Here is a 565,514-nt window from a genome sequence, read left to right as displayed (position 1 = left end):
CTGAAGGCAGGATGTATCCTGGAGTCGAAGGTATCAGCTTGTCGGAGCACAAGAGTCTGTCTTAGACTTTAAGACGCAAGATTTGGCCCCGTAGTAAGACAAAGAGCTACACGAGGTAAAAAAGTAAAAACAAACCAAAAAACCCCACCAGGATTTCTGTTCGTGCAAGTGGACTGCAGTGCTGCGATTACTATACAAAAGATGGATGCTTGAGAGGGTTTTTTTGCCCATATGGTGTGGGAATCGGGGCTGCGTGGGCCAAATCCACACCTAATAATGGCAAAACGTTGTGAAGGCCAAGCCCTTACGGGGTTTGGTGTGTACGAGTCACCCCCCCAAGGGATAAATTGCGACCCCCCGGTCCCTACACCTCTGCAGAGCCCCGCAAGGTCTCTGGAGGCTCCTTGCCCTTCGTGCAACCCAGGGACGCCCAAGATCACGAGTTCCCATGTGACATTCGCTCGGGCGCGTGCCTTATCCCAAACACCGGCCTGCAAGAGCAAACCCCGTGCTCACAGCTCCCCGGCTACCGCTCGGGCAGCCCGTGCTTCCTGGGCTCCCTGCTGATGCGACGAGCTGAGGCGAAGCAGCCCCTTTCCACCATCGACCAGCCTGGATGTGCCGCTGGGCGCAGCTGCCCGAGCTGCTCGCTGCCGAGGCGGGCTCTCCCACTGAGCTTCCTCGCCTGCCTTGAAAAACACCGGCTTAGCTTCACGTCACCGTTAGCCTCGCTCCTGCCTCACTTTTATTCCTTCACGCTGAGTTTATCTGATTACTTCGGCCGAGGGAAACAGACGGCCTGTTGACATCCCCAGCGAACGCTCAAAATGTCCTCCCCGGGCAGAGAGCAGCTTGCGGGACAAGCCTGGGGGGGCCAGCAGGTCGCAAGGGCTTTACTGCTTGCTGCCAGGCAAAGCAACACCCCGATTTCTACTGCAAAGCTGGGGGTTCAGGGAGCTGGCTGCAAAGCTGGGGGTCCAAGCGCTCCCCTTCTCTAGGAGGGCTGGGACCTGGGATCTGGTTCTGGTCCTAAGTCAGATTGGGAAGAGCGTTTTGCCAGGCTCCCACAGCAGCCGAGCCCCTCGGGGCTGAGGTTGTGACCGTGTGAGACTCGGACGCGCTCCTGCCGGCCACGCCGGGAGCACCGGCATCCCCTGCCGATGCGCGGCCAGGCTCGTTCCCACCCCCCCGGGCCCTTCCTAGCCCCCCACGTACCCCCACCAGGGCCGTGCCCCCCTCCGCCACCCCCTAACTCGCATCGCTTCTCCTGCCGCCCGTCGGCCGGTGCCCGGAGGACACGCGCCGTGTCTTGTCCCACGAGAGCATCGCGGGGCGAGTACGCCGGGCACAAAACCAGACATCCCCCGGCCACCTGCAGCCCCCGGGCAGGCCGGCCGGCATCCCCTTCCCTGGGGGGCTCCTGGCCCCCCGGAATCTCCCCTCGCCCCGTGGCCGGAGCAGCAGCTGCCGCTCGTGGCTCGTGCCCCCGGGTACCAAAATGCCCTCCCACGGGTGCGGGAACCCCCGTCCCCTCCTTCGTGTTCCCCCCGCACGGGTCGGGGCTCTGCGAGGTGGCCACGGCCACGGGACCTGCAGATGATAAAAACAAACCAGAGAGGGCAAAGCGTGGGCAACGCCTCGGAGGCTGGAGGAGCTGGGCGGCGAGGGGAACTGAGCTGGTGGGTGATGGCCTTCCCTCTCAAATACTTCTTCAACATCATAAAAATGAAGAGGAGATTTTTTTTTGAGAGAGAGCAGCTTAAAAGGTCTCGGTGTGTTTAATGGCATTAAATTGATTCAGGGAGACGAGACTATGAAATTCCAATCGGAGGAGTACGAGCCTGAAATTTGAGGACTAGCCCCTCTGTGTAATAAGCAGGCAAATGAAACCAGTGAAAGGCTGAGTCCCCGAGGAGAAAGGAGTGAAATCCAAAAAAACCCCAACCAACCAGCCCGTGGGGAAAGCCGGAGCCTGAGGCGAGGCAGTGCCTTGCCTTCTCTGCAGTGGAAATGAGGGCTTCGGGAGGGAGCTAGGGAGGGAGAGGGGACAGAGGCAGAGCGCTGCCAGGCCGGAGACCGTCGGCGCACGCCTGTCCCAAGGCAGAAGGCAGCAACACAAAGCTTGCGTGGGATCTTGCTTTTCAGCTGCTGAGAAACATAGGCCCTTTCGTATACAAAAATACGTCTTAAAATGTTTTTTGGGGGGGCTCTCATTACATTTCTTCAAGTTGCGTCCGTATTTTCTTATGGAAATAAGAAAAGATGTGCCTGTTTAACACCCCAGACGATTGGCCCTTTCAATTAAAACAACGTTATGCGATAACTAATGTAGCCAGCGTTAAAAAAACCAGCCAGTGTGTGCTTAATTACTTGATGTCATATACATTGCGATAACAAAGCCATTAGGGCGCATCATAGGATGCCCCATAGCAGGTGAACCCTCGTCTAGTTGTTTCCCAGCGTAACGGCATTACTTTTTCACCGTCACGAAACCCAAGCATCACTCTGACAATAAAATCATTTAATCAATAAAACCTGGGGAGCGGCAGACCCTGAACCCCAACCTGAGGCACCTGAATAAGGCTTTAGGAAATTCGTTTTTTTTTTTTTAGCTAGACCCTTCGTGCTGAGCCTAAATGTCTTCAGATTTACCTAGAAAGCTACCTAATTTGAATTTACGGTCCTCCCAGGTCTTCTGCCTTCAGTTTGAATCTCGGTGGGCATCCCGGGGCTCAGCGGCGAGGTGCCCGAGCCCGCAAGGCCAGCTCTCTGCCTTGGCTCGTAGGTGCTCGCCGAGGAGGGAGGGCAAAAGCTGCGCTGAAAATCCGCCGGCCAGATGAGGGCCGTGTCAGGAACGCTCTTTTTAATTACGGCGATACGTCGCAAGATTTATGTGTGACATGAAAGCAAGCAAGCGCGAGCCCTTGGGGTGCGGCTGCTGTCACACCGGCACTAGTTTGGCTTCTTGTCGCTATTCTTATGCCAAGGAGGGCTGTAAACCCCCTCGGGGGCCATAGAGCCGCCCCTCCAGCTCTGACGGCGCGGAGAAGCTTTTATGCCAAAATACAATGCACAGAAGGATCATAAACACATGTTATTATGGCAAAGTGCTGCCATGGAGACCCCTCCCCCCCGGTTTTCCACTTCATCCGAAGAGGTGCTTTCCCATCCTGCATCCCCGCTCCACTTCCAGGTTCGCCGTAATTGTCTTTGGAGCCTCCGGCTGATTTCCCCATGCTCTGGGGAGCCGCAGCTCCGGTCGGGGCTGGGACCTCCCGTCACCTCCAAAAATCAGTCTGCTGAGAGAAAAGAGGAAAATAAAAGAAAAAAAAGGAAGGAGGGAAATAAACTCTTTCAAGTTTAGAGGAAAGAAAGAGGGAAATAAACTCTTTTGGCCGCATTCAGAAGAAAAATCGGGATTTGGGGGAATGGGTTAGGTAACAAATCCGGCCTCTCTGGCTCATCCTTTGCCAGCGCCGTCCTGCCTCCCCCTCCCCGCTGTCCCCTGCTCGGGCCCATCTCCTTCGAGGGCATCTCCAGCCCAGCCCAGCCCTGCCCGGGGACCAGGGAAGGTTCGGCTTGCGCGGCGCCCACCCCAACCCCTGCCAAAAACCCCTCTCGCAACCGCCCGCTCCATCCTCCGACGCTACGTGGGCTTTTTCCCACGGTGGTTCCCGTTGCCGTAGCCCCAGCAGGACGGAGGATGCTGCTGCTAACGGGACAGAATACGTGTCTACCTGGGACGGAAGGAAACACCTCCAGGATGACAAACCTGGCAAGAAGCAGCGGCCCTCGCCGAGGAGCGGTGGAGGGAGCGTCCCGGTGCTGAGCCACCCGAGATGTCCCTCCCGCTCCTGCGTGGCTCGCCACGGAGAGAGCAGAAGCGCATCCCGGCCATCCCGGCCTTTGGAAGAGCCGCAGGCACCTACTCCAGCGCCTCTTAAAAGCGGGAGAGAAACCGGGAAGGACAATGAGACCCGACCAGAAAAGACGGAGAGGGCGAGCGAGGCGCTAGCCTTCTTTTTGGCATTCCTGGAGTTTAATCATTAAAAGGGGTCGTTAAAAGAGAGCGAGAGTAAAAAAACCCGCTCCCGACGGGCTGCCCCACACACTGCCAGCGGATTGAAAGGCTCCCTCTTGTTTTGTTCCTTCTGGCCCATGGCAGATTTGGGGGGACACAGCTTCATCTTGCTGGCCACATCAAAGCAGTGATTATGCAAATGTGCCCACTTTTTTTTAAGGAATTATTTATCACACAATAACCCCCCTGCCAGGGGGGGAAACAATAGATCAGGCTAGATAGCGCTGCTCGCCCGAGGCTGCGGGGCCGGGGGGGCGAACCCCCGCACGTTTTATTGGCCTAACCTAATTTCACTAATTCTCTTTTCACACGTTTTGTTGTTGGTTTTTTTTTTCTCTCCCCTCCGCCTTTGCGGGGACGTCGCTCCGAGGGCCGGGTTTCACGCTCCCAGGATCCGGGGAGCAGCGGGCAGGATTCACGTGCCCCGCATTTTATTTAATTAATACATTCAAGCTCCTCTGCTGGTTTTTAATGATTTCCAGGTGTTTGTACCCAGAAGTCACAAAGCGCTCCCGGGCGCACGGGGGGCGATGATTGAAGGGCCTCGGTGGCCTCCAGCGTCCCCCCTCCGCGGTGACGTCCCTGGCCGTGTGCTGTCGGTACCCACGCTGTGCACGGTCCCCTGGGACGTCCCGAGCCGTTGACCTGAACCCCCTGGACTTGCCTGTGACTTGGGTTTCATCCGTCCCTCAAGAGAGACAGAGAAAGGCAAGTCTTCATCTTTAAACCCATGGGTGTTTTTTTTCCTCAGTAACATTTATTTCCTACGGCCTTCTCTGCGAAATCCAGGAGCCATCGGCCTGAAGAAGCGCGATAAGCAGTTTAGCCATCCATCACGCGTGTGCTGTGCAGCGTCTTCTGTACCGAGAGGAAAATGTGAACGATCAGGAAGCTTCCACCCAACTTTTACATATATATAATATATATACACGCACACACCCCATGCTTAATGCTGTTTTCCTTCGTGACGTTATCAGCCCCACGAGGAACCCAAGAACAGAAATGAAAGGCCGTGAAGGGAGGCAGAGGCCGAGTCCCGCGCGCGTTTCTGGTGGTGCCTGTCCCCTCTAGAACCAGGCTGAGGCTTGACTGGGCTGGAAAAAGATGAGATTTTTCTGCTTTTGGATGCGCTTCTGCCCAAGCAGCATTTCCCCCCCCGAGTCCCCCCGCCAGCCCCACCGGCGGGGTAAGGCGACATCCCCGAGAGCGTAGGCTTGTTCTTACTCTGCAGAAAAAAGGGCTTTTTCTTTTGAGAAGCAGAAGGAAATTTGGGGAATGAAAACGCCCATGGGCCTGCCGGAGGCGACCCCAGCCCTGGCGTCTCCGAGCGCCCCAGGCACACCCGCGGCTCCGCCTGAAGAAGCAGCTCTTGCCCCTGCGCCCGCTGTACGCGGCGGCTGCCCTGCACCCGGCGGTTGTCACCCCAAGGCCCTACGAGCGCAGGCAGCTCCCGCCGGCCCCCCGCTTTCACCGGAGGCGAGGACAGGCGCCGGCCCCCCAGTCCCGTAATTCCCGGTAGATGGCAAAGCAGAACAAAGCCGCAACCCCAAAGTTACGAAAATTAGAGATTTTTATTTATATTTTATCACCAGAACGATCCCTTTGCTCTTCAGCTGTAAATACATACTAGAATAAACTCTGTAAATTATACAAAAAAAATACATCTTTTCCATGAAATCTTTCTTTATAATAAATAAATGTGAACACGTGTGTGGCTGATCGCTGTAATGTCCCGTGTCTGTTTAGGTTTTCAGTCTGTTGATTTATTTTTAATCTCCTGAAAGAAGGGGGGAGTTCCTCGTCCCCTCAAGGTCGGAATAAATAATGCATGAGGAGGGCCTCCCTCCCCATTCCCCTTTCCCCCCCCCTTCCCCTGTCCTCGCCGGTTTTTTTTTTCTTTTCACACAAGAGTTCAGCCTAAATTTCCACGCTTGCATTCAGCCCTCACAAAGCCTACAAATTATACAATGACTTCTAACCTGGACCCCTAACAAAACAATTTACTTCGTGGGTTTTTTTTTTCCTTTACCCCCCCCAATCCCAAGGGACAGATGGCAAAAGGGGGCGCGGGGAAGAGGAAGGGGGGACACAGAAGCCCCGGTGACAGATCTGGGAAGCCGGACAAAGTGCACAACGGAGAGAGAGAGAGAGTTTGGCTCGGCAGGTGACATTCCCACAGATGCCACCACCGGCACCGCCCCGGGGGGAGGCCCCCGGGAGCGCCGGGCCGGGCTAGAGGCAGCGGCGGGGCACCGGCACCGGCACCGGCACCGGCGGGGCGAAGCGGCCCGGGGCGGGCGGCCAGTGCTCGGCGTCCGAGGCGGAGCCGGCGGGGCTGGCGGGGGATAAAGTGCAGGCGTAGGGGGAGGCGGAGGGCGCGGGGCTGGCGGAGCCGCCGCTCCAGGAGGAGGCGGGCGAGGGGCTGCCCTCCCCGGTGCCCGGCCCCGCCGCCGCCGCCTCGGGGCCGAGCCGCGCCGCCCCGGCCAGCCGCAGGGTCTCGGTGAGGGCCCAGATGTAGTTGTGGGCGAAGCGGAGCGTCTCGATCTTGGTGAGCTTGGCGTCCTCGGGGAAGGTGGGCAGCACGTCGCGGAGGGCGTCCAGCGCCGCGTTCAGGTTGTGCATGCGGTTGCGCTCCCGGTTGTTGGCCTTCAGCCGCCGGCTCCGCTTGATGCGCTGCGCCGTCTCCGCCGTCCGAGCCGCCCGCGGGGCTCCGCGGGTCCGTCCCGGCCGCCGCTTCCCCTCCAGCCGCCGCAGCCCCCGGGCGCCCGCCGCCTCGACGGGCCGCGCCGGCGAGGGGGCCCGCAGCTCCTCCTCCTCCTCCTCCTCCTCCTCCTCCTCCTCGGCGCTGGACGGCAGCGAGGGCGAGGGGGCGGGCGAGGCCAGGCCCAGCAGCAGCAGCTCGTCCTCGGCCGGCGGCGCCAGGCCCTCCGCCTTCACCAGCATCCTGCGGGGCGGGACGGGTCGCGACGGGACGGGTCGCGACGGGACGGGTCGCGACGCGCTCCTCTCGCCTCCCGGCCGGGCCGGGGCGACGCTTGGGCGGTGTAACGGTCCGGCGGTTTGACGGGGCGGCGGGGGGCGGGGTGTGTGTGTGTGTGTGGATGGTGGCGGGAGGGGGGTGAAGCGCGGCGGGGGTGGGGGCGCGGCGCTGGCACGCGCCCCGGGGCGGCGGCGGCGGCGGAGCGGCCCGGGGCCCGTCGGCTGCGTGTCTGGCACACGACCCTCCTTAACACCCCTTATATACCCGGCGGGGAACAATCAAACCTGCCCCCGCCGCCCCCGCCGCCCCGCCCGCGCCTCCCGCGCCGCTTTTCAGGGCGCCGCCGCCCCCCGGGGCCGGGGCCGGGGCCGGGCCGGGGCCGCCGCCGCCATTGGTGCCTGGCGCTCGGCTGGAGCGTGCCGCTAATTTATTAATGAATGGGGAGGGGGGCGGGGGGGGGCGCGAGGCGCAGCTGGCCAATCAGGGCGCCCCGCGCGCCACGCGCGCCGGAGCCGGCTCCCTTTCAGCCGCTCATTCAGGGGCGGCGGCGGCTGCGACGTGAGGCCTCATCCCCTCCCTAACCCCAACCTGGGGGGAGCCCCCCCCCGTTTTGGGGGGAGCCAAGGGAAATAACGTGTCTTGCCGGGGGGGGAGGCGGAGGCGGAGGTGGGGGCTGGAGGGAGACCCCCGAGGGGACGGCGACAGTCCGGACGCAGAGCGGTGCAGGGGAGAGGAGCTTCGGTAAGGGGACACCGTTATTAATACCCGGCGCTTTTTTTTTTTTGGGGGGGGGGGAAGCGGCCTTTTGCGGCTGTGATATCGGGTGCTATCAGCGATAGCTGTGATATCACCGACAGCGGGGATGTCGGGCTCCCCCGGAGGCAGCGTGCCCCGGGGGTGCACCCGCTCCCCACGGCCGGGTGCTGCGGCTCGGCCGGTCCGGCGGCGCCTGGGCTGGCCTTGCCTCTCCCCCCCCGTTTTCAGCAGGTTTTGCAAGGAGCAGAGCAAGCCCGAGGAGGGAAGAACCATCCACGCGCCTCCGACATCTGTCTTTTGGCAGTCGGGAAAGCCGCAGTCCCGGCGCGCGGGCTGCGGTGCTCGCTCCGTGCTGTCAGCTACAGCTCTCGGACACAACACAGGCTCAAGAAGGCTTTAAAAAAAAAAACAAACCACAAAACCGAAACCCCACGACTTGTCAATCCACCGGGAAAGCCTTCCCTCCCCTCCCCGCTTCTCTTCCAGACCACCCTCTGGGGCAGAAAGCCCCAGTGAATAGCCAGGCCTGGCGACATGCCCCCGGGGTCAGCGGACTCGCTCCGCCTGACAGACCCACGGGGAAGGAATGACGGTGAGGACGTACAAAACGAAAACCCTGGCACGGTGTCCTCCCCGTGCCAAAACGCCGTCACCGAGGCGCTTTGGGGAAGTCGCGCTTTGAAACAGAATGTTATTTGCAACCGGTGGAAAAAGCCCAAAATAGATGAAAGAGCGAAAATCTCGGCGGACGTCTCGCCGAGCACACCGCAAACCCGCACACGGTTCAGTCCCTCTCTCTTGCTGCCCGCTGAGTTCGTGGCCCCCATCTCGCTCCCTGCAAGAGCGACCGTGGCTCCCTGGCTGCCTCAAATTCGGTCTGCTCGAGCGTTGGCTTTCACAGTCCGGCTCCGCAGCCTCCCCTCTGCTGTTCCGCAGCCACGGGCTGTGTCTGGATACAGCCCCCTCTAAGATCAGGGCCTGCCCGCTCGTTACGATTTAGCTCATCTATTAGCAAATGTCTGTCACTTCCCCGAGAGATTTTAACGCTCCCCTCGCCTCCTTTTGAAAAATGGCAAATCCATAGGTCCCCTTGGCATCCCGGGAGAGTGACAGAAAGGGACCTTCTTCTTCTTTAGCACCTTAAAGTGCGGAGCAGAGTCACCTGTGACGGGGCCGGCCCGTCCCTCTGCCCCCATCCCACGTACCGAGATTTCTGTCCTCCCATCGCTGATGTGAAAGCGATGGAGAGGTTAGGCGGAGGCGCGGAAGCGGTGGGGAAGGCGGCAGGAGGGCGCAAGCCCAGCTTTCGCCAGACCCAGGGCGTGTATAACCCATCAGGGTGCCTTTTCGGGGTTTGGCCCGATTCCTGCCACCAGCCCCCCCTGGAAGCAGCGGTTTTCTCCGCAGGGTTGAGCACAAGGTGACCGAGGATGAGTCCGGCTACCGAGTCCTCGCAACCCTCCTGGCATGGCAGGCCCAAGAGGCACTTGTGTGGTCCACGGCCGGCCACAGCAGAGCGAGGGCCGAGCTGCTCGGCCGAGAGCCGTGGGACCGAGAGCGGCGGGGAGAGGGGGCGGCGGGGGCGAGGGAGTAGTGCTGCTGCTGCTGCCCACCGCCTGAACTGTCCTCCAAGGGTCAAACTGTTCAACTTCAGGCCCTTTGCCAGACTCAATCCTACTTTACGGGAACAAAAGCCCAAAGTAGGCGACGATCAAGAAATGGGAGCACAATGATTTAAGCTTATCACACAGCCCAGAAATAAAGGACACTGAGCTTGTGTGCAGGAGAGGGGGAGACCTTCAGAAAGGCTTTGTTTGCTGTAAGAAGATTGAACTCTGAGGCGACCCAAATAGCCCTAAAAGTTTAGGGTCTGTGTTGCTGAGAGACCTTTGGATACAGCCCGTCCACACTTCGACCTCACAAGTTGTGAGCCAGCATTAATGCCTTGCCTGCCCCAGGTGAAGGGGGTGTGACACCCCCCGGGGAAAGAGGGGGGGACAAAGCTGCAGGGACAGGATGGCCTGACCCCTCCCAGCTCTGCCTCCCTCACACCCGCCGGGCCCGAGGCCCCCCATAGGCCTCCTGAGGGTCTGGGGGACCAGGGCTGCCCACACCAGGGTACCCCCTGCCCCCCGAATCCTGGGGTGCCCAGCTCTGTGGCAGCACCCACAAACCCCACGAGTGGGATGGTTCCGCTCCTAAGCTGGAGGTCAGAATACATCCCCACCCAGCCGGCTACTCTGGAGGGGAGAAATTGGGAGGCTGCTGCGGTGTCGTCCCCCCCCTCCCCAAAGCCAGGTCCTTCCTGAACCCCCCATGCACGCTGCAGCGAAAAGTGCTGCAGGGAGGGACGGGATGGGGACCAGCCCCCCGACTCCCAGGCCGCACTAGCAAGTTTGGGGTTCGTTTTGGGATCAACCCCCCCACAGAGCGCTGCCCCGGCATCCTTCCCTGGCCACCCCCCCCGGGCAGACAAGCCCCTTGTCGGGGGCCGATTGTTCCCAGCAGATTTGCATGGCAGGTGCAGGCCTGCGGAGCGATTTTGCCATCCCTAGCACCCCCCCAAGAGGGTTTGCCTCCCCCCCTTGTGAAAAAAGGCCACCGGTGCCTTCCTTTCCCATGAAGAAGAGAAGAAGCTTGAGGATCGCGTGAACACGCTTCAGTTTTCTTATTCTTTTCTATAGATGTGGGGAAAAGAACAGCCGATTGTGTGAAAAACCCGGTGCCTGCAAAAAGGGACATTGGCCATCCAGGCGAAGGTGCGCGAGGGAGAGCACTAATCGCTGAACCAGGAGACAAATACGATTACCAGCTCCGAGCCTTGAGTCAGAAAGTCTCATAGACTTTAAGATGTTAATCCCCAACATAATCCTTCCTTTGGCGTGTAGGAATAGTGCAGCCACAAGAGTTGTTTTGTTATTTATATTGGCGTTTAATAAAACTCAGCCAGTGGTGAATGGGCTGCCCACTCTCCAATGGTAATTAATTCCCTATTTCAGTGACCCAATTGTGCTGGGATAGAGCAGTGGGACAGTCCCACTGCCCCAACCCGCCTTTGTGCAGCTACACGGCTCTCGTGCTTCAACAGCTATGGAAACTCATTCTTTTGATGTCATTCAATGAGTTTTCCTTGGGCATCTTCTAAACTTCAAGGACCCTTTTCTTTCTCGAACGCCTGAAAAGCAGGACTAGCTTGACCACCTCTGTAGAATTTAATGATTTGGTGAAAGGGCCTTTTTTGGGGGTTTGTGTAAGGAAAGAGAGAAAGAAAATTTGGCAGGCTGCTATCAAACGGGGGGCTATCCAAACTCGAGCGCACCAAACTCATTCAGCTCCTAATTTATACAGGTCTTAAAAGCCACTCTTCCTTACTCAAAATACTTCGGGGCTTCTCTTAGCCGAGGCACTTCGAGAAGGGATTTGCTGGTAAGTAGATACTCTGTTTCACGCACGCCACAAATTCAAACCGGGCTGCGGATGAGTCCAAATTGTCTTTTAAGAAGGCATTTCCATCTGCCAAAGGGAGAAAATAACAAGATCCCCGCAATCGGTTGTGTTATTGCTAAAAAGGGTGTCCAGGGCTTTCTCTTTTGGCTCGTAGGCAGAGCGGTAGCGGTGAAGTGGCCGCAGAAGGGGTGTGTGAAACGAACCCGTGAAGAACATGGAGTAACCCTGCAAAGCCGCCCCGGTACAGGCAGCCTCTTCTATGTCTTTATACACACTTCCAAAAAAAAAAAACCCCACCCCAAAAAAACCCCTTCGCAAGTCACAAACAATTCAGGATTCAACTAAGAAAACACAGAGTGAACCATATGGCCGGGGTGGCTCGAGTTGGCTGCATTTTCCCCCAGACAAAGAAGGGATTGAGAGTTGAAGGAAAGGAGAAAAAAACCAACTTTCCGGCTGATGAAGCTGTTGTCTGGAGGCAATGATCCCAAATCTCAAGGCTTTATTCCAGGCTCCGACTGAGACGTGATATGTCATATGATTAGCATCTTTCATATTTACAAGAGTAGTACGGGCTGCCAGTCTTTAGAGAAAGGCGAGAGAAAGAAGGGGCATATGCTGAAATGGATTTAGCATTTGAAAGAGAGAAAAGAGAGCGGATAAATACACTTAAACGAGGATTTAGTTTTACTCCCGTTGAGTTCTAATGGGTTGTTGATTGAGATTTTAGGGAGCTGTAACAGCGGTGTCAGCAGTAATTTAAAGGCGCTATTCAGCCCTCCGCTGCTCCTTCTTTTTTCCCGCTTCGCCTCCAGCCGTCTCTCGCCGCTCTCCTTCACCACAGCCAGGAGCGCCGCGGCGGGGGAAGGCCGCGGGCCGCCGCCGCCCCCCGCCCCCCCTCCCCGGGGTCCTTCCCGGGTCCCTCCCGTTACCGGGGTCCTTCTCGGGTCCTTCTCGCTGCTGGGGTCCTTCTCGGGTCCCTCGCGCTGCCGGGGTCCCCCCGGGTCCTTCCCGCGTCCGGGCTCCCCGCGGGTCCCTCGCGGCTCCCTCAGCGGGCTCCGCCGGGCGGGCGGCGCCACCTGGCGGCGGCGGGGGGATCCAGCAGCCCCCGCCCGGGGGGGACACACGGCACACGGACACGCGGGACGGGGACCCGTCCGTGATCAAGGTAACAATTCTCGGTGTGCTTTGCACCCGTCAGCAGGGACGTCTGCCACTAGAGCAGGTCGCTCAGAGCCCCGTCCGACCGGACCTTGAACGTTTCCAGGGATGGGGCATCTACCACCTCTGTGGGCAACCTGTGCCAGGGTCTCACCACCCTCATTGTAAAACATTTCTTCCTTGTGTCTAGTCTAAATCTGCCCTCTTTTGGTTTAAAACCATCACCCCTTGTCCTATCGCTACAGGCCCTGCTAAAAAGTCTGTCCCCACCTTTCTTATAAGCCCCCTTTAAGTACTGAAAGGCTGCAGTGAGGTCTCTCCACAGCCTTCTCTTCTCCGGGCTGAACAACCCCAACGCTCAGCCTCTCCTCACAGCAGAGGTGTTCCAGCCCTCTGACCATTTTCATGGCCCTCTTCTGGACCCACTCCACCAGCTCCATGTCTTTCCTGTGCTGAGGACCCCAGAGCTGGACGCAGTGGTCCCGGTAGCGTCTCAGCAGAGAGGAGTAGAAGGGGCAGAATCACCTCCACCACCCGCTGCTGGGCACACTGCTTTCTTGATACGGTTAGCTTTCTTTTTTTAATGGTTGATCTAATAAAATACGAGCGTAAATCAAGGGGCTGTTTCTCACAGGCAAGAGCCTGAAAAAGCCCTCTTAAGAATGACATCTCAGAAGGGGTTTCAGGCGGATACAAAACAATACGTTTTGCCTTCCTTTCCAAACACAGCAATGAGGTGGTTTAGGGTTCTTACATATCTGTTCGCCATTGCAGACAGTAGGTATGAAATTAATGCAGAGAAGCAGACAGATACAGGCCTCTTGTTCCTACGGGTGACGATTTTTATACCGCGTGGTGGGACTTGCTGTCCTGCGTGAGCTGTGACTTCTCAGGGACCGGGACGGTGGGTTACGGCTCATGGCGAAGGGTAAATGCCATGCTGGGGAAGGCATGTTCTGCAAGAACTGTGGCCTTTCTGGCAAACAGCAAGAAAGCGTTGGTTTATGGCTGGAAGAATTCACTTGCATGTCACAGGCAGAAACTGCATTTTTTTCAAGGTAGAAAAAAAGGTATAATCCCTAGAAAACAATTACCATCTAGGATCAAAACCACGACCTATCTAAAATCCAGTATCCTCCTGCTCAGCCAAGAACCATCAAAACAGTAAGCAGAAACAATGAAGAAGCTCCACAAGAGGCCACGTAACTTGTCCCTCCGCAAGACTGCTCCCTCTCCCCTCATAGCGAGGCAGTAGTAGCTGTCGAGGTCCTTCCCAAAGGCTGCCCGAGCACCGGCTGCTAGAGCTACAGCACTGACCCTCACCTCCAGAGTGACCCAGGGCAGCAAAATGAGATTCCTGGTCCAATTCACTGACGGATCCACTCCCAACCCACACCGTAGCAAGAACCTCAATTAGCTTCCTTAAGATAAGCTCTTTCCTCCTTGTCCCCTCTCCTTACGTCATCCTGGGCTGACCCATCCCATCGTTAGCTCGCGTAAGTGTTCTGAAGTTCAGCGTTTCCCACAATTCTGATTTCTTCCCAGGGACAACTGCGTCACTGAATGCAACAAGCTCCTCACCAGGTGATTTATTTCCAACGCTGCATAAAAGGAAAACAGAAGATTACTTTAAAAACTTAAGTGCTATTGGGATGCCTGCTCTGTGGCAGGCCCTCGAGTGCCTGAGTCTTCTCTGGAAGAAGTTGAACAGCATAGCAGCATCTAGAAATTTTATGATGTCTGGGCTTAGCCCACCTCTCTCCACTGTTCACACATTAACCGCTGAGCCTCCTCTATACACCTTTGAGACAACCTATGGACAAACTTTTGCCATGATAAAGCTGATGAACTTTTTTTCTTGTCGGAGCATTTCTGACACAACAGCACTCTTTTTCCAAACCAAAATAATTTGCAAACCAAAATCCAATCATCCTTTTTTTTTTGTGGTTTCGAAACACAGCTGAGTGATCTTATCCTAAAACCTGTAAAAAAAAAAAATCTAGATACAGGTCAATTGGTTCTCATTTCATTTTGACATCCAAAGATTTAATAGACCCAGGACATGTAATATTTCTTTGAAGAAATTGCTCTGTGTTTTATTTATCCTTTTAATTGTTTCAGCCATGCTCCTTCCTGGATGTGACCAATTTGTAAATACGCAAGATGACAGAATTGTTCTAAGCTATGATGTTACGTGTATATCTAATCTGAAGAATAATGAAAGACTAATAATACAATTAGGTACTTTGTAAGTATAAAAGGATTTCAGTTATCAAGCAGATAAAGTCACTTTATTCATTTTTAGTCATACAAACAAGGGCTCAAAACAAGTATCAGCGCACTGGGATACAAACAAAAATTTCCCACATTAAATATTAGATTTGCAATCGTTCTGATAATTTTTATAGACACGCAATTCATATTTTCTTCATATAATAGGTGCACATTTTATTTTTCCTTTTTCTTACTCTGTTCCTCTTCCTTCCGTTTCTCCAAATAACACCGAAGAATGTTGTTTAGCTGCTGCTCACACTGGCTTACATGTTGTAATCCATTTTCCCATCCTAAAAGCAGCAATAAACAGGAACAATTACATTTCCCTTTACAGCATCCATCATGTAATTAGTCTGTGGGGATGCAAACATCCATTTCCCCAAGCCTATCAAATGGCTATAATATTTCTACTCTGAAAATTGTCTTCTTCAGAGTTCAACCACTAATGAGATGCTTCCTTTGATGTCAACCAAGCAGGTAAATAAAATAATTGCTCTTTTGCCACCTATTCTTGCAGTGATCTCTTGCTTTAGAGACCGAGCGCTCCCTTTGTGGTATCTGCTCAGGTAAGGCCCTAACACCCTCCAAAAGGGAGCCTCAGTGGGTGCTGGGGAGTCGGACTCAGCCCAAGTTTATTGAATGTACTTCAGAGATTTGGACACTATCCCATCTCTCGCTTCTCTAGTTCAAAGAAAATCACCAGGGAAGAATTCATGATGAGATGTAACTAATGCTTTGAGATACAAACTGTCCCATTCCAAAGGGGACTAATTCAAGTGCCAATGAAGGGAGAAACGGTGACACCTCTTTCCAAAGGATGCGGACCACAGAGAGGAAGGAGATACACAGAACTAAGGGGCTGTTGAGGCATTTTAAACACCTTCATGCAAAGGGTGGAGACAGGCACTGTAAGGTTTTTTGGTTTGGTTTTTTTTTTAAGCAGGATTAATTAGCTTTCAAATATGTAAATACCCAATTGCAGTAAACGTCATAGCAAATATGTGGAAACTGTAAAAAACTGATTTTCAGAAACTGTATTGCCCTCTGTGGTCCAATAAAACAAACATGTCTATTCACAAGCCAGTGACCTGTAAACAAAGCAATTGGGAATGACTTGGTAGAGTTAGCTGATCTCCAATAGCATAGTTTTTTTTCTAGCAGCTCAAAATTTACCTTCCCAAACCAATGAGCCCCTAGTTGCAGAAAGACGCTATGCATTTTTCTTCCCCTTATTTAAGTCCTATCTATTCAGAAATACTGCTGTGTAGACAAATTTATTTGTAACTTGTTTCTGCCTGGGTCTACTACGTAAAAACAAACTGGGAAAGGACAAGAAACACAGTAATGGGTTTCAACTCTCCTTACCAGCGTGCTCTTTGTGGGGCTGATGGCATCAAAAGAAGAAAAAGAAGTCCCATTACTGGATAACAAATCCCCTTCAAGTATAAAAAGTTTGCAGATACAACTGCAAACATGCAACTTGCACGCTTGCAAATACTTGCATTTTCCTGCAATATACTATATTTTATGTGTCATATAGTGGTTTTTATGTGTAATATAGTGTTTTATACAGTATGCATACTATATACTTTATATAGTCTACTATATGTACACTATTATATATGAAGTGTATTATACATAGTTTAATTAAAGAAGATGAGCTGCATGGTTTCAAAAATACAGGAGAAGAAAATATTACCTTTGCAGTGATGAATTACTCTTCCCCACAGTCTGTTCCTACTTAAACAGGCCAGATTTCCAACAATCAACAAATGCCTCTTTGCTCTCGTTAGTGCAACGTTCATTCTCTTTTCCGAGTCTATGAACCCAATTTGTCTTGTTCTTACACACGACAAAACAATGATCTCCTTCTCAGCTCCTTGGAATGCATCTACAGTGGACACCTGGACAGCTTTAATTTCAAAAGCCTCGGAGTGTACGCCACTAAGCAAATTCTGAATCTGTAGACAAATGAATATGGATGGTGATGAGTTATGCTACTCGCAGTCACTTGTCTTGAGCAAACGCACTCAAGTCTGAGTCTACACGAGATGCGAACTAAGAAACTAGAGAGCGCAATGGCAGTAAAACCTCGGCTAATCACAGGAAAACGCTACGCGGTGAACCTGTATTTGACAAAACACTGGTGCATTCAGCGTGGCAACAACCAGTGCTTTCCCTTACTAATCCCAGCAGCCCATGTCATGCCTTGGATGACTGGGTGAGGTACCACTCCAACCCTGCTAAGCACATGCCTCTCTTACCTGTCCTCGTCACACATACCAGTTTGTAACAGCCCCTAATTCATTTATGAAAACTATGCAGTATTTAATTTGCCAATTTTCTGAGTGTGCATGTGGAAGGAAAACAAACGGAAAGGGTTTTTTTAATCATATATTTGAATTAATAATCTTAGAGAAAAAAATATGTATTTTTAAATAAGATAAATTAGGGTGAACTCTAGTTTACCTATCCAGCATTTGCTTCTCACTTCTAGTTGACTCTTGCTAGTTGAAATAGAGCCTATGTTTAGAATAAACAAATACATCCAAGACAGCTGTTTTATTGATGATGCATTATACAAACCTTACACATCTGTGATTTATAAAGAGTAATCACACCAATTGCAGATCCGTCTATCCCACTTGCAATCAGAGACTGGATGAGCTTGACTGTAAAATGAACTTCTGCCACGTTATAAAAGCTGTTGTCTCTTTCCATCTGCAAATAGGGAAGAAGATTTCCAATTTAGCTCTCACAAACAGCAGAATGCAAAAAGAAATAGAATGGAGGAAAAACGACAATATTCACTTTTTATATTAGAAATGTTTAAAAACTTACTTGTTCTACCCCATTAACACTATAAAAACATAGCGTTGGAAGCCAATCCAATAAAGGACTTCTATCTTTCTCGGAAACACCATCTATCAGATTTCCTTCATAGAACAGCTCATTGGCTATGGCACTAATAGCAGGGTGACATCGGTACTGCGTCCGAAGAAGTATTGTTTTATGTCCCTAAAGAATTATGATATAGAAAGTGTGACTGGGAAAAAGAATCACTGAATATTTTGCAATGCCAGCTAGGTCCAACAAGAAATAAGTGGAACAATTCCTGCAGTTAGCTGGCTTAACCTTCATACGTTCACTTCAACAAAAGTTAGAACAAATACTGTAGCCCCTGATTCTTCTACCTGGATTGAAAAGTGCACAAAAAGATCACAAGGCAGAATCTGTCATTGTTTTTCAACCCGTTCTTGTTTTACATTTGTTATGCTTACAAATTTCCATGCACTGCAAAAATAACATTTACGGAGAAACGCAATAGAATGGAATCAGCTGAATTAAAGAACAGGCTGAAACACTGATGCTCTGACATCTAAACCCGAACTCTTTTAGTGACTTCAGCAGACCTACAATTTCACCCTCCATCTTCTCTCAAGATGTGGTTAGTAGTACATACCATTAAGCAGAGCCGGTCAAAGAGAGTCTGCTCCAATCCCTTTTCATGAACACTCTCAGACCCTTGAATAGTTGGTGGTAACTGCTTAGGGTCTCCAACAAGGACTAGCTTTTCACACTGAAACCTAAACAAGAATGTTAAAAAATAAGAACAAAAAGTTCTAAAAAGGATGTCAAACTATTCATAACGAAAGCGTGTGCTGTGTTTATGTATCACAGATAGCTTTCCATGAGGCTCCCTTCTCCATCACCCTCTTTCCACAGTTAAAATAACATGGTAACTGAAGGAAGGCACCTAAGAGCAGGCCTCAATTTAAAGTTACTCTTCTTGCTTTCTAAGGTGAGACCTCGGAGTTCATGTTCTTAAAAAGACGTGCGAGTTTGGCAATTATTTGAGGTTGTGTCACTGCTAACTTAAAAAAGTTATTTCTCTGCTGAAACACAAAAGGAAGGCTGTACCTTGCAATAGGAAGGAGAGAAGCAGGTTCAGTCATCTGACTGCACTCATCCAGCATCACTACAGGAAACCTAAGGGTATTCAGACAAGGGAAGGGGCAGGCAGCGCAGGTCACTCCAACCACTTTTACCTTTGTTATTAGTGTGGGCAAAATGGGTAGACAAAGAGTTAAGATCATTTAACAGTTAATCTCTGTGCAGTACATAACTATGGCTTCGGCAGTGGAATACACCTAAATTAATTTTTAGCCGTTCTACTGCATGCTGCGTCATACTCACTGGGTCTCAAAGAATTATGTTTTAACTTCCAGTAAAAGGCACTGTGCATGCACGGAGATGGATCCAAGGTTACCATTTCTTATGCTTGGGGTGTTTATACGTTAGAATCGTTCACAGATTCATCTATTTTAAGACCAGATCTGGTCTGGTACAGAGAGGGTTCAGATTACACAGTCCTCCAAAACCACCTGAGCCCCCAGCAGCAAAAGTGGCAGCAGTGAGCACAAGAAACAAATTGCTCAGATCTGCTTTGTTACAATTGCTCTACAACAAGCTGGGAGAACAGGCAAATAACTGGAAAGACCAGAAATTGAGACTATTTTTCTACAGGAAGTAGTAATCTTAAAAGGTAATACGTTGATGAAAAGTTACTTAACATACATTTGAAATCTTCTTGGCAGTCAATACTCAACTCTAGGATAGGTTTAGCTCAGTCCTTACCTTTTACCTTTATAACGATATAAATTTTAGTTTCAAGGTGACAGCGCAGACTAGCTGTGCTCAGAAATTTTTCTCTCCCCACCTCGTAAACTAGATGGGTAATATTAAATCAGATTGCAGTAAAGTTCAAAAAGAGTTTCTGTCTCATAAAATATCACTAAACGGGAACTGCAAGTTCAACTCGGAGAAATCATACACAGGTAAGACGCTAAGCTCTGCCTGTGGAATCAAACCTGTCCTCGTCCTGACATTAATTTTATTTTTCAAAACTGGGAGCTTGGCAGGTGTGAGGGGGGATTCCCAGTTGCCATTTGCTGGGCCTTGTGGATAAGACATAGCAAATCCCCACTTTCCCATCCCGTCACTTTGACTGTACCTGTTGCAGTATAGTTTTATTGGTCCCCAGTTTATGTTGCTCAATGCTCTTCCTTACATATATTTTTTCAACTGGAGTTAAATCTTCTTTCATGAGAGCAAGCAGCTCTTTTAACTGCTCATTTTCATTTCCTGAGCCAGCATGTAAACTTCAAAAAGATTTTATAACATGCATTACAACCATTGAAAATAACAGTGCTTTCAGTGTTCAGTGAACACCCAGTATAGAAAAATAACCATACTTTACACGTAACAGTACTTTACAACAATGTACTAACCTATCCCGCATCCAGCTGAGAAAGACTAGTATAATACCTGTTTTAAAACAGACCTTTATCCCACCAGCTCAGACCCTACCACCCCAACCAGAGACATACGTGTAGTAAATGCCTTCTCCAAGTACACAGCTGATGTCAGAGTGGAGTAGAACCGAGGAGAAGTTTTTCATTCTCATGCCATTTTATACCAGTATGCTACTGACACCAAGGCATGGAAATTTAATCTTTATTCATCTTGAACTTTACTTTGTTCTCTCAAATTGTGTTGAGAGTACTATGTAGATTGCTTACTTTTAAGGAGTTAAAGGACAAACCCCAGAACACTGTAGCAAAGATAACTTGGGTAAGTGGTACAGAATTCACCAGTTGTTACCATTAATTCTCTGAACATTAAATTTATGATTACTTCCTCCTAGTTCTTATCACTACAGCAGTATATACCTATTTCAAGTCTGTCTGTTTTGCTTTTCTTTTCTTCCCTGTGTAAACTCCCAAATCTGTAACTGCCATTATTTTGTTCTCCTCTACTACTTCCCATTTAAAAGCATTAGCTCTATTCAGCAACAAATGACATTCCCAAATCGAGGTAAAATTTCTCCCCCATGCTGGGGTGGGGGGAACCCTGAGATAGGCATATTACAATCACACTTTGAATTACCTCAAAATAGTAATTTTACAGCATGCGTACTACCATGAATCTCAGAATCACTTCAGATTGCTCAAAGATTAAGACTCTTACCTATGGGGAAGAATTGCTTTGGTGATTTTCCTAATACTTCCCACTCTGATAAAATCCTCAAATCCGAGATCAAGTAGACTTCAAAGAAAAAGAGATGATACACATTACAGAAACGTAAAAAAGAAATTATGAAAAATTTGAAAGTGGTTCTAAAAAGGCTAACAAACACATCAGAACACTGAAGAACACTAACTTCTGCGATTAACCAGATGAAGTAACTCGAGCCACAATTCAAGTAAAGCAACATAAATTACCTCATCATGATTTGTCTCAAAAATGCGTAATGCCTTTATGATTCTCCTCTGATAAACAGTCTTCCACTTGGACTTTCCATTCCTTCCTTTATCCTTCCAAACCATGAGTTTTATTTCATGTTAGCTTCATGCTGAAGCTCCCCAAATCTGACTCTCTCTGCCTCTCCCTCTCTTGCCATCCCTCCTTCCCCTACCGCTACTTCCTAAAGATTCCTGAGCAATACTGCTTTCTGTGATGATGGATTTTAAGAGTAAATTTGATGAGAGTAGAGCCCAATATTAGTCTTGTGGAAATTCGCGCACCTAGTCTTACAGCATATGCATGCTGTGCAAAGGAGCAAGGGTAAAATTAAAGCCCGCGTGTGACACCTTCCTGGGAAAGAATGCAATCTTTTTGAAGTGTTATACTGGAAATATCAACACAATTATCTGTACCATCTAAGTGCATTATTGTTTTTGGAACAATAGTCTGTAAAAATCTCAGTAACCTACCCCAGCAGTATCCTGTCAACGGCAACGTTAGTGGAAGAAGCAATCAGAAGTTTCCATGGAGCTGGCCTTGGACCCTCCGTAGCTTCACTGCTTTCAAAGAGCTGTACTAGGAACAAGATCACAACAGACAGCAGATAGCTCTTTCCAGCTCCAAAAACACCTGGTGTTTTGGAAGAAAAAGCCAAAGTTACAAGTGACAATTTTCTAGAAAGTACAGTTTTAATCAATTGTTATAACTGAAGTTTAGCTTATGAAAGATTATGCTGTGATTCCTGTAAAAACATTGCATGTGCTCGCTCCAGCAGCTCTGAGTATCCAGGGGCAACCAGTTGCCTTACGCTTCGCATTTACTGCCTGCAATAAGTTTACAAAAAACCACAGAAGAGGAGAAGCTAAGGTGTTTTTCCTAAGTTTTCTGGTTGAATACACGTATTACTTGCTAAGGAGTCTCATCGGTACATTAAAATAATAGAAGTACAAGTATCTGCATGCACATCCCTCATACCATGTCCTCAGGTACAGAATAAGTAATTTGAGAGATGATTATTCTGCAATGACTAATAACTTCAAACTAGATTAACGTGCCTGACAGCCTAACAAAAGCTAAGGCAATTTAAGTCTAGCGGTATCCGTGCTAAAAGTGTCATTATTGTCAACGTATTTACTTTGACATGATCTGAAAACTTATGTTTATCGTAACTGCTTTTCAATACTGATTTAAAAAAAAAATCTTTGAACTAAGATGTTACTAGCCCTTTTGTACATGTTGAAAAGGGATAAAACAAAGATAGAAGAAAGTATAAAACAGCAAGAAATAATGTGTAATAGAAAAAATTTTATATGGCAATTTAGCAAAGCTGATACATGACAAAAAGTGTTTTTAATATGAAAAGAAATAAGCAGAAGACACTAAATAACTCTGATTTTGTCTATCGATCTTGCTAGCAAAGAACTCTGTACTTATGTAAAATCCTCCAAAAGGCAGAATGCAAATTCAAGGATCAAAAGCTCTGTTGCTGATAGAATGGATGTTACAAAGTCAAGGTCATTATCAGAGGGGCCTCAGGCAAGAAATGAATTTTCAGGAAATGCATGAAGTAGGTGAGGACAGCAGCGTTACAGAAGAGTTTAAAAGGATATTCCATACAGAGAGGCAGTTTATTCAAGCTCATCTTTTGCGCTACATTTAAAATAAGTCAACATTTACCTAGACATAAGAATCTCCCTTTAAATCTGCCCGGAATTGTAAATATATGATTAAGGGAACAAGTCTGCTGTTTCATCACTGAGAGAATTTAGGGATATTGCACTAATGCTGGCGTTACATATTAATTAGCATTTTTGCAAAGATACAATAGCAGCAAATGTCACTCTTAATTGCTATGTACCACGTATGATTGTGATAGGGAAGGTCTGATGTTCTTCCACTGGTTTGATATTTTCACGTGAGGTCATCATCTGAGCTATCTGAATCAGCGATGTAGCTTGATCCGGGTTCAACGAGAACGTCTGGATCATCTTTTTAGCTAGTCCCATTGCCACTTCACTGCTGACAGGCCCGTACATCATTGTGCGTTTCAGACTGATGGCAGGTGGAATAAATTTTCTTTTGTTGACTCTATTAGTAGCATTTTCAGAAGCAAAATTCCTAAGAAAAATACGAAGGTCCAAAGTTGCGGAATAATACTGCATATGTATAATTTGTATCTCATGGTTCTGAGATTCTCACTCACCTGACATTGAAATGCTGAGGCTTTAGCAGCTGACATAATAACAAGTTGCTGCCCCCTGCACCCTGACATACACCTGGGCTGTATATTCCTGCCCCTTATTACTTCCCTGCGTGAAAGCCGGATCATATGAGACAGGCTTTTGAGTTTTATCATTCTTGCTGTATGTAAATGCTTTCAATCTGACTTACTCCAAGGCCGCAAGACTGACAGAATTAAGAGTGGCAGAAGAATGCAGTCGGAGGTAGCAGGGATTCATTTAATTACTTGTTTTATACAGAGAATCGTAAGCAGCCTTGGAAATATCCCTATATGCCTCCAGTTCTTCAAGAAAATATTTTATTTTTAGGTTTTGTGTCAAGTGACTCTAAAAATTGGGAAGGAAAAACAGTTCCCCTGAACCCCTGTGAAGCATATACCTTAACACAGATCAGTCAGCGACTGTTCTATCAGTCTAATGGTCATAATAATGCCCAATATTAATCTCTAGGTTGTAAAACGTGGTCTGCAGGTAAGTTTTAAGAAAAAAACCCTTGCAATCGAGTTAGAGTTAAGCAACTGATATATTTTCATTTCCACATAAATGAAAATTGCATTGTCAACAGTTCTTTCCTTGCACTGTTTTTCTGATTTTAGTTTTCCTCATCCACCTTTTAATAGGGCGAACTCAACAGTATTTTTGTTGGGGTTTTTTCTGTACCTATTGACATATTGTATGTTCACAGCATCACTGAAACAGTAACTTACATTTTTAGTAGATATGGTATTAGTGGTAACGTAGCTGGATTGAAGTGCTCCTCCATATTTCTTAACGATGTAAGCTCACCACTGGCATTACAAACCAGCAAGGCATGAACGAACACTGAAAAGGTCGCAGAAAAATAAATGGGGGGGGGGGGGGGGGGGGGGGAGGGAGAAATTAACCAAAATTTCAAATCAGCTAGATAGATGAATTACAAAATGCCAAAAGAGCAATTAGCCTCCTGTACCAGAAACCAAGTTAACCCAACTACCATGTCTGACTGAATATTATAGATGAGGAGACACCTATTAGCCCTTCTTTTCAACGTGCGTTATTTTGAAGTATTTGTGATCCCAACATTAGGAACTTTTTGGGAAGGAAGCTTAGATAAAAATCCTCACTTGTTTTAGAAACACTAGAGATATTTAGAAGGCTTTGGAGTTTAGGAGGTGAATTTTGTAAGCAAACTGCCTATATCACAATAGCTAAGCAGATGTTTTCTTCAAAAAGACAAGACAGGAACATAAGAACACCTCCAATGGGCCAGACTCAAGTTCCATCTACCCTATTTCCAAAGTGTACAAAAGTGGATGCCTGGGGGAGAGTATAAGAACAGAACGAGTATTCAATTATATTTTTCTGAATTCACTGCCAGTTTCCTAAGGTTCTGGGGCTCAGGGATTGCCTAAGTAACAGGTTTCTAATATGTTTAGTAACCCACATACCTCTATTTTGCTGTTGTTTATTACTGCCAACAACTAAACATTACTTAAAGCTTTATTTTCATACAACTTAGGGTTTTAGTTTAGTAATGGTTATAGAATTATGAAATAACCTGTATTTATGATCAGAAAGAAAGTTAGGACCAAAAACTTCCTAAGAAAAAAAAAAAGCCATGATTCAACAGCATTAAGGCTGAAAAGCTATATATTAACTCTTCCAGACCCTGACTGCTCGAGAGATGCAGTCCTGCAATTCACACTCAGGGAACAAACAAAACCAAACCTCCAATTGCATTTGAAGCCCATGATTTTGATAGCATGCATGCCCACAAAGAACTTGTGTGCCATTGTATTTTTTTTTTTAATGTATTTTTTAGTCTTCTGAATGTAATTCAAAACAGGAGTTTAACGTAGGCTCACTGAATTGTGCTTTGCAGGAACTTTCTCCCTAATGACTACACAGAAAGCCTAAAAAGACTGATTTGTTAACTTAAAACACTCAATTTACCCTTATAAGCTTAAGTGCTGTGAATAAAGCCTTTTGTGATCAAGCACACAATTTTCATATTGCATTAAAAAAAAGTAAGCAGAGATATATTATTACTAGGCTCCGGAACAACTACACAACACATTCTTTATCTCTTTCCTTTATAAAAAAAACCAAAACAAACCCAAAACTTTAGCTGAATTCAACAGCAAAAATAAGAAACTTTTGCATCATGTTTGGCAGCACATCTGTCATTTTTCTGTGACATCTACAGCAGACCCACACTGTTTCTCTCTGCAGTTAAGGCCCAGTAACCTTACTGTTTCCAAAACACTGATGACCAAATATTACAAAAATACCCCAATCAAAAATGTTAAAACCAAAAAGAAAGATGGCTGCAACTTAGTTAGGAACAGCTTGCTAAAGAAGAAAAAGGTCAGCAGTTCATTAAAAACCATCAGTGCTAGGTTTAGTAATATTTTCTTTTTAAAATACAATGATGAAAAGAACTAAAACTAGACAGATTTGTTTTGTCTGAATTTTGAAACACCCATTTTTTTAGTCATTCTAGACTGTAGCAACAAAGGCACAGAAAGGAACATCGGGACAGCCAAATCACAGATTTAATACATGGATTTTTATATAAATATAGACTTCCCATAGTGAGTTGTTTGGGGTTTCTGTTTGTTTGTTTTTCAAGGAGAGTAACAACATATTCCTGTTAGCTACACACTGACAGTCAATTTGCATTCTATATTGTATTATTTCCTACATTATTTATATTATCCTCATTTCTTCGTCACCCATTTAGAATTTCTTACCAGCTACTTTGCAAGTTTAATTGCGTTAAGTATTGTATTCAAATTCCATATTTAAAGATACAAGGAAAAAAAAAATACTGTGAATAAAATCATGTATGAGATTTGAGAAATTCTAATCTCATCCTTCATTGCTGGCCCGATTTTTCCCCCAGTAGCTGTTTCCCCCAATTCTGAATTATTTGGTGTAGAACTCACTATTTGATTGCCAGTTTGAGGGACAGTAGCCTTTGAGTGGTAGTAATTCTACTTCATTGTTGGAGGATGGTCCAAAGAAAGCACTACTTGCAATGAAAGCATCAAGGGGATCAAAGTTCAGAGTCTTTGAAACAACCCAAATATCATCTGTCAAAAAAATACAGAGTTCTCATAAGCTTCTTCTACTGCCATCTTTTAAAGAAAATGAAGCTGGACAAAATAGCTCAGCATTTACTATGCTGCAAATTAAACCACCGCTAATGTGAAAGTAGGAGGTATTAGAAAGTGCTAGATAAGTGTTAGTTCAGTTCTAAAAGAATGAATAAATAATCTGCAATTCTTCTAGTACTTAATGTCTGAAATTGATAGTAACTGTAAAGTTCTTTGCCGGTGCACCTAGCAGCGTTTGACTTTTGACAAATCTGAAGCATTATCAATTTTGAGAGTATTTGGAACGAATCACTGAAGTATACTACAAATCTACTTAACCACACTTTTGCCAATGAATAGCAAGTACTGAAATAAACGTACATGTTCTCTTCCCTTTCAAAACCAACACATACTGGAGCCTGCAAATGTTCTGGTTTATTTGGCAGACCTGATGAGACTGAAGCTCACTACCCTATTCCTATACCATATATTGCAGAGCACAGCAAGGGAGATGTCAAAGTTAGGAGCAATAACGGTGCATAGCTATTTGCCTGTAACAAAAATGATCAAAAATTATCATACACAAGTAAAAGTTTTGCCCATGCAGAGCTGCAGAATTTAAAGTTACAAAACCCTGATTTGTTAGAACGTTTCAGTCTGTACATAAAGCGTGCAGAGACAAACACGTTTGTTTTTCTGCCTGATTTCCTTTGTATCATTTTCAACAGCAAAGTGAACAAACTATGAAGATACAGGTATCAACTCAAAAATTACTGAAGTGAAATGAACTATTGAGGCTACCTGGATCAAATCGCTGAATGTCCTCCAACTTTGTGACATTTCACTACTTTAGAAGAGATACGCAACAACTACTGAAACACTAATTTTTACTTCAAGTTTTCCTTAAATATCATCTATTTGAACACTGGGCTTTCCTGAAATGTCACGATTCCCAGATTTAACGCACTCCAAACCCAAGGATGTGGAATTTCTATTTTTCTAAGGTAGTGGAACATTTACAAGCAAAGATGAATTAACGAGATACTTCGTTGCCCTTCTAGAATGAGAATTGAATTAGCAGGGTTGTCAGGAGTTTAAAAATAGGATTCATTTTTTCTCTTTAGATTACAAATTAAAAAAGGCACAACATGACACGGACAATTCTTCTGATGCTTAAGATTTGCTTACCTTTGCTATAGAGAGAATAATGCTCCTTTCTGCTTAGTTTGAGGTATAATTTGTTTTTGGAATCACCATCAAATCCGGCAGGTGTATTCTTAAATTTCTTGAACTTACTACATCGCTGTGTTTGAATTTCAAAGGCTTTCCTGTTAAGTTGTAATTTTAAGAAAAAGTATGTAAAGAACTGGCACATTTTGGATTCACCACCAAAAATAAGAAAGCTCCACCACAGATCGGACCAAATTATACATTGCAGATCTTGGTGGTTGTTCATCATCTTACATTCCTAAGTTTTAAATACATTTATCTTGACTGCAAAATACTTCTCTCATATTCAGCCGTAATTAAATTGTTCTCCCTACAGTTAAGCAGCACAGAATAGCCATTGATACAACTTCTAACATTAAAATTAGAATGACTGAGAGAATAAAACAAATTATCTTACGAAACATTAAATGAACAGTAATTTAGATGCAACAATGATAAGGGATTTCATTAAGCAATTGATCGAGTTGCTGGTAAGCAGTTTTGATTCCTGCTGAAGAGTGCTGACCTGAAATGCCATTGCTGTGAATATTATTCCTTCACTAATATGGCTGTTACATTTCTACACAGAACTGTAGCCTCTTTAAGCGTAGTTAGTGAAAGTGTCTTTTAAACGCTACTGAAATCCATGGCTACTTGAATATTTATAAATCCTGCAATTCACATAGCACTTGTGAGAAGCACATAGTGTTTCAGAATACCTCACCAAAAGCTGGCATCCCTCATAGAGAGAAATCTTTTGACTTCGGAGGTATGTCCCAATACTTTTTATATCGTGAAGCACTACACTAGGTCTGGATTTTATCTGTGCAGGGTTCACATCTTCTATCCACTTGAAAAACGAACACTGCTCAGCTTTTGGGGCACCACAGGTATAGAACAAACGACCCTAGGAAGGGAAGGGGGAGGAAAAAAAAAAAAAAGACCATTAGCACATTAAAACAAACAAGCCAAAAAAAATGTAAAGCAATGGACCAGTACTCCCTGCTATAGAAATAATCAGATAAACTCCTGTGTTTTCACTGTCTTTGGCTGAAAAACACAAGTGTGTTCCCAGCACTCTCAGCTTCTGAAGCCAGTGTGTGTAATCATACCTGGCAGAAATCCCCTATAAACTAGAAAATTATAAATTCAGGTCCTTCTCTCTACATATATAAAGCTGTTTCTGTATGGAGAAAACTATTACATCAACAGTTCTGGACACTAGTGGATACCGCAACTGATCTTAAAAGCAATCTCTATAACGCATCACTTAAACCTGCAATCGTAAATCATACAGAATGGTCCTGTAATTGTTCACGCAATAGGGTCTATACGCAAAACACCCAAAACTATAAACAAACAAGGAATAAGCAGCACCTTGTTTTGACCGTCTTTTTTAACCATAACAAGCTTAGCAGGATGCATGTGATTGCAGAGTGGAACGCAGCTTTCTTTGCTCTCACTTTGCCCATCTTTCAATGAAGTGTAAAATGATATATCCACTTTTGAAAGAGCATTGTGTAATCTTTGCGACAACTCAAATAGCATTATGTTTAATTGCTCTTGACATAGAAAGGAGAATAAAAGAATAATTAGTACAGCCTTAAAACGGTTACACAAGTACACAACATTCAAACAAATAGATTTTCATTTGAAACTTTCAATCCCAAATCTAAATCAAAATCAGAGTCCTAAAAGAAACCATTTGACCTGCAAAATTCCCATATTGCACATGCAATTAAGTTGTTCTAACTGTCTTACTTTCGTTCAAATCACATTTTATATGACTCCAAATGATCCAAACACTAAAGAACTGTAAAAAACAAACAAAAAGCTTAGCTAGGAACCTAAAGACTGGTAAACAGGCAACAAGGTTATGTAGTTGAACAGAAGCGTATTGGTCTTTTGGTTTGTCTTTGCAATTTTGGGTATAGACTGAATAGATTTCAGTATATATATCCAAACCCAAATGCACACTGTTGTTCCAATAGATGATGTTGATGATCTCTCTCTCCCTCTCATCCTACTTTGTGAAGCTTCAGAAACACACTGTTTAAAAACGACAGCATTTTACATAGCACAGTGTTAGACGTACCTGTCAGAGCAGCTTTAAAAATCTGTTTGTAGTGAACGTGAGACTGAAATACAGTTGGTATGGAAATCTTTCTTTTAGGAAGAGTAGCATGTTTTACTTTATCCACATTAGGAAAAGACAACTCAGAAATCGTTATGTCCTAAAAAACAGAAAAATAAACTGTTAAAACTTGCAAAAGCTTGAATGAGACAAAATTTGATAAATAGCTACTGTACAGATATGCCAAAACCTATCCATTTTCATCTCTTTTTCGTTTTCTGCTTTTATATATTGTGCTTTCATTAATAAGTACAAGCAAATAGAAAAAAAATCAGGGCCTCATTCTGCAACATGGAGACTGTCAATGAAGAATCAGTTTTCTAAAAGCAAAATACAAATCCCCTTCAGCACAAATGTTTGCAGACTTGGTTAACTGTAAGTACAGGAGCATGTATTCAATAGGACTGCCAACAGGAGTAAAATTAAGTACACCTGGAGGTACAGCAGAGAGCTTGGACTGCCATTTAGGATGCACCATGAAGTTAAAATGTGCCCCTTGACAAAGAGCCTGCATTTATAACAACACAGATAATACCTTCAAAGGCTTTAGAGTATAAATTTTGTAATTCAGAATCATGTTTTCAGCCCTAGACATAGGGAAGGAGCACACAAACCCCATTTTTAACACCATTTCTGCACAGAAATAAATCCATCAGATGAAACTATAGCAAAGGTAGTACAAGGCTAGGGAAAGAAGAATCAGACTAGAGAGCTTTGTGGAAAGCGTGCGTACCACAAGGTATCCCTGTGCCTGCATCCCAGCTAGTCCTGAGGAGCTTCTTCCATCTACCTACGCTGCAGTGGGCATCATCATAACTCTCTTCAGAAGCTTTTTAAAATCCAATATATATGGATTTTTTAATAGATGTATATATATATGTAAACACACACCATGTGTATACCAGTGTGTATATGAAATATACTAGTTATTTCCACACTTCTATTTCACATGAATATTTTACTGTACAAACAGTTTTAAAGAACTAGAGAACAAAGCAGACTAAGTTTTCATCATGAAAAAAAAAAAGGAAAAATCTAACATTTTCATTAACTCTCAAACACAGCCGTTTGACAACTTTTAAAACTTGCCTTGTGGTTGGTTTGTTTTTTTTCCCCAATTTACTCCATTTGTTTAAGACAGGCTACTGGTCACAAACAGCTGTGCTAATTTTTTAGGTGCTTACTCAATGCCAAAACTTACTTTTCCACAATTACAACTGAAGAAATTTAAAGTATTTTGAAATCAGAGACTGCTTTGAAGCAAGTGTTCATTAAAACGATGCTGATTTCACAATTAAGAAAACCGCCTCTTGAAAACACGTTCTTACCAATTGTCGATGACAAAACAGCCCAACAGCTTTTATTTCATCTTCCTGCCATCAACATTCAGATTAAAAATCTAATCTGGCACCATGTGCGCCAAGGAATTACCTTTACAAAGGATTAATCACATTACTTAAAAAAACACATTAGCAGCTGCTGTTCTGTAGCCCAGACTCTTTTGTGTTACTACATATGTAGAAACATTTCATCCAATCATACTGATAATATCTTGCAGGAAATCAGGTAAATGCAGTTACTTTGTCCAGAAAAATGTGTTTCTGTCACTTCTAACTGTATTTGCTTGAACAGTTACACACCTGGCCGTCTCCTGTTACAGTGTGGCAGCTCAGATGACTTAACACCTTTTGTGTTGCTTCGGCCAAAGGTGTCTGACTTAAGTGCAGAGAAAGTAACTTCCGCTCTGAAATCAAATCTTGGTTGCTGCTATTTGCCCAGCATTTACCAAGCATGCTTTTTGCTGTCAGTAGAGGGGCAGAGCCGGGAGCACTTTTATTCGCAGCACTGCTCTCTCCTGTGTCACCCAGCGGCATTCCAAGGACGTTCTCAGCACAGATGTCATCAGTCACTTCCCTGTCATCGCTGTTTTGAGTTATCAAGTCACACCGAGCACTGTTTTGATATTTTAGCCACTTGCTTTGTCTACATTGTGAAGTCACATTAGGGAACACTGGTTGTACAGATTCCCTTTGTCCGTCTTCCGTATACTCTCCAAACACAGAGGTTTCATAATTTCTATCCTCAGGGCCAAAAGCACTAATAGGAAATACCGCTGACTTGTTGCGTAAATTGACTACTGAAGAGCCGAAAGATTGCTGGACCTCCTCGCTGTCAGTCGGACAAACCGCGTCAGGAATCTTCTCAGTGGCAGGAAGAGTGACAAATGGACTTCGTGGTTTAACTGGGGGTTTGAATCTTGAGAGGTTGAATTCTTCTGGATAGCTGGATTTCTCCTGTGCTGTAGCACAAATACATCTTACAAGCAACTTGTAGCACTTACGGATGGCACGTTAACTTCAGATGTACAAAAAACTAAGATAAGGAAAGAATTCCAAGTTCTTCCTTTTACGTCTTGTCTTCTAACTGGCAAGCTCTTTGCATCATGCCTGTGCAGTACCACGCTAAATTTCCATATGACGTGAGTGATTTCAACTGTGATTCTTTTCATACTGAAATCCCTATATTCAGAACGCATTTCTGTAGGCACTCTACTTGTATAAAAGAAAATGTTAGGTAGAAATTATTTAAACATTATTGTGTTTGGAGGTCATTAATCTGATAACTCTTGGTAGGTCAGTAATAGCTGCCAACTGGAAAACAAAGAGCTTAACATTTGCTCCTTTTCCCACAAAGATCACCCACAAAACTGTGTAAATTAATATTAACCAATGAAGATAAATAGGCTTCTAGTACCACAAGCATCCTTTTGCGTAGATTCACTATCAATAACAAATGAGTCATTGATAGGTGTCAGCCAGAAGTTGGTCAGAGGACAGCTGAATATGGAAAAAAACTAAAAGCAGGCAAATAAATTAAAACATTCGTATGAATTAGAAGCTTAGCTTACAGCCTTTTTTTCCCCCAAACTAGAAGCTGATTTTTCTTCATAAAATTAAATCACTCTTCTGAAGTCTCTTTCACGAGAATATAATTGGGGGGGGCATGGAATTCAAGGCTAATTCAGTTGATTTGGAAAACAATGTTTAAAATAGTGCTTTGAAAAAAGTAACACACCCCACTATGAAAAAAGCGTGACAAACACAAATCCAACTCTGTAGTTACCCAGACATATCTCAGCACCCAGGGTAACTGCCTTTTACAGGGCAACTCACTGTGCTTCAAAAATCCTCAAAGATCTTTAGCAAAAAAAAAAATCCTCAAAGATTTTTTAGCAAAAATATTGTAAAGTGCAATTATAAACTATAATTTCTTACTGAAAAAAATCTCTGAAAGTTCTGGTTCACTTGGCAAGGTCCTGTGTATCAGGGGCTCCTGGATGTCTCCAATAGTTTCCTTGCTTCCTGAAGCTGGAGAAATTGTAGAGTCTGGATCAAGTGAGGATGTCAGTTCTACTGATGAAATCTACAGATGAAGAATTAACACATCAAGTGAATGACCAGAAAAAAAACTTGATTATAGCTCTTTTGTCACTATTCTCTCCCTCATCATTCTAAACAACTGAAATGTCTCTCAGAGTTGAGGTAAAAGTTTCAAAAATAAGAAATTGCTACCACGAACACACAGGAAATAAAGCCAAAAAGAGCTAGAGGAGGTGGTCAGTTCACACCTTGTCAGGTTCCCATGAAGTCCCCTGCATTTGTCTCAAATCAGAATGTGAAGGTGAGCTTGACATTGTCCGTGGTGGAACTTCAGAATACAGATTCAATGCCAATGCTAGGAAAAATATGCGAAGGACAGAAGTCACGCAGAATAATTGTTCTGAGTCCAATTGCTGCCATTTTACTTTTACTTTCACTTACGGGACTGATCTATTCTTGACTCTCTAATAATGTTAGACTTCTCTGGAAAATTCTCTTCTCTGATAAAGTTCATATTATCCTCATGAAGACTTCTTGAACATGGAGACTTTACGAAAAATGTATAAGCAAAGACTTGTTAGAAGTTAAACTGTTTATCCTCTATATAAATATTATCTTTGTGTGAATCTTATTTTTAAATATCTTATTTCTAAATCTTATTTCTAGATATAATTCTTCAGTACCTCTAGCCCATTCGGGAAGTAAAAAATGAAACACCACTTTTCTTCCATTATTTAACTACTGAAATATATACTGCATGAGAAAAAAATATTTTATTTCATGTTGCATGCCATGTTTCTTTGCATCCAGGAGGAACAGAATTATAATCCAAGAAAGCAAGATTTAGCCCTTGCTTTGGAACTCTCTAACAATTATATAGCAAATTTCAAATCCAGTTGAGGTGAATATTATACTGCTAACACCAGGAAACAATCATTATAAAAGCCCTCTGCCACTTTTCTCTAGAAGAAATCTCTGTTTAATATCACACATTATGACCATGTACATTTTTCAAAGTGAAACTGAGCAGAGGAAAAAACAAGTTACATCTTGCAAATGCATACTCCTGTGACAAAGGTGAGTAAAAATAATTGTCTAACTGCAAAGTTCTAACCACAAAGCACTACGTTCAGTTCTTAGTGATTTTGATATGACCGTAGTATTCTAAAAATGAACTCTCTTTTATCCTACATTTACAGGATTCTTTCTTGCACTAAGGTTAGTAAGAATAATTTTGAAAAAATTGTTTTACCTGTCTGAAGTCAGAAAGGCTGTAATTGCTTGAAAACAGGGGTGACAAAAATCTCTCAGCTGCAAACTCCATATTATCTGGGTACTGCTGCCATCCTAGCTGTGAGCAGGGAGCTCTCAACATTACCTCACTAGCTGCTGATCCCTTTACTTGGTGCCCTTGAAATGCAACAGGCTACGCAATATATTGGAATTCTCATTAATGGAAAATAAGTACTGTTCTGGAACTATCTACAGTCAAGAAAGGTACTTTTCGTACGTACAACGGCAATAATCTATTGGAAACTGCAGAAGAGAAAAAAACATCTATGCTTTTCTCTTTCTTTCTCTCGCACTCCTGCAACTCAGCAGCAATAAAGTCTTTGCACAAATCTCTGTCAACAGAAAATTGATATTCTGATGTAGTATGTTTCGTCTTCTTTTTGTATTGTAAAATTTGAGTTTAAAACTCTCAATGGAAAACTTCCCACAGACAAATGTACTAAAAAAAGTGATGAGATGTACTAAAAAAGTGATGAGAAGCCCATTATGAGACTGATTAAATATTTATTAGGACTTATTGTAATTTATTGCAAATAGGAAACCATTGAATTGAAATTTAAGAAACACTATTCATTATACTTCAGTTCCACAGAAACTGTACCTTTGGTTGGCAGCCAGATGTCCTAGGGTCTCTTTGGGCCGCTGCTCTTGGTAGAAGACATGCCTCTGTTTTGTGTAATAAATTGTCCACACAGTTGGGCTGCATATAAAAGTATCAAAAGCTAATTAGTCTAACAATTTAATAATGATTTAAAGTGAAAAGTTAAGCTAAGAAATCTCTTGTATTTATACAAGAGAAAGCATTTTAAATTACAGCCTTTTTATTTGGAAGCCAGAACAATCCATGATAGGATAAGAAACTATGTTTGCTTTTCAAACGGGACAGGGAAAAGAAGAATTTCATCTAAAATCTTTCTTTCACTTTGGACGGATTGGAAGAAAAAGACTATTAATAGCATTGGACAAAAACATCAATGTGAAGCATCAAGCACAAACAGATTTACCAGCATATTTCAACACAAGTGCTAAAATTCCTAGGAAAACCATGCATTCAAAAAGATAGTGAAAGAAAAGAAAAAATAGATGGTAGAAGAAGATGGTGTAGAGAAGGAGAAGTAGCAGACATACTAATGTGATATTAAATGTAACTAAATACTAGAATTTGCATTAAGTTTCTTGTCATACATTAGGCCTCCTGAACATTTATTAGCAACAGGGTCTGCAAGAGGACATCATCTGTTTCCTATCAGCTTCTTAGTCGATGCCTCTAAGCAATTTCTAGCTCAACCTCCATGGTTTCATAAACCAAGAATTTTATTCAAGAAGCCTGGTGGAAAATGGCTTTATCTTGTATAGATATACGTAGTCAAAAATTGGTTACCATAAGGCCAGAAGAATCAAAGTATGAACATGAAGATGCCTGTATACTTTCTGAGTAAGGCATTTCTGTAAACTGTTTTATAGCTACAAGAGATGGAAAAGCATAGTAAGTTACAGTTATAGTATTCTTTTTACATGAAAACATCTGAATATTTACTGGGCTTGCAAACCTTACCCATGCAAATAATTGCACAGTTTGGATTTAACTAAACTAAAGCAAACAAAGACACAGACTTGGAGCCCGCATCGTTGCTTTAAATGCTAAAAATTGCATGAGGGAACTGTCATAACACATCATTCCAAAAGTATGATTTCTGAATATGAATTGTGCAGCAGGAGAGATAAAAGTACATAAGTCAAATCAGTACAGTCATACAGAATTCACTTTAAAATAGAAGCTGACCTAACCTTCATCTTTCACAAGGGGTTCAAATATCTCTTTAGAAGTCTCTGGTTCATATAATATGCTATTATTTTCCTCCATCTTTTGTAAGCTTTCTAATGCTGTGCTATGTTGAGCCAAAGCTCTTAGAAGAGCGATATTGTTTACCAAATCAGGGAGATCTGATGAATTTTCAGCCACTGCTGTGCATTTCAGGCAATCCATTCCTATTCTTTCACCTTTGCGGGCTTCACGAAAGGCATTTAAACTCTCTACGCTTTCAAACTCAGTTTCACCTATTGCTGTTTCCCCTGGAGATGAATGGCCTTTTCCTAAAGGATGGATAGAGCTTCTGGAAAGGAGAGTATCTTCCTTATGTGAAATGCCAAATACCTTTCGATGGTCTTCTGCAATATATTGGAATGAGCCATAGCTAGGATCTGATTTTTGTGGCAAAGCCAGCAAAGGACTACCTGGCTTAATGTCATCACTCTTGGTACCCCAGAAGTGTTCTACATCAACATCTGGGGATTTCATGCATCCAAGCTGTATAACATCTTCTTTGGTCTTTTTGTCCATTGCAGAAATTGTTCTGCTGGTAGAAATACATGAAATACTTTCAGTTTTCTCAAACATACTGGTTTTAGGGTGAGGTTCATTAACATTTGTGTCACTAGGCAAAAGATCGGAGTGTTTGCTTGTTATCCATGACATGCCGTTAATTGTACGCGCTGCACAGCCACCAAGATCTTCGTTTGTGGCTTCAATACTTAATTGACTTTCATTAATCTCTTTTATGTTGTGTCCGTCACCCAAAAGTTCCACTTCAATTCTGGTCTGGTTTGCAGCGTCTTCTGCAGTTCTCCCTGTATCTCCGACGCTGCTGTCACAAACTTGAGACTGTATACTCTCAGTGCAGCCATTTCCATCGTTCTCTCTGTCAAACATTGAACATTTGGCTTCTTTGTTTTTACGGTGTGTCGTTACTTCGCAGCAAGAATGAAGTCTCAACGCACTATTTTGTGCTACATCTTCTCCCTTTAAGCAATCCGGACTTTGTGAAAGCACGTCTCCTTCAGTGAGCTTACTCACATCTCTTTCACACAGGTCTTCATTGTCTGTGTAGTTAAAATCAAAAGCCTCCATTAGATTAAAGTTAACCTCCATCACCTCTTCATCTGAACCACAGTCTTTGTCATGCGTACTTAATTCCTCCTTCACAATTCCAATTTCCGTCAACCTTACATCCACAGAGAGCTCCAGGTCACTGGACACTCTTTCTGAATTTTGGCTTGGCTGAAGCTCACTTTGCAACTTCACAGATGAATTCTCCTTAAGATCATTAGTCACTGAACGCTCCCTGTATCTGGAGAGATTTTTCCCAAAGGTGATTGGACATGCTGAACACGAAACATTGCCCGAGGATGGGACAAACTGACTGCCACTCATTCTACTTATGGTGGATTCAGGTAAGAAGCAACTATTTGTATTACAGGGATCTTGTAAATCTTGACTAAAATTATTTGCCTTTTTGTCACCTCTCTGTCCTGTGTCTTCTTCATCACAAGGTTGTTCAGCTGAATTTAGAAGCATTTCAACATTCCGTTCCTTTTTATCACTTACAGTTCCCTTCGTAAAAGGCAGGTGCTGAATATTTTGAATGAGTCTTTTGGCAGGCTTGCCTGAAAAAGCAGGTAGGGTTGTGCTTTTTTCGTTATATAAACTATCTGCGTTTTCTGATGCCTGAAACCTAGAAAGACATTCTGTGACTTCAGACGTTGTTTGCTCTCTGCAACCTTGTGTTGGTTTAGACTTCAGAAGAGCTATTATCTGTGCTGTGCTCCTGATGTTGTGTGACACTGCTGTCTGGCTGGCTGTCTGACTACTAGATTTGGCATGCCCAGTAATTAGAGGAGATTCTGGCTTCACAATGGACCGATCAGAGTCTTGCTTCTCTGTCTCCTCACATCTGTCAAGAAACGGAGCTGAAAGCAGTGAGGAGAGAGACATGTGTTCTCTACCATTATCTGTACACGCATCTTCACCAAACTCTGCAGATAGATTTGTTTCTGCATCCTTCTTGCAAATCGTAGAAAATAATGGAGAGGTAATATAAAACTTGGATGGTAAAGTACCCTGATACTGCTTAGATAAAGGCAATATCGTTGGTTTTTCTCCATCTTCCGTTGTTGATATTCTCTTTTCAACTTGGCGTGGCCCTTGGAAACCCTAGGAGAGAAATTTTAAATTAATTCTACTCAGAAATCAACTTCACATTTTTTAATCCAATGTTGAAAATAGGACACACTCCACAAAATATATTCTGATCAAGTAGCACATGACGATTCCACAGGTGTATGGAAATAATCTCAAGCCCTTGCGATTTTCACTTGCAGCCTTAGCCATAGTAATCCTGCTAAACCAAACAGATTTAGTAAACACTGGAAAAAATAGCTACCAGTAACACACTCTGGCTTACAGTTCCAAAAAAGCAGGAAGACATTATCTATATATTTACCGTTCGTTAAAAGATGTGCCCTTTGTGTTTTAAAATGCGTGTTAACATCGGACATAACTTTTGAAACAAAGACATACTGTAAACTTCCTTTTCAAGCCGACCGATAGATGTCTTGGAGGCAGGACACCGGGTTTTACACCATTTCTATCCACTGCTGGAGTTTCTGCTTTCCTTGGCTGATCTTCAAAAGATTTTTCATTCGCTTTTACTGCTTCAACTGTGATCAAATATCGTTCACTTTCTAAATTATCTCCAGCATTCACCTAGAAAAGAGAAAGCAGCAGTGCTATTTAAGAAACAATAACAGTCTTATAAATAAATAGTTTTAATACTTGTATGTAAAAATTTCAGACATTTACACCTAGTATATCACAGCTGCCATATAAATATTTAGATTAAAATAGACATATTCTAGAAAGCATTAGCATTTAGCTTCAAGTTACGCTTATTTAATATATCACTAATACACTGCTTTTACCCAAAAGGAATAAAATTTCATAAAAGCTCTGCATTAGTTCTGGAAAAACAATACGACTTATCAATAAATAGAAGCCGTTTTCGCTTTCCATTATTTGCATCGCAGCAGACTTTCATATCCAAAATAAGCAAAAGTACTACCTTAGGTACCAAACAAGAGTTTGAAATGCTTCCTGAAACACAAACCACAATCAGGCATAAAAATAAAAAAACCCTCCAAACAAAATATACCTGAGATTTTATAAAAATACTCTCCAAACATTGTCCTTTATCGTCAAACAAGATAGCCTGCAATGAAGAAAGAGAATTTTAAATAACTAATTTTATTTCACAGGTCAGCTAGATTGCCACTGACAGTCCAGCAGTAGCTGACGATATTAAATCCAAGGGTATTCAATCCGAGTTCTTCACCTTATTTCCGCCAGTTCTAATCCTCAGAATTCCATCTTGCCACGTTTTTGATTTTTTCATTTTTTGGTGAGTGTACAATACCTGTTATAAAGGTGTAAAATGTTGAAATAGTAATAAGTAAGAAAATGTTTAAATAATACAGCAGCTACAGTGTCTTTTAATTTATTTCTACGTAATTGTACACAGTGTTAAAAATCACTTACAGTAAATTCTTGAGAAGCCATTGCTTTGGCAAAAGTCATCCAACAGCTTATTTCACAAATATTCACATCTTCATACAGCCTGAGAGACAGGAAAAACCAGAGTTGTGAAGGAAATGTATTGACAAAAAAAAATAGATGTCAGATCACTTTGTTTTCCCATCCCTCAAAAGAAGAGAGCTAGATGCAAGACAATATCAAAACAGTGGGGTATAGCTGATGTGGGCATTGTAAAGAGAAACCTTGATAATAATCTAACAGAAAAACTACTGGTAAAAAAATGGCTTTTTTTACAGATGCCAACATATTTTCTTACTTTCAGGGGAATTCATTCATTTAAATGAATGGCTGGCAACTGTGAAAACTCCAGTGATCATACTGCAGTGATCATTCAGAATTAACAAATTATCCTAAACACATTTACTTGCAGCAAAAAAAAAAGTGGAGAAGCTATTAACAGAATAATTTTGTCGCAAGTTTATTGACTTGGTCTTGGTCATGCATGCTTAATTCATGTTAACGATAACTGACTCTCAAAACCAGTCACCCAGGAAGCCAAGCTTCTTTACATATGTAAAGTTAGATCACAACAACTTTTAAAATAGCCTTTGATGATGAGACCAGGAACAAATCATTAGAAAAGCAACTCATCTCCAGCTGTGACTTACTGCTGTGCATACCAGCTTATAATATTTGATCAGTACTACAATTTGCATCCGTGTTTGGAGGGCTGCACTTGCAACCATAGTTCAGTCCGTTAACAGCACTGCAAAGAAAACGATCACAAGAGACTAGGTAAGAGTGTCAGCTACTCTTATACTGCGGATTAGTGAGAAAGAGTCCATATTAAGAAGGGAGAGAGATTCACGCTGTTCCTTACGGCTGCCACCTTCTTGGCAGTCCCCGGCTGTTTAGTAAGGTGCGAAACCTTGGAAATGGACACCCTTAAAGAACACAGATTTATTCCTTTAGCTATTAAAACCAGCTGGATCAATGCGAACCCTTACTATAATTCAACACAGAATGCCGTGGGGAGAGGGATGAATAGGAGCACACATTCAGACACAGCTGCTAAATCCACTTTCTCCACGCAGGCGAGATAGGCCCGGGCAGCCCTTTTTAGCCCACTAGCCATAAGCATTTCCTTCAGTACCGCGGCCTTCACCCCAAGGCCGCCTCCGCGGGGGCTTCGCTGAGCCACAGCGACCACATCCCCGCGGCAGGGCGGGCCCCGCCGCAGAGGCTCGCCCCTCGGGGACGCCCGCCGCCCTTAGCCGCCCCCCGACCCGCGGGGGCTGTCACCCCGGCTGAGGGACCCACCTGTCCCGGACGGGCGCGCAGGACGATGGCGGCCGCGCTCCCTCCCCGCGTTCGAAACTTCCCGCCGCGGCCCGCGTGACATCACAACGCCGCGACGCGAAGGAAATCACGTGCCCAAGTGAGGCGCGCCCGCTGCCGCGCTGCGCATGCGTGGGCGGCGCCGCGGGGCTTTTCTCCCTGCGGGGGCCGCGCGTCGCGCCGGGACTGACGATAACGACGGGGCCGCGGAGGGGGCCGGGCTTGTTGCGAGAGGTGGGCGCGGGCGGCGCGGCCCGGTGTCCCCGCGGTGACGCCGCCTGGCGAGCCCCTGCGGGCGCGGCGGCAGGTCAGTGGTGCGCGGCGGGGGGGCAGCCGGTCGCGGCGGCGGTGGCGGCGGCGCAGGTAGGGGGCGCTGCCGCCCCCTCTCCCCGCCGCTGCCGGGCGCATGCGCCGGGTGCGCCTCGTGGGGCCAGGCGAGGCGGCGGCCGTTGGGCTGAGGGGGTTGCGCGTGCCGGGCGGTTGGTTGGGCCCCTGAGGCGGAGGGCGGGCGGGCGGGCGGCAGCCGTCTTGTTAGGGCAGAGTCGCTCCCTGCTTGTCGTCCACGGGTACTGTGCCCCTTAACCGTGCCTTAGCCTCGCCTGCAGTGACCCTCTGACCCCCTGTGCCCGGCTCCTGGGCGTCCTTCTTTCCCGGTGCCCGCTTCTCCCGACGTGTGTGGTGCCTTTCTGAGGCTTTGTAACCGCCCCTGTCCCTCAGCGTCCTCCTGGGGCTCTGCCGCCGCAGCCCTTCGAGTCCGACTGGTGACTGTGCCTTCAGGTGAAGCACAGGTGGTCAAGATGTGACACCTCGCTTTGGAGGAAAGGGTCCCATGTTGAGGGGGGGACATGGAGACTAGCTGACTTTGGGCTTGCTTTACTTATTTTTATACATAGAAGGTCCATGAGCAATCGCAGCAGCAGTGCAGAAACCCACAGTGGTCAGTACCCGTGCAACTGGGAAATGTATGGCGGTCGGCCTTCTCGGGAACCGGGATTTAGCCAGTTCCTGCGCTGGCGAAGGTTAAGTCGGGGCTAGAAGAATCTATTTTGCATGGTGTATTTCCCCTTTGTTCGAAGGCTAAAGAAGATGAGGTTCTTCTCCAGTCGTGCAGTGCTTCTGGGCCAGTCTCCCTGCAGCTGCTAGTAGGGCAGCAGAATGTCTTGCTTTTGTACTCACCTCTATCTCCTGCTCCCACGTGCTTATTCCTGCTGCTTCCCTTCATCAGCTTTGCTGCTTATTCAGCTCCTTAATGAGTTGGTCTAAACCACTCATCCAGCAGGGAAAGACTAGAAAATAGCAACTTATTTCCTAGGTCACAGAGTTGAACGGGCTTACCAGAGGTGAGATACTCTGAGGGAGGACTGTGTAGCAAGTACGATGAGAGAGCTGGGTTGCCCTTTTGGTGTCCGTGAACTGTTGGTTCATATAGCTGAATCCATCTAATCATAGTCTTGTGCTGCGAGCCTGCGTTTTATTAAAAACCCGCTTTCCGCTTCTTGTGATGACAGAGGAAAGGGCAACTGTGGCAGGACTGACACAGTGGGGTCTGCCTGTGTCTGGAAACAGCTTTAACACCCAGCACTGTCATGGTGAAGCGAAGCCTTTTCTGTTTATGAGCACACTGGTTTCATGGCATCTCATTTAAATGTAGGTTTAAAATGATTGTATTGATTTCGTTGCTTAAAATGGGGAAAAGGCAGGAGGTTCTCTGTTTTTAGGTTAAGAAAATTGTGCTCGTCCTCATGTATTAACTTCTGTCCTTTTTTAGCTTGCTTTTCGTAGCGTGAAGTTACAGGGCAGGATAGGAACTTAAACTGCTGCAGCTCTGCCTGAGTGTATATTACAGTAAGAATACCCAAGGTGGATTACAGAATGCATCTTTGAGAATAGTTTCAGGTCTGCTGAATACTTGCATTTATTTTGGAGTAAATGTCCAGAAGACGAAGTGTTGCCACTGACTACATGGAAACATTTTCATAGTATAAGAAGTATTTTGAGTGATTCTTTCTCCCTGCCTTGCCCGATTTTGCTATTTAAAGTGCTCAAAGCAAGCAAGCATTTGCATCAATGCTTAATATAAAAGAATAAAGGATATTTTATAACTGGAACCCTGTTTCTTCCAGACCCTGGATTACAGTTGAATTCGATTATGGTTTTTCTAGATCTTTATAACAATAGAAGCTGGGTTTGGAACTTGGTGGTGTACAGGTTACCACCGTGTTTAATGTTTGCCTTCTAAAGCGTGTAGGTAAGTTACTATAGATTTGTGTGGATCTGTATTATTTTGATTTACATTATCTTGGCTTTCTTAGAGTTCCTTCCCCCTGCCTAATTGTCCCTCCTTTTCCTGGTTTCTCTCTTGCACGGAGAGGCACTGTGATTTCATTTCATGTGAGGAAAGCTAAGAGATGGCAGCTGTTTTGCTTTAACAGAGTGAAGTTTTGACCCTGCTTTTGCTTTCTTCTGATTTTAATTGTTTATCAGACTAGTGCTTGCATTTGTGAGGCTGGCAGCGTAAGAGTTGACAAGTCTAAAATACAGACTGGTTTATACCTTGGCATCGCAGCTTTCATTGATGGGTTGAAGTTTGCAAGAGTAATTGCAAATGAAGAGAATACCAACAAAAAAAAGCGAGTGCTATGAGTTACTGACATGTTTACTTACAAACAGTATTTTTTAAAATCCTGACTTTTAATCTAGTGTTGTCTGAGGTATGAGTATTTCACTACTAAATGTAAGATTGTATGCAGATTCTAATTATAGATTCATAGCTGACATGTGCTCTGACTCTGTATTTCCAAGCTCCTCCAAAGTAACTTTCTCAAAGCTTCATTTCTAAAGCAAGTAGAATGAAGCGAGGGGCGTGGGGGGGAAGCCCAGAATACAGCTTGCCGCTGTTTTTCTTTAAGCTTGAATGAGAACCTCTCTCCTGGGAAGGAAGTCCCAAGGCCGAGCGACTCAAAATGCATGCAAGAGTTAGATAGCTTCTTAAAATAAAGCTTTGCTTTACATAAGCCACATTCATTATAACTCAGTGTGGTCATTTAATACCGTTCAGCCCCTAAAAGTATCCCATAATAATGTTTTACCTTTAATGGTCCAACTCACTATTAGCCCTCAGCTAAGTAGTATATTGTTCTGCTGATTATTAATATAAATATCTTGCTGAAGGGCTCGAATGGAGCTTGAACTTCTGCTTCGGTTGGGAGTTTTACCTGGCTTATCTTTTCAAGATAATTGTTGACCTTTCACTATCTTGAGTGGTCAGTTCACAGCAGGGAGAGAAACTGATATCCGGCTAAGGAAGCCTGATTTGCACAATAATTTGAAGACCATTTCCATTTTTGTCATCCTGTTGTAGAGGTGGGCTTCCTCTCTGATGACTGTACTCACGTTTCCTTCTATGTTGCCTTGGCAGAGGGCTGAGAAGTCTTTCATATGGTGATCGCTACATTAATTACTTTAATTTTTGTGTTAATTTCATTTTCGAAAAGCTGTCTGCTTTTGGCAGCATCGCTTTGTTTTGCTCATGCAAAATGAAGTACTGTGGTGACTGGCAGTTTTCAAGGAGGTCTGACTAGCTACAGCGAATTGAAATGTGAACAAAAAAGATGAATCGATGTATTAAAAAGGTTTATATTTTTCAAGGTAAATCTGTACGTTCAAGTCGCTTCCCTCCAGTTAGTCCCTAATTTCTAGGGACCCGATTCTGAGGTTCTGACAGAACTTGGTTTGCGATTAAAATCACTGACAGTTGATGAAAGAGCCCTAACCAAAGAAAGGAAAAATCTTGTTTTAAGTGTAGCACATAGTGATTGCCACATGGACTTGCACGTAAGAAAGCGTTAGAAGGTGTTCAAAGGTGGGATTGGAAGATTTTGAATTACTGCTCTTTGGTAGGGCCTTGGCAATTGACAGAGCGAGTGATTTGCTGTTTTGACATAACGAAGACAATTTTTATAAACAAACCTTACTATTACCAGACCTGCCATGAATATCAACTATGTGTTTAAGTATATCTTTACGTTGTGTTTATTTATGAGGATTAATAGATGTTTCTCATTCAGGGGGTCATACCATAAATTTTTGCAGCGAGCTTTTCAGCTGCTGTGTGCGTCAGCGTAACCTGTTTGCAACCACTGGATTTAAAATATATGCCTGCTGAGCACAGTCCTTTGGCTAGCCTTTTCAGAAGTCTTCCATATAATCCAGCTTTTTTTTTTTTCTCCCTGCTTTGCCTTCTACATAAAAGGGTAATTTCTGAAGTGTATAGTGCTCTGGGTTTTTTGTATGTTCTTTCCAATGGTTTATACTGGGAGATATGGGGAGTGGAGAACAAATTTTTTTTTTTTTTTTTTCCCAAGGCTAAGAAAATGTGTTTATTGGGAGGGAAATTGTCTGCTTTTTAGATTTAGTTTTTATAGGCTCTCTTTAGTGAGTAGCTTGCTTTTCTGGTACCAGGCAAGTTATATATTATTAAAATGCACTTTGTGACCTGCACAAATGCTTTAAAGAATTCACTTTATATATAGATATATATTTTTGATAGCGCTCCTTGTCTGATAACTCACGAAAGCAATTGGAACTGTGAATCCCATGACTGCTGCTGAAATTCAAGAGCTGCTGTTTAGAAATCTAAGGGGGGGGGGGAGGCAGACTGTTCACAAGGCATTCTGGATTGACACAATAGTAAAAATTTTAAACGAAAAGCCTGCACTTTGATACCAGCTTGCCTCCAGTGAATTTCTGTGGCTAAAGGGCAGTACTGGGTGCCATGAGACATGAGTTCCAGCTTAGTCTTCGCTGCATGGTTATTGTGTGACCTAGTTTTCCTCATCTTCTGTATGCTTTGTATTTTTCTATGCTACGAATAACAAATAGCACATAGTCTCACAAGGGGTGCGTGAAGTTTTTAATGTAAGATAAAACAATAATGTTTACTCCTTGAAATAAGAATATTTTGATTATTCTCAAAGGCTGTATTTCACTTTCAGTTGACAGAATGACAGGAATGGAGACTGAAACTGCACGAGACAAAGCCATGGAAGAAGAAAGCACTGAACAGAAAAAGGAGAGAGAGAAAAAGAAGAGGTCAAGGGTTAAACAGGTGCTGGCAGATATAGCGAAACAAGTGGATTTCTGGTTTGGCGATGTTAACCTCCACAAAGATAGATTTCTCCGAGAACAAATAGAGAAATCCAGAGATGGGTGTAAGTTTATATTCAGTATATTTCAGTAAACAGATATGTTTAACTTCCTTCTTTGCTGTATCGCTGGTGACGGTTACAAGTTATTTTCAGGTGCATGTCTACTCCTAGGGAAGACAGTAGTTCTATGCTGGAAACCAGCATTAGGATTAGCAGCTCAGGAGGCAGAGTTTGGTACTAGTTTTTAGAAATTCTATTTAGTATTTCTCTTTTCCTTTCCTTTATTACCAGCCATAAGTTAGAGGCATCTGCCAGGGTACAAATGGCTGTGTAAGAGACCTGATTTTCTTTTTTTAACTTTGTATAATTTTACGAATCAGCAAACAAACAAGGGTCATGTTGCCCTTGGAGGTACAGTATTTGACTTATAGGGTAGATACATGCAGAAATTAAAATGTCACTTGGATTTGTGGTTAGATATAGGTACTTTTTTTGTGTGTTTTCTCTACAAGTTTGATATGTGAGAAATTGTGTATTTGCATGTAGGGCTACTGTGGGTCTGTAGACAATTTTTGACGTTGTTGATTTGACTTAAGAGGAGGAAATGGAGCTTGGTTCTGAAACTATTAATCAGTTTCTGAATGAATTAATTTACACATTAGCTGCAGTAACTAGTATGCTTTTGCTTTAAAAAACAGTACGTGTGTGGTAAATACAGCCTATCAGTATAATTGTTCAATTAACTGCGTTACGCAAGGTGGACTAGAAGTGTGGTATGTTTGTAAAAAGAGGTGGCCTTTTCCATCAAAACAAAAAAATATCAAGTTTCCAAAAGTGTTGATTTATTTTTGTTTTCTTAAGGAGTCCATATTTATTTGAGGAGTCAAATCATTAGTCCAGTTGCATTGTGTGAAAAGTGTAGCCTTCTAACTGCTTGGTATAGTCCTCATTTATATTGAACTTCAAGCCAGTTTTTAAAAAAGGGCCTTCAGAGGAATAAAATTTACCCTATGTTTTTTAGAGATAATAGAGCTTGGATGTCTTTAACTTTTTTAACACTAATACTACATAATTTTCTGTCAAGGTTTTAGCAGCATGACTCATTGCAACTGAAGTGCAAGCAGGGGCTCTTTTGTGTTGGGAAGACTGGCTTAAACACTTAATTGAGTACTTGGAGGAGAGGTGTGTTTTCAATGCAAATTGTTTTTGTATTGTAAAACTACATCAGAAAGGGGGTCGTCTTCCTTTCTTTTCGAAGACAATAGTTATCAGTGGGGAGGTAAAAGAACGAAATTCCTTTATCAAAAGGTTAGCACAAAAGAAAATTAAATATAGGTTTACTTGAAACTTTAATTTTGATGGTAAAAATTTTATGTAAATCCTGGGTGGCATGGTTACTACACTGATGACTTGCAGATTGTTTTACAAAAATGCTAGTGGAGTGTTAATGCCAGATTAGAACATGCAACTAATGCTTTCTAGATTACCCTGTTTTTGTAACTTGCACCTTTTTTATCCCTAGATGTTGACATATCGCTTCTTGTTTCTTTCAACAAAATGAAAAAATTGACTACTGATGGAAAATTGATAGCTCGAGCAGTTAAAAGTTCATCTGTTGTAGAGGTATTTAATATTTCACTCTTGTATGTGCTGATACTGGAGTAATAATGACAGTAGTACTGAAGTAGGCAGTAATCTTACGGGAAATGTTTGTTCATGTTACTTTCAGCTGGATTTAGAAGGAACTAGAATTAGAAGACGCCAACCGCTGGGTGAGCAACCGAAGGATGTGGATAGTCGTACAGTCTATGTGGTAAGGTTGTACTTGTTGTATATGCCTCGTGTCTGGCAGAGTGCTTTACTTCTAACTCTGGAAACTCTTTTAAACTTTCTTGTTGTTAATTCTTTAAAAACCTACTGTGCGTTGTCTATGACAATCTAATTGCATGGTATTATTTACTGTATTAAGAACAACGAAAACAACATAAAGCAGCCACATAGTTTTACCAGAATTAGAAGGTAGATTTTCTTTGAGGGTATCATGGATTTAGTACAATAAAAGTTTACATAAAGTATAAAAGCTAATAGAATTTGATTGGTTTTTTATTTTTTTTTCTCCAAAAGAAAAGGACAGTGTGAGGGAGGGAAATGCATTATAGATGTACTGAACTTGTAATGCTAAGGCCCGTAGAGTGGGGTTAATGTACGTGTTTAATGCAGTGAATATTTTTTGTGTCAGAAGTGTGTCTGTGCATCAATATTCTTGTTAACACAGGGCACGACTGGGCGGGTGGCTGGCTACTGTTGCTTGTGCGGTGTACGTAAAGGAAATAAATTAAGCGAAGGCAGGTGAGCGCTGGCAGTGACCATGGCAAGAAAGGGATTGGTTTGGTACGCTGATTTCTTGTACCAGCTTAAATCATTTTAAATGCTGAGCAAAGAGTTGCTTCACCTGCTAGTAAGAAAAGGTGCACTTTCATTTAGCTATTACTGCTTTCACTGGGCTTTTCTAGTTAACGTCATTAGAGGAGCAACACTGGTACCAAGAAATATTTACTAATTACACTAATGTAGTCAAAGCTTTAGAATAATAACTTTATTAGTTTTATCAAACAGGAGCTGGCTGAGTTTGCAAGGTAATCGGGCGTACTTTGTAAAGTTGAATCTGTTTAGAAAATCAGAGGCAAGTGCCATGATACAAACCTCATTCTTCTAAGGGCAGATGTACATAAATGAGCTAGTCTTATGTTTAGGGGACTTTAAAAAAAAAAAAAAAAAAAAAAAAACCCCAAACAAAAAAAACCAAACCCAAAACAACAACAACAAAAACCCACAGAAAACCCCCTCCTAATAGCACACTATCCTGTGGCTACCTTGATACTGAAATGTATCATTAATTTAAATGAAAATAGTTTGTGCTGCTGGAAAAACTCCGCATCTCAGCATGATATTTCAGATGTGTCAGGGTGGAACAGCTATACTGTATTGTTTGCCTGCTTAAGTGGTAGCATGGAAAGAGATCTGACGGTTGAACTGTCACTTACTTAAAATCCTGTGCAATTTCTTAAATAGAATTGAAGCCAGTGTGGAATTCCCTTTGTCTCTAAAGAAAGCTTTTCATGGCTAATGTCAGTTTACGTATATACTTGTAGCTGTTAGCAGCTGAATTAGTAATTTCAAGCAGGCACCAAGCTTTCTGTGATGAAGATAATAATCATGGCCAAAATGCCAACCCATCCAGATAAAGAGAAGCTGGATTACTCTGATCATTACGTTCTTTAACAAAAGCCCAGAAAAGGTTATTAGTTTTTGGTTTGTTTTTTTTTTTTAAGTACGATGTGCCAATCCTGGTATTTCCCTAATGTGATTACAGGGACTGCTTAGAACTTCTCAGATACTTTTTTGGAAAAGATATTCCAAATTTAATGAGCTACATAGTCTGTACATAACTTAAATATATAGCTAAATGGTTTTTAATTTTAAGCTTTTCTGTAAGACCAAAATAGTTAACTGGTGTGTTTTGTAAGTTCCTGAATTCACAGAGATCTTGTTTAGAGAATATGTAGCAACCCGTTATCTTCTCTTACTGCTACCAAAAAGGGTGGGGTGTTTTCATTTTTAAAGACTAGTGTATGAGGTATCTGTTCTTTACACTGCAATTACAGAAAGGTGAAGCCACGTTAAATGACTGGTATGTAGCAGTGGGGGGGAGCAGAAGTAGTCAAAGTGTTGGTAAGTTTTGTTTCATTCTGGAGTAGGTGAAAAAAAGATTTCTGTGTCTGATTAATCCAGAGGTTACAGTTAAAGCCTCCACTGTGAAGGATTGTCTCCAACAGTAGTATGTTTTCTTAATTTATGGAGTAAGTCCAGGCTTCATTTCTGAACTAAGAATTGAAACGTAAAGATGTGTTTCTTTAAGGAATAGTAACTTAATTCCTTTATATTTTTTATAATCTCATTTAATTTTGCGAAAGTTTTCATTAAATTTCTCTGAAATAATCTTATGGTTAGTGACTTTTTTAATATGCTTTAATATAAACTACACTTTGCCATAGACTTTTTTTTTTACTCATCCCATAGTATTTTTAAAGCTTCAAGAAGCTGGCTTTTCAACTTTATACCAAACCATAATGAAATGCTTTTCCTCAGGCAGGCAGAGTTCATGCAAAAATAGTTTTCTACCTGAATGTGATAAATAATGTTTTCCTACAAGGAAAACCTTCTAGTGCAGTAACTTGCCATGAAAAACATGAAATATTGCTGCCTCTCCGTTGTTGTTTAGGCATGAATTTGAGAGTAGGGTCTATTTAGAAATTGATACGACAGCATTTCTCTTTGATTGGTGAAGGGAAATGTTTAGGAACTGAGACATGATGTCTGCAAGCTGCTGAAATGTGTTTCTATATTAAGGCGTTTATAGAAATAAAAAGCAGACAGTTTTATCATCCAAGAAGCTGGGTAAGTTTCTGCTGCATTTGATCAAGTAGGCCAGAAGTGCTAACTGCTAAGCTTTAAAGTGTTAAATAGCGGCAGAAATTTATCAGTTTGAGTAGTGACTCTTTACTGACCTGCAAGAATTCTTTGTATGATACCTGGATTACCAACAAATATAAAAAAAAAAAATCCTTGTGCTTTGCAGTGAATAGTTTGAAACAATGCAGAATTATGTTTGCTCAAAGGTCTTAAATTTACAAAGTTATTTCATGTTGCAAAGATGTAGCTGCAGGTGAGGTCTTGGTTTCTGTCACAGGAAGAGGATGAACATCTAAATTAAATATCTAATGTCTGTGTTCTAGGTATATGAATGATTAGAGCTCTATTTTCAGAGCACTGTTTTTACTACCTGAATGACCTCTTGACAAGAATATTTGCTGAAATAAAAAAAGCTTCTCAACATTGTCACATCAAACTTAAATACATTTTGTTGTGACAACTTTTTAATTAGATGTAGTAAACCATCTGATACAATGGTAACTCAGTAGTGAGAAAATGACCTTTCTTTCTTTCTTTCTTTCTTTCTTTCTTTTAGGAGCTGCTTCCCAAAAATGTCAATCACAGTTGGATTGAGCGGGTGTTTGGGAAGTGTGGTAATGTAGTTTACGTCAGTATACCCCGGTATAAAACTAGTGGCGATCCAAAAGGATTTGCTTTTGTTGAATTTGAAACTAAAGAGCAAGCAGAGAAAGCTATTGAGGTGAGTAATGGTGCCTCTGGTCTCTTAACATTCTTCCTGATTGTCACTTTGCGATACAGATGGTGTAGTCTCTACTAGTTCACCTACTGGATCTTTAAAAAATTCCTAAAATACCGTAATTTAAAAACTTAACTTAGCGGGAGTCATGTTCCTGTCTCCTACCCCCAGATCACCAGTTGATTTAACAATTATTTAAAAGTGTAATTCTGTTAATAACCTGGAGACTTGGTAGAAGCATAGTGGGTATTTTTTGGAATAACTTGGTTGGCCGCTCTTGGCATCTCTTACAGAAATAGAGATCTCTGTGTCACAGTACAACAGCTATTAAATTTCATCAGAATAGCAATACCTAATTTTCTGTATTTATATGTGATTTGAAAGTTTAAAAATATTTATGTTTCAATATCATAATGGTAACAGATGCATAAAGATACTGCACTTGAAATCAAGCTAGCTCTGCACTTAAAAAGCAAACGCCAACAATAACAACAAAAACCCCATGAAAACCAGCACGCCACTGGAAGTTCTGAAAGAGCAATGTATACCTCTGGAGTCATGAGGGACTACATCTTGCTTGAATGAATATAGCCCTGCTGGTTTTAACTTGGATGGAGATTGTTTAAAAAAGAAAATACATTTTTTAGTAATGGTGTGTGGATTTTAATTTTTTTTTTTTTTTAAGTTTTTGAATAATCCACCAGAAGAAGCGCCGCGGAAACCTGGGATTTTCCCCAAAACAGTAAAGAATAAGCCCGTTCCTGCACTGAACACAAGTAACAGCAGTGTAGTAGGTAAGTGCTATTAAGTTATTGGGATCAAGAAACAAACTGTTTTGTGCCTCAACTTCTGAAGAGAGACTTTTGACCTGCTGTGTTACTGCAGTCTAATCTCACATTTGTTAAAAACTTTATAAAAATAAAAATTCATGTTGCTGTTTGTTTGTTGGCCAATGTAGGCTTAAGAATGAAAGTGTAAAACTAAAATATAGTTAAGTGTCTGCCTTTTTGTTTTCCTGCTTGATAAAGAACTTAATTTCTTTTTTCCTCCGTTGCCAGCTACCGGTATTAGTCATTGTTGGGCTGGCAGAGCAGCTTTCAGACTGTACAATAAATCATTATCTAAGAATTTAGCATTAGCAAAAGACAAATCTGACACAGATTGTTTTAAAAATATTTAGTATTGAAGGGAAAGATGCAGACATAAGAGCAAAATTATACTTAAACGTTAGTGCTGTTCAGATGAGTTTGTGATCAGCTGACATAGAGCAAACCTTGTGGTATTTTTCTCTCTGCTGAATTTCTGTGAGAGAACTATGAAAACAGTGGATTTTTGCCTTTCTTCCTCGTTGGAACTCTTGCAATTTGAGCAGAGCAGTCTATAGCAGAATGAACTTCTTGCAGCATATTTACAATTCCTCTTTATGTGCTTCATAATTACTTGTAAAAACCTGGAGGATATTGCTGAGAAAAGAATCCTGAATTCATAGTTGAGCATGTTTCCAATAAATGCAATCTACTGTAACTTACAAAGCAGCATCACAGGATTATGTTGCAACTTTGATCACTGAAACATTTTTCCTCGTTTCTGATGATGTAATACAGTTTCCCAGACTTCAGACAACTTGCCATCTTTTTCATAAGCATAATGATGAATCATGTTATATTCCTCACTATTATCGCTAATTCTTTGTTACACCAGTAACTATTAGGACAAAAAAGTCAAAAAAACCCCACGCTTTTTAAACCCACCTAAGATACTCTCTACTGCTTCATACTGCATCCTGCCTGTTACAACTTTGAAGAAAGTAGACAGTATTGAAAATAAAATTATCTTTTTCAGATTGGTTAAGTTAACATTGTTTAATTTAGTAGGCAAATAGTTGCTCAATACATAAATAGCGTGATATATTCAGTGGGCTGAGTATTTCCTTTTATTCTCAGAATACAAATTGGCAGTCTTTTTTTATTTTCTTGTCTTTGTTGTTTGGCCTGGAAGGAGGAAGGTATCTCTTCTCAAAGACAAGTAAGGGGTGACATAACAAAATGTGCATTTGTTAAGGAGAAGCAAAGAAGTCTAGCTCCTTTCTTTTTAATTTGAGAGTAAGTACTTGAGGAATCCTGTAGTCAAGCTGCCCTTGTGACCCAGAGGTCTTTCTCACTTTTTGAGACTGCGAGTCTTATCTGTGTTTTTTTTTTCTCTTCTGCTTAAAATGCCTAGGAAGAACTTTGGGACAATGTATTGCATCTCTCTGGTAGTTAGAGATGGCAGAGACAGGCGTTTCATTGAACATCCCAGATTATAATGACGTGCAGTATCGTGATTGTTTGCTTAGGTCAGTTAATCTAATCTAGTTTTTAATCATTGGCAGTTTTAAATACTGTATTTTTAATACAGAAGAGAAGAAAAAGAAGAAAAAAAAGAAATCCAAAATCAAGAAAGAGAGCAATGTACAGGCAGCTGTAGAGACAAAGGAATCAAATGCGAACACTACAACAGAGCAAGTACCCAAGTCAAAAAGACATAGGACTTCATCGGAGTGCTCAGAAATGGAGGGAACCGAGACTCACAGGCAGCCCTCAAAGAGAGAGAAAAGAAAATGGGACAGAACAGAAAGCTCAGAGGTACCTTGGGAAAGCAGGCCGGGGAAGAGAAAAAGAACCAGCTCTGGGGAGGGTGAGACATCAACTCCAAAAGTGAAGAAAACTGTTCAAAAGGATGAAGTTCGTCCTGTAAAAGAAGAAACAACAGAAGCTCCAAAAGATTCCAATGGTAAAGTTTGTTGCATCTCTCTTTAGTATTTTCATGATTTATATGCATGAATGAAATCACGTGGCAGATGTATCTCTTACAGATGACAAATGGTAGGCTTAGTAATGAGGGAAAAGTCTAGACCAGGAGAAAAGCTCGAGTTAAAGATATGGCATTCTTTGCAATTGAAATTGTATTTGTAGTGGACTAAGTTAAGTAAATAGGAATCTTGATAGGCTAGAGGGTAAGAAGCAAGTGAGGAAAAGGGGGGTTGCAAAGAACATGCCTGGAAAGCAACGAGAAATTTAACAAGTGTAATCTGTGTAATACAACCGCATTAGCAAACTGACTTTTGGAGGCTAATAGGTTTATTACTTGGATTAAAGATTATTGAGTAAAACTTTCAAGTGCTGGTGAGAGATTCAGACACTGAATTTCTCTTTGAACAACTGAAAACGTAACTGGTAAAAGGTTGTTCTGCTTGGGTCAGTAGGTGAAAAATGGTTGGTATGGTGGAGGCATAACAAGGTCAGTTTAGGAATATGGTATTCCCTGCAGTTAAATTTAAACCTGGTAATGAGTCATTCCAAGGAGATAAGCTGCATGGAGAATAGGAAAGAACTTTCAGCACTGAAGCAGGTAAATCTCATCACAAGTAAAAATAGTTCACAAAGAAGTTAATATCAACAGAACTTCAGTGAAGTAAAGTATGGATTAAACAGTCAGCCTAGGCAAATGGTGACAGTAGAAGAATCTAGATAAGATTAAAATACAAAAGAAAAAGCTGATGATCCCAGTTTCTTACATGAGATAAGAGAAAAAAGCAATAGATGGGATTAAAAGCTGCATTGAAATCACATTTGGGTTGACAAGAATCCATGATTAGAGGCTAAACTCAAGCAGTTGAGAAAGTGGACTAGAAATAGGTAGTAGGCTCCGATTTCTGTGAAAGGAATCAAAGAACCAGTGTTCATTAAACTATTCTTTTAAGTATCTGTCAATGTTAGAACTAAACATTTTTCTTTTGGACTTTTTAATGTAGACGCTTCTGCGGAAGATGACAAAGATAAAAAAGACACATCCCTTTCAAAATCTAAAAGGAAACACAAGAAAAAACACAAAGAAAGACACAAAATGGGTGAAGAAGTCATTCCACTCAGAGTACTCTCCAAGTAGGTTATGAAATGTGTAACTTACTGTGTAAATAAATGTGGATGGGGAGCTATTTATTGTTTATAGTATGCATAGGTTTTACATACATTTTACCTTTAATCTCAGTGTGCACTGGGTTCCTTGGCAGTACAATTTTGCATTTAGTTGCTTTTTTGTAGTTATAACTGCACAAAGCAGTAGTGATGGCCTTTTGGCCTAATGGGAGCTATTGTTTAGCTGACCAACTTTTTGCCGTTCTCCAAACCTCGGGCATTTGGAACATTGCTCTTTTAGTCTTGTTGCTTTGTGGAAGTGTTTTTAAGTGTTTTCCTGGCGTTGTATGTATGAGTTACAGGAAACTTTTTCAAAGTCACAAGTTTTGCATACTTTATTGAAGTTTTATTGCTTAACAGGCTCATATACAACGATTTCACAAAATGTTTCTAACCTTTGGAATATTTTAATTCAGACTATGTAAATCTTTGTGTGTCTGACAGTCCATCACCATTGCTAAAGTGCAATTCCAATTTTTATACAACAGAGTTGCATATTAGCAACAGTATTAGCCTGTAGCTGAAAAGGTTCAAATACCGGAGTTTAAATCTGCCTAGGATAGTTCCTCCTGTGACAGTAACTGCAAATTGCCAGTTTACACCTGGTTTCTCAGTAGTTAGTACATGAAGTTACAAAAATATTCATGCCTGTAACTGTTGGACTCTTTTAGGAGTCACCGCAACTAAAACATGGAAGCACTTACTTTTTTAGGCATCCAGCAAGTACCTCCATGTTAAAGTAGAGGGGATCCTTGCCATCTTGTGCTATACCGAGATGCAAAATTGTGCTTTATGTTTAACACGGTAGCCACATGTGCAGTGCAAATACATCTTTTGTTTTGGTATCTGTTTCGATTTATTTCCTAGGAAGAGGGAAGTGTTGAGAAAAAAGGATTCACCATCACTAAAACATGGAAGCACTTACTATTCAGGAACAAAGCAAGTACATCCACATTTAAGTTGTGGGGATCCTTAGGTGGAGAGACTAAATAGTAACAAAACAAAAAAACAAACCAAACCCCACAACAAACAAAAAACCCTTAAAAAAGCATGGTATATACAGAGTTCCGATAATGCAATAATAATAAAATACATACATGTATATTACAGTAAGTAGGCTGCTTTGAGCTGCAGCAAATTTCTAGAAGTGCATTCAAGACCATCAGGATCCACCGCCACTGAAACATGGAAGCACTTACTTTTGTAGGCAGCAGGTACCTCCATGTTAAAGCGAAGGGAGTCCTTTAAAATTCAAAAATTGCTTCAAGTTTTTTGAACATACAGGCCACTGGAAAATAGTCTTCAGTAACATTTATGCTTTTAGCTCTTATTGGAGAAGTGTTTTTCTTTTCCCGGATCTATGAATCTTACGACTTGAAGTGTAGGCAAAAAAGAAAAATCCGGAATAGTATTTCAGTATTGCGATCAGGATTCACCTCTACTAAAACATGGAAGCACTTACTTTTTTTAAATCACAGAAAGCACCTCCATGTTAAAGTAAAAGGGGTCCACAAAAAACGGTAGTTACCAACGATGCTTGTCCTCTCTTCTGTCGAGATTCTGAGACTACTGCATCAAATAGAGAGAAAGGGTTTTAAATTTGAGATAACTATAGCAAAGGGGGTAAAAAAAAAAGTTTTAAAAAAAAGTTTTAAAAGAGCATAAGCATTGCAAATACTTGCCCGACTCATTCCCCTTGGTCTTCTCTTCCTTCGAGTCAAGTTAACAAGTACCTCCTTGAGCTTGTATTTATACCATACCTTGCTAGGGAATGGTGTTGCCTTTTTATCTCGCAGAATCATTACGTGGGTCTTTTGTTATTTTAATGTCTTTGCTCTGTTGAGAATGTATGATCCTGGGTGAGTCTGGATGCTTTTTTGAAGTATACAGTTGTCAATGTTAACAGCTAAAACCATTACCACAAGATATCCTCCTCTTTAAAAATCCTCTATCAGCTTGTTTGATAGCACAGATTAGGGTAACAATGAGTCGTTCTCACAGTGGCACTATAGGCATTGTGTTTCTGTGGAGCAAAGCTCTAGCTGTTTGCAGAAACATCTCCATGTTAAATGTATGTAAATATATAAATTGCTTCCATGTGGTGGTATTTTTTAACCAAAATGCATTTGAATAGTAAGGAATGTTCTTATCTCAGTAGGTTTTTGGTGAGTTTAACCAGTTGTTGATTTTCCATCAATGATTTTTCTAGAAAATAAGTGACTGATTCTTAATATAGTAACACAGGAGCGGGTTCACTGGACTGATTCAGTGAATTCAGAGTTCACTGTCTCTGCATTAACTCTGAGTTTAGTGCCTATGCTCTGTGTAGTTCCAGTAGAAAACAGTTTACCAAGCTGTTCTAGGTGTTTTCTGAATATATACAGTAAATCAGGGAGTCACTCTATTTGAATGGTAGGTTGATCTTGTTAGAACTTGCCTGCAATATTAAAACCGACAGCCAAATGATAAAAATGCAGATATTGACAAGGCTTAATTTAACCTCAGTGCAGGGAGATCTCTGATGGTAAGAATGGTCTGCGCTGCTCACCAAGTTCAGCTTAAGCTATTTGTAAACTGTTTTGTCCTAAGTTATTGTTGAGTCTCTAAACATTTTCTTGTCTGCAACTGACATCCTATGCCCGTGTTGCTGCTTATAGGACCGAATGGATGGATTTGAAGCAAGAATATTTGGCCCTTCAAAAAGCCAGTATGGCCTCCTTAAAGAAAACAATGTCTCAAATCAAACCGGAGCCTGTGGGAGAGATGGAAACAGAATCGTGTGCACAGAAAAAGCCTCAGTCTGAAAATGGCAAATGTAATCCTGGTTGTGATGTTTTTTGTCTTGTTTTCTTCATGATTCTAGTACACAAAGAGAAGTGGTTTAAGACACTGATCCTCCAGAAACACTACAAAATGATTTTAGTTTCTATAATGCAGGTGCTTTCTCTGAATGCCAAATATTATTAAAAGCAAACCTCCCTTATTTAGATAGATTTTTGGACTAAGGAATTTTATAAGTAAAGACTAAAAAAGTAATGTCAGCATATTCCGGTAGCACTTCTTAGGTCTAAGGATCTTTTTAGGTAATGGTAATTAAAAAAGCCTCAGAGAGGTAAATCAAGAATCAGCTTTTTTTGATGATGTAACTTGGTCCTGATTTGCTTAGGCTTAACTATACCTGCAGCGATTTACAAAACTATTTCTCTAAGTAAGGCATTCAAAAAATGGTTTGCAATTGGGTTTTATCAGCTTTATGGTTAAAAGTAGCTTTGTAATTATCTCCTCTTAGTTAAATTTCTACATTTTTCATAGATAGGGTTGCTTTTTTTTGCTCTGGTTCCTCTGTACTTCTCTTCACTAACTTCAATACTGACATTTCAATACCTGTCTGCTTATTTTTAATCACTCTAGAACCGAGGGTTCAGCTATTGACTGTAATCAACAGAATATAAATTATTCTTATAAGGAGACTCTGTAGGCTGTAAAAACGTCTCTAAGACTTTTTTGGAGCTATCTTTTTTTTCTTCTTCTTTTTACTCATATTGACTTTACTTTGTGAACAGTCTTGATCCTAGATGAAAAAAAAAAAAATCTGCAGTAGCAGTATTTGATGCCCCTTGTTTCATTTCTTGTGTCCACGACGTTGCTTATGTGCTTTCATAGCATCTTTACTTTGTCAAACTAATAAATGTAAAACTTTTTTCTTTTTGTCCCCCCATCCGTCCCCCCCTCTCAAATTGACCAGCCACCAGTGAAGATTCTGCCCCTCCTGCCAAGGCTAACACAATGGGGCCCCAGTTCGTGAGTGGAGTAATTGTGAAGATCATTAGCACTGAGCCCCTGCCGGGCAGGAAGCAGATCAAGGTAATGCCTTTGTAACCTCAGGGTAGCTGTTAGCCTTTCCTCTTACAGTGCCCCCCAAATGTTTGAATATGGAATACCATTTAAACAAGTCTTACTGATTTTTTTGTTTTAATTATTTGTTTGGCCAGTAGCTCTGTACAGATTCTTCTCTAGTATCTGTGAATGGCAGATTTTACAACGGCAAAATAGGGCAAAGAGGATGTTTCAAAGCAAAAATTAGCCTTTAGAGTGCTTCAAGCAATGTCAAGTTTATCATTAAAATAATGACAGAAATAAATAATGCTCTAGAGGATGAGTAGTTCTCTCCAGTTTAAAAGGAGAAGTTGAAGACCAAGTGGGTGCAGTGTTCTGTGTTTGTGTGTCATTGTGCCAGTCATTCTGGCACAATTCAGATCAAGAAATCTGTAGTAGTATATTGGGGGTTTTACCATTAACAGGAATTTAGGGGCAAGAAGATGCTCTCTGCATGAGAAAACAATCTTTTTTTTTTTTAGTAAGAAATTCACAATTACAAAAACTCCAGTTCAGTGAGTGTGACAGCACTAGAACTTGTCCAGTAATTCATTCACCCATTTCTTCCCCCCCCCCCAGAGCAAGTGCTCTTTTTTCTCAGTTTTAAAAAAGTGTTTAGAATAACTTAAGTTTTGTTTCATGTCATGTGAAAGTTACACATGCTAAGTAAAATATTTTATTTTAAGGAAAATAGCAGTTTTAAGCTGCATCGTTTTGAAATGGAAATATTAAGTTTTCCAAATGAAATAACAGGCTTTTTCCAGATACTGAATTTCCCATGAGTGTGACACAGGACATGTTCTCTCACAAATTGCACTTTTGGATGAATAACAACTGGAAAGAATTTGAACAACTTTAACTAACGTTGGAATAAATATTCAGACCACTTAGGACAATGAGAGAATGGTTCAAAATGCGAGTTCTGAGAAGACTTATCAAACTACCTTTATTTAAAACAGAGTAGTCCATTTGAAGTCACTGGCTGCTTGCCAGCGTGAAGTTTAGTGTGTGCATAAACCTAAGCAAGGTGAGAGACGTCTCTCTCACTGAAAACACACTGATCATAGGGTTTCTCGACTTAATCAGTCTTATCTGCCTGGGTATATTTGTAGGCAGTTGTCTGCGTGCTGGAGACGCTGAGAGAATGTAGTAGTTGTCACTGTAACGTTTGAGGGCCCCTTTGGCTGCAGTATACACCTTACTGTGTTAAGTCTGTGTGACAACTGAATGTATTGTGGTCAGGAGGTAAGCTTACTGTTCCTGCTATAGCTGGAAGCAAACTTAGTTTGATATTTCCAGTTATTCGTTTGGTTTCGTTTTAGGGAAGTGTTTCAGGGAAAACTAATGCTTTATGGCAGTAAAGGGGGACAAAGTAAGACTGGGGTGGCCTTTGCCGTTATTAATCATGTCTTTGGTTCCCATAATAAGTAGATAGGCGAAATATTTCACAAAATGTTAGCAAACAATTAAGGCAAGGTTTTTAGGGAGACACATGATTGCAGAATGCAACTGTAGCTGGAAGAAGCAATAATCTTTAGGGTGCACTAGCTCTTTTTCAGGTCAGCAGTGGAAGCTGCAAACTGTACTTGACACTTACTGGATTTTTCTGGCCATAGTAGTTGCTTTTATGAAGGGTGTAACTCTCTGACAAAATCTTGCTTTGCCTGTGTTCCTGGACTGTCATACCTACAGCAAACACTGCCACAAAGCAATGCATCTAGGGTTTTTTCCTTAATGAACTTCCAGAATTGATCTGTATTTCTGATTGTGCGGCAGGCTTAATTACTTCCACACACTGGAAAGGTCTTTGCAGAGTCGTTTTAATATTATTTTAATGTTTTAATTTTTTACTTCACTACTTCGGTGTTTTGCTATAAAGGCACTTCTCAGAGATCATAACATTTGCCAACTCCAGTAAACTGGGTCGTTGTGGTTTTCCGTGTAAGCATGACTTTGGGATACCAGAATTAAGAGGGGAAAGTAGCTTTGGTTGGCTCTCAAATTATCTCAACAGTATTGGCGCTTAAGTTTTGTTTTAAGGCTGTCCTTGGTAGTGGAGGGTTAAAAGCAATGTGTAATTCTTGAATAGAAGCATCTTTCTTGAGCTGCCTGCTGTGAACAAAATTGACTAGGAATGTGTGGTCTTAGTTAATTTCCCTAACAGCAGGTATTACAAGTGAAGTACTTCATCTGAAAGAGCATGTGTGACTCTTCTTCCTTCAGCTGTTAGTGAAAATTTTCAGACAGAGGTCACTTCATAAAGATAAGAAGGGTTGGTTTACTACTACTCATTTCTCAAATAATCTGCCATGAATGAGCTTGCTTTTATATATATTTCACACATAGAATGAAGCTAGGTATTTTTCTGTTGGACCGACATATATCAGTGTTATAGTACACAAATAATTTTTATTTTTAAAAAAAAGTCCATACAGATACAGTATTGAAATGAATGTATAATGGCTGATTCTCCATTATTAAAATTATTCTTATGCAAAAAAATCAGGAATTACTGCTTTAAATTGTTCTTGGAGGGCAGGGTGAGAGATAAATAGATGTTATAGGCTCATAAATCAGAATTCAGTTATAACCTTCTTAGGAAAATATATTAATTCAAAACTATTTGACAGAAGATTCATTGATTGAATGAAGAAGTTCAGTTATTGCCTTCTACTTCGTGACCTTTTTGAAAATGTCAGTGACCAACAAATTGAATGGTCCAAATGTCACTCTTTTTGTATTTTTTTTTAAAGTCTGGTTTATGGTCTGTGTTCTCTCGCGTGCTTTGATAGGATGCTTTGGCAGTGCTGGCTGATGTTGCTTATGTTGACATGCTGGAGGGAGACACAGAATGTCATGTCCGTTTTAAAACTCCTGAGGATGCACAGATTGTCATGAAATCGTACAAAGAAATACAGATCAAAAACAACTGGAAATTCGAAGTTCTCACTGGTAAGACTTCCCTTTTTTTAATGGTAGTACAGGAGAAGACTTAAGTACTGTGAAAAGGATGGTATGGCATGGTAGCTTTATGGATATATTTAGATATCTTGGTTGGGGAAAAGGCTGCATTTCTCTTTTCTGTGGGTCTTCTCATTTTGCTATGATAGTGAAATTGGTGAAACAGTGAGGGCTTTTATGCCACTGTTTGGAGCAAAATAACGATTTTGCTTGCCTTTATCAACTTAATTCTGTTCTTTTGAGATTGATTTATTTACGTCACTTTTAGTGGCAATGGACTATAGAACTTAATTCACATTTCAGCTTTATGAATATAACTTTCTGATGATGCAAAAGAATTTTAAATTAAGATTTTCTTGAAAATACTGAACTCGTGTGTGAAATAACAGGACAAGGATCTAACAGCATGGATACACTTACAGTGGTTTTAGCACTTGCCTTCTAATTAATCTTTCTTTTCTCAGGAAGTTGAATAACTTATGCTAGAGTAATGCCTTTTTAAAATTGTATTTACACTAAAATTTTTACTGGCTTGCTTTGTAACGTCATCCTAATGTGTGTTATTTTTTTCTGAAATTACTCTGCTGTTCTAAATTGGTATCTTGTAGTAGATTGGAATAGTCTTCCAAGTGTAGAGTAACCTCTTGATGGAAGTGAGGGGTAGAAGAAGGGGGGAGGGGGGAAGTCTCTCAAACTTTGCTACTGTATTCATAAAACTTTTAAATTCTAGACATGCACTAAAAATCCTAAATGCGCAAAAAACCAGGTAAAACAATCCAGATGAGATTCTCTCATCTGTGTATTTAAATATTTTACCACGCTCCCGGACAGATCCTCACATAGGACCCGGTTCCATGCGTGCAGGGATGTAAACTCCCATAAATGTCAATTAAGGATTGCAGAAGGAAGAGCTATAAGAGAAGCAATAACCTTCATGATAATATCAAAGTTAAAGTTTGAGACTCACTGAATGGTGCTAATGTCATTTGGAGATAGATTTGTCTCCAGAGTGTTCTGTGTTCCAGAGATCCAGAAACAACTTGAAATACCGCATTTTACAACTGTGTGCTCTGTGTGTATTTCTCTGGTTTTGTATCCTTATATAAAAGAGTGCAGTAGTAGATTAGGAGGGAGTACTACATTGTAGGAGCGTTCCATTCATAGTCTTAAGATTTTTTTTTTTTTCAAACTGGTTCATTGAAATGAGAATGGAAAGGCTTCTGAAGAATGTAGAAGTGACTCTCGGTAAGGATTTCAGCTTTTCTTGGTGGCATAATGGGAGAGAGAATAAGAATAAGGAAAGAATCTTTAATGCTCCCTGCTGCAGGGACTAAAGCTTTCCCAGTAATATTTTACTTCTTAGGACTTGAATTTGACTAAATGTCTTCAGTTTTCTCATCTGACAAGGTACTAAACATCTATGGTAATGGTTAGATGTTATTGTGATTGAATGTATAAATGATGCTCTTAAAATGTATGCAAAATTGGTCTTCAGAATTACTAATTCCGTAACTTCTGCGGGAATCTTTTCTAAGATCACTTGGAAACTTCCTTGTAAGGGAAGATTTCCCATGAGACCGTACAACATTACATCACAAAATTCCCATCATGATAGTTACAGCGCAAACCAGAGGAAACAGTGGCAAGCTGCTGCTTACTGCAAAACAGCCACTGAAAAAAGCTGCAAAATTATTTCCTCTTATATTGCCCCCATGTTCAAATATTCCTGACTGCCCATGAAGTCCCCAGAGTTTGCTCCTAACAATGGTTTTGATGAAACACCATAACCTCAGTCATTCTTACAGTAATTTTTTGTTTGTTTGTTTGATAGTTGTTTAAAATTAGCCAGAGGCTGAGTACATCATTAAATCAAAGGGCCTCCGAGTGCTATGGTGAAACTTTAGCTAAAACTGAGCTCCTTCTGCTAATTACAGGTAGAGAGTGGTGTTTTCATGTGTCCTCAGTTCTTCTTGTTTAGTTTGTAAAACTCCTTGCTTGGGAAAATTTGGAAACCTTGGCAATCCAGTCCTAAAGTTAATAAAATGCATAGGACCTTGATTCAGGTCCTGTCCGGCTCATACAGAACAGGGACCTCAGTGTCAGATTTAAGCTTCTTTGTATGGAGCTTTTCTTTTCTTTGTTCACCTCGGTGTGCGTTGGTCAGATGTTGCAATGCTGTCTGACTTCTCCGACTAAGAAATTTGAGACTGATGGGGAAATACTTGGTAGGTTTCCCTAACAGGTATTTTCACATGTGTTTACCTTGGTTAGAAAAGATTCCTTCTCATCACAGCTGAAAACACTGCATCCATTTGTACTGAATACTTTTATTCATGTACTGTAATGTTAATTTGTTTTTCAAGGTGATCATGAACAACGTTACTGGCAGAAGATTTTAGTGGACAGACAAGCTAAACTTAACCAGCCTCGAGAAAAGAGGCGGGGTACTGAGAAGGTAATTTGCAAGTAAATTTTTTTCCTGTACAGCCGTATGGTTGAAAATATGACTCTTTCTGTGTAGGTCTACATTTTTTTGATACTTTAACGTTTGGTGCTCTATTTAATCCAGTTAAATCACTTTCTACTGACTTTGCAGCAGGGTTTTACAGCCACAAAATAGAGAACGTGTGGCTCTCCTGGTCCAATTGCCAAATGCAAGGCTTGTCTTTATGGAGTAAATCAGAGGAAGTTAAGTCCATGACTAAAGGCACGAAGTGAATTTGTAAGCTGGATTTCCTTTAAAACGCTGTCTGGATGAGTTCATTAAAAAGTGAAGTAGTCTTGGTTTGCTCTAGTGTGGTAAAGTCCAGTGCTTTAGCCTTAATTCTCTAGTATGACAAAAAGGTTTTCCTCAGAATAAATCTCTCTTTTTCTCACGATTTACACACTTTTTTTAGTGTACGGTTCTGTGCTATGGTGAACGCTGGTGTGTTCCTAGCCTAGTCAAGATTCTATGCACCAGCGTGTCTGTGTTCTGATCCAGACAAATCTGAATGCAGCCGCAAGTGTTGATAGCTGAGCAGCTTCCAGACCAAAACTGCCTCACATCTAGTGAAATTTCCTTCCAGCCTTGACCTTGGTGCGCCTGTGAGGCCACGGTGTTGAGGGAGTGTTGCAATGAACTTGCAGGCTGCAGTCTCCACTCCTGCCCCAGAAGATCCTTCCAGGCATGAAGGGTTCTTGATTAAGCCAGTCAGATCCTTTACCTAACAAGAGAGGAGCCGAAAAGTATTTCACAGACATTTTATTGCTACGTTTACTTTACACATTGCAGATAAGGTTTCTGAGTTGGCTTTAACCTGAATGTTCATGCTGTCGCTTGCAAAACTTCAAAATCATCTGACCTTAATGATTTTCTGGTGACTTGGAGACTTTGTTCCTAGACGCTCCAGTGATACACACAATACCAAAAATTTCCTAGTTGTTCCGAATGTAATTGAAAAGAAATATTAAACTGACCTAAAGGAACAGCAGTTGTACAGGTCAAAACCTTGTCTTGTACAAGGCATATTTTGCATGTATTATCTTCTTTGTTTAAATGTTCTTTCAGAGATCCCGTAGACAGATGAATCTAGTTCTTTTAAAGAAAGGTGTGCATAAAGAATTTCCCCAAGTGACTGATTTAATTTTCTTAAAAGCATAAAAATAGCATTGGCTCTAGCCATTTGTAGCCATATGTAAGGAAACGTGAAAACCACACAGCTTTAGAACCTTTTACTGAGTGCTGCTAGGTTTTTTTTTTTCCAATTTTTTAAAAATGTACTTTTACTTTTTTAAACAAAAGGTGCCAGTGGCACTTTTGACTTTGATTTGGGCTGTAGGTGCCCTGCTCTCAAGTTTCTGTTCTTCATCTTTTGAAGACTGGTATTTGTTGACCAAACTGGTGTAAATTGGCCAGTAATGTACCTCATCTAGGCTTGCAAATATAAACTGTCTCGGTTCTGCCTAACAATAGCAGCAGCAAGGATGCAAGCTCCTGCTCCTCCCCCTTACCCATCACCTTGCAACACTGGGAGGTGTTAACTTCAAAGCTTAGTGAATACTATTTAAATGCTAACACTGTTAAGCGAAACATCAAGAAAAGAATGCCTCGCTGTCGTCAATAACTCTTAACCCTTTCGTTACTTTTTGACAGTCTGAATTCCAGAAATACAGGCTGATAATGAGAAGTGTTTCTGTCTCTGTTCATTAATATTAATTTTAATCTTTTATTTGAAAATTCTTCCAAAGTACTCGTAGCTTGACTTCTTCGGAAGGTCACAATAAAGGGAAAGAAAAAAGTAATATAATGATTCATAATTAAACATGTACAGCTGGATATGCCATTAGTGTATTTTTCTTGTAAAGATCTATTCTGTTCCAAGGTTTTAAAATCCCTTACAAGATCTCTCTTTGAAGATGAGCATTTGCCTGTTAGCTGTTTTATACTCATAATAAAGACAGCATCTTATGATTTCTTTCAATTAGTGTTTAAATGTAGGCTTAAAAATTAAATTCATATAAGCTATATAGCTGCAGTGATGTCCATGTGAGTATTTACAGTAATAATGTAATAACTATATATAATGTATAATAATGTGTAGCAATAACGTATAATAATGTGTCATGATGTACTAAAGATATAGTAGTAATGTAATAACTATATATAACTATAATAACTATAGTAATGTAATTATAGTAATAATGTAACAAAGTAATAACATACGTTCTGTTGCTTGGGCTGCATCACATTACAGACAGTACACAGTAACAGAGCAGAGAGATGCTTTTGAGCGTAACTTTAGGCAGATTGAGATTCCTCTTTTCTGCGTGTTCTAAAAAGTACAGGCTTACTCGGCTTTCCTGCAATGGGTCCTGTGGCATGCCAGGATAAGGGTTAATGATCACTTCAGCAGAGGGTTTCCGGGGTAATGCCTCTCCCCTGAAAAAAAAAAGTGGAAGAGATTTTACTTTCTCTGGCATAGTTCTTATAACAAACTAAATTTCCACGAGAGACTGGGTATCCCAATGTTCCCCAGAACTTGTGATTAATGCCTAGCCATCCTTTGGAGTTTAAAAGGTGTTCAGTGTCAGGCTTTTCCCCCAGGGCTGGTCGTTCATTGTCACTTCTGTGCTCCCCTCTGCTGCCCCTTCCAAATCCATGCTCTTTTTATTTTAGCCTGTTGTTCAACTGCATGAAAAAACAACCTTAGTGATTGAGTGATACAGATTTAAAACCTTCTTGCCAGAACTGTTTCTTTAGGGCGGTGCTGCTTTATGCAGACCTAAAGCAGTTCATCAGTCTGTAGCCTTAAACTCTCTAGGCTGATTAAAGTTGTCTGTTCACAAAGCAAAGGCAGGAGTGCCTGCAAGCTTTCCACTTGGGTACTTCTCTTCTGGGAGAAGGTGTTGCTGAACCTAGTTTACATTTTGTACCCTTGCTTACATAGAAGGAAAGGGGGAAGTTTAGGAGGGTGGGAGTGGTGGTAGAAGTGAAAGGCATTTAGGGAGGAAGTGAGAATTGGGTATTTGCAAAGGGCGGAATAATTTGCAGAATAGATGGGGAAAGGAGGATAGTGGGAATGCCTGGGCACAGCCCACGCTGTTCTCTTCTGATTACGCCGGGGGCTCAGCGGCTTGTCCTTGCAAGACTGACCAGTTCCCTGTCTGTGCACTGGTGGGGAGAGGTCCCACTCCAGGCCACAAAGAAGCCCCTTTCCCTGGTTCTCTGAAGTTGGTATCTGTGGAAGGGCTGGATACCTGTTTGGAGACATGAATAGTGGTGTGCTTAGAAACAGGTGCTGATACTGGATTGATTAGCTGAAAATGGGAATCCTTGAGGCCTCTGGCAAATTCTCCAGCTCTGAGGTGCTGGTATAGAAATGCTCACTGATACAAACTGGGCAGTTCACATCTTAAAGCTTTCCTTCGGGTGTTTGTATTCGCCATCCCATATGTTGAATGAAAGACCCACTGTACTCCTCCTCGCTTCTTTTTAGAGCTTAACTCTTTCGATCCATTTTTCAGATAGCAGAGAGTAAAAGTAACTCTTGGTTACATCCTTAGATCAATTTTATTTCTGGACAATGGTTGAGAAAGTAATCTACCAGAACTTATGGTCTGATGCTGTTGAGAACACGTTAAGGATTGCGATCAAGTTAAATACTGGGGGGCGCAGGGCGACATACCAGTAAAACTGTGGTAGGGTACTTACACTGCAGCACAGCAAACAATGCATCCGTGCAACATCCGCGTAGAGCGTAATTCCTGACTGCCGTAATCAGTGCAGCAGCATACCTTGCACTTCCATGCTGTGTACAAGGTACAATGTCTGCAGGACAGAGCTGTGACCACAGTCATACGGATAAATTGTAAATAAATTGATTTATATGTGCAGCTTTTCAAATCTAGCAAACTCTTTACTGGACTGCCTGGTGAGCAAGTGCCCCTCTACCTCAGCACGGGCTAATATTTTTTAGTAGTCTCCATCAGATAAGTTAATGTGGATTTATGCTGGTGCGTTACAGATGTGCCTAGATTCACAGGAGTTTCCTGCTTTCTCACTTTTTATTCAGATTAGGCAGCCTGTCTTGTTCCTTATGTTGTAGTTTGGTTTTTTTTTCATCTTATTCATGTAACAGTTACCTGATGAGCTCTTGCTTATGGTTAAGGAATTTTAATGGGGCATCACAGTAACAAAGCTTGTACCTTTGCTTTTGGGTATTGGAATGACTTCGTTGCAGTAGTGTGGTTCAATCTGTGAATGTTCTAGTATGGATGATATAAAAACAAGTATGCTTTTAACGTTCTCAGTGTTTTGTTTTCTGCCTGAAGACACGGTGCACAAGTTGAAAATTAGCAGGTTAGTTATGTTCCACAAGAGCATTACTCATACTTCTGTACCAGGAGCAGCTAACCAGGTACCCTAGTAATTTAGGCAATGTGCCTAAAATGCAACTGAAGAACAAACAAATCCCTGATCAGACAGGGTTTTGAGTTAGGGATTCCTACCTAGCAAGTCCCTCCAAACTGCACCGTTATTTCTTGAGATTCATTCTCAGCAGGGTTGTGATATGTATTGTGCTGTTTTCCCAGCCTCAAGGATGGGCCCCATCTGGATTTCAGTGGGTTTGTTTCTTTGCTGTAACTGAGTGTAGAAAATGACACAATATTCCTAAGGCATTTTTTTATGGCCTGACCTTGTTTTTCTTACATCAGTAACAGCATAAATCCAATAAAAGGGTAGGTTTTTTTAACTTACTGTATGAGACTGTGTTTTGGGATTTTTGAAGTTGTAATTTTGTTCTCTTCAACCATGTTGGGAGGGAGAAGGGATGGAATGAAAGATGCTGCATTGTCCAGAGATTGAAGAGATGCCTTACTATTTTTGATGGTTCTGAGGCAATACTGAAATAAATTATATTAGGGATGCTTTACCTTTTTTTTTGTTTTTTTGGTCAGATGTACAGGTTAGCTCAGCTGTTCAAAGTTCAGCTTTATCTTACGAAGTTTCATAAATCAGTGAATAATATATTAATGATTGTGAGAGAAAATCGTAGCAACATAATTGTCCTCTAACTTTTCTACAATGTTTTTCCTGTTTGCAGTTGATTGCTAAAGCTGAAAGAATGAGACTTGAAAAGACTCAACAAACAAGTAAACATATTCGCTTCACTGAAGATAACTAACCAAGACTGACTGTGATCTTGAAAGTGAACTAGGTATTTAAAAAGAAAAAACAAACAACTGAAAACAAACCCCACAAACACCACTGCTTACAGCAACTAAACTGTTTTTAAGGCAACATCAAAACCTGGTCCATTTGATTCATAATTCTGCAGACTGCAAGTATGAAGATTGTTCTGAATCCCATTTTTTAACTAGGCTGAATGTTTACTGCTTCTGAGCCTTTAGGTAAAGCTTTCTGGAAAACATGTATTAAGAGATCTTGCTTTGGTTCACTTCTGGGTTTTGTGTTTTTTTTTTTTGTATGTTGAAGTTTTATACACTAGGTTATGAAATAAAATGCTTGAGAAATTTTCAGTTGTGCATCTCTAATTCTTCAGTCTGCTTTATGACACTATAAATAATAAATCTGGTTAATGCTAAATTAATTCTCTAGGCCTCTGTTTAGTCCACCAGACTACAAAACTACATCAAAACTACAGTAGCATGACTGCATAATCTTCCATGTATTTTAAAGTGGCTAGGACTGTTCAGAAAATCTGTCATTGAGAAGTCTGGAAGAAAATTCACTTGCATGAAGTGCGCGCTAAACTGAATTTAGACTTTTTTTTCTAGAAGAATCTTCGGGGGAAGAAATAAGAAAACCTTTGTTTGTTACATCTGATAACTCTAGCTCCAGAAGTAATTCTCACTTAAAGATAAGTGTTAAAGTTGTGTAGTTCACAAGTTAAGATGGTGATCTTAATGTGCTTCAAAGTATTTCACTGTAGACTGGCAATATTTAAAAAACAACAAAACCCCCCTAAACATAAAACTGGAATGATATAAAAGGCTGAACTTACGTATGATTAAGTCTACTGTTAAAGCTCCATTAATGTAAAGATAAATTCACATGTTTATTTGTGAGATTGTTTTAGTGACTTTTGTTGCAGGGCAAATAAGACGCTAACACATTGGTTTATAAAAGTGTGAAACTTCCTTATAAATAGAAGGATGAGCAAGTTATTTTGAAACTAAAAGTACATTCCTAAAATACCATCAGAGTCTCTTGAAGGAAACTGTGTCAATGATGCTCTAGGTGTTTTTGTGGCTATAGATTTTGCTGGTAAGATAGGTTAGCATTCTTAAATTCTATGCTGTCAAATTACTGGAGCAGTGTAGGTACTTTAATAATAAATTTGGTGACCCTGGTATATTTGTGCTGTCTAAGAAATAATGCAGATTCTTTTCTGCTGAATTCTTGAAAGTAGTGTGGGTATAATACCCACGGTGGCTTTGCAGTCAGGGAGAACAGGAGGCAAAGGAGGAAAAAAAAAAAAGGAAAAAAATATTTTCCAAGATATTATACCAAAGCATGTTAACTGTAATCAAAATAGCCAAGATAAGAATAGTGTGGAGAAGCAGCACAGTAAGAGCGGAGGACTATTTATGGAGCACCTTTTATGTGCGGCTATTTGTGCTGTAGCCTAATGCAGCAGCAATGGGAACTATTTATTTGTACAGACCGTAGGCTCAGGTACCACCAGAAGTCTCCATCCTTCACTCCCACAAGACTCCAGCTGGTATGTGAGCCACCAGCAGCCCTCTCCTCGGGCGGGGAGGGAGTGCATGGAGAGGATTACCACAAGTCAGTGGAGAGGGTATAGCAGTGATCAAACTAAAGATGGCAGAAACACAGAGGGGGAAAAAGTGCAAGATAAGAGACAAACTTTCGGGGCTGGAGGGGAAGAGCTTGCTAATGGTTCTTGGAAATTGTGTAAGGACAACTCCTCCCAGGGGACGGCCAGGGAAGGGTGGGGGGAAGGCTAGGAACTCCCCTGTATGCCAGGTGCCCGTGTGTGGACTTCAGCAGTATTCAGATGTTTAGTCCAATTGCAGGATTTTTTTAATTACTATTATTTAATCTTCCTCTCCTCTGTTATACTAGGTGGGTAAGATATTTGATGACACAGTAGAGAGAACTGAGATACCCAGCTATGAAAAGAATTGATCAATGAATGTCTTCTAGGCATCCTGTCTGAAAGATAGGATCCCCCCTGCCCCCTCCCCCCCAATTTCTGTGATGTGAAGGGAAAAAAACCTGAACAGTGTACTCTGGGTAAAATGTTTTGGATTTTTCTGCTGAAATTCATTTAAGTCAAAAATAAAACCATGTTAATAATAATTCAGATCATAAATGATTCAGACTTCTTATGTTTTGTGGAGAGTGCAGTGGAATTGCAAAAGCATAAGTTTTGGAGTCTTGCTCTTTTATTAATAATTCCTGACTTGGAACACGTAGCAAGAGAAGTCACCCTCTGTTCCTCCCCATATTTATATAGGTTACATATTTACAGTTCAACATCAGTTTTCTTTTTCTCTTTTTCAAACTAGTGCAGAAATCTGCTTCAGCAGGGGAGGGTGGTGTTTAGTTTTCTGAAGAAGTTGATAGTAGAATTTTTGCCACCTATTTCAGAAGTCATGTATGGAGAGTATGGTCTATATGCTTTTACAAAAGAAGCTTGGATTCTTAAGTATGCCAGAATGGTTTATGTATTTTTTTTTTGTCCCTAAGTACACATGACAGTTAATATCTGCTGCTGTTATCCCTTCCTATTAACATATGCTAAGAAGAGGAGTCCATCTGTTGAGTTTTACCATCCCCAGAGCTGCATCCCTAAAGGTACTTCCTATCTGACCTTACCCATGGAGGGTGTCTTTAGTGAAGTCTGGCAGATTTACCCGCAGTGGTTTGGTTTGTTGCTTACAATTAGATTTTCCGCTCTACTGTTTTTCTCTAGGTTCATCCACTCCTAGGAACTTCCAACAGTGACTTTTTTACTTTTTTTTTTTTTAACACCCCCCTCCCCCCCCGCCTCCCCAATAAATACCACATTTGATTTTAAAAATTCAGGATAGTACTGTAAAATTATAGGAGTTCATAACCTTGGACTGCTCATTTGTTTTTGCTGATTTTTCTGTCTCCCTTGACTGTTGAGTGTTTTGAAAGAACATCATGACACATAAATCTGCCTGGAGCAAAACCCAGCGTTGATTCTGCTCTTTGTGACCCAGCGTAGGGCTGAATCTGAAATTATTTTTAGCACTCATATTTTTATCTCCCTTTCACTAGTTGCAGACTCTGCATGGCAGCAGCAGGACTGTAACTCTGACCTATGTAAGGCCTTTAGTGCTGGCAGAACATTCGTAATTTGGGTCTTAAATTAAAAAGAGAGCTCTGTGTTGGTTTTTTTTTTAAAAAAAAAAAAGGAAAAGTAACAGTAGTGTTTGATGATTGTAGATCTTGTTGTCCATGATCTTGTCCCCCCAAAGGCTTCTTCGATTTCTCCTCTGACACAGCATTTCCAAGTTTAGAGATTGGCCTTGTGAGTACTGTTGTCTTTTAGCAAGGGCTACTGCGGTTACCTTAGTGGTGCCACCTTGCTGACTGGGGCCAGCGCTCCACTGTGTTGGGCTTTGCACAGATAGAGAGAGACACGAGGAAGGGGAGGAGCAGGAGGATGGGAACAGAGGTGTGCAGTGGTTGGTGTGATGGCTGCAAAGAGTCATTTTTAATGACCAAGTGGAGGACCTCAGTGGTGCAGAGAGAGAGCAGCAGGGCCTCCGTGCTCTTGGCCGCAGAGCCACTGCACGCCTCTGAGGAACACTGGTGCCACCTGCGTCTTCAGATACGTGTCCTCCCATTTGGTGACTGCCTCCCACAAGCTGCGTTTGTGCAGTAAAAGTGCTGGAAGGAAGAATGTGGTTTTAGTAAAACACCCGTGCTCAAAAGCAGCAGCCTGATACTCCACGATTACTGGACCTGTGGATTTTCAGCGGTCCGCAGTCAGTGCAGTATCCCTCACGGCATGATGCTGGGACCCCGTTGCCTTTTCTACCTGTCTCTGCAGCACAGAAAAGCTTCCTTACCTTTGATTTTGCACCTCCTATTAACTTGTAAGTTTCTTGTTTAACTGCCCTCAATCTTCACTGTCACCTGGAGCAAGCAAAAAGTCTGGGGGGAAAAAAATCCTATAGTGAATTTGCACTGAATTACAGTTCCCACAGGAGGCTCGAGTTATCGTGAGGTGCTGAAGTACTTTTGTCCGGGGTGTGGGTGTCTGCAGTGAGAGAACTTCCTAAACCTTTATGTGTCTCCTCTGCTGACATGCTGTATTCCCAAAGACTATGCCCTTCTCTTTGTTAACTCTAATTCTTTCACTTCTTTACCATCTGACCGAGTCTGATTTAACATTGCCTGTTCCATTTTATCTTACACAGCTAATACTGGCGTCCTGTACGTTGGGTTTTTTTTTTCTAAGATGTACTGTATATCCTAGTTTAAATCAGACTTTAAGGCAGTCCTTGAAAACTAGCAGGTAAGTAAATTATCCTTTTTCTAGAGAGGCTCTAAATCAAATTAGAAAATTACCCTCTGATAGATGACAAAGGCACTTGCCTGCCCAGGTCCCCTAGAACATAGGTCAGTGTTGTAATTGCTTACTTATGGTACCATAGTGTCTAATGATCTCAGACGGGATTAAATCACGGGAATAATGCTGCATAATGCTGTAAAAAATAATTAGATAAGGTATGCTTGGGTGACTTTGAAATGTGCCTGAGTGGGGAAGTAATATGGTTATCTTACCTACAAGTGATTAAGCTTCTGTGGATGGTGTTAAGGAAGTTGCTCTCTACCAAAAGTGGAATATTCTTCCTAGCATTAAATATGCTTTCTTCCTGTCGGTTGTGGCTCTGTAATGGAGGAATATGGCTTCTGGGTGTGAACTAGCTATATGCGTACCAACGGTATTAAAGCGTTATATTCCAAATGCATTTCCTTCTCTTGTAGCAGGTTAGAAGTTTGGTCCTGCAGGTATTGAAGAGCATTTATCTTAAATGCAAGTGCACAGCTGTCATGTTTTGGTTTTTTACCTTTACTTTTTAAATATGCCAGTAGGCGTTTTGTCAGTGTGTTAGAGTAATGGCTAGGAGAACGTACTTGATTAATTTCACAAAGGGAAAAACAAAAAAATTTCTAGCTGCTTTTCGTTGTGTTGTGAAGATGGGATTATCAGTCTGTCTCTTTGGCAGTGACGCTGGCCTAGGAGTTTGTCTCGTCTCTCCCCGGGGGCCGCTCGTCCCTGCCCCTGAGCCCACAGGTCCTGCTATGCAGCAGTCCGTGGGAGTCAGCTGTAAAGTACGCGACTCCAAGGATCTGGACAAATAACGGTGGGAAATTTTAAGCTGTCTTTTAAGCTGAGGAAGACATGGTGCATAAGCACACCCTGAGCGCCTGGCTGAAGTACCCACACTGGGTGTACATTGCCAGGCATTCACCAGAAGTGCTGCAAACGAGTACTCCCTGCGTAGTCCAGTACTTGGGCTTTGCAGAAAGTCCCTGTATCCAAAATCGTTGATGTTCAGATACTGGTTGAACGTGTAATCAAACCAGCCATACAGATCTTCTAATTGCATCTTCATCCTCAAAGGGTCGCTCTCCGGTGGAGTGGTGAGAGAGAACTGCAAAGCTGGGGGCTCTTGGACTTGCCTTCAAAGCGAGCGGTCCCTGTTATAGCGGTAGGCAAATCCTTTGAGCTCGGGAGCTGGCAGTGCCGAGAGGCCACGCAATTCTCCGGGGTACTTGGCAACCCACAGGTTTTTGTTAGTTTACAAGCAGAGCCGGGCCAGCTCTCCTGCTCATGCCTCCGTTTGCTGGAAGTGGCGTTGACGGCATACTTAGCATGCATAGCTGTTATCCGAGTCGCACCAATCCCTGCAAAACCAGGAGGAAACGAAGGCAGGAGAATATGGGAGAGCTTTGCTTGCTGTTGCCAAGGCGACTCGTTTTGAGCTAGATAAACACTCGCTCATCACTGCTGTGGCTTTATTGCCTTACGGCATTTTGAGTGGAACCAAACAAACACCCGAGGGTGAAAAGAAGTGGGAGAAAGGTAGAGGGAAGGGACAAACCAGCCCTGGCGCTTGAAAGCAAATGACGGCTGCGTGGGCAGAAGGGCTGCCTGTGTTTCTGCAGCGGGGTTTCAGTTTCCAACCTGTGTCGCAGCGCCCTGGCCCTGCGCACCCCTCGGCGCGGTGGCTGGCTGCCAGTAACGCCGGTTCCAAACGTCTGATGACGGCGTTCAATCCTAATGACGTGTGCAGCAGAAAGGACCTGGAATCAAGTGAAGAGTGCGATGAGTCTGATGGGAAAAGCCTTCCAGTATAGTGCGATTATACTTAAGGTCATTTAACCAACCCCATTTCTCTCTCGCCTTTTGCAGGGCTGGGGCAGAGCATGGGGCAGGGCTTGCAGCTCCATCAAATTTAGAGGTTTTTATTCTACTCTCTTTTTTTCTAGACTTTTAGGTACGGCCGTTCCCAGTGAGGGGCCGCTACCCACTAGCTGACGACTCGCCAAGTCTCTTGCTGTATCTAATCCTTGCTCTGCTGGCCTGGGGAAGGCTAAGGGCAGGGGTGGCAGCCCCGGGGGGGTGCCTGTGGGGCAGGGGGGCTCCTGCCTGGGGCCGGGGACCCCACGGAGGCTCTGGCCAGCAGAGGGCAAAGCTGCTGCACGCTGTCCTGCACTGCAGGCACACCGCAAAGAAAGCTTGGGCAGCTTTGCATCCAGTGTGTTTTGCTATGCGTTGTGCACCGGCTGATCACATAGATGAAGCTATATATGTAATTTTTTTGGGGAAAAAAAAAAAGACCCCTATGTTCCCAGGGAGCCTGCGAGGTGGCCAGGTGCTGAGACGCAGGGTCCGCAGGCACCAGCCGCGAGCCCTGGCTCTCATCTGCTGCCTGTGATGGACCAGAAAGGTGCTGTTCTAGTACATTCAGGAGAGATTTTCATCGAGCTGGGAAAATACTTCTCCAAGGGTAGCTAAAACTACTTGCATCTGGGTTGAACATCCCCCCTGCTTCAGACAGCAGAGCTAGCCACAGAGAAATTTGGGTAGTTCGGCACTGAATTACTCTTCACAGTCAATAGCAGACCAGATAAATGCAGAAGTTTCATCGACACAGAGATCTCCGCTAACCGGTGGTGGGAGTGTACATCGTGATATGTGGGATGCAGGTTACACGCCTTCTTCCTTGTTGCCAAAAGCAAAAGAGCATAATTAATGTAAAAGTAGGAAGCTCCCCAGCTCCTTGGCTCTGCAGAGGGAGTGTGTTCCAGTTTTCCCACCCTCTGAATAATGTATGGAGCGGACATGGTTGAATACCTTTTTGCCTTCGTGCTTTATGCAATTTTCTCCTTTGTTTTGTTTTGTTCTTTTTTTCTCCACCATGGCTGGTATTTCTTTTTGCTTTCCTTTCCCTTACCTGCTACACACCGAAATGTGGTTTTGTTATGAAAAGTGGCTTTTTGTTACCTAGCGCGTTTTGTGTAGTATTTGTTTGGTGAGTGTTTTGGGAATACAGTCGCTCCCTCAGATCTTGCCCATCATACCTGGTGCCTCAGTAGATAACTTCTTGCGAGGTTTAGCCTAGAAGACCTCTTCCACATGCACCAACGCAAAGTGTACTTGACCTGTTGGCTCAGTTTAGCCAGACTAATAAAACCTTGCCTCAGAAACAGGCTATGCTGTCTAGTCTGAACTTCACGCTCACCAAAGAGAGCGTTATTCTAAAACCAAAAGCCCTGAATTTCCTCCTTTAGGGCAAGTAACGTACCGGTTATTCTTGTATAAAAATAAATTCAACCTTATTGCAGGATAATTTACAAGGTAGGAACTTTCTCTCGCAGATTATAAGCTAAAGTCGGTCTTGACAGTGGCTTTTACCTGGCGTAGCCTCAAGGAAACGTTGTGGTTTTTTTCAGTGCAGACGAGTTCTTATGCGTGGAGGCGGGCAGAGGTGAGCTCAGCCGTGCTGCGCACTCGCTTCGGGGGCATCCGCTGCTGTAAAACCACCGTGATTCAATCAGCAGGAACCACGGCCCGTGCTTGCGCCTCTTTTTCCCTGTCAGTGCGGAGTCTTAATGGGAGCCCATGGTGGAGTCCAGCTCCAAAAGCAAAGTTAGGTCACTGTTAATGAAAAGGCAGAAGCCAGGTCGGTCTGCCTCCTTTTATGTTACGTTTGTCTTTGTTATTCTCCGTGTCGTAGCTGTAGGCTTTATTGCTTCCAGTGTCTTACGCTATGGCAGATACAGAAACATCTATCCATTAACTTGGCTAAAGTTTCAGGCATAATTAATCTCTTTCATACAATGCTGCTTTGATATTATAAATATATTTTTTTTTTTTATTCTGACATTTAACACTCTCAAAACTGAAAGCTGAATTTTGAATCCACTGAAATTGCTTGACTTGCACAGAAACATCCACTGCAAAGCTTATTATTTATGCCACCACAATTCATTCTCAAATAATTTCCCCCCATCTTCTCCCAGCAGTAGCTCTGAGGTGTTTTCTGGTCTGTGTTGGATTCACCTCTCGTGTCAGATGTGAAAAGGTAGATTAAACTCTGCGCCTAGAGCGACGGAGAGCATCAAACAGCCGCATCTCCTGGATTTTCCACTTGAGAGCAGCTTATTTTGCTCTTGGAAGAGCCCGGTGATTGAGATGAGCAGATTTACTCAGTGTTTTATGCTTTTTGCTAAGGGCTGGCCTTCAAGATGGTGGCGAGGGTCTCGGGCTGGCAGCTCTGGTCCGTGCCCTGATCCCACTCCCTGCCGTGGCCGCCCAGCCAGGCACCCAGCGTCTGTGTTTACACCAGAACTGCTCTTACGCCAAAAATAACAACTGTGGAAAAAACACAGTGAGTTACTTGAAAACTTGAAGCAAGAGAGAAAGAATTTCCCTTTTCCTATTGATTCGCATAATCTTCTTTTTCATTTCCTGTCCTCCTTTTATGCCTGTTCCTTCTCTTTGTCACTGGTTTCCTGGATGCCAGGATTAAAGGTGAACTCCATTCCCTCTAACGCTCTCATCACCTCCGTACCACAGGCACGTCTGAAACCCTGCTGTTCTCTGACGGGTCCGTTGCCGCGCTCTTACACTGGTGGAAAAAACAGAATAATACTATTTGAATCGGGGGCAAAATATTCAAAGATATTTGGGTGTCGAAACATGCGGCTGTGCAGCCTAATTGGGTTTAGACTATATATATATATAATTCTATAGCCATATATATCTCTCTCTGCAACTATATATAGATACAGCTGCAGTGGCAGAATGGGTCATCCGCAGCAGGGAGAGACACCCAGAGTCGTTTTGCAGTTTTTAAGCCTGAGTTTGGCACCATCCCCTGTTTCAGATGCCCTGATTACGACTCCTGTGCTGTATTTGATATCCCATTTGTTGCCAAAGTATTTTACCACGGCTGGGGACACGTTGCTTGCAGCTGGGTTGGACTCTTTCCTTTAGGGAAACCTGACAATGTGGCTCACTCCTTTTAACTCATACTTTCTTCCTTTGTTGGTCAGGTACTCCATGTTTATTTTGTCCTAAATTGTGTATACTCGCCTCTTTGACGTGCAAAAGTAACAATTTTAAGGAGTGTTCAAATACGTTAAAGCAACTGGTAGCTGGTAGGCATTGAACGGTGCGTGCAGAAGAGAGAGCCCTTCCTTGGGGAGCTTCCTGAGGAGTTCGTATCGGAAAGGAACGGCTGGAGCTTTCACAACGGGGAGGGGTGGCTGTGCTGGCTAACGCCGAGCGCCGTCATATACATCGTATATGGAGAACGCTAACTTGGCCTTTGGGTGTGAGGTGGCCATTTACGTGGGGAAATGGAGGTGTTCCTGCTTGAAAGCTGGTGGTAGGCGAGGCTGAGAGAAAGGGTAGAGGTTTCTGCAACGTTAGACTGGCATCCCGCGCTGGAAAAAGACAGCTTGCCTGCCCGGGAAAACGTTATTTCCATCCACTAGCCCAGTGTGGAGGCTGCTGGATGGCAGACAGCGCTCCTGCTGTGCGGGCAGACGTTCATCGAACTGCCTCGTGCCGGTTGTTCTGCTGTCGGCAATCGCCACCTTTCCAAATGGCGATGGCTGTCTCATCTGCTGCTTTGCCTCTTTGGAAAAGGCGTGAAGCAGGCTTGGGAGGAGGCACGCTGCTGTCACGCTGCCTGTGGCCAAGTGGAGTTGGAGTCAAGCAAGTCATGTCAAAAATTAAACTGAGAAGCAGAAAGTTTACAATGAAAAGTCAGAGTACCTGGCTTGAAACATTTTCTGAATATAATGGCTTTTGCTATCTCAGTGCAAGGGGTAGGAAAGCAAAGGCTGGTGCTTCTGTTGTCTACAGGTGGAGACCCAAACACCGCAGGCAGCGGCACGTACGGGTTGAACCTGGCAGTGGCAGAAGCAGGAAGGACGAGGGGATCGGAGCTGCCGGCTGGCTGCTGTTCCGGGGACACTACCAGGAGGTCCCAACCCAGGTTTGAAGGGTTAATTTTAAAAACATTTTTTTCCCCCTGTGTCTCAGCACTGTCTGGTTTTAACCATGATGGGAATTAGAAGTGACAACATACCGCAGGGGAGCTGTTCTCATGGGGTTTGCATCACGCCTAAAGCTGGATGTACCAGAAACCTCCCGAGAGAGGCTGATCTGCCAGACCCTTGGACGACTCGGCCGACACCAGCCACAGTTTGGCCGAGCATCTCGGCTTCCCAAGTGAAAGGAGCTCTCCAGTTTTTTGGCGTTCGTCTCTTTTAGCGTACCGAGATGTTTTCTGAGCCAGAGGTGATGGAGAGGGGCGAGCTGGTGCGACGGGCTCCGCTTTCCCCTGGCAGAGGCAGTGCAATCTCTTCCTCCCTCACCATGATCTCCTTGGAGAAGCGTAGGGAAGGCATGACTCCCGGTGGAGTGCTGGGATGTGCTTTCCTGGTTTCAACAGCATCCCAGCGCCAAGGGAGACCTACGTGAAGGAGTGCCTGCAGATGAGGGCGATGACTCAAAGCAGCCCTGCGACACCACGCAGCTAGAGAGGGCAACAAGTGGTGATGCAAAAAATAAGAATTACGCTTACAGAATAGCGATACCACCAAAAAAGCCCAAGAGCTAATACCCAGCAAACATATTCCTCGTGACACTGTACTTCCCCGTTGTTTCCGATATTCTTCTAGACCTACCCTGCAACAGAGGTGTGAACATCCTTAAGGAGATGAGAGGTGACCTGGGATTCGCGGCTGCGAGGTGCTGAGCGGCCACTGGCCCCTCGCACCGGGCGGGACAGGCCCTTCGGCAGGGAGCTGCACGCGTGGCCGCAGGTCACGGAGAAGCTGAATAATGTTCTTGGCCTCAGCAAGCCGACTCGGTTGCGTGACTGCAGTATCTCTTGGAAATGTCCCGTGTCTGCTGTGGAAAAGGCGAGGAGTAGTTTTGTCAGAAAGTAAAGACCTTCTTTTTCAGTGACATCGCTTTGCGGTAGATGCTTACAGAATAGTTTGCAGGGATCTCTCGCACTGAATGGAAATATCAAATGCGTTGCTATGACCAAATACAAACAGATATTTCCCAAGTAATATGGCTATTAAATAATTATATGTGAGATAATAGCAATCCAAGAAGCACACATGACAAAAATCTAGCGAGACCAAATACTCGTTTCGGTCAAAATTTGAGTTTTTTGGTCTGATTTTAAATGCAGCGATTCAAGAAGCCTTTTCACGCAGCGGAGAAGGCTGTCTTGCTATTTTGAAGCTTACCACAGAAAGCTGATAGAGACACAGAAATCTAGTTGCAGCTTCTTAAATATATTTTCTGTATAATATCAAAATCAAAAGAAGGATCCTGACATTAGGACAGGACAAGGCGAAAGACTAAAGCTGTGTGTCTTTCAATATCAAAATACAAAGCCCAGCATTATGTGACACTAATCTATGCAATACCGCAGGCAGCTTGAGGCCCGTCGGGTCCATCTGATGAGGTTCTGCCACCGTCCCATCTGTTTTGTATTCATCTGTCACTGAGACTCAGAGCCACCGGAGAGGAAAAAGAACCGGCACTGTCATGCAGTGGCTTTTTGACATCAATACAAGCAGTGTGGGAGTTGCTAGGGGTTGTCTCCTGGTAGTTATCATGGGCATTAAAATGTAACGTGGGGGAAAACCCACAAGTTCTATAAATACCACATCATCTCCCACTTCTGAGTAAATACAGTTGTCATACTTCAAAATTTCTAGACCGAAAGCTACAGTTACACCGCGTTTCAGCTGCTCCCTAACAAAAGGAGACAACGCGTGTTGGACTCGGCGTGTCAGCTTCCCACCGGTACAGTCTGAATCTCCCTGTAGGCCCCGCTAGACGAAAAAGGTACAGGATGGACTCCGGTAGCTGGAATGAGCTATACGATTGTCCTAAAACAAATTTGATCAAGATTTGGCTAACAGCAGATGTTAAAAGGAAGAAGAAGTAAGAGCAGCCATATACCCAGTGGGACCGAGGTTTCCTTGAGCGCGGCACCCCGTCTTCAGCAGCACCAGCAGTCGGTACCCAGGGAAGAGGTAAAAAAAGGGATAAAGAGACACTGAAATGTCCCTGAATCAGCCCCTGCGCCTCTAGAGTGCAAAGTACTTCTTTCAGCTCCTAGTTTGTTATCCCTTCTCGTAGGCTCTTTGTCACTCCTCGGTGGCACCTACTAAAGAGTAAATGCTCTTTCTCTGTATTTCCCGCAGGCTGCCCTACTTCACATCATCACCTTGGAGATAGAAAACACAATTCTGTGCAAAATCAGTATCTGCTTGTCCCGATTCCCGATTCCTTTTCTCTATCGGAGGCGAGGAAGCGAAACCCTGACCCTGCTGACGTCCCCGGGCAGGTCACAGTTCGGTTCGGTGTGGCGGGGGCTGCGGCTTTGGGAGGTAAGGCAAGGCAAGGAGAAGTACTCTGGGCATTCCTCGCAGGTCATGGCAGAGCTCGCCGTTTCTACCCTTTCTGCGGCGCCTTTGTTCTCGAGCAGTTTCCATGGTGCCCCTGCTTTGTCTGCAGACCTGTCTGCAGGCAGCACTCTTCTGGAACATGCCACACAAGATGATTTTACCAGGCGGTGCATCGCGTTGCGTGGCTGCGCTGCAAAGCCGGAGCGCAGGCTGCTAGGCATCAGCCGCCACAAATATCTTGCAGGCTGTCTCACGGGAGCATCTTTAGAAAGTATGGATTGATTTTTTTTTAACTGAAGGGAGCGATATAGATGATGCTACCTGAGAATCCCGCTCAGCCTTTCGCCACTCACGTTTGGCAGATTAAAATAAGAAGAGGAGGGCTCTTGTCCAAAGGGACTGTTGCTGGCAACGTAGCGTTGCTGTAAAAAAAAAAAAAAAAAAAAAAGGCAATAGAGGGCATAACAAGAGCGAGCAGCCATGCTGCTTGCTGCAGCACTCTGCAAATTTTATCTGCATCTGACGGGGGTGTGCAAGTAGATGATCTGCATAGGTAACACAGCATCGCTCCCCTCGCGTAGAGACTGGCGAGGATGAGGTCACGCTCATTTATCCGTTATCCAGCTGTTAATTCTCTGCTAACTGTTCCGATACCCGAGCACTGACCCCCTGAACTGCTTCGGCAGGTGACAGGGAGGACCTCAGGGTCCTCCCGTTGGGTACAAAGTCAGAAGGGCTGAGTAACCTGGCCCCTGGTTTTTATGCCCAGGAATAATATTCCTCGAGAAACCCGGAGCTTTGAGGGGTAGCGGCTGTTCAGAGGATAACGGTAGAGTGCTTATGGCCCAATAGGAGAAATATTTCAGCAAGAAAACTGGTTATATGAATCTTGCAGGCTGTTCATCCAAAAAGAACTGGAGTGTAAAATCACTGCCCAAGTGAAAAAGCAGGCAAAAGAGCAAAGCTGTGCTAATGGGGGATTTTAACTCCCAGGCACAGCAGAGGGTACCTTAAATGGCGGAAACAAGGCTGGAGGTCTCTTAGCAGGCTGTGTACAGGAATGCAATTTAATCCAGGACCTGCAGATATCAATAAGAAATGGAACAATATGGGAGTCAGTATCAAAGTGGAGAGAGAATATAACCAAGGACACAAGGGCAGCTTAGAAATAAAGATGTCCTAGTCACAAAAACTCAACACTTTGAGCAGAAAAGAGGTTATCTTTATTAAGGTGAAGCTTGTACTGTGCGTAGGGATAGAACAGGCTGCTCCCCAAAGCTGGACGTGAAAATTAATGGTTTGTAAGTCTTGGCAGACGTTTTCAAAGATGCCTAGAAAATTATAATGCCCAATTAAATGGGAATCGGTCATCCAAGTCCCTTAGGCGGTCCTGAAAATCACAAGCACTGCATCTAATTTTCAGTCAGATTTTTCCCCTCTGCTTCTCTTCGCGTTCCTCTTCCAGCACCGTCCCCAGCTCCCGCTGGCACAGACCTCTGGCTGAAGCCTAAGCCAAGGAGCAGGGCTTTGAAACATGGCCTTCGAGCAGCCTCGGCGGGGACAGGGGAGAGGATCGTCCGTCCCTGCTGAGGCCATTCAGAGCTGAATCTGTGGCAGCCGTTACACACCAGCCGACCGCTATTTTTCCACCGGACACCTCCCTCTCGCTTTCGTCCCATTTTTGTACCTCTGACGTGCAAACACGAAGCCGGATCAGCAGCGAAAAAGCGGGCTGTGCTCTAGTGAAGTTTGGAAGTATGAGATCTGGTTTCAATGGGGTTTTTATCTTGGCTGCTGTTAGCGTCTCCCATGCACGTACCGTGCACCTGACCTGTTTGGGCTACAGCTTCTGGGCTACGCGTCGGGTCTGGTGGAGATGACGGGGGCGTATGTCCTTCAAGCTGGAGGATGCTCTCCGAAGGAGGTTTAGGCGAAGGACAGCGTGCACTGAGCACGTCCCGCGGAGCAGGGCACGTGGCACAGAAGGTGGGACTGTAGAGAGGCAAGGCCCCAGCACGTGTGATCCTCTGCTGAAGCAAGGTCCCCAAAGAGCTTTAATTGACGTAGATCAATGTTGTCCTTTGGTGCTCTCCTCAATTATTCCAAGGCAAGCAGTGCTGAATCACTACCCGCATCGGTATCAGTCCTCCTCTTCGAGCAGGGCCCAGCCTGGCTGGGAAACCATGCCCAAAGCGCTGTCGCCGTAAGGAAGGCAACAGAGGAACTGAGAAAATGGGATCGTTCTTTGTGTTGTTCCACCCTGTACGTTGGGGCCTTGCACTGGTCACCAGCAGGACACAGGCTGGTTGCCTCCTCCCCTCCTTGCTGCCGGCAGGCACTAACTGGCTACCAGAGCTTGCTCTTTTTTGCCTCTGACTGAGAAGTTTGTTGCAACCACAGAAACCAAAGGAGGACAGGGTGCCTTGGGGCTCTTCTGGGCTGTCCCCGTGCCCAAGGTTGAACCTCTCTGGATTATTTGGGGTCAGGAGAGAGATTTTTCCACAATCAGCCGGTGCTATGGGCCCTATCAGTAAAAGACCACAGGGAGCTTCTCTGCACTAGATTAACTTCCTGGGGCCGCCCGGGAATTTTACTACATCCTTGATTCTCCCCACCCATCCCCAGGCGACTCCACAGCGGGAACGGGCTGTACCCAAGTGCAGAGGTGAGGGAAGTCCTCCACCCGGGAAAGGCTTGGGGGATAGGAAAGGTGAATAAAAGCCTCATTATTTTGGAGGCAAGTGGTAAAACAGACTTGCAAGAAAACAGAAGGGAAAACTAGCCCTGACTGTGAACAGGATCATTGGAGCCATCTAAGACAGGAACAGGGTCTCAAGTTTGCCTCGGAGCCACCCTCCAAGAGCACCTTTAAATCCTGCAGGCTTCAAACTGAAACGTAGTCATGGCCAGAGCACTGCTGCCTTCTCACCTGCGTCTTGGTTTTCCACTAATTCCTTCCACTCCGCTCGTCTCATTGACTACCCACTTCCCACCACCCACTACCAGTTATTCTTGCTTCTCAGCCCTCCTTATCCTCCGGATCCATCCGGTCTGTCCGTGGCCCGGGAGTTCCTGAGCTCCTCAGCTGCGGTGCCAGCCTGCAGCAGGCTGGAAACGTGCTGGTCGTTCCCAGGAATAAACCTGTTGGAGGTGTGCAAGGCATGGATTGTGGCACCGGGCACCCCGGCGGGATCCAAGGAGGTGACACGGGCAGGCGTTGCTTCTGGAAATACGAGGAGATGGAGAGTGGTGATGGAAAAAAGACAGGGAAGCAGGCTGCAAGCTCTTGTAGAGAAGAGAAGGGTGTATCTTGCAGTTGTGTTTGGCGTTTTCTGCTCCTCTAAGCCTGAACTTTCTTTTGTACGGGTTTGTAAAAATGTCATATGTGCCTGCAACGTTCCGCAAATGGGAAATAACAGCTGTCCCCATCCAACAGCCCGGGTCTCTTGTTCAGCAAGAGACACGCCACGCGTTACAAAAAGCTGCGGTCCTCCTTTCAAATCTGCGTGAACGCTTTCCAGTCTGCTCTGAAAGACAAAGACTCTTTCAGCCTTTGTTAGGTGCTAGGTAATGCTTAAGTGAAGGTTACGGCACAAGAGTCGCAGCCTATGAGCTAGGCAAAAATTAAGAATGAGTGAAAGAAATGTAATACATGTGCTGATTAGGGGAGAAATACACGCGGAGTGAGCGGCTGGAAGACATCAATGTATTTATTTGCGGTTCTGACAAGAAGGGGCTGTGTTCTGCGCCGTCGTCCGTGCAGCGCCTTCGCACCCAGCAAGATGCGGTAGGGACTGAAACGAGTTTCCGTTCAAAGGGAGGGTTTATTCTCCCTCCATCCCAGGCTCCCACTGCTCGCCCTGGGCTGGCACCAGCGCCCGCTCCTGCAGCAGGGCCAGGAGGTCCCTCGGGGCGGCTGGCAAACAGCCCTCCCAAAAACATCAGCCTGCAGCCGGAGCCGGCTGAGCACCCAGCTGCCCAAGCGCCCGGAAGGAAAGGATGCAGGGATACGAAGCTGGACGTGGGGCTAAAGGTAGCGGCTAGATCCCGGCGCAAACAAGACTAAGTAGTTTTCAAATTAATGAGCTGGTAGGAGTAAATTTAGCAATAGAAATGATGGCGATTTTTGCGTCTGTGCTCCCAAAGACCGATTTTGGCTGCTAGCACTCGCAAGCGGGAGGGCTGGTACGGGTACGCAGGCCGGAGCAGGCTTGGGAGCCCGCGTTTCGTAGAGGAATGCTTTTGATTAACGGTTTTCCTACACCTTGCGTGGAAGAAGAAAACTATTTTTGGAAAGGAACTTGAGTGAAGCAGCGAATTTCTTCTCTGCTGAATAAGGGCATCAGCTGTTTTAATACATGAGCAGGCAGATTGCTATATAACTAGACATAATAGTGATCATAGAGCGATACAGATCGCTATATAATTATTTTGGTGATTATTTCTGACATGGTGCCGCGCTTAAATGCCGGCGAGCGAAGGTTTCCTTGGCCGGGCAGGCAGGGGCGTAGCAAGCTCCCGTCGCTAAAACCTGGAGGGAAGCGAGTATAATTAACCGTCGGAACCACCTGCCTAGGGATGTAAAGGATTCATTTTAGCGCGACGATTTCAAATTGTCTTTCTGACGCGTATATTGTAGCTCCACCAGCTGCTTGGGGTTCGCTATAGGGGTCACCGGGGGGAAAGGGTATTCCCCAAATTCCTGTCTCACGCGGGAGATGAGACTCTCTGATTATAGGGTCCCCAGTGGCCTTAAACTATCTGAATGTAGGCAGCGGGGAAGAATTCTTTCCCCTTCGTGTTCCACCCAGATAAAGGCCAAAAGGCACTCAGCAGTTTACAGCCCCGCGCGCGTTTCGGCGCGGTCAGACGGCGGAGGCTGGTGATGATGACGACGATGATGATAATCGCATCTCGAAAGTATCGGCCTTTCTCCGCAACCCTCCGCCGCAGTTTTATTGCTGTATTTTGAAACTTAAGAGCTGAACGGGACGGTGCGTGTCGTCATTTAACCCACAGCCCCCGTGGGTTCAGCCCGCTGCCCGGGGATGCCCCGGCTGCGGCCGGCGGCTCACCGCGGGGCTGGGTCTGCGGGGAGAGCGGGCGGGCGGGCGTGGGAGCGTTGCGGGCAGCTGCGCAGCGTGGATGTTATGGGGGGGGGGGGCTGTGCCTGCGTGCCCGGGGGTGTGCGTGGGGGGGTGTGCGTGGGGGGTGTGCGTGGGGGGTGTGCGTGCCAGGACGAGGCGGGTCCTCCCCCGTGCCTCCCCCCCACCCGCGGCACCGCCCGCTCGCCGGCAGCCGCGGAGCTGTCCGGGAGCTCAGCGGGAGCCCGGCCTCCGCCGCCCGCGGGCACCCCGCCGCGCCGCGCCGCCTGCCCCGCACACGCTCGCACACCCCCCCCACCCCCGCGCCGCAGCGGAGCCCCGGGAAGGTCACCCCCGCGAGTGGGGCCGGGGCGGGGCCCGGGCCGTGGGCCGCGGCATGGTGGCGGGCTGAGGAGCGGCGGGCGCCGGCGGGAAGGAGCCGCGGGGCGAGAAGATGGCTTCCCCCGCGCCCCCCGCGCCGGGAGGCGGGCCCTCGCCCCCCGCCGGCCCCCCGCGCCTTCGCCAGGTGGGTGCGCGCCGCGGCGGCGGCCACACGCGTGTCCGCGCCCCGCGTGGGGCCGCGCCTGCGCGGGCGGCAGGTGCGGCGGAGAGCGGCGGGGGGGCGTGCGTGGCCGGGGCCCCGGGGCCGGGCGGGGCTCGGTGGCCGGGGGCTGATGGCTTCGGGCTTCCCTGAGCGCCCGCCGGGAGCGGGGCAGCGGGGAGGGGGGAGACGGAGCCCCGCGGGACGGGGACGGGGACCGGGACCGGGACCGGGACCGGGACCGGGACGGGGAGCCGAGCGGCCCGAAAGTGCCTCGGCGGTGACGGGTGGGCGGGGGGTGGACGGGCCGGTGGACGCTTTTCTGTTCTCCGCTCGCCATTCAATTAAAAAACCCCGTAAAATAACAACCTCCCCCCATAGAATAACAGAAACCCCCCATAAAATAACCAAAAAATCCCATAAAATAACAACCCCCCCAAAATAAAATAACAACCTCCCATAAAATAACAAAAAACCCCCATAAACTAACACCCCCCCTAAAATAACAACCGCCCCATAAAATATCAACCCCCCCCAAATAACAAAAATACCCCATAAAATAACACCCCCCAAAATAAAAAAAAAAACCATAAAATAACACCCCCAAATAACAAAAAACCCCATAAAATAACAAAAAACCCCCATAAAATAACAACCCCCATAAAATAACAACAAACTTCCATAAAATAACAAAAAAACCCCGTAAAATAGCACCCCCCCGACGTTATTTCAGGCAGCGCACCTGCGCAGGTGCGCCCGCGCTCACACGCCCGGAGGGAAGCGCCAGGCACGCGGCACGCGTGTGACTCGACGCGGTCGCGAGCAGCGGCGCTGCGCCGCGAGGTACTCGGCGGTGCGTTACTGCCGTAGCAGAGCGTGTGGGAAGGCAGGGATAAAATCTTAATCAACGTAATGCAGCACTTTTCCAGCGGCTCTTCCCGCTCTCGCTGTACGCGACGCGTTGCCGCTTGCATCTCTCCCCTGGCGAGAGGAGAGCTCTGGTTTGCGGCGGCTGCTGCATTAATTTACATTCGGAAGGGTGAAGTTGGTCGCGGGAGGCGTTTGACGTGCTCTACCTGGCTGGGTCGGCCCGGCCGGGGAGCGGTACGGCCGGGGAGCGGTCCGGCCCAGCTGCTGGGGGTCCTGGCGGGGTTCGTGCCACGAGCGCTTCGTGTCCCCTGAAAATGGGAGAGGCAGAAATGGAGGGATGAGCGCAGCGCTGGTGTGTTCGATTTGCTCTTTCCTGCTAAGGCTGTGATGTTACTGCGGTAAGGTAAATCAAGAAAAAGCTGCTGCAAGGGAGGATTCCCGACGAGTAATCAGATTAGCGTAGTATGTATGTACTCAAAAATAAATCCAAATATAAATCCCATCCTGCTCCTTTTTTTCTTTTCATTTTCACCGAGAAGCTGGCGGTACCCTTGACGAGGGAATCTCCGGGCTCCGCAGTTGGGACAGGCATCCGAAAGTTGGGAGGAGGATCTAAACTCGTCAGCCCCCTTCCGCGCTGGGAGTTTGGGCTGGGTAACTTAAGCAAAACGGCCTTGGCCTGGGTTTGCTCTGACCCCGGCTGGAAATGCCGCAAGAACAGCCGCCCCCCTCACCCCCACGTATTTTGGCACTTCCCGTTCCCTTTTCCCCGCTGGAAACTGGAAGGCAAAAAGTGTCTGATCTTAGTAGCTTGGCTTTAGGAGGGAGAAAAACGAGCGGGCATCTCTCCGGGTTCTTGGCAATCCGTACCGGGTGCGATCGGCAGCAGCAGCAGGAGAGATGAAGAGGGTTGGGGAGGGAAAAGCAGTTGCGGGCGGTAAAGGAGAGGCCTGGCGACAAAGACCCCGCGCACCGGGGCTCCTCATGAAACCGGGCTTCTGTTTGCATAGAACTTACTCCGCCGTATCCTTCCGAGCAGCGCCCGAGACCCTCGGTGCCAGCTCCCTTCCTGCGATGCTCCTGCTTCTTTCAAACCTTCGGTTCGCTCCTCAGCAGCATGGGAGACACGAGGTGGCCGGTTATTTATTTCTAATAGCCAGCAATTATCACCGTTAATAGTGCTTAATAACAAGCGGTTGCCACTAGCCGCCGAGGGAGACGAAGGGAGAGGAAGCCCTGCTAGGCCAACAAGCTGCTTTCGGCTCGGGAATTTCAAGTGCGGGGACGGTTTGCTTTATCGAGAAAGTAATAGGGCAGCCAGCGGCAAAGCAGAGCAGCCCCTGCCCCGCGCTGGACTACGCCGTGAGGAAGGGTCCGGCACATCCAGCGGCAAACGCAGACCGCTGCGTTCTGGGGAGCGTTCGGAATTGACTTCTGGCGGGGTTGTTCACTTTACACGCGAGTGAAACGACAACGTAATATCCTGGAGTAGCGTGCGGGAAGCGCTCGTGAAAAAAAATTGACGACTCCAGTTGTTTTACTGTCTTCCTATGCATTTTGTCCGCTCTATATTTAGAATGATTTTTAATGGCGTTTAGAAAGAAATCACTCGTCAGACTGTGTTTCGGAACTATGGCTGTGGTAGGGTCTAGTCTTTATTTGAATTTTTGCTGCCCTTCAATAAGATAGCACACACACAGCTTATTGGGTGACCTTCACAGGAGTGTAGAAGTCTGAGAATAAAGGCACAAGTCCGTGAATAAAGGCACAAAGCCCCTCTAGACCAAGGTCAAGAGCACAGCAATGGCTGAAGTGAATCCATTTTTCTAGAAATCACTACCAGCCTCCCACTTTACTCTTGCATCCTTAGGAGGGAAGGAGAATAGACTTGGGGAGGGCAAAATGAAAGGGAAGTGAAACCTTTGCACTGACGGCGGTGTTAGCACAACGCGCTTCGCACGATAGCCCGTAATGAAAACCGAAATCGGCGGCGTGCTGGGTTCCCGCTGTGCCGGGGCCTCTCAGCGCTCCTCGAGGCTAGTCCCGTCTTTCAGCCTGATAGCGAGAGGCGCTGAAGAAGCTGTTGGAACTGAAGGTCTATTTGTGGAGTTTTTACGATGTCTTTCAGGTACTTTAAGAGATCTGTGAACCTGTCCTTTGCGTTAAATATATATTTGGGGGCGCTTGCAGAACCGAGGCCGTTGTTTGCGTCTGTGAGCTGTGAACCCGTTTGAGCAAGAACTGTCTTTTACCTTCAGCACCTGAGTCGTGCCGTTTAAGTTGTGCTTAAAGTACACCTTGCCGAGTCAAGTGCTGCGGTCAGGTACCGGCGAAATTGGTTACCTAAAGCTTAAGAATGTGCCGAACAAAAAGGCAAGCTATTGTAAATTACACCGTTGGAGACCATCACGTTTGGAACGGGACGGGTGTCGTTTCTCTCATTAGGAGTCACGTGAGTTATTTCCACTTTTTTTCCTTCTACTCGTCGGGGCTGTACTTCTCTCGTCAGAAGAAAATGTAAACACTTCTCCTCACATTAAAAACCACAACCATATTAATACAATTTGCAAACCCAATACTAAGCGTCTTGCATCAGAACGCTTGATCTGTAGAAGAAACGAAGCAACAAAACTTGAATCGAAGGGAAAGACCGGGGTGCTGGGTTGAGGTTGCGAGACGGGTCCGTGATTAAACGGACCCTTTTACGGCTCTCCCAGCGCCCGTGTGGCAGGGAGGTCCCTTCTTCCAGCCTCTGTGGAAGCTGTTCCCGTGTTTGAACTCCACGTCTGCAGCCCTACGACACCGGCCTGCCCTCCTCAGCCACCGCAAGTGTCTCGGCAAGGTGCGTTGCCCTTTCTGATGACCTGTAAAATCAAGTTGGCTTCGGAGGAACAGGTTCGGGTTACTTAGGTCCTGACTGCTGGATTAGGAGTTGTTCAGCGTAAGAAAGAAATGACCGGAGGTACAGAAGGATAGGGATCACACCGGGGTTCAGTTCTGGTTCTTTGAACAACTGAAAGATTTTAGTGAGGAATCCTGTTTAATTTGGTGTTGTGATTTTATGTGAGTGTGTTTCTGTGAGTGAAATAAAGGAAACAGGGATAAACCCCCCTCTTAGTAGCTGTTCGCTAGGAAATATTTCTAATCCATTGAAATGACAAGCTGCCTAACTCATTAGCAGCAAAAATGTCCGATAATAATTGCACTGTTTACGGGGCAACATAAAATTAAGGTAATTGAGTGCTTTGGACTTGAGCAGAGTATATGTCTGGCTAAACAGGCCAGCAATACTAAAACTGGTGAGTACAGTATTAGACAATACTAGTTTTACGATTTAGTGAAGGATCTAAAGAACACCTTTACTAGAAGAGGCGGAATAGCCTCTCCCTGATGTTGTAGGTGCTTTGAAGGGCTGAATTAGATCGAGTGACCTGGCTGCATTCTACAGGGAAAAGTGAAAATTAAACTGAGGTGCAGGTATCTGAACGTATTATACTGTGCAAGCAGTTCGGCGTATAGATAGCTCAGGAACGACAACGTGTCACTCATAGAAATAAAGTCAATGGTAGAGCTAGGCCAGAAATAGTTTTTCAGTTTTGTGAAGGTATTAGGTGCTCCGGAGTTTTGCTGCGTCACACTAGGACAAAGCTTTCAACGTTTTTCCATGAAGTCAAGAGAAAGACGCGTAAGCAGGCGTTGCCCATCTTTCCTGGGCTGGGAGACGTGAGGCTGTGAACGCCCTTTCGGCCTTGTCTGGAGCAAGAGGCGGATTCCCACATCGCTGACCCTCAGGCTGCTCGGGGGTCCTTGTTCGAGAACCAGTTCTCCCGTTGTAGGCGTCCCGCTCAGTGCTACCTGCCACGGCGCTTAGGCACTGCTATCCTACTGCGCCTCTGAGCCTGCATGAATAAATCGATGATCTTAATCCATTATCCGATACGAAAAGAAAGCGTGCAGGAGTGTCTTCTACTGCGATTTAACCGATCGCAGTCAAAGTTGCTTATCATTGAGCAACACACGGCAGCCACACGGTAATTTTCCTGATGTCATGCCGTTATTGATCCCCCTGACATCCCTTTATTCCCTATAATTCTCTTTTGGTAAAAGACCTGCCTGTAAAATGATGCCTGCAACTGGAAGTCCTCCTTTTCCTATTCAAGCTCTTTTTTTTTTTTTCCCCCGAAATATGGTTGGACGTATTTGGAAATCCAAATATGTCCAAAATATTTGGAAATCCAAATTTTTTGGATTCCAAATTTTGGATTCCATATTTTGGAAATCCAAAATATTTGGAATCCAAAAATAATCCAAAAAGGACATAAAGGATTCTGGGGTGCCAAACTCACGGCTCGGAGTGAGAACCAAAACCGGAGAGAGAACACCCACCATGGCGTTCAGAAGAAGAGCGCTGGTGTGGGCGTGGGAAGAAGCAGAACAGAGCTCCTGTCATTCTCTTTCTCCGGGGATGTTTCCGTGGCGAAATTATCCTGTATTGCGAATCCACGAGAGCAAGGCATTTGCTGGAGTACTTAAGAGAGTGGAATACGAGACCTTCTGATTTTACCCAGTCCCTCGTTACTAGGAGGGCCAAAGTCACCACAAGCAGTTGAGATGGCTGGAAACGAGAAGTATGCCCGGCCTCGTGCGTTGTGCCAGACGTGACTCTTGGATGCAACAGCAACTCGTCTGATAGAGTTTTTCAGCCTGTCAGATTACAGAAGCTCTAACAGACGTGGTCTAGTCGGTATGAGGTGTCCACCTAGGGCTGGACAAAACCCTGTTACAGGGAACACTTCAGCTGGGCTGTGGGACCGCAGGAATTAGTTGTCTTCTTTTTATTTTCTTTTCTCCAGGAGTTTCCCCCTGTAACTCTACGGGGTTTTGCCTCTTGCCGTTTTCTACTTTTCTCCGGTAAAGGAGGAGAAAACAGACCCTCCTAAAAACGCGTATGCCCCTGCAGTGGTAGAGGTCATCTCCTGGACCATTCATGCTACTGACCGTTCCTATGCTACCGGTCGGCTTTGGTGCTGCCTTTCCTAGCCCACTGCTCTTTACCCCACTCCCCAGGCTTTTCCTATTGCAGGATGTTCTTTGTGGGATTTGGGGTATTTGGGATCCCCACAACTGTGGGACTAACAGTTGGTGGGATTTGAGGATATTTGAAGCTTCTCTTCCATGGGTGGTTTAGACTGATGCCCTCCCAGCCCACCCTTGCAGTAGCTTTGCTTTGGACAGTGTCTTGTTTGCCTTCGCCTCTTCGCTGGCATGGATTCTAGCTCCATAATTGCAAAAATTAGATGGGTTTGAATTCCCCATTGTCAAGGTTTCTTTGAACTTTAATCTGACTCAAGCTTATTTTTGATTTTACCTTCTGCTGCTGCGAAGGATCAGAAGTAATTTGTTCAAAACTAGAATGACTTGAAAATCGGCATAGGGAAGTACTCGCTTGGGCGTCGCAGCGCTGGGTGAAGAGAACATCTACCAAAGCGAACATTTCTGTTTCAGTGAACCGGGCATGCCCTATCAAAGGGAAAAAGGGTGCTAGAAAATGTCTGCTCACTGCTCTGAAATGATGACACGTCATGCGTAATGAACCTGTTGCATCACAGATGTAGGCTAATGTCGGCAAAAGTAATTCCAGTTGGTGCGTAAATGACTACATGTATCTAGATTACTTATAAAAATGACTATGCTACGGTGTTATTTAGCTTGCAAAAGCAAGCATTTAGTAGTTACAAACTAATAGAATTAAGGACTGTGCAGTCTTCATTCTGTCCCCTTCTGGGTCTGTCCTTTACACTGGTTTGGGCTCTGGAAAAAAAAACCTGCTGAAGTGATCGTATAATTAGAAACTGAATCACAATATATGATAACACGCTGGAGGATAACAAACATACTTCTGCCACAGTGCCAATTTTTTTTTTAGGCTCACAATCAAGAAAAGGGAAATGGTAATTTTGGAAAGCTTGCTTCCCAGCCAAACGTGAAGGGAATTTGCAAGCAGAGATTAAAGGTACAGCTCCGGCTCCAGGTCTTTACCCCGGCAAAGTTCTCCTGTAACCTTGGGGCTGGCCCTTGGCCCGTGGCGGGACTGCATGAAGATTATCTAATCCCCGGAGGAGAAGAGTGTATATAGAAGGGAGGTGAAATCTTTTAAAATGCTTGCTTTCTGTAGCGTTGGGCGAGGGCATCACCAAAGAGATCTTCACGGTAGGAAGAGGTATGTTGCAATGGATCGCACACCAAGCACGCACCGGGGAGGGTGGATGGGAAGAACAACCCAACTAACGGCTGGTGCTGTGTCAAGCTGACGTTTGGTGTAGAGAACGCCTAAGGAGGATACTTTCTAAAAGCAAACGCAACCTCAGCTAGAAGGTCAGTCCGCTGCCTCACGGTTCAGCTCAGTATTTGTGTTTCAGTCGCCTGAATAAACAATCTCGAGGCAGGCAATAGAGATACTGGAGCTTTTCCAAAAAGTAGCAAAAATTCTCCATAGTAAAAATCTGGTATATGCAAAATTGCAGCCAATCCTTGGTATTCAGTCCCGTTTCCGTGAGATACAGTAAGCGAAAGGTAGAGCCTGCGAGACCGCGTGACCGTGGGTTGGTTGCATTTAGTCGAAGGAGTGCTTTGAAATCTTGGAAATGAGCAGATCCTTTCGATGACAGATGGGATTCTAAAATGAGGGAACTATGGTGAATTGTCCCGATTTATGCAGAAAATGCATGTGAAGATTTACCACTGCCATGAAAACCACTTTATTTTGAGCTAGCATTTTTAGCCTGCTGTGGAGGGGAAGAATTTAAGTTTTTAAATCCGTTCCTGTTCCGATCGGGTCTTTCCTTGGTTTGTAGAAAAGAGTGTGGAAAAGCAAAAAAGGAAAGGGAAAAAGTAAAGCGAGTGGCAGAGCATTGTCCGTCTGTGGGCATTAAACAGAAGGTGATGATTTTATATATTTCAAAGGGACAGCGTTTCCTGACGGCAGGTCTGCCGGGGCTGGGACACCCCCAAAAATAAACCCAGCAGGAGACCGTTTGCTGCTGAGCTGCGTTACAGTTTGGCGCTGGAAAGCAAACCCATTGAAACCCAACGGGGCTGTTGGAGACGCAGACGGAGAGGGGTTTTGGGGGGGACGGCGTCCCTGGAGGGTGACGGGCTCAGGGAGGCCCGGCCGAGGGCACGCAGCCCTCGGGGACCGCTGAGCCTCACTCCGCTCCACCGAAAGTCAATATATTGGAAATAAAGATTATTCTCTCTCGCGTGCGGGTATGTGTTTCTAGTTGGCTCGGGTCTTTAGGGATGCGGAGAAAGACTAGCTAGCGACCGTGCAGGAGGAGAGCTGACTGCGAGGGGCATCGTCCCTCCTAAAGTCCCAGGGAAAAGATTTCCTTCATCTCTTCCGTCTTTTCATAGAATCATTAAGGTTGGAAAAGACCTCGAGGAGCCTGCTTAAGGGCCGTGGTAATTACACCCAGCTGGTGCTAATTGTGAAGCAGGTCCACTGGAAGGTTCCAGAAGCAGCAGAACGCGTTGCCTTAGTGGGGTTGCTGCTGCCCTGTCTGCTGGGAGAGGTTGCTCCAGGCTGGCTGCTCGTGGGTGATCACAGAGGTAGTGTTTTATCTTATTTTTAATATAAATGCTTAAGAAAGAGGGGTTGAGCTAAGGATTGTGATTTGGTACCGGTTGCTCTGTCAGTATTAGATCTACTGTGTGTCTCTTTCTGATGCTCTGTGCTTGGTAGGGAGTTTCTTTGCATGCTTCCTAATTTATGTATATATATCCTATGGAAAGAGTAGAGTGTTTGGGAGGGGCTTGGTTTTTGGTTTGGGGTTTTTTTTGTTTCTTTTTGTGGTTTTGAGTTTTTGTTGTTGATTTTTTTGTTTTGTTTTTCTTTTTTTTCAGGGCTGTTCCCTCCCTTACGAGATTTTTACATGACGGTGTTGCCAAAGGGTGACTTGGTGTTAAGTTTTTTGTCCAGGGAGCCCTGGGGGATGCCCCTTGCTTTGGGGGCTGGCTGGGCTGGGGACATGGGACCTTCTGGGCTGCGGGGCTGCCCGCCGTTGTTTTGTGGGGCTGCCCGCTCTGCGGCGAGGCTGCGGCCGCCTCTTCTGGTTGGGGTGCACTGGGATGGGAGTGGGAACAAATACCACAGCTTGCTTTGGAAAAAGCAGCTACTGCATGCCTCGTGTCCAAGAGGATTTGCTTCTTGGCTGTTAAATATTGAAGGAATAGTGCTTCTTACCAGTCAGTAAGTGAAAAAAAACCCCCAAAAAGCAAACACCCCCCCCCCCAAAACCTCAACGCAAACTTTGTGAGCCTTTCAGTGCTAAATACTGATCACTACATATGTGTCATGGAAACACAACTTGTTGCTCTTAGTATCTGTAGCTTTGTTGCCTCCCAAGGTTAGATCTTTGTAAAGTCGTAGTAACGTTGGCCGGGCTGCTTGAGCCTCTTTGGGCCGTCTTCCTCCGAGGAACTGGAACAGCCCCACCTGAATGGGTCACCGTACCGCGTCGTTATCACGCTGCAGTGTAATATATCGCTGCGTGTGACGTCGCTACGTGGGGTGGTAAGTGAAAAGGCTGACGTTATAGCAACAGGGAAGTAATTCTGGCATGTGAGCTTACCCTCAGGCGTCAGTCACTGAGAATACGCCCCTTGCGTGGTAAATGTGGTCCGCTGGTGATGGGAGAACTTGGCTGGGCCTCCTCTCCTTCTGCCGGTGCATGTTTGTGTCGAGAGAAGTCCCTTCTACGTTTATAAACAGCAACTGGTAAATGGCCTTTGAAGTCTCCTAGTTAACTGTCAATAAAGAACTGACTCACGGAGTGGGGAAAATACTTGACTAAACACAATATGTTCTGTTCTGATGGCCGTCCTTTCTTTCTCTTTTATCCTTCTCCCTGAAGTGCCCGATCGTCCTTACCGGGATGGTGAGTGAGCTGGGAACTTGGAAACAACTCTTCTGTCTAGCAGGATGTAGGCTTCAAGATGTAGCCGTATTCTGTACTCTTTATTTACGTTCTTAAAAAAATAATAATATTTAAGTAAAGGGGGGGAGCTAGAAATTGCTGTTCGTTACCCTGTGGAGGTTTATGGAGTTGGGTGGGGAAAACAGGCTGTATTCAGAACCTGTTGTTGATGCACAGAGACTTTTGGAGAGATGCACGCGAGCGGCTGGCTGAAACAATCTGATAAAATTTCTATCGGAAAGCTGTAGAGCTGAAAGCTGGGCCTTACTCACTACAAGCATCAGGAGTAATACCGGACGGAAAATGGGTTAAAAGTGCAGTGCTGCAGATTTTCAGAACTGAGAATGCATTGAGGTGAAACTGTTTGTTCAATTTAGCAAAAATTATTGCTTTTCTGATCATAATGTATTATGCTTAAGTAACGCAGAGTGCTTGACGTCCTGGTGTTCTTCTGATAATTGGCTGACCGTGCAAACTAGGCTAGTGGTTGCTCAACCCTCGACGGATGGGCAGCAGCTTTGCTAAGGAGATTACGGCAGTAATGTCAGAGTCACACTTCGCTCTCCCCCTGCCTCGGAACACAAAATTACAACCCCAAGAGCTGAAGTTTTTGTGAAAGTCACTTTAGGGAATACCGTTTAAATACGTGCTTTCTGTAAGTCGTCTAATAATATCCTAGAAAAATATTTGTACCTGTTTCCCCTCGTTCTGTGCCATAACTGCTGGTATCAATTATGTGCAACTGCTCTGCGTTTTTAGATTTAATCAAGTTAAAGCTCTGGTCAAGTTGTACATCACATCTGAGATTCCCAACGTGACGAAAAGTGGACTGCGTTGAGTGGTGGGACTTACTGGTGGGACTTACGGTGGGACTTACGGTGGGACTTACGGTGCACTGTACTTACAGCACAATTATTTGTTTTCTCTGCTTGTACAGTTTGGATTTTTTTGTTGTTGTTTTTGTTTTAGCTGTCTAGTCTTGAAATATTTTGATTTATCTGCAGAACTTGATTGCTCCTATAGAGTATTAAGAGCACAGTATGTAATGGGGCAGTTACTTGAGACTTCCTATGTTAAAGGAATCTTTGTTTATGCAACAAGGATTCATTCATCACCACCCCCACTCCCCCCCAAACATTTTGGAGAAGTGTTTGCCTTGTTAACTCTTCGTATGCAGTCCTACTGGCGTATATAAAATGGCAGCTACAGGAGATGAAGTTGCTGACCTGTCCCTTTCAGGGGTGGGTTCTCTTTCAATGGTGTTCTGACCATTGGTAACCAAGGTGAGTTTCCACGAGTTACGTGCTGTCTTTGGCATTAAAGTTGTGCTTGCTGAAAACTGCTAAGAAGCTTTATGAAAAGCATCCCTTTCTTCATTTGGGCTTTATTTATAAGTTGCTTTACTTCTTAAGATAACCTGGGTGTTTTAAGATGATGTATCTGGGGTAGGAAGAAGAGTATGGCCAAGGGGCCACTGTCCTCTTGGAGCTTACACATCTCCTTCCGTGGAAGTGTCCGGTTCCTGTGTGCTGAGCTGCTCGTGCTACGGTCCAAGCTGGTAATGGCATAACTGTCATCCTGTTCTTCGTTGCTTTTAATATTTATACTTCTTTAGGCATCCAGTTAGTTTTGCTGAAATCCTTGCACCGGGTATTACATTCACTATTGCTTATCCTAAATGTGATAAAGATCATGAATTAAAAAAACCCGGTAGATGTATTTCCCAACAGACTAAACTGGAGAAGCATTTGATGCCTCTAGCAATTGCTCTTTGCAAGGCGAGTTCAATCAACATACGCATGAATAGATTCATGTGACGGTCATGAGCGGCACGACTTCACGTGGGGTGCGTATGCGAGGCACAGATTTACGCCAAGAAATGGTGTGTGACCTAAAGTCCTGGCGATCTTGCAAAAGGTGTGGGAGGTCTTGACATAAGTTGTATGTCCTGTTAGAGAACTTTCATCTCCTGGGACGTTTCCAAACTTCTGATGGATGGGAATGTATTTCAAGGATTCAAAGTGGGGGTTCAAGCTAGTGAAACAGTGCTGTAAATATCATTTATGTTGGGTCTAATGGTGAAGTGCTGTTTTATGAGCTTACCTCCGAAAAGACTGAGGGTGTCCCGACATAATTCACCTTCTCCTGCAATCTTTCTAAATGCTGCAGTTCTTTTTTTCTTTAAGAAAAAAAAAAAGTAATCCTAGATTGTAGGAATCCTAGATGTAATCCTAGAAAAAAATGTACCTACCTCTATCTGTATATTCAGAAAATATCAAACTGAGGGCAATTTCCATTTTACAACTCCTATGCACCATTAGAAATAGCATGCACCCCAAATCTTTGGTTGAAAACAAAGCGATACAAACACCGCCTCCCCCCCGATGCATCCCCCACACATGCAACTCCAAGAGGAGAAAATAAACTTTGCAATTAATTCCGAACTAGGGTGTTTTGCATACGATCTAAGCCAGTAGAGATCACACGAACAGAACTCTTCTGCAGTATCCTTTGTACGCTCTTTTAGTGTGCTACAGCGACGCGAATCCTCCGAGACGTTTCTGTTTATCATTTTATCTTTCCAAAATCTAGCTTTCCCTCCTCCTCCTGGTGTGGAATGACTGTGGAATGACTGCCAATACTTGGTCATCTGTGACCCTCAGCTGCTGCTGCTCTCAGGAATGCGTGTTTGGTTCCAGCGGCGGTGGATGGCCGGGGCTGCGGTTCCCTCTGATGTGTGCTGTGCATGGACGCGTGGGTGGCGGAGGAGCTGGCAGGGAAAGGGGCAGGACTTTGTCATGAGTAGAACTCTCTCGTGACTGCGCAAGAGCTTTCTGGGAACTTGAACTTGCTCAGGCTGGATGCTAATATCCTGGCCTCGATTCAAGACGATATTTTAGTTCTTGCCGAGAGCAGCAGCTGGTCAGTGCACAGAAGCCAAAGCCTGTTGGTTGGCCCGGGATAGCAGACGGGGGCATCACATCCTGCACGTACATCTCCTGTAACGCTGTAAACTTGGAGAATTTTTAGATCCAGATCCCGTCACGAATAATTTAGTCTTAGATTTCCTACAAATAGCTTCTCGTATCTGAACCTGCCCTTTAATGGGACCATTTCTGAGAATTATTTCTGTAGCAGTCAGAGATTTGTACTGGAAATGCTCTACCTTGAATCATTGCTGGGTTCGTTGTCGTCTTGGTATGCATTCTCTGCTGTCTCCTGGCCGGTATTTGACAAGGTGGATGTTCCAAGCAATTTCAGGACTCTTTGATATGGACAATGTCGGAGTGTAGCTGAAAACCAGAAAATAGGGCTGACACCCCTCCTCCTGGTCTGAATTTTTCTAACTTTGGTCCCTTATCAGGGATGAGGAGCACACAGGATTTTCCAGGTGACAATAATTGATGAGAAGATGCCCTTGCAGTCCTATTTTTACCACCCCCCCAGGTGAGTATGTGCCAGCACAACCTTCTTCAGACTTTACGGAGAGCAAGAACGGGCTGTTCCTGAGGACTGGAACGTGCTGGAAGCAGTGGGTAATAGCCTCTCCCCCCGCTGGGTCAAACCCTTGCATGAGCAAAGCCCAATTCCAAGGCTGAAAGTTTCAGAATAGCCCGTTTGAGTCGCCAGATGAAATTTTCTGGTGTATCTGTTTGCAAACAGCCATATGATCTTAGGAAGGTCTTTAGAGCAAGAGCCCACATTCCTGCTGTTTGAGCACGTGTTGCCTCGTTTGCGTTACAGGAATACTAAGCCGTTACGTGTGTCATCTCACCATTAAAGGCGAAAATTTATGTTCAGCAAACCTGTGCTTTATATTAATCTTCACAGTGGATCAGTTGCTGAAACAAACAAGCAAAGCAAAACAACAGCCTTGATTTCCAGTAAGTCTTTTACGGTAAATGTGAAGTCCTAAGGGTGCAATTGGAGAAAACTATTCATAAAAAAGGGGGCAAGAACAACAGGGGATCTTAAGTTTCTGTGTCACTAAAATGCAAAAGGGGGAAGCCTTACGGTTCTCATAGTGACCGTTGGGTAAGTCAGAGCAAGTAATGAGCAAGAAGAGTTGGATATAAATATTTAGAAGTAAAAGTACCTCTGCAAAACTCCTGTTGGCTCCAATGGCTGCTAGTTCCCCCTCAGTTTGTGCAGCTCAAAGAAGAGAATCTATATTTAGTAAAGCAAATGTGTATGAAATCTATATAAAAGCATTTTGTCTGACACGTTTTGGATGCGTTCTTAAGATTTGGTAAGTTGATGGGCAGGCACCGTAGAAAATCAATTGATATTCTATTTTTAGAATATGAAATTACTTACTCAGCATGGGCTAATGAGTGATAACCTCTTATCACCCAGACTAATACTGCTCCTGGCAGGTAATTTATTTGCTCCTGGTCTTGGCACCTCTGTCTGAACTACGCTATTGCAGCTCCCTTGAGGTGAAGGCTAAAGGCCTTAACTTCTCAAGCTGTTTGACCTTGGTCTTAGCACCTTCCTGAGGACTCTGTGAGAGCACTGCACTTGGAGGGCTGGGGAATCCTTCGTGGGGCCGGGGCGGAGGGGGTCTGGCTCTTCCTGTGTGCTTCTGACAATCTCTCTGGACACTTTGGGTGATCTGGTTATGGTAGCGCATGCATCCAGCAAGCCATGAGTAGACACGTTCCACCAGACAGCCCAGAGTGTTGTGTAGTGCCGTATTCCCCCGCAAGTTGTTCAGGGCTCCACGGCTCGGGCAGCTAAGGCCTCCTCGCCGGCTGGGCTCGGCTCTGCAGCTTTCTAGTCTGCTTTTCAGGTGGCACCCAGATGTACCAATGGATCCAAAAGCATAAGGAGTCCCTGGCAAGGTTTTACATTATCGGCCGCACTTGATGAAACGGGGGTCTCCTTCGTCTGTAACGGTATCTTAAGAAATACCAGGTTACCTGAAAGGCTACTCATAATACGATATAGAGGTGAGGTGCAAACCTTTGCATCTACAAGTGTGATGGTGGGGGTGGTGGAAAGCTCTGGTGATATTGTAACGTGACCTGACACAGCCTTCGCTGCAACTGAACAGAGTTTGGTATTCTCTGCCCCTGTCGCCCTGCTTGTTACTGTGCCCATTTCGGAGGGGTGCATCTAAACCTAGGCCTGTGCCTGGAGTTAGGTGCCACATCTATGAAAGGTGGTTGGCTTGCCTTTTTAAATTTTGCTAATGTAAAAATTACTTCAACCTCTTGGAGAATCTGTCCTCTGAGGCATTTGGAAGTTGAGGAGATAGCCAACCTCTACTCCTTCTGTTGTCCCATCGAGCTTTAATTTGCCTGGTGCCTGCGGGAGCTTTTGGCATTGAGCTTTAGTGGTGCGTCACCAAGACGCAGCGATAACGGAGCGTGCACATCTCTTCCTCATAACGGTTTCACCTGAAAGTATGGGTGTATTGCATCTGTGATTTATTTTCTTTTTTTCTTTTCATCAAGGTTTTGTAGAGTTAGCGCAGAGATTCATTTCAGTCATAGAAAATTGCTGAGCAACAGCACCGTGGGGTTTTTTGAGATTAATAATAGAATGTCCTGATAACTCTGACACTAATGATCTATCAATTTGAAATACTGAAAATGCCATGTACTGTAAAAACAAGCTCCAAGTCGACTCTCCAGGTTCCTGCAATACTATTGCTATGACAAACAAACCCCAGAACATCAACCAATTATCTGTTCAGTCCTGCTGCTATTTAACAAGGAATTGAGGAAGTTGGTCACCTGAGTTTCAGCTACAGCTTGAAATCCCTTATTAGTCTGCGTCGCTTCTGCAAAAGTCACAAAATCAGCATTCACTTAAGGCCAGCAAATTTCAGGGCTGCATAAAGAACATGTTATTAATCCTTTTTAGTTAAGTTCTACTTGTGGAATACACTGTCAATGATTATTTAGAGTAAGTGGTGTGGGCTTATGTTGCGAAACACATCTTGATGTTAAACTGAATCTATGTAAGAGGTTGGAGAGATAAGAGTACATCAATACTCGTTTTATCTTGAGTTTTAATTCAGCTGGATTTCAAGTGGAATTTCTGAAGAATTACTTACACATTAATTCTTCAGGTTCTTCAGAATTAACTTTTAAGTGCACGGAGTGGCTCATTGTTGCAGAATACATAGGTATTTAAACTTGTCTTTGTCTAAAGACAACTACGTAACAAGTATGTCTTTGTTAAACAATTCCCAAGAGAAATTATTTAGTCATAATAAATGTTTTGAAGCTGGCTACTTTAAAACAATAGCTCGGCCGTAGAATATACACTATTGTAAAAAAGGCTATATCAAGTCTTATTCAAAAGAGTGTAATGCTTTTTGTTGAAAGATAAATGAAGGTTTACTTGATGTCTGTTCTTTTGCTTTGGTAATATATATTTTCAGAGATCTCGTAGGAAGTGTATGTACCAAAGATTTTATACTTAATGAAGACATTGCAATGAACCCTCTAGACTTACTTTTCTAGTGAAGTGGCTAGAGTAGCACACAAAGATACACTTATCTGGAAGAAAAAAAGGGAAAATACTGGCTTAAGGTACATTCTAAAGAGACTTTTTTCCTATTGTAGGAAGTTGAAAGGGTTAGAGCAGGAAAAGTCAAGTATTAAAGTGTTGTGAAATCAAAGACAATAAAAATTGATGACTGTAAATGGGTGGTTTCTTGAATCTTTGTCTTAAACTCTTAATATCTGCAGTTGTCGTAATGACTTGTAGTTGTCATAAAATAATCCTGACCTAAATGCAATTACAAAGATAGATGTGTTTTCAGAAGCGCACTTTGATACAGGAATGAAAAATTAAATCTTCTCATTTAGAGATGACACAAATACGTATTTTTGGTCCCCGTCTGTAGGAAGATGGAATTATGTACGGCAGAACGCTTACCATGGTAACATAGATTATGATAGCTGAGCCATTGACTTTTTAAACTTAAGATCCAGTGGAAGGCACAGAATGACTATAAAAAGTGATGTTTCTATTGCATTTTTAATTATGTTAATGACTATTTCACTCAAGGCCCATTTAATGTATAACTAAAATAATAATTTTAATGCAATTTAAGTATCAAATTTAGAAGACCATAAGTATGCATATGGAAATCAGTATGCATTTGGAGAAATCCTTCTGTTCTAACGTGTAAGTACTGAATAACAATTTGCGGAGGGCGTTTTGTGTCAGTTCTATATACGTCCTGTAGATGGAAAGCCTGTACAAACCTAACTGGGGATACAGTGTAGCCCTTGATTGTCATTAAATGTCTCTGTTGAGGATTATATTCTGCCAAAAGTGAAAGCAGTTGTGCATCTAGATGTATATTACTTATATTAAACCAGTCATTAGGCTAAAGACTTTTTCCCCTCCACTGTGAAGCTGTAAAACTGATGTGAAAATTTTACACTGGTGACCAGAACAGTTGGAAAGAAGGAATCGGGAAAGATGGGAATCTTCTCTCCTCTTTTCTAAGCCTAAGTGAAATGTTGATTGCAGGAGAGGTTAATTTTTGTCTTGGTTTAGGCAGGTTTGAATGTGTTAAACTTTTTATTTGTCTGCATCGCCCACAACAGAGAATTTTTTAAAGGGCGGATTGGCATCTATATGAATTTTAAAAAAACCCCAGTATTTTAAGAAGTCTGTTTCAATTTTTTGAGATGAGGTGTCATCAATCATGATTCCCTGCCTTGAAGAAGGAACATTCAGTAATCCTGTTTTACCTGACAACTGATCTGCTCAGCTGGCATCAAGCTGCTGCTCCAAAGAGAACAGGGAGCTAGGTGTCAAAACCAGCTCCCTAACGTGGTGGAGAGCTGGTGCCTCATCTGCTACCCCAAATGCAAGCTCCACAGAGTTGCGTTGTTTGGGTTCACTTCATTTTAAAACTGCAGTGATGAAAGACCAATTAGTGTTACTCTGAATACAGGAAAAAAAAACTATTAAAAAACCCCCCCGAAAAACAACAAACCCAACCCAAACATGCTTGGTGTTGCTACCAGAACCCGCTACTTGACTGTGTTGCCAGACAAAAATACTATTGAAAACTGGTTACTGGTGTACGTGGTTTGACAAGACAAATACTTCACTTCTGATTCCAAATTGACATTATTGGGATTAGTCATGAGGAATTTGGACACCAGTATAGACATGGGAAATAGTTGTGTTGACCCAGATGCATGAACTTTAGCAGAAAAGTCATATAACTCAACCAGCCAAATATTTGAACAGTCTACACATTTCGGATGTCCGGTGTATAATGTGTGCGTGTACCATAGGCTGTCTCCTGTGCTTTCCTCGGGTTTTTAACTGGCCTTGCAAAAGCAGGACTGTAGTTCAACAACAGCTTTGTTGCATGAAGAACCCTCTAGGCACATGTGTAAGATTACCTTGTTCGTGTAGTTGGGCAGTGTCTGAAGAGAGAACTCGGCAGGAAAAAAACCCACCGTGTTCAGCTACTGATCTGCTGATTTATTATTTTTACATTTGGCCCGAAGTGCTTTTTAATTTGATTTGTTTTGTATTTCCTAAGCTTTTTCATATATGGGGTATCCCAATGGGAATAGAAGTCTTCATTTACTGTAGCTTTGCCAGAGCCAGCAAAGGTTGAACCTATTAAACCTGTATGAGAAGATGGCTCAGATAATGAGATCTGGAAATTAGTGGCACGTTCTTCATTGTTGTTTCTTTTTTAATCCTATGAGAGGTTGAATTTACAGCTATTGGAGACCAGATCTTGATTTCGCATCTGTCTGCAAAAACTTGTCCGGTAGTCTGCTGTTTTCTCACACTGAGAAAAACTGCTATAGCTGAGGTAAGCACATAGCTTTTGCTTTCAAACATCTGCATCTTGGCTGTGCTGCTTCCCGAGCGTGCCAGTTTGTATCCTTCTCACCTCTGGAAGTTGCCCTGGTGTATTATCAACCGTTTGCAGGCACAGCTGTATTAGAAGCGTGGCTAACTTTCATGTGCTGCTTTGGAGATGGAAGTGTAAGATTAAAAAAATTGAGCTTTTTATCCTGGTATCACTAAATAAGTGAGATACAGGAGTAGTTTTAAACTAGTAATTTATAGTTTTATAATAAAAGTAAATATGCAGCTTCCAAAAAGTCAGTAGCACCATTTTCATACCCGTCGCTCTGCTGGAGCATTGCTTATTCCACAGCTTTTGTGTCTTGGCTGGACATAACTGGGCTGTATTGCTTGAGGATGACAAAAATTGAACGTTCAAATACTCTTAAATAATAAAATTAGGCAGTGATTGCGAATTTGGGTGGTAAGTCTCAAGCAATATTGTTTTGAATGACTGATCTTCCCCACAGAGGAAGAAACTAAGAAAATGCTTGGCTGAATGGGCCTTAAAACCAAACCTGATTGTGTCAGCTCTTCAGCTTCGTGTTTTGAGTGACTGTGGTTGTCTATTTGTTCTATTTACCACATGTTAGGACAGCGTTAGTGGTTGTTATGTAAGTGTGCCGGAGGATAAACTTTATTTAACTGAAGATACTTCCAGTAATAACCTTGTTTTCTTGGAAGTGCCTGTCTGGCTGGTTTTTTGTAGGCTGGCTCTTACATGGCTTATCGGATAAATCAAAACAATTTTTGAAAAATGCACTTGAACAGTAGGCCGTGCCTCCATACATGCTTCCCCTCTTTCGGTCAGAATATGGGCAGAGAATCTGATCAAAGCACATTCATCTTGAAGTATTCGATATCGTGAAAGATTAAATATAAGATTTGTGAAAGGGAATTATTATCAAGTAGTAAGGATTGCTGAGAGAATGGAGCATATCTGTAACTCTTGACCTTAGTCTAATGGGAATCTAGGGGAACAAGAGTCTCTAGACACACTTACGGTGGGAAACAGTTTACTTGGAGTTTTCTCTTTATTGGGCACCTAAGAATTCTTGTTTCAGACAGTGTTTTTCCCGTAAGGATTGTCTTAAGACTTGAGAGATGGACTCATGTTGCAACTTGAATGTAATTCAAATAATTCAGGCAGCTCTTAGAGCAACTCTGGTGGCTGCAAAATTGCGTATTTCTTCCTCTCGCTTCTTTTTAATGCTTTAGCAGCGTAGATTGCGAGGTGCTTTCTGTTGGGGCACAGCCTTACGAGTCATGCCAGGCCAAGATGCCGATGCATTCAGACAGCCCGGTTTGTCAAAACGGCTGTTCTTTCCAACTGATGTTAAAACCAACCTGAATTTTGTGGGCATCAGCATAGGAAGCCCAAATTGAAAGACTAGGGTTTTAGAAGATGTCAGCATGATGACATTTTGCGGAAAGAATCTATTGCTATTTGGCAAGTAGCACCTTTTGCCTTGCTGGTGTCCCGGTCAGGCAGGCGACTACTTTACTGTGCCTAAAAGCATCCAAACTCTCCCGCTGTCTTCTCTCTTTCTGGCGCTGCCATAAGGAGGACGGGGACTTGGCAACGTAGAAAGCATCTGAGTATCATTGACCTCCAAAATGGGACTTCTGATGGGACAGCCTGGTAAGTTGTTCACCACCGTAAGATAGAAATCCAGGACTTGAAGTGCTTTGTGAACAGTTCTGGTGGTGTTTGTCACACATCTTATACAAGTCCAAAACTTATTAAATTCTTCCTGAAAATAAAAAGTAACTGGTAAACTTTTTTTTTTCCTAAACGTAATGTTTTCTGGCTTCTTTTTGCACAACATGTGTGTTGAGAGGTTACTTATGAGCATTCCTGAAGGCTACACTCTGTAAAGAGAGAGCTAAAAAAGACCAGAGTCTTTTTAGACCAGGTTTTAGACCAGAGTCTAAAAAACTGCATTTAACTGAGAGCAGTAACAAAAGCAAGATAACTTTTGTGCAGGGAAGTTGGGGAAGGCCCTTTTTGATGGGAATTGAAAGAAACACAGCGGGGGAGAGAGAAGTGGAAAACAAAACTGATGGAGAGTGGGAAAGAAGCAGAGGCAAGACCATGGAAGACATCAAAGAAACTGGAAATGAAAGCGGAACACTTTCAGCTTTGTCCAACAGTTTTACAAATTACAGCTCCAAATACTTTTCTCATATGTGAAAGCACAAACATTTAAAATATGCCGTTCTTTTATAAAATAACTATGCGGAGGTGATACTTCCCTAATGACCAAATATATGAGAATCAGAGTGGCTGATTTCATTCACAGAAAGATTTCCTCAAATTATTTTTCATTGGTGGAGAGCAAATGAAATTGTGTGTTTTATGGGTGTTGCGAAGTATTTTTTTGAGATCTCTGGGTGAGTCGCAAAATGAGAATGTCAGAGAGAGAAAGGAATCAACTGTAATTTGCCTGGCGGTCGTTGTCTTACCAGTGGTAGTGGTACCTGAGAAGAAGCAGGGCATGGGCAGTTTTGGCTGAGATGGCATCTCGGTAGCACCTGTGATTCCCAGGGTGGTCTTTTGTATCAAATGACACGGTAAATAAGAACTCCACAACGTTGTTTCTCCTCAAGTATTATTTCAGAGCAGAACTATTTAAGGTCTTAGACTTTCTCGTTCAGTCTTGGAAATCTGTAGTCTCAGTACATACTGTAGCATGAACCTTGCAAATTTGGGGAAAAAAGAAGAGGTATTAGATTTAGTGGGAAATCTTTATCTTAAGCCTGTCCTACTATACCTCCTACTATATGACAGAGATGGTTCAGGAGACAGAATTGGGAGGAAGTTATGAATTGCTAGCCCTTGTTTATTTCCTTAATGTAAATAGCACGTGTTTTCAATCTTTCCTGTTGCTTAATATAGATTTTTCTGGCTGGGAATACAAAAGTAAAATAAATCAGATGTGTGAAATGTTTGCTGGTACAGAAAGCATTTTCCCAGGGATACGCAAAGCTGGCTCTGTTGGCCTGCTTGCCCTTTCTGCCAGGTTCCTGCATTGCTGAGCTTTGAACACATCCATGTCTTCAGCCACAGTGCTTTACCTTTGAGTTTCTGTGAATCTCGGCTCTCGGTGATGTACTTGGTGTGCCTTTAAGAGACACTTGAGCGAGTTTGCTCCTACAGCACACTGTGTGCATTCCCACTGCTTCATTTCAGTCCCTGGAACAATTAGAGCCCAACAGTACGTGCGATGGAGAGGGGAAAATCCGAGATTTATTGTGGAGTCTGAGTTTCTGTTTTCCCAAAACAGGAGCTTTCTTTGAGTGGTATTCAGCAAGTTCCCTTTCTCACAGGAACTGTGCCAGAAGATGGCATTGCTGTACGCAGAGCACTCATCTCCATTGCAACAAGTCATTAAGAGGAGTGGAAAAACTGCAGCTTGAAAGTCCATTAGACTGAGTCAGGCTGACAGGAAACAAATTTGCCTTCATATCACACATCAAGGACAGTTCCATTAAAATATATAATGTGCTGAGGAGGTTTGGGGCTGTTTTTTTGTTTTCGATTGTTGTTTAACAAGAAGCTTGTGTTTAAAAGTGCAGATTAATCTGTAGGCTGCGGGGCTGTATCTCAATACTGAGAACTCTTTTTCAAATGGAAATAGAAGACACTATAAAATCCCCCCCCTGCTCTCAACACCTCCTGCCAGCATCTTAGTCTTTGGCTTCAGGATCTGCTCGTTTTTCTCAAAACACTTTCTCCCAATCAGCCCTTAGGTGCAGTGGAAAAAGTATTCTCAGTAAGTTCTGGCATTTTGGGTTTCGTGAAGGTCTGTCTGCAAGGGCAAGTAGTACTTGGCACGCTCCAGCAGCTTCTGCGGTGAGTTTAATCCCCACAAATAGTAAGCAGCCCTCTGGGGTAGGTGAAAGCCTGAGGAAAATTTGTACTCAATTAGCAGAACTGTGATTTTTTTTTTCCCAACTTTACAGCAAATTCTGTTATCTCGGAGCTAGGCCACTGTAGCTCTGATTTCCACAGTCTGTAGGATGAATTGATGTGATACAGCTTTTCTTGGAAAGAAAAATCAGAATCTGTGTTTTGCTGGGTGTATTGGAGTAGATCCAGTCTGTGCGGATCTGGGTGTTTGGAAGGATTACAACGCAGTCATCTCTGGGCATGTTGATGGAAGCCACTTGCTGTGGTGCCAGCTCCCCGGGGAATTGTTAGGTTTGTTTGAAAGCTGCTTGTTCCTGTCATGGGCTTTGGAGAGATCTTTAGGCTGGCTCATGCTGGTGGCTGAGCTGTAGGAACCACCTCCTTCAATGATGTCCCAAACACTAAACAGAGATGCACAGAAATTGAATTAGACATAATTCTGGAAATGAGCAAATACCAGAGAACTTCCTTTTGCCAACGCTGTAAATGAAGTTAGATTCCCTTAGCAGTACGGCTTTGAGGGGGAGGAAAGGGAAGGCGAACAACGGTGAAGAAAAACGGAAGGAGTGTAGAACAATGCTTTCAAGTTACCCTTTCAACCAAGAAGTGAGTGCCTAGCATCCTTCACTTGTTAATTTGGCCATATTATGGTTCCTGATTCTCCTCCCTTCCAAACCACCAGGTTTCGGATGAGGGAGTCAAGGACATAAGTGCCATGCTGCTTCTTTGCTTGTCCCCTTACCTGATGAAAGTGACTCCCTGGGATTTGGTTTGGGGTTAGTGATGGATAGGTAAGGTAGGGACAGAACTGGCACCAGGAAACAGATAAGATTTTTTTTTTTTTTTGAGTGGGCCAGGACCCAAATGGGTGGGTAGATATCATCTTGATCTTTCTACAGGTGGAGACTCCCCTGGGAAGAATATGGATCTGCTTCTCATATAAAATTTCTGATGGATCCCTTCAGCAGCAGTTCCTTTTGAGAGGGATCTCTGGGCTTGCTGTTGCCGTTATCTTCACGAAGTAACTCTCATGAAGAATGGAACTTAAAAACCCCAACAGACTCACCTTTGAAATACCCAAGGCTCTGGTCTACAGTAATTCAAAGCTGTTATGTAGACATGGGCTAACGTGCGTTTGGCAAGGGCTCCTCGCGGTCTGTGGCTTGCTCTGCCAGGAAGGTGAAAGTTGTCCCTTGTTTAGTGGTTTGGGAGATGGCACATGAAGGGCTCCTCTCAGAACTGGCCTTTGTTAGCTTGTTCCTGAAGGGATTAGTGCTGGAGAGAAATATCTTGCTTTGCTTTAGCGGTCTGTTACTATGCGGAAGAAAACTCTTATTTCACGGTGAAACCCTCAAGGCGTTCTTGAGCAGAGAAAACTGCTCCTTGTTCTGCCCGTTGGTGACAGGTTGTTTTGGCCCCTTCTTTTTGTTAGTTATCTTGTAATGTAAGAAAGACTTTAACTCCATGATGGAAAAGACATTCCAAAGTTCAGTGGATGTGAGCGTCCTCCTTGAAATGCATCTTTGGGTAGCAAGCTGTTGGTTTGGCTTTTTGTTTGGTTGGTTTTTTTAATTTGATACCGAGCTGAGTCACAAGTTATCAGCCTCAAAAGCGCGGCCTCTGGCTTGAGCTCAATGGCATGTTCCGTTCTGCGCACGGCAAGGCAACTGCGACTGAGGGAGACGGGACTGCTCAAGTGTCAGAAAACGAGCGTGGAAGAACAGCTTTAATTAGTGAAATGGCTTGCCCCCCCCCCCCTCCAAGAGAGCAGAGTCTCCCACTCAAGCTGCATTGACACCCACTGTGGTCTACTAAGAAGTGTTAAAACACTGTTGCTTTCCCCATCCTTTTCAGAGCCCGAAGGTATGTGTATGTATATGTAGTTACTTACAAAAACCCCTATATGGCTATGCTGGGCCTGCTCCAGCATTTCTTTTACACTTGGGATTTGCTCCTGTTTAACTCCGGAAGGGGCTCGGTTTGAAAGGGGTGCAGCATTATGCTGCACTCTTTCTGTACTCAGAGCTAAAAGCATTATCGATTTCATTTTGCTATGAATGAAACAACTTAGATGTCTCTGGAAAATGAGAGAAGGAGGAATAGGGGAAAAACAAATGAATGTTTCATGCCACGTATTTCAATGCAGCAATTTCCTAGCTTGCTTTCTTCCTGGCTGCCTTCGGATTCTACTTGGGTGCATGTTTTGCGCTGCAGGATTCAGAATACCCTGCCTCGTCAGGCTGCACAGAGAACGCTGCCACTTGCTTTGGGCTCAGAATGAAGCTGTAGGTCACTTTAGTAATTTTATGTCAGTGGTGTGAAAGCGTAACACAATTCATTTGGGGGGGGGGAGAAGTACAGAAAGAGCTCTGTGGAAAAAAAAAAATCTTTGCATAAACAAGAAAGATTTTAAGGATAAATATCTTAATTTCATTTACAGTTTTAATGGGAGGAGCGTTGAGAACTGTCAAAGCTTTCTCAGAGTCAGTTCCAGACAGCGCTGACCAGAGCTCCTGTGTGCAGCATCACAGAACAGTTTCTATTTTTGCATTTCTTCCTACTTGCTGCTGTTCTCTTTAACCCTTGCTCCAGTCTTCTGATTTTAATAGCACATCAAAGCCTATCTTCTGTTACTTCTTGATGTATGGGTTAGTATTTTCTTGCTAAAATTATCAAACCTTATGCGGCTGAAACGATTCAGGCTTCAAGATCCATATGCTTGCGCTACAAGATTTTGTATGCTTAATAGAGAGCTTTTTTTCTTAGAGAATGGCGCAGCTAGGGAAAATACCGAGTACCCTTCACTGTTCCATCCTATTCGTGCACTGAGGAAGCCCGAAAATTGCAAGAGCACTAAACTTGGTCCATTCTGTGCTGAAGTGATGATATATTCGAAGAAGAGCGAGACGTGTTACCTGTCATCTTTGAACCACATCGTAAATGACTGTATTTCCTGAAACCCCTTTAGAAAATAAACCCGAGCGTTGCTGACCTAGAATATTTCCTTCGGTTTCGCGGTGACCGTTGCCTCGCTGACCTGCTGTTCTCCGCTGCAGCAATGTCCTGCCGATTTTATTTTTGTGCTCAAAAAGGAGACTTGCATCTGTGCGTGTAGTATGAAGGATCAGATAGAGTAGCAAATTTATTTGGAAAATCCTTTTGATTTGCTGTATGTGGGGTTATGAGAACGTGGCCCTCTGTTAAACCGGTAGGAAAACCGTCAGTTTGTTTAAATCAGACCGGGTTAGGTCTTGAACTGAAGTTGAGCTAAATCCTTGTGATCCACGTAGCTTCTGCTTTCCTGTGTTCAACTTGTTTCTTAAAAGTTCATTGGGGAAAAAACGAAGCAATAGGCAGCAAGGCATGGAAGGGGAAAAAATAAGAAGCCACTTTAAAGAGACCTTTATATCAAGTGACCTTTTTGATGCCTTATAAGCTTAAGCTCCCTTTTAATCTTGTGATAGTTACCTTTACAGAAACCAGACAAGCCCCCGGTATAGCCTTAGGTGAGTACCACCGTGGTCTGTGCTTGCCGCAGTCGGTGCGGTTGAAGACAGCTCTTCGGACCATGACCGTGGGGAGAAACGGGATGCGGAGCTGCTGAAGCCGGGGTCTCTGTGCTGCGTTTCGGTGCTGGCGGTGGTGGGGACGCGCCGTTCGCTTTCCGCCAGCCCCGTCCCACGTCATTTCAGTCCCTAGTTCTCCCAGCTTCTCCTTTCCCAGGGTTTTGCTCGCGGATGCTACTTGGAGTACCGGCTTAGACGTACTTCCTTACTCTAGCTTTGCACCTCAAGCATCGCTGCTTTAGCAGAGCTGCAGTCACAGAAGTGTCTTAAAACGCAGCAGTAAAGCAAGCTTAGATGTCTTTTTTAACAAAGCTAGCGTCGTTTGTCAGCTGGCCTCCCAGCCGGCTGGGCAAAACTATTTTTAAGCAGCCGATTTTCTCAGTTTCCCTCTTTTTCTCCCCTCCCAGCTCTGGCACTGCTGCTGTTGCTGGCATTTTTGTCGCTCGCCAGCCCCTGTCTCGGATGAGGTTTTTGGAAGCCAGGGTCGCACCCCCCTTCCCGGCTGGTGGGGGGAAGAGGGGAGGGGGGGAGTAACAACCAGCCCGACGTCTCCGTGGTGTGTTGGACGCTGGCTTGTCCCGCACGGCTGCGGTTCCCCTCTCCTCGCCCTGTCAGAGCTAGCCCCCCAAGAGCCGAGCCCGGGGGGGGGGCTGCCAGCCGGGGCCGGGGGCCGCAGCGGCGCGTCGAGGAGCCCCCGGGCCCCACGCGTGTCCGCCTGGCCCGGGGCAGCAGCTCTGCCCCCGCTGTGGGCACGGTTTTCGAGCGGGGAGCCGGGGCCACCCTCGCCGCTGTCACAGCCTGGGCGGGGAGCGGTCACGGCGGGACGGGACGGGACGGGACGGGACGGCGGCCGCCTCCCTCAGGAGCCCGCCCGCCGCTCGCAGTGAGTGGCCGTGTGGCGGGGCCGGGGCTGGGGCCGGGGGGGGCGGGGGGGGTCCCGGCTGTCCCCGGGGACAGGAGCGGGCTCGGTGCCGTCCTACGTGCTCGTGTTGGAGATTTGGCGTGAGGTGGCTTGCACACAGCGGGAGAGGGAGGGAGGGAGGGCGGGGAAGAGGGAGGGCTTCCCCGCTCGGCGCTGTCACTTGCAGCGGGAGGCGGGCTGGCTGCGCCCGCGCCTTGCGGCAGCCTGGCCTCATCGGCTGCTGAGGGGAGGCTTCGCCAAGGCTGGGAAAGGCAAAAAATACAGCAGTGCGTGAGTTCTGCGGGGTCCCTTTCCGCCTGGAGCAGTTGTAAGGGTGTTGGGTTTGTTGGCTGGGGCTTGGGGGGGTTGGGTTTTTTGGTTTTTAGGTGGGTTTTTTTTTCTTTTTTTCCCCATTGGTGTTTGTCGATGGCAAGCCCAGAACTTGTACTGTGTAAGAAACCATTGAAATGAAGAGCAGAGAGGGATAATCAGAACTCTTGCCTTTTTTTTTTTTTTTTTTCCCCAGTAGAAACAGGAAGTCTGTCTTCTGGCCAAGTCGTACGTCAGGCGGACGGGGGCATCGGATAGTCAGCCCCCGTTAGAATCGCTAGATACGGAGAGGTTTTTTTTCCGTGACATCCCGGAGCACAGCCTAGGGATGGTCGGCACAGGTGCTCTTGCTGCACCTCTGGAAGAACTGCGTGGAAGGGAGGCTTGCTTCGGCTGTGCCAAACCCTGCGTTTCGGCACTCCTTGGGTGAGAGCGATGGTTGTGATGACTGGGAAGGCGCAGAGTGAGATTTGTCAGTAATTCCTTTATCCTCTGTAAAGACCTGTCCGCAAGATTTTTCCGCTCAGTGCGATGGGAGGGCGTTGCTGGAGGAGATTTTTGGGGTTTCCGATTCTTCTGCTTAAACGAGCGAGGGCTGGAGGGAAGCAAAATCTCAGTTCCTGAGGTTTTCTTCCTTTCCTTTCTTTCTCCTCAAGAAGCCCGAATAGCAGACAAGCACGTTAAGTCCCTTGCTTCCTATTGAATTTCCCTCACAATATGATCAGGCAACACTAGTTAGCCTTTGTGATACGAAAAAGCTGAACGTAGAGGCTGTTCATGTGAGGTGCTTTACCGAACGATTTACAGGCTTAGGGCTTCGTTGGCAGCAGCGTACAGATTCTGACTGTGCAAGAAGCTGAGGATGGAGCTCTGAATAAAGCCCTTGGGCGTGTCAGCTGTTGAAATAGAGATCGTTTTAACCTTTTGCTTTTGCTTCTAGTTTCCTATCTCTTCATACAGGGGGGGGAAAAAGGAATTACCAGTGACGTAAATTCATCTTTGCTATTATAGTCGCGGTTATGCCTAACTAGTCAGCTGATGTATTTTCCTCTTATTTTTCTTTGTGGTAGAGTGTTGAAGAGGGAAAACACATTCTAAGAACGTGCTTAAACTGCTGTGAGTGACTTTATGTGGGGTTGGGTCTGTGAAATACTCCTGTTGCTGTTTGCTTCTCTCATTTTTCTGCAAAATGGGCTTGATCTTTGTGGAGGTGTTACTGGAAGCCAAGCAGCATGTAGTAGCTGCTGGAAAATGTGTTTGTGAGTCGATGGTGCACTTTTGCTCAGAAACCTCCACTTTTTTTGGTAGCACAAGGCGGAAGAGTTGGTTAGTATGGAAAAGCAAGAAAACACATTTCAGTAAGCTCTTTTGCCGTTCTGTACTACTTTGTTTTTGCGTTGTAGGTCATTCTTATTTCCACATCTATGTGCTTTCAAAAGGGCAGAGCCACGCAAGGGTTGGCACCTGATGGTAATTATCACTTGAGTTTAAAGGATAAGCCAGTACTAGTCAGGCCAGCACTGGTATTCCAGGGCTTGATGTGAAGGCCGCTATGATTGATAAAAAGCACTCCATTGACCTGGATAGATTTTTGGATCGGCTTCCTAGCTGCCCATCTGGGTAATTAGTGACTCTGGATTCCAGCAAGGTGTCTAAGCATTTAAAAATAAATTTAAAAAAAGAAATCATATCTTACCTTTCTCTTATTTCACTAAAACCCAGTAAAAGCAAAAGATGGTTTTATTATAAATCTTGCTTATGGTTTTTATGAGATTACTTCACTGACTTGCAGCAATCCGCTTGCCCTCGCAAGCCGTGGGTGATTCAGTGGTCCAGATACAATCCTTGACTTGTCTTTTCAGTCTGCGCATTAAGCTACACTGATATGGTCAATAAATTACCACTGCTAATGCTGCTTGGGTGTTCTGGGTGTAATTAGACCTCTCCTAGGCCTGCTTCATTTGTAACTCTAAAGAAATAAGAAAAGCCTCTTGTTACTGAGTGGTGTCCTCTCCCATTGAGTGATTTACTCTAGTACCTACGTGGCCATGTGGACTCTGTAACGGGTTTAAACAGCCAAAGGAGGAGAATTTTCCGTGATTTTCCTGTCTGGCTCTCCAGCAGCTTAAATCAAGGGTGGCTTTGCTGTAATCTGTAGTCATACGGATGCAAGACTGGAGTCACGTTAATCCATTTCAGAAGCAGCGGGAGTGGACCCAGTTTCTTATGCTTTCTGAATCGCTTCTTTGTGAAGGTTTTGAATGTAAATCCTGACAAGTCCATGACTGGAAAAGAAAAAGGTGACTGTCAGACCATAATGCTTTGGAGGAATAAATACCAGCTGAACTTTACTAGATCTTGTATTAGTGGGTAGCTCTAGTCTCGTGCTGTAAACTGTTCTGTAAGCTCTGTATTTGGGTCTCTTTAATTGGTATCACTTAGGCATAGAGCAGAAGCGGATCTCTCATATAGTAAACAAAGCAGCAGATTTAAGTTAATGCTAATGTGTTTGCAATCTGAGCCAAAAGCTTTTCAGGGTTATTATAACATGCTGGGCATACAGCCCATCTATCTAAGTGTCTGAAGGAGACAAAAGTTATGGATTGACTCATTGTACAAATCAGCTCATCTGAAAGTCAGATTCTGCTGTTTGTTGCCATCAGTAATTTAGTTGTATTAAGTACGGCTGAGGATGGATGGCAGTGTGGCCAGAATATTGAGATGGGATTTCTGAGATCCCAGGAGCCATTCCCTGCATCGCTGCAGATTTCCTGTGTGACCTGAGGCAAGTCATTAAATGTTTCGGTAAAACAGGGTTGATGATACTTCTTTTTCACAGGGCGCTGTGAAGATTCCTGTGTCCCAGCCATTTATGAGGGGACCATGTAAATACAGTATCAAATAAAACATCTGAAGAGCGCATATCCCGCATGTAACTCGATCATACGTGCTTTGTAAAGCTATCCTACAAATGTGCTTCATACTACAATATACTTGTGTGTATGCATGCACAGCTAAAGGGGCTAAGTTTTAATTTTGGCAATAAATCCCAAATATCGATTTGGGGCAACTATGAGAAGAGCCTTTGGTCATGGTCAATTACGAACATTCCAGTTGTTAAATGGGACGTTGAATTTTGTTGTGTCTTAACAATGACAAGGTAACGCAGACTCTGACGAGGACTTAAATATGTAATTCCTGTGCCTTGGGGATAATGGCATGCACTCTTCTCCTCCTGTGACTGCTGCTATTGTAATCTAAAATTATTTAGGCATTTAAGTTTTGGAAGGTTTAACTCTTGAAAGTAGTTCAGTCCCATTCATTGGGAGTGCCTGGCCAAGTGGAAAGTGTTTGGTTATCTCGAACTACATAAACTCTGAAATCCAAATTAATACATATCTACAAAGTTACATTTTAAGCTTCATAACCTCAGCCCTTCCTTAGGAGAATAAACTGACAAGATAGTGTAGATCAGTGGGACCTCTGTCTGCTTGGAAGCAAAATATTTGTGTTTCTATAGAACAACTTTATCAAGGCTGGTTAATTACACAGGACAGAAAGTTCTTTAACTCCGTGCAGCAACTTTAATTATAAGTTAGGCCTCCTAAATGGGTCATGATGCACAGCAATTAGTCATAGACTGTTTAAGATATTTTTTCTTATTATCTTATATCTTATTATCTTATATCTAATATCTTATTATAAATGGTGTTAGAGTTTTATGATCATACACAATACATACCAGTCATGTAAATGTGATTCTGTTGCCTTTTTTTATCCATTGCTTTTCAGCATGTATTTCCACTTTTGTCATGAAGCTCGGCAACGTTGGCTGTGTGGCTGCTGCAGGGGGAAACCTCGCGCTTGGAGCGTTAACGTGTGCTGGGCATTTTGAGCAGGAGGTGGGATGAACATGGTGCTGTCTGTCTGCGTGACTGTCGTACTCTTGAAGGCCAAGTCCAGCAGGGCGTGGGGCACCGAGCCTTCCCCACCTCCCTCGGTGGTGCTGGCGCTTTGGTGTCTCCCCCTCCTGACAGGCGTAAACTGTGTCTCCTTTCAGCTGAATCTGCCATCGTCGTCATCCGGAATGAACTTATTTTTTGATAGTGTCTATTTGAAAGAGTATCGGTAATTTGCATAAGATATTTGGAGCTCGATGCTCTTACTTGGCTAGCTATGCCATTTTAGCTTTTCAGCCGAAGGCCTGTTCCACTTCCAGAGACAACCTTTTGCCTTCCCACCCCACCCCGAACATCTCTTCTCCATCCCATCTTCAACCTTTGCAGTGAAACTAGAAACTGAGACTTGTCACTTGACTGCCGTCCTCTGCTATTTCAATGACCTTTGTCTGGGCCCATAGGTTAAATTTCAGAGACATTTATATCATTTGTTTTGTTTTACGTTGTGGAAGTCTTGCTGTATTAAACTAGTGGCTTGAAAATAATTTTCATGTTGTTTCTGAAACTTCATTTCAACTTATTTTGAAATGTCTTCATCTTCTCCCACTCTCTTTTTTTTTTCCTGACAAAAGCTTTCACTTTAAACTTTTTCCCAACTTTGCAATGTGGTTTGGAGAGAAGCAAGTAAGTTTTAAAAATATGTATTTATATATCTATTTTAAAGAATATATACGTGAACATATGTATGCAAAATAGAAAATTTGACTTGCTGTGTCTTAGCTCGCTCTGAAAACTCCTTTTGGAAAGTAAGGGAGAGAGAACTTTTTAAACCAAGCAATGTACCTCATTTGAAAAAAGAAAGAAAAGGCACTTTGAACATTTTCTACAAAATTCAGAAGTCTTCAAAACCTTGGTTATCAAGACGACTATTTTGAATCTCAAGCCATTTTTCAGGTGTTCAGAAAAGCATGAGATGGTGATCCCTTAGGTTTATTTTGACCTGTGGTACACTGATTCACCACACACTGTCAAAAATAGTTGAGCTTTGTCGTGATTTTTATTTTGTGGCTCAGCACTGGTTTGAGGTTGTAGTAGTCCTGTTCAAGTTCTTGAGCTTCATAGATGGCAGTATATATTTTTACTTGCCTAAGAAACATCTCTGCTAGATATTTTCCCATCTGTGATTTGAAGCTCTGGAGAGAGAACCTAATGCTGTTTCTTTTTGGGTTTTCTGGGAAAAGGCGTAGGGCAGTGGTGAGATTTTAGCACATGCAGATTACTTAAAATAAATCAGTTATGGCTTACAATTATAATCTACCTAGAGGGAAACTACAAAATTAGCTGCAGTGGAGCTTTGCATATTGTGCCTTATACAGAAAAATGTAGTTTTCAGGATGTTTTTGATATTGTTTAGGAGAGCTCCTATTTCTATTTATTTCTTGAACAGAAAGTTAATGACTACTAGAAATAAGTATTTATCAATTTTTAAAAAGGTGAATTGATTCAAGAGTTGAGTTGTAAGCAGAGAAATCAATGTTCTGATTTGAGCTGAAGTAAACATGGCATTATGGGCTCTTTTCATTTCTTGGCCTTTGAAAATAGTGACAGCGACTTAAAAGCTTAATTGCCTGCAGTTAGAGAGCTCTTATTTATACGTCTGTGCTCTGACCTGCAGAACAGCCGGGCTGACTTCATACCACGGTTTGCTTTGTGGTTCTGATCTGATGATCGTAAAGACAAAAAGATACACCCGGTCCTATGGTATGGCACTCCAGCTGCTGTCTCTTGTGTATCTGTGGTGGAAATTCTCCTCGCTGCGTGAAGCACAGCCACCGACAGATGTTCTGCGTGCTTCCTCGCTGTCACCTGTGGGAGCGGAGTGTGCCGAATGGAATCGCTGAAGACCGTGCTGCAGGGACCAGTGTAGGTTGCCTGTCAGGAAAGGAAGATGTCAGTTAGGATGCCTTCCAGGGTACTCCTCAGCTTTTCAAGACATGCTGCTTTGATTCAGAGAGACAGCAGAAATCTTTATAAATACAATTATATCCATTAATCAAGGTGCTGTTTGCATTGGTGAGACTTGTTTCAGTAAGTCGTCTTCACTGGCTCCCTGCTTTGCCGTTTCATTGCCCTGAGTGCTCACGACTCCCAGGCGTTTGCACACTTCTCGTCTACCTACAGCTGACGCATTAGGTTCTTTGCTATACGTTGTTTAGGAAGATAAAGCATTTCAGCTCTGTCTTTTTTTTTTTCCTGTGAAAAGGATTTTGAACGATTGATTGAAAGGCAATAGATGGAGTGCATACATTGGTGAAACAAACTTATCGTGTGCTATGGAACAAAGTATTGGTTTAATTTTGAAAAAGAGGTGTTGATTTTTTTTCTGGGAGGTGAGCAGTGTTCAGCTGTTAGTATTCCATAATAATATTGGGTAATGGTTCCATAATAATATTGGGTAATGGTGTACAAGCACTTAAAAGAAAAAGGTTTCTATTTCTAGTCTTTGAAATGACTCACTAATAACGTAGAGCTGCAGCTACTGGAATTCCTATGGCATAGCGTATGCCACCGCAGGAGATGTCTCCATTTGTCCTAAGGGATATAAAAATATCCTGTCTTTTCTACTGTGATTTCTATCCAGCTCTGTACCTTGAGGGAATATAATGAGTGACCTCCTCTTAAATCACCCCCAAGCCTCCCCGCTCTCGGTCCAGCACAAAGCGCTAAGTATACTTCGGGTACGGGGGGCTGAGGGGTGTCAGGCAGTGAAGTGTGTGCAACGCAGCAATGACTTTGAAGATCTTCCTCCTGTCCCTTGCCTTTTTTTTTTTTTTTGTCATTCCAAGAGAATGGTTGTTGAGTAGCAAATAAAAATGTTTTGGAATATATTTAATCTCCTGTTTGTGGGGTGGGTTTTTCTGTTTGTTTGCGTTTTAGTGCCCGAAGTGTGTGACCTTTACTGGGGCCCAGGGCAAGTGCTAGATTCAGTTAGACCTGATGCAGGGAAGCACATGCTTAAAGTCCAGCATATACTCAGGCTCACTGATTTGGACTATATTTTACCTTTTAAGGATCTGATTCTTAAGAATTTCCCTGTCTGATTCTTTATCGCCTCTGGCTAGTTTTGCTCGTTTTTAGACAATCGTTCCATTATGCACTATTGTTAATTGCCAGTTTCTAAGAGCTGTGTATAATCTTTGGTGGTGGTTCTCCGAAAAGATCTTAGTGTTGTCCATCTTATGATTTCTCTTGAGTTTTTCCCTAATCAAAGGGGAAAACAACATCAAAACTTTTGATACGTTGAGTCTTTTCCCCACTTCATCTATATGAATTTACAGAGTGATAGGTGCATCTTGTATTTGCTTCATGTCTACAAATTTTAACGTGTATCTGAGCAGTGACTGAATGACTACAGATCGAACTACTGCAGTCACATTACTGAAACCACTTCTCAATCATCTTGACTCTAATGTGTTGCATTGCCAATTAACACAAGCTATTATATTGGCTATAAAAAAGGAGGATAAAACAGTGAAGAGGTGAGGTACACTCGAAGCCTTTCCGTCCGAAGGAAGAGGAAGAAGTCTGAAACAGGCAGCGAAGCTTCCAGTGCATTAGATTTGTGACTGCAGCAACCATCTGCTCTAATGGTGGTCAGAACATTTTAGACTAAATGCATTTTCTTGAAAATCTGCCATTTTCACTAGCTGTCTGGATTCAAAAGGAAGTTTTTGAAGTCCAGGATGCTCTGGTCTTGATGAAGGGCAGGGAAAAATCTCTCAGCCGTGATTCTCTTGACCTCCCTTTATTTTATGGAAGGAAAATTTGATTATGTCTGTGCGTAGTTGCTGTCTAAAGGGTTTTAGTATCTGGTCAGTCCTCTGCTTGTCATACTTTTACTGCGGCCGAGAACATCTTGTCTCACTGTCCTATACCTTGAGTCTTAATTGCTGCAGCCTAAGCAAATGGAAGAATGGCTGCAAGTTTTACAGGCTACATGACCTGTATACATCAAAGAATTTTTTTTCCTTTATCATGTAGTTAATAGCCTCTGGCAGCATATAGGTAGTTTCACTGTTTTCCCGGTTGGCTAAAGCTGGGGTTTGGTTTTGTTTTTCAAGGGCTTTTTCACAGCAGAAGTGAGGGGAAAAATACATTTGGACAATTTGATTAGAAAATCCTGTGGAAAAAAAGATGACATAAAAACATGTTAAAACTTACTACAAGAGCTACGTACTTGTAAACTGACTAGATCATAAGTGACCTGCGTTCCTTCACTGCTTGTAGGGGGGTAAGCAGAGAGAGCGAACGGATGACAAACCTGTTCTGTCATAACTTTGAAGGTTTCAAAACTTGGGTTTATTTTCTCTTGGTTTTACTTCTTGCTGATAACTCAGTACTAACCTAAGCTTGACGGCAAAGGCAAGTGCTTGGGATCATATTTACTGTTACCCCTTAAGGAGTTAAACTACACTGTCTCCACTTATTTCTCAAGAAGGAGAAATGTATTTATATATATGTGTGTGTGTGTATACAGACACACATTTATATACACACACACAAAATATTTATATATATATGGAGCTGCAAGATGTAAAGGTAGCGCTTTATTTTCTTCTTGCCCTTTTTTCATCTCCTGTTCATTAAGCCTGCTAACGGACTTTATGTACATAGTTCATGCTTTTTGTTGCTATAAAGAGAATCTTATCGAATGGATCTGGAATCACCTTTCTCTTGCACTAACAGAATTGTTCATGTCCGCTCCTCTCATATGACCTACTTTTTGGAAATCACTGCAGTATTATGTGTACAGTGTGCAATCCGTGAGATGTATCCAAATATTAATTTGGTATTGTGCACAAGGTTACTGAATATTGATCAAAAGTTCTCTTGTATTAAAAAAAAAATAACATTATTGTGGCAACTTTCCATTTTTGAGGAAATGAAGGAGAGAAAAGATGAATATAATACGGAATGATATAATGGTATCAGTCCATCTTCTGAGATCTCCTTATGGTCCGGGTGGCATGCATGTATTGATGCACTCTTTCCTTTGTCACCTCAGTTTATCTTCATTCTTATTATTGCCACCTGCCTGCTCTGAGTGAGCACTGGATGTGGATGTTAGGATGGCTTCGAAACGCAGTGAAGTGAAGCTCATCTCAGCTGGTGTATGACTAGAAGGGACTGTATATTCAAACGTATGGAAGTCTTTATTTCATGAAGTACTCTTTGATGTGTGAGAAGGATATGCAGAATTTTAAGTTATTGTGAAATATCTGACCTCTGTCGTGTAAGTTAAAATATAGATATGCTGCAAACTATTTGGAGCATAACTATTCAAGATGTGGTTTTGATCATAAGATTGTGGTCACTTCAGCAGCGAATACTAAAATGAAACCTCAAAGAACTTGGAAAATATTACAATTCAGGTCTTTGGGGAAAAGAGCAAAGACCTATTTGAAAACAATTCTAAATTGTTTCTGCTGAAAATTAAAATTACCTCTGTAAAAACTGAATCTAGTATTCAGATTACATTGTTGTCTGTATTTGATCATTCCACGTAATTAATGTCTAACGCTAGCAGTACCAAGTAGAAGGCGAGTAGGAAACTATAAAATGTTTTTTTGTTTTCTTTCACTTTAGTTGATATTAGTTGACATTAGTTAAAAACCCAAAAAGCAAAACGCTGCAACACAGCGTTGGACGTTATGTGTGATAAACAGAATTTGCTTTTGCTGATTAATTACTGGCAAATAGCAGTAATTTCTTAGGAGTTCACAGCATGGTCTATTGTTTATCTAGATCCTGGTATTTCAGGTCCATGTTAATTTAATTCTAATGGGCATGTTGGTAATGACCACTGTAGCACAGCATATTCGAGCTCTCTCTTTTTTTTTACTTTTTTTTTTTACATTAACTTCATTTTCTGATAAAATAATTGTTTTCTATGCTTACCCCCATACTTGGGTGCTTGTTATTTGCTTTTTGAACCATTTTATGACTACAAAATATGAGAATATCCTTAAATATAGGAGAATCTTTAGCCTTTCTTGAGAGCAAAGAAAATGCAAGCCATCTGTATTCTGCATCAGTTAAAATATTTCAGCTACTGTTTACATATTTCCTCGCTTCAGTGAGAATTAGCATAGGAACCACTGAAGTCTGGAATCTCTAAAACTTGATGCGAAGCGTTTGCCACCGATCAACCAAGCGCTCCTAGAGAAAGCCCTGACTGAGGTGGAGATGGTTTGACGTTCCAGTTTCCAAGCCAGTTAAGATGGTCGTGCTTACTTCTTCAAGCTGCTCAATTCTACAGTCTCTGTTGCCATTTAAGCTTTAAGCTAGGTCGACACGTTCTGCTTTAAACTATGACCCTTAGACAGCTGAAATATCAAGAATGGAACTTAAATTGAATAAAAGGAAGCAATCCGAATGAGCCCGTCCTGTTTGTAAAAGGCTGATAATGTTAGTACACTGACTTGCGAAGTTTTGTGGGAACGGGCAATATCTGCAAGGCGTTTGGAACGTTAATAGTTTAGTTTCTAAATGTGCTAAGCTGCTATTACAACTTTAATGGGCTTTTTCAGGCTGTTTTAGGCCTTCTAGTTGCCTGTTAGGATGTATATCATGTAAAGTCTTCAAACATGGCTTTAAGTACTGTGCAGTGACAATTATATTAACATGTCGTATATTTAGGCCTCGTGCAATAAAATAACTTTAATTCTTTCCATGGAAAGGTAACCACTGGTTAAATGATAACCTCGATGTTTCAGAAATGTAGACCACAGAATTTTTTTCAACTAAAAATGTGTTGGACTTTGAATAATTTTCTTTTTTCTGTTTAACATTTTTGTTTATAAAGTGTCTGTTCTCTGTTCGGCTCTCCATAGACTTATCTTCTAAAAAAAATATATTTAGGACCATCTATGGCAATATGAAAGATGGTTTTAAGTTAAATATTTGAAGAGGTGGATTTTTTCAAGATACAGGGCTGTTTGTACACAAACAACCAACACTGGCTGCACCAATTTTTTTAACATCACGGAAGGAACCTGCCTTACCTTATAGTCTCAGCCGTTTATGGACCCACCTTCCTTAAATCGGTCTGAATGACAGCACTCCTATTACTCTCTTGCAGCTTTAAAAGACCTTTTAAAAAAAAAAAAAAGGTGGTGGGGAAAGAGGGCTGAAAAAGATATTGCTGTCTGAATGATTAGACCAAACGTGCAGTTCAGAAATTTGCCTTTCATTTGCTTTATCTAGGTTGGACATCTGTTTTGTAGGTGGAAGATGGTAAGGAGAAAGGGAAAACAGGTAGTGAAGTGTTATAGCTTATGCAGAAATGTGACAGTTGTTTTTAAATTTCATTGTGCTCATATGTTTATAGAGCTTTGTTGCAAAAGTAAGCGTACTATAAGGGGAGTTTGTTTTTCTGTGGGTAGGAAGCAAAGGACAATCATAGCCTCTTAAAAACGGCTCACTTGTGCTTTGAGAAGTCTCTCCATTGTACATCAGAGATGATATGTTATCAATTTATTACTCTAAACTTACTACTCTTAAACTGGGAAAATCTTTCATAGAGTAATGAAGTATTCAGAATTGCATGTCTGAATCTCTTAAGCAATTTCTATTAATTTAAATGGGAGCTGTGTGGGCTCCATAATCACTTAAGTAGCTTTGAAAAAACTCATCCTTAACGTATTATTTGTCTGCAGCAGTCAATGTTTATAGCCTGCTTTGTACAAGATGAAAAATTCCTTTTCATTGTACTGAGAGCGTACCTGAGTGTAGAATTGCCATTTTGTACTTAACAACAGTAGCGTTATGAAAAAGTACCATATTCTTTTAAATCAGCATGAAATATTCATCTAAAATGTCAATAAATATTTAAAGATGACATGAAGCTTTCATGCATTTTAAAGAGTAAAAAATAATTAAAAGGTTGTCAGGACTAAACTATTATAGTTAATAGAAGAGTTGTACTAATATCTGTGAAATTTAGGTCAGATTTTTGGTTTAATTTGGTGAAAAATGCAGAAAAACACAGTGACTTCTTATTAACCCCTCAATCTCTGTAACCTGGGATTAGGACACTAGGTGAAGATGTGGAAGACCCAGAGCTGCTTATCTCCTCAGATAGAATGGAAGCTCCTTTTGGGTCCATGGCTGAGGTCTCTCGTGTATTAACCAATGTTCATAATATCAGGACTCTCCTTTTGAATGAAGACCTGTATTTGGGCAGCATGCAGGGACGCCAGGGCAATTCTGTCCTTTGGTGGAGGAGGGAGGCGGGACGGGATGTAACCCTGCCCAAAACCAAATGTTGAAAGTCTTGAAGTTGCTGGAAAATAGCTATTTTGGGGGGTGGGTTGGGGAGAGAATAGTCTGCTTTGATATGAGAACCAGTGACATAAGAACCAGATATGTTCCAGTGGCTATATGTGCCTTGGCAGCACAGAAGACTAAAGCCTCTTCCCTTTGGAGTAACCTCCTGAGTAAGTGGAAAGCTTGGGGACAGGCTGTCTGCTAATATACTTACTTGACGGTGGAAAGCTACAGATAAGGCTGCAAGCCACCTGGGCTGGTTTATATTGAGGCAGTATCTTACTTTTTGATTTGCTCTTGGACAGCCTAAGGCTTCTGGCCACATTTGAATTTCATTCGTGTGTTTCAACGGGGCTTGTGCCTAAGCCATTCACGTGGCCTTTGTGTCCTGTGTCTGTGTCACCTGCATCGAGTGATGCTTTGAAATATTCAGAGTGCAGGTGTTTGCTTTTTTAACTGATGCTTTGCATTATATCGTATTAGTGCTCCAGGGCCTGCAATGACTTCTAAGTATCTTTAAGAAATATTTTGAAGTAGAAAGGTCCCGAATGGCCTGGAAAGGTTCCTTGTCAGGGCAGAGGTGCCTGCATATCCTCAGTGACGTTCAGGAAGAACAATAAGAGACGTCAAGAGAGTAGTATTGGATACCAGGATGCCTGCACAACCAAGTACTACTGCTGGGGTCGTAAAGGCTGAAAGGCAAAAGAGGAGCAGGAGGTCATGGAGAGAGGCATCTCTTTTATTACGCGAACTGGTAGAGTTAAAAAAAAGCACATGAGCTTGGTCCCCTTGTCCCATCGTCAGTGAGGACTTTCAGAGGTGAAAATATGGATGTAGAAAGAGACAGCTTCCATCCTGGATGCTGCTATGACAAACTTTTGTCCTGCGGTAAGATGGTAGAACACAATTCTTCTGAATTTAAAATGTACTTTTGGAGTGTTTTGCGTTCCGTTTCAGACTTATAATATTAAAACAAAACCATTAACAACCACGTGCCTGATAAATTTCAAACTCTGTTTGTTTGCTTTTTTACATTGATTAAATAAAAGGGGTAACACCCCCCCCCAATAGTGGAAGAGACACAGGGAGAAATGTGTATCTATATCTACTAATGGTTAATGGGTGAGATTATGAGGGATAGATCTGTGTAAGGAATGATTTTTTGGTGACCTAAAAACCACGTGTCTTTCAACCAAATGTTGAAGAGCAATGTGGGAGAGACCCTGGAGACGTTCCAGAGTAGCAAAATAAAGGTAAATTTAATCTTCCGCACTAGCAATTAAATAACTGTTTAATCTACCAAGTTGTCTCTTTCTCTGTAGCTGTCTTGAATGCGTGCCACCATTCCCAAGTCTGTCAGGAAGGAATATATTAGTTTGTCAAAACTGAAGAATGAGATGAAGTTGTGTTAGTTTTAACCAATCTGAATTTTCCAGCTGTTTTGTGGGAAAATTCTTGACCAATTCTAATGGAAGTTTCTTCTCAAAGAACACAGAACATTGTTTAAGAAAGTTACTTTAAAACTAAAAGTAAAGCCATTGCCTGGTGTGTGAGATAAGGGGTTTCCTTTATTGATAATGAGGAGGTGATCTAAAAGGGTATTTGAGAGGTGTAGGTGTGTTTATTCTTTCTAAATAACTACAGGCACCCTTTCGGAAGTTGACTGCACATTATTCTTGGTGATAGCCTACTATTCCCTTCTACTTGCAATAAGAAATAACTGTTATTTCAAATGGGAAAAGATAATCTTTTTGCATGACAGACTTGCGTGGCAAGCTGAGATATGTGAATATATATGCAGGGACGCCTACAGAATGTGCAAACCCCCTACATACTGGAAAAGGAATTTGCCATTATTTTGATAATTGTATGTGTCAGTCTTGCAGCCTTTCAGAAATGAAGTTCTCATATTTTGGTAGCTTGTGTCCCTGAGAAGGACATGCAAACACGTGTGGTCTTTGCACGCGTTCAGCAAGGTGTTTCAGAAGTATGCAGGGCTGCTTTTATTGCTGGCTGGAATCAATCACAGGTTTTTTGGGATCAGAATGAGGGCAATGCTCAGGATTTCTGAACAAAACTCCCGTAAGCTGTTGTTTCCTTCCTGGGTGTCAGGAGTTAGTAAACAAAGAAATTGCATTTCTTTGAATGAAAACTAATATTGTGATTAAGAAAATAATAATTAAGGAATTTAAAGAAAGAGTGTGTGTGAGAAGACAGTCGAACAGTCATTCTTGAGTTTCTTTTGACTGGATAAAGATGAGATTTGATTATTTGGGCAGATTTCCGTGCCAATACAGATCAGAAGTTTAATTTCTGAAACACTAAGGAAAGCAGCTGTACTCTAGAGTCCCAGGGTTTTTTTTTTTTTTTTTTTTTTTTCACAGTGCTGAAAAAATATATAAAGGGAATGGCAGAATAAATACTGGGGAAATGGGGAATGAGGTTTAGAGGAATATTCTCCCTTCCCATTTTTTAAAATCTATTCTGAAATTGTGTTGTCACTTATATTTTTGTTGGCAGTGTTGATGTTAGCTTAAGAGGAGATTCATTAAGATTTATTCTGCATGGGTACTCGCATGATTTGTAAAGTGTGAAGTAAATGGTGTGGTTTTGGGGGGGGGGGGATGGAAAATAAAACACTTGACGCAAGCGAGTTTGGAGGTCTGCATGCCTGGCTTCCGAGGAAAGCACGCGGTTCTCTTGTCACTGCAGTTTCCAGCTGGTGATTTAGGTGGAATTTTTCCTGGTTTTCATTTCTCGAGAGAATTAAACCATTGCCAGCTTTATCCTTTCTTGGCTTTTTTGGCCTGATACTGTTCTTCCTACCTGGCCTCCTTGGTTGCCATCTTTGCTTTCAGTCTCCCTTCACATGGCTTTCCTCTGAGATTCCCCAGGGGCTGGCCCCCAGATTTTGGCTACCCTTCTGAAAAGGCTTCTGAAATTCTGGTGTCAAGTGTACATAACCTGACCTGCTTGCAAATATTTAAATTATTGCCAGAAGGAAAATAAAATGCATCTCGTATGCTAAGGAGAGATGTGGTTGTAGTAGTTGCTACCTTACTGATACTATTCCTGCTCTCATTGCTTCTCCCATCCCTTGTCTCTCTTCATGGGTTGGCCTATAAGGTGTTTAGGGGTGAGCCTACTGCGTTTTTTTAATATTGATGCCAATTTACTGATGATATAAAACATCTGGAAGAAATTCAGCTTTAGTTTTTCTCCCCGCTAGGCTGGCTGCTATTGTCTTCTAGAAAAAAAGCTCACTTTCAGAAGCATAGAAGTTCATTAATAATGTAAGAACTTTTATAAATTTTTATCAAGTCGAAAAAGAAATAGAGGCTTACAAATGAGTATTCGTTTGTACTGCAGCAGAAGTGAAGCCTACTGTTCAAATACCAGTTCAGCAAACGAAGCCGTGAAAACTAATATCAGTTAAAATGGTGTGTTTTAATATTTTGTACTTGTTATGTAAACATTGACCCCATTAATTTTGTTGACTGGTTATTGGTTTTCTGCATTTTAAAATGCAGATATAATAAATTGTCTTAATATTCAAATGCAGCATAACATTTTTAACTTAGTTATAGAACATCAATGCAGAACAACAAAGAAACTATGTTTTAAGTCTTTCTTATAGTGTGCAATTTTGGAGCAAAAAGTTGTTACTGCAAGTGTAAAAAATCAATTAAATGCAAAATTAGATTGTTTTTCAGTCTGAAGGCATTTAAATAAATCGTATTATGAATATGATAATTTGCCGGGTATCCTAAATAAATGTAGTGGTTTGTGTACTCTGCTGATTATTGTAGAATGCTGCTTAATTAAAACAGTACAACCAGAAACAGTGATGCAGGAGGGGATGGCTCTATTGACAAGAGAATGCTTACTAACAGTGGTGAAATGTTTCACCTGCTTCAGCAGGCGATGAAAGACAGCAGGAAATACTCCACTGACGATGTGAGTGCAAGAGGACCAGACCTTCAGGCCTGTGCTGCTGATCTTCCGACTCGCCTGCTGTGCAGCTGATAGCAGAGGGACATCTGGCACTGGAGAACCAGAAGCACAGCAAGTGTTTTCCTTGGATGCAAATAAAGCATGCCATGGTTATGGCATCACATGAGAATGCAGGCATCGGATTTCCACATTTTCTAAGTCAATTTTAAATATATCAGATTTTAGGTGGCTTTCTGGCCGTTCAGGATAAATTAAATGGCAAGGCATTTCTCAAGTGGTTCTGACATTTCTTCTAAAATTCAGTTTCTCCAGTTTGAAATCAGGAATAAATGCATACAAGTTGCTGAGCCCCTTGCATTATAAGTGTGAGCACCATTTTGGTGGGCCTGGGTTCAGAAGCTGAACGGTCTGCAGGTGCAGTGAGGTTCCAAACACTTAAATGCTGTATTGATGCTTTATAACAGATTATTAAATGCACGCTTTCTGCAAGTCACTTTGGAGGAGTTGCTTTGGGTGTTCTGCCTCAGTGTACTTGAAGATGTGTCCCTGTGAACCGTAAGCTAGTCAAGGCAGGTATCTGCAACAAGTGAGTGAAGTCTCTAACAAACTGCCCATCCATCAGCTCCCGTAACTGTTGTATCTGTTGGATTAAGGACTAGATTAAGTCTAGATGGATGTTGGTGCCTGTAGGTTGTCAAGTTAGAAGAAGGTTGTCAATGTTATTCAACTTTAATAAATACGGTCCTGCTTACAACCTGATTCTCGGAGGTAAGGGTTATCTTCTGAGTGGATCAAAATATCCCGTACCTCTCCCTGACTTAGCAGAACTTGAGGACACGCTGCACCTTTCAAAAGGCCGTGCTTTGTTCCAGCGGCTCTCTAATTAGCGGAAAAAAGCAAATGGGAAATTCCTTTAGCACAGTTGGAGAGAATGTTGAAACACTTCATGCAGGGCTGAACTCCAATTCATTAATGTACTGTAGGCAGCTTTCAATATAGTAATGCCAAAAAACTGGGCCGCGTTGTGCCAAAGAACCAGCTATACCAGCACACTCTAAACAACATCCAGGCGCCTCTTTCTCTGACCTTTGGCAGCCAGTTAATTAAACCTTGGGGAGATTTAAACTGTCACTTTAAAATGATACAAGAGAGTATCAGCGCATCAAGGCAACGTTGTCGGTGTCCGCTCTCTTGCTAACTAAAATAATTTGGTTTCCTGTTCTTTCTCTGATGTGGATATAAAACTCTGACTCTTCACGTGAGAAGATTAGATTATCTTCACCTGGAATATTCTCTGATTTGGGTGCCTTGTTTTTCAGGTTGTATCTCACGGTCTAATTTTAAGACAAGTTGTGTTTCTAGTCCTTCTCCCATCCCAATTCGTAGCAGGTCAGAACCACAGTTTGACTGTCTAAATCATCTTAGTTGTGGGGCTCCTTCCTCTTGCACCAGCATCCTCTTAACAAGGTAGGACTTCATGATGAGACTGTATTAGGTTGATGTAAATCCGCAAAGCTCCTAAGTTGGAGCTGTGTCATTTTTTTTTTTTTCCCACTCGCTATTGGGGGTTTGAAATGCTGCAAACCTCCAACTTGATTTTTGCGTATATGGGTTTATTATTTCTCTTCTGAGCTCAAGTCACCTGTGTAAATCTTCTGGAATGACTCTATCATCCAAAAGAATACAAAGAGTAAGAAATATTGTCTTGGTGGCTATGCAAAACAATGAAGGCTTCCTTTCTTTTAGGGGTGTGTTTTATGTGCTCTCTGCCATATTAGCTAGAAGAGGTACAACATGTTTTGTTAATGACTTGTAAGGAACTTGGAGTCCTAACAGAATATTTTGGAGGATCGTCTCTGCAGTTTGGGGACTCCCATCCATTCTGATTAATTTTTTTTGCAGCTTGATTGCTGAATGTGACCAGATATCAGGTGATGCTGTATTATTCTGGAAATATAAACATGTAGCAATAGAGCACAGAAGGTGTCCTCCTCCGTCTTGGTAACATTTGAGAGAGGGACACGGAGGTTCACTTTATGTTGCCAAAATTCTGACAATGGTGCTGTCAGCTGGCAGGAGCATCTTGCTGGTCACTTAAGAACAGTTATTTTCTGGCTTAACTGTAATGAAAATATTCTCTTGCGTTCATTTTCTTCTCCTCTTGAAATTCCCCCTTGTGCATTCATGAAGATACACTGCTGCTCCCTGCCCAGACTCCCAGAGAGATAAATCCAGCTTTTGTTCTACCAAATTCTTTCAGCCTGGCACTGACAAGGCTAGTGGCCTTATCTGATTAAATCTACTTCGCTGCCATGCAACATGACAAATGCTTTTGGTTCAAGTTGAATGGTAAAGCTTTTGCAAATAGGAAAAACAGTTGTCAGCTGTCAGTGTTGTGGTACCAAACACGCATTGTGCTAGAACAAGCAGACAAAAAAGCCTATGAGGCGTACAGCAGATCAAATGGAAAACCTACTTAGGGTACATCCAGTTCTATTAAGACTTGAGTGTATTTTTATCAAGACTTGTTTAACAACAGAGGGGAGAACATCTGTCAGCAATTCTTAATGTGGAAAAATACTGTCTTTGGCTCTCAAGAAAGCCTAGAAATTGCAAAATTACATGATACTGTATCATTTTCAAGATAGCAAGTTTTGAAATCTTAATTTGTTTTGCTTACAAATACAGCTTTTGACATAATTTTTTGCAAAAAAAAAAATAAATTAAAAATGTTTAAAAGAAAAAAAGCTGTTTCGAGGAGCTCTGGAGAAAGCTATTTGGCTGCAGAGTGGTGCTTCTGCTTCAGAAATTAAGATACAAGAGTGAAATGGGGTTGAAAGTGATATCTGGCTGTTTGGTGTGACCCTGGTTATTGAGTTTCTTGTGCAAAGGCACGCACATGTTTTTAAGATAATAGACTTATCTAAGCAGATATATCTTTCCGGCTAATGCAAAATATTTATTTCCTCAGTGTAACTTGTGCTTAGTCACACGTTATCACACACTTCTGCAGTTCTGCTGTGGTAGTTAGTGGTACCATTGTCAAATCAAAGGTCTCTGGGAATATTTCTTACTGTTCCCGAGCTCCGGACCAAATCTTTCCAGGTTTTCTGTGTTCTTATTCCCCCCTACCTGCCCTGCTGAAGAAAGAAGTACAGAAAGTTTATTACAGGACATGGGACAAATTGGGATATTTCTGAGTTACATTTCTCTGTGTGCGTTCTCCACTCTATTCCTTGTTTTCTTTGAATAGGTTAAAAAAGGAGCAAAGACTAGCTTTTTGTTTTTCCGAAATGACTTGCATAAGAATAGGTAGCTTTTGAACTGGAGCTTGTTTTGGACTCTTTAATCTGGAATATTATAGGTCAGCCTCAGTGCTATGCCAAATTTATGCTTAATCCCAAACCAGATGAGATTCAGTTGGGCATCGTATCCTTCATGCAGAAAGCCCCATGCATGGTACAGTCTGTGCTGACGTTTCCTTTGGGGGCTGTTCTTCTCAGAGGTTATTAATTCAATAATTTTTTGATTAAATACAAGCAAAGTCCAAATAGATCAACTTCCAATGGAAGTTTCTGTTTTAAAACCAAGTCAAACAGAAGATACTTCCCCGTGTGTGTTTTCTACCGGATTCCAGATTCGGAGATTTCGTGTCTGGAAGGTGGGGGGGAGCAGCACCATCCTTGAATTATGGCCATCACTCTGAATTTGGCCTTCCAAATATAAGCCCAGAAATTATCTGTGTAAATTGCTGTGCTAACGACTCGGTACAGTCAGACTGCGGGCATGTCTGCCTTGCCATTTACAGGCAGACCTGCCCGCTCACTCCATTTTCCAGGCTGGCTGGACACCAGCCAGTTCTGATCCACAGGCATAATGTACAAGCTAATATAATCAGCGTTGCTGAAAGCATGGGGTAACCTAATGAAGCTGGCAGGGCTTTCAGAGCGGAGCTTGTGCCTGCTGCAGATGCGTCAAAACCGGGGGAGGCAGGCGGAGTGCAGCAGACACACTACACCTTTAAATACGACAGCTAATAGGCAGGCTGTCTAATGGTGAATGATAGCTCCTTTTTCCAGAAGGCCAAATGTAAGAGGGAAGCACGTGGCCTTTGCTCGAGCAGACTGTTCCGCTTTTGTTCTAAGAGATGGTTTCGAGTCTTTTCTGAGACTCTTTTTTGGGAAAAATGAAGGAGGTGTTACCGCTGCCCACTCATTCCTTCCCTTTGGCCCCTATTCTTCCTCCTCACCTTGGTCTTAGGAAAAGATTTCATCCTTTTTATGCTCTAGGAGGAATACAAGATGAAAGAGCTGCTGCAGGTTTTAATCTCAATTTCTTACCCCTTTTATTTTTCTCTTATTATTGAAGGAAGTAAGAGTTATTCGTGTCCTTGGGGGATCCCTTGGGTTTAACTTGCATAATTAAAGTAATGAAATAAAAGATATTGGAAAAAAAAGTGACTGTGATAATGACGATTAAAAAACCAATAATAATTGTAATCTGTCTTTCTACCCTATGGAGTTTGCCCTTTACATCTCCCCAAACTATAAGGAAACTTTCCTTCACTAGGCTTTTCATACTGAACAAGGAAACGTTGACCTGAAGGTCGCAAGTGGCTTAATCCTCAAACTGTTATGTGGAGCCATTCTCAGCTATATTTTTATAATATGCTAATGATTTAGTAACTAGCGAGAGGAGCGAAATACCTATGCCTGTCAGCTAAAGAGCTCTAAAAGTCGTATTTAGTCCTTCATATAGTAAGGACACATCTTAATGACTGGCTCAGCTTCCTCCTCAGCTAGAGAGCTTTGTGACCTTCCGTTCAGTTTATCTTATATTCCAGCTGTTCAGGAACCGCTAGAGCTACCAGCTTTGGGGGAATTGTATAACTGAAATAAAATAGTAATTTCTGCCGTTGCCCCCTTTGCTTCGTGAGGTGTCATCCCTCCCTGCTCCCCAATAATCTCTCATCATAGAGCAGGCAGTAACTTGCAAGTCTAGCCAGACTTGGTAAACAGTATAATTTGTTTTTTCCCAAGCTACATTTATGTTCTGCTTCCTTTTTAAAAAATTAGATCAGCATCTTAATCTTAATTAAATAAAAGACTGCTAGCTAAAGCCTCTTGAGCATGTAGCATAAAAAGTAGGAAGGAAGCCAAACAGAAATGACTGCTGAGGTAATTTCATCTCGCAAGTAGGGGCCCCAGCTGTGCGTCCTTCAGCTTAGTTTCCTAAGCCATATATTGAAGTCCGGAGCTGCTTGGCACCCAGTGAATGTCACTGTAAGCCGTGCTGTCGCCCTGGGCTCAGGAGGCCCTTGTGATACCATGAGCACGGTCATCAGAGGACATCCGTCCTGAGAGAGCCAGTAAGACAATCTTCGTGGGTCGCATAGCAAGAAGGCTGGTGAGGTGTCTCAGAAAAGGTATCAAAATACATTAATGCTATAAAGTAATTTCTTAATAATTTGGAAGTCAGTTAGAAGTCATTCCTGCTAAAAGTTTTTTTCAAATGTTCTCAGCATTAATCTCTCTGTGCTCTCAGTGGAAGCAATGGTGTATATTTATGGTGGACAACTATCTAATGACAGGTCATTAATGAGTATCTGTAGTCTCTGACCGTACTCGGAGACATGGGGAATGTCAGATTGATTGATTGTTCCCTCTATTCTTTATCTCTCCTTTCTCCCTTGTTCAATATTATAGGCTAAATTCTGCCCTATATGTTATAGGCAAGGAAAAAGGACGGTTGCACTCACTGTTGCTGAAGATACAGAACGGCTTGCAGAGAATCCTCTCTGTGTGGGATTTGTTTTCTGACGTGGCTGCTCAGGTGCTGAAGCTGGCCTTATGCCAGCTGCTGCTTCTCTGTCAGGGATGAAAGGCAGCATGTTGGATCAGGACTTAAGCAGGGGAGGAAGGCAGATGCAGTTTTTCACTACTGCGCATTGGTACTGCCCCATCTTCTGCGACTGGGTAGCTTTGCGGAGATCCTCGTTGGGCTTCATGTTCCGATAGTTATCAGCTTTGACGTAGCGATGGATGAGATCTCTCTCTCTCTGGAATGTCATTGTTGGAGAGAAAACGGCAGCTTTGGGGTTTTAATATTTCAAAGGAAAAAGATCTAATGGTCTGAGGAGTAGCTGCCAGTTTTACGTAGTCATCTTTCAAAACTGAGTATTGCCTAACGTGGAGACCCAAAAAGTATAGAAGACATTTGAGGTATTTGCAATGTTGGGTCTCTAGTCCAAACTGAAATACATCCTAGCCGCTTCTGGACACCTCGTCTAGATTTGGATTGTCATATTAACATGACTACAACAGAGCTTTCGCTTCTTTCTTGCCTCCACTCTTGATTTTTTACCCCTCGCCGTAATAACTCAGTTATGCCTGTGATTTATGCCTGTAACTTGAGCACATCTTGCATTCGGTTGGGTGCGTGTGTCTCTGTAGGTATGCCTCTTCTAGTGTCAGTCTGGACTTAGGTGGATTTAACCCAGTTGCGTGAGTAGAACCTGAATGCTCTGGATTTTTCTTGCAGGGCATTTTTGGCATGTGCCTTTCCTGATCATCCTCACAGCTCTTGTTCAAGTTTTTATCGTGGTGATGAATGCAGTGGTTGTCTTGGCCAAAATTAGGCTTTTGGTGTAGTATGAAAGTAAAGCGTTAACACGAAACTAACTTTATTCTTTTGTTTTAACTTCTGCTGGCTCCATTTTTTCCTCTAACATGGACTATAACAGGTATCGCTTTCAGAGTTCTCCAGAGCTTCTTCGCTCCCCACTTCAAAACAACGCCCTTTGTTTACTAACAAACTGTTGACTTCTCTCTCTAATCAGATCATAATACGAACTTACAATACTCATTGCCTTTCGAACAGAAGCTTACAAGTGTTTGCCTTCTGCTTTCCTTGTATGCAGAGATGTGCAAAGCCATTTCTTTTTTGGCCAGCATCCTTCTGATGGTGCTTTACCATGGTTTCTATGACGTGCTTCTCAGCGCATACGTTTTATGATACCGTGTGTTCAGCCCTGTCCATTTGTTATGATGTTGAGCAGTGCCTCTTCGTTTCCTTGTACTTTGCTGTCGCTGTCCTGTTCCAGTCTAGAATCAGTCCTGGATTCCAATCTTTTGGGGCAGAGATGGTCTGCTGCTGTGTCTGTGTTGGGCACGATGATGTGTTGGTCCTTAAATAAAGCTGGTGGTGCAATGCTCGTAGAAATAGGATCAACTATAGCGAGTCTCGTCTGTTGCATTGGGAAAAACCCCAAACCCAAACAAACAAAAAACCCCTGGAAGATTATGACGGTAGGGGTGACATGAAGATATGTTGCCCAAGGATCCTCTCCTTGAGGCCTGTGAAATAATTTGTCCTGGCGCAGGGAAAATAAGAAGTGATTCAGAATGTTTTGTCCACTTCCGAAAGAGAACTCTGAAGGTGAGATGTTTCAGAAGTACCTGGTAGCAAGCATATGATTGTCAGCTAGCCTGCAAAAGTCAGCGGGTGCTATCCTTTCACTAACGAAAGGTTAAGCTGAGGTGGAACTGCATCGTGCAACTGTACTGCTGGTAACACTACATCTCCTTGCGTCAAAATAAAAGTAGCATTAAAACAGTAGCATTAAAATGGTTGACATCGGTAGAGCGCTTAGTAAATGGTTTCTAGGTTTTCCCATAAAGTCTCTTTTGCTCAACGTATAGATTTCATGAAGTAAAATCTGAATTAATTAAGTACTGTTCTATGTGAGGAGCAGAAATTTCAAGTGGGTTTTTCATATATTGGTTGCAAAAAGATGGTATGGCAGGAGAATTCAGAGAGCTGCTCTGGAAAGAATGATGTCATGAGCTCTTCTCTCTTGCTTGTTCTTTTTTATGTTGGAGGAGCAGAAATATTCTATCTCCCTCTCCCTAAAGGATTAAATAGATTGCTTTGCTACTAATGCCTAGCTTTACTTCAGTAGGTACCTTGGATCCAGATATTGGGCTCTGGCACTTTAGTGCTTTTAAGAAGATTGATGTAATCACAGTGAATGAAACCAAATACAAAATACTGCATTACAGCTTTCTATATATAGTGTAGATACATTAAAAAGTATATATATAAAAAAGTATATTGGGTTGCTACCCCACCCTCAAGCTTTAACTGGAATTTGCAAGACCATTAATTTGCTGTTAATACAAAACTTAGTCATTCTCTAAGGTAGACAGCTATAAGCACACGGTGGATTTAAACTATTCAAAACCTATTGAAATATCTTGGGTGATGCTTAGGGTTAGGAGGAAGAGAGTAAATTACTATTTTGGCGCAGTTGCTATTCTTATAGATAGTACCGATGGCTTCAAAGAGTTCGCAGAATTGGGCTCTGTAATGTTAAAGCTCCAGTTAGACACAAGAGCATTTTTTTTTGAAGGATTTTTGTTTTTTTAACTGAAAATATTGAGAAGAGCTTTGGACTTTGAAAGCCTGTGTCAAAGTGAAAGAGTTCATGCTGTCGGTGCTTTGAATATCGGGCATATTGTGCAATTCACGCTGTCCCTGACAGTATTGTATCCGTGAGCCGAGCTCTCGCTGTCTTCCAAGGAACCTGCACAAAGGCAGCGTTTGTTCTCCTTCTCTGCGACCCCGGTGACTCGGTGCCCTGCCAGGGTGCTGAAACTGTTTGCTACAGAAAAAAAAGCAGCCGGCTGCAGAGCTCTTGAAGAGGAGGATGCAGAGGCAGTTGGTTTGAAAGTGCTTAAGCACAAAAATAGGTAAATTTCTTTTAATGCATCACTTCGAACATTTTAGGCAGCGCATAATGGTCTCAAGGATACAAATTAAGATTTGTATTCAACGTTTACTAAGCTGTAGGGTTTAATATGAACTTTGTATGTTAGAAATGGTAACCAGCTGTGGATTTTAACCACTATGAGTTAACTGGTAGTTAACGCCACGTTAAATCTCACTGGCTATGTTTTTGTTTGGAAAATACGAAGCAAAGGTTCTGACAGCTAATGCACCCCTACTCCTATGTGTCTGATACCTATAAGAAAAGTCCCCCACACAAGAAGTCCACCAAGGACCACCCATTCAGTATCGGAATGCTATATAGAAGTTAAGATTACTCAGTCTTCTGGTAGGCTGTTGTTTTGGTTTGCAGCTTGCTCTGTGTAGTGGCTCTTTGGAGTGAGTCAAATGCGCCTCACTGGAGTTAAAAGTAAGATGAACTAAGCGAGTTCATTATTCCCGTAGTTGCTCCAAACTTTGCTTGATGTGATCTTAGTGATTTGACGGGATTCATAAAACTTCCTGATGCGTAATTGTTGGTGTTACTGTCACGAGTATAGGGCTGCAGTTTCTTTCTTGCTTCTTGCCTTTCCTGTCAACCCGTGCAGCTATCTAAAAATCTAAGATTAAAGGAGTAGTACTGATTTTTCCTCTATAAACTAAGAGTGCTCTGATGGAACTTGGTCTAAAGGTGTTAAAACCACGTCCCCATTCCAAGCTTGAGTTCATACGAAGCTGCACCATCTTTCAGAAGTCAGCATACCAGGATTGCTCCTGTTGGTGGGGGGAAAAAACCTTTCTCCACAGAACAATTATTTTTCTCTTGCTTTTGTTTTCTCCCAAAGCTTGCATTCTACCTTGTCCCAAAAGCTGAAAACTCTAAAGAGAGACCAGAAGATTTGAGGCTTCAGTTTCTGGTTTGCTATGCACTTTTTGGTGCCTTGCTTGCATGGAAAGGGCAAGAGTGAGACCAACCCAGCTGGAGGGGACAGGGCTGTGACGCCTGAGCGCAGTGAATGCATGTGACGCGTGAACTCCTGGGCCCTCTGCAACGTCCTCCGTGGCCTCTCCCGCGCCCTGCCCGTTCTTGCTGGCCTTCTCTCTCCCTGCCACCTGCATTCTCTTCTCTTCTCGGGAAGCCTGTGTTGATTATTAGTTCTCCATGCAGCTTTGGAGAGAAATATGTGTAAAGGAATTCCACGTATTAGTGTGCTAATAAGTATGTTATGTCACGTAGTGATTGCTTGCACATCCTTAACGTCCGTTCCTCAGAACATTTCATTCTTGGGTGTTCTTGGCCTCTTTTCTTCTGCCTCCCACCCCCACAAAGTTTCTTCCGTGCCATCTTCACTCTCTTGCCTGGATACTTCCATACTTCCCATCTTAAGTTTCCTTTTCCAGGCTTTCTTTTTGCCTAGATGATGACACCCACATCTCCAAAAGCAGGAAAATGCTACTAGGCGGATTGCCTGCCTCTCCCTGTCATCCATCCTCTCTCTGTCCCAGTGGCCATATGTAGAAAGTTAGGGTTTTAACCACAGAGACCCTGCTTATAGAAACGTACCTAGAGAGATGCAGATACTCCAGGTGACATCCAGTAGCCGGGGACTATTTCCAAAATGATTTGGGAGCCTTCACACAGATGTTTTTTACATGGAAAATCTCCTGTAAATCTGAAAAAAACCCCAAAACCATGTGAAGAACACAGTTCTGTTTCTTTCCCTCTCTTTCAACGACCCAGACAGAGCTATAGAGCTTTGTTTCCCAAGGTAAAACAATTTTTACCTCCTTTTATATAGGAGAAACAAAATTATTCAGACAGATCTTAGTGGTAAGCGTCTTCTTACATTTACTCTCTTTCCACGTAGGAATGCTGAGGTGAGCATTATGGTTGTGCTAAGTGTGGTATGTTTAGTACTGGAGGAATATGAAATCTGATTTAATATAGCTTTTCTCAGGCTACTTCCTCGGTGAGTTGCAGGTATCGGGATAAAGAAGTAAAGGTATCAAGGAATAAAAGTAAGGGAAGACAGATAAATCCTCGCAGAAAAGAGGGAGCAAAAAATAACACCGAATTTCTTAAAAGATTAGTTAAAAATAAGATTTGTAAACACAAGATACGTTACGGTGAAGGAGGAAAGGTACTGGGTTGGAAGAATGTGGATTTTTTAAAATCGCATTCTAATTTAAAAACCAAACCACAGTGTTTGCTTCTTGCATAAGGTGCTCTAAGCGGATGCAAGAACCTGGCATAATGCGAATGGGCATGGAAACCAAAGAACACAATTATTTGGTGGACATGGGACGAGCCAAAGCAGTTAACAGGGGGATCGCTGTAAGACAGTAGTACTTCAGCAGCCACTGCTGGCTCTTGGAATGAGTATTTTGAAGGTAAGGCAGCTTCTTGTTAATCTGATTTGGTGGACACAGATCCTGAAGGAAGGAGATTTGTCAATGCTTCCCAGAGCGGATGGCAGCGTGCAGATTTAGACTAAACTATTTTCATTTCAAGTCCTCTGCAGTAGTAGGAAGAATAAGATTTCAGTCTCATAGCTATTTATGTCTGTAATTGCTAGTTAATACAATTCCGGTCAGAGTTTTTGGAGGATCACTTCTAATTGTTAGACAGGCAAGAGACAGCTTCATCCAGTAGCACTAATCCTATTTCACAAGAAGCTCAGTGTTTAGGCTGTTACACTGATTTCCTCCCTGATTAATAATAACTATTGCAACTTTATCCTCCTGTAAAATTGGAGGAAGGTGTGGCTTAGAGTCTCATGGATAAAGGTGGTATTATGACACCTGCTCGTAGCGTTTCTGACGGTCCTGTTGTTTGTAATAAGCTGGTATGCTATGGAGAAAGGGGGAAGAGGGAGGGTGAGAAGACACGATCGGCTCTTCATACAAATGGTGGAGCCTAACTTGCAGATTAGTCATTTTAACATCTTTTACCAGCACTGCTAGATTCACTTCCAGTGCCTAAGGAAGCAGTAATGTAGTTTTTAATGGCTCGTCAATTACTCTGATTTCTTCACTGCTTTGACACACGTTATGCATCCTCTTTCCCCAACCCAATAAATATTTAACTGTACAAAGTGGAGCAGCTTCACGGAAGAAACTGAGATGCCTGTCCAGAATAACTCGGAGCTCGGTGATCAGGAAGGATTCTTGCATGGTGTGTTGGCATCATAAAGCTCAAATGCTTGTTTTACCTGATTCAGAGCAGGATCTTCAACACAGCCTCCCCAGCCTTGAGCCTACAGCCTAATCTAAGTCTGAAATCTATATTTGGCTGGTTTAGGTACAGAATGCTACCCAGGACCAAAGAAATTTTTTTTTTGGGGGGGGGGGGGAGGAAGGTACTCTTCAAGACTTTTTAAGTGTTCTTGAAACAGATCTGTGGAGATCTACTGGATGCTTTGGCACCAGCTGAGTTACTGAGAGGTAGTTCTTCTGCGGGGTAATGCACACCACAAGGTTTCAGAACTTTGTTGGTCAAGCATGTGCTTAACTGCTTTCTTGAACAAGTAGAGGTTCAAACCCTGTCTATATCCCATTTAATCATGTGCTTAAGAGCACAGAATTGGGTTACTTTCACAAGTCAAGCCTGGTAATAGCTGAGAGAGAAGAATCCAGGAGCAGCGAGCAACACCTGCCCTCAAGCAAGTATGCCTTCAGCTTGACTGTGGCTTGGTGTTCCCTGAAGGAAGAGGTTGAGATGCCAGTTGAAGTCTAACAGTTTACATCCTGTATCTGCACTAAACAATTCCGGAATCAGTACAGTCTTAGACATCTTGGGTTGTGAAGGTGCAAAATGAAGGACAAGACATGAAAGAAATGGTATGGGATTCATTATCTGCGTATGAGTCACCTCATCTGGAGTCTGATGGTTGTTTCCCCACACAACTACTTTTCACAGATAAAAGAGAAATGTACACCTCATTTCAGCGGAATGCTTGTGATCTGCAGCTAGAATGGGCAAAGGACAGCTGAACTATCTGCATTCTTGATGATTACTCTTAACGCACAACAAGGGGCACTTGTCTTGATTTCAGCTCCTCTGGTATAAGCCCCAGGCAATTGAATCAGTGTAACGCTTGCCAAATGGCAAAGGACAAAGATATTTTTCCACAGAAATAAGCTTTAGCTGTAGTACTTGAAGTTTAATATGTACTTTTTGTATGGGGCCAACTTTAAAAAAAAACCCAACTTTTTTGTATGGGGCCAACTTTAAGAAAAAAACCACAACTTTTAAAAAATTTTTAAAATTTTTTAAAATTTAAACTTAACTCCCCCCTTTTTAAACTCCCAACTTTTTAAACTGCAAAGAAGGCACTGCAAAAAAGTCACTCAAGTTTTTGTTATCGCTCAAAATTACCTGTGGAAAGGGTATGTGGGTAATCATTGCAAACAACTGTAGGAAAACTAGCAATGAGAGTGCCTGTGAGAAATAGGATTAGTTTGTTTTCTTGAGAACTATGCTTCCTCTTAAAGGGGAAAGGGGGGGAAAAATGAACCAAACCTAAAAACCAGCACCTTTCATCAGACGGTTCTAGTCAGATGGCAATAATACATTGAGCTGTCATTTTAAGGACAAAAGTATATAGTAGTAAATTTTAAATCCGGCTAAGTACATCTTGTAGTTAAGCACAATTGTGTTATAAATTCGGAAATGGGCTTCTACCCTGGAGAAGGATGAATTGTAGCTGGCAGTTACATTTCTTTTGAAAAAGACTAAACATATGCATGCATATGGACTAGAGGATCAAAATTTTCTGCTTTGAAAGAGGGTGATAATATGAGTTCTGCCAGGAGAAAAAAAAAAGTGTTCGTTCAGAGGCATCACAGAGTAGGCTGACAGGAGGTAGAGCAGCAGAACTTGTGCAGTAGATGTCTGGATTTGGCAGTGACTTAAAATTCAGTCTAAAATACAGTTAGTTGAGTACAGGCAGAATTAATGTTGAGCCTGTACACTCTGTTCAGTGTGAGCACATTATGAGAAAAAGTGAAATTTCCATCTGAAATTTTTCAGAACACTTGGGCAAGCATAATGCTGGAAAGTGTGGGGTTATGACTTAAATTCCGGTGGGTTTGTGATTGAATATGAAAGCTATTTAGTTCTTGTGGGTTTCACCTATGCTTCTTATCATTCTCAACTTGTGGTATGGGTTAAGAAAACATCTGAAAAGCCAGCATATATCAAAAGTGGTGGTATGGATGCAATATGAAATATTTCTTTTCAGAATCAGTGCTTGTAAGGATATATTTTGGGTAGTTTAAGGATCATCTAAGGCAATCATACCTTTTTATAGGATGTATTGTAAACTTTTAAAATTATTTTCAGTTTGAGTATAGAAAAGAAGTAATAACAAATGCAATTCAATCACAGAAGAGTGACGGGTGATGTGTGGATGGGAGAAATATGAGTTGAGATTTGTTTGAGACTTGCAGTTGTTGACACCTGTGGCTGTTGCCCAGTCTCCTTGTATGGGTTATGGAGAAGAATAGGTGCCCTCACCTAGATTGGAGCAAAGACGCTCGTGCCTGCATAGTCGTGCTGGGCGCCTGCGGGCCGGTTCCAGGCTGCGCCGGAAGTTTTTTTCCATCCGGGTGCTCGGCCTCTGGGCAGTCGCTCCTGGGTGAGAAGGGGAGGACGGGACCTCTAGGAGGTCCTGAACTCATGCCTGCCTGTTTTTCACGGCTGGTTTGGAAAGGTTTTGCAGTCTATAATGACATAGAAAACCATGTTTCTGTGGAAGAGAACTGTGAGCTTGTCGTGCATGTGCTGCTCTCGCTGCTCCTGGCCGGAGGGTGTAGTTCTGTTACTGGTTTTGGGGGCTTATATGTACTGTTGCTCCAGTGTCTTCCAGATGAAACTTCAATTTAGTAGTGCCAATAGTCTTTGTTTCACTGGGATTTAACTTAACAATTGATAAAACCATTACAGCTCTTTCTCCCAGGAATATATGCTTACATGACTGTTTCAGGTTTTGATTTTGAGCTACATTTTTAGTCCTTTTCCCTTAAGCGAAAAGCCTGAAAGACATGATGCTCACAAAGCAAGGAAGCAAACAAAAACCTAAAGTAAAGAAATTCAAGCCCCCTCATACCAAACCCAGGTTTATGAGTTTGCAAACCAACTCACCATTTTGACTTGTTGGAGGCAGGAGCCTAGTGGGACTCCTGCTTGGCCAATAATGTACCCTGGTCAGTCTATCTTCATCGTCGTTGTTATATATTGCTTGCTAGTGTTGCCAAGTACTTTTCGAAAGCTGTCTTATTTTGTCACAGAAGTTGTGCTTTAATTTGCGGTCATTGCTAAACGTGCTTTAGGACAGTAGTTCATGTTGTGAGTAACCCAAACTGTTTCTATACAGCGTAGAGAATGACAGGACTGCAGAATGGCTTTATTGATTAATTTTATCATTTGGACAAACATGAAGTACAATTCCAATCCCTTGTGATAGTCTCAATTTAATCTCTTAAGAATTACAAATTTTGGCTATTTCTGGATGTTGACATGGTTAATGTCAAGAATTTGGAGTCTGGAAGGGGAGAGCCTTGAATACAACCATTCCTTTCTAAAATGAAGCATAGTAAAAGCAAGAAAAGAGCACCAACTTCTGAAATGGCTTTGATGGCTTGGGAGGAAAAGGGAGGGCCAGTAAGGCGGATGGAATTATTGAGTAGTGAATGAGTGAAGAGGCGAGCATTGTTGACGGCAAGCTTTTTTTCTGCTTTCTCGTTAGTAACTAGTTCCTCAGACAGGCAGTGGTACCTACTGTTATACGCCATCGTTTAATCTCCAAAGCCATGAGAGACTAATGGTAGAACCAAAGAGAAATTCAGTGGTTAAAATATGGATCCTATGGAGATTGTTGGGAAAGCTGTACCTGAGTTCATAGAACTAGTCTGTCGACTAGAGTCTCGTGGTTTGCTGTCCTTTGCTCTGTCTGCTCAAAATGTTTGGGGTTTTTTTTCTTTTTTCTTTTTTTTTTTTTTTTTTGCCAGTAGCTGTTAAGAAGTTGCACAAATGTCTGCACAAATTTCTGTACTGAAGACTGTGTTGGGGTACTTTTGCTGAATGTTTTCTATTTCCGTTACTGCAAGTGCAATTATGACTTTTTTCCCAGAGTAAATACACAGAATGTGGAAATCAAATTATTGAGGGCATCAAGTAGCTTTTGTTTAGAAATCATTTACTGGGGAGGGAAAGAGAAGTAATAATAATAAAAAAAATTCTTAAATTCAATTACTGAATGCTTAGCTGAAGCAGAAGTGGAAACATGTCATCTAAACTAATAATATAACCAAACCCCATTACCCTAGTAGTCTTACCTAACTTATAACTACTGAAAACTTACAGAGGAGCAGTAGAGCAAGGCATATATTCATGATAGATTTGAGAACATGGAAAATTAATGTATTTTTCCTTTTTTTTTTTAGGTAAGTAACTGAAGGGGACATGAAGAATTGACATTTAAATGGCCAGCATGTTGCAAAAGGTATTTCACTTTAGATTGAAGAAGAATGCACGAATAATTCATTTGAGTACATATGTAATGAATATTTGCCTCTTTTAAAAAAAATAATAATTGCTTAAGCCTTCTTTTGTTCCCTGAATGATTGAAAAGAAGTGAAAAATCAGCAAGCTCGTGTTTGGTGTTCATGCTGTCCTTTGGTGACATCAGCATCTCCTGGGGAACTGGATACTATTCTCTTAACTTTTTATCTATGTAACCTATGCCTCTCGACCAAATGCCACCCTGTGTTAGTCCTCCTATCTCTCTGGTTTGCAGTCACGCTATTGAGCATGCAGGTAAAGCGTTTGTGGTGTTTCACTAGCAGGTCACCGGTTATTTCAAGGTAGCACGCACTGCACCATTCAGTAGTGGGAAGTAGCTGTGGGCAGGGAGTTTTCTTGAACTCTGCTTGCCGTCCCTCTACGGGGGTTTAATCCTTCTTCACCATCAAATGGCATCTAGACTGGCAGGAGGTCCTCACTGTGTCATTGCAGAGAAGACAAAAGAACCTGTTTTTAGCTAGTTGGCTAAAATTATTTCGTTTACTATGTGCTAAAAAAGTAATAGGAATAATAATATGATGAATAGAATATGTAAGTATCATGCTTGAAATCTTTTTCTGCCCCAGCGACTTTGCCTGAGGTCAGATGAGGCATTGCTAATTTTGCTGTCGGTCACTGGAAAGTCTGTTTTAAATGCTGATCATAAAGTCGATAGATGTGTCGCATCTGATTTCTAAGAGATGATATCACCACGTAACTGTGAGAAAGCTAAACCGGTGTCTGATCTCTAAACGGCCACTTCCTTGCCAGCCAGATGGTTATGGAGGCATGCAAGGGCTTACCGTGCGTTGGGAAGCGGTATCTGTAAATATGCCGCTAACAAAATTCTTGAGCTTCTCCTGATGACACCCACACGTCAGCTTCAAAGCACACCCTGCTATATTTTCTTTGCAATAGTTGTCCTATGGTTTATTTTTTTAAATTGCTGATAATCGATTATGATTTTGTAGGATGCTTGTTGTCAAACGTGGTAGTCTGTGAAATCCATCAGAAGAGCATAGGTTGATGGGAGAGCAATGGTTACACAGAGTAATTCCAGCTAATACCTATTAGGGATGGTAATGCAAAGTTATTTGGAAGAATCTTCAGAAAGGCTGCTTAAAGAAAAATAATTCTGTCTTATAAAAATGTCAGTGTTTCCTAATTATTTCCATTAGCATGAAAGTTATACTTCTTAATATTTTTGACAGAAGAGTGGGAAGAGGAAGATAGACCTTTTGATTAGGGGGTGTGTCTGGGATATGGAAGATAGACTCAATTTCTGATCTCAGTAAGGCAGAACTGAGGTTGAACTCTGAATTTCCTACTTCTGAAAAGATTATGGAGACCACTGGGTTTTTGGCTGTTCTCTTTCCCTAGATTTTGAGTTAAAAAACCAAATCTATATTGGACACAAAAATTAAGATTTTCAGCTGAAAAATTCTGACTGGTTTTGCCTTTTATAGACTTCCCACTCGTGGCTGCATGTAACTACTTTATCATCTTTTTCTGCTGTTCTTCCTGGTTTTTCTTTTCTCTCCACTGGGATTTTACTGACGTAGAAATGTTGTAGAGAAACAAAGCCTCACCTGAAGCTGATTTAATGAACTGGAGTTTGGGAATATTTCAGCTTAAAAAAAAATCTGTCCACCTAAAACTTCGATTGCACTTGATTATTCTGATTTGCATTTTAAGGAAGAAGTATTTTGAACGATGGGATATAAATGTGTTGCAGCTAAGCAAGAAAACAAATTGACTTTTTTCTCTCCTGAAGCTTGCTGTAGTTTTACTAGCTCAGAGGTCCTTCGGAACAGAAGCACAGACCTATCAACGTGTAGAAGGTAGCGATGGCAGAGTTCTGCTTATTACCAGTGAATAAATGCCTTTGTGGGAACTAAAAGTTCTTTTAAATCCCCAGAGAATGCCACAGCATCGTTTTAGCCTTTTAAAAGAGAAATAATTTGGCTAGCATTAAAACAAAATGCTGCTAATTGTGGGTACTTCAGATTTTCTTTTTTTTTTTTCCATTTGAGCAGCTAAACATTAAGAAAACCTCCGGTTATGAACCGGAGGCAAAACTTTCAGTAACTTGGGATTGATGGGTGGAGCCTGCAGCGCAGTATAGTCGTTGCTTTCTGAAAGTGGGGGTCTCAGCACCCCAGATCGTTCACTTACGCTTGACATTTACCTTCCCTAGTGTATGGACGCTGATGCGGAGGCCTGAGCGCATGAATGGTGATACACCATTGCTTCAAGCCGGTTTCAGGCTTTGAAGAGCTAGGGTTCTCTCTTCAAAGCTGATCCTTTCAGTAGGCTGAAACGCATCCTACTTAAGGGAATGGTTCCCCTTTAGTCCATGATAGGAGCTGAGGATTCATAGTATAGCAGGGAGAGAACTGCATGGAAAATACAGTCGAGTACAACTTTTGCGTTACTGGGATTTTTCTTAAGCAGTTATTTGGAACTGATAAAAATCAGTGTAAAAATCAGCATTAATTACTCGTGCACTAGTTTTATATACCAAGCAAAAATACCGGATCTGATGCAATGCTTGCTGAATACATCATGTATTAGGTAAGTGTAAAATTAATACAAGTTTGTCCCGTATAGATTTATGTCTCATGGGCTACATTAGGATACATTGTGGGGAAACAGATATGATGGTATAAAAAGATGAAATTAGAGTGATTTGTTTCAGGCAATTTAGTTTATTACAGTTGACATGTTATCAGGTCTCCGAAACATAACTAGAAGCTTCCTCTTGGAAACACGTGTCCTGTCTGTCTTAATGATCATCTGCAGTGCATTATTATTCCTTCGTTGTAACTATGTGCTTTCTATCGGAAGCCAGCAGAGACTCTGCTGCTGAGGAATAAAAAAATCCTTTAATTTTTATGGGAATAATAATCCAATTTTATGTTATGCCTTTGAAAGTTTTCACAGGTCATCTCAGTAAACCTGGCATTGTTCTGTGAGCTGCATCATCACCATCTGAAGCAACCTGCCATACTAGGTCTTGAAGTATAGATGTGCTTTTTTCCTTTACTCCCCCCCACCCCCCGTTTTTGTCTAAGTTATTTTTCTGTCAGCCGAGCCATATGTGCAAGTTTGAGCTCTCAATAAAGGACTCTAAACATTGTACTGAGATTGTACAGTTCATTTAGGTAAATGCCAAACAACATGCTAAGGATTCTCAGAAGTAGGTCAAAATCCTCTAAGATTTCTGAGTGTCACTGTTCTCTGGTAATTTTGCCTTGCCTTTTAAAACCACAAGTTTCTAGCCTGTATGATTGTAGAGGTAGCAGTGGAAATACGAACTGTGTTCACACCGATTTCCCCAGTGCTCAACTGAGCCTTTCTCCTGTCTGAAATGAGAGGTAGGTGTTCTCTTCCTCTTTTTCAAGACACTAAGGTCTCAGCAATCAGACCTGTGTGCGTATATATAATATATATATGTGTGTATGTGCGTGTAGATATATTTTATATCAGAACAAAATGTGTTTATTTGCCATTGGCGGGTAACAAGGTGGCCAGTGTTGTGCTGTGCAGCAGGGAAATGCTGCCCTGTCTTTTACTCTTCAAGCTTTTGATAAAAGACCCGTACTGGGTTTATGGCACGTGCCCTCCCCAGCTTTCCATGGAGCCAGGCAGCAGAACAGGCGTCACCCTTTCTTTCCTTTCTTGTCTCTGACTTGGTTGTTAACAGCCGCGTTTTTTCTCATTGGTGATCCTGAGCGGGGGCAATTGCTATAGCACCTGATAAAATGCTGAGAGATGCAGTAATTTTTCTTGGAAAACTGCATCAGCTGGTAGGGTGTTCATCATTCAGCTTTCCAAGAGAATCTGCCTGGAATCTCTTAATGATCATCCTGATGGTTTTTCAGCAATAGAGAACCAAAAACCTCTGTGAATAGTAGCTGAATGGCAAAATCCACCAGATCTCCTAACTGGGAGACATTTATTGTGTCTTATGATTTAGAAGTGATAAAAGAATCTCTTTGCAGTCAACTCAAAATAGTTATTCTACTAATATTCAAGCAAATGCTAACCCTTTCCAAGCGATGCAGTTTTGTATCTGATATATGTCCAAAGAATGAACAGAGGTACACTGGATTTCTATTATTCAGGGGCATAAGAAGCTATTTTTTGGACTTCTCTGAGTAAATACATTTTATTTCTAGTACCATATTTTTGGAAAAAGCTGGGATCAATATAACTCCACTTCCTCATTAGTAAGCTTACACGGGTGCATTGGAATGCAAAGGGGTCACTGTGAGACCATGGAAAAATATACAACTGTAAAAGTGGTCAACAGGACAGCACACCTCACTGGAGTGGCTTTCTGTCTACTCTGCAGGCCAATGCAGAGCTGAATCACAGAATCACAGAATCGTATAGGTTGAAAAAGACCTTTAAGATCATCGAGTCCAACCGTAAACCTAACACCACCAAGACCACCACTACACCATGTCCCTAAGCACCTCATCCAAACGGCTTTTAAATACCTCCAGGGATGGCGACTCAACCACTTCCCTGGGCAGCCTGTGCCAGTGCTTGACAACCCTTTCAGTGAAGCAAAATTTCCTAATATCCAGTCTGAACCTCCCCTGGCGCAACTTGAGGCCATTTCCTCTAATCCTATCGCTTGTTACCTGGGAGAAGAGACCGACCCCACCTCGCTACAACCTCCTTTCAGGCAGTTGTAGAGAGCGATGAGGTCTCCCCTCAGCCTCCTTTTCTCCAGGCTAAACAACCCCAGGTCCCTCAGCCGCTCCCCATCAGCCTTGTGCTCCAGACCCTTCCCCAGCTTTGTTGCCCTTCTCTGGACACGCTCCAGCCCCTCCATGTCTCTCTTGTAGTGAGGGGCCCAACACTGAACACAGCATTCGAGATGCGGCCTCACCAGGGCCCAGTACAGGGGGCAGTCACTGCCCTAGTCCTGCTGGCCACACTCTTTCTGATACAAGCCAGGATGCTGTTGGCTTTCTTGGCCACCTGGGCACCCTGCTGGCTCATATTCAGCCAGCTGTCAACCAACACTCCCAGGTCCTTTTCCGCCAGGCAGCTTTCCAGCCACTCTTCCCCAAGCCTGTAGCGTTGCATGGGGTTGTTGTGGCCCAAGTGCAGGACCTTGCACTGAGCCTTGTTGAACCTCATACAATTGGCCCCAGCCCATCGATCCAGCCTGTCCAAGGAAGGAAGATGAAGATGCCGAGGAGAACTTGTAGCGTCTCCTCTCTGACATCAAAGTGAAGCAAAGGCAATGTACTGTTTTGAAAATTGGCTTCTAGTTGGGGCGGGGGGAACCATTTGTTCTGGTGAGCAGGAAAAATAAGAGTGAAAAAAAGCTGTCTCTTTTTCCGAACCGGTTTATATTTTTTTAAATACAAATCTGTTGAAGAGCGCTGCACTATAGTTGTTTGCATTTGCAAATAATGTTCACAGAGCTAAGCAGTGACACTGGAGAGCAGGTGAATTACTGAATAGGATTTGCCTTTATTGGTTTTAACTTCTTCCAGATCCACGGTTAGGCAGTATTAGTTTCCCTGCTGAATGACTTACAAGATAAATATAAAACCCACTATTTACTATCTTTCCATTAAACCTATCTCTGTTCTCCCTGCCCTATTTTTTTTTCCTTGTTAGGCTTCTTTTATGAACATACGTATTGCTTTATGAGCTAATGCACTATGCATGATAGTGTGCGATTTCTATATGCTAAGCTTATTCAGTCACTATGATTTCTGTTCCACACTAATACTATAATCTCTTCATCCACTGGAAAATACAGTACTAAAATCTGAGCAGGACAGACCTAGCAGGGAAGGAAAACCCTCCATGCAGTTTGCTGTAATATATGGGTACAGATTTGATGGGTCAGCAGTAGTGTGAAGTTCCTGTCAGTGGAATTTATCTGCTGAAGGATCTGTCCTGGATTCCTAAAAACACAAGTTACAGCTGTTCGCTGTGTCTTTTTTTTTTTTTTGAAACATCTAGCAAATTGTGTAGCTTGACAGTATACTGTTCCTATTCATGCCAGTAAACTTTTAAAGAGTGGTTTGGTGCTTGTAAGAATCACTGAAGTATTGAGGTGTTTGGCAATTTACTGCTCTGTTTAAGGCAAAGAATACTCAAGAATATTAGGTTAATACAACAGTAATCAGTATTGATAACTGTAAGCAACGTAGTATCATTTTGGGGGGAAAAAGCCATGCTTGTTAGATTGACTTTCTGTGGAACTAAGAGGGTAATTCCGCTTGCTAAATTCAACTAACGTCAATGGAGAGGAGTCAAGTTTTGGAGCTGGAGCAAAGAGAGGATGTAATTTTGTTTTCTGATATGTGTCTGCCTGACTTGGAAGCGTTGGGAAGGAGCTGCATAATGCCTAGTTAGTTTAAAACGGACTCATTGGTTACTCCTGATAACTAGACTTAGAAGCACTGGGGAAGGTTTGGTTTACTGAAATGAATACAGAATTGGATCCCACACTTGGTTTTGGAAAGTTGAGAATTGGCCATGCTCTACAGCCTGGTTTCACCTAGAGAATTGTGTTGATTAACTGTAATGTATAATGGGACGCTTCCATATTTTTATTTGTATGTGTTGGAAGGTTTAACTCCTAGGTGCTCAGTAACAAATGCAACACTGCTTTTCTTCTTTACTTCAACAAGGAGGGAAGATCTTTGTTTTACACTACTTGGTTGCTTACCAGGACTGGTATTCTATCAAGTAATGGTGATAAGTAGGTAAATAAGTTGTCTGAGGAAAGGAAACTTGTGTTTTCCACAGCGTGAACAATTTATCTTCTTATAAAATATTTTTGAGCTTGAGATGACCTCTAATCCAAGCTGATTCTGAGTATTTAGCTATTTGAGTGTGTCACACACTCTATCGGTATCTTCCTCTAGATAACTTCATTGTCATATTAGTGAAAAAGGCTGTAAGCAGAGGACATGTATGCTTGTATTAAGATTTTTACAGTGAGCAATGGAAGCTTTAGAACTGACAGAAGGATCTTGTGTCTGCACCTTATTTTATAATTGTTTTCTCCTTAAAAAGTGGATGCAGCACTTCAGGATTTCTTCTTTGTTAGTGTACATTAAAAGTTCAATTGCATCTTCTGAGGTCTGTGTCTAAAATGCTTGTATGTGCAAACGCAAAACATGATGTCCCTGCCCATGGCAGGGGGGTTGGACTAGATGATCTTTGAAAGCCCTTTCCAACTCAAACCATTCTATGATTCTACGAGTCTGTGAAAAGTCATAGTTCTAGCTGTACTCCTCATTTCCTTCCAGTTGCATTGCTGGAAGGAATGCAACTGCATTCTGCAACTGCAAAAATAAATATTTTTTTATTAATTTATTTTTGTGCTGTGTTTAAAAATGGTACGAAATGCATAACTTTAAATTCTGTCTACATATATAGTGATTTTAAGTTGTGATTATTACCTGCCCGTTTGAATTTCCTACGGAACAGATATCTACATCGGAAAAAAACCAGCATAGCATTTCAGGTTAAATGGTACTTTTGGCAGCAGGTTCAGGGGATGTGAAAGTTTGAATGGGCATAATGAATAAATTACCCTTTGACTTTAGACTGTTCCTTCAAAACAAGAATGAAATGGTGTATGGTGAGTTTGCACTGCTTTTTGCCGCCTTCTCTCTCTTTGTAGGTATGTAAGAGGCTCATCTTCTTCACAATTAATCCATCATGATCTAGCCTGTGTGACAAAATGCAAGGAAAAGCATTTTTATTGTAACCAAAATGAGCATGAAGAAGTCACGGCCGTTTTCTTTTGATCTTCTTGGGCTCTGTGACTACAAAATGGGAGAAATTCCAGGGTCTCTATGAAGACTTAAAAGTATTTTGCTCTTGCTATTGATTTTCACATGGAATGCTTTCAGATGCTGGGGCGATTAGCAGCTAAGCTAAATACAACCGAAGAGGGACTGCTCCATCAGAAATTGAAGCTAACGGGCCAGAAGGCACACAGGATAACGCAAGTGTCCAGCACTAGGTTTGAACCTAGACTGCCACCAGAAGGAGTGGGAAGCTGGATATGGTGGCCAAGGGCTGAATGATGCTCTGTGAATGAGTATTAGCTGTTTTAAGATGTTGTGTAGCTATGCTTGAAAATAGCTTTCAGTTTAGTAGCTGGGAAGAAAACGGGTGCAGAAGGCATCTCTTGCTTGAGGCAGTCACTGTTTAAGCAGCAGATTGTATATGGCCCTTCTGTGGCTTCTTCTCTTCTGATTTGTGGGTTTTTTTTTTCCTTTTCTTTTTCCCTGGGCATAAAAATAGAAGGAAGAAGCCACATCAGATAAGCTAAGATCTCCCAAAGTGACTTTGCTTTGTTTAAAAAAGAGCCCAAACTATAAACCCCGAGGAAGTGTCAGATATGGTCCTAAGCCTTTCCATGGCTCGTTTTCCAGACATAAAGTAAAACTTGGCATGGGAAGCATTGACTGCAAAGAGCAACAGGTTGGCTGCCATTTTTTTTTTAATCTGTTTTAGCCTTTCTGCCAAAATCTTATTTATTTTCTTTTACTACAAGCACGGTAGTCAAAAAGGCATTATGTTTTTCCAGTGAGAGAATGGGTGGTTCTTATCAGCCAGACAGATTTCTTACATTCTGTTTGTAAACATACATTGAGAAAACACTTTGTTCTCATGCAGTTTTTGCAGTTTCCTTATTGTGCCAGAAGAGATGAAAACATAGATCTGGCCACTTTTCAGAGCTACTTTTAAAGATATTTTGTTTCAGGTTGTTATTCAGAATGTTTCAGATAATTATTGGTTGCCTTTTTTCTTCTCCCCCCCAGCCCCCAGTTTGCAAATCCTTTCATGTATGTATGTCAGGGGATGTTGCTATTTTTTTAAAAGGGTTTGTAAGTGGGCAGTTTTGGATGAGACTTTGTGTTAAGAGGTGGATAAGAATGGGAAACGAAACTTTCTCCAAATGCCCTGACAAATGAATTGGCTATCAGTAGCTTTTTGCCATTCTGCGTTTCCTTTACGTTTAAACAACAGCAGAGAGCTACCGTGACAACCAGTCCTGCAATCATACCATAATGCTAATCCAGCGGCATTACAAATTTTTATATACCTATAGCACTAAACAGATAAGCTCGGTAAATCAAGCAAGGATAATCCCTGGTGTCTTTCGGAAGTTGCAATTCAACTATGTTATGCTGTTCTTGTCTCCAGTGGGTCTCCTCTCCAGCTAGACGAAACCTTCTAGGAGGTAATGCTACGTCTTCTGCCTGCTATATTAACTGTTGGCTGGGAGTAAAAGCTGGAACGTAGGTACTAACGATCTTGGATGAAACGTAAATGCAGAATATCGTTGCCTTTGTTTTTTTCCGTCCACGTTCCAGTGCTATTTCTGGCACAGGTAGAGGTTGAAGATGGGGCCAAGGTATAAAACTTTGTAAGGTTTCAAACACCACCAAAGATTTGGGGGTGTCAAAAGTCATCCTTTTAAGCTTGTGCCTACCTTTAAGTGTATTTGTCTACTGCAGAAATTTCACCCTTCAGTCTTTAAGTGCCACTTAAAAATGCACATCTAATCTTCTGTCAGTCTGAGTGCTTCATGCATCTTCTCTTCTCTCTGAAGATTATTGTTTCACTGGCTGTATTTCAAGAGGCAATGCAAAATCAATTGCAAGTGAGGTCTGTGTTTGTGGTAGATATAAGTGTTAATGGTAGAAAGGTTCCATTCCATTGACACATTGGAGGGTGAACTAGGTCAGTCTCATCGCTCTTTTTGCTGTAATGGATATGGTATGTTTTTTCCCTTCATAAAGTTATCAGTGGCAGGTAGTTAATATCTCCGTTTTTATAAATCGTTGGCTTCCCTAGACTACTTTACGATGGCACGAAATAATAATGAAAAAAATAATAATAGCCCCAAACTTTTCATCTATTGCAAGTGAGCAAGCTGAGGTAACAAAATATTGCCTCCAATGTATACCTCGGGTTAGGAATGCAAGGCTTTTAATGAACCCTCACAAAATCCATTCTCTAGATTGACTTGGGTAGGGGGAAGGAGGGAAAGGGCTGACATTTATTGCATCTATTTTAAAGTGGCTGCAAACCTGCTCTGTAGTTTTTACAACCACCTTTGGCTGTAACGTCTGTGGTTCAGAGGCCTGCATCGCTGCGGAGGTGGGAACGCAAAGGTAGAAGTAGTAATTTTTATTTCCTTTGTGTGCTCGGAGCCTTTTAACTAAAGAAGCTGATGAAAGCTGGGCTGCCTCATTGTCTGCTCTTGTTTTGCTCAGACTGTAATGTCACAGCAATTTGTCTCATTAATTTGTAGCCATGAGAACAAATTATGATCTGCTGTACGGTAATGATATTAACTAAAAAAGGTCATAAAAATGATAGGGAGGAAGTTGTTGTGTATCCTAAATATCAAAGCTGTGCAATTAGTATTCTTCCCAAACATTTTTAATTAAAAAGAAATATATATGGAAGTGTGTGTGTTGATAGATGTATATATGTATATGTATGCACATGTGAGTGGGTATAGAGTGTATAAGTGTATGTTAAATAAAACAAAGACTGTATTCATGTTTTGATATTAGCAAACATTAATGAATCTCTATAAATTCTCAGAGGGGAGTCAGCTGGTGTAGTAGAGTTAAAAACTCAAAGCATTTGGATAAAATCTTGCACAGCGGTAGGTAATAGACGCTTCCTGCTACATTTTAGCTCTTTTCTTCAGCACTTCGACCTAAACAGCTGTTTTTTAGGTGGAAACTGGGTACTTTCTAAGGAGTCTGTTTCCAGTTTGTTCTAGAAGAGGTGTTCAAGTGAATGCAAATAGTGGAATTAAAAAAGAAACGGACCACTGCCTTTTGTGAGTGGTGCAAAACTTAGGTCGGTGGTTATGGAGTTGCTGAGAACCTACAGCTGTGCCTTCTGACAGGAGAAATCGCTTGCGGGGGAATGGGAGGTAACCTGCGGCGGAAAAAGTTGCTGGAGTCTGCATTAGTAGCTATTCGGGGAAAGCAGTTAATGGTTTTTGGACTGAGCCATTTGTCTTCCAGAACTTTAAAATGGAGTAGCAGTTGGAAAACCTGAATTTTGCCGTGTGTTAAGAATTGGACAAATACTGAAACAAAAGTCTGATGTAGGATCCTCTGTAAATAATGTTCAGCTTTGGACACCTGTCCTGAAACGTGTCGGAAACAGAAGGCATCCAAGGAGGGCCAGTACCGTCCAGGAGAGCACAGATGGTGTTTGCAGAGGAGGAGGGGGAGAAAATGATCCTCCCACTTAGGAAAAGGTTAACATGAGAGTATGTGACAGTGTTAGCTATATCTCCCTCTGAGGAAGGTTAGCTGGGAGCTGCCATTTGCTCTTCCATCTATCTTCCATCTATCTTCCATCTATCTTCCATCTATCTTCCATCTATCTATCTGTCTATCTATCTATCTATCTATCTATCTATCTATCTATCTTCTCATAACTCTACAACAGGAGTCTGTCTGGAGATGATGACTTCTGATGTGGCCAAAAATTTACAAAACGATTGACTTTTGTTTTCATTCCTCTTTCTATTTCGTTAAGTGATGTTTTTAAAATCACTTTAGTGGTAGTGATAGTCTTGAAACTCTGAATACACTGTTAATCGATGAACTGTTGCTTGCCTTGTTCTTCAGACAGTCTGAGAGCATGCAATGAAATCAGCTTTGGGCATTCGGATCCTAACCATGTCATCCATGAAAGCTGCATTTCAAGATCAGACCTGAGGGCCTGTGTTTCTCAGTGTTTTCTCCTCAACAATAGCCACAGCCTGGTGCTTGGCGAAGAGTAAGAACAGGACAAGCACATCTGATAGTTCCCCTGAATAATCTCCCAGCCTCCAGCTTTTTTTGACTCAGGAGATTTCCTGAGCTGGATATTGTCTCTGTGTGTTTAATAACCCTCAGTAGTTTTCTCTTTCACAAACTTGTCCGTCTTTGAGCTGAGGTAAACCCCTTCCATCTTGCTAAATGAAGGGCAAGTCCTGCCACCACCTCTGTTCCAGTCGCTGGGGTGGGAAATAGGAAGCCTGCTGTGCTAGAAGATAGCATGTCTTCTTACATTCAGGGAGGGGAAATACAAAGGTTACAAAGGCAAACAGTGATGTTGAAGAATACGGATAGTTATCGCTGCAGTTGAAGTATCGTGCCGAATACAGGCATACAATCAAGAACAAAAGCAAAACACTAAAAAAAAGAATACCGCGTACCAAAGACAGAAGTCCTTATTCAAATGACTAGGCTTTTGAGTCTTTGCAGTAGCTGACTGTTTGTCTTGTCAGTTCTCTTGCTCTCCTAAGTATGGCTTTATTTGTAAAATACTAGCTTTCAAAAGGAAGCAGTCAGGAAATGAAGAACTTTGTAGTCACAGCTGGGTTTAAAAAATGAAGATAAAATAGCAAGCTCTTACCGAGGAGCTCCATCCATTTTGTGTGCTGAATGATGCAGGAATTTTGTGAAAAAGCGTTTATTGATTCGGTAGCACAAGAAATTAATGTACTCTGTTTTCTTATTTTTGGCATTACATGTTGTTCCTATCTTTCATTTCAAACATTGAAAGAAATTTTATTTTTTTGGTAGCTTCCTGATTTTAAAATAACTTTGTTCAAGTGTAGAAACTTAGAAAATGCATCAAAAATGGGGGACGGAGCCTCATCCCATGGAGCCAAACCAATTCCCTTTAGGTAGGTCCCTGGCAAGGTAGGACTCCTTGTCAGCATAGCCCAGCTTGCTTCCATCCGCACTAACAGTACGCCCGGGAGCGCCGGGACGCTTCCGCCCAGTCTGGGAGCCTGCGGCACTGGGGGGATAAGACGGGAACCGTACACCAATGTGGGTTGCAGGGGAACGGTTGGTAGCATCTCTAAGTGTATATAACTTCTTCTTCTTTTCTGCCCTATCCTGGTCCTCACACTTTCCCTGTGTGTTCTTCCCTTCCGCCTCTTCCTCTTCACCCCTTCGCATGCAGGGGGGGTCTGTCCTTTCCCTTGCTGTGTAGCACATGGCAGGAGTATTGAGAGACCGTCTTCCTTCTGCTCTCCTCTGCCGGAGCCCGGTGCCGTGAGAAGCGCTTGCCAGCTGCGTGCCCTGCTTGCAAGGGGCAACACGGAGCGATAGCACGAGCACAGCTCAGAAGTCAGCAGGGATGGAAGGCGGCAGATCATGCAGAATGCCAGCTGAATCTTAGAGAAAATTATTATTCACCTTTAAAGTTCTGTTTAAAGAAGAAGGGGCAAATGATAGCAAAGCGCTCGTTTCAAAGTGTGTCGAGAACTAGGGATGAGAAGCGCTACACACAGGAAAGACACTGTAACATGAAACATAAGCTGCGTTTTTAGAGGCTTGTGACTTGTTCAGTTTTGGATGAATTTTCACGGGGATGGCAGAAAGCTTATCCCTGACATGCCAGCCAGATTTTTAAGTCTGTGCTCTGAAGCATGAATATTCTAGCGGTTTTCAGTGAAATGGTGGTAAGAATTTTCTTAAAATAATCTGTTCTGCACACACAATTTTTTTTTTCCTATGGCTAGACTGTCAGCCGGAGACTCCAAGCACTGAAAGTGTTTTAAGTTTGCTATAATAACAAGCAACTTGCCCTTATACTGAAAATTGTTAGGCAATCTGCAAACATTGCTCTCTGCACCACAGCAGTAACATCTGTTAGCATAAGAATTTAGTCTAATTTGTCTAGTTCCTAGTCAGGAACTTTGACGTTTTGCTGCTCTTTAAACAATTTCTGCAATGTGAAAATGCTGAGAGCTGAATCGACGTACTAACACCATGGCAATTTTAGAAGGAGGCAAAGCGCAGTCCCTTGAGCCTACATCTAGCCGCCTGGGCTGCAGCACGTCCTCAACAGTAGCAGTGCAAGTGCGCTGATAGAACTTTTAGCTGTGTACGACATCTGGTATTTTCTAGATCTCCTTGGCAGTGCTTTAGCAGCACTAGGAGTTGCTCGAACACCGCTGTTCATACACCCTGCGGAGTCATAATCGCATCCGGCAAAACAGCTGGGTGCTAGTGTTAGTAGGAAAAGAGCCTCTTGTTGAAATAGTTGGGCACATCAAAGTATTACCAGTAAATTATTACTATTAAAATATATATTGCCAAAAGGCATCTGTATAATAATAGGAATTGGAGTCGTATGTGACCGTGCCTTTCAAGGGCTGTAGATACGGTAAAGTACAAGTCCGTGTACCTACATAAGCACCATGTTGATGTGAAAGTACGCACTCAGCTAAAATGAAGTTTCATTTACTTTCACGCATGTATTGAGTATAAATGTTTTGACAGTTCTCCCATTACTGTTCTTTTAAAACTCATGCTACCGGTCTTTGGGATACACTCTCAAAGATGAGCTGCTTTCTCCAAACATACATGTCAGTTTATTTTTTTTTTCTTCTGTTAGGCCATTGGTATAAAATCAGCTTGAAAAAGATGCTTTTCCGAGGTTTGGGGGGTGGCAGTTGATGATTACTAAGTTTATTTTAGGGTGCATGACAGCGTTTTCATGGCACGTGAGTCAATTTTAACTTACTGAAGAGATATGGACACAGAGAATTAAGAAAAAGAATGTTTAGGAGTTATTAATTCTTTTCTTTTTTAAAGGAAATGCCTTTCCTACCTTTCTTACTCTTTTTTATTTTGTTTTAATTAGTTTGTGCTGTTTAATCTACTTTATAGCCACATTTTGTTCTTTGGTGGTTGGTATCCTACCCATCATTTCCCTTAAACTGGACTCCCGAATTAAGGCAATTATAGCATGTAACAAATGCAGTGAATGCCCAAACTGTGTCCAAGCCCATGTTTCAAGGGGAAGCAAAGTTATTTATATGGGACTGAAGTGCGACATTTCTCTGATAAAGGCCGGTGTTCCGGAATGAAGGTTAAATGGGAGCGATGGTCCCCTGCCAGCCTGTCGGGGACTTGGGGTCGTGTAATGTTGTCGCTAAGCCAGACGCCAAGCCAGGGCAAGAAATACCTTCTGGATAATTTTCTTTATCTCTTAACCAGCCAAGAAGCTGTAGCTGTGAGAGTAGTGAAGCTAGGTTATTTAAAAACCCTGGTAATTAAGAGATTAGTAAGTGTTGGTTGCCATGCTGTGTAGCTTACCCTTGAACTATTTTTTAAAGAATATCCAACATTTAGTTCATACTTTGCTTCATGTTTTACATTTTAGTTGCTTCATTTTGCTTAGTAATAAGAAGTTACTAATATTTAAGCAAATCGGACTGTTTTGTTCAGAAAGTGTCTACTAATAATTCTGTTATTTGCTGCGGAGGGGATCATTGTCCCATGATTTTTTGGTTTGGTTTTTTTTTTTTTTTTAACTCCTTAATCTCAATGGAAGAAGTGTGCACTATTTGGAAGAGGTTTTCAGCTGTATGATGAGAACATGGTCTTGAAATTGCCTGTCTATTGATATGAATAATATCATGTGAATAACTTGTCATAACTTCCTGATGCATATTGATTTGATTTTTTTTTTTAAATGGGGATTTTAGTTCTTTATTTTATGAGGAGAGGGGGGGAAAAAAAAAGGAAAAGACTAAGGTATTTTGTAGGTTGATTGGAAAATTGGAAAGCTAGATTCATTCACAAAGAATGAATGTATAGAACGATTCTAGGATAAAAAGCTGAATATATGTGCTTTGGACCAAATTCGTGGAGCTGTATTGATTTACAGCAGCTGCCTCCAACCTCCCCCCTTTATCAGAAAATTGGTATGCTAGTAAATTAAGTATAATCAGTCGGAAGACTGCAATGGGGTAACAGTGACTTAAGTGTTGAGGATACTGCCGTCGAAAAATAGTCGCCGAGGATGCCTTAAAAAGGCGTTTTGACATATTGGAGTGCTCAGCAGTAACAGCTTAGCTTGAATTCGGGAGGGAAATGAGCGCACAGGGCGTCTGCCGCCGAGGTCCCGGGGCATCAGCACGGGTGGCTGGGGCGGGCAGGAGGCTGCTGTCCTCAGCCCGCGTCCCTGGATGGACGCCTGCACGCGTGTGGACGTGTGTTCTTGGCGTAGCGTTCGAGCAAGCTGAAATTATAACCGCTAAGAGTTATTTCTTTAATATTTTAGCAGAACATGTGCACATGTGAATACCTAACTGCGGCTTTTACATACGTTCATTTTCCTTCTGATGCTTGTTCTGCATGGCTTATCATAGCATTTAAATGGTGTACTTATAAACTCTGCATCACTATTAAAATACTGTTTTAAAGATTGCTTTCAGGTACATTAGGCAGCTAGACACCAATACACTTAGATATTTATTAATTTGTAATCTTAATTGAGGATCTTGTTCTCTTTGCCACTTTTTGCTACCATCGTATTTAAGTCTGGTAGGTTTTTTAGGATGTTAGATATTTTGACTATTTTTCCTTTTGCTTCGTTTTGTTGTTTCCTTAAATCTGATCTTTTACAGTGACAGAGAGAAAATGATGTGTCTAGCAATGCATATGCTCCTGGGATTATTTTTGTGGTTGGATGAGCAGCGACCAAAGTCTGCAAATGTATTTATAGTTTGGTATTCACACAGATCTCCACCTGGCAGTGCTGGGGTGCTGATATACTCTCAGACCATTAGAGTTGTTGCCAGAAATGTTTACTTAGCATGTTATAATCACTGTACAGACGCGAAGGAAGACACTGTTGCTGCCTGCTGTGTATCAGTTTCCAGCTTTAGGTGGGGAATAAATGTGCGTTACTAAGATACGCTGCTTGGGTTTCAGCTCCCGGTGCCTGTAATGTTAGTGCTTAAACCTAAGTAATTGCTAGGAAGCATGGTTTTGTGGGGTTTAATTTTGCATGGCTTATCAGGGAAGACTTGGGTCATTTGAAGCCCTGAAGGGCTGGAGCTGGTGCTCGGCTGCGGGCAGCGCGTTGGGCACGTCCTGCAGCCGGGTGGGCTCCGGCTGGGGAGAGCTGGGCACCAGCTCGGCGTCACGCTAGGAAGGTTTTCTGCTGAATTGCCATGTTTATGTTAAGAACCACCTTTATTTCGAGAGGTTTGAAACCAGAAAACCTATGCAGAGCTTCAAAATAACAACGTCAAATGTTTTGACGCTTTAGCAAAACTGTTTTCTGCAATGCCTGAAGAGCGGTGTTTAAAAAGGGCTTATCTTTGCTTGCGGTATAATGTCTTGCATCTTTGAAATGTTGCACGTGAGATACCGGTAACAATGGTGTGTGTGTGTCCCTGCCCCGTTGTTTGATCCTGTTGTATTTGTCTACATCAGAACTGTGTGTGTGGGGGGGAATTAATAATAATACTCATTGCCTTCACATCGCCATCTCTTTTGAGGCAGCGTGTGGTGGCTCCGCTTGCTTTGCCTCCCTTGAGCTGAAAGATGGATGTCTTTCCTTCCAAACGGGGTCGGTCGGTCGGTCCTGCGCCGTGGCCATCACCCTCGCCCGCTCCGGCCAGCTCCGCTGTGCCTCACCGAGGGGCCGCCCGCCCACCCAGCTCTCAACCGCCTGGTTTGCGGAGGCGATGGCCTCCTTCCTTTCCAAATAATAATAATAACAAAAATAAACAATAATAGTTGTTATTTTCTGCCTTTGGTTAAAGGCTGTAGATCAGGATGCGTTTCTAATGAAAAAGGGAATTTAAGATAATCCTTATGTATTTGAGAAGACTCTCTACGAAGCAGTAAGAAATGACAGTTTTGGGTACTGACAGGCTGAGGTTTATAAGCTTAACGACAAACTTCAGATGAACTTAATTTCTGTGTGGCTACCTGGTTAACAGGTAAGCATTAAACCAAAACATTTTTAATCTTGGAAAGAGTAAAAAGAAGTTTTCCATACGCTTTCCACTGGTGCTCAAGAGATGACGTTTTAGAAATGAAGGGGAATGTTATTGTATAAAATGTAATAACACTTTTCAACTCTAGCTTTAAGATAGGTGCTTAAAATTTGGCTTTTCAGCTGGAGGTACATAAGCTTACGATAAACATTTTTATTGACAAACTGCACCAACCCTCCCTGTTTTCGGTATTTTTTTGATAGATGTAGGGAACCATGTAGGCAGCCTGCTGAAGTGGTTAGGAAAGTCTTGTAATTGTGTCAGCTACCCAAGGAGAAAGGTGCTCTTCTTACATTTCCTTTTAGCCAAGAGTAATGTAGCCGTAAGAAATCACGCCTAAATCACGTTGTGTTTTCAGTGGAGATGTCCGACCCATGCGCATGTCTGGGTTTTGTGGTGACGGCAAGCATCTAATGATGAATAAAACGCATACAGATTTTGATTTGATGCTCTATTGCCACCTTCTGCTCATACATTTTTCCACCACACACTTGCGGTGCAGTAATACGTTGCGCTAGGGAACTTGCATTAGAGATGACATCTGATTATACGGCGTTTTAAGGAAGCAGTGCCAAAAGAAAATATCTGTTCCTCTTCTGAATTCCTGAATGCAAAGCCCTGTTTAAATAATACAAGGAAAATGTCTTCCATAGGAAAATGAATGATAGTTTTCATCATTTTGAAAACTAGGACGTAAGCCATTTCTGTGACGCAGGGTAGCTCACTCTGACTTCGATTAGCTTAAAAGCTCACGAACCACAAACTGCAGCAGACAGTATTTGCGTATTGCATTGTGAATCGCAGAATTTATGAGACTAATTTAAACCTTTGAACATTTTAATAGGGAACAGAAGCGATTGTAGAAGTAGTATTGACTACTTAAAGTGTATTGATTAATTCCGAAGATTTCTACTTGGTGGTCTCTGGAAAGCGTGCCCCTGAATGTTTATCTTGTCAGCATTTATGACTTATTATATGAACCAAACACTGACTTAGCTCCTCCTGCTCCATTAGGAGCTCTCTTCAGGCAGTAGGAAATAGAAAATATCAGCTACCTTGGGATACTACTGGTAAAAATCTGTCCTTTTTTAAAATGCTGGCAATAACGTGCAATTGAAGTTATAGCTGAAAGGCATATTAATCCTCTAGTAAAATTCATGATAGAGAGGGAACAGAGGAAACTTGATGGTGTTCTGAACAGGTACTTTTAGCTAGGAGAATTAGGTAGGAAGAGAAGCAGCCTTGAAACGTCACTGATTCTGAGATCCATAGGAGGAATGTTTCATTATATACTAGTTTCTTCTTCTTCTTCCCCTCTTTTGGCATGGCTTACTTAGAAGCTACACCGGTAGCAAATTCTTTTTGTCTGAACCTGCTCAACACCTGCAGTTTGGGAGGGTAAAGAATTGTGAAGTCAGAGTTGTAGCAGAAATATATCTGGTGAGCTAACGGTAAGTGTACTGTGGAGGATAGCGGGTCCCCAACTGCATCATGTTTTACCTGTATATATAAATAGTGCAAAATAGTTCCTTCAGACTTAGAGAGGCACATGGGATGCATCTTGACGTAGCTCAATGACCTTGATGTTAAAGGCAAGAAGAGAGATTTGCCTCATCTGTTACACTACAGTAAAAATGGCTGTGGCTGCTGAAGCCAGCTGGCTGCCGAGCTCGGATACAGGAGCACCTACAGTAACTCAGACCATGGCGTGAGAAACATGCAAGCGGTCATTCGTTATTTCCTGACAACTTTTTGCTCAGTTTGCCTTCACCCTTTAAAAAAGTCTCTCTCTGCATCCACCTTGATGTTATTTTACCTAAATGAGTCTCTAAGCATGAAAGCTTCTGTGCAGAGCGGGAACTGGGCTAAGCATCGCACCGAACTTGCCCTGGCTTTTTCTGTGGAGTAGGTGAGATTTTGAACATGCTTACAGTGTGAGTTCCTTGCCTGCTCAGGACCATGCTTGCTTTTGCCTGGACCTACAATCTTGTGGCCCATGGACTGAAAGAGCTGTAATGTGAGGCATGGCAGTTACTGATCTGCGGTACCTGCCCGGGGGCATGCACAGGTAGGTGTGTAGTTGTTTTAATTTGCTTAGCACAGGCTGTGAGAAGGGCACGGTTACTGGTCTAATATAGATTACGACTTGTTATCTCGTGGTAATTTATTCCTCTGTTAGAAAATTGATGCAAAGCAGTTTTAAATCTGTGTGCTATCAATTGATTTTAATTGACTAATTTAAGTAAACTTAACCTGTTTAAAAATATGTCTGTACAAGCGCCCATACGCACGGTCCTGACTTCTGCTCCGCTCTGGTGAAGAGTGGACTCCAGTCCCACTGGAACCCGAACGCACGCTCTTAGACGTGTGATTCTTGCTCAGAGTTATTTCCCACGGGTGGGTTGCTTTTGCACAGCTTCGCAACACTTTTTTCTGAAATCAATTTAGCAAGCAGATGCACTGAGGCACAGTTTAAAGTCATGCTTATCGCTGCATACAGTTCAATGAAGCTTTGCTCGTCAAAGGACCCTTTGATAGATGGGGCTTGCTGGGTATGTGTCACTTTTAGTTTAAAGACCAAATCTTTTCAAAATGCAGATAAAGCCCCGAAATATTGATTTCCCTGAAGGTGAATGTCCATGAGTAATGTTATGTTGTACCTAAAAATGAGGAACGTGCCTAGTTTTGCAGTACAGATAGGATTTTGAGGTTTAAGAACCAGTTTAAGAACAAAAGATGCTATAGTATCAGTCTTGAGACAGATGCAGCAGCTGCATGGTTTAATAGAGTGTGTGTACATAGGGGCAGTCACTCATAATTTGACCTCTTGAGTGGCCACAGTTCAACCCACTTCAGCCCCACTAGTGTCCAGCCGCTCTTGTTGGAAGGGTGGCATCTCACAGAGGAGAAGGGCAATTTAGTTTCAGTGCCTGGGAGATGGCACGTGGTACTTATTAGTTTGCTTTGGTGGGGTATCTGTTCCATAGGAGCCGGAATGACAGGATGAAGGTAGTGCTTAGGCTGCTGAGCATGTCGGCAATGGAATAAGAGCATCCTGGCTACATAGTACATATGTTTTTTTCCTTTTTTGTGGATTTTTCCTCTCTTTTTCCTGTCTATTTTCACTTAAGGAGAAGATTATTTGCTGAGGAGAGCATAAATAAGTAATATCATATCAATAATAACTGCAGTAATATAAAACAAATAATGTTTGTTTTGCAAAAGTTCTATGATTACACATCTGATTGTTGGGAATTGGTCTTCAACTTGTCTTATTATTAGGAATTGTTTGGGTTTATGGATTAGTTGTCAAAATATGACAGTAGCATTTTTTTCAGGGGTTCCTATTTTGGCTTTCATTGCTTTCGTGCTTGGGAAATTTAAGTTTGGTATTTCTTGGGCTTCAACTTTTGTTGCTTTATTTTCACTTCTAGTTCACTAGACAACAACCTCGTAAGTAGCTGGTCTTTACTGGTAAATTTTATTTTGAAATGCTGTTCTTAACAGCTAAGAATTGCAAATTAGATTGAGGTTGTCACAAAATGTCAGATAACTAGGGAATCACGAAGTCATTTCAGTTTCTGTCAGAATCTGGATTTTAGTCACATTATGTTTGGGATTTTTTTACTATTTTTGTTGTTTTTTAGTGTAGTATCAATAAGCGTATTTAAAAATTGGCTCTTACTTGCAGCTATTTTTCAGGAGACTGTTTCAGAGTGTAATAAAATCTTGACATTTAGGCAAGCTTTGACGTTTTCTGTTAGACCAGATTAAACCTTCCTTCGTGAAAGTGCATTTCAATAGACCAAAAAATGGCAGTCAGAGGGTCACCTTTACTTCTGATGCAACGTCTGACTTTTAGGCAACAAAATAACATCAGAATTGAACTTGGTCTCCATCTGGAGCTACAAGATGTGTCAAATGCTTTCATGGACTGAAACTCCAAAACACCCTTTTACTTTTTGTTTTTACACTTAGTGTAAAACTAAGATCGAACTGAATCAATAGTTAATTAGAAACGGTTATTTTATTATTATGTGTACCTACTGTTCCCGCCCAAGCTATGGAGAGAGTTTTTCCATATAGAACATGTCTCATTTTATTTGTGTTGTTGAATTGACTCAAGAAAGAAGGCCTGTCCTATTAGAAAATATCTGCTTCTTGGAAGGTAGCTGGGAATTGGCTCTGGGCAAATCTAAAACTATGACAACCCAAATCTTGGATTGACAGCTCTTGGGGTTGCAAGCCCTTCCATTCTTGGATCCATTCTCCATCTTGTACCCTTCCATTTGTGTATCTACACATCTACACGATGGCTAATAATTTTCTTCCCAGGCTCCACATTTTTTATGCGAAGATTAGGAGAAAGGTTTGAATTAGGAGGCCTCTGAGTTACTACTTTTTTTTTTTTATTTTTGAAAGGCTGTATGTTAGAAGATGTCTGCTGCTGTTGTTGCAAGTGGACAACCAGCATAAAAAAAATTCCACAAGTATCTGAAAGGTAGTGTATCTGAGCACATGAATTTCTGCGTGTGACTGGTGATTGTTTCTTGGCCTCCGTTGAAACAATCTCTTATTTTTGACCAGGTTAGCTCAACCTTTACTGTGTGTGCAGAGGGAGCACGTTAATACGAATTCAAACGCAACAGCATACTTTGTTCGTCCATATGGTTTCCTGGATTTGCTTTATCTTCTTGCACGTAGTTAGCTTCTGTCTGAGTGTGAAGAAACTTGAATATTTTACCTCATAAAGCATAAGAAACATCAGACCGATGTCTGCTTCCCTTCAGCGCATCGAAAAGAAGTTTTCCTAGTCGTTATCTGCTCGATGCATTGTGGTGATTTCTATGGGCACGTTGTCTTCTGTTGCGCTCCTGCAAGCACAATGTTCACGTCAAATTGTTTCATCAAAGTTGTCAGAAAACTGGATGGGGCCTCCTGTCTTTGATTGTCTGCTTGGGCATTTCCAGAGGTCGTTTCTGAGTGATTCTGGACAACCACCTTATGATCACCTAGGCAGAACAAACGCAGATTTCACGTTATAGAATCCTTTTGCACCATAGAAAAAACCCCTATATTAAAATGAAATTCCACAAACTGTTTCTGGATTAAGCTTTTGTTTAGGAAGCAGAGGAGGTAGGAGGAACATTGATGAGCTTTTGATGCTCTGTTTCTGGGAACCTGAGTGCAAGCTGATGTATAGAAAATTTGTATTTAACTTTTCTGTCTCTGCATAGGACATTCTTTTGTATTGTATTTGCTGCACAGACAAGCATAACTGGATTCTGCTGTCTCACTCCCGTAAGGAATAGAAGGAGTTAAGTGCATCTGATGAGGATGTTTTTATTCCCTCTTTAGCACAGAGAGGCTGGATCACAGATGCATTTTTGTGCATAGAAAATCAAAAGGTCGGAGGAGGGCAGGGTCTGTTTTTGCCAAAGCAGTGCCTGTGATCTGCAAAACAAGACGGTTGTCCGCTTTTAGCGTGAACTGAAGTAAGAAGTTGTACAAGAGATGACTGTTTAATGTCCTGGTGTTTAACACCGAGGAGTCGGGATCTAAAAGAAGAAACAGATGTGTTGTTGGGTGACACTTGCTGAGGCTCTTTGGGAAGGCAGCAAAGAAAAAGGCAGAGAAGCAGAGGATTTGGCATGTTCAGGGGCTGAACCTTCCTGGAGCTCTGGATCGAGTGTCTTAATCCAGTTGTTTCTCAAATTCCCAGTGATAAAACTGAAGAAAGATGCCAAACTGCCTGTGAAGATTAAGTTCATCAATGTTGATGTTCAAATATATTTATTCTGCATGGAAAGTCTGCTTCGTGCCCTGTGTGTAGCTCTGTCTTCCCTCTGGTTTCCTTCTGGGCATCCCCTACCCCGGGCAGCGTAGCAGCCGCAGTCACACGTGTTGCTTCCTGCGCTGATTTACTCTGGGTGATGCTCCTCCACTGCAGATTCCCACATACGCATCGAAAAAGATTTTTTTTTTTTTTGGTCTTTGGCTGGTAATGTTAGCTTTCAGCCTGTTTAATGGGAAAGAAAATGCCACCGGGATGCTGGTCAGGGAATAGCATCCTATTGCGTGAAACACTTAGGTTGAACCTACGCCCTCCCAAAGGGAGGGACAGAGCTCTCATGGTAGCAACACTTCATATCAGTTGCAGAAGGAAACATTTGTTTGGAGTTTTTGGATAAGCCGGTATTAAAATAGAGCAAACTTTCGGCGTCTGCTCAGGTTTTATTTTAGTGAGCGTTGAGGTAATGTTTTCCTTCAGTGGAAATCGTGGAGTCTATTCTTGCTGCCGATAAGAAACGATGCAAGAAATCTTTAAAGGACTGCTTGTGTCTGATGTAGGAAGCTCTGCCAACGGATGGGTTTGAACTGCTGCTCGTTTCCTCTCATCTGTGCGCCGCGTTGCTCATCAAGTCATTGCAGGGTCAGAAGGTAAAGGGCCATTAATGCTTGGGCTGTATCCTTCAACCTCTCTCTGTGGTTACCTCTCACAGAGCTATTTGCAGGTGCGTGAAGGAACAGGCTCGCTTCAGTACGGCCTTGTCTTCTTTCGGCAAAGCAAGCTGTGACGAGCGGATAGCTACGTTAGAGCTGTGTGTGACTTAGGAGCATGGAACTAGGAAAGGAACTAAGCAAGGAAAAGACTGTAACACCAGAAATGGAGGAGGGAAAAAGGATGGGAGTGGGGTGGGGAAGAGTGAGGGCAAGATAGGAGAAAAAGGAAGAAAGGAAAAAAGAGTTGGGGGAAGACAGAAAGCCCTAGACTGACTTTTTTTTCTCTGAAACAATAGTAATAGTAATCTAAAATAGTAATAGTAATAAATAGTAATAAATAGTAAAATATTGACCAAAGTTTGTCCTGCCTACCAATGCGTTACGTGAGGGGAGTTGAGGAGGAAGAGGGCATAGATCCCTGGGCTAACTCTATACCTTATCCTTAAATGAAAGAGTCTAAGTTATACTTTGGAATCATTGAAGATTTGCTGTGGTATCTCGTTCTGCATTCGTTAGAATCTTTTTCGAAGCTTTATCATCGTAGTGCTTCCTTGAGCGTGGGTCAGTGCATCCCAGTTAAGCCTGTGTCTTCATTGCAGTAATAAATAGCAAACTTCCAATCTAATATGCACCTTTGAGACGTGCACTATGGTTAATAAATGAAAGAAGGTCAACGGGAAAGTGACCACAGCAAACACAGCTGCCATCAGCTATTAAAGTGCAAACCTATTCCCTGATGTTTTAGAACAAGCACTCTTCTTTTCCTTCTGTGTGAGGGGAGATCAAGAAAATGGCTCCCTGTTTTCACAGATGTGACTCCTGGATTGATTGGCAGGGTTGAAAATCATGTCGTATGCTCTTCTGGGCAGTTACAGACATCCATTAGGAGGCCCTGTGTGTAACGGTGCTGTGTATGAGTTCTCTTGGTTTTTACGGTGTCCCAGTGGTCATTCCGCATCGGTACCTGTGAACTTGGTCTATTTTCCAGAGATCCAGATATTGCAGTTAATGGCAAGTCTTAGCATCTGTTTGAAATAAGTCGGTGTTTGCTATTGTGTAGATCTCTGTTTGCTATTGTGTCTCTTCAGCCACATGGGTGGGATTTTTCAGTACAGCGTTTTGAGCCCTAGATGGTTTCCCATGTTGTACTGCAGCTGTCAAAAGCGACGGTAATGAGTCTGCAGCTAACTAAGGATCTGCCGACAGCAGGGGAAGAAAGGAGCTGCATAATTTCCTTACCCTTTTTACTTGTAGAGAGCAAATGCTTTATAACCTCCTCTCTCCATTGATACTAATGCCTCTGGAATCCCTTTGTTGTATTAAACCTCAGCCAGTTGAGGATACCCCTTTGAGGCTTTCGTAGCTCAAATCTGAGCCTGGCATAGAGCTATACATAATTTCAGGGGTTGTAATCCCAACGTATCTCTGCTTTTCAATTTCCATTCAGTTCTAGTCTTTAATTGAAAAGGAAACATTTTATCCCTAATTATATGATTGATGCTGTTTCTATCCTGTCCAAACCAAACACAGTTCTTTCTTAGCAGTCTCAGCTTTTGGAATTAAAAAAATGCTTGAATTATCATTCCAGAAACTTATTTTTTAATGATTTTGGAGTTGTTCCTTACATTATAACTTCTGTTGTGTAAGCTAAGAAGGTTGTTTTCTGGAAAGTCATTGGCTTTCCATCCTGCTAACTCTCTGCAGCATCACTCAGATTATCACAAGGAATGTGGCGAGATGGTGGCTTTCAGTGTCCTGTAGAGCCATTTCTGCAAACAATATGGGATCTGGTCCTGCTTCATTTAGGTTACCTGTAAAATTCCTACGATCTTCAACAGGGTCATCGTGGGTTTGTTTTGTGTGGGTTGTGGGTGTCGTGGTTTAAGCCCAGCCGGCAGCTAAGTCCCACCCAGCCGCTTGCTCACTCCCCCCTGGTGGGATGGGGGAGAGAATCGGAAGGGTAAAAGTGAGAAAACTCGTGGGTTGAGATAAAGACAGTTTCATAGGGAAAGCAAAAGCCGTTCATGCAAGCAAAGCAAAGCAAGGAATTCGTTCACTGCTTCCCATGGGCAGGCGGGTGTTCAGCCATCTCCAGGAAAGCAGGGCTCCAGCATGCGTAACGGTGACTTGGGAAGACAAACGCCATCCCTCCCAACGTCCCCCCCTTCCTTCTTCCCCAGCTTTCTATACTGGGCATGAGGCCGTATGGTATGGAATAGCCCTTTGGGCAGTTGGGGTCAGCTGTCCCGGCTGTGCCCCCTCCCAGCTTCTTCTGCACCCAGCAGAGCACGGGAAGCTGGGAAGTCCTTGACGAGTGCAGCAACAACTAAAACATCTCTGTATTACCAACGCTGCTTCCAGCCCAAATCCAAACCACAGCCCCATACCAGCCACTATAAAGAAAGTTAACTCTATCTCAGCTGAAACCAGGACAGTGGGGTTTTGTTGTCTTTTTGTGTCTTGTGTTGGGTTTTTTAAAGCTTTTTCCACTACTTTTTGTGTAATCTAGCCAATTCTACAAGTGTCAATACGATATCCGCACTAAGACCTACAAATACGTATTTCAGACACTTTACACTTCATTTCCTACCATGGTGGATGGTAAATGCGACATCATTGTACTCAAACTGCTGTTCTTACTGCCAGGCAATTGCTGTGTTGGATTACAGTGCTGTCCTAGTGAGGTTAACTTGTTTGTAGCTGTACTTAGAGGGAACTTTTAGTTGCAGTCAACCTACCTTCTAACAGCCTCCGTGCCTGAAGAGTGGACTAGGAGAGGGCAGGGTTCTCCCAGCCAGCTTGATGTTGTGGCCATTGGATTTGCTACCGGTAGAGCTCCTGCTGACATTAAAAACGCAGGAGCAAATCCTTCCCCCCACCCTGAGAAGCGGAGAGATCAGCTTTCGTGGGACTCCAGCCCCTTCCTCGACAGGCGGGCGGCGAAGGGGTGGCTGCAGAGAGAGGTGAGAGCTGAGCCAGACAAGTGTGACCTTCCAGCACGGAGTAATTTATTCTCTGGGCTGGACTTGGCCAGTATAGCTTCGTGCTGTCCCTCACTAAGGGCAAGTACTCCAAGAGCCGGTGCAGCTCGCTGCTTTTACGTAACCGGTAAATAACATGCTGTATACTGTGTGAAACAACTTTGTGGTAGGAAGTGGTGCTATCCAAGAACACTGAATCTTTCACTTGGTTTTTAATTATGAATAGGCAGTATTGTTGGATGTGAATGGAAATCTTTATGAATATATTTAATTGAAGATACCAGAGGCTTACAGAAATACAGAACATTCTATATGCGTTAATTTGTAATTAAAATTCATTAGTAATGAAACACTTATATGAACAAACCGCATCTTTATTATTTTGTTTAGAGATTATGTTATTAGACTCTTACGAATTTCTGAGTAAACCTTGCGATCAGGAGCTTGCTTGCTTTGTTATCTTTATTAAAGTAAATTTCCTCTAATAGAGATTTTTTTTATTTTCTCTCTCCCCCTTCTGTCCCCGGTAGTGTCTGAAGCCCTTCTGGGTAAGGAAAGATCTGCTTATTAGGGTTATTCAAGGGCAATGTAGACTTCATAGTTCTTGGTTTCTGGTTGGGAGCAGGAGATGGCTTGGTAATTTTTCAAGAGAAGCCCTGTGTAGGTATAAACCCTGACCCTTTATGATGCTGTCAGCCATTTGATAGAAGGATTAATTGACTCATAATGTTTTGCACTATTAAGGATCCTGACACATTTTACAGCCATTATCTTGGTTTGGTTCTGTGCTGCCTGCCAGCTAGTATCTGCAGTTAGCAGGTAGGAAAAGAAGGATGAGGAGATGTGTCTGTATAGAATGAGGTTATTAGGCAAAGATACAAGAGCTTTACCATGTAGAATTGGTTTCATCACAACGTTAATGCCAGTCTTTTTCTCTCTCTCTGCGCACACACACACACAAAATATCTAAAATTTAAGTATGTATTTTTTCCCCCTGGTTCCTAAGTAATGCATGGCATGACACGACTAAGACTAAGTTGCCAATTATGGATCAGCGCATCATTTTGATTGCATTCAGAAGTGTTTCACTGGTCGAGTTTTAAATGGGTAAGATCTGCACACAACAAAGAGGGATGTCCTAAATCCAGATATTATTTTCTCTCTGGATGCATGTAGGAGACCCTCTGAAGAGAAATTTTTTTCAAGGTGCTGGAATTCATTGGTCCCACTCACTGCTTTGTCAGGCTGTGCATAGATCTCTGAAAATTATTTGAAGATGTGACCATAGGAATGACTTTTTTTTTTCTTAAATGGTATTTTTGAAAGGTGTGAGTGTATCTCAAATATATGAGAATGTTTCAGTTGTGTTCAGTATGTGCCAGGAAGAAAAACAGATGCTTTTTTTTCTGTGGCAGCTGAGCTGAAGTCAGTGCTGACGTTCTTGTTTACAGCATGTCATCCTAGAAACAGACTGTTCAGAAGATTTCTTGTTTTCTTTTAAGTCTAATATTTGACGTCTTAATTGTCATATTCTTCTCCTAATTTTCTAGTCTTGCGATAATGAAATTTAATATTGACATTGGGTGTTGGGGAGTACGACCCCAAGATGCTAATGAAGTCACATACTGTAATTACTGGTTAGAAAATTATAGGTAAAGTAGTCACTGACCAGAGAGGTCTGATGTATCACTCATTTTTAAGAGGGGTTATTTTTGCTATTTTTTTCCTTTTTTTTTTTTTTTAAATGAGCTTTAGATTTGTGTTTTTCAATCCCACTCAGTTTGAATGCAGGACGCCTGCTGTGGGAGGAGGTAATGGGAAGAGACAACGGCATCTGCATTAGTTGCTAATTTTAACCTCTAGCTATCTTTTCTGTCAGGATGCACTGTGCAGACAGAGAAACTTGTAGGTGAAGAGGGAGCAAATCGTTTCCAAAAAGTAAACTAATTACATGCCAGACAGAAAGGATTCTGCCAAAATGACTGATCTTCCTTCAGAATCATTCCAGAAGTTTTTTCAGCTTCCAAAGTGGAGTAGGAGTCTGGTAGGTAGTAGCTCTGTTCATGTAAGCTATGACTGAATCCAAATAAATACGACAAGCCTTTAGTGGGTGTATGCTGTGGTAGACAGTGCCAAAGCCGCTCAGAAGACGTTGTCTTACGGGAAGCTGAAGTTCTTTATTACTAGAGATGCCATGCTTCTTGGTACTCATTCCACATACAAAGTTCCTAAATTAAATTTACATTGTTGGGACGAGTGGATAGAACAAAGAATTGGTGCTAGGACTCAGTGAAGTCTCTTACCTCAGTTTCCAAGTGCCCTGGTTATATGAGTGATTATAGCTGAGGAAGACAATTTTCAGTAACAATTTGCTTGATGAATTAGCCTTCTTTTCTTGATTGCAGATTGTCTGCCAACAGATTGCAATTTCAACAAACTTGTTTGCTATTTATAATGATTTTGTGCGTAATAATTTTTTTCTTGAAGATTGCTGTTGGTAGTAAGATTTACTTTGTGGTCCTGAGAGAATGCTGAGAGCAAACTCTTCCCATAAAATGTCCGTGATAATCAAATAGAAAACGTGGGAACGCAGTTGGAGCAAAATCATACAGAAGTCACTGGGATGTTTGCATATCATTTTTCTCATTATTTGTTCAGCTGTAACAGTGAGGGAAAATTGACACCATCTGAGAGCTATTCAGCAGCCTGTGTAAAATGAGTCTGACGGGCTCTGGGGAGCTCCCGGCAGACGTATCCCCATCTCGTGGATCACCTCGACGGTTCATATTAATTGACAGCCTCATTGCTGCTAGCTGCAGAGAGCAAGCGATGCGCGGCTCTGGAATCTGAACAGTGTTTTCACGCAGGATTCGGTTCTTCTCGGAACTCCCGGGGGAAATGCTGCTGAAAGAGCGCAGAAAGGTTTATGATACCACTTTTCCTACTGCGCCTCCTATTATGTTCCTAAAAATGTCGTGGTCTTCACGGACATCGGTACGGTATCTTTCATTCTTAGCCATTCCTCCACATGCCCTGTAATTTTATTTTGCTACCTAGCTATTTTCTAGTCAGAACCAAGCCGCTATCTTTTCTGTAGGGTTTGTTTGGCAGGGCTGGGGGAGGAAATACCTGTGATGAGGGTAAATTGAACAGCCATAAAGGTTTCTATCCAGTAGGACAGCAGGCAGCACGGGTACCAACTTCCCAGCTAGCTTTCACTTGGCAAAGCTATTAAAGAAGAGAACAGGCCAGTCAGGTCTTGTCTGATCTTCCTGCTAAGGTTGCCGACAAAGACTGTGTTTATAGTTGTATTTCTTAGGACAGTTACTGGTCTTGGAGTAATTAGAAGGAGATCACCAGCTTGTCACAGAATAATGACCCTGTCTCTGCACTGCTGAAGGAGCTTTGATCCAGCTATCCTTGTGGTCCTATAGCCAGTTACCGATTTATTGAGCTATCGTGCCTCTCATTGAAAAAAATAATAAAAAATTTGTATTCTCGTATGAGATGTACGAGAGTTGGAGCTGTCCAAAGGTACCTTAGGAAACACTTTATTTTACTTCCTTCATTCACAGTTTGGGTTGCCATAAGAGACAACATGAAGTGTAGACTGGAAAGAGGCCAGGAGACCCATCTGCTAAAAAAGAGATATCTTTCTAATTACGGTCTAGTAGGCAGAGCCTGGGGATAATGACATACCTTTTCTCCTATGAATATTTTCATGAACTTTGCCTGTCTCAGGAGATTCCCTCAGTGCTATGCTAAATTGGGTCATTTGTGGGTATACAAAAGAAAAGGACAAAAGGTGGGTGTATGTTCCAGTATTACCGTAAAACTCTGTATCTTCTCACCAATTAAGTAGTAAAAGGATTCTGCTCCAATTTATGGGCAAAACAGTTGCTGAAGGTCAGGGCATTTCCTTGGTCTATGCAGGTATGTATTTTAATGCTCTGCAAATTGGATCCGAGAAAGGAAGTTTCTTGCTTTGGTTGCTGTTTTAAAGTTTTCACCAACTGTATACAGAATCAAAAAGTGTATTAAAACATTCTTCCTGGAGTGACTACTATTGTGTCCATCTACCTGTTTATACATTTCTAATGTCTCCAGCTCAGTATGATCTCTTTGTCATATTTTGGTTTTGATTTTTAGCTTCAAGCAGTTTCATGGTTAAAAAAGACACGCAGTTCAGCGGTGGAGTCTTCCTGCATGTTGGAAAACTAGTTCAAATGCAGAATTGATGAAAAATAAATAAAAGTGGGTATTGCAGTGCATATCTCCAGGTCACCTCCAAACAAATTCACAATAATTCTTTTTTTTGTTCAGGACGATAAGGGTATCTGTAAAGATGCATGGTTGCATGCATTCAATAACAACCAAACACAAAGAAAACCCACCCAACCAATGTAACCTTGCAATCCTACCCTCTGTGACCTCTGGTTTTCGTCATTCTGACTGCCCTGATTCCCAATGCTCATAAATATTCTACTACATCAGTGGCACAAAAGAAATTCCCTTGTAGCATTTCACAGAAAGACCAAGTTTCTTATTAATTTTGCATAAATAATCTTGCTCCTGATGGTAAAACCTAAATGCAGTAACTCCTAAGCACTGTTGTTTTGATTGGCTTTGTTGGTTTCCTTGCTTTGTAACAGGACTAATGGGTCGGTTAACTACAATGGCTCCTCCACGTATTCCTGTATTATTAGCAGCAGTTCTCTTTTTACTGCTTTGCATTTTCACTTGCAGCTGATCACTCGGGAATCAGTTAGAACTCAACCCAAAGTTTAAAAATAATAATTAAAAAAAAAAAAGAAGGGGATAGAGCCACAGCTGTAGCAAAGCAATTTCTCATCTTCATGTGCTAATGGATCAGATCTCTAGATACAGAATCAGAAGAGCTAATCTGCCCGTGCAGCTTGTGTCGTCCTGACACTTGCTGTGTGTCATGACCCTCTTACGTTCATATCTGGTCCTGCAAGATTACTTATGAAAAGTGTTTTGACAGGTTTCTGCTTTCTCACTCTTCATGTGGAGAACAATTATACCATTAGGGTATGAATAAAATAAGAAAGTGATTAAAACCACATTTCAGAGATCTACCCTGAACTTTTTATTACTTTAAAGTTTGATAGAAGAACTGAAAGAATTTCCATTTCAACTCTAACTGTATGATTTTATTTTCATCTTTGTTCTTCTATGTGATATAATGCTGTCACTGTGTGTTCTTTTAACTAATGTTTGCTTTGGTATTTTACAATACTGGATTTTCTATTCTCTTATATTTTTGTCTCATTTCATGATCATGTTGCAAATTATTGTAGAAAAGAGGAGCTGTTCAATAGGAGGAGTTCTAAACTATTTTTAGCTCTTTCGTATTTTGAGGAAGTATCATTTATTTCAAACTTTATACTTCACTTAAAAACTATATTATATGCAGTTACATGTTTCCACTTGCGGAAATAATTAAAGGTATTTTCTAAGTTACATGTAAGTGATGAATGGTGATAAGATGCATAAATCAAATAACTGTCTGGGATAATATAATATAGCTAGCAGAAGGGTTGACCTGCATGAAGCCAGTGGCCTAGAGGATTAGGGTTTTTTAGCTGGTCATATTCAATAGCCTTTACTCAAGTAAGTAATTCTATTGAAGCTTGTTTTTTTTTTTACAAAGGGTACTCAGTGTTAATAAGACGTGCAGCATCAGACTCTCCACATGACAGAAACTACAACCATTTTTTGTTTATAAAGAAAATTAGGAAAATGATGACTGTTGTGAGTTTTGTGCTGCTTGGTTCCTTTGCCATCCTTATTGCTAAAATGTGTTTCAGACCGCTTCACTTTTCACCATTAAAAGAAGTAGTGCACCTTTTGGGGCAGGAAGTATGTCTTTCTGTTTATCCCATAGCTAGCAGCCTGCTATCAGGGCTGTGGTAAGGGGGGGAGCAGCTGAAGACCTTTCTAGGCACTTTTATTTGTGTAGAAGACAAATTAGTAGAAACACTGGATAGTTTTAAGCACTAGAATTGTTCTTCTCAAGGAGCACAGAAGTTACTGCCTGTCAGAGTTCAAGGAGCGTCTGGACGACACTCTTAGTCATATGGTTTAGTTTTGGGTAGTTCTGCGAGGAGCAGGGGGTTGGACTCGATGATCCTTATGGGTCCCTTCCAACTTGAGATATTCTATGATATGACAACTTTGGGTGACTAATTCATGATATAACGCCATTTTCCAACAGCTGTGGTGAGCAGAGCTTAAGCAGACTTTAAATGCGGCGTAGACTTGTCCTCATTCTTTAAGAGCAGTCAGCTCCTTGTTTTTTTTTTTTTTTTTAATTTTTTTTCCATCTCCCCCCTGCCCCCTTCAAAAAAAAAAACCCCAAAAACCAACAAGCAACCCCAACCAAACCACCGCCAACCCAACACCAAACAACCTGCATCTATGGACGTTTTTGAAGAGGCCACTGAAGCTCCTGGCAGGCCGGGTTTGGGGTGGAAAGGCAGCAATGCCCGTCCAGCATCGACTCTGTTCTCATGGGTTGTTGACAGGAGGGAAAACATCTGGACTGGCAGGCGGCCGAGCGCTTGCTCTCTGAGCTCTGCCGCTGGAGCAGAAATGTTTCCTGAAGATGAGAGTGCGGCATGGCAACCACTGCATCGACCTCGCTGTAGTTTCACAGGGAACCATGTAAAGCATAGCAGCTCTGGCCAGTAATGGCCATACGGGCTGGGTCAGTCTGCGTCCCTGTATCTAGGATGCCTGTTTACTGTAGCTGGAATGCCAAAATACTGCTACGCAATTAAAGGGATATTTGGGTGTTTGTAGCCATAATGCTTGACAAGCAAGTTATTAGTGAAGAGTGCACGCCGCTGCTGTGCAGCAAGCGTATTCCTTTGGATATTAATGTAGGGATTGTAGATGTTCCTCTTGTATCACAGAGACCTGGGGATTTCTGCCATTGTGGACCACATCTTGATGACTGACTGAACGACATTTCCATCAATAGAAATGAGCAGTTATGCACCGCTCTCCTACTTTTTGAAACGCTCACAAGAGCATACCTCTCTACTACTCATAACAGTTGTTCTTACCAGTTTTTGCGTCTATTTCTTAGAATTTTTGTCACTGATCTCTTCAAAGAGGCCTGCTGCAGTTTCGTGCTGCTGTTGCGCTAAGAGGATACTTGTCCTGGAATGAGATGAGCCCCTTTTCTTGTAGACCCTCAGTGTTACTGCAAACCTATCTAGAGACCTTGTTGGAAGCCTTTCTTGTGTTATCTAGCCTTAGTTTAGATATCTGCTGAAAACAGTGTAAAGTAGAAGAAATAAAAATTGCATGTGTTCTAATAGGTCAGTTGCTTGTTAGCAGGAAATTCATGTTGTCTTAAAGAGACTTTATAAAAATTATTTGAAGATTTATTAAAAGTCAGTCTTGCAAGTTGGTTACAATATATTTTTTTAAAGGTTGAATAATGCCTCTCTGTTTTGCAATTGAATTGATGATCTGTGAGACTTCAAATTGTCAATGTTCATAGACTAATGCGTTTAAGGAAAAAAAAGTATGGTGACGTTACAGTTTAATGAGGTTGTGTCTTGCGTTGTAAACAGTCAAGGTGACAGCTGGTTGTTCCAGTCCATAATCACAAAGGGAAGAGCCTGTGACCATGGGTTAGATTAACTTTGTGGCTTGCCAAGTTCAGTTTGTGGATGTGAGGAAGGCGGGGGATTTGATTGTACGAGTTTGTCCCTCTTGAGCCTTTGTCAACCAACTTCTCAGCTCTGTGGGTCTGTAAAACAAACGTAGTCTTAATTTTTTTGTTGTCTTAAAGGACTGGGAATCTCTGATGAAATAACTTGTTTGGCATTTTCCATAACCAGTACAGGAGGCCAGATGCATCACCTGCGTAAAGCAAACCAGCAAACTCACTCAGCCCCTCTGGTAATTCTAATTCAGAGGAAAATGAATTCCAGAGGCTTCTGAATTGCCAAAAAGCGACCTGAAGTATGAGTTACAGTGAAGATGGCATTGCGTTGAATTCCCTGTTCTACCACTTTAGCGGAGTTGTGGGGTTTTTTTAATTGGTGTACACAAAAAGTAAGTGTATGTATTGAAATGGAAATACAGAACAATTGTACGTATGGGAGAATCTACTTATAACATTATGACTTACCCTTCCTGCTGTGAAAGCCCACCTCTTGAGCTTTTCAGACGCTTAAAGAACAAAACGGTATGATGCTTTTAAATGCTCAGTGTCAGTAGAAAAAATTAGGCTCTGTTAAGTAATCTCTGTCAGCCCTGGGGAAAATTCAATCAGTAGAAAGTGCTTAGCTTTCCTCAATTTAGCTAGATTTTAATGAGACGCTTCTTTCCACTGTACACTTAGCTGTGCCATGAGGTGACTACAAGAAAGCAAATAAGAGGTCAGGGAGCTCTCAGTTTGTTTTAATTTGGAACAGTAGCACAGTCTAATATGTGAAAATTGAGCCCAAGTTTGACAGCGAAGAGAAAAAGATGTGTTAATGGCAACATGGGAATAGCTAGGTTGAAGTATCTCAACTCTGACTGCTCCACAACATACTGGTGCTTTATGTTGAACATTTTTTGAATTAATATGTGACACAAAGTTTTAGTGCATGCTCCAATACTAACGTATAAGGCAGACGTAGAACTGCTTTTTGGTATTCTGTCTTTAGGCTTTTGTTAGATAAATGAAGAATTTGAGAAGAAAATGTAATAAATGCGCCTTTCTATTAGACTTTTCAATCTCAATGTATCATAAAGCATCTCACTATGGCACTTGAGTCAGGTTTTTGAAGTTATTTAAGCTCCCAACTGCCATTCATTTCCACTGTCAATACAATATGTGCGCTGGCGCGTAGCCAGTAAGTAGAAAGACAAGGCATTGAATTACAACCCCGTAGTTTGTAATGATTTTGTAGCTGAGCGCATCTACTCTGAGTGATTTATAACAATGCATCACCTTAAACATTAGGTCTGACATGCAGAGTAGACCGAATATTAAGATTGCCAATGAATAATACAGATATCTTTGAATTCAAATTGTGGCATATTGTTTGATTAACATAGTTCAATATTGTTAGTATTAATTAAAATGACAGAAGAAGCATATTCTGTCACATCTCATCTCCTCATTTTGGTTTGGCAAGGCCATCTTTCAACTCGCAGACAATCCATTCTACAGGAAATAAAATTTTTCTGTTTATTCAGAAAATCTACTTGAAACCTAAGGAGCCCTCTGCTACTTTCTGTCATCTCACCAAACCAGTTTGGGTCAGTCACTGTACAATGAAATGTGAAGAAGAATCACGATCTTGCTCAGTAGCAGTCTCGCCGCCATAAGCGTTACTTTTCATAAATTTTTGTATTTCTGCAAAACGCTCCCAAAACATCACTGAGGACAGATATCTGTGTGCGTTAATTATGCAAAGCTTCGTGTACTGACTCCAATGAAAAACGTTTTAAAAACCCCACAAAAGCAAAGACAGGTAATACAGTGCAAGGTCAGTATAGACATCGTTCCAATGGGACTTCAGATGGTTTAACCTGCTAATTTTTTTGTCATAGTTACGAGAGATTTGAGTCCATGCTTCTAGCCCTAACCTTGTTGAATAACTGTCGTCTTGGACATAGTACATCTTGTTTCTGGATGGAAGAACAGCTGCTTTATAAGTTTTGCTCCTCAAATCTTACTAGAGCTGGATAGAAGGTGGTAGGGTTCATCTCTCCAGTTTGCTCTAACATGTTTAGGCTGTGTAGACCACAGTGGTGCAGGTAGCAGGAGGACTTTGATGATTTAGCCCCCGTGGTAGCCTCTGTATCCTTTTCTTTGGCTTTGTTGATGGCACCAGTCATATGGTACTTGGAAATGGGCAGACAGCAGCGTTGTGCGATGGTCTGGTACGCCCGGTCTCAGCAGCCCCGCTGTTGCGTAGAGTTTCCTCCACTGACTCTCAACATCTCCTGCGCTTCTCTCTGAGCAGGTAGCGGATCAGCATCTGCGTCACCCTTCAGTTGGTTCCTCGCAGAAGAAGAGAATTGTGCGTGCGTGAGAGGGAAGGGGAGGGAGCACAGGCGCTTTGGGGCCAGCTCTACAGGAGCATGCAGGCACCCTAAAGAGGACCGTAGGGGACTCTGGGCACCCTACGGGAAGGTTTCAAATACTCGGTGGTACTTCGCCCTCGTTGGCACCAAGTGACTCACCCTTTGCATGCGCTTTTTGGATTCCCTTTCTGCTACGTCTGGATGTGACGCGACTGCGTGCTGGTTGCTGTCGTGTTGAACGCAGGCTCAGGGCTCAGCAGGCTCGGAGGAGTCGTGACCCTTCGTTGGAGCTGGCCCCCACAACGATTTGGCACTGGTATGTACCACAGTAATGGTGGAGAGGCAATGACACTTATTTGTCAAGGCATTTCGCTACAGATAATAGTTCTCATAGAGGTGTACTTACTATGACAAAAGGCTTGATAGCATAGCTTATGTTTTCATGGATCTGGCATAAATTTTACTGAAAAACATGCAGTTGTACTGGCATAAAGTGAATCTAGGTTGGGAATGCTTACTGGATATATAAACTAGATGATGGATATTTAGGCTAGATACTTGATAGTAGTAATGATCAGGGTTTTTTTATTTTTTAATTTATTTTTTATTTGATATCATCTGCCCCTATCAGTAACAGTTATCTGTTTAAAAAAAAAATTCATAGCAGAAAGATTTAGTGCTTTGATGAAAAACCTAAAAGCTTCTAGTCATATCTTTCCTGCCTTTCTCATATTCCTTCGGATACACTGATTGCTATTTACAGAGTGGAAGAAATAGGAGGGCCTAATAGCATACTGATTCTTTTTTCACTGTGTACATATGTAACTGTTCCTGAAGATGGCATTACACTTGCCTTTCTCCCAACAGATACTAGATAATGTCTGCTTTAAGATGGACTTGTCATACAACTGGCTCTTTGTTGAGGTCCGTTTTGGAGAGAGTCATACCATTTTCCAAATCCAATATTCTTTCTACTGCCGTCTCAATCTCCTGAATCTCCTGTAAAAATACAGATAAGAGGACTCGCAGAATTCTAAAGACGAGCGATTTAATTACTCATGTTGTAGGAGCTAGGCCGTGGTTGTTTGAAAGGAAAGTCTATGTCAAAACCTGCAATGTCAGCAATTTTGTCACGCGTGGATATTGTGTAGTATTAAGAATCTCCCTATAAACTCTCAGAAGCCATTGAAAGCACAGTATCAGTTTCCCTAGGAGGATATATAACAGACTCTGAAACAAGATGAGTAGTGTGTCAGATAAATCAGAAGATGTTATTTCACATAGCCACAGCTGAAGAAATAATCCAAAACACATGTTTATAGTAACAGAAAGCTGGATTTAAGTATTCTTAATTACAATTAGAAGCACAAATCACTGTATGCCAATGAATAGATGGTTCTCCAGGCTTTCAGGAGGTTGGCTCCTCCTGTTTTCTTAGTTTCAGAGTAATGAACAGGAGTGCCTTGCAAGCTCTATGCAAAGCTATAACATACCAGTTTTCTCACCCAGGAGGAAGGTAGGCATTTTCTGATAGGCTTCTAGAATTTCTTCTACCTTAAAGCCGTGGCGTATAGCTCATCTCTGTTACCAGCAGGCTGCACCAGACCGGCTTCTGTTCGTAGGCACCTTGTGTTTCTCTCCTTGGCCCTGTTCGAGCATGACGTATGCTTGGAAAAGCTGAATTGCACAAAGTGGACTGGATGAAAGCTGAGGGGGAAATGTGCTTTCCTGCAGGCTTGCAGGAAAAGCAAAGCGCTGCGTGGGGGGGAGCAAGAGGGGAAGCTTGCTCCTCCTGCCAGTTAAGTTGTCCCACTTTTGGGCTTAGGTCTTGCCGTGCTTTTTCTCTGATGTTCCGTGCCGTGGATTCCAGCCGTGAAAAGGAGGAGGGAGTAACTGGCTGAGGAGTTGCCAGAGGCTGTAGGTGCTAACAGTTACTTTGGTCTTCAAGGGGAACGTAGCAGAAAGCCCACACACGCATGCCCGTTAAAGGTGTATATCTTTCTGTCCGTAGATACCAAAAGAAAGTACCAGGATTTGTCTCTTGAGCAGGAATTTAATTGAACGTCCAGAGGGCACAAAGATGTAGACAAAGCACAAAGCAAACAAAATGGGTAGAAGTAAATAACGTGAGCTTCTCTGTGATTTCTGAGGCTTTCAACCTCAAAGAACTGGTGTTGTGAGTTACTGGACATAGCTGGCTTGGAAGATACGTAAAACATTTCAGAGAGGGACCAGGATGAACAATAATTATAAGTAGTATTAGATAATACGTAGTGGTATTGCATAAAAACTTTTTTTTCCTATTTGGTCTGTTTTTTTGCAATTTGAAATATTGTCAATCTACTTACTTTTTCCTACGCTGTAACTTTTTATTTTGTGTGTTGCTATGTTATGGGTTTATTGTCACTACAAACGAGCCTGCTGTTGTTCTCATTTTATTATCTCTGCGATAACATCTCTGCAAAATTAACTTGGACTTGCATGGCTTCTGACAAGCCTTTGAATTTTGGTATTAACTATGTATTATTAATATTCCCAAGGCTTTTGTTGTTCTGAATTTTTTTGAACGTTACCTTACTCACGTTACAGTGATGTTCATCACTTCATTTTTTTTTTTTTTCCTTTTGAGAATTCTTAGGGTTGTGAACCTCTTGCGATAGAGACAGACGAAGAGAAAGGTGTCTCTTCCTACTTGGAGAATAGATATGTTATTATTTTCATATATATAATTAAGATATCATTCCAAAACAAATACTCATTTCTGGGAAGCTTGAGCAAGCTAAAGTCCTAACTACTCTTAGTTTACATAATCCTCTGGGTAAAGAAGTCTATTTAAGTTTATTCTTTTTACCGTGCATCAGGTTGACATGGAAACACACCGGGACTCTTGATACTTGGCTGTTTATACATACTCTGGAGTAGAGGGTTTTCCAATGTGTATCTTTTAATGGATTTTCATAGTATTGTTGTTGTGATTTACTTCCTCTCTGCCTTATCAGGTTTTGTTTTCCATTGCGTAATGCCCAGGATGCTTCCCTCGGTCACCAGAAATCTCTGACAAACCGCTGCAGCCACCAAGTATAACCTGGAAATAGCAGGTTTGGCTCCAAATGGCTCTGTGCCAGCAGGTCACCAGCAAAGCACCACTGGTAGAGGTCTTTTGTTTTATACGGATCCACATCATGAATGTGGTGAGAGAATTCAGCTTTTAGATGTAAATATATTTCAAGTAGCATTTTATCGCTTTAGCCATCACAAGTACATGCTGCTGGAAGCATTAGTAGAAAGCCTGTCACTCTCATGTCAGTGGGCAGAGAAGCAGCAGAATGAGGTTTACTGAAATTGAGGACTAAGTGGTTGGAATTTGTGTGTTCTTTACTCCACATCTTAGTGTCTGGTTTTAGTATGAATAAAAATTATTAGCAGCTTGCACTCAGCTATCTTCTTAGGGAGGAAAGAGCCACGGCAAAGCTTGTAGCGTTCTGCAATGTAGCCAGTTTGGGCAATGCTTTAATATTTAGAAGTTGGAATAAGGAATTAATTCTGACTAGTTACTCATTTTGCCAGAATTAATGAGTATTTTTAGTGTCAACTAAGTATTTCCTGGGGTTGAACTAGGCTTATGTAGGTTTTCCCCCTTCATTTACTAGCTAGAACCTAGACTCTGTTACCTGATTTTCATGAGGCTACGTGAGTTGCAAGGTGCCGCTCAACTGAGTTACAGAATCTTTCTTATAAGCTATCATAATCTAAAGGTAAATCAATAGCTATTGATTATGGCGTAGAGCCATGAGGCCATCGGTGGATAACAAAACCGAGAACATTAAAGATGTTCTCTGTTTACAGAAGGGATCTTCCTGGCACGTAGTTGATCCGATGATCTCAGCTGTATGCTTCTGCTTTCTGAGCATCTTGGCTTTGGGCTTTGAAGGAAATTTCAAAGTTAAAATAACTTGAGCTCCTACGAGACTAGAATGGCTGAAATAACGTTACTCCTATAGACACTAACGTTTCAAGTAAGAAGTTTTGCATGAAGATTGTTTACCACTTAAATGGAGTAATTATAAGCAGGTAAATGATATCCTTGACCTGTTTCTGTGGAGCAATGCAAATTTCAGTTTTGTGGTACGTAACGTGCTGGCAAACTTTAGTTGTCAAAGTTTTACCTGGAATTGCTAGGCAAGGTACAGCTAGATCAATTTTCGGGTTATTTACATGTAACAAAAGAAGCCATCCTCTGACAACTGACATCGCTAAGGATCAGTTCTTTTTGAAATGAGGGGAGTGTGTACTGGAGAATTCCTGCTGCCTTCTCAGGAGTTACTCTGTATTTCTGTGATGGCAAAATTTTGCCCTGTTTAACAGCATTTTCTTCCCTGCGTTCTCTGCAGCAACTCAGTGGAAAGAATACATCAAAAATGAAAGGAATAACATTAATGTGGATCTCTGTCATCTTAGAAAACACCAGGAGTTCCCCATTAGTATGTAGACGTCACTCCAAGGGAAATGAAAATTTACCGAAGAAATCCTTTGACCCAGAGTCCAATGTCATGTGAACCAAAGCTGTATATACTGTATCACCCACTCCACTGCATTTTCAACGAGCCTTTTCAATGTCTTGAGAGAAATTAGAGTGGGAAGGGGAAAACAGGGTCCTACACATTTCCTGAATTGCATTTTTTCTGCACAGTTCCTTAGAAGAGCCATAATCTTAGAGCAGGGTGGGGAGAAGGGATTGTTTCTTCCCCTGTGGCAGAACTATGATACCCTTAACCACAATTAATACCTACAAGTAAACTATGTTCACCTTTATTGACTTACTGCATTGAGTAATTAGAGTGAATGGGCCCCAGAAAGTCAACTGGTTTAAACTAGTGGAGATTTGGTAGAGCCTCTGGCTCGACAGTTTTGTATGGGTCCAGGAGTGAAAGAGGTCTGAAGTGCTGGGACAGGAGGTCCCAGATCCTCCCTCCTTCCTCACTCTCCTGGGGATGCCGCAGTTGGGCCTTTCCTGACCCGGATTCCTGCGTTGGTTCTGCTAGTCTCTGCCTCTGAAATGACCTGCAACATGCTGGCATCTCCGCAGGATGTGCCTGCGGGGCATCAAGCTAAATGCAGCACCAATGCTAAAATAACATCAAGGTTCAGTGCCTTTGTGACAGGTTTTATTCTTTTTCTACGTAAGTTCCAAGTAGAACAGTAGGCAGTTCCCTAGAGGCAGTAATATGATGTTTATATGATTCATGTGACCACATGATTAGCTATATAATTTATTGTCTAATTGCCCTAAATACAGTATTGCAAATAGTAACCAATTAAAATAATCAGAAACAGCAGTCTAATATGAAGAAACAACAAATCCATCATGAGGTTTTAATTGCCATTAGATTTTTAGGTCATCTGAGCTATAGCATGCTGACATTAATAATACTACCATTGAATATTCTCATCACAAAATATTATATAGCACAGCATTTATGGGGCTTTTGCTTGCCTGGTGGGATTTTCCATATAAAGAAGACTAGAGGCGATCCACTTTTGTTCCCTTTATGCATTTTCTTAATAGTTGGGAGATTTAAAAAGATTGCTGAAGTGCTGAGTTGTTGTTTGAATGTTTATATATAGTTATAGTTTAATAAGAGTGTAGCCGGTGCCCTGGGAATACTGTCTACACTGTCATTTCATACCTGCTCTCTTCACGATTAGTCTTTAAACTTCTTTCTTGCTTTGTAAACTTCTCACTGCTCCACCCGGATATTTTTACTGTCTGATTTTCTTTGTTCTTCCAACAGGGCTTCCCATTCTTAACTCTTTGCTTCGCCCCTGCTCCCGCTCTGCTAAATATCTCTAAAATCTTGGCCTCTCTCAGATATATAGGGCATATCCCAAAAGGGTTTTTATAATAATCTTTCCGTATTTGTATATTTATTTATATACTTTGGGTTAGAGCTCAAGGCTTACCAGTTACTGAAAAACCAACCTCTTGAAAAATTAAAATGTGCAGAAAAAAAATCATTTAAAACCTGGGGAGACCCCTATCTCTTCCCTTCAGTTCTTTGTTCTCTGAGAAGTATATTCTGAAAATAGAGTATTAATCAGGCACTGCGGGGCAGGGTTTTGGTTTGGTGGTGGGTTGGTTTTGGTGGGTTTTTTTTTCTTTTTTTAAACTCAAGCAGTCCAGGCTAACATCACTATCCCGTGTTTGCTCCAAAAGATCCAATAAGTAGGTCACTTACTGTCTTTTTAAAAACACAGAACTTCCAGAAGATAAATCTCAGGCTTCTGTCCAGTTTAAAAATATTTCTTCGAAGTTATAAGTCCATGGAGAAATTCATATGAGCTCTATAGCTTTTATTTTATTACAGCTTAAGGTTTATGGTCGTAGGGGATAAGACTTAAAAACCCAAATCTGTTTCTTTCCTTACTAATAACAGATGGAGCCAAATTTGCAAATGCGTCCTCAAAGATAAAAGCACAAAGCTATGCAGGTTTAAACTCTAAACGTGCTCCCAGAATTAGGCAGCGATTTTCAGGCGCAGAGTGAAACTATGGATGCGCTTCATCTGCCCATAGCTCACAATACGTTCTCCAAGCAAGAATGAAAAATATTGCTTCATGCCAGGGTAAAAGATTGTTAGGAGTTTGTGCTTGTGGCTGTTGGCTTTGGAGAGACGCAGGTAGTATGGCACATGCGCTCTGGCAGTGGGGAAAGGGGATTTGCCTCTGATTTCAAGTAATCCAGTACATTAAGGGATGTACATGAATGTGGGGGGAAATTTCACTTAGTGCCCACATCTTAATTGTCTGTATTTTTTAACATGAATGCAACTAGTGGAATTTGAGACTACAAGAAAGCACCGTGAAGCTGTAATCTGACCTAGCACGCAACACAGGGCTCGGAGTGCAGTTGTGCGACGCTCGCCGTGAGGCCAGTGATTTCTCATTTAACAGGCACGTGTCCTTTACATCATCTTCTCATCGCAGGGTAAAGATAAATGCAGCAGTTGGCTGTCTCTCTTGCAATGTTGTTTCAACTGCTAGTGACCTTTGCTGTTAACATATTTCCAGCCTGAATTTTTTCCAGCAGTGATTATGCATGCTGTGCACATATTTGATGTTAAATTGCGTAAGGAGCTGGGTTTGCTGGATTCTTATTCAAAAAATTGCAAAATAACCTTTAATAGGAACAGTATGCCTCACTGTATTACACATGAATTGCTGAAGGTTTGAGAGTCTTCCCTTGCTAATTTACAGAAGTTCTTCTCTTTTTGCGTGAATAAAATATGCTTTAAAAAACCTTTGGTGGTATGCCTGATTTAGCCACCGATAAATGGGCACTCCTTTCAATGAAGCTGGAGGCAACCTGACTGTGTAAGCCTCATTTGCTCAGTCAGGGGCTTCCAGAAATCAAGTTTAACTACTTTGAGCACATGACAGGCAGTGCCCGTACTCTGTTTTTTAAATCTGCGAACCTTGTAGTTACAGTGACTTACAGTTAAAGAACCGTTACAAAAATCTTTGTCTTTTATCTGTAAACAACAGCAAATATTATAGGTTAGAAGGATTAACTTATTTCTTTGAGGGAGAACGTATGTTGAAATAACTATTCTAGAGCTGGCACAAACTTTTCGCAGCCAAGTAACTTGTGCCATAGATTTATGTGTTATTTTTAACGTAGCGTTCCATTCAAATCAGTAACAAAATCCAATTAAGAAGAATCTGAAATTATTTGGCCACCTGCTGACAAGTAAGCTGGGATTTTAAGAACAAACAAACAAATCCAACCACAACAACAAAATCAACCCAAAAAACCCAACAACAAAACAAAAAAACCCCAAACCGTAAAATGTTTCTACTGTATTCTTTCCAGTGAGCTAGAGAAGACTCGTGGCATAGTTTCCAGGTACCCCTCCTTTGCCCCTTTCCTAGCAGCGTGCAATGTGTGCTGATTATTCTTTATTTCTGGCGTTTTGCTGTTTGTTTCTTGAAAGTCAGCTTTGCCATTCACATAGGAAAAATCGGCCTACATCTTAGTTTTAGGAAAAATGAAAAAGAATAAATGTTGCTCTTTAGTTTCTGATGGAGAATCTTCAAGAAAGAATAGATGTGGTTTTGATTAGCATGCATTTGCATGTCTCCTTAGAACTTTCCGAGAGGATTTTTTTGCTTTGTGAGTTGCTTCACATCGATTTTTGTAATTCTGCCTTAAGAAAGTAAGGCTAAGGGGAGATTGTATTACTGCCTTCAGCTACTTAATAGGGAAGAGACAGAGCCAGACTCTTCTCAGAGGCACAGTGCGAAGACTAAGACAAGTGGCATCGGGCACGAGTTGCACCACAGCAAATCCTGATGATATATAGGGAGAAAGTTTTTCACCGTGGGAGTGGTCAAGCATTAGAAAAGTCTGCTCGGAGAGGCCGTGGCATCTCCGTCCTTGGAGATGTTCAGGATTTGGCTGGATGCTGTCCTGAACAGCCCGGTCCAATTGGACCTGTTTTGAGTGGCGGTGAGATGAGCTCCCCGGGTCCCTTCAACCTGACTTATTCTACCACTCTGTGGGCCCTTTGACTTGGGACTGAATTCCCTTTGCTTTTTCTTAGGTCAGAGGTTTAATTTTCCTTTACTTGAACTGCTGGAATAATTAATTTTTATGAATCTAGAATCTGGCTGGAGATTCAGTTATGTCAGATTTATGCCAGTGAAACGAGGCTGGAGTTTCTGCCTCTGAAACAGTTGCCATGGTTCGTTTATTTTTAACACTGTGTACAATCTGCATCACTCTTTAACAACTTTATTTTCAACACAGTTTGTTTCCACTGACCTCTTGCAGTTCAGATGTTTGCAGATGTTTTGAAGTCGCTGTACACAAGCTGCATATCAGCTGAGATGGATGAAAAAGAGAGAAATTTCCCACTGTGCTGCTAATGATTTGTGGAATCCATCACAATTCTGACTGGAAGGATTGCTTTAGAGCTGCATGTGTGCAAATAGCCCGAGGAGTCATACTAATGAGCTCCAAATTTGCTTGAGGACATTCTCAGGAGCCTCGTGCGTGATTCGTCTGTGAGTTTCTATTGAAAATAAGCCTTCATACATTATATGCAAATCTTGTCAGGAGCGAGGGGCTACCTTGTGCTCCCCTGCAAAGTGGAGTAGCCTTGCTCTGCTAACTGCAGTGACCTGCTGAGGCTGAGAAGTCGGGGAGGCTGTAGGTAACCTTACCAACCGTCTGCAGTGGGATGGAGTCGTGGGGGGCCACGGGGGAGCCGGGAAAGGAGAACTGCCCTGGAGATGGAGGGTTGCACCGGCACGCTGGGCCAGCAGCGGCTAAGGGCAGAGAGCGGGCGCAGCTGGGAGGAATAACTGCTCTGATGCTGGACAAAGACACTGTGTTGAAAGAAAGCTAAAAGGAAAGAACAGGGCCAAAAATGGAGTGAAGAAACGGAGACTGAATGAGGCGTCCCCTACTTACTATGGGATCTTACGAAAAAAATACTCTATTCTGTGGTATTGTGATGCACAATATTGATATACACAAAAGGGCAGATTTAAACTGCGTAATTCTAGCTTTCCTACTGTTTGAGCTGATAGATTTGCAAGCGTAATGTTCTTTTAGCACTGTTTCTTTCAGCGTGGCCTAAGTAAGTTTGTTTAATGCACCATACGCTGCTAATGGAGAGCTTTTAACATTTTCTCACCTTGAAAAACAGAGCTTTATAGGGAGGTTATTCAAAGTGAGGAGGAGAAATTGTATTGTGTAGATGGTGGCATCTTTGGCTTTTAAAAAATTTATTAAAAACACTTTTTAAAAAGGTTAAAAAAGGAAAATTTGCCATGTTTAATATGGAATCTTTAAAATGTCTCTTTTCACCTATTCAGAATGAAAATGACCTGAATAAATTATGTAAGGGTTCTTAACATGATGGTTCTGGCTCAGCACCATCAAAGTGACATAACTGTGAAAGGCTGTCAACTGGCATTTCTTTGGTCTTAAAAAAAAAAAAGGCAAAAAAAAAGCTTTGTGTGCATAAAATGGATATCACAATATATGCAGACTTTGCTTTGATTCTAGACTGAGAATCTATTAAGCCCAATAGCTACTGTGATACGCTATGTGGAATCTCTCTTTTATTTCTGGATTAAATTGCAAATACAATAAATTTGGTAACTGACCTGAAGCACTGATATGTCTAGCATTTTCCTTTTGTTATCTGTACTGGATTTTGGAACAGAAAACAAGGCACGGTAGTAGTCCAGTGTGTGGTCAGAGCACCTGCAACCACAGGACTATGCTGCTTGTTCTTTGCTGTGGGAGGAGATCTGCAACCAGTGCTTGCAGGCAACTGCTGAGAAGAAATCTGTGTCAGCTGTGATTTTCTAGGCTAGAAAGAAAAATAATCAGCTATATTTAGCACACTTGAAAGAAACCACAAAATCTGTCCAAGTAAATACAATATAGTTGGGTGCTTTGCAACGCCGTGTCTTGCATCTTCCCAGGATCCCTCTGAATAGAAACATGCAGGAAATGAGAAAGTAAAGCACTAGCTGATATTTATCAAATCGTCTATGTATTAGCTCAGCATCTGGCAGAATTCTGCTTAATTTCCACTTGCTAAAAAGTAGCGAAGCTGAAGTGTCAGGCCTAATCTCGATTTTTATTTAGGTGTATTGAGGTCAAGCTAGTGTGATTCGGAAAAGCTGGTGAAAGTTTCTGTTGGTACATGTTGGTATGGAGTCAAGATCAGGCCGTTTGCCAAGCTGCTGTTGTTCTCCTGCTATGTTTCCTGCAAATTGCAGACTTTATGGTGTCCAACTAGGGGTGCTTGCTATTACAACAGGGAACATTGGGAGGTTTCTGTTTAGGAAGGGAGCCAGAAATTTATCAGGAGCTTTCTTGTCTAGAAACACTGAAGTACCTCATTTAGTGACGGTCTTTTATTCCACATTTGTAGTGCGAATGCATTTTGGACCCTGATCTGAGTTGAAGCTTGCAATTGCTCTAGCAATAGAAAAAACTTTAACGTGACGCTGAGAACAGACTTTCCTGAAAATTGCCGTTCTTTGGGGTTTGGAAATAGAGCCAAGAAGGCCTTCTGAATTATATTTCTTTGTAGCTTGGTTCTTATATTTCAGAATGTTCAGCTAGGTAGTATTTTGTTTGTTTGCTTGCCTTGAAGGTCTCCTTTCATGTGGTTTATGCTTAGTAATGTATTATTTGTTTCGAGCAGATGCAGTTTTTTTTCTTTACAGGTCTTGTAAATGATATATTTAGTGAGTACCTATCGAGAACAAAGCAGTTGGGCCATCAGGCTTTGTGGTGCAGCTATCTGTCAGTCACGTCAAATTCACTGCTCTTGGCACTATCTAGTATTTCTAGTGGTAGCACATCCAGGTTTCGTAGTGGGTAGCAGGTCCAAATCTGTTTTTAAGTAGTAGCCACTCCACCCATTTCACTTCTCCCTCCACCTCCACTAAGAGTACCATTCTCTACTTATTCCCATTGTCATTCCCAGACGAAGTCCATAAAGCATCACCTGAGTGAAGAGATGTGAATCACTTGGTCCTAAATTGAATCAGCATGAAAACTCAGGTTTTATTTTGGGTCTGAGAACTCGTGGTTTTTGTCACTGTTGCACCAAGAGAATAGTGGAGGAAAGCCCAGCCGTAAGTAGCAGTGGCACCACGCAGCCTCCGACAGGAATTGAAGGCGGTTGCCAAACACCATATGCATAGTTGGAGTAACATAGGTGGTGTGGTTTGCCAGTTCCCGATTTATCTTCAGCTGGCTTAGAAGCGTGCTTGTTAATCCAGTTTGCATAGTTCTGTGCGAGAGAGACAATTATTAATAGTGTTAAGAGTTTACTGCTTCATTGCTGTATGGTATAAAACCCAGGGTGGTGGCTTGCATGCATCTTCTTGTGATTTCAGTGATGCAACTTTAGATTGGCTTTATCTAATGCTACTTTAGCACAGAGGAATGATAGTGAACTAGGTATGTGTGTAAAAATAAGAAGGTGGATTTTTATGGTCTGGGAACCTCACAGACCCTCACTGCTCTCTTGTTTGTGTCCTGAGGATTTGAAAACATTGGCTGAATAGGGCCAGCATGACTTTCCTTTCTCTTTCTTTGAGGCCATCAGCTGGGGCCAGGGAAGTCCTGGCAGCCAAGGTCCTGCTCGTTCACCTTCAGTAGTTAATTGCTCTACACGCCCAGTGTAAAGCTATTGAAAAGGGCGACTCTGTGCTTCCTCTATGGTTCCAGCTGTCCGGTGCAGCATTGTCCAGCAAGTGCTACGGGGGCTCGCGAGCCCAACCTAAGGATCATCCCATTGCTCACCAAAGTATTGCAATTTAGAGAATTAACGCTAAACGCTGGAAGACTTTCTCCAGCCCTTTACAAGATATTGCAGAACTGTAGGAGAAATACAGTCAAAGAGAAAGTTAAGAAAAATGCTTGTTATATCCATATAAAGCTGGAATTGAATTTCAGGACAGCAGTAATACCTGACCCTACTAAAAAAATAACAAATGCGTTGTGTCTGTCCCCCCTCCCTCCCGCAATGAACCAACATGCTTAATCGGTAATAAATTCAGTCTGCAGTTTCGTGTGAGGATGATAGACAGTGTAGTTCACAGTGTTCACCTAATTCATGTCAGAATTTGAGTTTCACATAGGCAACATCTCTTTGGAGATGCAGTGAGATTTAGGATCCCAGCTCACCAAGGTATTTCTGGAGAAGCTAAATGCAAGCTTCTCTTTCCCTGTGCAGTGCCCAGAAGCCAAGCTTTCTTTCCATGCCTTCCCATTTGCAAAACGCACTTTGTACCAGCGTACCAGATGGCATGGGTGGTATCTGCAGAGAAGGCTCTTCAGTTCGTGAGCTCATGTTACTCTAATCGGTCTGCTGGTGATCGCTGGGGTTTTGGAAATGAGGTTCTGCAGCTTCGCTTTGGAGGATCCCCGGGAGCGCTGGGGATGGAGAGTTATGAGCGGTTGCTAAGAATATCCGATCAGCCGGGATCGCTATGGCAACCGTGTTGCCAGGATGAAAAACTTTCACCGCAATCCATCCGAATTCATAAGTACCGTTGTCTACCTATATCGGTAGATATATAGCGGAAAGCGAGTCAATTTTCTGATGCAAAGCAAATCTTTTATTAAATCCTTAGGGATCCATGTCCTCTATTTGCTAAGTCGTCTGGCACAGAGGTGAAAGAAAGGGTCTGCGTCACGTCAGAGAGAGCTTAGGGGGCCAGGCCAGAGAAAGACATTTACAGAGACAACCATATGAATAATCGGATTGCATTTACGTTGTGCATTGGTTTGATGTTTACAGTTTTCATTCGAGGTGATGAGATGAAGTAAATCTCTTTTGATTTTGGACCAAGGCTTGTTTCTAGCTGCGAATTACTTCAGGTCCATTTTATGTTCAGGCTCCTTTATTAGTATAACATTGAGAGATTTGGACTGTGATCGCTGGTGGGGATTATTAATGAAAATAAGCACACAAACTATAAGAAATTGTGCTATTTCTACTTGAATTCTACTTCTCACCTCGGTTAACTGTTTTTAATGCAATTTAATTTCGCAAACAAAATACATTTAAGAATGTCTAATGCTGTGTCTGCCAAAGGTTGACTTGCATTTTTGGGATCTGATGTTCTACTTTCTAGGCTAAAGTTAGTCATAGCTGATGTTTATTAGTGAGCGTCCTTCAGATTAAACAAGTACATAACTGGCAAAGCATTTCACATTTTGCGATCAGTGCGCTCTTCTATTTTATGCCAGTGACCACAAACTTACTGACGCTTCCGCAGCTCTCATAAACACATTGACCTTAAAGTGATTCTCAGATATCTTTAATTCGGGGAATGAGTGGATATGCACAAATTGAAAAGGTTTTTCCAGGTCAGGTCCATCCACAGAAGCTGACTTGGCTTGTGGTATACATCACGTGGGCAATAGGAGATCTAATTTTAAAACAAACACATTCATTTGCATGGAGCTTTAATATTCACCTACCCCTGCATAGACCAAAGCCTGTTCTTAGCTTCCAACAGGAGCTCTGCTCTCATCAGCTTCAAAGACCATAATTGCTTTGAAAAAAGACTCTCAGCTGGGTTAAAGCTTAAAATTTGTCTTACCTGAGGAATTCTAACATATTATCATTTGTTGTTATCATGAATTGGCACAAAATTCCTTTAAAAATTTAACAAAATAAAGTGGCAAAGTAACAGACCTGTTCTATTTTGATGGAAAAAAATGCTAGCTTGATTCTGATTAGGATTCTTAATACAAACTTAACATACATATTATATGTGTAAGTATATATATGTCACATATAATAGATGTTTTTTATATATATATATACCCACACACGATAAGTTTTAAAGCTGTTAAAATTTAGCATGTTCCTTGCTGATAGTATTCTGCCTGAATACTGTTAATGTTTAAATTCAATCACCAACAATTCCCAAACAATTTTTCGTTTCAACAGATCAGGATTTTCTAAAAAAACCTCAAACCACCCCACAAACCAAAACCCCTTTTACTCAGAACACCTCAAAGCAAAGACTGAGTGAACTCTTCAGCCACACCTACGTGTAAGAGCACCTCTATTTCTGCCTCACACACAGTAGAAAGTTTCAGTTTCCGAGTAATTTCTTTTCTAGCGGTATCCTTTTCAAATTGTAGATTAGGAATGGGTTGATGGAAATCTTGTGTGCAAGCCTAGTCTCTAACTCCTCCAATTTCTCTTGTCATTTACTGGTGCATGTTCTCAAAACAGAGGATGCAGATACATCTCCGATTTGTCTTTTTTGAACACTGATTTTCTTACTGCGGTACTGTTTTGACCTGTTGGAGGTAGCCACCTTTCCAACAGAGACAGATCGGTCTGATCTGTCAAGATCTGGTCGGTCAAGTCTGTACAACGCCCATGTTCTGACCTCAACAGCAGAAAACCGTGAACAAACCAATGCCTCGCACCTAACGCTGTGGCGATACCTTTCTGTGCCAGCTCTCTGGTTTTGCTGCGAGTCAGTCTGTCGTCTTGTGTCAACCACGAAGAACCGGCACTTGTTTAGTCTAAAGAAGTGGTTCAGGATTTATGGCGGGTAATATTGAAAGCTCTGTAGCAAATTTCAGTGCAGTATATTGCAACCTTTGGTAAGGAATTGCTTGCAGGCAGTTTCAATGAATGGACAGGTCAAGACAAAGATTAACTGTAGGCTAACTGCTCACTGTAGCAAAGCCTTTCATGGAATTAGCTTATTTACAGCTGATGGATGAAAACTGTTGTCCAGGGCTGATGAGAGATTGGCATAATTCCCTATCAGGTTTCAGTACCTCAAACCATAACTAAAAGCATGGCTTTTAGCCTGAGATTTAAAACTATTTTTGTTGGCTCTCTAAAGGCTCTGCGTTGTTGGAGTTATAAAAAATAGCTTTTAGTACAAGCGGGTTTTCTTAGCCTGTTGCGAGGAAAAGTAGGTGAGGTAATGACTTTGCCTTGACTTAGTTCTGTTGTGTACGTTTAGCTTGTTTCAAGCATCCTCTGTTCCAGGAAAAAGAGCAGCATCCTTTTACTGAGGTGGTATTTTTTGATTGACATGTATAGTTATTGCTCTAGGAATTAAAGACAGAAATGCCATAGGAAGTATTCTAATAAAATATGTCTCGTCTGAAAGACAGCTGTGCATTATTTGTAATGAGATTTCATGTGTCTTCAGTTTTTCTTTTCTATTTGTGTCCTTGGGTATTTTTCTTGTATAGACACATCCAACTATTTACTTTATACGTATAACAATTTACAAGAATTGGTTCAAAAGAATTGTTTTAGCCATGTTTCATTACCAGGTGGAGAAGCGAGTATAATATCAGGAAAGACCAACAACGAGAAATGCAAAAATTTCTGTTCTTTTCCATTGTTCTCTTCCATTGCGGTGTCTGCTGCGCTCGGGTGGTTCCCAAAACTGTCCAAAACTCATTTGGCTGGCTTGGAATTGTTCGCAAGTCTCTGCCAGCTTCTACAATTTGGAGCAATCTTTTACAGTTATCCACAGCCAGCTGAACCCTGATCCTTGTTTCTTTTCTGTTACATGCCCCAGTCCATTAGTTAAACAGGAAGGTGAATTTAACCCCCAGAAGGAGATTGCCCAAATCCTTGTGCCTTGGCAGAACAGGAGGGAAAAACATTGCTCCGAGTATTTGTAGCTTAGAGGCCTGGCTGTAGAAATAGTAAAACAAAGGTGGAAGGGCTCGTGGGAAGAATCACATTTAAAGCCTTTAGTTGAAGAATCACTAGCGCAACTTATTTTGTAACAAAGATGCAATATTTCATAACAAAATACAAATATTTTCCTTAATTTGGAGCTTTCCTCAAAGTCTGCAGCGTAGGATTTCCCTGGCTAAGGTTAAATGTGCGCTCACGTTCTTAAGGCTGTATTGCTGTTGGGTTACGCGGGTTTCTCAAAGCTGATGTGCATGCGTGTGAAGTAAAAGAAAAAGAATCACAGGCATATGTATGGAGAGATCTTTGGAAAAAACATATTGTTTATATTATTCAATTACGGGAGAATAAAAAAAGACAGGGCTGGGGCGACTATCTATTTTCCCTTATTAATTCTGCCAATGCACCTCTGTTCCTATTCACAAATTATTCCTGTCTTCACATTCAAGGCACCTGCTGGACACAAACTTGATGATGAAATTGTGTTTTTACGTACACGATGAAATGGTAGGGTTAAAATATTTTCTCTGCAATATATAAAGCTCGTTATGGTTTTCCCTTGGAAGCCTTGGGTCTAATTAGGGGAGAAAAAAAAAGGTATGGTGAGTTGTTTGGTGGAGAGATGCCCAGGTTCATTGTAACATTAATGGGTGTGGGGAGGGTTTCTGCTGTGTTTTTGTGTCTTCATTAGATGCGTCATTATTAGAAGGTACCCTAACCAACCATTAATAAAGAGTGTAGATTAAACACTCCCAGGAATTCTTAGTTAACAGTCATTTGACCAGCCCAGTAGAAAGCTTGTTTTCACTAAAATCCTGAAATTGAAGAACAATGATGTAAGCCCTTTGAAGGCTGGAGAATAAAAGGGGATTTTTTTCCACCCTTTAATGAAGAGAAGCTTTTGTTAGTGAAGGCAGAACTCGGAGTGTCCGGGAGCAGGAACATGCCGTTCTTTCCCCTTACCGCCGCCGCTCTGCCAGGGTTTGGATTTCAGTGGTTCTTGCTCGTGCGGCAAGGGCTCCATTTTCCTCCCAATCTGCATGTGAAATTGCTGTGGATGTTAACAGGAATTGCGCAGATCGTCTAAGAAGAGTGAGCATGTCGAGGGCCCCGATGGGACTGTGCGTGTGACAGTGGTGTAGGTGATGCTCAGTGCGGGGAGAGCGTGCAGGACCGGTTCTGGTCGCCGCCGTGCTCCTCTCGGAGCACGAGAGCCTGCCTTGCGCTGCCATCACAACTGGTTGTAATTCAACTTGTGCAAACAGTATCTTTTTTTAATTAACCCCCCCCCCCCCAAACCAAAAACATAGACAGTTTTTCTAGTGTAAAGGGTATCATTCTGAGGGGGTGTGCTTTCAACTGCCAGAAGTCGCAGGGTAACATTTGGTAGTAGCTGATCTACAGCAAAGATTTTCTACAGAATTTCTCTGTCAAACACAAAGCTCTGCTTCATGGCACATGCTGTTCAACGTATGGGCAAAGGTGGTTGTAATTTTTATCTTAAGGTTTTACTAGAGAAGTAAAGGCATACAAAGCAAGCATCCAACAATACAGAAGTGAGACAACCGAAAGCATTAATGAAGGTATTATAATAACTAAGAATGGGGCTCTATGTGCTAGGCACTGTACGAATTTAGAACAACAGGCAGTCCTTTTCCTGAAGAGTTTACTGCCTAAACGGATGATTCACACACAGGGCAACAGAAGGCCTAGAACAAACAAGCTGCAGGAGGGTTGGTAAACAGTCACAGCATGCTGTTATTAAACATATATATATATATATTTGGGTTCAGTTTAGCTAAAAGGGAAATTGCTAAGGGGAGACACGGGAAGATGGAGTGAGGGGAAGAAGGGAAGAGTTTATAGGGGAAAAAATAGGACAGAAAAAAACCCTGTACATGGGACAGGAGGAGTTAGACAAAAGTCAGAACACTTTAAATGACAGACCTAGGGAGGGATTGCAGCAAACCGCAGGGTACCGTATTTTGGGAAAGAAATAGCAAGACAGTTTTCTGTCGTCTTGAGAGAGGATTGTGCTGGCTCCTGTATCCCCATGGAAGCCCCTAGAGCTGCCTCTGTGGCCCCTTCTGCTGAATGGATTTGTTTGGCTTCAGCTGCCCACTCTTTTCTGGAGTCCGTGTTTGCAAAATTCATGGGGCTCACGAAAATGTGGTGGGGGAACAACACAGGTTCTAGATTTGCCCTTCGAAGTCTCTGCATGTTGGCGTGAACCATAGGCACATCTAGCCTCAGCAGACCTCAGCTTTTCCCCTCCGCCTTCAGTAGAGCGATGCCTGCTGAAAGTGTACTTTCTTTCAGGAGTTCTTCCATCTGCTGAATTTCTAAATCCCTGGATGCATTCTTCCTAAAACACTGATCTTATGATCAGCTTGACCTTTGCAGCTGCAGGCAGGGAGACATAGCTGGTTGATATTCCGAAGCATGCTATAGATTGGAGAGAACAACAACAAAAAGCATCTCTTGAGGGAAGAAGTCCTGTTTTACTGTAGAGCTGGATGTGGGAGAACTGTCTTGTCAGGGTTTTCTGTGTGAATTCCTCCCAGGCCTCTAATAATATCAGTAATATCTCAGTCTTTGATGTGGTTAAACTACTGTGTATTAAGAAATATGTAATGGTAATATTTTTATGACAGAAATATGTAATGGTAATATTTTTATCTGTATTTAAAAATCCTTCTCAAGGTGTTCTTCATGAAAGGACCTGAAGCTTAATTTTCCTCTTGTCTTGAACAGTAGTCCTTGACTTTGCTGAGATCGTGTAACTTATGAAATCGTATACAACGATATGAAAAATGCAGAGGCCGCCTTCACCTGTGGTCCATTCAACAGACTACACTCAACCAGAGGGATTGCTTTAAAAAAAAGAGTAAATAAAAGCCTTCACCAAGGCAATATTTAGTGTTGTTATGCCCCCAAATGCCCCAAACTTTATATTTAAATATACACTTTCTACAGTGAGCACTTTTACTCCTATATTACAAGCCATATGTGAGATTAGTGGTTTTTTGCCTGTTGATGTTAATGTACAGCTGGAGTAATGCAGCAGTATGGCTTAAAACCCAAGCTGTTTTTTTCTTTTGTGTTTTAAAAATGAAATAAGTTGAATTCTACATCGAGAAATCGTGCTTACCATTTGCTTTTCACCGCTTTTCACCATAGCCTTTATTTCATTCAGATATGTTATCTAGGTTTCATGACAATGACAGCAGTGCAAACATTTGAATGAAACTGAGTAATAAAGAGTTACAAAATTTACTTTCTGCATTTCTCATATGTTATTAAAACACCTGAGTGTTCTTCTGACATGACAAATACTGCAGGGAAGGAATAAAAACCGCACTAGCAAGTGAAAAAAAAATGAAAGCTTTTCTGCTGAAACAAAATCTGTGTGTTTGGCATTAACCTTTTTAATTTTTCTTCTTCGTATTGCAGGTAAAATTCTCTACCTCTGTATTTAGAATCTGAAAACAGTTGTCTGTATTGGCATCTCAATAATGTTTGTCTACTCTGTTAGGAAAAAAATACCTCATTTGACAACTGCTGAGGTTTGTTATCTGCGACGGTGCTTGCATGGAATTGGAAGTCATTTTCTTGTACCAGACTTTGATTCTCATCCCATGTAGTAAAAAGCAAGAATGCGTTTGTTGAAACAAAGAGTGAAGAAGCTGTGTGAGGTAAGATTCACATCTGCTGCAGTTAAGAAATGCATCCTGCAGAGAAACTGGTTCTGCCTTACTGCTAGAAACAGAACCAAGAAACCTGAATCTTTCAGTCAGTAAAAAGATGTCTGGAGCGAGCGTTGCAACTGTTGGACGAGACTGGTGCTACCTGGATGCTTTTTTTTATGCTACCACATGGTTAAGGATCCTTTTCATCCGTTGCATGGTAGTTTCCATATTGTGCTGACTATTGTGCTTTAAAGTGTGTTTTAGACCCTTCCAATATGAATTTATGGAATTCCTAGTAGGTTCCAAAGTATGGCAAAAAAAAAAAAATACTGCTGAGTTTTCTTTCTGTGAAAGGCTTATCGCAAAGGAAATGAAAACCTATGGTTGCCACTACGTGCATTGATTTGCAAAATAACTACAAACCAGACTGCTTCTTCTATAGCTAACTGTTCCCAGCTGTGGTTTCACATTCCAAATTTTATGAGTATTTTTACTGGCAACAGGAAATATTGTTAAGTCTTTGCAGGATAAGACATCCATTTATTTATTTTACATAAAATGTTTTGTTTATCTTTTCTGATTATTCTGCATGTGGAAATTTTGCGTATGTTTCCAAAATGAAAATTTGCAATTACAGTTACAGAGAGTTAACAATAACCATTTTCCAAAATGTTATATTAGCTCTGACGCTTAAATCGGATTGGGATTCAAAATTGTCTTTGCTATTGTAGCTGGTTTTCCAGGAAGGAAATGCTGAAGACATTTTATATTCCTTCTGTTCTCATTAAGAATCCTGCCTTTAGTGCAGAAGGAAAAGAAGCCCTTATTAATAAATCTGTGTCATAAAAATGCAACAAAACATATACTAAGTGTATATTGCTTATTTCAGTGGAAGTTACTCTTTAATATGATAATCCAAATTTATTTGCTACCTGTTGTGTTCAAATATTTCAGACTTTTTCCTCACCTGGAGTTGCTGATCTGCAAGCAAGCATCATGTTTATAACCCATAGTTTATAGACAAAATGTCTGTCGGCGGAGTTTCCTAGATTCACTCGAAGATTCGGTTCAACTCCTTTATTTCATTAACTTCATTGTGTTTTATCAATGATGTATAAGGGTAGAGCTGTCTTTGGGTTTATTTGCTTTCTGGTTTTCTTCCTCTCTGTTTCATCGTTTTTCTTTCCACCAGTAGAAGATTTCTTCTCGTGCTTGGACTGACACCCACTATCTTCCACACTAGTTAGGTCAAGTTTTCTCAAGCTCTCAAGGTCAAGTTTATCAGAGGTTCTTGTGGCTGCAGCAGAGCTGTCCCTGTGCCATAAGGCACTTCACGTGGCCTTGTTCCCTCCCAGGCTCCACTTTTAGTGGCTTTCCAAGTTGGACTTTTTACCGTGTTATAACTCTGTTACAACCACCAGAATTGCAGCAAAACAGTTTCTATCCCAAAGTCATGTTTAAAGAAAAGTAGCTAGCACTTCACAAGATACAGATGTTTTGGGTTTTTTTGATCGACCAAAATATGGACCATTTTCCAAAACACTTTGGGTGAATAGTGTATATTACCCAACATGTTGTGGATTTTTTATTTTTACCCGAAAGCTATTCATAAATGCGTTGTGTTTAGCAAATAGTTTTGGAGGGAGAGAAAGAATTTGGAACATGATGCACAAAAACAGGGCAAGGAGGTTGCCTTCCCTGCTCTTGAACTAACGTAGATTTCAGCAGAAGTTTAGCTCTTGCTTCTATGGGGAAATGTACTCTTTTCAGAAGAAGGGTGGGTTCAAGTATGGATTTAAACAGCAAACCAAAGTTTTGTTTAGAAGAATACTCTGATAGCATTCCCCGCCCCCGCCCCCCCGCCAAGTCTGTTTTATTGCCGCTACTGTGGAGTGAAAGTGTTTCTATGACACAACCGGTAATTTCTGGAAAGCTTTTCAAGCCTACTGTCTGAGAATCAACTCGGCTTTTGTGCTCTCCTCCTCCATTTCCAACAGCAGATGTCTCAGACTATGAGGATTTTGGACTCTCCTTATGGGCAAATTTATCCTACATCTTGTTCACATCTGCCAGATGACCTTTGTCTTGAGGAGCTTTGTCAGATTAACATTTCTCCAGCATTGTATTTGGTTTTGGTGGTTTTTTTGTTTTTTTTTTTTTTTTTTAACTGAGCTCCTGGTGCACAGCAGAGGAGTCTAACCTCCCTCTGAACCCCGTCCCTATTTTACACAACAAGGAAAAGATTCCCCCCGACTGCCAGAATTATCAGATATAGCGAGTTAGCTTTGCCACGATACATCTGTCTCGAGTATCTGTGTGGGCAGCAATCATGCCAACACAGAGAAAATCTGTGGAGAGTTGGGGAGAGCACTTATTGAGGAAGACGATGTGAAAATCATCTCCGGTTGCTGTAAGTGGCCGCTCTGGACACGGCTGCGTCCCCAAAGCAGGCTGCTGGGGCCCCCACGCCACCCCACAGGCTTGGCTCCGGAGTAAACGGCGCTCCGGAGACTGTCCTTGCTCTTCGCTGCCAGAGTTTTCCCTATTGAGACAGGGAGTTAAAAATAAATGCATTCATTTCTTTCTATGCTTTGGCTTAAGATAGTATAAACAAAAAAAAATTATTCTAAGATCAAATGTATTTGGGCCGTTCACAGTACAGCATATGAAGGAAAGACTTATTTTAAGGCAGAAGAATATACGGTGTAGCCATTTTCCTTGAATTTTTTTTTTTTTTGCTGTTGCTGGAATGATTCATCCTGTTACTCACTGTGGGAGCGTTAATTGCCACATTGTAGAAGTGCCATCTCCTTAAGGTGAAGCCGAGAGAGTCGGGCTGCTACGTGCAGGGTACTAGCAATTTCTGTAGAGGAAGCGTCAGCTATAAAAGATGGTCTCTTGCAGCGTGTTTCAAAAATTGAGCTCTGAATTGGGAAGTACGTTCTGATGTTAAAACTGATGTTTAGACTTAAGACTCATCATTGATTTGATTATTAAATATTATTTACTTGCAAATATATGGTGGGCAAGTCCTGCCTATCCAGTACAACTTAGAAAGCCTATGATTACCCTTTTTGACAGAAGTGGCAAGATTATAAAATAAGAAAAAAATCAGTTTAGTAAGTGTCCATCGTCTCTAGGAATGAACAGCATTTGTTTCTTGCATATTTGAGAATTTTGACCTAAAAAGATTTATTGTTTAAAGATGATTAAATGAGGTAAAAAAACTACGCAGGTCTGATTTTTCATTGTTTTACACTTTGATTTGCAGGATAGGTAGGCTTACAGGCTGTTGCATAAGGTTATTTTATAATTACACCACTCCAGCATGCATTTTAAGACCACCGCAGTACAGAAAAGCGCTTAAGCATGATTAAATGCTTCACTGAATTGAAACTTCACTAGATGTTGTACTCGGCTGAGGACAGAGCTGTAAAAGGGCCATCTGAAACTCAGTTTCTTCTGTGCAATTTGCCAGCATGGCTCAGAGCAGCCTCTGGGTCTTGTGGGGGCTTTTTTGGGGACCACAGATGACGGAGGCGTGGAGAGCGCTGCCTATGTCAGTTTGCTGCGGCAGCAAAATATCCCACCACAGCCTGGGCCTGAGTTTGTCTTAAGAGCAAAACCGAGGAGCTACTCATATCTGTGCACCCAGCGTCTTATCTGAACACGAAGAGAACATCTTATAAGCCGTATTTTTTTTCTAATATTGTGAAAGTGGTTATTTTTAAAATATTTTTTTACAAAGTGCAGTACCTGTGGGTGAAAAAAGGAAGTACTTCTGATTTTTTTACTGTGTATTTCATTGAGTACATATTGGTACGGTTCCAAAGAGAATATTTTCTAACAAGATGGATTTTCAGTAGAAGAACGTCAGATTGACATGCTGAAGTGTTCTTTTACAGTAAGGGAAGAATAAATTCTTTGTTAAATGTTACTCCAGTTTTTGTTGCTAAATATATAGATGTGAAATTTTTCTCTGAAAGTTGGAGGAGGAAGTGTTTTTTCGCTCAAGGCAAGAAACTGTCCCAGATATTTGACTAAAACACTTCAAAATGGAACATTGTGGCAGGAAAAAATGGGGTACAGGAAGACGCCAGTATAGTCAGGCATAGAATGGGAAGTTTTTAGGGGGGAGACATCATTCAAGGTCTCGGTATTTTGTGCTACAGTGATTTCATTGGTTAAGAAAGCATCAGGATTTTCTCCTGCAGCCGTTACCCTTTGGAATTGCAGCTTGGAGGAGGGCTGGTGCGATGAGTGCTCAGATGCTTTCAGTCCCGTTCACCACAGAGGCTTACACAGTATTACCTCCTTGCTCTTGGGCCCAGAGAAACAGGACTGTGGAATAGCTTGAAGGAATCTATCACGTAATAGTAATAATAATCACCGAAAATAAAATCTCATGAAGAGCAGTAAAATCTTATAAAAGATCAACTGACTTAGCAGAAGGTCTCCACTGCTGTGCAGAGCTCAGTACTGTAAGTGGCTGCCTTGCGCGTCTGAATAATTTCCTTTGCTCGTGGGTGGACTCAAACTGCTGTGTGTCCTGTGCTAATAATTCTCTCTCGAGTTCACAAAATCAGTTTATAATAGGATGCGTTTAGTTACATTCCAGTGACAGTGTGGTGGTTCATGGGGTTGGCGTATGGAGTTGAGCAATTGGATACAGCAGCTTCGGAGCCAGTCGGTAAGCTCCTAGGGTGTCAGGGATTTGCTCTAGTAATGATTAATGAAGCCGAAGGAGCTGGTGTCAGTGTTGGGATTAAGTCAGAAGAGCTCGTGGTTCCTCATCGTGCCTGTGGAATATATATTTTCAGTTAATTAACCTTTTCTTTTCCTTCTGAAATAATTCTTGCTGGCTCTTTCCTGTTTTGAACAAGTTTCTAACGATGAATTTGACACCATCAAGTAAAAGCTATGCACCTGAGATACGAGATCACTGAAGATGGCAGTGACTGTCAAATCAGAATGTCTCGCTCTCTGATCCTGTATTATATTTGAGTCCTTACTCATTTTTTATATATATACTTAAAAACTACACCGAAAGGGGTTAACTGAAAGTGCAAAGTTAGAAGACGCTTTTGCAACCTTTGCTTGGCCCAGTCGTGTATACATCATGATAGAGTCTTCAGTTACACGTGCCCATAATACTTCTTCCAGCAACTCCTGCTGTATTCGGGGCACAAAATAGATGATAGGCGTTTAATGAACAGCTATTCGATAGCTTGTTTCCTTCTCATTGTTCGATTTGTGGCCCTGGGCCTTATTTACAACATGTTGTTCAAACCCCCCTTTGAAGATGGAATTATTATTCCCTTGGGGGCTCATCTATAGTGCTCATCAAATTAATAGCCAGAGTGCTGAAAAATAATTAATTTTCATTACATTTCTCTTAAGTGAAGAGACACATTTATTCCTATTCAATAGATGGGATGCTGAAAGAGAGAGAGAAATTATGTTCAAAAGTTTTGACTATGTTTGGACCCTTAGTTCAGGAAAGCGGGGACTTTTGTTTTTCAGAGTAAGCGTATTCCGTCTCGCTGATCCCAGTTATAAACTGTCCTCTTGACTTTGATTATGCCTGAGCGTTTTTAACCCTTTGAAGAAAAATCACAAGATGCCTGATGAGCATCCAGAAACGGAGAAACTTTCCTGTGAACAGCTTGTTTTCAAGTACCTGTCTTTTATTGAGTACGGCGTCAGGGACAGGCATAGCAGCACGAATCCTGTTACCTAGTGTGAAGTTCGGTTGCCCTAGCTGTGAAGCCACCGTCCTGTTCCTGGTCCTACGCTGCCCTACACCATGTCTTCAAATTTCTCTAACAAAATCTGCAAATCAGATAACAGATGCCCTCCCTCTGTATCTCTTGTTGATCCCTTGGTGTAGCCGTCTAAGCCCTGACTGAGCCAGGTGGTTCTAGTGAAATCACAGATATGCAATGATATGGTTAGACTATATAATGCATGAATACAGGTAGAATTAAGGTTACGTGAGTACCGTTGCTATTTACTTTTCCTTACTTCTGGAACAGTAGACAACCATCTGCTCCTTCTGAGTAATAACGGCAGGAGCTTCATGCTCTGTATGTGAGCCACTGCACAATTTGTCTAGAGTTTCAAAACATTTGCTGATGGTAGATCTTGACTTTTTTTTTCCCCACCAGTTTTGGAGGACACCAGGCTTTAGGAAGCACCGACTCTTCTGTTCATTTCCCCTTTTCCAACCTCCCAGCGTAATTTCTCTGCTCCTCCTGTGCCACTGGCACCATTGCCCGGGTGAGTCCTGGTTCCGCTCCCCCGGTGTCAGCAATCCCGTTACCCTTTGTGTGCTTTTTGATCCAAAGCACGAGGATGTAAAATCTTTAATAGCTGAACTCTTTCAGATGAACATTTCAAGTTCATCTTGAGACAGGCAGTATTAAAAAAACCTGACTTAAATCCAAGAGGTGGAAGTTTGATCAGAATATTTTACAAGAAAATGAAAACAGTACCTAGCAAGAGAAGGTTGTCTATAACGATCATAACTACCAGCTATACCTATACTAATTTCAACCTTAGAGGCTCATCTGAGTACCTGGCAAGAAAAAACCCGTTGTTCTTCATTTTGTTACGTTCTGATGAAAATATGACACGTTTCTCTCACGGTTTGTGCGTGTTAAATGACACAAGGTGCTGTATTTTATAGAACTGACGACATAAACGTTTATTCTGATTTTCCTTTGTGTTACAACTGATTTCAGAGTTCATTTCCGGTCATCTTTGCTTTGCCAGATGCACGTAAAAAACCTTAACTCCTTTATTCCAATTATTAACAAGTAACATTGCTACTCCATAATTATTACTCCAATAAATTAACAATTACCCCACGAATAAAAATGCAAGGCGTAAGAGAAGAATGCTTCTAGCTAGGCAGAGCCCATGGTAAGTGGCTGGTTACTATAGCAATCGCCGGGGAGCATGTGACCAGCATGATAATTGCGAGGTATTTAAGAGCCTTGTCTCTTGCGTAAGTTTGATGTCTCCTCACCAGAGGTGTTGTGTGAGGTCACATACACTCAATTCTAACTACCAGATGGACGGGTAATGCAAACGATCAATTTGCAGCTCCCACTGGGCAGAAAATGGTGCATTCAGTTCATAGATTTTAATTTGTTTGAGCTACGGCGCACGACAAGTGCGGAGAGGAATTTCTTCTCCCCAGTCTAACATTTTTTTGTAAGTCTGCGTTTTGACTGTCGGTTTGTATGTGAATTTCTGACGTGTACGTGTTTCGTGGAGAACTTCAGACTGTGCAGACAACCATATCTCTGCAAAACTTGGCTGACAGTTACAATGCAGATTATGCTAGACATATTGTATAATCCCAGCAAATAGGGGGTGTTAATACCGAAGGACAAAGCCACCTCGTGTTTTGTTAAAATAACCAATTCTTTTAAAGTTAATTCTTTCTTTACGCAATTACTTTATTTGTCTAGTGAGTTTGGTGGCTTGACATTAATAATGCACTCTTTCTAGCAAAAAAAAAAAATGATAGTGTCAAATTTGCATACTTACTTTTTAATGGGTATTTGAATAGGTAGTCTCAGATTTATTCCAGCATATAGCACTGCTGATTTGACTTTCAGCCGTGTTTAAAGGCTGTTGAGAATTCTATTAAAAAAATCTTAAATATTGATAGTTCCTTGCCACTGCCATGGAATGACACTTTTCTAGAGGACAGAAGCAACAAGGAATAGAGCCAAGTGATAATATATATATATTTGATATATTGATATATTGATATATTTGATATATTGATAATATATATATTTTTTTTTTTTTTTTTTTAAACACATGTACAAGTTGCTGACAGTATTAAACTCAGATGTGAAATTTTCACAGTTTGGAAATATTTACCTTTGAAAGAAGAACCTTTTCTGTAATATGCATTTTCAGCATTACTGTGTATCATCAACTCTGGTATATTTGACTGATGATAAGAGGGCACGAGGTATTGTTGCTTTACACCAAGAACCCCCAGATGGGTATCGTCTTTGTTTGGAGACTGCTACCACCACCAGGTACTCATCTGGGGAAACGAGTCACCCAAGCGTATTTGCCACAGAAATATTTGCTGTTTTTTCTGCTGTGGGGAAGCCAGCAGTGACAGGCCTTTGTGCTGAGCCAGTGTTGGGAGGCTGAAAACAAAGCGAGTGACCAGGAGGCCCCTCTGCCATGGTGCAGGGGAAGGGGCTCGGGTGGAACTGCTGTCCGCGGCCGGCGTGCTGAAGTTGGAGGGGTTTTATTTATTTTATTTCTATTGGTTTTCCTTTTCAATCATGATTTATTAAAAGAACGGAAGTACGCATCAGATGTATTTATTTGAAAGATGGCTTTGTATTTCTTGGCTATCTTACCGTCCTGAGAAGATTCATTACCAGGGCGGTCATGGCTATGTAACGTAAATCCAGGTTAAAGAAAGATCACTTTGTCGCATGTTTTAGATGCAAACTCTGTAACATTCCAGTATTTCTTAAACACAAAAGGTTATTTTTAATGGAAAACTATGACACATGCTTGGAGAAATCTGCTTATTAGGAGATTACAGTCAGAATTAGTAGAAACACTGACCCCCTTCTTTGGTCACTGTGCTTTTTTGTGTTTTTTTTTTACCCTTGGGGTATTTTTGTGAGTTATAATTTGGGCTAGAACTGCAACTTTTCTCCTTGTAAAATTGTAAAATCCCTGGTCCCATCCTCAACTAGGATGGGTATAGAGGTATAAGAAAAAAGGTAGGTATAAGAAAAAAGTAAGACAGTATCCAGCATTTTGCTTGGGGTAGCAAATGTCTGGAATGATAGGTCCTGCTCAGGTCCCTTAGTGGAGCCGTCTGGATTCTCCACAGATCGGGCACCCACCTGTACCGCACCTCAGGCCTCTGGTTCAAGTCCTACTTGCACTGAGTCTTGCTGTGTGTCCGCAGTCAGACACAGGTAGCCGTGGGTTTGTGGCCATATGGTTAATCTGCTCAGTATCTGTCAGCAGTGGTCATTGACAAGTGGTTCAACCGTTGGTCTTCCATTGTAGTTCTTTTTCCATGCTGACCATTGGAAGATAAGCTGGGGAAAATGAAATTAAATTGATATGAATTGACCAGTTCGATCTTTTCATTGTTTCACCCCCTCTGTCTCTGTTAAGAAATGAATCCTTTCATACCAAGGAGCACACAGAATTGAGTGAAGAAATTAGGTCGTACCCACTTTGCATCAAACAAAATAATAAATATTTCCTGTGGTCTCTGAGTCAAGTTTTGTATATTAAAAGCCCTGCTTGCTCCTTGCATAAGGGTGATAATTATATTAGTGGAGATATTTTAATGTTTAAATGGTAATGGTTGGCTAGCCAGGATGAAGTCAACAATGAAACTCGCTTTGCCTTTATCAGGGCCAGGATTTCACTCAGCATTTTTACACGGTGCAAACTGTAGGGGAAAAAAAAAACGTGCCTGCCAAGTTAAAAAGGAATCATTTGGTTATCTGTTGAGCAGGGTAAAAATCTTTTCCTTGGTCTCTTTGGGTTTTTTTGTGCTTGCCTGCACCTTTGTTTCTCTGCTACTGATTCTGTGTGTGCTGTGTTCATTGAGGAGGGAACAAATGGGGAACAGTTATATAACAGCGTGTAAAAATGCTCATTTCTGTGATATGTGTTATTTAAATGCATTTCATCATCATAAAAAAAAAAATTGTTCAGACTTTTTGGGATAATTGAAGAAATGCATACTTTAACTCTTTCCTATTACAGTTTGGTTTAGCGATTTCAGTGGTAAACCATAGGTGGCTTTTTTCATCCACCTCTGATTCACTCTATTGTTCTTCTCTTATCAGGGTGGGACAGATGGAAGCTGAGGGTTCAGCTCAAGGTAACCAGCAGAAACTCCTGTAGTGGCGAGTCGATAAAATCCCAGATGATCATTTGTGGCATACGGCTCAATAGATACAGAGCACTTACCGCACATGATATTTAGAGATACCTTTTTTTTGTATAATGCTAAACATAGAAGCAACTGACAAAATCTAGGTGTCACCATTTTAAGAATGACAATATTTGCAGCTACTCAGCTGGAACACCTGAGTATTTTAATGCCTTTAACGACTGCTAAAAGCAATGCACTCTTCAGACAGCTGCAGAATCAAGGCTCTGTATTTGTAGCATCACAGAACAGTCAAGTTGGGGAGTGGTCTCTGGAGATGGTCTAGTCCAACCCCTATCTCAGGGTCAGCTAGGGCAGGTTGCTCAGGGCCGTGTCCGGTCAAGTTTTGAGTATTTCTAAGGACTGAGAATTCATAGTCTATCTAGGTAATCTGTTCCTTTACATTTAAGAAGTTTTTTTCTTATGTTTAAATGGAATTTCTTGTCTTTCAGTTTATGCCCATTGTCTCTTGTCCTGTCACTGGGCACCACTGAGAAGAGCTGCCTTTACTCTTTCTCATTAGGTATTTGTACACATTGATAAGATCCCCCTGAGCCTTCAGTTTCCAGTATGTGGAACGTGGAAGTGTTCTGACTTACTGACAATGATTTTTTTTTTTTTTCCCCTAAGTGTAGGTAGCATAGGTACAGAGGTACAGAATATGAAGTAGGGTCAAGGTGTAGAAAGACGTCCTAGTTGAACTATAAGAAAAGTTTCTGATTTTCGTTGTTTGTTGTAATGGTGGGATTTTAGACATCTGAAATTTAATGGATCTGCTGCTGTTGAATTCCATGGGAATAGAGCTGGCCTTGTAGGATTAAATGTTTCAGTTGTGGAAGTAACCAAGAATGGTATCGTAAGGAATGGCTCCAGAAAAAGAAAAAGATGATAGTCTACTAGGAAAGCATGACTTCTGTGATAGAAGAGGGGAGGCTAGTGACATGCCTGACATAGTTGTAAGCCTGATAGTTTACACAGCAGCAGTGATCCAACTGCAGCATCGCAGAGCTCAGTGCAGGCTAGCGTCATCTGCCAACAGCTGTAAAGAGGACATTCTTCTTTGGCTTTGCTTTACATGCCTACATGAATGCATTTGGGAGTGAGGGTCCTAGGTCTGGAAAACACCCAAGCAAAACTCAGTAAGGAAGCCCTTCCAACTGACTGCACTTATCAAATTAAGGGGATCCATTTAATACCGCTGCCATTACTGCTAATGTACGACAAGAAGCCTCTGGCAAGGCTTGCGGAGAGGCTGGCCAGCACTTTGCTGAAGAACTTTCAGGGAGTTGCTTCACACTTTTGGTGCGTAATTTCTTTTCAGCTCCGTAAAGTAAATTTAAGCTGCGGTGGAACTCCCTTTATCAAAGCTGTATGAAGGGAGGTAATTGTATGTTGTTAACCTGAAAGGTTGTTCACTGGAATGCGATTCAGATGTTGGGTGGACTAAGGCAGTTCAGCTAAGCACCTGGACTTAGGTGTAATGAATACAGGCCTCGAAACAACATAACCGACAGGGTATATCCGTGGGAAGTTTCCAGACACTAACCTACCTGATCATCTAAACCCTCATTCATGGGAACTGCCTGATCATAAATTACTAGCCATTGATTCTGTACTAGGTTCTGTGGGTTGGTAGATATGGGTTGGAGATAAGATATCCCTTTTATAAACTGCTGAGGGGTGATCATGTATGTGACTGCAGCCCTCTGCTTCACGTGAGTTAAAAATTACTTCCTGTGCAATTCCCCATATTAGCAGTTTGATTATGTCTACGTATTTTTTCAGCTAATAAATTTTGCTTTGTGAAGGAAATGCAATCCACATGGTATAATATTTTTTTCTAACTGCTTTAAATGAGGAAGAATGCCTTCCGCAGTCTTGGATATTTAGGACTTACTGGGGTGTATAGGCATTTCTTTGAGACAGAATAATTTCTTTGAGACAGAATAACCACATTTCTTTGTGGTTATTAGACCTCAGCTTGTGCAGTTATTAGACTTATTGTCAATTCACACCAGCTGTGATTCCCTGGTTGGTTAGGTTTCATGCTGGGTTGGTGGGATTGTGGGGAATGAAGAGTACTGATGTGTTGTCACTGAGAACGGGCGTTTGTTTTCTTTGCCTACACCTAAAACTCTGTTGCCAAAGGTGAATGCCCAGGATTTGGGGACATGAGCTGAGAGCAGTTAAGGTCAATGAGGTTGTCGTCCTTCAGTAAATTTGTACATGTGAGTTTGTGGGGGCTTTGTAGCTCTCATCAGTAAGTATTTGAGTTGAGATACTTGTCGCAATAGGCTTTTCCAGTATTTTGTTTGTGGGCGCTGTCACACCATACGCTTGATTTCATGGGGTGCTGGGTGGCAGCGCAATTCTCGTGTACGGATAGAAAAAAGATCAGGTTGGGTGGGAATGTGCAGCTTCACAATGGACAATTACAGGCTGGTTTCTTGACATGAGGTATCCTACTCTGTTTGCAGTCTAGCTTTCTAGCTAACCGCTGCTTAATTCCCTCTATATTTTTACCCTGGCATGGACTTACGTGAAGGTGGAGTATGAAAACTAGAAAACTTACACAATGAAATTGAAAATCCTCAAACTGTGTCTTTCTCTCTCACTTCTTCCTCACACCTTACAGCCTGCACTTAGCGCTGGCTGCCTCCCAGGGGTACTGGCCTTTTGCTGCTCATGGTGACTCCCAGCGACTTCTTCCTTTCACAAGGCATCAAACCTTCAATCATAAAAGTCTCTGAGGAAAATCTGCTCCTTTTCCTGGCTGTCCTGGAATTCTCCTGCAATCCTCTTTCCTTATTCTTTTCCAGCTTGAGGGCCAAAATAAATGTAGAATTAAAAACGTAGTAGCAAGTCCCATCTCTTCTAGGGACAGAGGGACAAGCGATGGATTTGGCTGAGAGTGAGACACTGTGTTCTTCATCCTATTTTCATCACTGCACCGTCACCTCTGAGTTTTCAGAACCATCATGTGTCATTTAAGTTTTATTCTTATTTACATTCAGAAATATCAGTGATTTTTTTTTTCAATTTTGCAAGAAACATTATTGTAAGAAGAAAACACATGATACATCATCGCCACATACTTCAAGAACCTGTCTTAACCCAAGGATCACTTCTTAGTGGGAATAAACAAATATCAGACAGGCTGTAAAAGGCTTAGTTTTGTGTGAAAAAAGGGCTGTGGAGGGGGATGAACTTCTGCAAAATTTGACTGAAACGTGAAAGGGGAGATGACCTCTGTCTTTAAAAGCAGCATTTATGTGCAGAGTAGGCTTGTTTGTAAATTCAAAGAATAACCACATCTTTACAGGTTCACAACTGATTTCCATGAGCGTCTGACGCTGATAACAAATGACTGTTGTGTGTCTTCCCCAAAATACTCGCTGTGACTGTGATTGCAGCTCTAATTATGGCATAACAGATGCAGTGTTGTATAGCACCCGCCTTCTTCGAGATTTGTAGCTCCCTTTACTTTTACATGAGTTATTTCTCTTTTTAGTGTAGAATTTACTACTGCCAGCAGTAACAAAGAAGCCACTCTTAAAGTAAAAAAAAAAAAGGATTTTCAGATTGTTACACTGCTGACATTGTTGTGCTGCAGATGTTCGTTGTGGTAGCAGCCAGCGCGATTGTGGGACAGCGTATTCATGCCTCGTTGGGTCCTTTCCACTCTCTCCAAGCTCTCCTCTGCTGAGTAAGCAGTTAAAGTGACTTTTTTTCTTTTGTTCCCCAGCCTTTGCCACTGGTTGAGAAGAAGGGCAAGTTACTTGGCTGGCTTGTTCAGTTGTAAGTGGAACGGTAATTTTTTTTTTAACGTATTCACCAGAAGAAATAGAAGAATGCATTTGCAATTCTCGCGTGCGTTTGCACGTGAACGTTGCTGTGTTATCCTTTCAAAACAAGGAGGAGGTGATTTATTTTAGTAGTACAAACTATCGCCTTATGCTGTGCCAATCACGCTGCCCTTGTCTGTTTTAATACTGACGGCGAAGCATCGGTTAGGTGTTACAGTGGTGGCCAAACCCCTCGCTCGCGGGTACGTGTTTGGGGACGAGGAGGGTGTGCGTGTGCGTGAGCAGCACCTCGGCCCGCAGGGATGTGGGATGCCCGGGAAGCGCCCGGTGTTCCTTCCCTGCCCACAGCCAGGCAAGGAGAAGCACTGGTGGCTTCTTCCCGTCGCTTCTGAGGAAGGAGGACACGACCCTTTCTTCACAGAAATACTTTCAGTTCTGAGCCTCTGTCCTCCGCAAATCTCTTCGTTTCTTGGTTCCTCTATTAAAATAAAGCAAATAACAAACCTCTGCTCAACAGGTGTACCGGGCCAGGGGAATTCTGACGCGCCATATTCATGCTTTCTGGCAGATGACGCAGAAGCGCATCGCGTGCATTTGTCACCGAGACTTTCACCTTCGAGAGCTCGTTTTGGCTGGGGAGAGAACAACGGGTGAGACCCCGGCACGGGTTGCCCAGAGAGGTGGCAGATGTGCCCCATCCCTGGGAACACTCAAGCTCCGGCTGGACGGGCACCCTGCTCTAGAGGGAGATGTCCCTGCTCCTCGCAGGGGTGTGGACTCGCTGAGCTTTAAGGGTGCCGGGCGGCCCCGCCGGGCCCCGCCTCGCCTCGCCCCGCCGCCGCTGTCGCTGTCACGGCAACGCCGCTGCGCCCGCCCCCGGCCCGGCCCCCGGCGGGTCCCACCCTCGGCAGGGGCTGGGCGGCTGGAGCCTTTCATGGCACGGCTCGGCGCCGGCAAACCCGCTGGCTAGGATGAACGAGGAGGCAGCCCAGAAGAGCGACGGCGGGGAGAAGTGCAACGGCAGTAATCAGAGGAGGAAAAGACCCAAGAAGGTCGGTGGGGCCGGCGGGGCCGGCAGCGGCCCCCCGCGCTCTGTGCCGCTGACAGGAAAGCGGCGGCAGGTAGCGCGGGCGGGCTGGGTGGGGCGGGAAGAGCAGCGGCCGCAGCCCGCCCGAAGCGAAGGGGGATCCCGGCGCTGGTGCGGCGGGTGGCTCGGTAGCCAGCCGAGCGAGGGCATGGGAATTGGTCATGTTGTGGTAACCCAGCCGGGTGGTTAAGCACAGAGGGTTGTTTTTCCTTTTTTTCTTTGGCAAATCGCTGTCTGTTTCGTTCAGTCGAGGTTGGCTTCCTCAGGCAGCGGGTGGCTCTGAGCGCGGGCTTCCCTGGGCTCCCCTCAGGGAAGAGGGCAGTTGGTTTTGACAGGAGAAGTATCAAACCTGCACATGAGGGTATCGACTTGTGTGCTTCTGTCCCTTTTTCTTCAGGCGATACGGATGCAGGGGTATAAACCTTCAGTTTACTTCTCCAGAGACGTTTCATAGGTTGGGTTATAAAGAATCACATATACGCTGCCGGCTTTTGAACCATCTGTGGTAATTCTGGGATGCTAATGAGAAATAATGGGGTAAAAACGTGAATTGCCCAGCCACACCCAGTTTCCAGGGCACTTTCTCTGTGTGTCCGGTCTCTCTTTTCATAAACGGTTGATTTTCAAGGTATAGTGTGCCTGCTGCTTCAACCCCCTGCTTGAGGTAATTTCTTTTTAATGGCTTTAATTGTAGGCAACTCTTTATTTCTGTTTGGGTTTTCTCTCCCTTTTAAGAGGAAAGATGTCTGTGGTTCTGTGTAATTATGACACAAATGGGTTTACAGTTATTCTCGCCTCCCCCCCCCCCCATCTTAATTGTTATAACGTGTGTTACCCCACTGAAATGTGTGGGACTGCTTGCAGGGTGAGGAATGACTCCAACATGAGGAATAATTTAATCCATACAAAGTATATTCACTGCTGAATTCTTCAGTCCCTCATTTTGCATAGGATTTGCATTTTAACCAACATTGTATATGAGCAAGACAAATTGCTACAAATGGAAATAATACCTAGAGCTGAAAACAGACACTTATTCAGGGACTTGTGCAAGGGTTTTGACCTGGTGAAGAGAAGCTGTTTTGCAATAGGTGACACTGTTAGGCCCTGTTTTATCACAGAGGGAAGATTTGGTACGTATAACCGTAAGGGCATGAGATAATCCAGTCAAAGCAAGAAATTGAACAAAACCATCTTCACCCCACCCCATTGTGCTAGGAATATTGCCTGGATCTCCACACAGTGGGGGATTTTATATAGCATGTTGGCCTTATATTTAAGCACAGCTGAGCAACAGAGGGAATATCTGCTTCGTCTTACCTCTGAATTTGAAAGCTTTATTTGTGTGGGTATGTCAATCCATACGAGGAAGCAAAAATCAAATGATCGAGTGCATACCCAGTGTTTTCATTTGACTGTTAGATAACCTGGGAACAATATCGTACTAGGGGAGAGGTTTGGAAGATCTAAGAAATTGAAGTGGGTGTTTCCATCTCTTCTTTTTTATCCACATATACGTGATTTCTTGTTTTGATATCGTTTTCTAAGTAAAGTGGCCCAGAGCCTTTCAAGGTTGAAACACAAGTATACGCCGCTGCTGCCAAATGAATGCTTAGAAAGCATCTCTTATAATGAGTCTCCATATTCAGTCTTCCAATAGCTGATGCATCTTCATTTTTCAAAAATGTAATATGTGTTTGGGTATCTCTTTAAAGTTAGCTTTTAAAACTAGAAAATATTAATCGGGCATTTTCAATTGACAAACGTAAACCAAAAAATTCTTAATCACTCAGTTTGGATGCAATAGACGTTGGTGCCTCAGGTCTGGTATTGGATTAGCTCTCGTGAAGCTTTACCCTTAGCAACTTCATGAAGAAATACAGCTCTAGGCTTTAGTATTCCTTTTTAAATTCTGTGAATAATTTTCTTAAAATCTAAAAAAAAGATAATTTTTTTGATGAGAAAGAGACACCCTGGAATAGCCAAGAGTACAAGAATTCCAGATTGAGTTCCTCTGCGTTTTGACTAGGTAGGCACAATTTCTTTCGGGAACAGAGATGAAAGCGCCATGTGCAAGAGCTCCAAAATCAAAAATCATGTAGCCTGTTTTCAGGTCCTGAACTACTTTTGCTGAACGAAGCTGCATTGCGCCATCCAACGTGCCCTCTATCTGTTCTGTGGAAGTTGATCCCTTTTGTGTGGATAATTAAATATTAATTGAGCCAGATGAGTTTGATCTATGTATTGGGAAAGACAGAGAGAAAGGCATCTCAGATACAGCATTCAGTTGGATCTTCTATATTCCAGGAGGGTGTCCTAGCTAGGAAGCGATGTAGGGTTTTTTCCAATATTCAGCAGTACTCTAGGGTTTTTTTATGCACACATACTTTGAAATGAAAAGGCTTCACTTTCATCCTAATACAGGATGAGAAAAACTGAAATTTTCATAAAACGGAGAAAATGACTACCCACACAAAACCCAGTTTAATTCTTGTGGTGATGTTTGTGGCTTTGTGCGTTCTGGTGAGTCAGTGGGCTGCCTTAATAGGTCTGTGTAGGGTTGCATCCAGTTTTCCTGTGGTACTTCGCCTCCACGTGATAACCGGAATATGGTGAAATTTGTGTTCCTGGGGAAAAAAAAATCCTGCTAAATTTCTGTGTTCATCCAGCTCTAGTGTCAGAGAGCATAGGATGCGTTCCGCTGGAGGCGGAAGCGAACGGAACAGCCTGGTTCTGTTGCTGGTGTAACTGCATGGAAACCCAGCGAGAGCAGCACTTGGTGTGCGTTGGTCCTCTCGTCTTGGTAGGCGACGTACTGTTTGTCTTGAAGGAGTAGCGTAGCAAGTGAATATGAATTTGTATTACATTAGTTTTTTGAGGCCTCCTTCTGTATTTTGCCAAGTGTATTGTGAAGTGTCGAAGTACCAAATTCCTATAATTCCTAGGATGTTTTTTTCATTATAGAGGGTTTCAGATGAAAACCAACTACTATTGGTTGTCATGTAGAAAATGAAGCATATTCCTATATCTCGCACTAAAAGCCCTGATGGCAAAGGGCTTTCCAGAAACCACAGGTTCTTACTCCACTGATCAGAAAGCACACGCCATTGATGGATTGATGCAAAAATAATCCATCTTAGTTTATTACAGAATTCCAGTCTTGTCACTTGTATTGCTCATTCTTTAAGAGAAATTAAAACCTTGGAGTCAGGCTCATACTATAAAAGACTTGGAGGAAGTTGTAATGCTGATTTAAAGGAAGATAAACGAGACTTCTTTTCCTAACCTAAGCATCATCTCCTATTTTAAATGTATCTATGGAAAAAAATAAATTGGATGTATTAGGTGAGGTACTTCCAGTGGAAGTTGTATACTCGCTAATGGAATCATTACAGTGTACAAGCTAATGCTTCTAATTAATTTTGATTACTTAAGACTTTTCATTCCGTGCATAAGGTAATTGAGCCCCATTTTGGAATACAAATGCCATTTTGGTCACCTATGTTCAAGAACAAGAATCCAAATGTACACAAAACATGCAGAGAGGGATTGCTAGAAGAGAGAGCCTGTCTTAAGCAAAAACTAGAAGAGTTTAGCTTTAGCGTGCTAAAGCAAAAGGCTATCTATCTGAGGGGAAAAGGAAATGAGGCTCTTCAGCAGCCTTCTAATAGGTTTAATCAGGTAAAGAACCAAGAGAAACTTGATTAATTATGAATGAGATGTGATTTCTCTAACGTATCACTGGACTGGATTCAACTGAAGGAGGTCCCTCTCGCTCCCGTGTTCCTGTGTTTTCACCTACGTCATTTACGGTGCCGTAATAATACTACACAACAGTTTAATTGATGGTAAATGTGGCTATTTAAGTCTCTTAAAATGTTTGTTTACCTGGTTATTTCACTCTTCCCGCTACCAAATTTAGTGGAAAATTGAATGCCACTGGAAGAAAAATTTGAACCAGTGTTCATCTCTCCCTAAAATCAGTATGGGGGCTTGTATGACTGCAGTCCCAATCTGCTGGGTGGCCTTTCCTCTAAATTGCCTTAATTTCACACTTGCAAAGTCCCACGTAGCCTTCTCTCATTGCTGTTATTTCCCTTGCTATCCCATTATTACTGGTGACAGACAAATAGCCGTACTGTTTGATGATCCAGCCGAAATGAAACCAGAGTATGGTATGCCTCCTCTTCTAAGAGAGATCACGTCCTCTAGTTGTAGAAGAAAGAAGGTTTTCCTTCAGACGATACACAGTAAACTGAACAGGCAGAAAGAGCTAATGAGGAAAAACACAGTCTTTTCTTTCATTCAGGACTAGGATATCTAAAAAGCTTTATCACAGAGCCAGGGTGGTAGTTGTAAGTTAACCCAACTCATTGGTGTTCAGTATCGTTAATTTTACTCATTGCTTCTGTAACTCTGGCAGGTTTTATTCTTCTTTCAGCTGAGCCAGTTTTAGAGAACTGGAACTGCCTTGCTTTCTGTTGAGTTAAGCCAATTTACATGAAAGTAAACAAGCAGGGAAATGGCACTAGAATTTGCTCTGGAAAGAAGAGAATAGATGGAGAAAATTATTTTTAGGTCATGGAGGTCAGACACGTTTGTAAAGAGACTGTTAAGGATCAAACGAGACGTATTCCTAAATGTCTGCGCTACATTTCAACATGGTTTGCACTATCATAAATCTGATGCAACTCCACTGATAGTCTTGCATTATTGAGATCGGGTTTTGATTGTTGCCTTTGCCTTTTTTTCCTATCACAAGGCTTCCAGCGCTTTTTGTGCCAGGTATAAAACTAACATCATAGCTACAAATGCTTTGATGTATTTTTTTTTTCTTCTCTCCTTCCTTGCTCTGTCCCCTCTAGCTTTAGTTGCTATGTGTAATGGTAACAAAACGGAAACAATGTGTATTTATCCCACTATGAGATAGAGCACCCTACCTCTATGTCATTAGTTGCCACGGAGCAACCATCGCTTTTGATGATTGCATCAGTGCAACGCCCTGCGCTTCTCTCACGGCAGCCCCATGGGGGTTGGCACTCTGGAGAAATAATTTCCATTTACTTACAGCAACGAGACAGGGAAAATAATGATGGGCAATATAGCTGAACATCCGGACTACAGCATTTTGTGTTGTCATTGTGGCTGTTTTTGTAGCATTGTAAAGTGTGTAAGACAGAGGGAGCACGTGATACCGGCCACAGGGCTGAGCCTGGCTTTTCTAGGTCTTTATGTTCTAGTGTAACAGGATCACTTCAAGCATCATTGTGCTCTGTTGTATTGATGGAATAAGCAAGGAACAAGTCTTAGAATTGACATAACTGCTTATAAGGTTGCATTTATTCATTGTAGGCTTTAAAGTTAATATATATATATTGCTTTTAAAAAGGTTTTGTGGTTTTTTTTTAAATAGAGTGATAGGAATCTACAAAGGGATGGAGTTATTTTGGTGTATTAGCAGATCTGTGCAAGTGCTACTTTTCACAGATTAAATACTGTGAAGATAACGAGGAGGAAATAATCTGGATAAGAGTGGTGAATTTTATACAGAACCGTGTGACGTGTTGAGCCTGCATCCGCCTGCCACGCATTCTGGCCTCCCGATTTATCGTTCGCGGTTCTTGCTCATTTTCACCAATGTTTGGTAAACATCAATTGAGTCAGAGAAGCAAGTCCCTTTTTCCCCAGCCAGCTTCCCTTTCTCCCTGCAGGATGCCTGGGGCTGTCAAGTATCGCACATATTGTATCACATTTGCACATCTCGCAGCCTTGTCACGCGTTCCTGCAGGCCAGGAGTGACACAGGCTGAGCTGGGCTTTCAGGCGGCAGCTTAAAGCTGCCTGTCCTGGCTCTCTGGGGACATTGGGGTCCATGCTGGAGGCAGCCACGTGCTCTCTCTCTGCCTCCCCTCCTGCTGGTTATGCTGCCTATGATGGAAGAGCATCTGGGAGAAGGATTTTAGCAACAAGATAAGTCAGTGAGAAGGCCTGATACTTATAACTATATCTGTAGTGAGCGTTCTGTTTGGTCTTCTGCAGATTTTTTTGTTTTGTTTTGCTTTTTTAAATCTTACCTGCTGAGCCAACACTGGACCATTTCTCTCTTCAGACAGTCTCCCTTCAGCAAGATGTGTACACACGGCTTGGCTATTCAGCTGACTCAAGCAGCAGTCTGGGGGTGTATCGGCAGCCTCCCGTGTTCTCTGCCTCTCGTACCTGCCTGCCTCTCTCAGAAATGCCATGTTTTGTGCAGCTTTCTATTCCTGCCTCCACTGGGCATCCTGTGTCGATGGCATTTCTGGCTAGGGAATGCTGTGTCGATGGCATTTCTGGCTAGGGATTTTTTTTCCACTCTACAAATTGAGACTGATGTATGCAGCACGTAGATGTTCAGGCTTGACACTGGGAACCCTGGGGCTCTGAAATGCAAGGAACAGAGGGAGGCCAAGAAAATAATAAGATGGCTAGGGGCTCTTACATCCTCATTTATTTGCAGGAATTTAATTATTTCAAAATCTTTCCTAGGTGATTAAGTGGGGTGCTTTTGTCTTGGTGACAGAAATTGCTGAGCTGAAAGTTTGAACTTGCTGTTATTATTCCTACACTGTATAGGAATAATTCAGTATTTCCGTACTTAATTTTCAGTAGAAATTTGCTGTACTGAAAATTCATTCAGTGTGATCCTAGTCATTTTGCATTTTCTCATTTATTTCCACTTGATTTCATTGTGCTCTGGCACCAAATACAGGAGGGGAAAAGAAATTTTAAAAAAGTAGGTGAAGATGGGCCAGCATTTAAGGCTTCCTCAGAGCAGCTGCTAAAATTGCATGAGAGAGGCAGTGAATGGCTTCAGGTCACTTTTCCGTAAACAATTCATAGCTGAAAATACATGTAATTAATTTTCAAATTCATCTTTCTCTCTTGTAAGTGTGATTTTGGAGGATAGAAACGTTGTATTACATCTTTGCCTCTTAAACAAAAAAGGCAGTGTATCCTTACAGGTGTTGCAAGTCAAATGTGTGGGCATTGATTAGTCTTCCCCAAACCTTCTTGAAATAAAAATGCTCTGTGAGCACACAGCAATTTAGGGAGTCAAGGAAGATGCCTGCCCATATTAGTTCACCTTTTCTGTGGCTGCTTCCAGCTATCCTGAAGTTGGGTTACATGCAGATAAACAATTTGTAACCTACTTATATTTTCTCTCAGTTTAGCTCACACACACACACAAATTTAGTCCATGAATTAAGTGCTCTCTGAAGAATAGGATCAGCTCCTAAGGAAGTGATAAACGGCAGTAATTGCAGTTTGAAGTGATTTTCTAGGTTAAACACCGTAGAGGTTTCTGCCACAGGCTAAGTATTTCAGAAGTGATTTGTTGCTTTTATTTGTTTCATCAAGTCTTGGATGGCATGCGTTTATGTTATGCTATAGTACTGGATCTGAGCAAACAGAGTGTATGGATTTAAATTGGCACCAGGAATGCACAGATTCCTGTGACAATTTAGCTTCATGATCAATTAAGTCTGCTAATTGTTCCACTACTAGGCTTTCTTTATAAGGCAGTGTTTGAAGTACGTGTCAACATAGTTGAGGCAGTGAAGAACATTAATGACAGTTTTGAAATGTATAAGTGAAAGTGTCAACTGATGAGGTTTCTAAACAATTTATATCCTTCTGTAGAAGATAAGATTCTGAACCTTATTTGTCTCTTACTGTATTAAAAATTTTGCCGCTTTCCTGTGTCCAAAAGACTCTGCTAGTCCCTCTCTTTTTTTTTTTTTAACGTTTTAAATATCTAATACATCTGGCAGCTTTCAATATCAGAGAGCAAATGTCAATGTATAAATGTCAAGAAACAGTGGCAGTTATTCATCATGCAAACCATTAGAAACCTAATCTGGCCATCCTGGTAGATACATTGCTATGATCCAATTAAAAAAAAATGAATGAATAGGCATAAACATCAGGAGAAGCAGGCCATGGGTTGTGTGTGTATGCATTTGTGTATGTGTTGTTACGCCGTCTCTCAGCCTGTTTGTGCATGTTTTTTTCTGGTGCATGGCAACTGAATACAGTGGGCCATAGTCTCTGCTGGATGTCAGCGTAGGTTTGTTACAGCCGACGGGGGCTCTGCTGGCTTTCATCAGCTGAGGATCTGGTCTCTTGTTGCTGTGTACCTATGCAACAGAGCAGAGCGTGGTGAATATCAGAAAACAGAAGCGTTGGAATGGGCACAGATTTTCCAATCAGTCTATGATTCATGCTCATTAGCTTTGAAATGCTGAAGAAAGACGCTTTATGAGCTGGCATTTCCATTTGTGCTTTAACTGCTTTACTCACGCTGAAGGCAGAGTGATGACTACAGCATTCGCAAAAACAAGTGAAAGAGAAAGATGGGAAACTCATTCTGCGCCTTGTCTAAAGGTCACTGCCCTGCCAAAGACTTACTGCTCCGGTTAGAGATTGTGACCTCCCACTTGGCCATTGGAACTACTGATACTGCGTTATTTTGTGTGAAATTCAAGTTAAACGGATTAAGTGTAGAGTTGAGTTACACGTTTCCTTTGGTGCACTCCAGAGGTGGGGAGAAAAGGTGTAAGTTTCGTCCCCCTATACCTTGTGCTCCCCGCCTGAAAGACAAGCACGGCTTTTGTTGTTGCATTAATTTTTAATTAACTGCTGCTGATGGTGCAGAAGGTGTTTTCCAAGGAAGCCCTGGCACTTGCAGAGCTTGCAATCACTGTGATTGTGTTTGGAGGTATAAGTGTGTGTGGGCTTATGGTTAATTATATTTGATGCTGTGTATTTGTACACGCCTCTCTTCCCCCTGGTCGTCAGCATAACTGCTTTTTTCACAGCAACATCACCAACAGAAGCAGCAGGAGATGGCTTTCAGTTGTAAAACAGCTGCCATGAACTCATTATGCTCTAATGTATACTTTAAGATGCAAGATTGTTCCTTTGCAGCGTAAGCTTAAGGAGTGTGGCCCATTTGAAATATAGTCGACAGCAATTAGGATAGTGATGTACAACATGCCATTCCTAGAAATCATTGTTATAAACCAGTTGCTACCTCTGAACAGGAATAATACAGTCTGGCTTATATTTATACAGCAGTTACATGAATGGTATCCCAATTATTTTAGTGAATTAACAAAAAAATCCTGCTGGAAATCTCTTCTGCACAATGTAGCTTCACCCAAATGGAAACCAGATACATTTAATTAAAAAAACAATCACTAAATGAATACAATTGATGAAAGTCACCTTTTTAACTGATGCAATTGAAGTGACAAAGATACGGTTACAAACCAGTTGAGTATGAGTTAGAGTCAGTGAAGCTTTATGCATCGGGTGTCGATGCTGGAGGCCAGAGCTAATGGATCATTCACGTGGGTCAGTGACGTTTGGACTGGGACCTTTGTTTATTTTCTCCTGTCCGTCCTCTTGGGAGGATTAACGTGATGAGGATTTTTTTTTTTTTTTTTCCTGAAGGATGGAACAAATGGTTAACCTTTTGCTGAAACTTTCTGAGAAAGTAGGTGTAGTTGATCTCCCCAAAAGAGAAGCCCTAGTTAATACAGAGGGAAACTGAACACTCCAGGTTGGGATAGTTTCCAGTCTCCAAAGTCCGTAACACAGCTGTGGCATTTGTAATCTTGCCTAGAAATAAATTCTGAAACCGATGGGGTTGTGGGTTTGTGTCTCTCTGTTCCAAGACTGAGGCCACAGGTTGACAAGTGGTGTAAGATGGTGCTACCACCAGTTGAATCGGGCAAGGCTTGTCCTTCCTGGGAACCAGAGTAAGAAACTGATCTGGGTTTGAGCTCCCTTCTTCCTTTCTGTAGAGGAGACAGGAAGGGAAGGGATGGAAAAGAGCAACTGGGAGGAGAGAGAAGGTGGAGCTGTTTCTGTGTGACAGTTTCAGTGCTTGACTAGATTATCAGAGAGAAAATTCTGGATCTTTTTCACTATTATGTACTTACAAAAAACCTTTATTGGAACAGTATGAAAAGCATGTAATTACTTGGTGCTTTTTTCTGTCTGAAATGTGATTTGTAGGAATACAAATAAAATTAAAGTTTGATTTACATTATTGTAATGCATGGTTCAAGCGACTGAGATTGGGCTGCCATTCTAATAACGGTGATATTAATATACAGCTATTTTCCCAAATAGCATTTTTCATCATTGCAGCTAATGTGCTTTATAGAATAAAATTGGTATTACTGCCTCGCGCTGCAGTCAGTTGCTTTGCAGTGGTTTGCCCGGGGCAGCCTCAGGCGCAAATGCCAGAGCAAGGCTGAGAACCCAGCGATCCTCCGTTCTCCTGCCTCTCCTCCACTGCTGGCGACCGGCTTCAAGGGCCTTTATTCTCCACACCCCGCCTTTTAAAAACCCTGCTGCTTCTCTTTGCTCTCCGTGCCCTGTATTTTTCACCTGAAGACTTTCTGAGCCCAAAGTCTTTTCTCAGAGGTTACACAAAGTATTTTGGGCCTCATTCATGATTTTAACATCAATATCTTGAGATATACCCTGGAAAGCAGACCCTTATCTTAGCTCCATTCAGACAAAACCCACAACTCATTTTTAGAGCCTGAGTCAAAGCTTGCTGAAGTTAATGGAAGGATTTCCATTGACTTCAGTAATTTTACTGCCTTCAGTAATTTTGATTGCCTTTTAATGGCTTTGAGATTCAGCCCATCAGGAATGAGTTAAATATTTCCTTGTTTACTCGTGATGTTTATGGCATGTAGCTACATTAATAGCTGAATTAGGGCTAATTTTCAATATGCTTAGAGCTTGGATTGATAAATTCTGGGGCTAAGTCTTTAATCCTCTAGAAAATTTTTCCTTGTTACTTAGTAAATTATCTGGATGGTTTTATTGCAATAATAATGACAACCATTAGTATATATTGGTGTTTGTGGAAAACATATAATACTATCAGTCCATTTCCCAGCCTGTGCCATAAAATTCAGCAAACAGACACCTGTAGAAACATACAGATACTTATCTTACTGAAGCATGCCAATTCACCTTAAAAATAGAAAAGCAGTGCTCAGCTGTCACCTACCTGTATCTCACCAGTGAGGACTGAGTAAGTCCATCACGTATCGCCTTGAGGTGGTGAAATGTATGGGTAGATTGATTATTCATTCCAGATGGCATTAAAACAATTTCTTCTGGGGAAAGTTGATTATTTTCACTGATTTTTTTTTTTTTTTTTAAGAACAATATATCAAACAGCAAGTCCCACTTCTGAGTGCCTATGGTCAATTCTTTTGTATTTCACTTTATGCCACTGTCAAGACCCAGCGATATATTTCCCCTGCTTTAGTCCACAGTGAAGCATACCTCCGTGTTCTATCACTCGTTGCACGGAGGCATCTTGCTTCTTTTTGAAGGCATTATTAAACTTGCAAGATATGGCAGTAGCAGAATTTTATTGAAGGTTGCCGGAGCTCTGGTTAATGATCAGTAAGAAGAAAGCTGGAATTAGACACAAACAAGCACATTGATTAGATGAGCCATTATTTTGCTGGAAATTCAGTTCTTTTGTTGCCTAGTGTAGTATCGTCATCTTGATTATTGGCACTGAGGTCAATAGGTGAGCAATTAGTTTTTCCAGCAGTAAGAAAAGTCTGTATAAACTTGTAACAAACATTAACATTAAGATTAGCATGACATGATAACTTGAAGATTAGCATGAATGAAATATGAATGGAAAGGTATAGGGATGTGGTGGTAAACACCAGAAACAATTGGTGAGAGAAAATAAGGGTTCAAAGAATAGCCTCTCTTGGTAATGCAGCAAAACGGAAAAACGTGCTATTTAAGTCCAGGCCAGAAGGACTGTGCTATGAAAAGCCCACTGCAAAGATCACTTGGCCCCAGAAGACCCTGCATCCATCGACCGATGGATAGCAAAAGAGTTGCTGCAAATCATGTCTGCTGTTCCTTTCCTTGTTAGCCCACCAGGAACACAGACCTACATTTTAGACAAATAAAAAAGAAGGAAAAACAGACAACAAGCAGCAATGCTTTGACTTAGATTTATGGAAGCTAAAGTAAGCAAGATTCTTACCACCCTGGGACAACTATTCGACATCTAGTGAGTATAAAAGATCTCTCCAAAGCTCGTTCACTGTCACGGATAAAGAAGAACTCCAGAGGTGGTGAGAAATCAGTAGCTGCCCTCCCTTGTCCTCTGTGTTGCAGGTGATACTGTCCAGACTGCTCTGCACACCCACCTTGGTGCTTGTGAAGATGCGAGTGTAAGACTGCAAGTGAATGAAATTTGTAAGAGAATGAGTACGAGTGGTAAAATCAACTTACTTAAAGGTGTTTAAAATAAATATCGGGTTCCTCCTTTGTAACCCGCAGAGTTCTGTTTCAGTGTTTCCTATAAGCCTCCCAGTGTTGCTGGAAATACGGATGAGTTTTTGGAAGATCAGGCTGCATTGATTGTTTCCAAAATACAAACCGAGGTGCTTATTTATTGTGCTTGAATTTGAAAATTCTGATGCTGCCCTGTTAGGTCAGACAAAGCACCCATCCTATGAAAGCTTTAGTGTGACTGGTTTGGGGAGTTGGTTTCACACAGCCAGAAGGTGGTTTCAGCAAAATTGTTATGCCGTTCTACATTGCTGAAAGACTTCTTCAGAGTTTTTGGTATCCAGATATTGCACTCTTAAGGATGATCTAAAATGCGGTACATAAATGTAGTGCTCCAAGGACAACAGGAAGGTCACGCTAACTGTGAGAATCTTTTGCGACAGCTTTACTTATGGCAGAGATTTAATTTTAAGAAAGACAATGAGATTCTCTCATTACAGGAGTAACGTCAAGGGATATGGATGATGTTATTGGATGCTTGTGCTAATGGAGAATTAGGACTTAGGGTTTTTTGTGGCTCTGACGTGTTTTCCTGTGATCGGTGTCCAGAATTTCGATCTCATGCTGGCTGTGGTTGAGAGGAGTGGGAAGGGCAATGCTGCGTGACGGCAGTTGTTAGCATTAGATGCGTGTGGAGGGGACGAGCTCTAGAGCTGCCCCCGGGGCTGCATTTGCAGAGTGAGCTTCTGCTGCAGAAGAACTACAAAGAAAATTCCAGGTGTGGAAAACCTTTACAAATAATGGCAGGGATTATCTGGGGGCAGGGGTACCCAGTGTGATTGTAAGGAATGAAAAACTCTTAGGCAAATGAATTAGTGTACCAGTAACTTTATTTACAAATTAGTAAATTCTTATTCTGGAGAGGATGCTGCCATTTACGGATTTTGCTTGTACGCCAAAACTCACTCTACAGTCTTTGTTGTCAGAGCGGCAGAGAGAGTATATGTTTCGGTGTGTTTCAAAAAACCCTCAAGACCTTAGCAGGAAATGTCAAAGTATGATCCCTTCCCTCTCTCAAATTTCTTTTTAAAGGTATTGTTTCATTTTTGGTCTCATGAGTGCAACTATAAATATAAATATTTGTTCTGTTACTCAGAGATATTGCTGAACAAAATTTTAAAATTCCATTTTAATTAAATTTTGTCTACAAAACATTTCAGAACAGAGGTGAAAGAAACATATTTTCCTTACATTGATCTCATTCAGTGTTTGTTAAAGTTGATGTAAATCTGCAAGTTTGGCCTCAAACTAGGTTCAAATGATTGCTGAAGACCTTTGTCCACTCCAGCCATGCAACGTGTCACTCCATGTAGTGCTCAGTGCATTTTTTTCTTAAGTTGTTAAATGCCTTCAATGTATCTGTCTGCTTGAATAAAGAAATATTTCTTCAGCTGTTCTAAATGAAGAAATGTTTCTGTAGCCTCTGGGAATTTACTAACTGCAGAGGTTTCACAATTGGATTGCTGGCACGTAGTATAATTTCAGTGAAATAAAATGGAGACCCACAGAAGAAAAAATTATGGGAAGGTTTGTAGGAAAATAACTTGAAATCCAAAAAGGAACAACTCTTGGAAGAGAATTACATTTTGTTTCTAAAAAATACGGGGTTTTTGTCAGCATCTCTCTGTTCTTTAGACATAATTCTGAAAATATGATTTATCGCCCCCTTTCCTTCATCTCTTCTGTTGATGTTTTTGAAGACTATGCCTAAAATCTCTGTCTCGCTTGACTCGGCTGCTAGCCAAGTATTTAGTTCAGAATTTACTCAAGCTTTTGTCCTTGTGCCAGTCACATTGTCACCCCTGTGCAGGTGCTGGGCTTCCTGAGAGCAGGCGGAACAGCAGGTGGTAGCGGTCTGGGCATCGGCAGCCGCACTGCCAAGATTAATGAGCAGCGGCTCCGCCACCCAGCAGCAGCTTCCCCAGTCACCTTTTCCGTCTTCAGTAGCAGAGGTTCCCTTCCCCCACCTCTTCCCCAGTCTTTTATAAGATGACCTTTATAAATGCGAGATCTCTGTTAATTTCCGCATATTTGATGCCATGCGTTGATTGTATACATTTTTATACAGACTATGAAATTTTATGTCATTCGTTATAAAGCACACTAGTTGGGAAGAGTTCAGCATTAATTCTGAGTGTAAGAAACATAGACGTGACATTTAGACGCTGTGCTTAATTGTTCTTTAGTGGTCTTGATATGTACAGAAACAACAGTAAAACTATTAGTAGTATTAAGTCATTTGGTTTGTATCATGGATATTTCTCTGGCAACACTACAGAGAAACATTAAAGATTACCTCTTAAAGATAACATTAAAGATTTCCTCTTAAAACAAGATGTAGGTGCTTTCCATTTTGCAATAGTTACATTAACAAGGGGGAAGTGCCAAGGAGACACAAAAGCCATCATGCTGTTCTTACTTAAAGTTTCACTCAGTTGCTAAAATCAGGGATTGATCTAATATCATGCTGAGCACTTGCTTTCCCACTGAGAATACCGAGTTGTGGATTGGTTTTCAAACATATTTTGGGATAAGGGCTTAACTGCCCTTGTCCCTCTTTGGCATGTATATCAACTGTTCGTAGAAAGCAATGAGCTTCCAGCAGGGAATGAAAGAGTTCTGGGGTTTCAGGGACATGAGCAAATATGATATTAAAAATGTATGTGCAGTTTCTCTCACCTTTTCAAGGTTTTGGAGTTAACCTTTTATGCAGGACAAATTGCAGAGCTCTCACAGCTGCTAGGGCAGTGCCTCTAGCTACAAATATTTTGAAGAAATGTCTTTTATTATGCTAAACAGTTAGTGCAGGAGGGACAGAAAAAAGTTGCAGACTGTCACAGATGAGACCACCTCTCATTCAGTGCTGTGCTGTCACAGGGATAGCCTATGAGTAATTTTACATCTGTAACATTCTGGCTAATTATCAGAATTTATGTTCTGTTGCGATTATATATTTTAAAAAAATCTCGTTTTGGAATATAAAGAAGAAATTTAAAACCAATGTTTTGTGTAGTAAATTTTCAGAAGCCTTGAGATCTGGGAACTCAAAGCTCTCGTTTCCTTCTGGCAGTTAGTGACTGAGAGGGAGCGGGCACCACGTCTGAGTTGACCTCTGGGTTTGGAAATCAAAATTCCCAGGACTCCAGACAGCCAAAAGAGAGTAGCCTCAAGGTAGGAACCATAGGTGTCTGGGCTGAACAACAGCTGTAGGAGATAGGAAGGAATCAAGCAAGATTTGCCATTGTTTGAGTAGAAATCGATATAAATGGGACTTCTTTGATGGGCAAATTCCCAACCAGCTCTGTCTATAATCCCTTTGACTATATATACAGGTAAAGCACTAAAACATCTGTGCTTTCATGTTGGTCTTAATGTTTTTGCTGAGTCTGGGTAGAACTCACTTGGCATCTTGGCAATAAGGACTTGGCTGAAGCAAAGATGCTGGTGGGTTGCATTTGAAGGGAATCTGACAGATAAGGCTGAACCAGAAGACTGATGACTTCCTCAGAGTTTGATTTTTTTTTTTGGAAATAATTTCATTTTGACACTAGAAATAGGAACTTGCTGATGAAATCTGCGGGGCTGAGAAGGGTGGAACACAGGAAGAATGAATAGTGCTCAAGAGATCTTATAGAAAAGGGATGAAAGGTACTAGTACAAAATATCAGATCATGCAGTTGTGGCCTAATAAAATTTTCCGCTACATTCTTGGATCTTGATGTTTTGGAAATCAAAGGCGAGAAGGACCTTAATGTCATATAGTTGACTGCAGGATAAAGATGAGCCACAAATTTGGTATAGCCGTAAAAAGGCAATTCTATGATAACATCGAGTATAGTCTTTTCAGTGGAGATGGTGAACGTCAGTGTTGTACAAAACACTGCTGACATCTCGTCTGCAATAATATGCAAAATTTGATATCCCAGACTTTGAGACAAAGATGATCTCGGATTGGAAGAGGGCAGAAAAGGCCATTGAGGAGGCTTGGAAAAAGGAACCTGTTTTGTGAGAGATGAAAATGTTGGCACAGACAGTAAATGGATATAAATTTTCTGTGATTGAATTTAGGCCTGAAGTTACACTGTTTGTAACCATTTGAGTAATGAGCTTTTGGAGGAACTCTCTGCTAAGAGAGCAGGGGCAAGTAAGTTCTCTATTTTAGCATGGAGTGAAATAAAGGTAAGGCTAGGAGTGGATGATGTGTTGCTTGCAATCATAGGAGACTGGACCTGAGGACCAAAGACAACCCGTGCGTGTGAAGTCAGAAATCTTCTGGGAACAAATAGATTAGAGCAGATCTCCCTGACTAGAAGACCTTTGTGTTGGGGCTGGTTTTTGCAGGTTTATCAGGAGACCTAATTCATTCATGTCTGTTGAGTCTGGATAGCATCAAAAGGAAATGTCTTTATAGGTCAACCACTTGAGATAAAGGCCTTAATCTATGCCATAGCCCAATACAGTTGAGGTCGTCTTCCTTTCCTACCTTTGCTGATATTTTTGCTTGACAGGATATACTTGCCAGTCTTTTTTGTTTTGTTTTCCTCAGTCTGTCAGAAATCCTTTAGCAAGAGATTTTATTTTTTTCCACACTGAGGGTCAAAGTTGCCTGTAGTTTTTCCCCCAGGGTTTTTTATGTTGAGATATACTGGTAGCATTTGAAATACATTCCTATTGCACAGGTCATTTTCTAGGCACAACCACTCTGTAACACTTAGTCCAGCTTTTCTTTGCAAAAAGCCTGTTCAGATGTACTCTAACAGAGTACTTGTATTTCTGTCACAGATTTGCAAAACCCAATTTCACAGGCCTGAAAAGTGAAGTTCCAATCATTGTGGAAAGTCTGTGTTTTTAAAATTTTATTAAATTATATAGGCTCTCGCTCTTTCTCTTGAGTTCTTTACTTTGGATTTTGAGATGCAGGAGGGAAAAACTGGGGTGAACAGAAAAATTAAATGAAGCCAGGTTTGTTTGGGTAGAGTCCTAAAGCCACGTACCTGCTGCGTGGCACTTGTGGCTGATGTGATGCTGGTGGCCATTGCTCTGTTCTCTGTGCCTGCCAAGGCCAGGGCAGCTCCAAAAAATCTCCTCAGAAAAGAGGGATCGTATCACCTGTATTGATCCAAGTGCCTGTTTTTCTACATCTGGTATTACATTCCAACTTGTTGTTTGGACTCACAGTATTCAGAATAATACTGCTTGCTATTTTTCAAAATCCCTTTTCCTTTTGTTGAGAAGAGGTGGCTGTGTCTGGGGCAGGTCTAGAGTTTCAGCTCCTCCATAATGAGCGATATAATTTCAATAGTGCTTAATTAAGTCAGGTGGTGTTTTATCTGATGATATGCCAAACAGGGCAAATAGCATTTGAATTAATTTGGACTGCTGCTTTAAAAAAGCGAAAGGCTATAAAACAGCATGATATTTTATTTCTTTTGGCATTTAATGAGTAGATGGTTTGAAATGTATCTGATTCTCTCCCAGGGTCACTAGCTTTCCATATTTCTGTATTGCAGCTAGCAAGACATTGTTCTGAGTAGCTTAGGCATGACTTTTCAGCTTCCTGTCGTCTACTCTGTATTTGCATTTGTGTATTAATTTGAAATGCTGTACATATTTAATTCTCATGGTTTACATTGAGAAAAAAAAAAGTAATTCATATTTAAAAGCCTTAAGGAGTTTTCAGAAGGGTTTGTATCAGTTTAGCTACATTTATTTAATTATTCCCTGGTAGCTCAATTGGTACACATTTATGTGTGTATGTCACGTCAGAAATGTATTGTTGCAGATCCTGAGAATATTAAGTAAGGGTAACCTGCTAATCACGCCAAGTTGAAAGGATATTACATCACTGAGACTTTTCTTAAATCCCAGGCTGCAATCTTTTAATTCCCTTTGGTAAAATGATATTTAAGTGATTTTGCTATGCCATTTTAGCATGAGTAGTGCGTGCTGTTTTTAAAGCGTATCTTGGAGATAAACTCTATTCTTTGATAATGGCTTTCATAGTGAAGTATGAACACGCTGATTTTGGTGGTTATTTGCAGACAAGAAGTGGAGGGATTGACTTTGGATAGCTGTAATGAAAGTCACAAATACAGAAGACCAAGAAATGTTGAGAAATAATTAACAGTTTTCCTAAAATACGTGTTTAGTGGAGGCAGTGGGGCTGTGTGTGGTTTTTTCCTGTAGGTGATTTGATTCAAGAGATTCCTGCAGCTCACCTACTTTGGCACCTTGTGCCGTTTAAAACCATTGTTGTAAAATATGTGCCCTGTACTTCTGCATAAATGTCCAAACCATATATCAGGCCTTCCAAAGGGTGTCAAGAAGGAAGCAGTGTCTCCATTTCCAAGGTGAAGAATTCAGTGACAGCTGAATTTGTTATAAATTAGCACGAGAATCATACAAGAAACTGGTAGCAGAAGTGGTAGCACAGTGGTAGCATTCCACTTTAGAAGTGGAATTCAAACCATCTCAGTTTGATCAGCCTCATTGAGTTAACCCAAGGCTGGTCTTCTTCAAAACTGTATGCTTTTTACAGGGGAAGAGATTTCCGGGAGTCATATAGAGCTGAAATCTTGCCCACATGTATGACTATTTCCTAAACCACTGTGACTGGCAAGCGGAGAGGAACCTCCGCTTGAAATGGACGGCCCGGGAAATTTCATTGCCTTGTGTCTGGTTTTGGTAGCTGTGATGAGCAGGGTCAGATCTATTCACAGCCTCATAGAATAGCTCTTAGATTTAGGGTGAAAAAGCCCTCTCCCACAGAGCATCAAAGGGTACTGCCATCAGCAGCTCTCTGATGAAGCCTCGAGGTGCTTATTTACTCTTAGAACTTGCTGTGGGAATGGCGACATACGATGACGTTGTATTCGGTCTCATTTTGCATTCCCTGGACACTGCAAGGCACATTTTGTTTGCTACCCTGTGACAGCTGAGGCATGGGCTGTTGTAGAAGAGAAAATGTATTATTTTTCTCTGAATGCTTCTTTTTTTGCTTGTGAAGAAAGGACAAAGTTTAGGGTGATAAATATTCAATGTAAGGCTTTATGATTGCTAATTCTGAGGAAGAGCAGTTAAGTAAATAAATCTCAGTGACAGGTATGAAAAATTTATCTGGCCTGTGGGATGATTGTCCTTGTCAAGACAGACTGTCACTGAACTCAGTAAGGATTTTGCCTAAATAAAAAAAGAGTAAAGGATCAGGTCTAAAATATCTAAGTATTAGCATATGCAAATTTGAAATCCAGTCTCGACATTTTTGTGAAACAACAAATCAGGTTCAGTAAACTTTAGACCATTGCTATACAGCAAAATTGCCTTCTTCCTCCAAACGTATATTCAAATACGGTATCCTCATAAACCTAAATTGCTAGCAGATTTTGAGAGTACTTAACTAGAGAAGCTAGAGAGATATAGGGAAAATAGAGCAAATAGAGGATCTGAAAGGGAGCAGTTTCAAATATCTCTGTTGTAGAAATTAGTAAATAATTCATTAATAGAAAATAATTGGTTCTGCCAAGAAGAGTTGTTATGCAAAGGTAGACATTGAGAGCAAAATTTTCGAGTTCTGTCACAACCAGGGGTCAAAACAACATACCTCAATGTCAAGTATCCTCTTTATGGATTGTAAGTTTCTTTTGCTTCCCCCATAGTACCTGGTTGCACGTGGTTGTCATCACCGGAGTTCTATAAAAATTTGCTGGTTTGGGTGAGCGGCAACCATGTGGACTCAATGCATTTGCATGCAGGTATTTCACAGATGTGCACGTGTGTGGTTTTTATCTTGAATTTTAACTTGGGGGCATAGTGAATATGGTGGAATATTGCTTGCTATAGACAAAAACATTTATTGCTGTGAACAAAGCATTGTCTTCTTTCTACATATGGCAAACAGCAGCATGAAATGCAGAAGGGAAAAAACAGCAGAAAAGAGCTGCTATGCGAGCTGTGCATCGGTGAGCTTTAAAATTCAAAACCTTCTTTCTTGGCAATGTGGAAAAACACCACATGAGAAGGTGCAACTCCAAGGGAAAATAATATTAACTTGCCTTTCGAAGAGGTAGTTAAGATGAATAGAGAACAATCATTAAGGGGAACGGGTTTGAGTGAGAGGTGAAAAACGCTTCTGAGAAAGGCAGTGATTTCAAAGGCTGTGATCTTATAGAAAATTCATATCTGAGTATGAAGGATTTATAATTATGAACAAGAAAGGTAAACAGTCTTATGTGGTGGCCTAAATGGAAGTCCTAGGCCCAATACGGAAGGGTATTCAGTTCTTATGCAACTTTATATAGTTCTGCCTGTGCGGTTGTTAAGATTATTTTGGCTCTTTGAGATTTATGTGGATTCCGGTCAATGTCATGTTCAGCACCTCTGCGTGTTAAGTCTATGGAGCCCGAATTTTTGAAGGGGTGGGAAATAATTTGTGAAGAAGTGCAGTGGAGAGGAGATGGTAAGAGCGCGTACTAGTGTAAGCTGCTTCTTACTGAATTCTGCATCTGACACCTTTCTCCAGTGTACGGCGTGTGACATGCACCAAGATCCCCTGTGTGTTGGTAGCAAGATGGAAATAGGGATGAAGAATAAATCTGGATGTTGCACCTTAGTTTGTATCTTTAGGTCTCCATTTCTCCCTCCCTTAATAATATACCATTGCAATGTTAATGTTAAAAGTTTAACTCTGTAGCAGAAGATTTTTTGTATATATTCAGTCTTACCTGCGAGTTCTTAAATCCATGCCTTGCTTTCACTGCGGTGGTGTCCAGAGGGACGCTCCCATCTGCTCCAACTGTGGAGCACAGTTACCCATAGGGCCTGTGGGTGTTGGATGTCAGTCCTGGCCTTACTGCTCTTGTACAGCTTAGCACTGCTTAAAACATCCCTCACGTTACTCTGAAAGCGAGTGCTTATATTTTCTCAAATATTATCTTTAAAAGGCTAAAATAGTGATAGTAGGTTACTGCACAGACACTACCAATTAGAGCTAGAAGACAGTGATTCTTGAAAGCAAACCACCTTGTGATTCTGAGCAGTAAATATTTTAGCAAAATATTTATGGAAATCAAATAATTTCTGTTGTTCTAGAAATTAGAATTAAATAGCCCTTAAAAGAAGCTGTTTTCCTGTGACTGGTTATGCGCAGTGTATAACTTGGTTGCATATCAAATCTACTGTGAATTTACAGCCTGGCAGGCAATCTAGCTTGCAAATGAATTTAATTACTGGCCACAAACTACTGTTTGCGCAGATTTTATTGAACTCGGTTGGAGCTGAAGATGCTCACCTTCAGCTAAGGCAGCCGGTGCGTGCCCTGGCCAGGAGGAGCTCTGCCGTGCCAGGGCAGGGGCGTGTGTGTGGAGGGCTTGTTTCTTTGTTGTTTTGTTTGTATTCCTTAACATGAACATTGGCAAACCATCAAATAACCAGTGCTCTTGCCCACACTGGGCCATCAAGGCTTTCGATCCCTCTCCTACAGATTCTGCCGCAGCTGTTTCTTTCCTGCATCTCTGTGAGCTGCTTCATGGGGAATGCCGATCTGTGGGGCTGCTACCCACTGCCTGAGGGTAGCTGGCTGAAGCATTTCAGTTTTTAAAGCAGCATCTTTCTCTGCTGCAATTTTTGCATGAACATTAATAGTATCAGCTACATGGCTTACTGAGATAAATCACAAGGCATTTTAATAACATGAACAGAATTCCGTGCTCGGTTGGCAAGAAACAAATAACTTTGTGTAATTGGACTCAAGAATTATTTAAACCTCACTTTCAGAATAGGAAGACCCACTGTATCACAAAGCTTTTTAAAACAGCAACCCGTTGCAAACTAATGAGCCTCTGCAGCTGACTTTGTTACAGCCTCTGTGTGTCAACAAAGGAACCAGAGTATGTTAACAAAGCGATCGTCAATATTTATGCTGCAGGGCAAAAGCCACTTTAGATGGTACCAAAATTCACCTGACAGAAAATGATAGATACCAGCCCCCATTTTGCAATCCATGTAACACAGAACAACTAATGTTCTGACTGGAAATCAAGGAGAAAAAAAAAAGTCAGAAATGTTAAAATTAATTTCATCCATTGTCTCATCTATGATAATTTCTGTGTTGTATGTGAATTTTCTTGAAACAAGTGTCCAAATCAAAGGCAAGTCTTCATAACTAAGACGTACACTGGAATTAGCATATCTGCAGCAGGCTTAGAATTTTTTCCTCTGATTATCTTCAGAAGAAGGCTTTTTATGTAGAACTAGGCAATGCTTTTGAAGAGACAAATGGAATAAGAAGATATGTCTGTTCTGTATTTGTGTTGGAAATATCAACTAATAAAATTAATAGATGACTGCATAAACACTACCAATTAGAGCAGAAGGATATATAAAATCTGTATCATAGGGAAGAGTGTCAGCGTACAGCCATATTTCTGCATCATCTCTGCTGGCAGAAAACCAGAAAAACTCCACTGAGATCGGTAGAATTATTGATTGATGTGCGCTTGCTTTAAAGAAACTTTTTTGTCTAATTTTGCCCAGTTCTGATTTTTGAAGTTTAAACCAGTGGTGGAGAAGTTGCTAAGATAGACATGTAGAAGCTCTTGAGAAATCCCCTTATGGACTCAGGCTTTTGGCAGTATGATGAATAGGGCAAATCTGACTCCACCCCTTCCTCTTCTAACTGATGGAGCTCCTCACCTCTCTGTTTTACCCTCCAAGCTGCTGAAATTTCTGCAAACTCATAGTCATTACTGAGGCTTTCCCCGTGGTTTCTGACACAGACCCTTGAATTTGTGCTCATAAATTACATGGGGGATCCCTGCCCAGGATTACAAAATCATATTCCAAGTAAGCGCACAGTACGCTACATGCTTTCTGAGTGTTATCTTCCATTGCTGCTGCTGAGTAATTCCAACTGCTTTGAAGTACCTTCCTTCAACAGTGACACAATTTGAGGGCTGTTGCTTTTGCCCAGAAAAATCCTCTTTGTGGGTCTTCGTGTTCATTAGGAAGCCCTCAAGGTGTGCAACCGTCGCATCTCTGGTGGATTTATTAATCTTATCCCTTTCGTTTTGTTTACTCTGTTCTGAAATGAAGGTTGGGCACTAGTTCCTGGGAACAAGAACTGGTTTTTGCAAAACTTTCCTTTTGACATATTTTTAAGCTAGCAAGTTTGTTCTAAATTGCATAGTTTTACTGAGCAGGTTAATCCACTCAAGAAGCACAGTTATTTTTCCTGTTTTGTATTTAACGGGTATTTTGGACTTTGGTGTTACTAGATAAACGGGACTTTCTGTAGCTACTGCAGGGTTATTACCTTTCAGATTGTTTGGAGGAACAGTATAGCCCTGTATTTTTTCATATGCCAAAAAAAGCTTCTACTTACTCTCTGAAGGTTCAGAATTTCTGTATGTAAGAGCCGCGTACACGGACGATGAAAGGTTTTTCCAATCCAGTATCTCGTCTCCAGCATTCACAGGTCAGAGATGCATAGCAAAGAATGTTTTTCTCTATTCTACTAGGAAATGGCCTTATTTTTGTAATTTTATCTCCATCTATTCCAGACCAGTTTGCTTATGAAGGTCCATTTGAAAGGCCTTATTACAGTTTTTGGGGTGTTTTTATTTTATTTGACATGATTAGTTCTTAAATTCACATTGGCTGCTCCTTATGATCCTTATTCCCTCTGTCAGGGCTACTCTGTTGTTATTGAAGTCCTCTGGGTCATTTTGTGAAGGTTATCCAGTTTTTCCTGAGATCCAGTCAGCAGGAAGCTGTTTGCCAGTTCCAGTTCTGCTGAGCCACGCAGGTGTCATTAAGCCAGCTTTACAGCTGCCTGGGAGGCCGAGTGGACAATAAGATAGAGTAGGTCTTGCAGAAGTGTGACAGTCACCATGTACTTGGGATTTCGAAGGGCAAAAATGCTTCATAGGTAGGTCAACAGAGCCTTGCTCAAAATCTGTACAATCTGCCTGTTTAGTAGGGTTTTTCAGTATTTTTCTGTGTATCAAAATTTTGGCTGGTCGGTCAGGAACTCTTCCTTTTGTGCTCTTATCTGAACTTGGTGTGCAAGTCTATTCTTTGTGTTCCAGTAGTCGTGTTACTTAAAAAATTGAGATAGCAATGGTTGTGGTTAATCAAGTCTCCTGTCTTGCCTGGAGGAGGTCCCGCTACAGCCTTTCTCTGAGCAGTGAATCGCAGCCAGCCACCAATGGCTTTGAAAGCTCCTCTCCAGTTCCGTGCGTCTCCTTTCCCCGGCACTAAATACAGGTATGTAGGCACCTGAATAATATTGTAGGAATACATCATGTGAAGGAACCTGAGAGCTGACGCAGATAACTTCTGAATTCAGGCGCAATGCTGGTTCTGGGAGGTTTTTTCTTAGTTCTAGGACTTTGGTACAAATTGCCTATGCATGCAGGTCAGATGACCAGATTGCCAAATTTCAAGTTTTGTTAAAGCAAAACTCAACCTTTGCTATATTTTGTTGCTTTCGAATTGTAACTATGTTTTCCACAGCTTGGTTAACAATCTATTTGGCTGCTACTGGTATTTATACTATCTGAATATAAGAAAAATGTAGACAAAGGAAATAAACATTAGTTACAGCTGCTGGTACTGAGCGCACCCAGTTTATCAATATAAAGAGACTTTGTCCCTAAGCCTGTTGTCACTCTGTCACCAGTTCCAGTCTCTTGAGATTTTGCCACATCACTAATGCTGTAGGGGATTATAGTAATTAGCCCAGCATTTCAAAGAAAACTATTCAGCCTCCTAGAACAGCTTGAAAAATTTTGGATCAGTGATGTTACTACCCCTGGATGGAAGAAAATTACTAAAGTGGTATATCTCCGTTTGTTTCGTGAATGACCAAATGTGTCTGACAGAGGAGTGAAATTATATAGAAAGAAACTCTCCTGATTACCACATTCCTTCTATCTTAGGACCACTTCAAAGGACAGGTCCTCATCAAGCTCTAATCAGCACGGTTCCTTCGGCTTCTCCAACAGATCCACATCAGGTGATAACGGAGGGCTGGCCTTTCCTGAATGCCTGGTGCAGTGTAATTTTAAAATAAAACAAAAAAATGCAATGTCAGTTACAGTAGCTCAGACTGTAATGTTTAAAAAGGCATTCCTACTTTGTAGCTACCTGAAGATACATCCTCACCTTTGAATAATTTACCTGCTAATTCAAAAAAAGCTGCAAACTTAATTCTTACTTAATGTGCTTTTAGCAGGAAAAAGAAAGGAAAACAGTTTAGTAGTCATAACTTTGATCCTACAGTGGGCTCACCCCTCAGCATATGCTCTCCGATGTGTATCACTGTCAGTGCCCGTGCAGCATGGGGTATGGGTTTTTGTTTTATGTGTGATATAAAAAATTTAAACTGTATATACAAGTATGGCAGGTTATCCACTGACTGTTGCTATTTCATCTCCTATGTGCACTCCTCCCAGAGGAGTGGTTCAGGTATCAAAGTGAAGTCTGTTGTCACATCTTGTGTTTTACATTGTTGTTTAAAGCTGCTTGTTTCTGGAAGAAAATTAAATCCTTTAATGTACATTTAGCCTCCATCTGAAACCTGGCACGGCAAAGCGTGGTTCATCAGAGGTTTACAAAGAGCGCAGCGGTGTTCTGCGTTTCTGCCATTTTGAGATGTGACCTAGTCCAGTGTCGTAATGTAATCGGGATTTTTCAGACAAGCACTTGGGCACCAGACTATGGATGAAAACTGAAGGGCTTCAAGAAGCTGTCTGTCAGTAGGTGACGCTTTCTCCCTTGGTAATGCGTGCTGCTCCAGGCCATTGTTCGTACGAGTGGTGGGTGAAGAGATGAACAAAACTATTCTGGCCACTTGTAATCCCGAGTTTTATGGCTCTTGTGCAAGAGCAGGAGGTGGCTGGCTGGGGGCCAAACAGTTAATTGCACTCTGTTGACCTAACATCCCCCCCATTGCAGTAGTTTAAGCTACTTTTCCTTTTTGCTGCTCTGCACTGCTGCTGCTTTCTGTGTTCTTGCTTGAGCTGTTCAAAACCAAACCATAGAGTGTACGTGGGAATGTACTGCAGGGAAAAACCTTGAGTTGGCAAAGAAGGGAGAGGATACCTTTGTGGGCAGCTGTAAACTCATTAATCTGCAGAATTACAAACTGGAGGCCAAATGCAAAAAGTTTTCTTTTAAAATGATGCTAAAATACATAGAGATCCACATTAATAATGGTAGTCAAGTATTGGGAATGTTATATATATGTAAAGATCTTAATTGTGTGATAAATACAAAAAATAGCTGTATTTTGCATCTTGCATCCCAGGATGTCTTGGCATGTTTATTGGTTTCTCTTGTACTTGGTTGGCCGCATGGACTGAAAACAGACAGATTTTCATTTATCCTCTGCAGACGGAGATGCCAGCAGTGCGGCACTGAGCAACTGACTCTCTTGCTGTGCTTGATACCTTAAATATCTTGGCTGAGCAACCGACTCTTTTGCTGTGCTTGATATCCTAAATATCTTGGCAATTAGTAATGTAACACTGACTTTGGAAGTTGTTCTCCATGAACATAATTTGGCCAAACTCCTGCATACTCGGCTTCATTAAAATGAACAGGGAATCTGTTCCTACCAAGCAGTCTTTTGTTTGCACTGCAATATGCAAACCTGCAATTGCTTTGCCCCATATGCGTTACCTCCCCAAAAAGGAGCCCCCGCTCCAACCCAGAAATAGCGACATTGCGGCGGCAGATAGGTTTGTTCCTTAGTCTGGTGGTATCTGTTTTGTAGCTCATTCTGTTGAGCGGTTTCTCCGCTTGGCACTTGTCCCATACTGGAGGACGTTGTGATGGGGAATAAGGCAGCACTGAGGGCTGCTTTTAGAAAGTGGTGTTTGCCGAAGGTGAATATGTCTTGGTACCAGTGCTCTGCCTTAGTTCCTAAAATATGTCCAGACAGAGCAGCAGAGCTTGAGGTTTATTTTTTAATGGAATGTATACCATCATTGGCTTCTTGCAAACATTGAAAAAAATAATATTATTATGACACATGCATTTTGAATTATTTTTCAGAGTTATTGGAGCCAAAAACGTCATTGTCCATGATGCATGTTTCTTGCATGGTAATTCTGTGGAAAAGTGTGGGAACAGTGTTTAGGCTTATTTATACAGATATCCTGAGGCAAATCAAGGTAAAACAACAAAACAAGTGATACAAAAACAGATAACTTTGAGCATGTTAAGCAACCTGCAGATAAATAGACTCACAGGTTGTGTGGCTGTTTATGCCCCAGTGAAGACCGCTCTGAGGAGCGGTGGATAGTTCTGGAGATTAGTATCCAAATATGGTTTTTGCTTGGGAATCCCCCCCCCCCCCCCCCCAGTCCCTAGGTTCCTCATTAATTTTGAGTCCTGACTGGCAATGACCGCTGTTGTTGAAAATGATAGATTCCTCTGCAGAAATGTTTCAGCAAGGTGGCAGATATTTTCTGTGCTGTTCTCCCCCTCTTTTTTTTTCCTTCTTTTTTTTTCTCCTCCCCATCTATAAGCAAGGCCAACTTTTTAAGTGGAAAAGAAATATTTTTGTGATCAATGCTAAGGTGCCTCGTTAAGAGTGTTGTACTGACAAGCCATTTTTCCACCTGAAAAAGTTTCAATAGGAATTTTTTATAACCACAGAGAGATGTTTTAGATCTGGAGACACTGAAAGTTATCGAAGAAACTTCTGAGTTTCTATGTGAAGTGATTTGGTGATCTGATTCCACACAGGGTGCAAATACCCATCCCAAGCACTAACGCTTCACCTCTCCCCAGGCACCAAAAGCCTCATAGCTCGGATTGCCTTTCTGGCATTGTTAGAAGTGTCAGACTTGAGACAGGCTTGCAAGGGCAGGGTAGGAAGCCAATTATTTCGGGTTCAGTTCTGAGAAGCGCTTATTTCTGTCTGCATTTTGGATATAGAGTTGTCAGTTTGTAGGGCTGCTGGTGCCTTTAACAAGCAGCAAAAACTCTCAGATAAAAAAATATTAATTTGCTATAACCTGCCTTTCATAAAGTCTTGGTGCTGGGAAAACTGTGACTAAGAGAAGTGACCCCAGGAAAATGGATCGTAGTTGAGTATAAATGGAGCACTTCTAGTGTTGCGGTTATTTCATACCCACTGAAAACTCCTTTTGTTTTCAACCCCTCCAGTTGCGGTCTGAGAGACCTCCCAGACACACAGCCCCATTCAGCCGTGTCTGTGGTGACTTGCAGCCGGTGGCATGTTCTGGGTCGGTTTCTGAGAAGCACAGAGACCCTGCCCCGCAGAGTCTGGGGTTTTGGCTGAAGTGCCCGATGAGGGCATGCACATTTACAGAAGAGTTGTCAGTCTGTTAATTTACTAACTTGAAAATACAGATTTGCTAAGAGACCATTAATATCTTGCTGACATACGATAATGGTAAAGATTACTGGAAAGAAACTCTTGATTTTAACACTGAAGAAGCACTTTTGTAGTATTGAGAACAGGAGAATTAGAGTTACTCCGCTTTCTCTGCACAGCAGTTTTTCTGCACCAAATCTGTCCCAGCTCCTCCCATCTAGCTTCCCGCTGCCAGCTTTCATACAGAGCATATTTACCCTTGCAGCAGGGCTAAACTGAGCAAAGCCTCCATAAAAAGCCCCAAACCAACACAATAGATTGCTTACTGCAAAGAATTATTAGCCACTCTTGTTACTGGGGAATTAGTATGGTTAATTTTTGCTGAATGTAATGATTTGAGCACAATTCAGAGTAAAAGTTTGGGCGAGGTCTAAAGGTATCTGACTGCAAGGGTGCTCCCTTTCCACCTCAGTAAGTTATTTGTGTGGGAATTGCTAGAGCTGTTGTCTACTGAGGGAAGAGCCCCAGACACAGTAGCAAATTTTGTCCCCAGATATGGAAATTTATTTTGAGCATCCATGTCTCTTCTCCACCTCCATGTGATTGATAGCTCACTGCCCTGATACTGGCTGCTACAAAATATTCCTGTAAATTAGGGGTTTTTTTTATGAATTAACCAAAGCGCTATCACACCTGTTGTTATAGATAAAACACAAAATTCATGTAGACTTCTTTTATACTTATGGAGAGTATAAGAGATGTCTAGAACAATTATTTTTTTTAAAGTGTTTTAAGGGTCTGAGTGGTTCCTTCAAAAAGCATAAGGTAAGAAGAATGCATGTAGCCTGAAGATGCATGCATTTAATTTTTAATTCTGTTAGTGTTCTCAAAATTTGTATGTGTGGGTCTGAGATTTTTTTTTTTAATATATTTTATTATTGACTTAAAGACAAAACTAAAATGACTTGCATATAGTCACAACACAGAAATGCATAGAAATCCTGGAGAAACAGAGCATTGATGCTGTTGCTAGAGCCTAATTAGCTGTCACAATGCTGGGCCACGTAGTCTAGTGCAGTTAGGAAAAATTGTTGTCATGGTAAAAATGATTGATTAAATTTAGTTTGCAAAACTATTTTAAGTCTTGCTGGTTTTGTACTGAAGAATTAAGCCATGAGACACTAACACTGAGGTCACCGAAGTGCATGTAGGTGTACTTGCATTAATGTTTAAGCTAAATAGGCTTAGGTAATGTATATGTATGTTAAGAAATGTTTACCATAAGCCAACTATTTTGAGCAGATGCTTTATACCAGGTGAGTGATACGGCTATGCGCTGTCAGTACTTGACCTAGCTGCTTTGGGATTGGCTTTAATTCATCTGTATGAACTCATGTGTCATTAATGATTGTGAAACAGAACTACCTTCTCACTTTTTGCTGCTTGGACTGAGCTGTCTTTCTTCCACATGCTCTCTTGGCATACAGAACGACGTTCACCGAGACTTTCCCACACGTTGTTTGTGTTGTTGTGTGGATTCACGCAATGCCTTTGCTTAAGCAGAAAAATTTTGTTCTGCATTTGGATAACCCTTCCCTTCATCTGTGATGGCTCAGAAGAATCCTTCAGAGAAGTGTCTTCGTAGAAATAACGGTTTAGTATAAAACCATCTGCAGCAGTAAGTTTGTGTTGTTATGAATTTTTTTGCTCACGCTCGGCCTTGTGAAAGGCCTTCTAAAGGAGAATTCAGGAAGTTTTCTCCTTGGTAAAACACCAGCTTCTCATTTTTCCTTTACAAACACAATTCCTGTTAGCATCAGTGAAAATTATGGGGAGATTCTCCAAAGCCTTCTACGTCAATGGAAGCCTTTCTTTGACTTAGTTGGATTTTTAATTCATAAGCATGTAAAAGAGATAAGAAATCCCTAATTATAATTTACTAATACGTTTTAAGAATCTTGTTACAGCAGGCTTCTATGGAAATACAGTTTAATAGAGCTGGTAAAGCTGCAAGAACTCATTTTCTTCTCGATTGAGTGCTGGGTCAATTAGAAGTAAGCTGACTTATCTATCTTTATGACAGCTCTGTACCCCAACTGTCTTGTTCTTGAGACTCTTTCAAGATGGCACTCTTTGATGAATCTTCATCCATCAGAGCTTTTGCAGAATTGGATATTTCAGTCTTCTGTTGGGTCCATGACATGAGGGTAGCGAGCTCCCTGCCAGGAACAGCTTAAGCCCGATAGGACATCCTTCAGAGGTTTCTGCATTGCTCCACTGCTTTTTTTATTCTGGCCAGTGATTATTTAGCAGAGACTTGTAAGAAGAATGGTATCATTTTGAAAGACATGAGGACGTTGCTATGCTTTCATGATCTTTTATGTAACAGCTAGGAAGGTAGCGGTGATAAATGATAGCTACTCTTTTGTGTAAAATGGGAGGGGTTCATTTAGCAGGTTGCCAGCATACATTTAACTGTTAATTACACATAGAATAGTCCTCAATATTCTACAGCATAATATGTTAATTGGATTTGTTTTCACGGAATCACAGATAATTGAGGTTGGAAGGGACCTCTGGAGATCATCTAGTTGACTCCTTGTTCAAAGGAGAGCACAGTCCAAAGAAAACGTTAACTTTTGACTTAACATAATTTGTGTGCGTTACGTTGGTATGAGGACATGGAGACTATTTACTTCCCTCTCCACCAGTGCGTTCAGTAACCTCTGCATAAAATCTGAGCTGCAGCTGTACCCTTTGGCTTGGAAGGCACCAAAGGGAGCAAAGCTGCCTTTGCAGCAATTCTCCAGAGGTGGTGCAGTCCCTCCTTAACTGCCTGCCGTTCAGGGGACCGCTCACCAGATCGCGCCTGCCAAAGGAATCATCTTACCCTTTTCTCTCACCCTGGAGTCTCTCCCTAAGTGTGCGTAGGTGTCTGGTGAACTATGCAGCTTATTTCATATAAATGGATAATTGATGCTCTTGCACCAGTTCCTTCCCAAATTCTTGTCCATTATTGTTGTTTATATTTGTAGCACTACCGTGCTTTTATGTTTCTAGCGCATCTACTCTTGTCCCATGAACGCTGTTCTCTAATTCTTCCTGTCCCTGGACTCAACTTTGCTTACATTTTGGAGGGGAATCCTTAGATTGAACTTTTCTATGACATTTAGTGCATCGCTTGACGATACCATCTCCCACCTTGCCTATTACACTTCCAGTTGAGATGGCATGTCTAGGAGAATACACAGTCAGATATTATAGTAGACCAGATGGCTAGTACCTACAGCTCTTATACTCTGCAAAAATACTACTTCAGTAGAAGCAGAAAGAGATCACAGAGTCCCAGGACACACTGTCAGTGTCCATCAACGCAAGCCCTGTCAAGAAAGCTATCAAAGAGCAAACAAAGCCAAGATTTCATCAGTGAAACAGTCTACATCACGAGAGCTGCCACTGTGAGGCTTTTACTAGCCCCATTGGCCCTGCAGGACACTCATTGCATCATAGCTCAGAACGGGACAGGAAGGCGAAAAGCATTGTGGTTTTTCTCTCATTGAACATCAAATTCAAGAAAGATACCTTTGGGAAGGTAGTGTCATTTGAATTAATTCATACAACAGTGAAAGCTGGGGCCAAAACTAACACATTTTGATCTCATTTGTGGTCTAAGTAACTAGTGAAGAAGTTTGCCAAAACATTCCTAAAATGTGGGTAAAAGAGTAGAAGGTTGTCATTGTAAGAGAATGCTATCCACCTGCTGAGCAAAAGCAGTAAGTTACTGTGTTTATAAAAGATGAAAATGTATTCTGGAAACCAATGCCAAAGAAAGATTAATATTTTAAATATCGATAATTTACTACATCACTCATTCCACATTCAGAGGTATCTTCTTAACATAGAAATGACTGTGTTCTTGATAAAGCAGTTTTGTGTGGACTACATTAGAATGAATCTAAGGATGACATGGGAGATGGTCAGGATTTGGGATGCTTGTGTGAAAATCACGGCAGCAAAGTTTTTAAATTTGATCAAGTAACATGCTTTACCTTTTGAAGCTTAACAAGTTATTGGCAAATAGGGAACTAAACCTCTCCAATAATGTTTCAGGCAATCTGTTGACTCGGGGTCACACTGCTGTAGTGCTTACTCTGGTTTCATACCTACAAGGTTATTTTTTCAGCCAGGAGGGTTAACAATGACTTGAAAGCCTTGGTTCTTTCAACAAAAGATGAATTTTGTAACAAATCCAACAGAATGCACAGGGCACCAATTATGATGGATGTCTTCCAGATAACTGGACTGGTTCTTTTTGCTTTATTCTGGCTCCATATCCCACTCTTCTCAAGCTGCTTTACATCTCAGTTTTGGTCTTTTTTTCTGTCTTTTTTCTAACAAGACTTTACTGATAACTTATTGTGATTGAGTGGTATTCATTCTTGTGGCTTTGTCATCTAACATCAGTCTTGTATTATCATTGTCGTTGATGAGAATCTAAAAATCTTAATTCAGGACTTGAATTTAGGCTGTCATGGTTTGCATTTTGAGTAGTGCCTAACAAACTGCCAATCCACAATTAATAATTAATATTTTTTAAACAATTCCTTGTAGATCGACCTTGCTCAATGGAGCTTATTCATAAGCAGTTTTATATTCACTTCCTGTGTATGAAATGCTTCGCTATCCTTCACATGCCCAAGTGAAGTGGAATAGAGCAATTTAAAAAAGTGCAAAGACTATAGAGACTGTCATGCCTGAAACGATTAATAGTTTTATTTCACTGAGTTCATAAGGTTTTATATGGCACGTGCTTAAGCAGTTATTTGGCTAGGCTATTTCAGAAAATCATTGAGACTGCCAATGTGCACTGCTGGACAAGGGACATCTTTGTATTCTTTATTTTCTGTCAGCTATTTTTGTTTTCTTCATCTGCTGATTGGTGAGCCATATGATATCATGTCATAGCTGACCAAATTATAACGTGAACATTTTGGCTGATCCTTCATTTGGATCCTCTACTTATTCTGGATCACCACAGGGTTCTGTTTAATGCATTGTGGCCTATTCACAGTGTTACAGTACTGTTGTTCCTTGAATGCTGAATTTTATCCAGGTTTTTCCATATATGTATATATATACACACACACTTTTTTTTCCCTCATATATATACATATATCTATGTGTGTGTATAGAGGGATGGAGAGACAGAAACAGGCTTCTATGGGTAAAGAAACAAAATAATTTACATAATATTTAAGGCAAGAGAATCGGGACTGCAGGTACATTTTAAAACAGCATATATTATATGGGAAGTTTACCAGGACTTGCACGGCTTCTGTCAGGGAAAAAAAAGTTCTGTGTTGTTATTCAGTATCAATGAAATAATTTGTTTCATGATATTATAAATAGTACAGTTACATGGAAGTTCAGACTATTTATGAGAAAGTAGGCAAAGCAAAGGGAGAGAAGAAATGTACACAGTTATACTGTATATAGGTTACAGTAAGTACCCTAATGTTCTGGATGGCCTTGGACAAAAGGGAAAACCTTTTTTCTTCCCCCTCCTAGCTGGAGAGTAGGGGAAAAAAAGAGGGTGGTGGGAAGTGGAGGTTTGTGCTAAAAAAATTAATCTGCGTGGTGGTAGGTGCGTAGACCTTTAGTTTCCATTTTTATCTGTGCGCATTAATATAATAACACATCTGCCATCAGGTAACTGTTTCTTACTTTTGTAGACATGTTTATCTGCTAAGGGTATCAGTGCTTGGCAAAACCCCAGAGAATGTATCATTCTACACATTTTTACAGAATTTCAATATGTTTTGCCTGAAGAAAAATAGAAAGTCAGCAGATGAGCCAGAAATACCCTGCAAGTGTCTGTTCTCTCTCCAGCTCCTGGACCACAGTCCCTCCACACTGTGTTTATACTTTGTACTATGCCAGCGTTTGCTGCGAGAGGCAGATTTGCAAAATTTGTAGGAGTGCCGCGTATTGATTTAGCAAAGCGTTTGTTCTGTAGGTCCTTTCAGAAATTCTGTTTGGAAATCCTGCGAACCACGTTCAGCGCGTCCGAATGTCAACCCAGCGGCGTGCATGAGGATGCCTTTTGCCCAAATTCTGGGTTTCTGCATGCAGAATTACAGGCTCTGTTGCTATGGAGACCGGGGCTCACCGCAATAACGATCCGCACTAACTGGCATTAATGATGCCGTGTAATCAGGGGCAGGGAATGGACATGGCAGCTGGAACTGAGGCCCGTCACTGATCTCTGCTGAACCCATCTGCTGGTATCGACCGCAGCAAGCGAAGCGTGTCCTTGGCTCACATGCTCCTGCCTTTTGTCGAGATGTTTGCACGCTGCGGCAGCCGGGGCAGCTGCTCTGCAGGTCCCCAGGTGCCCTCACTGGAAATCCTGTGTGTGTTGTGCTACACGGTGCGCTGTGGTGTGCTGCTACCGGGAAGAGGGAAGGTGTTTGAATTCAGGAAGGGTGAGCCTAAGCAGCCTTGCTGCCGAGCTCTCTGATACTCTATGAAATACCGAGTGCTGCCTGGAGGTGGATCCATCAAAAGCCTGATGCGGGGGGTGAGACGGGGACACCCTGGGTGGAATGGGGCTAGAAGAAGGTGTGTAGGGAAATACTGCTGTGTGGCAAGGATGAGGCATTGCAGAAGAGGTAAGATGAGACTGGCTGCCAAAAGACGTAAGGACATGTCAATAGATGACCCTTTAGTCCAGGAGCTTGTTTAGAAGGCAGGCAACAAACTGGCATTACATACAGTGCTGACCGACAGGTGATTTTTGCTTGTGAGTTCAGAAATACTGAGAGGCACAGAGGAGCTTCAAGGGATTTGCTTGCTGCCAAACATATGAATAGAGAGGCCTCAGCTAGGGAGACTTATATAGGATGTATGTCCCATATCTAACGATGGGAATGTTAAATTTTCCCTCCATTTGGATCAAGAAGTTCCCTTCTTAGGGAGATCACTGCTAATTAGGGGACATTGTCTTCATCAATGTATATACTCTGTACATACATCATGAATGATGGATTATCAGAGGAATCAAAAAAATTTTCACCTCTGTAATTTGCCCCCACTATCTGAATACGCAGGGTTAAAGCCCTGCGCAATTCTTGAAAAATGTAAGCTCTTGCCGTACAGATGCGTTATTCCCTTTGTGAAAGTGGGGGTTTTTTAACTGTCTCGTCAAAGGCGTGTTCTGTATTTCAACAGTGCTTGTGGATCTGTGTAGATGTACAAACGGTAACACTGCTAATGCTGGCTAGTGTTACGGTGGCCCGACGCTTCATGTTTCGAGTGTGCTAGTGTTACTGAGCATTCAGACCTTCCCAAGAGCAAGACTGAAGACAATTACACATAAAGATTAAGAAGTGCCAGAAATAAGGTGTGTGGGTGTTCTCAGATGCAGATTTCTGGTGATGGAGTTGTGCGCTATTTTTCCGTAATATCTTTGACTTATTCAGGGCGCAGGCTAGACCTGAGTTACACATGAGTTTAATAATCAGGGGAGGGCAGCATTCTTGCTTGGGTTGTGTTAGAAATTGGATGTTTGGGCTAAGACGTGGGATCATGGGGAAGAGGGGAGAGCTGGCCATTTAGGAAACTCAGCACTGCCCTGGAGACATGGGTTCCGACTTTCTTCTTCTTGGAGGTCCTGTGTGATGCAGAAAACTCGGGTTTTCAAGGACTGCCAGCAGTTATGTGTTCCCTCCTTTTATTTGACAGCTTGACTTGTGATTCATGGTCTACCTGTAGAAATACTGAGCACCCATTATAGCAAATGAAGCCAATAGAAATGTCACTTTTGAATTACAAATGCTACATGTAATGTATATGTCCTGAAAAATAAGATCCAAAGCATTTCTGGTCGGTGCAACCAAAATTAGAGGATACATTTGGCTTTGTAAATTGAAGATTAAGTGCCTTTCGTGTCACAAAGCTGTTACTGAAAAGAAATGCATTAGTACTTATTACAGATATCAATATAACAGAGAACTACAGATAGGCCTATGAGGAAATTAATAATTTCATCTTCAGAAATCAGGTTTATCATGCAGAATAAAAGTCCTTCTGCCACCCATTAAGCATCAAGGAGAAGAGTAGTGCTCAAAGCTCTGTTTCTCAAGTGTGTGCTGCCTGGCCTACTCACTGAAGGAGACAGAGGTCTCATCAATATATAGTATGTGATCCGTAATTACAGACTGTCTCACGGTGCATGCACACAACGGGGTTGAATAAAGATTATGGTCGTAATTAGGAATTTTTTATGTTTTAAATGCTTGTCTTTGCACCCTAAATGATCTTATACCGCACACCGTTTTACGCACATTGGGCTAGAGGACAGATGCTAAAAGCATCAGTTTGGACATTGTAACACATTCTCTATGAAATTTGGCTTGCAGACTTGCTGTTCTGTTAGTGTCTGAATTAGTCCAGGTAGGCGGAATACACAGCAGAAGAAACAGCTATTAACAACAAGCTCTTCTAGCAACGCCCTTCACAATAAAAAGGCGCACGTGGAATTGGGATCTGCCGTTGATCAGGATTGTTGTCGTGCAGTTGACTCTCTGCACTTGCCGAAAGGCTCCCAAGGAAGAAAAGCAAAGAGCAACTCTAGGAGTCTTGTCAGGGAGCCTCACCGCCCTCATTTTTCGCAGTGAACACCCAGTGTTCAGCTCCCAGAGCTCCGGGGTTATTTTCCCATTTGAGCCTGTAATGATGTAGAGCTCACACAAGAAAAATGGCTGTAGGCGTGCCTCTTTATGCTCCTTAAAATGAATAGGATTTTGCATCGGTGCCCGTCTGATACCGTTTTCTTCCACAGCCCCCTCACTCTTCTCCTAGGCTACCATCTGCATCTTCCCCCACACGTCTCACCTTTGTTGCATTTCTATTGTGGTGCTAAGTTAAGTACATATTATGCAGTTTAAGATGTTGTAGGAGGTGAGACTGTACGTAGAACGCTGCCAAACGTATTTTTGTTTCTGTTGCAAAAGTTCCTGCTTTTCCCAGCATAGGAACAGGTTAAACCAGCAACAATAAATGAATTGGGGAAAAGAAACTAAAGGACAAAATCCAATAATCAGATTTCTTGTACTCTCCTGGACAAAACAACAGCTGAAGGGACTATTCCTGCACACATGTGCAGTTCGATGTGTGATTAATTCAGAAATAGTTGCCTTATACCTGACTACACAGCAGCGTAAGATCATACAAAGCGAAAGACAGCAGGAGTCTTCTCAAAGGTTACTGCAGTTTCTTCTCTATCCTCAGTGGGCACTGTTTTCTCTCTGACTCTGGGAGATGATTAGGTTGTGGAAAACACCATTCTCTGAGGCACCTGTGTTGATGGCTAAAAAGAATATATTTTGCATTTGAAAGTGGAAGTTTTTGTCCTTCCTGTGTGTTAAAAGACAGCATTAAATCCCAAATGCATTTCTGCTGATGATAGGCGAGAAACCCCGTGCTGTTCTCTCTCATGCGGAAACTCTTGAGTTTAATGCTCCTCTGAATATTACGTGCAGAGTTACACCGTAGATTGTATGATGTAACCTCCTTAATGCACTGGTATTAAACCACGACACAGCAGCAAATTTGGAGATGTGAGAAAGGTACCATGGTGCAAAAAAGCAGGAGGCACTCTGCTCTTTCCTGGGTGGTACGGCGGGCGGTGAAAGCAGAGTGGTTAATCTTAAATGCGATGTAAAATCACACGTGTCAAGGTCATATGGCATGTTCATGGGTGTGAGCATCTGTTACACTAAAATTAAGACTAGGTTAATTTAAGGGATGGCTGTGACGAGCAGCGCGCTGAGTTGCGTGCCGCTATTTGTCCTCATTGCAGTGTAAAACGTTTCGAAAGGAAATGCGGCCGCTGCCAGGGAGAGCTCCAGGTACCGGGTGGTGAGAGCAGCACTATCCCGCTGCCAGGAGGTCGGGGCATTGCCCATAGGATTTCCCGAGATCTGCATCTTTAAAATACCTTGGGTGTCATCATCAAGTCCTCTCCTTAGTTTTATGGTAGGCTTTCTGCGAGGAGGAACTCGGAAAGGTTTGCTGTTTAGTTTTCCTCTTCCTGCGTGCTTCGAGGTGGGAGAAGGAGAGCGGAGAGCCTTTGCGGGGAGCACCCATCTGCCAGGGTTATGGCTGGAGAGTGACAGGGTCTCACCAGTTGCAGCAATTGCTGCAGGCAAGCAGAATCGCCATTTCACTGCCCTGGGCCACGCAATCTGGAGGAGACCTTCCCCAAGAGAAGTTTAAAATGAGTGAAAAAGCAGTTTACTTTTTATTTCAAGGAGTAAAAACCAGTTGCCCAGTGGACAACTTTTCTTCTAAACTGTATTAAGCTGTTAAACGGTATTAACTGTATCAAAGCCTGTTAATACAGTTCAAGCCATCTGACAGAGATCAGGTCATCTGCCTGCTTTTCCTTAGACCATCCCTGCGTCGCGGTTTGAGGCTGGCGAGGTGTGGCTGCTGGGGACAGCCGGGGCAGGAGTGCCACCGTGTGGTGCTTAGCCGGGGCTGGCTGCCCCAGTTACCATCACTGGCAACGGACTCTGCTTTGGCACTAAATCAAATTATTTTTCCCCGTTAAAATAGATTTGGGTAGCGGGAAACAAAAAGACAAGCATTAAAGCAAACCTTTCTGCCCCCTTCCGAGGCTCAACTTCACTCCTGACTCCTCTGCCCTCCTGGAGCGGTGCAGGGGGATGGTGCAGTGTTACAGTCAGTACGTAGCAGTTCCTCTGCTGCTCCTTCCCTCTCTTATTTAAAAATACACTGTCGTGGTTTAACCCCAGCCGGCAACTAAGCCCCACCCAGCCGCTCGCTCAGTCCCCCCCGGTGGGATGGGGGAGAGAATCGGAAGGGTAAAAGTGAGAAAACTCGTGGGTTGAGATAAAGACAGTTTCATAGGGAAAGCAAAAGCTGCGCACGCAAGCAAAGCAAAGCAAGGAATTCATTCACTGCTTCCCATGGGCAGGCGGGTGTTCAGCCATCTCCAGGAAAGCAGGGCTCCAGCACGCGTAACGGTGACTTGGGAAGACAAACGCCATCCCTCCCAACATCCCCCCCTTCCTTCTTCTTCCCCAGCTTTCTATGCTGAGCATGAGGCCGTATGGTCTGGAATAGCCCTTTGGGCAGTTGGGGTCAGCTGTCCCGGCTGTGCCCCCTCCCGGCTTCTTCTGCACCCGGCAGAGCACGGGAAGCTGGGAAGTCCTTGACGAGTGCAGCAACAACTAAAACATCTCTGTATTACCAACGCTGCTTCCAGCACAAATCCAAACCACAGCCCCATACCAGCCACTATAAAGAAGATTAACTCTATCTCAGCCGAAACCAGGACATACACGTAACATACTGTTGTATCTGGTAAGACTGTAAGACCATTTCAAAATTTAAGCTTCCTTATCCCAAGACATGGACCTAGTATTCATATGTAAAATGTAATAGTTAGTGCAGCATCGCTATATATAATGCTGTTCTCTGCTGGGTTGCAATACCCCTCTGCATCTCTTTTTTAGCTTTAGTAATAATTCTACAAAATTATGTACATGCAGGGATGATGCAAATGATAAATCTTTCTGGTTTTTAAACCTAGCTTGGGGTATAAACTTCTAAGGGGAGGAACAGGGGACATCTGGGATGTGCTTCTGCAGTTCTACTTCTCGTAAAAACTCCGTATACCCAGGTAAACCATTCCTCCTCACAACCCTCACCTCTTGAGGGTGTGCAAGTTCTATTTTAGCTGTGGAAAGACAGAGGTGAAGCTTGCTTTTCCAGGACCCAGGACCACTTGGAAACTATCGTTTAGCTCAGCAGAGACAAGCGTGGATCTGAGACCAGAATTTTGCTTAGCTAGTGAAGTTCATATGCCCCTTGTACCTGCTAGAAATTGAGATGCTTTCTTCTGCCCGGGTGGTCCTTTTGTCTTGATATGGATGCAATGTATCGAAGGGGGACTTGGATATTGTGAGCTAGACAGAAGAACGCTCAATGGCTCTGAAATGCCTGGGAACAGAATTGCCCTTGTTTAAGTTCACAGTAGTGCTTTTCTCTGAACCTAGACTTTTTTAACCTCCCTGAATTAAAAAGTACTTTGAATCTTCAGATTTTGTAGGATCTGAACCTACTAATTTTGGAGAAACATTACATAGTACTACAGCATAGGCTTTACTGTTGTTTTGAATATCATTCCATGTTAGCCAAACACAAATCTCAGTCTCAGCTGATGAATTAAAGACTGATTTTTATTAAGAAGGCACTTTCCTATGCATCCTTGGGTCCTCAAAGAAAAGAGATGACAACTAAAGGGGTGGAAGGGACGGGTAAATCCTCTTTGCTGGCTGGTTGCAGTTATGGAGAGGTGAATCCTAGAGATTTTATTGTTCTATTTAGGGTTTTTGAAAAGTTTTGCAAATATTTCCTTCACTACGGAAAAGATGATGTCTCAGGATATCTCTGCATTGTGCCGTGGCGGACAATGCAGTGACCTTCAAGCCAGCACCAATGGAGACAAGAGAAGCGTGTCAGCACAAGGCTACAAATTAGCCCAGCTAAAAGATGGGGCACAAGGTCCTGATGTGCCTTCCTTTCCTGCTTTTACGCCTGACCAGCATGCTCTACCATGCAGATGTGTTGGCTGACTCAGTACTTTGACAGCGTGCTCCGTTGCACGGTGTCAAGTGCTCGTTGCAAGACTGGTGGTTAAGGCTTTACTTGGAAATTTTTGCTTCAGAGAGGTTTCTGAAGTCCTAAATGAATCTATTAGTGCCTGACTAGTCTGTTCCTCCTTTTGTAGAGCTGTTCTACTTTACCTAAATAATAGTGTTTTAATTGGGCCATTCATTCAGTAAGGTGATAGGACACCTGGGATTTTGAATCTAGGTTTCTCACATCCCCAGTGATGTGCTAAATGTTAGCTAGTGTTTGTCTTCATTATCTCTCACTGGAAAGTCCAGCTTCTGCCTTTTCCATACAAGCCAGTTAACTCCTGCTTTGAAACTCGTCTTCTGTAATTCTCAGTGTCATCAGAAGAACTCGCACATCTTGAAAGGTATTCTGGGTCTGGTGGCTCTGTGAGCAGGAAGGAGGATAGTCGCTGTTCAGCACTCTCCTCACAGGTGCTCCAGGAGCGCTGATGTGGCAGAGTGGAATTAAAATGCTGCCCGTAATCCAGTGCTGTGTGTTGTGGAGATACAAGTTTGTTTTGCTCTTTGCAAGAGCTTAAGGGTGATAAATTGAGAGAAAGCCTGGGGTGAAGTATATGTTTGGTCTAGACCGAGACACTCACAGTTCTTTTTGTCCTCCTTTTTAACATGAAGTCTGTATTTGCTGCCTTTATCCCTTTCCAACGTAGAGCACAGCTTTAACCCGTGCGAATGAATCACCTGCCCCTTTGCCACAGATATACAAACTGTTATGGCCAGCTCAAATTGAACTGGTCTGGCAGCTGAGGGTCAGTTTTGCTTAGATTTTTGCAGAAATATTTCTAGTCCATTCCAACCACGGTTCACTATCAACTTAACTACGATCAGACAGATGTCTGATTTTCAAAGAAGATTCTGTGTATGCTCTTGGGAGCATCTCATTTGACACATTGCAAACTTCCAGAGCTCCAAGCAAGAGCATCCCCTTTTTGACTTTCAGAGTGAGGTCGAGGAAGTGGATAAATTGTCGTACTCTTTGTTCATAATTTTTAATGCTACTGTCTTGGTGAAATGTAAAATTGCTAAGTATATAGTGATAGTCAAAGCGGGACCATTTGATGAACTCAGCTGCATTACGGTAAGGCTTCCAATTATATCAGGCATGTCAAATTACGGTATACTTTTGCAAGGATACATTTTTTTGGTAGTGATGTCTGCAGTACATTTTCAAATTTCCGTAATAGCAAGAGGCTGTTTGGAAAAGTGGTTCAGACAGCGCCCTTTTTGTAAGGTCTTTGGGAGCCCAAGGCTCCCAAGAAGTCACAAAGTGTTTTTCAGAAATTATTCCTTTTAGAAAGACCCTGCTTTTAAAGTGGTGGTGAAGATGATGATTAATCTAGATATAGAGTGCTGCCTTTATTCTAGCTATGAATTGGGACCCGTTCTTGTTAGTTGTTTGAGAAGACAAGCTCTTCACCCTCATCTTCCACAGGAATTAATGGAAACAGAAGGCACTTTAGGAACAAATTCATGGTAAAGTATGCTTTTCTGTGTGTCAGACGCGTCTCTTGATTCTGGGGAATGCTTTGTTTCACATAACTGAAGGTGTACTGTTATGGACAAGCTCTTTTACCTGCTGGGACAGATTTCAGAGTAAAAGAAAAAGCTGCACATCAAATATACCTTTCTGTATTTAGCTTGAGGCACATAGTTGCCTCTGCAAATTAGCTTCAGATCTAGAAGGTTTTTGTCTTCAGTACAAATTCAGAATCAGACCAGCCACTTCAGTTCAATGTGAACACAGTTCTGGCCTCACACACTTAGGCAGATCAGTGATACAATTGCCCAAGTCATTCCAATCTATCGCTGTAAGAAAATAATTTACTGAGGGCCACATTTGTGCTTTTCAAGTGCAGCGCTGTGGAAGTGATCTGAAAGTCCTATTGACAGGAAGCCAAGCTGCTTCTTGACAGACCAAACTGATTCCAATAAACTTCCTACAGTCAGAATTGGTCTCTTAAATGTCTGAATGCTGCAGAAACACTAGCCACTATAAATGAGTAGGATTCTTCATACCAAAACGTAAAGTAAATGTAAAAGTGAAAATTACATTCCATAGTCCTTGCAAAGCCCACAGATACTGGAAGTATGTATGACAGCAGTGGTCTCCTGTGCTTTTTGTGCCTATGACGAGTTTTTCCTTACATGGTCCCGTAAACAGGGGCCTGGAAGTTAAAAAATGAAAATTATACTGCAGTATGACTTTTAGGAAGGGCAAGGAAAAAGGCTAGTGTTTTGAAAGTGAGATCTACATTATGGTTTTAAGTCATAGAAGGACAATAAGCTACACCCCCTGTGATTTTTGAGGAATCTGTCTTTAGCTGACTCAAAAATGACTGATATTAATGGATATTATTTAGAAAAGATGTAATAGATTATGAAATGCTTTTAAAAGGTCACCTGCAGGTGCTTACTAAAGGATGCTTACTTGGATTAAACTATTAATCCAAGACCAGCAGAAGCTCATGAGGCAGGGCCCTTCAGCAGCGGGTTATACCCTGGTCAGAGGTCTATGGCCTGTCACCAGGTTTGGTCTTTAGACCTTGCTTTCTGGCTTTTATCTGTCACGTAGGGAAAATGTTTCTCCATTTCTGCTACCTCAGAGGCATTTGGATCTTCTCAGGTGCTTTCTGTAGAAGTTCCCCGGTAGTCTCTATCTTTGGGCTACCAAGGATTTCATGGTGTATGTGATACAGAGAGCATCTTACTCTGTCTTATCCTGGTCTACCCTATCCTAACTGGTAGTAGGAGAGTGGAATGGAGGCAGAAACTGTGCAGTAGGACCTTTCTCTCACGGTGTTAGGCCTTTCCCTCCTCTTTGTAATCAGTGTCAGTGCATTTCATCTTGTTTTCAGCAGGGTGTTACCTTAGGGGAATTTCCAAGTTCATTAATTAAACCCTATCCAGCCACTCTGGGCAAACTGTTTCAGAGCTGTTCAGAAAGTTCCATGGGAGAATATGACTATGGATACAGATTACTGTTGATGTTCTGAGTAGACTAAATACTTACTTGAACCCGGATGCTTACTGCAGCATTTCCACCTAGAGCAATTGTGTATTTTAGCCATCCCAAAACTTTGTGCTTGGGCTGCTGTAATGCTGAAATAACTGGCCTGAAATGTGAAGCTATCTCTGCCTTAGCATTACTTGGCCAGGAGAGGGGGATCGTTTGCCGTTCATTTCCCCAGGCGCTCGTGGTGGGAAATTACAGCACTGAGTGTTTTGGGCTTAGCTTGACTCCATGTTTTCAACAGAAATAAGCGTATGCCACAGTAATCAGATCTGGCTTTCTTGAATTTTGAAACTTGACTCTTCACCTGTTGTAAGCCTAGGATTTTAGTCCAAATGTATGATTTGTTTTCAAAATCTAGCATTCACCACTGATGAAAAAAATACTTCATTAGAAATGTGAAGGCTCCTGGTGGTCTCTTTGGTCTTTGCTGCCCTTGCAGCGTCTGACCAGAGGATTTCAGAGGTGAGCAGAAGCTCGGGGTCGTTAGCTCGGAGCAACGCCGTGTGCCATCCGCACCGTTGATTGCTGGCGCCCAGGTCAGATCTGAAACGGTGCAGCTGGGCAGCAGTTCTAAACGCACACACGCACACGCATGCAAACGGGACCGGACCGTGTCCCCAACGGTTCCTAACTCTTAGCTTTTGCATTCCTGATGCTTTTTCTACACGCCTCGTTGCTTCGCGCACCCTCGGGTGGGAAGGCCGCGGCACCCCGGGGCTGGGGCGGGTTGGCGGCAGCCGGGCGCTCTCCATGGTGCTGGCGGCCGGGCGCTCTCCATGGTGCTGCCCGCCGCGCTCCCGGCCGCCTCCGCCCCGGTGGGCCGTGTCCCCCAAAGCCACAAACACGGCTCTAGCGAGCGCTGCCAAAGGTGCCCGGGAAGAGGTGGGGGAGCAGAAAGCTCTTGTCCTTGGGATTTGCTCTGTAGCGATCGTTCCCTCCTCCCCCGCCAAATAAACGTGTGCTAAAGCTGCAGTTTGTCCGTAGGCCGGAGGAATTCAGTACACTGTAGGTAATAATGCTATTCTATATATTGGTTTGGTCAGACATTGGGACCTCTGAAGTTGTTTGAGTGGTGGGAGAGACTCCAAAAGTTAAAGGAATCTCAACCTTCTTTCTTTTGTGAGGAAAAGGTGAAAAACATCTGGCTTAGAAGAAGGGTTTAATATGTTAATGTGGTTAATGTGGTTGTTGATTTGGGGAGTGTCTAAAAATAGTCTTTGAGAGCTCTTTGAGAATTCTTAATACAAAATTTTATCCTGTGTTTTTATAAACAACTATCAGATCTGCTCTTGTTGTAAGCAGTGGGAAAATGTGTTTGAAAGACATCTTAAATTATATACCTCTTTGCCATAAGTATTTGATGAAGCAATGCATTATCTAACTCTTTATGTGCTTATTACATCAAACAAGCAAAAGAGAAAGAAATTAGCATTATCGGCTTTAGCGCAGGTATACTAGACTCCTGTAGGTTGTTACTTAAGGCACATTACTGCTGACATATTTTAGAAATTGTGTAGTTAGAGTCTTTCTTATGATTGGTTATGTGTAGCCACTTTATTTTCGACATCCACTATCTTGGCCTAAACATTCAGGCTCCAAGCCTGATTACAGGTGGGTAGGTGAAATCTAACCATATCATTAGTCCTGATGGTATGTCGGTGATAGAAATGCCATTTTAGATACCATATATATAGTAGACAGAAATATAAACATGCATCACTTGGTCATACTCTTCTTCTTCCATACTTTGTCTTTCACAGTTTGTTTCAGTTTGCAATTGTTTATTTTGTGGGTCATCTTTAATTTTGGAAGGCTCATTTTTTGGGTTAGGCTGCCACGTATACATATACATACATATACGATAATATTTGTATAAGTGGCAATCACTCAAGCCTTTGTTTTGATAGCTATGGACACATAAACTTTTAATTCAAGGTAGATGGGGCCCATTCAAATGTGAATCCATGTGACCTGGTCCAAAACTAAAGTGCAGGCACACTTTTACACGTAACAGCAAGGATGCTTAAGCAGAGCTGATTATGTGCAGCATCTAGGTTGCAACTGAAAGGATTTAAAGTGGATGAGATCTGGGTCACGTTGGCTTACAGGCTTCTGACGCAGTGGCAACCAAGTCATTTTCCTGTTATATGCTCTTCTTGCCCAGGCATAATTATTTTTTGTATCACTATCATTTGTAAAGTTATTTTTATTTACATCACCCTGAATCACTTAGCTTTGAGCTAACAGAATTCTGTTTCCAGATCAACAAATGTTCCTGTTAAATTGGTTATAGTACATACAACACTGTAGTCCAGCCACAGTATTGTAACAGGATGATTTCTGAATGTAATGAACTATTACATCAGATAAGTCAGTGGGGTTAGAATAAAGAGCCCTCCTTTTGGCTCTTCAGCCAGCTCAATGGAAACAGTCCCCTGGTTTCTGGGAAAACAAGTATTAGGAGTTTTTAATCACAAGTGGTAGAATTGATCCATCTGGGACACAAGTGAAATATATGCAAGTACCTTTCAGCATATAACTTTCTTTCTGTGACTTTTTCTCAGATAATTACCCTTGAGCTTGAAATATGCCCCGTCTCTCAGAGCTAATGTAATTCAGTAGGATCTGGCTAGAATGCAAATGCTCAGAAAACAGGTGGAAAAAAGCCTTCTGAGAACAGGCCAGATCATTACAAGGGAAGGCATTCAAGCAAAAAAACTTAAACCACTTATTTTTATCATAAAAATCAAAAGCTCTTAGCCACTCCCTTCAGCTCTCTTGTCTTCCAGCTAGGGAGACTACATCTGGTCACGCAGAGGAGGCAGGTATCCACCTCACAGGATCAGAGAAGGAGCATTTCCTCAGGGTGTTGGACCACTTGTCTGTGGCACTAGATGGTAGCTGGGGAGCAGGCAGGATGAATGGAGACCCCAGCAAGCTGCCCTACTCTTGGCTGTGGGTAGCCTCTCTTGTGTTGTCAGCAGAGCAGAGATCGGGTTGGCAAGCTGTACCTGCCAAAGATGGGGCCCTGCATGGGCGAGTGGCTGAGCCCCTTTGCAGCAGATCCAGCAGATGTAAGTGTGGTGACTAGGAATTGCGAGGAGGGAGCCTGAGGAACACGCTGCGCAGTTTGGGAGTCGGACGTGGCACATCTGCAGCACCTTCCGGATGATCCCTCGCCTCTTTCTTTGCATTAGTAGCAGCTTCTGCCCCCACAAGATCAAAACTGAACGCAATAATCAAGGACGAAAGAAGGTAGGGCAGGAAGGCCAGGACAGGAAGGAATATGAGAAGGCTCATTGCAGTGTTGAATTAAATGATTGTGATCGTGATCCAAAGTCTGTTTAAATCAATAAAATGTCTGTTGTTGCCCTTAGTGAGCTATTGGGTGAGGCCCTGTTTGTCTTAGTTAAAATAGAATGCGACGTCAATATTTTCAATCAATATGAAAACTAAAATAAGTGGAGTGATATTTAGAATTAACGCAACTTAGCTGTCATCAGAAAGCTGCAAAATGGGCACTCTTACCAGAAATGTCTATCTCTAGTTTATTTAGGATTCTGATGAAAAAAATACACTTCTTGAATTGCCAACTTTGGCGCAGCTGGAATGTCTTTACCTCATATTTGGGATATTTATTTAAACTGGAGGCATCGGTCTCTGAAGGGCTTTTCTAAATCCTATTCTCGGTGTTCAGAAAGTTGGTGGTGTGTGCAAAGCACTGCTTTGTCATGGCAGACCTTGGATAGGAATAAAGGATGACTGCAAGGACTTTTATGATGTGAGAATGGTAATTATTTGATCTTGCCTTCTTTGCTGGTCTGTAAGCGCTTGCCTCTGACAATTGTACTTTGAATGTGTAGTTAAGCTGCAGAACTCTGCCTTAATATGTCATGGATGCTGGAAATTCAGGAGGTTCAGAGAGAGGCTGAACAAGTTCAGGGAAAACAGCCTGTGAGGATGACTATGTAAATTGAAATGTCTAGCACAGATGTCCATCAGTCTGAAACGACCAGAAGCTGGGAGAGTACTGGCAAATATCATATATGTTTGCCCTCTTCTACCCTTTGCTAGGTATCTGATTTTTGGCCACTGGTGGAGACGGAAGACTTTGGTCTCATCCCACAGTGATTGCTCTTATGTTCTTAGGAGCAAACATGTAACCATACTATCTCAGTTTCTTCATCTGTAATATATGGAAAATTAATTTTATAACAGTAGATGAATACTTTCACTAACTCTTTCAAGATGAAGGTAGCTAAGCAGTATCTTTTTTTCTGGAGTAATTATTAATTACATGTCAAGTTTGTCAGTGTTGAACTGAACGCCTTCAAGACAGAAACCCGCTGTGCAAGGCAGGGTATGGTATTGCAAATATTGCTGCATCATCTGTGATATGTTTTTAGTACTGACCGCTAAACGTGTCAGGGCTGTGAATTATACCCAGGTGGTATAACAGAAAAGAAGAGAAAGAAATTAAGACTGGTCTGATTTATGTCTATTAACATGCGTGCCGTAACTTGCCCTTTTTCATTTCTTGTTATGTGTTGCCTCTTTTCAGTTAATAAAATAGACGGAATCAAGGTACAGAAAAAAGCCAGAACAGAGTTTTATATATCATCTCTTCAGCACCAGATCAGTGACACTAATTTCCAGCCTAGAGCTTTCTGGAACACATTGTCTTCCCGTATTCAATAACACGAGAATGAGAGAGTGCAGAGCCTTTTTTTAAACCTTAATATTTTTTCTTTCAGGAAAATATAAAATGAAGCCTATACAGTATGGCTCTGTGATTGCTAACTCGCTTCCAGGGTTATTGTACCTTTAGAATTAGGACAATTGCGACTGTGTGTGAGTAATAAATACAAGTGTGAATTAAACAATAAGTGAGACAGGAGGCAATTTATAAATGTAGGGTATACTTTCACAGTTACCTTAGTGCTTTTACTTTCCATAAGAATTATTTTGCCTTTTTTTGTAGGAATATGTAATTCTGTGGATATTGAAATGGCTGAATATGCTAATATCCACAATCCATCCAAATAATTTTAAATAGTTGAATTAAGTACAGTGTTACACTGCTCGGGCACTCCAAATACTTTTGTCCCTATCAAAAATATTCCGTCATCTCCATCCTCATCCCTCAAGAGGAAGCGTTGAGAGATGAGTTTTCTGACCAGAGGGACAAGGATGCCTACCTCTGACGTTTAGCCTGGCTAGAATAACAACAGAGAGGGTAGGTCGACATCTGTGCTTGTGGGTAGGGGTGAGCTGATTCTGCAAGTCAGTGCTCTCTGGTTTCTAGGCCACTAACAGCTGTGCATGCACATCTCCAAGCCTGGTCTAACGTGTCCTGCCATTCAGCAAGGAGGAGAAGTTTAAATCACTGCACAGCTTGTAAGGACAAGATGCGGTGGTGGTTGTACGGTTGCAAAATAACACGTAGATGTACTTGTTAGATACTACGTACAAGTTAGGCAGTGCATGACCTAATTCCTGTACAGAATTGCGATCTGCCTTGTCCAGAAGGGTCTTCCACAACGCTAGACAAGAAGTTGAATTGCCCAGCTTTCATCCCTACCAAACTATTGCCTGGGACAGCCCTTTCCCATTTTTAGCCGTCTGAAACCCATTTTGATTTTCAGCCTATTTCCTGAATGTGCTAGCAGCTTAGAACTGGAAAGAACAGTCTCCATTCTGGCTGGAGGCATGAAAGGCTTTTCCCACTCCATCGCTGCCTCCCTTTTTTTTGTAACTCTGGGAAATGATGAGAACAGATTTGAGGCCCACTTTTTTGGCATTATTTCTAGGCTTGGGTTTAACTTTGTTTTTGCACTGCCCACCTGATTTATGTGGAGAGAACCTCATCTTTATGAGATGGACCCCTGTTAGTGGATATGCTTCAAGGAAGGATACTCACTTATTTACATCCTCTCCTCTTGTACTCAATTACTGTTGCTTTTCATCCAGTAGGTTTCTGTGGACAGAAAATGCTCATTTGCTCAGCAAATCATGTGTCTCTACCTGAAAGCTGGCACTTCAACCCAAGTGCTGATCATGGCTGTGGCTAATAAAGCACTGCAGTGCAGAAGCTTATTGTCTCAGCTGGTGGGTCAGGTTAAAACAACAAAACCTGGAGACTGTGAAAGGAGGAGATCAGGTCAGGAAGTTAATGCTTTATGCCGATTGGTAAACCAGGCAGATAGGAGCTGAAGCCCTCGTTAAGCACCCACACATCTGTGGATCTCATGGTGCGGTTAGTCGCTCGGAGCCTATTCACAAATCACGCAGGACACTGTACAGGTTGAAGTCTTACAAGCTTTATTATCCCAAATGGGAATTTGTTGAATCTCACGAGTTATGTATTTCTGCATTCAGAGCTAATGATGACAAATGCTTTTCAGAGAAAAACCACCCTTTTTCTGGTACTGTGTTCTTTTTATGTTATCGTGCATCTGCCCACTCTCCCACTCCCCTCCTACATACCGTTTGTGGCAGCATCACTGTATATTCTCTTTTTCTTATGTAGCAGCTTCACAATACGTTGTCTATGTTTAGGGGGAAATTGCTCAGTCTCCATTTTTACTGAACAGATCTTGAAAATTTAATCTTCAGACTGATGTCTGCAGAAGGATTTATTTTTAAGATCTGTGTACGCAGGGCAATGACTAGCCACTTTCTACTTTTGTTAGGAAAATCTTTCAATCTTAAAACAGAACACTTCTTTCCTGCAAGGACATTAGCTGTGTCAAGTAGTAAGTGATACATACTTTATGTTCTTCTCCCCAGACTGGATATGTTCTTTCCAAAATAATCTATTGAAAATTACTCTTTTTTTCTTTTCTTCTTCTTCTTTTTTTTCTTCTTTTTTTTCTTTTTTGCCACATGATGATGACATATTTTTACATCTCTGAGGTTAGGGGGAAAATGTTTATGGGACATAATGGTAAACTCATAGAACTGATCTGAAGTTCTTCTTTGCCAGCGATCTTCTAAAGAATATTTGCTATTTCATTTTGTCTTACTTGGCACCAGTTGTTCAACTCAAGCGTCTGATTTTTTTTCTCTTGTGTAGCATGGGGCTACAAAGTACATCAAGTCCTTTACTAACTTGTAAGTGAGTTTTCTGAAAGAGTAATTATTTGAGACTGAGCTGATGAGCCTGCACATATCAATCATCAAAAGATGACAAATTGTTTAATAATCATGGTTCCTATAAACCCTCCTGTGTATCAAACCCTATTGTGTGCACCACGTACCAGGATTTAAGCATTTAGTGGCTTAAGGAAACCTTGAACTGTGATTTAGGGAAATCATGAGACCAGGATTTTTAAGTGTGGTTGCCTGTGATTTGGTCTTATTTTCAAATTTCGCACTAAAGATCCCACGAAAAGGTTGGGAGGATGAACGCTTTCCCACTGTATCAGGAAGGTAGAGTTCTAGATTGCCAGCTGTTTGTTTCTGGTTTACAAGTGATGCTACCTGTGAGGTTCATACAACGTTAAGAAGGCAAGGCAAGCTACAGTTCTATTAAATAATCCAATTTTCTCCTTTATTTTATTCCTTTGGCTGCCTCCACCTGCCTTACTTCACTGGTGGCTGTTGCTGCAGCTACTGCTTATGTTTTAGCCATTAGTTTGTGTAGCCTAGTTTCTCACAGATGGGAACAACTGTGAGAAAATCCGCCTGTATGTACAGAGGAGCCGGAAAAAAGGTTGGCTGGCACTCTGCGCCCTGCTTCTTCTGATGTCTTCTTCCACTAGAGAAATACATTTTTGATTGAATGCACAGATCGCTGTCTCAAACACAAAAGAGGTGCCTGTTTTAAAGATGCCTTTATAGTGCTTCGCAGTTTCCATATGCAAGTACTTGGTGAAAATTTGGTCTTCGAAATTTGTGAAATTCGCAAAGTGAAACCTTGTAGTAAAAACTCAAGCCATCAATAATGACCAGTTCCATGGTAATAATAAATGGTCTTGGTCTATGTGAACTGAAAACAATTAAGTTCTGTGGGTACAAAAATAACATGAGGTTGGGATTAGGCCTGGTCTGTGAGCTATTGTCACATGAAGAGCTCACAGGACATCTGTTCCTGATTTGGTGGTGCTGTGCTATAGTGAAATCCATGGTGCTCGGGTTTAGTGGCCATTCAGTCAAAGTCAGCCTGAAGTCAAGGAATCTACTGCCGAGAGAAACCTGGCTAAGGGGATTGTTTCTTTGATTTGGTGATTTTTAGTGCTGCCGTCAGTGACTCCCATATCCCTAGCTTCTCTGGGGTGGCTAACCCAGGGATGCAAACATCTCTGCTGCGTCAGAGCATCGCAGTCCTCCTCTCCCTCACGACCTGTCTGCAAGAGGCCGGATCAGTGGTGTTGGAGGGAGTTGAAATGTGATCAGCTGTCCGCCAGGGACTGGGACTAACGCAAAGGTTCTTTTTATCTACACGTGTCCTATTTTGATGAATAAATGCTTGACGCTAATAGTGATAACAGTTACCCAGGGAGGCGGGAGTAGAGCTTTGATATGCTGGTTTTAGCAGGGGGATAAGCAATGAGGGAATGACAGACCCATCTGTCTCTGATATTAACGCTATAAATTAATGTCCCAAACCCAAATGATATTTGGCGGGGGGAGAAGGGGGAGACTAATTAACAACATGTTGTCTCTGTCTCTTTTGGTCTCTGTTGGTCCACAGCTATAATCATTTTCCATCTGCAACACAGGGCTTTGTAAGTTGTCTTAGGAAGCATCTGAAAGCAGCTTTTGGCATTGAATAATAATGACCAGCACACTCGGTGGTTTATTTTTTACCTCCCCGGAGTTGAGCTGAGCGGGGCAGGCTGAGCCCAGATTACGCTGTGTGCTTCCCCGAGCAGCGTCCCCCTCCTCGCTGCGTTTGGTTCGCTGCTTAATGCAGCTCTCCTGATGCAGCCTCACGTGGCTGCATAAAGGCACAATGAGGACTTGAATATTGCAAGCTGTTTCCAGGCGGCTCTCCATGCTGCCTGCAGGTGAGCAGGCTGAGGCTGGTCTCTCTGAGCCTGGCAGCTTTTGCTCCTCGTTTCCTATCGACCGACTCAGCAGTAAGGGAAGATCGTGAGGAAGAGAAGAGCAGGAAAGCATATGCTGGGCTCCAGCACAGACGGTCGCAGCAGCAGCAAGTCAGTAAGTCAGACTGCACCATTTTCTTCTCACCCTGCATAAAGGCGATGTGAGAAGCTGAAGGGAGCTGCCCCCTCCCCCACCTGGTGGTGATGCTGAAGGTGGAGCCTTCCTCCCAGTCAGAAGACGCAGCCTATCTGGAGGAATCCCAAAAGACCTTTCCAATTTGGTGATGTGTGTTTAAAGGCCGATTTTTCTTTTTTTTTTTTTTTTTTTTTTTTTCCCCTCTTTACTCCCCAGCGAAGTCTGAAGCTCGTCTTCGCTTGCAGTCGCAGCCAAGCTGAGGCGGTTTCAGCCTGCCAGCAGATATTTGCCGGCTGCTCTCTGGTTGCGTGTGCGTGGCTGCGAGCACTTTCGCACATTGCGTGTGTGGACGTGGCTCTCATGCTTCTGAGTTACGGGTGCTGCAGAGGCTGGAGCAGAGCTGTGACCTTTTCTGGGGTGCCGGAGGAGGAAGAGTGGATTACACCGTGAAGTTCTGGCTTGCAGCCAGTGCCCTTGCGGAAAAAATAAATCACCTGGATATCTGCGTGTGGTGGAAACGGCTTCCTTGGAGCTGGTGTTTTCCTCTCCAAAATGGCTCATGCAGCCGCTTCCATTAAAAAAGTTCGAGAGTCTGAACTGGAAGAGAGGGAGAGAAACCTTGAGAAGGAAAGGAAAAGGCAGCGGAAAATCTCTAGGGCAGATCGGAAACGCAAGGTATGAGGGGAAAACCAGCCCCTTTCTCCCTTTTTCCCCCCCTACCCTTCCTCTCTCTGTGCAGCACTTCACATGTTCATTGCCATGTGCAACGCTCTCCCCTTCATTTTCCTAACCTTTCCTATCATATTTCCCATTTGCATCCCTTCCCATCCTCTCTGAGCCCCACTGTGGACTTAGCCCAGCTGCAGTGAGATTAAAGGGCTACCAGTCATGGCAGTCCACAGCTACACGGGGAACGTGCAAATAGAGATGGCCATTGGCACACCAGTATTGCCGCCTTCCCTTTATCCCCAAAAGGGCTAGCGATGCATGGCATGGTTCAGGAGCCGGGTGTTTCGAGCCTCCGGCTGACCTGAAGAAGTTGTCAGGGAGGGAGGTGGCTGTGTTTGTGCTTTGCAGCATGAAGGTGCATTTCTGTACTTCATGACAGTATTTTTCCACCATTTCCCATTTTTAGTTCCAGTTCCCACATCACCAGCAATGCTAAATGCTGCATGTAAGACCTGGCTTGAGGTGCTAGGCGTATCAGCCGAGTCGTTATGCAGTTAGGTATCAGTATCTGATCCGGGGCTAGCAGCCGTGATTCAGTGTATTTACACTGCACACTGCAGGTGTATTTTTCTAGCTAGGGCCTGAAACACAAGTCTGCAATCTGTTGGGTGTTCTGCGTCTGTTGCTGGTGGCAATCTTTGATTTTGTTAAGGCATATCTATTTAGATGTTTCAGATTTGGGGGAGGTTTCTCCTAATTTATAATTAACTGTTGTTTTCCTTCTGTGTTAGAAATGAGGAATGACATCTCCGATTTGCCTTGAGGGGAAAAAAAAAAGAAGAAGAAGAAAAAAAATCAATAGAGATGATTTATTTGCCAGATCACTCTCTAGATTCCAAGGACACAAATAATATACAATAGTGGAGAAAATATTAAAAAACCTGAAGCTTCTGTTCAGGTTAGCTTTAGGACTATATTACATTGGGAGTGCCTGTGTTAATGCCTCCTCATTGCCATTTCTTTTCTCCCATCTCAGGAATCTCCAGATTGTGGTATGCATTAACTCATTCACTGACACCATGTTTTGATCCATTCTTTATAAATTTCTTCTGGAAAGGGTAATATCAAGAGACATAATCTGTCCTTTTGTTTTCTTTTGTGCTACATTGCATGTAAACACAGATCTCTCTGTAAAAAGGAAAAGAGCAGAATCCAGTAATGTAATGTTTGAATTTACAGACCCTTTTGGCAAATCTCTAGGATTCAGAACCCATCTGCTCCCTTGGCATACCTGAGAAATTTTGAATTCATTTTATATTCAATCTTATGGATTTTCATATTCTGAACTGCATGACTGAAATAAAATTACCGAGACTGATACCTTTGGGACCTTTGGATGCGATCACCTTGACTTTTAAAAGGCTCACTTTGCAGACTTCCTTAAGTTGTATTAGAATTCTCTTTAGCAAAACTAGAATGTCATTTCTAATGTATGCAGTGCTCGGATGCTGGGGCAGAGCTGCTTGGGGCAGATTGTGATTACTAACCTAATCCCCTAAATGGGACACTGCAGCATAAGGTAGTTTTTGTGATTACATTTTTGATTGTGGAATTCTCTGCAAAATAGCCTTTTTAAAAAATTTATTTAGTATGTGGATGTCCTTGCTGGAGGGTCTTTTTTTCATGTTTGCTCAGCACCCATCTCAGTTTCTTCATCACAGCGTGTGTTGTTTTTCCTGATTTTCGCATATCCTATTTCATCAATGCGTTTGATTCAAATGTGTATTCTACTACTTTAATTAAAGCTGGATAGAATTAATACTGCCCCTTCTGCTATCTCTTTCCCAGAGCGCTGCATATCCCTGACTGCAAGTAGACAGGCTCAGGCCGCATTCGTGTTAGTAATAATGTATGGTGATGCAGGCTGCTGACCGGATTTGCAGATCTAGGAAACACCAGTAGTCTTTGCTTAGAAAATATGGAGAATACCTTAACGTTGTTTGCTTTACTTCCTTTTTCATATTCAGCAATGGCCCTCGCTCCTGTCTCCCTTTTACTGCGGCTGTACCTTGCTGTTACGTAAACAAGTGCTTGTCTGCACCCTAAACTTGCCTTCAGATGGTACGGGTGTGCGTTAGGCTGGGCAGCTTCCCTCTAGCTCCTTCTGCATGAGACATACAGCAACACAAGTATGAGTTCGTTTACGTTTGTATGCATACGTGCTCATACTGTGCAGAATGCAGAGTGTAGAACAGATTAGATATATGAATGTGGATACACACACACTCATATACACAGTATATATAATATACGTTATATATAATATTTGTATTTATTCATCAATTTACGTGAGATACATATATTTACATATATGTCACTTAAATTGCTGAAGAAAAAGAAATTGTTCTACTGCGAAATGTGACTGTCTCCTAGCAGGTGCAGAGCCCTCTCAGTTTTTGTTGACTTCCTTGGAAAATGGAGGCTATGAAAAAATTGTATGTGCAGGCCCATGAGAGGCAAAATATAAATGAATATGGTTTGATTGCTCTCGGCACTTAAAGTCTTTCTACGTATGGGGAATACGGTCCCAGTTTTGTGATTTATTTAAAAGCTATTGAATTGCAGTGACCAGATTTTCAGTACAACAGAGATCCATTTTGATAGTGAGAGGGGGAATATGCTGATGTAAGGTATTGTGAACTGTCTTTTCAAAACCTCATTTGGATATATGCCATATACCGATACATGCTGTACGCATGAAGCACTGATTTGGCCTTGGGATGGAAACTTTTTCTCTGACCCTGGAACATCCTGATTATGCAAAAGAGGATAATGAAGGGCCATGACTTGAGCTCTTCCACTCTGCCAGCATATTGGGCATCTATTAATACTGTCCCGTGCTTCTCCTAGCTTCGAGGGATGCTGCAGGATGTGAGATCTTTGTGGCTTTGCCTCTTCTTTTGAGTATTTTGCTTAATGATGTTTTGCAGCGTAATCATCATCTGTCATGGTAGCAGCATTACAAACCATGGCTGTAGCTTCTGTGCTTCTCGGGTAGGACCAGAATCTTCTTAAATGTCATCATGTCTGCTACTTGACATAGCTCTGGACAATAACAACTCCCTGGCCATTAGCAGAGCTGGGAAAAGGGCCAGCATTGGCAGCATTCTTGCTCAGATGATGTCTTTGCAGTCCTTAGACATTTGTAGTTCTTTAACAGAATTATTCCACGTCCAAAAATTGGAAAAAGGTGTTTGCAGGCCAAAGGCAAATTTCAAGACCCTCTCCTGCATTCTTTCTGAGACTGACTTGATTGATTTTTAAAACCAGTTGACAAGAGTCAGCTCTGCTCATCTTGCATTCAAATGGGAAATTGTCACTTTTGTGCGTGCAATCTTTTCTTGCAATGTTGAAAAACACATACTGATGCAAATACATGTATGTAAACAAAAAAACCCCAGCGGTCTGAATAGTTGCATGGATACCCGAATGTATCAAGAGCATTAAAAGCCAGGTACTAACAGAGGAGGTGAGCAGCTTAAAATATGTAGATTTTATTGAAATTTAGGCATGACTAATTCCATTATATCTAAATTCAGGATACGTAAGGCCCAGCTCCACTTCCCTCTCAGCATCTTAGGAAATAGCTGAATACGGCTCATCTTTTGCAGACTGAGGAGAGGGAAGTGGTGCGATTACATGATGGTCACTCACTGAGTCAGCAGCAAAGCTAGAATTACAGCCTTGGAATCCAGCTTCCCAGCCCCTGGCAGTATGTAACACACACTTGCTTTTCCCTGTCTAAAATACTCTCAAAGGAGACAGACCTTCCTGTCTTTGCATGTGACAAGTGTTCAAAAGATTTTAGAAAACCCACAAAAAAGAAAACCCCAAACCAAAAAAGCTGTTACCAAAAATTGATTTTGCTGCCAAATAAAACTGATTTTTGAATGTACAAATATGGTAAGCTGATGCCTGTTACCCTTTTACCGTCAGTGATGAGGACAGAGTGTGACCTCTGGGCTCTACTAGCAGTAAGTGGGCATTTATTTAGTGTTTAAATACATGGTTTTAAAAAAGTGTTTTAAACTTTTATACCTTTTTTAAAGGCCAGCCTCAGGAGTTCAGCATCCTTTAGCATAAAATGTCCCACAGTATCTGGAATATTCACCATTGCTCACCAAAAGAGACTGGGAAACAATTGCATCTCAGTGAATTTTGTCCTTCACTTGACGCCCTAAGCACTGTCAAAGCTCTCTCAGAGCTGCTGCTGCTAGGCAGTATCTGCAGAAAGACAAGGGTGGAGGGTGAAATAAAGAGTTGCTGCTGTCAGCAGAATTCAGGTGCGTATGGGGAAGAGTCAACGTTCAGTAAATGGCTTCCATTGCCTAGCTGTGGAAGACAGGGACTGAGTTTTCTTTGTTTTCCTTCAACAGCAGACCTTTTTTTGCATTACCATCTTCTTTTTCACAAACTGAATATCAGAAGGAAATCTCACGTTACAAAATTCACATAGAAAATGTCACATTTGTCTCGGAACCGGGTGGAAAAGCCCATTTGAAATTCAGGCGTACCTTCGGCAGGGGAAGTGGGTATCTGTCATCTGGTGCGTGGGCTCTGCCCTGAAGCTGGTAGCCACAAAGTTCATCCCTTTGGAGAGGGCCAGAGCTTCAGTGAGGAAGGGAGGGCATGAAGGAATTAATGAGTGCTTGGGCGTGCTAGAAAAAGGTATCCCAAGGAGGAAGTCATGTGGAGGTATAATTCTTCACTCTTGGTCACTCCTGCTTTGGTTCATGGATGCCAAACAGTATCTCCCCCAGCGGGAACATGCCGCAGGATCAGTATAGAGTTTGTATTGGGCTAAGGAAGAGAAAGAAAGAGTCTCGCACTGTTTAACCTCTGTATGCTTAAAGCTTTCAAGGTTTATTGCAGCTTTAACCTACTGTTTTTTCTTTAGCACTGAGTATGACTTATCTGTTCAATGTTCTGTTCGTTGCCTTGGCAAACATCTTCGTGATTCACTAGAATTTCTAGATGTTTCAAATGCCTTTTCATCCACAAAAAAAAAAAAAAAAAAATCCTTTTGGTGTTTCCTAACTGAGTGTTTGTGTAGGTGGTGCCTATTCCTGATGCCCTTTGAGCACTTACCTTCTGTATCTCAAACTTCTGTTTTCATTACGTAGGTATTTCTTGGCTTGAAAGTAATACCCCACTGTTTGCTTCCTTGTAAAATGGAGCTTCTTTTGATGACACTGCATTTCATAATAGATTGGTATTTGCTGCTTCAGTTTCTAGGTGTCCTATCCAAGGGGTGATATGCACGTGACTGCAACACTGCCAAAGCTTGCAAATACTCGGCTGTGCCAGCACTCCCACTGTATTTAATGTGTGTGTCCTGTTCAGTCCATCTTTCTCAGGCGAGTTAGCTACTAAGTTCACTGTGGGTTTAATCTTAAATGAGGAAAACCAAGTGGGGCTCTAAAATGATGGCTGATTAAGCTTTGTTCACCTTTCTGCAGATATGGAATGTTACCGTAGTGCCAAGTGTCATCATTTCTCTTCTTTGAGACTTTTGCACTGCTTGCCATAATTAAACTGGGAACTAATACACAATATTCTGAAATAAAGCAAGCCAGGGGTTGTAGTAAAGACTAAAGATCTCTAGTTCCCTTACTTCCGATGGGAAAGGAGCAATCTCCACTACAAGTTTAAATTTGCTCACCTTTATATTGTTGTCTAACCCTACTGTGATTTATGTGTGGTTTTTAAATTTAATTTCCTCGGTAATTTTTGAAAGACAAGATTTATTTGGTCTTAATAAATCATATGTAGACAGTATTTCAAAATACAGATCATTTACCTAAGTGAGGTTTTGGTATCTTGAGTAAATACGCCTCTTCACAGCTTTAAATTGGAGTAATCCATACCTGGAATACTGGAGAAAATATTGTCTCAATAGATAGGATCGTGGGGTAGGGTAGTAGGTAGCTATCATGAAATGAAGATAGTGGTGATACTTGCGTCTTGCATATTTAGTGAAGAGAAGCATGCTTGGGCTTGGGCCTAGGGCTCATACAGTACACACGTGGCACCCACTGGTACTTGTCCCCTCTGGCTCATCGGCATGACGGGCACACGAGCGGTCTGAATCTTAAATCCTCTCTCACTCCCTGCTAGTTGTGCAGGGAGGCATGGGGTGAATGAGGGAAACTGAGCTATATTATAATCCTTTCACAAAGTTTGTAATAGTTTTCCCTGTTATTTCCCCCACAAGAAGATGGGGCAGGAGCAATACTTGAGTGGAGGACATCTGACTTACTTGGGCCTTCAGAGTTGCTACTTGGTTGGCAGCTTGTGCACCACTCCTTGCTGGTAGCTGGGGCTACAGTTCTCATCTAGCCGTGAGAAGACGGTGCCATAAAAATAGGTATATATATCTCCTCGCTTCTTTTTCCCACCTTCCTTCCCCTGATGGAGATAAACCATCAGGCTCACAGCTCCATTGTGTTAGATACTGTACACAGGAGGAGGAAAATGTGTTCCTGGCGTGCTCAATCTATCTTTTTGCATTGTAAAGCTTGCTTGATGCAATCCAATTTAATGGCATACAGTTTGGATTTTATGGCTGGATTGACTCATAACGTGATTGTTTCTGTAAAGTCATGCAAGTGTCCAAAATGCCTAAGCTTCATCTCTCACTCCATCTATTTCAGCAAAAAGAACTTTTGCTGAACTTTAAAAAGAGCAACCAAGAGAGAGGAGAAATGGCAGCACCTGCCTACGGTGACTCCACCTATCCTGTTCTCTACAAATTTAACAAGTGTGGATCCTGCCTATCAGGAGCTATGAGTGATTAAAAAAATTGAGAGAGCGTTTACACATTGAAGGAAATTATCCCTGATAAACTTTTATGGCTTTTTGTTTGGGTTTGTTTACCTTCTCGTAAAATGTCTTGTTATGTCCTTTACGTGGGTGACATTTTGTGCACCACTGGAAGAATTATTACGTTGTGTTTGGGCAGTTTTGTGTTAAGCAATTAAAAAAAAAAAGTGTTTTAAGGGAAATTTTACAAATGGAGGTCAAGAGCTAAGAAAGTAATGTAGATGTCAGATGTTAAACTGTGAAATGTCAAGCTTTTAGGAATCTGGCTTCTGTAATTTAGCCCCTCAGGCTTTTCCATTGAGCTCCTGGGGAAAGTTTGGCACCTGAAGTAATAGCGGCATATGAGCATTGAGAGATCGTACTTTAATGGCGAGACTTGGAGCCGTGCCCTGGTGTATATATTTGCCAACATATAGGGCATCCAGAGTGTGGAAACAGCCAGTGTGTCCATAAGCGGTATAGTAGGATTATTGCCATTCGGGCAACGGTTCTGTCCCTGAGATGGTGCCCTCTCCAGCAAAGACTCGCAGCCCAACTGGAGCGCGTTTGTGGGGATTGGGAGTGCGGGAAGCATCATGGGCTGCATCTGCCCTGTGATAGAAATTGTTTTTCAGCCTTTTCTTTGCGCACGCACGCATTAGTATTGCTTCAGAATTTAAACAAATGTGTGTTTATAAATATGTATTCCTTCGTCAAGTGTCTATTTGAATTTCTTCCTGTTTAGTCAACGTAGTGAAGATGGGAAGAGGCATTCAATGTATAGTTTGAGATGCTGTCTGATATTTAACTCCTGTATGGTGACTTTAAAGCAGTTTTAAAACTACTTGAGTGCTAATGCCTTGTGAGTGAGTTATTGTGTAAATTGGAGGTTAATGAGGTGACTGGCAGTCAGCCCTTCAAGTCCTGGTTGTATTCAAATAAGAAAATACAAATTTAGGAAGTGGTCTTCCTTAGTCATACAGCGTTATACTGAAGATATTGTGAAGAATAGGACTAAGCAAAGCATAGATCTGCTATCAGTAATTGAGGATTTTGTTGACTAACGTAACAGAAAACTTTGCCCTTTAAATATTTTTCCATACTCATTTCCAGAGACCTGAACTTGTCTGTATTTAGAAAAAGAACCCCGGATGTCAGAGTGAGTTGTCAGTTGTAGGTCAACAACATCCGTCCTGTAGCATTTTTCAGGTGTGATGAAAACCCTTTGCTCCCCATAGGAGCTATTCATGTCCTAACAAAATGGTGTGTAAGCTCCTGAAGCTACTTTTATTTTTAAGACTTTTTTTTTTTTTTGCATTTTTGTGAGCTTGTCATCAACTTTATCCAAACTTAATATTTTTTTCTTCCTCAGAATTTTGGCGAAATACTACAGCTGATAGTAAAACAGATTTCCATACCTTATTGACTTGACTCTCTATGCTCACAAAGTATCTTTTGTGTTATTTTTTGAGAATGTAGGTGTTACTTGAAGTTTTTTTTTTAAAATAATTCCTGTTCTCTGCATTGATCCCAAGCAATTCCTTTTGTGCAGTCATTGTGGCACTGGATAGTTTTGTTTGAATGTCTGACAAGCTTCTCTTCCCTGACTGGAAGCTTCTTTAGCGGAAGATACACAGTTTGCAAGAACTGCTCACCTATACTTCACTACGTCTGGATGAATGCTCCTGTTAGCAACCTGTTAGTAATCCTTTAGCTTTAGACAGCTAAAATCAACATTTTTTTTTTCCACACTAGTCTGTGGAGCTGTCCAGGTGTAAGCAGTAGATATTCTACACTGTTGCACGATTATATGCAGTATTAGAGCATATAATACTGAAATCTGACAAATGTAATTATGTGAATTTCAGATGGTTCACCGAGTTGGCACTGTACAAGGTGCTAACATGTTGGCACTGTTCAAGGGTTTTCTTTCAGTAATTATGTACCGTAATACTGTCGCTACTGTAGCAATAAGAGGCAGTAACTAGGATTTACCAAACAACAGAACTTCAGGCCCTGGTCAGCTAACGGAGAATAGTTACTGCTCAGCAAGTACTTTCCAATTTTGCTGATGAATGTGGGTACCGGACATCAGAGCTGCCGGGGGGAAAGGAAGTGCTGCTGTCACCCGTGTTTCCAGGCCAGGTTGACTCAATTCCACTTAGTTAAGTCAGGCAACAGTGTAAGTTATCTCTGTTTTAGCCTCTGCACAGCAGGGTCTCCACAGATTTAATATTAGCTCTGTTTAGTCACTGTTGGGAAGAGGTTCTTGAAATAAGAATGTTGATCTGTCTCATTATAAAACTTACATTCTTGCACCAAATTAAAAAAAAACAACAAACAAACTTTATGTAACAGAAAAAGAAAAAAACCCAATACTTTTCCAAAGGGCAACTATTTCTTTTTATGTTGCTCATGGAAAAAATTACGTACGGATAGATACATTTTGAAAGTATTTTGGTAGAGTGATATGACTTTGCAGGAGGAATTCAGTAAAATTGAAAACGCTGATGTGAGCCTTAAATGGACGTGCCAAGCTGCTGTGCGCAAAGCAGGCTTGGCTTTAATGATTATGGAATGATTTTGCAAAGTGGCATTTGCTGGAGACAAAAAAGTGAATTAGATTTAAAAAAAAAAAAAAGTTATTTTGACCGGTCAGTGGCAATAGCAACTGATGTAGAGCAGCAAAATTTTTCTGAAGAAATGCATAGAGACTCCATAGCAACTAGATCAAATATGTGCTATATTCTAAATACCGTTGCTGTGTTCTCTGTGAAGAAGCCAGCCTTCACCCACTGACACCGCACCCACGCTGTCTGTGCTGCTCTCCCTAATTGCGTTTGGCAAACGGCAACTTCAGCAAATGACCGCTGCATCAGGGTTATTTTTAGGATGACAAAAAATTCCCCGAGTTGTATTTTATTTCCTTTTCTTGATTACCATAAGGACCACACAAAAGCCTGCAGCATTGTCTGAAAGGTAGATAAACCACTCAGTCACTTCTTTGGTAATAATTTATTTACTAACTTCTCTTTCCTCAGATACAGGCACTAGCAACGTGTACTTTAATAGAGCTGTTTCACTGAAGCAGTGCGTGGTATTAGCCTGGTGAATGATGAGGCCTTGAAAAAGGTTTCCCAAACAAGCGAAATCGGAAATAAGTAATAGCCATGCACAGAGGTAGCTCTGTAGCAGAGCTCTGCATTGCAGCATGAGTTCTCCCAGGCTTAAGGAACGTGCTTGGCCAACTTCCCCCTATTGCTAAGGGAGCCTAGCCCTTAACCCATTTGTTTTAGTATTTGATTATCCTCCCCGTGCCTGCGATGTGGCATTGCTGATGAAAATGCAGTTACGGAAGGAGTGCGGACAGCATACGGTTATTTGCAGAGGTAAGGTGCCAGTACAACTGATGCAGGGCTGTAGGCTCCTGTGTAGCTTGGGGTTACACTGGCATTTGTCCCTGCAGCATTGGTTTTTAACTGTTGGCACAGTGCTCAGATGAAAACCTTAGCGCATGTTTGCTCTTAGCAGTGCTTGGTAACTTAATTAAAATGGAGGAACAAAAGGAAATTCTCTAAGGGCAGCTTAGGAGGAACCAAGGTATCGCTTCAGTTTATAACGTGGAGGTAGTAGAAAAGGCTAATTAACATCAGTTTTCTGTTGATCTCAGTTTAGCCAATTTGTAAGTCATCTGGGTGGATTTAGCAGTACATATTCCTTTGTTTTGAGCAATAAACGATCATTATTTTGTAGTCTCTACATAGTTGTAGTAACAATCATTGGTCCAGAAGCCTGAAATGCAGAAAGCGGTATTTGATCCTTTTTTAATGTAGCTGGTCAAACCAACTTTAGTATGCAAAGTTAATGTTATGAAAACAGAACACTTGAGAGGAACCAGCCTCCTTCTGGGAAAGGTGTTTGAGATGGACAAGGATAATTTAGAGATAGGGAACTGTAATTAAAGGTTATAAAAGAACACTTGATTTTATAACAATATAGAGGATAATCTTAACTCATTGAAATCCCTGAAAGATTTGCTAATGATTTCAAGAGATCTAGGATTTTTTCCAGAAGATTTCAAACAGGAGATAATTCACCTCATATTACATAACCATCTTAGTGCTTTATATTTTCAAATGTAATTTGTGAACATTTGTTCAATTTCTGTAATATAGCTCTGTGGTGGAAAGAGGGATTGTTTATGGTGGAAAATAATGTTAAGCAAATATACCTTGAGGACCAAAATGTTCTTAAATTAAGTCTGATGTTCTGTGACCCGTCCTGTTCAAATCACCATGGTGTTGGCATGAGGAGAGCTTTGGCGTTCTGAAACTATTTATAAACTTAACAGGGTTCTAAAGATAATGATTAAAATAATTAGAGAAGCAGAAAGAGCTTGAAAATCACAAATGGAACTGCAGAGAAATTTGCAAAGGCAGAGGGATAAAATGAAGGCAGTTTTTCCCAACACCAGGAACTGGAGATGTTCATTTGCTGTCAATGTAATGCCTTTTGAAGAATGACTATGATTGCTTCAGCCTCGCAAAGGAGCTAGCGCACTTCTAACCCATTTGAATATACATTCTAAATATTCTTCTCTGGTTTTACTTTTGAAAGTAATTTTCAGTAGTTGAGATCCTTCAAATCAATGGTCCTTTACGTTTGCTTAGGTAACTCTATTAAGCAGTTCAGGAACGGCTATCTGAAATACAGTTTGCTGCCTATTTTAGCTTATAGTCTCCTGCTACTTCATAATAGCATATATACAACTAAGAGGGATGCAGTCCCTACAACGGCAAGATGCTTGTTCCAGTTGTATACGAGCTCCTGTGATAGTCATTTTTTATACAGAGAGATAAATGTGATACACATTTTGGTTCATTTTTGTGTGTGCTGAGGTTATGTAAACTGTATTACAACTTCTTAAATTGTTATGTAGTCTCTTATATCTTTGCATTCCTTGAGATTATTCATACAGAAACTTGCTGGTACTTAACCCCTCAGGGTTTTGTTGGGGTGGGAGACCCCTGTTGTCAGTGAGAAATAGGATCAGAGAATCAACAAAAATCTTCACTTCTGAAATACTGCTTTAGGGCATCTGTGGCTTTACTTAGGATATTTGTGCAAGTGTTAAAAATAGGTACATCTTCACTGTGCAAAGATAATGCAGCGTCAGGAGGTGGTCACTCATTAAGCAGGAAGAAGGGTCAAAGTTTTGCTACGTGTAGTTTTTGGTTGACACGCATACAGAATGTTTCTGTAGAAACCATCCTGCAGTGGACACACAGAGGAGTTATTCTAATAAATATAAAATATTGTAATTAATTTTTAAACAATACCTTTAGTCCTTTTTTAATGTAGGTGAATATTCAAAGGAGCCATGGAATTGTTGAAGTGTCCAGCTGAGGAATATTGGAAAAACATCTGAGTCATTTCAAAAAAGCAATTGAGAAATTGTGCACAAGCTTCTGCCCCGATAGCATAATGTTAAAGATGTAGGTCAGGGTGTTGTTTAGCCCTTACATGAACAGAATTTCTACTGTGTAGAGTGAAAGCTTGATTTTGCAGAGATTTGGAAGAAGTTACTAAGTCTTCATCATCACGAAAGGTGAAATATGGTCCTCGTACTCCAAAGCAATTGCATAGTCCTGCAAAATTGGAGCCGTAGCCATTTTCTTTTCAGAGTCAGGGAGAAGGAGTTTTGGTTTCCTATTTGTGACGTTTTCACTCCAAGTCTAAGAAAAAACCACCCCCCAAATACTTAAGAAGTGACTATTCAGTAGCAGGCTAACATACTTCAAATTTTTAATTATTCTTACACCTTTGCTTTCTTGCATTTTCTCCTATTCTTCAACATAAAATATTCCGCATTAGAAAACTGAAGGTTTTCCTCATACTGTACTAAAATTGGCATGTTCTTCCTTGTGATGAGTATGTGACTTTTTGTACTATATAGCTTACGGAGGGAGCTTAAGAAAAAGGGGAAAAATTCTCTGATTTAAAATGTGCTTTTAGAAACTGTACATGTAATGTAATGTGGAGGGGGGGGGAAGAAAAAGAAAAAAGCATGTATTGGAAACATCCTACGTAGACAGAAATGTCGATGGCCTCACTGCTTCCAGAAGGACTGAGGATGCCTGACCGTTGATCGACGAGGCTGTGGGTTGTAGAGAAGCCGGCTGACAGACCTGCCACGGGATTTTCCTTCTTTGATTTTTGCCCATGACAGTCCCTTAGTGCAAGAGGGAGTTGGAGCAGTGACTGCGAGAGGACCGCCTGGCCAGGGAGAAACTGATCCCATTGAAATCCAAAGGCAAAGATCAGGTTGACTTCAGCGGGTGCTGGAGCAGGCTTATAGAGAATGGATAAGAATAGCCAAATATTCATTTAATCAGACAGCTGCTTCCCATGTATGTGGTGTTGATATCCTCCCATAAATGAGTCATCTTTGCAGTAATAAAAAAAGAATTTCATTTGTCACTTTGAATGCAGTAGGACTTTTCAGAACTCTCACATAGGAGGTCTTTCACTTAATATTTATTTTCCCTGGGAGATGTTAGCCTCTTCAAGTACTTTATTATACAAAATTCCTTTGCTTTAGAGTATTGTTGCATAATATATGTACTTTTACTTATCTGGGGTTTTTTTTGGCTGTTGTTTAGCCTGACATATAAATTTTTTTTTTTCCTGTTATTCTTACTCATTCTGAATGTAAAATGCAAATTCAGGTGGGAATTGTAGTCTATCTGATGAAGACCTGGGATTTGGGGCTTTGTCAGTGACCACCTTCATGACCTCAGGCTGAGGTCTGAACCTGGCTGAAGTTTGCCTTCCGTATATGTAAAATGGAAATAATTATACTTATTCTACTTTGCAATACAATTATAATACTAAGGCAAGTATTATGATTATGTTAGAATGTTTATAAATACTTACTGTTATTAACCTCTGAGAGACATTTTGCTTAGGAAAAATAGCTGCTTTACCAGAAACCTGGCAAACGGGGACTTGTCGAAATTCGTAGAAATATTTGCATCTACTGTTTCACTTTATCAGTGTTGATATAAATTGCTATACTACTGATTTATAGTCATTTGTATCTCAAATATAGAACATTTTTTGCTTTTGTTCTGAAAGATTATCTGGATTGAGTTCCTGAAGGTACAAGTCTCACAGGAAAGAATAAGTTCAGTGCAGTTCAGCCACAAAACAGGGAGTTGCTTCAAGTGAGATGGGAATCTTGGTTCCTCTTCTCTCTTTTTAATTTATTGTACTCTCAGGTAGCAGGGAGCATTATAAAGCGCAATACCAACTTCTTTTTTTAGCCAGTATAGTACAGGCTAAGGACCACTTTAGCAATATTGTTTCTGTTGATAAGTGCTTAAACAAGTCCATAGGACTTCCCTGCTCAGGCTGGTTGTATGAAGAAGTGCTACTCTCTGAAAGGAAGTCAGGTCCGGATGAATTGGAATCTATTTCTGACCCTGCCTATTAACAACTGCACTTACCTAATTGGAAACATATTCATTTTCCATTGCATGTAATTGAAATTTTATGTGTCTTCATCCCATTTGGTGTTATAAAGATGCCGTCGGAGAGAAAAGCTGGAAATGCAGTGTTGAGAGAAGGCGTCGGAGAGGGGAGTGGTTTCTGGAGGCTTGTGACCTATTTTCCATCTTGTAATTGCCTCTGGGCCAAATTTTGGTGCTCGACCATGAAGTCCGAATAAATGAGCTGCAATAGTGACAGAACAGGGCTGGAGAGAAGCAATACAGATGTGAAAAGACGCTCCAAAATGGAAGAGTGCTGGATGTCACGAGGGCCGTAACTCACCCTTGCTTGATTCAAGTAATGCTGCCTACCCTGACTCCATCCGCTTGCACGTCGGAGTCGTGGGACTTTGTTAGGGGTGGGTGGCAGAGTGGTCATTGCTAAGGGTTTCCCCGATTCTTGGGGACAATGTAGGATATATAGGATAATTCAGTAACATAATTTATTTGGTGATGATCAAATATTACAGTTATAATGTACCATAGAATTCAAAATGCTACTAGCACTTTCCTTGCCATAAGAGATTTTCATTTTGAAAGAAAAGCACGGGCTTTGTGAAAGGTCACTTTTTAAATTTTTCTGTTTCTTGCTGGCAGTAAATCTCACTGTGGTTTTTTGTATGTTTGATTTTTTTTTTTTTTGGGGGGGTGGGGGGTGTTCATTTTAACTGACATTAATAGAGTGTACTAGCATGTAATTTTGGTTCTGTCCTATTTGATGAAACTATAACCCAGCCATGACCCCTCAAGGACCGTGAAGGTAGCACAGTGAAGGTAGCACAGATTTATTTTGTATTTATTTTAAGATCTGCAACCTCAGTTTGACCAACTATAATGCCAGTAAATCCAGAGGACAAAAATGTTGACTTACAAGTCCAGTTCAGTTTTGAAGGAACCTCCTTCAAAGTAGTGCACTTTATGCGTATCCAAGATCAGAACTGGACTTTGGTTCAGTTACTCCCCTCTCTGACAAATACTTTAAATCCTAGTGTTTACTCACGTTTAAGGTGGAATCAAGCCAAACAAGAATAACAATCAGCAATTCTTGTGAGGAATTACCAGTGGAAAAATGAACAAAACAAAAACTAAATGCAGGCTGCAAAGAATGTACTGTTCCAGTTAATTAAGTCTGATTGGGTACACCTCTGGCAAATCTCAAAAATACTATATGCAGTTGTTATGCATTGGTTTCAAAAAAGTGAGTGACTTCCTCATAATGGGGACAGCCCAGCTCCCATTAAATCTATGTAAAATGTTTATGTACAGGCTTAAAGCGTTAGCCTTTTGTGTAGAAATAGTTTAATACTTTAAGCCATAGCTTTTCTACTACAACAGGACAGGTATTTATTCCGTTATGGTTGGTACCTTTTGCTATTTTGTTACGGCCATGGTTTTGTATACAGTCTTTCATATCAACATTGCCTATCTATGAATGTGTTTATACAGGTGACTTGATGATTTTGGCTAGGTAATTACTTGAATTTAACAAAACCAACACAATTCAGAGGTATGAAAAATATTAATGCCTTTCCAGATGCATTTATTATTATTCTTCTAAAGAAGAAGTCAAAAGCTCCTCATTGAATGAGCATTATGGGGAGGAGGGAGAAATAGAAATACTTTATGCTATAAAATTTCAGGTATAGTAGTTCCAGTCCTAGAAGTCCTTCTGTTCTGTACATGCAACCCAAGTGTTCCTCTTCCTTCATTGGTAACCTAGTGTGTGGAAAAAAAAATAAAATGGATCCCCTTGAAAGCGAAACACAGACTAGAAAGTGTTGGTTAGACACCGGCCAGTGCATAACAAGGCCTTTCAATTTCTTGGGCCCTTTGGATCTTTGAAGGTGGTTAATTACCTGAAAGGCCAAGAGCCTACTGGTCCAGCTGCTCTTCAACATAGAAATACTTGGACACCGAGTGAGAGTGTGCAAGTGGCGTGGGTTGGGGAACAGGAACGGGGCTGTGATGGAGGCCATCTGTGATTAGTCAAGCGAAAGGGGAAAAGAGGCAAACCGTTCACCCAAGGAGCCTGGGAGCATAGCGCACGTTCTGCTTGTAATTATGCTTTTCCTAAAATTGCACCACTGGGTTTTGAGAGAATCCAGTTCTTGTGTGGATCCTTTCAGGAAGAAGAGGCTGTGTGTTCCCCTACATAGCTTATGGCTTCCAGGCAAGCTAGAGGAGTATTCTTCATCAGATACTAGGATCCCTAGAGATATTAGACAGAGAAAGGGGGTAACTCATGTTTGCAACACAACTTACAAACCTGTATGTTGAAACCTCTTATGTTTTGTAGCAAGACAATCCCTAGAGAAGAAGAAGAATTTTGAAAGTACAATAGGATCATCATAAAATATATCCATTTGATGACAGCGTCCTTCTAGAGGGGCTGGCACCGCTGTTAAACCAAAGGGGTCTGCTTAATGAATCTTCATCATATTAAATGTAGTATTGACGTTTGGGGTTTTGTTGCTCCATGAGGGTGCTTTTGGTGTGAATCCCATCTACTAGGTGCTACTACTGAACTGCAGAGTACCTGTTAAGTTCCTCTTCTTTATTAGTTCAGAACTTTGTGTTGTTGGCTTTTAGGCTTTTAGCAGGGTTTTTTTCTTGGTTTTTTGGTTGTTTTGGTTTGGGTTTTTGGTTTTTTGTTTGTTTGTTTTTTCTTTGGTGAAAGGTATTGTCCTGAATCCATGCTTACCTGAATTTGCTAACGCCTTAACTACAAAACTAATATTTATTTGACTGGCTCTTTGTTATGTGTTTATTTCTCATAAGAATGCAAAGTCATTCTTAAAACCTGGGATATTTTGCCTCATGTTTAATAGTCGCAGTATGTGCACCATTAATGTTGTGCATATCATGGCATCATGAGTTATGAATGGCAACTAAAGAAAGTTTTATAACGTACTTAGGACTTCTCTGGAAAGAAACTTCTCAGTTTTGACATTGTGCCTCTTTGGCTCTCTTTAATTTCTAGACACTACAGTTTTTAATAGTCCTGAGAGACTACACAAAAATTTGCCTTTGTCTTTTGTCAGTTGTTCATAATCAGTCTCACTCTCACAATTTTTAATTTATACGTATTTCTGAATTGCCACAGAATTTCTTTGATGAAGACTTGGTTACAGATGATACGCTTTTCAGTATGTCCTTTGGTGTTTCTATTAATTGTATGGAGGTTGTTTGGGGTTTTTTTCTGGGTGGCACATCTAACTAGCTGATAAACTATGTGAAGATGTGTTTTCAATCACAAGATCTCCAAATGTATATTTAGAACTGTGTATATGGTTGCAATAATGAACGTTTATTTAGTTACATAGCATACTTGTTTCTCATGCTCTTCTGTCCCTCGTTTGGATGACTTATATAACTATAAGGTGCAAATTGTTGTTTGCATACAGAAACCAAAATTCTTGATTGTACTCTGTTAAAACACTTTTGATCATAGAGAATTGCTTTGGAAAGATTGTCATCTTTTATTTATCATCTGTTACAAACTACTTCAGTGTGGGAAAAGAAGTGATATAAAAACCAAGCTTTCAAATACCGTTTGTTGACATGCAATGAGTAGAGCATGTAACTTTTTCATTTCATGACTCACTCTTTCTTCAAAGGTGGGCAAAATAAGCCCTTTAGAGTTTGCTCCAAAGAGGATGTCTTTTCATCTGCACAGAAGCCTTATCAATTTGTTAAAGCCAGAGACTTTGAGGCAGTAATGCTGGATTCTGTTTTGATTCTTCAAGTAAGCTAGTCGTGTGGTTAGTTGAGCACATATAACACAAGCTGTAATATTACAGAATAGAAAAATTGCACTGGTTTATGGTTGTAGTTCAACTAAATGTAAGTCCATTTTGCACAGCCAGGTCGCTTTCAACGTCGGTACAGATATATTCAATGTATGTATGTGTGTGCATATGCGTATGTTTATATTGGTGTGCATTGACTCATATTAGGGTGTGAATTGGGGGGGATTATGTATAGTTTTCTTTCAGTGGCACTAGATAGACTTTTTTTATTCTAGTTTAACCATAAAGAGCAATTTACTAAAATAAATAGCTTAATATTCAAGATAAAAGTATTTTCTTAGGCAGATAGATAGAAACACTTGTTATATCAGATGTATTTAATGGGCCCTGAGATAATAGGCAGGCACAGGATGCAAAATAAAAAAGAAATTGAGTAAATGAACTACAGGTATGTACTTAAGAACCTATGTAATCATGTACATCAGAAATCATTAATTATTATGGGAGAGTAAAAGCTAGAATCAGGGGTACAATGCTAACCAAAAATGTATCATTCTTTGAAGATTCCCTAAGAATATGCTTTTTTTTTTTTCCTTTAATTGACAAATGTAGCAATGGAAAAAAATGTTGCATATCCATTACAAGTGATGCTCTTTCTTTTTTATACTTAAGCTGGTAGGTGACACTGAAACCTGTGTTTCTGTATTCTGTTTTCAATTTCTTGGAGCATTTCTTAGGTATTGAAGGCCTCAGTCTACTTCTTTCTATTACCAGAATGTATGCCCAGGCAGTAGCTGCCTTTGAGACGAGAGGGTACTTCTCTACCCAGTAATTTCAAGCAGTATTTAGAAAGAACAGTTTTACACGGGCACAGTTTCAAAATGTATTTAACACTAAAATAAATTATGCTTTTTTTGAGCACTTTACAAATAAACTGATTTCCCTGGTTCCACAAAAGGTCTGATAAGAATGTCTAACTTCCACGTACCAGCTATGACCTTTTGCATATGTTAGACTATAAGCAGGTTTCATCATCCTGCCTGCGACAGAGCTCCAGGGAAGATAAGTTAGTTACAGACCATTTTTCTCTTTGAAGTTTCAGTGCAAAAAATATTCAAAGCTTGTGATAAGGTAACTTTTTAAGGGGAAAAAAAAATCTATTTTAAAACAGTACTGTTGTTTTCAGTATAAAGCGATGTTTACTAGGAGGAAATTTATCAGAACCTGCCCTTCTTTGTGTTCCAGATATAAGATTCTGTGCTATTTAATAGACGTGCAGCATTCCTTAAAGTATTTTCACTCTTTCTCTTCCTTGCATGTTAGATTAGCTTATTAACAAAATACTAAATCTCAGAGCAAAGCAGTTACCTTTGGCTCTGTTTCATATTGCTGTTTTGCTCTGTTTCATTATAATTGATTAACCTCTTGGTTCCCATTACCAGCATTGCAGATACCACTGCTGCATAAACAAAAAACAGAAGGACAATTGATGTTTAGACAGGAAAACATTCAGACTTCAATAAATGGTGGGCATTCACCTGAATACAGTCCGCTTTAGTGAATGTCACTGAATGGCAAGATCTTTTGGAAAGGAAGAATTGTGTATTTAACATTGTAACCGTTCATTCCTCATTGAATTAACTGATTCTTTTAAACTACAGCAAAACAAAAGATGCATCATGTGGAAAACTCTGTTATGTATCTTGTGTACATATGTGTATATCTTTGAGACATGCTATCTTTTATATGTGATATATGAAATATATATTCCCCCGACAAACTGATTGCACATGAAAATATGGAAGTTTTGCCTTTGAAAGTTGTATAAAATTAGTAAGAAATCAAACAGAAGCAAAAACTTCAGAAGCACGTAGGAAAAGGGTCAGCGCAACGTTTCTCCCAACGCAATGGGAGTAACCATATGGTGCTTTCAGGGGGAAGGCAACAGGGAGCGGTACGGCGGGCTGTAGTGGGACTGTTCCTCTTCATTCTGTATTTCAATAACAAGGACTTAAGAGACTGGGATTTTCAGAGTCAGCAGTGATCTCCTGCTGATGTATTCAAAAGAGAAGATAGGATGATTATCTTAGAGAAGAGGATTGAGGCCTTACTTGGATATTCCAAATTCTGAATGAGATAGCTTCACGAAATCCTACAAGATGGCTTAAGGCAGAATTAGTATCCCGTCTGTGTTAAGGAACAAAAATTAGAGCTAATCAGGGGCCAGATATTTGATTTAGATTTAGACTGAACTGCCTAAGACAAATAGGTACCAAGTAGAGCTTACTGCCACAGAGGGATATAAAAACATGAAGTTCTCAAAAAACGTTTCCTTGGGAATGAGAAGAAAAAAGCAAAAAGCTGTTTTGGGCAGAAGAAGTGATAATATGCTTGATCGTTATGTTGGCATGGGTGGGTCTGAGTGCATTCTGAACCCTTTACCCTGAGATTCATGTTTTGGTGCAGCAAAAGCTTTGCTGCATCACTGCTCTTAGATTACTGCTTCTAATAAGATCCCACAGTGTTAATCAAAGTCAAGTTGGGCTCACACGAGTGAATTGATCTAAGTGCTTCTCTGTGTTGGCCAAGTGTGCTGCGAATGCATTTGAGGCTGTGGCTTTCCATAACTTCCTGCATATACCATGTGCATTTTTTTAATTTAGTGAACAGCTGTAATTTCGTAACACCACTACTTTTCCGTATATATCAGCAAATACAAATATTGCTATGCATTAAAAGTACTTCCTTCGATCGGCGAAACAAGGGTGGCAAAGATACAAGTCCCGCAAAACAATGTGATTCCGCATTTAAGTCAAAATCAATTGGGTATTAATTTCATAATCCATGGTCATGCTTAGATTGCAGCCAAAGAACTGCCCATACAGTCCTGCAGGTTTTCTTGCCCTGGCTTGAGAAAATGATGGTCAGCAAATTAAATAGGCTAAGACCAGCTGATAAAATTATATTGAATACTTCTCCTTCCACTGGTTTGACCCAGACTTTTAAAGTCAGTCATAAATTTTGCTAGTTTTGTGATTAGTCAACAATCCTTGTAATAGTTCCTGCGTGTTATTCAGTGTTTGATGTTGACATGTACGTTTCATTTCCGATGAGTATTTGTAAAGTGGAAGAAAAGACAGAAAAGAAATCGACTGTAATTTTTATGAGAAAAATATGTATGTCCTAAGTAAACTGCTGTGCCTGTGAGGGGTTCTCTATTAAATAGACCATGAAAAGTTGTTTTGTTTTTTATCTTCCTGTGTCACACCTCATCCAAAAGCTCCCATAATTTTACAGATACTGAGAAAGCATTATAGTAACGCTGCAAAATAAGTATGTGCCACCCTCTTTTAACATATTGATGGACCGAGCCAAAACGAGACGAGAACGAGCTGAGGCTGTGCTGCAGGTGCCGAGTCTGGCATCCAGTGGAGAATCCCAGGGTAATGCCCTAATAAATGCACTCTGTGCGATACGCTTTGCGTTTTTCAAAGAGGAAAATGAGGAAATTTTTCAAACAGGAAAATTTTCAAACAGGAATAACAGGATTGTTACATGCTAGTAAAAAAGCAACTTTGTTAGCAACTTGCATATTGATCGTTTGATAATCTGTAGAAGGGAAATGAACTTTTTTCTAATTACCTCAGAATTCACGTGGGACATTTCCCCCTGTGTGAATAGGTATGAAAAGCATGAAATAAACCAGTATGTTTTGAATTACAGGAAACCAAAATATTAATGGTTGCATTAATATTGTGTTTCTATAGATTACATATTTAAACACTATGACTACTGGAATAAAAAGGTTACCTTTTGCACTTGCTTACACTCTAACCAGTATATGAAGGGTATATCGGGCAGTCTGCTGTATGTTTGAACTTGAATTGTCCACAATTGGATTTTTCTTTTGTTTCTAAATTTTTTTGTTCCATGTGTTTTATCTGTGGAATGCTGCTGGAGGCTCAGGTGGCTTGTGTTTGGAGGAGGGTCCCTGTAAATTCACCAGGGAGCCATAAATATTGCAGAGTAACAGAGATACAGTTTGTTTTGTTTTGTTTTTTATAAATCGTATGTATTACATACTTCTCTGTTTTAAACTTTCCTATCCTTGAAACAATCTTCTCCCAATTCTGTCACACCTGTGCCCCTTCAGTACTGCAGGACCTGTAGCTGCAGTGATTAAAAACCAGGTTATCTGTTTGCTCATTCTCATAGGGATACAAAGACATATGGTACTACTTGGATTAAGAGCTCTTTGTCGCTGTCCGGAGAGGATCGTGATGCTTTATGTGTTGAATGATTCACCATCTAAAGCATAGCAAAATGATTCGTCCTCTTCAAAATGGCTCAGGATAGATTTTTGCAATTGATTGGACTCAAATTATTTAGGCTGAAAAGGATTTGCTGCTAGGTCCTGTGTAGTAGATAACTGCCTCTTTATAAAGGCTGCTTGGGTTTCAGGAATTATTTATCGTGGCCTGTGCAACCAACATACGGTAGATACCAGAAGAAAGAAAAGGCTGAATTTTGGGGAAATAACGATCACATCAGTGTCATTATTGTAAAACATAAAGGGGACATAAATGATTTAAAGGCATAAATCATCAGAGTTTATAACCTGCATGACCTGCAAGTTCTGACCCAAAATAATTGCCAGAAACAACTGAGCGATGTTGTACTTGACCTTCCTGTAGAAGAATCCCTAAGAGTGAAAGACTTTGCATTTGGGAAACGTTTCATAGTTCAGGAAATCTCCTAGTAATATATATGTCCCAGTACAGTACAGTCTCTTTTATCTCTCTCTTTTTTTTTTTTTTTTTTTTAATTACTGTGTTTAACCATAAAACCATAATAGGAAATACCTCTTTGGGGAAAGAAAGATTTCACAATAATAAATTTGGGGATTTATTTCACTAACAATAGATAGATTGTGAGTCGTCTCGATACTTGGAACTCTTTCTCTCTCTCTCTCTCTCTCTTCATTTTTCCCTTTTGTCTTTTATTTTGCAGCACTAAATGTTTTTGCAGTACCTCCTGAATTGTTATTTTAGCTACTGTGCTACCTTAGGGCATAACTGAAACGTCTACTGACAAACTAAGCGGTAATAGTAATGGCAAAAAAGGATAAAGAAGCATTCTTCATAGCAGCAGAGCAGTTCTGCTTTTGTTGCTGCATACCCGGCTGTGTGTGACTGTCCTGTTTCGTCTTACAAGGCACAAGCTTTGTTCCTGGACTGATGGAACGGTATCCCGTAAAATTAAGTTTCCATCTGGAGATTAGATTACAGCTTTGATTTCACTGCTTCTCACTTGTTAGTCTTTGAGCTCTTAGTTGAGATTTTGCAAGTAGCAGCAAACCAGTGGGTTTCTAGCGCACTCTTTTTCTTGATGGCCAGTAGTAGGAAAGTCAACGTATTGAGCAATTACTCCATTTACTACACAAATCTTTGGAAAAGTGAAAACAGAAACTGGTGACAGAGGAAATACTGTAATTAGGAGAGTAAGTTTTTGCTGGTGGTGACATTATAATCACGATATGCTTATTTTTATTCTTGGTGACATTATGAAGCATAATGGATGCATAAGTATGATAAAAGTGCGATGTTACACCTGTGCAAAAACATTTCTTTCAATATTGTTTTGTGTCTTTAACATTCATCTTTTGGATGGTAAGGCTTCTTAGTTTTTCACTTCGTGTTTTATATGGTCTCAGGCAATACTGTCTATGTTTATCTGTGGGGTTTGTTTTCAATTTTTAATTTACAGGACTTTCCAAGTGTTTCACATTTATATTTCATCCTTTGACTAGGTTCAATATGTTTAGATATGGCAAACTGCAAATAAACCAGACCGTAACAATAATCACAAATACATGCTGGTGTTTGCTGGCCAAAGGAGGTGGTGGTAGTTTTATCAGAAGTTGTCTCATGCTAATATTTAAACCAAGCCAGACACATATCTGAGAAAATTATTTATAAAATGGCTGATGCTGTTCAGAATAGGTATTATATAACGTGTTAGACCTCACTTCTGTCAAAAAAAAAATGTGAGGGCGTTCTGGTCAAGTTTAAAAATGAATATCTTGACTCAACTGTATGTAGTTTTATCCACAGCTGTATCTCTTCTAAATGTCATGATTAGGAAACCTGTTTAAAGACGTATAAAATGCAACAAAATCAGACTCCTGCGAATGTACTGAATGGCTGACTGCATGAAATTTGAAGGTACTTCTTGCTGCACATAATGGAAAAGATCTTGCAAGATGCAATTCCCAGAAGTCTGCTGAGGGCTTTGTCTCTTGTTTTGTGTACTGGCTTTGTGTTGCTGAAAAGCTGATAATCGTAACTGCTGCAGGCTTAGAAAAAGTTCAAGGGATGAAACCAGAATGTTTCCCAAAGCCTGTAGCACGATTTGAAACAGAGAAGGCAGCTGATAGTAGTCTTCATATGGTTCTGTATTTTTTGTAAAGAGCCCATTACACTAGTAATGGTCTTTACCAAGGATTTTGAACTTGCTGGACTGCATTTTTGGGTGAATTCTGATCACTTTGCATTATTTGGGGGGTGCAAAAGTTGCCGGGAGAAAATTCCCCATAGGGATGGAATTCTCCCCCAGGCAGTAGCTAATGAAAGCGTTCTAATGAGCCACTACATCGCATAAGAATGATGCCAAGAGAAAGAGGGGTGTTCTGAAGTTGTGGTGAAGCAGAGGGTATTATGACAATTTTCAACAAATGAACTAGGGCAGTCCCTTGGTTGATCTAAATAGTACCACAGTTCTTTGAGTTGTTCCCCGTTTTCTCGGTGTCAGGCAGAATTCAATGTGCGAAAACTCAAACTCAAAAGTTTATTGGCGAAGAACAAAGGAAGTTGGATGTATGGGTAACTAGGATTTGACTTAGGAAGGCCGGGGGAGTGGGAAGAATGGGGTTTCTGACAGAAGCACATTACCAGAATATTTATCTTAAAAAAAAAAAAAAAGAAAAAGAAAACCCTGACACAGTTAACGCTGCCACTTTACAAGGCTAACTTTGGGGAAAACCTGCCAAGATGAATGAACCAGTTTGCACTTATCACGAGTACTGTGGCAAAATTAAACACTTGAAACATAGCGTGATTTTCCCCCCCCACACACACAAAAGCATGAAGGTTGCATATATGTTTAAAGCGTGAGTGCAAGGCATAGACTGGAGGAAAAAGGTGGGTTTCTGGACTACTGAGTTCTTCTCATGTTTCTCCTATAGTATCAACATTTTGGGGGACAAGAGGGATCCCGTCTCAGTCAGCTGGTTGCTATTCTAGCATCAACGCTTAAGTATAGTATACGAGATATTCTGCTCTCTTTCTTACCAAGCACCTTAAAGTGTTTCTGAAGGTTTTCCAGCTAAGGGAGTAATTAAGGTTTGGAGTTAGTGTTGCAAAAAGGTCTGTTGCACTACTGAGGAGTAAAGCGTGGGAAAACGAGTGGATTCAGTGAATTACCTACAGGAAGTTCTTTAAAAAGTTCTGCTCCCCTGGGAAGAGACGCAAGGTTATGGGCTTTGGAGCGGTTCTGGCAGTGTCAGACAGAGCAGGCGCTGACTTTTCTGTGCAGAGAGGAGGACTAAGATGCTTTTGTATGACTTTCATGCTTGAAAGCTGTGCCTTTGTGTTTTGGTTTCTTCACTGCTGCCTGATGGGATAGATTTGCAGCCCAAACAACAAGAGCAAAAAAGAGCATGGGAACTTAGAGAGATACTGCAACATGTTCCTCCACAAAGGCTTTGAATCCTACATCATAAGACGTATGCTTTGTTAGAATATGATGTCCTAACTATGTTTGGCAAAACACGAACATGTTTGCTTTCTGAGTAATTTGCCCTAATGACTTTGAACCATTTTGACAAACAACAGTAATATTGTTAAAAGGCTCTGGCAGAAAGCTTATCCATTGCTCTCCATCAGATGTCTACACAGATTGTTGCTTTCTGCAAGCATTATTTCTAAGGAATGCATGCCACTCGGTTTTTGCCACCCTTTCCCCTTGAGCTGATGCGTTGTTTCACTGTCTTCTATGTTTTCTAGTAAGTTCATTTCACATTAAATAGATTGCCCTATCCAAGGGTTTGTAGATCCAATTTATGTTGGAGCCTTGGTTATATGAACTTTGGTCGAGTCAAGTACTTGGTGGGATTCTTTCTGCATCCTTTTATTTTTATGACTACATGAAGAAGTTATGGCAATGTATATACACCTTACTGTCACAGGGTAATGCCTTGGAAGAGTTGAAGAAAATCAGTGTCAGCTAATTATGGGAAGGCTTGCCTTGCATGCAAATTTCTGAAGCATCAGTGGTGGCAATTAAAGGCAGTGACTGCGTCCCGTGTTGTGGGAACCAAACGTCAAATGCAGTTGCAATGGTTGGGACTCTGGTCATTCTCAGTGTGGTCAGCTTGCATCTCAACCTGCCCATAGCTAAGAAGTAATGTGTGTGCATATTCTATTTTATTATTATAATGTATAATTTTAACATGAGCTGAAGCCTTTACTTGTTCATTAGTCATTTTACATTTGAAGTTCAGGCTGTCTGAATATAAGATTAAACATTCCATCTCTTGTATTTGCCAATTGCTGGCAAAAACATTGTTGTCGGGGCCATTTTGTAGTTCAGGTTTCATTCAGTTCAGTACAAGTATGTAACCACATAACCAACAGCGACAATGAATTTAACTATTTTGTGCATATGTGTCTATCCAGCATATTTTCATACTGGTTACACATCACAGCGCCTGAGGCTTTTCAAAGGAGCTGAATGATCCCATCCTGGAGCATTCATCAGGCAAGGAAAAATTATAGAGCCATTTTAAATCTACCTCATGGTAATTACACAAAAGAGAACCCTATACTGATCAATAATCATTAAAAGGGGGCTGGGGAGAGCTTGCTCTCTCTGATTGTAACTGGCACTGCTGCGAAGGGTAACCGGGCAGGAATCAACAGGATGCTACGGCCAGCCGCCTGCTGACATGTCTTGCAGCACTAGCAATAGTTTGAAACCCCAAAGAGAAAAATGTTGGCTAGATGTTACAGTTCTTTGAGGATCACTGTTTCTGAGGAATTTAGGACTTAATTTTTCAGATACATGGCCAGCTCCACTTAGGGGTTGCATGTGCATTGCGATATGGTCTATGGGACTCTGTCACCTACAGACAGGCAGTCTGTCTCCGTTACCTCCGTTACCTCCAGCTGTTCCTGAAGCATTTGAAAACTGCTAATTATTTCTCAGCTAACTTTGTGGGGTTTTTTGGTTTGGTTTGGTTTTCTTTAATTCTGCAGTGGGCCTCTTCTGGGATGATGGGTGGATTCCAAAACACAATCCTCAAATTTATTTTTATCCTACCGGGTACAATCATGATAACTAACTCAAACCTAGAGGGAATGTCCTTATTCTCAACTTTGGTGGGTTTTTTGTTTGTTTGCTTTGGGGTTTTTTTGTTGTTTTTTTTTTTTTAATAATTACTATTCTAGCTAAAAAAAAACAACCAACAAAACCAAACCAACAACCCTAAACCAAAACAACAATAAAAACCCAAACCAAGATCAGACATGACATAGACAAGAGCTAAAGTGATCTAGCATCAGAGGTTGTCCTTTTTGGATACATTTGAGCTCCTCTGAAATCAAACCCCGGGGGATATATCAATTCAAAAGCAAGCTCATCACAGTTATTATCTACATGAGCATGAAATACCATGTGAATCACAGGAATGAAATGGTCATGAAATCTGTACTCATACATTTTGTCTTGTTTTGTAAATATCAAATAGATGCAACTTGAATTAATCATCTTTTTGAGTTAGAAACTCAGAAGGCATTAGCAACATTCTGAAATGTAGTGCTTTATGTAAACGCAGCGAGACCGAGAGCGGTAGGAAAAAAAAATCAAAACATTCAAAGGCATGCAACTGGGTAATTCAATAACCCTCACATGTAGAGGCATTTCACTCAGTGGGACTTTAACTTTACGTGCTAGGCAGGCTGGCTGTATGCTGGAAAGCAGTTCCCCCCACCCCACCCCAGCGCCATTGACATGCATAGCTGGCCTGGTAGGTGTAAAAATAGACAGGCAGCGCCTGAATTGGAAATGGTCACCGACTGCTGCCTGCAGTTGCTGGGGTTTCGGGTTCTCCGTGACACAGGGCGGCTCGGGGAAGGGAGCCTGGTACAAGTGGCCGGGGAGCAGAGCACAGGCAGGATCCTCCTCCTGGATCGTCGGCTGTCCTTCGGGAGCGCTGGGCACCCTCTGCGGCGCAAGGGCAATCCCACTTGTAGGAGTTAGCAGAAGGACTGATATGGGCAATGCACCAATTTGCCAGTCTTGTCATTCAGATAAGGGTTTAAGAACACAAGGGAACATACAGGATTTGGATAAAACCCCTGACTACTATGGATACAACAGTGAAGAAAGTAAAGATCCTGAAGCCCTGGTAAGTCTTGGCTGAAGAAAACAGGAATCAAAAGGAAAAATTAAGATCAGGGTTGTGCACGTTAGACTTGAAAAGGATCTCTTTGCTCAGCCTGAGTCTTTCTTGATAGCTTGCAGTATTAACAGTTCGGCTAAATGTGTCCATGTTCAAGCTTTGCTTTTGCTGTTGTGACTGACTGTAATTAAAAAGCAGCTGTCGCTAAGCCGTGCAGTCACTTAAATGTGTTGTCAGCTCCCAAAACGTTTAGGTATATGGAGAGAGAACACCGTCAGTGAAACAAGTCCTTCAAATGAATGGACGTCATCAATTATCCTAGTTTACACGACTGCTATAAACGATCCTGCATCCATCATTCTCAAAACTTTAACTCGGTAACTTTGTTTTAAGCTGTTGTCTGTCCAGGACACGATGATAGTTTCTGTGTTTGCAGTAGCGACAACTCTTTATGCGGATGAGGGTTACAGTGAGTGGGACCAGACACATGCAAGGGGGTCACACTGATGGCTGCAGGGCTTGAGAGTTCGGCATGCAGGAAGGGATTATAACAGTAATGTCAGCATTCGCTCTGCAAACCAGAAGAAAATCATTGAGATGAATACTTGTAGAATGTCTATGGCAAATGAAGTGCCTCTTTTATCTTCTTTTTTTCTTTTTTTTTTTTTCTTCCTCTGCTTGGGAAATTTGTTATTAAATGGTTATTTCATTCAAAATTGGCAATGAAAGGAGGTAGTGTCAAAACTTATGGCAGAACAGGAAGATCAGAAAACCTTTAGTGTCGATATATCCAAATATTACATTCTCCCATATTGACCTAAAATAATAGTGACCTGAGAACAATTTTATGCTTTGCACTTGCATGACTTACTGCATTATAGGAGATGTAGTTGAGCTGAGTTACAGCATTCACAAGGGAGGAGCCTGGAGGCACTCCCAGCAGCAGCTCACAAGAAGTTCTGCTTTGTCCTAGAAAATAATTTTGATGCTGGTTTTCTGATAGGAAATTTGTTTGGCTGAAATTTTCTGACCAGTTCTACTGCTTATTTCACTGATGACACAGTTGGACCAGTTCTTCAGAAATAAAACTTTCTTCGAGCTAAAATATGAAATTAAACTTTTTCTTCGAGCTTTCAGACAGTATTTTTTCTCCCACCAAGCAGTTTTTGGCTGAATTAACAAATAAGCTCCAGCATTTCTGATGGGAAACGTGAAGTCAGGGGGAGGGACAATGCAAGCACAGGACTTCCCGGGGCAGGGGGGGAGGACAGGCCTGTTTCCACTGCCGAACATGTGGATTTCAACAGGCACTGTGGTATTTTCCTTAAGGTGAGTGGCCTGAAGCTGTTAGTGAATGTATGGAAGTTCCTGTGACACAAATAAGCAAACTCTGAAACCGTTTTCTCTTTCTGAATGTCCAGTCTCCAAGCTGCCCTTCTGCGTAAGGTCAGGTCTTTGAGGAGGCAGGAGTGAGCCAAATCAAGCTGCATGTGATCTTTGGGGTTTTTTTTTCCCTTTTTTCCCCCCCCCCCCTTTTCCTCTGGATCCTTTCCAGTCAGCCTTCAGAGCTTTTCATAGCAGGCAGAGATCAGGCACTTTGATAATGTCTTTGATATGTTTAATCATAAGATCTTGGCTTTATGTGGCTCAGGTAGGGACTGACAGAGTTGCTTTAGAATATCTGTCTTGATTCAGATGTTACAGTGCTTGGAGGATTACAAAGGAAAATTGCTGTGTTTCCCTAAGAAGGTTTACAGTCTCTCATTATATTTATTATTATGATTGCTTACAAAAAGGTTAAAAAATAATTAAAAAAGGTGTCTGTAAATTAGAAACGTCATTGAAGTTTTGTCCTGAAGGGAGAAATTGTATATTGTTTTTTTCCCAAACAGGAATATAGTATCCAGCACAACACTTCGTTAGCTATACATTTCCTGTGCTTTTATACAGCTGTAGCCATGCTTGCTGTCTTGGTTTATGACAAAGCGTGCCACATCAAGCTGCACATGATGACTCCATGCATCTTGTACCAGATAAAAGGTTCGGAATAATTCAGTTGGTGTTCAGCCAACTCAAATGGCAAAACTGCTTTGCATAATCTAGTCTAAACTAAAACCAAATACAGTCTGCTGCTTCGGGCCTATCTTGCTGAAGAAATCAGGAATGTGTTGGTTTGACTATGCGGAATTGTCTGTATGATGCCAAATCACTTTGTCAAATGGGGAGTCAAATTCTGATACTGAGTTCATATTTGAAATAACAGCAGCGTTAAAAAAAAACAAAGCCAAACTCTTTCATAATCATATATTATAGATTTAATTACCTTTTTTTGATGTACTGAAAGGAAGATATTTCAGATGACAAAACACTGGGGTTTGTCACATTCCTGTACCTTAGCCTCCTTCGTCACTTGGATATTTAATTACCTTCATATTTGCTCTTGAAAGTATGTGATCCAGTCTTGCCTCACGGCGTGGGGAAGATGGCTGAATCATGTTGTATTTCACATTACCTAGGACGGACTGCTCTCTGAGGTTCAGGACAGGATCATTCTAAACTCCTACTGCATGGTTCAGAGGAGGAGGTTTCTCTCCCTGCTCCGAGCAGTGGACTTGGCAACGTGGACTTTTATGTCATTGTACGAGACAGCGGGAGAGTCCATGCAGGGAGCTGACTGTGAAGCAGCGATACTGAGAAGCAATAAGCAATTTGCAAAAACTTGGGAAATACCTGGGTTTGCAGAGTGTAGGACTCATGGTCCAGCCAGTGCCTTTCACTGCCATTGCTACAGCAAATGTGAGTGCGTGCCTGGGACTGCAACCAGAAAGTTTTAAATACTTAAGTAGGCCAGAGCCGTGCATTACAGTCTTCGAAACCGGGGGCTTACAGTGCAAAATGCAGCCAAAGAGCTATTTGTTCTGTGTATTGTAGACACTTACCTTAAAGTGGGATAAACTGCTTTTAGGAAGTACCCCTTTCCATTATTATTATTCCTTGATGCCATAGGGAGCCTGTGTGGCCTGCTTGAATGAGAGGGGTAGCTTTTATACAGGTGAAACTGGCTCCACTCTGCTGCCCAGAGCTGAATTGTTTGAAATTTAGGCCCAGGATTACAGGAGTTTTGTTTTATAGGTAGCGTTCAGCTGGGAATTAAGGGGAGACAATGAGTGCTTCACATCACGACCAATATACAAACACCAAACGTCACAGTTAACGAAGAGAAGGGTTTTGCGTGGTTTAAACTCCCCAGTTGATTGGGGATAAATTAATGTGAGGAGAGAAAAGGAAATTATCCATGCTGGGTACGATGTTACTTGCATGACTCCTAAAAAAAAAATCTCCTATATGAAACCTGGTTTCTTTCCACAAGGGACAAAATGACAAATTCTTCATTTACTAGTTTGGTATCCGTTTTACTTTGCTGTACAAGTAAGGTCTTTATACTGAGCCTTGCTGGCAGACCTGGCATTGAATTAGAAACTGCTACATCTCAGTAACACCCATTTGGTTTGCATCTATTTTAGTCCCTCTCAAAGGAACATGAATCAGTTTTTTCTGTTGATGGTACCAGTAAGTTTGAATCAATGGGCAATCGGTTAATGGTGTTTAGGTAAGTAAAGCTGTTTGATTCTTTAGCACTGATGGTGTTAGCACATTTCTTTTATTAGAAAATGTCCCTTTGACGGTAAGACAAGGGATGGAAGGGGATGAAAAATTAACGTCAGTGAAAGAATTATCTGTCAACAGTCTGTCATAAACGTCACTTACAGGGTAGATTTTTGTTAAGGCTACTTATTATTCTGCTAGATATGCTTGGAATGGCATCCTAATTTTTTTCTAGAGGTGTTCTAGCTTTATTACCTCTCTATTTAGGAACATCATTAGTAATGGAAACTTGCCATGGAAACTGTTTAAATGCCTGCCAAGTTCTAAAGTTGTTACTAACATCTCAGAATCTCAATACGTGGTGTCCAGATGATCCTAAATATTTTTCCTTTCTTTAATATTATTCAGTTCCTTTAGTGGAAATCTTGGTTCCACATCAGTATTTAAGAGACTTCCGTAAATGCGTGTGTCATGTAGGAGAACTAAGAGTGATGTTGTGGTTGATTTGAACATATCCTGAATCCTTGCTGTTTCAGGAGATGACTAAATGATACTTTCACTCAAATTCCAGCACAGGAAACTTTCCCATTAAACAATGGGATTGTCCATGTCCATTTTTAGAGTAGTTTGAAAGTCTTAGTAAAAGACATGAAGATTTTCCTAGTTTTTAGGATTACTCAGACTCTGCAGGTAAAAGCTTTCATTCTTTAAACCCAAATCCTTTGGGTTTTGGTTTGTTGTGGGTTTTTTGGTTGTTGTTTTTGTTTTTTTGGTGTTTTGGTTTGTTTTGGTTTTGTTTGTTTGTTTGTTTTTTCTCTTTCTTTCTTCTTTTTTAAAAAACTCCAGGCTCTGTTTTCCAGGCACTTCTGAGATTCTGTTTTTTAGATTCATACTGATGACTATAATTCTGCCTTGCACGCATCGTTTCCAAGCTGGGACTTACACCAAAATGTTTGGTACGTGAATAGCCCAGTGGGACATTCGGGATTACACATGCCTGCTGGTACTGAAGTGCTGTTCTGGATTAGAACCCTATTGCTGCTGTTACTTCATATTTTAAAATCAGTATGGATTAAAATAACTTCTGTCATTTCAAATGCTGTATTTGGAAGGAACATGCAGCTGGGCAAAATACTTTTATTCTCTTCTTTTTCATAGCAAACTATGCAGTTTTGCCTCAGTTCTCACAAATCCTTCATTGACATCGTAACAGTCAGCTGGCAGCGAGTCCAGTATGTCAAATTAATGAACGTAGTGGGAGGACTCCTACAGATGTCTGTGGCAGCTAAGGATCATAAAGGGTTTATAGAAGACATTTGCTTCTTGGCTCAAGTAAGGGTTGATTTTACATTAGTTTTCTTTTCCTCTTTTGCTGCTGCTGTATTTGCTAATATTGGCCCAAACTCAGAAACACAGTAAAGTGTGAATTTAAATCCATCCTTTAGCAAATAACTTAAACCTGTTTAATTTGAGATCAATTGGACCTAAAGATGTGGTAAAAATTAGGCATATGTTGAAGTGTTTTGCCAAATGTAGCCCTTTCTCTTCTTTTTCTTCTCCTGGTTAAAAACAAAGCAAAACTGATTAAACATTTGTACATTGCAGTAGAAAGAAAAGAGTGGCTGGATGGCTGGTATCCTGCGAGCTCTGGAATTTCAAGGAGGAGTTTGCAAAAGAGTCAAAGGTGTCGAAAAACAACAACCAGCATAAAATGAAAGTCATCCATTATGAATAATTGGGAATTCTCCTGTCAATATCAAAAGATAGAATAGTTGAAGCCTGGCTTTTCCATTAGTAAAAATTAGAAGGGTCCATAAGCACATCATAACTTTCAGTTGTGTCTGTCGGGAGCAGTCTTGTAGCAGGAACTGGTATTCAGACAAAGCTGTTAGCTAGGCGTAGTTTTCTCCTCTTTATGTTGCTCAAAAATATATGTTTGTTGGGGTAGTGTAACAGCAATAAGAAACTATCTAAATACCAAATGCAGCTTTCTGCGAACAGTCTTTGTAGTAAGATATGAAACTACTACAAAACTGTCATGTGCAAATGTTAAAATTACTGGAAGAAGCCTTTCAATTCAACAGTTATTAAAATATGTAGGAATTATAATAACATTTGTTATTTGATGATGTGCATAAATCATAATGCATTCCACAACCTAGTTTTATTTTCTTAGCTTCTTTTTTGCAACGGCTCTTTCTCCAGTCATACCAGTGAAATTCATTTCTCAAGGATGCTGTAACTCTTGAATATTGTTACACACTGTATCTCCTTTGGGTTGCAGCCTCTTTGTCTAACATCAAATTTACTGGTATATATAATAAACGCAAACAACATTAGTCTTCCCACCTTCTTTGGCACTGTATAATTTTGGCTCCTACACATCCCTTAGTAGATCTAATGAGAGAGTATTCATTCTGAGGAGCACAGGACGTACAGAAGGGGTCACTTCTGAATCCAGTCAACTCTATCACAGGTTTCTGTGTCAGGCAATCGTTTTCTGTGTTTAAATATGTGCAAACTAGTTTTGATTTGAAATCACCGAATGTTTTAATCCTGGGCCATATGCAGCGTATAGCACAAAAGCTTTTTCTTTTCTTGTAGCTATTTCACCGTCTTGTTATTACACAATACTTTGTGCTGTAAATAGCAATAGTCTTCATGCCAAAATGTGGGCCCGTGTCCATACTGTATGCAACATTATGGTGAGGGCAACTCCAGCCACGGTTCCAGCTCAGTGCCGGTGAAAGTGGGGCCAACTTCTCTCTCTCCTTCATGACATTCTATGATTAATTGGCCTAAATACTCAAAGTGCCTTAAATTATGCAGGTGCATAATATGTACTTAAAAGAATCTTTTTATTTTCCTGATTTATAACCATCATCATCAACCTAGAGAGACAGACCCCCAAGATTAAAGTAATTAATTGCTAGATGCTATTAGCTACATCTTGGTAGAGAATACTTAACTTGCTAGTGATCTCTTGTCTCTGAAAGCTTGTCTTCCTCATCACACTTCACAGTTCCTATGATTCAGCTTCTCATTTCTTAAAAAATGTTAGTTTATTGTAGGGTCAGTTGTGTCTTTTTCCTGGATAAGAAGATGCTTTAGATTATGAGAGAGAGATGTTTGTTTAGTTAAGACTGCTATTGTAGAATAGTGGGCTTTTCAGTTCAACTGTTTGTTAACAAATTCTATACAACCAAAGGTACATAGCAGGATGAATTAGATTTGAAATGCCTATACATGCTTGAATGGGAAAAGGTGGATGATAAAAATACTTTTTTGAAATTGCAATAAGAAAATTTGGCGCGTTGTTCGTCCAGGAACTTAGATAAGGAAATTTCCTTAAGATCTGCGATTTAATCTGTCTTCCTTCATGTCTTCCAGTAAATTAATGGGAGGAAAACATACATTTTTATAAGCAAAGGAAGTGGCTTTGAAAGTAAAGCACTGTTGTATTTCTTTTCTTTCAGAAGATGAATGTTATTTCATTAAAAGCTGGGAAAATATGTTTCCATTATAGCTGTTGTTATCTCATTTAACTCATTTACCAGTGTTAGATTACTGAGCGTGTGCCATTGCAAGTGCAAGATTTAGCTTAACGTTCTGGCATGCATATCAGAACTGCAGGCTCCGATTCTGCTGTGGTAGTTGAATTAAAAAAAAAAAAAAAAAAAAAAAGGGAAAAAGAAGAAAAGAAAATCCTTTGCCTTCTTGCAGTCATAGCTGCATCTTGGGCTTGCAGTTCACAATGTCACCATTGTTCTGTTGTGATGCCCTTTGGAGATCAGCAGCACTTTCAGCTCAATAAAAAAGAAAAAATTCAGGGTACAAAAGATAAAATGTTGAGTCGCTGAAAAACTAGCTGGCAAGGTTTACAGAAACTGTTCCGCAAGGAAGAAGCATTCCTTTTGAAGTCCCATCTTTTACATTTGAATGCTGGTATGGAAAATGCTACCATACTGGCAAAAAATACGTATGTGACAAATGAGTTGGGTAATGGTAACACCTCATCTGTGCCACTTTTAGAGTTGCGCCCAATTAAATGATGGCTAGTTTGAACAGATGGTTTCTGAAATCAGAGAATAACCAAGCCAATTGGGACAAAATTTAGTGGTTATCTCAAGGGTAGGAGCGTAAATCCACACTCTAGAAGGTATGGCATAATAAAAACTGAATGGAATGTATTTACATATCTGTCATTTTTCACCCTGCATCTTTTAAGTACTGCAAAACATCAAGAAGCCGTGAAAACCTGAGTTTAGATTATGCAACTTTCCTTCTGCAGTGAGCTGAATTCTCAATTCCAGGTATTACCTGAATATATTAACGTGATGAGCCACCAGTCAATTAAGAGCTTTTTAATGAAGAAGAGTTAACAAGCCATCAGCATTTTACTAATTATAGAAACAGCTGATGCACTAACACTGCCTCACAACTCTGAAGTTTATAAATTGCATTAACGCTGTCAGATAACTCTGAAGACTGCCGTATTGACAAATTCTGTCTTAATGCTGCTTTTATGTGCAATAATAAGGGAGGATTCAATTTAACATGAAAGTTTTTATAACTGCTAATGATTTGAGTTTCTTGATTTGTATAAAGTGTACAAGTTAATAGCAGGTTTTGCTCATCTCCTGATCAGGGCCAGCCTCTGCAAAACTTACAGCTAAATAAATTTTCTCTATAAACTCAAAGCAGTACGTCCCAGAGTCGATGCTTGAAAAGTAAGTTTAAAAGGGTTATTAGTATTCAGATAGACACTTTAATACAAATACAAACAAAAAATGTTAAATTAAGGTGCAAAACTACTATGTGGTTATTATACATCAGTTTTGAATTCTGGTTTTGCTGTCATCCAAGTCATAAACTGTATTTAACAGATGAGAAGTGTTCAGTAGGCCTTATTGCTAGGCTCGGTTCTCCCACAGAGATATTTGTGACTATGGACAGGCTGGGGTCATTCATGTTATTTGGAGGGGGAAAAAAAAAAGCCAACCTGCAGGAATAATTTTACTATAGATGTGATTTCAAACAAGTATTTGGCTGATTTGGATAATGTTATTATGAAAGCCGTCTTTTGAAAACTGAAGCTTCCTACTCCCCCAATCTTTCCTTCTTAAGCATGAATCTGGTTTTCAGCAGCAAATTTGAATATGTGGAGAAATTCCTATGAGTTTGGTCCAGCATATGATTTCAACACTACGCATCACGATTTATTTTTGCATCTCTGTAAAATGCCTTTGAGAAACAGGCGCATGCTATGTGCGGTAAGTGATGTGGTATGCTATGAGACAGGAAAGGCAACCAGAGCGAGGACAGAGGAACCGGAAGGGAAGGCTTCCAACTATTTGAGTAAAATACTGATTTCCATGTATGATTTAATTACTGAGATTCCCTGAGCTATATGTTTCAAATTCAGGCAAAATTCTGGCATTGCAGTTAGCAAGAAAAAAGTTGAATCCACAGCCTCTCAGTCTTTTTGTTTTTTGGTTTTGGTTTTTTTTTTAATCATATATTCACTCGATCATTTCTTATATTTTGTTATGCAGTGTCTGACAACTAGGTACTTACAAAGAACACATTAGCATTCTGCTGTGAGTGTACTTAAGGTTATAGTGATTTTTTTCACATTGTGGCTTGTTTGTTTATAGTGCTCTGAAAATTCTCATTGCTGGCTGACATTATTTATCCTCCGTCAAAAGTTAAAGAAGAAAAGTTAAGTTAAAAGATAGGAGCTTTGCATAAGGTTCAATAACACCAAATATTCCTCACAAATCTACAGCATGTTTTACAATGGCATTGCAACCAGAATTTTTAAAAAAGTAGTTATCAAAGACTTGTAGAACTCTCTCACTGCATATGTATTGGAAGTTGTGGGGTTTTGTTTGTTTTTTTGGTTTTGTGTTTTTTGTGGCTTTTTTTTTTTTTTTACAGTGACTGTTGTCCTTCTCTGTGATCAATATTTGGTATCTGTAGAACTGCAAGTAAATAGTCCAGATTCTATCACGATTGTAGTGAAAAGAAAAATTCTCTATGGAGCAGTCAAATGTTAATGTTACCTACTGTTAGCGGTGCATTTTTCATAGAACAGTTTGGATGCCTCCGAGTAGAACATTAGAAAAAGCTTGTAAAGTCCACAGATTGTGAGTTTGTCCCATACTATAAAACATCAGCTAAGTATTCTTCAATCCTTCATACTTTATTCTAATAGTATGTTAATAACATATTGATTAGATTGCCCAGCCTTAGTGGCCACATGTAAACGAAGTGATCCTTAATTCTGCCTGACCTGAGCTGTGGGTGGCATGTGGAGATGCCAGCTGAGACTTTGCAAATTAACATGTCAGCGTTGCAGTTTCCCAGATTGCAAGCCTCTCGTGTTCTCGTGTTCACGTGGTTGCTGGTAGCTGCTTAAGGCATACTCTTCCCTTGTAAACCTTTCTTTTCCTTATCGGTAGAGTGCTTGCTTTTGAGCATGATCTGCATACATGTGTAAAACTTGTAAAAACAACAACAACAACAACAACAAAAAAACCCCACTAAACCAAAACTCAGGGGTGTGTGCATAGGATGAGATGACGTGGTAAATATCATATGGTGCAAAGGACCCTGGCTCCATGTTTTTTTCCTCTTTCTTGTAAAGAGAGTATCTTCAAATGACAGTTTGTTGACAGTTTGTCTTCACCAGTCGACAAACTAGTGAAGACCAATATGCCAGCTTCTGTGCCACTGAAATGCGTCATGAATTCAACTAAAAATCTACGTGTAAGGAAACAAAATATTTCATGAGATTACTGAATCAATTGGAAAAGCCCACAGATCAAAAATCATGGTTTCCTAGCATGGTAAGACTACAGAACACTGCTGCTGTTGACTACTGAGACCATTTTGTCAAAATGGGTTTGACTTTGTAACGTGCTAAAGTGAGTAAATTGCTGAGACAGTAGTACTGACAAAAATGCCTTTTAAAGACCTTAAAAGAATGGGGAAAAGGACAAACTACTGATGACCTACCGAAAAATTAGAGTTGGCAAACCAGGAAGGAAAATACAGATCTGCCTACTCCTAACTCCAAGGACTTCTAAGCTTTAAAACACAGTGCTGACTCTTTGGAGTATTTCATGGAAGCACTCTCACTGGTATTTGTATGTGAATTTGTATATGAAGCAGCTGAATTGCTGCTTCATGTCTTTTATTTGTGTGTTCAAGTTTGATATAAAGGAGAACATCATGCAAGGCTGAGAGAAACTGTTTTGAAATAGGAGAGGCCAGGCTATGAAGAGATGGGTACAATCATATTCTTCTAATATGAAATCAGTACGCATTACAGTGAGAAAATTCATAAAAAGCCAAAGATCATGTAGGCTAGGATTTTCAAAGGCACCTAAATGAAGCATCAAGATCTCATTGTGTTTCACTGGGATGTTAGCAGTTTTGTTCCTCTTCTGTTCACAGTCAAGCACGGTTATTTCAGAGTGAGAACGTATGCAGCAAGAGATGCTTTTGGAATAAAAATGCCTGTACAGGGAGTTAATCACAAAGGGTTAATTCATAATAACTCTTCCTGTAGACAAGTTCATATTCTGCAGTGTGATCGGTATTCGGGTATACGTAATGTGTCTTGAAGTGATGGGCATTGCAGCAATTTAATTTTGAGATAACAAAGGTATGAATCAAGGAAATGAGAATATATTTGGAAAGCGCTGCTTGCATCTTCTTAGCCGGAAACAAATGGAGTATAGTCGTATGGTCTTAGCTACAGTCTGAGCTTCCAGCAATAATTGAGACTAACGTTGTTAGCCTTTCCTGTTACTCCGCGTGAAAGAAAAACAAGCGAGGATTGGTTCATCCCTGATAAAACAGGATTTGTAGATGTCCGTTTGTTGCGTCATTCTCGCTGAACTTTTTAAAAGTATAAAAACAGATGACCTCAGTTTTGGCATGGTAAATTATTGTAGTACTAGTAAAGCATGATTAAAAAAAAAGGGGAAAAAGAAGGTAAAATGTGTGTCCTATTGAGGGCAAAGATGCTTTTCCCATTAATTTCAAGAGTGTCCGGATTCGCCCCTCACGTGCTCACATACTTGTTCTTGGTTAATGTTTTTACCGAGACAGTTGATTTTTTCAAGGACATTTAAACATTAAAATACAATTTTGTGTCTTTATGCGCACGTACGCATCACAGGAGATGGCGCAGCGCTGATAGCTGTCCTTCGATCTTAGAAGGGATCTCTTTCAAGTACCTGCCAGAATCTGCCCCTGTGTCAAGCCTCATCCAAATGCTTGCCTGACTGAAGCCTGCAGCTATAAAAGGGTTCTGTCAACGTGAATTCCTGCGCTACCTTCCCCTTCACCCTGCTGCGTGTTTAGAAAGACAGTCTGTTTTCTTAACAGAAAAAGATGTGGAAAATGTGCTGAAGTTTGCCGAAAGGAATTTAAAAGGAAATATTTTTGTCTTGGCATGTAGCGCAGTTGTAAGAAGAATCGTTTTGATGACATCCATCTGTTGCAGATTAAAATAGGTTGGAATCGGGGATCGGGAAGTGAGTTAGTACAGCGTGATAAGTAAGGTGACCAAAATAAATGCATGGAAATGGATTGGGTGACTGAAATAAATGGCTTTGTCGATCAGTATTAATAAGCTGAAAGCAGGAGGCTTTTAGGATATTCTCATGATGTGAAAGAATGGTTTTCACCTGGTGTTTCTGACAGGGGGGTGAAATTAGATGAGAAACACGCTCAATCGGAGGTGTTCCAGTGGAACGCCAAGTACTAGTCCAATGGCATGCGTGCCCTCCTGTACCCCTCTAATCACGTCCCCACAAAACAGGCTTTTACAGTTATTTGTCTGCTTTTTGAAACTCACTCCTACTCTATTTATTTATTTTAAGTATGAAAATTGTTACTGTCTCCCTGTGCGTTCCTAAAGGCCTATTCTGTTTAATCATTACTTCTGTTGCACGACTTTCTTTCTTCTCCTGGTATCTGCAGTTGCATTAGTAGCCAATTTACCTGCGCGTAGGTTCCCATGTGGGTGAACATCAAAGTACGTGCTGGTTTCAAATAGCCAATGTAATTTCATGTCATAATCGTCAATAAAGGCAAGAGGGCTGATGCATTTCATGCTTCCTTGCTTAACAGTACATCCTACAACCTAACTGAAAAATGAAAATGTGCTTTTTTTTTTTTTTTTTAACCTATAAACGCTAATGGGGCTTTAAATGCGAATGTATGAATGCAGGCAGTTTAGGAGTGAGCATGTTTACAACATTATCCTGGATTTAGATACTCAGGCTTGAGTACTTCATCCGCTTTGCTCTATGGTTAGCTACACTTGCAGTGCTGCCCGGTTTGTGGGACGACTTCTTTTTTTTTCTTTTTTTTTTTTTTCTTCCCCCTTTAACATGCCCCACTTCTGTGTCACAGGTAATAAAATATAGCCATAGGACTCTTTTGCTCTTGGATATTGTTTTTTCTCTGGTGTGTACCTCTGTGTTAAGTCAGTGTGTGCATGAATATGAACTGTAGTCATGTAACTTTTTATGCCAAGTACAAATCCAAAGCCAATGTATGTTTTCTTAATTAGCATAGCCAATAACAGGATTGGTCAATTATTTTCCAGAGTTTTGTGTGTGTATATATATATATATATTTCCACAGTTTTTAATATATATATAACTTTTTATATATATAAAACTTTTTAAATATATATAAATATATATGTAAAAACCACCCAGAAAACTATGGCTAGCAAGTTGATGCATATATTTTTTTCTTGTTGCTAATATCAGTTACTATGATTTTATGATTTATTTTTTTTCCTTTGGTTCTTGCGAAATTCTGAACCTCAGCAATTATTGCACTATTTTGCTCACTCTGACAGGTGTGCAGTTTGTTTGTGCCAGTATTGCCTTGTTTAAGTATGTGTATGCTAATTAATATAGATATAATGCAAAGTCAGTTTTCTTCACAATTTTAATCTCCTGCAGCATAAAATGCGGAAACCTTTCACTGGTGATGAAGTTGTGCTCTCTTTTAAGCAGGAGCTAACTTGAGATTTTTTTTCTTCTCTTTTTACAGTCTGACAGCAATGCAAGCTTCCTCCGAGCTGCCAGAGCTGGCAATCTGGACAAAGTAGTGGAATACCTGAAAAGTGGAATAGACATTAACACATGTAATCAGGTAAGATATTTGAAGGGCAGAAGTTTGCAGGAGCGAGTTGCAAGAAACCCCCCTCAAAACCTAGGTTTCTTCAGGCTAGATTACTTCATACAGATGTTTTGATTCACCTCAAGCTATGTTTTCAGTCTTGTTCTTCAGTGGTGTCTTTCTACAGGAAGCTGATAAAGTCTATAAAATTGTGCTGCCTTTAGTAAAGTGTGGTTTAAGCCTTTTTGGGCTCCTCTTTCTTGCCAGTGTCACCCAGGCATGGATATATGTTAGTGAAGTACCTATAATCAAAACTTAAGGTAGGCTTTGGTTGTCTAACACTAATGGACCTGCTGTCGTGAAGTTCCAGTTCCAGTTGAAACAGTGGGCACTAAATTTAGTTGTATTCTTCAAAATACTCAAGTTATGCAAAAAAAAAAAAGTTCTAGTTGAGGAAGCTATTAAGTAGTGTTCTTTAGATACAGGTAAATACTGTGATAAAATATGCCTGGATATCAACTTGAAGGTTGTCGGTGATTCTGGTTGGTTTCTTTGTAGAAAGCTACAGTTTAGATGTCCTGAGGCGTCTGTGTTCAGCAAACCCCACCTCGCTCCCAGTCTGCTTGGTTTTGTGTTGCTGTGACAGAGCGAGATGCAACTCTCTGTCTGAAGAGGAGACTTGGAAAGCCGAGGCCCACCCGTTATCTGGTTTTCTTTCCCATGCAGAGAGTCTCTCATTCTTTTGTTTCTCTGGAGAAGTGAGGCTATGCCAACACTTGTATTTTTTGCTCCGTTAGTTATTGCTGTTTATTTATGGTATCCATGTATTAATTGTTACGAGGCTTGCCCCTGTAATGGGCATCCCCATTTTAACGGAAGATACGCCTTTCACCAGAGAACTTGCAGTGCAAATGGGGGTTGAAGAGCAATAGGTATTACAACAAATTGACAAATGAGCAGAGGATGGCAGTGAGATGACTGTGATTAATAAATTCCACAGCATGCCAGCTGTCAGGGGTTGGTTTTGGTTTTGTTTGGTTTTTTTTGTTTGGTTGGGTTTTTTTTAAAAGCTATTTTGAAGACCTCTTTTCTGGCATCTTCATAGGTGTTTAGTTTAAAAGAAAGTTACAAATTTCTTGGTGCAAACATTTGTCTAAAGGACAGAGTGGACTGGCATCCTTGGCAGAGCCGAGGAAAAAGTTGAAAGGCATGTATAAAAAATGGTATCCTTAGCTTATGTGTGAATACATTGCTTGGAAGTTTTAAGGTGAGGTGTGCTTGAATGAATAAGAAAAGTGAAGCTGATGGAGACTAACTATGTTTTTCAGGCAACAATTTGCAAAGATCAATGCGGTAGTGTTTGAGTGGATTTTGAAATTGAATTGCAAAACATTTTGCAGTCACCTAAAGAAGTTTCTTGTAAACATCATTTTTTTCATATTCAGTGTATTATGTTTAAGCCCTGTAGCATGGGGACATTTTTAGTCTGGGGTTTCTATCCCAAGACACACTCTTATTCATATGATAGTAATAGCAATACTATTTAAGCAAAACTTAAAAAAAGAAATTACAGGTCTAAATTTGTAACAACTTTTTTACTAGTCTTAAAGAAACTATCCTGGCCCTATTTGCAATATGTTGATACATGTTTCTCCAAACTAAAGAAATATAGTCTGTGTTTTCAGTTTTATGCTTAGTTTTCTGGGCTTATTATTGCTTGGCTTGCTCATTAAATTAATGTGAATGCTGGGGGAATGGGATAGCAATTGAATAATTCATACCAAAGAGAGCAGTTGTTAGCGAAATAAATAGGTAAATTTGCACATTATCTGTAGATTTTATTAATGGTTTTTTTTTCCAGATCATTCAGTTAATACTTTAGTAAACAAATTTTAGAACGAAAATATTATTTGCTTGTACACAATACTCTGTTCAAATTGGGTTTTTCAATTTTTTTTCTATTTTGTGGTGAAAAGTATCATCTAAGTATCACTAAATAACCTAAAGACAAAAATGATGGAAAGTATGTGCTTTACTGAAGAAAAGAAAGATAATTCCATTGTGAATCTAATCTTCCCACTGTCATTCACATTACTTTTACATTTTGATTTAATCAGAAATACTCCCTTTTTGGCCGAGTATGTTTCAGGTGTAAGACATTTGGAGCTGCTCTATCTTTCAGGAAATGTGTAGGGATAGAATATACTAGTACTGGATAGTGGAAAAAATTGAAGGAAAAAATAGTATTTTAGGTTTTGTATGGAGAAAACATCCATATTGTCTTACCTCTTCTGATCACTATAAGATCAGAAATAATAAAGATTTTCCTTACTGTGTCTTGAGACACAGTTGCATCTCCTAATGTAAATTGTGTCCAGGTGCTCAGCTGCTAGTTGCTGTGGACATACCTATTATAAATAAATAAAATATTTAGGAAATAAAGCTGTATTTATCTTTAGAATTAGTAGGGAAATTATATTATGACTCCATTAAGCTGTGACAGCTAATAAATTGCTCTCCAAGGCAGCTAGAAGGAGAAAGGCTGTTGAAACAGTATTTCTAATTTTTTTTGAACAACTAAGGTGAAAGGTGCACATTTTCCAAGTCAGTCATCAGACTGAAAGCTTGAGTTGTTTCCTGCTCTGATATGAACGTGGGCTTTAGAAGCTATGGATTTCTTCGGTAGCAAAGAAATGCTATGAAAGCCTGGGTTTTCTTTGGTAGCAAGAGCAATAAATCCCACCTGAAATTGCAAGTCCTCCTTTTCCTGAAAGAATTTTAACAAAGTCGTTGGGCAGTACGCTCTGGAGCAGTACCCTGCCAGCGGTGCTGATGGCAAATTCCCCAGTCTCTGGAATTTGGGTTGCAATTACTGGATCTCTGAACCCTCAGTGAAGAAATGAAACTTTTGCTTTCTTCTTTGATATCTGGAAGCCACTTGCATGAAAATTATTAGTAAATTGCTTCAGAAACCTGGAAGGGGATTACTTTCAAGGGGCAGAAAGAGTTGTAAAGATTTTTTCAAATGCAGTATTTATACATCTTCTTCCTTTGGCTTACTTGTGGTGTACCGTAAACCTATTATTCTAAGAAGGAGCTTTGTACCATTTTAAGCGGTCTCTTTCGCATTTCTGGTGCATCTTTGACTTCAGTGGTTCAGTTCTAATGAAGACTTTCTTGGTCTGTTGGTTGTTTAATGCCCAAATCCTATCTTGGCCTTCATAAAATTTTAGGAGGAATTTTTTGCAACTGTGTAGTTAGTGCACAACCTGATATATCTTCCGTGGGTTCTAAAACTCTTCTTCATTTTGACGTTCAAAGGAAGCAGGAGGAGGTTTAGCACTCCGCAGTGCCAGTCCTCCTCCCTTAGGAGCAGTTGCTGGAACTGTAGAGGTAATTGTTTCACCAAGAGCAAGATGGAATCCAATTCAAAATGTGCACTCACATAGTAGAAAGAGCACTGGGCAGTCTGGGCATTATAGAAATATTATATACTACTTTATCACGCTGAAGGCAGTATGGTCAGCCAATTGATTTTCCTTAGCCATCCCACACAAAGCACCTGATCCCCTGTGACCTGAGGTGCGGAAGTCTGAGGTTTCCCTTGCTATTTTTGTGAGATCTCAGCCGGTAAGTAAACATTCAGTGGGTGGTATTTTTAGCTGACTAGCTCACTTGTGTCCAAGCAGATTAAAGTCTTGTAGCTCACTTGCATTAGCAATGCAATTCTGATTACCCTCAGATGGTTAGAGGGTAGCCATGGTTTTTTACTTTGTTTCAGAAAACTGGAAACTTAAATATGTTTTTATCACTGGTCAATCTTATCAATAACATAAATTGTTTCACATATTGTTATAAAAAGGTACTTACATTTTCTGCTTAAAATACTACCTCCCCTTTCAGGAAAGTTATTACTGCTGTAAAAATACGCTGTTAAAGTTTCACCATTGATATGACTGTAACGTGGTAGAATGCTTTAGCCTGGCTCTTTTGTAAGTCATATAAATCCAATTACTTCTGCTTTATAGCCTAGGGACCTACATTTGCAATGCTTATTTAAGTGACTAGTACCATCAAATTTAATAGGACTGTAAACGTGACTTAAAATAAATATGCAAGTAACTGTCTGCATCAGTCCTGAAAAATATCTTGACCTTCTAGTGAAATCAATGGCATTTCTTTGAAGGGGGACTTGGAAGCTCAGGCTGGATGGTGTCCAACTTTCCCCTAACTCTTAGCCAGATTTAATCAAAATGACCACTAACTGGATAATGGCTATGAATTTTGAAAGTAAAATCTCTTAAAGTTTGTTTTTAAACAACATTAAAATCAGTAAATCATTCAACAGAAATGTCACATAAGCTCTGGTTTGTAACTCATGCATCATGAGATGGGCTAAACCTTCCGTGCACCATCTAAGTAAAAACTTCAGAGACTGTTCACCTTCACAGACTGCAGCGTCAGGTCCAACTCGTTGGCAGCACAGTTTATTCTGTTTGACTCCAACAGTGGAAGAGCTGTAAAGGGGAAGAGTTCCTGGTAACAAGATGCAGGTATTCAGGGAAAGTTTGGGAGCAGAGGAGGAGTCTGTGACCATGCTGCCCCTGACATAGATTGACTGTGCTGTCTGTCTTGGGCAAGGGTTCTGTGAATAACAACTGTTAATGAAAGGTGTCACTGGTGTGGCATCCCTGGTTCTACTCCCGTATCCCTGCACATAACAATTATGAGAAAAACTCCTGTGCTTTGGCTGCGTTTGGGAACATAGTGAGTGTGCCTACGCTGTTAAATGACCTGCCTCCCCAGTTTCACGCCTGAGCCCTGGTTCCCTAATCATCCACGCTGTACATGTATTACTTGGCTCTCAGGCTCCTTCTGGCGTAAAGCAGCTGGTTATCTCTTGAGATGAGACCTGGGAGCGCTTCAGGGGATGTTCAGTGCAGGGACCGCTCTCCTCACGCAGCAGGAAGAGCCTGCGCTGGGGGTGCTGCTGCTCCTCGTAGTCCTCCAGTATATCCAAGCAAACCTTGATCCCATAAGCCTTGTCTCGGGCCGTGAGCCACATTGTGCACAACCTACTTGTGGCAAATTTGAAAAATCCCTCTTCTTTAATAGCCTGTGGAACAGAATTCGTGTTCTTTTCGGAACTTTCACCCAGAGAAAACGAACACGCACGCGCTGTGTCTTCGGGACGTGGTGCACCTATGTGGACCAGGAGAAGACCGCGGGCAGGTGGTGCATGGCGTGGGGTGCCCAGGCTGCTGTAGGGAGACCTAGCGCAGACAGCATGTAAGGGCTGGGGGCTAGGGCGCAGGCGCACAGAGAGACAGCCTGACAGGGGAATTTGGGGTGTGAGGGACAGATTTTCAAAGTTTCTTGGTATTCTCAAGATCTCCAAGTCCTTAATTCTGTGGAAAATTAGCTATGTGTTCAATTTTAAAACTACATTTAAGTCTTAATTAATTTAATTTAAGTATGCAGCTAAGTGCTAGTCTGAAGAAGGCTATTTTCCTGAACTGGAGCTTTATACTATCCAAATATTATCTATACCACCAAGAAAGCCTCCATAAAATTCCTTGCTCCTTTTCTGATAATAATATGCTGACATTCAGACTGGAAAAATGTCAAAACTAATTAAAACCTCCACAATTGTGGCCATTATTTATTTTTGAAAAAAAAGTAGATGGAAGAATAAGAAATGAAATAATCTAAAATATTTTGAGACATTACCTTCCCTGCTGAAGAAAAGCTGGAGATGATTAAAGTAGGCATGTGTCAAATGGAAGTTAGGACACAAAAGTGAGAGCAGTTCTGTTGTCTGTGCCAAGGAATTTAATGATGAGCAGGATAAGAACTGGGGCTTTCCATGTGCTGCTTATTGAAAACATATGGAAAGAATCTTGTCTTACTGTCTAGAAGAAAGTTTCCATTTAAAGACTTTACTGTCAAGAAAAAACTTGCCGAATTATATGGGGCACAACCTGGCGAACTTCAAGTTTCCCAGTTAGGAGAGAGTAAATCTAGACTCAAGTTCTTATATTCAAATAGATCTAGCAAATTTTATGTCTTGATTATAAGCACCAATATTAACAAAAACTCCAAGGACAGAGCATAGTGAATATGATAATTACTTGGAAACATTACAAGGTTTTTTTTTCCAGCGTTCATATTCTCTTGCTTGCTATGAGAGGAATACGACTAGGGTTGCTGCAGATTTATCTTCTGTGGAAAGCGCTTCCCATCTGCAGCTGGCTGGCAAAGCTCTTGCACTGTATAGGTGAAATCAGAGCCAGATGAATGCAAACATCAGAATAGATGCTGCGTAATTTCTTAGTGGCTTGAAATAGATAAAGCGTTCCTGGATGATAGATGGCAACACCACCAACTTTCAGAATCTATGGGTTTGCACTGTGGTTAAGATCAAAGCTGGACTTATACCTGCACTTATTAGGGTGAAAAAAGTGGTTGAGTAGTGTGCAAAACAGAAAACTCCCATATTAACATGATTTAATTAAGTAATTCTACCTGACATCTGGGTTGAGTTAACTCAGGAATTTTCTAGACTCTGTGAAGTGTTTTGAGCTCTTGACAAACAGTAGAAACCAAAAAATGCTAAAATAACCCCTTCAGATCTATGAATGAAATTAATCTCTAATTTGGATTGTCTCAGCCCTGTTAGCCAGGAAAACTTCCCTCTGTGCACTGGCTAATGTGTTTCCCTGAAGACATTGATCACTCTATGGGAGTTCCCAAGTACAAAGAATGAACCGAGAAGGGCATCCTGCATTGCCAGGAGTAGTGAGCCCCATTTCTTAGCCTTCACCATCCGTTGAGCACAAACAGGCACTTCAGCTTCTTGCAGACTCCGATTCTGGTGCCATATAAAATTGCTCACGAAGCTTTTTCATAGCTAAGACCCTCAGCTTCTATTGATTAAGCATCCCTGGTGTATTGTAAATTTTATTAGGAGTGGGAGCAGGCTCCTCTTCTGGAGGTTAGGGAATAGTGAATAAGCCATGGCACCTGCTACTGCAGCCTTGGAGTTATTCCTCCTCCTCCAAGGGGTTTGCATGGTGTCTACGTGGTCGTGGTCCAGCTGTCTAAGGGGAAAAGCTAACACACTGTGCAAAACGCAGGGGGGGTATTTTATTTTTAAGAGTGAGATAGGTGAATGCTCTTTCAAAAATGAAGCCTTGTATATACAGGATCTTTTTTCCTCAGTATAATGCTGTCTTTAGACTGGATCCCATCTCAGAAAACAGTACATAATGTTGAGAGTAAGCTTTTCTGAACAGAGATAACACAAGAAGATGCTTTCTTCAGTTTTAGTGTGTTTCTCAGATCCTAAGTTTTCAGAGAGATCTGTCTTTGTAGATAATCAAAGTATTTCCCCAGTTTAACTGTTTCCAAAATCTGATGGAACTTAATGTTTCTGGATATACAGAATACAGGGATTAGTTACAGTTATTAATATAGTTATATAGTGAATAATTAGTTATTACTTAATTATGCTTTGTGAATGCTACCTTCATATCAAGTTAAATTACTGTGGAGTTGCTTACTTTAATCTGAATTCGAGCACCATCATCTATTCTGAAAATCATAAATTATTTCTATTTATTTCTGGAGAGAGTTAGAAATGTCAGGGGACAAAATTCCTCTGTTTTTTTAAAAAGTCCCTTAAAAAAAATCTAATTACTGGTATTTTATAGGGTGAAAAACTGATAGCCATTGTAAATCTCTGCTTCCTTTAAAGCTATTTCCCTTATGTTAAAAATGTAGTTATGTTAGGACATGCTTGCTTTTTCTAGTTAATGTAGCAAGAGATAAACGACTTGCTTCTGAATCAATGTTCAAAATGTGGACTAGCAAAATGAACTTTAATTTTACAGCATGCATTTGTGCAGCCCGTAGTTCTAGGAGAAGTTAGACCCCAAAATCTGACAAGTCTAAGGGTTCATCGGCTGTCTGCTGCGTTTTGAAACAGAATTGGTAATCCAAAAGGCAACATAAAGTAACATTTCCCCATCTTGTCTTTGGAGGCTTGTTGGTTTTCATGGTGATAGAGTTACTTTCTTGGAAGGAAAAATTTGATGGATTTTGGCATTGGTTTTGAAGAAATCTTCTGTATTCACAAGGAATCTCTGTGAAGTCTGATACCTTGAACAGAACAGGATTGAAATATTAAGTAGTTTTGGGGGCCTCCAGCTCCAAGGCTCTTTAAAACTTAGTTCTGTTTGGCTTTTGCTCTCATTTTGTTGGCTGCTTTATAATTTGATTGGTGTCTTTATTGCTTCAGTTACAGTGAGACAGAGCACCAGCTATTAATTACTCCCTCATTTAGTCTAAATGGAAAGCAGCTAACGCTCCCAGTAGTGCTAACTATAGACTGAAGTAGCACTGCAGTCATAATGAGGGTGACAGTATCACACGTTCGTGTCACTCGGTAGGTTAATTCATTTTCGTGAATTCATAGGCTATAAAGCAACATAAAAGGAGAATTTTCATAATCTGAAACTATTTTTCTTTTTTCAACTCTCCACTTTATTTCTTTGTGATATTTCTGGGAAAAACTTCCACAAACCTTTGGACTTGAGAAGGCCATGCCCAGCTCTCTAATGTGCCCTCTCGCAAATCGTTCTTGAAAAGAGGTTGACCACACACGCTTTTTACTTCCCCAAGAGATTTATTCGGAGGAGAGAAATTGCGGCAACCTTAGACTGACATCTGTTAAAGGGACAGGGAAAAGTATTTGAGTTTAACAAAGACTATGATCCTGCTTTTTAGTCTCAGCCTCTACTGGTGGGTGCAGATGCCTTCTTAAGTCTGGCAAAACACGTGAAGGAGTTAGCGTGACCATGCAGAGTTAATCACAATGGTTTTTTAATTTTCACTGTGTTTGTAGCTTATGCTTTGCTATTGGCCTGTTAGTATATATATAAGCCTGTGAACACAGCATCAGTGGAAGGAAATTGGTCAAAGTGCATTGTTTCAAGCTTCAAGAGAATGGTCGAAACATTAAAAAAATAGATTTTTGTGTTGTTTTATTTTTGTTGACTTTCATGATGTTTTCCTGTAAGTTGCTTAAATGCCATTCTAACCTTGTGTGGCAAAGGCAAGAGTAATTGGAAACTCAAATGTTGGCAAATCTTCCTGGAAAGTGTTGCATCCCAGCTTCCATCAGAGTGGATGGGAGTTACAAGGGGTCAGACTCTTAGCGTAAAGGAAAGATGAGGCTTAATTTTGTTAATATACATTCTTGCTTCCTAGTGTTCTTAAAGATATTAAGTACTTAATGAATACCTTCAAATGGAAGTGAACTCCAGGGAAGTAGGAATCATTATATTTAACAAAGGTTGTTTTCTTTAGTGCCAAGACCATTATATACTGAAGTAACACAAGCAAATGTTCAGTTGTATAAAGAATTTTTCCCCACCTCCTTCAAACACTTTTCTTCCCCCTATACATCTATACCTTTTTATGTTCCTTATACTTCTCGCTAAGTCTCAGCAGCAGGTGAGTAAAGCTTTCTAGGACTACCAGGTTATCGTCCATACCTGTCACAGCTGAGCTTAGAGGGGAGGGTGCAAAAGCTCGCACTGTGCCCATATCGCAGCTTTGGTATGCGGTTTGTCAGTGAAGCCGCAATAATGCAAGACAACTGCTGGGGCTGTATTTTGTCTTTTTAATAAGTCAATACCGCTACAGAAGAAGCGATCCTGGCCTTGCCCTGGCTTGGTGGTCATGCTTCCGTGCCGTGTGCTCTCCTGTGCTGGCAGAAGCATGTGTGCAGCCTCACACCGAACGATTGAGGGTCCTGATCTGCAGAAAGGTGGCTGGGGATAGAAATGAGCAGAAGAGAGGACAGGAGAAGCGGAAGCACTTCTGGGTAGCAGCGCTGACTTCGCTGATTTAAAATGTTCTTTGAACTATAGGTTGATCTGATGCTCTGCCAAGGCGTTGCCTTTCTGTGGGGTCGGTTTGCTTTGGCATAACAGGGTTAGGCAGGAATAGCATAAGCTGTTATTGCTGTTGGACGTCACATCGATCTGGGTGATGTCCCAGAAGGAGTAAAGGGCCCAGCAGGATTGACGCTGAACCGGGCAGCGGCTGAAGAACCTCCATTCCATGAGGATCACTCCATGAGGCAACTGAATACAAAGGCAGAAGTAGCATGGACTTCCTTGGGTGATTTTCAGACAATAGCAGTAAGACTTAGTGCCTGTTTTACAGGAAAAAAGTCACTGACTTTTGATTGGCTTAGAAAAGGTTGGTGATTTCTATGACGTACAAGAAATCTGTGGGCTTTTCTGGTGTGGTGAAAGTATGTAGGGTGACACTATAATAAGTGCTGTGAGCAGTAGTGGTATGCGTGCACATTTGTAGCACTCTACGGGATACAAAATGTTGACGCCTCTGGCTCAGTGGTAGAAGAGAAAAAGAACTAAGGGAGTCAGGCTCTGCAGGGAAACACTTGAAGAACCAAGCTTCGAAAGGTTAGTATTATGTTCTTTTATGAGAGTTAGAATTACAAATGAGCCTCTAAAAGAAAGGTAGTTATGGTATACGTATGCTTTGTGGGGAGGAGCAGTCCCTATGCTGTACAGTTTTGCTTAGCAGACAAGTAATTTCATCTCCCCCCCTCCCCAACTTTTTGGTAGGCATGGGAGAGAAGAAGGGAAGTGTCAGAAACCTTTGTTGTTCTAAAATACAAGAATCCAGTTGACAGGAACGGAGGAGTTGCATTGATTAAATCTGAGCTTCCGTCATCATAAATAGCAGGGATCAGCCATGTGGGTTGGGAAATAATCACAGCATTGGTTCTGACTGTGGAGGAACAAAGCTTGATTTAACGCTTCAGTCGCGCTGGCCCTCAACATTTAAAGCGCAGTGCTTGCTTCTGCTACTGCTTGCCCCGGCTTACTCTATTTAAGGAATTACGGAATTTGAATGTGTACAGTAGGACTCGTATTTAGGCTATAGTTTCTTTCTGTAACCTTTTTACTGGACCTCATGCATTCATTTTGCTTATGTTTTAATGAATAAAGATGTCCTATGTTACAAAGAAACTCACATAATCTATGCAACAATATTAGCTTTCAGCTGCTTAATGTGGTGTCGTTAGATACGAGTCTTAGAGGTACGAATACAGGTATTTTAGGAGATTGCTACTCATTCAAGCACTGCGACGAGCCTTGCTTTCTCCATACTTTGGCACATGGTAGACTAAAAAAGAAGCTTGCCCTCAACTTCTTGCATTTAGAGGCATGTGTGTGCGCATAATTCGTGTGGGCCATGCAATATTGCGCTTTCTGTGCTGTTTGTGGACTTCAGTCTGCTCGCAAAGAGTGAAAAAGGTTAATAACATGTCATCACCTTTGTACAACTGTAAGGAGTCAAAGTTACCGTTCATACTCTCACAGAAAGTGTTGATGACTGAGTCTGGGAGATTAGATATGAGAACAGGTCTTTGTTCTCAAACAATGAGAAGAACACTGTGTGTTTCCCCGCAAAATACTATTTCAAAGCTTTCCACCACTGTAGGTAGTAATTATGGTTATTTAATACTCAGCTGAGATTAAAAACCAAGGAAGATTAGAGCTTTCTGAAATGTTTTCAGCTCCCTGACATGTACAGTGTTCCTCAGCTTGCTGATTATGGTCAACCTCACCACATAATTTTGGCTAAGAATTTATCCTTGATCCAGGGCATGGCACTGCTGCCACCCCTGGACTCTGCAGCTCAGTAGTAAGAGTGTTCCTCTGGAATAAGGAAGATCTGGTTGCTGCTGCTTTACCCGCGTAATGGGGCTTGAAACCACATTTCTCATTAACGTTTCCTAACTACCAGGCTGCGTAAGGGTAGTCTTCTTCTTTTGGCAGCTTGTGAATGTAGCCTTCCGTCAGTTCCTTTGCTTTTCTCGTAGTTGCACTTCTGAACTTGACCACAAAATCTGCCTGTGCTGCTTACATGAATGTGGAATTAAATGGTGTTACTTCAGAAATGCATTTGGATTGCTGTGTCTGCAGCCATTGGACCCACTCCCATTAAATGCCTTCTGTGAAGTGCTAAGTGCTTTAAAATCCTACTGGGAATTACAAGCTTGAACTGCCTCTGTGGATGGACAAATAAAAGACCAGAAAGCTGCTTGTTTATTTTGCAATTTAAATGACTATGAACTGCTTAGAGACAAGTAAAGTGATAAAAATTACACAGTGCTAAACTTGCTGCAAGTTACTCAAATACCTGAGGATCGCTTATGATGCTTGCAATATGAAAAACGGGAGAATGCTGGAGGGCAATGGCAGTATCTGTTGCTGTCACCTACCTGATGTACCATGACAAATACCGTAGGATTGTGAAAAATAGGTTGGCAATTCAGTTACAATAGACTGTCATTTTATATTTTTCCCTTAGGTGGAATAGGGATACTAGGAAGAGGAAGATGCAGTTTCCATGGCTGGAATTTATGAGAGATAAAGTATCCTATTCCATTTAATGTGAAAAGGATTTAGACGCTAACTTTCTTAGGTTGCTTTTTTTGAAAATCGTAGCTCTTATTTCATTAATTTTCTTCCCCTGTTTGAATGAGGTTACAAAACCTCAAAGTTCAGTGAAGACTTGCTCATCAGAAACCAGCAGAGGTACTAAGTCAAGGATCAATATAATTTGCAAGCCACATCTAATCGAGTACCATTTGGGTCTACTTGTGCTTTTGGTTTTCTGTTTGATACCAGTTATCCCAGAGGAGAATCCAGGGTTCAGGACAGCTACATCAGCCTGGAATAATCCTGATTGAGTAGATATATCCTGTGTAAATTTGGCTAAGTCCTGCGATTTCTCTGTGTTGATAATACCTCAGTGGGGCTAGATAAGGTTACAGTAAAGAGATACACACTCAAATTTTGAAATAATGGGCTCCGTGGAGATAGCCAAGGTAGTAGTCTGGGGAAATGCGAAACTATCAGAAAGGAAGGAACCTCTTATGGATACTTGCAAAATACGGTTTGTTTTGATGTCTTTGTTGCTATGAGAAAAAAGTTATCGGAGAAGTTTGTCACACAGTGCCTTGGCTTAACTAGCCAAGTCCAAAATATCTGACTTATGTAGACAGTCAGCTAAGAGATGTAATAGCATTCCAGCTACTAATCTTCTTCTTATACCAGGGTAAGGTAGGAATGTGTATCTTCAGAGCTGATATTTGTAATTGATATGGCCCTTGTGCTTACAGAATGGACTCAATGCTCTGCACCTGGCGGCTAAAGAAGGCCATGTGGGACTGGTACAAGAATTATTGGAAAGAGGGTCGGCTGTGGATTCTGCCACTAAGGTAATTCGTGCACGTCTGTAAGTTTATTCACAAAAAGAAGCCGTCAAATACATGGGAGAAATTAAGGAAAAAAATATTAAAGTACAAAATAAGGTAATATCAATACCTCACCGGTATTTAAAATGTTATTTCTATTATGGCCTGCGAGTCTGTGTTCTTTGCTGAAGCTCATTGGTAGTAAATGAAGAGGGAAAGGTTATTATTTGTACAATCTGTTTACAAGGGAAGCATTAAAAGGTTTTAGCAATGCCAGATTTTTCATTATTTCCAATGACTGGTCCCCATTATAGAGCGAGTGAATATAGCTCAAAACAGGAGATTTTTTTCAAATCTGTGAAAATTGGTAACTGACTGTATCATATCCAGAGCCTTTTCACTCAAGGGCACAATGGAAAAAACACCTGTGTGATAATTTCCACGGGCAGGCATACGTCAAAAACATTCAATCAGTATGTTATTTGTCTATGGGTGGTAAATTCCTTGTGATGGGCCAGATTTGTTGGCTTGAACCATGTAGTGTTTGACTCCTAGTGTCTAGGCTGGCTGGCTGTGCTCAGCCTTTGCATTCAGTTACCACCGCCGTGTCCCTGCAGCTCTCTTATTTTTTACGATTTCTGATGCGCAGGATCTCCATCAAGGTTAACGCTTGGTCCTCAGCTCGGAGCGTTCTTGCTGAACTTGTGATTTCCATCAGTGACGGAAAAACAGAAGTTCCCTCCTTCAAAAAATATCTTTAAGTCACCTCTCAGTGAAGCTGTTGGTAGAACCACCAGCTTCTCGATAGGACTTTGGGGTTTTGTTCTGGTTTTATGAACCTTGTTTGTTTATTCAAGCCATTTAAATATTGCTCTCAGGATGAGAGAGTGGCCTGGAAAAAATACAAGGCTCTTACAAAAGCAGTGGTCTGCTGCACTGCTGGTGTTTTGTGAGAGACGATTTTTATTGTGCAGTGTGTCTCTTAACTTAAAGTTAACACCTTTTGAAAAGATGCATTTTAATTTTATGCCAATTAGAGAACAGAAAAAAGGTTTATCTTCTGTGTTTAAAAGGTTGGTTTCCGTTACTTAACAGTCAGATCTTCCTTTTGGGTCTTGTACTGGGAAATCGCACTTTTACATGTGATTCACAGCTTGAATTTTAGGACTCCTAGATTTCAGCAACCTTCTACAGGGCATGATCTCTGGACCTGAATGGAAAAAACCCGCTAGCCTGTACTAAACTTTACCTAGAATTTTGTCCCATGCCCCAATCACATTTCATAATTTCACTCAAAAGTTATGTTAGGATGTTACACAACCACTCAAGAAATCTTCATGGCTGCAGCTACCAGTTCTATCCCCTGTGATGTTTATGGAACATCATGGAACTGTAAGGTAAAATGGTACTCAAAAAATGAATGTTATAAAGAACTGCTGGCTGAAATTATTCCTAGAGAAGGTTAATGTCTTTCCTGTTTTCCCTCCCTGTAACAGAAAGGGAATACAGCCCTGCACATCGCATCCTTAGCAGGACAAGCTGAAGTCGTCAAAGTTCTGGTTAAGGAAGGAGCCAATATTAATGCACAATCTCAGGTATGATGCTATTTTCCCTTCTCCCTTCTGAAAGTTATTTGGTGAAATTTTATAAGATAGATCTGAGATGTTAGGCAGTGATTCCAAAACATCTAAGCCTGACAAATCAATCAAATTGAGCCTTACATAGCATTCAATGGTAAGTAAAAGAAAAGTAAATAACACATTGAAGTTGTTATATACTCATTGTGTGATACAGGAACTCGCATTGTTGTTGACTGAAATCTTTTAGGAATTCCTAGTGTGCTTTAATAAACCGTTTCAGAAATTTTTCAAAGTGTAGAAATATTATGTCATATGTTGGAGTTGAATTTGGTGAGCAGTAACGAGGCAGATAATTTCTCACAGACTTTATTTATAGAATTGCTTTTCGTGGTTATTTGCTGGCTAAAACTTTGCAGATAGCTTACGCCAGGCTTCTGAACTCATTCTTTATGTGATCAGAACTCATTCTTTATGTGATCAGAAAGAATTTAAATCAAAAGTTTGGAACATACATTTGAATTGGGGAAATTCACCTTGTCCTGGCAGGCAAACCAACTGTAAAAAGAGCCCTGTTCATTTCCACTGACGTGAAGCTTGTCTGCTCTTCCAAAACGTACCAGAGAACGTGGTGATGTTGCGGAGACTGACGGAGGGGCAGTTCTTCTCTCCCTGGTCTGGGCGAGGCTGTAGAGGCAGCTCCCTGCCTGCTGGGATTGCAGAGCTGTAAACAACATGTGCTAGATGCGCCGTGAACAACATACTGCAAACTAGCTAGATGATGGTTTGTTTTCCGAGCTAACTGTCCCTGTCTCCTCTGCCCTCCCAAACAGACACACTGTTAGCACCATAGATTCATTGACCAACCTATCCTAACATATATTTGAGATGCCTATTATTTCCTCTGTTTAGGATTAGGAACAATTTATCAAATAAATAATGTAATGTTTGTAAATGCTACCTTAACTATGGCAACTGTCTGTAGCTATGAAGAACTGAACAGATGGTATAGATGAGGACTATCTCTGATGAAGAAACTGCATCTTTCTGAAGCATCTAGTCAGCTTGTGACATTCTCAAAGTAAATCATTGAGCTAACAGTGTTCAAATTGAGTCCTAGTGCGTCACTCGATGACCGCGAATACCATTTTTGCAGTAATGGTGTGAGCTAAGATGATGAGAAAAACAAGTCATGCTTCAGGAGTAGATTAATTTCAGATTAAATTTTCTTAGCGCTTACTGTCTATAGGCAAGATAATGGCCCTTAGCTTAATCTTCCTGGGATACGTGAGCAGAACAAGAAGAGAGTGATCTGATTGAGCAGTGCAGCTAGGAACTACCTTGGTTGAAGAGTTTCAGGAAGCATAGCTGGGCCTGTGTGAGATGCTTTTCTCAATCCCCTTCTGTAGCATGTTCCCTGATCATTAGGAACACAGACAAGTTTGTAAAAGGTTTTGATTTGTCAGAGTCCATCCTAAGCCTGCCTAGCTCCATGTCTTTGCTTGCCCAGACCTGGGAAACTGGAGGGTTTTTTGCTGTTTGATGCTAGAAATTTATGATGGACAGCATAAAGTAAGTAGAGAGCAGGAGCTGAACGAATAGGTTTATAAAATGAATAGGTTTGTCTATACCTTCATTACATTTTAAGATGAGAGAGAGAAATGGAAAATATCTTCCAGCTGCCTGGCTCCAAGATTTTTAAAATATTTTCTTTATTATGCTTTTTGCCCCAAAGCAACTGCTAAAGAGCTCTCTCAGGACAACTGATGGTCAATTACTCCCCATGCTCTACTTCCATTAAAGATAAGAAATGTTGTAATTCCATTGCTCAAAAATTTAGCAAACTCCTTTCATAATGACCTAACTGGATGATTTCTTCGTACATTTATCAGCCTTTTCATGTGTATAAGAGGATAAAGTAATGTCTTTAATGTTAGGATTTTGAGCATGGTAAGAGAAATAATTGTAAAAATGATACTTTCATGAAGCATAATCCCTCAAAAAGTCTTCATAAAGGCTTTTCCTGATGCTGGAAAAATAAATGGAGTTTTCTAAATTAAAAAAAAACCAACCCACAACCCTACCAGAATCGGAAATTGTTTTCACAGGTATTCTTTTATACAGTATTCTAGTTTTAAACACACTTATTGTTAGCACTGGATGTTCTGTGCCATGTACAGAGACCTGTTACCAGGCATTTGCTACTTGACTTAATTGAATGAATCTGATGGAGGACATTTTTTCCCCAGTGCTGCTCACTGGTTGTCTCCAGACAGGATGAATTCAAACTGCTGTGATATATATGTCCTGGAATTGTGCTACATTGTCTTAATTAAACAAGCCCCGTGGACTTGAATGGGAGGGTGAGTCCTTAATGTAGCGTGATCCAGCTCTGTCTTGGGTTGTGTCTTTCTGGCCTGCTGCGCTTTTCCAGAAGAGATGGATAATAGCTGCTTCAGGCCGGAGGAGATGTTCAGAGGCTCTCGCTGCTGCTGCCGAGGGGACATTTCCAATGGAAGGTGTCCCTTTATAGGGACTGCTCTGCCATATGGTTTCCTGGTCAAAGCACTGTCATGAGCACAACAGTAAACAATTGCACATGGAGAGAGAGGCGCGTGACCTAGATCTATCTTCTTTTTGGTACATGTTGAATGCACTTGGGTAATATCTGTTGATAGCATTCAGCACTTTGAATAGTATTTGTGTGTGAGTTTTCACACACATGTTCCCATGTAGCTAGTAATTTTAATATGAATGAACAGATGTTGCCTATATGATGGGTGGAAAGGATGTATTTTTTTTAGTCAGGGCTCTGAGCAGACTCCTAAGAATTTGGTTCTAATACTGATTTGCCAGAGGCTTCCCTTGGAAGATTAAATAAAAAAGTAATTTCTTGATGCCCCATAAATGGAATGAGGATAATGAATGCAGCCTTTCTACTCAAGATTGCATTGACATGCTCAAGAATCACGTGTCATAGAAAATAAGTTAGCAAAAAACAGGAGAAGAAAAACAGAAACTTCAAAATTAATAAAGAATAGACCGTTGATTTATGGTAAAAGATCAAGAAAGATTCAAGCATACCTAACTACAGCTGGCCAAAAAAGAAAAATATGAAGTTATACAGAAAAAGGAAAAGAGAATGACTGAACAGAATATGCTTGAATACTCAAATACTAAGGTTTTTTTGTCAAGGAAGTATGTCACTGATGAAAAGGTGAAGAGAAAAAAATCATATTGGGAAAGAGCTTAATTGAGAAAGTCAGAAAGGAACAAAAATATAAAGTAAAGGTAAATTTGAATTTAAAAAGTGAGAAATTATGGCTGAAATGTTCAATTTATCTTCCTTACATTTTCTCTCAATTCAATTTTTTAAAATAGATGCTATATTGTCACTCTTAAATCTTTTATGAACAGTTGGTGGTATTGAGGGTATATTACATCCTCTCCTTGGTATCTCTGTCATTTCACACTTTATTTTTTTTAGGCCCCTGCTAAATGCCATTTGTTGGTAGTGATTTAATGCCAGTGAAGTTACTCAGGTTGCTCCATAACTTCCTCTTTAAAGAACTTGGTATCTGTCAAGGTCATTCTCATTTCCAGTGATGACAATTTGCCATAGTGACAAGATTTCTTCACTGATGATAAACTGATAGATAAAAGAGTATTCTCAACTCCAGCTTGTTCAGTTTATTGTTTTTCCTTTCCTTTTCTCCATTAAATTGCATAAAAACACTGGCCTTTATCAATCTTACCACCAGGGACATCTGAAACACCACACTGATTTCCCAGGTCTTTGCAACAAGGAAATAACAGAATTATCTCAGAAAATGCTATTAAAAACATTGTAGCCACCGAGATTACAAAGCCCATCTGTGCTATCTGAGACTGTTAAGCATTCAGGACTTGGATTTTATGGATTTTGTTTTTCTATTAGATTGCTTTGCTTTGCCCTTCAGTTTCATGTTGGCCTTCAGAGCTGTTATTTTGTTCTTCCTCTTTTAAAAAGTCTGTTCCTTTTGAGCTAATACGTCATCACTGCTATTTTTAGAAAAGTAATTTCTATTTTGATACAAAGCCTAATTGCACAGTGATTACTAATTGAATGACTCCACTTTCACCTGCATGCATATCATTTGAGAGCTGACATCTTCCTTGAGTATGTTTCAGGCAAATGCTGAAATGAGGGCAAACCCAGAAAGGGCAGAGAGATCTAGAAGTTGCTGGTCCGTTTTGGCATACCTCCACCTAGCATTTGACAAGCATGCAATTGTTTGGCGCAATTAGAATCGCCTTTTGCTCCAAGTATTGCTGGAGGAAATATATTTATATAATGAGTATCTATGAAACCTTCACTTGGTTGACTCTGCTCATAGTTCGGTGAGCAGATCTAGATATGTGTCATCAAGTAAAAAAATCAATTTCTGCAATTTCTTTTCTTGATTTGACCATGATTTTTGGTCACGTATAGATCTGGCCGAGCTGCACTCACTGATAATATAAAATCTCATCTGGGGACTGGATGGTACAAACTATAATGTAGGGTGGGTAAGAGATCTCCTGGGGTCGGTCCAGGCTATTCCTCTGAGCTTTGATTACATTTCCTTGCGAAGCAGAACAAGGTCATCCCATGGAATGATGTAATCTTTTGCAAGATGTATTCACTTGTGTAGCTGATCCTCTAGGTACTTCTGAATTTCAGTGGGGAATTCAGAAGAAGTCCTCGGGGGGCATTGCACTGTTCCATTATGCAGAACGATGGAAGTGGCATTGGCCACCTACCACTCTCTCTCCCACCCACCCATCACACACTTTGACTGAGCCCGGTGGTATCCTCCTTTCCCAGCTGGATCACTTCTTTACCCCAAACCTATTTTTAGTTGTTGCTTGTGCATTAGAGCAGTAATTCTTTTTTGTAATCTTCCTCTCAATGAGTGTCTACTTTTGCGACATATTAGGAATCCTTATGCCAGTTCTTGATCTTTTTTCCCAGGTGGAAGAAACGTCACCAGATTTAGTCAGTCCAACCCTTCCCTTTGATAAATTACCGTTTGTCTTTATTGCTTTCTCTTAAAGTCAGATTGTATCATCTGACTCATGTTATAGGCATCAGAGATGTCTGATAACTGGAATGTTAGCCTGCCAAATGTGACAATACCCTTACTGCAATAATCTTCGTAACTGAGCCTACCTGTAGGCTGTCCCCTGCGGCAATGATGCTGAGCTGTTCTGACCACGCATACCTGACGGAATGGATCTGTCCTGACCTTCCTCCATTCCAAACAAGGTCAAAAAAAGTTAGCCTGGTGCAAAGAGTTGCACCTCCTAGGATGAGGTGATTTGTCAAATGTCAAGTGATTGAGGTACAAAGAGCTGAAAAGTAAAAGACAAAGTGAGGAAATGTAATTCACTCCTCTTCAGTAACTGTAAGGGAACTATCACATCCTGGAGTCACCTAAGAAAGAAATTATTCCCTTCAATTGCAAAATTTCTGCCACAGAGTTTAGAGCAGAACGTGTTCCCCGTTAGCTGCTAAGGTTGTGCTTTGACCACTGCTTCATCTAGGGGCCCTCACAAAAGGAGGAGCTACCTTTTAATCATCAGATTATTTAAAGTGACCCAGATACAGAAAGCAAGGATTAGATAAATCAGTCCTCCCCCAAGCTGATCTTGTTATTTAAAAGCCCTCTGGTTTCCTTTCCTCTATATCCTTCTCTAAGCTCATTGCAAACACATTAGCCAAGAAATATTTTTGTTTAAATTTGCCCCTGTTATGGCTACCACTTCCTCTTTCAACACACAGGAGATGGTATCGTGGCTGCTAGGGTATTCTTATCCAGACTATTCATCAGATTGAAGCAATCCTTAGAGCAGCACAGAATTTCCAGCCTCAATATGCTTTCCCAAAAATGAGCGATAAGAGAGCTTGTTGAATGTCCATATTCACTGTTACCACAAAAGCAAAGGCAGGATTTATGTGATTCTCAGAGAAGTGATCAGCTTGTCCCTCTCAGGATGCCCTAGGATTTGCTTTACCAGAGATTGCTCTCCCATGGTTTGTAAAGATAATCTTACCTTCGGAATGGAGCATATTTTGCAGAGTATTTGCTACTCCATTATGAGAAGTGGTTTTAATTCCACCAACTGGGCTTTCTGCTTTTATATCAGTATATCTAGAGAGCCGGATTTTTAGCTGCTGTGCATCAAGAGGAGTCATTTAGCTGCCGTTCATCACTGCTAATGTAATAAAGGATCTGGCCCATTTTCTCTTCACTGGAGGGGAAAAAAAAAAAGGAAGAAATGCCTTCTGGAGGATTATATGGATTTTGAGAGATGTAAACAAAAGTAATACATTAAGAACAATGAAAGAACAGATATATTTATTCATCCTGCCTTAAATTAGTTTCAGCTGCCTGTCTCTTACAGTGATTATCAGTTAGTGATAAACAACCCTTATTCCTGATCTTGAAGTACGATCTCGGGCAACCATGGGAGTTGAGCGGGATGCCTGTGCATGCGGGACTGAAGCGGTGCTTACAGATTGACACAGAATTACAGGATAACAGAGTGTGAACATAAGATAACGATTGTTAATATCAGCACATTCATGTGGGACTTTCCCGTTTCCCCAAATAAGTCATACAGTTAAAGGAAAAATAACCCTATGAAGATGCCCAGTTTATGGTGGCACCTGCAGAAGCAGCAGCGTGGTGATGTGGAGATATGGGACTGGTTGGCTTTCTCTCAAAAGCTGCTCTGAGGATCAGGAGATCTTAAAGGACAAAGGAGGGTACTGAGCCCGTTTGATGTATGTCTCTGGGGTCCCAGTGGCAGCTATAAAATAACCGAATGTGTCAGGATCTCAACCAACAAAGACTGAAAACAAACTGAAAATACTTAGAACCTACGTCTTAGTCTATTTTGTTAACTTGCAGTCTCTGTTAAAGTGCTATAAAGGGACCAATGGTCCAGGTTGAAAGATTTTAATTTAAACAAATAGTGGGTTTTTTCAGCTAATAATGCGATACATGGCCTCTAATATTTATTCTTAAAATTCATAAACCTTCGGAGCCTGCAATAAACTAACATACCAGCTGGCAGGGCAAGGGCTCAGCAGACCAACATGCCACGTTTCACCCCTACTGTAATGACGCAACCTGCCACAGTAAGAACCAGGCAGTGGAAATGTTATCCACATATATTTATGAGAACGTCGATATAACTGAGTCACAACCAAATAAAACCAAACATTTTATTTATAATTTTAGTGCAATATTGTCTTCCTTGCAGCCCTCAACCATATACATAAAATAAATGGTTGTTTTCAGTACTGCTTTTCCTTTACCATGTTTGGAAGGCAAACCCCAAATGCTGTTTTGGACGACTGCCCAGAATTCAAATGTGAGACTCTGCCCCGGCTAAGCTTTTGGGCCCGAACCCATGCCCAGTATCAAGGTTACGTTTTCTTGAGCATGACTCATCTATTCTCTTCCCATTATTACCGATCGGCTTCGTTTCTATTACAGGTTCCCTCTTTGTAAAAATGACATTTCCAAGGCACAGAACATCTTGATTTCTGCCTGGCTGTGTTTCAGGCTCTGTTGTTGCTTTGCTGTTCTTGCGGAGAAAATCGTGATATTTGAAGCTTCTGAAAGAGAATGTTTGTGCTCTTTAAATTTGGCATCGGAGCTAGGAAGTGACTTACAGTAAAATACACTTCCTAAGAGAGGGGTTCTTGTAACGGTGAGGCAACGGGTGTCATATACATAGTGCTACAGTTGGACTTCTGTGGGATCTCTCATGAGCGAACTTACCAAGTTCATCGCAAACCCAGACAACATCATTTATCCATGGGCTTTATAATTATTGCAGTGGTGTCAGTATAGAGTGGAAAACCCTATTTATATTACTAGGGAATTAGTGAGACAGCTGAAGGGGTGGTACTATTTTCAGTGTAGGCTTCTGTGTCGCTACATTTTAAAAATCTATTTATTACAAATTAGTTTTATGATCTGTCATCTCAAACAAGTAAAGAGTCTTTCATTGTTTTGTTTGTTTAACCGTTTGGCCCAATAAAGTAGAATCACCAGCCTCCCTAAATCCCGTAATTCTCTCCTTTTTCCTAAATGCTTTTCTCAGCTTTTAACCTTTACGGTCTATGGGACCCTGCAGCCTCAGCATCTGCTGTGTGTCACGAATGTAAGGATTGTCACCTAAACGATTAGCTAACACTTGTTGGGGAATTTTACAGTAGGTCAGAATCCAGTAGCTCTCCTGTGCCCTTACAGATGGGCCACTTTACATGGAATAATTCTATGCTCACAAATGCTTACAGCTAATCTGTGTGTCATTCTTTTTACTAGCACTTTCCAGCTTTGTTATAAAAGGAAGTGATGCCACAGGAAAATGAATATATACTAATGTGCTGTTCATTTTGAAACATGGAGGAAAGAATCTGGTCAGAAAACATAAGGTGCTTTTATCAATACCAGAAATCCACAGTATTTAATTTAGCTGGGTTGTTGATGTATCTAAAAGATGTTTTTACTGAATCTCTTGTTCTCATAATGTGGATGTAGGACAAAACAAAAATTTCCTCCGTGAAGGTGCTGTCAGCATCACAACGGTGCAGTCAGAGGGGCGGGAGGACAAGAGGGGAACAGAGTGCACTTTCTCAGTCTCTCAAGGCTGAGCCAGATGTGAAGCTGGAGCAAATCACTTCTCTCAGAAAAAGGAAAGAATCTTGACTTGAATTATGTTTCTCAAAGGCATAATCTGGTTTTTTGCACTGGTGTTGGTTCAGCGCTTCTCCTTATGGTTGAAGTAGAATCAAACTCCCTGCTAGGGTCCCAAGGAGAACGTATAGATGACTGTCAAACTATCTGCTGAGTATTGCAGTGGTACACTTCAGACAAATAGATCTTCTTATGATAACAGATAAATCAAGCAGTATGCAGGTAGTACGGGTCACACCTCGGCAGCATTGATCCGAATGCTTGGTAGGCACTATGGGCTCACTGGAGAAAAAAGTGCAGGAGTTTTCCAGGAGTTTCAGTTGTTTTCAACTTGTGAAAGCCTGCTAAAATACATCAGTTTCAATACAATTGTTTACTAAAAAAAAAAAAAAAATCTGAATTTTTTTAAAATGTATATAGTATTATACAGTTAATCAACATTTAAGAGTTCCAGTTCTGATAGTAAACGTGTTATTTCTAATCCTCTTTAGTTATAGATGTAATAAAGGGTAGTTTCCTTCTCTCCACCTTTGCATTCTCAATTTCATGCTGCTTAAGCTGTCAGTTGAGCAAGCAGAGCTCTTGATTCAAATATTCTCAATCTTTCTTTGGAGTAGCCCACTTTCCCTTGACTGTATGGCAGAATGAGACTCCTTAGACACCTTAAATTTGGCATCTTAAAATTAAATGCTGTGAATTTCCCTTTAGCATATCTTCACGAATTTGACAATTGCATATTTGCTTGAATATAAATACAGATGTAGTAGTCCGAATATTTCTGAGATTTTTTTTTTTTCTTGAAAAAGAATATGGCTATGTGTTTGTTTTATGGAAAATGTATTTTAATGGAAAAGAAAGAGGAATGTGAATAATTGGTAAAGTTACTGCTATATAAAACTTCCGGATTTTGATGTAAGGTGACAAAATAAAAAAATAAGAGACTTTTAAAAGTTGAAGTAGGTACCTTGATCTATCCTTAATTCACCCTTTTAGGCAGAGAATCTTTCCTGATAAGATACAATCCTCTTATGAAGAGTTTATTTTTAGACTGGCTGAAAATAATGCTCTGAGCATAATGCACAACCGAGTTCCCAGAATTGTGATATTGTTGATTCTATCAAGATGTGTGTTCTTAATTTAGCTTGCAGTGTTGCATTTATTTGTAACTCTCATATTTCATTGGTTAAAATCAAATAATTGCTTGGATTGGTAGGGGATATTTCACAGAATGGTTGAAGTTGGAAGGAGGAAGTCATCGTGTCCAACCCCCCTGCTCAAGCAGGGCCACCCACAGCAGGCTGCCCAGCACCATGCCCTGACGGCTTTTGAACATCTCCAAGGATGGAGACTCCACAACCTCCCTGGGCAACCTGTGCCAGTGCTCGGTCACCCTCACAGTAAAAAAGTGTTTCCTGATGCTCAGCGGGACCCTCCTGTGTCTCAGTTTGTGCCCATTGTCCCTGGTCCTTTTCCTTCCCTGCATAATGTTCTCCTATTCGAGAGAGAACAGCCTTTGCTGGAGTGGTTATTTCCTCTCCTGTGGAGATTACTGGAGACTGAGACAGAGAAACAGCGAGTGAAGGTGGAGTTACCTTCTTTTAACTGTTACGGTGAGATGTAGATGTCACTGGTTTAGGCTAGATTCTGTGGAAAAATGCGGAAAACAGGGAGATGAATTGTGGGTCACTGAATAAAGATTTAAATCAGGAATTTACCATTCTTGTTGAAGTCGAGCAATATTCTGAAGAGTAGAAAAAATCCTGAAACAGTTATTTGAACTTAAAGGCCCCAGAAATGATCATGATTTTACTGCGTAAAGTGATATATTAGCACATGACCATAAATCAGAAGATTTTTACAATCTGTGTGAGCTGTTTCATGAGTAATCTAAGCTTGTCTCACCCTTGTCTCATTCTTGTCTCATCCTTTGTGCCAATATCTGTTCCTTTTTGGGGCTGGCTTAAATTCTAACAAGATCAGAAAGAGGAGGCGGCACAGGGAGGAAGGTAGAGCAATTTCATAAAGGCTTCTCTTAGGTTACCTTAAGCGCCGGGTCCTATGAAGGAAACTAGGGTGACCCAAAGGAAACCGAGCTTTTAGATGGGCAGTATTTTGTGCACAGAATCTTCTCTGAATGTTGCTTGAGAAGTGCAGTTGCAGAATTGCAGTAAAGGTTGCAGAAGAAGCCTAACTAATTTGGTTTTCATTTGTAACCTTGAGAAAATAACTTTTTCCTTTCCTTGATATGAAGCAAAACTGGGGGGACAAGGCTACCAAAACACCAAACCAAAAACCCATGCAGTAAGATGAGAGGCAGAGGAGGCAGCCTCTGGTCTGGGTGGGGCAATCTGCTGATTGTGTTGACCTTCTGACTGGTAATTACGTCTTGGCGAGTAAGTAGGAATGAGCATTTGCTGTATGTAAACAATTGCATTGGATGTCGGTTGTCTCGTCTTCCCTGGTAGTCTCAGTGATCTTCTAACGCAGTCTTAAACAGGTCCTGGAGGCCTTTAAAATAAAACAGATATGTTCACCTGGGTTTACATTAGCTATTTAATCCCAGGATATGTTGCGAACTCTCATGTGTCATCTTCAAAGAGGCAAACTGAGGGAAGAGATAATGTATCTCTATTTTCTCTCTTTTCCTTATCAGTACGAATATAGATATATGTATGGATATATGGTATACAGATACTGTAGGTATACAGACACTACAGGCCACATCTTCATGGACGAGCATGGGTAGGCTAGTCATTCAAACGCACTGGCTACTAATCAGAGTTTGGAAGATGGGTGCTTCTGGTCATTTGGTACCGCGTGCAAAGACTATGGTTCCTTGAAAGCCTGCCATAAAATAAAGCTCAACCAAGCTATATAGCTGTTTGTATGATTTTCTAAATGCTCTAATAATCCGTCTGCTTCTTCAAACTGTGTTCTTCATTAGGGCTTGGGCAAAATTTAATGATACAAATTCTGAGTCATATATAGACTTGCCAATTTGCATTAATAGCTTGAAGAATCATTGAGAGCTACTCATTTTCTCAAATTAGCAAGTAAATCAGTGAATGTAGTAGAAAGAATGGAGTAGGAAATATACTCTATTTGTTTAGCGTTAATTTCTCATTATAACTTTATATTATAGCAGTAAACATCTTGCAGTATACATTTGTAAGGATAATGACATCTGAGTACTCTGCCCTCACTACAAATGCTCTGATGAAATAATTGTTTGAAAATGAATGTTATATATCATTACAAAATTAATTTCTATTTTTCAGATGATGCATAAAATCTAAACATACAGACGTAACATAATTACCCAGCCGGGCTTTCAGAAAAAGCAAAATAAAGTGCGTTTCTCCTTTGCCAGGTCACATTTACATGCCACAGTCAGTATTTTTACTTTAATTCTGGGCTGTGTTTATACAGTATAGGACCATAAGCTGAAGGAAAATTTATTGAAATAAAGATTCCCCACCCCTGGCCCAATAACCCCTCTGTATCCCATTCCACATGCTAAAACAAGCTGGGGAGAGGCCAGTCTCCCTTGCAATATGTCTATGGAGAATCATTAACCAGAATGTCGTGGATTCAGTAGAAGATGCTTTGGGGTAGTGAAACAGAAGTCTAGGGAAAACATGTTTGCTCCAATTTGCAGAGATCTGGGATCTTAAGCTTTGAAATCTCTCTAGAAGCAGAACAGAGAAACCAAGTATTGGCATATAGCTCTTTGAAACGAAAAGATGAGAAACTGGGAAGGAGATTTTAGATTAACAAAAGTAAAGGAAACGAAGGGAAGGATATGCTTTTGTTGTGGGTGTTTCCATTTAACTGCAGGACTGGCTGAGAGAGACAGAAACTTGCTGTATAGGAGACAGACAGACAGACACATCATAGAAACTATGCAGGATGGGAGGAGGCATAGAAGTCCTGGGGTCCAGCGGACAAATGAGAAGGAAGAGCTCCAGCAGGGCTAACAGGTAATCCCACTGGGCAGAGCTCTGCCAAGGAGAGCCGTCGTATTGGGAATCCTAAAATAGGGGTTTTCTGGCCAAGAGCCAGAAGTGTTGAGGTCAGGAACACTGCAGTTAAAAGCTCTGAAACCTGTTCTTCACTGGGAAAGCAGACTTCACCCTGCCAGCGGAAAAAATTGGGCTTGACCTTGCCAGGGGGAGAAATTCAGGGGAAGCTTTGTCAGCGTGTCTGGTATAGGCAGTTTTGCATATAGACCTTGGCATGCTGTTGCAATTTCCAAAATAAGCCAGATTTTAAGAAAACATATACAGTAGTTTTAAACTATAAATAAAGCTTGAAGGAAAAAAAAAAAAAAGGCTATGATTTTATGTGCAAGAATTTCCTTACCTCCGATTGCTGTAGTTTCAAGTATGCTTATAGCACGTGAGGAGGATATCCTTGATATAATGGGCACTCTTCTGCATCTCCGTGTGGAAAAGCACTTCCTGCTTCTTGGTACTAAATGGACACAAAGTTATATATACAAAGTCATATATATATTGTTTATGGTCTCCTAATCCAGGATTTATTGTCCTGATCCTGTTCCAGAACTAGTGACTTGAGTTGATTAAAAAAAACCAAGATTCTTCAAAGCTTTTAAGCAAATTGATTTACTCTGGCTTGAAAACTCATATTCCCCAAGTTTATATTAGTCGGTGTGATCCTTTTATTCATCCATTCATCCACTAATATTCAGTGCTAGAAGGATTTCACAGATGGCAAATATTACCATTTAAAAAACTGCTACATTAGACTTTAGTATTAAAATAGTGATGAGGCCGGTGGAAAATTACTATTAGTTACAGCTAATAAGTTGCCATTTTGTTTCTTTCCGGAGTGGGGAGGAAAACTGAAACAGTGAGCCAACTCGGTTACCTGCAATTTTCTCTGTGCTATTCTGGACAAGTGCAATCGAAAAGAAACCAATCTGTTCCTCACTCCCATTGCCAGCTCAGTCCCTGCGCCTGGCAATCCCCTGCCCTTCTGCACCTTCCTAATTACGTGCCCAACAGCGCTCTTCCATTTTACGCTGTGATGAGATCTCTTAACCCCCCCACCCCGTTAAAGAGTTGTCGGAGGAGCAGCCGGGAGACCAGCACACCCCCCGACTTGCCAGCCTCCCAGCCCCAGGGTGGACCTGGAAGAGGCTGGCTCGTTTGCCCAGTTTGTGCTTCCAGTGTGCTGCCTGGTTCCAGCCGTGATTTGGGAGGAAGGAAGCCGCCCGTCAAAATGCAATGCAGACTGACCTTACCTCTAAGAGGCTTTTCTTGATGTCTAACCTGAATTTTCTCTCCAGCAACCTTAGTAAACGATGTGCTTTTCTATTTGTTTTAGTCATTATGAACATGCAGAACAGACCTTTACCCTCCACTTTAAAGACTGTTACCTTATTTTCCTTCAGTTTTCCCTGTCCAGACAGAACAAGGCCAATTACTAGTCTTTTTTCAAAGAAAAATAGCTTCCCGAGGGAGATAGATTTTTACGCTGGTGCAACGATTGTCTTTATTACAGCAGAATGAGCTCATTGACCAGTGGCCCTCTGGTAGACCACTGTGACCTTCAGGTCCTTTTCTGCAGAATTCTTCTCTAACTCATCATTCCCTGTTTGCAGAGTTTGTTTTCCGTGCAATAGTATTTGTATTTGTCCTTACTAAATTACACTTCCACCTCTTTTCTCCAGGGTAACAGGAACCTTTCAAATTATGATCCTGTTGTGTGGCGTACTTGCAGACCATCTTGTTCGTGCTGTCTGTAACTGTAATAAGAGCACTCCATTCCATCCTTCAAGTCATTACTGAGAATATTGGATAACACGTGCCAAAGACAGACCCCTGTGCAAAGCCACTCAAAATACATCCCACACTTCTGGCATTGAACTGCTGTTAACTGTTCTCTGGGTGCCATTTTTTAATTAGATGTCCCAAGGTTGTTGATGGAAGTGCCAGAATATTATGCAAAGCAGTATTAAAAGACTTGCTACAACATATATGACGTATATCATATGACACACACAGCATAAATTACGTTTACTGCCTGAGCAATCTTCTACATTTGTAAATGCAGAGGGGGCTTGTAAAGACATCAGTTCTACAACCAACTGTATTATCTGGTGTCTGAAAAATGAGATTTCATTTCATTAGGAAATTACTGGAATGTTTCCACAGCACGTTTGCTAGAAAAAACCATATTGGCTTCTCTGAAACAATGTTCTTAGTTATCACAGTATTTGCATTAATTCTGACCGCTTGTGTAAATGCACAAGCTTATCATTCATTGTGACAGCACGCAAGATTAAAAAAAAAAAAACCTTGCGTGTTTGAAGTCTGGTTTATGTTATAGCTAAAAGTGCTATTCCAAGGCAGAAGAATGTTTTCAGAAGTATAGGTGATTATGTCCTCTTATATTACATGGTAATCTACAGAATATTAAAGAATTTTCGAAGGCTTTGTTAACAATCTTAAAAACTCTTAGAAGAAAGTTGTTAATCAGGCAGACAGCTCACTTCCATGCCTTCCTTTCATAAGGATTTTGTAGCTAATTAATTAAAATTTTTTGCATTGAAGTATTTTAGTGGGAAGAAAGGACTTACGTTTCTAATGAATCTGCTTGTAGTTTGATTGACTAGAAGAATTTTTTAAAATTACTGTATTATCCAGATTCTTTTAAGGACTCTAGGACGTTTGAAAGAATGTTTATAATTAAATGATAGATGAACTTCCTGTATGGTCAGAAATGCAGTTGTTACTTTGCAAGGTTGAGTTCCTTTATGTTTGATGATGTGCAATGTTTTATGTATTACAAAATTTCATGTAGTGTGTTAAGCCTTTGTCATCTCTACTCAGCTTGTCATGAGGTATGGACTTCATGGTCTCCAGGGGATGATGTCTTTGGTTAAGTTAATGTAATAAATGGAGGAAACTCTTGCTTTCTTGTCAGCTTTCATATGACTTTATTGCCAGCTTTAAATTTGCCTGAGCATTGTCAGCAAGGAATAGCTGTATTAATAATTAGTGTGTCCATTGCTTCCCTAAAATATATGTCGGAAGAAAATGAGTGTGAAAGCACATAGAGTTTTGTGGGTTTAAATGGCATTAAACATTACCATATAAAGTTAAAAAATACAAAGTTGTTCTCCTTACATACTTAAAACATTTCCATTAAAAGAGCACAAATGCATTTTTAGCCGTGTATTTATTTGGGGTTCATTATTATTGGTATATTGCGTTTCCTTATTACAACATTTTCTTGTGTGTTCCTCCTAGAATGGCTTTACTCCTTTATATATGGCAGCTCAAGAGAACCACATTGAAGTGGTGAAGTATCTCCTGGAGAATGGAGCCAACCAAAGCACAGCTACTGAGGTGAGGTATATTGTTCTTTTTGTACACACGCTCTTATTTTCCTTTGCATTCAGATTGCTTAAACTCAAAAGATTTTTCAGATGGAGTGTTGTGAGAACTTTCACACTTTCATTTCAAAGAGTTGTATTTATGAATCTTATCCTTTTTTTCTACATGCACAGAAGACAAAAGGTGAACTGTTCTGGAAGTGGTGAAAAGTCAAGGGATGAAATCCAGCCTGATATATTTGACAGCAAAATTTCCACTGACTTTAGCAAGCCTAGGATTTTCACCTTCAGTTTGTGCCTATTTCTCCTATCAGCTTCCTGGAGAATTTTCTGAAAAATGAATGAGCCTTTGAAGAGAGGTCCCTAGGGCTGTAGAAATTATAGGAGGCGAAGGTGATATTGTCAGGGGAATGGAGTGAATAGTAGATCGATCGTAGGCTAAGTGGAGAGGTACAACGTTTCATTGGAACAGATTTACATCTCCGACAAACCCCATGAAAACTCAAGCATCTAGGAGTGCCATCACCTGAGCAACAGGGCTATCTTTGTGCTGCCTTTTCATTTGCACTCAAAGATCTGGGCAAGTATCAGTGAATAGAATATCATAGCGTGTATCTCCCACTCTTGGCTGTATAAGGGGTCTTCTGGGGAAGGTAGTTGGCAGCCTTGCTTAAGCTTCTTCCGCAGCTAGCTGAAAAGCGTGTGGAACATAATGTGAATACCATAATTAGGACTATGAGGACTGTGTCCAGAAGGGTGTCTGTGTATAGTGTAAAATGGTATAAAAACAATTAGTATCAACAGTTAGTTGTTGACAAGCTTCCTTTTAGATTGGGTCTTGAGATTTTAGATGAGTTCGGAATATTTTCTGCATAGAGAGAAAGAGCGAGGAACAGGCAAGTGCATGCACAAAAGTGACGAGAGGAGCGAGTGCTCTGTGGTGCTGGGTTCACAGAACCATTCAGGTAGAAAGGGGCCTCAGGAGGTCACTTACTCCAGCCTCCTGCTCCTCTTCCCCTAAGTGAGGGGCGATGGCAGCTGGACCTCCTTGACCAGCAAAGTTACTCTGATCCTGAGGCTTGTCTGTGACATTATTCATCGTTGTCTGTGATTAGTGTAAATTGGAAATCAAGTGACTAACAACGATCACATCAATGAGCTCAGCAGGCAATGTGCTGTTTTCTCCTTGGACGTTTTATTTCTACTGGTGGACTATGTGGGTATACCTACGCAGAAGGATGGTATTAATTGCTAGGTTCTGGATTTAACTGCAGTGCTGTAAACCTGCAGTAACTTCAGTGCAAACCGGGCAGATGCCAAAGTAAGAGAGATGAGACTCCATCTCAAGAGGCACTGAATCGTAAGAACTTCCTTCTGCAAATGAGAGGATTTGAGGGCAGTGGGGAAAACTCCTAGGTCATGAGGACTGTGCTCATCCTGTTTCCTCCTCTTGTTCTCTTTCTGACGAATGTTCTTTTATTCCAAGCCAAAGGGACGAGTGAACAGGCTCTGTGCTACAAAGCGTGTTGGCTTCGTGTTTGTTCTATGGATACGGATGTGCCACGTGAAGTAGTAATAGGGAAGTTCCTCTCCTGTCAGAGCTTTTGCCCATGCTTATTACTTTTCCCTAGTCTGTACAGAAACTTACCCGTTCTGGATTGCCTTCACAAATGGATGAATTTGAAATGATGGTGCATTTATGCTCTCTCTCCTTTCCTTTAAACCAAACTGCTAGTGTTAACAGCTGCTTTACTGTCCCTTCTTTCAATGGATACTGTACCATTTGATGACAGCTCCTAAAATAATCCTCTCGTGGCCTGCATATATGGAGATCACATTACATGTCAGCTTTCTGAAATATGAAATCCCGTGTGATTGCCAGGCAACGTGTCAGAAACACACTCCCTGCGAAGGAGCAGAGTGGAACTGTGGCTCTCCAGGAGCCTGGCCCAGCTACAGCCTGCAGTCACCTGCTTGCAGCTTTTCTCCCGGTAACTTTTACTGGCTGTGATGATCAGGTGCACTGGGAATTCATTCATTAGTTTACAGGAACTGTGAGGCCGAAATGGTTATCATTAATGTGGCCTCGGCTTGAATGCAGACATCCAGGCATCGCTGGAACTCACAGTACAGTCTGATATTTTTTTTTTTTAGAAAAAGGCAGGGGGGAGAAAAAAAATCAAATGCCCCCCACTCTGAACCTGAGTCCAAGTCTGCCTTCTGCCATCAGAAAGGTCAGTTCTCGCTTTTGTAGCTTGGAAAGTAAAGGCTGTCTACCCCCTTATCGCTTAACTAGGTAAGTTTTGGTTTCAGGTCTTGCTGAGGTGATGGTTTCAGTGATTCGAGCGTTGCTGAAGGATGGCCTGAGCCACTGTCCGCTTTCACACGTGCCCAGCGTTAGTCTCACGAACAGAATGAAGAAATGGTACATTAAATAAGGCGGGATGGTAGCCTGAACTGAGGATGCCACCAAAATACATGGAGAAGGACCTTCTGTTTGGCATCAAAGATTGGCTGTCGTCGTGTGGGGACATGGGGAAATGAAATGCTTTCTCCGAGCTCTGGTCAGCCATGCTTTCCAGAAGCGGTAGGAGAGGGAATGCAGAAAGAATCGTGTCCTTTTAGAGAAGGATGGAAGATAAAGTGGTGAAAATCAAATGGATGATCTTGTCTTTGAAGCTTTGAAACTTGCACTGCCTTTGGATATATTTTGTTTCCTATAGCGCTTATATTCGTATGCATACAAAATGACAGTAAGGATGAGCTCAGTTTCACAGGGCCTCTAATCCAGGATTTGTTCTCATGTTCCCAGAGGCGAAAGGCAAATGCATTAAGCCATTTCAACACCTAATGTAGCCCCAATCTCAGAATTATCTTTACAGTTCAGCTGTTTCGTCAGCTGTTCACCCTTTTTTAATTCACTGTACAGAATTTAATCTCTATTACAGAAAGAAACCATAGTAGTATCGCTGTTACAACGCACCTACCCACAGTTCTACGCAAAAGGGAGTGAATGTTATTAGATTACTAAGGGGAAAAATTGCTTTGGCAATTCTTCAAATGTTTCTTTCAGCATATGTTAGCCCTCATTCCTTCCTAGCTTGTCCTTTATTATTTTATTATCTTTCCATATTCCTATTCCAAATCAATTCTGACTCGTTCCTATGCCTTTTATAATGCACCTAAATCAGTTTTCTCACTTTCTGGCTATAATCAACTCTTTAGTTGTTCCTTCTGACCTAGACATAGAAGACCTTGTTTTATTCCCTTCCATTTTCTTTCGTTGTTACTCACCGTGCGTCCGGTCACAGACTCAGTTAGAGAGCTGCTCTGTTCCTCATGGTTCAGCTGCCCTCCATTCTGGCTGTGGTTACAGCACATATGGGCTTGGGCAGCATGCAAGACTTGAGCTAGATTCAGTTTTATAGTCAGAATAAAAGAGATGGGAGCAGGCAGTACTTCAGCTGAGATAGCAAGTTGCGATCCTGTGATGCATTTTAAAGCATTGGCAATCCAGGGCATGTGTGGAGGAGCAAGACAATTTGAAAATAATTTTAAAACAAAGCTAAAACTATGAATGAAAAGCAGAGACATTTTCCTGACTTTGTTTTTCCAAAAAGTACAAATAATCTCATGTTTTCCTGCTTCAAGTTAGAATAAATCCCTGAACGTGATCTGGCTTTCTTGAGTCATATAGTCCATGCGTAACTTAGAATGGGAAACAGCAGCAAATGCACCTGGAGATATGTTTTCTTTTCGCAGAGACGTGGGATATTAAGAAACAGGTTCCCTGTATATTTTTCACAGCATACTTTGTTCAGGGCTCACTAATCCTTAGCAAAATATTGCTAAAAATATGCTTTGTGGCCCATTTTAAGATGAGAAGTGATTAAGAGAGATACTGTGGAATGGTCATAGAATCATAGAATCATTAAGGTTGGAAAAGACCTCTAGGATCATCTAGTCCAACCGTCATCCCAACACCTCCATGCCTACTAAGCCATGTCCTGAAGTGTCACATCTACACGTTTTTTGAAGTCCTCTGGGCATGGTGACTCTACCACATCTCTGGGCAGCCTGTTTCAATGCTCGACCGCCCTTTCAGTAAAGAAATTGTTCCTAATATCCAATCTAAACCTCTTCTGACACAGCTTGAGGCCATTTCCTCTCGTCCTATCACTTGTTACTTGGGAGAAGAGACTGACCCCCACCTCTCTACAACCACCTGTCAGGCAGTTGTAGAGAGCGAGAAGGTCTCCCCTCAGCCTCCTTTTCTCCAGGCTAAACAACCCCAGGTCCCTCAGCCACTCCCCATCAGCCTTGTGCTCCAGACCCTTCCCCAGCTCCGTTGCCCTTCTCTGGACACGCTCCAGCCCCTCAATGTCTCTCTTGGAGTGAGGGGCCCAAAACTGAACACAGCATTCGAGGTGTGGCCTCACCAGTGCCGAGTACAGGGGGACGATCACTTCCCTAGTCCTGCTGGCCACACTATTCCTGACACAAGCCAGGATGCTGTTGGCTTTCCTGGCTACCTGGGCACACTGCTGGCTTATGTTCAGCCGGCTGTCTTGATCGTTTGCTTGTACTTGACTTAAAAAAAGCCTACTTTGAAGTGGAAAAAGTGTGCTTCTGACCTGTTTGAAGTCATATCTGGGTTAAAATGTTGTGCTTCCGATGTCATTTCACTGGAGACGGTGGTGCAGAGGTAGAAAACAGCTGGTAATGTGCTTACCAAATTTCTATGTACGAACAGCGCTGTGCAAATCACTGAAGCTGTACGTCCTTCAGCTTACTAAGCACGTCTTGTTTTCTTTTCTACCAGGACGGTTTCACTCCTCTAGCTGTTGCACTGCAACAAGGACACAACCAGGCGGTGGCCATCCTCCTGGAAAATGACACCAAGGGGAAAGTGAGATTACCAGCTCTGCATATTGCCGCTAGAAAAGACGACACCAAGTCAGCGGCGCTCTTACTGCAGAACGACCATAATGCCGATGTGCAGTCCAAGGTAACATGATGCTGCCGTAGAGGTAACAGGGTAGTCACACGGCTGAGTGCCGATGGGCAACAAACTTTGCTTCCTTCGTCTTAACAGTTAAAGGTAGTTTCTTCTGTGGGGAAAGACAAGTTGCTCGACCAGTATCACCAGTAATATCTCTACTTTTGCAGTGTTTAGCTACACAGTAATTACAAACTACTCATTTTTCTGCTTTTTTTGTTATACCTCCCGTTTCTTTGGTAACCAGCTTTCTCTCATTATTTGTAAACCAGAAGACACTGGAATGGAAGCAGAATCACTGCTTCCCTATTAAATAGGATACTGGTTTATTGCCCATGGGAACATAGGTTGTATTTAAAGTTAATGCATGCTTGAATGGCTTTTCCCATAATTAACAGCATAACTAATTTCAAAAAGCAACATAGTTCTTCGTTTTGCGGCCAGTCTTTAACATTGTTCCTCTTTTTCCCAAACCATGCTGCATCAGATGATGGTGAATAGGACGACTGAGGTACCGAGATAAAAAATTTTTAATTACTCTTTCTGTTACTTGTAATTATTTTCTCTGCTCTGTGGCAATATTTCTTTATTATTTCGCACTAAAAGTGAAGATAAGACTCTTTTTTAATACATAGAAATTTGTGACTCGGCAAACCTATTTTTATTAATCCTTTGTCTTAGATTTTCTTTTTATTTGTGTCACTATTGAAGTAAACTTTTGAGAATTCGCATCAGTTCAAAGAATTCTGAAGCGAGTAATGGAGCTAAGAGGATGAAGATGCTTTTCTAGCTCAATTTCATTAATTATGAAAATGCACTCACTTGGCATAACTAAATTAAGGTGACTGGCTCAGCCAGAATAATGGTAAAATTCATTTTCCTTCTTTTACAATAACAAATATAATCAAATCCTCCAAGGTAAAAACTTCTTCAGAGCATCTGCTTATTTTTACCTTTGTTCTCATTACGATCTTTTCAATAAAGTTTTGAGAAGTCCTTAGGGGGTAGCACATAATCAGAATTTACCTGCAGCAGATAGTATTACATTTGTCATACGGATTCTGGAAATACCAACTCTCCAAGCACTTCCACTAAAAATCATGGGTCTCATTGGCTAGAATTGTGGTTTCTCCCCTAAAGATTATTGTCACGTTTAGGAAAAAGAATGATTTCCAAGAATGCCGTCGTTATTTGAACGCCTGCTTTTAAATAATGGAGTTTCTCTGTTAGATGAGGGAATGAATTTTGAATGCACGCACCCGTGTGAAAGCGCTTCACGCTTGGTGTGTGCGCACATGAGCAAGCATGAGCCGGCGCCGCCGCTGCCTTTACATTGAAAGGGTGACAGCTTCTCTCCGGCATCTGCCCACGGGCATGTTCTTCACTGTGGTAAATCTGAAGGGGGTTACCTCTCCTTCACTGGCCGTTACGTTACTTCTCAGTACCTTGCGTTTGTCACCAGGCAAACATGCGTCCGCAAGAAGGTAGTTGTTAATGCACTATGCATTCAATCTATAGCTTAACGCAGTATCGTATTTGTGTGCCTCATACCCTCAGTAGACATTTCCCTGGTAATTTATCACAGCAAGAAGACTATGAATTTAATGAGTGTTTGACTGTACTTTGACCGGGATCACGTGTGGGCTGACGAGGAAGTAAATGGAATTAGGGTAAAATTGTGGGCTGATTGCTCTGTCTCTTGGGAATAAAGTTGATTTCAGAGTGCAACATCTGCCTACCTTGCTTTGTTCCATAAGCAGTTTAAAATGATGATTTGAACACTGAAAGAAATGAAACCTTGTTGAAAATATGGTATAGTCTAGAAGCGAAAAGTATTTCTCTCTTTCCATAACTAACTTTAAGATCTGATCAAATCAGAGTAAAGCTCTTCAGGGAAACCTCAAAAGCAAGGTCCTTTCTACTTGAATTACTTATGAGACTAAAAGCTCGCTCTGTGTCCTAGTTTCTGAAAAATTAATCGTTTTTTATGTTGTTGTCAAGCAATTCTATGTCTTGTAGCTGAAGCAGGTTTCACCTTCTAGTGTTCAACAGGCAATATGTAAATTGTGTTTTTTCTGATGTATAGATGGCAAAGATTATTCAGATCCTTTGAGATCCAAATTGTATATAAATATAAATAATTATGACTCTTATACTATGCTACTAAGTAGTTTCTCATGTACACCAAATTATTGGCTTACATATTGAAGAACCGCTGCTTTTTCCAAAAAAAAAAAAAAAAAAAGAAGGAAGGAAATATGTTGGCAATATTTCTAATTCTAAGCAGTAAAATAAGAGTCCAACAACTTTGGTGGTCATTTATCCAAAACCAGTAAACAGATGCAGCCCAAAAGACTCATGTTGCTTCCGAATTGTAAGAAGGAAACTTGCTTTATTTTCTTTAAGAATGGCTAATATATTAATATCTGTTCTGTGATGAAAGCTACTCTTCTTATTGGCCACTGATTCAGAAGACTGAATTGGAGAATGAAAGAATGAAGCACTTTTGATAACCTCTCACATGAAACCTGTGCTCTGCACAACTGAAAGGCTGTGCTGTATTATAGGTGAACTGCATAAAATCGACACGATACATTTGTTTGCCAGCAGCTTTTAAAATCAAGTTCTAGTTAAGTTGATTATCTTGTATAAAATGATTTCTATAATGAGGGCTGTTTCCCTTTGTAGAGTGGCTTTACGCCTTTGCACATAGCCGCGCACTATGGAAATGTCAATGTGGCAACGCTTCTGCTAAACCGAGGAGCTGCAGTCGATTTCACAGCAAGGGTACGGAGGAATTTCTTTCTCTTCTTAGTTGTAATGGCCTACAGAAGTGGGAGTGTTTCTTTGTGTAATTCTTAGTCAAGAGTAAGTGAGGAGCAAAGTAATGCTGAAATTCTGTTGTGTTCAAAGATGTCTTTTTTTGCAGTAATTCTTAAAGGTTGCCTCCATGCAATGCACTAGAGTCCTTGGGAGTTGAGTAGCGACCAGTATTCCCAGCTGAAGGAAGCAGGCTCCTTTGACTAGCTCCAGAAAGCTGATATTCTCATAATGTGTCAACTCACTTCAGCTTTTCTGTCAGTTAGACATACTCCAGAAATATATGTAGGATTTATTGGCTTATCCAGTATTTACTATACTACTTGAATTTGGTATTTTCACATATAAACATATTTTTAAAAAGTAAAGTAAGGTATATTGCCATTCTATAAATGCAACAATAAAAGTACTAATTAATTATGACTACTCTTCTACGGTAAACAACTGCAGAGCTACATAATAGGGTCTCTTTGCTGTTGTACGTTACGTAGTTTGAAGCGCAGCATCTGGTGCCGTGAAAACCTCTGGCAATCTGTACCTCAACAGAGCTACCGGATCACGAGTTGTCTGTTTAATTTTGCCAGACACACTCTGAATTACTTTAGGGTTCTGCCTTTCAGACTGACTTCCTCCTGTTGCCAATCTGGAATAGCTGCTAAGATTACCTCTTTCCTCGCCCAAAGCGTTTGCAAGGACTTTCAGCCTAAACAGGACCTACTCCTTCACGCTATTAGCATTACACTAAGAAGGTTCCTTTGTGTAGGAGTCACGCATTTGTGCCCTCTGTGTATGTTGCAATGATTTAAAAGCGTCAGTGTTTTGTGAATATTGACTCATTGGGGCTCTGATATATGTTCGTTTATTTGTCTGACTCTGGGACTGTGATGTTTGCTGCTTTGGCAGATGCGCTTCTTCATTTATTAAAAAACCCCAAACAATGAATAAAGGTTTTTGCTTAGAAAGGAATTACTAACTCTAGCTTATATGGTGTGTGCCTAGCTCTGATGCTCAAGTACATTTTTGTTTATTCTCTACAATGTGATGGTCTCATTTTTTGTGATCCGAACACAAATTCACCACCATTATACACCTTCAAATCCATCATGCTCATTGTTTGTTCTTTTCATGGTGTAGAATGGAATCACCCCACTGCATGTGGCTTCCAAAAGGGGAAACACAAACATGGTGAAGCTCTTGTTGGATCGCGGAGGGCAGATCGATGCCAAAACCAGGGTGAGTCTTTCTATTCCCTGAATATGATGTTGTCCCTTTTGGGGAATGGATTGGGATTTTTTGCTTGCTTGGTTTTGGTTTTGTTGTTTGTTTGTTTGTTTGTTTGTTTTTTAAGCCAGAGACTGGGAACACCAATATTCATAGCTAGGAATTCAGCTTCAGTAATTGTGTCTTGTGCTCTGTTCTTAAAGTGAGACATTAGATGCAGGTGGGTGTTATAAATGACTCCCCTCCCCCAAAAAAATAAATTCTGCTGAACACCGCTCCAAAAATGTTAAACATTGCCTCCTCACAAGTGTACTCTATTTGAAACTTGGACCAAATTTAAATTGTGACTCCAAAAATGATTTATAAAGAAATATTTTTGTACCTTTTTATTTTTATTTTTTTTTTAATTCAGAATCCTACCTGTGGTTTTCAGATTGTTACTTGTTTTATGTAGACTGTTTTCTATGGTATCAGACTAAAGAATGACAAGTATTGGCAATAGCAGGAGGCAGAAATACTATTTCCTTTAGTCTCCTGTATAATCTACCTACATCATACAAGAAACAGATCTTTTTGCGGAAACAAGCCTGTTAGTTGGTCCAACTTCACGTGACACAAGAACATGCCTGCTGCACAGCAATGGGAAGTGAAGGGTCTGGACTCGGCTAAGCCTTTCAGTCCCCTGCCTCCTAAAGGTCTGGGCCAGTCATAGTATGCCTGATGAAAACTGCTGTAGTGGGCTGGCAGTCCCTTTTTCCTGAAGAGTCAGTAATGGGAACACGTAACCTACTCTGTGCCAGCAGCCACTTCCCCAGACTAACCACAGAGAATTCGGTGACTCTCACTGGCTTCCTCCTCCCAGTCGTCCTGTTGAAACGCCACATCAATATTGTGCTCTTTATTTATGGGTGATTTTGCAGTCATTCAGGACAAAAGAAAAACCCATAAATTTGTATGGGCAAGGTTCATTACTTCAAATGGGATTTTGGAGTCACCTAGGAAAATGTGGTCATTTATGCGAACTGAACAGCACTCGTTCTTGAAAGCTGCTGGTTTTTAAGCACTGATCTGCAAAATTATATCTCCAAGTAATAGAGGGTGTTTTAGAACACAGAGTTTAGAGCTGGACGTAAGAGTGCTTGTTTCATAAGGTAGGAAGGTAGAGGATATTGCAGTCAACTACCCTTGTGGATGATTCAGCCTCTGCAGTTACTTTGATATTAATTACATCAACCGTTTGTTGCTTCATAAGCTAGGAAGACAATCGTGATTATCGTGTAACTCTATACGTGATTATGATTTTGATTTCTGATTATTTATGAAATTATGTTTCTCTTGCTCTTTTTTTTTTTTTTTTTTTTTAAAACTACTGATGATGGAAAATGCTGCCTCTCATGAAGGCGTGCAGTAAATCATCCCTGGTTAAAATTTCCACAATAAGTGCCTAAAATCTCATGGTAAAGAGGCATGAAATGGTAGTAGTACACTGCAGATAAGTCATACAGAAATGGTCCATTTGGCCTGTGGAATGGTGGTATTGAATTCACCTATTTCCTGTTCAGTATTTAGATACTTGTTTTAGACAATTTGGCACAGATTATTGTAAAGGACGTCCTGGATTTTAAAAGGTCAAGGTGTATTCCCTTCCCCGCTCACCCGCAAAGATTGATGTGCAGTTGTGAATGAAACTGGAAGAACAGGACTTTGCCCAACGTAGGCGGAAGGTCCTAATTTTAGACTCTTCTCATTGTCTGGGCTTCCTGCCCTTTGTCAGCTGCTACATTAGCTCAAAAACTGTCAGCACAAAGATACCAGTGAAAACCCGTAAAGGTATCCTAAAGCACACGCATCCCAGTTTGCACAGGCTCAGCAGCTTCCTCTTGCTTTCATCTTCTGCCTTCTCCCTGCTCAAAGGCACACGGTGGTGGTTGGCTGCGCGTACTTCGCAGTGGGGAAGATTCCAGAGCTTTGGTTTTGCCGTCAGTGTCTCTGTGGCGTGATCTTGTCTTCATGCCAGCTGTTTATATCGTCTCGGTGTCTTTTTCTTTTCCCTTTGCTTTGTCCGCATGCCTTGTGTGCTTTGCTATGGCCGTGAGTATGTAGGGTATTGAAGAGGTAGGTTGTGTGTTGCATGCCATGCATACGTGTGTTTTGTACTTTCAAGGACAGACTTCCGCCTCCTCCACCTCGGTACTAACATGCTTGCCTTTCCATACTCGCCTTTTCATTTCTTCTGAGGAACACCTGCATTCTTCCAGTAGGTCAGATTCACTGAAAAACAGTGGAATTAAACGTACTAGGATATTTCATTGCCGGATAGCTTGGGCTTTTATTCTTGGTCTCCATACCACATCAAAATAAGCTCTTTGGTTAAAAAAAGTACTCATTGCTTTCATTCAGTTTATTTTTAACTTGCTTCATTACATGACATCTGATGATGCATAAATTAAGATGCAAAAACTTACTGTAACAGATTTTAGATGAGCCTCAGTACTTGAGTTTTGCAGAGTTAATTTGTGAAATCTTTGTATGTTTGAAAATGTTTCATTGGAATGATCCATTAGGAGCCCCTGTATGGTCTAAAAAAATAAATTAAAATGTACGTTCTTCAAAGGGAGTAAATTATGCATGTGTCCTACTGTTCCATAGTTAATGTTGCATGTCAGAGGAAAGACCTGCTTACTGCAGGAATTGCATATTTTTATTTTCTACACATTTCATAATATATTTGCTGAAATTTTATGGTGTTTCTCACTGGAGTATAAAGATGTAGAATTGCCAGTAAATCTGCTTGCTACCTTTATATATTTTAAAATAATATTTTACTAAAATTTTTTGGGCAAGTTTTACCATTTTTCTCAACTAACTACTAAATAAGTTTGTAAAACGTGGAATTTAATTTCTCTTTTATATTGTAGCTAAAGCAAAAATGTAAACTCCATTCCCGATGATATTAATAGGATACTTTTATTAGTACTGTCTGTTGTATCTATGTTTGTGCTACTTCTATTTACATACAAGCCTTATCTGGAGGTTTTTTTGCTAAGTAATTAATGGGTAAAATTTCTTATGCTAAAACATTTCATATTTAAAATCTTAGTCAAACCTATATTCTCTACAAGTTTCCCTGAATAAGAACTTCAATGACATGTTTGTTTAAAATTTTAGAATTTAGCTAAACTTCTGACCTGTACAACTTCCGACGGTAGGCCAGTGGAGTTGGGTTTCAGAAGCAATTGTGCAGACTGTGGCTAGGAATCAGCATGCAGAAACTTGTTCTCTAAAAGATGGTGGAAAGTTCAGTTTATGATTAAATCGATGTCATGGGGTCATGTGACACTATCGATTCTCATGTTGAGAGAAGGAAAGCATTTACAGCCTTCCTGAAACACAGTAAGGATTATTGCAGGGAGGGTTATTTTAAGCATTTAAAAGCAGAGCAATTTCAGCATGGCCAAAATATTTCTATTAAAAAAATATATTCTGATATAATGGAATAGTAACAGTAAGGATGTGCGGGATATTGAAATGTTACAGACTATAAAGGGTTTTAGGAGTATTCTTTATGAATGCAGTTTTTGTAATATCTCTATTTTTATCATCTCTCTATCAATTGTATAGGAAAAAAAAAGAACAAGAATGTGAGGCTTTTTTAGTTTTTGTATGCTTTTTTTACTTTTAAAATAGTGTTAGTCACAGGCTTTTGTCACCTTCTGGGTATTTCCATTTTTGTGGGACTATGCAAACACCCTTAGAAGGGGGGGAGGAACACGTTCACCTGTCTCAAACGCTGAAGTTGCCACACATTTTGTGTTCATTCTATTGAATCTTGCCAACATCGAAATGAAATTTTTCTTGCTCTGGGACTTTGCTGTAGACTCCTCTTGCAGGCTCTTGTCCAGAATATTTACAGTTGAAAAAAATCCCTGGAATGAAACAGAGCATCTAGTCTTGGAATGGAAAGCTTATTGTGTGGGAGAGTAAACATGTTGTGTGCCTGGAGCGTGGCAGCTGGAGCTGGAGAGGGGAGTAGACGTGATAATGGTGGGGAGAAAGTCTGGTATGCCATTTGGGTTGGAGAAGGGCCACGGAAAAGAAAGGAGGCTCAGCTGGAGCTGAAAGAAGTAGAAGGTCGGTCACAGAGATGTACGATACCAATGGGAAAAGAAAAGGAAGGAAGCTGTGGGGGGTGGAACTCGGATTTTTTTGTTTTGGGTTGGGTTGGGTTTTTTGTGGTGAGTGTGCTTCAGACACCCCTTAGCACTCATTCTGGGAACCTACTGAGAATTATTTGTAATAATGTCTCCTTTTGTATATATGCATCCTGACGAAACAGGCACGGCTCTGCTATTTTCACGTGGTAGTGGGTTTCCTACCATAAAGCCTTGTAGCAGGATCCTAACCCTGTCTTGGCACCACACTATGTTTACAGCGGTTTTTTCCTGCAGTAATGCTGCTGTGACATTTTCTCCTAGTCTTCACACATGCACAGAGCACTAATAATTCATTGGCAGTTCTTGCCATTCCTAAAGCAATGCCAGATCATAAATATCTAATCACAATGCAGATACTTGATATAAAAAATTTAGTGGACTCATATAATGTTTACAAGGGAGCGGGAAGGGATGTTGTACAGATTATCTAAGCAAGCTATACAGATAGTGACTATTATTTAGAGTTATTTAAGTTAATATCTCACTACTCAAGCAAATGCATGGTACATTTTTTGCTGTCTTTTTAAAATTTGTACTTTGAATGGCAGACCTGGAGGAATACTTTAGAGCGTGTTTAATTATGCCAAGACTCTGAGAGCTTAGAGCAAGAGGGAGACTTGCCTTGTTCATTTTTAAAGAGATGAGGTTTAGTAGTAATGAAAAATGAACAAATGAAAAGGCCTTTATTTGTCGAGAAAATGTAGACAATTTTGCACGTCTAACATACAGAATGCTAAAATTTTACTTCACCCTTATAAAAATGAGAATATGCAGCTGCAGTTAAGAGGAATTCTTTGATAATTTGGCCTTTGATGTTCATGTGCTGTCATCAGTCTTCGTTCGAACGAGCATTGAACGTGCGCTCCTGTCCTTCTGTAAAGGTGCTGCCCATATCATCTCCCATTAAGAATCTCTCGTAAGCACAGCTTCTTTTTATCTCAGTCTCTCTGGTAAGCTGAAGTAAAGCATTTTAATCACTGTGAAATGACCCAATAATTTATCTTCCTGAGCCTGGCAGTTAGGAGTCATGCAGAGAATTCAGAATTAATTTTGCAGGTTAAAAAATGACCAGTGATTGACTTTCAAGAAAAAAAGGCAAAAATTTACCTTCTATTTTGAGAGCCATTTAAGAGGAAATTAGGAGTGATGGAATTTCCTGGCTTCCATACATACGGAGAGGATTGTAGTGTCATTTCTAACAGTGACCCAGCTGTCAGTTACATTGCAAAGCATGAACTAGGAGAGTTCCACGTAGGGGAACAACAGAAGACCAGGTGCAGGATGTCACTTGGAAGATGAAAACATTTAGCTGTCCATTATGTACTATTTGGGATGAGGAAATAAATATTGGGCTCCTTAAAATATAAAATTGCTGAATTTCTTGTTTCCTGGCATGGCAGCCTTTGTGTTTAGGGGATATCCATTATCTGTGCTTCAAAGTCTGTGCCTCTTCGACCCAGTGTTGTATGTCCTGTCAAATGATGTGTTTGATATTTTGGTCAGCATGTGTGCTTCAGTTTACATGGTGTACCGATTGGCAATGGAATGATTAAAAAGGTACATAGGCAAACTCCTGCAATAGCTTTCAGAGCACTGAGGTTCATTGCAAATAGATAATGGTGCAGAAGAGGACTAATCTGGTACACCCGTGTGTCTCTTGATGTTGGCTAATGTCAGTTTGTCCTCATTGTATTATGTACTAATTCTTCCACTACAACAGCTCTCTCTTTGCAATTTCCCTCATCTTTGAAGAAAACATATAAGCAAAACCAGAATCTAAAGTACTAAATATGCAACAATTTTAAAATATACATGCTGTTTTCCCCAGGGCAGAAAGAGGGAAGAGAAAAGGGTTATATGGGAAGGCCGCAAAGCATATTGCTTCATTCCCCTACTGGAAAGTGCACAGATAGTAAATGACGATGATGCATTTATAAAAGCTATGACAGGATAGAATAGGATAGGTAGCAAATTTTTATCTCTACTTTTAGAGGGAATTATAGATAAGAACAGAGGAGAAATCATGCTTTTTAATGATTTAGTTCTTATTTTTGTTTTAGCTAGACTTTCTTGTGGAGTTGATGTGTTTCATAGCTTGTATTTTTCTTCTTTTTTCTCCCTCTGGGCATTTGTCCTGTTTTTTCAAGGGTTCACACAATTCTACCTTTCTTTTGCTGTTCTATTAAATAGAATAACATCAAAGTCACTATGCAGATAGGGAAAGTGAACCTCCCACGTTGATTAAAAATGTAGAGCGCAGAAGGCCAGAAACTGGAAAGAAATACCAAATAAATACCTTTCCTAGAAATACATTTGGGATATATTCTCACCTTAGTAATGCTAATAGGAATTATGTGTTCTCTCTTTCATCTCTCTGGCAGAAAGATGAAAATATACCTCAGTTGGGCATATAAAGACTTGATTTAGGGGACTCTGAAGTTTCAGCGCAGAAAAAAAACCCCACATAAGCTCATTACACCCAATTCTTTTATATTGACCCAATCTGCCAGGTGCTGAACAGCCTTGAATTCTGTTTGCGGGTTTGATCTTGCATCTGTTGAATTTCATTGCAAAGCTTCCTTGGATTTAGTGATGCCTCTGCCCCTGAGATAGTGAGCGTCAAGGCACACCTAACCCCTTCACATGTTTCTGAAAAATGTCTGGAAACAGTAGATAAGTAAGGGAGAAAAATTCCTCCCTGCAGCCTTCCCTTCCTCCCTGCAGCGGAGCTTCGTTGCACTGCTAACTCAGAAAGGTGCTCTGTGCTTCCGAAACCGAGGATGAGGGAGGATCTACTTCTTGGAACTACCTTTTGTAGAGTATTACAGGGCTATGTTTGCATAGCCACCGTGATGTTGCAATTGCAATGGCACTGCGCAGTCTACTTTTAATTTTAAAATATTAGTAGTAGAAGTAAAAACATAGCGATGCAGACTCCCTCCAAACTCCAGCAAGGCAAACAGTGTATCTGTGTATGAAGCAGGGTCACTAACTCATACTTAAGGCCATGTTCTTGCGTTTTGGCACTTTTTTAACCTCTCAGTAATAAATCTGTCTCAGACCAGTATATTAATCTTTTAATCATGCTGTTACTGGATTCTTCAGACAGCACCCTAAAATAATAGCATCTACCTCATCTAAGATGAGCAGTGTGTCTCAAAGGGAGAAGGCTTTTCTTGTGATTAAAAACTATTACCATTTCACCCTTATAAACCTATCTCTGATGAATGAGTATTGATGACTTCTCTGAGCGCATGCTTTTGAACAATATCGAGGTCTAATGAGATGAAAGCTTGGGTTTCTGTATCATACGCATTTTCTTTTTTCTGTCATTCAGCACTAACATTCTTTTGCAACCATTTTTCTTGCCTCATATTCCCTGTATTTCTGTGCATAAAAGTCCAAACTGTAGCAGCATTACCTAGAATGCGTTCTCTTATCTAAATGTTTCATTGACACATCTTTTGCTACCACTGCTGTGATCATTACTGAGTAGCCTGAGCAAGTCTTTTGGTATAGGGTGGCGTTCTGCAACGGAGAAAATATTGCAGAGTTGGTGGCCTCACAGCAATTTTAGCAAAGAATTGTTAGCTCTTTGTTCACCACTCAATCTCAAAAACGAAAGGTTTTGTTCTGTTTGTGTCTCTCTTTTTCTCTGTTTTAAAATCTTCTTCTGCTGCCTGTTTAAAAAAAAAACAACAAACAAATAAATTCTAGAGTAAATTGTCTAGTATGAACATTTCTTGTTTCATCCCTGCATCAAAAGCAATCCAAAGGACAAGGGTAGATTAATGGAGCATCCTTGGCCCAGCACACGTTATCCAGGGAGAGGCAATACAATCTCAAAGCCGTGCAGAGGAGAAGGAGGGCAGGAGGCAATGCATGCTCACATTATCCTCTTTGAGAAGAGATTTCAACACACAGTGGGCTTCCTCTCTGAAATGGTAACCTTCGAGTGTCCTTTACTGGTGCGAGGAAGAATAGGGATGAAAGTTCATGTCGTGGAGCCAGCTTCAGTGAGGAGTCAAAAAAAAGGAGCTTTTTTACATGCTTGTGGGGCTGCATTCCTGGAAGGGTGTTCCTCAGAGTGCCAGCATGGACAGTTGGGGATGTGCTCATTTGTTTTCCCTCCTTTTACTTGAAGGATGGACTCACCCCCCTCCACTGTGCTGCAAGAAGTGGACATGACCAAGTTGTGGAGCTGCTCCTGGAACGAGGTGCCCCACTGCTTGCACGGACCAAGGTGTGTGTCTTATTCGAATATGTTAACAGCTCTATGTAACTTTCCGCAGAATTTTCAATGTCACTGAAAGGACAAGGAAGAAGACAGGAACATTTCTATTCTCCCAAAGGAAATGTGTTAATGGGTAGAGTGATCCAAAATAAGGTTTTCTTACATAATTAGGGACTATCCTTTCCAAATATATGAAACAGTATACACTTCTTTGCCCCTCTATAATATCAGACTAAACACATGATATACAGCGCTACTGCAAGCACTTCACTTTTGTTGCTTGCTAATACCGTAGGACACAGAGATGGGAAAGCTGGGTCAGTCACTCCTGAGATGAGTCCTGGTATATATTTTCCGATCCTTCATATAAGCTAAGACCTGTGACTTGCAGCTTCTCCTAATTGTTTTTTCAAAGGCAGTTGTTTTTTCAAAGGCAATTTTTCAAATAAAAATTGTTTTATTGCCATTCAAAGGCAGATGTTGCCCGTCAGGACAAAATATCAGCATTGCTGTGGCAGCATGTAGACGTCCCCACGGTGTGGGGGACTGAGCAGAGCAGAACTGTCCAGTGAGTAATTCCCTCCTTCCAGGTGACAAACAGTCAGTGTGACCACACCAAGTCAGTTACCTGTTCCAGTCTATATGTTATAGTCTATCTTTAAACACGCAGTGCTTTTTAAGTACCTTATTGCATGTAAAATGAAATTAGATTTAAAAGCAACTTCCTCTTCTAACTTCCAATTGAAACAGGTGGTTCCAAACTGGAGACAGACAAATATGTAAACAGTAAAACTATTTTTTTCTGAAAACAACTTTTTACACATATTAATAGCAACAATTCTCTTTCCTCTTAATTGTTGACCTTCCATGGACTTCAATATTTACAAAAAGATCTATTAAAGCCAGACAGGGCTATAAAACTCCTGCTTCCACTGCCCTTCAAGTGTTATGGTTTGAACAAAAGGTCCGACCATGGTGGTGGTTGAAAGTATCATTTCCCAGAAGCTCAGGGGTCAGGTTTGCCAATATAATTTATTTTTCCATTGAACACTTAAAGAAAAAAATATAGGTTCCTTAATAAATATGATGATGGGTAAATAGGTGCTTTTCCTCTAATTAACATATAACCCATGTCTTAGTGTTATGATGAGTATCCCCAGAACTGTCTTTTAAGGTCAAGATATGTTTTATTAAATCATGAGGCAAGACCGTTAGATTCTTTTGCTTTGATTAACTTCTGATTTTAGTTTGTTATACGACGTTCCTCTAAATTTGCCTGTATTTGCTGGAAGGGGAGGGGTGGCTGTAGCTTTTTTCAGTTTTTCTTCCAGTCCGTAGCTCAGATGCGGCTCTGTTTCAGTGATGGGGGTACTCTGCAAACTCACGATCGCATCCTTCTAATACGTGCCACGATCTAAGTGCGAGTTACTGGAAGTTACTGTTCTGTTTTCTTTTGCCACAGAATGGACTCTCTCCGCTTCACATGGCGGCCCAGGGGGACCACGTGGAATGCGTCAAACACCTACTGCAGCACAAAGCTCCCGTGGACGATGTCACGCTGGATTACCTGACCGCCCTCCATGTGGCCGCACACTGCGGCCACTATCGTGTCACCAAACTCCTTCTGGACAAGAGAGCAAATCCCAATGCTCGTGCCCTGGTAAACCTGTCCCACCTGTGTCGTGTAACAAAGCTATCCAGGGCAGATGAGTAGCTCTTACCAGTAAAGCTAAGTGAAAACTCTTGTCAACAAACTCCAACCACCTTAAATAGCTGCAGTAACAACAGGGGTTCTCACACCTGCTGGTTACCAGTATGGTATCTCGTATTATTAGGCCTAGTCATGGACCACGTGCCATGGCAAGTGGCTGTAGTATCAGGTCTGGAAGCTCTACAGAGCTCCTAAAATCAGAGCCATTTCTAGCTGATGCTAACGTATGCATTGGTATTTTACTGAATTAATAGTTCAGTTTTCCATACTATCTGATATGATACACAAATAACTTCTAAGCTTTCAACTGAATCAGTAAGTTAATTGGCATGGAGAAATACATTAAAAAGCTAATATTTCTGCATTTATCAAATTATGACATGCCCCTCTATTAGGTGCCACTTCTCTTACTTTTCAAAAAAACAGTTCTTCTGATGCTTACAGGAACACAGGTATGATTCCTTTCACTCACTGATCAGACCATTATCCCCTAACTGAGAGAAAAACATCACATTTGGCTTTGGGAACATACAAAGCTTTCAAGAGTCTTGAATCTATCCAAACCCAGACAAGATTCCAATTTTCTCTAACAGGAAGCATCCCCATGAACTGTTAGCTGGATGGAGTTAAAATACCAATATATTACACTCGGTGGGGGAAAGAAAGAGACTGTGAACACTTGCGATACTTCTGCAAGGCAAGAAGTCTGCCATTGCCTGCTGTACTCGGTGCCTCCGTAGAACTTCCACCGCAGGCCACTCTGATGTCTTCCCCAGCTTCTTGCCTTCAGTATGACCCTGTGTTTTTCCATGAAGGCTCCCCCTATCCCTTACTTCCTTGGAACTGACTCTTTATTGACGCACTTTTCTTCTGCCCTCTCATTTCTCTTGGCCTCTCTATACCCACAAATCCCGTAACCCCTCTTGCTTCCTCTTCTTATGCTTTTCTTGTTTTGCCTTTCTCAGTATCATGTCCACTTGGTTGATCTTTTTCGATGCTGTTTTCATCCTTTCTTGTTTTTCTTGCCAGTCTTCTGATTATCTTTAGCTGTACTTTCCTCAGCTACCCACACATACACATTATATGCTAGCCCCCACATCTTCTTTCTTTCCTTCCACGACCAGAAATATACCTTCTGTTCCTCCTTCTCCCTCCCTCCCTCCCAGAGACACATCTGAAATGAAAGGAGAACACCCTCAGGCTGCTGCCTCTCTGCTCTCTTCCCTCCAGACTGTTTTTTTTCCTCTCTCTTGTTTCCTCTCCCATCAGGGACTTGTTGCCTCTGGCGTGTTTATAGTATTTAATATATTAAATGATGCTTGTAATTTCTGTTAGCGATACGTTTTTTCTGCCTTCTCCTCCCCCCCATCAAACTGTTCCTCACTTAAATAGAAGCAACAAAATTAAATCAACTCAGGCAGTAAAATTAAGTGAAAATATGGAAACTTCTGAAACAGTAAAACTGCCTATGAAATATATCGAGAGATGCTGTGCGGGAGGTAAAATATCTAATGGTTTTGATTCCTTCTTTAGAAATTGGAGAAGGCTAATAGTAGTAATAATATTCAGCAGAGTCCTGTGATGGAATACATTTTACAAATAATTCATTTTCAGCTAGATTAAAAAGAAATAATTATTAATGTTTGCAAAATGATTTGGGGATACAAGCACTATATGAGTTCTTAGCTTTTTCAATTTGTACTTTAAAGCACCTTCAAATCAACTAGTAATTAACATTTCCCTTAACAGAAGCTGACTGTAGAATAATCTGTCACATGCCTCTTCCCATGAGCTAAGATTTCACTGATAAGTTCTGTTTACTGCTAGTTGATTGTTTAGCAATACTGATCCTTTTCATTAGAAAATATAGCAATTTTTCAACATTACCTAAAAATGTTACCCGTGCTTTTCACTAAAATGTTCACATATGGTGAATAATGTGTTTGCTTAGCTTTAGGCACACACTTAACCTGCATTAGCTATAATAGTACCTAAAAAAAGCTTGAAGTCAAAGCATACGGTACAGTATAGAGGATTAAGACATTGCTTTGATTTGGGCCCCAATCTCACTGAATAAGCGCTTCCAAAGAAACGAGTATGTGCTGATGGTAAGCACAACACAAAAACTATTGTCTCACATACAAAATGCTAGGTTGCAATCTTGATTTAAGATGTTGCCTTCCACATCCCCCTTTCATTCCTGTCCCTGCCCCATTTAATTTTAGTCCAGATGAGGGCTGATACCTTGCTTACAATGCTTTATGACTCAGCAGGGCAGGAATAAAGGAAGGGGGGCCACAAATACTTAGAGTGAACACTTTCTATCGTGAAACCATGGCTGAAGTAGTGATTATTTAAGATACCTCACAGAATGCACACACACACCCAACCATGAATACAGTATACACTAGATTGGTGCATAAATATAAAAATAAATACACATAGATGCTTAGATTACAAGATATTCTAAAGAGGCAAATAAAATAAGGTGGAATCTGGAAGAAGCACTCTGTTCTTTTCCTAGAGAGCTACAGAATATGCTTTACACGTTTCAAAAGACACCAACTGATTTCAAAGTGATCGCTATATTTTCCTTGCGTTAGGCAATCTTGGGAACCACTTTAAGTCATCCATACATATATATGTGTGCAACCTTCGGAACCACATACATACATGCGCACATGCATACACTTGAAAGTTAGAACGGGCATGTCCGTATTTGGTTCTTGGAGGTGGACGTTCAGTTTCTCTCCACTACCTGAGAAGAAAGCAGCGGCACTGCTTTGTTCTGCCTCGGACTACTGGGAGATGTCTGTAATTCATAACCTGTTGTGCTTAAAGAACAATTGCTTCTGGTACTCTAACACTTCTGCTCCCAGTGTGCCAGCATGGAGCTGTGTGGAAAGTGTAGCTGCATGTTTTTAACTAACATGACTGTCTTTTGCACAGAATGGTTTTACTCCACTGCACATTGCCTGCAAGAAAAATCGCATCAAAGTCATGGAACTCCTGGTGAAATATGGGGCTTCAATCCAGGCTATAACAGAGGTAGAAAAATGTTTCATGTCCTGAAGAAACATTCCTTCTCTCTCTCCCTTTTTGCTTCCTTTTTTCTCTCTCCTATCATGCCTCACTGTCACTTATGTTTTATTTAAACAAAGAAGCCCCTTCCCTACGCCCGTGCAGAGGAGTAAAACTGCTCTTGCTTTGTTTCGCAGTCGGGCCTCACACCAATACACGTGGCTGCATTTATGGGCCACTTGAACATAGTCCTCCTTCTGCTGCAGAACGGAGCCTCTCCCGATGTCACTAACATTGTGAGTATGGCTTTGACTAGAATCATCTGTGCAATACCTCCTCCGAAAAGGGTCTGGCCTACCACATAGCTCAACCAAAGGTCACATTTTAATGATACCTTATGACTTTATCGCATTTTAGGACAAATTATTCTAGCACCTTTAGTGAAGAGGAGAAAATGGTGATTGTATATGCGTTGTAAGCCATCTGTGGTTTCATCTATTCTTCCACAATGCTTGAGCAGGTAAAGTTTCCCTTAGAAACAGACAAAGCTCACCAAATACATCCAAAACTGACGATGAGCCAAGTCACAGGGAGGACTGCGTTTCCATTCTGAAGGATGAAATGTAAGTCCAAATGGCTCTAATTTCTGCTTGCATAGCTTCACTGGCTGCCACGAAATTGTGTCAGTTGTTATCAGTGAAAGGGTATAAAATGCTTAAAACCTAACAATTAAACAAAAAGTAAAAATGTTAAACTCAAGATGTTCCTCTTACACAGGAAATTCCAAGAACTGAAAATCCAAAAGAACGTGCTTAAATCTAGAAAATGTGACCTTTGGGAGGTAACACAAAATGCAGAACCTGACTTACCATAAGAATCAGTGTTTGTATACCAATAGCCTAGTTACCACGAAGAATTACAATAAAAAGAACATGATAGTTTTCTGAGCTGTATTTCATAGATATCTTACTGTCTGAATTTGTCAGTATAAACAAATATTCAACTTATGACCACCTGCACTTTGAAAGCAGCTTTCTACCTGTAAATAATGTTATAGATAAGTGTTCCCAACAACAAAGCAACAACAAAACCTTAGTAATCCAGATACATGGGACTCATCATTTTTTTCTCAGTTTGAAAAATCTTATGTGGAACCGAGTAAAAATGTTGAGCACACAGAGTTGTTTGCTTGAATCGTTAGAACAGACTTTTCTTAACAAAGTCTCTTACTGCTTTCATACTTTTTTTACAGAAGCAATCTTTATATAAAAACTTTATTGATGATATGAAAGCCAACAAGAACTTATTGTGGAATTAAATAAATTAAAAGTATTGTGTTACCGGACATTTGTGTGCAAAGTTTAACACTTTACAATTTATGCTACACAGGTGTCTTGGCTTTTACTTGGTAAGCTGAAGTTCCCCATTGAATTACTAACTGTTTCCAAAAGCTAAATTGCTTTGCTAATTCAAGTACAAAAGGGTCTTTATAGAAATTTGATCTTTAGAGTGTGTGAAATGTAAACCTTATTCACATTTTAAACAGCTCATTCTTCAGGTAGTAAAGTTTATATAGATGAAATTCTCTATTAAGATTTGTAGCTAGAGCTGTGGCATTTTGTTTGTTGCCTACTTACTAGTCATAGCTGGTAATACAATCTTAATTTTAAAATGACAAGAAAATCAACTCCTGGTGAAGAGGGTTTGCTTTAATTAGAAGTTAATAATAGTAGACAAGCTCAGGCTGCTTCTTTTCCTACGTCTAGATGAAGGACAAAAAGACATGATTCCTGATTCTGATGCAACAGATCTTGACCAGAGCGCTCATTTTGGCATTTGCAGTTTAACTTGATAGTCGTGGGGGTAAAAGCCTTACAAGAGAATATACTCCAGCTCTAGAGTAAGGAGAAGGAGCAATTAACACAAAGAAGTGATCAGTCCTGCTGTGTTGTCATAACATAACAGATAAATACAGAGCTCCTGGTTGCGGAACTGGCCCAGTACTTAATGTACCAGATACCAACAAGCTGCACAGGGACTGTTTTAGTCCACTTTAGGACAGTGCACTCCAAGAATGTTGGACAGTGCAAAATTAAGCTAGAAACACCATCGTCAAGGAATACTCGCTTTCAGTGTTCCTTTGCAAACCTATGCAAAAGGTAAATGCTTTGAATGTGTCATCTGTACTTCATTATCCTGATCCGAAATTCCACATCACTCCAGTCAGCTTTCCAAAATTTCATATTCTCCTTCAAATTCCGTAGGCTACAAAAGGCTTGAAACAAGATTCATTCCATAGCCTGCAGACAAAGCCACGCTGCTGAGCACAGATTTTACACATTTCATATGCTGGCTCAGTTGTGCACAGCCATTGCAAGGCCTTTTAATGCTGCCAGCTCCACACAGTGTGCAGGAAGAGACCATCTGGAAAAATATCCCCTTCCATCTTGAGGCTCATGTGCCTCGCAATCCCTTGAGAGAGACAGGCTCAATATACTCCTCTCTCCTGTGCGGCATGCAAGCCGATGCACTGTTATGTAGAAAGCTGAGGAACATATGTGACCAGGGGAGTCTATATGGCAGAATTTTCTATAAGCCAGGATTTTCATGCTGACCCTCTGTAGTGAGATTACGTTTGTCTGGGATCACCGAGTTTGCAAACCAAAGCGTACCCAGGCCCAGCGACATGTATGCACACACCCTTCTGAACTGCCTGTTACTGGGTCTGAAGCCAGATTCTCAGCTAGCGGAAAGGCAGGTCTCCGCACGACTTCACGTGGGTGGAACTTACACCGTCGGAGCTCTGTTTCTTCACAGAGGTTTAGGACGCTGAAACGCTTTTGCTTTTCTGCAGCGTGGAGAAACTGCGTTGCACATGGCGGCACGTGCCGGGCAGGTGGAAGTAGTTCGCTGCCTCCTGAGAAACGGGGCCCTGGTTGATGCCCGAGCCAGGGTAGGTGTTCTGCTTACAATTTTTTTTTGCTTTCTCTTACTCAAGAACATAGCTGAAGCAGAGGAGCTAGGGAGGAGCAATTTCATTTTTATTTGATCTGCTGATTCAATATGAAGCACACCTGGAAACAGTTCTGAAAACAGTAACCTATTTATGTGTAGATCTTCCAAAGAGAAGGGGGGGGGGGGGGGCTGACCCCAGCCGGCAGCTCAGCCCCACTCAGTCAATCGCTTACTGCCCCTGCAGCAGGATGGGGGAGAGAACTGGAAGGGCGAAAGCGAGAAAATCTCTTGGGATGAGATAAAGACAGTGTAATAGGTGAAGGAGGAAGAAAAAAAACCCCACAAAACCAACACACACACACACACACACACACCCCCCCGCCACAAGTGATGTGAATGCAGTCACTCACCACCTCCCACAAGCAGACCGATGCCCAGCCAGTCTCCGAGCAACGGCTCCTTTGGAAAAACTCAGCCCCTAGTTTTATTGCTGAGCATGATGTTATGGATTATCTCTTCGGTCAGTTCAGGCCAGCTGTCCTGGCTGTGTCCCCTCCCAACCTCTTGCCCACCCCCAGCCTGTTCCCTCGGGGGGCAGAGGGATAAACACAGAAAGCCCTGGTGCTGTGTAAGCACTGTTCAGCAATAGCTAAAACACTGGTGTGTTATCAACGCTGTCTTGGTCAGAAATCTAAAACAGAGCACCATACGGGCCGCTGTGATGAAAATTAACTCCATCCTGGCTAGGCCCAGTACAACGTGCCTGACTCAGACCAGCAACAGCTATTCTGTCTGAGCAAGGAGGTGCACAGCCACATCCTAAAACCAAACACCGGAGGTTCTGATAGCAGGTAGTGCCAGACTTTGAAACCAAGGGGACTGTTTGTAGAGCAAGCTACAGCTGTCAAATTGAGAACACAAAGGGGAGCAAGTGATGCTCACAGTGATGTGCGCTATCTGCTTGATAAAAGGAAAAAACAATGTTTTTCCTCATAGTTCTTTCTGTTCTAATAAGACGTTGCTGAAGCTCGTCACAAAAATTAACCCGCGAGCCCTCCGTTACTGCCTTTTTTTGTACTATTATTTCCTATGATTTTTTGCAAGACAAATGCATAGATAGATCTGTTGGGCTTAACCAGAATATTGTGTTCAGGGTGGTTCTACCTGCGCTAATTATCTACTCGATTTGAGTTGTAGGAAGAACAGACTCCACTGCACATTGCTTCTCGCTTGGGGAAAACGGAGATCGTCCAACTTCTGCTACAGCACATGGCCCACCCTGATGCTGCAACAACTAATGGGTACACCCCGCTGCACATCTCTGCCAGAGAGGGACAAGTTGATGTCGCATCAGTTCTCCTAGAGGCAGGTGCCTCGCACTCCATGTCCACTAAAGTAAGACAAAATGCTTTATCTCTGTATTCCAGTAGCATGAGCACTGCATGCCAGCGCATGCCTGTTCCGTGAAGAATGTAGTTTCACGCTGAGAAATTGAACTAGTTTGGGTCTCTTGTTTTGTTCTTACTTAATCAACAGCGATCTAATAGACTGAAGTAATGTGTCAGAAGTTAGTCAAATTTTGACATATTTTGCTGTCATCTAAAGTTGGGAGTTTGGTTCCCACGGGAGCCAAATGCAGATCATGATAAATACACAGTTCCAACAGGTTTAAAATGTACACGAAGTCCTTGTTTCTCTCTTTCCCATTGTGTTATGGGTAGGGCCTTTTTGGCCAACAGTCTCAAAAAAGAAAAGGGGATGACGCCACTGCTTTCTTTATGAACAGGCCTGCTTATTCTTCAGTACCTTGTTTATTTAAATAGTAAAATAATTCTGGTCTGTGCTAGCTGAAAGGAATGTTCCTAAAACCTACGAGTCAGCATATGTCCAGTCGCATCTAATGCTGCATCTATTTTCAGTGGTTCTATAAATGAGGTGTCATATGACACAATAGGCCATTTTGTCTGGGGTTATAAAAGAAATAGTCTGCAGAATCATTATTGCTTTGTTAGCCAAAAATGTTTACCAGTAGATTCCTAACAGAGTGATGAACACGTAAGAAAAGAGATAGCTGTGAATAGAATTATATGCCAAGATATCTTTTCCAAATGTATCGCACGCGATTAAGTGAGAATCACTTAATTCTCACTATCATTTTAGGTCTTGAAAAAGTACCCCTGATTTTACAGCTGGAGCTTAAAACATATTTCTGGACAATGGGGTGTCTTCCAGGGTTTAGAAGACTAAACCAGCAATTTTCAAATTATGATCCACGGATTACTGGGAATGCTTCCTGTTCTCCTTTTATCCAGCTGTTAAATCACATTCAAATGGCTAAAAATATACTAAGTACTTTCCTAATTTCCCATATTGCTTTATGGCAATTGCTTTAGTTCTGCAGGAACATTCTAGAATTATGAATAGGAGAAGATGTAGTCCACTAGATAATCTCTCTACAAACCTGTGATTCATGAACTGGAAATGTTTGAGATGCCCTGACGTAAACTCTTTGTGAGGTGGGAGTAATGGAACAAGATGATTATGATAATAAACATTATACATCACTCATGTCAGGCAAATAGGTCATTGTAGCTCCCTGGAATTACTGCCAGGGCAGTGGTGCAGTCTGCCACCTACTGTCTTGCATCCGTGAGTTTTCCTTATCAACACTTTTTTTTAAATTAAAAGAACAGGCAAAGAGCATATTAGTTTGACGTAGACCTTACACCTATGCTGTACTGACAAGCATTATTAAAACAAATAGAAAAGGACTCTTTTTAAGAGACAAGATCTTTAGTCTTGCCACAATGTGTTTCCAAAAGCACTGCCACCGAGTCAGGCATGACTTTTTTTTTTTTAGCTGCAGTTCAGAGGCTGTAGCAGAACTTTGTGACTGTACGGATACATGAGTCCAAATATAAATCATTTTTCAACAAACTCTAAAGGAGGAATACGAAGTTTGGAGCTTTTCTCACTGAATTTAGTTGGTGTTTCGTTGTTACTGGCAAAAATTGATACAGGAAATATTTCTAAAGCTGTCATCATGAAACTAAAAAGTGCAGCTGGTTTGGAGTAGAAATTTGAACACGTGCCTTCATTGCCCACACACAGAGTGTATGTTGCTAGCAGAGTCTGTATCAGATAAAATGTCTGCCAGCCTGACAGCACGTACATAGGAAAGAATAATAAAAAGGAAAGTATTTTCTTGTATTTCAGGCTTCTCAAAGTGCTTTCAAAAGATGATGCTCTTTCTAGGTATGGCTATTGATTCTGCGAGCTAGAATATAGGTTGAAGAGTAAGTGTTTAACACGTAGTTCTTAAAAGATAGATGTCAGCATGACCTTTAACACAAACATCTGCTTTTCATCTCCTGGAATTTTTCAGAAGGGATTCACACCTTTGCATGTGGCGGCCAAATACGGGAGCCTGGAAGTGGCAAAACTCCTGCTGCAGCGTCGTGCCTCTCCCGATTCAGCTGGCAAGGTACTGACGAGAAAGAAAAAAAAGTCAGCAGCATTTTGGATTCTTCCTTAGGAAAGAACGGTGTGAAACATGCACACGAAAGAAGGCTGCAGCTGCTTTCACATGGTGGCTTCAGCTTTGTTAGGGTCGCATTCCCCCAAGTGATGGTTACACGCGGTACCTGTAGAAACCGCGCTCCCAAGCGTGTCCGGTTTGGGTCTCTGGCAGGAGGGCGTGCTGCGCACAGCTCTGAGGGCAGATACGTTTCCGTGGCTCAGGAAGCACCGGTTCCATTAAGCTGTCCAACCTGTCAAAATCCTCATGGATAAACAGGGGTCCAAGGCCCGTTCTCCCCCCACGCTGTGGGAACCGCTTACCGTGGGCTCTGGGGAGACAGAAAGCGGGCCTGCGGCTGCGAGCAGCCAGGCCGCCCAGATTCACCATCCTCCGCCGCTTCTCCCTCACTAACGGCCGGCCGCCTGCTGTGGCCTTGCCCTCCGCCCCTCGCTCCGTCCCGTCCCGTCCCCGTCCCCGTCCCGTCCCGTCCCGTCCCCGTCCCGCCGGCGCCCGTTACCTCACGCACTAACGGCTCCCTCCCGCGGCCGCGCGCGCAGCCTAACGCCGTAACCGCCCTTACAGAACGGCCTCACCCCCCTCCACGTGGCGGCGCATTACGACAACCAGAAGGTGGCGCTGTTGCTGCTGGAGAAGGGCGCCTCGCCCCACGCGACCGCCAAGGTGAGCGCTCCCGCCGCCCGCCCCGGGCCGCCGCCCGCCTCAGGCCGCCGCCCGCCTCAGCAGCCCTGCCGGGAGGGCGGCGCGGCCTCCGCCTTCCCCAGCCGGCTGCGGGCACGCCGCCGTGCTGGGCCTGCCTGAGGTGGCTCGGGGCGACTGGCAGGCGCTGCGGTGTGGGGAATTGGCCGTTCGAGATAAAGAAATAAAATAATCCCCGGGGTGTGGGCGGTCGGACACTGGAAAGGGCCGCCTGGAGGGGTTGCGGGGGCCTCGGAGGTGGCCGCAGTGTGACTAGGTGAGTCGCTGAGCCGTGTGAGGTTCATACAGCGGGAAGTTGGCGCTGGCTGGATGACGCCCTACCTAAGTTAGTGCACGGCTCTCTCAGACCTTTGTTGAAAAAGAAGAAATGCGTGTGTACGTATAGACTGGATTTAGACTGGATATTAGGAAATTTTATTTCACTGAAAGGGTTGTCAAGCACTGGAACAGGCTGCCCAGGGGAGTGGTTGAGTCGCCATCCCTGGAGGTATTTAAAAGCCGTTTGGATGAGGTGCTCAGGGCCATGGTGTAGTGGTGGTCTTGGTGGTGTTAGGTTTACGGTTGGACTCGATGATCTTAAAGGTCTTTTCCAACCTGTACGATTCTGTGATTCTGTATATATGTATGTGTACATCTATATGTAAGTTTCTCAGCCCCTTTTTATGTTTGTGAGCTTTAGTCATAGCCGGAAGTCACTGTACTATTGTGTAATATTAGAAATGATGTGTATATTCTGACCACACATACAGAGAAATCATTCCAGGGTCAGGAACGGTGTCACGATATCACTGTGTTAGGCAAAGGCTACTAAAAGGGGAAAATAACAAGCAAATTGGTGCTGGTGTCAGAACATTCTGCCCCATGTGAGGCTGCTGTTGTATGTGCTGCCAAAAAACATGGCCCGTCTGTTAAGTGATTGTATCAGAGCTGTTGTTTCCACTGTGGTGCATGGAGAGCAGCAAAAGCTACGGTTGCAGTAGGATAGTTTGGTAAAGCTCCCTTTTAAAAAAAAACACAGACCGACCAACTGAACACCTCCAGAGGGACTGTCTGCTGTAACCCAGAATTTTCCCCCACAGTGCGTTGTAAAGCAATTAGAGGTGGCAAGTTGTCTTATTGCCAGAAAGCACCATCAGTGCCATTCTCCTTTGCTTAAATGGTTAATTTGATGAGAAAAACATTCCTCCCTATTGCTGTTTCCAGCCAGTGCCGTGACTGACACATGTATGAAAATTCTATATGCAAACACACCTCTACCCACACACTCCGAAAAAGCATAACGCAATGAAGAGTGTGCACCCGTCGCTCATCACGGAGAATGTCAGTCATCAGTCAAAAGTGAATATTTACAACATAGGTTATTCAAAATGTAGGTGTCAAAGTCGGGATAATTTGAACGTATCAGCTGAAGTCCTGCCCACCCTAGCGAGGGCTGGCTTTGTTCTGGTTTAGATGGGGAAAATAACAGATGGACGAAGCAACACAACAGCAGGTCCATGTGGGACATGTCTGGCCTTGAAAATTTAATGAACTCTCATCTGTAATAGTAAGGGGTAACGTAAAATAATACTGTTTTATGGTGTCTGACTTCTTCGGCTTACGTGGCTTGTTGTGTTAACTTTATTCTCATTTTGTTTCCTGACTGGTGTTAGAATGGATACACCCCTCTGCATATTGCTGCCAAGAAAAATCAGATGCAGATAGCTACCACTCTATTGAACTATGGGGCTGAGACCAACATTTTGACCAAACAGGGAGTCACCCCGCTTCATTTGGCCTCCCAAGAAGGTCACACTGACATGGTGACCTTGCTTTTGGAGAAAGGATCCAACATCCATGTGGCAACAAAGGTAACTCCCAAGCGGAGACAAAGTACTGTGGGTGGGAGTATTCAGTAAGATGCAAAGTGCAGTGTAGGAATGATGTCGCATTGCCAGGAATTCTCAGCTTTGCTTCCTTATATATGTATTTGTGAGGCTGCAGAAGTGACAACAGGTGGGTGAACAGTAAAAGTGAGAATAGGATATCTAGGACTGGCAGATGGATTGACCGGTTAACTTATATCATGTAATTAATAGCTGTGTGGGGTAATGCACAGGAGGAACTGCAGGTGTTTGCCATGATGGGGGGAAAACAATGCAACACCTGGCTCTGGTAGAGAGGTTATAGGAGGAAAGGCAGACTGAGACCAAAATTGTTTACAAGCACTCAGGAAGGCAGGACTGCAGTATTTTTGTTGTGCTGCAACCTTGCCATCTCTCCGGTGTTTTGCATATGCTCCTGAAGTTTTACAGTAGATGCAAAGGAAGAGGAATGTAAAATTCTGGAGTTTGTGGGTCCATGGGTAGATTTAACAACATGTATCAGAAACCTGAGAGCTACAGTCTAAAATAGTTCAGTGCTCTTGCCAGCAAAGGCGCTTTTCCTCATATATTTACCCTTCAGCCTTCTTTCCAAGTGGAAAGTGTCTGTGTAATAATGTTATTATTTGCCAGACACTGCCCACTTCTTTCCAAGTGGGCAGTGTCTGGCAAATAATAACATTATTAGCGGAGCAGCGAGTGAGAAAAATCCTATGGAGGACCTTTCCAATTTTTTTTTTTTATGATTGTACATGACAGCTTTTTCATAGAAAACAAGTTCCTCAAAAAAACCCCCATTACTGTAGATCTTCATAGGTCACCAGATTTTTCCAGGCATATGTGTAAGTCTTATTTAAAGGTCAAAAGCTTGCAGCTTTTGTTCATACAAGTCAAAATAGAAGGCTCAAGTCTCTCGTTGTCTGGCATTAATGTATTATGCTACCTAACCAATGAGAAACAAGGTGATTTCCATTTCTCTTACAAAATTTGTTCCCTGCCTTGTTCACAGGCGAGTACTATGTGCGTGCTCACACTGAGCTTTTAGTTAAAGGCTGCATCCATTTCCTTGGCGTCTTTGAGTGGGATCTATTTCTGGAGTTATTTTCTTCATTCTGACTCGTGCCTGCAGTTGTCAAGGTTCCCTTTCCTCTCTGAGGAGTGGGAAGCACAGTGAACGTGCTTCCCTAATTTATTAATGGGCTCCTCAGCTTCCTAAGTGACATTGTTGTATAAAATCCGAGCATGATCGTTGATGCCTGGAAGTTTTACTCTGTGGTTATGGTGATGCAATTGCTTTGGAGCTGTTTGTCAGCCAGAACAGGAGAAACATCAGTCTCGACGTTGTTTAAAACAAACACACATACTTAGAAGCTATAGTTAGGATCTCTTCATGTTTTAAAGATGAGAAAGCGGGAAAGTCTAGATTTCGTTCCTCATGTAAAGTAGGTTTTAGTCTTATTTTTATCTTTATTTATTTATTTATTTTGTATATTCCACCTCCAGACTGGACTGACATCCTTACACCTTGCAGCTCAAGAGGATAAAGTGAGCGTAGCTGAAATACTCACAAAACACGGTGCAAACCAAGATGCTCAGACAAAGGTAAATCATGGAGTGGCTACTGTCTCCAGTGTGCCAAAGGATGCTACCATTGTAAAAGGAATGTTCCACTCAGCTTGCAGTTTTACTTCTTTGTTCTCTTATTGTAGCTTGGTTATACACCTTTAATTGTGGCGTGTCACTATGGAAACATCAAAATGGTGAATTTTCTTCTCAAGCAGGGAGCAAATGTCAATGCTAAAACAAAGGTAAAGAATTTTTCATTGCTTGCTTTTGCTCTTTATTATGAACCTGGTAACCAGGCGCTACCAATACATACCATAGGTGCCTTTTCACTAAGAAACTATAATTATTGCATGGTAGGTGTCACCATATGGTGATTCGTGGCTGTAGTGGAATGCCTTCTCTTGGCTACATCTCTTTGTATAGTGTTCACAAAAGAAAAGTCAGATAACTCTTTGGGCGTATGAAAGAAGGAGATAGAGAATCAATTTCATTGTGTTTTTCTCTTTTTCTTTTTACTTGCAAACTAACAAATGTGAGCTTGTTTCTGATCTCATTTACACATGGTTTACACCAGTGTAATGCCGGTGTGCTGCCAAACTAGTAAGTAACAATTCAGACACTTTGAGGGTGATGCCAGGTTCTCTCCAATCTGCTGGGAGAAGAGTGGGAAGAATTACTGCTGATCAAAGCGTGGGTGGTATGACTTTGGGAGAGGAAGCAGCTGTGGTGGGGAATGCAGTTTACTGAAGACAGGTTTGAGGGTTTTTTTGAGGGGAATCTGGGTGCACTGTTACTGACCAGTTATACTGAAATGGACCTGACTGCCTATAGCCAAAGTCTGAACGAAATCCACTGACTTCAGCGGTTTCTTCTAGTATAAACTGGTGGGCACAACAGCTGGATGTGATGCATTTTGTAGCAAGAATTGTATATCTCCTAAGTATACACAGAGGGGTTCTGGTGACAGCAGCAGTGTGTTGCATCCCAGATATCATCACATCACCCTTATCAGAAAGAGAAGGCTAACTCAGGAGCTGCAGGGCTTCAGCTTAGTTAAAGCTGGCTTAGGGCAGTAGCTAGCTACTAGCTTCAGATTGGATGTCTTGGCATCAACATGAAGAAGTCCATTGATATTTCTAGTGATGTACTTAGTATTTGTAAGATCCGAGCAAAATCACAGGTCTGCTGGTCCCTCTGGCCAGCTCCTCTGTCCCTAGCTGCGACTTATGGGATGGATTCATTTCTCAAAGAGGCACTACTTCATCACACTGGTCACAGCTCAATGTGGTAGGAAACAGCAAAGTAAATAAATAAAAGATGCTGGCCCAACCCTCATGAGATCACCCAAAATCAATGGGCAAAAACCAGGGATTCCAAAAGAACAAGCAACACTGCTAGAAAAACAGCTGATAAGAATTAATAAAGCAGACACGAGCAGGATCCAAATGATAGCTGCCAAGACATTCAGCTGAGGTATTTGGAGGCTAACTAAAGGGACAGACATACTTGTGTCTTTAGTATTAGGTCTCACTCAATGTCTAAGGGGCCACTGGGACAGATTCTGACACCATTTCCCCAGGTATTTAACTTACTTAGAATAATTTCATTAATGTCAGCAAGTTTGTGTGAGAGTATGGAGCTGTGGTTCTCCAAAATCTCACACCTAGGGACCAATAAAAATACTGGCAATCTGTCAATTGGTACTGTGGACTCAGTTTTAAAGAGCAAATCCATCCTGGCTGGATTCAGGATAGGCATGTGAAAGAATAAGTAACCTCTCTTGCAGCTTGGTCTTTAACTAGAAAAAGCCTGCATGATGCTTTGTGCCATCTCCAGTGAAAAATAATATGGCTGAATTCTGGTTTTGAAGGACTGCACTAATATTTAAGTAAAGATAGCAAATTTACTTTGGACTACAACTTCCAGTAAAATCCTCCTTCGATTTCTTAGTAGTCCATGCATACGTACTGTAAATATAAGAACTGTAACAGTTCTGGACTATCACTGTTTAATTAGTAGTACAAAGCATTACTTGCATCTGTTCATTTGCAAAAGAGGTGACTTTCGGAGTGTGTCTTTCAGAGCCTGCCCCCAGGCTTTACATAAGTGTACAGTGAGATCAACTTGGTGTTTTCTTCCAGTTCATTCTCTGCTTGCTTTCAAAGCCAATTGCAAATAATTTTGTAAATGAATTGCCTGACTGGACTTACACAATACCATCTCAGATCAACTAGCTGAAGTACACTTTGGATATGTTTCTGGATTGTGTAACATTAGAATAAATCACTGGAGCAGATAAGTATATGGAGTACAGACATTGTGTACATGTTTTTAAGAGTAATTACAGCTTGGTCAAGCCTTTTGAAGGCAAAGTAAAGCTAAAACTGATTGACATTTGTAACAGGTATATGTTGTTAGCCTTCTTAAAAGCAATTAGTCTCAAATCACTGCTGTTAAAAATGATATATTTTTTAATTGACTCAAATATTTTAAAGGCAAATCTTGGGGCTTCTATAAAAAACTAAGACTGAGAGGAAGAAAAATGTTCTCTGCCTCAGCTATGATTTTATGTCCTTAGTGTGCCACTTTAACTTTACTGTTCCTCATTGTTCCTCCCTCTGATTTAGGAAATGAGGAATTATCTGTCTTTCCAGAGGCTGTTTATATTGTGAAGTGAAAGATGATTTGTGAATAAAAATATTATCTTCCTTTATCTTTTCATTAATCTGGGGAAGGAGTATTATTATTACTGAAGATTTATTATCTTTGGATCAATTGATGGCATAATTTCTGTTTGAAATGTCTCAAAAGGAGCAGAAGGAAGCAAAGCGAAGTGCCTAGTCTAATTACTGGTGGTTGTTGTTCTTTCTTTGTTTGCTTTTATCGTAACCACTGTGGACAACAGAATGGATACACCCCTCTTCACCAAGCTGCTCAACAAGGCCACACTCACATCATTAACGTTCTTCTCCAGCATGGGGCCAAGCCCAACGCCATCACCACTGTAAGTCCGTAAAGTGCCAGTGGGAACTTGTTTCCCTGGACAGTTCTTTTGTTTCCTTTCTTAGGGCTTGAGAGTAAGCCTTTGTTTTGGTGAAAGTATTGCTCATAAGGCTGGTTGTCAGATGTGTAAATGTAACTTCCTCTTCTTTTCCTTATCCCCTTAAGGTAGTTCAGATCAGATCTAACTCATTGTGCGCTAATGATGGTAGGGAAGCTGATTTCTGAGCTGCACGGTCAGGCTGGCCACAGCTAGCTGTGCTGTGCTTGTTCGGTTGCCCTCTGCCTCAACACTTCAATCTGTAAATTGTTATCTGGATAAAGATTTTTCCATAAAAATTAAGGGGAAATCAGAACCTGGGCTTTTTTTAAGATTTAGACCCAAATTTCTGTGCCTCTGTCCACTGGATCTGTTTCAGGTTCTTACTGAGTTCACTGATGTTAATGCGTCCTCAAAGACCATCAATAACCTCTGGCACAGCTCCTTCTCCGCAGTCAGCCAGGAATGCAACTGTCCTATTTCATGTTGATGTTGTTATTAGTCACCTCTAATTGGGTAATCTTTAAAATGCAGCCAGAATTTCCAAAACTCGTGTCATTCCCTAGAGTGGATCAGGTTTCTTTGTACATGTATTGTGCATGCTTAAATCAGCACTGGTGCCTTGTTTGGTCCTGGAACGATCACATTGAATAATCTTCTGCGAAGTTAGCCAAAATACCGGTTTATGCACCAGATCATCAAGTGAGAGACCATTGTAGTCAACTTCCGGGGCTGTAGGTGCTATTGGGCATATTCAACCGAAGGTCTCTCTACTTGCTTTCAGTCCTCATGTTGGGGCTGTCATGCCCAAATCCAGGCAGGGTCTCAAGGGTGTGTCTTTACTGCACAGTTTGCATGCTTTCTCAGATACTAGGTCTGTTCTTGTCCACACATAGCAACCTCTAGCTTGAGATAAGAGAGACTTCCAACCTGAGACATCTGGCAGGGGGATATGGGAGTGGGAGATGAGCAGTTAATGTGCAAGTGACAGTAACGGTCAAATTATTTGTGCTGTGACGATGCTAATCTAGTCATTTTGTGCTGCCACAAACACTGTGTTGCTTCAGGGTTGCTGAGCTAGACTGAGACAGAAGAACTTAAATTATAGATAACTAAAGCCAGTACTGAAGTAGAGAGAAGCCCTCAGGCTGACATCCTGCGCACAGTGCAGTGGTGTCACAAGAGAAATCATTTCAGTGCCAAGAGTGGTACAGTGGCTTTCCATGATGCCCCCAGTAGGCCAGCATGTTGTCCTTTGGTTCAGTGCAAAATAACGTAAAACAATTCTGTGTAGAGCTCTTTACAAAGAGTCACGGAACACCTCCCTTCCTCCCCTCCCCAAGCGGAGTGACACAGGGACCGTGGACTGCCAATGTTCCAGGCGATGAAATGGAGATAAATAGGCCAAAATACTTAATAAATTATCATTTTAATGTCCGTTTGATGAATGACACATCTATATATCATGGGCATTTGAACTGCAAATAAATGTATTTAAATGGCAATTAATTCCCCACCCCCAAGCCTTATACAGGTTGTTTTTGTGTTTGTTAAATCATTAGCTTCTCTGTACTTCTATTGGATCTACATTTTTGTTGTAAGGAGGAATAGAAGTGTATGTGGACAATACAGCTGTAATCTTGTATTCCCCAAAGAGGGAACTGTACCTGATAAAGATTTAATAGTTTCAACTGGAAGTGAAACTGTAACATTTTAAAATACTTTTTTTAGAAGAGTATTTCTGATGTAGAGCCGTTTATGCAAAATAAAACATGAACTTCTGCAGACAAGACACATTCTGTGTAGTGAAATTTGAGCACTGAAGGGTTAAACCATACAGCACTTTCTTATTTAGAATAGCAGGCAGATGTAAGTGTGTTGTGTTACCATGGTAATCAGGGCTATAGTCTTAAAGAAGTTACAAAGACAGAGTCAGATGTAACGATAAAAAAACAGTGATTTTCCTAGGCTGCGCCTTGTTTTGGATGGAAATGCTGGCTCATGCAGTGTTGAGAGTGATCTCATTGGTTCACATCACAATCCTCCCTCTCATTGCGCTCTCTCTCTCCCCTTCTCTCTTTTCTCTTCAGAATGGTAACACTGCCTTAGCTATTGCAAGGCGTCTGGGATATATCTCAGTGGTCGATACGCTGAAGGTTGTAACGGAGGAGATTACCACCACCACAACTGTGAGTTGCAGATGCATTCAAATGTGTCTCTCCTTTATTCAGAATGTTGTCTTTCTCTTCTTCCCCCAGACTCTCCATGTATCTCTTTCCTTTTTTTATTTTCTGGTTTTAGCCCCCCCTTTTTGTTGGATTTTTGCAAAAGTGCTACAATGCTTTCAGTATATCTTTTAAGCATGTGGAAGTATGTGCAACACAACAGGCTTCACTGAGCTAGGTAACAAAATCTATGTGCATACAGATGGAAAACAACTATTCAAAAGCAGACAAAAACTTTTTTCTAGATACGGGTCCTAGCTGCAAACCCAAACTTTCCAGAAGTTTGTGCGTTGTTGTTTAGATCCTGTCCTGTTTCTCCATTTCTTTTTTCACCTCTCCTTTTCAGTCTGTCCGTACATTTCCACAGTTTTGACAACTACTGAGGCTCAACCATCGCAGCACACCACAGCAAGCTTCTTAGCATTTGCACTGTACCAGCCGTGGACTGGTGCCAAGCTTAATGATGCTCCCTAGATGGCTCTGAATCACATCAATCATCTTTTTACTCAAGTCACTTTCAGTTCAAATAGATCCTGTTTTTTCCAAAATACAAAAGAATCTTTCCTTCTGTGCTCAGTCCTCTCAGTCCTCCACACTCTTGGTAGTCTGTATTTTGACTTCAGGGTTTGTGAATAGTATGTGCTGAACATCAGCAAGGTGGTACCGTTACTTTAAGCCAGGAAAAACTGATATATTCTGACACTCTGGGAGGGGAAGGTTTTCTCTTCTTGGACTTTTACTTCCCATCTACAAATATTTTAGCAGGTAGGAAGGGAGAACATTAGAAATAGTGCATCACTTAAGAAATTATTTTTAATTTCCATTACTGCATTTTAACTTGAAACACTGTTCAAAGGTCATGCTTTTTGTTTGGTTTTTTTTTTAATGCAAGAAAGATTATCAATCTAGAAAACCTATCAGATCTAGATGTCATTTAGGAGCTCAGAGCCATAAAAATCCACAGATTACTTAAAAGATGCCGCTACTCAATCAGGGAGAGGGTTAGAGGAAGGGAAGAAATCCAAAGTCTCTTGTAAAGAAATGGGAAAATAATTTTGATTTTGTCGCATGCTGACAGCAAGTCCTATCATTAACCGAGGAAGATGGAATAAAAGCAGCATGGCATAAGGTTACAAATAGAGTGAGCCATAATTTATTAATGACCTGCAAAGATCAGACTGAGTCAGGTTTGGACAAGGAATTCCAGCATAATTCCAGAAGTCTCTTAATAAAGACTGTATGTTTTTGTTGTTATTTATTTCGTGTTCTTGTTTAATCATATAGCACATCACACATGTATGTGCATAAACACGTATGTATCTCTTCAGAGATTTAGAAAAATAAAACCTAGGTAAAATTTTTCAAGAAACTTTAGCTCTTTTCAGAAGTATGTTTTTTAGCCTCAAGTGACACCTTTGCTGTTCTCTGTGCTGTGTCCTGGCACACTTTTTCCATTTCTGCCTGATAGAAGTTGTAACTTCCTTTCTATCGTACATTGTGTTGCACTGTGGAGCCTTGTACTTTGTCATATGTAAGTATTAGACGCTTTGTAATAATAGGGATTACACTATGAAAAGACACCTGTGAGTTATTTACTTTGGATAAATGTTTCTTTAAACTTTGAGGGTAATGGAGTTTTCTACCAGATACCAGATGCTTGGGGTTTAGGACTGAATCAAATACTGAACCTTCCTTGCATAGTTGACCTCTAATGCTTGCACGTAAGAGAAATGTGAAACCTTGAACTGTGTCTGTGTACAAAGCACTGCTTTTAAAAGTCAGGTGGGAGCCCCCGATAAACTCCTCAGATTTTTCAGCTATGAATTTGTTTGAGTCTTGTACCTTAGGTATATATAGAAGATAAACCTCTGGTGGTGGCGTTCGTGGTGGGGAATGTTGATTAAACATAATTTAGAACAAGTCCTAAAAAGGAGGGATAAATAACAGGCACTCACAGGCACTCCCTGCAGTAAAGTTCTCCAGATGGTGAGGTTGGTGTTGCCAAACCAGAACACGGCATTTAGCACTGAAAAAAAGGTGCTGTCACCATAGCTACTTCATTCTCTAAGGTTGTAGCGGAGTGATGCATGGAGGATGTTAGACAGGCTGGTGCTTTATTGATATTCAAGTCACTGGCATGTGAGATGAGGAAAAGATCTCCAGTGCCAAAGCCTTTGGTCTAGCTTTGAACAAATTTTCCTTTTACCTGCATTAGTTTTGTTATTAGTGGAGCCACATGAATATAAAGCAATAGAGATGCACTTGTTTTTACTCACAGACTAGAGATGAACAGGAAATAAATCAGAGTAAGCTAGACTTTCAAAGGTTTGCTATGCAATTAAGTTTTGGGGTATTTATACAAACTGACATAGTCTTCCTGTGGACAAATGAATATATGAGGAGCTCTGAGGTTGTTTACAGTGTGCTGCTGCTGAGTAAGGAATCGCTGAATGTACATAAAGGTTTATATACCTGAATTCTTCTATGCCACCAGATGAAAATCTGGCCTTACAATGAAAGTCTTAAATACAGAAGCCAGAAGGAAAGTACATAATTGAATTCTCAGTGGCACTAAACAGTAGGGAGTTTGAGAAATACACACTGAGCCATTTTCAATGTGGGCCGTTCAGGGGGCTAGATAGGGATTTTAAGTTTTGAGAGTATTTGCCATTTCTAATGTGCCTATCAATTAAAAAAATTCTAGTGTTATATTAAAAGTTCATTTAAAAACATTAATTCACAACTTCTGTTGGGAATTGATGTAGAATTAATGATTCTTGCTGAATTCAGTGTTCCAGAGACAGCATTACAGGTTTTTTGTTCTTCTGAAACATGCACGCGCACACACTCTTGGTTCTGTTTTCCAAACTTTGTTTCAATTGTTAAATTATGTAATCATTATCTCTGACTGAAGGGAAAATCAGGAAGTAAATGAAGTATCATTACTTCTCTGTAAATAAATAATAACGTCTGAGAGCCTTAGACAGAGACCAGATTGTTATTATCTAAGGGCCTGTAAAAACCTAATTTATGGATAAATTGATATCACAATAAATAAACCTTAGTTACTAGGGTCTGCAGGTCGAAGTTAATATAAAGACAATATACAATGTACGTCTATACCTGTAGCTTGTGGACTAGAGTATTGCAGCATCCTTTCACTTCCGTGTTCTTCTAATCAAACAGATTTTGTACATAAGCTAAGGTTGGGAACCAAGTTTTCTTAAATAAATTTTGGTCATACAGCAGACATACAAAAACTAGCATTTGTGACTCGTAGGCAGACCCCTTCTTCCCCCTTTCTTCAGAATTTGGTCACCTCCTCCTGCCTTTGTTTTTTTCCCTGACTTTCCAGTTATTTTATGTGGGGAACGTATGAACTGGCAATAGAGAATTTGCAGTACACTTTGTGTAGATACAATTGCAATGGCAATTAAAATTAAAGTGCCAGTAAATTGGTACTTACATACAGTGCTTTCCACTTCACTTGAAAAACATACAGCCCCCTTCACTTGGTTTTATTTCTTTAGCCCAGTGTCAGTGAAGTGATTTTTTTTTTCTTTTTTTTTTTTAACATCTACGATGTCTTCGTTAACTTACTGCTGTATGGTTTAAGAGAGGAGGTCAACGTCACCTGCACGATAGCATCCTCCCCATCTGTCGTCGCTGGCTTTGTCACCCTGCTGCTGCCTGACATTTCTATCTGAGGAAAGCTGTGGGAATGCAGGGGGGAAAAGCCAGACGTATTGGTGGAGGCATTTGGTGAATATAAACTAATTTGCAACACAGAACATGTGTTACAAAAACCACTGCAACAGAAATAATTAATTGTCTTGAATCATGGGTAAGAGTGAATTTAGGAGGCCTAATTGGGATTGCCATTTGAAGCAGAGGGCCTTGCTCTTTCCCTGTACTTCAGGAGGGTGAATTGAAAACTGCTGTCACAGTTAAATATATTTCAAAAATGTAAAGCAGACTTTTAAAACAAATTTCCAAAGTAATTACGCTGTTGGTAACTTTATAAAAGTGCAGTATGTTATAATAATCAAGAATGCTATCTTTGTCGGTTTGTTAGAAATAGAGAAGTACAAAACAGAATCGGGAAATACCTAGTAAGTTTTGCACAACAAAAACTGCTATTGCCTTCACTGCTTGATATCAATGGGCATTTTCCCAAAAGCATATTGCGTAAGGGACTCGGGATTTGGCTGACATTAATTATCCCTCAGATTGTATGCTCTTTCACTACTTCTGCCTGTAATGTTAATTTATGCTTGATAGATACCATCCACAATAGGGAGTGAAGTACTACCTCAGTGGGAGTTTCACAAGACACGTGGCCTCCTGACGTTCCTCCCCATGCCAAAGGGGCACATCTGCTGCTACATACCTTAAAGGGCGATGTGTTGACTCCCCTCCACAGCTCTGCAGTTCTGCTGACTGGCTGCAGATCTGGGTGGAGCCCGGGAAATACTTATTTTTCTGGTGTGACTAATGCTGTTCTGATCACTGCTCTTTTTTAAGTCCTTGGCATTTTGGCTCCTGGATCGTAACACACTGAAGAGTTTCCTGCAGGCAACTTTTTCACACCTTGCACTTCCTACAATTTCTCATTATGTTCTTCATCTCCTCCTCCAGCGTGTGTCTTGATACTAAAAGGATGTCCCCATTCTTGATTCAGCACCCCTGAACATCTTCTGTTTCCTCCTGCAAGTCACTTAGGAAGATAAAATCATATTAAAAAAAAAATCTTCCAGTGTTCTCCTACTCTGTGCTCTCACGCTTAAACAGTGTCCTCCCAGCAGTCCCCGGTCCATGCTTGCCTTTTATCACAATATTTTAAGCTTTTGGGTGCACAAAATATATCAGAATCTCCAAATAACTTTTTTTCCCCTGATGCATACATGATTTGGGGGAATATACATGATTTATGAAAAGTATATCATTAATATGCAGTGTAGTCACTTTGGGGGGGGGGGGGGAATGTTTCAAGTGATCTGTGTAAGTCCTTCCCATCTTTTTTTAGTTTAAAAATTTCACATCATTCATAACTTCATTTCCAAATGCTTTACGATTTAATAATTTCCATATGCCACATACAACTTTCTGAAGCTCTTCTGTAGACATTACCTAATTCATTTTAAAATCATCTTGGAAACATTGAGCTGAATTGTTCTACATGCACCATTTATAAATAAATTTGCTGAGAGCTTTCTTTTCTTTTATTCCTCGGACCAGCTCATTATCTTTATTTTTTTGTACTTTTCTGCCAGAATAAATGTTACCTTATACAGCACTGAGAATAGGAGCTTCTGGAGTAAAGATGAAAAATAAAGTTAGGGGAAGGGGAAACACATTATGAAATGTCTCAGCAGATCCCACTGCTGTTGCTGTTGAAAATATCCTGCTGTAAACTTTGCTGCTTCTTTTGGTGTTTAATTTGAGGACTGATGATTCTGTCTTTGCAGACTGTAACAGAGAAGCACAAGCTAAATGTACCTGAGACAATGACTGAGGTCCTGGATGTTTCAGATGAAGAAGGTGAGCAACTTGGCTAAGTTCCTATTCCGTATCACTTAAGTAGCCTGTAATAGAGGCTCAGGATAGCTGCTTACGTACTTTGACATCTTCATTGTACAGTGCTTGAAATGAAGTTCTATGTAATGGCCTTTTTTTAATGATGTAGTCATTATGGCATTTGAATAGAGATGCCAAAAGTTGACCCAAACCAAAATCCTGGATCCCTACATCTTTTTCATAAAAACCTTATCTGAACCAAATCAATGAATGAGAACATTTCCCGACTTCAGATTTTAAAATTTAAATGTAGAGCTGTCCCAAAGCTGCGTTTGACCCTCCCATAAAGAGGAATTTGAGCAGTAAATTTTTTGGATCAATGCCACCTATTTCAGATACATATATCTAGGAGTTCTGCCTAACTGGAAACATTTGGGTAAGAAGATGCGTAAGGCGGAAGGTGAGGAGACTGTTCCCTTGAGGGAGCTTTCGGCACACACGAATCACAGATACATACGGCATGACATAAAGTAACAACATGCTAATAAGTTTGGCACTTTGGTTTCAGAGTCTATTGTATGTACAGACAGGAGGCGTATGTTGTACCGCTTAGCTAAATCCCAAGGAAATTTCTGTGAACTTCTGGAGGGATTGGTAAAGTACTGCAGTTTTATACAGCACATAATTAAGGAAATAGCTTAAAAACATCCCTTTCTAGAAGTTCACAAAGGGCTTCTTAAAAATTTTAATCACAATGGCATCTGATAAATATATGCACGTTTGCAAGAATTTTCTAAGTTCTTTTTTACTCTTGGCAGTGTTAATTAATATTACAGTATCTTACGTATGCCATTTTATGGTTATTATTATTTCATGCAAATAATTTGTAGAGTGACTAATTTCAAAAAGTCCTAGGGATTTAGGAACACAGGTTTGCAGGACTGGGTTTTTTCCTTTTACAAAGAACACAAATACACTTGTTGTTCTAAATAGTACTGGAAGTTAATGGCATTCATGTTCCTAAGCTGCTTGTATTACTTTTTGAAATGGGGTTTATGCTGATAAATGAGTTACCCTCTTGAGAAAATATGATGTTTAGGCTCCAGATACTACTATTTTTTTAATGCTTGCGAAGCTGCAAGCGAAAGCAAACAAATGTGATTCGAAAGAAATTATTTTCTGCTGCGTCATGATCCGTGAAGTTATTTCTCTCAGGCATGTGTTTGCTACATTTTGTCTGTTTGAAAAACATTCAACTACTTGTGTAATTATTGTGATAAATGGCCTTTAGATTGCTTATAGCCTTATGGTCACTGTGTTGAATTTTCTCCCAATCTTTTGAACTATCATTTAACCATCTTTAAATCCACAAGGCCTAGTATGTCTTTCTGCTTCTACAGGATTAATACAGGGTATTCCTTTTTCTCAAACCAATTTATATGTTGTACAGCCTTTAAACACTCTGACGATGAACGCTTCAGTGATGGTGAAGCATATAGTGGCACAGGTGCTGTTAGCAGAAGTTCGTGGAGTAAGACTGACAAACTTTCTCTTTTTGTTTAACTTGGATTGTTTGTTTTATTTTTTGTGTTGAAGCAACACGAATTTGCTTAATCTGGGTGCCTAACACTGCTCCTTTTCATTACTCTTGAAGTGTGACTGGGCGTGTGTTTCCTGAAAGGTGGGAGGAAGAAGGGAAGACAGGAAATCCAAGATTTACTACCTGTATCTTGAATATGTTGGCAGAACTTACTGTGGCCATCCAGCATGACTAATGCTCTCCAGTGCTTTGAATTAACATTCTCTGCTTTCTGTTACCATCTGACACCCGCTGTTTGTCAATAGCCAGCAGATACGACGTAGGTACTCTGGCACATTGCTGCTCAAGGCTCAGCACTGAGCGCTCATACTGACAGTGCCTCTGTGGTCCTGCTGCAGGTTGCTAAGCAGGTTGGTCACAGTTAAAGCACTTCATGCCATTGTCCTTGTAAAATCGGTTTCTACAGGCAAAACATTCAGGAGGTTGCAAAAATTCCTAATGTGGATGGTACTTGTCACAGGAACTTAAAATAGCTGGGGGCAGGAAGACTGCAAAACTTTTTTAATAAAGAAGATTAACCTTTTAGTGATGGTGTGGTCTTTACAAGAGGCTAGCAATAAGGTTTCTGTAATGCTGTGTTCTTAGCTGCTTTGAAGTGACACAATATGTTCTGAAATAAATTAATGTGATACGGTAAACCTGCCAGCTGTAATTATATAATTATAAGTTGAACACACGGAAGAGTACTTGAGCAGATAAGCATTTCAGGTCCCATTATGGAGCTTGTTCATCACTGGTGATAAGTATTTTGCATTTTCCCTGGGAAGCAGTTATATTGCATAATTATATGCTATTACGTTAATAATACAGTATTCATATTCCTAAAACAAATTCAAGTGCGACATCCAGTCTTAGCAGCATAAAATAAAGGACCATATAATCTCATCAAATAGCTCAGCTTGGTATGTAAGGTCCTGCTTTGTGTAGCCTATTCTAAAATATTTTGAATGGATTGAGAGTCCCACTAATTCTTCTTTAATTTTCATACAGCATTTTTATGTTTAGCAATTGTATTATTATTCAGTATTCTTTACCTTTTACTGTACCTGGAAAAAAACCTTTCCTTTGAATGGAACCAGATTATATTTTTTATTTAAAATTGCATTTGTTGGTTTTTTGTTATTGTTGTTTGTTTGTTTGTTTTTAAATTAGATTGCTGGGTTTTAGGTGCTAAGTATCAGAATTAAGTACAGAAGCAGGTGTACATTGTCAGGGAAAGAGAAACACCCATGCCAATAACAGACTAGATGAAATTGGATTCATAAGCTTTTGTGCAAGGATCAGAGAAGAAGTGAAAAAAAGGAAACTTCATAGGCTAGCAAAAACATGATTATAGAAAAATCCTACTTCATCTGCTGTAAGCCTGTTATGTGGTCCTACATGTATGAGAGATTCTATGGCATTAAAAAGTCTTTCCTGCTTTGTGACCATCGGGGCCCACGATGTATCAGCACAGTTTTATTAAGCAGTTTATTCATAGACCACAGAAATACACACATGCACGTGTGTGTTACTGCTACTTTCTCTGTTTGTACTGTAGCCTGCCATGAAGACTATTTAAGGATAATCATCCATTGTGACTTGCTCAGCACTGTGCACAGTGCAGATGTAATACAGTCGCTGTTCAGAAGGTGATGGCCTGATCTTGCAAAAAAGATTAAGAAGTGCTTCCCCTTAAGGATGGGGATTACACTACAGATTCCCACAGGCCTAGCTGTTAAGTGATGTGGTTTCTGAAACACATATCCATGCCAGCAAAAATGCTTTGTGTGGATAGAGTTGTACTAAAAAACCCTGCATTTTTGTCGTTGTATCTGGCTTAGTTGTTCCCATTGCTACAAAGTTTAGTTCCTTTAAAGCTGTTGCCACAAAAGAAACAATTTGCACCTGAGGGATCCTTACAGCAGTAAAGGGCAATTACTGCAAAGCATCTTGTGAAATGTATTTTAGTGACATCTACAGAATTAGTGAAGTTAAGCACAAGCAGATGTTTCTGTTAGGGCTGAGTAAGTGTAGACATGCAGGAAAATCTAGGAAAGGCAGGAACCTATTTTTTTATTCTCCCATAGGTTAATATTGTATTGAGGAGCATGTTGCTGCTCCTCTGTACTCATTCCATGTTTTATTTTTGTGGCGAAAGAGCTGTACAAACTGACGATGGTTTATCTTTGTGACTCCCATCTGAGATAGTACAGTAAATGTAGTGCTGTATATAGAGGATACAAGACCAACCAGTAAAACAGGTTGTCAAAGAGCTCTCATTTGTGTCTGGGCCTCCTCCTCTCCCGCTCTGTTTTCAGTCCAGTGTGTTTTCAAAAGCTCTGGTTTCATTGTCTTTTTGAGACTAATTCTGGCTGCTGCAAGAAGTTGTCATAGCTCTAACCACACTTTCCCACATCCTCCATTATGTCAGCACAAACGTTTCACCATGTGGTGAACCAACCCAGAGACCTGATCTGTCTGAAAATTAATCTCTTTGTTCTGACAAGTTATTTTTTGGCCAGACTACTTTTGCAGGCAGGAAGGGAATTAGAAAGGCTGAAGTAGAAGGTGAGACACCATTGTCAGAAGCAGCATGCCCCTGAGATGGCTACCATAAAGGTCAGTTCACATCGCACAGTAATTAATGCTGACATTTCAATTGCAGAGAAGGGATAGGCAAATGTTGAGCAAACGATCATGAGCAAATAGTCAGTGGAGTCTCACAAATCAGTTGGAATCACAATATCCAAAGAACAAAAAGCATCTCTTTCATGAGGGATGCTTGTCTAGAAGTTGCTAAAGAGTCAACCCTATGCCTGGTTGAGACACAAGGTGTTGTTGTTGGCTTTTTTCTTAACTTTCTGTTTCTTAAAAAAAAAAAAAAAACCAAAAACAATGAATAATGAAGTAATCTTAAAAAGAAGGTGATTAGGACATTGAATTTGCTGAAGTGTTTCTAAAAATGGAAACAGCGTCATCAAGTGTCCTTAAATAATTTATAAAATAAAATATGCATTAATGCCTACGTACGATGATGACCCAGTGTGAGATTGTTGCATTTTTCCTCTGAGTTGCTCATTTTTCTCCTTTTTAGTTTTAAAGCTTACTCAAAATTGTGATACTACATCATTCAATCATATTCACAGTAATAGTATCTGTGTAAAAGTGGGATTTGCTGTCCCTTCATGAATGTGCATCAGTGGCAAAGCGGCGTATCTGTGAACTACTGCATCCTTTAAGGACATTAAAAATGTGGACTTAGGTTCCAGAAAGAAGTTCATAGCTAATCCATACCTGATTACATCAGATTTCTGACTAAAAAGAAAAAATCTTTTTTGTTATTGAAAAAAGTTGTTTTCAGTGTAGACAATTGTCGTGGTTTAGCCCCAGCTGGCAACTAAGCACCACCCAGCCGCTCTCTCACCCCCCCCCCGGTGGGATGGGGGAGAGAATCGGAAGAGCAAAAGTAAGAAAACTCGTGGGTTGAGACAAGAACAGTTTAATAATTGGAACAAAATAATAATAATAATGATAATAATAATAATAATGAATTATAATGAGAAGGAATACAATGAGAGAGAAAGAGGAACAAAACCCAAGGGAGGGAAAGAAAAGGGAAAGGGGAAAAAAAAAAATAATAAAATAAAATAAAATTATACAACCGCTCACCACCCGCCGACCGACGCCCAGCCAGTCCCCGAGCAGCGATCGCAACCCCCCGGCCAACTCCCCCAGTTTATATACTGGGCATGACATCATATGGTATGGAATAGCCCTTTGGTCAGTTTGGATCAACTATCCTGGATGTGCCCCCTCCCATTTCTTGGGCGCCTGGCAGAGCATGAGAAGCTGGGGAAAAAAAAAAAAAGGTCCTTGACCAATGTAAATACCGCTTAGCAACAGCCAAAACATCAGCGTGTTATCAATATCATTCTCATACTAAAATCCAAAGCACTGCACTATACCAGCTACTAGAAAGAAAATTAACTCTATCCCAGCCGAAACCAGGACAACAATTTTCAAACTGCTTAGGAAGTCTGGTTCAGACATATGCTCACAAAGGACTAAGTTACTGCTTGACAGACAGACACTCCAGTAGGGTTCAGGAATTTATTTCTGGCACTGTTGATGATTCCTAAATGACTCTGTGGAAGTCACTCTAATTATCTCGGTCTTCCAGTTGTAGAATGGGGTAATGATAAGCTGCTTTGCCTGGCATGTTGGGAGCTGTGAAGAAAACGCCACATCTATCTGTTTACCTACCTTTGTAACTGCTTGCCTGGAACTAACTGGCCACCTAGTTATTGTTATGGATGTTGTTATTATTATTAAATGATAATGTGCTCTGGTACCCAAGAATATTGTCTTGTCAAAGTGTATCGCTTCATATTTGTGGTAACTGCAGCTTGCACTTTGATAAGCGTACTGAATTCCTTAATAGTATCTATAACAGCAGTAAACAGTGCTCAAATATGATAGTGAATTTCCTGAGTGCCTCCACACATGGCCTTAGAGTATGCTAATACTACAGCATATGTGTGAGAAATGAGCAGTTAAGTCTGGGCAGAATTCATTGCTGTTGTACCTGCACATAATTCCACTGAAGTAGTGGCTTAATGAATTGGAAGACTTAAGAATAACTTTCCTTAATTAAAGCTGGAAGTTAAAGTTGCAGCCAGTAACTGTTCTTGGTTAGACTTAAGTGCTGTTGCTGCACGTTAAAGCACTGTAAATTCAGAATAACACCGCTGAATTAATTCACACTTTAAATTAAGCATCTTATAACCAGTAGTATAAAACGTAGCCAGAGATTGTTGATTTACGCAAGTGAATCAAAAGCCATGTATTGAAAATTTAACTGAAACTTTCTTTAATGAAAAGAAATCTCTGCTCAGAAAGAAATGGCTGGTGAATAAGAGTTGATTCTTAAAACTTCACTTGAGATAACCCGCACAGAAAAATGTCTACCTCCCATTTCCTAGAAATTTGTATGCTTTAGGTGCCCTGTAAGGTTTTTCATGCAAAGCGTTTCTTGCTGGTACATTATAACAAGGTCATCCAAGATGAAGGGAGATTCTTGTCTGGAAAGTTGCTTTTCTTTACATGATATTGTTGAGATTACTTATATTTTCTTTTTTTTTCCTGAGCAAAATGAGAAGTTTTTTTATTCTGAGTGCCAGATGTACAAATTCAATAGGAAATCTGAAAATCAGTTGCCTTTTTTTTCATTCATGTGTTGTCAGCACAAAAGATTCTCAATATAATGGTTAGCTGCTCAATTTTTCTCATAACTTTATTGACATTGCTGCTAGGAATGTGAAAGCAAAAGTTATAACAAAGTATTACTTGGATTTTTTCATTGAAATTTTTCACAGAGAATATGGCTTTAAAAAAAATAATCTGGTATTGTCATTGGAAATAAATTATTTTCTTTTTGTTGGGGTAGAATTGCTAAAGATTGCTCACATGTCAACATTTTAGTAATGAAAAATAGGAGACTGTGGTTAGGTCGCAAAAATTTTGGGAAAAGTTTTAAAGAAACCGCTGTTTTTCATTTGCATCACTGTTGTTGACAAAAAGTAGAATTGACCAAATTAGCAATAATAAATGATGTCGGTGACATGTGTAGGCATGACCCAAACTACAGACACAGATTTGTTAGCGCAAAGAAGGAATAATGCACGGGCATGACCAGCAGACACTACTGTATTTACTTATACATTATTGCCTAAATTATTATTTTATGAGCAATGTTGAGCACTGAATTATTTTCTTCAGAGATTGAAGTTATAGGGGGGACCTACCATAGCTTGTTCATTGAAGTAAGTCATAATCAGGATGTTAAAAAGAGAAAATGTATTTTTGACTCGTCTTACCCATCTGATCGAAATCTGTCTTTAAAGCTACTGGTTTTATTCCCACTCATGATTGATAAAAACTGGTTGCTTTTACATTTACATTTACCTTAGTTAGCTATAGATTTTATGACTGCTGACAGTACTTACAGATATTTTGTAGTCAAAGTGATCTCTCCCAGTCAGAGGAGTGTTACCCATTCTGTGGGCAGCAGACGTCTTGGGCTATTATTCCCTGGAACAACATGGCTGTGAAAGATGACTTGTGTGTCAGTACATAACATTTTACAAATATTTTTAGTAGTGCTACATAAGAGCGGTACTTGCCACGTGAATTTCACAAAGGCAAAATTAGTAAACACTTTGTATCCTTGGGAAGAAGGAAAAGACTTTTTTTCCCCTCTTTTCACTTTAATGCATGCAGAGTCTTGGTCAGGAGGTCTGCTGGGAGTCATGATATCTGTACTAGACCAAGCTTTCCTTCCTTAGTGCCCAATGTGTTTCATATTGTGAGGAAATTTCCAATTTAATAGGAAATATTTACCAGGTTTAGGGTGAATTTTCTTCTTCCATGAGAAGAAAGCAGTGTTCTGATGGAACAAAAAGCTAAATCAGTTCTCCATTACTTTCCCCAGTATGTTCTTTTAATGTCATTTCCTGCCCAGAATTCTTTGTGGGATCTGCTTTATTGCTCCTCTTGAAGCTACACAGAGAGCTCGTTCAAGTCCCAGTTTGACTGTACATGGCATAGTAGCCCCATCCCACCTCAGACTTTCCAGTGTGCCAGTTAGTATCAATGACTTTCCAAGGCTTCTGTGGCTTAGGGAGGTTGGATAGTTTGTCCTGGTCCAGTTCTAAAAAGGCAGTGCTTTTATTCTTTGTTACCTAAATCCAACGTAACAGCTTTATAGATACCATAGTAGCCACCCGTGAAATACTGGAATTCATTTTGCAGCAGGTTAATTTGCGAGAAAACAAAATCAAGGCGTCTTCCTCTCCTCGCAGATCTGGAGGGTAGACATACAGGTTTGTTTTATTTTCATTTGCTTCACCTTCTGTCTTTCTGCAAGTGCTGCAGTGAGCTACCAGTAGCTGACCTGATGATTCATGCTGTCATGTATCAATATATGAAACCCTGCATGAAGCCATGCGTGAAACCCTGCTTTCCTGACTGGCTAAAAATAAAGAAATTTAAAGCATTAGCCAAACTGTAATTCAGGGAAACTTCTAGTATGTGGGGGCCATTAAATAGAGGATTGACTTTAGGGAAGTGAAGGTGTCCAAGGAAAGTGTCAGAGAAACTCTGCATTATACATTCCTTTAAAGATGCTTCAGGACTTACATATTCCATAAAAAAATTGTGCTTGCCATAGCTGTCCCTTCTCCATCTGTTACTTTTAAGGAGCAGCACTTATGTGGGGAGCTGTAGACTTATCTGCATGCTGCAGAGAAAACAACAATTTTGGCAAACTCACATAACTGTATCTGGCTTTAAAAACATCTATTAAAAGCAACTTCTGGCAGTTTCTATCACAGCCCTTTTTTTTTTTTTTTTTGTTCTTTTTAACTTTTGCCTATATTTTCTCTATGTTTTGTGAGAAACAATTCCAGAGTAATTCTCATACAGCAGTTGTATTTTGCAACTCACTTACATAGCAGAACTATAGGAATGGTAGGAACTGCCTTTGTTGAGGCTTTCCTAAATGAGTTGACTCTGTAGATGCATATCCAGAATGGTGTGGTGAAAATTTTAAAAATACTTACTTGACCAAACATTTGCATAGCTCCCTGATATCAGAAGATAATTTCTGAAAAAAAGCTAGTCTGTTTTAGAAACGTTAATGAAACACTTCTCCTGTGAGCCCATACTGATTTGCTAAGCTGAGAACTGCATGTGGCTGGGTGCTTCAGAGCTACTGTCTTGTAAGTGTTACTTTGCATTTAAAACATGTTTTTGATCTCAAAGCGGTCCATGATTCTTGCTTGATTTAATCAGTTATATAGGTAGGACATACCACTCCCTTTTGTAGAATTTAAGAAAACTAAGAAGTACAGCCCAGCAATATTAGTATGGGTCTCCAGTTCTGATGGTTTGGTAAAATCGTGTGTGTTCAGCCAAACTGTCACTGAAGGAGCAGGTATGTGGTCTCAGCATGTGGCCTGTTTCTCTTACTACTCTGTTCAATGATGTATAATGCTCAAAACCTGTGTTCAAACACGTGAAATCATCAGCATCAAATTGAGCTTTTTGTTTTCTGTGTACTACTCAGAGTAAGGCCAATATTTACTGTCTGAGTGGCCAGTCAGATCTGCTTCCCTTCCTGCTAACAGGTATCTTAGAAATTAGCAACTGAGATCCATTGCTGTATTTGGATATTATGGGTTCATGATACACAGAAATAATAATGTGGTCAGCATAAAATGTAAAAAAAAAAAAGAGAGGAACAGACCAGTAAGAGTGGTGATATGAATATTGCTGACTTGAGCAAAAAGTTAATTAGTTGTGGATTTGTGTGATTTGTGGTTGTTTGGCTCTATTTTAACACAACTTTGAAAACAGTTCTGTGTGGCTTTGACAGTGACTGGCAATGGACTTTACTCCTGCTCCCCAGTCTAGGCAAAGAGAAAAAACTCCAGGCAGCTGCATTTTAAAAGATCATAGGAAAGGTTCCCGTTCATGCTTTGTCCATTTTTTGCCTGCCTAACTAACTGCAGCATCACTGGGTATGTGCAGCGCCGACTGCTCCTCGTAGGCTAAACTGCATGCTTCCTGCTTTGTGGTTGTGTGAGGCTCCGTCAGAGCCCCGTGAAGCTCTGCAGAATGATGCCAGTGCTGCTATTTTAATACAGTTTCTGTGGCAGCAGTGTCTTAAAGGTTCAGCGTCTTCTGAGTCAGTGAGAACTAGCTGGCTGGTTTCTGTGGAGTGGCTCTACAGCACAGAACAGCAGGATGCAAAAGTTCCCCAGCTAGTGCCACCTGTGTTACACATCGTGGTGCAGAATTGTGCGGGGATGCCTGCGCAGGTCAGCTGCATGGCACTGCTGCTGGCTTTATAGTCCCTGCTGCGAGAGAGCTTGCTTGCTCAGGTACAACACTGAATCACCGTAGCTCTACTGCTTCTGGACCAGTGTGTTTACACAGCTCTGCAGTCTGGTGTGTATGGATTCAGCAGCCCAAGAATCTCTGTGCCACTGTTCACTGCTTAAAATAGATATGCCTTTGGTCGGCTTGGTTGTGACAAAGATTTAAAACTTTGTGTAAAGTGTTACTAACAACCATCAATGCAGTTTTTGCTTGCCCAGTATGAGTCTCTGTATCAGGCCTTCCTTGCCTTAACCATAGTATTTAAATCCTAAAGTTCATTTAATTTTCCCATTCTGATTCTTAGGTTTACTGTCTCTCTTTCACCTCTCCATTCCATTTTCATCCTTTCTCTCCCTCTTTTGGATCCAGTCCTGCAAAGTGCTGAGTCTCCAGTTTTGCAGAAGAGGCCACTTGATTTAATAGTTTTTGTAGGTGGCCAACACCTCATAGAAATGTTTAGCACTTTGTTTAGCAGGTCCATGTCTGCTTCTCATTTTTTCCTAGTAACAGGTTTGGAACCTGCTAAACTTACGCTGTCTCTGCGATCCCTTCTCCCTGCAACCTGGCCCTTGCCAGTTCCACCCTTTGTATCCATCTTCTTGCTTCAAGTGACCTCTCTCCTTTGATTTTTTTTTTTTTTCTATCCCCCTTCTGAGGAGAAAACAAAGAACCCCAAGTGTTGCAGACCTATACAAAATGTATGCTTTTGGGGGGTCTTGCATCTTATTCCAGGGCATGAGTTTGGCCACTGGAAACAGATTGATGGACTAACCAGATCATTGCTGAAAGTGCAGTGGGACCACGATGCTTTGTGTGTTATGCTCTGGAAAAGCTACCCATCATATTGGGAATTATTTGCACTCTGCAAAGAAAAAATAATAGCAGCAGCAAGTGCAGGGACTTGGCTATTGGACACTTTTTGTTTAAATATAAAGAGATTCCTAGGTTTGGGGATTTAAATTTTTTTTTTAATCATTTTTTTTACTTCTTGTTCCAGTGTTCTTACCAGTAAAACCCCAGTGTTTCTTCTAAGATACTTGATACTTCCTTCTAGTGCATTTTATTTCCTTTCAGACCTGCCCTAAAGAAGATGATGTTACTCAGAAATGCAGATTTGGACAAAATTTTGAGAGATATTTGAGAGATGGGCAGTGGCGGTGATGAGGCCAAGGCTGAACAGGAATGCTTTAATTGGGGCACGGTGCAAGGTCACACAGTGTTTTGTAGTGTGTTTTCCCCGTCAAGTAAACCTCTGAAAGTCTGTTGGTATCCTTGAAGAAAGGAAGGTGTTCTATCAAGTGAATAGAAAATAAATCACTAAGTGGGTAGCTCATTGAAATCACCTGTAAGTTCATAGATGGCCACTGCAAATCGTGGAGCATCAACGTCAAGGGCTGTATTTGTCACGAACTGCTTAGTAAGTGGTGAAAGCATTACTGTTGTTAATTTGGTGGGGAATGTGATGGCAGATGAATTGTTTCCAGCATGATTAAAAAGGATAATTTCTTGTACTGCCACAAAACTACCATCTGGTAAGATTTGCTGTGTAAAGAAGCTCATGGTCAGCTGAATATGTAATTTTTTCTCAGCAGATAACATGTCTGTGTACATTTGAATTGACTGAGACTCAGGAATATAGCTGTGTCAGATATTTTAATGACAACAGAATAGTACTGGCAGGATGAATGAGTGCTTGTTACACAGACTCAGAATAATTCCCGTTGCGTATGTGCAATTGCCCTGCAAAGCAGGAATTAAGACAGTCGGGTAACTACAATTGTATGAACTGTTATGTTGCTACACAATCATTTAGACTTAAATACATATTCTTTTCCTTTTGTATACTAGGATGCGCTACTTGCTTTGGGAGTTCATCTCACTGAGGAAGGATGGAAGGGCACAAGGGTTTGGTGGGGAGTGACTTTAACTTCTAGTTCACTCACTCAAGACTAGTATGCTAGCAAGTAAGCTGTCTTACCAACAGATAAATGTTCTGAAGACATTGTGAAATATTCATGGATGGTCTTATTACTGTTTGCAGATGTTCACGTCACATAAAACCGCTAATGTTACTTAGACCCATTATTGACAACTCTTAGATGAGAGGCCAAAGCTGAAATAAGAGTAGAGTTGGGATTTTTTTTTTTTTTTTAAAAGGATGTGGGTGTGATGAAAGTGGTGAAGATTTTGCCTTTGTTTCTATTACAGATGGAATGTCTGGCGTGATTATAAGTATCTAGCTTATTTGAAATATAACTTGAAATTCCTTTTACTGTTTGATTAACAGCGTTGTTTTAATATCTTCCAAGTTTTCACTAAGCCCCGTGCTTTATAATGTGACATTCCCAGGAAATGGGAGGCATCAACTGTCAGAAGACAGGAAACATGCAATGATTAAACGCATTTTATTGTTTTCTGTGAAACTGTGCCCAGTTTCTCTGTCTTAATGTGGGCAGATGGAATTTTCAAGAGCTTTTGTTGTTATACTGAAAAGATTTAGGCCTCATTTTTACATGTAATATTTGTGTATACAAAAAATATTTTAAAAACTCCAAAGGTTACTTAGTTTTAGATGACAAATTATGAACTATTTATCTATTAGCTGAAACATCAAGCTAGAAGAACTAGCTTGATTTGTTTCGTGAAAACAAATATCAACATTTCTTCCTTTAGTAGTGAGCACCACTCCTATAGCTTGTAATACCAATAACATTTTGCGGGGCGGGGGGAAGATGCTCTACCAGAAATAGCAGCGGTAATAATAATTGTTTTTTGAAATTTTGCTTTATTAAGACTTTAAATCACACAAGCGGCAATGGTCCTGATGCCCAAATGAATTCTGTTTGAAACAGCATGGATATCACTTACCTAACCTTTGCAGTCCTTCGTGTTTCTCAGCGTATCGGGGTGAATTACTGCACCTGGAATGTGTAGCCCCTGAAGACTGTTCCTGTATAACGGTTGCAGTCTCCTTCATGTAACTGAGCTTCGGGTTCTTGACATTTGCCCACACAGCTTAGAAAATGAGGAATTTTGAAGATAGCGGTGGCCTAGGTTCATGTTGTGCGGTTCCGTGCACCACACCAAGCCTCTGGCAGGCTCGTACAGTAGTAATTAACCATTGGGAAAGTGATTGAAATCTTCAGGCAGAAACTGAGGAGAGAAACCATGTTGCAAATGGGAATGAAAAGAAACATCTACATGTTGCTTGGCAATGTAATCTGTTTTGTTAGTCTGCTGGGGAAAAGTAGACTGTGACTTCATATAGACAGAATTTCCTGGGGAAAAGAATTTTGGACCCCCCAAAAAAGTAAACCCTGTTATTCAGAGTATATGCAAAAAGGTTACTAGGTCAGATAACCAATGATCATTTAAGCTTTGATTCATTATGAATTACTTTTCAGATTAATGATCATTACCATCTATGCATGTGAGCTTATTTCCAGTTTCTGGATATCGCTGTGTTTTAGAAATAAGAATTTTTATGCTTATCACACAAGGATGTTGGAACATGGGTGAGACAGCCTCATATGATGTGGAGTTTGGACAATGGAGTGTTTAAATTAGGATTTGCAACTATCAGGCATAAAGCCACAGAAAACATCTTTTCAGCTGAAAACACATAGCTTAGTCAAGTAAGTGGTTATATTTAATCATAAACTGTCAGGCTGTGATACAGTATAGCTGTGGCCAGAGAGCTAAAATGGATAAAGGAACAGGGAGATCATGCTTTAGAGAGTAGCAAAGAAATTTGCCCCTTGCCAGTATGTGCAACAGCAAAAATTAGATTAAGTCTAATTGATTAATCACCTTGATTTCAATTTTTTTTTTCTAAATCTTGCTTGATGTGCCAGTTTCATTAAATACATTAATTGCTTGTGGTTTGCAGTGTTTCCTGAGTGGAAAATGCCTTCCTGTTTATTGTGCCATCCAGCTGTTAGATCCCAACATGTAAATGAAATTAAACTTGTGTGTATGCTTATCTCTTATCCCTTCTGTGATTGCTTTAAAGGTGATGACACAATGACAGGAGATGGAGGAGAGTACCTTAGGCCAGAAGACCTCAGAGAACTAGGAGATGACTCTTTACCAAGCAGCCAGTTCTTAGATGGTATGAACTACCTAAGGTACAGCTTGGAAGGAGGACGATCTGACAGGTATTTGCCTGGACACATATCTTTTCTTATGATAATTCTGCACACATTTTGTTACAAATGTTTGAAATCCCTTTCTTGGGGCCTTTAATTCAAGGGAGACATGGGATGCACTTGTCAACATTTCTTTATTAGGTACGTCAGCGTGGCAGTTGCCACTGTAAGAGGAAAGTGTGGTCAGGAGGAATATTTCCTGACCAGTCCAGAAGTGAATACATTTGGCACTAATACTGTACTCAGAGTCTAGTGAGGAATTTGTTTGTGATTCTTATTTGGTTCTTGAAAAGGCATGGCTTGCTTTATTGTCTTTGTGGTCAGGCAAAGGAAGAAGAGTCTAGCTGTCTATGGAAAGGGCTTATGAATCGTCCCCATCTCCTCCTGTCATGAGTCAGGGGATGGGTGGGTGGGGGGACAGGGTGTTTTAGCATTAGATGAGCTGACTTTTTGGAGTCGTTTGCTGACTATAGATATGAAGGAAAGGAGCAATGGACTTGGTAATTCCGCATTGGATTGGCAGAGAGTATATTGTCAGCAAGCACATTGACTTTCTGTTTCATCATGGTTGAATTAATAGGAAAGAGAATCATTTTCCTTCTACTGGCACAGCACAGTATTTATGTTGAAAATAAAAAAAAATACATTAGGAAAAAAAAAAGTGTGTTCAGTCCAGAAAAGTTACTGATTTGCTTATATCTAACAAGTTGAACTTAAGCCTAGATGTATTTGTGGAATAGTAATGCCTGTAGCTTTAATCTTTTTCTTTTAATTTAGAGGTTGTCAGTATAGTCTACAAAAAATACGGAGTTCCCTTTTCAGAATGAGAGCCTTCACTAGTGAGCATAAGTGTAGACTCAAGCTGGCAGATTAACACCCACAGTTCTAGTTTAGAATAAGCTACCCAGGCGTTCCTGTTTGAAAATGACAATGTCTAGTGTAAATCAGTAATGTCTCCAGACTTACTGCCTTTAGAATTGGGGTTCACTAAAGGGGGGAAAATAAAAAGGTTGAGATCTTGGTGACAGAAAGAATTTTTAACCTATCTCATTTTCCAGTCTTGATTGTTATTCTGGCAGCATTTCCGAAGCTCAGTGAAATCAGTAGGATCCATTCTATTTACTTCAGTAGGCTCTGAATTGCTGCTGCAAGACAAGATGTCAGGAAACAGTTCGGTTTGCCTCACAGCATGTGTAAATCCCTCATCATTCAGGTTTTATAAGCTTGGAGCCTTTGTTGGTTTTTAGACAGCTCCAGTGAATCCACTGACAACAAAGTGACTGTGTGGCTTTTATGTCTCACAGGATGTTTATGAACTACATCAGAATGCTTAAAAATCAAAACCTTTTATCAGGGGCTTTCAATGGTAACAAAGTTTTGGGTTTTTTTTAATTTTAAGATGTTGTATAGAAATGGTTGTGCAGGCAAGTGTTAAGCCAGCTTCTGCTCCCATTTAGAATATTTTAGCTTTTAATTACTTTCCATGGATTTCATTAGATTTTCACTGGCATGTAATCGATGTGTTTTATTTTGTGTTGTATGAAAATTATTTCACATCCTGTATCAAGCATGATTATATTGAAATGAAGCAAAATGATAAAGGGAGAAAGAATGAAAGAAAAAAGTATATCTTTCTAACTCCATGGTCTCATTTTCTGTCAGTCAAGTTACTGGTGGTAAGAATTTTCACAGAGACTGCTTAAATTATTTTGCTTTTGCTTTAATGTGATTTCCATTGCATTATACTGACTGTTTTTTCAAGAAATTCAGTAAAGCAAAATAGTATTAGCAGTCTAGACTCATGTAAACTTATGCATTAAACAATTTGATTTAAAAACATAGCTTTTTCTTTTGTAACCATCTTCCATATTTATTTTATTTCTCTCTCCCCTTCATTCTTTTTCATATGCTTTCATTAGCACCATGCCCAGGTAGGTATTACATAGCATGAAAACACATTGTCCCTCTGTGCTTTTATGGCACCTGTCTCTGTTCATCCATTTTGGAGGCCTGCTGTATGCCGGAAAGTTGATTTGGAGAACCAAATGAACGATGCTGCTGTTGGAGATAGTCTCAGATGAGTATGATATGTAGTGGTGAATACTGATCCAACAGTACTCTGTCTAGAAAGGTCACAGTATGACATAGCTACTGTCCCACAGAAACTTTCCTGATTCCTGTAAAGATACTGTTAGCAAGGATCAGGGAAGTTGCACTAGATCACAACAGCTGGTAGGTGTCCTTCTGTCACCACGCTGCTGGGAAGGTTAGCCATTTTCCTTCTCTATGTGGAGAAGCAGTGATAGAATGAAAAATAAAGAGAATGGACTACACTAGCTGGATTCTCCCTCTGGATATTGAGAGCCAGAACTGGTTCAGGCCATATCAGATCACCAGTATTTGAAAAGTCTCCGTTTCATTGTAAGTCCCTTCTGCCTTTCTGGTCTATGACATGTGTGAGGAAGGCTTTCAGTCTTTAAAGAGAAATGTTTTCAAGGCTGATTTATACAGTTTTCAACGATACCAGGTTCTTTTTCCAGCTTCTGAAACAACATTTACTTCCCACAACAACAGATACACTCAACTGGACTAGAGATTGCTAGAGCTCTGTCTAGGCTGGCAAGCGGATGTGTATTGCAACGTGGTCTCCCAGTCATCCAGATGAGAAACTTGGCTAGACTATGCTGCTCTTATTTTCTGGATACCACCTGGGCTTTATTCAGGGCTTAGAAGAGGTGAAGGATACATGCTTGTGCATTACCTAACGCGGGCAAGACACACTCTTATGTTCAGGAGCTTCGTAGGATTCCTGGGTTCCACGGTTCAGTCTCTGGGGCTGACTAGAGTGCTATTGACCCCACAACCCCTGTGACTTAAGATTTATCAACCAGATTTGGAAAGAATCTGTATGTAGATATTAGTTTTGTCTCTGTGATTTAGGGTTTTAGTTTTTTACAGGATTCCTGAAGACTTACTACAGTAATAAACAATAAGTTATCTTCAGTGCCACCACACTTCCATAACTGGGCTGTCGTTTCAGTCAGTACCTTTATTTCTGAGTCTCAGAAGCACAGACCTTAACTACTGGTTTGCTCTTCATTTAGTTGGTACAGCACACAGAAGAGGGGCAGTGTCATCTGAACACTAGTTTTGAAAGCAAGTGTAGCAGGAAATTTAAACTTCTAATTTACTGCAGACCTCAGTCAGGCTTGCGCATACCTTGCCTGTAGATAAAGTCCATACCCTCGATGTATTGGATATTTACTGGAGCTTACATGCAGGTAGTACGTAGTGGATATGTACTGGGCTACTTGTAGTGGTGGTAGTAGCAGTGCCAGGTACTTGCAGGAGAATATGGACAAAATCACCATATAGATAACCGGTCAAGTCTAGTACATACTTCCTTTCATTCAGTATCTATCCAGGACATGACATGAGCTGAATAGCAGAACCTACAACTTGGATGGCGAACCTCTTACAAGCATTGCATGGCGCAGCGAAGTGGTTCTGGAAGTGTCCAACATTGAAATGAATAAAGGATAATGATGGCAAATGGGATCTGCTACTGAGGCTTATTTTTCAACCAAAGAACAAATGTTCACTGAAGTACTCGTGTTATGAACAAGCAAGGTGTACTCTGCCTACCCAGTTCATGGTTAAATTGGTTTTGGTTAAAATGTTTCAATTTGGTTAAATGTTTAACCAAAATACTCATCGGTCAAGATTCCCTTTCACAATTTTTTCCTGAAATGTTATATGCAGACAGTTGGGGTGAGCTTCTGTCCCTGTTGAAATTTTGTTGATTGTTTTAATGGAATCAGAGTTTTATTCCAGAAATGCATGATTCCAATAATACCACCCTTACATGTCTCACCTCTTCCACTTGTCTGGGTGAAAGACATTTCATGACATGTAAGAGAGATTATTTATTGTTGGTTTGTTTTTTTCTCAAGACTTCCCTAAGGCTGATACTTGTGTAATACCTATCTTTGCTTTCAGTTTTGTACAATCCATCTAGTATGATAAATAGGCCATTGGTATAAGTCAATGATCAATAGCATCGGTTATTCTTCAGTGTCATATATTTCTAATAAAAAGAAGATAACCATTTGCTTCTAAAAATGGATCAAAAAATTTATTGAGTGAATGTAGCTATTGTTAAAAAAGGCTGACTGGTCTGAATCAGATGGTAAAATATGATTTCCAACAGGATCTGCATTTAAAGCACTTGAATCTCATGTCCATAATGTACACATGACATTTTTATTGCTAACTGCTGAAAATGAATTATCCCTTAAGAATTTATGTGTCTCGATAAATGGCCTATTGTTCTGATCCAGTGTGTTAGTCATTATGAGTACTACTCATGGATGTGTAAGCCATGAAAATAAAACTGCTTCCTTCAGTTATATGTACTGTATTCCGCAAGATACAGGACAACATCACAGAGTACACGTACAACATCTGAAGGTGGTTGATCTGTTTTTAAAAATCACTCTTGTAATAGTGCTGCTAGTAAATATTTAAAGGACAAAACTAGTGCTATTTGGTAGCAGAAACCCCATTTACCTCAATATGTCCTTCTGTGGTGTCTTATTTGTCTTTTTTTGCTTTTTGCTAGTGGATACTGCAGTTACATTCTGAGCCAGTGCTTGGAAGCAGCTTATTTACTGCCTTGCATCTCTCATTGCTACAGCAACCGGTTTTCTGTAGAGCTGTGTGTACTTACAAAGAAAACAGTGCTCACATTTGGACTGCCTCTCTAAAGGTGCTGTTGGCATACAGAGGAAGAATTTTGTTTTACACAGGAGCTTGCGGCTGGCCACAATTCACCTTGCTGTGTGTACCTTCCAGGGGACAATACCAAGCTGACTTATTTACAGTTTTAAGGGGAGAGAATAGATCATAACAAAGCTTCAGAAAGAGTCATTTCAGCTTTTCTTCAGATGTTAGCGTTCTGGTTTTCCACAGTGGTTTGCTTGTGTGATGTAGCAGGAGAGAGAACTTCTCCAAAGAGCCTGACTTAAAAGAAATTCATGCTCTTTATTATAAGGAAACTATCATGCCACAAAGCCAAGTATAAAGTATTTGTGAGTATAAAATAAACTGTCATCTAGATTAATCTCTAGGTTCTGCATTTTGAAGCAAATAAGTCAGTCAAAAGACTTTGTGGCCCTTGGTCAGAAAGGTAGCATAACACAGATTTGTAAAGCTCTGATTTTCCCCCCGTGACTATTATCTACTCCCCCTGGAAGCTGCATCATATTGCTAATAGCACGCTTTTTTCATTCTCCCACTCGATCTATCATGACACCTTTACAACATCATCTGTACTGCTGATATATTGCTATGGCATCCTACCAACCTACCAGCCTGCGATCCTTCAGTTCAGACAGGTCCCACACATTGAGCCATGCCTCCTACCTGAGGGACAGTGCCATGATTGACGATACGGTTGTAATCCCCAGCCAGCAGGTAAGCAGATTCTCTTAAGTTCACTTACTGGTTGCATAAATACAGGAATATACAAAGATTACAGTTTAGATTGTACTAATAATACCATGTCATGTATGCTGCTTTGTTTATTTTAATATAAATCTCTCTAATTTTCATTGATATTTAATGGCATGTTATGCTGTGCAATATTAAACTCTATTCCAAAATAAATGGATAAGCTGTGTCAATATAGTACAGGGACTGTCTTTATAATGTTCTCCATTTTAACTGATTTTTCAATGATGCTAACAGCCATTGGGCTAAATATTCAGGTGATCTGATGAACTCAAGGTCATTGTCCTCAAAGATACTATCCTGAAGCATGCTTGTAGTTTAAAAAAAAAAAGATTTCGGAAATGCCACTTCGGTAAATCACAGCATTCATTTCCCTGGGGCCACTGAAATACGATTACTTTGAGCAAGTACAAAATGTTACAATAAGGGGTTTCTGGTATCTTAATGCTATTATTACTCCTTTGTTTTCTTTTTTAAAAAAGTTTAAACGCTTTAGGTACTACTATGCAAAATACATCTTGTTATTGTTTGGTTGATTAACTGATTTTATTGTAGTAAAAAGGAGGGCTTTTTTGCTTACCAAGGTAACCACTCTGGCCAAAGAAGCTGAAAGGAATTCATACCGCTTAAGCTGGGGCCCTGAAAACTTGGACAATGTGGCCCTTTCTTCCAGCCCTATTCATTCAGGGTGAGTGTATCAATTAGCATTGTACTAAAAAAAGAGAAACAGAATACCTGCAGTGGCAGCAGCTTCAACTAATGCTTAACTAGGAATTATATTTTAATTCTTTGCCTCCTAGAGCTGTCTATAAATTGTTTTGATCTCTTAAGCTCTGACAAGCAAGCAAGCCTGAGTACCAAGACTATCCGCTGAAATCACTGCAAGTCAGTGAATTGATGCCAGTGAGCTTTCAGTTAAATTCAAGAAGAATGAATGAGATACTTGACACATACAGCCATGCATCTATGTGAATTTTACGGAGAAATAAATACAGTGCCTTTTAAAAGTTAGTAATAATTGAGACCAAGGGCCTAATCACTCCAGATGGTGAGTACGTCCTATGCTAGTGAAGTAGTTTAGGTAAGCACCAACTCTGGTGACTAAAAAAAGAAACCAAGGATTTTAAATTACATGAACTGTGTAATAGAAAAGCAACCTAAACATCATGTGCTTTACACCTATTTGGCCACTATGTTCATGTATTCTCACAACTGACTCTTTCTTAGCATTTGCATTTAGGCAAGCTCATTGCAATGAAGTAAGACAGGTCAAAATGCAGGCCCAGCCGAATTCATACTTCCAAAGCTTGTCCTGGTTGGCCTCAAAATCTGTGAGTGCATTTGTTTTAAGTGCTCTTACTTACTGTGCTTTTATTACTTACTAAGTAATTTTATTCTTTACACTGAATTCTACCCTTGTGTCCTGCCGTCAGATTTGATGAGGCACGTGCAGAACAATTCATAAGAAACTAATGTCATGAAAAAGCATTTAATTCCTGTGTGGCTGCGTTGTATGCAGCATGGCTGGACATCACAAGAAGAAAGATTTTTTTTGTTAATCTCAGATGAGTTTGCAACAATCTTACAGTCCGTATCTTTCAAAAAATAATACCGGAGTCCCATTTGGAATGACAGGCAGTCCTGGTCTAGAGGAGGAACAATATTTTCATAACTGCGATTGCAAATTGACTGATTAGTGACATATATGAAAAGTTTGTTTGTTAGCTGGTAGCAGGATATTTGGCTGTGACCAGTGTTGTTTGGATTTGCTTTTCTTGAGCTCTAAAACTAACAAATTAAATGAAAATACTTAATGTGTACAGTATGCTTGTGTTTATATATATATATGTCAGTATGTAAGCTTTAAAATTGTTTTGGTGGTTTATTCTAACCCGAAATAGTTTACAGACTTTTTCCAAAGGATGTCTTGCTTTTCACTTAAAGAAAGGTAGGTCTTTCCAGTGATTGCAGAGGATGAACTAAATACTTTCTAGAAGAGTGGCATTTATTTCTTGGATGTGCAATCATTTTGTGTTTTTCTTTTAAAAAATATCAGTGATATTTAGATCTTTTTGGATGACCAGGATGCTAGCGGTAGGATAAGAATATCTGATTTTAATAGGAGCAACGCTCTCTGCAGCCTTGTATGAAGTAGTGACATTTAACATGACACAAATTATGTTCTTATTTACATACCAACTAACTTGCCACTAAATATTGTAATAAAGAAACCTATAATAATGATTACTTAGCCTTTGGAAAAGACTGTACAACACTTCATTTTTATCTTGCTTAGATTTGTCTGAGTCATTAAGTTATCGTAAACAGTTGGGGTGCATCTTGTTTACATCTCTTTTTTAGGAAAATACATTGACTAGTAGAGTTTTGCTTGTAAGACCTTATTTTAAAAGTGAAACAATTGTAGAAGTACTGTGTGCGTGATTGTTGCTTTCACTTAGCTGGAACAACAGCAAATATTTGTCGTTTATACCCTTTTTGTCACCTACACTCTCCTTCATACACGGACACACACTAGGTGTGTGTAGGACACACACTACACACACATTACTAGGTTCTTATGAACTAGCAACACTGCTGACGTTTCAGGTGCACGCATTGAAGTAGTGTATATCGGTCATGAAAGAAAGCTCTTAGTGTTTGAGAAGAAATCCTATATGAACATTGTCAGTGGCTTTAAGCAAGGGTGTGGCCTTGGTTTTGCGCAAGACACTGGAAATGTATTGAATTCAGACCGTGTTTTTGTAAAGTAACCCATCAGCTAAGTATTGGACAGTAATTTATTTGGCACAGATGATCTTAGTTTTGTATTCTGTGCAATCTGAGAAAAAAATGACACTATTCTCTCCCTGCACTACTTCAGTGGCTAACCCCAAGTTGTGGTTGGGTTCTTACTGATCTCCCATTGTAGGGAAGTGTTTCTGTGGATCACACTGTAACACCCCCAGGCAAAAGGATAAATTTATAGAGAACTGTTCTCTTGGTGTGGAATTTCACAGGCATATATTTCAGCCTTTGCATAACTAACCAAAACTTCTCCTATGTCTGAAATTTCAGAAAGGGAAAATGTTTTAACCATCCATTTAAAATTTAAATGTAACTATTGTTTCAATATGTTGATAACTTCATCAGTAAGGAAAGAAAAGCAAAATCTTTGGTCAGAGTCTTTGGCAGCCATTTTGAAAACACGAAAATAATTCTCTCTTAAGAGGTAACACTCTTTTGGTGCTCTCAATCTCAACATAAATGTCTCCTGGTCATTTTACACAGCTAACAGTTTCTGAATAGTTTCATACATTGGCTGAAGGAAAAAGTAAAAATTCCTGCATTTAAACTTCCTTTCAGCAAATCAGATTTGCTTCTCCTGATAAAACTATCTGATCTTACATATTGAACAAGGTTAAGGATCTCTGAATATGCCAGAAAGTTTGGGTGCTAAATATCCAATAAGAGTTTTATGGCTTTGTTGATAATATGTATCAGCAAAGGATATTATGTATAATTTCCTGCTGAAGCATTACGAGAGACAGAACTGATGCCTACATAAATGCAAATGCATTTCACAGTTTTAATCTCATACCTCACAATATCCTCTTGTGGAAGAACACATAGGTTTTCATGAAGTTGGAAGGCAAAAACTCACTGAACTGAAAGATTTCTTTTCACTTGCAGCATGTAGACATTGCTTGACAGTATCGTATTCTTATGTCTCTATCACCCACAGTAGTTAAGTGTGAACGGTAAAGATAAGGCTGACTAAGATTTTGAAGTATAAATTATGTGCAAAATTATGTTGTTTTCATACCTGGGTTCTGGTGATACAGTGAAAAAAATTTCCACAATTTAGTTGTATAGATTATATTTCTAAGAATTCTACTGACAAATATGTAAAGGTACGGTAGATAAGAAGAGAGGCGAATCTGACATATTGTCAGGAACATGGCACTGTGAGCAAGGAGCTTTGAGTTCACGCTTCGATATTAACTTGCTTTTGTGTTCTAGAGCAAGATATGTAGCAGCTCTACAGTTTTTCCAGTTCTGACTTGGTCACAGTAAAACTCCTTTTTAATGAAAGATATTGATTTCTTTTATATAATTTGACAAAGAAGTCCCTTTTTGACTAATAGATGATCCAAGTGTTTCAGTACTTGTATCTGACAGAATGAAACAGTTGGGATATTATTAGTGAATTTACCTTTCTGGAAGTTGTTGCTTCCATCAGGGAAAGCTGGATGAGGGAGTGGGCAGCTTGAACTGTGACAAATAACATGAATTATCATTCTTAGCTGCATGTCTGCAAAAAAGGAGACTGGATCCTTGCTAACAAGGTAAACAAAATATGTTTCAAGTGTTGTATTTTGAATCCATAATACTGTTTTCCCCAATGTGAGATTGATTTCCTGGAAATAGTTATGGAAACAGGACCTGGCAGCGACCAGCTGATAGTCATTTCTAAAATCTGAAAGTCTAAATGAGTTCAAATTTTACTGTAGCCTTTATGACCTTTATTCAGAAAGTTACAATAAGGAAAAACAGCAGGTGTGTTTCATTAATAGCAAAGCATTGTTCATGTCAGTGGAAGAAAATGGCAATGGAGATATATATATAATCAAAAGCGACATCAGAAAACTAACTGGCCATGTGACACATTACTAAGAGCCCAGACAGGTCAAACGGAAAGTTTGAAATTTGTCATTCTGTAGTGCAGAACAAAAGGAGGACAAGAAACATGTTGAAATGGAAGAAACTGGAGGACAGAATGTATTGATAGGAAATTTGAAGAAAAGAAAATCATGATTTATTGGGTTATCAGAAGCGCTGGCTGGAATTATGTTCGATACCTTACCCTTTGATATACCATGATCCAAATTTTAGATGTGGATACCTAAACCGAGCAGCATTTCCCCTAATCTGGTGCTGAAAGATTTACTCAGAATCTAACTGTACATTTTAGGTATCTGACTTCCAGTTTGAGAATGTACGTAGAGAAACCAGATCGCTCTAGCTTTACTGCTGTAGTAGTAGTCACCATTTGTAACCAAGGATGTTTATGTAGGCTTATTTTCCATACTCACTCCTACCTTCTCACATGGAATGAATATGCATATATATGTATATGTTCATGTGTTTAATTTAGAAATCTGTTTCATTTTTCCAGTATTTCATTTAACTCATTCTTTTTTTCCCTTTCTTTTCCTTTTTGATGTTAAATCATCTATTCTATTGCAGATGCTCTTCTCCATGTCTTGATCATGACAACAGCAGGTGAACTTCTGCATAATTTCTTTCTTTAATACATTGCACTTCTCACCCACCCTATTTATCCTCCTCTCTTACCTCACTTCAGGATGCTTTAGTGTTTTCATAGTGCACGTTAGCCAAGAGAAGAAAAAGTCTACTCTGACTAGCAGTAATAGTTACACATGGCCCTATTTCTCTTCTTGTACAGTAAGTGTCCACTTTCTCCCATCTGCTATGTCCTCTATAAGACAAGAATACTGGACACATGATAAGTCCACTGCAAAAAATCTCAACAAAGCTCCTTATACATTACTAGATTGTTTTAACCATTCATTTAATTAACAAGACATTTTCTCTGTTGGTGGCATGGTTTAATAGTATTAAAAGGAAGGAAAAAAAAACCCACAAATAATCCAACACAAACCACTGTAGATAGGTTTAGTTTCAACTGTTAGATTACGAAGTGGGCCTTTTCTCACTTGTCTATATAAAGACTATTGCAGAACCGCTCCCTAGGCCACGTTTTCCAAATTGTGCCACCATATTGAAACTAGTAGAATAACAGCACAGACCCAGTATATTTAATTTTTCATGCCACATGCATTTTTTTGTGTGTGTGACCTCAGTTAATCAGTGGTTGAATCACTGGCATATTGCATCCTGCACGGAACACCTGAAACGGTACCTTCCCAAAGGAGATTTTCTTCACTTGGCAAACTGTTTATTGGCACAATACCTCTTCATCTCCTTTGACATAACCGTGGAAAGATGAAAATCTTCTTAAATATTTATCTGTGCAAAATTATTAAGTGGCTAAATGAAAACCCAAACTACAAACCCATATTTTTAGGTCATGTCACTCAGTCTCTCTGTAGTTGACTAATGCAGTGAAGAGAATGTTACCGTAAGTTAACACTCTCGTGGTTTCGGGTGTAGGATCATGTTTTTTGTCCTCCTGGAATGTGTATTTTGCCTTGTTTATGTATGGCATAGTTGCAGCCTGATGGAAAGCACACTGAGGTAGTTGAATGACTTGCTGTTGACTTCAGCGGGAGCTGGATCAAGGCCTTTTTTCTTAATTTCAGACTCTCTATCAGTTTTCCTTCTCCAGCTGAACACTTTACAATGGCTGAAGCACCCTGATTGTTTGTTTCTGCTTCTTCACACTGCGACTAACACTGAATGCTGCTATCTCCTTGTTTCCCAGTTTCTTTTAAAAATTAAGATAATGTATGCAGAAATGTTCTTAAATGTGTCTACAATGGATGTGCTCTAGTTTGAGCTTTTTATTGTTTCCTGCTACCTGATGAGAGCATGTGTGCCTGGCCGAGCTAGTTTGAAAGAATAATCATACCTGAACCGACCGTATGAAAGTGGTGGTGTATTGATTTTGCCTATTCTGGTTTTGCGTGTTCAAAGAACTATTGCCTGTTCCAGAAAGACACTTCACGATGCTAGGTTTGCATGGCTCTTCAAATGATTCTGCAGAATGAGAAGTGCGTTTGAGTGCCAACATGCTTGCATTCGGCAGCCACCTGAAACTGTGACTCTTCTGCGCAGCTATTGACATAACAGTGATTCTTCACAAATCACACAATAAGTATCTTCTTTCACCCCCTAGTGTTGACACATCCATTTTTTATTTTATTTGTTCATCCTGCTATTATCTTTCAAATGAGCATAGATACAGAATAAAACCAAGTTAATTCCATATGAATAAAATCAGCCAAGGCAATAACGCAGGCTCAGATCTGAAATACAAATCTTTCATGAAAATACACCACAACTTTTTGTCCTTGTAAGGCAGATAAATCCAGTCCATATATATCGTCTGTGTTTTGTTCAGGTGGAGCCATTAGAAAACCCGTTGCTGTTTGCTCTGCTCTCTATAGAAGGCATGGAAACAGCCTCAAAGATTTAGGGGCCGTTTATATAGGTCCTCAACCAGAAGCATGCTGTAGCCAGCATTACTTGATATAGTTACCTTTCATATGGCAAGTATGTAGTTTTTAATTGCTCTAAAATTAAAGAGAATGAAATGGCGTCTGTAATTTATGAGTAAGTATTGCTAAATTAGAGGAGAATGGATGATGCTTGATCTAACCATGTGTTTAACAGAAGTATGTATGGACTCCCCTGCAGTCTCTAACTTATTCCTAGAAAATAATTGCTTTTGTTCTTTATTTTTTCTTAAAAAAAAAAATAAGATCCTGATTTCCCCTTCATTCTCTTTAAAAGAGAGAAGGCAATGATTTCCCAAAACCTAATTTGTTTCATTGATTTGGCTATTATATTGGACTACTGCCTCGCTAAATCTCAAGAAAGTTCAGTATCGATCCAGTTTGCAAGACTTGTCAGGGTCGCATGTTTGTGTCATGCATCATTTCTAACTGAACCTTTAAAACCTGCAGAAAATGAAACTTGCTCAAAGACTCTCTTAGCACTGAGAAAGATAATCTCATTGTTGCCCTAGTCACCCTTGACATACAAATTTTGACTTTGCTGCTTTAACCCATAATCTGCTTTGATTTTGAATCATCACTTAATTGACATTTAAGTTCTTCCCATGGGTTGCCAAGATAAACTGAAGTCAGTCCTAAAGAAGGATGCTTCCCCTATATAGAGTTATTATAGGAAAGACACTTAAAACTTGTTCTGAAATAGACTTCTGCTTATGGAAAGCAGGTGTAATTTTGATGCATTGCGTGATCAATCAGTTCACTTATTTTGGCCACCTTTGTTTTTAATGGCTCACAAGAATGTTTTCCTACTTATCAGCTGTCCAAAAGTTTTCTCCTATTTATATTGTTTTCCTTCTTCTCAGTTTTACCTCATTTCTCCTAACTGTAGTTAGTCCCTGCTAAGGTTTTCCTTCCCCTACTATGCCATTTTTAACCCCTTCTGAAAATTGTAGCTATTATATCTCCATGGAGTTCCTGTAAGTTATTTTGGTTTCTTTTATATTTTCTTTAATTTTTAATATTATAATAAATTCTCACAGAAGCATGTAAGGAACATTTATCAGCCTAATTTTTTTGGGATGCCTCCTTTCTTCTCCTTTTCTAGCGATAACCTGTAAGAGCTCTCTGATTCCCTTTAATCCCTTTTGTTAACATTTTTTTTCTTTCCTTTTTTTCCTCTTGAACTCTTCACAGCCATTTGCGTTTCTCTTTAATGAGCCCTCTCCTCTTCATTCTCTGTATGTAGGTGGTTGGTAGTGCTCGTAGTAGTGCTTCCTGCAACTGGCACATGGAGTAAGCTCTGAGTTCCCTGCTTAGCCAAAAGTCACTTTTTGCACCGTCCAGTTAGGATGAGCAGAGGGTGCCCAGTGCCCTTTGCAGGAGGAGGATCTTACAAAGTTTTAAGTCAGAGCAGATGGATGCAAAGATTGAACGGGTACCTCTCAGGGGTGGTAGAGCAAAGCGCTGTCTCTCTGCGTACAATAAGAGAAGCACCCCCACACCTAAGCTTCAGGGAGTATGTATGATGTCAGGGTTATTTATCTGCTAGTATTATGTTTTATTTTCTTTTTGACCGTGAGAATTTATAAGGAAAAGGTACCACTTCCCAGAGTGATGGCTTAATCTGCCAATTATTCCTGCTAGTTTTGTTTGTTCGTGTGAGTACACTATCTTCCTCAGTCTTGTCACTGAACAACATCTGATAAAAGAAACATTAGGGAGAGGAAAGATAATGTGTGTGTGTGGGGGCAGCAAAATAATCAATTTGCATTTTACATTTCCTTTATATTAGTCATACAATTTTTTCCCTTTCCTAAACGCACATTTCAGAAAGCATGTTTTATGTCATGCATTAGTTTGTATTAATTATTTGTATATTGATATACACAGTCCTTCAAAAGGGCAAAACTTTTCCAGTCCTAGAACAGTAATGTCACCATCCAGATGCCCTATTATGTAGCAAAAAGGCAGAAAAAGAGGCTGCTATGATTCAGAAAATGCTTTGTTATGAATTATTTGCTTGACTTTAATCCATATCCAAAATTATGTGAAATGTGCTGATTTAAGAAAAAAAGAGATGAAAAGAAATTGGATTAAATAAGTGGATGAAAAGATGAAGGTTGGGAAATAAACAGGGAGGTATGGCGAAAAAGAATGTGTTTTTACATTCTGCGTCAGCTCTGCAAATCCTGCATCAGTGTACTATCCTTTCAGACTTTTACGCCACGGCTCTGGAGCTGAGGAATTTTCCCCTTCAGGTTCTTTCCTTTGCGCTATATTCATGCTAGTTCTCCAAAATTTGTTTTCCGGAAATTTCATAGGAGTATATATCTGATTTTGTGAACCGGCTCCTCCATATTTAGTTTGATAATTGGCACTAATCTTTCTATGCTGTCCTCATGCTATTCTGTGTTTGCCTGGATTTGCTGTCTGGCAGTTGAAGGGTACTTGCAGTCTCTTAGGCGGTTTCAGGCTCATCCAGAAGTTGCAGAACCTTTCAGGAATCTCCCATTTCATCTGGGGATCTGTTTCAGTGTTATGGCACAAATCTGGGTTTTGGTGTGTACTTGCCAGATTGTGTCTTGTTATTTAGTCAACACATTAGATCTTCTTTATGATAGAAACAGCGGTTTTTACAGTGAATAATAATAATAATGTCCTACTGTTTTTGTCCTAACCATTGTTATCTTTGTGTCCGCCTTCCAACAATACCTATCTTTGCCTGTTTCTCCACTCTTTGGAGCAGAAAGTTGGTTTCAGTGATAGATGACTGATAGACCTTGTGATAGATTCACCGACAGACCTTGCTCTGACCCACCAGGCACAATCAGTAAACGTAAACTGAAAGAAAGAGTTGCAACTTTAAGGCCTGAACACACACAGCTATCTACCCCTTTGCATCTCGACTGCTTACTAGAGCCAAATGCCGCACTCCATTTTTAATTGACCTGTATTAGATCCCAAGTTGTGCAGGTGTGGGAACATAGGGCTATGGCTGTGTGTGTGAGGTGAGATACCAGTTTGTTACAGATGGTCAAAATCAAAGATTGCTCCTGCCTCTTCAGCTTTTATATTGGTTGTGCACCACAAGCTAGTTATCTTAATTGTGTAACGTGCTTTATGAGAAGGCACTACTATTTCAGCTCTCCGCTTGTCTTTTAGTTAGTCTGAATGGAATTACTATACGGAGACAGAGCACCGTGTTAAAAGCAACAGAACCCATTATTGTGGTCAGAAGGGAGATTGTTTGATTTGGACCCTTACCTTTTGTGTGTATGTATTCTTCTAGCAGTTAACAGTGGTTTTGGCATTGCTGAGACACATGGGGAGATAAGCTAAGGAGGACATAAGACAGACAGATGACCTAGCACTAGTATTTCAGTGATGGACAGCAAAAGAAGGTGATCCTGTTGTTAAAGTATGCAATCTTGAGTATTACGTCGATAATGAAAATAATTGAATCCTAAAAATTGTTTTCATGACAGCTTACACAATGAAAAATGTGAATGCTAATTTAATTCAGTAAGTGCACTCATTAGCTTCTGGTAATTGTGCGGGTAGTATTCCTGTTGCTCATAGTATTAGCATCAAAATGTGAAACTCTTCTTCCAGCACTCAGTATTATTAACTACCTCTAACACACCCATTATAATAGAGACTTGGACCGATTCGCTGAAACATAATTCAGAACCACTTTGATAACACGACTTCATACAGTTAAGGGAAAATTGCAACGCAAGCCATAGAGCATTATTGCAACAATTGAGCATTTAGTATCTCTTAAGCTCTTCTTTCATCTGTGCTTTAAAATGTATAAAGTATGTATTTTATGAAGGAAGCTCCCATTTTTCTAAATTAATCCCCAGGCAATCAAAGCTGTAAAATGTTTTCATTTTCTTTTTTCCCCCCTTGTTAAAACCACAGAAACACCAACCTCTAAGGAATGAGATAATGGTTGTACTACCCAGACTTTTACACTAAACAAAACCTAGAGGTATATGAATGGCAGTAGAATAGGAGACTGCATGTGTGAGAAAGACTGGCATCCGTGGTGCATGGTGTGCTTCTGACTGGCGCTTGTGGCTCCTTTCCATCATCCATTTTTCTGACTTGCACGGTGTGTTGAGTGTTGTGTTTTTACAGCATGTGGAATTACTTGTAGCTGTGTGGACAATGGATGGATGCAATGTTTGTCGCACAGAACGGTCAAGGGGACAGTGGAAAAATACCTGTATTTGTTACTCGTGTTATAAGGGCTTTTCTCTATTGCAGGTCCTTCAGTAGCATTTCTGCGACTCCCCATGTGATGATTCTATTTTAGTGGCTAGAAGTAGGCCTGATACCGTTCTGTGTCATCTACTCTTATTTTCACTTCCAGCAACCTGACATTCCCATCCCATATCAGGCATGATCCTAAGTCATAAACCAGTAAAAAAAGTCGAAGTGGTTCTACACCTTTCCCAAGAATGTCCCCAATCTTTGTAACAAATCTGTCAAAATCTACCTGTTGGTTATATATGGAACTGTAAAAAGTTCAGCATAAAAGAAATTCCATGAAATGTTTTTCTCCCTTTTAAAGAAAAAGAAATAAGTAAGCTAATTTACCTTGTGCTAGAAGAGGGCTCCCTGTAGATGGCTTTCTGCTCTGCATCTGTAAGTTTTCCACTGGGACATTGTATTGCTGTGCAAAGTAACACAGAAAAACAAAAATCCATAAATAAACCTCTTATACAGTGACTGTAGCTATTGTCACCTCACCAAAATCCAAAATTTGTCTTCAAACAATAATGACATGTTGGGTTTTTTATATAAATAGGTGCTAGCTCCACTGATGTATTACGGATTGTATCCACACACTCCAGAATGAAATTTTACTTTTTTTTTTTTGTTAATCCAAAACCATTTTTTGTTAGAAGTTGTAGTTTATCAAATAACTAGAAAATTATCTAGACAACCTAAAAAAACCCCCTCAACAGCCCTTCCAATCAGAATTGGCTTTATATTCTGGAGTCATAAATAGTTTTCTTCAATAAGATGTATTTACCTGTAAAGTGTTTAAGGAGTGCCAACTTTACAGTATAGATGCTTGCAGGTACAGAGTAGTGATATTTGCACTTGACTTTGTCTCTAATAGGTGCATACACATGTGCTCACATTTATTAGTGACTGCTGGTATTTTTACCAACAGCAGCACTGTAAAATAAGACTTTCTGTGAAGAACTCTTAGTTAGCAGTTATCAGTTTAATTAATAAATGATCTTAGCATGATTCGGTGCTTCACATGGGAGAAAGGCTTTTTCTAATTGTACATCTTGAGAAAGAGCTATATTTACATACGTAGTTTGTTACGTATGTGGAACGTAACCAAAGGAATTCCGATATGTTTTGTATCTAATTTTTTTTCCTGATTTTTCAGCTTCCTAGTTAGTTTTATGGTGGATGCTCGTGGGGGTGCCATGAGAGGTTGCAGACATAACGGACTACGAATCATTATTCCTCCGCGGAAATGCACCGCTCCAACACGAGTGACTTGCCGGTTGGTGAAACGCCACAGACTGGCCACCATGCCTCCCATGGTGGAAGGCGAAGGTCTGGCCAGCCGCCTGATTGAAGTTGGACCTTCTGGTGCTCAGTTTCTTGGGTAAGGGGTGCCATATGGCCTGAAGGAAAACGTTCAGTCTATTTTCGTCTGTTTGCAAGTTGCACTGAAATGGTTCCTTTTTCAAGACTTGAACAGAAAAAGATGTTTGTAACATATGGTAACAGACTGGTCGTGTGAAATACAAATCAATTGTTAGTTAACAATTCACAAAGCTTTTATGCGTTTTCCTTTGAAAACAGATATTTTAACCACTAGCGCTAAGGTTAATGTGCTTCCTTGGATATAATTATTACTCAGTGTTGTGATATTATAGTGGAAAAAGACCCCTTTGCAGCCAGAAAAGGCAGTTCATACTCTGTTTAAATAATCTACATGTAAGGCATGAATAGCACAGCACTGATCTAAAGCCCAAATGTAAAGCCTGCTACATGTACAACACAAGTTACAGCTGCTTATTTTAGAGACTTGTGTTGTGTTATCAGTAATTTGGACTATCAGGGAAGCACAGTGCTTTTGATTTTTCTGGGGTTGAAATTGCTAAATTAAGCAATAGGACAACCCTGGAATTTTTGGGCCATTTCTTTTGTCCTATGCTGCAAAACCCGTAGAAAGATCAGATTTGTGTCTGCTGCTGAGCTTGTTTTAGCAATTTTCAGCTGAAAGCAGCAGTTATCCACACTTTTTTTTATTTGTTTTACCAACTGTTCTCCCTATCACTGTGGCATCCAAAAGTGGATGATTGAAGGAACCCCTTCCGTTACCATAAATAGCTTCATTCAGAAATTGTAAAAAAAGTGACTCTGTAAACAGCAATAGTTTAAATCCATTTCCAAACAAATAAGTTGCTTTAAAATCCTATTATAACAGGCAGTCATCAGAGCCACTATCTTCATAAGTGCTTTTTCTAAATTGAGCTTAGGGAGAGAAAAAAGTTGATGGGTAGTTTTTCACTGCCCACTGCTTTTATATGGAGTGTGAAAGGAGAACATACCCAAGACATGTTTTGGCTACTTCACTGTTGCTCTAATTGGTAAAAAAGCAAGAGCGGTTCTGAAACACTGCGAATGTGATGCTAAGAGCAAGCCAACCATTCCTTTTGATAGACAGGATACCTCCTAATATCGCAAGTAACTGCAAACAAGCTGGCTAATCAGCTGCTTTGTACCATTTATTCTTTTCACATCTTGGTCACTTTTAAACAGAAGCAGAAAGAAACCTAAAGAGCAGAAGAAATACTGTGCTATCACATTCAGTCTTCCCATAATCTTTGTCACACACAAACCGACCTTAAGTATGTCTCCCATTTGCTTTTTAATGGTTTCTCTATCTAATGAGAATGTCTCACCTGAAAGACCAGGATATCGCACAGTTTTATTCATTCTTGCTCTTCCTGCAAGCATTTTTCTAGGTGTTGTTCTGGCAGTGAAATCAGAAAATTACTGTACTGTTTGCAGAGATGCATTCAAAGGTCCAAATCCTGTTCTCATTGAGTTCACTGCCAAAACTCACATTGTCTTCCCATAAGCAAGAAAAGATCCTAAATTAACGAAACTAATTTTGCTGATTTTCATCACCAAATTGTCATCGCTAGGACGGAACCTCATTCAGTGTACAGCCTAATTTCCACTCTGTGGACCAGACAGCGGCACTGGCACTCTGGCACAAAAAATACATAAAGTTTATTTATGTTCTTTCTTTCACTGCTGCTTTGGATGTACTCAGTAAACTTCATCTGCCTACGGCTCCTCCCCCACTTAATGAGGGAGAAAGCTTGGTCAGCCGAATCCTTCAGCTGGGGCCTCCTGGGACCAAATTCCTTGGGTAGGAGAGACTTGAAACAAATTGATGGATGCTGACCTCCCCATTCTTCTCCTCCTTCTGCAATATGATTTTTTTATGTCATTATGCCCATGATATTGTCCCTTTCTATCATTTGAAATTTTGTATACCTAACCCTTAGTGGACCATTTTTCAACCCTTGTGGTATGTGGTTTTGTTTTGGTGGTATGTTTGTATCTTTTTCTTAAAGTACTGTGGCCTTCATTTTTGTTTTGGCATGAAATCTTCCTAGTTATGTGCTTGATGTCTGTAGCAAAGCAACCTGGACTGGGACAAAAAAAAAAGGAATCTACTGTAAATTTTAAGATGTTTTTTGTATCAAGGACTGATTAATCAATAAGTTATATGTTGGATACCACCAGTATAATAGAACACGTGACATTTACTATGTACATGGTAACCTGTGTGAGTCCTCTAATTAGAGAAGTGTATATACAAATATATTTGTATTTTCTCTCTTATTTCTAAGAGTATGTATGTATATGTATATATAAATATAGATATATGTACACATATGTGTTGTATATGTGTGTGTGTGTATATACATGGACGCATACACTGATACCTATATTGACATCTGCTTGTAAGGCAACAAGGCAAATTCTTATCTCCTATACTGAAATAGAAACCCAGGTGATCTCCTCAGACCTCCTTTATCTCTCCCAGAGTGTAAATCAGGAATAAATTCATTGGAATATACAAAATTACAGTGAAGTAAAATTGGCACAGGACACAATTGCCCACTGGTTGCAATGAAATTATTCTGATTTGCACTAGTATAAGTGAGATCAGAATTTGTCGCACTATTCATATATGTTACAGTAGATTCTCTTTGAAATGAAGCGCACAGGTTAACCCAGACAGTAGTGACAACTAAAAGGAGCATGAGGTTTTTTATGAATTTGCAAAACAATTACCAAATTTCTAGCTAAGCACTATTATCTTGCCAAATATCATTCACACTGTGGAAAGAGGTGAATGCACTTTTTAATCTGTCCTTCAGCATTTAGTGGGTCCCTGTAAAAATCTAATACGTGTTAGTGACCTGCTAGTTTAGGATTATGCCAAAGTATTCCAGTGAAATAGGTAGAATTCCAGGTCACTTTGTAGCAGACTGAATAGAGTTGCTGTTAATCCTGTTTCCTCCTCTCTCCCGTGTGCATTTAATGCGCTGTGTTGCTGTGCCAGGCCTGTGATTGTGGAGATTCCCCATTTTGCTGCTCTGCGTGGGAAAGAGAGAGAGCTGGTGATCCTGCGCAGTGAGAACGGGGACAGCTGGAAGGAGCATTTCTGTGAATACACCGAGGATGAACTGAATGAAATCTTGAATGGGATGGATGAAGGTATCCAGTGTGACTTTTTTTTTTAATTCTGCTCCTGCGTTACTTCTGTAACTGGGGGTAGTAGCTTTTCACCATTCATTCTAATTAGCACCTCATATTTGGTCCGCCCTAGAATTTCTGACACTACATTCTCCAGATACTTCCTTTCAGTCACGCTGGAGCATCGTCGTGTTCTCAGTACAGGAGTCAGCAGAAGCACTGTGCACTTGTGCTTACTTCCCTTGCATGGTCTGCTGAATTAGTGGGACAAAACAAAATCTACCACCATGAAGTTGAGAATAGATGCTAGACTTATGTTTTCTACTGCTCCTTTTCATGGTGTTAAACGAAAAGCTTCCATAGCAAACATCTTTCCAAAACAAGGCAATTATCATACTAATCCTTTCCAAGCAGCTACATGTGTGGGAGGAAATGTCAGTCATGGGTACTCTTGCTTTCTGAGAGAACAGAATGGCCTCGGGCTGTCTAGGATCTACAGAATGTGTTATTAATTTTGATGGCTTAAAAAAAAAAACACAAAAAAACAAACAAAAAAAACCCCCACCACCAAAAGTAAACAAGACAACTCACATAATTAAAGCTGAACTCATACTTTGATACATTTTTGATTTGGAGTTTAGTTTCCTTGACGCTACTCCAGGCCATAGTGTAAATACGTGAAGTAGAAAGGGGCTTGGACCAATCCCTTTGCTTGTTTGACTGCTGATTTTGGGGATGTTGTCAACATGTTCTGAGTTCACTGTCTTAAGCTGCCTTCAGTTAGTTGTTCTGTCTGTCTGTCTATTCCTTTCTTGATTTCTCTGTTTTAGCTGAACTTAAAATACTGGGGTACGTTTCCTTTTCCCCTTTGATTTCTAGACAAAATACTTTTGTAAGTTGCAGGTAAACTGTGAAAAGCTTGAATGCATTTTGAACTTCGCTGTATTGCTTCTATTAAATTCTTGTCTTCTGATCCTCTTCTCTTTTGGCCTCAGTACTTGACACTCCAGAGGAACTTGAGAAGAAACGTATCTGCCGCATTATCACCCGAGATTTCCCTCAGTACTTTGCAGTGGTATCCCGGATCAAGCAGGACAGCAACCTTATCGGACCTGAGGGAGGTGTGCTGAGCAGCACTGTTGTACCACAAGTGCAGGCAGTCTTCCCAGAAGGGGCTCTAACCAAACGAATTCGCGTTGGCCTCCAGGTACAATGAAACAATTACAAGGCTTATCTTTCCTTTTTCTTCTTTTTCTTCTTTTTTTCCTTCTTTTTTTTTAGTGTAAAATCACCTTCTTTGAATGGAGAACCAGCATATTCAGTTTATCGTGTTGTATGCTGTTGTCTAGAATGCTTCTAGTAAAAATAATAAAGAAAAAAAAAATCCATGCAGAAGTCAAAGCAAGTGGTAAAGCTTTGGGTATTCCAGTTAATTCAGATTCCTGTCTGTTAACTGTCTATATGATCTTGGGAAAAGCACCTAATTTTGGTGATGATGATGATATTAGTGTAGGTCATAGAACAATTTCTTAAATACTTCTTATGAAGGGCATCAGAGAAGTACAAAGTGCTGTAATAACTAGGCCAAATGTACAGATTCTCAGCATGAAGTAAACCAACATAACAGTTCGCTGCTGAAAGAGAGGGAAGTCTTTCCCCTACCCCTATCCCCTCCTCCTGCTGCATGCATCCACAACTTACCTCGGCCAGGAGACTGTGCATGTCGAAATCCCCTGTCAATAGCTGAATAGCTTACTAAAGTAGCTCAGAGCTTGTTCTAAGAAAAAAAAGAAAGGGGTGACAAGGGAATCATTTGCTACTGGTTAAGTGAATTAAATTAATGCTGTAAAGGCTCTGGTAAGCACCAAGAAAGGGGATAGGAAGAGGAGGAAGGCGTGGGAAAGTTGAAAAAGGGAGGTCTCCCCTTCTCACTGGCAGTCAGTTCTTCTGTCTGCAGATTTGCATAGGGAATTTTGCCATTTAGTGTAAAAACTTAAGGAGTTCATGGTAATATACAGACCCAGTTCTTTACATACTCATTAAACTGTTTTCAAATAACTATGCTGTTATTGTCTTTTGCTTTGGAAAGGCTCAACCTATGCATACTGAACTTATAAAGAAGATTTTAGGCAACAAGGCTACCTTCAGTCCTATAGTCACACTGGAGCCCAGGAGGAGGAAGTTCCATAAACCCATCACGATGACGATTCCTGTCCCCAAGGCCTCCAGTGATGGGATCATGAATGGTTATGGAGGCGACACACCCACTTTAAGGTTACTATGCAGCATAACAGGTAGGATGCAAATACTAGAGCTTTTTACGTGCATCTTGAAATTGTCAGTCATCGTGGGCTGAATATGTTAAACTGATTATACACATGGAAAGCTTGGTGAAAACCTGACTGGGATGAGAGGCTGTGAAAATAAACTACTTTCCAAACAATTACTTTATAGCAGAAATAACATTTGGTGTTTGGACTAACAAGAGATGTGTAATATAATCATAGACTTCGGGTTTGTGTTTTTTTTGCATTTTCCTTACAGTTTGTTTCTTGAAAACCAGCATACCTCTGCCTAGCAGAGTAAGTGTAGCACAGACATAATGTTGCAGTATGATTCAGAGGAAAATATTGGAGTTAAACACTTTATACTTGCTATAACTCCAAAGTGATTAGCGTCTCATTCAGCCTCAGTTGAGAGGCAGAAATGAGCTGCATGCATTTATTCTGTTTAGAAGTTAGCATCTTTCTTAATTTTCAAACAGATTTCAAATACCAACCCAATGTAAGATGCATCACACACTGAGATGTGCCAGTGAGTCATTCTGGAGAACAGGTGCTTTTACAGTTTCCTGATACAAAGGTGTTAGGTAGCTGCTGAAATACCAGAAGCAACATCTGGTCAACAAAGAATTATTTGCACTTCTAAGAGAGTGAAACAATATTTATTTAAATAGAGAAGAATGGTCTCCTCTTTATAGAGGAATTTGAGTACGTTTCTTGGAGGGACAGTAAATCTGCAAGGATCTTCTAGAAAACTTCAAAAGGGAAATTAGTTCCAAGAATGCTTCACCAAAAGGAGAAAGGAGGTATTTCCTGAAAACTAGTATGCCTTTACAGATACAGCTTGGTTTAAGGTTTGCATAAAGGCTGTGCTACATGGTCAAATGGATATCTAACAAGTCAGCTGTATATGAGAGGAGGGACAGACACATATGCTGACTTAGCCCTGGTTATGCATAGTTTTTCCTTTAGTTTTTCATATGTGTTTTATAAATATTTTACGAATATGCTGTTAGAAATAAACACTTCTCTTTCTGTTTTCTGTAAGCTCAGTGTCGTTTTAAGGTAACTGGAAACCAACTGGGCATTCTTCACCGAAAGGTGAGGCAGGGACATATACTGAAGAACTTGAAAACACAGCTGCAGGGGGACAGATTGTGGCCACATTTTCAGCTGCCTGGGGCAAATAGGAAGCTGGCAATGTCTGTGACAAAGAGGGCTGAAACACTTAACAGACTGATAGGAATCCAGAAGGCTGTCTGTTGTACAGCACGATATGGAGGTGCACATTTCAACTGCAAGATCTTCCAGGGAGCTTGTCAGACACAGATTGTTTCCTAGGTTTTCATAGCAATGTGCAAAAGAAATTTCTCAGTTATGTACATACTAGACCTGAGTTCTTTGAATTATTTGAAAAAGAAGTAGATTACAGAAGTCATAAATCGTAGTTGTCACTATTAGTGACATTATTATTGTTTCCCAAGTGTAACAATGCAGGTTTAACTGCACTGTATCTGGGCCAATTTCGCCCCACATATGTGAATAGCCTAGAATGAACAAAAGTAATTTCTAAGAAATTACATCTCTCCCCCAAAAATTCTAGCCTTTTTTAACATTTCTGGAGCTGTTCTACAGGACTCATCATTTGAAAATCATTTGGGCACTTTGTTTGACCACATTTGGGCACTCAGGGGAAACCCGTACAATCCTCCTCAGAATAACGTGGACCTAAGGAGAAGGCATGTCTGGAATTGTTACTGGTTTCATAGCGATTAAAAACTCAGAAGAATGTAAAATATTTCTTAGAAGCAAGAAAGTTGCAGACTTGCTTGGTTTTAATTTTTTTTAAAATCTCTGTCATTTCAGGAGGAACCACCCCTGCCCAATGGGAAGACATCACTGGAACAACACCACTGACATTTGTTAATGAATGTGTTTCCTTCACAACAAATGTGTCTGCCAGGTACCTATACAGCAAAACATGAGTTTTACAGCATTACTTTCAAGTGCATGTCTTTTTTCAACAAATATCTCCTTTAAACTATTCTAGTTTATATAGTAGAAGGAACATAGACATTTTGTCTGTGCTGTGAACCAATTGGCGAGGTATTTCAGAAGCCCTGAGCCTCCCAGTCCAGACAGATGATGTACGTGAGCTGTAGGCACTACAGTCCTTACCAGCTGCGAAAAGGAATTAATGTTCTTGTCATGTCTATCTTGGCCGTTAGTCCTTTGCAGTCAGCACCTGCTATGATCCCAGAAATGAATTCATTACATACTCATTTTTCTGAAATAGTAATCTGAAGGACAGTTCCGTTTTCCAGTAGTTACAAAAAAATCTGGTTTCATTTTGAATACCCTTTCTCTTTCACATATGCAAATTTCCATGGAAACAGAAGTCCCTTATTTGGGTAGCTCATTACACATCTTATAAAAGATGTTACTTCCAGAATATCCAACAAATGAGAAATCGAGCAGAAAGGCCTGTAGGTGTATTAAACTGTGATCTAGAAGAATCTCTTCCAACCATCTGTTCTTGTGATGAGATTCAACTGCTATCTTTCTGAAAACAAAATTTCATATAAAAAACCCCCCAAACATATATATGTACGTATGTATTTTAGTTTGTATGCTGTCCATGATTTATATCACAGAAATGCTCAAAACTCTCCTTCTCCGTAACAGGAGATGCAGTCCATGACCTGGCAAGTATTAAATTTAGGGTGTGTAGTCTGGCAAACAGTTACCAAAATCGTGGATAACTTGCCCGTGAAAATCAATGGATTTCCTTCAGTGCAAACATTCAGTGTTCAGAGCAGTTACTACTATAAGATTACGTTTGCTATTTAATGAAGTGATTTATTCAATGTTACAATGAGTTCAGCTCTTGCAGTCCAATCTACAGTATAACTTTAACATTAGGCGAAACGAAGTATTATTTTTCTATACTTTCTCAGTTCAGAAATGGCTTTCTTCCCATTAAGTTGGATGCTTTGCTTCTGTACTTTTCTTTTCAGTTCAGCTAAATATTTTTCTTTAACAGCAGTGACCACAAGAGGGAGATCTTAGTGTGTTTCAGCTCTCATCTGCTACCTGCAGTGTTCTGTTTAAAGGGGTAAATTAAAGATTAATTTAAGAACCAGATGTGGAGACTAGATGCAAAGTTTGAGAGGTCAAAGTCCCTAAAATTGTGAAGCCCCCAGCAGGGCTACACGTGAAATACAGCCAGAACAAGGGTGACAGTTTATGGAACTACAATCCATATTAGTAGTGGATGTTTCCTAATCCCGATGATGACATTAAAATTGATTACTATTGCTGATGTTCTGTGATATAGGTGGGGTCCCATGTACAGATTTTAATGGGTTCTACCTCTTCTTTTTAATCTAAATGAATGTTCAATGGACTACTTGAACCCAAATATGATTTTAAATGCTGTTAAAGTTAGAAAATGGGATTTTTCATGTATTTACAGTCAGAGAATTAATTTCCTTCTTTGATGAAGGACAAGCTAACTTGAATTTCTTCACTTGTGCCCTGGTCTAAAAGTGCATCTACCCTTGTGCCCTGCTGAGAATCAGCTGATTCCTGACTGTTTGCTATTCACAGTAACTTGTTTATGTCTAGTTAAATCATGAATGATGGAGAACAATTTTCCCATTCATAAGACTAATTCTGTCCAAAATGAGCTTGGGAAAGAGATACATTTGTCTAAAATACATGTGAATTAAACTGCAGACTTTGAGGCATAGATGTTTCCCATTTCCTGAGCTGCAGCTTTTTTAAAAATTTAGTATCTGTTTAGGCTTTTTTAGCCCCTGGTGTATGACAGCAAATCGTTTGAGCACATGGTGATTTCTCAGAGGACATAGTCTCTCCAGTTCAAGTCCAGCATAGCATAATTCTCCCACACATGAAACGGAAAGCATCAGTATGCAGAGCCTTTATGTACCAAAGATGCTTTCTCTCTTTCAAATGTCATCAGCCTGTTTTTTAACCAGTGTGTTAGTTAAAGGTTCTAAAGATAAGCACAGCATGAAATTCGCTATTATTCAACTGCAGATGAGTTAGACCAGAGAAATCACACTTGAAAGGTATGCTTTGTGGGTTATAATACTATGTAATCTACAGTAAGTAATAAGCCCCCTGTAGATTATATCACCTTTTGAGGTGTCTTTGACCTCTCATGACTTCCGTCTCCAACCTACAGGTGTCAAACTCAAGCATGCTTTCCACCCGCACAGTGAATTTTATTTAAAAGAAATGTCATCAGCTCTGCAGAGAAACTAAATGAAGTGATATCTGAGAAAGAAGGCAATACGTGTTACTCCTTGTAAAATGCTCAGTGTGTTTCTGCTGTTACATTTTGGGAGTAGAAGTAGAATTATTTTAAGTGAAAGTTGTTATCTTTGCAAAATAACAATTCAGTTGTCTTGACTAAGGTATAAGGAAGTTCTGTGAATTTTTATTGCTGGGCAATGTTGTCCTGGCCTGAATGGCCCAAAGAAAGGTAAAGAACCTGTAGTTTTCAGTAAAGAGGAGGGTCATTTTTGACACAAGAGGACCTGCAAGCTGAAGTTCTAGACCTGAGTTGCAACATCCATGGTATGTCTTAAGTAACCATGTATGTTTGATAAGTTTTGAGGTGGTTTGTTCCAGTTTGCATGCACTAGCAATACTTCATAAGAGGCAGATGTTCATTTATAATAATTATGTTTGTGAAATCAGACAATTTATGACCTTACCCTGTAATCTTAAAGTATTTCTCTGTCATGGTGGTACCTGAATGAGATAGCAGTGGCAGCTCCTGGCTTCACACCGTGCAGAGGAAGTAATTTATTCTAGTAGTATTTGCCTGTTGCTTTGAACATGTTTATGTTTGATTTGCGGTACATGTGTCACGGACTGGGAACCACTGGTGTAGAAGATTCAGCGTATACATTAGAAAGACGCTGTCAGTAAAACGGCATGTTAGAAACCACGATGAAAAGTGAGTCAGTGGTGATCACAGCCTCTGTGAGGCAAGGGTAGTAGGAATCAGATGTAGACACATCTGCTTTCAGGGTCTTCAAAATATAATACGGCTCAGATATAGGAATATATATATCGCGAGTCTTCAATATGCATAACAAAAACTTACCACAAAATCAAAGTTAAAAGTCCCTGACTAAATTAATGTAAGAATAATTTCTGATTTTGCATGCAGTGTTACACAGTGGACAAAATAATTTACATTCACCTGAAGACCCTCAGTTTTTTATATTGTATGTAAGGAATGTACTGCTAACCTTTAAGCTAGATGGTAGAAAAAACCCAAGTGTTTTGGGCAAAGCAGCTTTATATTTCACCTGTTGGAGCTGGAGGTCCAAGAACAGACTGAAGGATTAGCAACACCTGCCAAAAGCTGTTTCAGTCTCCTGTTCCTCATCCGTAAAATTCAGGAAACTTTCACAGCATCCCTGTCATGTCAGAAGTTTGTATGCAGTTCACTAACACCTGAGCGTGGTATACTGATGTGTCCAGCACTTAACAAACAGGAAATTGTACAATGCCTAGGAAGATTTCAGGGGGCTAAAGAGAAAAGGATGTAATTGCCCACTCTGTAGTTTAAGAATTTAGTCATAACCTGGAAGAGAAATGACAGGCCTGGCATATGACTAGATACAAGCCATTTTAGTAAGATTTTTATGGGACATTACTCTCTTCTGCATCATCAGATGTTTAGCAGCAACCAGCTGTCAAGAAGAACGTGTATTTCTCTAGATTAAAGGCACATACTGCAGAATCACAGTTAGGTGGAAATCTGAACTGTACACTTCCAGTACACCCTTCTCTAGTTATATTCTGCATAGAAATCAAATGATGACATGATAAACGAGAACAAATTCAGAGACCTTTTGGGCAACTCTAGAAGAATGATAAGATCAATCACCTTTTCAAACGTCATCAGAAACTGTTGAAAGTGATGGAAATCAGAGACCACTGAGCTTATTCTAGAAGAGATTTATTTCTTGGTAAAAGGCAGGAAACATTTGATCACATATTCTCCCTATAAGGAATCAATTCAGATGAAAACAAAGTTTAGGCCGTAGCCAACTTTTGTATAGAAGAAAAAACATTTATTGGATACTGTGATGAATTTCCAGAATTTCTTGATTTTGGTAAGCCACCAATAATTGTTTAAATATTATAAACGTACTTATAAATGTAATATATATGTTTCATAAACACAAAACTATGAAAAGGTTCATATATTTCAATCGTCAGAGAAGGTGTATGAGACTGTCTGCCACAGGACAAATGAACTTCTTAAAGTCTTTAAAAACCAGTCATGTACCTGGAAGCCAATAAGCTTCCAGCTGAGTGAGATCTTATCAGAAGGGCAAACAGTGGCCTGGAATTTGTGCAGCAGGAACTCTGTGAAGGGTTTGCATGTGGTAGTTAGGACAGTAAGTTCTGGTCCAAATGCCTTCCATGTTGATTTTGCTTCATGTTCCTAAATGCATAGGGGGTACCGTGAGCATTCTTAGGCTATTCCTCCCAAATGGTAACTGTTTTTTTTACTTTATTCTGCCTTGTCATATACAATTGGTGTGGTTAGCAGCTAATGCTGCCAAGATGGGAAAACATATCGTTTTCTTGCTTAAATCTTTCTGTGCTGATTACACAACTCTTCATTTTCTCTTACAGATTTTGGTTGATAGACTGTCGACAGACACAAGAATCTGTTACTTTTGCTTCCCAAGTGTACAGAGAGATTATCTGTGTCCCCTACATGGCCAAATTCGTGGTGTTTGCCAAATCACATGATCCCATTGAAGCACGGTTAAGATGTTTTTGCATGACAGATGACAAGGTGGATAAAACTCTAGAACAACAGGAAAATTTTGCTGAAGTAGCCCGAAGCAGGGATGTAGAGGTACTGTACAAGAACCTTAGACAGTCTTCTCCATTTTCTAATGTCTGTTTTTTAGCTAATATTTTCTGCCTTCTATCTGCCACAAGTACCGAAAAATAATAGTGCCAACAAATACTGTCATGATGCAGTATCATGCATCGTGATAAAATGGAAACTTTGACTTTTGTCAGATGTAAGAGAAAAGTAGCTGCCAGATACGAGCGATGAAATCCTATTCCCAATGGTCAATGGTCGACCTCTTAGTCCACAGGGCTGGTGGGAAGGCTAGCTATGTTCAGCTGACTGCATTTGGCTCTTCCTGGGTCAGCCTACCAAGGTGGAAGGTAATTGTGTGCTTCACCCACAAAGAAATCCAATGAGCTGGTTATCAGAAGCTAGAAAGGAATTCCTTGTCTGACTTCAGAAATACCATTTTTTGCTTTCTCCATAGCAGTATCGGCATTCAAATGGGACATCCAATGTGTTCTCAGGGCAGTCCTCAGCAATTAAAAAAATAGGTAGCAGGAACCTTAAGCTGGATTCCAGGAGACAGTAAATACAGAAGTGGGCTGGTTGAGTCTGAGCTCTCTGTTATGGGACTAAGGCTTAGAAAACCTATAGGACAAAACTGAATTGAAAGAATTTGGTTTCCCGAGATACTTTTTAATGGTGGGCCTGTTAAACAGTTGTACTTAGAAACTGGACTGATTTTATGCTAGAAAGCAGGTAATAAAATGAAGTTGGGAGTTACCATTTAGTCCAGCAGTTTCAGGTTCTTTGTCCTCCTTTTCTCTGGTGTCAGGGTCAGCATTTCTTTAATTCAGATTCAGAACTAGAGCAGCTACTGCCAACTAAGTATTATGAAATCTGTTTGAGATGGCTAGTTATGCAAGCAGGAGACATTGCCCATAGCTTTTATTAAACAAAATGCAATAGTCTGTAAGAATTTTGCGAAGCCTAGCTGGGGTTTCAGGTGCACAACAAGACTAAAGACTTAAGTCACTCGACAGCGAGCTGAGAGGTAGCGGAGAGGTGTTGTAAATGGACTTTTTTCCTCAGCCTAAAACTAAGTTCTGTGGATGCAAGCTAGCCCTAAGTTCAATCCAAGTACCTCATAGTCATTTCTGTGGTGGTCCACAGTGATTACTTAGTTTTAATTAGCTCTATAGCAAACTGACAACTAAAATCTTGAAGTTTTTAGTTATTAACTTCCTCTTAGAGGAATGTGTGAGTAAAGATGAGTTTTGAGGGTGCTGTTCTTTGCTGAACTGTTATGTTCCTGAGCCTGATACTAAGTGGGTGTTGCAAGAAAAGGGGAGATAGTCAAAGCCAAAAAGGACAGGTAAATCTCAACTTCCAGTAACTCCATAAATGAATATCACTAACCACAAAGGCAGTCAACAGTAGTCACGTTTTGTCAGCATCTTTGCATACTGAGAAGTTAAACTAGCAGGTTTGATTAATAGTCTGCTTTACAAAAAAAAAAAAAAAAAGAAAGAAATCTGTTGCTGAACAGGCAAAAGCTTTGCTATGTGGAATCCAGCAAACTGCCTGCTAAACGCAGTTTTTCTGGGTCTGTTAGCTTCCTCAGAAGGGATGACAAATTGAAAGTGCTTTAACTGCATGCATGGCGTATTCTTCTGCTTAGTATAAGTAGTCTATCATCAGCATATCTGCTCTTTTCTGTGAGAATCCCACCTTTAAAAAATTTGTCCTCATTGTTCCTGAAGCTCTGACAGGCATTTCTTGTGCAGAGCAGCTAGATAAAATATGGGCTTATGAAACTGAATGACAAGGCTGAATTTCTGAAAAGTAAGGATGAGACGTTAATTTATTGACAGTTTGAAGGGAACATCTCCAAAACTGGTAAGCTGAGATTTAAATGTGTGGAGGGGCTGTAACAATAGCAATCCAAAGACGTAGGCAGTATCATTGTATAGGCATTTCAGAGGGGCATTTACCTGAGGCCTGACTTTCAAAAGCTCTAGGCCTTTACAAATCCAGCTGAAATGAATGGCATCTACTAATATACACTGTCTTTGCCTGCTGCAGCAGACTGTTGCAGGTAGGTTAAACACATAGATAGTCTAATTTAGAAAGTTTCTGCACTGGTAAAGAGGTCCTCTGCAACTTCATGATATTCCCAGACTGGCTGCTTATCCTACCAGTCAAAGCAAGGACTTTTGATGTGATCGATAAAGAAAATATTTCTTTGACTGTTATGTTGAAGCCAGGTTAGCAAAGTGTGCTAAAATTGGAGCCAATAAAAAATCCAAATTAAAATATAGATTGAGAATTTGCCCAGATTCATGACACTGAATACTCATTTTGTCGTTTATAGCGTCACACGATTGTTATTGAATTAACAATGTATTCCATTTGGAATTTAATAATCTGAAATGTTTCCACAGGCTTTAGGTAACTGTACATAACAAATCTTGTAAATGCTGACAAGTCGTAACATTTTAAGAAATTAATTGAAACTACTGTAGAATTATGCTTCAGAAGAAATCCTAACCACCTCACTGTGATTAATTGCTGCTTTGCTGCTTTTTCATTTCCAATAGGTATTAGAAGGAAAACCCATCTATGTTGACTGCTTTGGCAATTTGGTGCCACTAACAAAGAGTGGGCAACATCATATATTCAGTTTTTTTGCCTTCAAAGAAAATAGACTTCCTCTGTTTGTTAAGGTAATGTTATAATATGAGCTATGGATTGTATTTTTCTTTTTTGTTTACTTCTGAGTTTATTGTAAACTTAGCAGACTGTAGAACAGTTCCAAATTATTTTGTGATAATGGATTAAATGTTGACTTGGGTAGTCAAAACAACCAGAAGTGGCTACCTAAAATTTAGTAAGATTTTTCTCTAAATATAATTATCTGTGCCTGTGTTCTGATATATATGCACGTGTCCACAGCACTCTTTCAGACACCAGAATGGTACTTCTAGGAATCCTGTTCTCTACTTTATAATCTAAAGAGCTGATCAAGTTTGATCTTGTTTGCTTTCTGTATCATGGTTCAATATATTGCAGGAAAAAATGCGGAAACTGCAAAAAAGTGTCAGAAAACATTGTAGAATTGGCAGAAATCTATCAAAATATGATCGCTGTACCCTACACTTGTAAATATGCATATGGCTGTAAATACAGATGTAACTGTTCTTCAACCAGTCATCCTCCCTTCATTAGCAATGCAAAACTTCCTTGGGGATATAGTAAGAAAAGCATGGCTCCTTTTTTGATATTTCAAGTTATGGTTTTACCATATTTTTGAGAACAAAGGAAAAAGGAAGTCATTAATTTTGATAAATCCCCAACTGGAACCTAATTTTATCCCGGTAGTGTATATTACTGTACTATTCTCTTTTAAAAACTTTTATGTGAGTAGGAAAGTTTGTAAAACCAAAGCCAAAACACAAAACCTCCGTTCATCCAAAATTAACTAATGCTTTAGCCCTAGAGCCAGTGACATAAACACCATGGTCTATGGGGCTCATCTGCATCGTTCAGGAGATCTGCAGGGAGCAGTAAGTCGTAAAAAAGTGCTCTCGCTGTGGTCTGTGCTAGCAGCAGAGGGGGCTGCTGTCACCGAGCCACCATCACCTCCTTTTCTGGAGAGAGAGATTCAGAGGGCACTGCAAACCTCTTCCCACAAACTTTTCCTTCTACTGGGACATCCCGACTACACTAGTAGAGTTCAGTAGTTACTACCATTACATAAAACAGTTTTAGAGAAATGCTTTATGAATGGAAACTTCCAAAAAGTAGAGAAAATCAACCCACTCCCTCATTGTATTAAATATGCTGTATGCTGCTAGACAACTTTTAAACTCTCTCCCTCCTTTCCAGCAATATTTTGTAAGCTTGTTTTAATTTAGAACTTTATCTGTGCCACCACCTACCTTTGGCTATGCATATTTTTCTCCATGATGGATTTTTCCAAAATATGTTCAAAAACATGTATATCTCTGCATCTAGTATTTTCAGTCTGATAAAGTTAATACACATGTATCCAATTGTATCATTTTATCAGTTCAGAAACCTAAGAATGAGATAATGCTTTCAGTTGTATTTCTTCTGTGATATCGTACATAATCCTCCTGACATTATGTACAACAGCTAAAACCACATCACCAGTATCTTAAGTTCTAAGTGCTTACACTTGTTCCTACTAACACCTATGGAAGAGATTTTTCTAAGATTCACTGGAAAATCTTAAAGTATGGCATGATGTAGTATCTTTTGTAGATAATAATGGTCACACCTGTAAATATATTCCAGCAAATTTCTTCATTCTAAGACTAGGATTTATCAATAAGTTTGAGAAAACATTTGCAAGAGAAGAAATTTTAAGTGTATTCTTTCACTGTTTCCAGCCACTCAGCCAAAAGAGTAGCCAAATGAACAAACACAACATTTAATACTAACATTTTGAGCAGAGAGTTATCGCAAACATCAGCATAAATATGTATTCTTGCCATAAGGGGGAAAATGACTTAGTTCCTTTTGTCACCTAATACAAAATGAGTCTCTGTTATGACCAGAAAGTTTGGGGACCATTTCAGTGAAAAATGGGTGTTGTAAGTCATCACAGAAGCCCAGTCATACTGGAATGTCTCTGTTCTTTTAAGACTGTGATTACAGCGTTAGGACTGCCTTCTATAAATAAGTTTCTAATGTGTAAGCATGTACCTGCTTGTGTCTGCTCTTGCTTTGACACACAAATACATCCGTGTGTACATTTACAAACAAGCAGGGGGAAAAAAAAAAGAGAAAACACATTATTTTTGCCTACATGGACTTCTTCTCCCACATCTAGCCTCTTTCTGGTAAAGAGTTTTGAGTGGTACAAGTAGATCATACAGCAGAATAGCAAAATAACAGATTAAATGTCTGTATGTTTGCTCTACCAGGTGCGAGATACCACTCAAGAACCCTGTGGACGATTATCATTCATGAAGGAGCCAAAATCTACAAGAGGCCTCGTTCATCAAGCCATATGTAATTTAAACATCACTTTACCCGTTTACACAAAGGTACTGTGAAATTATACTGATCTATAGTCATCAGCATTATAATATAAACAAGAAATGAGTAGGAGACCAAAATATTGTTAAAGCTTTGTAGTCAGGTATTTTAAGGAAGAATAAATACCACCCAAGGGCTTTCAGTTTTTTGGGTTTGGTGCTCTTAATGCCAGTGCTCAAAGACGTTATCAAATATTTTCTGAGGACTCAGAAGAGATGACAGAAGGGAGATGAAAATCCAGTTTGCACTATATAGCTCCCGTGGTTTCATTTGGTGTTGCACAAGACCTGTGCTAATCTTATTTCATACAGAAATTTTATCCAGATTCTGTTCAGGGGTGAGACAGATCTGGGACTCAGTGAGTACCTCTAGGTTCATTTTTTATTTTACCAAAGACTTCCCACGCTGTCTAACCGTGTCTTGTGACACCTCTCTGAAGGTGAAGTTACCATTCATACCTGTTTCACAAAGTGTAAGGATAATGTCTGAAGATCATATGATGTTCTTAAGGTATGAATCATAGAATGGTTTGGGTTGGAAGGGACCTTAAAGATCATCTAGTTCCAACTCCCCCGCCATGGGCAGGGACACCTTCCACTAGACCAGGTTGCTCAAAGCCCCATCCAACCTGGCCTTGAACAATTCCAGGGATGGGGCATCTACAACTTCTCTGGGCAACCTGTGCCAGTGCCTCACCACCCTCCTAGTGAAGAATTTCTTCCTTCTATCTAATCTAAATCTACCCTCTTTCAGTTTAAAGCCATTACCCCTTGTCCTATCACTACATGCCCTTGTAAAAAGTCCCTCTCCAGCTTTCTTGTAGGCCCCCTTCAGGTACTGGAAGGCTGCTATAAGGTCTCCCCCGAGCCTTCTCTTTTCCAGGCTGAACAACCCCAACTCTCTCAGCCTGTCTTCATAGGAGAGGTGTTCTATCCCTCTGATCACCTTTGTGGCCCTCCTCTGGACTCACTCCAACAGGTCCATGTCCTCCTTATGTTGGGGACACCAGAGCTGAATGCAGTACTCCAGGTGGGGTCTCAGGAGAGCGGAGTAGAGAGGGAGGTCACGCTTCTTTTGATGCAGCCCAGGAGACGGTTGGCTTTCTGGGCTGCAAGCGCACATTGCCAGGTCATGTTGAGCTTCTCATCAACCAACACTCCCAAGTCCTTCTCCTCAGGGCTGCTCTCAGTCCCTTCTCAGCCCAGCCTGTATTTGTGCTTGGGATTGCCCTAACCCAGGTGCAGGACCTTGCACTTGGCCTTGTTGAACCTCATGAGGTTTGCATAGGCCCACCTCTCAAGCCTGTCAAGGTCCCTCTGGATGGCATCCCTTCCCTCCAGTGTGTCGACTGCACCACACAGCTTGGTGTCATCAGCAAACTTGCTGAGGGTGCATTCAATCCCACTGTCCATGTCGCCAATAAAGATGTGAAACAGCGCCGGTCCCAATACCGACCCCTGAGGAACACCATTCATCACTGGTCTCTACTTGGACATCGAGCCGTTGACCGCAACTCTTTGAGTGCGACCATCCAGCCAATTCCTTATCCACCAAGTGGTCCATCCGTCAAATCAATATCTCCAATCAAAACTTGGAGACAAGGATGTCATGTGGGACAGTGTGAAATAGTCCAGGCAGTTGACGTCAGTTGCTCCTCCCTTATCTACCAACGCTGTAACCCTGTCATAGAAGGCCACCAAATTTGCCAGCCATGATTTGCCCTTAGTGAAGCCATGTTGGCTGCCAACAGTCACCTCCTTATTTTCCATGTGCTTTAACATAGTTTCCAGGAGGATCTGCTGCATGATCTTGCCAGGCACAGAGGTGAGACCGACTAGTCTGTAGTTCCCTGGGTCTTCCTTTTTTCCCTTTTTAAAAATGGGGGTTATGTTTCCCCTTTTCCAGTCAGTGGGAACTTCACCAGACTGCCACGACTGCTCAAATATGATGGATAGAGGCTTAGCAACTTCATCTGCCAAGTACAGAAGGACTGAATATTATTTGTCATATTTTTCATTTGCTAATTTGAAAGTTAATGAGCTTTGCAATAGCATTTTTAGCTGACTGCCTTATTTGTCTGTGGTGATAGTGATAAAAATGTAGCAGACTTGAGCTCTAGAATTTGTAAAGTTTATAGCAGTGCCGAAAATATTTTCTTGGGCTAGATTTTAATATTACGTTGTCTTTGGACACTGACTTTTCTTCCTACATCTGATCAAATCTTGCAAGAATCTATGAGTACATCACATCGTGTAAATGGTCTTTCTTCACAATATTGTTATAACAGTTATTAATGTATCTGTGGAAGAAAATGGTCCAATATCAAGGGCAGAAAAAGGAGAGGAAAACTCTGGTATGAGTTAGTATTTATTGAGACCAGTTGAATTCTCATAAGTCATAGGAGTGCCCTTGATTTTTGTTTAAGTGAGATCAGGTGTTAAGAAGCACTTGATTCCTTAGAGTCAGTTTATTGCTATTCTGCGATAACTCAGGTTTTTTACTGTCCTTGTCAGATTAGCAGCTGCATGCCTTTTAGGAATGTGTTAGGCTGTTTGCCCAAAATCTTGCCTGTTTTTCTCAGCATTTTTAGCATATAATATAATCTTTATTACAGCATTTTTGTATAATTTAAATATAACACACCTCAACATATTTTAACTTTAAATGGGGAATGTTCTTGACTATTTTAAGTATTTATTCGTGCTAATTTATGGGTGCAAAAGCATGTGTCTATTTTAAGTTTTGGTACAAATAAGGATAACTAGATGTCTAACACCCAGAAGCAACTTTTCTGTTTGTAATTTGCTTGATTCTGCAGCCTTCTGTGTTTTAAACTGACAGTTTAGTTTTGCCACTTTTTGACGTAAGAAATCAATTGCAGAAACGTACTGCATTTTCTTCTTTTCTGTTAAATGTTGTCAGAAGTTCTGTTTTCCTACTCTCTTCTTCTAAAAAATTTGCATTTTGCCTGCTCTGTTTTCCCCTTCTCTTTTTGCATGGCATTTTGGAACTGAAAGGAATCAGAATCAGATCAAGAACAAGAAGAAGAGGTAATGTGGCTATAACGGCATGTTATTGCTTATGCATACTACTAAAATATAACTAACAGATACAGCTTGGAAGATTAAATCTGTGGTGAAACAAGCGTATCAATCAGTAGCTCAGTGCTACAAAAACAATGAAGAGGAGTGCACTTAAAAGGATCTTGCACAGGCTCACTTTTGGAGTTTACTGAGTTTAACTTTCCCTATGTTAAAGTTTTACTGATTCAGATGCATTGATTTTGGAGGTGTATAATAGTTCATTTTGCTTTCAGAATAGTTTCTTAATAGTTCCTCAAAACAGTGATGGTGGGTAGGGGGGAACGGAGGCAGAGGAACAGACCTAAATACAACAATTGCCTCCATCAGCAAGTTCCCCGCTGTTGGGGGGAGTCTGCGACCGGATTGCAATTGAATGCACTACCTGTATACCTGAAAGGGCTGCAATTCACACATCTTGTCCATTTATAACATCCAGTAGACTGGATCTTACAGATTTCTGAGTTGGATACTGAAGTCCAGTACAGAATCAGTGTGAACCCAGAAGTTACAAGTAAGTTTACCCCACGTAAAAGAAGCAGAGTTTTCATCTTTACCATAAACTGAATTGCATCTTAACAGAGAAATGTGGCCAACTCCCCCCTACATTCCCAGCCCCAATCTGGCAGTTCGAGATGTTTCTTAAGGTCTAACCGCTACATGAATGAGTAATATTAGAAAAGCATCCCCACATTTTGATGATGTTCAGCTGTTGGAAACAAGTGAGAGTGCCAGCACTGTGCGAATAGCCTGCTCCCCAAAGACCATGGACATCTTTTCCATGAACTGCGAAACAGAGTTCAGAATTCTTGTTGCATGGGTTGCAGTTTCCTATGATCATTACAGAAATATTTACCACTCCTATTTCAGTGCTGAAATATAGGCACTGTCAAGTGAATACATGGCCAAAGTTTTTAAGCTAATTCCCACTATATTCTTTCAGAAGGTAACATTTCTTATCAGGTGATCATTCGATCTCGTACCAAAAGCACAAAACTAGTTCTTTTAGCCTCTATAATGGTGTTTATGCATTCCCAGTGAAGTCCCCAAAAGTTGTTTTTAACAAATCTATGCTCTGTAAAAGGTATTGGAAAATTATTTTTCCAAACATTGATGACTTCTTATATTTTTATATAAGAAACTAAAGCACAAAAAGACAAGCTCATTGATGGCTAAAAACACCTTCCATTTTAATTTTTTTTTTGTTTACTTTATTTGTTTTTATGTTAATAATATTAATTAGTATGCTGACATCATTCCAGACTGACTTGGAGCAATTTAAAGTACAGGCAATTAAAGTATCCTAGGGACCCTAGGTTACCATGTAGGGCAATCTGTGCATCCAGGGAATTCATACTATTATGGATCTGTAGTACACACTGCTGTGTGCATAAACTTCATAAGTGTGAAGTTTAATAATGTGAGTCTAAATGATTGCAAGGCATGTACGAACGTGTAAGTGTTGCCAGTGATTTACTTGTATTCATTTTCAGTTCATGGAAAAGCAAGAATTAGTAACATCTTACCTGAGACAATATATGGCATTTATCTTTATAAAGAATACTTTTAAACAAGTAAAACCTTTTCAACGCTCACTGAAAAACTATCTTGGGGGCTTCAACATACACAGTACACTCTATCAACAGTACCGTATAGCTGATTTTCATTCCTCACAGTCATCCTAGCACCACAAGTTTGTGTAGGAGATTAAATGTTTAGTGCTACTTCTAACTTTGCGTACTTTTGCATATCCAAATTTACACAACAAAAATCTTTGCTTGTGTGGACGATGATTGTGCTAGCAGAACTGAAAAAAAGTCAAACTGCAAGGCAACTTCAGAAATGTGCTTCTTGAATTTTCATAGTCTGACATTGCATTTTTTAAATGTTTTTTGGCAAGGGCTATGTTTTCTTTTGAGTAACAGTAAAATTGGATGGCTTTTTCAATCTGTACCCTCTGAAAAATCAAAAAGATGGCCTCTGAGGACCATCGCTGCTTCCATTTAGAGGTATCAACAGCTATTAGTGGCATCAAGTCCTAGTTCTTGCCTTAGGTAGTAGTAAGTCTGCAGTCATTTCTGCACCTGCTTTTCATCATCACAAAGTACAGAGGCAAAAATGCAAACTGTGATCTCGGAATGAATATGTACAATGAAACTATGTATAAAGCATACTAGTGGCCTTCCAGATGGGACACAGGCCTTCAGATGACCATATTGGACATTTTTGCTTTAGACAGGAAGAAATAAATAGAGAACGATGCAACAACATACCCAGTAATGCAAAAGTCTGGGTCCTCTATGCTCCTAGTTGCATTTAAAGAAAATACATTGCAACATTTTGCACCCACTGTTGACCATAACTATAGCAAAGTAACCATTTTTCTGTTATTAGAAACACTAAATAAATTAAGCCATGCTTTTGCTGTTATTTTAAAGACATTCTTGGTTCCATTTGAGTCAATGAATCTGTGTGTCTCCATACATCTAGTGGATTTGACTCAACCTGTACTACTTCACTAGTGACTTTATATAGATCGATTCTATTCAAACTTTTACATTTCCCCCTTTTTTCTCTTCCAGGTTGATATGACTTCAGAAAAAAGTAAGATTTTGGTTTTTTATTTTGAAATGTTATAATGCAGTTTCTATGAAAGGTGGTTAAGAATAAAGATAAGCGTGAAAGAAAGCTAAGCTTTAACTGCTGTTGCTAATAACATCAATACTTTAAAAATGTAATAGAAAACAATTTAATACCAAAGCAGCTATCCAATTAAATACATTTTAATGTATAAATTAACAAGTAATACAGTTTAAAACAGTTCATCTAAGCATTTACTTTCCTTTGACATCCCTAGTGATCCTGCTATTGCTATTTTGCTTGTATGAATGCTCATCCCTCCATTTTTTTGTTTTGTCCATTTGTTGACACACATTGTTGCCGCACATTTGAGATAAATGACAGTATCACTTTTAATGAAAACGTAATTAATACTCTAATATATTTCATTAAACTCATGAAATACAACCATGCAAAAAAGTGATACTGTCCAAAGTAATCAGGCTGTTTAACCCTTCTCCCTCCCCGCCCCGCCCTTTACTGTGGTGAAATATGGCTGGAAATACGACGTTTAAGCTTGGTACAGCATATATACCCTTTGCATATACAGAATCAGGCCATTATTATTATTAGAAACTGAGGGTGAGTGGTTCACAGTGCCAAAGATCTCCTTTAATGAAGATGCAAATCAAACAAATATCTATTCAGTCTGAACTTATCTCTAATAAGAACTGTTTTCAAATGAAGTGATTTCTTAAATCTGTTTAGGAAAAGGATGACTTCTGTCTTGTTTCCAGTTTCAAGTGCAATGTCTTGCCTTTTTTCCTACATTGCATTTTGAGGGTTATTTATTCTTGATGTACTGTGTACATGTTTTAATTGGAAAGACAACAGCACCATGATCCTGAAGATCAAATGGATGATCATTTCCCTATAACCTCCTTTGTCTAAAGCAGAAATGCTTCATATAGAGAATAAAAGACATCAGGGTGACAAAATAGCTAATAACGTGGTGGGAAATAGTATTCACCATGATTAACAACATTATTAGTATCAGATTTTTGCTCTAATTCATTATTATTTACACCAGGACAACCAATTTCATCAAGGTGGAAAAGACACACCATAGTATAGCCAGCAGAGTAGAATTTCAGTTGCCCCATGACTCACCTTGGCCATGGGAAATGGGAGGTGAATTCAAAGAACAGTAAAACATACAGGTGAAAAAGGGCTTGAATGCTCCCCTTGCCACATAATTATTTACTCAATGCAGTACACCCACCTTAAGGAAGGTGGCAGGATGCAGGTTGGGTGAGGTTGCTCAGTTGTGGTTGTCACAGACTCATCTTAATTCAACACAGCATAGAGCTAGAAGTTTTGGTGACTCTTACACTGGATGAATGAAAATACCGGTCAGATAGCAATTTAGTTTTGCCACTTCCTCCTTTGGCTTAATGGAGAATTAGTTTGAGAATCAGGTAGATCAGCTGCAAGCAGGAGAGTGAGAGAGAGACGCTGTTCCCAGGAATCGTTAAAAGTATAATTAACAAACATGAAAGAGACCAACAAGTGCCGGCCTAAAGACCACTGAGGTGGCTCACCTCATGATATCCAAATTGCTGGAAAATATATTTAAAACCAAGCAACTTCTTTTCCAACTTCTTTTACTTAAAACCAAGCAAGTTAGCCCAGTTCCCTTATACTTCTGCTAATGGCTGCCTTTAGTTTCAACAACTTTTAATTGCAATGAGGTAATATACAAGTGACTGATTTTTTGGCCCAGTAGTTGTGCTGTTCAGTAAGAGCGAGGACTCGCATGTGCATGCCCTTGGTTTGGGAATATTTACATAAAGGGAAATGAATCTATGAGACAACGCAGAAAATCTCTCCCATGTCAAAATACTGCCAAATGCACCTTCATGAATAGACCTTAAAGGTCTCAGCCAGAACCAGGATTAGAACTGGTGTTTCTGAAAAGTGTGTTAGAGAATGTAGCATTTGGCCATAGAGTGAGTTCCTTCCTAGTCTGCTGAAGAGTTAATACAAGTAAACAGCTCTCATGAGAAGAATCCAAAAGAATGAGGGAAGCCACAAACATGACCCAGAAGAGCTTAGCAGTTAGAGGTACTCAGTTTCAAGATCCACTCTGCTGAATCCAAAACAATTTCCCACTGAGAAAATAAACAAGTGATAAAATCAAACAACAAAACCTCCAGAACACTATAATACACTGAGAGATTTTATCGGCGTCTTCTGTTTCAGCTGCTTTACTTAATCTAAAGAATTATTCTCAGAAACAAACATTTGCACTTAAGTTTTCAAAGTTACATTGAGAGACAGAGCAGCCACCCACACAGTTGTGCTACGCTCGCCTTCCTTGGCAGAATGAACAGCTTTGTGATATGAGCTAGAAACACTTTGGTGCAGGTGTGAGGGAGGCCACCCATGTCATATCCAAAAGCTTGTAATATGGCAGGGAAGAGTACTAATCTGGGATGTTAATGACTGTGCTGCCTGTCCTAAAAGGTCCTTGTCCTGTGCTCCACCAGCTGCATTTACTGACAGCTATTGACCATTCCTGACAGTTTAGGAGTTCTCTTATTTTTCTCTAGTAGTAATTCTACCACTGCTTACTCACTCTGTTAACTAGCTAGGGCACAGAGAACCCCAGCAAGCATTCTTGCTACCAGCCACACACTGTCTGGATAGTACTTGCGTTTTTCTTCCCACTGGAGCTTCTTTGCTTCAGGCTAATTAACTGGACTCTTTGGCCAGCGAGATAGTCAGCCATTTGACACTTATGAAAATATGTATTACAAATCTACAAAATTACTAGACAGCATTTCAGCATGCACTAGACAGTTCACACTAAAAACAGCAGCACCAAAGCACCAAATTGGCAGCACCAAAATCACCCCCAGCAATCTGGTTATAATTAACGTACAGCACAAACATTTAGCATTCATTACACACAAGAGAATAGCGTAGCAAAATAGATATTTTTGACGAAGAAATACAGATAATTATGTATTGCTTAGGTTCTCCTTATTTGCACTACTACTTTGACTTTTAGACTGGGGTGCAGGAATGCGTCAAGTTTTATGTGATGTGATTAAAAGAAAAATGTACAATTATAAATTCTAAGCATTGCATTCTGTTCATAACTTGCTTCAGTCCTCCAATGTTTCATTCTGTTCAATATACATTTTTTAGTAGTCCTTCCTGAAATTAAATATTCCCAGCAGGCCCTTATGGCATAATGGGAATTACCTACATCCAGCTTACTGTATGTTGATTGCACAGATTAGACAAATATTTCACCACAGTATGTTTTACAATATTTTCATGTATCTTTAATTTATATGATTAATTTTTAGAGCTATTGTTTTTTAACTGAAACTACATACCCAGCAGCATTTGCAACACCTTTGCTTTGCATGGAAATAACTTGCCTTACATGAATTGTATGTATGTGTCTAGTGTGACTGTCTCTGATTTTTGGTTGCCATACATTACATTTTTTAAAACTTTGAAATCACTTCTAAGTTGATTCACAGTTTTTTCTTATTATCTCTCCTTTTCTTCTCTGTCTTCTCTTTCCTCAGTCAATTCATTAGTTGTCAATGAGGATGTTCCAAGGAAAGGACCATGCCTCTTAAAACAAAAGAATGTTTGTTTCATTGTTTAGGTGTGAAATCCCCTTAGATGAAATGCCGGTTTGCAGCTGATTCAGATCTCTACATATTTGATCATATTTTAGATTACTGCAGAATTACTTTTAACTTTTTATTTTGGTCATTAAGAACAAAAAATGTTAACCCAATGTTATTCTGACAGTTTGCTAACACTGGCTTTCTCTTAGAGGAAATCGACTTTCAATCAGTTCTAATGCTTTCCCCCTTTTTTCTCGTTTATTTTTATTTGAACATTGATCTGTAACATCTGAACAATCTTGAGATGCCTATCTTTGTGTAACGTCACTGTGTTTTTTCTGTTTTTAATTTTAAATTTTGTTGTTGTTGTTGTGTTTTTGGTTTTTTTTTTAGTGGTGTCCTGATTTGGTTTGTTACAGCTTTGGTAATGTATGTGTGGTTGTGCTATATTGATAAAGTTAAGCAAGTTATTTCCTGCCATTTTCCTTTTCAGTTTTTTTTCCCCCCCTCCTGTTAGCTTTGCTTTGCTCTTGTACCCTCAGATCTTGTGGATCCACCATTCCCGGCCCATTTTGTTGACCTTCCTACCACTGCAACCAAAGACTGTCATTTTCAGTCCTGATTACATTTTCCAATCTCTATTTTTGATTTCCATTTTACTTTCAATGTTTTTCGTTCGCATCAAAGATGACGAGACAGAATCTACAGAAACATCTATCCTGAAAAGCCATCTGGTTAATGAAGTCCCTGTACTAGCCAGTCCAGACCTGTTGTCTGAAGTTTCTGAGATGAAACAAGATTTGATCAAAATGACTGCCATCTTGACAACTGACCCTTCTGATAAATCAGGCTCCATTAAAGTGAAAGATCTTGGAAAACCCACTGAAGAAGAGCCAGGAGAGCCTTTTGAAATAGTTGAAAGAGTGAAAGAAGACTTAGAAAAAGTAAATGAAATTCTGAGAGGTGGATCCTATACCAGAGAAGAACGTGTTTTGCAGAAGTCCCTTTCCAAACAAGAACTTGTAGAAGAAGAATGGGTCATTGTCAGTGATGAAGAAATTGAAGAGGCCAGAAGAAATGCTCCTTTAGAAGTCACTGAACCTACCTGTGTAGAAGTCAGGGTAGACAAAGGGACAACAGAAATGGAGAAGCCAGACACGACAGGAAGGGTAGATTACCTTGCAGAGGATTTAAAAACATATGTTTCTCTTCATGAGGTACAGCCACAAGCTTTGCAAGAAGACTTAGTAGAAGAGAGATTTGAAGCTGTGGTAATAAGCAGAGATTCTGAAAAAGAAGGACAAGAATCTCCGACTGAAACACTAAGTCCGCAGGAGCAACACAAGCCAGCCTTAGAAATTAAAAAGCCAGTTAGGACAAAATTAAGAGACAAGCAAAAGGAAGGCAAGATGCGCAGCAGTGAAGAACAACCAGGACTAACGAAGCTCACTTCAGATGAGGCGCTAGGTGAGGAACCTGGCTTAACACTGACAGCTGCTCCTGAGGCTAAAGCTGTATCCCCTGTTATAGAGGAAACTCCTATTGGCTCAATAAAAGATAAAGTTAAAGCTCTTCAGAAACGAGTGGAAGATGAACAAAAAATACGGTCAAAACTACCTGTCAGAGTTCAAACAAGAGAAGGCACTGCTGAAAAGGCTTCTAAAAAACCAGTACAAGTCAAAAAGCCGGTAGCGCACAAGGCACAACCGCCTGTTTCACCTTCTTCTAAGACAGAAAGACTTGAAGAGACCATGTCAGTTCGTGAACTGATGAAAGCCTTCCAGTCAGGTCAAGACCCATCCAAGAATATATCTGGACTGTTTGAGCACAAATCTGTCAAACAGAAGCAACAGCTACCTGAGAAGGAAACAACCCGGAGAAAAACAATTTCTTCACAAAGTGAAACGAGGAGAGTATCAAGCCACAAAACAGACAAACAGAAGGACAAACAAAGCACGACATTAAAAGCGGAGAAAGAGCCGCAATCAAAAAAAGGAAAAATGCACATTTCTACTGTCGAAATTACCAAGAAAGCTGTAGGTAAAGAGCAGGTAAAAGAGCAGAGCAGCAAAAAACCAACTGAACCTCTCCCTCCAGTGTTTGATGATGAAAGTGCCAAAGATACAGCAGTTGTGAAGGGCAGGACTTCTGATGACCAAGGAGATACTGACTTCCAGATCAGCCCTGACAGAAAAACCTCAACAGACTTTTCTGATGTCATTAAAGAAGAACTGGAGGATAATGACAAATATCAACAGTTCCGACACCTTTCAGTGACAGAGGAGGGAGAGCTTAACTTGGAGCAAGTACTGACCAGTCCTTTCAGTGTTGCTTTTCCCACAGAGTATGTCAAAGATGGGTTCCTTCCTGCTCTTTCTCTGCAAAGTGCTGCTTTTGATGGGAGCTCAGAGAGCCTTAAACACGAAGGTGTGGCTGATTCTCCAGGTAGCCTGCTTGACGGAACCCCTCAGATCAGCTCTGAGGAAAGTTATAAGCATGAGGGTCTGGCAGAGACTCCAGAAACGAGCCCTGAAAGCCTCTCATTCTCACCAAAGAAAACTGATGGGGAAATTGAAGAAGCTAAAGGAGCAGCTAGAGCACACACAACAGCAGAAACATGTTCTCCGAAGGAACTTTCTCCAAAGGAAGATGAAAAAGGTATTACTGAAAGACAGCTAGATGCTGTTACTGAGACTAGTAAGTCTCGTTCTGACCATGTATCAGAAGAGCTTGTACCTACAGCCTCTGAAGAAGAGGCTGATAAACTTAAAGAAAGTAGCTCAGCTTCCGTTATGAAAGATATTAGCAGGGATAAAGAATCCAGAACCACTGCACATTTAACTAAGTCTTCTGAAACACATGACACTGCTTTAGAGAAAGAAAAAGATATAACCTGTGAACGCCGTGTTGTGGTTAGAAGTCCCCAGAAATTGGAACTTTCACTTGCTAGCCATGATAGTGAAAGCTTTAGCCCAGTTGCAGATGACTCTTTGGCTATAAGTCATAAAGACTCACTGGAAGCAAGCCCAGTGCTAGAAGATAACTCATCACACAAAACGCCTGATTCTTTGGAGCCCAGTCCTATGAAAGAGTCTCCCTGCCGTGATTCCCTTGAAAGTAGCCCTGTAGAACAAACAGTGAAGGCTGGTATTTTGGGGCAGGGTCCTCTTCAGTCTGTTCTTAGCAAAGGAGAAACCTGCCCAGAGCTGGCATCGGTGCGTTCCAGGATTCTCCGTGACCCTGAGGGAAGTGCTGATGATGACAGTCTAGAGCAAACATCCCTCATGGAGAGTTCAGGGAAAAGTCCTCTCTCACCTGAAACTCCTAGTTCTGAAGAAATTAGCTATGAAATCACACCTAAAACAGTAGACTCACAGGCACTGTCAAACATACCAAAGTCAGCCGTGATCCCCGAAGTCAGTGAAGAACCAGAGGATGATTCAGAAAGTGAACCAAAGAAGAGATTCACCCCCGAAGAGGAGATGTTTAAAATGGTGACCAAAATCAAAATGTTTGATGAATTAGAACAAGAAGCAAAGCAGAAGAGAGATTACAAAAAGGATTGTAAGCAAGATGAATCTTCTGTAGTTGCCGATTCAGAAGCTGCATGTGAAGCTGGAGAACCAGAGTCAACAGCTGTAGAAGAAAAAGATATACCTACAGTGGTGATGTCTGCAGCTGAATCTAGAAAAAGTTCTTCCTCTTCAGAAAGTGAGCTGGAATTGACTCAGCTAAAAAAAGAAGCCGACTCAGGCCTCTTAATGGAGCCTGTGGTCCGAGTGCAGCCACCCTCACCATTACCATCCAGTATTGACTCCAGTTCTAGCCCCGACGAAGCAGGTTTTCAACCCATTGATTCAAAACAATGCTCTCTCAGGATAGGTGCAATTAAAGCAGAACAGGATAAGCCAACAGAAGATGACAAAGAGGAACCACTTATCCTTGAGGGCAGCTGTAAGGCTTGCACAAGAGAATCAGGCAGTTGTCATTCTGATGGTTGTGTATCAGCAGAAGCTGATGAATCAAAATGTGACAGTACAGATGACAGTGAGACAGTTAGTCCCAATGCCCCTGTCACACAATCTGGGGGTACTCTGTGTCATTCCATTGGTGACAGTTCTCAAAAAGAAGCTCATGTTGAGTCTTCACTAACACTACAGCAATATGATACTACTGAAAAAGATGTCAAAACCACTGCATTGTTAACACACACAGATCTCATTTCTCCAGGAGCTGCTCCTGAGAAAGTAGATGATAGTTCTCGTGGACACAGTACCACTGGGTACTCTGTACCACAGGATGGCAAACTGGCTGAAGATGATACCACTGACCTTTCTGCTCTGGGAAGTGACTTGGGAAAAGCAGATACAGATTTTGAAACATCTCAAAGAGATAGTCATGCTGAGGAGCCCTTACCAGAGTATTCACCCCTTACCACTGAAACAGTGGAACCTGAAAGTTGTGTAGCAGATGCTGCTGAAAGTAGTGCTCCTTATATAGTAAGCCCTTATGAAAATGTGTCTTCTGAACATTTCTTTACTGACACTGAAAGTAAGGTAGGCTCTGGTAGAAGTCTGCTATGTAGGGAAAACTATTCTGTTGACGAAGGAAAAGATCAGACTGGTGAAGCTTTACTTAGCAGAGACACAGGTAGCGAATATCACTCTTCAGAGGAAGTATATATGGAAGTAGAGCCAAAACCAGAGGATGCATTTCAGAAAATGTCACAAGGGTCTTCAGCGTCAGATTCCACAAAATTAGCTGAATCTGCCCTTGAGGATATAAGAGATGAAACAGAGAAATCGATCAGTCAAGTTGTCATCACTAAAACTGATGTGGATTCTGACATGTGGAGTGAAATACGTGAAGACGATGAAGCTTTTGAAGCTCGGGTGAAAGAAGAGGAACAAAAGATATTTGGGTTGATGGTAGATAGGCGATCACAAGGCACAACGCCTGATACAACACCAGCCAGAACACCCACCGAAGAAGGGACACCACTTAGTGAACAAAATCCTTTTCTTTTTCAGGAAGGAAAGTTGTTTGAAATGACTAGAAGTGGAGCTATTGACATGACCAAAAGGAACTATCCAGATGAAAGCTTTCAATTCTTCCAAATGGGGCAGCAGCCTCAGGAAGAAGTTTCTTTATCTGAAGAAGTGAAAGAAGCAGCAGAGGTGGAATCTTCTAAGCTGAAGAGCTCACCAGATCCATTTTCACCTTCAGAATCAGAGGACTCAGATATACAAGAAAAAGATACGTTGAAATATTCACCCCCAGCATCTGAGTCTAGTGATAAATCAGAAGAAATGACAGGTGAAGGTGTCAGCATAGGCACCACAAAAGCAGATCTTAAATCCAGAATTCCGATTAAAATGGGTATTTCAGCTTCTTCAAAATCACCAAAGAAAGAAACTGCTGCCTCTGAAGCTGAGCCCCTCTCCAGAATGGAGACTGACATGGTTGATAGCAGTCAGGTGCCTTGCCCTATCTCTCCTGAGCAGTCTGTAGTAGAAGACGAATTAGATTTTTCCAAAGTCACTAGATTAGTTTGTTCTGAACAGGGTGATGAGTCCCCAGACTCTTCACCAGAGGAGCAGAGGTCTGTGATTGAAATCCCTACTGCTCTAATGGAGAGAGTGCCTTCTTGTGAAAGCAAATCCAAAATTCCTGTAAGAACAGCTGCTGCTGCATCGCAATCCTTGCAACAATCGGAAAATGAGAGCCTTTCCACAGATGGCTTCCTAGACAGTTTGCAGTGTGAAGGAAAAGATGACCAAGCGAAACCAAAGTCTAAAATTCCTGTCAAAGCAGCTTTCCAAAAAGCTGAACAACAACATACGTACACAGACACATCTGTCCGCAAGCTAGAGTCACCCAAAGCTCTTGACATGACAAGCAAACTACCTATGAAACAAGATAACCGAAGTAAATCTGAGTCTGATGCAAGTATTCCCATGGACCCAAAGACTAAACGTTCAATAAAAGCTAGGAGTTATGCTGAGGCAGAAGCTGAGACCAGGGAGAGGGAGAGAGAGATGAAGCTTGAGCTAGACTCAGATGAGGCAACAACAGCAAGACCCAAGGTATTTTCATCACGGTTGCCAGTTAAAAGTAGAAGCACTACAGCTTCCCGCAGTGCTTTTAGTCCCACAAAAGAAAGTAAGGAACAATTTTTTGACCTGTACAAAAATTCCATAGAATTCTTTGAAGAAATTAGTGATGAAGCTTCTAAATTAGTGGAAAGACTCACGCAGTCAGAGAGAGAACAAGAATTAGTTTCAGATGATGAAAGCAGTAGCGCCCTAGAAGTTTCAGTTATTGAAAATGTGCCATCCAGTGAGACTCAGCAGTCAGTTCCTGAAGACATCTTTGACACCAGACCCATTTGGGATGAGTCTGTAGAGACTCAGATTGAACGTATCCCTGATGAAAATGTCCATGACCATGCTGAAGGTATTTGCCAACGACTGGGATTCCCTGTGCGACGCATGTCATGAATTAAACTTTTTGGTTTTTTGTTTTCTTTGGGGTGTGCGTGTATGTATGTTAGTATAAACGTGTAATGTGTGTGGCCTTTTCTTTTAAGCTTTTGGTGGTTAGTTGTGTATTCCCCCCCCCCCGTGAGCTGTGTTTGGTTTTTTGTGTTGTGTCTGTATTTTTCTTGTCTGTGAAACAATCTCAAGATTGCAAACCATGAATGCTTATGGGAAGTGTTACTTTAATAAACAAAAACACTTCTAAAAATATGTATTGTTTTACCATTAAACTGATTGCTCAGGTCATGCACATTTTGGCTTTTGGCTTTCCCTGGCCCTATCCTTAACTATTAATTTTTACTAATAATGGAAAATTTGGGCATTGATTGAAACTGAGACAGGCAAATACATTTTCTTCTGAGTTGTTACACAAAGAAATCTGCAGAAGTTTTAAACAATTAAGTTTTTCACCTTCCTTTTTTTGACGATCTGTGTCTCAAAAAAATTCTGTGTCACCAGTAACTTTAGTACAAGTTTTCTGGTGTTTGGTTTTCCTCTCACCTACTTGTGCACTACTACTGAGTAGCCACAATGGAAATCCAGTAGCTAAAATGAAACATGCATGTATCATTAACCCTAAGCAATCTGAGGTATCACAATCGATGTGTGCATTCAGGGAAAATCAAAACTCAAATTCTGCCATCCTCAAATTAGCTTTGGGGATGGGAGGAACTGTCAGTCTCACCATTACTGGTGAGAAATAAATGAAGACTGGCAAATGAACATCTGATTTTTCCTTGCCTTCATTGTAAGTATTTTGTATCACTCCCTAAGGGTCAAAGACGCTTAAATTTACAATATCTCAAATACAAACCATAACATGAAGTGCCATATGGACTGTTTGAACAAAACTTTCCCTGCAACAGAAAGAACATAATTAGAAGCTGAGTCCAGATGAATTTTTCAACCTTGGCATTTACTAAGGAGGCATGGAAAACTATGGCTCTTGACTTAGTTAAAGTCGTCAATGTAATGTTAGAATGAAGATTTAGAATAAAATGCTTGGCCAAAATAGGCACAGTAAGCACTTCAGTCCTTGTTTAGATTTTCACATGAAAGCCTGATTTTCAAATGGAAAATGTAGATAGTCCTATGCTTTTTGAAAAATCAAGCTTCCTTTTTTTTTTTTTTTCTTTTAACCTGGGGATTTACAATCTGCACTGTAATTACCCAGTTGTAAAAGCCTGACCATATTTACAGCAGATTACAGCAGTTAGAAAAAAAAGCACTTTCCCTTGGGCTATATCACCTATGAAAATGGTTTTTAACTTTGTAAAAGGCAACTTATGGCTCTCTTTGACCTTTAGATCAACAGGATGATCAGGAAAGGACAGAGGAAAGACTGGCCCACATTGCTGATCATCTTGGATTCAGCTGGACAGGTAAAATGCATGTCGTCTGCCCCAGGGAGAAAGGAAGGGAGCATTCCTCACTTTTTTCATGTTTCTTTCAGATGACTTCCTGATTATCTAAAGATGTTTTATAGAAATATTTCAGTAGCTTACTGCCTTCTGGTTACTAAGATTCCTATAGCTTGTTAGGTAAGAACTCAGATGCAGAGGTAAGGCCTCTGCACTTGCTGTGGCATCTCCAGAGGGGAAACTCCTAGGAGGAGAGAGTGACAAAGAGCTGGCATATGTTACCCTACTCTTTCCTGCAAAATGCAACAACTCTGGCTAGAAGATAAATGAATACATGAATAAACATCATCTGTATTCTGGAACTCCTGAGCTAGACGGCCACTATAGGGATAAATGACGTCAGCTTCTTTTCTACAGAACTGTGCTGAGGAAAAAGGGATAAAAAGGGACCTATTTGTAACAATCACTTTAATATTGTGGATTTTGTGGATCTGAGACAGTTAACCTTACTGGGGACAAGTGAAAGTAACACAGAATGAAATGCAGATGTCTGTCACTGAAAATCAGCTCAAAAGTGTTTACAAAGAAAAAGAGCTGTGCAGAAATCTCAATGCTGTGTCAAACTGTGCAATCCAACAAAAAATTGCTGCAAAAAAAATTCAATCAGGCCTACACTTTTTTGTATCTATCCCTAGAGCTTTACCACACTCCTGTAAATTAGCAAGGCTCTAGGAGTTAAAGAAGAGTTGTATACCAGAGAAAAAATGTTAACTCCTTGATAAGGAGAATTGTGCTCTATACTGTTTTTATAAGCATCTTCAGAGTATATGCAAACTATCACTGATACTTTTGCTTATTACTCACCTCTTCCTTTCCTGTCTTCTATTTCAATCCATAGAGAAGACTGGGAGCATATGTCACTCATCCCATCATGGATTATTTTTAAATCAGTAGGACGTGGACCTGTGCAATGTAACAGATTAGGAATCTGCTGAAAAATTTATATAAATTAATAGATAGTTCTGAAAACAAAACTAGAAAAAATGAATGCTCATCGAAATAGACATTAATGTTTTATAGCATTTTAGAGAGGGCAGGGTAATATACCTGCATAAATATTCCTGTCTTATATTATGGTAAAGATTGATTATAGTAAAGATTACTGTGTCAAATGTTACTGGGGGGGATAAAACAGTGGTTGTTTTTTGTTCAAACTTATTTGACTACCTAGGATTTGAATCTAATGTGTAGTTACTGTATATTTGTTGAAGTTTACAGTTGCACCAGTTTACAAGCCAGCCTGGAAATAAGATTATCTGGGGTTTGCGGTTAGGGTTCCCTCCACCCTGTTAAAACATGACACCCTCCAAAATCAAGTCCATGCCACTAGAGCGATAACGACAATGGAATAGAAGATGAACCCTTCTTTGTGAAAGAAGCAGAAATCTGGAGACCAGGAATAGCAGTAGGAATCTCACAAATTCTCCATGGCTTTAACTCATTTGATGACCTGTTTCAACTAGTTGCATCTTAGTTTGGTGATGGCAGAAAGCAGCTCCTGATTCTGGATGCAATAAAGATCTTACAGACTATTAAACCATTTCTCTTTTGTGGACTGCAGTGTGAACCTACGCTACATCAGAAAGACATCCGTTATTCTCAGTTTTACATTTTCAGTTTTTGGTTTTCGACTGTAATTCATAGACATTTACTTTTCTTTAAATGAAACAAGTCCAGGGGAGTAGTAGTATGCTTTAATCTAGCCCTACAAAATGCCATTACTCAAAATGAATTCTTTTACTAGATTTTGATCAAAGTTTCTGAAATATTCAACATTTCAGAGGGTAGAATCTGCTGAGCATGGTGCTCTGTAGCTAGAAATATTTTTATCTGCTCATGTGCTATTTCTGCAACTGCACTCTATTTGATAGCTTGTCACTGCTAAATTTTGTCAGTAGTGTTGTGCCTCTGAGAACTAGGCATGGTAGATGCAAAAAAAAAAAAAGCTCACACAGACCCATCACTTCTAGGCATAACGCATTTCTGTCTTTGTCATGAACTTACTGTTTAACGATGTCTCTGAATATAACGCAAGGTACATAGAAGCAAAGAGAATTTGGTTTCAGAAAAGTTTGTAATCCACTTCACTGCTGACAGCCGTAAAATAGATGTAAGGTGGGGAAGAAGAAAAAGACATCTTTACAGAGATGGATTTCTTTTTCAGAGCTAGCAAGAGAACTGGATTTCACAGAAGAGCAAATTCACCAGATCCGAATTGAAAATCCTAATTCACTTCAAGACCAGAGCCATGCACTCCTCAAATACTGGCTTGAAAGGGATGGGAAACACGCAACAGGTTCGTTTCCAGTTATAGTACATATAACTGTCTCCAATTTTCTAGTTGAGGTGGCAGATGTGTGTTATAATCATAAAAAGAAAATTTGGGTAAAATGTAGGCTATAGAAAGAATGACCATAGATTGTACTTAATTTTTTTAAGCTTGTCTGTATAACATGGCATATCATAGGATTCTCAGAGAAAATAGTTTAATCTTGTTCATTTGAGGGCAAGGCAGAGCATCTTACAGCAAAGAAAGAGTGGAAAAACACTGAGGCCTCATTTTCCTAAACTGAAAAATGTTTGGGGAAACTAAACAAATTTGTTAAAGGAAAAAACAAAATTAGTGGTAATTTTTATAGGCAGCCCTTCAGTTAATTTTAGATTTTACATAGCAGTGCTTCTAAATGCATCTGTATCTTATGTATGATGTTATATTGCTCGGTATCCTATATATGTCCTTCATATGGAACACAGAAGGGAGAGAGCATGTGAAATTTTTAACTCAGCTACATGGTGTCGTTCTAATGCCACAGATACAAATCTTACCCAATGTCTTACAAAAATCAACCGAATGGATATTGTTCACCTAATGGAGACCAGCGGCATAGACTCCATGCAGGTCCACGGCACTCGCACGTACGCAGAAATTGAACAAACAATAGGATTGGACCATAGCGAAGGTAAACATCTCCTGATCCAGACTGCCCAGGTTATCTCATCTGAGCTCTAGCTTCTGTTCTGAAATGTTTGACTAGGATAATCTGTTGACTCTTATGACTGAGCCCTAGAATCTCGTTTTGAAAGCACAGGTAATATCGATGAATGCAAGCATGACATCACACAGGTCACTATTTCACCAGGTATAAGATCTCTACATTAGCTGATTCTTATAAAGCAAATAAGGGAATGTCCTCAGAGACTACTGCAAATACTTATGCTCAGTTTGCTGGGGTTTTTTTGCTTACACAAGTACTTTCATAAAAGTTAAGAAGGTTGCATTAGGATTTGACCAAGATTTGTAAAAGGAAAAGTGCTCCATGCTTTGGAAAAAACTTTGGATTCAGTATCCAGGATATTGTAATTCTGCTATGATGCTGTTGGATTTCTTAAGTTTAAAAGTTCAGTAGATTAGATCAATGGTTGTAGACTGAAGAAACACCCCCAAATTATGTGAAATAAAATTCTCTTTTCTGGAAGTGATACTTTTACATCCTTAACTTAGTATTGAACTGGTAGCTCGGTAAAGCATTAGACAGCTGCAAACGTCCCATCTTTAAGAGAATGTAGAAATAGAAGGTTGTTTCCTATAATTAGCATTCTAATATCACAACTGATGAGTTTTAGAACATTAACCTTCATGTCCAGCTCAAATTCAGTACAAGCAGTTATGTTTTCCCCCAAGCTATTCAGAGTTCAGTAGGCTCCTAGCGAATGCGGCTAGTAAGGAAAAACAAATGCCAAGGCTTGTGACTTGTAGCCTGTGGAACAGAAAAGCATATGTTCTTTTACATTTTTTGCAGCATGAGAGCCCTTGCTTTGAGATTAGGGGTTGGAGGTGGGTGGATGTGTTTATATGCTTTGAAGCATATAAATTAGCTAGGTCTTGCACCTAGTCCTGTGTGAATTTCTTTGTCCATACTTGTGCAGTTATTTTTTCCATAAGCAGATAATTTAATGGATGGGGGGGAAAACATCGCTAAAACCTGTCCTAATCTGCTGGAAAAAACCTGTTGTGAATCTTCTTTCATACTTTGAGGGTTTCAAGTTTAATTACTCTAAGTAAATTTTATTTTGGCTGTTACTGTCAGGGTTCATTATTTGGCAATAGTAGTGGTAATCCAGTGTTCCTTCAGCTACTTAGAGAGGTTATGTCCTCTCCCACTGAAGAGGTCTAAAAATTTCAGATAATGTGTTCCATCCAGGGATTTTAAATGCACATGGAGAATGACAAGGACTTCCTGCATTCTAGTAAGACTTGTAACGGCATTTCTCATCTCTCTGTTTTTTAAGGGTTTTCTGCATTGCAAGAAGAACTGTACAGTTCAAGACATAAGCAAGAAGAACAACATAGAATATCTAAAGACAGTGAGCCAACGGAACATCCTCCTATTGTCTCTGAGGAAGACGTGTCTGTCAGTTATTCTCCTTTTCAGGACAGTACTCCCAGGAGTGAGGCAGAAGTATCAATGGCTGAGCTCCTGAGACAAGCGCATAAGGAACAAGTAGAAACTGAGTTCTCAGGGAAACCCCAAGATGTGCCAGAAAAACCATCTGCTTCACAACATGAATATTTGTAAGTGTCAAAAGACCAGAATGAAACCTATGTGGAACAGATTATCTCTTCTCTGTGTAATAAGAGGATTTTACAGTTTTCTTTGAAACATATGAACTCACTAGGATTTTCCTCCAATTGTGCCCACCAGTTCATTAGTTTCTACTGCAGGTTTGACTTTTTAATCCATGTGGAGGAAGCCTTAAGGATTAGGAGAGAAAGTCAGTTTGTCACTGTGAACACAAAGGAATAACCTAGTCTAGTATATGTGAAAGAAAAGAGGGATAATGTAGAGGTGGGGGGTTTTTTGCGAACTGTGTGTATTTTTCATATGTTAGATGGCGAGTAATGTTAAACAATGGAATTAACACTAGCGGGGCCTTTCTTCAACTTCAGGATGGCTTTTTCAATTGAGGCAAAAATTTTCCAACTCAGTCATTACTTACAAAACTCATAACCACATATTAGGAACTAGATTTTTAAAAGTAAATTTCAGAAGGCCAAATGAACGGAAACAGGGTTTTATACAGACAAGACAAAGTACTTCAGGGAACAACACATGATGAAATATAGATTTAGAAGACCTGCACAGCAAAGCCTTGAATTCTGATTTGGGGCTGTCAGTGGGCTTGTTTTCATTTGGAAAGGAACTTGAAAAGGATCATGTTTCTTTCTTCCCAGCATCCCTAATCACGTGCCCACGCTGAGAAATCTATGCAGGGTTGATCCAGGTATTCATAGGCTAGCAAAATATCAAGGATCCCCTTCCAAAGGAGTGATTTTCCTGAGAGTGATTAGCTTTGATGTGGAGATGCAGCTCCAAAGAGTCAAAGTGCAGTTGAGTCCAGCAAATGGTCTTCTGGGGATTCTTTTGCTCAAGATATGCTTTACACCCAGGAGAGAGTGTGGGAGGCAGAAAACAGCATCTAAGGTAGAGGACTTATCTTGCACTGATGGGCAAAAATACCAATACTTCCTAATGATTTGCATGAGGAAATGAATGTTTTTGAGGAACAGAGAATACATTTGAGACAATATTGCCAATACTAAATGAGAGTAGTGATGACGGGGATGTCACTACACTTCATATCTAGTTTGAACTAGGAGGAAAATTGGGCTAGATTTAAATAGCTCATAAGGAACACATACTAAGAGGAATTATACAATAATATGTATAGCCTGGTGAACGGGAAAAAAAGGCTGGATCAATACTGTTTAACTTGTACTACAATGAAATCTTTTCGTACTTTAAAACACAATTGCTTCAAGGGCAGTAGTTGGAGGAGCACAACAAATTGTCAAAACCCAACTTGTATCAGGAAAAAACATATACATGCAAGTTATTCTATTACTGTTATGATTAGTTATCTACTCAGGGGATTGTTTACAGAGAAGGGAATCTGGACTCCTATTATTAAAATGTAACAATTTCCGCAGTTAATTTTTAGGATGAGAGGGGGGGAAAAAAAGCAAGCATGTAGATGCTAGCTCCGAAGCATCTCAGAAGTTTTAGAAGTGGAAGATTTAATTTTTGCAGGCTTATTATTTTTCAGGCTGTAATTCCACCAGTTTTGATATAGTTGTCTTTTTTTCTTTTTACCGATATACAAGAAAAGAGAAAAGTCAACCTCAAAAGAAGATTCTAGGTGGTGAAGCGGGTAATGTCTTCACAATTAATGCAAATCAGAAGCGACCTTTCAAGCTTTATAGCTTTAAGCAGCTTCAAGAGTTATAAGGTTACTTGATAAAACTCAGTTCGATGAGTTAGCTTAATATCTGAGGTCCCTATTATTCACCCATATGCAACAGAAGAATATTGCATGTACATATGCTTTAATATATGTATTACCTTTATGTATGTTACATAGTAATGTATGTAATAATATGTTTAAATAACTTGCAGTTAAATCATAGCAATGTTCAAGAGTGAAAATAACATTACAAACAAAATAAGATTGTCTACTAGATTCCTCTACTAAATTTCTGTTTGGTAAGGCTCCAGGATTCTACATAAAAGTTGGTCTCTCCTCACCTGCAGCTGCATAGCTTGTAATTACTGTAGTAGTTGCTTCTCATCCACCTGCAGTGATCCAGTCTCTTTCCCCCCAAAAATAATAGGTAATATGTATATTTGTGAGGGCACAAATGACAGCAAAGCTCACATAAATCCTTTACAAAGACCAAGTTTTGCAGAATTGGGTACAACATTTGGACATCCATTTGGAGATTTTCTTGGGTCAGGAAGATGAGAGGCATTCCTAGCCAGGTTGCTCTGTAGTTATTGTCAAGGAGTATCAGTTATTTCTAGCCTTTGCTAGGCGACAGACGACATAACAATATTTAATCAGCGCATAATGTTCCATTTATGGAAATTGGAAAGCACTGCATGGTAGTAACTTCCCTTGAACCTGTAATTCACAGCGTCACAACTCCAGGAACAGAGCAGTCTACAGCACCAGTAACTGGAAAAGCAGCAAGCGAAGAATCTGCACACTTCAGTGTGGCAAAGGAAGAGAGAGAAGACCCATCCCCACAGCCCCCATCATCTGCTCAGAGAGGTGACTCTCCCATCATCCAAGAGCCCGAGGACTCCCAACTCCACCAGGATGACCTCTCTCCAAGGAGAACTAGTCTAGTGATAGTGGAGTCAACTGATGAGCAGGCAGAAAAGTTTGGAAGAGGCTACGAAGAGGAATCTTTAGAAAAGGTAAGTAACAACTTTGCCTCAAAGTATTTGACACAAAAGAATAAGTTGTACGTCTCGCTCGTTCCTTAAGACGAGAATATTTTTAGTCAGCCTAATTAATCCCCATCTGCAGCGGAGTCTTTTCTCCTTTCCTGTGTGGTTATAAGAGCTAGCTATAGTCATTTGTATAGAGGTTTTTCAAAGCTGAAGCAAAACCCAGATCCTAAAGTCTAGACTGTAATTCTGGTTCTGCTACCCTTATTTGTCCTTTGGTCGGTGACAGTTATGGCCATGCATGTGAGAGAGAATTAGTGTAAATAACAGGTGCAGAAACAAACCATGTACAAGTGAAAGCTGAAGAACAGATGTAATGAAAGACAAAGTAATAATGTTAAAAGCTTATGAAGAAAGGCAAGACTAGCCCAGAGCAGCATGAAGAATGACATGAAAAATACTGTAGAGTGTGACATGGAAAAGAGGCAGCAGGATGTATGTTGCAGAATACTAAGGATGTACTGGAAGAAAAGAACTTGAGAATGGTGCTTGTGTAGCATGCAGGCAGTAAAGAGAAATGGAGACAGGAGATGGAAGAGAAGAACAAAAACTATGTGAGGTAGGTCGTCGGTTGTGTAAGACAAAGGAATCTTATTGCAGTGTTTGGAGAGGGGAAGATGTCAAGAAGCAATGAAAGAAAGCAACTATATGGCTTTTAGTGGGGAATTTAAATTCCTTGGCAGATAAAGGTTTATTCTTAAACAGCTCGCTCTGCCTGTTCTAAGTGGAAGAAAAGGAGAAGGCATAATTGGGCAGGAAATAAGTTTTATCAGTTAAGTTAGAGCAGACAAAGCGTGGTTCTACTTAAGCAGAAATTGTTTCCTGTTTTGACGTTCAACGAGAAACGGGCTGCTCTTTCGTTGCTCTTTATCATCATGTTGTCAAATGTACCACCACTAGAATGAAGAGTTTGAGCTCCGCCTCTGGGATCTCAGAAAAAGGTTGAATATAAAATGTGTAGGATAACTCAGATGTTGAAAGATTAGCTACAACAGGACTCAATACAATGGCTGCCCTCAAAGATAATGTACTTCTTTTTCCCTCCAGTTCTTTTATTAAACAACAACAACAACCAGCACCACCAAAAAGAAACACATGCACACCCCTTATTTATTTTCCCCTTTATGTTTTTATACTGTTGGTATTTCCCAAGTAGTTCTTTTCAGCTTCTCTTTGCCTTCTGACCTCTTCATTTAAATTTTTAATTCTTCCCTGTGCAGGAGAGAGAACTACTTCAACACTTGTTACTAATTTTTCTTGATCTTTCCAGTGCCAAGGCTATTGATACATTGTCCTCTAGTTAAAACTGTTTAGTCCTACTGCCTATATGCTGTACTATGTACTTCCCGGTATGGAAGATTAAAAGGTTTTCATATAATTTTCCATGTAATTAATACAGAAACCATATGCAATATGTATGAATTCCAGAGTTGGTGCTAGTAATACCTTCTAGTCTACCTGCAACGACGTCATGCCACCAATTTCAGGCTTGTCCCTGGCAATCTTAAGGGCACTAAAACCACTAAGAGCATCCTATAGAATTAGTACCACAAAGATTCATCCTTCTTTTTTCAATATGCTAATGAACAGCTAGTGTATAGTCAAGTGGCCAAAGCCTCCCACCCCACATCAATGTTTCACAGATTAAAGTCAGGTAAGAAGCCAAAATGCTAAAAGCAAAAATTTTCAGAAGTGAAGATGGTTTTAGATAAAAACAAGACAGAACCTGTAAGTACTGCTAGTACCACAGACAACAGAGCACTGCTTCCATGCTTCCACTAGGAGTTAGCAGAGGAGTTAGGTGGGCTGGAGACCAGCTCGGACGAGGACGAGATGGTCACTACCAGGGTCGTTCGTCGCCGGGTGATTATTCAGGTACTGAGTGTTGAACAATTGCACGAGCCTGTGGTGACTAGGCCCTGGTAACACATTTAGGCATGCTGCTGAGACGACCACTTGGCTGGTATTGCACCTGAAGCTGGAATGCTCCTGAACAATGGATGGGCATTGGATAAGCCATTCCAATACCTTTTCTTGAAGGGAGGATTATAGTAATACTGCTAACCCAACTCTAAATTCCGTTAGATGCCTCAGTAGGAGGAGGACGAAGACTTCTCAGCCCCATGCACAACACGGTCAACTAACATATATTTGCCTGTCCATTGTGGCATAACTTTTCTTTGCATGCCTTTCTAAGTATTTATTTGCAGAACAAATTTTTTTCTAACATTTCTCAATTGTTTTTTCATTCTTTAACCAATTAACCAATTTTAAAACCGCATATTTAAAGTTACCTACAGGAAGGCCTTGCTTCATAAAACTTTGTTCTTTGTCATACAGGCTGATAGTATGCCTGAAATGCCACCAGAAACAGTCACAGAAGAGCAATATACAGATGAACATGGCCACACAGTGGTAAAGAAGGTATTGTCAGTTATGCCCCTTGCTACTTATACTCCTATAAAAGGAAGGATAAATACATCCACATACACGCCAAATTTTCTTTTGTGAAGGGGCATGATTTTTAAGAGTAGAGCACGGAAGGAACCAGAATTTCTGTTCATGAGAGATTCCAAAGTTTGAAGAATTATTTTGATTCGCAAGATCATTCTGTGTTACACTTTATAACTTAACATGACATAGTTTGTTAATTTTCCCACTTAAAACCAATGAAAAATCTGCATAGATCCACATTTCTAAGAAAAAGTTTCTAAACAAAAAAAACAACCCTCCACACCACGACAATTTTATCTAAGATCATGTTTGCTCATATTAATGAAACTAATGGAGGGCTGGGTCTGCAAGAGTCATCTGAATTCAGACTTTAGATCTTCAAAATCTCTACTCAGCTGTGCCTGACCAGGTTCCTAAATTTCCGTATCTGTACATACAGTTCAGTTTTTATGGCACAAAGAATATAGAAAGTACTTATTTGTGTGATAGCCTTATAAAATAAGTATTTTCAGACCATGCTTATAAAAGCGAATTCTGCACAGCGTGGAAGTGGAAGAGGAACTTCTGTGCTCCTTGCTTTACCTGACAACTCAGTGCTTAGAGAATTGGTCTAGGACTTGGCTGAATTCTGCTGGTGGCAAACTCCATCTTCTGTCTCCCAAGAAAACATCATAGACCCTCAGCTGGATAGCACGTCTCTGGAAGCTGTTTGAATTCTTATTAAAATAAACAACCCCAGCCAAATATTCCTGGGCACAACCTGGGCCAAATATTCGTTGTGCAAGAGTGAGCATGGCTGTATTCTTCTGGGTAGGTCCATGCTTGGGCGGGCACTACCCCCACCTCTGTGACTCTTATGCATAGGTGACCCAGTCTGGCTGAGTATCACAGCAAATAAGCTTTTGGACAAAGCGGGAGGTTACTGCTTAATGTTACCTTGTCAAAAGGGGCTGGGAAGGCGTACGAAAATGTAGAGCTCCAGGTCATCCACAGAGGGATGCATACCCATCCTCCCGAGAAATTTATCTCATCTTGAACCCTGTAATTCTCTTCTGCTCCTCTTTGTTTGGCTTGCCAATGCCTAGAAAGCTTAAGCACCAGATTAGTCTCTTAAGTAGGTTAATTCTAGCTCACTAGTTCAGCAGGCGTTAGTACCATCGGTGTTGCAATGTGATGTCCAAGTCCCTCTGTGAATCTAGTTCTAAGCATTTGATAGCCAAGCTGCTAGCCTCTTACTTTAAAAAGCCTTTTTGAAAATGTCAGTCTGAAAATGTTTTCCCTCAGTTGTACGGTTGTAAAGTATGTTTTCTCTCCGAAGGACTATCCCTCTTTTCCTAATAATAACTACTGCTTTAGAGAGTCATTCCAATATCTATATTGTGCCCACTTGTGAAGTAAGTTTATGGAAGCTTTGCTGTGTGATAACCTAAGTAGGGCGAATGCATCAACTTGCAGCTTTACTACAGGTCCTTGTGCGTATATGTGTTACAGACTAAAACACTGAACCATCTATGTAGGTTTTTCTGTGTAGGAAAAAATGCCCTTTGCGTAGAAAATACTATATAGAGAAAAAGAAGGAATATGTTATTGTTAATTCTTTCGGGACAAAGCTCTATTTCATTCCTTCAGGTCACTAGAAAGATCATCCGGCGATACGTTTCTCCAGATGGCACAGAAAAAGAGGAAGTCCTAATGCAAGGAACACCACAAAAACCTGTCACTGTCGAAGAAGGAGATGGCTATTCCAAAGTTGTAAAACGGGTTGTGCTGAAGAGCGACGGTGAACAGTCAGAGGTCAGATCTTCCACTTTTCCTTGCGATGGTACAAAGCAGCAGTACACCACCAGTGTACTTAGTAACTACATCTTACTCATGCCAACAACATTCAGTTTTGAATGAAACTTTTAAGTTTTCTTGCAGATGGAAAGGCCTCAGAATAAAGACAGGGAGAAGGCAGGGGGTGGGAAGGAGGGCAGGGAAAGAGGGCAGTTTTCTCTGAAAATAAGTCAGGATACAGATTCTGTGATTTCTGAGAAGTACCAAATTCATAAAGAAAGCAGCTTTGTACTAAGATGACACACAGATAAATGGCAAATCTGTATTTGTTATTATACCTCTTACTCTAATACGAAAATTAGTGACTGTTGTAATGAAATGATCTGATGTTCTCTAGGTTTCTACAACTAAGCCCTTCTAAAACTATACATTATATTAGGTTGAACTTACTGGTGTGTTCTTTGCTTTGAAGAGGCTAAAAAAAAGTATGATTTTCATGCAAAATGTTTGTAGAGCCAGGTAATTAAAAAGAAAAACAACCTGAAAAGGTAAGTGCTTTTCAGTTTATCTTTTCCTGCCTTAGTTCACCATGGAGCCCTACAGACATTTGTATCGGCAAAATTAAGGTTGTGACAGAGGGCCAGAAGCTAGTAATAGGGCTTGCTTTCAGCAGTGCTGCAGCTGAAAGCAACATTTAACAAGCGGTCATTAGAAATGCTAAGAACGTAATTGCCATTCTCTCTTGCCAGAATTAATCATCAGAATTAATTCTCTAGGAGTAAGGCAGCAAGAAAACAAAGTAATTTTTTTTAGTTAGCTGACCATACCAGAGCTACTCTTTATCATGTGGAACCCATGTACATTAAATTTGTATTTTGCCAGATAAAATTGCATTTGTCACTTCCCCATGGTATTCTAATATTCTGGTCTGTTGCTCCTGTAAGAGTTCCTTGGTTTTACAAGTGTGACTCATCTCAGAAGAGTATCTTAAAATTAAGATATGGACTGATAGCACTAATTCGTACTACCTGTGAATACCGCAAGAGGTCCACTTGTTACTTGGCGTAGCTCCAGTGGCCTTGGCAGGTATGCCAGTACAGCAGCCTGTGGTGTGGTGGAGGGTAGCGATATCCCTGGCTGCCCTCAGGCTAGTTCAGGTTCCAGAAGCAGTTTTCACCCTCCCAGCATAAAGCTCCTCAGCAGAATAAATTATCCAGGGCTGTTCCTGCTGTCTGAACTGACATCTTGCAATGTCTCATTCCAGAGCTGTAAAGCAGGTAATAAAATGTACACTCACTATTTTGATGCATACACATAGCAAGTGAGACACTTCTTATATTCTTGTTCTCTATGGCAGTGATTAAGAAAGAATGGTAGAATAACTAAAAGCTTTGTTAGTATCCATTATGTAATTTATATCCATATACTTCTGCTTTCTAACCTTACAGGTGACCCTGTCTGAACCTGCTGTTTTGCCTAGTGCCTCCAAATTCCAGTCTGAACCAGTGGAAGGCCGGAAGGTCAGCAAAGTCATAAAAACCACTGTAGTGCAAGGAGAGAGAACGGAGAAACACCTGGGGGATGCTAGCTTAGCTACTGATCTTCCGTCAGCCAAAGAGGACTTTGAAGAGGTAAAAATGCCTTTAAAATATAAATATTAAAACAAGTGTCACAGCATACCCGGGGACAAATTCTTTGTTGGTGGAGCATCATACTCAACTACTGAGTATAAACCTCTGTTGTTATACTCAGACATGTTATAAAGGGATTAGTATATAAAGTGTGTGTGTAACTACAGAATTAGCTATGAAACATTTTAAGATTCTAAAAAAAAGCCATGGGGGTTTTAAGTAAAGTTGTTAGAAATCATGGGTGTGGTTACTGTTAAAGAAAAAGTTCATTCATATGTTACCACGCATGGAGCTAATTTTAGAAATTGATACAGTTAAGTCTACTCTCTGAGTAAGTTGATGTATTTGTCCTCAAAAGGAAGAAATAGCTACCAAGCTAATTAGCAGCTTTCCTGTTTTTATGCTTTTTCTGGTCAGTTCAAACATTTCAGAAATAGAAAAGTGATATTGAATTAATATAGCTTTTTTTATAAGGAACTGATAGCACTTCGCTCTTCATCCATTTTATTGTCACTTTGAATAATGCGTGTAAAACATCTTAAAGATTCACGTGGATGAAAGTTTTGTGTCACTAGATGCAACGTAAGTACTTGGTTTGGTTTTTTTAACTTGACGAAATATCATATAAAAACATAGATGCAACAATGTCACGGTCTGGATATTTTCTGCCGTACAATGGTATTACAGCTTGCGGGAAGACAACAAGTGCTAAGCTATTAGATTGAGATGCCAGATGCCAAATTTCCTGTTACGAATATAGACCCAGCAGCCAGATCCCTCTCTCCTGACAATAACAAAACAAGCAGCAAAAGCTGTCATGTAGAGGCTCAAAGAAATGGCTTGGGAAATAACACTTTTTTCCCAGCTTGCAGCTTCTAGTTTAGTAAATCAAGAAGCCTGCGGAAGATACCACAGACAAACCCGCATCCAGCTAAAAGGAAAATAAAAATGCTGCCTTTTTTTCTATTTTTCTGTTTTCTATGAAGTATTCGTAACAGCGGACGTTCTGTGGAAAAGCTTGCTGGGCTCCGTTCCCTGCTTCTCCCATTTCAGTGCAGTCGAGGCTCAGGGGCATCACCCATCATTTCTGTGTATACCCGTCTCTGTGCTGCTAGCACTGAGAACAGGCAGCGCAAGGTGGCAGTGGGAACAGCTATAAAACAAAGAGCATTTTCTGTGACAGGAAGAAGGTTGCTGTAGCAGCTGTCATAAGCAGATACAAAGGATGAGTTCTGCAAGTGTGGTACTGCAAGGCCTTGAGTTGGGCTACTTCAAAGTTGAAAAGAAAGTACCAAGGCGTGCTTCAGTACAATTATTAGTAAAATGAAACTGTCCTATACAAGAAATTGTACCTGATATGTACATTTGAGGAATATTTGAAAGGATACAAATGGCAGGCAGATGCTTCTCTTATTTGTCTATTCATCATTTTCTCAGCATTCAACTTCATTAATATAAAGCAGTAAGGGATGAAGAGCAGTTATCTTCTGTCCGAGGTTTTTGGGTTTTGTTTTAATTTGAAGTTTATGTTTTAATTCGAGGCTTTGAGCTATACAGGTAACCAAATGAAAGTCCAACTCCCCGCTTTAGTAGAGAAGGAAATCATGAAAGAGGACGGATCAATTATTAAAAGGTTTGGCTTGGCATGTCAACGAACTGTTACTACAAAAGGATTAACAAACATAATATATGAGTGGATTTAAGTGAGCGTCTGAAGTGAAACCACTGGCAGCATTTAAAGCTTTATTTGCAAAAGTACTAAAGATTACTACTAACATTCTGTTACAGGAAGGGATATAAGCCCCGGAAAGGTCTACGTTACTTGAAAAGACTCAGTGAATAGGGATGTGGTGGGTTCACCCTGGCCAGCAGCCAAGCACCACGCAGCCGCTCCCTAACCCTCCTGCCCCACCTTGGAACAGGGGAGAGCATAGGGAGAGCAAAAGTGAGAAAACTCGTGGGTTGAAATAAGACAGTTTAGTAAGTGAAGGAAAGAGGGAAGAACAACCAAACAAGTGATGCAAAGGCAGTCACTCACCACCTCCCACAAGCAGACTGACACCCAGCCAGTCGCCGAGCAATGGTCACCTTGGAAGATACAACCCCCCGACCCCCAGCTTCTTCCTCTACCCCCTGTTGTTATTGCTGAGCATGATTCTATATAGTACGGAATAGCCCTTTGGCCAGTTTGGGTCAGCTGTCCTGGCTGTGTGCCCTCCCAGTCTCTTGCCCAGCCCCAGCCTACGTGCTGAGGGGGCCAGTGGGGAAAAAAAGAGAAAGTATCGATGCTGTGTGAGCACTGTTCAGCAGTAGCCAAAGCATTGGTCTGTTACCAACACTGTTTTAGACCCAAATGGAAAACAGTGCACCACGCAGGCTGCTATGAAGAAAGTTAACTGCATGCTGGCTAGACCCAGTACAAAGGGGTATCACTGTCCAGCTGATTTCATAGGAGGCGATACCGGAATAACAGCGTGATTTACAGTTAACAACATCCATCAAGGTTACTTCAAAAATATTTTTTTTCATACCAGTTGACTCTGTGATCATTTGATAATTTAAACATTATCAAAATAGATGAGGGGGTATATGGAGATAGATACATATAGATATCTGCCTGTGACAGTTGAGCCTTATGAAGAATGAGGCAGGGCAGATAGGAAAATGTTTGGGAGGGAAAAAAAAGCTACCATAGTACAGCAAGGGTATTAATTCCTACCACACACAACTTGAGCCAAGGCTGCTACAGGCTAGGTATCTTTTACACACCTTTTCTTTCAGACCATTTGAATTGATAATGGCCATTGGGGTGGTAAAGCCAATGTTAGCATTTGAAAGAGCATCCTGACCAAACTGTGTCTGTAATTGTAACAAGCTGTAAAACACAGACCAGTTTCAGAGTTAGTGGGATGGTGTCACAAGGACACAGTGAGAGCTGAAAGACCTGCTGCATCTGCTTTGGGATGAAGGGTGTGCATTCTTGTCAAGGTACTCCATCTAACAGAGGGACCTTTTGGTCCTTCCGGTCAAATTAAGAAGTGTCAGCTGTCTGATAAAAATGGAGCTATTCCTGGCTGAGCACGCAGGAATTTCCAAGTGTGCTTGGCTTCCCGTGGTCATATCTCAAGACACTGACCAAAAATTGGGCTTCTGGGTGAGGGTAAGAAGGAGACGCCCAGCTGTCCTCTGACAACTACACTTATGTGCCTAGATCTGGAAGGGACTTGGTGAGGTTTAAGGTTCTGACTAGTAGAGCAAGATGGTTCCAATGAGGTAAGAGAGTAATTAACAGAATAGTTTAGGACACTAGATTACCACAAATGTGGTTTTACTGGCTGTCAGAAGTGAGGCTTGTTCAGAAGTAGGTGTTCAAGAAATTAATCAGCTTAAATTACTATTGCACAGGACAACTCTGTATGTTGAAGTTAAATACAGCAAATAGGAAGGTCTTGTGTGAATTTCAACAGATGTTGCATGCCTGTGTGTTACAGCATGTTTTTGCTGGGCATCTAAAACTGTATGCTTAATCAGCGTATAGAGATTAATTGCTATTAGTTAACATTATGAAAGCCAATGAAAGCGGTGGTGTGTATTGTATTCAGAATGCATAACGAGTATCTGACCTCAGCTGGCTTAAACTGCCAGCTACAGTTCTTCTCCTGTTATTTTGAATGAAAAAGCCCTAAAACTGCAGCTGAAAAGGAGCATTTTTTAAAACCTTCAGGAACTGTGGGCTTTTTAAGACAGTTTTCTCATTTATTTTGTTTTAGGACAACGCTGAGTAAAGCCAGCACACAGAAGAGGACTGTGATGAAGGATCGGTATGGAAAACACGTTCACATCGAAGAGCTGGAAGACACCCCAGAAGCAGTACCACAGGATGACCTCCAACATGACCTCCAGCAGCTTCTTAGACACTTCTGCAAAGAGGACTGGAAACAGGAGGCGAAGTGAGAAGCTGCCACCCCTCAACAACACCACATAACCATCCATCCCGTATGCAGCATTCATCTTCTCTAGGTGTAGACATTATTACCTACATAATCACTGGAAGACACTGCCATTTCTACTTGTGCAGATGCAGTGAATTCATTTCTCCCTCCCCCCCAACCCCCCATTTGATTTTGGGTTTTTGGTTTTTTTTTACCCTGTAAGCTAATTTGTGACCAAAGATAGCATCCTTCATTCAGGATGATTTATCCACCGAATCGTCGTCTTTGTGCTGTACTGGGAATTTGTCAGCATCGCCACTTCTTGCTGTTCCTTTGCTTCTGCACTAGCTTCATGAAATTGCATTTGTCAAGCCAACTTCATCTACAGGCCTCTTCAAGTGACTATGTACATGCATCATAAAAAAGGGAGTTAACCTGTAAACTGTATATAGCAAGAGTATTTGGACTTACAAGACTGCAGAAAACACACTGCCTATGACTACAATTAGCATCATGGATTACAAGGTCTATTGACACTGCTGAACAGCGATTAATAAAATAATGTTAACACAATCGACTGCAAACACAGACTGACTGAGGAGGAAGCACTGCAGATCTACTGCATCCATAAGACTTCCAGTTTAGGGATCTATTATAGTTAAAGGCTCTAAGAGTCAGGCTAAATACCTGGAAATTCAGCTGTTCTCATGAAGTAACAGCTGACTGTGGCCATTAATACTTCTAAGACCTTCGGACAGCCACTTAAAGATTTCCAGAAAAAGAAAAGAAAAAAAAAAAAAAAGAATACCCAATTAGGTAACCAACTTGCTAGCAGCTATATCTATGGCACATTTGCATACGGTATTAAAATCTTTTAGATCTGGACATGTGGCAGGGTGTATTAAACAATTATAACTACAGTAGTTTCCTGTTTTCATCACTGCTTAGCAAACCACACTGTCTTATTGGTGGTACTTCCTGCTGGCCACTGCACTGTAGATAACTATGGGAGAAAGACTTACCCACTATCCAAGGAGAATAATTAATTCACCGTGTTTTATCAAGATTGCCTCTTATCCGATACATGCATGTGGCATTTGAAGGTCAAAGCCAAACCCTCCTATAATCATGTCAGCTTGTTAGCCCTCTTAGCACTGAGCGAGCAGTTTTTATCTTCCAATCAAGTGTTTTTTAAAGAGAAAGTGCTCACAATCCTTGAAAGCCAGTTTCTGTTCATATTTTGTTATCTATCTATATATATTATATATATATTTCTAAACCAACCCTCTGAAAACCGTGATAGCATGTCTGCACTTTCATTTTCAAAAAAGGGAACATAGAGATCTGACATTTTGGGTGTTCTGTACCTTAATATTTAATGGAGGGAGCTCTGTAGTGTTTTAGCGTAATATAATAGACACACACACACACACACACAAACTAAATGTTTTTAAACAGCTATTTGATTTTTTTAATAGTATACTCAAAACCAGAGTAAAACAAATCCTCTCCTCTAGGAGTAATACTTTTTCCAAGCTTATCTGGCCTTCTACAATTATAGGGTTGTTTGGTTTTTTTAATGACTCACTCAGTGCTCAGAACAAGGGCACTTCCTCATTAAGGTAGCGATGCCAAAAGCAGGAAAACATCTTAGGAGTTCTGACTTCCTGCAGGCAAAACAACCCGAGGTGCCATGCTAACACTTTTTTGGCAGGCAGGAAAAACAAAAACCAAACCAAAAAAACCCCGTGTTTTGGCAGCCAAACCGAATGAGACCCGTGATGAAACATTTCACGACGCATCATGGCTTTCTTCTTGTCAGAGACAGCACAGGATGATCTTCAAGGATGGGGCTCTAAAGAAATGCATTTCTGTTGTGTTATTTGCGGTGCAGATGATGTTCTGTGTAACAACATAATGGTTATTCACCTCTTATTTTGATTTTTTGCTGTGTTATTAAAGAACTTGAATACTGTGAGAAGAAGTGAATTTTAAGTTGACGAATCAGCATCTTGTTCCCATGGTGATAACACTAATGGAATATATCTATGAGGGCATGTATTAGTTAAAAATTAAAAAAAAAAATACAACACTAACAATACATAGCTGCAATGTGTACAATGGCTGATTTAACTAAATAAAAATGTACAAGTGTTAAATGTAGAAATAATGGCTCACTCTCTTTTACTGCCAGTGCAGCATAAAAAGGAACAGCACCCATTTGGGTACCTTAACTTGAACTATCGTAATTATAATTCCTCTGTACCCAGGTCCCTAAGATATATATGGGTTTTGTTTTTTTCTTTTTAATTCTGCTATTCAGCACTGATTGGTAAGCGTCAGTCTGTTATAAGTCAGATACAAATTTTTTTTAAATCATTGTTTTTCACTTGATTTTTTTCACTTGATGTTTTTAAAACATCAAGTTTTTCAAAGGGTATCTAGCCATGTTTTCTAGTTACTTTATTTGGCCTGAAGTTGCGGAATTTTCCTTCCAATATGGCCCAGACTGCTACGGTCAATTACTTTTTCAGTGCCCGCTACTGAGAGTTTCTCAACCAGAGGAAAGATAGGGAAGAAAAATGTAGGGTGAAATTCTGTCACGTCTTACGTCCTTGTAATGCACGGAAAATACTGGGGAGAGTCCATTTTGTTGCCAATTTAAATTTATCCAGTATAAATCTGTACCAGTTCTATTACTGCAGCTGGGTCTCTGGCTAATGTAACAGGTCACGCTGCCGCAGCATCCCCACTCCTTGCTATTCGCTCCTGCGCTACCTTCAGAGGAGTCCTCCTCCATCTCGCGTAGCAGAGAAACCATCAATGTCAGCAGTTTCTGTATTTGCCAAAATTCAGAGTCATTGAACCTCCCAGATTAAGGGACAAAAAGGGCCCAAGAGAGGCACACTTGCACTCCCTGCCGAGACCAGACGGATGCCCGCAGGCCAGACCAGAGCTTGCACCCAGAGCACAGGAGGGACGGGAGCAAACCACCGGTCAGGCAGTCGTGACGCGTGGCAAGGCTTGCGCATTCGAGGTGAGTACCTAAGCCAAAGGCTGCTGACTTTTTCCTCTCTTTCCCCTTCTTTTCCCACTGAAAGACAGTTGTATTAAAAAAAACCAAAAAACAAAAAACAAAACCACCACAACACTCAAACAACAAAACCAACTCAAAAACCCACACAACAAGCAAACAACCCCACCTTAAAAAAACACCCCTCCACCACACTACCGTGACATTAGCCTGAGGACAAATAGGAAATAATTGCAGAACTAGCATTTGCAAAACATGAAAACAAGCTTTTTCTTCCATGCAGATCTATTAAATACGCTAATTAACATAGAGCAGATAAAATGTCTTTATTTCTTCCAACCTGTGCATCTCTGAATACATCTTCTGCGTGTTCTTCGTACTGCAGCGTTCAGTTATGACGGAGCTGAGGTAGGCTATCAGTGTTTTTAAAATGTTTTTAAAATGTTTTTTAAATCCTAGCCTGACTAGTTTCAACCTCACTGTCAGCACTTTCCGATAGAAACACTATTTTGCTGAAAGACTTTGGCCGGTTCTGCTAAGTAATGCCTGAAAATAAACACCTTTTATGAAGTCACATTTTTATTTTTTTTAAAGCAGAAGGAAGTTGTTAAATCCAGGGACTAACCTTGTGCTTGCCATGGCCTGATAAGTGGCAGCACCAATTCGGATACTAACTCACTCTTCCTATCCACCTCGGGGGAAAAAAGGAAAGGCTTTATATCTGTATACAAATATACAGCATCGGGAACTGAAGAGTTTTATAAAAATGTTTAGCAAGCTTTTTTTAGTCTGACTGTAAAGCCATCTCAACGATGTGAGCGTTATTAGCAGAGCCTCTGTTACCTTCTGCCTCTATTCCCCAGAAAGAAGACGGCTTGGACCCGTGGCCAGCAGAGAGCTGTGGAGCACCTCCTAACACCGCTGGCGGTCCTGGTGCTAGCTACCACACGGAGCCCGTGCCAGCTGTGGCAGCCGCCTCCTTGTATCGATGAGGCGGTACCGCTTCAGCAAAAGGGGGATAAACTCACCGATGTATCACCCGAGACAGCTGTCCAGTGAGATTTTTATTTAGCTGACTTATTCCATAAAACCGGAGTAACGAAGTGGAGCATCCTGGCAGGACCTGTGGGTGCTTTCTGAATCGTGCTAGCTAGAACACATGTATTCACGACTCAAAGGATGAAAGGAGCCAGAAAGACTGGATTTACAGCTAACAACTCATCACGTACGTGCACAAGCAGTGAATTTTGTAGGTACAAGATATATATACTCCACAGGCTACAGCCTGTCGTTTCAGGCCTTTGATAGTGAGCAATTTCAAACAACAACTTATTTCCCTGAGGAAATAAAAACACAAATGGCTTCACCTGCATCATCACCTTAAAACCTTCCCCACCATATCCCCGCTATGAACTTTGCACGTTGGCATAGAAAGCAGCATCCAAAGCTAGAACAGTTGTCAGGTCTCAAAATATCTGCTAAAGAAGACACCGCTCATTGCAATTTTTGCAAGTGAAGCATCAACACCGGAAAAAGCAGCTGTATCCTCAATCTTTGCTGTCCTTTTTCAGTCCCCTGCATGGATTTGTTTGGTCTCCTGAGGTCTAAGCCTCTTCTTTTCCGTAGTGTCGGCAGCAGTGGGTACAGCCCACCGCAGCTTTTCCTGCCAGGTCTGCCTCCTGCTCCTACTAGCAAGAGAGCAATTAATACTGTGGAGGAGACGGTCAAACACAGGTTGCTTTAATGGGGTCTCTAGAGAAAAAGGGAGTAAGGCGAGCTATTTTGGAAAGTATTTCTGACGACAAGGACACCGGGAATATCACTCACCCTGCGTGCATGCTACGGGGCTGTGAAGACCCAGGGCCATACCCAGAACTGAATCTTCTTTAGCTGTTAAAAGAAACCCAAACAAGGGCACGCACCCACACAAAAGCCACCAAACAGCAAACCCCACTCACACGCAGCACCTCCACAACCCTTTACCCATTCAAGCTAACCCATTAACCCCATTCAAGACCCATTTACTCCATTCAAGCTAACACAACATTTCCAGGTCACTGAACGTCTGATGAGGGCACCAGCTTTTTGATTTCAGCGAGCGACTCCCTTTCCCCTTCGAATGCTTTTCGAATCCACTCCATCAAATCAACGTCCTTCTTCGTCAGACTTAAGCTTTTTTTTTTTTTTTAATGAATCTGACACCAGCTTTCTCTATTTACTAAATGCCTGAGTGATCATTACGTGAGCCCAAACATCGCTGTTGCTGAGCTCAAGGATAAAACAGAGCTCCCCTGTCAACCTACTTCCCTGTAGTTACGGGGTGTGACTCTCAAAATGGCACACCGTTTAAACACACCTAATCGACGTGATCGAAGCACCAGCGTTTACTGCCGGCTGCGAGGCACCACAAGGCACGGTGCGCTCAAACCCAGCCGGGCTGGTGGTGCAACACCATGGCTTTTACTGAACTAACCCCGTTGCAGCAGTAAATGGAGACCTCGCGGAGAAGGCGAGTGGAGAAACGTGAAGTTTGGTTAGGTGATGCTCGACTTCGCGACAGCTGAAGGGTAAAGATCCAACAAGGGCTCTCCCCTACATCAAAATGAAAACCAAAAGAGGATTTAAAAAGAGCAAAGAAACACACATAGCAATCTCTCAGTCTAATTCATTACCTTGCGTTGGTGCTTTCCTCTTCGTGTTTCAGCAGGTGACTGACGATGAGCGTTATCTCTTCCTCTTTGTAATGCTACGGTTTCAGCTTCATATTCTTATGTCCACATGACTGCATAGCGGGAACTGTCAGAATAATAGGATTAAATTTAAAAAAAAAAAAAAGGCAGCTGTAACGGGCTCCAGCAGTGCTGAAGATCAAGCATTCCTCGTAAGCGCCTTAGAGCTTCCCTTTGCATCTTTGAGAAATGAGCTGTTGACCAGGTAGGAGAGGTAGTCCTAGGTAGGACTAGGTTGAAAGGCAGGAGACAACACCCAGAAATCACCCCACCAGCCGCCACATTGCCCTGTTGTTTCTCAACCCCGAAACAGGCAACTGAGCCGCAGAAACAAATCCTTCCACTTGGCTTCGTTATTGCAGGAGGGACCATAATTTCACGTACAAGACATGGAAGCGGGATATAAGGTGCTGAAGACCCCTTTCTAGCATGCTGCCTGTGCCGAGTGGTAAAACACGACCCTTTCACCAGGGCAGAAGTGAGGCCCCCGTCTGCCAACCATCCCACTCCCGCCTGTTCATGCCTGCGGGCATTTTATACAGGCGGACGGGAGGAAGGCAGGTCTGCCCAGGAGCAGCGAGCAGGGCTTGCCAGGCAGCGTTACTCTGGGTCATAGCTGCGCGTGAACACCGATACGGCAGGACACAATGACCAGAACGTTGTCGTGAAAAGCTTGCTCCCATTACGGGGTATGCTAAAACTCTCCCGGTCCTGTCGGAGGACAACTGTACCTGACTTCTGTTAGAGCAACAGAACACCTCAGGGCTGTGTAACGTCCTGCGATCAGATCAGGAAGGATGCTTCACATCAGCGAACGCAGGTCCCAACCAGCATCTCCCTCTTTCTCTGTACAGAACAGGCTCCAGGTGTGTGTTTATCTCTGGCTGCTGCTTTCACACAGCTGAGGTCTCGCTTGGCCCGTGGAGCTCCCCTGATCGGAGGCGGCAACTGGCTTCCAGCCCGCGTTTCAGACTGACAAGGGACCACGGCTGGATGGCCAAGGGACCGCTCTGGTCCTGGCTCCAGACAAGACCACGAGCACAAGGCAGGAGTTATTTTTCCCCTCCCAGGCTTTAGCGAGCCAGCAAGAAAATACCGGAATTGTATCCCTGGCTCCAACAACAGCGGAGGCTTTGGAGAGGACGCGGGAAAAGCGTTATCTTGGAGACGACCGATCGGCAGGGGAAGGGAGGAGAAAGCGTGGACGCGATACCCTGAGCCATGAAGAGAAGAGGAGCTGGTGCGTAGGGGAGGATCGTCCCACCGTGGTGCTTGTGCTGCCCGGTCCTCTTCTCATCTGTTGTGTCCAAACAGCGCGTTCCCCGCAGGTCAGATGAGAGACAGCCTGTTCCTTCCCAAGGCATATTTTAAAATGCCGTAGAAACGCATGCTAGAAGGGTAGAGCCCCTCCAGGTTCGTCAACGCTGTTACTTGTTGACAAGGCAGTAAAAAAACCATTTCCCAGCCATTTGTACCAGGCATACATAAGGACACGGGCTGCACCCAGTCCTCCCTGCTCTGCAGGATGGGGTCCGAACTCTGAGTGGGAGAATATCAAGGCGAGGGGAAAGAGAGATGGGGACAAACACGAGTCCAAGGCGCTTGAAGGGCTCTTCCTTGAAATAATGCAAGTAGGGGGAGTCAGTTCCCAGCCGCCTCCTCATTCACCAGCAGTCTGTGTTTCGCAATAAAAATAAAACCCCCCTGTGCTAATCAGCAGGGCTGAGCAATTAACAGTAATAAAAATAAACACAAGAAACCCCCACCCAGTCAAACCAAACACACAGAGGAGACCAAGAGGAGCGTCCGGAGGAAGGCATCTTCTCCTCAACCCTGCCCTTGGGCACAGCACGACAGGACTCTCCTCCAGCGACTTCAACCCACCACCATTCCCAAAGGGGCCGGAGATACCAGCCTCGCCTCTGCAGGCTTCTCGACACGCTTGTCTTTGTGTCTGTTACTGCTAGCGGAGAAGGCTTCATATTATTACCTCCAGTGCTACGCGCAAAAATGGGGGCAATTAAAATAACGTAAAACGTGTAAAAGCCGGTTGAGCCTTTCTGCGGCCAGACAGAATTAACCTCCCCGCAGCTTTCGCTGAGCAGTGGCGGGCGTTGCACAAGGCTTTCATTAAACAGCCGCTGGAGCGCGGCAAGCCATCCGTGTTTAACAGAAAAAACACAACAAAACCCCACGAATTTTTGAAGTCCAGTGCTCCAGTATTGGCAAGAAGCTCCCCACCCCTTCTTCCGAATTTTAAACTTAATGTACGTGTGTATTCTATTTGCGGACGTACACGCACAGAGTTCTCCCCAGCGATAGCAAGGGTAAAAGCCAGGCAAAACAAGGTTTCAGTAAGACTGTCAGAATACTGTGGGAATATTTAAATTTATTTGCTTAAACAGCATTTACACCCCTTCATCCTTTCCTTTCCGTGGGTACGGAAGCAGGCGGGTGGTTGGCAGCACCCGGAGCGGGCACGTCTCACCGGGGAGCGTGTCGTGGTTTAGCCCCAGCCAGCAACTAAGCACCACGCAGCCGCTCGCTCAGTCCCCCCTGGTGGGATGGGGGAGAGAATCGGAAGAGCAAAAGTAAGAAAACTCGAGGGTTGAGATAAAGACAGTTTAATAGGTAAAGCAAAAGCCGCGCACGCAAACAAAGCAAAGCAAGGAATTCCTTCACTGCTTCCCATGGGCAGGCAGGTGTTCAGCCATCTCCAGGAAAGCAGGGCTCCAGCACGCGTAACGGTGACTTGGGAAGACAAACGCCATCACTCCCAACGTCCCCCCCTTCCTTCTTCTTCCCCAGCTTTATATACTGGGCATGAGGCCGTATGGTATGGAATAGCCCTTTGGGCAGTCTGGATCAACTATCCTGGCTGTGTCCCCTCCCAGCTTCTTGTGCACCTGGCAGAGCACGGGAAGCTGAAAAGTCCTCGGCTAGTGCAGCAACAACTAAAACATCTCTGTATTATCAACACTGTTTTCAGCACAAATCCAAAACATAGCCCCATACCAGCCACTCTAAAGAAAATTAACTCAATCTCAGCTGAAACCAGGACAGAGCGTTAAAGCAAGTTTCGTGCTCGCACGTGCAACTATTCCCATGGTTCCCCGGATTCTCCGGGCAGCCACCGGCCGTCAACACGCTCTGCAGGCAGCGCTTCCTCGTGAACATCGGAATTCCATAACCCTACTTCCAACCAGGAGTTCAGAGCGAGACTCAGACGCTGCAAGGACGCTTTCCGTTGTCGCTTTTTCTGTGGCTTTCTGCAATGATCACCGAGTTCTTCACAGAGTCACACAGAGCGCGAAATACGCAGAAAGAAAGGTAATGCAGCCCCGGGCGGTCTCTGTCGCCCCAGCCCGCTTTCTCTCAAGCGCAGTTGTCCTCTCACGGGACCAGGAGAGTTTTAGCGTCCCCGTTTCCTTCGGAGTCGAGCCAAAACCTCCGCGCCGGGGATGCCGACAGCACGTGGAGCTGACCGCAGGTTCGAAGGAACGCGGCTGGCCTCACGCCGAGCAAACCTCAAGGCTGGCGGTGGGGATGCCGCGAGGGTCACGGGTGCCACGAGCCAGAACGCCCGGGACGGGACTGGAGGTGACGCCTGCGACGCTGCTGAAGGAGGTGCGGTGGTTCAGGACGAGGAAGAGCTTTATCCGTTTGCCGCTTGGTATGAATTTTACAGGCTTTTACGCCATTTCTTTTGGGCACGAGGCAGAATATTTTCGCCTGTTACTTTTACCCTTGCTCCACGTGGTGAAGAAAGTGCAAAACCCCTTTGAAATCTGATGGGTGATCGATCCGTAGGTACACACACGTGAAAGAACAGTGATTGACTCTGTAGGGAAGAGTCACAGCTGCTCCTCGCTCTCCTTCTAGGATGGCTGCTTTGCATTTAACACTAAGATTGCGTGGGTATTCATGAAATCAAAACTGTAATAGCACGCTGAAATAAATTAATTGTATGTGTTGCGTGGTACGCAGGTCCTGGACCCAAACAGCAAGACTTCCACACTGTGACCACCCTCAAAAGGCTGCAAGAGGATCTCTTGCGTTCTAGCGCCAATCCCAAATTACTGAAACCATCTCTACAGAATCGAAGGCAGGTGACGCACAGACCTGCCTGCGCTCGCTTTGTCCCAGACCATCGCTACACGGCCGTAAGAGGCTAGAGAGCACGCCACTTGCCCTGCGAGAGCTGCGCTGAGAGACAAGACTCCTCACAGAGAAGCTCAAACACATTCTAATAACAGCGTTAAAGAAAAAAACAATTAAAAACCTAAAGTAGCAACTCGAAGTCATCCTCCTGTTATTTCCTAGGAGAGCCAGTGCACGGGGACAGGCACTCCGGAACAGACGGGCCACGTGGCCCAGGATTTTCTTTCTCGCCGTAGTCGATAACGGAGACTTACAGGAAAAACAGACGAGCGAGGGACGCGTAGGATGGCCGTCTATTCCCTGGCAGCCTTCTCCCTCCGCGTGTTGTGTAGTCACAGCCCGTTACAAAATTTCGGTTAGTTAGAATGAACAAAGCTGAAAACGCAGGACCGAATTCTCCTCCCCCGGCGCTCCTCAGGCTGAACACCAGCGCGGGCGGCTCACGTTATTTCAGCGCCCGCTGAGGAGGTTCGTGCTTCTGAGGAAAAGCAATTGCGTTCAGCGTGCCCTCCTCTGGCAACCAGTTGTGCTGAACAGGCTCCCAGGCTCCCGTGACTTGGGGAGGAGGCACTACTCTAAGTCACGGACAGCGGCACAGGAAACGCGTTTAAGAGCGAAGAGTGCTTTCTGAGCCTAAGGAAATGCATTTTGAGAGTCCTAAGTGGCTTGCTTATCTCCCACGCCATTTGCAGCGGACTAGAATCGCTCGGACGTTTCCGAAGCGTCCCGCCGCGCTTAGCGCGGGGAAGGAGCCCTTAGCGAAGGGGGCTAAAAGCCAAGTTATTCAGAGTGAACTCCCGTATGAGAAACACCTCGGCAGCTCGCCCAGACCTCTGCAGCCAAACGCAAACGCGAAGCTTCCTCTCACCTGAAAGAAAAAGCGCGTGAAAGGCCAAAAGCGTCTTTACCGGAGCCTCAGCCCGCGTTTTGCAGGTGCTGCAAAACAACGCATACAGCTCGGTCTCTCTCTCCGTCTCCTCCCGCGACCTTCCTCCAGCTCCGAGCGCCGGGGCGTCCCCTCCCGAAGGTGGCTCTGACGCCTCTGCGGTGGCCGCGCCCGAGCTGGAAGGACGCGAAGCCGTGAAGACCGGTCCTTTCAGCATCCCGGCGCAGGATGAGGGCGAAGGAGGGTGAAGCCTGGCTTTCCTGCCGCCTCGCTCCCTCTCGGCGCCTCGGTACTTCCCTCTGCTGCGAGACAGATCCCGGCTGCCTGCTTCCCGGGCAGCAACGGGCAGCGCAGGCAGGGCTTAGGGACAGACGCCCGGCCCCTGGGGCACGGCCGGCCACCGGGCTAGCAGGGCTCGCAGCCTCTGTCCCGGGGAGGCCCTCACCCTCTGCGCCTTCTGCCGTGCTCCGCGGAGCGTCTCCGTGCGTCCGTCCCCCCATCCTGCCCGCGCAGCAGCTGGCGGGTTGGATGGAGACGGAGCCATGGCAAGCGCCTGGGAGCAGAACAAACCCTCCCTCCTCCCCACGACGCCCACAGAGCAGCCTCCCAGCCCCTCTTTAACCTCTCCCCGCAGCGCGCTCCGTCGCTTGCGCGCCGTGGGGCAGGGCAGAGAGGAACCGGGAGGTCGGGTCTAGCCGGGGGATGGAGCATGGCAGGGCGAGCGCCGGCCGACGGCGCGCAGGGAGACGTGCCTGCCCTCGCCGGGGAACGGGAGTCCGTAGCGGGTGCGAAGCTGAAAGTGGGACCGGCGGAGCTGGAACGCGGCAGAGGAAGGGAGAGGGAGGAAGGCTGTGCTGCGGCTGCCTCCTCCTTGTGTCAGTGAGGCCGACACGTACCGCTGAGGCCGAGCTCCGCTGGCAGCCGCCCCGTGTCCTTGCCCAAGCGCTGCCCTTGCTTTGGGGTGACGAGCGGAGCGGCCGGGCAGGGTTACACGCACGCCGTGGGGTGCCAGCGTGCCATACGGCGTGCACGCCCTGTGACACAGCGAAAGGGTGAAATCCCTGATGAGCCCTGACCGAGCCCTTGCTGTGATCCGTAGCCTTGCCTTTATTTTTTTTAGTTTCACTCTCATCCTTGTTCTCTTTTGTTCTCTTCCCCGGCAAAGAGAGTTTTGGCAACTTGATGGCGGGACGTTTCCTGTGACTTCTTACCTGATCGGACTAAAGGGGCCTGGGGCGAGCTCGTTAGGCTTCCTAATTAAATCACTGATGACGGGAACTCAGGAGGTTTGTGCCGAAGAGAAGCACCGAAGAACTCGTTTAAATCGACCCCCTTGTGACATTCGGAGGCCGAAGGACCGACGAGCTAACTCGGTGACTGCATATGGACACAGGAAGCCCAAAGGTCAACTGACGGACGACGTGAGGAAGACTATGGACGGCCACCGGGAGGGTGAAAAGACCCTAGCCCTAATTCTACTGCGCATGCTTGGACTGTGTAAAGGAATTCCGGGAACTCATCGCCATACAACTGCCCGTTTCGGGAAACCCGATGACCGTGTCTGGTTGTTCTGTACGTGAACTGATGTGCTGTGCTCGCCTGGGAGCACTCGTGGCGGAGCGCGGCCCCGCGCTGCAATAGCGATACCTGCTTGACAGGCATCCCGACTGCCGAGTCCTGATTTCGGCTTTTCACGGCAACAATGTCCAGGGCGGATGCAGATGTATGGAGACACGTGGGGAGAGAGATACGTGCATGCCTGAAACGCAGCGAGCGTCATCCGGCCGCGGTCACCTGCAACGCTCGGCGTTTCTCACTGCGTCGCCACCGCGCCCGGACCCCTTCCCGGGAACGCGTGCCCCCGGGGCATCCCCCCTGGGGCGAGGGCCCCGGCGGCGATGCCCCCGCACAGCCACGCCCCACACCTTTGCCCGGCCGGTTCCGCGTCCAAAAGAAGGGAACGCGAGGCACCCGAGCGGGGCGGCCGCCCGAACCTGCCCCGCTCCCCGCTCCCCGCGGCAGCCCCCTCCCCGGCACCCCGGGGCCGGCGCTGGGGCCCCGCTGCCCCCCAGCGCCCGGACCCCAGCACCCGGAGCCCCGCGGGCCCTGGCTCCGGGGGTCCCTCAGCACCCCTGCTCCGGGCGCGGGGGTCGCAGGGGCTGCCCGGGCTGGGCCGGGGCCGAGGTCTGCAGGGCCTTTTCCTTCTGCTGCTTTCCAGCAGCTGGCTGAGCTTCCCCGCTGCTCTTCGCCTTTTGGGTTTGCACGGTCGGTTTGCGGGGCTGGGGGGTTTTTTGGTGGGTGGGTGGGGGGTTTGTGTGGGGTCTTTTGGTTTTCAGGCAGGGGCAGTGTTGCTGCTTCCCCGGCTTTCCTTCCCCCATCTCTTTTTCCTTTTTTTTTCTTTTGTTCTTTTTTTCCTTTATTTTCCTTTTTATTCTTTTTTCCTTTTTATTCTTTTTTCCTTTTTATTCTTTTTTCTTTTTTTCCTTTTTATTCCTTTTTCCTTTTCTTTTTTTCCTTTTTTTCCCCTTTTTTTTTTATCTCTCTTTTCTGGGTTTTTTCCTTTTTTCCTTCCCCCCATCTCTTTTTCCTTTTTTTTTCTTTTATTCTTTTTTCCTTTATTTTCCTTTTTATTCTTTTTTCCCTTTTTTCTTTTTTCTTTTTTCCTTTTTATTCTTTTTTCCTTTATTTTCCTTTTTTTTCCCTTTTTTCTCTTTTTTTCTCTCTCTTTTCTGTTTTTTTTTCCTTTTTTCCTTCCCCCATCTCTTTTTCCTTTTTTTTTCTTTTTTTACTTTTCTTTCTTTTATTCTTTTTTCCTTTATTTTCCTTTTTATTCTTTTTTTCCTTTTTTTTCTTTTATTTCCTTTTTTTTTCTTTTTTTTTCTTTTTCCCTTTTCCCCCCCTTTTTTCCCTTGTTTCCTGTTCCTCCGCCCCCAGCTGCGGCAGCCCCCCAGGTGTGGGCCCTCCCGGCCGAGGCACAAGGCCCCGCACCTGGGGGGGGCTCGGCTGGGGGGGAAGGGGATGTGCTGGCGGAGGGGGGTGCAGGGAGGGGCCGGCTGCTGCTCACCCCCCCGGGGCGCGGTGAAGCTGCTGCCCGGGCTCTGGCTGTTGCTGCTGCCCTCCCTCGCCCTGGGGCAGCTCTCGGCCGCCGGAGCGTGCGGCCATCCCCGGGGCGGCAGGGCCCCGGCCGTGGCTTTGGGGGTCCCCGCGCTGGCCGCGGGGAGCCCCCCTCGCCCCGCCGCGGGGCCGGGGCTGCCGGCTGGGCTTGCGCCTTGCCGCGGGGGCTCGCCCCGGGGCACCGCGGAGCCCCTGGGCCGCGCGTCGGGCTGCGGGACCGGCCTCGGGCTGCGCCCGGCGCCTCGCCGTGAACGCCTGCCACGGCGAGCACGGCACCGTGCCGAGGGGAGCGGTGCGAGAGAAGCGGCTTCTCGGGCGGGGAGGGGGCCTGGGCAGCGTGCTCGCCCCTGCCCTGCGGCAGCGCTTGCCGGCCCCGGCCCCGGCCCTTGCCGGCCCCGGCCCCGGCCCCTTGCCCGGGGACGCTCGGCCGGCACGGCGTGCTCCCGCCGCCGGCGCGGCCGTGCCGCCTCTTCCTGCGGGACCCCCCGGCGTGGCAGCGAGGAGCTGCGGGACCGGGGACGCGCGGGGCCCGGCCGGGCTGCCGCCGCTCGCCCCCCCGGGGTCCCGCCGCTCGCCCCCCCGGGGTCCCGCCCGGCGAAGGCGCTGTGGGGACCGCGGCTGCCGGGGCCGCGCAGGACCGGGGTCCCCGCCACCTCTGCAGGGACGTTTGTCGGGGAGAAGAGTTCACCGCATTCCTCCCCGCCCGCAGCCGCGCCGATGCCTTGCTGGCACCGTGAGCCTGGGCATCAGCAGCCCAAACCGGGGTAAAGCTTTTTCCTGCGGGGGTGCGGGGGGTTCCCTGCGCGGGTGGGCAGCTCAGCCCTACAGCCAGCGCTGCAAAAACGAGGCATGGAGTCAGCGGTTGCCTGCGTGCTTCAGGAATGCCAGCAGGCGCCTGGTAGGGCCGACTTTTTTCGGCCCTCCTCATCTGCGGGTGGCTCTTCTGACCCTGCTCGGGGCTCAGCCTGGGCTGCTGGGGGTGGGCTGGGGTCTGGGGGGGGTCCTCCCGCTCCCGGCCCCCCGCACCGCTGCGGGCGCCCGGGAGAGAGACTTCTCCGTCGCTCCCCGTCGCACCTCTCCCCGGAGCACGGTAAGGAGGCGGGCGAGCTCGGGGGCTGCCTTGTGCCCCTGCCCTGCCCTGCCCTGCCCTGCCCAGCGCGGGTGTCGTTCCCCTTCCATAACCCCATTTCCGTCTTGTCGGGGACTGCTGTGCCTCGGCTACGTGCTGTCCTAGTTGAGAAATTACCAAAAAATCAGCCTAGCTTGGTAAGTAACGGGTGGGAACGAGCAAAAGCCAAATCTGGGCAAGCAGCCAGAATGGAGTTGGTGTTGCACAAAGGTTACTGGAATTTTTATATATATATATATATATATATATACACACATGTATATATATATGTGTATATATATATGTATAGGTATAGGATGATTTGATGGGGAAGCAAGCTGGGAATTGCGCTTAAACCTACGCAGGGAAGATGGAGCGCATCCGTGTCTCCGTCCTGAGAGAAGAAGAGCGCTGCTCCAAGCCTGGAACGCAGAACGGGGTGTCGTCATTAGTGATGTAGATGCAGGCCATATAAAAAACCACCAACCGAGTAAAGAGCCCCTCGGCTCACCCCTGGCTGTCCGATCGAGCTGTGAGCGAAGCGGGGCCAGGGCTGTGGCGGCTGGGAGGGGGCAGGGGGGTGTGTCGGCCTCTGCCGCCCAAACCCCGACCGCCTCTCCAGGAAATCTATTGCTTTCTCTCTTCTGTCGCTCGGGACATAGGAAAGCCACCTCGACTGAAGAGGGTGGCTGGACAGGGACAGGTTGGTGTAGGGAAAGCGATGTCTTGGAAACTGGGAATCAAGAGCCCATGGCCTCGTCTGTGCCCGTGGCCGGTGGCATCTGTACGGAGCCAGGGCCGGAGCCGGGGCTGCGGGTTATATCTCGCTTGCCGCTGACGCCGGTGACCCCGCTTGCTTGCGTTGCTTGAGCGAGCTTGGCTTGAGCCTGTACGTGGTTTTGCGGCTCCGGGCTCTCTGCAAGAAGGTTTTATCGCATAAAGCCTGTGTCGCGTTCCCGGGTTCGGTGACGGTGCCGTATCCGACGGCCGGAGCGCGGCCGCTCGCGGGGGGCAGCGGGGTGGGTTTCCCTGCCAGCAAAGCTGCCTGGGGCAGCAGCACCCGGCCTCCCCGGAGGGCTTCGGCACCCGCGTGTCAGCGGCTGGGAAGAACAGAGGGGCTGAAATAACGCGCTTAAATGCGTCCAAAGGTAAGCAAGAGTCACTCCCGCTTTGTTTGCCGGCGGGCGACTGCGCGTGGGTTTTCTGTGAAGAGGCGAGAGGCGTGCGCAGCTCTTGGGGACGAGGAGCCGGATGCGGGGTTTGCGACACGAAGGGCCGCCGGGCAGCAAAAGCCCCCTGTGATCCCCCTGCCCAGCCCGGGCAGCGCGGAGAACCTGGGATTGTATTTTATTTCATTATTTGCCCTGTCCTTTTCCGTGTCACCCCATCATCCCTGAGCTCGACCCCAGGCTGGAGCGGTGTCGGGCACCCTCTCGCCCAGCCGGCACCCACGGGTGGGGATGCAGCCCGGCTGCTGCCCGCCCCGGTGGGAAATAACTCCCCGCGTTCAGCCGGGCTGCGGCGCTGCCGGCGGGGATGGAGCGGGGATAAATGGGATGAATGGGATGGACGACGCACGCGGGGAGGGCTTTGAGCCAGCGCCTGCAGTCCTGCGGTGGAGGAGCTCGATGGGCTCCTGCGCCGCTGCTGCTGCCCCGTTACGGGCCGGGCTTTGGGGTGTTTTGTTGCCCTTTCTTCTGAGAAAGGGTTGCTTTTGGTAGCCGGGATCCCAGCCCTGTCGTGTGCTCGGATGGATTTAGAAAACTAACTGGGCGGTGATCAAGAGCAAGAGGGAACAGGCAGTCATTTGCCCCTTACGTGCTTCAGCCGTGCCCCTCGGGGTCTGCCACTGCCGGGAGCGGCAAAGCAGCCGGCGAGGGGCGGTCAGGGTGGGGCGGTGGCCATTTCCCGGTCGCAGCAGACGCCGGGCTTTGCAAGGAGTTGGTTCTCGCAAACGGCAGCGCCCAAAGGCCCTTCCTGACCACAGGGCCGCTCTGATTTTGGGGTGCTGCCGTTTTGCTCGCCCGGGGCTGTGGGAGCAGCGGGAGGGCACAGCCGGCCGGGCGAGGGGCAGCCACCCAGCGCCCCGAGGGGTGGCTGCCCCGGGCCCCCTCCCCGCTGCCCCGGGCCCCCTCCCCGCCCAGCCCCGGCTCTGCCCCAGGCGTGCGTAGCTCCCACGGGAAGGGGCTTCTCCTGCCAGTCCCTCCCCGATAAGGCCTGGGATGGGACCTCTGCGGGTCCCAGCCGCCATTTTTCTCACCGAAACCATCACTGCGATTCCTGCGGGGCTAAAAGCCCCTTCCGGCCGTATTCCTCCCCAGAATGGCTAGCTGGGGGCTTCTCGCCCCGCTCAGGGCTGCACCCCGGCCGCGTGCCCGAGGTGCAGCCCTTTCGCTCCCCAGGCTCAAGCTCCCCTTTCCCCTCCCCAGTGCCTGCGCCGGTGGGATTTGTCTCGCAGCCCCGGGCTGAAGGGAGGTGAAGAGGTTTTTCCCAGGAAGCTGGTTTAGGCTGTGCCTCCAGAAAAACCCCGGGGCCGTGCAGCGGGGAGAGAAGCCTCCCCTGAGCCACTCCTAAGTGCTGCACCCCGGCTGAGCTAACAAGAACTGAGTAGTCCTGATTGAAACCGATGTAAAAAATAGGTTTGGTTGGGGTTTTTTGGACTCGGCATTTACGCCTGAGCCCCGGCTTCGCGTGTTCTGCCTTAAGCACGAGGAAAAGGAGAGAGAAGTGGCAACGGGAACGAAGACAGAGATCCAAGCGGCGGACGCGGCCTCTCTTCCCCCGCATTGGCCTCTGGTGGCGGTAGGAAGGACGGGCTTATGCGAAAGGCTGGTTGCTTCCACGGAAAGGGTAGGCTTTATGAGTGTCAGTGAGAACAAAAATACTTATTTCCTGACCCAGCTGAATGATTTGAGTCTTACGAGGCACCTGGGAACCTCCTTTTGTTTCCTGGGTTGCATTTTGGTTCGGGGGCAAAGGAAAGTGTTGCTGTTGCTGCTGCTATTCTGTTCCACCTGAGCTATCAGTGTCAAAACTGACGCCAGAAGTGTGATGTCGAGTCTCAATCCTGTCCCCGATACCTGATCATCGTGAAGAAAAGCGTTCCAGAGAGTGGTGGTGCCTCCCCCCAGACCCCACGCGCGTTGGGGGTCACCCGTGAGCTGCTGCTGTTGGTGCTGGGTTTATTTCCCGTGATTTTCCCCCCCCGGTTGTTGCTGACCCCACGACGCCGCTTCTCCCCGGGCAGAGCAGCCCCTCCTGCTCCGCGCCGCCACACACCCGAGGGTGTCGTCACGGCCTGCAGCCACCCAGGGGGGTGATTTGTGGCGTTGCAGCGACGCCGCTGACGCCACGGGCGGGGGGAAGAGCGGGCAGCGGGCGGGCGGCGGGACCCGGGGCGGTGTCTAGACGGGGAGGGGCGGGGCGCGGGGGCAGGTGGGCGGGGCGCTGTGCATGAAGGGAGTGGGCGGGGCGCGGGGCGGGCCCGGCCCGGGGGCGGCTCTCCCGGGTGCCGCGGCCGCGGGGCGCCGGGGAATAAAGCCCCGAGGGCCGGAGCCCGGCGCCCTCGTCCCCGCCCGAGCCGCCCCGGCCCGCTCCCGAGCACCGCCGGGGCTCCCGGGAGCGGCCCCGGCCCCGGCCCCACCCGCGGGGCTCGGGGAGCGGCTCTGGGGCTCCCGGCCGGGCTCGGGGCGCCGAGCAGGGAGCGAGGGCCGCGCTGCGGGGCCCAAGCCCGGCTCCCGGGGCCGGAGATGCGGTCCCGCGGGTCGGGTCGGGGCTCCGGCGGGGGCCGGGGCTCAGCAGAGCCGGAGCCGGAGCCGGGCCTGGGAGCGGGGACCCAGCCCCGCGGGTCGGGGAGCCCAGCCCCGGGCGGGCCTGCGGGCGAGTCCCGCGACAGCGGCTGCCGGGGGCTCCAGGCCCGGCTCCGGAACCGAGCCCGAGTCCTGCCCGGTGCGGCTGGAAAGCGGGCTCCGACCCAGAGCCCGAGCCCTGCGGTTTGCAGCTCCAACCCAGAAACTAAGTGCTGGTTTTTGGGGCTTGAAGCCGGGCTCATGGGGCCAGCTTAGGGCTCCGAGAGACCAAGTCCTGCGTTTTGGGGGCTCGAAACAAGGCTCATCTGGCCAATTTGGGGGCTCAGGAACAGAGACCAAGTCCTGTGTTTTGGGGGCTGGAAGCAGAGGCTCAAGTCCTGGGTGTTTGGGCTCAGAAGTGGAGACCAAGTCCTGCGTTTTGGGGGCTGGAAGCCAGATTCATTTAGTCAGGTTTTGGGCTCACAAAGAGAGACTAAGTCCTGCGTTTTGGGGGCTCACAACAAGGCTCATATGGCCAGATGGAGGGCTCAGAAGTGGAGACTAAGTGCTATGTTTTGGGGGCTCAAAATGAGGCTCATTTGGCCCGGGTTAGAGCTTAGTCTCTGTTTCTAAGTCCTGCGTTTTGGGGGCTTGAAACCAGGCTCATCTGGCCAATTTGGGGGCTCAGGAACAGAGACCAAGTCCTGTGTTTTGGGGGCTCACAACAAGGCTCATATGGCCAGATGTAGGGCTTGGAAGTGGAGACTAAGTGCTACATTTTGGGGGCTCAAAATGAGGCTCATTTGGCCAGGGTTAGAGCTTAGTCTCCAAGTCCTGTGTTTTGGGGGCTTGAAGGCAGGGTCACTAAGCCAGTTTTTGGGCTCACAAAGAGAGACTAAGCCCTGTGTTTGGGGCTTGAAACCAGGCTCCTCTGGCCACCTGTGTTTTGGGGGCTCGAAACAAGGCTCACTTGGCCAGATGTAGGGCTCGGAAGTGGAGACCAAGTCCTGCGTTTTGGGGGCTGGAAGCAGAGACCAAGTCCTGGGTGTTTGGGCTCAGAAGTGGAGACCAAGTCCTGCCTTTTGGGGGGCTCAAAGCCAGGCTCACCTGGCCTAAGCTGGGCTCAGAGCCCCAGCCCTGTGTTTCAGAGTCTTGAAGCCAGGCTCCTTGGGCCCGTGTGAGAGCTGAGAAAGGAGAAAGGGAGCCCAAGTCCTGCACTGGGGGCTCAAAACCAGGCTCACCTGGCCCGGGCCAGGGCTCGGCCCGGTGCTCGGGGCACAGCGAGGGAGCCCGGCGGCTGTTCCCGGGTCCCCCCGGGCCGCGGCTGCGGGGGCAGGGCCGGCAGCCCCTCTCCGGCCCCGGGAGCGGCAGGCCGGGCTGCCCCGCTGTGCCCCGAGCCCGTCGCGGCCCCCGCTATTTCCAGCCTTTGTCCAGCGCCTGCGGGAGCCGCCGCCGCCGCCTCCCTCCGTGCCCCGGCCGCCCGCGGCCGAAGCGGGACCGTGCCCGGAGCCCCGGCGGGGCAGCCCCAGCCCCGCGCAGGCTCACCCGCGGGACTTCAGTCCCCGGTCCCCGCCCGAGGCCCGGCCCCGGAGCGCGGCTCCTCCTGCCCCGGCGCCGGGACGGAGGCGGCGAGGCCGGGCGCGGGTGAGACACGGCGGACACGGGCCGGGACTCGGCCGCCGGCACCGGCAGGGCCACGCGCCCGCGAGGCGAGGCCCGGCAGCGGCCAAATCCCAGCCCCGGCCCCCAGCTCCGCGCAGCCCCAGGAGGAGCCCCCGGCTCCCTCCGCACGCCACGGGTCCCGCCCGGAGCCCCCGCCCCACTCCACGCGTCCGCCGCGGCGGGTGCCGGCGCGGTTCTGGCGGCGGGGGAGAAGGCGCCTGCGCGGGGCGGGGCGCGGAGGGGCGGGGCCTCGGTGCGCGTGCGCGGGGCGCGGCGGTCACAGGTGCGCGGGGCGGGGCCTGGCCCAGGTGCGCGGGGCGAGTGGGCGGTGGCCCGGTGCGCCTGCGCGGGGCGGGGCCTGGCACAGGTGCGCGGGGCGGGGCGAGGGGCGGTGCCGCGGCGCGCCTGCGCGGGGCGGGGCCTGGCACAGGTGCGCGGGGCGGGGCGAGCGGGCGGCGCCGCAGGGCGCCTGCGCGGGGCGGGGCCGAGCAGATTTGAGCCCGCGGCCGCCGCCCGCGCGCGCTGCTGGTTGTGCTCCCGCGGGGCCGGGGAGCGGGGCTGGGCCCGGGGGAGCGCGGGGCCGGGGGAGCCGCGGCTGGGGGCCGTGGGGCCGGGGCCGAGCAGCGGCTGGGGGCCATGGGGCCGGGGCCGAGCAGCGGCTGGGGGCCGTGGGGCCGAGGCCGAGCAGCGGCCGGGGACGGCGACGGCGAAGGGGCCGCGGCTCCGGGGGTTGTCGGGGCGGAGGCGGGGGGCCAGTGCCGCTGCCCGGGCGGCCGCGCTGCCGGGGGCTCCGCGGAGGAGCGAGCGGGGCTCGGGGCGCCGGCGAATAAAGCCCGGAGGGCCGGAGCCCGGCGCCCCGCGGCCACACGGGGCCGGGTCCCCCGGCTCAGTGCCCAGCACCGCCCGACCCCGCCGGGGCTCCCGGGCCCGTCCCGACAGCACACGCGGGGCTGGGGGGGTCGGGGCTCGGCCGGGCGCCGGGGAGGCGAGAGCCGGCTCCCGGGGCCGGGGCTCAGCAGCACGGAGCGAGGCGGGCGCTTCCCCGGGCCGAGAAGGGAGCCCTTGGGGCCGGGGCCGGGCGAGGGGCTGCCGGGGAGCGAGTCCTGTGTGTTTGGGCTCAGAAACGCAGCCCCGGTTGGGTGTTTCTGGGGCCAAACCCGGGGCCGGGGTTGGGGGGCGTGGGGGGTCCCGGGAGCGGGGGGGAGGCGGGAGGGTGTTTTGGGGGTCTGGGGGGAGGGAGAGGGTGGGCAGGGTGCGTGGACCCCCGCCGGAGGTGGGGGTCCGGTCGCGTTGGTCCCCGAAGCTGGGGAGGCTGGCATGCACCAGGCCGCATTAAACGCTTGAGATAGTCTCTGGGGCGAAAGGCGCTTTTCGGGCCCTCTTCGCGTGTCCAACTCTTTATTCGAGGTGTGTCCAGCCCCCAGGATGGTTATTGAACAATAAACACCAACTAATTAGCCCATGTGTGTACAATTATGACATTTAATATTCATCTACATGTTGTGACAGTGATTGATTTACGACCTCCTCACAAGCTGAGGTCATTCTAACAAGCACGAGCTGTCATGGGCTGGAGAGGAAACCGCGGAGGAGCTGGACTCGACAAAATGGGTGCAGAACCCTGGAGCTGGAGCTGGAGCCAGCCAGCAGCTGGACCCGACACAACTGGGAGCCGTGCAGTCCCCGCAGCGTCTCCGGGCGGGTGTTGGCCTCGGCACAGGCAGCCCAGCTTCTTCCTGCGGCTCCGCACCCCACGTGTGTCCCTGGGGCTCGTCCGTCCCTGCGCAGGAAGGGACATGGGACAATCGATCGGCTCCTGGCGGCGCGGCACAGCCCAAAGAGCCCCCGGAGCTGCTGCCCTGCAAACCCTGCCGCTTCCCGGGCGCGGGCGGCTCTGCTCGGCCCCCTCGGCAGCAGCGACCCAGCACCGGGCACCTGTGATGGGAGGGAGAAACGGGGACAGGACACCAGAAACGTCCCCTTTCTCCCCGGAAGGGTGGGCGAGAGCCAGGATCTGGCTGCAGCCGCAGCAGCAGCAGCAGCGACACAGACCAACTACAGCAGCCCCAGGCTGGGGACGGACCCCAACAGCGCCCGCTCCCACCTCCCAGATGCCCCTCGCAGCCACGGCCCCCTGAAACCAGCCCTGGCTCAGGGTGGGCTGCAGGGACGGGAACCAAAGGACCCCCCCAGGGCCTCGTCTCTGGCCACAGGGGGACCCTGCCCGGGCAGGTGCAGGCCCTGGCCCTGCGGTGCTGAGCTCCTGCGAGCCCCAAGGGCTTGGCCCGCGACCCTGGGGACCCCGGTGCCTCCTGCGGCACGCGGAGATCCCCGGGAGCCGAGCGCCCCGGTCCCACTGCGCAGCTCCGCTCGGCCGCTGTATCGGGACGCTCGCCTCACCAGGCACGTCCCCGCCGCCGCGCTCCTCGCCCAGGCACCGGGATGAGCCTTCCCCACGCGTCGGCACAGCCACGCAGCATCGCCCGTGCTGCCAACGCCTCCCGAGGGACCAGCGGCACCGGGAAAGCCGTCGCTCCCCGTGCCCGGCCAGGCCGGCTTCACCATCTCACCGACGGGGCTGCAGGAGCCGGTGCGGATCCCTGGAGCGGCCTCTGCTCCCACCGCAGCACGTTTTGAGCTGAAAAATAGGTTTCTAAGTAAAACAGTGGCTTCACACGGAGCCCAGAGCCACCCCCAAACGCCCTGCTGTGGGATGCCCGGGGAGCTCCCCGTGCCCAGGGAGCCGCGGTGCAATCGCGTCTCCCTGCGTGACCGCACCATCGGAGGAGCCCAGCCGTCCCCGACCTCGTCGGTGTGGCCGTGGTGCCGGCTCCCCGGAGGCAGCAAAACCCGTCGCCACAGGCAAACCCTGCTTTACGGGGCGCGCTCGTTCTCAGGCGCGCAAGGTCTGCTGGTGGGTGCGCAGAGGCCCCTCCGCAGCTTCTCCGTGGCCGCGGCGAGGGGCAGGAGCTGCCAGGCTCCCCGCAGCCCCTCTGCAGCGGGTTCGGGGGAGGGACAGGAGCCCCTCTTCTCGGGGACGGGACCGGGCAGGAGACGCGGAGCGCGGAGCCCGTACGGCCGTTGCTAGTTCGTGGTTCGAGCAGGGGTTGATCCCGTGGCTGAAACCGGCCCGCGCCGACCGAGGACAGGGGCTGGGACACAAAGTACAGAATCACAAGAGGAAACACTTACTTGTGCGCATGAGGCGTCCCAGCCCAATTGGAGCACCCCCAAATGTGGGTTCACCCGGGGTTCTCGCACCCTTCAAACGCTCAGGTCCAACACGTCGGCCTAATCACTGGCACCCACGCTAGCCATTACTGATCACAGGAAAACGTGGCAAAGCGACTCGGCTTCTGCAGCGTTCTTGCCGCTTGTCTGTCGATCCAGACACCCCTGGAGTCCGTCCTGCCAGAGTCACTTCTCTGGGACGCCAGCCGACGCCGAGAGGGTTTCAAAGCCGCCTCAGAGGGGCGGGGATGCCGGCGTTACCTTGGATCCCCGGGGGTGTCCTTTATCCTTCGGGGACAGCTCTCAGCTTCCACGAAGCAAAGCCCTTATGTCCAGGGCCGGGCCGTCCTCCAGTTTCTCCAGTAAAACCGCACCACCTGCTCACGCTGCGTAGAACGGGAACTAGTACAGATTAGCAAAGTTAATACGCTTTCATACGATAAAGAGCGACTGATGCCCTCGTGAGGGAAGGGCATTTCCCAACGCCCCCGGGCAGGGGGGCAGGCGCAGCACACGCCGCTGCCTGCCGCAGCCCCCGTGGCTCCCCGAGGCCTCTCGGATCGAGTCCTGCAGGGAGGCGTCAGCCCCCGGGACTCGGCCGAGGGGGCTGCGGTAGCCCCAGACCCCCGGGAGCTCCGCTCCTCTCTCCCACACCCCGAGCAAAGTCACCACAGCCGCCACCAAAGTCCCCACTCACCGTGGCGGGAGCAGCCGCAGCGCCAGCCGGCTCCCCCGAGCCGCGGCTGCCCCGACGTCCCTGCGAGCCAGCGGCCCTCGTGCCCGGCACGCAGCAGAGCCCCGCGGAGCTGCCAGAGCGCAGGCAGCGCGGTGGCGGCAGCTCCCACAGCCAGGAAACATCGCGGCCAGCAGCCAGCGCCGTGTCTGCCCACAGTCGCTCGTGGGCTCCTGGCAAAAACGCAGCAGCTGAGAGACCGTGGGGTCAGGCACGTGGATGGGAAGTGCTTGCAGAGGGTCGGGGGACAATAAAACGTTGTGTTTTCTGGGGAGGGAAGAAAAGCGTGGTAAAAAAATCAAGGCACAAATACAGCTGCTGCGCAAAGTCAAAACTTCAACCTTCAGTCTTAAGTTTTAACTTTACAACTTGACCGTAACCCGTGGCTAGCAAGCACGCACAGGGGACTGGTAAGCAGCTGCTTAAACACATCAGCTAATAAACTGTTAACCAAAAGGAGACAAAAATGCATTTAATTACACCCCTGGTCTCATCAGAAACCCCTACAGAGAGGCTGTTCTTGTTCGGGTGACCTGAAGAACCGCTGCAGCAGTTCTGGTCCCAGCCCTGCTGCCCCAGCAGTGCAGGGGACCTGATCCCCCCCAGCCCCAGCCCCAGCCCCAGCCCTGCTGGGACCCGGCTGCAGCTCTTGGGTTTTTAAAGGAAGAAACAAAACAACTTCTCCAAAGTAACCGCCGACAGCTGAAGCTGAGAACCAGAAGAAACTGTGGACAAACCCAGGCAACAGGAGACAGGTGGAGCCAATTCAGGTGCCTCAGCTCTCGGTGGCTCTCCTCCTGCCTCCTGTTACCATGGTTAGGCAGTACCGAGCGTCCCTGCTTCCCCTCTTTGGAGACCCCCAGGAGATTCTGACATCCATCAGTCATCCAGGCTGTGGGCTGGGATGCCAAGACCATGCCCTGGTGTCCAGGGAACGCCCCGCCTGTGCAGCCCAAACCGTCCTGGCCTGTCCAGGGCTGGAAGTGGGTGCAGCCCAGAGCCACCAAGATAAAATGTCTCATTTTGGGATCTTGGCAAATCCAGCAGCATGTGCATTACACAGGGACCATGAAATCCCCACCAAAAATGCGTTAACTCCACCCAAGCAGACCTCAGACACGGCTCCCAGCATCGCTGCAGAGCCCGCGCCCACCCGCACCTGCCAGCCCCCGAGAGCCCTCGCGGCACGGCAGCACCCACAGTCGTGACCCCCACCCAAAGCCCCCCGACCCCTGGGCCCGCACGGGGGACGCCCGTGTCCTGGCCGCTTTGGCCCCTGTTGGGGATGTGCGAGGGCAGCGGCTTTGGGAACAACAAAAACAGCAGCGGTGCCGACGGGAACCGAACGTGACGGTGAAGCAGCACCCGCACGGCCCCGCGGCAGCGGTGCCCGAAACCCTGCCCCGAGAGCCGGGTGTGCGGGTGACGGTGCCGTAACAAACCTGGGGCGCAGCCTGAAAAGCAGAGGTGCAGCAAAGGGGTTCGTCCTGCTGACGCGCAGCGTGAAGGGCCCCGTGCCCCAAAGGGGGCAGGACCTGCCGCCCGCCCCACGTACGAGTCGCTACTGACCCCCAGAAATGCCCTGCAGTACAGGGATAGGTGTTAAGTCCCCGTGCGCAGTTTGGGGAGCCCACCAGAACACAGACCCCTGTGCCGACACAGGAAGGGTGAAGCGTGAGCGGTGCCCGCGCACGTCACGCCTCGCCCGCGGGATCACCCCGGTTGTACAACACGTCAAACAACAGGCCAGGACGAGCAGAGCATCGGGAGACGGAACTCCTCGGTAACTCCCAAGGCGCGCAGCCAGGAACAAGAGCAGGGCTCAGCACCGGCCGGGAAGCTCCCTGCTACCCCAGCGCAGCAGCAGCAGCTCCCGGGATGAGAAGTGGGGCACAAGGCCCCCCGCCACCGCCGCGGGGGGTCACAGGGGACGGTCACCCACAGCCACCCCGCAGGCCTCGCACCCAGGGTCGCTCCCCGTGCACCCTCCCCGCGAGCGGCGTCTGTGCAGGGGGACCCGCACCCCGGCTGAGCCCCGCGGGGCCGCTCGGGGACGGAGCTGCCCCCACCCCCTGCCCCACCCCGGGGGACCCAGCACCCCAGCACCCCCAGACCCGGGCCCCACCGCCACCACGGCCCAGCCGGGCCCCCACACCCCAACCCGGGGGGCCCAACCACCGCCGACGCCGGGCACCCCTCAGACCCCGCCCGGGCCCCGCCACCCCAGAAGCCGCGGACGGGCCCAACCACCCCCAGCCCTGACCGGGCCCGGGGTTCGCCAGGGGAACGGCGGGGGCCCCAGGTCACCCGGAGACGGGCCCCGAGGGCCCGGGCACGGCACGGACCCCTCCCCCCGGTCAGGGACCCCCGCCGGTCAGGGACCCCCCCCGCCGGGCAGGGACCCCTCCCGCCGGTCAGGGACTCTTTCACGCCGGTCAGGGACCCCTCCCGCCGGTCAGAGCCCCCCCCCCGCCGGTCAGGGACCCTCCCCGCCGGTCAGGGACCCCCCTCGCCGGCCACGGCCCCCCCTGGCAGTCAGGGACCCCCCCTGCCGGCCAGGGACCCCTCCCGCCGGTCAGGGACGCCCCCGGCAGTCAGGAACCCCGCCCGCCGGTCAGGGCCCCCCCCGCCGGTCACGGACCCCTCCCGCCGGTCAGGGACTCCCCCGCCAGTCAGAGACCCCCCTCGCCGGTCAGGGACTCCTCCACGCCGGTCAGGGACCCTCCTCTCCGGTCAGGGACCCCTCCCGCCAGTCAGGGACCCCCCCCGCCGGTCAGGGCCCCCCGCCGGTCAGGGCCCCCCGCCGGTCACGGACCCCTCCCGCCGGTCAGGGACTCCCCCGCCAGTCAGAGACCCCCCCCGGCAGTCAGGGACTCCTCCACGCCGGTCAGGGACCCTCCTCTCCGGTCAGGGATCCCCCTCGCCGGTCACGGACCCCTCTCGCCCCTCAGGGCCCCCCGCCGGTCACGGACCCCTCCCCGCCGGTCAGGGCCCCCCCGCCGGTCAGGGACCCCTCCCGCCCCTCAGGGCCCCCCCGGCCCCGCCGCTACCCGCGCCCGCCGCCCCGTCCCGCGCTGCTCCCCACCGCAGAGGCGCCCCCTGGCGGCGGCGAGCGGTACTGCGCCCCGGGGCCTGTTGAAGCCTCGGGGGCCGGCACGCCCCTGCCGAGCGGGGGCGGCCCCACCCGCAACGACCAATCAGCGGTGCCGGCGCCTCCGGGGAACAGCCAATAGGGAGGCGGGGCGGGAGCAGCCCCGCCCGGTGGCGCCGCCTAGCGGAGGGAAGGCAGCACCGCCGCCGCCCCGGGAGCCGGCGCTGGGTCGCCCCGCGGCGGGGGCGGTACCGGCGCGGCCGGTGGCCCCGGGCTCCTTGGCTCCGGTAGCGTGACTTCCATAAGTAGTTCCGTTTCCCGAAGGCGAGGGCCTGCTCCGACTCTGCTTGCCCCTCCGTCCGTCAAAATCTGTCGCCTAAAAGCAGAGGGCGCGTGCTCCAGCAGTCACCCGCAGCGCGACCGCAGGCGTCGGTGGCACCGCCGCCTTCCTCCGGTGGCACCGCCGCCTTCCTGCGGTCATTCCTCCTGCCCGGCGGCTGTACCGACCCTTGGTGTCTGTGGCACCAAGCAGGCCCTCTCCCAAAAGTTCTCCAATTCTCCGAATTTGCAATAGGAAGGCAGAGAGCAAATGGGAGCACGCGCTCGTCAGACCCCCGTCAAGCCCCTCTGCCCCGCGAAAGACGTTGGGGCACCGAATGACCCAAAAAAGGTTATTTTTTTAATGGCTACCCTGGGTGCGAGGCCTGTGGGGTGGCTGTGGCCTTTGATGGCTCTTAGCATCCCATAGAACTAACCCGGCATGTGGAAATCCTTTCTGGAACGGTGTCTAGCTTCTTGTTAACGAACACAAAACCAGAATAAGGAATGGTGTTTCAAACCCGACAGCCTTTAGTTAACCGCTGCCTGCTGGAGGGACCTCTGAGCTGGTTGCAAAGAGACCCAACAGGTAGATGGCTTCTGGGCACCCATGTCAACACACATTCCTCGCAGAAGGAATGACGTACAGCAGCAAGCTGGAGGAAGGGACAGAATGTGGCACTTTGAAACACTTGGGAGTGGAGAGCAGAGGAGACCCGAGCTCCCACTTCTCTCCCACCAGAGCAAGCCGTCAGGGCAAAGCAGCCTTTACTGGGTGGCAGGACTGGGGACGCACCAGTCCCACCCCACAGAGCGTTAATAACGTCCCAGGGCAGCCGACTACACTGCGCTGCCTGCACCAAGATGCAATGGGGGAGCAAACAGGGGCAATGGGGGAGCCAGGGAGAATTTGCAGAGAAAACAAGTGCTGGAGCGGGAGTGAGGTGCTGTGAGAAAATCATCTCGGCACTGCCCGGAGGACCTGGAAGCCCAATTGCTGTTAGTTTTGATGAAAACTGCGTAGCCCTCGCCCTCAAGCAACGGCGTAGCAGCAGAAAGAAATGCGGAGAAGTCCGTTTTGTACTGACTGAGGGAGAACAAGATAGGTATTCCTGGGAGATGGATGTGTGCACCCTGCAAATAAGAGAAAGCCGATAAAAGAAACAATCTCCAGATGGGTGTCAGTCTGCCACAAGGGAGGTTAAGCATAGGAACGAACCCGAAAGACAGCTCTGCAATTGTAGCAAGCTTCAGCTTTGTGTGTGGTCCTTCCCTTCTGTAAGTCAGTAAAACAGCTTTCCTAGTGAGAAATTAAGGCAGGAATGAATGCACGCCTCAAAGCCACCCCAGCCGGATTTCCAGCAGGAGCAGTCCTCCCTTGTGTGTTCAGGCTGAAGCCCAGCTGGTTTTTTAAGATGCTGTGTTTAGAAATGTGCTTAGAAGCGTCCAGGACTTACCTGCACCTCTGATGTCGTCTCCCTGTAGCTGAAATGCAGTTTTCAAGGCTGCCCATGTCGTGGTTTAAGCCCAGCCGGCAGCTAAGCCCCACCCAGCCGCTCGCTCAGTCCCCCCCGGTGGGATGGGGGAGAAACCGAAGGGCAAAAGTGAGAAAACTCGTGGGTTGAGATAAAGACAGTTTCATAGGGAAAGCAAAAGCCGCGCACGCAAGCAAAGCAAAGCAAGGAATTCGTTCACTGCTTCCCATGGGCAGGCGGGTGTTCAGCCATCTCCAGGAAAGCAGGGCTCCAGCACGCGTAACGGTGACTTGGGAAGACAAACGCCATCCCTCCCAACATCCCCCCCTTCCTTCTTCTTCCCCAGCTTTCTATGCTGAGCATGAGGCCGTATGGTCTGGAATAGCCCTTTGGGCAGTTGGGGTCAGCTGTCCCGGCTGTGCCCCCTCCCGGCTTCTTCTGCACCCGGCAGAGCACGGGAAGCTGGGAAGTCCTTGACGAGTGCAGCAACAACTAAAACATCTCTGTATTACCAACGCTGCTTCCAGCCCAAATCCAAACCACAGCCCCATACCAGCCACTATAAAGAAGATGAACTCCATCTCAGCCGAAACCAGGACAGTACAGCATAATGTCACATTTGGGGAATGACGGCAAATGCTGAGGGTCTCAAGTGTCTCAGATCAAACTCCTCTGCTGTTCTGCCGTCGCACTACATCTTACGTCCTAAACGCACGTGGATCTGCACTGCTGAGCCCGCCTAAGCGTCTGAACTCGGTTTCTAGAAGTAATGCTTCCCTCATTTCCTTCCCCCCCTAAAAAAGTCCGTACTCCCCAGACACCAACAAAGTCACGCCAGGCCCATTTTCCTCCCCACCCTGAGCAACCCAGTATTAAAAATACTTGGGGGTACTTTTTGCTTATGTTTTTCCCATGAAAAAGCTTTCTAATTTCCTACCTACATTTGCTCGTTGCCAGCTTGCACCCACAAGTACCCCTTCGATACTTTCTTGTAGCTAAACAGGTTGGGTTTGTGTCTCCTGGTATTTACTCCTGCGATTCAAGAACAGCGAAAACCGAGATCCTGCCTCAGCCCGTGCTGGACGGGCTGCACAACGGGGAGCTCTTTGCAGTTTCTCTCCTACAAAGGGCGTCCTCTTCCCGTCCTTCAGCAGCATCTCTCCGACTTTGTTTTCCATTAACCTTTCCCGAGCCTGTGGGCTTTGACTAATACAGGCTATTCCCGGTGAAGGCTTTCTAATACTCCTTTCAACACCACCACCTCCCTCAGAAATACGTCATGTCGTGCTGTCCTAAGATCCCACCCAGTTACTAACTCGCTCTTACTTTCCTTGGGTTAACAAACCCAGAGCTTCCTCCTTCCCTGGTATTTCTCACTGACGAGCTCCCAGACCTAACAGCCCGAAACCACTGCTGCGACATAAATCACGGCCTGACGCGCAGCACGAGCTCTGGTTCCGTTTTCATTCTCTCACCCGCCGGGGCCGTCCCGCCCTCTCAGCCAGCCCTCGCGCCGCGCGTGACGATGGCACGCGTGCCCGTGACGCTGCGCTTGGGAGGACAGGGAACCCCCTCGAACAGGCGCAGCGGCAGACAGAAAGCAGGCAAGCCGCAACTCACACGCACGCACGTTATTCGAAGACAAAAGCAAAAGCACTCACCCCGGGCTGGATATATGTAGGGAACGATGGCTCCGGAATACAGAGGAGAGGGGATCGCTGTCCTCGGAGGCCATCGCAAGCGTCTGCAACGACATCCCACGCAACAGCGATGTCACCGTCTGCTTCAGGACCTACGAGGACAAAACCAAGTCTATAACCGCAAGCCCCGTTCATCTCCTGCCCAGCAACTTCCCCTTTAACAACTAAAAGACGTTCAAACTGGGAGAAGAAATTAGACCGCGAGCTAGCCCCCGCAGTGCATCCACGCTTTCTGAGCCGTTCTGAGGAAAAGGCGGCAAATATTCACACCGTGGCGTCCGTGAGCAACTCGCCGGGATGCAAACCTGAATCCCGCTCTGCTGGCTGCGGACTCCCGTAGCCGAGGCAGCCGCACACCCCAGCGTAGGCGCACGCACAGGAACAGCGCTGCCAGCCGAACGGGGACGTTTCCATTTGTTCCTGGCAGAAAAAGCTTCTTTTGAAGGAGGTGTTTCAAATTTCAGACGATTTTTTTTTTTCCTTCGTCAGGCCAGATGGGACCGTTACAAGCCTCACGATGTATTCTGAGGCGTATAACCAAATATACGTACCTCATCTCAGCGTGAGATTGATGCACCCACCCCTGTGCAGAACGCACAGAGACCTCCTCGCTTCTGCTGCAGCCGTCCGTGCTGCTGGCCGCGCATCGTGACAGCCTGGTACTTAACGTGCTTGGGACGGGTCTGGGATCTGGAAAAGCTGGAAACGTTTCTCCCTTGTCCGTCTGTCCCCGCATTTACTATTTGAAACGGGTCTTTCTAATTTCAGCTGTTGTTGATGGATTGGAAGGGCAGCGGGCAAATCAAGCGGTACCCACGCCGCTCACAGTCGGTGCCCCTCGGTTCTTTTCCTGCCGTCGACTTTCCTTCTACTTATCCTACTTTCCTCCTATGAGAAAAAAAAGGACGGAGCTGACCACAGAGTCAGATCTAACGACGTGGATCACAAAGACCACGTATACCACGTATACCACGCACGCGCTTCTCACCGCGCGTCGCTGCGGAGAAGACGCTTCGGCACGTCCTCAGCTGAGAGGATGTTCCTGCCTCGCCCTTCGCTCCCGAGGATGCCGGCAGCCTTGCTGGGAAGCCAGCAGCCGAGGTGTCAGCGGGGACGTCAGAGCTGCTTGGTTTCAGCTGCTGGTGGAGGCATCCGGAGCAGCCAGCAGGTCCCCATCACCCCGACGGCCGCACCTGGAGCCCCCGCACCCAGACCCCCTTCCCCATTGGCCCCAGCGCTGCATTTAAGCTCAGGGCAGGGGGCTGCTTTCTCACTGGTGTGGTAGCTGTGTTGCAAGGCCTCTTTGTTTCTTGTTAGTCTTGCTCTTTGCTTGCTGTCTTTCTTTTCGGACTGCCTTTGACTTCTGCTTAGGTACTGTGAGGCTATGCGGGGGGGGGCTCTGCTTTCCTGCTGCTGTTAGGTTGAAGTTTGTGGGTCTTCCAGTTTTACTGGAATCTGTGTGCGTTACTTGAGTGAGTGGCAGAATGTGCCTTACCGTTTGGTGTTTTTACTTCTGCTGGGTGATAAAATACGGCTGGAGCGTGTGCTCTCTAAAGCACACCCTGTTAGGCAGGTTTGATTTACAGGGGAGGGTCTGGCTCTTTCATTGTTAAGGTTCCTCTTTTGCAAAATGAAGGGCTGTTAACGTCCCAGGCGTGACCTTTACTGTCCTGAAAAAAAATCTTTTGAATTAGACCTTTAACTTGATTCTTAAAAACAGGGCTCCTGCCCTTGTTGGAAGAGGGTGGGTTGCAGGGAAATGGAGGGAAAGGAAGGGGAAAGACTTGCTACAGTGAAGGCTGTGTGAGAGACCTCCCTTTCCTGTCTACCTACCTCAACGTGCAGATGTTTTAACGAACGTGCGAGAATAGGGGCCCACTGCAAACGCTGTACTGCTGTGGGCTTCTGAAAAGGCAGAAGGCACCAGGCGTACCCCGGTAACGCAGCCAGGTCCGATGCTCAGGCTGGCCACGGCCCCGGCAGAGCTCCTTGTTCTCCTCGCCCCGGCAAGGTTCCTGTGACCTGTTTGAGCCTCGTTCAGGCACCGGGGCCGTTTTGGTAGCCCGTACCCGTGGAGAGGTGCTGCGGGAACCCCCCGAGAGCGGGGACGCTTTCTCCAGTTGAGGTCGGAGCCCTGGAGCTTCTCCTCTTGCTCGGGCCGTGGAGGCGTAAGTTGGGCCCGGGGCACTCGTGGGTTTTTCTGAGACTCCCTCCCTCCACCCCTGAGCCACGGGAGGAGGCAGAAAGCTCCGAGGGGTCCTGGTGGGGTGAGCGTTACCACCCTTGGCTGTGGGGTCCGGGCGGGAGTTGGATTTTGGGAGGCAAAACCTGTAGCCTCGGATACAAGGGCCAGCTGGTTTAGCCGGGGCTGTGCAGACTGTTCTCTTTCCCCGGTTCCTGCTGCGGGTTTAAAAGCTACCCTCGCCTTCTCTCCGGAGAGGCTCGATCTAAACGCCGCAGCTCCGCGTGCAGGACGAGAGCCTGCCGGTCGCGTGCTGTGCTGGGGAGCACTGGGGGCACTGGGGAGGGCCCCGGGCCCCCGCTGCCATGGCGGGGGTCTGTGGCAGAGGGCTGGCACCCGCGGAGGGAGCGGTGAGTCCCTGGCGACAATCTTCCGAAGGCCGAGGGATCCTCAAAAAGAGCGGGAAGGGGAGGCTCCGCAGTGAAACGTGCGGAAGAAAGGCAGCCCTGGTGCGCCAAGCGGGCGTCCCCTCCGCCCGGGCCCGCGGTGGGTGGCTGCAGGTGACAGCCCTCCGGCCCCGGGGCCGGCAGCTCGGCTTCGGGCCGTTCTCGCCAGTCCCTCCTTCCTCCCCGCGTCGGGGCCTCTTCCCCCTCGCCGCGCTGGAGAAGCGGCTGCGGAGCTCCGGCCCCCGCACGTGGGGGCACCGGTGTGAGTGGGGTGGGGGCTGCTCTTGACTGGGGTTGGGCTGTTCCTCCCTCCCTGCTGGAGCTGGGAGCCCAGGCAGAACTGCAGGAGCTTCCCAGCAGCGGGTCTGGGTGTGTGGGGTGGGATGCTGGCCCTGCTGCTCCGAGGTGGGGCTGCCCGGTTTACTCCAGGTGTGTGTTTATCTCTGGCTGCTGCTTTCACACAGCTGAGGTCTCGCTTGGCCCGTGGAGCTCCCCTGATCGGAGGCGGCAACTGGCTTCCAGCCCGCGTTTCAGACTGACAAGGGACCACGGCTGGATGGCCAAGGGACCGCTCTGGTCCTGGCTCCAGACAAGACCACGAGCACAAGGCAGGAGTTATTTTTCCCCTCCCAGGCTTTAGCGAGCCAGCAAGAAAATACCGGAATTGTATCCCTGGCTCCAACAACAGCGGAGGCTTTGGAGAGGACGCGGGAAAGCGTTATCTTGGAGACGACCGATCGGCACGGGAAGGGAGGAGAAAGCGTGGACGCGATACCCTGAGCCATGAAGAGAAGAGGAGCTGGTGCGTAGGGGAGGATCGTCCCACCGTGGTGCTTGTGCTGCCCGGTCCTCTTCTCATCTGTTGTGTCCAAACAGCGCGTTCCCCGCAGGTCAGATGAGAGACAGCCTGTTCCTTCCCAAGGCATATTTTAAAATGCCGTAGAAACGCATGCTAGAAGGGTAGAGCCCCTCCCGGTTCGTCAACGCTGTTACTTGTTGACAAGGCAGTAAAAAAACCATTTCTCAGCCATTTGTACCAGGCATACATAAGGACATGGGCTGCACCCAGTCCTCCCTGCTCTGCAGGATGGGGTCCGAACTCTGAGTGGGAGAATATCAAGGCGAGGGGAAAGAGAGATGGGGACAAACACGAGTCCAAGGCGCTTGAAGGGCTCTTCCTTGAAATAATGCAAGTAGGGGGAGTCAGTTCCCAGCCGCCTTCTCCTTCACCAGCAGTCTGTGTTTTGCAATAAAAATAAACCCCCCCTGTGCTAATCAGCAGGGCTGAGCAATTAACAGTAATAAAAATAAACACAAGAAACCCCCACCCAGTCAAACCAAACACACAGAGGAGACCAAGAGGAGCGTCCGGAGGAAGGCATCTTCTCCTCAACCCTGCCCTTGGGCACAGCACGACAGGACTCTCCTCCAGCGACTTCAACCCACCACCATTCCCAAAGGGGCCGGAGATACCAGCCTCGCCTCTGCAGGCTTCTCGACACGCTTGTCTTTGTGTCTGTTATTGCTAGCGGAGAAGGCTTCATATTATTACCTCCAGTGCTACGCACAAAAATGGGGGCAATTAAAATAACGTAAAACGTGTAAAAGCCGGTTGAGCCTTTCTGCGGCCAGACAGAATTAACCTCCCCGCAGCTTTCGCTGAGCAGTGGCGGGCGTTGCACAAGGCTTTCATTAAACAGCCGCTGGAGCGCGGCAAGCCATCCGTGTTTAACAGAAAAAACACAACAAAACTCCCACGAGTTTTTGAAGTCCAGTGCTCCAGTATTGGCAAGAAACTCCCCACCCCTTCTTCCGAATTTTAAACTTAATGTACGTGTGTATTCTATTTACGGATGTACACGCACAGAGTTCTCCCCAGCGATAGCAAGGGTAAAAGCCAGGCAAAACAAGGTTTCAGTAAGACTGTCGGAATACTGTGGGAATATTTAAATTTATTTGCTTAAACAGCATTTACACCCCTTCATCCGTTCCTTTCCGTGGGTACGGAAGCAGGCGGGTGGTTGGCAGCACCCGGAGCGGGCACGTCTCACCGGGGAGCGTGTCGTGGTTTAGCCCCAGCCAGCAACTAAGCACCACGCAGCCGCTCGCTCACTCCCCCCTGGTGGGATGGGGGAGAGAATCGGAAGAGCAAAAGTAAGAAAACTCGAGGGTTGAGATAAAGACAGTTTCATAGGGAAAGCAAAAGCCGCTCACGCAAGCAAAGCAAAGCAAGGAATTCCTTCACTGCTTCCCATGGGCAGGCGGGTGTTCAGCCATCTCCAGGAAAGCAGGGCTCCAGCACGCGTAACGGTGACTTGGGAAGGCAAACGCCATCCCTCCCAACGTCCCCCCCTTCCTTCTTCTTCCCCAGCTTTATATACTGGGCATGAGGCCGTATGGTATGGAATAGCCCTTTGGTCAGTCTGGATCAACTATCCTGGCTGTGTCCCCTCCCAGCTTCTTGTGCACCTGGCAGAGCATGGGAAGCTGAAAAGTCCTCGGCTAGTGCAGCAACAACTAAAACATCTCTGTATTATCAACACTGTTTTCAGCACAAATCCAAAACATAGCCCCATACCAGCCACTCTAAAGAAAATTAACTCAATCTCAGCTGAAACCAGGACAGAGCGTTAAAGCAAGTTTCGTGCTCGCACGTGCAACTATTCCCATGGTTCCCCGGATTCTCCGGGCAGCCACCGGCCGTCAACACGCTCTGCAGGCAGCGCTTCCTCGTGAACATCGGAATTCCATAACCCTACTTCCAACCAGGAGTTCAGAGCGAGACTCAGACGCTGCAAGGACGCTTTCCGTTGTCGCTTTTTCTGTGGCTTTCTGCAATGATCACCGAGTTCTTCACAGAGTCACACAGAGCGCGAAATACGCAGAAAGAAAGGTAATGCAGCCCCGGGCGGTCTCTGTCGCCCCAGCCCGCTTTCTCTCAAGCGCAGTTGTCCTCTCACGGGACCAGGAGAGTTTTAGCGTCCCCGTTTCCTTCGGAGTCGAGCCAAAACCTCCGCGCCGGGGATGCCGACAGCACGTGGAGCTGACCGCAGGTTCGAAGGAACGCGGCTGGCCTCACGCCGAGCAAACCTCAAGGCTGGCGGTGGGGATGCCGCGAGGGTCACGGGTGCCACGAGCCAGAACGCCCGGGACGGGACTGGAGGTGACGCCTGCGACGCTGCTGAAGGAGGTGCGGTGGTTCAGGACGAGGAAGAGCTTTATCCGTTTGCCGCTTGGTATGAATTTTACAGGCTTTTACGCCATTTCTTTTGGGCACGAGGCAGAATATTTTCGCCTGTTACTTTTACCCTTGCTCCACGTGGTGAGGAAAGTGCAAAACCCCTTTGAAATCTGATGGGTGATCGATCCGTAGGTACACACACGTGAAAGAACAGTGATTGACTCTGTAGGGAAGAGTCACAGCTGCTCCTCGCTCTCCTTCTAGGATGGCTGCTTTGCATTTAACTCTAAGATTGCGTGGGTATTCATGAAATCAAAACTGTAATAGCACGCTGAAATAAATTAATTGTATGTGTTGCGTGGTACGCAGGTCCTGGACCCAAACAGCAAGACTTCCACACTGTGACCACCCTCAAAAGGCTGCAAGAGGATCTCTTGCGTTCTAGGGCCAATCCCAAATTACTGAAACCATCTCTACAGAATCGAAGGCAGGTGACGCACAGACCTGCCTGCGCTCGCTTTGTCCCAGACCATCGCTACACGGCCGTAAGAGGCTAGAGAGCACGCCACTTGCCCTGCGAGAGCTGCGCTGAGAGACAAGACTCCTCACAGAGAAGCTCAAACACATTCTAATAACAGCGTTAAAGAAAAAAACAATTAAAAACCTAAAGTAGCAACTCGAAGTCGTCCTCCTGTTATTTCCTAGGAGAGCCAGTGCACGGGGACAGGCACTCCGGAACAGACGGACCACGTGGCCCAGGATTTTCTTTCTCGCCGTAGTCGATAACGGAGACTTACAGGAAAAACAGACGAGCGAGGGACGCGTAGGATGGCCGCCTATTCCCTGGCAGCCTTCTCCCTCCGCGTGTTGTGTAGTCACAGCCCGTTACAAAATTTCGGTTAGTTAGAATGAACAAAGCTGAAAACGCAGGACCGAATTCTCCTCCCCCGGCGCTCCTCAGGCTGAACACCAGCGCGGGCGGCTCACGTTATTTCAGCGCCCGCTGAGGAGGTTCGTGCTTCTGAGGAAAAGCGATTGCGTTCAGCGTGCCCTCCTCTGGCAACCAGTTGTGCTGAACAGGCTCCCAGGCTCCCGTGACTTGGGGAGGAGGCACTTAAGTCACGGACAGCGGCACAGGAAATGCGTTTAAGAGCGAAGAGTGCTTTCTGAGCCTAAGGAAATGCATTTTGAGAGTCCTAAGTGGCTTGCTTATCTCCCACGCCATTTGCAGCGGACTAGAATCGCTCGGACGTTTCCGAAGCGTCCCGCCGCGCTTAGCGCGGGGAAGGAGCCCTTAGCGAAGGGGGCTAAAAGCCAAGTTATTCAGAGTGAACTCCCGTATGAGAAACACCTCGGCAGCTCGCCCAGACCTCTGCAGCCAAACGCAAACGCGAAGCTTCCTCTCACCTGAAAGAAAAAGCGCGCGTGAAAGGCCAAAAGCGTCTTTACCGGAGCCTCAGCCCGCGTTTTGCAGGTGCTGCAAAACAACGCATACAGCTCGGTCTCTCTCTCCGTCTCCTCCCGCGACCTTCCTCCAGCTCTGAGCGCCGGGGCGTCCCCTCCCGAAGGTGGCTCTGACGCCTCTGCGGTGGCCGCGCCCGAGCTGGAAGGACGCGAAGCCGTGAAGACCGGTCCTTTCAGCATCCCGGCGCAGGATGAGGGCGAAGGAGGGTGAAGCCTGGCTTTCCTGATGGAGACGGAGCCATGGCAAGCGCCTGGGAGCAGAACAAACCCTCCCTCCTCCCCACGACGCCCACAGAGCAGCCTCCCAGCCCCTCTTTAACCTCTCCCCGCAGCGCGCTCCGTCGCTTGCGCGCCGTGGGGCAGGGCAGAGAGGAACCGGGAGGTCGGGTCTAGCCGGGGGATGGAGCATGGCAGGGCGAGCGCCGGCCGACGGCGCGCAGGGAGACGTGCCTGCCCTCGCCGGGGAACGGGAGTCCGTAGCGGGTGCGAAGCTGAACGTGGGACTGGCGGAGCTGGAACGCGGCAGAGGAAGGGAGAGGGAGGAAGGCTGTGCTGCGGCTGCCTCCTCCTTGTGTCAGTGAGGCCGACACGTACCGCTGAGGCCGAGCTCCGCTGGCAGCCGCCCCGTGTCCTTGCCCAAGCGCTGCCCTTGCTTTGGGGTGACGAGCGGAGCGGCCGGGCAGGGTTACACGCACGCCGTGGGGTGCCAGCGTGCCATACGGCGTGCACGCCCTGTGACACAGCGAAAGGGTGAAATCCCTGACGAGCCCTGACCGAGCCCTTGCTGTGATCCGTAGACTTGCCTTTATTTTTTTTAGTTTCACTCTCATCCTTGTTCTCTTTTGTTCTCTTCCCCGGCAAAGAGAGTTTTGGCAACTTGATGGCGGGACGTTTCCTGTGACTTCTTACCTGATCGGACTAAAGGGGCCTGGGGCGAGCTCGTTAGGCTTCCTAATTAAATCACTGATGACGGGAACTCAGGAGGTTTGTGCCGAAGAGAAGCACCGAAGAACTCGTTTAAATCGACCCCTTGTGACATTCGGAGGCCGAAGGACCGACGAGCTAACTCGGTGACCGCATATGGACACAGGAAGCCCAAAGGTCAACTGACGGACGACGTGAGGAAGACTATGGACGGCCACCGGGAGGGTGAAAAGACCCTAGCCCTAATTCTACTGCGCATGCTTGGACTGTGTAAAGGAATTCCGGGAACTCATCGCCATACAACTGCCCGTTTCGGGAAACCCGATGACCGTGTCTGGTTGTTCTGTACGTGAACTGATGTGCTGTGCTCGCCTGGGAGCACTCGTGGCGGAGCGCGGCCCCGCGCTGCAATAAGCGATACCTGCTTGACAGGCATCCCGACTGCCGAGTCCTGATTTCGGCTTTTCACGGCAACAATGTCCAGGGCGGATGCAGATGTATGGAGACACGTGGGGAGAGAGATACGTGCATGCCTGAAACGCAGCGAGCGTCATCCGGCCGCGGTCACCTGCAACGCTCGGCGTTTCTCACTGCGTCGCCACCGCGCCCGGACCCCTTCCCGGGAACGCGTGCCCCCGGGGCATCCCCCCTGGGGCGAGGGCCCCGGCGGCGATGCCCCCGCACAGCCACGCCCCACACCTTTGCCCGGCCGGTTCCGCGTCCAAAAGAAGGGAACGCGAGGCACCCGAGCGGGGCGGCCGCCCGAACCTGCCCCGCTCCCCGCTCCCCGCGGCAGCCCCCTCCCCGGCACCCCGGGGCCGGCGCTGGGGCCCCGCTGCCCCCCAGCGCCCGGACCCCAGCACCCGGAGCCCCGCGGGCCCTGGCTCCGGGGGTCCCTCAGCACCCCTGCTCCGGGCGCGGGGGTCGCAGGGGCTGCCCGGGCTGGGCCGGGGCCGAGGTCTGCAGGGCCTTTTCCTTCTGCTGCTTTCCAGCAGCTGGCTGAGCTTCCCCGCTGCTCTTCGCCTTTTGGGTTTGCACGGTCGGTTTGCGGGGCTGGGGGGGTTTTTGGTGGGTGGGTGGGGGTTTGTGTGGGGTCTTTTGGTTTTCAGGCAGGGGCAGTGTTGCTGCTTCCCGGCTTTCCTTCCCCCATCTCTTTTTCCTTTTTTTTTCTTTTGTTCTTTTTTTCCTTTATTTTCCTTTTTATTCTTTTTTCCTTTTTATTCTTTTTTCCTTTTTGTTCTTTTTTCTTTTTTCCTTTTTATTCCTTTTTCCTTTTCTTTTTTCCTTTTTTATCTCTCTTTTCTGTTTTTTTTCCTTTTTTCCTTCCCCCCATCTCTTTTTCCTTTTTTTTTCTTTTATTCTTTTTTCCTTTATTTTCCTTTTTATTCTTTTTTCCTTTTTATTCTTTTTTCTTTTTTCCTTTTTATTCCTTTTTCCTTTTTTTCCTTTTTTTTCCCTTTTTTCTCTTTTTTTCTCTCTCTTTTCTGTTTTTTTTTCCTTTTTTCCTTCCCCCCATCTCTTTTTCCTTTTTTTTTCTTTTATTCTTTTTTCCTGTATTTTCCTTTTTATTCTTTTTTCCTTTTTATTCTTTTTTTCCTTTTTTTTTCTTTTATTTCCTTTTTTTTTCTTTTTCCCTTTTCCCCCCCTTTTTTCCCTTGTTTCCTGTTCCTCCGCCCCCAGCTGCGGCAGCCCCCCAGGTGTGGGCCCTCCCGGCCGAGGCACAAGGCCCCGCACCTGGGGGGGGCTCGGCTGGGGGGGAAGGGGATGTGCTGGCGGAGGGGGGTGCAGGGAGGGGCCGGCTGCTGCTCACCCCCCCGGGGCGCGGTGAAGCTGCTGCCCGGGCTCTGGCTGTTGCTGCTGCCCTCCCTCGCCCTGGGGCAGCTCTCGGCCGCCGGAGCGTGCGGCCATCCCCGGGGCGGCAGGGCCCCGGCCGTGGCTTTGGGGGTCCCCGCGCTGGCCGCGGGGAGCCCCCCTCGCCCCGCCGCGGGGCCGGGGCTGCCGGCTGGGCTTGCGCCTTGCCGCGGGGGCTCGCCCCGGGGCACCGCGGAGCCCCTGGGCCGCGCGTCGGGCTGCGGGACCGGCCTCGGGCTGCGCCCGGCGCCTCGCCGTGAACGCCTGCCACGGCGAGCACGGCACCGTGCCGAGGGGAGCGGTGCGAGAGAAGCGGCTTCTCGGGCGGGGAGGGGGCCTGGGCAGCGTGCTCGCCCCTGCCCTGCGGCAGCGCTTGCCGGCCCCGGCCCCGGCCCTTGCCGGCCCCGGCCCCGGCCCCGGCCCCTTGCCCGGGGACGCTCGGCCGGCACGGCGTGCTCCCGCCGCCGGCGCGGCCGTGCCGCCTCTTCCTGCGGGACCCCCCGGCGTGGCAGCGAGGAGCTGCGGGACCGGGGACGCGCGGGGCCCGGCCGGGCTGCCGCCGCTCGCCCCCCCGGGGTCCCGCCGCTCGCCCCCCCGGGGTCCCGCCCGGCGAAGGCGCTGTGGGGACCGCGGCTGCCGGGGCCGCGCAGGACCGGGGTCCCCGCCACCTCTGCAGGGACGTTTGTCGGGGAGAAGAGTTCACCGCATTCCTCCCCGCCCGCAGCCGCGCCGATGCGTTGCTGGCACCGTGAGCCTGGGCATCAGCAGCCCAAACCGGGGTAAAGCTTTTTCCTGCGGGGGTGCGGGGGGTTCCCTGCGCGGGTGGGCAGCTCAGCCCTACAGCCAGCGCTGCAAAAACGAGGCATGGAGTCAGCGGTTGCCTGCGTGCTTGAGGAATGCCAGCAGGCGCCTGGTAGGGCCGACTTTTTTCGGCCCTCCTCATCTGCGGGTGGCTCTTCTGACCCTGCTCGGGGCTCAGCCTGGGCTGCTGGGGGTGGGCTGGGGTCTGGGGGGGGTCCTCCCGCTCCCGGCCCCCCGCACCGCTGCGGGCGCCCGGGAGAGAGACTTCTCCGTCGCTCCCCGTCGCACCTCTCCCCGGAGCACGGTAAGGAGGCGGGCGAGCTCGGGGGCTGCCTTGTGCCCCTGCCCTGCCCTGCCCTGCCCAGCACGGGTGTCGTTCCCCTTCCATAACCCCATTTCCGTCTTGTCGGGGACTGCTGTGCCTCGGCTACGTGCTGTCCTAGTTGAGAAATTACCAAAAAATCAGCCTAGCTTGGTAAGTAACGGGTGGGAACGAGCAAAAGCCAAATCTGGGCAAGCAGCCAGAATGGAGTTGGTGTTGCACAAAGGTTACTGGAATTTATATATATATATATATATATATACACACATGTATATATATGTATATATATAGGATGATTTGATGGGGAAGCAAGCTGGGAATTGCGCTTAAACCTACGCAGGGAAGATGGAGCGCATCCGTGTCTCCGTCCTGAGAGAAGAAGAGCGCTGCTCCAAGCCTGGAACGCAGAACGGGGTGTCGTCATTAGTGATGTAGATGCAGGCCATATAAAAAACCACCAACCGAGTAAAGAGCCCCTCGGCTCACCCCTGGCTGTCCGATCGAGCTGTGAGCGAAGCGGGGCCGGGGCTGTGGCGGCTGGGAGGGGGCAGGGGGGTGCGTCGGCCTCTGCCGCCCAAACCCCGACCGCCTCTCCAGGAAATCTATTGCTTTCTCTCTTCTGTCGCTCGGGACATAGGAAAGCCACCTCGACTGAAGAGGGTGGCTGGACAGGGACAGGTTGGTGTAGGGAAAGCGATGTCTTGGAAACTGGGAATCAAGAGCCCATGGCCTCGTCTGTGCCCGTGGCCGGTGGCATCTGTACGGAGCCAGGGCCGGAGCCGGGGCTGCGGGTTATATCTCGCTTGCCGCTGACGCCGGTGACCCCGCTTGCTTGCGTTGCTTGAGCGAGCTTGGCTTGAGCCTGTACGTGGTTTTGCGGCTCCGGGCTCTCTGCAAGAAGGTTTTATCGCATAAAGCCTGTGTCGCGTTCCCGGGTTCGGTGACGGTGCCGTATCCGACGGCCGGAGCGCGGCCGCTCGCGGGGGGCAGCGGGGTGGGTTTCCCTGCCAGCAAAGCTGCCTGGGGCAGCAGCACCCGGCCTCCCCGGAGGGCTTTGGCACCCGCGTGTCAGCGGCTGGGAAGAACAGAGGGGCTGAAATAACGCGCTTAAATGCGTCCAAAGGTAAGCAAGAGTCACTCCCGCGTTGTTTGCCGGCGGGCGACTGCGCGTGGGTTTTCTGTGAAGAGGCGAGAGGCGTGCGCAGCTCTTGGGGACGAGGAGCCGGATGCGGGGGGTTTGCGACACGAAGGGCCGCCGGGCAGCAAAAGCCCCCTGTGATCCCCCTGCCCAGCCCGGGCAGCGCGGAGAACCTGGGATTGTATTTTATTTCATTATTTGCCCTGTCCTTTTCCGTGTCACCCCATCATCCCTGAGCTCGACCCCAGGCTGGAGCGGTGTCGGGCACCCTCTCGCCCAGCCGGCACCCACGGGTGGGGATGCAGCCCGGCTGCTGCCCGCCCCGGTGGGAAATAACTCCCCGCGTTCAGCCGGGCTGCGGCGCTGCCGGCGGGGATGGAGCGGGGATAAATGGGATGAATGGGATGGACGACGCACGCGGGGAGGGCTTTGAGCCAGCGCCTGCAGTCCTGCGGTGGAGGAGCTCGATGGGCTCCTGCGCCGCTGCTGCTGCCCCGTTACGGGCCGGGCTTTGGGGTGTTTTGTTGCCCTTTCTTCTGAGAAAGGGTTGCTTTTGGTAGCCGGGATCCCAGCCCTGTCGTGTGCTCGGATGGATTTAAAAAACTAACTGGGCGGTGATCAAGAGCAAGAGGGAACAGGCAGTCATTTCCCCCTTACGTGCTTCAGCCGTGCCCCTCGGGGTCTGCCACTGCCGGGAGCGGCAAAGCAGCCGGCGAGGGGCGGTCAGGGTGGGGCGGTGGCCATTTCCCGGTCGCAGCAGATGCCAGGCTTTGCAAGGAGTTGGTTCTCGCAAACAGCAGCGCCCAAAGGCCCTTCCTGACCACAGGGCCGCTCTGATTTTGGGGTGCTGCCGTTTTGCTCGCCCGGGGGCTGTGGGAGCAGCGGGAGGGCACAGCCGGCCGGGCGAGGGGCAGCCACCCAGCGCCCCGAGGGGTGGCTGCCCCGGGCCCCCTCCCCGCTGCCCCGGGCCCCCTCCCCGCCCAGCCCCGGCTCTGCCCCAGGCGTGCGTAGCTCCCACGGGAAGGGGCTTCTCCTGCCAGTCCCTCCCCGATAAGGCCTGGGATGGGACCTCTGCGGGTCCCAGCCGCCATTTTTCTCACCGAAACCATCACTGCGATTCCTGCGGGGCTAAAAGCCCCTTCCGGCCGTATTCCTCCCCAGAATGGCTAGCTGGGGGCTTCTCGCCCCGCTCAGGGCTGCACCCCGGCCGCGTGCCCGAGGTGCAGCCCTTTCGCTCCCCAGGCTCAAGCTCCCCTTTCCCCTCCCCAGTGCCTGCGCCGGTGGGATTTGTCTCGCAGCCCCGGGCTGAAGGGAGGTGAAGAGGTTTTTCCCAGGAAGCTGGTTTAGGCTGTGCCTCCAGAAAAACCCCGGGGCCGTGCAGCGGGGAGAGAAGCCTCCCCTGAGCCACTCCTAAGTGCTGCACCCCGGCTGAGCTAACAAGAACTGAGTAGTCCTGATTGAAACCGATGTAAAAAATAGGTTTGGTTGGGGTTTTTTGGACTCGGCATTTACGCCTGAGCCCCGGCTTCGCGTGTTCTGCCTTAAGCACGAGGAAAAGGAGAGAGAAGTGGCAACGGGAACGAAGACAGAGATCCAAGCGGCGGACGCGGCCTCTCTTCCCCCGCATTGGCCTCTGGTGGCGGTAGGAAGGACGGGCTTATGCGAAAGGCTGGTTGCTTCCACTGAAAGGGTAGGCTTTATGAGTGTCAGTGAGAACAAAAATACTTATTTCCTGACCCAGCTGAATGATTTGAGTCTTACGAGGCACCTGGGAACCTCCTTTTGTTTCCTGGGTTGCATTTTGGTTCGGGGGCAAAGGAAAGTGTTGCTGTTGCTGCTGCTATTCTGTTCCACCTGAGCTATCAGTGTCAAAACTGACGCCAGAAGTGTGATGTCGAGTCTCAATCCTGTCCCCGATACCTGATCATCGTGAAGAAAAGCGTTCCAGAGAGCGGTGGTGCCTCCCCCCAGACCCCACGCGCGTTGGGGGTCACCCGTGAGCTGCTGCTGTTGGTGCTGGGTTTATTTCCCGTGATTTCCCCCCCCGGTTGTTGCTGACCCCACGACGCCGCTTCTCCCCGGGCAGAGCAGCCCCTCCTGCTCCGCGCCGCCACACACCCGAGGGTGTCGTCACGGCCTGCAGCCACCCAGGGGGGTGACTTGTGGCGTTGCAGCGACGCCGCTGACGCCACGGGCGGGGGGAAGAGCGGGCAGCGGGCGGGCGGCGGGACCCGGGGCGGTGTCTAGACGGGGAGGGGGCGGGGCGCGGGGGCAGGTGGGCGGGGCGCTGTGCATGAGGGGAGTGGGCGGGGCGCGGGGCGTGGCGCGGGATGGGGCGCGGGGCGGGGCCGGCCCGGGGGCGGCTCTCCCGGGTGCCGCGGCCGCGGGGCGCCGGGGAATAAAGCCCCGAGGGCCGGAGCCCGGCGCCCTCGTCCCCGCCCGAGCCGCCTCGGCCCGCTCCCGAGCACCGCCGGGGCTCCCGGGAGCGGCCCCGGCCCCGGCCCCGGCCCCACCCGCGGGGCTCGGGGAGCGGCTCTGGGGCTCCCGGCCGGGCTCGGGGCGCCGAGCAGGGAGCGAGGGCCGCGCTGCGGGGCCCAAGCCCGGCTCCCGGGGCCGGAGATGCGGTCCCGCGGGTCGGGTCGGGGCTCCGGCGGGGGCCGAGCCCGGGGCTCGGGGTGCCGGGCCGGGCCCGCGGGGGCCGGGGCTCAGCAGAGCCGGGGCCGGGCCTGGGAGCGGGGACCCAGCCCCGCGGGTCGGGGAGCCCAGCCCCGGGCGGGCCTGCGGGCGAGTCCCGCGACAGCGGCTGCCGGGGGCTCCAGGCCCGGCTCCGGAACCGAGCCCGAGTCCTGCCCGGTGCGGCTGGAAAGCGGGCTCCGACCCAGAGCCCGAGCCCTGCGGTTTGCAGCTCCAACCCAGAAACTAAGTGCTGGTTTTTGGGGCTTGAAGCCGGGCTCATGGGGCCAGCTTAGGGCTCCGAGAGACCAAGTCCTGCGTTTTGGGGGCTCGAAACAAGGCTCACGTGGCCAGATGTAGGGCTCGAAAGTGGAGACCAAGTCCTGCGTTTTGGGGGCTGGAAGCAGAGACCAAGTCCTGGGTGTTTGGGCTCAGAAGTGGAGACCAAGTCCTGCGTTTTGGGGGCTGGAAGCCAGATTCATTTAGTCAGGTTTTGGGCTCACAAAGAGAGACTAAGTCCTGCGTTTTGGGGGCTCACAACAAGGCTCATATGGCCAGATGTAGGGCTCAGAAGTGGAGACTAAGTGCTATGTTTTGGGGGCTCAAAATGAGGCTCATTTGGCCCGGGTTAGAGCTTAGTCTCTGTTTCTAAGTCCTGCGTTTTGGGGGCTTGAAACCAGGCTCATCTGGCCAATTTGGGGGCTCAGGAACAGAGACCAAGTCCTGTATTTTGGGGGCTCACGTGGCCAGATGTAGGGCTTGGAAGTGGAGACTAAGTGCTACATTTTGGGGGCTTAAAATGAGGCTCATTTGGCCAGGGTTAGAGCTTAGTCTCCAAGTCCTGCGTTTTGGGGGCTTGAAACCAGGCTCATCTGGCCAATTTGGGGGCTCAGGAACAGAGACCAAGTCCTGTGTTTTGGGGGCTCCAAACAAGGCTCACGTGGCCAGATGTAGGGCTCAGAAGTGGAGACCAAGTCCTGTGTTTTGGGGGCTGGAAGCCAGATTCATTTAGTCAGGTTTTGGGCTCACAAAGTGAGACTAAGTCCTGCGTTTTGAGGGCTCACAACAAGGCTCATATGGCCAGATGTAGGGCTCGGAAGTGGAGACTAAGTGCTATGTTTTGGGGGCTCAAAATGAGGCTCATTTGGCCCGGGTTAGAGCTTAGTCTCTGTTTCTAAGTCCTGCGTTTTGGGGGCTTGAAACCAGGCTCATCTGGCCAATTTGGGGGCTCAGGAACAGAGACCAAGTCCTGTGTTTTGGGGGCTCACAACAAGGCTCATATGGCCAGATGTAGGGCTCGGAAGTGGAGACTAAGTGCTATGTTTTGGGGGCTCAAAATGAGGCTCATTTGGCCCGGGTTAGAGCTTAGTCTCCAAGTCCTGTGTTTTGGGGGCTTGAAGGCAGGGTCACTAAGCCAGTTTTTGGGCTCACAAAGAGAGACTAAGCCCTGTGTTTGGGGCTTGAAACCAGGCTCCTCTGGCCACCTGTGTTTTGGGGGCTCGAAACAAGGCTCACTTGGCCAGATGTAGGGCTCGGAAGTGGAGACCAAGTCCTGCGTTTTGGGGGCTGGAAGCAGAGACCAAGTCCTGGGTGTTTGGGCTCAGAAGTGGAGACCAAGTCCTGCCTTTTGGGGGGCTCAAAGCCAGGCTCACCTGGCCTAAGCTGGGCTCAGAGCCCCAGCCCTGTGTTTCGGAGTCTTGAAGCCAGGCTCCTTGGGCCCGTGTGAGAGCTGAGAAAGGAGAAAGGGAGCCCAAGTCCTGCACTGGGGGCTCAAAACCAGGCTCACCTGGCCCGGGCCAGGGCTCGGCCCGGTGCTCGGGGCACAGCGAGGGAGCCCGGCGGCTGTTCCCGGGTCCCCCCGGGCCGCGGCTGCGGGGGCAGGGCCGGCAGCCCCTCTCCGGCCCCGGGAGCGGCAGGCCGGGCTGCCCCGCTGTGCCCCGAGCCCGTCGCGGCCCCCGCTATTTCCAGCCTTTGTCCAGCGCCTGCGGGAGCCGCCGCCGCCGCCTCCCTCCGTGCCCCGGCCGCCCGCGGCCGAAGCGGGACCGTGCCCGGAGCCCCGGCGGGGCAGCCCCAGCCCCGCGCAGGCTCACCCGCGGGACTTCAGTCCCCGGTCCCCGCCCGAGGCCCGGCCCCGGAGCGCGGCTCCTCCTGCCCCGGCGCCGGGACGGAGGCGGCGAGGCCGGGCGCGGGTGAGACACGGCGGACACGGGCCGGGATTCGGCCGCCGGCACCGGCAGGGCCACGCGCCCGCGAGGCGAGGCCCGGCAGCGGCCAAATCCCAGCCCCGGCCCCCAGCTCTGCGGAGCCCCAGGAGGAGCCCCCGGCTCCCTCCGCACACCCCGGGCCACGGGTCCCGCCCGGAGCCCCCAACCCGCTCCCCGCGTCCGCCGCGGCCGGTGCCGGCGCGGTTCTGGCGGCGGGGGAGAAGGCGCCTGCGCGGGGCGGGGCGCGGAGGGGCGGGGCCTCGGTGCGCGTGCGCGGGGCGCGGCGGTCACAGGTGCGCGGGGCGGGGCCTGGCACAGGTGCGCGGGGCGAGTGGGCGGTGGCCCGGTGCGCCTGCGCGGGGCGGGGCCTGGCACAGGTGCGCGGGGCGGGGCGAGGGGCGGTGCCGCAGGGCGCCTGCGGGGGGCGGGGCCTGGCACAGGTGCGCGGGGCGGGGCGAGCGGGCGGCGCCGCAGGGCGCCTGCGCGGGGCGGGGCCTGGCACAGGTGCGCGGGGCGGGGCGAGCGGGCGGCGCCGCAGGGCGCCTGCGCGGGGCGGGGCCGAGCAGATTTGAGCCCGCGGCCGCCGCCCGCGCGCGCTGCTGGTTGTGCTCCCGCGGGGCCGGGGAGCGGGGCTGGGCCCGGGGGAGCGCGGGGCCGGGGGAGCCGCGGCTGGGGGCCGTGGGGCCGGCGCCGAGCAGCGGCTGGGGGCCGTGGGGCCGAGGCCGAGCAGCGGCCGGGGACGGCGACGGCGAAGGGGCCGCGGCTCCGGGGGTTGTCGGGGCGGAGGCGGGGGGCGAGTGCCGCTGCCCGGGCGGCCGCGCTGCCGGGGGCTCCGCGGAGGAGCGAGCGGGGCTCGGGGCGCCGGCGAATAAAGCCCGGAGGGCCGGAGCCCGGCGCCCCGCGGCCACACGGGGCCGGGTCCCCCGGGTCAGTGCCCAGCACCGCCCGCCCCCGCCGGGGCTCCCGGGCCCGCCCCGACAGCGCGCGCGGGGGGGGGGGGGTGGGGCCTCGGCCGGGCGCCGGGGAGGCGAGAGCCGGCTCCCGGGGCCGGGGCTCAGCAGCACGGAGCGAGGCGGGCGCTTCCCCGGGCCGAGAAGGGAGCCCTTGGGGCCGGGGCCGGGCGAGGGGCTGCCGGGGAGCGAGTCCTGTGTGTTTGGGCTCAGAAACGCAGCCCCGGTTGGGTGTTTCTGGGGCCAAACCCGGGGCCGGGGTTGGGGCGCTCAGGGGGTCCCGGGGGCGGGGCCGGGGCTGCGGGGGGGAGGCGGGAGGGCATTGGGGGGCTGGGGGAGGGAGAGGGTGGGCAGGGTGCGTGGACCCCCGCCGGAGGTGGGGGTCCGGTCGCGTTGGTCCCCGAAGCTGGGGAGGCCGGCATGCACCAGGCCGCATTAAACGCTTGAGATAGTCTCTGGGGCGAAAGGCGCTTTTCGGGCCCTCTTCGCGTGTCCAACTCTTTATTCGAGGTGTGTCCAGCCCCCAGGATGGTTATTGAACAATAAACACCAACTAATTAGCCCATGTGTGTACAATTATGACATTTAATATTCATCTACATGTTGTGACAGTGATTGATTTACGACCTCCTCACAAGCTGAGGTCATTCTAACAAGCACGAGCTGTCATGGGCTGGAGAGGAAACCACGGAGGAGCTGGACTCGGCAAAATGGGTGCTGGACCCGACACAACTGGGAGCCGTGCAGTCCCCGCAGCGTCTCCGGGCGGGTGTTGGCCTCGGCACAGGCAGCCCAGCTTCTTCCTGCGGCTCCGCACCCCACGTGTGTCCCTGGGGCTCGTCCGTCCCTGCGCAGGAAGGGACATGGGACAATCGATCGGCTCCTGGCGGCGCGGCACAGCCCAAAGAGCCCCCGGAGCTGCTGCCCTGCAAACCCTGCCGCTTCCCGGGCGCGGGCGGCTCTGCTCGGCCCCCTCGGCAGCAGCGACCCAGCACCGGGCACCTGTGATGGGAGGGAGAAACGGGGACAGGACACCAGAAACGTCCCCTTTCTCCCTGGAAGTGTGGGCGAGAGCCAGGATCTGGCTGCAGCCGCAGCAGCAGCAGCAGCGACACAGACCAACTACAGCAGCCCCAGGCTGGGGACGGACCCCAACAGCGCCCGCTCCCACCTCCCAGATGCCCCTCGCAGCCACGGCCCCCGGAAACCAGCCCTGGCTCAGGGTGGGCTGCAGGGACGGGAACCAAAGGACCCCCCCAGGGCCTCGTCTCTGGCCACAGGGGGACCCTGCCCGGGCAGGTGCAGGCCCTGGCCCTGCGGTGCTGAGCTCCTGCGAGCCCCAAGGGCTTGGCCCGCGACCCTGGGGACCCCGGTGCCTCCTGCGGCACGCGGAGATCCCCGGGAGCCGAGCGCCCCGGTCCCACTGCGCAGCTCCGCTCGGCCGCTGTATCGGGACGCTCGCCTCACCAGGCACGTCCCCGCCGCCGCGCTCCTCGCCCAGGCACCGGGATGAGCCTTCCTCACGCGTCGGCACAGCCACGCAGCATCGCCCGTGCTGCCAACGCCTCCCGAGGGACCAGCGGCACCGGGAAAGCCGTCGCTCCCGTGCCCGGCCAGGCCGGCTTCACCATCTCACCGACGGGGCTGCAGGAGCCGGTGCGGATCCCTGGAGTGGCCTCTGCTCCCACCGCAGCACGTTTTGAGCTGAAAAATAGGTTTCTAAGTAAAACAGTGGCTTCACACGGAGCCCAGAGCCACCCCCAAACACCCTGCTGTGGGATGCCCGGGGAGCTCCCCGTGCCCAGGGAGCCGCGGTGCAATCGCGTCTCCCTGCGTGACCGCACCATCGGAGGAGCCCAGCCGTCCCCGACCTCGTCGGTGTGGCCGTGGTGCCGGCTCCCGGAGGCAGCAAAACCCGTCGCCACAGGCAAACCCTGCTTTACGGGGCGCGCTCGTTCTCAGGCGCGCAAGGTCTGCTGGTGGGTGCGCAGAGGCCCCTCCGCAGCTTCTCCGTGGCCGCGGCGAGGGGCAGGAGCTGCCAGGCTCCCCGCAGCCCCTCTGCAGCGGGTTCGGGGGAGGGACAGGAGCCCCTCTTCTCGGGGACGGGACCGGGCAGGAGACGCGGAGCGCGGAGCCCGTACGGCCGTTGCTAGTTCGTGGTTCGAGCAGGGGTTGATCCCGTGGCTGAAACCGGCCCGCGCCGACCGAGGACAGGGGCTGGGACACAAAGTACAGAATCACAAGAGGAAACACTTACTTGTGCGCATGAGGCGTCCCAGCCCAATTGGAGCACCCCCAAATGTGGGTTCACCCGGGGTTCTCGCACCCTTCAAACGCTCAGGTCCAACACGTCGGCCTAATCACTGGCACCCACGCTAGCCGTTACTGATCACAGGAAAACGTGGCAAAGCGACTCGGCTTCTGCAGCGTTCTTGCCGCTTGTCTGTCGATCCAGACACCCCTGGAGTCCGTCCTGCCAGAGTCACTTCTCTGGGACGCCAGCCGACGCCGAGAGGGTTTCAAAGCCGCCTCAGAGGGGCGGGGATGCCGGCGTTACCTTGGATCCCCGGGGGTGTCCTTTATCCTTCGGGGACAGCTCTCAGCTTCCACGAAGCAAAGCCCTTATGTCCAGGGCCGGGCCGTCCTCCAGTTTCTCCAGTAAAACCGCACCACCTGCTCACGCTGCGTAGAACGGGAACTAGTACAGATTAGCAAAGTTAATACGCTTTCATACGATAAAGAGCGACTGATGCCCTCGTGAGGGAAGGGCATTTCCCCAACGCTCCCGGGCAGGGGGGCAGGTGCAGCACACGCCGCTGCTGCCGCAGCCCCCGTGGCTCCCCGAGGCCTCTCGGAGCGAGTCCTGCAGGGAGGCGTCAGCCCCCGGGACTCGGCCGAGGGGGCTGCGGTAGCCCCAGACCCCCGGGAGCTCCGCTCCTCTCTCCCACACCCCGAGCAAAGTCACCACAGCCGCCACCAAAGTCCCCACTCACCGTGGCGGGAGCAGCCGCAGCGCCAGCCGGCTCCCCCGAGCCGCGGCTGCCCCGACGTCCCTGCGAGCCAGCGGCCCTCGTGCCCGGCACGCAGCAGAGCCCCGCGGAGCTGCCAGAGCGCAGGCAGCGCGGTGGCGGCAGCTCCCACAGTCAGGAAACATCGCGGCCAGCAGCCAGCGCCGTGTCTGCCCACAGTCGGTCGTGGGCTCCTGGCAAAAACGCAGCAGCTGAGAGACCGTGGGGTCAGGCACGTGGATGGGAAGTGCTTGCAGAGGGTCGGGGGACAATAAAACGTTGTGTTTTCTGGGGAGGGAAGAAAAGCGTGGTAAAAAAATCAAGGCACAAATACAGCTGCTGCGCAAAGTCAAAACTTCAACCTTCAGTCTTAAGTTTTAACTTTACAACTTGACCGTAACCCGTGGCTAGCAAGCACGCACAGGGGACCGGTAAGCAGCTGCTTAAACACATCAGCTAATAAACTGTTAACCAAAAGGAGACAAAAATGCATTTAATTACACCCCTGGTCTCATCAGAAACCCCTACAGAGAGGCTGTTCTTGTTCGGGTGACCTGAAGAACCGCTGCAGCAGTTCTGGTCCCAGCCCCGCTGCCCCAGCAGTGCAGGGGACCTGATCCCCCCCAGCCCCAGCCCCAGCCCTGCTGGGACCCGGCTGCAGCTCTTGGGTTTTTAAAGGAAGAAACAAAACAACTTCTCCAAAGTAACCGCCGACAGCTGAAGCTGAGAACCAGAAGAAACTGTGGACAAACCCAGGCAACAGGAGACAGGTGGAGCCAATTCAGGTGCCTCAGCTCTCGGTGGCTCTCCTCCTGCCTCCTGTTACCATGGTTAGGCAGTACCGAGCGTCCCTGCTTCCCCTCTTTGGAGACCCCCAGGAGATTCTGACATCCATCAGTCATCCAGGCTGTGGGCTGGGATGCCAAGACCATGCCCTGGTGTCCAGGGAACGCCCCGCCTGTGCAGCCCAAACCGTCCTGGCCTGTCCAGGGCTGGAAGTGGGTGCAGCCCAGAGCCACCAAGATAAAATGTCTCATTTTGGGATCTTGACAAATCCAGCAGCATGTGCATTACACAGGGACCATGAAATCCCCACCAAAAATGCGTTAACTCCACCCAAGCAGACCTCAGACACGGCTCCCAGCATCGCTGCAGAGCCCGCGCCCACCCGCACCTGCCAGCCCCCGAGAGCCCTCGCGGCACGGCAGCACCCACACTCGTGACCCCCACCCAAAGCCCCCCGACCCCTGGGCCCGCACGGGGGACGCCCGTGTCCTGGCCGCTTTGGCCCCCGTTGGGGATGTGCGAGGGCAGCGGCTTTGGGAACAACAAAAACAGCAGCGGTGCCGACGGGAACCGAACGTGACGGTGAAGCAGCACCCGCACGGCCCCGCGGCAGCGGTGCCCGAAACCCTGCCCCGAGAGCCGGGTGTGCGGGTGACGGTGCCGTAACAAACCTGGGGCGCAGCCTGAAAAGCAGAGGTGCAGCAAAGGGGTTCGTCCTGCTGACGCGCAGCGTGAAGGGCCCCGTGCCCCAAAGGGGGCAGGACCTGCCGCCCGCCCCACGTACTGAGTCGCTACTGACCCCCAGAAATGCCCTGCAGTACAGGGATAGGTGTTAAGTCCCCGTGCGCAGTTTGGGGAGCCCACCAGAACACAGACCCCTGTGCCGACACAGGAAGGGTGAAGCGTGAGCGGTGCCCGCGCACGTCACGCCTCGCCCGCGGGATCACCCCGGTTGTACAACACGTCAAACAACAGGCCAGGACGAGCAGAGCATCGGGAGACGGAACTCCTCGGTAACTCCCAAGGCGCGCAGCCAGGAACAAGAGCAGGGCTCAGCACCGGCCGGGAAGCTCCCTGCTACCCCAGCGCAGCAGCAGCAGCTCCCGGGATGAGAAGTGGGGCACAAGGCCCCCCGCCACCGCCGCGGGGGGTCACAGGGGACGGTCACCCACAGCCACCCCGCAGGCCTCGCACCCAGGGTCGCTCCCCGTGCACCCTCCCCGCGAGCGGCGTCTGTGCAGGGGGACCCGCACCCCGGCTGAGCCCCGCGGGGCCGCTCGGGGACGGAGCTGCCCCCACCCCCTGCCCCACCCCGGGGGGACCCAGCACCCCCAGCACCCCCAGACCCGGGCCCCACCGCCCCCACGGCCCAGCCGGGCCCCCACACCCCAACCCGGGGGGCCCAACCACCGCCGACGCCGGGCACCCCCTCAGACCCCGCCCGGGCCCCGCCACCCCCAGAAGCCGCGGACGGGCCCAACCCCCCCCCGGCCCTGACCGGGCCCGGGGTTCGCCAGGAGAACGGCGGGGCCCCCAGGTCACCCAGATACGGGCCCCGAGGGCCCGGGCACGGCACGGACCCCTCCCGCCGGTCAGGGACTCCTCCCGCCGGTCACGGCCTCCCCCTGCAGTCAGGGCCCCCTCCCGCCGGTCAGAGCCCCCTCCCCGCCGGTCAGGGACCCTTCCCGCCGGTCACGGCCCCCCCCGGCAGTCAGGGCCCCCCCCCGCCGGTCACGGACCCCTCCCCGCCGGTCACGGACCCCTCCCCGCCGGTCAGGGACTCCCGCGCCAGTCAGGGACCCTCCCGCCGGTCAGGGACCCCCCTCGCCGGTCAGGGACCCCCCGCCGGTCAGGGACCCCCGGGCAGTCAGGGACCCCCCACGCCGGTCAGGGCCCCCCCGCCGGTCACGGACCCCTCCCGCCCCTCAGGGCCCCCCCGGCCCCGCCGCTACCCGCGCCCGCCGCCCCGTCCCGCGCTGCTCCCCACCGCAGAGGCGCCCCCTGGCGGCGGCGAGCGGTACTGCGCCCCGGGGCCTGTTGAAGCCTCGGGGGCCGGCACGCCCCTGCCGAGCGGGGGCGGCCCCACCCGCAACGACCAATCAGCGGTGCCGGCGCCTCCGGGGAACAGCCAATAGGGAGGCGGGGCGGGAGCAGCCCCGCCCGGTGGCGCCGCCTAGCGGAGGGAAGGCAGCACCGCCGCCGCCCCGGGAGCCGGCGCTGGGTCGCCCCGCGGCGGGGGCGGTGCCGGCGCGGCCGGTGGCCCCGGGCTCCTTGGCTCCGGTAGCGTGACTTCCATAAGTAGTTCCGTTTCCCGAAGGCGAGGGCCTGCTCCGACTCTGCTTGCCCCTCCGTCCGTCAAAATCTGTCGCCTAAAAGCAGAGGGCGCGTGCTCCAGCAGTCACCCGCAGTGCGACCGCAGGCGTCGGTGGCACCGCCGCCTTCCTCCGGTGGCACCGCCGCCTTCCTGCGGTCATTCCTCCTGCCCGGCGGCTGTACCGACCCTTGGTGTCTGTGGCACCAAGCAGGCCCTCTCCCAAAAGTTCTCCAATTCTCCGAATTTGCAATAGGAAGGCAGAGAGCAAATGGGAGCACGCGCTCGTCAGACCCCCGTCAAGCCCCTCTGCCCCGCGAAAGACGTTGGGGCACCGAATGACCCAAAAAAGGTTATTTTTTTAATGGCTACCCTGGGTGCGAGGCCTGTGGGGTGGCTGTGGCCTTTGATGGCTCTTAGCATCCCATAGAACTAACCCGGCATGTGGAAATCCTTTCTGGAACGGAGTCTAGCTTCTTGTTAACGAACACAAAACCAGAATAAGGAATGGTGTTTCAAACCCGACAGCCTTTAGTTAACCGCTGCCCGCTGGAGGGACCTCTGAGCTGGTTGCAAAGAGACCCAACAGGTAGATGGCTTCTGGGCACCCATGTCAACACACATTCCTCGCAGAAGGAATGACGTACAGCAGCAAGCTGGAGGAAGGGACAGAATGTGGCACTTTGAAACACTTGGGAGTGGAGAGCAGAGGAGACCCGAGCTCCCACTTCTCTCCCACCAGAGCAAGCCGTCAGGGCAAAGCAGCCTTTACTGGGTGGCAGGACTGGGGACGCACCAGTCCCACCCCACAGAGCGTTAATAACGTCCCAGGGCAGCCGACTACACTGCGCTGCCTGCACCAAGATGCAATGGGGGAGCAAACAGGGGCAATGGGGGAGCCAGGGAGAATTTGCAGAGAAAACAAGTGCTGGAGCGGGAGTGAGGTGCTGTGAGAAAATCATCTCAGCACTGCCCGGAGGACCTGGAAGCCCCATTGCTGTTAGTTTTGATGAAAACTGCGTAGCCCTCGCCCTCAAGCAACGGCGTAGCAGCAGAAAGAAATGCGGAGAAGTCCGTTTTGTACTGACTGAGGGAGAACAAGATAGGTATTCCTGGGAGATGGATGTGTGCACCCTGCAAATAAGAGAAAGCCGATAAAAGAAACAATCTCCAGATGGGTGTCAGTCTGCCACAAGGGAGGTTAAGCATAGGAACGAACCCGAAAGACAGCTCTGCAATTGTAGCAAGCTTCAGCTTTGTGTGTGGTCCTTCCCTTCTGTAAGTCAGTAAAACAGCTTTCCTAGTGAGAAATTAAGGCAGGAATGAATGCACGCCTCAAAGCCACCCCAGCCGGATTTCCAGCAGGAGCAGTCCTCCCTTGTGTGTTCAGGCTGAAGCCCAGCTGGTTTTTTAAGATGCTGTGTTTAGAAATGTGCTTAGAAGCGTCCAGGACTTACCTGCACCTCTGATGTCGTCTCCCTGTAGCTGAAATGCAGTTTTCAAGGCTGCCCATGTCGTGGTTTAAGCCCAGCCGGCAGCTAAGCCCCACCCAGCCGCTCGCTCAGTCCCCCCCGGTGGGATGGGGGAGAAACCGAAGGGCAAAAGTGAGAAAACTCGTGGGTTGAGATAAAGACAGTTTCATAGGGAAAGCAAAAGCCGCGCACGCAAGCAAAGCAAAGCAAGGAATTCGTTCACTGCTTCCCATGGGCAGGCGGGTGTTCAGCCATCTCCAGGAAAGCAGGGCTCCAGCACGCGTAACGGTGACTTGGGAAGACAAACGCCATCCCTCCCAACGTCCCCCCCTTCCTTCTTCTTCCCCAGCTTTCTATACTGGGCATGAGGCCGTATGGTCTGGAATAGCCCTTTGGGCAGTTGGGGTCAGCTGTCCCGGCTGTGCCCCCTCCCGGCTTCTTCTGCACCCGGCAGAGCACGGGAAGCTGGGAAGTCCTTGACGAGTGCAGCAACAACTAAAACATCTCTGTATTACCAACGCTGCTTCCAGCCCAAATCCAAACCACAGCCCCATACCAGCCACTATAAAGAAGATGAACTCCATCTCAGCCGAAACCAGGACAGTACAGCATAATGTCACATTTGGGGAATGACGGCAAATGCTGAGGGTCTCAAGTGTCTCAGATCAAACTCCTCTGCTGTTCTGCCGTCGCACTACATCTTACGTCCTAAACGCACGTGGATCTGCACTGCTGAGCCCGCCTAAGCGTCTGAACTCGGTTTCTAGAAGTAATGCTTCCCTCATTTCCTTCCCCCTAAAAAGTCCGTACTCCCCAGACACCAACAAAGTCACGCCAGGCCCATTTTCCTCCCCACCCTGAGCAACCCAGTATTAAAAATACTTGGGGGTACTTTTTGCTTATGTTTTTCCCATGAAAAAGCTTTCTAATTTCCTACCTACATTTGCTCGTTGCCAGCTTGCACCCACAAGTACCCCTTCGATACTTTCTTGTAGCTAAACAGGTTGGGTTTGTGTCTCCTGGTATTTACTCCTGCGATTCAAGAACAGCGAAAACCGAGATCCTGCCTCAGCCCGTGCTGGACGGGCTGCACAACGGGGAGCTCTTTGCAGTTTCTCTCCTACAAAGGGCGTCCTCTTCCCGTCCTTCAGCAGCATCTCTCCGACTTTGTTTTCCATTAACCTTTCCCGAGCCTGTGGGCTTTGACTAATACAGGCTATTCCCGGTGAAGGCTTTCTAATACTCCTTTCAACACCACCACCTCCCTCAGAAATACGTCATGTCGTGCTGTCCTAAGATCCCACCCAGTTACTAACTCGCTCTTACTTTCCTTGGGTTAACAAACCCAGAGCTTCCTCCTTCCCTGGTATTTCTCACTGACGAGCTCCCAGACCTAACAGCCCGAAACCACTGCTGCGACATAAATCACGGCCTGACGCGCAGCACGAGCTCTGGTTCCGTTTTCATTCTCTCACCCGCCGGGGCTGTCCCGCCCTCTCAGCCAGCCCTCGCGCCGCGCGTGACGATGGCACGCGTGCCCGTGACGCTGCGCTTGGGAGGACAGGGAACCCCCTCGAACAGGCGCAGCGGCAGACAGAAAGCAGGCAAGCCGCAACTCACACGCACGCACGTTATTCGAAGACAAAAGCAAAAGCACTCACCCCGGGCTGGATATATGTAGGGAACGATGGCTCCGGAATACAGAGGAGAGGGGATCGCTGTCCTCGGAGGCCATCGCAAGCGTCTGCAACGACATCCCACGCAACAGCGATGTCACCGTCTGCTTCAGGACCTACGAGGACAAAACCAAGTCTATAACCGCAAGCCCCGTTCATCTCCTGCCCAGCAACTTCCCCTTTAACAACTAAAAGACGTTCAAACTGGGAGAAGAAATTAGACCGCGAGCTAGCCCCCGCAGTGCATCCACGCTTTCTGAGCCGTTCTGAGGAAAAGGCGGCAAATATTCACACCGTGGCGTCCGTGAGCAACTCGCCGGGACGCAAACCTGAATCCCGCTCTGCTGGCTGCGGACTCCCGTAGCCGAGGCAGCCGCACACCCCAGCGTAGGCGCACGCACAGGAACAGCGCTGCCAGCCGAACGGGGACGTTTCCATTTGTTCCTGGCAGAAAAAGCTTCTTTTGAAGGAGGTGTTTCAAATTTCAGACGATTTTTTTTTTTCCTTCGTCAGGCCAGATGGGACCGTTACAAGCCTCACGATGTATTCTGAGGCGTATAACCAAATATACGTACCTCATCTCAGCGTGAGATTGATGCACCCACCCCTGTGCAGAACGCACAGAGACCTCCTCGCTTCTGCTGCAGCCGTCCGTGCTGCTGGCCGCGCATCGTGACAGCCTGGTACTTAACGTGCTTGGGACGGGTCTGGGATCTGGAAAAGCTGGAAACGTTTCTCCCTTGTCCGTCTGTCCCCGCATTTACTATTTGAAACGGGTCTTTCTAATTTCAGCTGTTGTTGATGGATTGGAAGGGCAGCGGGCAAATCAAGCGGTACCCACGCCGCTCACAGTCGGTGCCCTCGGTTCTTTTCCTGCCGTCGACTTTCCTTCTACTTATCCTACTTTCCTCCTATGAGAAAAAAGGACGGAGCTGACCACAGAGTCAGATCTAACGACGTGGATCACAAAGACCACGTATACCACGTATACCACGCATGCGCTTCTCACCGCGCGTCGCTGCGGAGAAGACGCTTCGGCACGTCCTCAGCTGAGAGGATGTTCCTGCCTCGCCCTTCGCTCCCGAGGATGCCGGCAGCCTTGCTGGGAAGCCAGCAGCCGAGGTGTCAGCGGGGACGTCAGAGCTGCTTGGTTTCAGCTGCTGGTGGAGGCATCCGGAGCAGCCAGCAGGTCCCCATCACCCCGACGGCCGCACCTGGAGCCCCCCCACCCAGACCCCTTCCCCATTGGCCCCAGCGCTGCATTTAAGCTCAGGGCAGGGGCTGCTTTCTCACTGGTGTGGTAGCTGTGTTGCAAGGCCTCTTTGTTTCTTGTTAGTCTTGCTCTTTGCTTGCTGTCTTTCTTTTCGGACTGCCTTTGACTTCTGCTTAGGTACTGTGAGGCTATGCGGGGGGGGCTCTGCTTTCCTGCTGCTGTTTGGTTGAAGTTTGTGGGTCTTCCAGTTTTACTGGAATCTGTGTGCGTTACTTGAGTGAGTGGCAGAATGTGCCTTACCGTTTGGTGTTTTTACTTCTGCTGGGTGATAAAATACGGCTGGAGCGTGTGCTCTCTAAAGCACACCCTGTTAGGCAGGTTTGATTTACAGGGGAGGGTCTGGCTCTTTCATTGTTAAGGTTCCTCTTTTGCAAAATGAAGGGCTGTTAACGTCCCAGGCGTGACCTTTACTGTCCTGAAAAAAAATCTTTTGAATTAGACCTTTAACTTGATTCTTAAAAACAGGGCTCCTGCCCTCGTTGGAAGAGGGTGGGTTGCAGGGAAATGGAGGGAAAGGAAGGAGAAGGACTTGCTGCGGTGAAGGCTGTGTGAGAGACCTCCCTTTCTTGTCTACCTACCTCAACATGCAGATGTTTTAACGAACGTGCGAGAATAGGGGCCCACTGCAAACGCTGTACTGCTGTGGGCTTCTGAAAAGGCAGAAGGCACCAGGCGTACCCCGGTAACGCAGCCAGGTCCGATGCTCAGGCTGGCCATGGCCCCGGCAGAGCTCCTTGTTCTCCTCGCCCCGGCAAGGTTCCTGTGACCTGTTTGAGCCTCGTTCAGGCACCGGGGCCGTTTTGGTAGCCCGTACCCGTGGAGAGGCGCTGCGGGAACCCCCCGAGAGCGGGGATGCTTTCTCCAGTTGAGGTCGGAGCCCTGGAGCTTCTCCTCTTGCTCGGGCCGTGGAGGCGTAAGTTGGGCCCGGGGCACTCGTGGGTTTTTCTGAGACTCCCTCCCTCCACCCCTGAGCCACGGGAGGAGGCAGAAAGCTCCGAGGGGTCCTGGTGGGGTGAGCGTTACCACCCTTGGCTGTGGGGTCCGGGCGGGAGTTGGATTTTGGGAGGCAAAACCTGTAGCCTCGGATACAAGGGCCAGCTGGTTTAACCGGGGCTGTGCAGACTGTTCTCTTTCCCCGGTTCCTGCTGCGGGTTTAAAAGCTACCCTCGCCTTCTCTCCGGAGAGGCTCGATCTAAACGCCGCAGCTCCGCGTGCAGGACGAGAGCCTGCCGGTCGCGTGCTGTGCTGGGGAGCACTGGGGGCACTGGGGAGGGCCCCGGGCCCCCGCTGCCATGGCGGGGGTCTGTGGCAGAGGGCTGGCACCCGCGGAGGGAGCGGTGAGTCCCTGGCGACAATCTTCCGAAGGCCGAGGGATCCTCAAAAAGAGCGGGAAGGGGAGGCTCCGCAGTGAAACGTGCGGAAGAAAGGCAGCCCTGGTGCGCCAAGCGGGCGTCCCCTCCGCCCGGGCCCGCGGTGGGTGGCTGCAGGTGACAGCCCTCCGGCCCCGGGGCCGGCAGCTCGGCTTCGGGCCGTTCTCGCCAGTCCCTCCTTCCTCCCCGCGTCGGGGCCTCTTCCCCCTCGCCGCGCTGGAGAAGCGGCTGCGGAGCTCCGGCCCCCGCACGTGGGGGCACCGGTGTGAGTGGGGTGGGGGCTGCTCTTGACTGGGGTTGGGCTGTTCCTCCCTCCCTGCTGGAGCTGGGAGCCCAGGCAGAACTGCAGGAGCTTCCCAGCAGCGGGTCTGGGTGTGTGGGGTGGGATGCTGGCCCTGCTGCTCCGAGGTGGGGCTGCCCCGGTTTACTCCAGGTGTGTGTTTATCTCTGGCTGCTGCTTTCACACAGCTGAGGTCTCGCTTGGCCCGTGGAGCTCCCCTGATCGGAGGCGGCAACTGGCTTCCAGCCCGCGTTTCAGACTGACAAGGGACCACGGCTGGATGGCCAAGGGACCGCTCTGGTCCTGGCTCCAGACAAGACCACGAGCACAAGGCAGGAGTTATTTTTCCCCTCCCAGGCTTTAGCGAGCCAGCAAGAAAATACCGGAATTGTATCCCTGGCTCCAACAACAGCGGAGGCTTTGGAGAGGACGCGGGAAAGCGTTATCTTGGAGACGACCGATCGGCACGGGAAGGGAGGAGAAAGCGTGGACGCGATACCCTGAGCCATGAAGAGAAGAGGAGCTGGTGCGTAGGGGAGGATCGTCCCACCGTGGTGCTTGTGCTGCCCGGTCCTCTTCTCATCTGTTGTGTCCAAACAGCGCGTTCCCCGCAGGTCAGATGAGAGACAGCCTGTTCCTTCCCAAGGCATATTTTAAAATGCCGTAGAAACGCATGCTAGAAGGGTAGAGCCCCTCCCGGTTCGTCAACGCTGTTACTTGTTGACGAGGCAGTAAAAAAACCATTTCCCAGCCATTTGTACCAGGCATACATAAGGACACGGGCTGCACCCAGTCCTCCCTGCTCTGCAGGATGGGGTCCGAACTCTGAGTGGGAGAATATCAAGGCGAGGGGAAAGAGAGATGGGGACAAACACGAGTCCAAGGCGCTTGAAGGGCTCTTCCTTGAAATAATGCAAGTAGGGGGAGTCAGTTCCCAGCCGCCTTCTCCTTCACCAGCAGTCTGTGTTTTGCAATAAAAATAAAACCCCCCTGTGCTAATCAGCAGGGCTGAGCAATTAACAGTAATAAAAATAAACACAAGAAACCCCCACCCAGTCAAACCAAACACACAGAGGAGACCAAGAGGAGCGTCCGGAGGAAGGCATCTTCTCCTCAACCCTGCCCTTGGGCACAGCACGACAGGACTCTCCTCCAGTGACTTCAACCCACCACCATTCCCAAAGGGGCCGGAGATACCAGCCTCGCCTCTGCAGGCTTCTCGACACGCTTGTCTTTGTGTCTGTTATTGCTAGCGGAGAAGGCTTCATATTATTACCTCCAGTGCTACGCGCAAAAATGGGGGCAATTAAAATAACGTAAAACGTGTAAAAGCCGGTTGAGCCTTTCTGCGGCCAGACAGAATTAACCTCCCCGCAGCTTTCGCTGAGCAGTGGCGGGCGTTGCACAAGGCTTTCATTAAACAGCCGCTGGAGCGCGGCAAGCCATCCGTGTTTAACAGAAAAAACACAACAAAACCCCACGAATTTTTGAAGTCCAGTGCTCCAGTATTGTCAAGAAGCTCCCCACCCCTTCTTCCGAATTTTAAACTTAATGTACGTGTGTATTCTATTTGCAGACGTACACGCACAGAGTTCTCCCCAGCGATAGCAAGGGTAAAAGCCAGGCAAAACAAGGTTTCAGTAAGACTGTCAGAATACTGTGGGAATATTTAAATTTATTTGCTTAAACAGCATTTACACCCCTTCATCCTTTCCTTTCCGTGGGTACGGAAGCAGGCGGGTGGTTGGCAGCACCCGGAGCGGGCACGTCTCACCGGGGAGCGTGTCGTGGTTTAGCCCCAGCCAGCAACTAAGCACCACGCAGCCGCTCGCTCACTCCCCCCTGGTGGGATGGGGGAGAGAATCGGAAGAGCAAAAGTAAGAAAACTCGAGGGTTGAGATAAAGACAGTTTCATAGGGAAAGCAAAAGCCGCGCACGCAAACAAAGCAAAGCAAGGAATTCCTTCACTGCTTCCCATGGGCAGGCGGGTGTTCAGCCATCTCCAGGAAAGCAGGGCTCCAGCACGCGTAACGGTGACTTGGGAAGACAAACGCCATCCCTCCCAACATCCCCCCCTTCCTTCTTCTTCCCCAGCTTTATATACTGGGCATGAGGCCGTATGGTATGGAATAGCCCTTTGGGCAGTCTGGATCAACTATCCTGGCTGTGTCCCCTCCCAGCTTCTTGTGCACCTGGCAGAGCACGGGAAGCTGAAAAGTCCTCGGCTAGTGCAGCAACAACTAAAACATCTCTGTATTATCAACACTGTTTTCAGCACAAATCCAAAACATAGCCCCATACCAGCCACTCTAAAGAAAATTAACTCAATCTCAGCTGAAACCAGGACAGAGCGTTAAAGCAAGTTTCGTGCTCGCACGTGCAACTATTCCCATGGTTCCCCGGATTCTCCGGGCAGCCACCGGCCGTCAACACGCTCTGCAGGCAGCGCTTCCTCGTGAACATCGGAATTCCATAACCCTACTTCCAACCAGGAGTTCAGAGCGAGACTCAGACGCTGCAAGGACGCTTTCCGTTGTCGCTTTTTCTGTGGCTTTCTGCAATGATCACCGAGTTCTTCACAGAGTCACACAGAGCGCGAAATACGCAGAAAGAAAGGTAATGCAGCCCCGGGCGGTCTCTGTCGCCCCAGCCCGCTTTCTCTCAAGCGCAGTTGTCCTCTCACGGGACCAGGAGAGTTTTAGCGTCCCCGTTTCCTTCGGAGTCGAGCCAAAACCTCCGCGCCGGGGATGCCGACAGCACGTGGAGCTGACCGCAGGTTCGAAGGAACGCGGCTGGCCTCACGCCGAGCAAACCTCAAGGCTGGCGGTGGGGATGCCGCGAGGGTCACGGGTGCCACGAGCCAGAACGCCCGGGACGGGACTGGAGGTGACGCCTGCGACGCTGCTGAAGGAGGTGCGGTGGTTCAGGACGAGGAAGAGCTTTATCCGTTTGCCGCTTGGTATGAATTTTACAGGCTTTTACGCCATTTCTTTTGGGCACGAGGCAGAATATTTTCGCCTGTTACTTTTACCCTTGCTCCACGTGGTGAGGAAAGTGCAAAACCCCTTTGAAATCTGATGGGTGATCGATCCGTAGGTACACACACGTGAAAGAACAGTGATTGACTCTGTAGGGAAGAGTCACAGCTGCTCCTCGCTCTCCTTCTAGGATGGCTGCTTTGCATTTAACACTAAGATTGCGTGGGTATTCATGAAATCAAAACTGTAATAGCACGCTGAAATAAATTAATTGTATGTGTTGCGTGGTACGCAGGTCCTGGACCCAAACAGCAAGACTTCCACACTGTGACCACCCTCAAAAGGCTGCAAGAGGATCTCTTGCGTTCTAGCGCCAATCCCAAATTACTGAAACCATCTCTACAGAATCGAAGGCAGGTGACGCACAGACCTGCCTGCGCTCGCTTTGTCCCAGACCATCGCTACACGGCCGTAAGAGGCTAGAGAGCACGCCACTTGCCCTGCGAGAGCTGCGCTGAGAGACAAGACTCCTCACAGAGAAGCTCAAACACATTCTAATAACAGCGTTAAAGAAAAAAACAATTAAAAACCTAAAGTAGCAACTCGAAGTCGTCCTCCTGTTATTTCCTAGGAGAGCCAGTGCACGGGGACAGGCACTCCGGAACAGACGGACCACGTGGCCCAGGATTTTCTTTCTCGCCGTAGTCGATAACGGAGACTTACAGGAAAAACAGACAAGCGAGGGACGCGTAGGATGGCCGTCTATTCCCTGGCAGCCTTCTCCCTCCGCGTGTTGTGTAGTCACAGCCCGTTACAAAATTTCGGTTAGTTAGAATGAACAAAGCTGAAAACGCAGGACCGAATTCTCCTCCCCCGGCGCTCCTCAGGCTGAACACCAGCGCGGGCGGCTCACGTTATTTCAGCGCCCGCTGAGGAGGTTCGTGCTTCTGAGGAAAAGCAATTGCGTTCAGCGTGCCCTCCTCTGGCAACCAGTTGTGCTGAACAGGCTCCCAGGCTCCCGTGACTTGGGGAGGAGGCACTACTCTAAGTCACGGACAGCGGCACAGGAAACGCGTTTAAGAGCGAAGAGTGCTTTCTGAGCCTAAGGAAATGCATTTTGAGAGTCCTAAGTGGCTTGCTTATCTCCCACGCCATTTGCAGCGGACTAGAATCGCTCGGACGTTTCCGAAGCGTCCCGCCGCGCTTAGCGCGGGGAAGGAGCCCTTAGCGAAGGGGGCTAAAAGCCAAGTTATTCAGAGTGAACTCCCGTATGAGAAACACCTCGGCAGCTCGCCCAGACCTCTGCAGCCAAACGCAAACGCGAAGCTTCCTCTCACCTGAAAGAAAAAGCGCGCGTGAAAGGCCAAAAGCGTCTTTACCGGAGCCTCAGCCCGCGTTTTGCAGGTGCTGCAAAACAACGCATACAGCTCGGTCTCTCTCTCCGTCTCCTCCCGCGACCTTCCTCCAGCTCCGAGCGCCGGGGCGTCCCCTCCCGAAGGTGGCTCTGACGCCTCTGCGGTGGCCGCGCCCGAGCTGGAAGGACGCGAAGCCGTGAAGACCGGTCCTTTCAGCATCCCGGCGCAGGATGAGGGCGAAGGAGGGTGAAGCCTGGCTTTCCTGCCGCCTCGCTCCCTCTCGGCGCCTCGGTACTTCCCTCTGCTGCGAGACAGATCCCGGCTGCCTGCTTCCCGGGCAGCAACGGGCAGCGCAGGCAGGGCTTAGGGACAGACGCCCGGCCCCTGGGGCACGGCCGGCCACCGGGCTAGCAGGGCTCGCAGCCTCTGTCCCGGGGAGGCCCTCACCCTCTGCGCCTTCTGCCGTGCTCCGCGGAGCGTCTCCGTGCGTCCGTCCCCCCGTCCTGCCCGCGCAGCAGCTGGCGGGTTGGATGGAGACGGAGCCATGGCAAGCGCCTGGGAGCAGAACAAACCCTCCCTCCTCCCCACGACGCCCACAGAGCAGCCTCCCAGCCCCTCTTTAACCTCTCCCCGCAGCGCGCTCCGTCGCTTGCGCGCCGTGGGGCAGGGCAGAGAGGAACCGGGAGGTCGGGTCTAGCCGGGGGATGGAGCATGGCAGGGCGAGCGCCGGCCGACGGCGCGCAGGGAGACGTGCCTGCCCTCGCCGGGGAACGGGAGTCCGTAGCGGGTGCGAAGCTGAACGTGGGACCGGCGGAGCTGGAACGCGGCAGAGGAAGGGAGAGGGAGGAAGGCTGTGCTGCGGCTGCCTCCTCCTTGTGTCAGTGAGGCCGACACGTACCGCTGAGGCCGAGCTGCGCTGGCAGCCGCCCCGTGTCCTTGCCCAAGCGCTGCCCTTGCTTTGGGGTGACGAGCGGAGCGGCCGGGCAGGGTTACACGCACGCCGTGGGGTGCCAGCGTGCCATACGGCGTGCACGCCCTGTGACACAGCGAAAGGGTGAAATCCCTGACGAGCCCTGACCGAGCCCTTGCTGTGATCCGTAGACTTGCCTTTATTTTTTTTAGTTTCACTCTCATCCTTGTTCTCTTTTGTTCTCTTCCCCGGCAAAGAGAGTTTTGGCAACTTGATGGCGGGACGTTTCCTGTGACTTCTTACCTGATCGGACTAAAGGGGCCTGGGGCGAGCTCGTTAGGCTTCCTAATTAAATCACTGATGACGGGAACTCAGGAGGTTTGTGCCGAAGAGAAGCACCGAAGAACTCGTTTAAATCGACCCCCTTGTGACATTCGGAGGCCGAAGGACCGACGAGCTAACTCGGTGACCGCATATGGACACAGGAAGCCCAAAGGTCAACTGACGGACGACGTGAGGAAGACTATGGACGGCCACCGGGAGGGTGAAAAGACCCTAGCCCTAATTCTACTGCGCATGCTTGGACTGTGTAAAGGAATTCCGGGAACTCATCGCCATACAACTGCCCGTTTCGGGAAACCCGATGACCGTGTCTGGTTGTTCTGTACGTGAACTGATGTGCTGTGCTCGCCTGGGAGCACTCGTGGCGGAGCGCGGCCCCGCGCTGCAATAAGCGATACCTGCTTGACAGGCATCCCGACTGCCGAGTCCTGATTTCGGCTTTTCACGGCAACAATGTCCAGGGCGGATGCAGATGTATGGAGACACGTGGGGAGAGAGATACGTGCATGCCTGAAACGCAGCGAGCGTCATCCGGCCGCGGTCACCTGCAACGCTCGGCGTTTCTCACTGCGTCGCCACCGCGCCCGGACCCCTTCCCGGGAACGCGTGCCCCCGGGGCATCCCCCCTGGGGCGAGGGCCCCGGCGGCGATGCCCCCGCACAGCCACGCCCCACACCTTTGCCCGGCCGGTTCCGCGTCCAAAAGAAGGGAACGCGAGGCACCCGAGCGGGGCGGCCGCCCGAACCTGCCCCGCTCCCCGCTCCCCGCGGCAGCCCCCTCCCCGGCACCCCGGGGCCGGCGCTGGGGCCCCGCTGCCCCCCAGCACCCGGAGCCCCGCGGGCCCTGGCTCCGGGGGTCCCTCAGCACCCCTGCTCCGGGCGCGGGGGTCGCAGGGGCTGCCCGGGCTGGGCCGGGGCCGAGGTCTGCAGGGCCTTTTCCTTCTGCTGCTTTCCAGCAGCTGGCTGAGCTTCCCCGCTGCTCTTCGCCTTTTGGGTTTGCACGGTCGGTTTGCGGGGCTGGGGGTTTTTTGGTGGGTGGGTGGGGGGTTTGTGTGGGGTCTTTTGGTTTTCAGGCAGGGGCAGTGTTGCTGCTTCCCCGGCTTTCCTTCCCCCATCTCTTTTTCCTTTTTTTTTCTTTTGTTCTTTTTTTCCTTTATTTTCCTTTTTATTCTTTTTTCCTTTTTATTCTTTTTTCCTTTTTGTTCTTTTTTCTTTTTTCCTTTTTATTCCTTTTTCCTTTTCTTTTTTCCTTTTTTATCTCTCTTTTCTGTTTTTTTTTCCTTTTTTCCTTCCCCCCATCTCTTTTTCCTTTTTTTTTTCTTTTATTCTTTTTTCCTTTATTTTCCTTTTTATTCTTTTTTCCTTTTTATTCTTTTTTCTTTTTTCCTTTTTATTCCTTTTTCCTTTTCTTTTTTCCTTTTTTTCCTTTTTTTTTCCTTTTTTCTCTTTTTTTCTCTCTCTTTTCTGTTTTTTTTTCCTTTTTTCCTTCCCCCCATCTCTTTTTCCTTTTTTTTTCTTTTATTCTTTTTTCCTGTATTTTCCTTTTTATTCTTTTTTCCTTTTTATTCTTTTTTCCTGTTTTCTTTTTTTCCTTTTTATTCTTTTTTTCCTTTTTTCTTTTTTCTTTTTTTCCTTTTTATTCTTTTTTTTTCCTTCCTTTTTTTTTCTTTTATTTTCTTTTTTTTTCTTTTTCCCTTTTCCCCCCCTTTTTTCCCTTGTTTCCTGTTCCTCCGCCCCCAGCTGCGGCAGCCCCCCAGGTGTGGGCCCTCCCGGCCGAGGCACAAGGCCCCGCACCTGGGGGGGAAGGGGATGTGCTGGCGGAGGGGGGTGCAGGGAGGGGCCGGCTGCTGCTCACCCCCCCGGGGCGCGGTGAAGCTGCTGCCCGGGCTCTGGCTGTTGCTGCTGCCCTCCCTCGCCCTGGGGCAGCTCTCGGCCGCCGGAGCGTGCGGCCATCCCCGGGGCGGCAGGGCCCCGGCCGTGGCTTTGGGGGTCCCCGCGCTGGCCGCGGGGAGCCCCCCTCGCCCCGCCGCGGGGCCGGGGCTGCCGGCTGGGCTTGCGCCTTGCCGCGGGGGCTCGCCCCGGGGCACCGCGGAGCCCCTGGGCCGCGCGTCGGGCTGCGGGACCGGCCTCGGGCTGCGCCCGGCGCCTCGCCGTGAACGCCTGCCACGGCGAGCACGGCACCGTGCCGAGGGGAGCGGTGCGAGAGAAGCGGCTTCTCGGGCGGGGAGGGGGCCTGGGCAGCGTGCTCGCCCCTGCCCTGCGGCAGCGCTTGCCGGCCCTTGCCGGCCCCGGCCCTTGCCGGCCCCGGCCCCGGCCCCGGCCCCGGCCCCTTGCCCGGGGACGCTCGGCCGGCACGGCGTGCTCCCGCCGCCGGCGCGGCCGTGCCGCCTCTTCCTGCGGGACCCCCCGGCGTGGCAGCGAGGAGCTGCGGGACCGGGGACGCGCGGGGCCCGGCCGGGCTGCCGCCGCTCGCCCCCCCGGGGTCCCGCCGCTCGCCCCCCCGGGGTCCCGCCCGGCGAAGGCGCTGTGGGGACCGCGGCTGCCGGGGCCGCGCAGGACCGGGGTCCCCGCCACCTCTGCAGGGACGTTTGTCGGGGAGAAGAGTTCACCGCATTCCTCCCCGCCCGCAGCCGCGCCGATGCGTTGCTGGCACCGTGAGCCTGGGCATCAGCAGCCCAAACCGGGGTAAAGCTTTTTCCTGCGGGGGTGCGGGGGGTTCCCTGCGCGGGTGGGCAGCTCAGCCCTACAGCCAGCGCTGCAAAAACGAGGCATGGAGTCAGCGGTTGCCTGCGTGCTTGAGGAATGCCAGCAGGCGCCTGGTAGGGCCGACTTTTTTCGGCCCTCCTCATCTGCGGGTGGCTCTTCTGACCCTGCTCGGGGCTCAGCCTGGGCTGCTGGGGGTGGGCTGGGGTCTGGGGGGGGTCCTCCCGCTCCCGGCCCCCCGCACCGCTGCGGGCGCCCGGGAGAGAGACTTCTCCGTCGCTCCCCGTCGCACCTCTCCCCGGAGCACGGTAAGGAGGCGGGCGAGCTCGGGGGCTGCCTTGTGCCCCTGCCCTGCCCTGCCCTGCCCAGCACGGGTGTCGTTCCCCTTCCATAACCCCATTTCCGTCTTGTCGGGGACTGCTGTGCCTCGGCTACGTGCTGTCCTAGTTGAGAAATTACCAAAAAATCAGCCTAGCTTGGTAAGTAACGGGTGGGAACGAGCAAAAGCCAAATCTGGGCAAGCAGCCAGAATGGAGTTGGTGTTGCACAAAGGTTACTGGAATTTTTATATATATATATATATATATACACACATGTATATATATATGTGTATATATATAGGATGATTTGATGGGGAAGCAAGCTGGGAATTGCGCTTAAACCTACGCAGGGAAGATGGAGCGCATCCGTGTCTCCGTCCTGAGAGAAGAAGAGCGCTGCTCCAAGCCTGGAACGCAGAACGGGGTGTCGTCATTAGTGATGTAGATGCAGGCCATATAAAAAACCACCAACCGAGTAAAGAGCCCCTCGGCTCACCCCTGGCTGTCCGATCGAGCTGTGAGCGAAGCGGGGCCGGGGCTGTGGCGGCTGGGAGGGGGCAGGGGGGTGCGTCGGCCTCTGCCGCCCAAACCCCGACCGCCTCTCCAGGAAATCTATTGCTTTCTCTCTTCTGTCGCTCGGGACATAGGAAAGCCACCTCGACTGAAGAGGGTGGCTGGACAGGGACAGGTTGGTGTAGGGAAAGCGATGTCTTGGAAACTGGGAATCAAGAGCCCATGGCCTCGTCTGTGCCCGTGGCCGGTGGCATCTGTACGGAGCCAGGGCCGGAGCCGGGGCTGCGGGTTATATCTCGCTTGCCGCTGACGCCGGTGACCCCGCTTGCTTGCGTTGCTTGAGCGAGCTTGGCTTGAGCCTGTACGTGGTTTTGCGGCTCCGGGCTCTCTGCAAGAAGGTTTTATCGCATAAAGCCTGTGTCGCGTTCCCGGGTTCGGTGACGGTGCCGTATCCGACGGCCGGAGCGCGGCCGCTCGCGGGGGGCAGCGGGGTGGGTTTCCCTGCCAGCAAAGCTGCCTGGGGCAGCAGCACCCGGCCTCCCCGGAGGGCTTCGGCACCCGCGTGTCAGCGGCTGGGAAGAACAGAGGGGCTGAAATAACGCGCTTAAATGCGTCCAAAGGTAAGCAAGAGTCACTCCCGCTTTGTTTGCCGGCGGGCGACTGCGCGTGGGTTTTCTGTGAAGAGGCGAGAGGCGTGCGCAGCTCTTGGGGACGAGGAGCCGGATGCGGGGGGTTTGCGACACGAAGGGCCGCCGGGCAGCAAAAGCCCCCTGTGATCCCCCTGCCCAGCCCGGGCAGCGCGGAGAACCTGGGATTGTATTTTATTTCATTATTTGCCCTGTCCTTTTCCGTGTCACCCCATCATCCCTGAGCTCGACCCCAGGCTGGAGCGGTGTCGGGCACCCTCTCGCCCAGCCGGCACCCACGGGTGGGGATGCAGCCCGGCTGCTGCCCGCCCCGGTGGGAAATAACTCCCCGCGTTCAGCCGGGCTGCGGCGCTGCCGGCGGGGATGGAGCAGGGATAAATGGGATGAATGGGATGGACGACGCACGCGGGGAGGGCTTTGAGCCAGCGCCTGCAGTCCTGCGGTGGAGGAGCTCGATGGGCTCCTGCGCCGCTGCTGCTGCCCCGTTACGGGCCGGGCTTTGGGGTGTTTTGTTGCCCTTTCTTCTGAGAAAGGGTTGCTTTTGGTAGCCGGGATCCCAGCCCTGTCGTGTGCTCGGATGGATTTAGAAAACTAACTGGGCGGTGATCAAGAGCAAGAGGGAACAGGCAGTCATTTCCCCCTTACGTGCTTCAGCCGTGCCCCTCGGGGTCTGCCACTGCCGGGAGCGGCAAAGCAGCCGGCGAGGGGCGGTCAGGGTGGGGCGGTGGCCATTTCCCGGTCGCAGCAGACGCCGGGCTTTGCAAGGAGTTGGTTCTCGCAAACGGCAGCGCCCAAAGGCCCTTCCTGACCACAGGGCCGCTCTGATTTTGGGGTGCTGCCGTTTTGCTCGCCCGGGGGCTGTGGGAGCAGCGGGAGGGCACAGCCGGCCGGGCGAGGGGCAGCCACCCAGCGCCCCGAGGGGTGGCTGCCCCGGGCCCCCTCCCCGCTGCCCCGGGCCCCCTCCCCGCCCAGCCCCGGCTCTGCCCCAGGCGTGCGTAGCTCCCACGGGAAGGGGCTTCTCCTGCCAGTCCCTCCCCGATAAGGCCTGGGATGGGACCTCTGCGGGTCCCAGCCGCCATTTTTCTCACCGAAACCATCACTGCGATTCCTGCGGGGCTAAAAGCCCCTTCCGGCCGTATTCCTCCCCAGAATGGCTAGCTGGGGGCTTCTCGCCCCGCTCAGGGCTGCACCCCGGCCGCGTGCCCGAGGTGCAGCCCTTTCGCTCCCCAGGCTCAAGCTCCCCTTTCCCCTCCCCAGTGCCTGCGCCGGTGGGATTTGTCTCGCAGCCCCGGGCTGAAGGGAGGTGAAGAGGTTTTTCCCAGGAAGCTGGTTTAGGCTGTGCCTCCAGAAAAACCCCGGGGCCGTGCAGCGGGGAGAGAAGCCTCCCCTGAGCCACTCCTAAGTGCTGCACCCCGGCTGAGCTAACAAGAACTGAGTAGTCCTGATTGAAACCGATGTAAAAAATAGGTTTGGTTGGGGTTTTTTGGACTCGGCATTTACGCCTGAGCCCCGGCTTCGCGTGTTCTGCCTTAAGCACGAGGAAAAGGAGAGAGAAGTGGCAACGGGAACGAAGACAGAGATCCAAGCGGCGGACGCGGCCTCTCTTCCCCCGCATTGGCCTCTGGTGGCGGTAGGAAGGACGGGCTTATGCGAAAGGCTGGTTGCTTCCACTGAAAGGGTAGGCTTTATGAGTGTCAGTGAGAACAAAAATACTTATTTCCTGACCCAGCTGAATGATTTGAGTCTTACGAGGCACCTGGGAACCTCCTTTTGTTTCCTGGGTTGCATTTTGGTTCGGGGGCAAAGGAAAGTGTTGCTGTTGCTGCTGCTATTCTGTTCCACCTGAGCTATCAGTGTCAAAACTGACGCCAGAAGTGTGATGTCGAGTCTCAATCCTGTCCCCGATACCTGATCATCGTGAAGAAAAGCGTTCCAGAGAGTGGTGGTGCCTCCCCCCAGACCCCACGCGCGTTGGGGGTCACCCGTGAGCTGCTGCTGTTGGTGCTGGGTTTATTTCCCGTGATTTCCCCCCCCGGTTGTTGCTGACCCCACGACGCCGCTTCTCCCCGGGCAGAGCAGCCCCTCCTGCTCCGCGCCGCCACACACCCGAGGGTGTCGTCACGGCCTGCAGCCACCCAGGGGGGTGATTTGTGGCGTTGCAGCGACGCCGCTGACGCCACGGGCGGGGGGAAGAGCGGGCAGCGGGCGGGCGGCGGGACCCGGGGCGGTGTCCGGGGAGGGGGCGGGGCGCTGTGCATGAGGGGAGTGGGCGGGGCGCGGGGGCAGGTGGGCGGGGCGCTGTGCATGAGGGGAGTGGGCGGGGCGCGGGATGGGGCGCGGGGCGGGGCCGGCCCGGGGGCGGCTCTCCCGGGTGCCGCGGCCGCGGGGCGCCGGGGAATAAAGCCCCGAGGGCCGGAGCCCGGCGCCCTCGTCCCCGCCCGAGCCGCCCCGGCCCGCTCCCGAGCACCGCCGGGGCTCCCGGGACCGGCCCCGGCCCCGGCCCCACCCGCGGGGCTCGGGGAGCGGCTCTGGGGCTCCCGGCCGGGCTCGGGGCGCCGAGCAGGGAGCGAGGGCCGCGCTGCGGGGCCCAAGCCCGGCTCCCGGGGCCGGAGATGCGGTCCCGCGGGTCGGGTCGGGGCTCCGGCGGGGGCCGAGCCCGGGGCTCGGGGTGCCGGGCCGGGCCCGCGGGGGCCGGGGCTCAGCAGAGCTGGGGCCGGGCCTGGGAGCGGGGACCCAGCCCCGCGGGTCGGGGAGCCCAGCCCCGGGCGGGCCTGCGGGCGAGTCCCGCGACAGCGGCTGCCGGGGGCTCCAGGCCCGGCTCCGGAACCGAGCCCGAGTCCTGCCCGGTGCGGCTGGAAAGCGGGCTCCGACCCAGAGCCCGAGCCCTGCGGTTTGCAGCTCCAACCCAGAAACTAAGTGCTGGTTTTTGGGGCTTGAAGCCGGGCTCATGGGGCCAGCTTAGGGCTCCGAGAGACCAAGTCCTGCGTTTTGGGGGCTGGAAGCAGAGACCAAGTCCTGGGTGTTTGGGCTCAGAAGTGGAGACCAAGTCCTGCGTTTTGGGGGCTGGAAGCAGAGACCAAGTCCTGGGTGTTTGGGCTCGGAAGTGGAGACCAAGTCCTGCATTTTGGGGGCTGGAAGCCAGATTCATTTAGTCAGGTTTTGGGCTCACAAAGAGAGACTAAGTCCTGCGTTTTGGGGGCTCACAACAAGGCTCATATGGCCAGATGTAGGGCTCAGAAGTGGAGACTAAGTGCTATGTTTTGGGGGCTCAAAGCCAGGCTCATTTGGCCCGGGTTAGAGCTTAGTCTCTGTTTCTAAGTCCTGCGTTTTGGGGGCTTGAAACCAGGCTCATCTGGCCAATTTGGGGGCTCAGGAACAGAGACCAAGTCCTGTGTTTTGGGGGCTCCAAACAAGGCTCACGTGGCCAGATTTAGGGCTCAGAAGTGGAGACCAAGTCCTGCGTTTTGAGGGCTGGAAGCCAGATTCATTTAGTCAGGTTTTGGGCTCACAAAGAGAGACTAAGTCTTGCGTTTTGAGGGCTCACAACAAGGCTCATATGGCCAGATTTAGGGCTCGGAAGTGGAGACTAAGTGCTATGTTTTGGGGGCTCAAAGCCAGGCTCATTTGGCCCGGGTTAGAGCTTAGTCTCTGTTTCTAAGTCCTGCGTTTTGGGGGCTTGAAACCAGGCTCATCTGGCCAATTTGGGGGCTCAGGAACAGAGACCAAGTCCTGTGTTTTGGGGGCTCACAACAAGGCTCATATGGCCAGATGTAGGGCTCGGAAGTGGAGACTAAGTGCTACGTTTTGGGGGCTCAAAATGAGGCTCATTTGGCCAGGGTTAGAGCTTAGTCTCCAAGTCCTGTGTTTTGGGGGCTTGAAGGCAGGGTCACTAAGCCAGTTTTTGGGCTCACAAAGAGAGACTAAGCCCTGTGTTTGGGGCTTGAAACCAGGCTCCTCTGGCCACCTGTGTTTTGGGGGCTCGAAACAAGGCTCACTTGGCCAGATGTAGGGCTCGGAAGTGGAGACCAAGTCCTGCGTTTTGGGGGCTGGAAGCAGAGACCAAGTCCTGGGTGTTTGGGCTCAGAAGTGGAGACCAAGTCCTGCCTTTTGGGGGGCTCAAAGCCAGGCTCACCTGGCCTAAGCTGGGCTCAGAGCCCCAGCCCTGTGTTTCGGAGTCTTGAAGCCAGGCTCCTTGGGCCCATGTGAGAGCCGAGAAAGGAGAAAGGGAGCCCAAGTCCTGCACTGGGGGCTCAAAACCAGGCTCACCTGGCCCGGGCCAGGGCTCGGCCCGGTGCTCGGGGCACAGCGAGGGAGCCCAGCGGCTGTTCCCGAGTCCCCCCGGGCCGCGGCTGCGGGGGCAGGGCCGGCAGCCCCTCTCCGGCCCCGGGAGCGGCAGGCCGGGCTGCCCCGCTGTGCCCCGAGCCCGTCGCGGCCCCCGCTATTTCCAGCCTTTGTCCAGCGCCTGCGGGAGCCGCCGCCGCCGCCTCCCTCCGTGCCCCGGCCGCCCGCGGCCGAAGCGGGACCGTGCCCGGAGCCCCGGCGGGGCAGCCCCAGCCCCGCGCAGGCGGCACCCGCGGGACTTCGGTGCCCGGTCCCCGTCCGAGGTCCGGCCCCGGAGCGCGGCTCCTCCTGCCCCGGCGCCGGGACGGAGGCGGCGAGGCCGGGCGCGGGTGAGACACGGCGGGCGCGGGCCGGGATTCGGCCGCCGGCACCGGCAGGGCCACGCGCCCGCGAGGCGAGGCCCGGCAGCGGCCAAATCCCAGCCCCGGCCCCCAGCTCTGCGGAGCCCCAGGAGGAGCCCCCGGCTCCCTCCGCACACCCCGGGCCACGGGTCCCGCCCGGAGCCCCCAACCCGCTCCACGCGTCCGCCGCGGCCAGGGCCGGCGTGGTTCTGGCGGCGGGGGAGAAGGCGCCTGCGCGGGGCGGGGCGCGGAGGGGCGGGGCCTCGGTGCGCGTGCGCGGGGCGCGGCGGTCACAGGTGCGCGGGGCGGGGCCTGGCACAGGTGCGCGGGGCGAGTGGGCGGTGGCCCGGTGCGCCTGCGCGGGGCGGGGCCTGGCACAGGTGCGCGGGGCGGGGCGAGGGGCGGTGCCGCAGGGCGCCTGCGCGGGGCGGGGCCTGGCACAGGTGCGCGGGGCGGGCGAGCGGGCGGCGCCGCAGGGCGCCTGCGCGGGGCGGGGCCGAGCAGATTTGAGCCCGCGGCCGCCGCCCGCGCGCGCTGCTGGTTGTGCTCCCGCGGGGCCGGGGGAGCCGCGGCTGGGGGCCGGGGCCGAGCAGCGGCTGGGGGCCGTGGGGCCGGGGCCGAGCAGCGGCTGGGGGCCGTGGGGCCGGGACCGTGGGGCCGGGGCCGAGGCCGAGCAGCGGCCGGGGACGGCGACGGCGAAGGGGCCGCGGCTCCGGGGGTTGTCGGGGCGGAGGCGGGGGGCCAGTGCCGCTGCCCGGGCGGCCGCGCTGCCGGGGGCTCCGCGGAGGAGCGAGCGGGGCTCGGGGCGCCGGCGAATAAAGCCCGGAGGGCCGGAGCCCGGCGCCCCGCGGCCACACGGGGCCGGGTCCCCCGGGTCAGTGCCCAGCACCGCCCGCCCCCGCCGGGGCTCCCGGGCCCGTCCCGACAGCACACGCGGGGCTGGGGGGGTCGGGGCTCGGCCGGGCGCCGGGGAGGCGAGAGCCGGCTCCCGGGGCCGGGGCTCAGCAGCACGGAGCGAGGCGGGCGCTTCCCCGGGCCGAGAAGGGAGCCCTTGGGGCCGGGGCCGGGCGAGGGGCTGCCGGGGAGCGAGTCCTGTGTGTTTGGGCTCAGAAACGCAGCCCCGGTTGGGTGTTTCTGGGGCCAAACCCGGGGCCGGGGTTGGTGGGCTCAGGGGGTCCCGGGGGGGCCGGGGCCGGGGCTGCGGGGGGGAGGCGGGAGGGCATTGGGGGGCTGGGGGGAGGGAGAGGGTGGGCAGGGTGCGTGGACCCCCGCCGGAGGTGGGGGTCCGGTCGCGTTGGTCCCCGAAGCTGGGGAGGCTGGCATGCACCAGGCCGCATTAAACGCTTGAGATAGTCTCTGGGGCGAAAGGCGCTTTCCGGGCCCTCTTCGCGTGTCCAACTCTTTATTCGAGGTGTGTCCAGCCCCCAGGATGGTTATTGAACAATAAACACCAACTAATTAGCCCATGTGTGTACAATTATGACATTTAATATTCATCTACATGTTGTGACAGTGATTGATTTACGACCTCCTCACAAGCTGAGGTCATTCTAACAAGCACGAGCTGTCATGGGCTGGAGAGGAAACCGCGGAGGAGCTGGACTCGGCAAAATGGGTGCAGAACCCTGGAGCTGGAGCTGGAGCCAGCCAGCAGCTGGACCCGACACAACTGGGAGCCGTGCAGTCCCCGCAGCGTCTCCGGGCGGGTGTTGGCCTCGGCACAGGCAGCCCAGCTTCTTCCTGCGGCTCCGCACCCCACGTGTGTCCCTGGGGCTCGTCCGTCCCTGCGCAGGAAGGGACATGGGACAATCGATCGGCTCCTGGCGGCGCGGCACAGCCCAAAGAGCCCCCGGAGCTGCTGCCCTGCAAACCCTGCCGCTTCCCGGGCGTGGGCGGCTCTGCTCGGCCCCCTCGGCAGCAGCGACCCAGCACCGGGCACCTGTGATGGGAGGGAGAAACGGGGACAGGACACCAGAAACGTCCCCTTTCTCCCCGGAAGGGTGGGCGAGAGCCAGGATCTGGCTGCAGCCGCAGCAGCAGCAGCAGCGACACAGACCAACTACAGCAGCCCCAGGCTGGGGACGGACCCCAACAGCGCCCGCTCCCACCTCCCAGATGCCCCTCGCAGCCACGGCCCCCGGAAACCAGCCCTGGCTCAGGGTGGGCTGCAGGGACGGGAACCAAAGGACCCCCCCAGGGCCTCGTCTCTGGCCACAGGGGGACCCTGCCCGGGCAGGTGCAGGCCCTGGCCCTGCGGTGCTGAGCTCCTGCGAGCCCCAAGGGCTTGGCCCGCGACCCTGGGGACCCCGGTGCCTCCTGCGGCACGCGGAGATCCCCGGGAGCCGAGCGCCCCGGTCCCACTGCGCAGCTCCGCTCGGCCGCTGTATCGGGACGCTCGCCTCACCAGGCACGTCCCCGCCGCCGCGCTCCTCGCCCAGGCACCGGGATGAGCCTTCCTCACGCGTCGGCACAGCCACGCAGCATCGCCCGTGCTGCCAACGCCTCCCGAGGGACCAGCGGCACCGGGAAAGCCGTCGCTCCCCGTGCCCGGCCAGGCCGGCTTCACCATCTCACCGACGGGGCTGCAGGAGCCGGTGCGGATCCCTGGAGTGGCCTCTGCTCCCACCGCAGCACGTTTTGAGCTGAAAAATAGGTTTCTAAGTAAAACAGTGGCTTCACACGGAGCCCAGAGCCACCCCCAAACACCCTGCTGTGGGATGCCCGGGGAGCTCCCCGTGCCCAGGGAGCCGCGGTGCAATCGCGTCTCCCTGCGTGACCGCACCATCGGAGGAGCCCAGCCGTCCCCGACCTCGTCGGTGTGGCCGTGGTGCCGGCTCCCCGGAGGCAGCAAAACCCGTCGCCACAGGCAAACCCTGCTTTACGGGGCGCGCTCGTTCTCAGGCGCGCAAGGTCTGCTGGTGGGTGCGCAGAGGCCCCTCCGCAGCTTCTCCGTGGCCGCGGCGAGGGGCAGGAGCTGCCAGGCTCCCCGCAGCCCCTCTGCAGCGGGTTCGGGGGAGGGACAGGAGCCCCTCTTCTCGGGGACGGGACCGGGCAGGAGACGCGGAGCCCGTACGGCCGTTGCTAGTTCGTGGTTCGAGCAGGGGTTGATCCCGTGGCTGAAACGGGCCCGCGCCGACCGAGGACAGGGGCTGGGACGCAAAGTACAGAATCACAAGAGGAAACACTTACTTGTGCACATGAGGCGTCCCAGCCCAATTGGAGCACCCCCAAATGTGGGTTCACCCGGGGTTCTCGCACCCTTCAAACGCTCAGGTCCAACACGTCGGCCTAATCACTGGCACCCACGCTAGCCATTACTGATCACAGGAAAACGTGGCAAAGCGACTCTGCTTCTGCAGCGTTCTTGCCGCTTGTCTGTCGATCCAGACACCCCTGGAGTCCGTCCTGCCAGAGTCACTTCTCTGGGACGCCAGCCGACGCCGAGAGGGTTTCAAAGCCGCCTCAGAGGGGCGGGGATGCCGGCGTTACCTTGGATCCCCGGGGGTGTCCTTTATCCTTCGGGGACAGCTCTCAGCTTCCACGAAGCAAAGCCCTTATGTCCAGGGCTGGGCCGTCCTCCAGTTTCTCCAGTAAAACCGCACCACCTGCTCACGCTGCGTAGAACGGGAACTAGTACAGATTAGCAAAGTTAATACGCTTTCATACGACAAAGAGCGACTGATGCCCTCGTGAGGGAAGGGCATTTCCCCAACGCCCCCGGGCAGGGGGGCAGGTGCAGCACACGCCGCTGCCTGCCGCAGCCCCCGTGGCTCCCCGAGGCCTCTCGGAGCAAGTCCTGCAGGGAGGCGTCAGCCCCCGGGACTCGGCCGAGGGGGCTGCGGTAGCCCCAGACCCCCGGGAGCTCCGCTCCTCTCTCCCACACCCCGAGCAAAGTCACCACAGCCGCCACCAAAGTCCCCACTCACCGTGGCAGGAGCAGCCGCAGCGCCAGCCGGCTCCCCCGAGCCGCGGCTGCCCCGACGTCCCTGCGAGCCAGCGGCCCTCGTGCCCGGCACGCAGCAGAGCCCCGCGGAGCTGCCAGAGCGCAGGCAGCGCGGTGGCGGCAGCTCCCACAGCCAGGAAACATCGCGGCCAGCAGCCAGCGCCGTGTCTGCCCACAGTCGGTCGTGGGCTCCTGGCAAAAACGCAGCAGCTGAGAGACCGTGGGGTCAGGCACGTGGATGGGAAGTGCTTGCAGAGGGTCGGGGGACAATAAAACGTTGTGTTTTCTGGGGAGGGAAGAAAAGCGTGGTAAAAAAATCAAGGCACAAATACAGCTGCTGCGCAAAGTCAAAACTTCAACCTTCAGTCTTAAGTTTTAACTTTACAACTTGACCGTAACCCGTGGCTAGCAAGCACGCACAGGGGACTGGTAAGCAGCTGCTTAAACACATCAGCTAATAAACTGTTAACCAAAAGGAGACAAAAATGCATTTAATTACACCCCTGGTCTCATCAGAAACCCCTACAGAGAGGCTGTTCTTGTTCGGGTGACCTGAAGAACCACTGCAGCAGTTCTGGTCCCAGCCCTGCTGCCCCAGCAGTGCAGGGGACCTGATCCCCCCCAGCCCCAGCCCTGCTGGGACCCGGCTGCAGCTCTTGGGTTTTTAAAGGAAGAAACAAAACAACTTCTCCAAAGTAACCGCCGACAGCTGAAGCTGAGAACCAGAAGAAACTGTGGACAAACCCAGGCAACAGGAGACAGGTGGAGCCAATTCAGGTGCCTCAGCTCTCGGTGGCTCTCCTCCTGCCTCCTGTTACCATGGTTAGGCAGTACCGAGCGTCCCTGCTTCCCCTCTTTGGAGACCCCCAGGAGATTCTGACATCCATCAGTCATCCAGGCTGTGGGCTGGGATGCCAAGACCATGCCCTGGTGTCCAGGGAACGCCCCGCCTGTGCAGCCCAAACCGTCCTGGCCTGTCCAGGGCTGGAAGTGGGTGCAGCCCAGAGCCACCAAGATAAAATGTCTCATTTTGGGATCTTGGCAAATCCAGCAGCACGTGCATTACACAGGGACCATGAAATCCCCACCAAAAATGCGTTAACTCCACCCAAGCAGACCTCAGACACGGCTCCCAGCATCGCTGCAGAGCCCGCGCCCACCCGCACCTGCCAGCCCCCGAGAGCCCTCGCGGCACGGCAGCACCCACAGTCGTGACCCCCACCCAAAGCCCCCCGACCCCTGGGCCCGCACGGGGGACGCCCGTGTCCTGGCCGCTTTGGCCCCCGTTGGGGATGTGCGAGGGCAGCGGCTTTGGGAACAACAAAAACAGCAGCGGTGCCGACGGGAACCGAACGTGACGGTGAAGCAGCACCCGCACGGCCCCGCGGCAGCGGTGCCCGAAACCCTGCCCCGAGAGCCGGGTGTGCGGGTGACGGTGCCGTAACAAACCTGGGGCGCAGCCTGAAAAGCAGAGGTGCAGCAAAGGGGTTCGTCCTGCTGACGCGCAGCGTGAAGGGCCCCGTGCCCCAAAGGGGGCAGGACCTGCCGCCCGCCCCACGTACGAGTCGCTACTGACCCCAGAAATGCCCTGCAGTACAGGGATAGGTGTTAAGTCCCCGTGCGCAGTTTGGGGAGCCCACCAGAACACAGACCCCTGTGCCGACACAGGAAGGGTGAAGCGTGAGCGGTGCCCGCGCACGTCACGCCTCGCCCGCGGGATCACCCCGGTTGTACAGCACGTCAAACAACAGGCCAGGACGAGCAGAGCATCGGGAGACGGAACTCCTCGGTAACTCCCAAGGCGCGCAGCCAGGAACAAGAGCAGGGCTCAGCACCGGCCGGGAAGCTCCCTGCTACCCCAGCGCAGCAGCAGCAGCTCCCGGGATGAGAAGTGGGGCACAAGGCCCCCCGCCACCGCCGCGGGGGGTCACAGGGGACGGTCACCCACAGCCACCCCGCAGGCCTCGCACCCAGGGTCGCTCCCCGTGCACCCTCCCCGCGAGCGGCGTCTGTGCAGGGGGACCCGCACCCCGGCTGAGCCCCGCGGGCCGCTCGGGGACGGAGCTGCCCCCACCCCCTGCCCCACCCCGGGGGGACCCAGCACCCCCAGCCCCGGGCCCCACCGTCCCCACGGCCCAGCCGGGCCCCCACACCCCAACCCGGGGGGCCCAACCACCGCCGACGCCGGGCACCCCCTCAGACCCCGCCCGGGCCCCGCCACCCCCAGAAGCCGCGGACGGGCCCAACCCCCCCCTGGCCCTGACCGAGCCCGGGGTTCGCCAGGAGAACGGCGGGGCCCCCAGGTCACCCAGATACGGGCCCCGAGGGCCCGGGCACGGCACGGACCCCTCCCGCCGGTCAGGGACCCCCCCGCCCGTCAGGGACCCCCCTCGCCAGTCAGGGACCCCTCCCGCCGGTCAGGGACTCTTTCACGCCGGTCAGGGACCCCCCCCCCGGACAGGGACTCCTCCACGCCGGTCAGGGCCCCCCCCCGCCGGTCAGGGACCCCCCCCGCCGGTCAGGGACCCCTCCCGCCGGTCAGGGACTCTTTCACGCCGGTCAGGGACCCCTCCCGCCGGTCAGAGCCCCCTCCCCGCCGGTCAGGGACGCCCCCGGCAGTCAGGAACCCCCCGCCGGTCAGGGCCCCCTCCGGTCACGGACCCCTCCCGCCGGTCAGGGACTCCCCGCCAGTCAGAGACCCCCTCGCCGGTCAGGGACTCCTCCACGCCGGTCAGGGACCCTCCTCTCCGGTCAGGGACCCTCCCGCCAGTCAGGGACCCCCCCCGCCGGTCAGGGCCCCCCCCGCCCCTCAGGGCCCCCCCGGCCCCGCCGCCACCCCCGCCCCCCGCCCCGTCCCGCGCTGCTCCCCACCGCAGAGGCGCCCCCTGGCGGCGGCGGGCGGTACTGCGCCCCGGGGCCTGTTGGGGCCTCGGGGCCGGCACGCCCCTGCCGAGCGGGGGCGGCCCCACCCGCAACGACCAATCAGCGGTGCCGGCGCCTCCGGGGAACAGCCAATAGGGAGGCGGGGCGGGAGCAGCCCCGCCCGGTGGCGCCGCCTAGCGGAGGGAAGGCAGCACCGCCGCCGCCCCGGGAGCCGGCGCTGGGTCGCCCCGCGGCGGGGGCGGTGCCGGCGCGGCCGGTGGCCCCGGGCTCCTTGGCTCCGGTAGCGTGACTTCCATAAGTAGTTCCGTTTCCCGAAGGCGAGGGCCTGCTCCGACTCTGCTTGCCCCTCCGTCCGTCAAAATCTGTCGCCTAAAAGCAGAGGGCGCGTGCTCCAGCAGTCACCCGCAGTGCGACCGCAGGCGTCGGTGGCACCGCCGCCTTCCTCCGGTGGCACCGCCGCCTTCCTGCGGTCATTCCTCCTGCCCGGCGGCTGTACCGACCCTTGGTGTCTGTGGCACCAAGCAGGCCCTCTCCCAAAAGTTATCCAATTCTCCGAATTTGCAATAGGAAGGCAGAGAGCAAATGGGAGCACGCGCTCGTCAGACCCCCGTCAAGCCCCTCTGCCCCGCGAAAGACGTTGGGGCACCGAATGACCCAAAAAAGGTTATTTTTTTAATGGCTACCCTGGGTGCGAGGCCTGTGGGGTGGCTGTGGCCTTTGATGGCTCTTAGCATCCCATAGAACTAACCCGGCATGTGGAAATCCTTTCTGGAACGGTGTCTAGCTTCTTGTTAACGAACACAAAACCAGAATAAGGAATGGTGTTTCAAACCCGACAGCCTTTAGTTAACCGCTGCCTGCTGGAGGGACCTCTGAGCTGGTTGCAAAGAGACCCAACAGGTAGATGGCTTCTGGGCACCCATGTCAACACACATTCCTCGCAGAAGGAATGACGTACAGCAGCAAGCTGGAGGAAGGGACAGAATGTGGCACTTTGAAACACTTGGGAGTGGAGAGCAGAGGAGACCCGAGCTCCCACTTCTCTCCCACCAGAGCAAGCCGTCAGGGCAAAGCAGCCTTTACTGGGTGGCAGGACTGGGGACGCACCAGTCCCACCCCACAGAGCGTTAATAACGTCCCAGGGCAGCCGACTACACTGCGCTGCCTGCACCAAGATGCAATGGGGGAGCAAACAGGGGCAATGGGGGAGCCAGGGAGAATTTGCAGAGAAAACAAGTGCTGGAGCGGGAGTGAGGTGCTGTGAGAAAATCATCTCAGCACTGCCCGGAGGACCTGGAAGCCCCATTGCTGTTAGTTTTGATGAAAACTGCGTAGCCCTCGCCCTCAAGCAACGGCGTAGCAGCAGAAAGAAATGTGGAGAAGTCCGTTTTGTACTGACTGAGGGAGAACAAGATAGGTATTCCTGGGAGATGGATGTGTGCATCCTGCAAATAAGAGAAAGCCGATAAAAGAAACAATCTCCAGATGGGTGTCAGTCTGCCACAAGGGAGGTTAAGCATAGGAACGAACCCGAAAGACAGCTCTGCAATTGTAGCAAGCTTCAGCTTTGTGTGTGGTCCTTCCCTTCTGTAAGTCAGTAAAACAGCTTTCCTAGTGAGAAATTAAGGCAGGAATGAATGCACGCCTCAAAGCCACCCCAGCCGGATTTCCAGCAGGAGCAGTCCTCCCTTGTGTGTTCAGGCTGAAGCCCAGCTGGTTTTTTAAGATGCTGTGTTTAGAAATGTGCTTAGAAGCGTCCAGGACTTACCTGCACCTCTGATGTCGTCTCCCTGTAGCTGAAATGCAGTTTTCAAGGCTGCCCATGTCGTGGTTTAAGCCCAGCCGGCAGCTAAGCCCCACCCAGCCGCTCGCTCAGTCCCCCCCGGTGGGATGGGGGAGAGAATCGGAAGGGTAAAAGTGAGAAAACTCGTGGGCTGAGATAAAGACAGTTTCATAGGGAAAGCAAAAGCCACGCACGCAAGCAAAGCAAAGCAAGGAATTCGTTCACTGCTTCCCATGGGCAGGCGGGTGTTCAGCCATCTCCAGGAAAGCAGGGCTCCAGCACGCGTAACGGTGACTTGGGAAGACAAACGCCATCCCTCCCAACGTCCCCCCCTTCCTTCTTCTTCCCCAGCTTTCTATACTGGGCATGAGGCCGTATGGTCTGGAATAGCCCTTTGGGCAGTTGGGGTCAGCTGTCCCGGCTGTGCCCCCTCCCAGCTTCTTCTGCACCCGGCAGAGCACGGGAAGCTGAAAAGGCCTTGACGAGTGCAGCAACAACTAAAACATCTCTGTATTACCAACGCTGCTTCCAGCCCAAATCCAAACCACAGCCCCATACCAGCCACTATAAAGAAGATGAACTCCATCTCAGCCGAAACCAGGACAGTACAGCATAATGTCACATTTGGGGAATGACGGCAAATGCTGAGGGTCTCAAGTGTCTCAGATCAAACTCCTCTGCTGTTCTGCCGTCGCACTACATCTTACGTCCTAAACGCACGTGGATCTGCACTGCTGAGCCCGCCTAAGTGTCTGAACTCGGTTTCTAGAAGTAATGCTTCCCTCATTTCCTTCCCCCCCTAAAAAAGTCCGTACTCCCCAGACACCAACAAAGTCACGCCAGGCCCATTTTCCTCCCCACCCTGAGCAACCCAGTATTAAAAATACTTGGGGGTACTTTTTGCTTATGTTTTTCCCATGAAAAAGCTTTCTAATTTCCTACCTACATTTGCTCGTTGCCAGCTTGCACCCACAAGTACCCCTTCGATACTTTCTTGTAGCTAAACAGGTTGGGTTTGTGTCTCCTGGTATTTACTCCTGCGATTCAAGAACAGCGAAAACCGAGATCCTGCCTCAGCCCGTGCTGGACGGGCTGCACAACGGGGAGCTCTTTGCAGTTTCTCTCCTACAAAGGGCGTCCTCTTCCCGTCCTTCAGCAGCATCTCTCCGACTTTGTTTTCCATTAACCTTTCCCGAGCCTGTGGGCTTTGACTAATACAGGCTATTCCCGGTGAAGGCTTTCTAATACTCCTTTCAACACCACCACCTCCCTCAGAAATACGTCATGTCGTGCTGTCCTAAGATCCCACCCAGTTACTAACTCGCTCTTACTTTCCTTGGGTTAACAAACCCAGAGCTTCCTCCTTCCCTGGTATTTCTCACTGACGAGCTCCCAGACCTAACAGCCCGAAACCACTGCTGCGACATAAATCACGGCCTGACGCGCAGCACGAGCTCTGGTTCCGTTTTCATTCTCTCACCCGCCGGGGCCGTCCCGCCCTCTCAGCCAGCCCTCGCGCCGCGCGTGACGATGGCACGCGTGCCCGTGACGCTGCGCTTGGGAGGACAGGGAACCCCCTCGAACAGGCGCAGCGGCAGACAGAAAGCAGGCAAGCCGCAACTCACACGCACGCACGTTATTCGAAGACAAAAGCAAAAGCACTCACCCCGGGCTGGATATATGTAGGGAACGATGGCTCCGGAATACAGAGGAGAGGGGATCGCTGTCCTCGGAGGCCATCGCAAGCGTCTGCAACGACATCCCACGCAACAGCGATGTCACCGTCTGCTTCAGGACCTACGAGGACAAAACCAAGTCTATAACCGCAAGCCCCGTTCATCTCCTGCCCAGCAACTTCCCCTTTAACAACTAAAAGACGTTCAAACTGGGAGAAGAAATTAGACCGCGAGCTAGCCCCCGCAGTGCATCCACGCTTTCTGAGCCGTTCTGAGGAAAAGGCGGCAAATATTCACACCGTGGCGTCCGTGAGCAACTCGCCGGGACGCAAACCTGAATCCCGCTCTGCTGGCTGCGGACTCCCGTAGCCGAGGCAGCCGCACACCCCAGCGTAGGCGCACGCACAGGAACAGCGCTGCCAGCCGAACGGGGACGTTTCCATTTGTTCCTGGCAGAAAAAGCTTCTTTTGAAGGAGGTGTTTCAAATTTCAGACGATTTTTTTTTTTCCTTCGTCAGGCCAGATGGGACCGTTACAAGCCTCACGATGTATTCTGAGGCGTATAACCAAATATACGTACCTCATCTCAGCGTGAGATTGATGCACCCACCCCTGTGCAGAACGCACAGAGACCTCCTCGCTTCTGCTGCAGCCGTCCGTGCTGCTGGCCGCGCATCGTGACAGCCTGGTACTTAACGTGCTTGGGACGGGTCTGGGATCTGGAAAAGCTGGAAACGTTTCTCCCTTGTCCGTCTGTCCCCGCATTTACTATTTGAAACGGGTCTTTCTAATTTCAGCTGTTGTTGATGGATTGGAAGGGCAGCGGGCAAATCAAGCGGTACCCACGCCGCTCACAGTCGGTGCCCCTCGGTTCTTTTCCTGCCGTCGACTTTCCTTCTACTTATCCTACTTTCCTCCTATGAGAAAAAAAAGGACGGAGCTGACCACAGAGTCAGATCTAACGACGTGGATCACAAAGACCACGTATACCACGTATACCACGCACGCGCTTCTCACCGCGCGTCGCTGCGGAGAAGACGCTTCGGCACGTCCTCAGCTGAGAGGATGTTCCTGCCTCGCCCTTCGCTCCCGAGGATGCCGGCAGCCTTGCTGGGAAGCCAGCAGCCGAGGTGTCAGCGGGGACGTCAGAGCTGCTTGGTTTCAGCTGCTGGTGGAGGCATCCGGAGCAGCCAGCAGGTCCCCATCACCCCGACGGCCGCACCTGGAGCCCCCGCACCCAGACCCCCTTCCCCATTGGCCCCAGCGCTGCATTTAAGCTCAGGGCAGGGGGCTGCTTTCTCACTGGTGTGGTAGCTGTGTTGCAAGGCCTCTTTGTTTCTTGTTAGTCTTGCTCTTTGCTTGCTGTCTTTCTTTTCGGACTGCCTTTGACTTCTGCTTAGGTACTGTGAGGCTATGCGGGGGGGGGCTCTGCTTTCCTGCTGCTGTTAGGTTGAAGTTTGTGGGTCTTCCAGTTTTACTGGAATCTGTGTGCGTTACTTGAGTGAGTGGCAGAATGTGCCTTACCGTTTGGTGTTTTTACTTCTGCTGGGTGATAAAATACGGCTGGAGCGTGTGCTCTCTAAAGCACACCCTGTTAGGCAGGTTTGATTTACAGGGGAGGGTCTGGCTCTTTCATTGTTAAGGTTCCTCTTTTGCAAAATGAAGGGCTGTTAACGTCCCAGGCATGACCTTTACTGTCCTGAAAAAAAATCATTTGAATTAGACCTTTAACTTGATTCTTAAAAACAGGGCTCCTGCCCTCGTTGGAAGAGGGTGGGTTGCAGGGAAATGGAGGGAAAGGAAGGAGAAGGACTTGCTACAGTGAAGGCTGTGTGAGAGACCTCCCTTTCCTGTCTACCTACCTCAACATGCAGATGTTTTAACGAACGTGCGAGAATAGGGGCCCACTGCAAACGCTGTACTGCTGTGGGCTTCTGAAAAGGCAGAAGGCACCAGGCGTACCCCGGTAACGCAGCCAGGTCCGATGCTCAGGCTGGCCATGGCCCCGGCAGAGCTCCTTGTTCTCCTCGCCCCGGCAAGGTTCCTGTGACCTGTTTGAGCCTCGTTCAGGCACCGGGGCCGTTTTGGTAGCCCGTACCCGTGGAGAGGCGCTGCGGGAACCCCCCGAGAGCGGGGACGCTTTCTCCAGTTGAGGTCGGAGCCCTGGAGCTTCTCCTCTTGCTCGGGCCGTGGAGGCGTAAGTTGGGCCCGGGGCACTCGTGGGTTTTTCTGAGACTCCCTCCCTCCACCCCTGAGCCACAGGAGGAGGCAGAAAGCTCCGAGGGGTCCTGGTGGGGTGAGCGTTACCACCCTTGGCTGTGGGGTCCGGGCAGGAGTTGGATTTTGGGAGGCAAAACCTGTAGCCTCGGATACAAGGGCCAGCTGGTTTAGCCGGGGCTGTGCAGACTGTTCTCTTTCCCCGGTTCCTGCTGCGGGTTTAAAAGCTACCCTCGCCTTCTCTCCGGAGAGGCTTGATCTAAACGCCGCAGCTCCGCGTGCAGGACGAGAGCCTGCCGGTCGCGTGCTGTGCTGGGGAGCACTGGGGGCACTGGGGAGGGCCCCGGGCCCCCGCTGCCATGGCGGGGGTCTGTGGCAGAGGGCTGGCACCCGCAGAGGGAGCGGTGAGTCCCTGGCGACAATCTTCCGAAGGCCGAGGGATCCTCAAAAAGAGCGGGAAGGGGAGGCTCCGCAGTGAAACGTGCGGAAGAAAGGCAGCCCTGGTGCGCCAAGCGGGCGTCCCCTCCGCCCGGGCCCGCGGTGGGTGGCTGCAGGTGACAGCCCTCCGGCCCCGGGGCCGGCAGCTCGGCTTCGGGCCGTTCCCGCCAGTCCCTCCTTCCTCCCCGCGTCGGGGCCTCTTCCCCCTCGCCGCGCTGGAGAAGCGGCTGCGGAGCTCCGGCCCCCGCACGTGGGGGCACCGGTGTGAGTGGGGTGGGGGCTGCTCTTGACTGGGGTTGGGCTGTTCCTCCCTCCCTGCTGGAGCTGGGAGCCCAGGCAGAACTGCAGGAGCTTCCCAGCAGCGGGTCTGGGTGTGTGGGGTGGGATGCTGGCCCTGCTGCTCCG

The 565,514-nt window shown here is 44.3% G+C and overlaps 4 protein-coding genes and 2 long non-coding RNA genes across 33 annotated transcripts; 3 read left to right on the top strand and 3 right to left on the bottom strand.

Annotated features, from left to right (window-relative positions):
* Positions 1-6,013: 6,013 nt before the first annotated feature.
* On the bottom strand, positions 6,014-7,216 carry NEUROG2 (neurogenin 2). Its single transcript, XM_072862966.1, has one exon. The coding sequence runs from the start codon at positions 7,022-7,024 to the stop codon at positions 6,314-6,316; it is 711 nt and encodes a 236-aa protein (XP_072719067.1). The 5' UTR covers positions 7,025-7,216; the 3' UTR covers positions 6,014-6,313.
* Positions 7,217-14,602: 7,386 nt separating this feature from the next.
* ZGRF1 (zinc finger GRF-type containing 1) lies at positions 14,603-41,087 on the bottom strand. Of its 11 annotated transcripts, none has more exons than XM_072862949.1 (26): positions 41,027-41,087; positions 39,710-39,788; positions 39,507-39,587; positions 39,327-39,383; positions 38,696-38,881; positions 36,127-38,329; positions 35,720-35,802; positions 34,940-35,038; positions 32,941-33,088; positions 31,306-31,964; positions 29,627-29,765; positions 28,909-29,093; positions 28,251-28,438; positions 27,511-27,650; positions 26,173-26,319; positions 23,953-24,067; positions 22,864-23,123; positions 21,476-21,581; positions 20,730-20,807; positions 19,714-19,861; positions 18,621-18,748; positions 18,163-18,286; positions 17,541-17,717; positions 17,286-17,420; positions 16,399-16,660; positions 14,603-14,989 (listed from the first exon to the last, which is right to left on the bottom strand). In XM_072862949.1, the coding sequence occupies exons 2-26, from the start codon at positions 39,746-39,748 to the stop codon at positions 14,874-14,876; spliced, it is 6,003 nt and encodes a 2,000-aa protein (XP_072719050.1). In that variant the 5' UTR covers positions 39,749-39,788; positions 41,027-41,087; the 3' UTR covers positions 14,603-14,873. The 11 variants fall into 11 exon arrangements, 8 of the variants coding, with proteins under 8 accessions (XP_072719050.1, XP_072719049.1, XP_072719052.1 ...); XM_072862948.1 differs by having other exon boundaries at positions 14,605-14,989; positions 21,476-21,635; XM_072862953.1 differs by having other exon boundaries at positions 14,676-14,989; positions 21,476-21,635; positions 38,236-38,329.
* A 127-nt stretch (positions 41,088-41,214) lies between these two features.
* On the top strand, positions 41,215-70,197 carry LARP7 (La ribonucleoprotein 7, transcriptional regulator). Of its 5 annotated transcripts, none has more exons than XM_072862790.1 (15): positions 41,216-41,351; positions 42,553-42,691; positions 43,168-43,292; positions 46,039-46,254; positions 47,714-47,814; positions 47,921-48,004; positions 51,221-51,385; positions 52,068-52,176; positions 53,780-54,154; positions 55,176-55,305; positions 57,996-58,153; positions 59,084-59,202; positions 62,007-62,166; positions 64,539-64,630; positions 69,762-70,197. In XM_072862790.1, the coding sequence occupies exons 4-15, from the start codon at positions 46,047-46,049 to the stop codon at positions 69,840-69,842; spliced, it is 1,782 nt and encodes a 593-aa protein (XP_072718891.1). In that variant the 5' UTR covers positions 41,216-41,351; positions 42,553-42,691; positions 43,168-43,292; positions 46,039-46,046; the 3' UTR covers positions 69,843-70,197. The 5 variants fall into 5 exon arrangements, with proteins under 5 accessions (XP_072718893.1, XP_072718891.1, XP_072718894.1 ...); XM_072862791.1 differs by lacking the exon at positions 41,216-41,351 and adding an exon at positions 41,583-41,821; XM_072862792.1 differs by lacking the exon at positions 42,553-42,691 and having other exon boundaries at positions 41,215-41,351.
* Positions 70,198-72,405: 2,208 nt separating this feature from the next.
* LOC140652339 (uncharacterized) lies at positions 72,406-205,468 on the top strand. Its single transcript, XR_012042741.1, has 3 exons — positions 72,406-72,502; positions 148,069-148,127; positions 205,343-205,468. It is a non-coding gene; the product is annotated as an uncharacterized lncRNA (long non-coding RNA).
* A 14,757-nt stretch (positions 205,469-220,225) lies between these two features.
* On the top strand, positions 220,226-478,524 carry ANK2 (ankyrin 2). 13 transcript variants are annotated; one of them, XM_072861199.1, is made up of 50 exons: positions 220,226-220,306; positions 316,992-317,093; positions 330,292-330,390; positions 331,863-331,961; positions 347,956-348,054; positions 352,864-353,049; positions 353,528-353,551; positions 355,729-355,827; positions 356,995-357,093; positions 365,440-365,538; positions 366,992-367,189; positions 370,190-370,288; positions 370,459-370,557; positions 373,116-373,214; positions 374,414-374,611; positions 376,602-376,700; positions 377,319-377,417; positions 379,106-379,303; positions 380,819-380,917; positions 381,025-381,123; positions 383,787-383,885; positions 386,012-386,110; positions 391,615-391,687; positions 406,198-406,342; positions 411,706-411,808; positions 412,429-412,532; positions 416,149-416,190; positions 417,092-417,127; positions 424,481-424,705; positions 427,694-427,848; positions 428,823-429,034; positions 429,917-430,121; positions 431,976-432,072; positions 436,800-437,028; positions 439,575-439,700; positions 441,927-442,049; positions 445,059-445,091; positions 447,704-447,725; positions 452,021-457,789; positions 459,180-459,254; positions 461,458-461,589; positions 462,107-462,253; positions 463,584-463,866; positions 466,267-466,552; positions 468,368-468,460; positions 468,926-469,009; positions 470,669-470,833; positions 472,264-472,446; positions 473,988-474,079; positions 476,217-478,524. In XM_072861199.1, the coding sequence occupies exons 1-50, from the start codon at positions 220,226-220,228 to the stop codon at positions 476,398-476,400; spliced, it is 11,895 nt and encodes a 3,964-aa protein (XP_072717300.1). In that variant the 3' UTR covers positions 476,401-478,524. The 13 variants fall into 13 exon arrangements, with proteins under 13 accessions (XP_072717300.1, XP_072717289.1, XP_072717295.1 ...); XM_072861188.1 differs by lacking the exons at positions 416,149-416,190; positions 417,092-417,127; positions 452,021-457,789; positions 473,988-474,079 and having other exon boundaries at positions 476,217-476,361; XM_072861187.1 differs by lacking the exons at positions 220,226-220,306; positions 416,149-416,190; positions 417,092-417,127; positions 452,021-457,789; positions 473,988-474,079 and adding an exon at positions 274,217-274,686 and having other exon boundaries at positions 476,217-476,361.
* LOC140651586 (uncharacterized) lies at positions 373,083-377,381 on the bottom strand. Of its 2 annotated transcripts, none has more exons than XR_012042447.1 (3): positions 377,254-377,381; positions 376,861-376,986; positions 373,083-376,703 (listed from the first exon to the last, which is right to left on the bottom strand). It is a non-coding gene; the product is annotated as an uncharacterized lncRNA (long non-coding RNA). The 2 variants fall into 2 exon arrangements; XR_012042446.1 differs by lacking the exon at positions 377,254-377,381 and adding an exon at positions 377,057-377,182.
* Positions 478,525-565,514: the final 86,990 nt, after the last annotated feature.

Source organism: Ciconia boyciana, chromosome 5 (genome assembly GCF_034638445.1).
Source record: "Ciconia boyciana chromosome 5, ASM3463844v1, whole genome shotgun sequence".
Classification (NCBI taxonomy): domain Eukaryota; kingdom Metazoa; phylum Chordata; class Aves; order Ciconiiformes; family Ciconiidae; genus Ciconia; species Ciconia boyciana.
This window is presented reverse-complemented; position numbering and strand designations above follow the sequence as displayed.

What these genes read in the sequence shown, in the direction of transcription:
- LARP7 (XM_072862792.1), top strand. Translation starts at nt 46,047, where the DNA reads ATGACAGGAATGGAGACTGAAACTGCACGAGACAAAGCCATGGAAGAA. An exon ending in ATAGTCGTACAGTCTATGTG is followed by an intron (nt 48,005 to 51,220) that starts GTAAGGTTGTAC and finishes TCTTTCTTTTAG; the next exon opens with GAGCTGCTTCCCAAAAATGT. An exon ending in AGAGGCGGGGTACTGAGAAG is followed by an intron (nt 64,631 to 69,761) that starts GTAATTTGCAAG and finishes TCCTGTTTGCAG; the next exon opens with TTGATTGCTAAAGCTGAAAG.
- NEUROG2 (XM_072862966.1), bottom strand. Translation starts at nt 7,024, where the DNA reads ATGCTGGTGAAGGCGGAGGGCCTGGCGCCGCCGGCCGAGGACGAGCTG.
- ZGRF1 (XM_072862948.1), bottom strand. Translation starts at nt 39,748, where the DNA reads ATGACTTTTGCCAAAGCAATGGCTTCTCAAGAATTTACT. An exon ending in CATCTGGCTGCCAACCAAAG is followed by an intron (nt 33,089 to 34,939) that starts GTACAGTTTCTG and finishes CTTCATCTGTAG; the next exon opens with ATTTCATCAGTAGAACTGAC. An exon ending in CTGTAACAGGAGACGGCCAG is followed by an intron (nt 29,766 to 31,305) that starts GTGTGTAACTGT and finishes TCTGTTTTTTAG; the next exon opens with GACATAACGATTTCTGAGTT.
- ANK2 (XM_072861199.1), top strand. Translation starts at nt 220,226, where the DNA reads ATGAACGAGGAGGCAGCCCAGAAGAGCGACGGCGGGGAGAAGTGCAAC. An exon ending in CACTGCTTGCACGGACCAAG is followed by an intron (nt 365,539 to 366,991) that starts GTGTGTGTCTTA and finishes CTTTTGCCACAG; the next exon opens with AATGGACTCTCTCCGCTTCA. An exon ending in TTGTAATCCCCAGCCAGCAG is followed by an intron (nt 411,809 to 412,428) that starts GTAAGCAGATTC and finishes TTGCTTACCAAG; the next exon opens with GTAACCACTCTGGCCAAAGA.